This window comes from Thalassophryne amazonica, chromosome 20 (genome assembly GCF_902500255.1).
Source record: "Thalassophryne amazonica chromosome 20, fThaAma1.1, whole genome shotgun sequence".
NCBI lineage: Eukaryota > Metazoa > Chordata > Actinopteri > Batrachoidiformes > Batrachoididae > Thalassophryne > Thalassophryne amazonica.
In genome coordinates, this window is record NC_047122.1 from 11238299 (window position 1) to 11712856 (window position 474558).

The 474558-nt window shown below is 42.5% G+C and overlaps 2 protein-coding genes across 4 annotated transcripts in view; one reads left to right on the top strand and one right to left on the bottom strand.

Moving 5' to 3' along the window:
* phf14 (PHD finger protein 14) overlaps positions 1-1864 on the top strand; it is a 340053-nt gene extending 338189 nt beyond the window's left edge. For all 3 annotated transcript variants that reach the window (XM_034160315.1, XM_034160316.1, XM_034160317.1), the window contains exon 18: positions 1-1864. This exon is cut by the window's left edge and continues 329 nt beyond it. The gene's annotated coding sequence lies outside the window, so the exon portion shown is untranslated.
* A 138576-nt stretch (positions 1865-140440) lies between these two features.
* On the bottom strand, positions 140441-456818 carry LOC117501852 (thrombospondin type-1 domain-containing protein 7A-like). Its single transcript, XM_034160813.1, has 28 exons — positions 456356-456818; positions 402410-403601; positions 384429-384668; positions 371959-372140; positions 366266-366418; positions 348829-349032; positions 337283-337477; positions 311454-311694; positions 296933-297048; positions 278027-278159; positions 271393-271496; positions 251099-251293; positions 245233-245499; positions 231769-231947; positions 231559-231564; positions 226355-226488; positions 213718-213871; positions 210469-210610; positions 207274-207389; positions 207064-207181; positions 200747-200892; positions 192708-192882; positions 184616-184789; positions 173080-173175; positions 170943-171025; positions 148192-148405; positions 147774-147861; positions 140441-140991 (listed from the first exon to the last, which is right to left on the bottom strand). Exons 1-28 carry the CDS (start codon positions 456507-456509, stop codon positions 140904-140906), a joined length of 5289 nt encoding a protein of 1762 aa, XP_034016704.1. The 5' UTR covers positions 456510-456818; the 3' UTR covers positions 140441-140903.
* Between the last annotated feature and the right edge of the window lie 17740 nt (positions 456819-474558).

Consider the following 474558-nt stretch of genomic DNA (forward strand, 5'->3'; position numbering starts at 1 on the left):
CGTGCTTCTTTTACAATGCACATTTTAAGTGTGTGTGTCGGGTGTTGCTGACCGGCACCCCTGGTGTGCATATTTTTATTCACTACTATTGCCACTCAGAGTGTCCTCAACGAGTTTTCACGGAGCATCCTCACAGGATGTCCTCACACAGAGTCCTCACAGAGCATCCCCAGGGTGTCCTCACACAGTCCTCACAGAGCATTCTTACAGGGTGTCTTCACAGAGAATTGTCACAGTGCATCCTCACAGAGTCCTCACAGAGCATCCCCAGTGTGTCCTTACATAGAGTCCTCACAGTGCAGCTTCATAGTGCAACCCCAGAGAACGTCCTCACAGCTTGTCCTCACAGTGCAAACTCACAGAGTCCTCACAGAACTCATCCAGCTTGTTCCCATAGAGCATCCTCACAGTGCACCTCACAGTCCTCACAGTACACCCTCACAGAGAGTCCTCACAGAGTGCCCTCACAGAGTATCCTTACGAGTGTCCTCAGAAAGTGTCCTCACAGTGCATCTTCATAGCTTATCCTCACAGAGACCTCACAGTACAACCTCACAGGGTGTCCTCACAGAACATCCTTACGGATTGTCCTCACAGAGCACCCCCAGTGTGTCCTTACATAGAGTCCTCACAGTGCAGCTTCATAGTGCAACCCCACAGAACATCCTCACAGCTTGTCCTTGCAGTGCAACCTCACAGAGTCCTCACAGAGCATCCTTACAGGGTGTCCTCGGAAAGTGTCTTCACAGTGCATCCTCATAGTGTTTGCCTACAGAGCATGCTCACAGTGTCCTCGCAGAGCGTACTCACACACAGGTCTCACAGAGCGTCCACACAGAACATCCTCATAACACGTCCTTGCATAGTGTCCTCGCAGAGCGACCTTGCAGAGCGACCTCACAGAGCGTTCACACAGGTGTCCCTCACAGCGTTTCCTCACACAGAGTCCTCACAGAGAGTCCCCACGGACAGTCCTCACAGCGCGTCCTCGCAGAGGGTCTACACAGAGCATCCTCATAACATGTCCTCACAGCGTTTCCTCACAGAGCGTCCACACAGAGCATACTTTTGTCCCAGCACACACATCAGGGTGACGTCAGTGATTAAATGTTTTTCTGTGGTTATATAAAGTATTCCATGTGATGTTTGACTGCAGCTGTCATGATTTTATTTTTATATGTTAAACACAATTTCTTACTGCTACCATTTTAAATAAAACTTTCCAGTACCTTTCAGTACTACATACAATATTATTTTATGATATAAAGTATTTTGTCACTGGATTTGTAATAAAGGCTTTCAAGTGCAACATTTGGCAGACGTGTCAACTCAGAGATTGTATTTCCAGACGTTGTAAACTGGGACTCGTGTTGGGCTCTTTATACGTCTTTGAGTGAGTCAAAAGAGTCTTTGACCTGATGGTAGTCTGTGGTCCAAAACGGCCTGAGACGCTCTCAGACGAAGTGGAATAAGTGGTGATTAACCTGTGAACCTCAGATAGTTAAACAAGTTGTTTTTTGACACTCGTACATGAACAAAGCTGCAAAGATAAATATGCCACAAACAAACTGAACTCTGCAACTCACAACTCCAAGAATGAAGGTTTGTTGTCTGTAGGATCAATCAGTCACGATGGAAAGTGAAGACTTTAAAGTGGGGTCGGATGGATTGGACGCCACGTTAGGAGACGCTGTACTTTATCAGAGACAGCAGATTATTTTGATATGAACAGCGGCGACCTTCAGGCCAAAGCAGACTCACAGTAAATCTGGAACTATTCCTTAAAGTGCCAATAAATCTGACGTGCAAAAAAAGCTTCTTTGTCACTGATACTCATGCACATTAAAAGTCTGATTTCCCTTCATGAGTGATTCCTGGTCTTTCTGGAGTCTGACCGATGTAGCTGGTATCATTTTAAGAAGGATTCAGTACAAGGTTACCATATTTTCTAGACTATAAATCACTGTTTGTTTGTTTGTTTTGTAACTAGTTTGGGAGGTGCTGCAACTTATATTCTGGTGCAGCTTCACTCACTCATCGTCAACCACTTACTTTAATTAAGCATCACGGGGGCTGGAGCCTATCAGCAGTTATAGAGCACGAGGCGGGGTACACCCTGGACAGGGCGCCAATCTGTCACAGGGACACATTTAGACAAACAAACACAGTCACACCCGCACACACACACACACACACACACACACACCTATGAATAAGTTAACCCTCTGGGGTCCGAGGGCATTTTTTGGACAGTTCACTCTCCTGGCATAAATGTTTTATTATTGCTGTTAACAGCTCTCCCTGCATCCCACAATCAAGTTTTATGTCTCTTTTTTTCAGGACAACTTGTGCTTTCAGAATATATATGTTTTGTTGTGTTTTATAAGTGTAATAAAGGTTTACAATCAAAAAGAGACAAGGAAAAAAATAAAGCGAAAAATTATTTTAATAAACAACTGTTTTGACACTTTATAAAGGTAATTTGAGGTCTTGTTGAAAGACTGTACAACAAAAAGGTTCAAACAATAAACACAAATACACATTTTGAACAATATATACAAAATGGTCTATGTGTTTTGTTGTCCATTGATATGGTAAACAGTGCTTTATGCAGCCAAAGCAACAGAGTTATCCAGTAACATTCACATGCAAACTTGTGGCGCAATCCTGATAGTTACACACTCATTGTTTGAGCACGTGAGATTGTCATCAGAGACTCAGTCTGTTCCTGCTTTCACTGATCGCTGTGCGTAATGGCGCCAGGGCACACTGAGTATGTACTAATAGTATGTACTCATTGGAGCACCCAGGGGGCTATTCAAACAGGCCAACTAGAAACACATCACTCCTGAAAATGATCTTTGGCTTTTCATGTGAGGTAAATCTGCCCTACGATTGGATTTTGGAAAACCATGTGACGGTGAACCAATTCCGATTGGACACTCACATTGTGCACGTCATCACACAGCTTCTATGAGGAGTACAAAGATGGCCGATGGCTGGCTCGAAAGTCCACGGAGTTAACTTTTCAGCAAAAAAAAAAAAAGTAAGTTTCTATCTCATATCATTAAAATTATTTATAATTTAGTAAAGCTTGGTCTTAGCCATCGTATACGATGGCGTCGGCCCCAGAGGGTTAAAGATTCCAGTTCACCCTAACCTGCATGTCTTTGGATGTGGGTGGGAGCTGGAGCACTTGGAGGGAACCCACACAAACACACGGAGAACATGGAAACTCCACACAGAAAGTCAACACGTGGGACTCAATCCCATGACCTTCTCGCTGTGAGGCAACAGTGCTAACCACTAATCCACCGTGCTGCCCCTGGTGTAAGTTATACACTGAAAAATCACAAAATTAAAAGTAAAAATTATACTGACAATGTATATTGAACTTTCCAAGAAATAAAAACTGCAATAATAAAAGAAGAAATGACTATGACAAAAAATACACTCCACCAATGCACAAAAATCCCAAATTAAAGAGTGTAAAATACAACAAAAAAGGTGCGATTTATATTCCAGTCAGTCAGTGTGACTTATGTTCCAGTGTGACTTATGCATTGGTTTTTCCTATTCAAGATGCATTTCGTAACAGGTTTGACTCCAGAAAATACGGCACCTGGTGACACGTCTGTGTTTATTTTGTTTGTCTGTTGTTTTGTGTGTCTGAAACCAGTAGGTTTTTGTCTTAATTGGGATCCAGATGTGAATTTAACATTTGTTTGGTTTTACTTTCTTTGGAACACTCTATAGGAGGTATTTACAAAAATTATTCTTGTGAGTAATGTGTCTGTGACATACAGCTTATGTCAAATCCAGAAGTAATTTGACACACCGAGTGGAAAAGGGATTATTTTTACTGTTGTGCTCATAAGCAAACAATGAGATGATCTCCGTTCAAATGTTTCCACACTGTCAGTTCTTTATGCTGTGTTTGACCCGTTAGCATCAGTGACGTCTTTCTGTCTTTTCATAGTTGTGGATGAACGTCTTTTTCTTACGTGGTACAGTTGCCTCCATGTTCTGTAAATTCTTGTGTTGTTTTGAGCTGCATGTTTGAAATATTGTCAAAGTGGCTCAATGACACTGAGGTCATGAGGCCATGATAGCCACTCAAGAACGTCACTTTACCTCCTTCAGCCGCTGAAGGGCCGACTTGGCCTTCTGCTTCATGTCGTTGTGTTCAAAAGTCAAAGTGCATTCCGTGCACATTTTTCAGCCTCATTCATTCATTCATTTTCTGTCACTTATTAGGGTCTGGTTGCTGTGGCAGTAGACCAAGCAGCTCATCCCACACTTCCCTATCCTTGTCCAGTTCCTCTTGCACTCATCAGCTTTTCAATTTTATGTTGGGACAATAAATTTGCCCTCTTTTAGAGTCATACACACAAAATTCCAATATTCCAGTTGCAATTATTAGCTGTTACATAAAAAGCAAATAAGGAACAAGTTATCTTATGGAAATGCCACAGTCACAATAACAAAAGGTGATATTAAATTTACCCTTTTCAACATAAATTCTGTTAAATTTATTCAAAACCCAATCCTTGGTAAACTGCAGTGACATAACACAACAAATGATTAAGGTTTTCTTATAATGACATATAATAACAAACCATTTGCAACACACAACATACAAGTTAAAACTGGACTAAACTTGGACCCGGTGTCGTCGACTGAACGGTCCCCCCTAAAAATTGGTCTGCCCTGCCTTCACTGTGCATGCATCATTAGCCGCGGTTCACGGATTATCACCTCGTTTCTCCAGTCATCATCTATCTCAGTGACAGATATCTGAAGCTTTTGTACAACAATCATTTCCACATAAATTCACCATTATTTCATCGTAAAAGATGGAGGAAGCGATCAGAGCACTGCGGCTACACAAGCTGCAAGCTGATGCATTCACTGTGTGCCATTTCAAAGAGTATCACCTCATTTCTGCTTAAAACGGCCTCGTTTCTGCTTAGAACTGGCTAGAATGATTTGTCATCTGATGGTGACATTAATCCATTTGACTGCTTTGGGTGAAGAGAGAGACTGTCTCAGACGAGCTGCTGAGCTTTGAAATGACGCATGCACAGTGGAGGCAAGGTGGACCAATTTTTAGGGCTGGACCATTCAGTCTGCAACACCGGCAATGAAAATTACTACATTAAGCTACTAATTTAATTTTGAAATATTAGATGAAAATTTTTAAATGGTTCTGCTTTAAACTTCAAGGCGTATTAACAAATGAAAACACTAAAAACATATATATTTAAATTTACCATGTATGATTTAGAACATGACAGTTGTCTAAGACGTCTGCCGTGTTCTTACTCAGGGACGTGTCACGGATCACAAAAGCAACAGTTCAGTTCGGCTACAGTTTTACGACACAGATTGGATCATTTTTCAGATACAAGAACAAAAAACAGACAAATACTACTTTGAATTCAATTTTTTAGAAGAACTTAAAGGTCAAAGAAAACAAGGCCACTAATGTGTTGCATAACATTTCAAAATAAAGATACTTCATTGTAATATTAAATTGCAATATAAACAGTAAATAGTGAATAAAAAAAGCTTTTCTCAAAATCATGAAAATTAAAAAAAGAAGAAATGAAGCAAAGCTGATCTATGTTAAAACTTCACTTTTTTTCCAAAAAGATCAAGAACAATAAAAGTTATTTATCACCCTTTCAGGATAAATACATTCTGTCCTACCATCAGTGATCAACATTCATTCAGATCAGTGGAACTGCCGAGCAGACGGGAATACAGTACTTGTTCTTTTCTGGAGCTATGGAATTTCTATCAGCTCGGCTGTGCACACGCATTGAATGTGATGTTCGGTTCAGTGAGCTCAAGATTGTAAAGAGAAGAGACAGTGGACAGTTTGTCCTCAACTCTCTTAATTTTTTGAGAGAGTCTGTCGGGTTTTGGATCCAGACGTGTGTGGACCCTGCTGTTTGTAGATGAGCACGATACTGTTTTAACCCATGTCTAACTGGCTGCCTGAACATGTACAGCTGTGTTTCTTCCATTCACTTTTTTTACCATTACTGCATCAATGACAGACGCTAATGAGTGTGCACCAAGCTGTCTCTCTGCTAGAGCATGGGTGTTTTAACAGACTGCTTTTGTGACTGAAGGACGTGCACGCCCAGCAGCAGCCCCTCTTCTCACAGTTAAGAGGGGCTGCTTTTTTTACTGTGACTACATCAAAATGAACACAGTTATCACTTTAAAAATGAGTCATCGTGACACAAAATCACACTTATGTCAACTTTACAATCAATTTGTGGATCATATGTGTTCTGAATTGTGGGGCAGTCTGTACGAATCAAGGTTACACAACACCTCACAGGCTGCTGGTGGGCTACCTGGTGCCCGTGGGCACCGTGTTGGCGAGGCCTATTTAAGAGGCTTCCCTGACTGTGATTGGAGAAAATGTCAGCGTGCAACTTGTGTCTTACATCACTGATCACAGCATCATAGTTGTGGGGCACAGACAAGTGTTTTGATACCACTGTAGTCTGGGCTTGAGTCCCCCAGGTGCCTTCCGGCAAACTGCTGCTGAAATTTGACATCTTCTTTTTAAGACTTTTATAAAATTTCTGTTAAATATACATTCAGACAGGAGTGATGTTTTTCATGCAGAATGAGGATTACTTGGCCAGTGCAGGATTCTTTTTAATTAGTTTCACATATTCTGGTTAAAATAAGACGGAACAAAAGAAGACACAGTCTGCAGCAGCTGTGACGGGAGGAGGTGTTCTAACGGTATATTATATCTTGTTTCTGACTCATCACTGCTCCACCTGAACGGCAGTTTAACACAATCGAAGGTCAAGATGAGATGATTGTAAATCGTGTTTCCTGTCAAGCTTCTGCTGAGTGTAGTTTTAGATTTCAGGTAGAACATATTGTGGAAACCTCTTTGTCCTGAATCCTCTGTCAAACCTGTTCATCATCACAGATGTAAAGCTTATTCACCGGAGGCTGAAGCCCTTCCCCTCTTACCCACACTTTCATTAATACACACACAGCACACACACACACACACACAGCAATGACACTTGGGATTAAGGGGATCGAGCACGTCCTTCCGCCCCCTCACACTCACATGTCCTCATGTTTCAGCTTTTCAGCGCATCATGTCCATAGCCCTTTCAAACGCGACCAGGTCAACACGTTCATATTCTGACATTAACGCATCGAGGGGTTGTAATTCTAATTTGTTTCAAAGAAACTATTAATTGCCCATTTTGAGGGCAGGCAGGAGGGAATCCCTGCAAGACTGCTGAACCATTAGAGGCATTATCTGGAGGCCTCCCATTCTGATGAAGAGACACGTAGAATTGATGATGGGAGACGTCGCTGCCTGCAGACGTTTGATCTGTGCTCCCTGCAGTCATGCTCCCAGCATGCCATCTGGGAGCGATGTCATTAGGTCTGTGATAACGACGATGGGCACATTAATGACAGAGTGGCCCGCTTTTCCACCCAGCGCCCTGCCAATCTCACGCACACCCACAGCATACTAAACAGGTCCTGATGATAGTCACACACAGGAAGGTGGTGCAGCAGTCGGCCCATGCAACTACGAAGATGGTGGCACTTACAGCTGCAAGGACGCCAGTGCATTCAGCTATGAAGAAGTCAATGTGTGTAACTACATGGATGCCTGCACGTGCAGGTACGAGGATACCGCCGCTGGTTTACCAGTTTCACCTACAGATACAAACTTTCTTATATTTTAGCTGCACAAAAATCTCCAACACGATGAAACTTTCAGCTGGACCTGTGACAATTTTGTCTTTTTTTCTTGACAGACAGCAGCAGGTAGTTCAGTGGGTTAAGGGGTTAGGCCACCAATATGTAGACCTATGTTTGATTCCTGGCCATAGAACCTGTCCTTGTCCTATGTCCTTGGAGAAGACATTTCTGTACTGCCCCCCCCCCCCCCCCCCCCAGGAGTAAATGGGTATCAGCCTCAATGATTTTTTTTTTGGGGGGGGGTTTTCATCTTTATTGGTTAAATTCAACAATACAGGCCTGATTGGTGGATTGCTGCAGAGATGGTTGTGCATCTGGATGTCAGGCATGGCACAAACCACGTGGACACAAATGCAAAGACCCTCACTTGCAGACTAGGGTAAGAAAAAGGTTTAATATAATTAATCAAGCAGGGATTCAGCACACAGGTGATCCAGCAGTGAAGCAAAGGTACAGACGGGCGTAAGGCTGAGGCTTGGTCTAACAAACAGGCTGAGGTCAAAATACACGGCGTGGTGGCCCAACAAAATGGAAGGCTGAGGGGGTCAAGAGAAAGCATTAATTTTACAAAGGTACCACTAGGGGAGTGGAAGTGTGTGGCACTGTGTGTGGCACTGGCACCCTATGAACAGGACTGAGGAAGCCGTCAAAATGGAACCAACCAACAAAAGAACAAAAAGGAGAAAAAAATGGTCACCATAGGTTGTATACAGAGAAAAGAACCAGTGAACCATATTTAGGGGCAAACCAAAAATTGAGGAGTAAAAAAAGGACCTGGATGAGACCTTAACAAAACTACAAAGTGAGAGGTGGATTGGTTTCAAACAAAAATGTGAACGGTGCCTGGTCCGTAAACATATAGGTACAAAGAAAAATAAAATGAAAGGAAATATTGTCAATCCCCTAGAGACAATATCCAGAGATAACCTGAAAAGGTACTGACTGAAGAGAAAAAAACTGCTTTTCTGGCAGACACAATACATGGAAAGTATTTCAAGAACTATAAATAAACAAAGGAAAAACAGTTCTACCAGTAGAGTCATCTTTGTTCTCTTTCTGAAGCAGTACTGTCACTTTGGCGGGGGTGGAAGTGCTGGTGATGCAGACTTGATGGAATTCCCTGGAGATGGGCGTGACGCGGGTGCTCCAAAGACGCCGACGACTTCAGAGGAAGGCGCTTGTGGAAGATTCCACACACGGACCCATGACGTTTTCCAGTACACTGGCACTTCAGACGGCGTGAGCAGTGGTGGTGGCTCCGGAAGTGAGTGCGTGCTGGAGGGTACCGAACGGCGTGGATCCTTCTGAAGAGCTGACAGTAAATGCTGGCGAGATCAGCTGCGCCGCACCTGTTGTGTGCGAGCGTGCAGCCATGATTCATGGCAGAAGATTCAGGTGGTGAGAGCTCCAAATCTGAATGCTGAGGTGGTGTGTCGTTTTCAGCAGGTGCTTCAGAATGCGTGGATGGCTCAGCTCGGAAAGGAGGGCGGGAATGCTGGGGAAGCCCCGGCAAGTGCCGATGTGCACGAAGGTGAAGTAGATTTTCCCAATGGCTCTGGGGGTGAATCCACTGACATCATCCCTCCGGAGCGGTCGGGCAAAGATTGCGCTTCAGTGTCTGTTGCAGAGGAGCATGCGAGAGTCGAGGCCTGGAGCTGAGGTGAACGCTTCTTCCTTGGTGCAGGCTGTGGGGCCAGACGAGGAGTGGGCGTTGACTGTGTCACAACCGGACGGTGCATCTGACTTTCTGGCTGGTGCGGTCCAACAGCCGTCCGCATTAATGTGCTCCGTGGAGCCGGCGTTGGCAGCGGGCTGGGCGTAGTCAGTGTTTCTGCAGGTGACAGCTGAAGATCTGAAGTTGGTGAAGGAGGAAGTGAGACAGCAGCATCAGAGAAGGTGATTAAATGAGGCGTGTTCAAACCTGAATCATGGATAGCTGATTCAAACAAAAAATCCATGGAGTCTTCTATATAAGGAGGGATCTGTTCTTGCCTGAAGAGCGTTTTAATGTTTGCTAAGTCTGGATATGCAGCTATGATGTCAGGCTTGGCCTGCAGTATTTGAAGGGAGTTTTTCCTTCCCACTGTCGCCAAGTGCTTGCTCATAGGGGGTCGTTTTGACCGTTGGGGTTTTTCTGTAATTATCGTATGGCTTTTGCCTTACAATATAAAGCACCTTGTGGCAACTGTTTATTGTGATTTGGCGCTATATAAATAAAATTGATTTGATTTGATTTTGATTTGATCTACTGCCTCAAAAATTTTCTGTCTGTGCCACTGATCAGAACAGCCCAAAAACTAAAAAAAAAAAACCCCAAGTCCTGTATTATAAAAAAACACTGTGGCAATGTCTTGGAGCACCTGACCATCAGCCCCAGATGACTTTTCATCCTTGACGTCCTCCCACTCAGAGTCGCTGTCTATGATCTGGAAAAAATTGGTACAACTACAAGTTAGCGTCAACAAGGTCGCAGGCTTGGTCTAGATAATTAAACTTCTTCTTAGGGGTGTAGCAGGAATGAAAACAGTTGAAGAAGAAGTTGATTTCAGAAAAAAAATGTCCTCAATGGTGGCAAGGTGTGCAGCTGTGACGGCAGGACAGTCTGCTGTGTCTATAGTTGGACAGATTTTTCTGTCAGGCATGGCAGAAACAGGGTGGACACAAATGCAAAGACTCTCACTTGCAGACTGGGGCAAGAAAAAGGTTTACTATAATCAACCGAGCAGGGATTCAGTGCACAGGTGGTCCAGCAGCGAAGCAAAGGTACAGACAGGCGTAAGGCTGAGGCTTGGTGGAACAAACAGGCTGAGGTCAAAACACACGGCATGGTGGCAATCAAAGGCAGAGACAAAAATGTGGTAGAGGACAAAACAAGGTCCAATACCGGCAGGCTGAATACAAGACAAAATGAGGCAAGGTGTGAGGGCTGGAAAGTGAAATACATTCAACAATCTGGCAGTGAGCTGTGAGACTGTGAGGGCTTAAATAACTGGTGGTGTAATTAGTGTAACAAGATGCAGGTGTCAGTGAAGGTTCTGGAAGAGGGCGTGACTGGGGTAGACAAAGATTGTGCACAGTGCAAAATAGTGAAGGCAGGAAAACACAGAGTGGAGCGATGAAAGATAACCGGGTGGCAAAGCAAACTATTGGTTAAACAGCAGATAAACAAATCTGGTGACTACAGAATAGTTGCAGCAAATAAAAAGAACTAACTGATGAGCAAGCAAAGTGACAAACGGAACATAATCAGAAGAAACACTTGAAGATAAATAATAACCAAAACCTGTGACTAAGGCATAATACAATTAATGTGATGAGCAGAATTAAACTAAGACTAAAGCAACATAACACAATAAATAATAAAGCAAAACTATATACGTGACCAGCAAATAATACACAGAAGATAAATGAAACAAAACCAATAATAACCTGAGCATGGTAACCTGACATGACATGAAAAAAGCAACACTCGCACAGAGTAGGAAATGAGTCCAAGTGAATGACAGATGGTCCAAAAGGGCTGGATCATGACACTGGAAATTTCCCCTCTTTCCACAGAGGAATGCTGGAGCTCTGACCATTGGGTTCTTGGTCACCTCCCTGACTAAGGCCCTTCTCCCCCGATCGCTCAGTTTAGACGGGCAGCCAGCTGGTGGATCCGAACTTCTTCCATTTATGGATGATGGAGGCCACTGTGATCATTGGGACCTTCAAAGCAGCAGAATGTTTCTGTTGTGCCTTGAGACAATCCTGTCTCAGAGGACTGCAGACAATTCCTTTGACTTCATACTTGGCGCTGTAACTAGGTTTAAGGATATGATTCCTTCTTTATGTTCTCTAATGCCATATACCAACACAGTGCAGAGTAGCTACCTAAACTCTGTAAGGGATATAGAGTATCTCGTCAATAGTTTTACATCCTCATTGAAGACAACTTTGGATGCTGTAGCTCCTCTGAAAAAGAGAGCTTTAAATCAGAAGTGTCTGACTCCGTGGTATAACTCTCAAACTCGTAGCTTAAAGCAGATAACCCGTAAGTTGGAGAGGAAATGGCGTCTCACTAATTTAGAAGATCTTCACTTAGCCTGGAAAAAGAGTCTGTTGCTCTATAAAAAAAGCCCTCCGTAAAGCTAGGACATCTTTCTACTCATCACTAATGAAGAAAATAAGAACAACCCCAGGTTTCTTTTCAGCACTGTAGCCAGGCTGACAAAGAGTCAGAGCTCTATTGAGCTGAGTATTCCATAACTTTAACTAGTAATGACTTCATGACTTTCTTTGCTAACAAAATTTTAACTATTAGAGAAAAAATTACTCATAACCATCCCAAAGACGTATCGTTATCTTTGGCTGCTTTCAGTGATGCCGGTATTTGGTTAGACTCTTTCTCTCCGATTGTTCTGTCTGAGTTATTTTCATTAGTTACTTCATCCAAACCATCAACATGTTTATTAGACCCCATTCCTACCAGGCTGCTCAAGGAAGCCCTACCATTATTTAATGCTTCGATCTTAAATATGATCAATCTATCTTTGTTAGTTGGCTATGTACCACAGGCTTTTAAGGTGGCAGTAATTAAACCATTACTTAAAAAGCCATCACTTGACCCAGCTATCTTAGCTAATTATAGGCCAATCTCCAACCTTCCTTTTCTCTCAAAAATTCTTGAAAGGGTAGTTGTAAAACAGCTAACTGATCATCTGCAGAGGAATGGTCTATTTGAAGAGTTTCAGTCAGGTTTTAGATTTCATCATAGTACCGAAACAGCATTAGTGAAGGTTACAAATGATCTTCTTATGGCCTCGGACAGTGGACTCATCTCTGTGCTTGTTCTGTTAGACCTCAGTGCTGCTTTTGATACTGTTGACCATAAAATTTTATTACAGAGATTAGAGCATGCCATAGGTATTAAAGGCACTGCGCTGCGGTGGTTTGAATCATATTTGTCTAATAGATTACAATTTGTTCATGTAAATGGGGAATCGTCTTCACAGACTAAAGTTAATTATGGAGTTCCACAAGGTTCTGTGCTAGGACCAATTTTATTCACTTTATACATGCTTCCCTTAGGCAGTATTATTAGACGGTATTGCTTAAATTTTCATTGTTACGCAGATGATACCCAGCTTTATCTATCCATGAAGCCAGAGGACACACACCAATTAGCTAAACTGCAGGATTGTCTTACAGACATAAAGACATGGATGACCTCTAATTTCCTGCTTTTAAACTCAGATAAAACTGAAGTTATTGTACTTGGCCCCACAAATCTTAGAAACATGGTGTCTAACCAGATCCTTACTCTGGATGGCATTACCCTGACCTCTAGTAATACTGTGAGAAATCTTGGAGTCATTTTTGATCAGGATATGTCATTCAAAGCGCATATTAAACAAATATGTAGGACTGCTTTTTTGCATTTACGCAATATCCCTAAAATCAGAAAGGTCTTGTCTCAGAGTGATGCTGAAAAACTAATTCATGCATTTATTTCCTCTAGGCTGGACTATTGTAATTCATTATTATCAGGTTGTCCTAAAAGTTCCCTAAAAAGCCTTCAGTTAATTCAAAATGCTGCAGCTAGAGTACTGACAGGGACTAGAAGGAGAGAGCATATCTCACCCATATTGGCCTCTCTTCATTGGCTTCCTGTTAATTCTAGAATAGAATTTAAAATTCTTCTTCTTACTTATAAGGTTTTGAATAATCAGGTCCCATCTTATCTTAGGGACCTCGTAGTACCATATCACCCCAATAGAGCGCTTCGCTCTCAGACTGCAGGCTTACTTGTAGTTCCTAGGGTTTGTAAGAGTAGAATGGGAGGCAGAGCCTTCAGCTTTCAGGCTCCTCTCCTGTGGAACCAGCTCCCAATTCAGATCAGGGAGACAGACACCCTTTCTACTTTTAAGATTAGGCTTAAAACTTTCCTTTTTGCTAAAGCTTATAGTTAGGGCTGGATCAGGTGACCCTAAACCATCCCTTAGTTATGCTGCTATAGACGTAGACTGCTGGGGGGTTCCCATGATGCACTGTTTCTTTCTCTTTTTGCTCTGTATGCACCACTCTGCATTTAATCATTAGTGATCGATCTCTGCTCCCCTCCACAGCATGTCTTTTTCCTGGTTCTCTCCCTCAGCCCCAACCAGTCCCAGCAGAAGACTGCCCCTCCCTGAGCCTGGTTCTGCTGGAGGTTTCTTCCTGTTAAAAGGGAGTTTTTCCTTCCCACTGTAGCCAAGTGCTTGCTCACAGGGGGTCGTTTTGACCGTTGGGGTTTTACATAATTATTGTATGGCCTTGCCTTACAATATAAAGCGCCTTGGGGCAACTGTTTGTTGTGATTTGGCGCTATATAAAAAAATTGATTGATTGATTGATTGACTTGGTTTGTGCTCTGACATGCATTGTTCACTGTGGAACTTTATATATAGACAGGAGTGTGTCTTTCCAAACCATGTCCATTCAACTGAATTTACCCCAGGTGGACCCCAAGTAAGCTCTAGAAATATCTCAAGGATGATCAGTGGAAACAGGATGCATCCATACAGACTCCACACAGAAAGGCCATAGGTGGAAATCACTTCCATTACCTTCTTGCTGTGAGGTAACAGTACTAACCACTAAGGATGTACCTGAGCTCCATGGCAAAGGCTTTGAATATTTATGTACATGTAATTTTTTAGTTTTTTATTTTTAATAAATTTGCAAAAATCTTAAAAAAAAAAATCTTTTTTCACATTGTCATTATGGGGTATTGTCTGTAGACTTTTGCAAGAAAAAAAATAATCTATCCATTTTGGAATAAGGCTGTAAAATAAGAAAAAGTGTAAAATAATTACAAAATAATGTAAAAGTGAAGTGTGTGAATACTTCCCAGATGCACTGTATGCAGTAGTTTACTGTAATCTAGACATTATCAAATATTTGCCTGGGTGCATTTGGATATGTAACAAGTAAAAGTAAAAATAAGAATTATAACTTATTAATTTAGTCCACTCAGCACGTCCTTTGGGATCTTTGGAGCACAAATACAATGCTGGGTTTCCACTCCTGTGCTGAGCAAATTTTCTATTTCCACTTTTACAGCCCAAGTGGATCATCCACAGAACAGTGAGGACCTGGCATGCTGCTCCAGCACTGATTAAACCTGCTAATTTAACTTTTAGGGCAAAAGATAACTGGATTAAACACTCCGGTAATGTGGCTGCTTTTTTAATTAAGTGTGTAAGCGTGAACTTTGACCATAAGGTTTGACACGGTTTGTCACAGTGCATGCATATTAATAATAGTGATTTGACTTATTCAGTGTATTTATATAGCACCAAATCACACCAAAGCTGCCCCAACACGCTTCACATGGGTCAGGTCTAACCTTACTAAGCCCCCTGAGCAAGCACACATTGGTAAATGCAGTGGTAGGAAAAACTCCCTCTGGCTTCATGAGGAAGAAATCTCAAGCAGACCAGACTCAGAGGAGTGACCCACTGCTGAGGCCATTCTAATGGTTACAAATTTAAAGCAGTTAGAGATAGAGCATAATGGTGCAAATTCTATCTTAAAGCCAAGCCAACAGAGTTCTAAAATTTTGATTTGGGATGTTTCAAAGTCATCGGCAGGGTGATAAGCCTCAGTCCCACCGAATAATGAAGGCTGAAGAAGGAGCCACGCATGGTTGTGGGGTGATTATTCGAAGAATGACCCACATTTTGATCTCACGTATCCACTATGAAGGTGCTACTATGTGCCTCTCTGTACCCCGCATGTGCCGCGTAGCAGCCTCTAGTGAGCCACGACCGACCTGTCATTACAGCCTCGAATGGCTCGCATCAGCCACACTAATCCACATAATGCCATGATAGCGCCATGATAACGCCATGTTGGTGCACGTTTAGGCATGAGTTTGGTCCAAACCTCCAGCCCTCCCACACCTGGTCCCTTCAAAGTGTGGGTTTTCAATTCACAGATTCACAGCAGCATTTAAAGATGTCCCTTCTTTTTTTTTAAACGCAGTCCCAAAATAGACACTCCTGTAATGGACCAGACCAGCTAGACCCGAACCACTGGTTCCTGGAGAACCGCCGCTGTGCTCCTCGCTGGCTCCGCGGCTCTCTGGCTTTTCTTCTGCGCTTTAAACACACAAAACTTTATGTTTGTCCGTTTATTTCTGCAAAATCGCTCTTTTGCGCGCACGCTGCTGTTGTCCTTTCATGGACAGCCACCTCTGTGCTCTTTCTAAAGGTGCGTTTACACATAACCAAGACATGTTACGAATGTAATTTTTCTGTCATTCGTGACACATTCCTGACATTCTTAATGTGACTTAACTCATCTGAATAGGTTTCTTAATAGTGCGTGTTGGTGGTGTGTGATATTCTTGATATTCGTGGAGCATGTTTTTGCCTGTCAAAAAATCTTCCACGAATGTCACACACCACCCTCATTTCGTCTCACGTCGTGGAGGTCGCAACTGAGCGTATTGATCCGTCTTGATGAGTATTGATCCTTAACAGAACATGACAACGTTCGTAGTGGTTCCTGTGATGGTTCTTGGAGCCCAAACTGTCACGCATTATTACGAAGTGACACAGAAACTGTAAAGTTTTGACACAACTTGTAACGCGGCGTCACATTTCACTGCGCGCCACGACGAATCAGTTTTCTGTCACGTGCACACAGTTAAACTCGGCTCCAAATGTTGTTCCACAGTTCCTGCTGAAGCTCCTCAGGACACTCCTGCAGGTGTTCCACCTGCTGTTGTAACCGATGAGCGGGAGAAGGAGTCTGAGCCAAAGGAACCAGGGGACCGAGAGGAGACTCACGTGCAGCCAGACATCTCTGCACCTCCTCCAGTCCAGCGGAGGAAGAAGCGCGCGTACAGTTAAACCCTCCTGCACCGCATTCAATTTGATTGCTGACACCAAGTTAAAAGTCTAATTTCAGTGATCTTCAGCGCGCTCCTGCAGGTGTTCCACCTGCTGCATGTGCCTGATGTTTGGGAAAATACGCAAGAGCAGAAACCAACTACGCATGCAGTCACAAAGTTCTTCTGAAAAACTGGAGCGATCTGAATTTGGCTGGATGAATATGGGTGTGTGTGTGGAGACAATTTACCTCGTTCACAACGTGACAGAACTTAATGATGCGCTGTTACGCCCAGTAGCGCGCAACAACGCAGAACACTATTCTTGACCGTGCGTAATGGTTCTGGGTAATTCGCCAGCAAAACGTGTCATTAATCGTAACGTGTGGTAACAGGTTGCAGCAGTTCCTGAGGACACCTGACGCCTCTGCCCCGAATCACCACATTCGTGATCAGTGGCAAAGAATGTGTACTTTGTGGCATTTGTGACTTGTCGTCGTTATGTGTAAACGCAGCATAAGTGGCTTCCTTTCCATCCGTGGCTTGCTGGCTTTATTTTTTCCTTGGCTTTAAACACAATCATTTTTACAACGTGAATCCACTTTTAACTTTGTGTTTGTCCATTTATTTCTGCAAAAGCGCTCTTTTGCGCGCTGTGCCGTTCTGCATACAGAAGGTGGCCGTTTTATTATATACACCTGTGGATCATTTTCAAAAAAAAAAAATTCTTTATTTCTTCCGCAGCTTACAAGTCACCATGATACAACTTTTAACTTTGTGTTATGTCTTCAAAATCGGTCTTTTGCGTGCTGTCAACCTGTGTTGCCGCACAGCTCCTGCTCTTAGCTGCTCCACTGGAGTTATTATCTTCCATGGCTTTAAACACACATCCACTTTCACGCAGTCACCCAAATTTTAACTTTGTGTTCGTCCAATATTGACTGAAATATCACTTGTTTGTGAGCTGGCGTTCTGCCTAAATGCTCATTTGAAGCGTGATGATGAGTCACTGCCTCAGTGCGCACACACAGCGGAGCTCATGTGATCCATTAACAAGATATTAAATCAACATAATTTTACATACAACAGACATCAACATACAGACATACTTTTACAGCTAGGAACTGTTTTATCAAGCTATAAAAAACATTACAAATAATTACCATAAGCTGTTCAAAATACATTCCACATGGAGCAGGAAAGAGAGGAAAAAAAAGCGTCCAGATGAAACAGTCCTAAGATTCTAGAAGAGGTGTTTTCAGCATCCAAGGTTTGGCAGAAAATGATTAATCCACTACAAAATGATTATTTTATATAGAGTCCAGCGCACAGAGCAGGTGGAATTGTGCGAAGGTGCCAGGCGCACGGACTTTTTGCAGACTCGCAAGCACCACGCAAATGCCTCTAAGCCATCGCAGTAACTCGAACACAAACTGCGCCACGCTGTTGTTGCTAAACTTTGAACATCTTGAAATTACTGCCATGCTCAGAGAGGAGCCTCGTTAACTGAAGATAATGCCTCTAAGAGCCACTCTGAGCCACTATACTGCCACGATAGCTCACGAAACCAAAAAACAGGGTGCGTGGCTCCTTCTTCATCCTTCTTTATTCGGTGGGACCGCGGCTATAGGGTATTCTTGGCCATATTTCTTTTTTTTTTTGTATGTAACATCAGAACAGAAACATAGATAAATGGGTTCTTCCTTCTCACCATGTCCATTGTCGTGCTCACAGAGACTGTGCAGGTGCATAATCTGACCCCTTGCCTACTGGCAAGGGGGTCAGGAAGGCTCCCCACCCCCTTTCGAATAGAGTTCCACTTTTGAAGCAATTTTTTTTTTTTTGCACATAATAATAAAAGTATATTTCTATGTATCGCTAGATACTCAATAGAAAATTATTGAACTTGGGAGTGAAAAACCTGACATCTCAGTGGTATCCAGGGATAAGCACCATTGTGTCCAATGGGGTCCAATGCAGGATTTGCTATTTTGAAAGTATTTTTTGTTTTGATCACTGTTTCACAGCATTATATGCATTATTAGCACATAAAATTCACATTGTTGATGAAATGACTGCCTATATACATACACAAAAACAGAGCCAATAAGAAAGTGTGGTCGATCTCATAATTACGAGATCAAGATCTCGTAATTATGAGCTCTTTTATCATAATTACGAGATCAGCTGTCTAATCTTTTTTTTAATCCAGTGTATGCAATATGCTTCTGTACCATCCTACATAACGCTCTCAAATATGAGAAAAATTTGATATTTTTTGGCAGTTATGAATTTTTGAAAATTCATTCAAAGTAAAAGAGGGATTTTTCCAAGATGTTTCCTGACTTTGACCTTTGACCTATGACCTTGAAAATTGAAACAAGATATGAATCTTCAGTAAAAATGTCATTATGGTATATGAAAAATTGTGGGCTCCAGGCTGTTCACATTCAAACAGACAAACAAACCAACTTCGTTGATGGAGCTAAAATTAACAGTGTTTTTTCAAACAGTTGATGTGAACAGGTGATTTTAATCACTTGGTACAAAAGAAGTATCGACAAAAGGCATCTTTGATGAGCAAAGCTGGTCAGAAGATCTTCCGAGTGAAAACAGTTAAAGAAATTTTTAAAAATGATGCTTCTGAAAGAAAGATTGGAATGGATTTGCATGTGTCTCCGACAATACACAATATCATTAAATTATTCAAGAATCTGGAGGAATTTCAATGGTAAGGTGGCAAACCAATGATGTCTGATCTCTCAGACAGCTCTGCAAGAACTATCATTCATCAATAACTGATATAGCCATATGAGCAAGAGATCACTTTGGGAAACCTTTGGCAAGCACTACAATAAGAAGTTACATTCACAAATGCCACTTGAAACTTTACTGTGCAAAAAAGAGGCCTTATGTTAACATTGTCCAGAAGCGTCTGAGTTGGATAATCACAGTGGAAACATGTTGTGGTCAGATGAAGTATTCCAGATCTTTTTGGAAGAAACAGATGCTGTGTGCTCTGGATAAAGAGTAAAAGCATCCAGACTGTTATCAGTAACAGGCCAAAAGCCAGAGTCTGTCATGGTATGGGGTTGTGTCAGTGCCCTTGGCGAATGTAATATATGCTTCTGTGATGGAACATTAATGCAGAAAAGTACATTGAGATTTAATGCTACCTTCAAGATGACATTATTTCCAGGGATGTCCATGCATTTTTCATGAACACAGTGCAAAACCACATTCTGCACACATTACAGTAATGGCATGGCTGTGGAAGAAGAGGATATAGGCACTGGACTGGCCACAAAGGGTTGTACACTGGCACATCAAACTACAACCCCAATTCCAATGATGTTGGGACGTTGTGTGAAATGTAAATAAAAACAGAATACAGTGATTTGCACATCCTCTTCAACCTACACTCAACAAAAACATAAACGCAACACTTTTGGTTTTGCTCCCATTTTGTATGAGATGAACTCAAAGATCTAAAACTTTTTCCACATACACAATATCACCATTTCCCTCAAATATTGTTCACAAACCAGTCTAAATCTGTGATAGTGAGCACTTCTCCTTTGCTGAGATAATCCATCCCACCTCACAGGTGTGCCATATCAAGATGCTGATTAGACACCATGATTAGTGCACAGGTGTGCCTTAGACTGCCCACAATAAAAGGCCACTCTGAAAGGTGCAGTTTTATCACACAGCACAATGCCACAGATGTCGCAAGATTTGAGGGAGCGTGCAGTTGGCATGCTGACAGCAGGAATGTCAACCAGAGCTGTTGCTCGTGTATTGAATGTTCATTTCTCTACCATAAGCCATCTCCAAAGGCGTTTCAGAGAATTTGGCAGTACATCCAACCAGCCTCACAACCGCAGACCACGTGTAACCACACCAGCCCAGGACCTCCACATCCAGCATGTTCACCTCCAAGATCGTCTGAGACCAGCCACTCGGACAGCTGCTGAAACAATCGGTTTGCATAACCAAAGAATTTCTGCACAAACTGTCATAAACCGTCTCAGGGAAGCTCATCTGCATGCTCGTCGTCCTCATCGGGGTCTCGACCTGACTCCAGTTCGTCTCCAGTTGCTCACATTCGCTGGCGTTTGGCACGTTGGAGAGGTGTTCTCTTCACGGATGACTCCCGGTTCACACTGTCCAGGGCAGATGGCAGACAGCATGTGTGGCGTTGTGTGGGTGAGCGGTTTTCTTATGTCAGTGTTGTGGATCGAGTGGCCCATGGTGGCGGTGGGGTTATGGTATGGGCAGGCGTCTGTTATGGACAAAGAACACAGGTGCATTTTATTGATGGCATTTTGAATGCACAGAGATACCGTGATGAGATCCTGAGGGCCATTGTTGTGCCATACATCCAAGAACATCACCTCATGTTGCAGCAGGATAATGCACGGCCCCATGTTGCAAAGATCTGTACACAATTCTTGGAAGCTGAAAATGTCCCAGCTCTTGCATGGCCGGCATACTCACCAGACATGTCACCCATTGAGCATGTTTGGGATGCTCTGGACCGGCGTATACGACAGCGTGTACCAGTTCCTGCCAATATCCAGCAACTTCGCACAGCCACTGAAGAGGAGTGGACCAACATTCCACAGGCCACAATTGACAACCTGATTAACTCTATGCGAAGGAGATGTGTTGCACTGCATGAGGCAAATGGTGGTCACACCAATCAATCAATCAATTCAATCAATTTTATTTGTATAGCACCAAATCACAACAAACAGTTTCCCCAAGGCGCTTTATATTGTAAGGCAAGGCCATACAATAATTACGTAAAAACCCCAACGGTCAAAACGACCCCCTGTGAGCAAGCACTTGGCGACAGTGGGAAGGAAAAACTCCCTTTTAACAGGAAGAAACCTCCAGCAGAACCAGGCTCAGGGAGGGGCAGTCTTCTGCTGGGACTGGTTGGGGCTGAGTGAGAGAACCAGGAAAAAGACATGCTGTGGAGGGGAGCAGAGCTCAATCACTAATGATTAAATGCAGAGTGGTGCATACAGAGCAAAAAGAGAAAGAAAGAAAGAGACACTCATTGCATCATGGGAACCCCCCAGCAGTCTAAGTCTATAGCAGCATAACTAAGGGATGGTTCAGGGTCACCTGATCCAGCCCTAACTATAAGCTTTAGCAAAAAGGAAAGTTTTAAGCCTAATCTTAAAAGTAGAGAGGGTGTCTGTCTCCCTGATCCGAATTGGGAGCTGGTTCCACAGGAGAGGAGCCTGAAAGCTGAAGGCTCTGCCTCCCATTCTACTCTTACAAACCCTAGGAACTACAAGTAAGCCTGCAGTCTGAGAGCGAAGCGCTCTATTGGGGTGATATGGTACTATGAGGTCCCTAAGATAAGATGGGACCTGATTATTCAAAACCTTATAAGTAAGAAGAAGAATTTTAAATTCTATTCTAGAATTAACGGGAAGCCAATGAAGAGAGGCCAATATGGGTGAGATATGCTCTCTCCTTCTAGTCCCCGTTAGTACTGTAGCTGCAGCATTTTGAATTAACTGAAGGTTTTTCAGGGAACTTTTAGGACAACCTGATAATAATGAATTACAATAGTCCAGCCTAGAGGAAATAAATGCATGAATTAGTTTTTCAGCATCACTCTGAGACAAGACCTTTCTAATTTTAGAGATATTGCGTAAATGCAAAAAAGCAGTCCTACATATTTGTTTAATATGCACTTTGAATTACATATCCTGATCAAAAATGACTCCAAGATTTCTCACAGTATTACCAGAGGTCAGGGTAATGCCATCCAGAGTAAGGATCTGGTTAGACACCATGTTTCTAAGATTTGTGGGGCCAAGTACAATAACTTCAGTTTTATCTGAGTTTAAAAGCAGGGAATTAGAGGTCATCCATGTCTTTATGTCTGTAAGACAATCCTGCAGTTTAGCTAATTGGTGTGTGTCCTCTGGCTTCATGGATAGATAAAGCTGGGTATCATCTGCGTAACAATGAAAATGTAAGCAATGCCGTCTAATAATACTGCCTAAGGGAAGCATGTATAAAGTGAATAAAATTGGTCCTAGCACAGAACCTTGTGGAACTCCATAATTAACCTTAGTCTGTGAAGAAAATTCCCCATTTACATGAACAAATTGTAATCTATTAGATAAATATGATTCAAACCACCGCAGTGCAGTGCCTTTAATACCTATGGCATGCTCTAATCTCTGTAATAAAATGTTATGGTCAACAGTATCAAAAGCAGCACTGAGGTCTAACAGAACAAGCACAGAGATGAGTCCACTGTCTGAGGCCATAAGAAGATCATTTGTAACCTTCACTAATGCTGTTTCTGTACTATGATGAATTCTAAAACCTGACTGAAACTCTTCAAATAGACCATTCCTCTGCAGATGATCAGTTAGCTGTTTTACAACTACCCTTTCAAGAATTTTTGAGAGAAAAGGAAGGTTGGAGATTGGCCTATAATTAGCTAAGATAGCTGGGTCAAGTGATGGCTTTTTAAGTAATGGTTTAATTACTGCCACCTTAAAAGCCTGTGGTACATAGCCAACTAACAAAGATAGATTGATCATATTTAAGATCGAAGCATTAAATAATGGTAGGGCTTCCTTGAGCAGCCTGGTAGGAATGGGGTCTAATAGACATGTTGATGGTTTGGATGAAGTAACTAATGAAAATAACTCAGACAGAACAATCTGAGAGAAAGAGTCTAACCAAATACCGGCATCACTGAAAGCACCCAAAGATATTGATACGTCTTTGGGATGGTTATGAGTAATTTTTTCTCTAATAGTTAAAATTTTATTAGCAAAGAAAGTCATGAAGTCATTACTAGTTAAAGTTAAAGGAATACTCGGCTCAATAGAGCTCTGACTCTTTGTCAGCCTGGCTACAGTGCTGAAAAGAAACCTGGGGTTGTTCTTATTTTCTTCAATTAGTGATGAGTAGTAAGATGCCCTAGCTTTACGGAGGGCTTTTTTATAGAGCAACAGACTCTTTTTCCAGGCTAAGTGAAGATCTTCTAAATTAGTGAGACGCCATTTCCTCTCCAAATTACGGGTTATCTGCTTTAAGCTGCGAGTTTGTGAGTTATACCACGGAGTCAGGCACTTCTGATTTAAAGGTCTCTTCTTCAGAGGAGCTACAGCATCCAAAGTTGTCTTCAATGAGGATGTAAAACTATTGACGAGATACTCTATCTCACTTACAGAGTTTAGGTAGCTACTCTGCACTGTGTTGGTATATGGCATTAGAGAACATAAAGAAGGAATCATATCCTTAAACCTAGTTACAGCGCTTTCTGAAAGACTTCTAGTGTAATGAAACTTATTCCCCACTGCTGGGTAGTCCATCAGAGTAAATGTAAATGTTATTAAGAAATGATCAGACAGAAGGGAGTTTTCAGGGAATACTGTTAAGTCTTCAATTTCCATACCATAAGTCAGAACAAGATCTAAGATATGATTAAAGTGGTTTGTGGACTCATTTACATTTTGAGCAAAGCCAATTGAGTCTAATAATAGATTAAATGCAGCGTTGAGGCTGTCATTCTCAGCATCTGTGTGGATGTTAAAATCGCCCACTATAATTATCTTATCTGAGCTAAGCACTAAGTCAGACAAAAGGTCTGAAAATTCACAGAGAAACTCACAGTAACGACCAGGTGGACGATAGATAACAACAAATAAAACTGTTTTTTGGGACTTCCAATTTGGATGGACAAGACTAAGAGTCAAGCTTTCAAATGAATTAAAGCTCTGTCTGGGTTTTTGATTAATTAATAAGCTGGATTGGAAGATTGCTGCTAATCCTCCGCCTCAGCCCGTGCTACGAGCGTTCTGGCAGTTAGTGTGACTCGGGGGTGTTGACTCATTTAAACTAACATATTCATCCTGCTGTAACCAGGTTTCTGTAAGGCAGAATAAATCAATATGTTGATCAATTATTATATCATTTACTAACAGGGACTTAGAAGAGAGAGACTTAATGTTTAATAGACCACATTTAACTGTTTTAGTCTGTGGTGCAGTTGAAGGTGCTATATTATTTTTTCTTTTTGAATTTTTATGCTTAAATAGATTTTTGCTGGTTATTGGTGGTCTGGGAGCAGGCACCGTCTCTACGGGGATGGGGTAATGAGGGGATGGCAGGGGGAGAGAAGCTGCAGAGAGGTGTGTAAGACTACAGCTCTGCTTCCTGGTCCCAACCCTGGATAGTCACGGTTTGGAGGATTTAAGAAAATTGGCCAGATTTCTAGAAATGAGAGCTGCTCCATCCAAAGTGGGATGGATGCCATCTCTCCTAACAAGACCAGGTTTTCCCCAGAAGCTTTGCCAATTATCTATGAAGCCCACCTCATTTTTTGGACACCACTCAGACAGCCAGCAATTCAAGGAGAACATGCGGCTAAACATGTCACTCCCGGTCCGATTGGGGAGGGGCCCAGAGAAAACTACAGAGTCCGACATTGTTTTTGCAAAGTTACACACCGATTCAATGTTAATTTTAGTGACCTCCGATTGGCGTAACCGGGTGTCATTACTGCCGACGTGAATTGCAATCTTACCAAATTTAGGCTTAGCCTTAGCCAGCAGTTTCAAATTTCCTTCAATGTCGCCTGCTCTGGCCCCCGGAAGACAATTGACTATGGTTGCTGGTGTCGTTAACTTCATATTTCTCAAAACAGAGTCGCCAATAACCAGAGTTTGATCCTCGGCGGGTGTGTCGCCGAGTGGGGAAAAACGGTTAGAAATGTGAACGGGTTGGCGGTGTAGAGGGGCCTTCTGTTTAGGGCTACGCTTCCTCCTCACAGTCACCCAGTCGGCCTGCTTTCCCAGCTGCTCGGGATCTGCCAGAGGGAAACTAACGGCGGCTAAGCTACCTTGGTCCGCACCGACTACAGGGGCCTGGCTAGCTGTAGAATTTTCCACGGTGCGGAGCCGAGTCTCCAATTCGCCCAGCCTGGCCTCCAAAGCTACGAATATGCTACACTTATTACAAGTACCATTACTGCTAAAGGAGGCCGAGGAATTCCTAAACATTTCACACCCAGAGCAGAAAAGTGCGGGAGAGACAGGAGAAGCTGCCATGGTAAACCGGCTAAGAGCTAGTAGCTGCGCTAAGCTAGCGGATTCCTAAAAACACACAAAGTGAATAATGTGTAAATAATTTAGAGGTGATTCAGCAGAGGGAGTGCTTTAGTTAAGGCACGTGAAGATTACACTGTGAAACAAATCGTAATCTAGTTAACTAGATCAATCTAACTGCGCAGATTAAACAGCTAACAGATACAGCAAAACACCGCTGTGCTCCGGAACAGGAAGTGATACAATACCGCAGTGAGAGCCAACCACCAGTAGAGGACACCAGATACTGACTGGTATCCCCCCCAATAAAACAAAACTGCACCTTTCAGAGTGGCCTTTTATTATGGGCAGTCTAAGGCACACCTGTGCACTAATCATGGTGTCTAATCAGCATCTTGGTATGGCACACCTGTGAGGTGGGATGGATTATCTCAGCAAAGGAGAAGTGCTCACTATCACAGATTTAGACTGGTTTGTGAACAATATTTGAGGGAAATGGTGATATTGTGTATGTGGAAAAAGTTTTAGATCTTTGAGTTCATCTCATACAAAATGGGAGCAAAACCAAAAGTGTTGCGTTTATATTTTTGTTGAGTGTATATTCAATTGAATACACCACAAAACATTATATTTAGTGTTCAAACTGATAGATTTTTTGTTTTTGTGCAAATATTTGCTCATTTTGAAATGGATGCCTGCAACACGTTTCAAAAAAGCTGGGACAGTGGCAACAAAAGACTGGGAAAGTTGATGAATGCTCAAAGAACACCTGTTTGGAAGATTCCACAAGTGAACAGGTTAATTTGAAGGAGGTGAGTGTCATGATTGGGTATCCAATCATCCCCAAAAACAAAGCATCCCCAAAAGGTCACAAGCAAAGATGGGGCAAGGATGACCACTTTGGGAACAACTGTGTGAAAAAATAGTCCAGCAGTTTAAGAACAATGTTTCTCAATGTTCATTTGCAAGGAATTTAGGGATTCCAATATCTACAGACCATAATATAATCAGAAGATTCAGAGAAGCTGGAGAACTTTCTACATGTCGGCAGCAAGGCTAAAACCAACATTGAATGTCCGTGACCTTCGATCCCTCACTGCATTAAAAACCGACATCATTGTGTAAAGGATCTTACCGCGTGGGCTCAGGAACACTTCAGAAAACCATTGTCAGTTAACACAGTTTGTCACTACATCTACAAGTGCAAGTTAAAACTCTACCAGGCAAAGCGAAAGCCAAACATCAACAACATCCAGAAACGCCGCCACCTTCTCTGGGCCCGAGTTCATTTGAAATGGACAGACACAAAGTGGAAAAGTGTGCTGTGGTCTGATGAGTCCACGTTTTAAATTGTTTTTTGGAAATCATGGACATTGTGTCCTCTGGACAAAAGAGGAAAAAGACCATCCAGATTGTTACCAGCACAAAGTTCAAAAGCCAGCATCTGTGATGGTATGGGGGTGTGTTCGTACCCATGGCATGGGCAACTTACACATCTGTGATGGCACCATCAATGCTGAAAGGTACATCCAGGTTTTGGAGAAACACATGCTGCCATCCAAGCAACGTCTTTTTCAGGGACGTCCCTGCTTATTTCAGCAAGACAAGGCCAAGCCACATTCTGCACGTGTTCCAACAGTGTGGCTTCGTAGTAAAAGAGTGCGGGTACTAGACTGGCCTGCCTGCCGTTCAGACCTGTCGCCCATTGAAAATGTGTGGTGCATTATGAAGCGCAAAATATGACAACGGAGACCCCGGACTGTTGAACAACTGAAGTCGTACATCAAGCAAGAATGGGAAAGAATTCCACCTACAAAGCTTCAACAATTCCTCATTTCCCAAACGCTTATTGAGTGTTGTTAGAAGGAAAGGTGATGTAACACAGTGGTAAACATACCACTGTCCCAGCTTTTCTGAAACGTGTTGCAGGCAACCATTTCAAAATGAGCAAATATTTGCACAAAAACAATAAAGTTTATCAGATTGAACATTAAATATCTTGTCTTTGTGGTGTATTCAATTGAATATAAGTTGAAGAGGATTTGCAAGTCATTGTATTCTGGTTTTATTTACATTTTACACAACATCCCAACTTCATTAGAACTGGGGTTGTACAACAAAACTGAGTTGAAAAGAATTAAAATTTAAATAAAAAGAAACACGCATGGAATTATAAAATATGAAATTATAAAACATAAACTACTAGTACCATATGTTGATGCTGGATTTCTTCCTCCTGAGACGGGGCTGGTCAAGGAATGCTGCAGCAGGGAGAGTTTGAGGGTGTCTGGCTGCACCTGCTGGAGTATGTACAGTGCATCCAGAAAGTATTCACAGCACTTCACTTTGTCCACATTTTGTTATGTTACAACTTTATTCCAAAATGAAGGAAATTCATTTTTTTCCTCAACATTCTATCCATAATGACAATGTGAAAAAAGTTTTGGAGATTTTTGTAAATTTATTAAAAATAAAAACTAAGAAATCACGTACATAAGTATTCACAGCCTTTGCCATGAAGCTCAAAATTGAGCTCAGGTGCATCCTGTTTCCACTGATCATCCTTGAGATGTTTCTGTAGCATAACTGGAGTCCTGGGGTAAATTCAGTTAATTGGACATGATTTGGAAAGACACACAGCTGTTTACAAATAAGGTCCCACAGTTGACGGTGCATATCGGAGCACAAACCAAGCAAGAAGTCAAAGGAATTGTCTGTAGACCTCTGAGACAAAATTGTCTCAAGACGCAAATCTGGGGAAGGGTACAGAAACATTTTTGCTGCTTTGAAGGTCTCAGTGAGCACAGTGGCCTCTATAATCTGTAAATGGAACATGTTCAGATCCACCAGGACTCTTCCTAAAGCTGGCAGCCCATCTAAACTGAGCAATCGGGGAGAAGGGCTTTAGTCAGGGAGGTGATCAGGAACCCGATGGTCACTCTGTCAGAGCTCCAGCATTCCTCTGTGGAGGGAGTAGGACCTTCCAGAAGGCCAGCCATCTCTGCAGTAATCCACCAATCAGGACTGTATGGTCGAGCGGCCAGACAAAGTTTGCCAAAAGGCACCTGAAGGACTCTCAGACCATGAGAAACAAAATTCTTGATGTATTTGATGTGAATGCTAGGCGTCATGATTGGAGGAAACCAAGCATCATCTGTAGAGTGAAGCATGGTGGTGGCAACATCATGCTTTGGGGATGTTTTTCATCAGCTTGAACTTGGAGACTAGTCAGGACTGAGGGAAAGATGAATGCAGCAATATACAGAGACATCCTGGATGAAAACCTACTCCAGAGCGCCCTTGACCAGACTGTGGTGACAATTTATCTTTCAGCAGGACTGTGACCCTAAGCACACAGCCAAGATATCAGAGTCGCTTCAGGACAACTCTGTGAATGTCCTTGTGTGGTCCAGCCAGAACCCAGACCTAAATCCAATTGAACCTCTCTGGAGAGATCTGAAAATGGCTGTGGACCGATGCTCCCCATCCAACCTGATGGAGATTGAGAGGTGCTGCAAAGAGGAGTAGATAAAACTGCCCAAAGATAGGTGTAGCAAGGTGGTGGCATCATATTCAAAAAGATTTGAGGCTGTCAAAGGTGCTTGCTGTCAAAGGTGCATCAACAAAGTATTGCACAACATGTGATTTCTTAGTTTTGTGATTTTTTTTAATACATTTGCAACAAAATAAAAAATAAAGCTTTTATTATGTTGTCATTATGGGGTTTTGTGAGTAGAATTTTGAGGAAAAAATGAATTTACTGTATTTTGGAATAAGGCTGTAACATAAAAAATGTGAAAAAGTGAAGTGCTGTGAACACTTTCTGGAGTACTGTATGAAGTTGTACCTTTTACTTAAATATATAGTTTTGATTTGTATCAGTTAATTGTTACATTCCTATTTCTTTGCATGTTTCTGGATCTGTTCACCTGCACATGCATTGATAAAAGCTACAAAGGTGCCACAGACGTCCCGGAGCCTCGTGCTGTGGATGCAGATCACACACAAAGTCCATCAGTCTGCATATTTCAGGCTGCAACAATTTAAATTTGAGCGACAGCTTATCGTTGCTCAGAAACTGTTCTCGGCGTGGTGCGCACTAAGCTGACCTGTGTGTTTGGGTACAAATATATCGCCGTCTACGCTGACCCTCAGCAGTCTCTTTCTGACCTGCTGAACTCTTTTGCCAAATTAATTTTCTTCTTTCAGAATTTAAGCTCATTTCAGTATGGAATTAAAAAAGTCAGTGTACACAGAAACACACTGAGTTCATCACTTAAATACTGAGAGAGAAGAGACAACAAAATAAACAAAAGCCATCTTTAAAAATCATCACTAATGAGGAGCAGCGGGAGTAAAAAAAAACACAAACTCCTGATGATTTGTTTCCACTAATGAGTGTGACAGTAATGGAATTATTATTTTTTTGTACATTGCCTTCATACAAATCATTTAATCAGAACTTTAGTCAAAATTCATAAATGTTTAACACTGCAGACTGGATCATGTGCATTAAACAGGCTTCACATAAAATGAACTAAAACTGAATAAGAGTTTATTAACTCTAATTTTATTAAATTACACAAAATGACTTTAAATTTTTGTTGTTGTTTCCATCAGTGATTGTTGTGATTGTGAGCCCCTCCTGTCAGTGTTTGTTTGTTGTTTTTCCACATCTGAAGGTCTTTGTGATCTGACCTTTGAGTCTGTTCAGTGTTTCTAAAGTCGCTGTCCGCGGTGCTGATCACACGCTAAATGTGTCATAAAGTAACACATCAATGTTTCAAACAAAACCATAAATGTTTGACACATTTCAACAAAATATAGCTTGATGTGTGTTTGGACCAGTGGTGGACACAGCTAACCAAAACGTTAGTTTCAATAACCATGAATCAGATAACTGAATAGTTATCTTTTATAAGGATAAACCGATAAACTGCTAAAAATTTTTCTTTATTACAGATAACCGATAACTTTTAGTATTGATTTGGATGCGGCCACATCAGATTACACTGTCGGCTTCTGATAAACCAGTTTCACTTTCACTTTTTGCTGCTGGGTAAATTCAAGGATCACAAACACAAAGAACACATGACAAATGAATGAATAAAAAAATAAAAACCCAAACACTGTCATCATCTTTCAAAAGCAGTAAAACACAGTATTATTAAGTCACAGTTTATCTCGGTTTTCACCGTCATTTACGAACTAAAAAGCTGCTGCTTTTTTTTTACACGCTTTTAACCTTGCGGCTTAAACAACCAAAATACGTCCAACTGAAATTTATATTTACGTAGTAAATAAAATTTCTTACCTGTTAGTTTCAGTGGGATCCATCTGAATAAATAATCGTCCTGAGATTATCGGACTAAATGGTGAAGAAATCTCCCAGTCTGTACTCAGCTGTGCTGTGAGAGTTCCCCTCTCCCCCTGAGTCTTGGCAATACCGTCAGCCACAAAAAAATAAAATAAAATAATGTTAAAATTAGTCTGTTTTGTTTTTGTGTCGAGCGGATGAGAGCGCTTATTGTTCTTCTTTCGGATCCAATGGCGGACGGCACCAGCTTAAGGTACATTTACCGCCACCTACCGGGCTGAGTGATCGCTGAGATTTTACAAAACCTTAACTCCTGGCAGCCACAGTCATTTGTTTAGATGCAATGAAGTAATCCAGTGTCCTTTAGATATTTAAATTATACTTTTTGCACGATGTGTGATGGGTTTTGCAGCAGATTTCCAAGGGACAAGGGACGGAAACACTGTAACGTCCAAAGTGAACCTAAACTACACTACCCACAGTGCTCCCTGCATCAACCAGCCAATCACGTTTTGCACTTAAGGATGATGTCATCAGCAAGTGAAAGCCAGTCTGCCATAAATAAACACACACCAGATGGACTAAAATGTTTGATTTTAGGGATTACAAACGTTTTTGACTGTTAAACTTTGCTCACTTTACCAGCAAAAAAAAAAAAAAATGTTATTGGACTGAAAGTTATCGGAAATAAATTTATCTGAAGATAATTGGCCTGATGATGGTTTTAAAACTTATCTGGAAAGCTAATCCGCTAGCAAAAACGTAGCTTTGATAATTATCTGCTATTGGATTAGTTGAATTGTGCCCACCAGTGGTTTGGACACACGTCTTAAAAAAGAAACACACACAGGAGTCGGTTTAATTTAATACAAGCTTCGCTTTATGTCTGCTACATAGACATATTACGTCATAATTTGACTGAAATTATTCATGGGCACAACATTAAGTAGCCCAATGAGAAAATTATTTGTGAAAGGGGCATGGCTGAGCCCCATCTGGATGTTTACAGGTGACACATAGTGTCAACAACAAAACCATTCTCTGATCAACAACAATTTCAATTCAATTCAATTTCAATTTATTTCCTTTATATACCGCCAAATCACAACAGAGTTGCCTCAAGGCGCTTCACACAGGTAAGGTCTAACCTTACCAACCCCCAGAGCAACAGTGGTAAGGAAAAACTCCCTCTGAAGAAGAAACCTCAAGCAGACCAGACTCAAAGGGGTGACCCTCTGCTTGGGCCATGCTACAAACATAAATTACAGAAATAATTCACAGAACAATTCACGGACGAATATACAAGAATTGCTGTTGGTGCACAGGACAGGAGGATCGCCAACACAAACACAACTCCCATCTCTGGATGGAGCTGCACCTTAAACAGAGAAAAAACAGAATCAGGCATCAGAAAGACAAAAAATACAGTATAATTTGCCATCATTAATCAACAAGAAAAGCAGAAGAAATACTAAAGTGATCGCCGGCCACTAGCCCTAAGCTTCACTAACAGACCCAGAATTTAGGTGAAGTTGAGGCTGCGGCCCACTTCAATTACTAATAACATGAATTAAAAGAGTAAAAAGCGTAAAACAAAACTGCACCAGTATGCTACCCATATGAAATGGAAAATAAGTGCGTCTTAAGTCTGGACTTGAAAGTTTCCACAGAATCTGATTGTTTTATTGACACAGGGAGACCATTCCACAGAACAGGGGCACGATAAGAGAAAGGTCTGTGACCCACAGACTTCTTATTCACCTTAGGGACACAAAGTAGTCCTGCACCCTGAGAACGTAAAGCCCGGGCCGGTACTTAAGGTTTAATTAGGTCAGCTAGGTAGGGAGGTACCAGTCCATGAATAATTTTATAGGTTAGTAGCAGAACCTTAAAATCTGATCTCACTGGGACAGGAAGCCAGTGAAGAGATGTAATGTGTAATGTGGTCAAACTTTCTGCTTTGTGTCAAAAGTCTGGCTGCAGCATTCTGAACCAATTGGATACCCCTAATGCTAGACTGAGGTAAACCAGAAAATAGAACATTGCAGTAGTCCAATCTAGAAGAGATGAACGCATGGATCAGGGTCTCAGTATCAGCCATAGACAGGATGGGATGAATCTTCGCTATATTTCGCAGGTGGAAGAAAGCAGTCCTACTAATATTTCTAATATGGAGACCAAAGGACAACGAAGGATCAAAAATTACCCCAAGGTTCCTCACTTTGTCAGTGTGATGTATGACACACGAGCCTAGGCTGAGTGTTAACTGGTCAAATTGATGCCGTTGTCTCACTGGACCAAGAACCATCATTTCAGTCTTTTCAGAGTTTAAAAGTAGGAAGTTTCTAGACATCCAACTTCTCACTGATGCAAGGCCATCTTCTAAGGATTTTATGTGAACGAGATTTCCAGCAGTTATTGGCATATATAACTGAGTATCATCTGCATAGCAGTGAAAGGTAATCCCAAAATGTTGCAATATGTGCCCAAGGGGTGCTATATAAAAGGAGAAAAGCAAGGGGCCTAAGACAGACCCCTGAGGAACCCCAAATTTCATGTCACTAAGGTTAGAGGTAGTGTTACTGTACAAAACACAATGAGAACAACTGCCATGCAAGGACACTCCCAGTAATCCCAAAATGATTTTCCAGCCTATCAAGTAGAAAATGATGATCCACTGTATCAAATGCAGCACTGAGATCTAACAGCAACAGAACCGTAGTGGTGTCCGAATCCATTGTAAGCAGAAGATCATTCACTATTTTAGTGAGAGCTGTTTCTGTGGAATGATATTTTCTAAAAGCAGACTGCAGCGGCTCAAAGAGATTATTGTCAGTAAGATAGCCTACAAACTGCCGTGACACCACTTTTTCCAGAATTTTAGCGCAAAATGATAGATTTGATATCGGCCGATAGTTTGACACTAGGGTCAAGATTAGGTTTCTTAAGTAATGGTTTAATCACTGCATATTTGAAATGTTTAGGAACAGATACAGAAGTTAAAGATTAATCATTTCCAGCACAATCGGCCCAAGAGTGGGCCACAGGTCCTTAAACAGTTTTGTTGGTATAGGATCAAATAAACAGGTTGTGCTTTTTGTTGACGTTACGAGTTTCGTCAGCATGTCTAGAGAGATACCATCAAATTCTGTAAATCTAGGTAATACCTCAGTAGTGGCGCCCACCTCAATAGCAGGGTGTAGTGGCTGGGTTAAGGCATGCTGGAATATGTTCAACCTAATGTTATCTATTTTCTTCTTAAAGTAATCCAGGAAATCTTGTGCTGTAAAAGGAGAGTGAACTACAGGTGGTTGTCCATGAATAAGTGTTGCCACCGTGTTGAACAAGAACTTTGAGTTATGCTTGATTTTGTTGATCAAATCAGAGTAATAGGTCCGCTTTGTAGCCAATAATGCATGCTTATAGTCTAAGATAGCATCACGCCATGCAAGGTGGAATACTTCTAATTTTGAACGACGCCATTTCCGTTCTAGACCTCTTGCTTTATGCTTGAGGTCACACAGGTAATCATTGAACCAAGGTGACTGCGATTTGGGGGAGCGCGGTTTCAACACAGGTGGTGCAATCATGTCGAGTGTCGTTTTGAGCACTGAGTTTAAACTATCCACAAGTCTGTCTACTGACTGGGTATTTGTCAAAAGTGAGGCTAAGACATCAGGCAATCTAGCTTCTAGTTCAGTTTTAGTTGAGGAGTTGATGCATCGCCTTAATGATAAATAAGGTTGTTGTTCCACTAAACATGGCAGTGAAACTGTAAACTTAATAACTGAGTGATCAGAGACCACTGATGTAAGAGGCATGATGTCAATATTCATGACAGCAATACCACGGGAGAGAACCAGATCCAGGGTATTTCCACTAATGTGCGTCGAATCCTGAATGCATTGCCGAAATCCTAATGCATCCACAATTTCCATAAATGATTTGCAGAGGGGATCAGACGGCTTATTTATATGAACGTTAAAGTCACCAATGATCAGAATGTTATCTGCTCTCGTTGACAAGTTAGAAATGAACGCACCAAATTCATCTAAGAATTCAGAATATGGGCCAGGAGGCCTATATACAGTGACAAAGTAATACGGCTGATTTTTATTCTTCTGACCTTGGCAATGCATAATATCCTGAGCGGAGTGGAGAATCAGATGCTCAAATGAGTTATATTTGTGACCCCCAACCGCTAATAAGCTAAACCTAGATTTATAAATAAGAGCTACACCCCCGCCTTGCTTCGCATCACGAGGGACGTGACTAAATGTATATGCTGTTGGGCAGGCCTCATTTAAGAGGAGGACAGCTGTAGGTTTAAGCCAGGTTTCACATAACCCAGTCATATCTAAGTGATGATCAATAATTAAATCATTAATCAACAATGATTTTGAGGACAGTGATCTTATCAATCAATCAACATTTATTTATAAAGCGCTTTACAGCACCGACTGGTGTCCAAAGTGCTTAACATTAAAAACACAAATTTACAAAAATAAAACACATATAAAATAAAATTTTTAAAACAACACATAAAAAAGAACATAAAAATAACAGAACATGTCACCTCCCCACTAAGTGTTAAAAGCCAGTTTAAATAAATAAGTCTTTAACTTAGATTTAAAAAGTGCTAGGTCAGGAATAGTACGTAACTCAAGAGGTAGCTCTTTCCACAGTCTCGGGCCAGCTACCACGAAAGCATGATCACCCCAGCGTTTATATCTTGACCTTGGAACATCTAAGTAAAGCTGGCCAGACACCCTTAATGTCCTACTGTAGGTGCGCAAAGTTAAAATTTCAGACAAGTAGGGAGGTGCAAGGCCATAAATAGCTTTAAAAACAAACATTAAAATTTTAAAATCAATTCTAAAACGAACTGGAAGCCAGTGGAGTGAGTACAAGACGGGCGTAATATGCTCACGTCTAAAAGTGTTTGTCAAAAGACGAGCAGCAGCATTCTGCACCAACTGGAGACGTGCAAGAGACGACTGATTAATGCCCGAATAAAGTGCATTACAATAATCAAGTCTGGAGCTGATGAAAGCATGAATGGCTGTCTCAAGATCACATCTACTGAGAAAGTGCTTTATTTTAGCCAAAAGTTGGAAAAAACTAGCTTTGACAACAGAATTTATCTGTTGATCGAACCTCAAACAGCTGTCAAATATCACTCCCAAATTCTTGACAGCTGGTTTTACATAGTTAGCCAAAGCACCAAAATTTGGTGTTACCACATTTGGTATGCCAGTGCGCTCAAACACCATGATCTCAGTTTTACCATCATTCAGGTAAAGGAAGTTTTGGGACAGCCACTGCTTTACATCACAAATACAATTAAATAATGATGACAAAGCATCACTCCCATTAGTCGTCACAGGCAGATAGATTTGCAGATCATCTGCATAACAATGAAAGGACAGGTTGTGCTGGGTTATAATTGACCCCAATGGCAGAATGTACAAAGAAAATAGAATCGGCCCAAGGACAGAACCCTGCGGCACTCCAGAGCACAGAGGAGCAGTTGATGAGGAAAGGTCCCCAATCATGACAGAAAAGCTCCTTTCAGCCAAATACTTAAGTGCAGTACCATGAATGCCAATAAAATGTTCCAGCCGGGAAACAAGTACTGTGTGATCCACAGTATCAAAGGCTGCTGTGAGGTCCAACAGAACCAGCACAGCAGGATTCCCTGCATCCACTGACAAAGTGATGTCATTATGAACTTTTAAAAGTGCTGACTCAGTTCTGTGTCGCGATCTAAACCCAGACTAGAATTTTTCAAGGATGAGATTGTCTTCTAAAAATGATTGTAACTGTAAAAAGACAACCTTTTCTAAAACCTTAGACAGAAATGGCAGATGAGACACAGGTCTAAAATTGGATAAAACTGATGAGTCCAGGTGAGGTTTTTTAAGAAGAGGTCGAACCACAGCATGTTTAAAAGCAGCTGGAACAGACCCTGATCTAAGACAAGCATTGATAAAAGTTAGGAGACCCACCCCAACAGTATTAAAAACCTCCTTCAGCACCTTAGCTGGAACAAAATCAAAAGGACAACTTGTAGATTTTATGTGTTTTACAACATCAGCGAGAGATGCAAAAGAAATGCGCTCAAACTGTTCGAGCACAGCAGAATGTGCACGAGGAGCAGACAACTCAACATTACAGCTCTGATCAGCGTTCTGTCTGACTGATGAAACCTTGTCAATAAAAATCTGAAGAAACTCCTCACAGGTTGTGGTTGTAGCATCCATCAAAACAGAGGTGTGTGGATTTAAAACTGAGTTTATAGTCTGAAATAACACACTGGGACGATGACAACTGCTCGAAATAATGAGACAGATATTGTGCTTTTGCCTCCTTCACAGCCTTCTGATAGTCAGTTAGACTGTCCCTCAGAAAACCCAGAGACACCTGTAGTTTGTCCTTTTTCCATTTTCTCTCCGCCTGTCTGCAGCGTTGCCTGAGGGCACGGGTCGTGGCATTTAACCAGGGGTCAGATTTTGATTTCCTGGATTTGCAGCGCATCGGTGCAACAGAGTCCAAAATTACTGTGCATGTAGAGTGGAAAGAAGAGAGGATGTTATCTGGGAGTAATGGAGAAACCAGTCCATTCATGGCATAAAACTGAGAGTCCATGAAGGCAGCAGCAAAGTCCCCCGCTGTCGAGGAGGTGACCAAACGGCGGCGAGAGACAGGAACGAGTGGCTTACTAGCAGATGGAGGAGCAATAAATTCAAAAATAACAGGAAAGTGATCTGAAATAGCAATGTCTGATATGTCCTTAAGTGAAACTGAGAGCCCAAAAGAAATAACCAGATCCAAGGTGTGTCCAAGATTATGTGTTGGTCCATCCACAACTTGTGTTAGACCAAAAGAGTTCAGGAGGCTTTTAAAATCATCAGCCAGCTGATTAGAAGGACAACAGATATGAATATTAAAATCACCACAGACCAAACATTTGTCATATTTTGGGATAAAATCTGCCAGAAACTCAGAAAACTCATGAATAAAATCCTTATTAAATTTTGGTGGACGATAAACAACAGCACAGAGCACAGGACAGTCGAACTCCATCACAAACAACTGAAGTTCAAAAGTGGAGTAGGCATTAGAAGATAAAAATCAGCATTTAAAGCTGTCTTTAAAAACCGTGGCCACACCCCCGCCTCAACCTGATGCTCGCAGGGAGCTGAAAAATGAGCAGCCGGGGGGGGAGGAGCTCAGAAAAGGCGCTATTTTCACCTGGTTTCAACCAGGTCTCCGTTAACAGGAGAAAGTCCAGATCACGACTGGAGAAAAAGTCATTCAAAATGAAAGTCTTACTTGTGAGTGCGCACGTCAGTCTGCTGCGAGACACGACTGAGCGGGCGCAGGTTCTCCTGCACGCAGCCACAACTGCAGCTCCTCACAGGACGGCGATGCGGAAGTGGAGACCCGGCACCCCGGACAACTGGCCGGAGCCACCGATAGCGAAAAGTCAGGGAACGCCGCACGTCATAGCCGTCATATGGTGTGAAGAATCTGGCTATGAATTGTCATGGAGCATGTTTGCAGGAAACAGCCAGGCACACTCTGAGCCGAACACAGACTCCTCCTCTCTTCCCGTGTCCTCTGCGACGCAGACGCCGAGGCAACACGCCAAGCGGCCGGCGTAGAAAGTCCGGTACGGACGCTTAGACAGGCGGCGGGGGCAGCCGCGTCCCTGGACATCCGCCCGAGCCAGGAACAGTGAAATTCTCCAGCGAAGCCTGAACGCTGGTAAGAGTCTGGCGATCATACACCAGGAGCGGTGACACATTCCATGCTACAAAGTGCAAAAACAATAAAAACGACACTAAAAGAAGAGTGCCGACCGGATAAAATGCTGAAACCGACTTCTTCTGAAACTTCTCTGTTCTCTCACGACGTCCTGGATCAATAGAGCCTGAAATGTGGAGGTTTTCAGCTTGAAACAGGTTGACGACGGCGCCTGAGAGCGCTGCGCGACGTCTCGCACCGTGGGAAGTCCTTAAAGCGACAGTATCACCTCAAAATCTCTCATCAGCTGTTAAAATTTTCACTGAAAACCAGCTTAATTTTTCGAACCGTGTCCACTTCGATGTGTCTCACAGGTTTAGAAAAAATTTTGATCAAACAAAGCGCCAGTCTCTCAGCAACTTCTCAGACAAAGGAATTCCGACGAGGGGCTGGACGACTCCTCCCACAAGGAGTGCTCACAGGCGAATGACGTCACCGACAGGCGTGGAACAACTCACGCATGCGCACGAGGGTTCAAGCATGTCTGATGTAAAAACATATGAATGAAATCCATATAGTTTTTGAAAAAAATAAAAAGGACCTATACTTTATGGACAGACCTCATATAGAGACCCAAACCATTTTTGTACCAGGCTGTAAACATGTTTTTTTTTTCTCTCTCTCTGTCTCTCTCTGTCTCTCTCTCTCTCTCTCTCTCTCTCTCTCTCTCTCTCTCTCTCTCTCTCTCTCTTCTAAAGTTTGACATTTTAACATGGGGTTCTATGAAAACCTGCTCACTTTTCAAGCCAGCCCCTAGTAGCCACTCAAAGAATTGCAACTTTTGTTCTTCCTGGTGGGCATCATCTGAGAGCATAGAAGCTTACTGTTTTGCTTAGAACAAACAAAGTTTGTTCCATTCACCATATATTTGAATATATGGTGAATGGAACACCATGTCCATCCATCCATCCATCCATTTTCTTCTGCTTCATCTGAGGTCGGGTTGCGGGAGCAGCACCTCAAGCAAAGCCTCCCAGGCCTCCCAATCCACACACACTTCCCCCAGCATCTCCAGGGAAACCCCAATGCGTTTCCAAGCCAGCTGCGAGACGTAGTCCCTCCAGCTTGTCCTGGGTATTCCCCGGAGCCTCCTCCCGATGGGACGTGCCCGAAACACCTCTCCAGCGAGGCGTCCAGGGGGCATCCAAAAAAGATGCCTGAGCCACCTCAGCTGGCTCCTTTCGATGTGGAGGAGCAGCGGCTTGACTCTGAGCTCCTCCCGAGTGACTGGGCTCCTCGCCCTATCTCTAAGGGAGTGCCCAGCCACCCTGCGGAGGAAACTCATCTCGGCCGCTTGTACTCGCAATCTTGTTCTTTCGGTCATGAGCCAAATCTCATGACCATAGGTGAGGGTTGGAACGTAGATCGATCGGTAAATCAAGAGCTTTGCCCCCCTGCTCAGCTCTCTCTTCACCACGACAGTCTGATACAGTGACCGCAACACTGCAGATGCTGCACCAATCCCTCTGTCGATCTCACGCTCCAGCCATCCCTTTCTCATGAACAAGACCCGAGATACTTAACCCTCTGGGGTCCGAGGGCATTTTTTGGACAGTTCACTCACCTGGCATAAATGATTTATTATTGCTGTTAACAGCTGCATCCCACAATCAAATTTTATGTCTGTTTTTTCAGGACAACCTGTGCTTTCATAATATATGTGTTTTTGTTGTGTTTTATAAGTGTAACAAAGGTTTACAATCAAAAATAAGGAAGGAAAAAGTAAAGTGGAAAATAATTTTCCACACACATTTATTCAAAACACACAGCAAACTATAATAAACAACTGTTTTGTCACTTTATAAAGGTAATTTGAGGTCTTGTGTGAAAGACTGTACAACAAAAAGGTTCAAACAATAAACACAAATGCACATTTTGAACAATATATACAAAATGATCTATGTGTTTTGTTTGTCTTCATGGTAAAAACAACAGAGTTATCCAGTGACATTCACACACAAACTAGTGGAGCAATCCTGATAGTTACACACTCTTTGTGTGTAACTTGTGTGAGATTGTCATCAGAGGCTCTCCATCTGCTCCGTCTGCTTTCAGTGATCGCTGTGCGTAATGGAGCAGGGTGGATTTGGAGCCCAATAGTATGTACTCATTGGAGCACCCAGGGGGCTATTCAAATGGGCCAACTAGTAACATATCACTCCTGAAAACAATCTTTGGCTTTTCACGTGAGGTGAATCTGCCCTACAATTGGATTTTGGAAAACCATGTGACGGTGAACCAATTCTGATTGGACACTCACATTGTGCACATCATCACACAGCTTCTATGAGGAGTACAAAGATGGCCGATGGCTGGCTCGAAAGTCCGCGGAGTCCGGTCGAGAACCGTGGCCTCTGATTTGGAGGTGCTGATTTTCATCCCGGATGCTTCACACTCAGCTGCAAACCACTCCAGTGCACGTTGAAGGTCCTGATTTGACAAAGCCAACAGAACCACATCGTCCACAAACAGCAGAGACAAGATTCTGTGGTTCCCAAACCGGACCCCCTCTACACCCTGATTGCGCCTAGAAATTCTGTCCATAAAGGTAATGAACAGATCCAGTGACAAAGGGCAGCCCTGGCAGAGGCCAACGTGCACTGGAAACAGGCTTGACTTACTATCGGCAATGCGAACCAAGCTCCTGCTGCGGTCGTACAGGGACCAGATAGCCCTTAACAAAGGACCCCGGACCCCATACTCCTGGAGCACCCCCCACAGGGTGCCTCGAGGGACACGGTCGAATACCTTCTCCAGATCCACAAAACACACGTGGATTGGTTGGGTGAACTCCCATGAACCCTCGAGCACCCGATGGAGGGTGTAGAGCTGGTCCAGTATGCCGTGACCAGGACAAAAACCACACTGCTCCTCCTGAATCTGAGGTTCGACTATCAGTCAAATTGTCCTCTCCAGTACTGTGGAATAGACCTTACCGGGGAGGCTGAGGAGTGTGATCCCCCTGTAGTTGGAACACACCCTCCGGTCCCCCTTCTTAAACAGAAGGACCACCACCCCGGTCTGCCAATCCAGAGGCACTGTCCGCGACTGCCACGTGATGTTGCAGAGACGTGTCAACCAAGACAGTCCCACAACATCCAGAGACTTAAGGTACTCCGGACGGATTTCATCCACCCCAGGAGCCTTGCCACAAGGAGCTTTCTGACCACCTCAGTGACTTCGGCCTCGTTGATGGATGAGTCCGCCTCTGAGTCCCCAGTCTCTGTTTCCTCTTCGGAAGACGTGACAATGGGATTGAGGAGATCCTCGAAGTATTCCTTCCACCACCTGACAACATCCCCAGTCAAGGTCAACAGCTCCCCACCCGCACTGTGTTTGGTCACATGGTCCACTCAGACTCCATGTCTCCAACCTCCCCCGGGATCTGTGAGAACCTCTCCCGGAGGTGGGAGTTGAAGACCTCGCTGACAGAGGGTCCCGCCAGTCATTCCCAGCAGACCCTCACGATACATTTGGACCTGCCAGGACTGACCGGCTTCCTCCCCTCCCAGCGGATCCAACTCACCTCCAGGTGATGATCGTTCGACAGCTCAGCCCCTCTCTTCACCCGAGTGTCCGAGACACGTCGCCGAAGGTCAGATGATATGACTACAAAGTCGATCGTCGACCTCCGGCTCAGAGTGTCCGGGTGCCACATGCACTTTATGGACACCCTTGTGCTCGAACATGGTGTTCATGATGGACAAACTGTGGGTAGCACAGAAGTCTAACAACTGAACACCACTCGGGTTCAGATCAGGGAGGCCGTGCTTCCTGATCACCCCCCTCCAGGTTTCACTGTCGCCGCCCACGTGGGCGTTGAAATCCCCCAGGAGAACAATGGGTCCCGGTCGGAGCACTATCTAGTACCCATCCCAGGGACTCCAAGAAGGTCGGGTACTCTGCATTGCCACTCGGACCGTAGGCCGAGACAACAGTGAGAGACCTGTCCGCATACTGGGCGACGTCTCGGTCCTTGATTTCATACTGGACTTGGGAGCTTCTGAACTGCCTTTAGTCTGACCCGTCCCCTCACACCTGTTTGCCATGGGAGACATTACCAGGGGCACGAAGCCCCCGACAACACCATGTCATATAATATAACATGATATAATATAATATATGGAACACCATATATTAAAAATATTCACCATATATTAAAATATATGGTGAATGGACTGCATTTTATATAGTGCTTTTATACGGGCAAATGCTTTCCAATGATGCCTCACATTTATCCATTCACACATACAAGGCACTCATTACACAAAGAGCAACTTGGGGATTAAGGACTTTGTCCAAGGCCTCTGAGTGACTTTAGGGTCTGACAGATTTGAAGTGGGCTTGGTCACAAGTCCACCGCTTTAATCACTTCACCATCACCTCCAACGTAAAGAAGCTTCTGGGAGTTTTACAATGCATCTGTTGTTCTGTGATATTCTAAGGAGTGTTTTATACTCAACAAAAATATAAACGCAACACTTTTGGTTTTGCTCCCATTTTGTATGAGATGAACTCAAAGATCTAAAACTTTTTCCACATACACAATATCACCATTTCCCTCAAATATTGTTCACAAACCAGTCTAAATCTGTGATAGTGAGCACTTCTCCTTTGCTGAGATAATCCATCCCACCTCACAGGTGTGCCATATCAAGATGCTGATTAGACACCATGATTAGTGCACAGGTGTGCCTTAGACTGTCCACAATAAAAGGCCACTCTGAAAGGTGCAGTTTTATCACACAGCACAATGCCACAGATGTCGCAAGATTTGAGGGAGCGTGAAATTGGCATGCTGACAGCAGGAATGTCAACCAGAGCTGTTGCTCGTGTACTGAATGTTCATTTCTCTACCATAAGTCGTCTCCAAAGGCGTTTCAGAGAATTTGGCAGTACATCCAACCAGCCTCACAACTGCAGACCACGTGTAACCACACCAGCTCAGGACCTCCACATCCAGCATGTTCACCTCCAAGATCGTCTGAGACCAGCCACTCGGACAGCTGCTGGAACAATCGGTTTGCATAACCAAAGAATTTCTGCACAAACTGTCAGAAACCGTCTCAGGGAAGCTCATCTGCATGCTCGTCGTCCTCATCGGGGTCTCGACCTGACTCCAGTTCGTTGTCGTAACCGACTTGAGTGGGCAAATGCTCACATTCGCTGGAGTTTGGCGCGTTGGAGAGGTGTTCTCTTCACGGATGATGCAAAGGAGATGTGTTGCACTGCATGAGGCAAATGGTGGTCACACCAGATACTGACTGGTATCCCCCCCCATGAAACAAAACTGCACCTTTCAGAGTGGCCTTTTATTGTGGGCAGTCTAAGGCACACCTGTGCACTAATCATGGTGTCTAATCAGCATCTTGATATGGCACACCTGTGAGGTGGGATGGATTATCTCAGCAAAGGAGAAGTGCTCACTATCACAGATTTAGACTGGTTTGTGAACAATATTTGAGGGAAATGGTGATATTGTGTATGTGGAAAAAGTTTTAGATCTTTGAGTTCATCTCATACAAAATGGGAGCAAAACCAAAAGTGTTGCGTTTATATTTTTGTTGAGTATACATCACATTTCTTTTTACAATGGCTGCAGTGTTTAAGGTGCTTTTGGGAAACAGGCTACAGGCTCCAGTTCTGATTGGTTTGAGAGAAACACTGAAATCAGTATGAAAGGTAATAAAAAATCCCACTTACACACCATTCAGAGAAACTGAGGCTCTGCTCGCTGTGGTCAGAGATGTCACAGCGCTCACATCAGATTCAAACAAGATCTTGGTTGGCAGTGAGTTAAAAATAAAAGATTTACTTTGAAAATCAACTCAGGATCAAGACTGTCTTTGATTTCCTGGACTCAGCTGTCAAAGATGCGTCTGTATGTGGTGAAAGAGTTGAACTCGTGGAAACTTTTATTTGTCTCAGCAGTGACCTTCACATCTCTAGGTCCTCGGGCTTTTGACATCGAGAACCTCCTGGAGTCATGAGGTCGCTGGACAGAGGTGTTTGGTGATGTTGGTATCTTTGTAGGAGAACCATTGTCCAAGGCTTTATGGTTCCTGTCCTACTGTATGTTTATGAATCTTGGACTCTAACCAGTGACTGAAGGTAAGTACTGGATGTCTTTGGTACCAGGTATCTTCTGAGAATGACTTTGTGTCAAACAAAAGAGATTACGTGAGGAGTATCGCTTCCGTTTTGAGGGCGTCAGCATAGACATGTTAGTCATGTGGTGTGTCATGTGTCATCCAGCATGCAGGTCCCTGACCCTTGAGGACCCCAGTGGCTGGAGAAGGTCAAGGACACGCCCACATTTCAGATAGACTGTTATTTTAGAGATATGAGGATGAGCCGGTTGTCTGCCATCCAGGACCTTATGTTGTGAAAGTGTAGGTACACGGACCCACAACAGGGGGCACAATGAACGGGCAATGGAGAAAGGTGAATAACAAGTTTTACTGTTGTGAAAAGAGCACAACCAATACAACAATTAATAATTTGGAGTTTGAAGCCGAAATCTGCTGGTGTCGTGTGGGCAGGCTCGAAGGTAGGAGGCGTCCGTCCTAGTCGAACCGGAACCACCCAGATTTCCTCTGCCACCGAACCCCAGAAGTACTGGAACCGCCAAGTCCCGAATTCCCAGGTGGCCACTGCCTCCGCTCGTCGGATCCGGTACTGCTGGCGGGAAAGAGCACAAACACACAGGTATGGGTGCGACAGCACCCAGTAGACAGAGAGGGGAGAAGCCGCCTCCACCTCTTGTTACAATGAAGCAGGAAAGGTGAGTACTTATCCAAGCAAGTAGCTTTCTGTAGTCAGCTGTCCTGAAAAGGTTTACCAAGGTTTATCAGAGTCTTCAATATGAGCTTGCAGAGAAGGTTACCTTAATCTCAAGGCGATATCTCGGCACTGAGGTGGAGACGCTGTCCTGCTGATATACCTCCGTCCTGAGTGCAGTCAGCTGTGTCCAGTAATGGGTGACAGCTGTCACCCTGGCAGCCTTCGTCGGCGGCAGCGCCCTCTGGTGCCTGGAGCCCGCACTCCAGGCAGGGCGCCCTCTGGTGGTGGTGGGCCAGCAGTACCTCCTCTTCAGCGGCCCACACAACAGGACCCCCCCCTCAACGGGCGCCTCCTGGCGCACGACCGGGCTTGTCCGGATGGCGTCGGTAGAAGTCGGCCAGGAGGGCCGGGTCCAGGATGAAGCCCTTCTTCACCCAGGAGCGCTCCTCGGGGCCGTACCCCTCCCAGTCCACCAGGTACTGAAAACCCCGGCCCATTCGACGGACATCGAGGAGCCGGCGCACGGTCCAAGCCGGTTCCCCGTCGATGATCCGGGCAGGAGGTGGTGCCGGACCCGGGGTGCAGAGGGGTGAGGTGTGATGGGGTTTTATCCGGGAGATGTGAAACACTGGGTGAATCCGCAGTGAGGCCGGAAGCTGAAGCCTCACTGCGGCGGGATTGATGACTTTGAGGACCTTGAAGGGACCGATGTATCGTTCTTGGAGCTTGGGGGAGTCCACTTGAAGGGGAATGTCCTTGGTGGACAACCACACTTCCTGCCCAGGACGATACGTGGGGGCCGGGGCCCGCCGCCGGTCTGCATGTTTCTTCGCCCTCGTCCGGGCCTTCAACAAAGCAGAGCGGGCAGCACGCCACACCCGACGGCACTTCCGTAGGTGGGCCTGGACCGAGGGCACACCGACCTCTCCCTCGACCACCGGAAACAAGGGGGGCTGATACCCCAAGCACACCTCAAACGGGGAGAGGCCGGTGGCTGATGACACTTGGCTGTTGTGGGCGTACTCGATCCAGGCCAGGTGGGTACTCCAGGCCGTCGGGTGCGCGGCTGTCACACAGCGTAGTGTCTGCTCCAATTCTTGGTTGGCCCGCTCTGCTTGCCCGTTGGTCTGGGGGTGGTACCCGGACGAAAGGCTGACCGAGGCCCCCAGTTCCCGGCAGAAGCTCCTCCAGACATGTGAGGTGAACTGGGGACCGCGATCGGAGACGATGTCTGATGGTATGCCATGCAGACGGACGACGTGGTGGACCAGGAGGTCCGCTGTCTCCTGGGCCGTAGGGAGCTTCGGGAGGGCCACGAAGTGGGCCGCCTTGGAGAAACGGTCCACTATCGTGAAGACGACGGTGTTTCCCTGGGACGGCGGGAGACCCGTGACGAAGTCCAGGCCGATGTGGGACCAGGGGCGATGAGGCACGGGCAGTGGCTGTAGCTGCCCTGAGGTCTTCTGGTGATTGGCCTTGCCCCTGGCGCAGGTGGTACAAGCCTGGACGTAGTCCCGGACGTCGGTCTCCAGGGATGCCCACCAGAAGCGTTGCCGGACGACTGCCACGGTCCTTCGCACCCCTGGGTGACAGGAGAGCTTAGAACCGTGACAGAAGTCTAGGACTGCGGCCCTGGCCTCTGGTGGGACGTATAGTTTGTTCTTTGGTCCGTTTCCGGGGTCCGGGACACGGGTCAGGGCCTCCCGGACGGTCTTCTCCACGTCCCAGGTGAGGGCGGCCACGATAGCGGACTCCGGGATGATGGGATCCGGGGGATCCGACGGTTCCGTTTTGACCTCATCTTCGTGCACCCGGGACAATGCATCCGATCTCTGGTTCTTGGTCCCGGGGCGGTAGGTAATCCGGAAGTCAAAACGGCCAAAGAACAATGACCAGCGGGCTTGCCTGGGGTTCAGACGCTTAGCTGTCCTGATGTACTCCAGGTTCCGATGGTCAGTGAAAACCGTGAATGGCACGGCTGTTCCCTCCAACAGATGTCTCCACTCTTCGAGGGCCTCTTTCACAGCAAGGAGTTCCCGATTGCCGACGTCATAGTTCCGTTCAGCGGGGGTCAACCTGCGGGAAAAATAGGCACACGGGTGAAGGACCTTATCGGTCTTCCCGCTCTGGGAGAGCACCGCTCCTATCCCTGAGTCCGAGGCATCCACTTCAACCACTAACTGGCGGCTAGGATCGGGCTGCACCAGAACTGGTGCAGACGAGAAGCGCCGTTTCAACTCCTTGAACGCGGCCTCGCACCGGTCCGACCAGGTGAAGGGAACTTTTGGAGAGGTCAGGGCTGTCAGGGGGCTAACTACCTGACTGTAGCCCTTGATGAACCTCCTGTAGAAATTAGCAAAGCCGAGGAACTGTTGCAGCTTCCTACGGCTTGTGGGTTGGGGCCAGTCTCTCACCGCCGCAACCTTGGCCGGGTCCGGGGCGACGGAGTTAGAGGAGATGATAAACCCCAGGAAGGACAAAGAAGTGCGGTGGAACTCACACTTCTCGCCCTTCACAAACAGACGGTTCTCCAACAACCGCTGTAGGACCTGACGTACATGCTTGACATGGGTCTCAGGATCCGGAGAAAAGATGAGTATATCGTCTAGATATACGAAGACGAACCGGTGCAGGAAGTCCCGCAAGACATCGTTTACCAACGCTTGGAAGGTCGCGGGAGCATTAGTGAGACCGAACGGCATGACCAGGTACTCAAAATGACCTAAGGGGGTGTTAAATGCCGTCTTCCATTCGTCTCCCTTCCGAATCCGAACCAAATGGTACGCGTTCCTAAGATCCAGCTTGGTGAAGATTCTGGCTCCATGCAAGGGGGTGAACACTGAATCCAACAAGGGCAACGGGTATCGGTTGCGAACCGTGATCTCATTCAACCCCCTGTAATCAATGCATGGACGAAGTCCGCCATCTTTTTTACCCACAAAAAAGAAACCAGCGCCCATCGGTGAGGTGGAATTCCGGATCAACCCGGCGGCTAATGAGTCCCGGATGTAGGTCTCCATTGACTCACGCTCCGGCCGTGAGAGGTTGTACAGCCTACTGGACGGGAACTCACTGCCTGGAACCAAATCAATGGCACAATCGTACGGGCGGTGGGGAGGAAGCGTGAGAGCCAGATCCTTGCTGAACACGTCCGCAAGGTCATGGTACTCCGCTGGCACCGCCTTCAGATTGGGCGGGACTCGGACCTCCTCCTTAGCTTGGGAGCCGGGAGGAACCGAGGAACCGAGACACTCCCGATGGCAGGTTTCGCTCCACTGAACCACCACCCCGGACGGCCAATCAATCCGGGGATTGTGCTTAAGCATCCATGGAAATCCTAAAACCACACGGGAGGTGGCCTGAGTCACGAAGAACTCGATCACCTCCCGGTGGTTGCCTGACACCACCAGAGTTACTGGAGGTGTCTTGTGTGTGATTGGTGGGAGTAGGGAGCCATCTAGTGCTCGAACCTGCACAGGCGAGGTAAGAGCCACCAGAGGGAGCCCTATCTCCCTGGCCCATCTACTGTCTAGCAGATTCCCCTCAGAGCCCGTGTCCACCAGTGCTGGGGCCTTCAGGGTTGAATCCTCAAACAGGATCGTGACTGGGAGTCGTGTAGCAATGTGGGTATGTCCCACGTGAATGTTTTGGCCCACCCCTGGCCCAGTCTCTAAGGGCGGGCGTTTGGCGTTTGACCGCTCGGGGCAGTCTCTCACATGGTGCTCTATTGAACCACAAACAAGACACGCTCCGTGGGTCCATCTCCTTTGTGCATCTGGTGCCCTAAATGTTGCCCTACTCGTGTCCCTAGCTTCGTCAGTAGGGGGAGCTGTGACCCCACGGAGCGCAGGAACAGAGGAGCGTGGGGAGGGCGGAGCTCGATCGGACCCGGAAGGGAGAGGGACGACGCGTGCCTGGCCACGCCCTTCGCCTCGTTCCCGGCGGCGTTCTTCTAACCGGTTGTCAAGCCGTATGACCAGATCAATGAGCCCATCTAAATCCCGCGGTTCGTCTTTAGCCACCAGGTGCTCTTTTAGGACCAGAGACAATCCATTTACAAAGGCAGCGCGGAGGGCAGTGCTATTCCAGCCGGATCTCGCTGCCGCGATGCGGAAGGCGACTGCATAGGCAGCTGCGCTCCGACGTCCCTGTCGTATGGACAGTAATGCGGTTGAAGCGGACTCTCCTCTGTTGGGATGATCGAACACCGTTCTGAGCTCCCGTACAAACCCGGCGTATGACTGAAGGAGCCGTGAGTTCTGCTCCCAGAGCGCTGTAGCCCAAGCGCGTGCCTCCCCGCGAAGCAGATTTATCACATAAGCTACCCTGCTAGCATCAGCTGCGTACATCACGGGACGCTGAGCGAAGACGAGCGAACATTGCATAAGGAAGTCCGCGCACGTCTCCACACAGCCGTCGTACGGTTCTGGAGGGCTTATGTATGCTTCTGGGGACGGAGGAAGGGACCGTTGAACGACCAGTGGAACGTTACTTTCACGCGCAGGGTCCTCGGGAGGGAGAGCCGCAGCGGCGCCCGGAGGGCGCGCCTCCACTTGTGCGGCGAGAGCCTCTACCCTGCGGTTTAGGAGAACGTGTTGCTCGGTCATTAAATCGATCCGAGAGGTGAAAGCGGTGAGGATCCGCTGCAACTCACCGATTACCCCTCCCGAAGCCTCCGCCGCGCCTTGGTCTTCCATTTGCCGTTCAACAGCCGGTTGACGCCCCTCGGGGTCCATGACGCTGGCCGAGATATCCTGTTGTGAAAGTGTAGGTACACGGACCCACAACAGGGGGCGCAATGAACGGACAATGGAGAAAGGTGAATAACAAGTTTTACTGTTGTGAAAAGAGCACAACCAATACAACAATTAATAATTTGGAGTTTGAAGCCGAAATCTGCTGGTGTCGTGTGGGCAGGCTCGAAGGTAGGAGGCGTCCGTCCTAGTCGAACCGGAACCACCCAGATTTCCTCTGCCACCGAACCCCAGAAGTACTGGAACCGCCAAGTCCCGAATTCCCAGGTGGCCACTGCCTCCGCTCGTCGGATCCGGTACTGCTGGCGGGAAAGAGCACAAACACACAGGTATGGGTGCGACAGCACCCAGTAGACAGAGAGGGGAGAAGCCGCCTCCACCTCTTGTTACAATGAAGCAGGAAAGGTGAGTACTTATCCAAGCAAGTAGCTTTCTGTAGTCAGCTGTCCTGAAAAGGTTTACCAAGGTTTATCAGAGTCTTCAATATGAGCTTGCAGAGAAGGTTACCTTAATCTCAAGGCGATATCTCGGCACTGAGGTGGAGACGCTGTCCTGCTGATATACCTCCGTCCTGAGTGCAGTCAGCTGTGTCCAGTAATGGGTGACAGCTGTCACCCTGGCAGCCTTCGTCGGCGGCAGCGCCCTCTGGTGCCTGGAGCCCGCACTCCAGGCAGGGCGCCCTCTGGTGGTGGTGGGCCAGCAGTACCTCCTCTTCAGCGGCCCACACAACACCTTAGGTGGTTCTTTGGCATCGTGGATGTGGTAAAAACCACTACAGAGCTAGAAGTTTTATTTCATTCTGTCTTCAAATACAGATTCTCAGTCACGTACATATATTAATTATCAACATTATTAGTTTGCTTGTGGCTTTGGCACCAAGGGCATCCTGCTGGTCTCAGCTCATGCAGAGAACAGCACCACCTACACTTCAAACTTTATCACAGCTTGAATTGCAGGCAAAGTGAACTGCACACCAGTTCCCAGCACCAAAAAGTCAAAGTATTGAAGATGCTGGATGAAGACAGGGTCAGGTCTGTTTATGAATGGAATATTAACGGTTAATTTTTTGAGAAATTTATTTCCTAATAAATTAATTTAGCAGTTTCAGGGCACCACTCTGGTATCACAGACAAATTACACACACATAGTAAAACTCACCTAAACCCTCTTTGTATAAACCGGACACACACTCACCAGACAAAAACAAAAGTCCCATTGTTTTTGTATGGTTTTCCATTTACAAACACCTACTGGATTTTGTGTAACGTATTTTCACTCACATTGGACAAAACGTCCCGCCCCATCGTAATGCATCCCATTAAAAACCACTTGCATGTGCCGGACAGAGCAGTCTGGACGTGCCCAGAGGTATGAAATGAAGTTCAGCACTGACACTCGCCGATTCGAGGAAAGTGGGTTGATTTCCTTGATTAAAAGCCCGGGCTTTTATTTTTTTCAAACCATGATCAGACCCAGCACCTAAATGAGGCAGGTGTTGTCTGGGCCGATGAAGAGGAGGTACTGCTGGCCCACCACCAGAGGGCACCCTGCCTGAAGTGCGGGCTTCAGGCATGAGAGGGCGCTGCCGCCTCACAGGAACAGCCGGGGGTGACAGCTGTCATTCCTCAACTCCTGACAGCTGTCACCTATTACCATCTCATCCGCCACTCCATAAAGGCCGGACGACATCTCCACCCCGCTGCCAAGATATCACCTACCATAGGAGGTAATAATCCTCAGCCATTTCTGTGCCGTATCGCACACCAACTGTTTTATTACAGGAGTACCTGATTACTTGTGTCAGCTGGAGGCTGAGCTGGTCGATGACGGCAGGGTGACAGATTGCACCCTTCACGATCAGTGAGACAAGTGTCTGTTTCAGGTTCTGTAAAAGACTGTGTGTTTCGTAATTGCGGAGGTGGAGGAGTAATTCCCACCTGGATTGCTGACTGTTACTGGGTGTGCACACACCCACACCTCACTGTTTCTGTTTCCTGCCAGCAGTACCAGATCTGACAGCCGGAGACGGTGGCCACCTGGGGACTCGGGACTTGGCGGCTCCAGTATCTTCCGGGTTCGTTGGCAGTGGAAATCATGTGGGATTCGGTTCCTGTCTGGACAAACGTCTTCTATCCTCGAGCCTGCCCACACGCCACCTCTGTGGATTGACTACATATAAATTCCGTATTCGTCTGTATATCGTTGTGCACATTCACAACAGTAAAGTGTTGTATTTTGGCTCATTCATTGTCCATTCGTTTACGCCCCCTGTTGTGGGTCCGTGTTACTACACTTTCACAACAGGATATCTATCTCGGCCAATGTCATGGATCCTGAGGGGCGTCAACCATCTGTTGGACAGCCAATGGAAGAGCAGGGTGCACAGGCGTCAGCAGGAGGCGTGATTGGTGAGTTGCAGCAAATCCTCACCGCCTTTACTGCTCGGTTGGATCTAATGACCGAGCAGAACGTCATCCTCAACCGCAGGATGGAGGCTCTCACCGCGCAGGTGGAAGCGCGTGCTCAAGGCGCTGCTGCAGCTTCTCCTCCTGCTGACCCGGTGCCAAATATAGACGTTCCAATGGTCATTCAATGACCCCCCCCACCATCCCCTGAAGCATACATAAGTCCCCCAGAGCCATACGGAGGTTGTGTGGAGACGTGCGCTGACTTTTTAATGCAGTGTTCGCTCATCTTTGCACAGCGTCCCGTGATGTACGCGTCAGACGCTAGTAGGGTGGCTTATGTAATTAATTTGCTTCGAGGTGAGGCACGCACTTGGGCTACAGTGCTTTGGGAGCAAAATTCATGGCTCCTTACCACTTATACTGGGTTTGTGAGGGAGTTCAGAACGGTTTTTGATCACTCTAACAGAGGCGAGACCGCGTCAACCGTGCTGCTGTCTATGAGACAGGGGCGTCGGAGCGCAGCTGAATATGCAATCGACTTCCGCATCGCGGCAGCGAGGTCCGGCTGGAATATGACTGCGCTCCACGCTGCCTTCATAAACGGACTGTTGTCGGTCCTGAAGGAGCACCTGGTGGCCAATGAGGAACCGCGGGATTTGGACGGACTCATCGATCTAGTTATACATTTAGACAATCGACTAGAAGAACGCCGTCGGGAGTGAGACGAAGGACGTGGCCAGGCACGCGCCGTCCCTCTCCCTTCTGGGTCCGAAAAGGTTCCGCCCTCCCCACGCTCCACAGCCCCGGCGCTCCGTGTGGCTACAGCTCCCCCTGCTGATGATGCTATGGACACGAGCAGGGCCAAATTAAGATCATCTAACAGACAGAGGAGACTGGCCCGCGGGGAGTGCTTTTTCTGCGGCTCAAGTGACCATCAGCAGAGAGACTGCTCCAAGTGGTTAATCATGAACGCTCGCCCTTAGAAACTGGGTTAAGGGTGGGCCAAGACATTCACGTGGGACATACACATATTTCCACACGTCTCCCAGTTACGATCCTGAGCGGGGATTTAACCCTTCAAGCCCCAGCAGTGGTGGACACCGGGTCAGAAGGGAATCTGCTGGACAGCAGATGGGCAAGGGAGGTAGGGCTCCCTCTGGTGGCGCTTCCTTCACCTTTGAAGGTTCGGGCATTAGATGGCACCCTTCTTCCTTTAATCACACACAAGACACAACCAGTAGTTCTGGTGGTGTCTGGGAATCATCGGGAGGAGATTGAGTTTTTTGTTACTTTTGGGCTTCCCGTGGATGGTAAAACACAATCCCAGGATTGATTGGCCGTCTGCGGTTGTGGCTCAGTGGAGAAACCTGCCACCGGGAGTGTTTAGGATCCTCGGTTCCCCCCGGTTTAATTTCTAATGAGGAGGTTAAAGTCCCCCCCAATCTGACGGCGGTGCCGGTTGAGTACCACAACCTTCCAGACGTCTTCAGCAAAGATCTGGCACTCGCCCTTCCCCCGCACCGTCCGTACGATTGTGCCATTGATTTGATACTGGGCGCTGAGTATCCGTCCAGCAGGCTGTACAACCTCTCACGTACTGAGCGCGAATCAATGGAGACCTACATCCGGGACTCATTAGCTGCCGGGCTGATCCGGAACTCCACCTCCCCGATGGGTGCTGGTTTCTTTTTTGTGGGCAAGACAGACGGCGGACTCCGTCCATGCATTGACTACAGAGGGCTGAACGAGATCACGGTTCGCAACTGATACCCGTTACCTCTGTTGAATTCAGTGTTCACGCCCCTGCATGGAGCCAAAATATTCACCAAATTAGATCTTAGGAATGCGTATCACCTGGTTCGGATCCGGAAAGGAGACGAGTGGAAGACGGCATTTAACACCCTGTTAGGTCACTTTGAGTACCTGGTCATGGCATTCGGCCTCACTAACGCCCCCCGCAACATTCCAAGCTTTGGTAAATGACATCTTGCGGGACTTCCTGCACCGATTTGTCTTTGTATATCTGGACGATATACTCATCTTTTCCCCGGACCCTGAGACTCATGTCCAGCATGTACGTCAGTTCAAGGCTGGCAATTATTAACAAAATGTTGCTGGCTGCCTGCTAGAGGTGGGTGGATCGATCCTAATATCGATAATACTGATACCAATGCTGCTATTGATATTGAATAATCCCCATGTAAAAAGATCAATACTCAAGCTTTTTTTCTCTCCCGCACGCACTGACTGCTGCGCATGCAGATTCATCAAAGTCTACTCTCTGTAAGAGCAGCGCTGCGCTGTTTCACACAACACGGAGCAGCGCACCCTTGTATTGTGGTTTGTCAGGATATTTAGTTTTAAGTTGTGTTGAGTGATTTTTTTTAAAGAAAAATGTTGTTTGTGATAATGCAGTATTTTGTTGTCATGTACAATGTTTGGCAAAATTCTATCCTAGGTCTTTTGGATGCTTTGAATTTATGAAGCTTAAATATGAAAAAGTATCGGTATCGATATCGATATCTGCGATACCAAAATTCCTGGTATCACCCACCTCTACTGCCTGCACAGTACTATGGTGTTAACTTTCACACAGATCCCTGGGTGTAACAAACCAAACCACTTTAGATCAGAGCCGTCTGCGTCGCCCGGAGCCTGATGTGCACCTGCTAAACAACAGAGACCACAAGGACTGTGATTTGTGACTTTTAAATTTTCACTCCTTCCTCTCCTCTCATATTTTAATAGTTTTCGCAGTGCGCACGCTGATTACATTTTGATCATGAATCATATATGTTTGGCAGAAAAGTCTACAAAAATATGGCCAACTTTACAACACGGAGTCAGAAAAAGAAACTCAAATGACCCACAATTCATGGAGGGAAACTGTACGTATCATACTGCTGGTTTGGAGGTTGATGATTCCATAAAGAAGTGGAGCTCGTTAAGGGACAAATTAATCCAGAAAAGCCGCTGTTCCTGTGGTAAGATGCATAAAGACGCGACAGAGAACTTTAAAATGATCATGCACATCAACGTCACTGCAGAGAGTTATGGAGGTGTAGAAATATAAATCAGGTTTTAAGATTTTAAGGTACCACTCTGTAACAGACTTAGAAAAAAGTAATTGTTGGAGTTATTCTGTAGATACACTGTTTTATTTTATCATGCATGTTTTGTGTTCTCTGCTCTGGTAGAATGTAGTTCTCTCTGCTCTGATAAAGTGTATTGTACTGATGTGATGGGTGAAGGTTACTTAAGATATGTGACATGACGTGTTTCTGCAAGTTGTGGTATCTCTGTGTGCACGCTAAGCTCTTTTTCAGGACATGTGAAGATGACCCAGGCAGAATGCAGCCGTAAGCGGAGCAGTGAGATAAAGAATAGAGAATTGAATGTTCCAACCACAGTGTGATTATGATACATTAGTCCTTGTGTCAGAAGAAGTGTGATTAATCGTTAGATGTCTTAAACACATCTTAATCGAGCCCAAGATTAAAAAGGTTCTGAACGTCCTGAATGTATTGTGCAATCAGCGGTTCTGCGGCAACAGCTCACGCGCTATCACTCTTCCCCTTAGGAGCTGTACCGCCCATGTATGTAGGGAAGTCCTAAATAAAAAGAGCGGGAGCGCAGGCCAGACTTTAGTGTAGCTTTGGTGTACAGCCTGACTGCACTCCTCGCAAGCTTAAATTGAATTCTATCTCTCACTTGTTTTATTGCCTGGTTGTTTCTTCCTCTTATCAAAGATACAGTATTCTAAACCCGACAAAGACTGGGGGCACGTCCGGGATCCCAACAGACCTGACGGTTCCAGCGAGCGTGATCGACACCAGAGAAATCCTTGGCCAAAGTAACTCAGACCCTTTGACGGGACTGGCTCAATCCGTTGGCTGGGATCTGAAAGGTTGACGGGATCACCGAGAGGGAAAGAGACCGACGGAGTGTGAGTATAGAATTTGATTCTGATAAAATTTTTGTTGTGAATGGTGGCAGTAGGCTGCGTAAAATAGAAATGTTGAAATAGTGAAATAGTGACAGAAAGTCACGGTTAAACAGGGAAATAAGTGCACAGTGAAAAGGCAGTTAAACCTCGCAGGGATGGTGGAGTCCCCTAATGCAGGACATTAGTTAAATTCCACGGGAGGGCGAGCTCCCCTGGCCTAAGAATACGCGAAATAAGTGCACAGTGAAAAGGCAGTTAAACCTCGCAGGGACGGTGGAGTCCCCTAATGCAGGACATTAGTTAAATTCCACGGGAGGGCGAGCTCCCCTGGCCTAAAAATACGCGTACGGTTATTAAAAGTGTTTCTATGTATTTGTGTAAATAAAATAACTGTGTGTGAGTGTAATAAAGGTGACTGAGTGAGAGTGTGGAGTCACTTCGACTCCCCTCTATGAAAATCTCACAGGAAAGTAAGTAGTAAGTTTTGAGAAGAAGCAAAGGCAAGGCCTTCCCGTGCCCTCCGGGGTGGCGAAAGGGAACGCACTTCTCAGAATAGTTGATTACTACCCTGTGATTGTAACAACACCAGTGGATTAGGACCCTGTAGGGGCAAAACCATCACTGGTCTAAAACGTTCTGAAAACACAAAATGGGAAAATCTAACAGTAAAAATGAGAGACCTAAGTCCCGGGACGATCTAAAAACAAAAGATTGGATATACATGAATAAAATTGATCCAAATTCAACAAAACACTTAGATAAGTGGATAAAAGATCATGGATTTGATGGACGCCAGCAGAAAGAGTCATTAACTAAACTAAAGAACAGTATTGAGAAGAAGAGTGGAACAAGTGAAAAAAAAAAGAAAAAGAAGGTCAAGGTGAAATTGTAGCATGGGAAAGAGAAGTTGAGAAACGAAAGAAGGGCCTTAGAGAAGCAAAGGAAAGACAGAAAGAAACAGTAAATGATAAGAAGGAGCAGGGGAACGTGATGTTTCACAGACAAGAAGATAATGAGACAGGGCCTGCGGCTCCAAAAGTAGAAATGGTAGTAAAATTGGATACTACAAAACACAGTCAGCCAGAAGCTGAAATAAAGGAGAATAAACTCTATCCAGATTTACCACAGGGACAACCCCCATCATATGTAGACCCTACACAACACGTCATGAGAACACGATCCAAAACACCAAAAGATGAAGAAAAACAACCTGGACCATCAGCCCCACCGGCTGATCAGGAACCAGGTGGATCAGGAGTCTATCCAATGATTCATGTGGCAAATCCACATACGTTAGGACCAAGAACTATTCTTGTGTACCGAACTTGGACACAAGCAGACGTTAAGGCAGCTGTGGAAGGTGTAACTCCCCCACGAGAAGATGTAGCCCAGTACATTATTGACATAACCGCTTTGGTTAAATCCTACAATCTTAGAGGGGATGAAGTTCAACAAGTCATAATGGCAACTGTGACAAAGGATTGGGCTGATGTAAAAGGAGATTGGGATCCTGCAGAGGCAGACCACACTCCATTAGCCCATGATAGTCAGGAATTGGAAGATCGATTGGCCGCACTACTGCTGAGAATTAAGCAGAAATACCAGCAGAAGTCAAATTACACAGAAATAAATCGCACAAAACAGAAAGATGATGAACCATTCGAAGACTATCGACATCAAATGGAAAAAGTTTTTAAAGTGCACAGTGGTCTCCTACCACTGAAAAATGATAGCGTGTATGAACAACAATTGAAAAATGCACTCCATGCCAACTCCAGATCAGATATCCGAGCATGGGTAGACAAACACATGATAACGCTCCCAACAGCTGGGTTACAAGAGTATGTAGACCACGCCATACACGCAGAAAGAAATCTGAAAACAAAAAAGGCAGCCCGCTACTGTATATACAAATTTGGCCCAGGCCTGGCAGTACTCTTTGGATCTGTCGGAATTGAGACAAACTGAACAATTATTGGAGGAAGGTCTGATGACCTGTGAAAACAGAGAACATGTAGTAATGATGTCACCTAAAGATCTACACATAACTATGCTATTCACTCCACGAAAGGATGAAAGGTATGGAGCAGGATTTCTGAAAATTCCATCAGAATTACAGACAGTAGCACACCTATACACAGACAGAAAAACCACCTCTGTGTGTAGTGTAGTGCTGACCCAAAGTGCAGACAAATGGTACAGAGGAAAACCTGAGGCTGTGCCGCATATTTCACTGATAAGGGCAGACACTCAGTCCTGGAAGGACCTTGGAGGAATTGTTAAGATAGCTGAGGAAGCAACTGATTGGCATGAAGCAGATGCAATGTCAGTGTGGGATTTCAGTCCATCCACAGGCTTGTATCAGAAATACAAGTTTGTAAGTGCTTGGACGACACCGGTGATACATGAAGTAGATCTGGATGATTGAAATTTAACAACATCTGTGTTGTTGACACAGGAAGATGAGACTTTATTGGCCAAACTGCCTCCTCATCTCTGGGTGAAAGCACCCACAGATGTAGGACTGTTGAAAAATATTCCGCCAGTCAAAATTAAGCCACGATCTGATTGGAGACCACGGATCAAACAATATCCGTTAAAACCTGAAGCAGAAAAAGGAAATGATGACTTTTCTAGGTATCTGTAATTATTGCAGAGCCTGGATTCCATGTTATGCAGAGATGGTGCAGAAATTGCAGGATTTAATACACTCTATACCAATGGCTGTGACTGACAAAATACAGTGGAATAAAGAAGCTGAAGAACAGTTTACAGCTCTTAAACAAGAACTTGTGAGTTCCACAGTATTATCTCTGCCCAATTATGCCAAGCCATTCACTCTCATGGTGGACACAAAACGGGGATTCATGTGTGCAGTCTTGCTACAACAACATGGTAATAAAAATAAACCAGTTGGCTATTATTCCAAACGTTTGGATACATTCTTATCGCCTGCCAGACAGACAATGAACCATTAATAGATTCTGACCTTTTATTGGATATGCAAAAACAGGCACCAGCGCAGGAACGACATTTGTGGTTGAAAAATGGGGCAACCCCAAACCCCAAAGGACTTTATTGTATACATAACAAACCCATCCTACCCAAAAGCTTATTCAAAGCAGCTGCAATTGCGACACATGGGTGTGTCGACAGGGGGGGATGGTATATATGGTAGACCAATACTTTACTACCTATGGATTTAATTTATACTCAAAAAATTTTTGTAAAGCCTGTGTTACCTGATTGAAACACAACCCACAGGGAAGTATAAGACCCCGGAGAGGGCAATTCCCAAAACCACAGTATCCTTTTCAAATTGTTCATATGGACTTTATTGAACTAAATCGATGTGGACCTTATCAATACTGTCTAGTATTAATTGATGTCTTTTCAAAATGGGTAGAAATTGTTCCATCACAAAAAGCAGATGCTTTAACAGTAGCAAAAGCACTGTGTAAGACAATTATTCCGTATTATGGAATACCAGAGACATTGTACAGTGATAATGGAACACATTTTGTAAATGAAGTTGTACAAAGAGTAGCAGAACACATGAAAATTAAGTTAAAACATCATTGTGCTTACCACCCACAAAGTGCAGGATTAGTGGAAAGGACAAAGGGCACAATAAAAATAAGATTAAGGAAATGTATAGAAGAGACAAAACGAACCTGGATTGAATGTTTGGACCTAGTAAAATTGTATATGAGAATAACACCAACACCATCAGGTTTAACACCATTTGAGATACTTTATGGACGACCATATCGTCTACCAATTTTTGACATGGATACTAAAACAGCAGATGAGGAACAAACATTAGCAGATTTTATGAAAAAGACATTAACACAGAAAGAGATAACTTAAACACATTTACTGCCGAATAATTTTGATCTTCCACAGGACGGCCTTCCAGTAGTCCAACCAGGAGACTGGGTGTTCATCAGAGTGATTAAGAGGAAGAACTGGTCCAGTCCTCGTTGGGAAGGTCCATACCAAGTGCTGTTAACAACACCAACTGCAGTAAAGATAGCGGAGAGATCAACGTGGATACATCTAAGTCATTGTAAGATACAGTGTGTGTTGGCTGCCTCCACAGTGTAAGGGGAAGTCTGGCTACAAAGGGAGTCTATTTAATTAGCAATAGATTGTCTCAATGCCAGTGAAGCAGGGAGATCCTTGCACTATTAGGTGAGGTGGTTAACAACATTGTATCCTAGCAATCATGACTGAACTACAGCAGACCCCGGAGCGGCGTGCTCAGCGCCGCCGCTGCCGGACTGTTGGTAGGGCAGCTGGTTGCGTTGTGATCTTAGTGTGTTTCGTGCTCCTCGGATTCCTGGCCTGGTGGTTGACCCAAGAATTGCAGCTCACTGTGGACCGAGCCAGAGAACAACGGAAGCAACGTCAGAAGAGGTTTATTCATAATGTGAATGAGACAGATGGACACCCTCATATATACCATACTAATTTGTGGTACAGAGATGTTCATTTATTGGCTATGGAATTACGTTACTAATTGTTATGTTTGTTCGCAAATGCCTATATCCTCAACACACCCAGCTCTGACGGCTAAACCGTACCCTGCTAGGGTGACAGAATGTCTTATCATACGGATGCATTATCAAACTGTATTTCGGGGGCAGCAGTTCTCAGCAAATCTGATAAGATGTAACACCACTTGCCTCAGTGCAACCACTTATATGATATGTCTTTTTCATAAAATCTGCTAATGTTTGTTCCTCATCTGCTGTTTTAGTATCCATGTCAAAAATTGGTAGACGATATGGTCGTCCATAAAGTATCTCAAATGGTGTTAAACCTGATGGTGTTGGTGTTATTCTCATATACAATTTTACTAGGTCCAAACATTCAATCCAGGTTCCTTTGTCTCTTCTATACATTTCCTTAATCTTATTTTTATTGTGCCCTATGTCCTTTCCACTAATCCTGCACTTTGTGGGTGGTAAGCACAATGATGTTTTAACTTAATTTTCATGTGTTCTGCTACTCTTTGTACAACTCGCTTTAATAGTTTTTTCAGATGAAGTTTTGACCCGGTAATTAAATGAGGCAGACCAGGTGTTTGAGCAAGGAAATACGTAAGCCTAATTGGTGCTGGGGATTCCCCGTAGTTCATTCAGCGGCTCCTGGCTGTAACTAATCCGTTACATACACACAGCAGATTTCGTCCGTTTTGTACATTTAACAGATTTTGTCCATTTTATACACATAGCGGATTTCGATTAGAACGGACAAAATTTGCTGGTCCGCCTGAATCCATTATATGCACGTTTTACTATGTGAGTATTACATATACAGTATGTGTGTGTGTGTGTGTGTGTGTCTGTGTGTGTGTGTGTGTGTGTGTGTGTGTGTGTGTGTGTGTGTGTGTGTGTGTGTGTGTGTGTGTGTGTGTGTGTGTGTGTGTGTGTGTGTGTTGGGGAGCACCACACAAAGACGTGTGAAAGGAACTTGTCCTTGATGCATCAAATTTACGCCCACATAAAAAGGTAAATACCCTGCAAGGCTGCACAGATACAAGCTGCTGATTGTCCTTCATATTACAGCTTTATGGAAGGTGTATTTCATACAGATATCAGCCACCACTGAGCCTTAGCCCACAATTGTCTCCCTTCTGAAAATGATCGGCCCATATAGAGTCCCTCCAAAACACCTCAGCCGGTAAAAGAGCTTACAGCAAAGCGAGCACAATGATGGAGAATTATGTGTCCCTCACGTTATCTGTAGCTGAAGTGCGGTGTTGTTCCATTCCACTGACGATACGATTCTTGTTCGGCCAAACTACATATTTAGTGCTACAGTGGTGTGTAGATTAACTGTCTCCACGTATCAGCAGTAACACACTGTGTGCAGTGTGCAGAGAGCTCCGACATGGCTGACTGATGGATGCTGAGAACAGAGGATGCTGGTTGGGGGTCAGCATCAGTATCTCATAAAACATCAGCCCAAAAGGACACCGCTGAGCAGCGCACACCACACGGCGCCATTTAGTCTTACAAGGACAAGCACATTGCTCTCCTTCAGCGCTCAAACACTGCTGTTCATGAACAAAACCACCTATGGAGCACAGTTCCATTGATGTATTGGTGAACTGTGATTGGCTGTATTTAGGGGGAAAAATACCCCAAAACAGTCTATCCAGCTGACTCAGTGGTGATATGATGAAGGTGGAGCAGCAGTTTGGTTTTACTCTGTACAGCCTACAGTGAAAGCTGCTTTATCCTTACAAATGGAATGAGTTTGTGTCAAACATGCAGATGAGGAGAATCACTTGCATTGTGAGGGAAGGTCAGCTTTGATATTTTGTCCATTTGACATCATCCAGTCGGCAGGTGCTTCAGTGTTGACAACCTCAACAGCGAGAAAAACCCAAAAATCCACTTTTACCTGGCTGCAACATCGAGATGGCTACTTTGAAGAGGTGGAGATGGAATGGTTATCATCCAGGACCCAAGACGTTGTGATGGATGCAGCACCAGCATATGTGCACTAAGACCTGACTTGACTTAAATACTCATGGGTTTGTTGAAATCAAATAATCAGAGTATCGTCTGTCATCCCCTTTCACTGGAACCCGGGCAGTGGTGGGCACAGTTCTGCTAATCCGCTAACCGCTAATTATCAAAGATAATGTTTTCATTATCAGATTATCTTTTCAGATAACTTTGAAAACTGTCATCAGACCAGTTATCTCCCGATAAGTTTTGGTCCGATAATTTTTATTGCATACATGGTTAACTAAGCTGAATAGTTACAAACATCTATAAAATCTAAAATCAGTTAAGTACCTACTTGTTAAATGTTTTGGAGTAGATGCGCAGTTCTATCCTCCATAAACAGAGAAGAGCTGGTTCTATAAGAAACCACTCTATCCTTTGCAAGCAAAGAAGAACTGGTCACAAAAAAGAAAAAGGTTTATTTCTTTTGACCCCATACTGTTGCACTGGCAATATCACCCAAGTCATCCAGAGGCATACAGTTTTAACTTATGGTTAAAATTTTAACCAAACTAATTTCAGACAAATTATTTAAATTAACGTCACATCTGAAGTTTTATAAAGTGAAAATATCAGATATATGTTTTAGTTTTAAAGTAATTCACTAATTTGGAAGGTTTTAGTGTGGACATGCTGAGCCCAGGTGGATTATGGGTACCTCAGTACATTCACGACAGAAGAAATGCTCTGATCCAGCTCCACACGGACAAAGCATTAAACTCTTTGTGAATATATTCTCTGGGTTTATAGATGTCATTATTGTTTGTTTTATGTAAAAATGCCACAAGAAGCTCAGGTTGCTCCTCCATTATTTCAAGGATCAAGGATCAAGGAAATTTTATTGTCATATGCACAGAACAGAAGAACTTTCCTGCACAATGAAATGTGGCTACTGCATTTAACCCATCCTATTTGCCAGTAGGAGCAGAGGTCGCCATTAGGCACCCGGGGACCAGCTCCAGATGTACATCCCTGCCTTGGTCAACAGCAGGGCTGAGCAAACCAACACCGACCCATAACAAACAACACACATAACACACAACACATAGGCCGGCCCAGTACATAAAACATATATATGAAGCAAAACACGAGAGAAAAGGAGAAGAAAAAAAAAAAAAAAAACCTCATAGCCGCTGCATTACACAGCGGCACTGAGGAAAAAAAAAAATCCCATCAGCACAAAAAAAACAATAATCACAGAGACAAAACAAGGACACAGGATGACAACTGAGATTTGAAAGGACCAGTTTATCAGAACACTCCGGAAGGCAGCCAGTTTCAGCGCCGTCGACGGCCTTGTTCGACAATCTGGGGGGGGAAGGGAACAGCCCTGCGCAGGCTGAGAAAGTCCTGGACAGTCCACAGTTCACGTCAGGGCTGGAGAAGCTGAGGGGAGGGGGGAAGACCAGGGAGCGAGGCATAAGAGTGTTGTTCTTCTGAGGAGGTATCTTATCACAGCGACCTTGAAGTGCAGCTGTATTGGGGAAGCCAAATGAATAGCCAGATTAACAGACGCCTGAAAGATTCCACAGTTCTGAGAACAGAGTGGCTCCCAATGCATCTGAAATGTAGAAATGTAGAATGTGGTCTTCACAGACGGTCAAAGCGGGTTTCCAGGGCTTCAATCTTCCAGAGATGTCATCCAATGCGCGGTTAACCCCTGCCGACTGCGCAGCCACTGCCTTCCCAATCGAATCAATCATATAGGGCAGCTTGGAACGACCAATCAAAGCTGCTTCCACTTTCTTGATTTTCCGGTAAACCAGCAAGTGCCCCGCTCCACACATCAGAAAGCTGGTCACCACCAAGCCGAATATGTACACATCTTCAACGTCCTCCACAGAAAGCATGTAAAGGCACATGACCTGCCATCTCCTCCATGAGTCTATCACGTAACCCATCACATGCGTCCCAGCAGGACAGGTCGGGTCCTCCGCTCCCGAAGATCTTGTAGAAAAAATAGTGTCAATTGCGTTCAGAGAGCACTTTAACAGATCCATTTTTGTCGTTTCCAGAAGAGCAACGCTGCAGCCTCACAGACAACACGCCACAAAAGCAGGAAAGATAAGGAGGGAGGGAGAAGAGAAAAGTGCGTCCGTCTCGGTCGAGTGCAAGCTGGCAATGAAATTTTCAATTGGAATCATTGCAATTGATTTCTGTTTGCTATTGGAGTCCTACTTATGTCAAACACTGTCTGTCGTTTTTGTTCCAGAGTAATATATATAAGATGTTTGAAATTCAGTTTGCGTTTATTAAATTCCACGCATCTTAAACGTAGCAGACACGGATTATCTGGAATTTTGTTTTGGCAAGTGTTCACTGTCTCTACTGCCATCTACTGGCCAGTAGTGTTCATGGCAGTATTCGCCCTAGTACTGAGCGTCCAGTAGTTGGCAGTGTTCTATTTATTTTGACATCGATTATATCAGACGGTTATCTAATTACAACTTGGCTTTTTTTTTTTGAAAATGCCTTTTTTACACATAAAAATGGCATATTTTACAAAAGCACATTTATCTGTAAACAACACACGACACACCTCACATTAACGTGTTGGTTTACATAGAATGAATGAGTCAACCAATCAGTGTTAGCGGAGGCACATTTTACCCATAATCCTTTGCCATCTGTCTGTGTTTGTTACAGAAATTCAGAATTAGTGCATTATTCAACATTAAAAGATATATGTTATATTTTAACTTTGTACAAATGACAGAATTGACATTAATGGAGTTATTCTGTCAGTATTAATTTTATTTATAAACCAAACCACAAGTCAGCACTGCTTTATTTTCCAAGACCTCCGCCTCACAGCAGTGCTGCTATTGAGTAGAGACTTGACCTTTGCTGTTGGAAGCTATGTAACAGGAGCTTCCAGCAGGGGGCAGGGCACTCAAAGACAGAAGTACTGACTCATTGTTTGGGTCTGTAATCGACTTTGATGCTACCAGAAGCGACTGTGGTGTTAAAACTCAAAATCAGCTTGTTAGTAGTTGCAAGTGTACCGGAGACAATACTGGAAGTTATCGCTTATCTGTATCTTCTGATAAATTTTTGGGTGGTTTATTGGTTTAGCTTTATAAAAGATAACTTTTCAGTTAGCTGATTATCTGTTATCAAAGCTAGTTTTTTTTGGTTAGCTGTGCCCACCACTGAACCTGGGGCACTGTATGTAGACAGCAGACAGTGAGAAGCTTTCTTGGGTTTTAGTAGATTTGCAGCTTTGTGGAGGTTCTGCCAGCTACCTCTGATTCACCTAATCAATTACAGCTGTAATTTGAAATTTAATTTAATTTAAATTTCATTTAACCAGGTTTGCCCCATTGAGATCGATCTCTTTTGCAAGGGAGACATGGACAGTTATAAAGTTTCCAATTAATCTAACCTGCATATCTTTAAATGTGGGAGGAAACCCACTTAAACACAGGAGAACATGCAAACTCCACACAGAAAGACCGCAGGTTGGAATCGAACCCATGACCTTTTTGCTGTGAGGCAACACTGCTGTGAGGCAACAGTGCTAACCACAAAGCCACCGTGCTGCCAAAATAGGAAAGCAGGCATATGAAAATAGGAAGCAGCTGGTCCCCCTTTCAGTCACCAACTCATGACAAAGAGGTGAAATGTACATTATTTTTTAAAAAGTCAGTTCGAGCTTAGCTCTCTGCTGCACACAGTTGCTGACCTGCATGTTACCTCCTCCACCCCACCACCACCATCACTCGGTTCCTGTCAGGGGTATGCTCCCACCTACCATCTTCCAACAGCAGGTCATGAGATCTACCATACGTAACCTTACATCATCATGACAAGGACCTCTGCAAAAGATTGTTCAAATATTCCGTACATTATCACCTTGGATTAAAATCTTTAACTTTTTCTTCTGTCTTCTGAGTCTTTATGGTAGAACTGTACATGATCCATCAAACTGCAAGCAGAGAGCAGCCACTGGCTCCCTGGGTTGAAGGACTAAAGCAGTGACATGACGTTTTGTATTTTTCCAATCATGTTTACGTTACCTAACTCATGGTGGCTTGATACAGGAAGTAGTAGGAGACACATGCAGACTCACAGACATGGTTGGTTGTGATGAATAAAAGGGTTTATCTTGTAACCAGGCAGTAGATTTAGTACACAGGTATTCAGATAAAGAGGCAGAGGTATCAGGCAGGGTACAAGCTGAGATGTGGTTCAAAAAACAAGCTGAGATCATACACACGGCATCGAGGAGATTACAAGGCGGAGGTCAGAGCAGACAAGTCAACAAGGGCGAGGGACTGTGAGACCGTGAGGGCTTAAATACTGATGCAATAATCAGGGCGTGAAATAAGGAACAAGTGTGCAGAAGATTCTGGAAAGGGCGTGGCTGACAAACACTAAAGCAGGTGCAAGATTGTGAAGGGAAATGAAAGCAAAGCAGACAGGATGTTGTGTGTTGGGGGGTTTGGCTGGATGTTTTTGTGTTGTTTTCTTTTCTTTGCTCTCCAGGTGGTATGCAAACTGGTTTTTGTCTGTGGAGAAGGTGCTGGCAGAAGAATCCTTCACCCTCATCAACATTATTGGCTGCACTTGTGGAGGATGTCCACGTGCAGGCCTAATGACTCGCAGCACCTGTGGATGATGCTCACATGCAGACTTAAGGACTTTCAGCTGAAGCAGATAATTAGATGGCGTTCTGCATTTAAGCCATGAGTGGTTCAAGCAGAATTGCCGGGAACTCGACCTTGTGATGTTTGATTGTGAGACGCTGAGGACCGCGCCTGGGTTTGACACATTGTGCCTGTGAAAGAGGATGGGTGAGGGACACATGCTGTCAGCACACATCAGAGGTGATTGATTGTCTGAAGAAGTGTTAATAGTAATTTGGTATTTGGTTACGCAGTATATTTGAACATTGATGAGAATTGTGCAGCTCGCTTCTCACAGCCGTAGCGTGCGGACTGATGATCCTCCACCTGTTGTGAGAAGCTGCTCATTTACATAAAGCTTAAAGTCAGACCTGAATGTGTTGCTGATAGCGTGTGCCTTTGAAGGATATTAGTTGTAGCTGTTGACTTACCTCACCTCTTCTATCCTTCACAGAGTCAGTTTGTTGTGTCCACCTGGAGGGTGTTTGGCGGTGAATTTGAGTCCAGAAGCGCCGGTCTTCGATCCCTTTGGGCGCTGGAGAGCGCGCCGTCCTTCACTCCGCCAGACAAGCCATATATTATGTTGTACACAATTATTGCACAGAAAGGGAAATAAATGTTTTGTTTTTGGAACCGCTTTCTGGTTATTTAGCGCTGGGTTCAGTCAGACGCAGGTCCACTCCTCAACCCGCGTCGGCACATAACAGTAGTTCCCGGCCATTCTAAAATGGACCCAGCGGCAGAAGCAGTTCCATTTGCCGAAAGAGTTCAAGAACACTTGGAGAAAATATGGGAGCAATTACAGCATCTCGCAAACCAAATTAAACAAACAGATGCCCGCGTTACAGAGCTTGCAGCCATTCCGCTTCCTGCTGCTCCAGCTGCGGCACCATCGATACCGGTGCAGATAACTCCGTCACCCAGAGATTCGGCTTCCGAACCCATTATTTGTCATCCGGAGCCTTATGCGGGAAACGTTGAAGCCTGTGCTCCGTTTTTGATGCAATGTTCTCTGGTTTTTGCTCAGCGACCGGCTTCCTTCTCTTCTGATGATAGCCATGTCTCATATGTGACAAATTTGCTCCGAGGTGACGCCTTAGCTTGGGTCACTGCGTTATGGAGTAATAACTCTCCATTGTTAGGATCCTTTAAGGATTTCTCCCGGGAGTTCCAATTGTTTTTTGACCATCCGGTGAAAACAAGTACCGTTGCCCAACGGTTGCTGAATCCCAGGCAGGGGAGGCGGAGTGCGGCAGATTATTCCGTGGATTTCCGAATTTTTTCTGCTCAGTCCGGTTGGAATACCGCAGCTTTAAGAGGAGTGTTTGTGGATGGTTTGAACGATTCATTAAAAGACGAGCTAGCAGTCCGTGATGAACCAAACGATTTAGATGAGCTAATATCTTTGGTTATTCGTCTAGATGATCACATAAAGGAGTGTGGACGCGAGAGAGGGCGGACATCTGAGCGGGTCTTTTCGTCTCGGGGCTTTCCCCGACACAGATCTGGGCTGCCTCTTCTTCGCCCCACTGAGACTCCTCCGACGGGACCTCTGGCTCCTCTTGCGAATGAGCCCATGCAGCTCGATAGAGCTGAAGCCGCCATATTGCCCCGGTCACATAAGCGTCAAGAAAGATAGTGATGACGTATCTCCAGGTGTTCTGGGACAGGCACAATAATGGACACACAAAAAAAAACCAAAAACATAATTAGTTATGTGGGCTGTTTTTGTTTTTTCTCCTCCAAACCGTGACTATCCAGGGTTGGGACCAGGAAACAGAGTTGTAGTCTTACACACCTCTCTGCAGCTTCTCTCCCCCTGCCATCCCCTCATTACCCCATCCCCGTAGAGACGGTGCCTGCTCCCAGACCACCAATAACCAGTAAAAATCTATTTAAGCATAAAAATTCAAAAAGAAAAAATAATATAGCACCTTCAACTGCACCACAGACTAAAACAGTTAAATGTGGTCTATTAAACATTAGGTCTCTCTCTTCTAAGTCCCTGTTGGTAAATGATATAATAATTGAACAACATATTGATTTATTCTGCCTTACAGAAACCTGGTTACAGCAGGATGAATATGTTAGTTTAAATGAGTCAACACCCCCGAGTCACACTAACTGTCAGAATGCTCGTAGCACGGGCCGAGGCGCAGGATTAGCAGCAATCTTCCATTCCAGCTTATTAATTAATCAAAAACCCAGACAGAGCTTTAATTCATTTGAAATCTTGACTCTTAGTCTTGTCCATCCAAACTGGAAGTCCCAAAAACCAGTTTTATTTGTTATTATCTATCGTCCACCTGGTCGTTACTGTGAGTTTCTCTGTGAATTTTCAGACCTTTTGTCTGACTTAGTGTGTTATATGGCTGGGGGGGCCTGGCTGCCGGTTTGTTTGTCTTTTTGTTTTCCTCCCAGGTGGCGTGCATTTGGGACTGAGTGGCTGTGTTGCTGAGGCTGTCAGGACCTCACCCTGATCACCTGCGACTCGTCAGGACTCACAGCTGAGGTGCATCTGGATGGATTGGAGCATGTTGGCATTTAAGACTGGAGTGCACAGTGTGTATTTGCCAGAGACTCGACCTTGTGACCAGACGGGTGAGATCGTCGTCTCGGGAGCCATCTCATCAGCAGCGGATGCTGAGAAACGTCCAGGTTTGATGCACAGTCTGTGAAAGAGGAGGGGGTGAGGTCTCACGCTCGTCAGCACACTTCCTGAGGTACGTTAGATTTTGTGACTAACAGTTATACAGTCAGTAAATGTGGTGTCCCTCACACCTTATTGTATTGAGCTGTTTGTTAGTCATGTATCAGCTTCCACTGCGGTGGAGTTTTGTGAACTGGATGTTCCATGCCTGCAGGTTGGAAGCTGATCAGCAATCAAGCCAGGAAGTGTTTGCTGTTTGTACACCTTTAAGTGTTCTGTGTGTAGAGTGTGGACTCACATAATGGTTCCTTCTTTCACAGACTCGGTTGTTGCGGCCACCTGGGGGGTGTCGGCGGGGTCCTTGGGTCCGAAACAGCTTCTGGCTCCGGACCGTTAGCGCTGCTGGGAGCGCACCACGCCAGACCGCACCTTTCTGTATTATCACTGTTATGTATTAAATTCAGTTAGCCTTTGTACCGTGCTCTGCTTATTTCATACTGGGTCCTTCAAACGCTGGTCGGTTCTCCGAGCTGCGTCCGACACATAACAGTAGTCTCTGGCCAAACATCACGGACCCAGCGGTAGCAGAGACGGTAACGCGCCGGGAAGGCGGCAGCAGACGTTCAGTGGTTATCCGGATCAGTTGCGGGGCTCTCCGCCCGGAAGGTGCGTGTTTGAAACCCATTACTGGATACTAATTTGTGCTCTCTTGCAGCCGTGTTCCTGTGTTGTGCCTTATCCGTGGGTCGTGGTGGAGTGTGACTGGCGACGGCTTCGCGTCACACTCCGACCGGATAAGAGGTGTAAACGGGAGCTGCAAGAGTGCGTTTGTAATGGGTTCACGCGCACGGCGGAGCTCTGTTAGCACGGGTCGCTGGGCTTCCTGTGTTACAGTCATAGCCCCATTTCCCCGGAGAAAGGTAACTACTGCGTCTGTTGTATCAGCTCCGGCGTTATTTAGTTGAGCACATTTTGGTTGTGTGTTGCACTCAGCTGCGCACACAAAAGCAGCTCGTTTGTTTTTTTTCTGTCGCCCAAGGGGTTTTTTCATTTTTAGCACTCTGGTTCCCCCTTGTGGTGACTGAATCACGTTACCGTCAAGCTCTTGAGTAGGAACAGGTGTGTTCCATTTGGTTGAGCTTGACGGTATAACTCACTGATTTGTTTTGTGTTAGTTCATTTTGTGTGGGTGTTTTTTGAGTTGGTTTTTGTGTGGGCTTTTCTTTTTTGTTGTCCACTATTTGTCTGGGGGTGTGACCCTGTAGCCTTTGCAAAAAAAAAAAAAAAAAAACACAAACAGGGACCCAAACAACTGTGTGTTGGTCTGTTTGTTTTTTCTTTTGTTTCTTTTTGTTTCACATCCCCAGGGTTGGATGGAACGGTCCCCTGGGGGGGTGATGGGGTTGGTACTTGGGTTGTTTTTTCTTTTTGTTTTTTGTTATGCCCTCTCTTCTCCTCTGACTCCAGCTGGGTGTGCCGTAGTGTCGGCATTGCTGGAGGGGTGCAGTTAGGTTGTGCTGGGCGTTTCCCAGGTGGCCTCTGCACCCGGGAGGGGAGGGGGGGGGGGGGTTTGGGGTATTTTTTTTTTTCCCCCTCCCAGTTTCCGCCCTCAGGGTTTGACTGTGGTGTCCTCTGGGGGGGAAAGGGCGTTGGGTCCATCTAGCCGTGGACGGCCGGGGCTGGGTCCATTAGTCATGCGGGGAGGCGTCTCCTGGGGTTGACGAGTGGTCCTCTGGGAGGCGCTGGTAGTCCCCGTGGGTGACGTTGGATCCCAGAGGGACCTCGGCCGTGGTTATTACTCCTGGAGCTGGCGGGTGGCCCTCTGGGGGGTGTTGGTCCCTGCGTGTCGTTTGGGGGGGAGGAGGGGGGGTATTTTGGCATTTGTTTGTGAGCTTAAATTTGGATTGTTTTTCTTTTCTCCCCTTCCCTGGGGTTTGATGGAACGGTCCTCTGGGGGGGGGGTGTTTAGTGTTTTGTTTGTGGGCTTGGGTTGGGTTGTTTTTCCTTTCTCCCCTTCCCTGGGGTTTGATGGGACGGTCCCCTGGGGCGGGGGGGATGTTTTGGTTGTTTTGTTTTCTGACTAATCACACATGTTTGGTTAAAGGCTGACTGCACAGGTGTAGGAACTCCTGGCCACACCTGTGCTGAGACTGTCAAACAAGGGCAAAGATGCAGCCAGTTCAACCAGTCTGTTGGAGGACGAACGCAGACGCGGTTTCCAGCCATGGTCCCTGGAGGGGGGGTGTTTCTCCTGGGCCAGGTGTGTGTGGTCGCCGGGAGGCTTCCCGTGAGGGTGGGGTACTGTTATATGGCTGGGGGGGCCTGGCTGCCGGTTTGTTTGTCTTTTTGTTTTCCTCCCAGGTGGCGTGCATTTGGGACTGAGTGGCTGTGTTGCTGAGGCTGTCAGGACCTCACCCTGATCACCTGCGACTCGTCAGGACTCACAGCTGAGGTGCATCTGGATGGATTGGAGCATGTTGGCATTTAAGACTGGAGTGCACAGTGTGTATTTGCCAGAGACTCGACCTTGTGACCAGACGGGTGAGATCGTCGTCTCGGGAGCCATCTCATCAGCAGCGGATGCTGAGAAACGTCCAGGTTTGATGCACAGTCTGTGAAAGAGGAGGGGGTGAGGTCTCACGCTCGTCAGCACACTTCCTGAGGTACGTTAGATTTTGTGACTAACAGTTATACAGTCAGTAAATGTGGTGTCCCTCACACCTTATTGTATTGAGCTGTTTGTTAGTCATGTATCAGCTTCCACTGCGGTGGAGTTTTGTGAACTGGATGTTCCATGCCTGCAGGTTGGAAGCTGATCAGCAATCAAGCCAGGAAGTGTTTGCTGTTTGTACACCTTTAAGTGTTCTGTGTGTAGAGTGTGGACTCACATAATGGTTCCTTCTTTCACAGACTCGGTTGTTGCGGCCACCTGGGGGGTGTCGGCGGGGTCCTTGGGTCCGAAACAGCTTCTGGCTCCGGACCGTTAGCGCTGCTGGGAGCGCACCACGCCAGACCACACCTTTCTGTATTATCACTGTTATGTATTAAATTCAGTTAGCCTTTGTACCGTGCTCTGCTTATTTCATACTGGGTCCTTCAAACGCTGGTCGGTTCTCCGAGCTGCGTCCGACACATAACATAGTGCTTAGCTCAGATAAGATAAATATAGTGGGCGATTTTAACATCCACACAGATGCTGAGAATGACAGCCTCAACACTGCATTTAATCTATTATTAGACTCTATTGGCTTTGCTCAAAATGTAAATGAGTCCACCCACCACTTTAATCATATCTTAGATCTTGTTCTGACTTATGGTATGGAAATAGAAGACTTAACAGTATTCCCTGAAAACTCCCTTCTGTCTGATCATTTCTTAATAACATTTACATTTACTCTGATGGACTACCCAGCAGTGGGGAATAAGTTTCATTACACTAGAAGTCTTTCAGAAAGCGCTGTAACTATGGTTAAGGATATGATTCCTTCTTTATGTTCTCTAATGCCATATACCAACACAGTGCAGAGTAGCTACCTAAACTCTGTAAGTGAGATAGAGTATCTCGTCAATAGTTTTACATCCTCATTGAAGACAACTTTGGATGCTGTAGCTCCTCTAAAAAAGAGAGCTTTAAATCAGAAGTGCCTGACTCCGTGGTATAACTCACAAACTCGTAGCTTAAAGCAGATAACCCGTAAGTTGGAGAGGAAATGGCGTCTCACTAATTTAGAAGATCTTCACTTAGCCTGGAAAAAGAGTCTGTTGCTCTATAAAAAAAAAGCCCTCCGTAAAGCTAGGATATCTTTCTACTCATCACTAATTGAAGAAAATAAGAACAACCCCAGGTTTCTTTTCAGCACTGTAGCCAGGCTGACAAAGAGTCAGCGCTCTATTGAGCTGAGTATTCCATTAACTTTAACTAGTAATGACTTCATGACTTTTTTTGCTAACAAAATTTTAACTATTAGAGAAAAAATTACTCATAACCATCCCAAAGACGTATCGTTATCTTTGGCTGCTTTCAGTGATGCCAGTATTTGGTTAGACTCTTTCTCTCCGATTGTCCTGTCTGAGTTATTTTCATTAGTTACTTCATCCAAACCATCAACATGTTTATTAGACCCCATTCCTACCAGGCTGCTCAAGGAAGCCCTACCATTATTTAATGCTTCGATCTTAAATATGATCAATCTATCTTTGTTAGTTGGCTATGTACCACAGGCTTTTAAGGTGGCAGTAATTAAACCATTACTTAAAAAGCCATCACTTGACCCAGCTATCTTAGCTAATTATAGGCCAATCTCCAACCTTCCTTTTCTCTCAAAAATTCTTGAAAGGGTAGTTGTAAAACAGCTAACTGATCATCTGCTGAGGAATGGTCTATTTGAAGAGTTTCAGTCAGGTTTTAGAATTCATCATAGTACAGAAACAGCATTAGTGAAGGTTACAAATGATCTTCTTATGGCCTCGGACAGTGGACTCATCTCTGTGCTTGTTCTGTTAGACCTCAGTGCTGCTTTTGATACTGTTGACCATAAAATTTTATTACCGAGATTAGAGCATGCCATAGGTATTAAAGGCACTGCGCTGCGGTGGTTTGAATCATATTTGTCTAATAGATTACAATTTGTTCATGTAAATGGGGAATCTTCTTCACAGACTAAAGTTAATTATGGAGTTCCACAAGGTTCTGTGCTAGGACCAATTTTATTCACTTTATACATGCTTCCCTTAGGCAGTATTATTAGACGGTATTGCTTAAATTTTCATTGTTACGCAGATGATACCCAGCTTTATCTATCCATGAAGCCAGAGGACACACAACAATTAGCTAAACTGCAGGATTGTCTTACAGACATAAAGACATGGATGACCTCTAATTTCCTGCTTTTAAACTCAGATAAAAGTGAAGTTATTGTACTTGGCCCCACAAATCTTAGAAACATGGTGTCTAACCAGATCCTTACTCTGGATGGCATTACCCTGACCTCTAGTAATACTGTGAGAAATCTTGGAGTCATTTTTGATCAGGATATGTCATTCAAAGTGCATATTAAACAAATATGTAGGACTGCTTTTTTGCATTTACGCAATATCTCTAAAATTAGAAAGGTCTTGTCTCAGAGTGATGCTGAAAAACTAATTCATGCATTTATTTCCTCTAGGCTGGACTATTGTAATTCATTATTATCAGGTTGTCCTAAAAGTTCCCTAAAAAGCCTTCAGTTAATTCAAAATGCTGCAGCTAGAGTACTAACGGGGACTAGAAGGAGAGAGCATATCTCACCCGTATTGGCCTCTCTTCACTGGCTTCCTGTTAATTCTAGAATAGAATTTAAAATTCTTCTTCTTACTTATAAGGTTTTGAATAATCAGGTCCCATCTTATCTTAGGGACCTCGTAGTACCATATCACCCCAATAGAGCGCTTCGCTCTCAGACTGCAGGCTTACTTGTAGTTCCTAGGGTTTGTAAGAGTAGAATGGGAGGCAGAGCCTTCAGCTTTCAGGCTCCTCTCCTGTGGAACCAGCTCCCATTTCAGATCAGGGAGACAGACACCCTCTCTACTTTTAAGATTAGGCTTAAAACTTTCCTTTTTGCTAAAGCTTATAGTTAGGGCTGGATCAGGTGACCCTGAACTATCCCTTAGTTATGCTGCTATAGACGTAGACTGCTGGGGGGTTCCCATGATGCACTGTTTCTTTCTCTTTTTGCTCTGTATGCAGCACTCTGCATTTAATCATTAGTGATTGATCTCTGCTCCCCTCCACAGCATGTCTTTTTCCTGGTTCTCTCCCTCAGCCCCAACCAGTCCCAGCAGAAGACTGCCCCTCCCTGAGCCTGGTTCTGCTGGAGGTTTCTGGAGTTTTTCCTTCCCACTGTAGCCAAGTGCTTGCTCACAGGGGGTCGTTTTGACCGTTGGGGTTTTACATAATTATTGTATGGCCTTGCCTTACAATATAAAGCGCCTTGGGGCAACTGTTTGTTGTGATTTGGCGCTATATAAAAAAAAATTGATTGAATTGAATTGATTGATAGTCACATATCACTACTATTATTCTGAACACTACTGTACATGCACCCTTGAGCATTTTGGTCTTAAAATGAGCAGTGGTCAGGCACTGTCAGAGCAGTGCTGTCAGGAGGTAGCAGAATGACATTTCCCCCATTTCTTCAGTGCAATATTCAGGTGTGCCTGATGTAGGTTGGTTCATGACACACATACACTATGACTGTACACACAGCAAAAGTGAAACGAGAGCAGTTAGGTAACGTAATTCATCCGTGACTTTTATCTACGAAAATGAAAATCCTCTTAATAACCTTTCATGTAGACACAATCTGATTCGAACCATCATAGTACATGTTGTGAACCCAAGTCAGCAAGTTTGAAAAATTGCGTAGAACATCTATCCTGGATTGTATAATGTTCTGTGGTTCTTCAACATTCCAGTGAAAATCCCTATAATTACTGACTATGAAGTCATTCAACATAATGACATCACAAATGAGGTCATGACATTATGATCTCATGCTCTTTTGTTTGTTTACATTTATGTCAATGTTCCAACACATTGTATGGCTGTTTAATAAAAAAGTAATTAAAAATATACCCTTGTATACTAAATTATATATCTGGATGAGGCCACTTCTCATGTAAATATAAGCTATGACATCATGAGGTCATAACAGTGAAAGATCATTGAGGACACATGAGGACTTTCTGTATGTTATCAAGGCTACTGAGGGGAGGGCAGACACCAAATTTCAGCTTTTCACTCATTTTTTTCTGACCTTTTAGCCCATTTTGACTGGACGAGAGGTAGATCAATGAGTCAGTGTCTCGCTCACTTTTGGCATACAGCTTGATGTCATTCATGTACAGAAGGTGGCTGATGGTTACTCCACTGCTGATCCATATCCATATCTGCTCTTTGTCATGATGATGATATCATATACGAGGTCTGTTAGAAAAGTATCCGACCTTTGGCCGGGGGAAAAAAACTGGCTTACCTGGAGCGTTGGAAACCTAATCACCCTTGAAGTAGTCTCCTTGGGACTCCACACACTTCTCCCAGCGGTGTCGCCACTGTTGGAGGCATTTCAAAAAAGCCTCTTTCGGAATGGAGTGCAGCTCCGCCATCGTTGCAGCCATAATGTCCTCTCTCGTCTCAAAACGCATTCCTTTCAATGGCCTCTTGAGTTTTGGGAACAGCCAGAAGTTGCAAGGGGCCATATCAGGAGAGTACGGAGCCTGCTGAACCACAGGAGTTTGGTTTTCAGTCAAAAAAGTCCGAATTAAGTTCAAGGAATATGCTGGAGCATTGTCATGATGAATGCGCCACATTCCTGTGGCCCACAACTCTGGTCTCTTACACCGTACAGCATCACGGAGGCAACGGAGGACATCCCTGTAGTACTCCTTCGTTATTGTTTGACCCTGTGGTGCGTACTCGTGGTGTACCACACCGCAGGAGTAAAAAAAACAGTCAGCATGACCTTAATGTTGCTGCGCACTTGGTGCGCCTTCTTTGGTCGTGGCGATGTGGAATGCTTCCATTGTGATGACTGGAATTTGGTTTCCGGGTCGTACCTGTACACCCAGGACTCATCACCGGTGATTATGGTGTCCATAAAGCTGGGATCACTTTGTATGGAGTCCAGTATGTCCTGTGAGACTTCAACACTCATCAGTCCACAAAATATTCCTCCATTTCTCTTTAGGCCAGTTGATGTTTTCTTTGGCCAATTGTAACCTCTTCTGCACATGTCTTTTATTTAACAGAGGGACTTTGACTCTACTGAATCTACTGGTACCTTGTCTCCCATGTAACAATAAGAAATATACTCAACACCTGGATTAATCTTTTTACTCACATAGCACTACTATTATTCTGAACACTACTGTATAAGAACAGGATGTGCACCATGAAAATTTAGTAATTTCATGTGGTGCAGTGTGATTGTGATAATGCTGAGGATTGTGTGCCTGGTAGAAAACATTTGGAACATAATAAAATTAGTTTACTCTTTGATTTATTTAATTCACCTGCAACCCACCCAATTAATCTGATTTTTTAAAAACTTGAGCCTAATCTCCCAGAATAATTATTCTTGAGCCGATGGATGTGTTGACGGAGATTTGCAGCAGATGGCGAGAGATATGTGCTGTTTGCATGTAATTGCCAAGTTAGCAACATTCACTCGCACACTCGTAGCAGGTGACTGTCCATTAGCCTTCGACATATGGCTGTTTTATCACCATCTGACTGTGCAGCTGATTATGGGTGGCTGCAGACCTGTTGCCATCTTCCACATGCCTATTTCAAGGTTCATGGTTGCAATGTAATAGTACACGGTCACATTGATTTGGGTCAAACTGCTTCATACTGGGTCAAGGTAGGACGCATAAGTTCATAACCATCGTGCAGAGTGGATTATTGTCATATGCAGAAAGTTACGGTGCATAATTGATGAACTCTGATATCATTTTTGATTGACTGGATGAGTTGTTTTAATTTGGATGATTCCTGTGTGACTGAACAGCAGGTCATTTTCAAACACTCGAACGCCTCACCTGTGAGCTTGACCGGGGGTCTTGTTGTGGTACTGTCCTCTACAAGACCGTGCACACAGCCACAGACACCAAAACGCTGCGGCAGCCAAACACACATGTGGGCGTGGCTTCTGTATTCCCCTTTACCCGATACCCAGCAGACGGTGGTTCATGATTGATTGCTTCATAAGGATGAGCTGTGTTGGGATGGTTTAAACTGCTACTGAAAGACAAAGACCTCAAAATGCTCATGGTTACGCATAAAAAAACATATAACAAATGCTGCTTTATTTTCAAGTGTAGATAACAAGTGTTCGTCTTTCATAGTCACCAAGTTCAAATCCACAGTTTGCAAATGTAGACAGGTCCCGGGGCTTGTTTTCGAGTCACTCCGTCTCACTTATGTCTCATCCTGTCAGTTTGTTGGAGCGTTCTTTTTAAATCGCCGTGGTGCTGGCGCTGCCTCCATGACCTGCCAAGGATAAAAAATCTGTTTACTGTAAATTGCACCTTGCTTCCTTTCAAATCACATCTGCTGTCCAAACTGAACAGCACTCACATGCTCCAAAAATAGACCTTCTGATTGGCTCTGGAGAGACAGGGGGTCCACAGCTACCTGAAACACATCAGCACATTTCAATATATCTGCTTTCTAACTTTCACTGCTTTCCTCTCTCTGAGACCAAAACTACACACATCACTAATCTTCTGTAATGTTCACACTATTGCACCTCCATCAATTTATGATGTGCATTTAAAGCACACAATGCTCATAATATACCGTCAATGTGCACATGTGTAGGCCCATATACGTCCTAATGCCCGTTGGTGCCGGTGCTGATTCCCAGATTCCGCAGTGTGGAGCAGATGAGAGTCAATGACTCCCCCTGGGTTAGGGTTACTTCCCCAGCTGAGGTCAGTACTCATTCACAGCACTTCAATGTTTTGCACTTTAAAAGCAGAAAAGATAGAAGAATTGATCATCCCTGCACTGAAAGGTACTGACCATCTGCTTGCACAGCCCCATTCCACTATGTTATATTTATTTGACAGGGAACTTAGTTTTGCCTATTTGCTTATTTGTCTAACTGACTCCTTTACTTCTTACAGAAGTATTTTTTTTTTCCTTTTCTTTTTATTGTTGTTTATGCACCAATGACACCAGCTCAAATCCATTGTATCTGAGGACTTATTTGGCAATAAATTTGTTCTGATTCTGAATGATTTCAAAGACTTATAAAACAGCAAACACATGATCTATATGTAGCATCATTACATTCTATTTTCTGATTTGTCCACGGTCAAGATCATCCTTCCTCCACATAAAAAAATATGTTGTATGAATATAGTAGGCCAGATAGAGAGTGCAATTCCACTCGGAAATGTTCTCAGTCTGAGGAATTAAACCCTTTTTCCTGATTTAGTGACAGCAGTTACTGTATATTCGAAAACTCAAGTTCTGTGATCAGATGAACACACAGCCCAGTGGAAAGGATTTTGCCTGAAATTAGCTTTAAAAGAAAAAGAGTGGTGGAAATGGTTGAAGAAGGTACACAGTGAACGGGATGAGACAGAGAGAGTTTTGAAACAGAAAATTGTCAGAGAAATAAAATGTTATTTTCTAATTCTTTTGCAGCTGTTACGTTCTAAAATTGAAATAACACAGAAGCAGACGTAGGGTTGTGTACACATAACCCCACTAAAAGGATTTGGTGTGAATGTAATTGAATCCAACCCTTGCTCGTGAGTATCATTGTGCATTAAATGTCTTGATGTACAAGGTAATACGAAACAAATGCAGAAACAGACATTTTATCTTCTTACATAAAACCATAAAGTTTTTAAATTTCCAACTTGAAATGGTAACACCTGGTGCATTTTCATAAACAAAATTCATTACAATGTAAACTTTGAATATAGTAAGTTTTTGCTGTACAAGACAAATACTGTATATAGTGGAAACATTTAATTCAGAATTCTGGAGTAATGGCACAGTGTCCTTTCTTTTACAACCTGGACAGCAATCCCTTCAACAGATAAAAAGAAGTATAAAGTTTATTTCATTAAATAAACTTGAATAAACCTCAGGGATCATTCCTAAGCACACTTTTAAATGCAGTATTTGAATGCATCTTATATCTAAATTGTCCACTCTTTAATATGAAAGTATACTTGTGAGTACAATTCAAATGTAAAAGTAGCAAAGTTAGAGTATACTGTACAACTAGTTTTATTGTTACAGTACAAGTGACCGTGATTTTTTTAACCTGATGGGGATTTAATCCCAGAACCTACTGGTCACAAGCTCACTTCCCTAGGCCATAGACCATAGGCATCATACTGATTCCAAACAGAGCCAAGAGGGTGCAGGTTTTCTTTGGAACCACCAACTCCTCCAGGTGATTTCACTGATGAACTCATTCCATCTGCTCAAAGTGATGACTGGTAGGACTTGATAGGCCGTGCATACCTGAATGAGCTAATCAGCTTGTGGCAGAGCAGAGAGATATAGAAAATGTGTAGGGTAGGTGGTACTTGAGGACTGGGATGACAACCACTGCCGTAGACCATGAAGTCTAGCTTTGTAAGATGTGATTTCTATTTTATTTTCTGTATGCATCAAGATTGTGTTTGCTTGTTTGTTGTTTTTGGTATCCTTGTCAATTTTAACAAAGTATACTTTCAGCATAATCTGTTATGTATATATCGGTACATAACAAGTATATAAGTATATAAGTACATAACAAGTAAGCTTAGAGTATACTTGCTTATTTTTAGTTTAAAGGAAGTATAAAGAAAATGCTGACAGCAACTACAGTGCATACAATTATGAAGTAAATGGTTTATTTTTTCCATGGCACAACATGAGTCCAAAACTGAGGAAATGATATAAAACAAGGGAGGAGAGTCAGCAGCACCACAGAGAAAAGGAAAGAGACTCAAACACAAAGCTAGTCCAGAAAACAGAACCAAACAAACCAGAATACTCCAGCAAACTAAGGCAGAACAGTGACAGATTTAAATGGTGATATGCAACAACATGACAAGTGACAGGTGAGATGATTGTGATGAGAACCAGCTGTGAGGAACACCAAGTGGCAGGACCACATCTACAAACACACACAGGGATGGACTAAGTGAAACATCAAACCACAAAGAACCAGGGGTGTGATGATCTGCCCCATGTCTAGGTTTTCACCTTGGTTTTGTCTGTGTCCACGTCCCCAGTCTTGATCCCCTGTCTTTGATTTTCAGTTTAGGATTACTTTAGTCACTGGTTTCATTTTGCATTTTTACCACTGTAGTCTTTGCTTGTAATTTATGTTAGTTATATTTTTGCCACGTTATTTACTTGTGTTCTTGTTTCAGCCCCAGCCTTTAATTCTCTTGTTGATCACTCTTCAGTTCTCACCTTTGTTTTCCTGGTTTTGTTTCTTTGCTCCTTCCATGTCTACTTTTTTTTTTTTTTTTTTTTTTTTGCATTATGTTTGGGACTCACCTTCCACTTTATTTATATCTGCTTAGTCTTACTTTACTGCACTCTCTTTCACCTGTTTGCTTCATCTTTGTCTCATTCTTCCATGCCTGTTTCTGTCTGCTTAGTGTTTGCTTTACTGCACTCTCTTGCTCCTGCTTGCCTCAGCTTTGTCTCCTTCTTAAACTTTTTCACACAGCTGTTTTCACTTTCCTTAATCACACCATTATTTAAGCCTTGCATGTTTCTCTGTTTGTTGCCAGTTCATTTTGACCTTGTATGCATTCCAGCCTTGTTTTGCTCCTGACCTTTTGCTCAACGTGTAAGACCTTGCTTTGTGATAGACCCTGTTTTTTGTTTTTTTTTTTTTGCCTCCGCCCTTGTATTTGGCCTCACTGTGCTTTTTTTAAATTCTGCCTCAGTCCTGACAACATTGTTACTCTGTGCCACTGAACCCAGCTTGCTTTGTCCACGCCTCAGCCTTACGTCCACCTATTACCCCTGCAACACTGACTGATTATCCATGTACTGAATCTGTGTCTGTGTCAGTTTTTCCAGATAAAACCTTTTATTACTCCACCTCCAGTTTCTGAGAGTCTGCATTCTGTGTCCTGCATTCTGTTCGTTCCTTGCCATGAATCCTGACATGGGGTGAGTTGCACCTAAGACAAACAAACAATAAACTAGAGCACCATGCTCACAGAGCTCAAACCTCCACCAACACTAGTTTCCAATTCCACAAATTTTCAGTGTTAAATTTAATGGCCATATAATCTGTAATCCACATATGATCCAGTGTCACCGGCCGAACAGTCTCCCCCTAAAATTGGTCCACTCTGCCTTCACTACGCATGCGTCATTTCAGAGCGTCAGCAGCGTCGTTTCTGAGTGTCGGCAGTGATTCACTGATTACCACCTCGTTTCTGCTTCAAACTGCACTCCAGTCATCATCTAGCTCAGCAACAGATATCTGAAGCTTTTGTACAACAATCATTTCCACATAAATTCAGCATTATTTCATAATAAAAGACAGGGGGAGCAATCAGAGTGCCACAGCAGCGCATCTGAGTCTGAAATGCTGCGCCTACGTCATTTCAGAGCGTCAGTACAGACTCACTGATTAGCGCCTCATTTCTGCTTAAAACAGCCTCGTTTCTTCTTAAAACTGAGTTTAGAATGATAAAAGAGGTTTTACTTTGTCATCTGATGGTTAATAATCACATTAATCCATTTGATTGCATTGGGTGTAGAGACTCAGACTCAGACGTGCTGCTGTTTCCCAAATGACGCATGTGTAGTGAAGGCAGGGCGGACCAATTTTTAGGGAGGACCATTCAGTCGGTGACACCAGATCAAACTTTTGTCAGTCGATAAAGGATACCATCCGACATGTTGTTGTTGTCCATTCGGCTGCTCCCGTTTTGTGTTTGGACGTCGGCACAGCGGATACAGCCAGATCCGCATTTGTAGTTGGCACAAGTTTTACCCTTCCTGACGCAACTCCAGTGTTACCTGGAGAAAAACACACAGCCGCTGGTGTTCCAAAGAGGTCTCCCATCCAAGTACTAAGCAGGTCCTGCACTGCTTAGCTTCTGAGATCTGACGGGATCAGACTGACACAGAGCAGATCGGCTGCTGATACCATCCTACATAATGCTGTCAAATATGAAAGAAATTTGATCTTTTTTTGAAAGTTATAATTTTTTAAGATTAAGTTACAGATTTTTAAGATAAGATTTTTCCTGACTTTGACTTTTGACCTTGAAAATTTAATCAGTTCTTGTCTATCAAGATATGAAGCCTCTGTAAAACCTTCATAACAATATATGAAAAATTGTGGGTTACAGGCTGTTCACAAACAAATATTCAAACAAACAAACAAGTAAGCAAACAAACAAACAAACAGGGGCAAAAACATCATGTAATAAATAAATAAATACCAAAGTTAAGACACATGTAGAAGTACGCGGAAGTAAAAACTGGCTGAAGTACAAAAAGGAACAATGGCTAAAAACTAAAGTGGAACTGAAGAATGGCAAAAAAAAAAAAAAAAAAAAAGGAAAACAACCCCAGAAACCATAAAAACTAACAGACAAGACACAAGACAAGAACAGGGGACAAACCACGCCTTGGGGCAACTGTTTGTTGTGATTTGGCGCTATACAAGAAAAAAGTTGATTGATTGATTGATATACCTGGATACATTTATCTGATTATTATCCTTATTTTAAATAGGACCACATTTACATGAGTGTTTACATGAGTTGTTTGAAAAATAGTCCCAACATTGTCCTGTTTAGTCCACATTGTCCAGAATAGTCCAAACATTGTCCTGTTTAGTCTACATTGTCCTGAATACTCCAAACATTGTCCTGTTTAGTCCACATTGTCCAGAATAGTCCAAACATTGTCCTGTTTAGTCTACATTGTCCTGAATACTCCAAACATTGTCCTGTTTAGTCTACATTGTCCTGAATACTCCAAACATTGTCCTGTTTAGTCCACATTGTCCTGAATACTCCAAACATTGTCCTGTTTAGTCTACATTGTCCTGAATAATCCAAACATTGTCCTGTTTAGTCCACATTGTGTTGTGAAAGTGACGTGACACAGACCCACAACAGGGGCGTTAATGAACGGACAATGGATAAGCCAAAAAGTAACAATTTAATGTTGTGAATCGCACAACAACGTACAGACAATAACAATACGGTGGACTGTCAATCATACACCAGGTGACGTGTGGGCAGGCTCGACGATAGAAGACGCCTGGAGAGAGAAGAGCTGGATCCCCACACAGCTTCCACCACCAACGGAGCTGAAGAACACCGGAGCCGCCAAGCCCTGCGCCCCAGGTGGCCGCTGTCTTCAGCAGTCAGACCCGGTACTGCTGGCAGAGAACAGAGACAGTCCAGATGAGTGTGAGTTCGCACACTCAGTAATCCACAGTCTGTCTTAAGTAAAGGAGGGAAAACCTCCACCTCCAATCACACACACTCGTGCAGCTCCTGGTCAACCACTTATCTGAGTTGGGGTGTGAGGCGAAGCCGTCGCTGTCACACCAAACGCCAATCCTCCAGATAAGGAAACACTCCAGGAAAACGGCTGCAAATAGAAGTTCAGGTTAAACACACACAGTGTCAGGCAGCAGAGAAATTACCTGAATGGTAGTTGATTTCTCGGCGAGGAGGTGGAGTTGCAGTCCGGTCTTTGTAGTGGTGGTGATGGGTGACAGCTTGTGTTGATTGATGACAGCTGTCACCTCCAGCAAAGCCGACGCCCTCTCGTGCTTGAAGCCCGCACTTCAAGCAGGGCGCCATCTTGTGGTGGTGGGCCAGCAGTACCTCCTCTTCAGCGGCCCACACAACACATTGTCCTGAATAGTCCAAACATTGTCCTGTTTACTCCGCATTGTCCTGAATAGTCCAAATATTGTCCTGTTTAGTTCGCATTCTCCTGAATAGTCCAAACATTGTCATGTTTAGTCCACATTGTCCTGAATGTGGACTAAAGATTAATAAAATTGATTTGATTTGATTTTGATTTGAATCGTCCAAACATTGTCCTGTTTAGTCTGCATTGTCCTGAATAGTCAAAATATTGTCCTGTTTACTCCACATTATCCTGAATAGTCCAAGTATTGTCCTGATTAGTCTGCATTGTCCTGAATCATCATGATCAATTTTATTTATACAAGGTCTGCCTCTTGCTTGCCTCTACTGGTGGTTGGCTCTCACTGCGGTATTGTTTTGAGAAATGTGAAGTTAGCGACACCAGCAACCATAGTCAATTGTCTTCCGGGGGCCAGAGCAGGCGACATTGAAGGAAATTTGAAACTGCTGGCTAAGGCTAAGCGTAAATTTGGTAAGATTGTAATTCACGTCAGCAGTAATGACACCCGGTTACGCCAATCGGAGGTCACTAAAATTAACATTGAATCGGTGTGTAACTTTGCAAAAACAATGTCGGACTCTGTAGTTTTCTCTGGGCCCCTCCCCAATCGGACCGGGAGTGACATGTTTAGCCGCATGTTCTCCTTGAATTGCTGGCTGTCTGAGTGGTGTCCAAAAAATGAGGTGGGCTTCATAGATAATTGGCAAAGCTTCTGGGGAAAACCTGGTCTTGTTAGGAGAGACGGCATCCATCCCACTTTGGATGGAGCAGCTCTCATTTCTAGAAATCTGGCCAATTTTCTTAAATCCTCCAAACCGTGACTATCCAGTTGGGTTGGGACCAGGAAGCAGAGTTGTAGTCTTACACACCTCTCTGCAGCTTCTCTCCCCCTGCCATCCCCTCATTACCCCATCCCCGTAGAGACGGTGCCTGCTCCCAGACCACCAATAACCAGCAAAAATCTATTTAAGCATAAAAATTCAAAAAGAAAAAATAATATAGCACCTTCAACTGCACCACAGACTAAAACAGTTAAATGTGGTCTATTAAACATTAGGTCTCTCTCTTCTAAGTCCCTGTTAGTAAATGATATAATAATTGATCAATCAATCAATCAATTTTTTTATATAGCGCCAAATCACAACAAACAGTTGCCCCAAGGCGCTTTATATTGTAAGGCAAGGCCATACAATAATTATGTAAAACCCCAACGGTCAAAACGACCCCCTGTGAGCAAGCACTTGGCTACAGTGGGAAGGAAAAACTCCCTTTTAACAGGAAGAAACCTCCAGCAGAACCAGGCTCAGGGAGGGGCAGTCTTCTGCTGGGACTGGTTGGGGCTGAGGGAGAGAACCAGGAAAAAGACATGCTGTGGAGGGGAGCAGAGATCGATCACTGATGATTAAATGCAGAGTGGTGCATACAGAGCAAAAAGAGAAAGAAACAGTGCATCATGGGAACCCCCCAGCAGTTTACGTCTATAGCAGCATAACTAAGGGATGGTTCAGGGTCACCTGATCCAGCCCTAACTATAAGCTTTAGCAAAAAGGAAAGTTTTAAGCCTAATCTTAAAAGTAGAGAGGGTGTCTGTCTCCCTGATCTGAATTGGGAGCTGGTTCCACAGGAGAGGAGCCTGAAAGCTGAAGGCTCTGCCTCCCATTCTACTCTTACAAACCCTAGGAACTACAAGTAAGCCTGCAGTCTGAGAGCGAAGCGCTCTATTGGGGTGATATGGTACTACGAGGTCCCTAAGATAAGATGGGACCTGATTATTCAAAACCTTATAAGTAAGAAGAAGAATTTTAAATTCTATTCTAGAATTAACAGGAAGCCAATGAAGAGAGGCCAATATGGGTGAGATATGCTCTCTCCTTCTAGTCCCCGTCAGTACTCTAGCTGCAGCATTTTGAATTAACTGAAGGCTTTTTAGGGAACTTTTAGGACAACCTGATAATAATGAATTACAATAGTCCAGCCTAGAGGAAATAAATTCATGAATTAGTTTTTCAGCATCACTCTGAGACAAGACCTTTCTGATTTTAGAGATATTGCGTAAATGCAAAAAAGCAGTCCTACATATTTGTTTAATATGCGCTTTGAATGACATATCCTGATCAAAAATGACTCCAAGATTTCTCACAGTATTACTAGAGGTCAGGGTAATGCCATCCAGAGTAAGGATCTGGTTAGACACCATGTTTCTAAGATTTGTGGGGCCAAGTACAATAACTTCAGTTTTATCTGAGTTTAAAAACAGGAAATTAGAGGTCATCCATGTCTTTATGTCTGTAAGACAATCCTGCAGTTTAGCTAATTGGTGTGTGTCCTCTGGCTTCATGGATAGATAAAGCTGGGTATCATCTGCGTAACAATGAAAATTTAAGCAATACCGTCTAATAATACTGCCTAAGGGAAGCATGTATAAAGTGAATAAAATTGGTCCTAGCACAGAACCTTGTGGAACTCCATAATTAACTTTAGTCTGTGAAGAAGATTCCCCATTTACATGAACAAATTGTAATCTATTAGACAAATATGATTCAAACCACCGCAGCGCAGTGCCTTTAATACCTATGGCATGCTCTAATCTCTGTAATAAAATTTTATGGTCAACAGTATCAAAAGCAGCACTGAGGTCCAACAGAACAAGCACAGAGACGAGTCCACTGTCCGAGGCCATAAGAAGATCATTTGTAACCTTCACTAATGCTGTTTCTGTACTATGATGAATTCTAAAACCTGACTGAAACTCTTCAAATAGACCATTCCTCTGCAGATGATCAGTTAGCTGTTTTACAACTACCCTTTCAAGAATTTTGAGAGAAAAGGAAGGTGGAGATTGGCCTATAATTAGCTAAGATAGCTGGGTCAAGTGATGGCTTTTTAAGTAATGGTTTAATTACTGCCACCTTAAAAGCCTGTGGTACATAGCCAACTACAAAGATAGATTGATCATATTTAAGATCGAAGCATTAAATAATGGTAGGGCTTCCTTGAGCAGCCTGGTAGGAATGGGGTCTAATAAACATGTTGATGGTTTGGATGAAGTAACTAATGAAAATAACTCAGACAGAACAATCGGAGAGAAAGAGTCTAACCAAATACCGGCATCACTGAAAGCAGCCAAAGATAACGATACGTCTTTGGGATGGTTATGAGTAATTTTTTCTCTAATAGTTAAAATTTTGTTAGCAAAGAAAGTCATGAAGTCATTACTAGTTAAAGTTAATGGAATACTCAGCTCAATAGAGCTCTGACTCTTTGTCAGCCTGGCTACAGTGCTGAAAAGAAACCTGGGTTGTTCTTATTTTCTTCAATTAGTGATGAGTAGAAAGATGTCCTAGCTTTACGGAGGGCTTTTTTATAGAGCAACAGACTCTTTTTCCAGGCTAAGTGAAGATCTTCTAAATTAGTGAGACGCCATTTCCTCTCCAACTTACGGGTTATCTGCTTTAAGCTGCGAGTTTGTGAGTTATACCACGGAGTCAGGCACTTCTGATTTAAAGCTCTCTTTTTCAGAGGAGCTACAGCATCCAAAGTTGTCTTCAATGAGGATGTAAAACTATTGACGAGATACTCTATCTCCCTTACAGAGTTTAGGTAGCTACTCTGCACTGTGTTGGTATATGGCATTAGAGAACATAAAGAAGGAATCATATCCTTAAACCTAGTTACAGCGCTTTCTGAAAGACTTCTAGTGTAATGAAACTTATTCCCCACTGCTGGGTAGTCCATCAGAGTAAATGTAAAAGTTATTAAGAAATGATCAGACAGAAGGGAGTTTTCAGGGAATACTGTTAAGTCTTCTATTTCCATACCATAAGTCAGAACAAGATCTAAGATATGATTAGAGCCTTGCTTGCCTCTACTGGTGGTTGGCTCTCACTGCGGTATTGTATCACTTCCTGTTCCGGAGCACAGCGGTGTTTTTCTGTATCTGTTAGCTGTTTAATCTGCGCAGTTAGATTGATCTAGTTATCTAGATTACGATTTGTTTCCCAGTGTAATCTTTACGTGCCTTAACTAAAGCACTCATTCTGCTGAATCACCTCTAAATTATTTACACATTATTCACTTTGCGTGTTTTTAGGTATCCGCTAGCTTAGCGTAGCTACTAGCTCTTAGCCGATTTAGCATGGCGGCTTCTCCTGTCTCTCCTGCACTTTTCTGCTCTGGGTGTGAAATGTTTAGTTATTCCTCGGCCTCCTTTAGCAGTAATGGTACTTGTAATAAGTGTAGCATATTCGTAGCTTTGGAGGCCAGGCTGGGCGAATTGGAGACTCGGCTCCGCACCGTGGAAAATTCTACAGCTAGCCAGGCCCCTGTAGTCGGTGCGGACCAAGGTAGCTTAGCCGCCGTTAGTTCCCCCCTGGCAGATCCCGAGCAGCCGGGAAAGCAGGCTGACTGGGTGACTGTGAGGAGGAAGCGTAGCCCTAAACAGAAGCCCAGTGTACACCGCCAACCCGTTCACATTTCTAACCGTTTTTCCCCACTCGACGACACACCCGCCGAGGATCAAACTCTGGTTATTGGCGACTCTGTTTTGAGAAATGTGAAGTTAGCGACACCAGCAACCATAGTCAATTGTCTTCCGGGGGCCAGAGCAGGCGACATTGAAGGAAATTTGAAACTGCTGGTTAAGGCTAAGCGTAAATTTGGTAAGATTGTAATTCACGTCGGCAGTAATGACACCCGGTTACGCCAATCGGAGGTCACTAAAATTAACATTAAATCGGTGTGTAACTTTGCAAAAACAATGTCGGACTCTGTAGTTTTCTCTGGGCCCCTCCCCAATCAGACCGGGAGTGACATGTTTAGCCGCATGTTCTCCTTGAATTGCTGGCTGTCTGAGTGGTGTCCAAAAAATGAGGTGGGCTTCATAGATAATTGGCAAAGCTTCTGGGGAAAACCTGGTCTTGTTAGGAGAGACGGCATCCATCCCACTTTGGATGGAGCAGCTCTCATTTCTAGAAATCTGGCTAATTTTCTTAAATCCTCCAAACCGTGACTATCCAGGGTTGGGACCAGGAAGCAGAGTTGTAGTCTTACACACCTCTCTGCAGCTTCTCTCCCCCTGCCATCCCCTCATTACCCCATCCCCGTAGAGACGGTGCCTGCTCCCAGACTACCAATAACCAGCAAAAATCTATTTAAGCATAAAAATTCAAAAAGAAAAAATAATATAGCACCTTCTACTGCACCACAGACTAAAACAGTTAAATGTGGTCTATTAAACATTAGGTCTCTCTCTTCTAAGTCCCTGTTGGTAAATGATATAATAATTGATCAACATATTGATTTATTCTGCCTTACAGAACCTGGTTACAGCAGGATGAATATGTTAGTTTAAATGAGTCAACACCCCCGAGTCACACTAACTGTCAGAATGCTCGTAGCACGGGCCGGGGCGGTGGATTAGCAGCAATCTTCCATTCCAGCTTATTAATTAATCAAAACCCAGACAGAGCTTTAATTCATTTGAAAGCTTGTCTCTTAGTCTTGTCCATCCAAATTGGAAGTCCCAAAAACCAGTTTTATTTGTTATTATCTATCGTCCACCTGGTCGTTACTGTGAGTTTCTCTGTGAATTTTCAGACCTTTTGTCTGACTTAGTGCTTAGCTCAGATAAGATAATTATAGTGGGCGATTTTAACATCCACACAGATGCTGAGAATGACAGCCTCAACACTGCATTTAATCTATTATTAGACTCTATTGGCTTTGCTCAAAAAGTAAATGAGTCCACCCACCACTTTAATCATATCTTAGATCTTGTTCTGACTTATGGTATGGAAATAGAAGACTCAACAGTATTCCCTGAAAACTCCCTTCTGTCTGATCATTTTTTAATAACATTTACATTTACTCTGATGGACTACCCAGCAGTAGGGAATAAGTTTCATTACACTAGAAGTCTTTCAGAAAGCGCTGTAACTAGGTTTAAGGATATGATTCCTTCTTTATGTTCTCTAATGCCATATAACAACACAGTGCAGAGTAGCTACCTAAACTCTGTAAGGGAGATAGAGTATCTCGTCAATAGTTTTACATCCTCATTGAAGACAACTTTGGATGCTGTAGCTCCTCTGAAAAAGAGAGCTTTAAATCAGAAGTGTCTGACTCCATGGTATAACTCTCAAACTCGTAGCTTAAAGCAGATAACCCGTAAGTTGGAGAGGAAATGGCGTCTCACTAATTTAGAAGATCTTCACTTAGCCTGGAAAAAGAGTCTGTTGCTCTATAAAAAAGCCCTCCGTTAAAGCTAGGACATCTTTCTACTCATCACTAATTGAAGAAAATAGAACAACCCCAGGTTTCTTTTCAGCACTGTAGCCAGGCTGACAAAGAGTCAGAGCTCTATTGAGCTGAGTATTCCATTATCTTTAACTAGTAATGAGTTCATGACTTTCTTTGCTAACAAAATTTTAACTATTAGAGAAAAAATTACTCATAACCATCCCAAAGACGTATCATTATCTTTGGCTGCTTTCAGTGATGCCAGTATTTGGTTAGACTCTTTCTCTCCGATTGTTCTGTCTGAGTTATTTTCATTATTTACTTCATCCAAACCATCAACATGTCTATTAGACCCCATTCCTACCAGGCTGCTCAAGGAAGCCCTACCATTATTTAATGCTTCGATCTTAAATATGATCAATCTATCTTTATTAGTTGGCTATGTACCACAGGCTTTTAAGGTGGCAGTAATTAAACCATTACTTAAAAAGCCATCACTTGACCCAGCTATCTTAGCTAATTATAGGCCAATCTCCAACCTTCCTTTTCTCTCAAAAATTCTTGAAAGGGTAGTTGTAAAACAGCTAACTGATCATCTGCAGAGGAATGGTCTATTTGAAGAGTTTCAGTCAGGTTTTAGAATTCATCATAGTACAGAAACAGCATTAGTGAAGGTTACAAATGATCTTCTTATGGCCTCAGACAGTGGACTCATCTCTGTGCTTGTTCTGTTAGACCTCAGTGCTGCTTTTGATACTGTTGACCATAAAATTTTATTACAGAGATTAGAGCATGCCATAGGTATTAAAGGCACTGCACTGCGGTGGTTTGAATCATATTTATCTAATAGATTACAATTTGTTCATGTAAATGGGGAATTTTCTTCACAGACTAAGGTTAATTATGGAGTTCCACAAGGTTCTGTGCTAGGACCAATTTTTTTCACTTTATACATGCTTCCCTTAGGCAGTATTATTAGACGGCATTGCTTAAATTTTCATTGTTACGCAGATGATACCCAGCTTTATCTATCCATGAAGCCAGAGGACACACACCAATTAGCTAAACTGCAGGATTGTCTTACAGACATAAAGACATGGATGACCTCTAATTTCCTGCTTTTAAACTCAGATAAAACTGAAGTTATTGTACTTGGCCCCACAAATCTTAGAAACATGGTGTCTAACCAGATCCTTACTCTGGATGGCATTACCCTGACCTCTAGTAATACTGTGAGAAATCTTGGAGTCATTTTTGAACAGGATATGTCATTCAAAGTGCATATTAAACAAATATGTAGGACTGCTTTTTTGCATTTACGCAATATCTCTAAAATGAGAAAGGTCTTGTCTCAGAGTGATGCTGAAAAACTAATTCATGCATTTATTTCCTCTAGGCTGGACTATTGTAATTCATTATTATCAGGTTGTCCTAAAAGTTCCCTAAAAAGCCTTCAGTTAATTCAAAATGCTGCAGCTAGAGTACTAACGGAGACTAGAAGGAGAGAGCATATCTCACCCGTATTGGCCTCTCTTCACTGGCTTCCTGTTAATTCTAGAATAGAATTTAAAATTCTTCTTCTTACTTATAAGGTTTTGAATAATCAGGTCCCATCTTATCTTAGGGACCTAATAGTACCATATCACCCCAATAGAGCGCTTCGCTCTCAGACTGCAGGCTTACTTGTAGTTCCTAGCGTTTGTAAGAGTAGAATGGGAGGCAGAGCCTTCAGCTTTCAGGCTCCTCTCCTGTGGAACCAGCTCCCAATTCAGATCAGGGAGACAGACACCCTCTCTACTTTTAAGATTAGGCTTAAAACTTTCCTTTTTGCTAAAGCTTATAGTTAGGGCTGGATCAGGTGACCCTGAACCATCCATTAGTTATGCTGCTATAGACTTAGACTGCTGGGGGGTTCCCATGATGCACTGAGTGTTTCTTTCTCTTTTTGCTCTGTATGCACCACTCTGCATTTAATCATTAGTGATTGATCTCTGCTACCCTCCACAGCATGTCTTTTTCTTGATTCTCTCCCCTCAGCCCCAACCAGTCCCAGCAGAAGACTGTCCCTCCCTGAGCCTGGTTCTGCTGGAGGTTTCTTCCTGTTAAAAGGGAGTTTTTCCTTCCCACTGTCGCCAAGTGCTTGCTCATCGGGGTCGTTTTGACCGTTGGGGTTTTTTCTGTGATTATTGTATGGCTTTTGCCTTGCAATATAAAGTGCCTTGGGGCAACTGTTTGTTGTGATTTGGCGCTGTATAAATAAATTGATTGATTTATTGATGAATAAAGTAACGGTTCTTTTTATTTTTTTCAAAACTATATGGATTTCATTCATATGTTTTTACGTCAGACATGCTTGAACCCTCGTGCGCATGCGTGGGTTTTTCCACGCCTGTCGGTGACATCATTCGCCTGTGAGCATGCCTTGCGGAAGGAGTGGTCCCGCCCCCTCGTCGGATTTTCATTGTCTGGAAATGGCGGAATTAAAAGGACTTTTTTCCATCAGAATTTTTTCAGAAGCTGTTAGAGACTGGCACCTGGAAACCATTCGAAAATTTATCTGGCTTTCGGTGAAAATTTTACGGGCTTCACAGAGAATAAGGACTGTTACTACAGGTTTAAGGACCCCTGTAAGGATGCTCGGCGCGCCGCGCTCGAGCTGGCGATGACGAGGCACAAACCACTGGATCATTTCTAAACAGATGGCTCTGTGGATACAAGACCGTCGTGTGCTCTTTCTCTGGTTATCACAAGAGCTAGACATCTACCATTTTCCAGCAGATTTCACTTTTAACAAGAGATTTTGTCATGGAAAGCCGCGCGGAGGCTTCGCGGGTCACGACCGATTCGCTTTGGAAGCGAGACAAAGGAACACCTCCGTTTCGGCGTGTCAGAGGACAAGTTTGACATGTCCGCTCTCCACAATTTCACTGATACTTACTGGACTGGTAAGCATTGAAAGCCGAGATAGACATGTCCAAACTTGTCCTCTGACACACCCACACGGAGGTGTTCCTTTGTCTTGCTTCCAAAGCGAAACGGTCGTGACGCGTGAAGCCTCCGTGCGGCTTTCCATGACAAAATCTCTTGTTAAAAGTGAAATCTGCCGGATAATGACTGATGTCCAGCTCTTGTGATAACCAGAGAAAGAGCACACGACGGTCTCGTATCCACAGAGCCATCCGTTTAGAAATGATCCAGTGGTTTGTGCCTCGTCGTCGCAGCTCGGAGCGCGGCGCGCCGAACATTCTTAAAGGGGTCCTTAAAGCTGTAGTTAAAGTCCTTATTCTTTGTGAAGTCCGTAAAATTTTCACCGAAAGCCAGATAAATTTTTCGAATGGTTTCCACGTGCCAGTCTCTAACAGCTTCTGAAAAATTCTGATGGAAAAAAAGTCCTTTTCATTCCGCCATTTCCAGACAATGAAAATCCGACGAGGGGGCGGGACCACTCCTTCCCAAGGTGTGCTCACAGGCGAATGACATCACCGACAGGCGTGTAAAAACTCACGCATGCGCACAAAGGTTCAAGCATGTCTGACGTAAAAACATATGAATGAAATCCGTATAGTTTTTGAAAAAAATAAAAAGGACTGTTACTTTATGGACAGACCTCGTATAGCGCCAAATCACAACAACAGTTGCCCCAAGGCGCTTTATATTGCAAGGCAAAAGCCATACAATAATCACAGAAAAAACCCCACGGTTCAAAACGACCCCCGATGAGCAAGCACTTGGCGACAGTGGGGAAGGAAAAACTCCCTTTTAACAGGAAGAAACCTCCAGCAAACCAGGCTCAGGGAGGGGGCAGTCTTCTGCTGGGACTGGTTGGGGCTGAGGGGAGAGAATCAGGAAAAGACATGCTGTGGAAGACAGCAGAGATCAATCACTAATGATTAAATGCAGAGTGGTGCATACAGAGGCAAAAAGAGAAAGAAACACTCAGTGCATCATGGGAACCCCCCCAGCAGTCTAAGTCTATAGCAGCATAAACTAAGGGATGGTTCAGGGTCACCTGATCCAGCCCTAACTATAAGCTTTAGCAAAAGGAAAGTTTTAAGCCTAATCTTAAAAGTAGAGAGGGTGTCTGTCTCCCTGATCCGAATTGGGAGCTGGTTCCACAGGAGAGGAGCCTGAAAGCTGAAGGCTCTGCCTCCCATTCTACTCTTACAAACCCTAGGAACTACAAGTAAGCCTGCAGTCTGAGAGCGAAGCGCTCTATTGGGGTGATATGGTACTATGAGGTCCCTAAGATAAGATGGGACCTGATTATTCAAAACCCTTATAAGTAAGAAGAAGGATTTTAAATTCTATTCTAGAATTACAGGAAGCCAATGAAGAGAGGCCATATGGGTGAGATATGCTCTCTCCTTCTAGTCCCCGTCAGTACTCTAGCTGCAGCATTTTGAATTAACTGAAGGCTTTTCAGGGAACTGTTAGGACAACCTGATAATAATATGAATACATAGTCCAGCCCTAGAGAAATAAATGCATGAATTAGTTTTTTCAGGCATCACTCTGAGACAAGACCTTTCTCATTTTAGAGATATTGCGCAAATGTAAAAAGCAGTCCTACATATTTGTTTAATATGCGCATTGAATGACATATCCTGATCAAAAATGACGTCCAAGATTTCTCACAGTATTACTAGAGCTCAGGGTAATGCCATCCAGAGTAAGGATCTGGTTAGACACCATGTTTTCTAAGATTTGTGGGGCAAGTACAATAACTTCAGTTTTATCTGAGTTTAAAAGCAGGAAATTAGAGGTCATGTGTTTTGATCCTCACAATACATTGTGAATCGATGGATTCGATTGGCCAGGAATCACAGTGTAATGAATAGGCAGCAGCTTCTTCTCTCTTCTTCTTCTGGAGTTCATTGGCTGGTAACCACTGTCTGAGTCTTGCCACCAGTTCTCAGGACATGGACATATGATTCAATTAGGGTGTCAAAACTGACAGACAATACATGGAACCACGACCCAGCGACATGCTGATAAGGGATCTGACACATTGTCATTCTGATATCATTTTTTGAGTATTTTAAAGTCTTTAATTGCGTCATGTGTGCCTGTTTGCAGAGGGTGAGGTGCCGCCTGAAAAGTGACAGATTAAAAAACTCACTGAAGTGCAGAACTGTTCCAGCGCCGTAGTTAAAGCTGCTCCCAGGAAAATATGCTGAGGAATCTATAATAATCTTCCAGAGGCAGAGCGCGTATCTCCAGCTCTGCACATATTTAAAGGTCATCGGTGGTTTTACAAGTGGAGGTAATGGTGTTCCCACATTTCTGTGAATTGGCTGATCTGTCGCTATAGTCTTGTTTATGAGCGGTTTGTTCCTCTCTGTGCTGCTTCCCAACCACACTGCTCATTTCAGCCACCATAAAATACACAATTGCTGGGATTCATCACTGAATTAGTGCGCCGCTGACAACTTCCACCCAGCTCCTGCGTGATCACTGATCCAGGTGCAGCCACAACTTATTACTGTACGAGCTGATTACCACAGAGCCCGTCTGTGACGGAGTGTGGGAAGAAAGGACAGGTCTTATTTTTGAGTTGCCATTAGTATGTGGAAGTTCTGTTCCACCATCAATCATCAACATACCCATGTTGCCTCATCAAGGCTGTGACGCCATGATTTTGTTGTGACTTCCTGTGCAGGATCTGCTTGGTGGAGTGTTCCCCTAGACACCACTGTGCAGTTACTGCTGGTCGTTATTGACATTTGTCTTCACGGAAACATTTAGTGCTCGACCTTAATCTATAGTGCATGATATAAAATGCATAGCACTTGGGGGCGTGTCCAACTCCACATGCATTACGCAATCAAAGTGCAAAGTAACTAGTCATGGCCGTGTTTTGCCCTAACATGAAATAAATCTGTCACCCTACAGTTTGATTACCTACAAACGAGGGCAACAAACACTTAGCATTTGTTGCTTGACAGGGTTCCCCAGCGTACCCCCCACCCCCCCACAACCCATGTGGTTACTTTGTTATAGAAGTATGATTGATTATAAAGGACAGGGAAACCATACACAGGCACAATGACCTTTTTCTCCATGCTTGATTTGTTTCTGTACAACGAGCATCAAGTTGATACTAAAGTATCATTAGTGAGCATGCTAACATCTTGTTAGCGGTAACGTGCTCTAAATCACCTCAGACAGATAACCTGGTTACAAAAACATGTCTGCTTTTTTTTTTTTTATTCATACAGAAATACAGCTCTCTGGAAATTAGTCTGGCATCTTGGATTATTTTTTCAAACAAGCAGCCAACGTATGTCACATTAATGTCATTCATTGGCAGTGGCTGTGTCACAATGCTTAGCACTTGCATAAAATGGACTTGTAGTATAGTTTGACCCTGCCCAGCTAGCAACATGGTGACCTGTTGTTGCTGTAAATGCCCATTCCATTTGAAAATGAACAGCAGTTTGTTACTTTGACTCTGTCACTTGTAGTTAATCTGGCTAAGGGGCTATTCCCTTCAAAACACAAACATGTGAACATTTGGCATGTTGTTATTTAGCAGACAAAGAAGTGAGAGATTTTCAGGTGAGGAAACGCCTTCATTTTTAGACAGACTGTTATGGTTAGAAGTTTGGGTGGAATCGAACCGTTGCAGGCAATGGACCCAAATGCAGGGAGCTGGACACGGAGAAGAGTACAAAAGAAAATATATTTATTTATAATAAATAAAGCAAAGGTGTTGCACTGGGGTGCCTGCAGTGTGGAGAGATGGCCCGCCTCCTGGCAGTGAAATGAGGGAGCTGCAAGATCCCGAGCCAGTCTTGAAGGATAATATCAGCTAAGGGTTCAGGGTTCAGGACCATGTGGAACGCTTGCCTCTAAGACCAGGAACTATGAGGAATAAAGACACACAGGGTAAGGGAATGCACTCATAACACAGCAACAGTCACAGTTCATAAAAGGTTTAACACACGTTGTTTCAGAGGTCAGGAAATAAAGTTCTCTTCTTAAGCAATAATGTTCACTGTTCAGGAATTGTTAATAGTCCATAAGTTGTATCCAAAGGTCAGAGATCAAGTGCTGCGTGTTGTAACACAGTTCCAATTAAGCAGAACTTGATCAAGCTGGGTTCTCACTTGTTTGATATCAGAATTCATGCAGTTCTTAGGAAGAGTTCTTGGAACAGTTCTTTATCATAGCACAGTCACAAACAGGAATGAGTGAGAATGGGATTTCACTGAGACAAGGAGGAACTTAACTTGCGTGTAGTCAACACGCGCTCTGCACCAAGAGCTGGGGAGTTCCAAACAGACAACAGAAAGTCAGAGTTTAAATAGTGTATCAACAATCAGTCACTCATCCGATCCAGGTGTGAAACAAAACTGAGGGCGCCATCTAGTGGAGAAACTGACACATGTCCTGAATAGTCCAAACATTGTCCTCACAGCCATGTTACATATACCAAGTATATATAAATTATACCAAGTGTGAGCTATAGATGAATGCCATTGTGTCAGAGTTAAAACCAGGCTCTGAGGGAAATCCTGACACAAACAGACTGATAGGAGCAAAAATGAGTTTGATTATACTCGCCACTTACACGAACTGGGCGCTAGGTGTGACAATGACATGTGTGCTGCTTTGCGTAAGGCGGAAGCTCTGTCCTGTCAAACTGTTGAAACTGGCAGCCTCAGAACATTTCCTCAGCTCACATTCCTAGGTGCATATTGTCAACAAATGTTTCCACAAGAATTAAACCATAATATCAGTGGAATATGTTTGATTTATTAATGAATACATGAAATTAGAAAACTGAAGTGTTGGACATTTTAAGTAAGATTTTTTGCTCAGGTCAAGCCTGGGAGCAAGCACTGGTGCTGTGCTTTGCAGCATCCACAACACCAGAAAACCACCTTGAGTTCTGGATGGTAACCACACAGGCAGACAACCGCACCATTCCCACATCAGTAAAATAATCATCTATCTACTGCAGCCATGGGAAACATGTGCATCCTCTTGGCCTTCTCCAGCCACCAGGGTCCTCATCATTCAGGCGCCTGCATGTTGAATCACACACAGAGAAATGCACCACATGGCCAAAATGTCAGCGCTGACGCTCCCTCACAGTGCGAGTGATACTCCTGATCCTAGTCTCTCTTAGTAACTGTTTGATACAAAGTCATCCAACTGTACCCAAGGATCCTCCGAAGAGACCTATACCAAAGACACCCAGTTGTCATCATCTGTCACCAGTTAGCATTCAAGTCCCTCAACCATACAGAAAGACGGGAAGCACCAGGACCCTAAAGACTTGGACCTTTAGTGGCCTGCAAAGATATCAGCATCACCAAACACCTCTGTCCAGTGACCTCATGACTCCAGAAACTCTTCCCGGGAGCCTGTCAGTCTCAAAGGCTGAGGACCCAGAGACATGTATGTCACTGTGAGATAAGTGAATGTCTCTACAAGTTCAACTCTTTCACCACATACAGATACACTTCTGATGGCTGAGTCCAGGAAGTCATTAAAGCCTGAATCTAGTCGTGATCCAGGAAAATATGGAATCTAGACACTGGGTCTGTTAACCCACTGATTAAAAAAAAGTAACTTTTTGGAGCACATAAACAGCTGTTTTTGTGCTCCTGTTTGTTTGTATTATGTGTGTCAGATTTCAGAAATAAGATTCAGGTCACATCTGTCAGTAACATGAACATGGTTTAATGAATTTGGCTCGTTTAAGACGGGATAGTCTTGTTCTAGTATCTACAAGCCATGAGGATCACATCACATGTGGGGACTGCTGATCACCTTACTGATCATTCTTGTTTCTTCTCAACCTTATGAGAACCAAACTGGATAAAGTTTAACGAAATCTGAGATAAGAAAGGCAGAGCTGTTCAGTGGAGCCATGTTCCTCAGAACACATCTGATCCCAGCAGGTCTCAGACGTTAAGCAGAGAAGGTCCTGACGAGGACCTGGCCGCGGGGCTGGTTGGCAATACCAAGAGCTGCACACGTTTCCGTGTGTAGATATAGAATTACTGTGCAGTGATCCACCTCACACCTTCTCTGGATTTTGACTTTGAACAACAGTCTGTCTGATAACGTAGGGGAAGCGAACCTATACTGGTCCAGTCCCAAAACTGGACCAGCACCCAGTCTTAGTTTCATACACGGCTGTTACATCATTATGATATTGAAATAATGCACCATGTAAGATTTTGTCTGTTATTTTGACATTACAATGAACTAATAGCCTTGTGTGGAACTGAGAGTGGGTGGTGGTCCAGTTTTGGAACCTGATCTGTGTAGGTTCATTTCCCCTGCTTCTTATTGGTGATGTGTGTGTGAATATTTGAGGTCGTAGTGTGTCTGCCGCCACTCGTGTGCTGCTGCTGAGAACAAACAACAGCACAGACGGTGACACTCGGCCCGCTGTCGGAGCATCATGTGGTGAGAGGTTGTTCCTCTTCACACCGTATTGTTGTCCGCTTCTATCGCTCACCTCCAGCTCTGCGGCGGGGTGATAGTGCCAAAGTGTGCTATAATTTTCTGGTTTTGGTTGTCTGTGGGCAGAGGGCATCCTACACACACCCGCCAGTGTGATCTCACATTGTGTAGCAGCGTGATTTAAATGAGCCGTGGCTCGGGGTCGTCACCCCTCCCTCACTCAAACACAGCAGCTGAGAGCGCGGTGAAGCATCACGACCGAGTGGGTGCAGCAGAAACACAAAACACCAGCCGCAGTCACACACGACCTGTGCTGGATGATGTCACTAATACAAAATCTGCCTGTCTCCGCCGCGGCCTGCGCGCCACTCACCATCTGTCATCCCACTGACACACCGACTTCACACACATCATCTCAGAGCTGCTGTGAAAACACACAAAGCTGCACAAACACACGTCATCACACAATAATGATAACACACAAACAATGAGACACATTTGTGGACAAAGTCTGGCAGCGTTCAATTTCTCTGTTGTTATTATAAACTGTAGGTACACAGCACAGTGTCTATAAGTGTAACACCAACGGACAATTTGGCCGAGTTTAAGAATTTAAAATCAGTAACAATAATAATAATAATAATGATAATAATAATAAACTTGTTCTTGTTACACAGTGCTTCACAATATCAAATCAACAATTGAATTAAAGCATTGGGATTTGGCACAAATTTTACACTGCATGCTCTTCCTGATGTAAGTCCAGGGGCCTCATGTACAAAAACGTGCATGTATTTCGTACAGAAACATGACATACGCTAAAACCCCACACTGCTCAGCATGCCGCACTCGTTGGAGCAACATCGCTGCTATTTTTGGCATTAATACAATAACATGGTTTTGGACGGCGGTATGCATTTTCAGAGGCCCAACGTCCATGCCCAGTTGCCCAAAACGACAGATATTCGCTCGAGTTAGACGAGGGCAGTGATGGCGGTAACATGTTACTCAGTAACACATTACTCTAATCTGACCACTTTTTTTTAGTAACGAGTAATCTAACGCGTTAATCTTTCCAAATCAGTAATCAGATTAAAGTTACTTCTCCAAGTCACTGTGCGTTACTATTATTTTTGCATTGTGGGTCGATAGCAGCATTAAACTTGGTCTGTGGGCAGGAGGTCGGGGTTCGACTGAACTGCCCACTTTAAGCGAGCTGTGAGCTTTTCATCCGTGGCTTTCTGCAACAGCTACGACTCATCCTCACCTCTTTACAGCACACCGCACTGAGCTTTACAAAGACAGTTTTATGCTTTTTTTTCTCCGAGCCGCTCCGTATCTGCTCGCTAAAAACAGCTGATCCCTCCGCGACGCGTCAACAACTAACACTATTTTCCACTCAAATGCACCTAAACTCTCTTTCTGAGGACCACATGATGTGAAAACGCAATAAAACTTCTTACCTGTAAATCTGGTCATGTTTCTGCATAAATAAATGTTATCCATTCTTTGTGCTCAAACGCCAAAGCATGGGCGAATCCAGATGGAATTGGGGCGTGGGGGCAAGGATGTCCAACCCCCCACAACACCCCTAGATTAAAGGCCAGTTTTGAAGCCTTTTTTTTTACTACAACTACTAATACTACTTAAAATAATAATAATTTCGACAAGTAAAATGTTTAGAGAGAATTTAAATGTTAGAAAAATGTTAGAATGAATTTAATAGTTACATTTATAAACAATGTAGGTTAGAAATTGCAAGTTTTACTGTTACAGTGCTGTCAACAGTTAAATATGAGGTCAAGAAGACGTCTTTATTTTACTTTTTATAAAACAAGTATTTATTTTCATTGAAGCCAAGAAAGGGTGACTATAAAGTGAGTTTTGGCAAAACAAGTATCATTGTCATGTTGAGGTGGCAAAGGGTTATTGCCGGCAGCTGGGGAAAGTAACTAAAAAAGTAACTAGTAATCTAACTTAGTTACTTTTCCAATTGAGTAATCAGTAAAGTAACTGTTACTTTTTCAAGGAGTAATCAGTAATCAGTAATTGGATTACTTTTTCAAAGTAACTGTGGCAACACTGGACGAGGGTGAATATCTGTCGTGGGCAATGGCATGGACGGAGGGACTCAGAAAATGCATACCGCACCACAAATGGATGTTATTTGCATTATTATCACTTACTGAGATACACAACACGTAACGAGTACATAAAAAGTTGGCTCACTTTAACTTTTGTCGTGTCGGCTGGCACACGCTGCTCTCCAAATTCGTCAGTGCGTCCTCATCAAGCTGGCTGCTTTGGCTGTTGTTCATTGTCGTACTATCCATGAGAAAATCATCCGGAATATCCATATTGGGACCAACACACACTTCTCGCCTTTTTATCTTTTCCTCTGCAGACAGTTCTTGGGCTGTGCACTATGACGTTATTTGTTTATGCACAGTGGGCGGGTATAGCTAGGTAGCGTCGAAGTAAATCTACGCTACCGGCCTAGTAACGCCTCAGTAAAGTGATAACTGCGCTGCGGTGGTTTGAATCATATTTATCTAATAGATTACAATTTGTTCATGTAAATGGGGAATCTTCTTCACAGACTAAAGTTAATTATGGAGTTCCACAACGTTCTGTGCTAGGACCAATTTTATTCACTTTATACATGCTTCCCTTAGGCAGTATTATTAGACGGCATTGCTTAAATTTTCATTGTTACGCAGATGATACACAGCTTTTTCTATCCATAAAGCCAGAGGACACACACCAATTAGCTAAACTGCAGGATTGTCTTACAGACATAAAGACATGGATGACCTCTAATTTCCTGCTTTTAAACTCAGATAAAACTGAAGTTATTGTACTTGGCCCCACAAATCTTAGAAACATGGTGTCTAACCAGATCCTTACTCTGGATGGCATTGCCCTGACCTCTAGTAATACTGTGAGAAATCTTGGAGTCATTTTTGATCAGGATATGTCATTCAAAGCGCATATTAAACAAATATGTAGGACTGCTTTTTTGCATTTACGCAATATCTCTAAAATGAGAAAGGTCTTGTCTCAGAGTGATGCTGAAAAACTAATTCATGCATTTATTTCCTCTAAGCTGGACTATGTAATTCATTATTATCAGGTTGTCCTAAAAGTCCCTGAAAAGCCTTCAGTTAATTCAAAATGCTGCAAGCTAGAGTACTAACGGGGACTAGAAGGAGAGAGCATATCTCACCAATATTGGCCTCATCTTCGTTGGCTTCCTGTTGGGAAGTGTAGTGACACGGACCCACAACAGGGGGGCGTAAATGAACGGACAATAGATGGAGTTTAATTAGAACACTTTACTGTTGTGAATGTCACAACACACACAGCAGATTACAGAATGAATACAAGTCAATTAATGAAGGTGTCGTGTGGGCAGGCTCGCGATAGGAGACGCCCGTCTGGAGATGAACCGGAACCACATGATTCCACCGCCACCGAACCCGAAGGATACTGGAGCCCGCCAAGTCCCGAAGTCCCTAGGTGGCCACCGTCTCAGTGTGCCGGATCTGGTACTGCTGGTGGAGAACAAAGACAGTCAAGTGTGGGTGTGTGTACACCCCGTAACAATAATGGTGGGAATTCCACCTCCACCTTTAACACACACTCATGCAGCGTCTGTTTAACCACTTATCTGACGGGACGTAGGATGAAACAGTCGCGACCCACGCCGGTCCTCTGGTTGACAGCTGCAACACAAGAGCTCTTGAAACACTGAATGCTGGCAGAGAATATTACCTCTCACAGAAGTCGTTATCTCGGCGATGTGGTGGATGTGTCATCCTGCTTTTATCCCGGTGTGAGATGCAGATGATCGGTGACAGCTGTCATAGTTGATGAGTGACAGCTGTCACCTCGGCTGTTCCTGTAGGCGGCAGCGCCCTCTCGTGCCTGAAGCCCGCACTTCAGGCAGGGCGCCCTCTGGTGGTGGGCCAGCAGTACCTCCTCTTCTGGCGGCCCACAACACTTCCTGTTAATTCTAGAATAGAATTTAAAATTCTTCTTCTTACTTATAAGGTTTGAATAATCAGGTCCCATCTTATCTTAGGGACCTCATAGTACCATATCACCCCAATAGAGCGCTTCACTCTCAGACTGCAGGCTTACTTGTAGTTCCTAGTGTTTGTAAGAGTAGAATGGGAGGCAGAGCCTTCAGCTTTCAGGCTCCTCTCCTGTGGAACCAGCTCCCAATTCAGATCAGGGAGACAGACACCCTCTCTACTTTTAAGATTAGGCTTTTGGAGCAACTTCACCTATTATCACACAAGCATGTTGTAAATATTGACACAATGGCTTTTGATCCGGAAGACTTCAGAAATATATGATTGGAATGATTTGATGACCATTTACAGTTGGCGATGAAAGACGTGGGTGTTAACTTTGTGTTGAAGTCAGAACAAGAAGCTGCACTGAAAGAGATCTATCTGGGAAGAGACACATTCTACATGTTGCCCACAGGTAGGCATTTGCTTTAATTTTCACCAGGAAATCCTAATAATTTCACCACTCATAATCACAAGTGTTATACAAACACTACTGCAATGATACGTAACCAAATTTCTTGCATTGGGTGTTGTGAAAGTTTATCGTGTATCGCTGGAGTAGGTCAGGCGAAAGTAGTCCGGCGAGCTATCCCACATTATTATTAATCAATCAATCAATCAATCAATCAATTTTATTTATATAGCTCCAAATCACAACAAACAGTTGCCCCAAGGCGCTTTATATTGTAAGGCAAGGCCATATAATTACGTAAAAACCCCAATGGTCAAAACGACCCCCTGTGAGCAAGCACTTGGCGACAGTGGGAAGGAAAAACTCCCTTTTAACAGGAAGAAACCTCCAGCAGAACCAGGCTCAGGGAGGGGCAGTCTTCTGCTGGGACTGGTTGGGGCTGAGGGAGAGAACCAGGAAAAAGACATGCTGTGGAGGGGAGCAGAGATCAATCACTAATGATTAAATGCAGAGTGGTGCATACAGAGCAAAAAGAAAAGAAACACTCAGTGCATCATGGGAACCCCCCAGCAGTCTAAGTTATAGCAGCATAACTAAGGATGGTTCAGGGTCACCTGATCCAGCCTAACTATAAGCTTTAGCAAAAAGGATCGTTTTAAGCCTAATCTTAAAAGTAGAGAGGGTGTCTGTCTCCCTGATCCAAACTGGGAGCTGGTTCCACAGGAGAGGAGCCTGAAAGCTGAAGGCTCTGCCTCCCATTCTACTCTTACAAACCCTAGGAACTACAAGTAAGCCTGCAGTCTGAGAGCGAAGCGCTCTATTGGGGTGATATGGTACTATGAGGTCCCTAAGATAAGATGGGACCTGATTATTCAAAACCTTATAAGTAAGAAGAAGGATTTTAAATTCTATTCTAGAATTAACAGGAAGCCAATGAAGAGAGGCCAGTATGGGAGAGATATGCTCTCTCCTTCTAGTCCCCGTTAGTACTCTAGCTGCAGCATTGAATTAACTGAAGGCTTTTCAGGGAACTTTTAGGACAACCTGATAATAATGAATTACAATAGTCCAGCCTAGAGGAAATAAATGCATGAATTAGTTTTTCAGCATCACTCTGAGACAAGACCTTTCTAATTTTAGAGATATTGCGTAAATGCAAAAAAGCAGTCCTACATATTTGTTTAATATGCACTTTGAATGACATATCCTGATCAAAAATGACTCCACGATTTCTCACAGTATTACTAGTAGAGGTCAGGGTAATACCATCCAGAGTAAGGATCTGGTTAGACACCATGTTTCTAAGATTTGTGGGGCCAAGTACAATAACTTCAGTTTTATCTGAGTTTAAAAGCAGGAAATTAGAGGTCATCCATGCTGTCTTATGTCTGTAAGACAATCCTGCAGTTTAGCTAATTGGTGTGTGTCCTCTGGCTTCATGGATAGATAAAGCTGGGTATCATCTGCGTAACAATGAAAATTTAAGCAATGCCGTCTAATAATACTGCCTAAGGGAAGCATGTATAAAGTAAATAAAATTGGTCCTAGCACAGAACCTTGTGGAACTCCATAATTAACCTTAGTCTGTGAATAAGATTCCCCATTTACATGAACAAATTGTAATCTATTAGATAAATATGATTCAAACCACCGCAGCGCAGTGCCTTTAATACCTATGGCATGCTCTAATCTCTGTAATAAAATTTTATGGTCAACAGTATCAAAGCAGCACTGAGGTCTAACAGAACAAGCACAGAGATGATCCACTGTCTGAGTCCATAAGAAGATCATTTGTAACCTTCACTAATGCTGTTTCTGTACTATGATGAATTCTAAAACCTGACTGAAACTCTTCAAATAGACCATTCCTCTGCAGATGATCAGTTAGCTGTTTTACAACTACCCTTTCAAGAATTTTTGATGAGAAAAGGAAGGTTGGAGATTGGCCTATAATTAGCTAAGATAGCTGGGTCAAGTGATGGCTTTTAAGTAATGGTTTAATTACTGCCACCTTAAAAGCCTGTGGTACATAGTCAACTAATAAAGATAGATGATCATATTTAAGATCGAAGCATTAAATAATGGTAGGGCTTCCTTGAGCAGCCTGTAGGAATGGGGTCTAATAGACATGTTGATGTTTGGATGAAGTACTAAACTAGAGCTCTGACTCTTTGTCAGCCTGGCTACAGTGCTGAAAGGAAACCTGGGATTGTTCTTATATTCTTCAATTAGTGATGAGTAGTAAGATGTCCTAGCTTTACGGAGGGCTTTTTTTATAGAGCAACAGACTCTTTTCCAGGCTAAGTGAAGATCTTCTAAATTAGTGAGACTCCATTTCCTCTCCAACTTACGGGTTATCTGCTTTAAGCTGCGAGTTTGTGTTATACCACGGAGTCAGGCACTTCTGATTTAAAGCTCTCTTTTTCAGAGGGAGCTACAGCATCCAAAGTTGTCTTCAATGAAGATGTAAAACTATTGACGAGATACTCTATCTCACTTACAGAGTTTAGATAGCTACTCTGCACTGTGTTGGTATATGGCATTAGAGAACATAAAGAAGGAATCATATCTTTAAACCTAGTTACAGCGCTTTCTGAAAGACTTCTAGTGTAACGAAACTTATTCCCCACTGCTGGGTAGTCCATCAGAGTAAATGTAAATGTTATTAAGAAATGATCAGACAGAAGGGAGTTTTCAGGGAATACTGTTAAGTCTTCAATTTCCATACCATAAGTCAGAACAAGATCTAAGATATGATTAAAGTGGTGGGTGGACTCATTTACATTTTGAGAAAAGCCAATTGAGTCTAATAATAGATTAAATGCAGTGTTGAGGCTGTCATTCTCAGCATCTGTGTGGATGTTAAAATCGCCCACTATAATTATCTTATCTGAGCTAAGCACTAAGTCAGACAAAAGGTCTGAAAATTCACAGAGAAACTCACAGTAATGACCAGGTGGACGATAGATAATTGTTATGTGTCGGATGCAGCCCGGAGAACCGACCAGCATTTGAAGGACCCAGTATAAAATAAGCAGAGCATGGTACAAAGGATAACAGAGTTTAATGAACATAACAGTGCTGTGAAAAATATAAAAGTGCGCGGTCTGGCGTGGTGGATTGCGGTGCGCTCCCAGCAGCGCTAACGGTCCGGAGCCAGAACTGGTTCGGACCCAAGGACCCCGCCGACACCCCCCAGGTGGCCGCGACAAACCGAGTCTGTGAAAGAAGGAATCATTATGTGAGTCCACACTCAACACACAGAGAGAACGCTCAAAGGTGCACAAACAGCAAACACTTCCTGGCTTAATTACTAATCAGCTTCCCACCCTGCAGGCATGGAACATCCAGTTCACAAACTCACTGCAGCGGAAGCTGATTTAAACGACCAACATACAGCTCAATATAATAAGGTGTGAGGGACACCACATTACTGACTGTATAAATGTTAGTCACAAAATCTAACGTACCTCAGGAAGTGTGCTGATGAGCGTGAGACCTCACCCTCTCCTCTTTCACAGACCATGCATCAAACCTGGACGTTCTCTGCATCCACTGATGATGAGATGGCTCCCGAGACGACGATCTCACCGTCTGGTCACAAGGTCGAGTCTCTGGCAAATACACACTGTGTACTCCAGTCTTAAATGCCACCATGTTCCAATCCATGTAGATGCACCACAGCTGTGAGTCCTGATGAGCCGCAGGTGATCAGCCTCAGGTGATCATGGTGAGGTCCTGATAAACTCAGCTACACAGCCACTCAGTCCCAAATGCAAGCCACCTGGAAGGAAAAACAAAAGACAGAAACAAAAAGGCAGCCAGGCCCCCCAGCCATACAACAGATAATAACAAATAAAACTGTTTTTTGGGACTTCCAATGTGGATGGACAAGACTAAGAGTCAAGCTTTCAAATGAATTAAAGCTCTGTCTGGGTTTTTGATTAATTAATAAGCTGGAATGGAAGATTGCTGCTAATCCTCCGCCTCGGCCCGTGCTACGAGCATTCTGGCAGTTAGTGTGACTCGGGGGAGTTGACTCATTTAAACTAACATAGTCATCCTGCTGTAACCAGGTTTCTGTAAGGCAGAATAAATCAATATGTTGATCAATTATTATATCATTTACTAACACTGACTTAGAAGAGAGAGATCTAATGTTTAATAGACCACATTTAACCGGATTTGCTGCTCTGGTGTGCTCTGCAGTATGCACTGCAGTATATTCTGTTGTGTGCTCTGCAGTATTTGCTGCAGTATGTGCTGTGGTGTGCTCTGCAGTAGTTCCTGCAGTATGTGCTGTGGTGTGCTCTGCAGTAGTTCCTGCAGTATGTGCTGTGGTGTGCTCTGTAGTATTTGCTGCAGTATGTGTGTGGTGTGCACTGTAGTATCTGCTGCAGTATGTGTGTGGTGTGCTCTGCAGTATTTTCTGCAGTATGTACTGTGGTGTGCTCAGCAGTATTTGCTGCAGTGTGTACTGTGGTGTGCACTGCAGTGTGTGTTGTGGTGTGAACTGCGGTATGTGCTGTGGTGTGCTCTGCAGTATTTCCTGGAGTGTGTGCTGTGGTGTGCTCTGTAGTATTTGCTGCAGTGTGTGCTTTGGTGTGCACTGCAATATGTACTGAGGTGTGCTCTGCAGTATTTGCTGCAGTGTGTGCTGTGGTGTGCACTGCAGTATGTGCTGTGGTGTGCTCTGCAGTATTTACAGCAGTATGTTATGGTGTGCACTGCAGTATGTGCTGTGGTGTGCTCTGCAATATTGGCTGTGGTGTCCTCTGCAGTATGTGCCGTGGTGTACTCTGCAGTATTTGCTGCAGTATGTGCTGTTGTGTGCTCTGCAGTATTTGCTGCAGTGTGTGCTCTGGTGTGCTCTACAGTATGTACTGCAGTATATTCTGTTGTGTGCTCTGCAGTATTTGCTGCAGTGTGTGCTGTGGTGTGCTCTGCAGTATTTCCTGCAGTATGTGCTGTGGTGTGCTCTGCAGTATATATTGCAGTATGTGGTGTGGTGTGCACTGCAGTATTTGCTGCAGTATGTGGTGTGGTGTGCTCTGCAGTATGTACTGTGGCATGCTCTGCAGTATTTGCTGCAGTATGTGCTGTGGTGTATTCTGCAGTATGTGCTGTGGAGTGTACTGTGGTGTGCTCTGCAGTATGTGCTGTGGTGTATTCAGCAGTATGTGCTGTGGAGTGTACTGTGGTGTGCTCTGCAGTATGTGCTGTGGAGTGTGCTGTGGTGTGCTCTGCAGTATGTGCTGTGGTGTGTACTGTGGTGTACTCTGCAGTATGTGCTGTGGTGTACTCTGCAATATGTGCTGTGGTGTGTACTGTGGTGTACTCTGCAGTATGTACTGTGGTGTACTCTGCAGTATGTGCTGTGGTGTACTGTGCAGTATGTGATGTGGTGTGTACTGTGGTGTACTCTGGAGTATGTGCTGTGGAGTGTACTGTGGTGTGCTCTGCAGTATGTGCTGTGGTGTGTACTGTGGTTTACTCTGCAGTATGTGCTGTGGTGTACTGTGCAGTATGTGCTGTGGTGTACTCTGCAGTATGTGCTGTGGAGTGTACTGTGGTGTGCTCTGCAGAATGTGCTGTGGTGTGTACTGTGGTGTACTCTGCAGTATGTGCTGTGGTGTACTCTGCAGTATGTGCTGTGGTGTGTACTGTGGTGTACTCTGCAGTATGTGCTTTTTATTCAGTCACTACTTGAGGAAGCAAATTTTTCTCCTGTTGTGTATTTGGTACCAGAAATGTGTTTCTGCCTGTTTGGTGCTAAAACTGCAGTAGTGTGTTCCTGATGGCACAGAAGTGCAAGGTTTCTGGTGTCGTGTCAGTCCCAGTGATCTCGCTGCGGACTAGAACATTTTAGACAGGACGTGTGTTGTTGGTGTTGTTTGAGCGCGGTGCAGAGTGTGCTGACAGCAGGTAGTGGAAGCTGGAAGAAGCTGAGCATTAGAATGTGCTGGGGCTCAGTCAGCTGGCTGCAGCATTGATGCGCAGCAGGGACCCGCAGCTGGACGGCTCTGCATCACTGGAAGGCAAATCACATCACGCCCAGCGTCTGAACTGCACACGATAAGGCTTCATTACCATAAGTTTATTTCCTTCTGTTGAGGCGGCTGCTGAAACAAAAGGCCAGTTGATTATTTTTCCTTGATCAGTGTCGCATTCACAGCGTCTGATTTGAAAAGGAGGCGAGACGACACAAAGAAATTCCTCCCAGGGAATAGGGGGGTGCTGACATGCACACAAGGCAGGGAGGGCGGCCAGATTCTTGAGGTGGGATCAGCCTGTCCGCTGTCCACAATGGGCCCCTGAGAGGAGATGGACACACAAAAGCCCTGAATGTGACAGTCCGTCCGGCGCGCCGGGCACTGTCTCCAGAGAGGATGAGCTGGCGGCCTGCTCCACCTTCACAAAAGCCTCTTCCAGCCCCGGCTTGAGTATTTGACAGATTTGACTCTTTTCGCACAGTTAGCGCGGGGATAATGGCTTCAAAGAGGGAGGAAGGGTGTGCACCGTACGCAGCGTGTCTGAGCTGGTGCGCTTTGTTTTCCGGTCACTCGGATCATTTTCATTAAAAATGCACACTGCTGCTCTTCACGACGTGTACACATGTGGGTCACTTTGAAAAGTCTTTAGAGGAGAAAATCACCTCTGACCTCTCAGCAGACACATGGCCGGGACTCACGTCACTCCGTCTCTCGCACCGGTTGCTTCTTTCTCTGTTGCTAAGCAAAATCTGTCTTCCGATGCCGTTGGTCGACCGTCTGCACTCAACTCTGCTGGAGGTGATAAAAACTGCATCAATCTCAACACGTATAAGAAAATCATTAACAGCAGCGTGCGTTCTCTTACTCTTACAGTTACGTTATACACAGTTGCGTTGTACACAATTCAGAATAGTTTTTTGAAATGAGTTAGACTTTTCGAGGTTACTCGAGGTCTTAGGTCATATGATCAATAGAAAGATAATATTTGACATCACATGAGTGTTCCAATAGTAACTGTAGATGTTTAAAGTTCACATACCATGTAAAAATGTGTGTGATGTGCAATAATAGTCATTATTTGTTATTTCACATCATCTGGAGGACCAGATAATGTGATGTGATAGAGAGCGGCGGTTAGATGACATCACATTGGTGCACTAATGCTACGCAAAACAAGCAAATCTGATACCGATGAATGGCAGAGTATTGTAGCAGCACGAGTGAGGATAGTGTGTGTGTGGGTTTATACTGCAGAAAACACACAGTCAGGTCCATAAGCCTTTGGACAGCAAAGCTGCTTTTGTAATTGTGCGTCTGCACAATGACCCAATGAAGATGCAGTGCAGCTAGTTAGCTTCAATTCAAGGGGTTTAACAAAAATATTCAATTAACCCTTCAGAAATTACAGGAAGTTAGTAACCAACAACAATAAAACAAAATGTTTTATATAATGAAACAAAAAACAAAACAAATAAGCCCATAGATTAAAAATAAAAAAGACATCGTTTGTGACACACATCCTCCACCACGATGCACTGATATGCACAGTCTGGTTTTTGACATGGGTGAACCGGGCAGCAAATTGGTGCCCCCTGCAGCTGCAGATTCCCTTCAGGTCCAAACAGATAAAAAAATTAGAAAATAAAGTCAGCAGGGCGGGACGGAAGCGACTTCATCTTCAATTCTTTGCGAGGTCAGTAAATTTAACTGATAAAAAACAAACAGAAAAGGTTAATTTACTGTTTGCATTGACCAATAATAGCCTTTGTGTGTGTGTTATGTTTGTATGTAAAAATGTTAAGCCCTACGTACCGGCTCGGGTTAGGGCACAGGACATCTGTGTTTCAGGGTGAATAAAAAGTCTGCCAGTCACAGATCCTTTCGTGCCCCTGTCCTGTGGAACGATCTCCTGCTGCACATACAGCAGTCAGACACTGTGGAGACTTTTAAATTGCAACTTAAGACCCACCTGTTCTATCATTAGTATTTTAATGTATGTTATTATGTATATTATATTTTCCTTTTTTGTACTTTTTTCTGGGTTGCTTTTTATCATGTTTTAATCTTTTAATTCTTTTGTTGTGTTTTCTGTGTTGTGTGAAGCGCCTTGAGGCAATTTTATCGTGAATTGGCGCTATATAAATTAATAAATTTGATTTGATTTGTATGAGTTCATTGCCTCCTAAATTTACTTTTGAAAGAAAAACAAAGATGTATTTTTAAAGCCCCTCCTATTCAGTTAATCAAAGTTACAAACCCTACTTTATTACATGTAGTATGTTCAGATTCTCTCCGGCATCATGACGTCACCCAAATGATTATTAATATTATCATGGATAATTACATGTATTCACAATCATCATCCTCACTTCTTATTTGCTCATTGTTTCAAACAAACTAATATCCCTTTACAAGCGATCGGATATTAATACAATAACATGCTTTTGGAGGGCGGTATGTGTTTTCAGAGGTCCAACGTCAATGCACAGTCGCCCAAAATGACCGATATTCGTCTTTGTCTAACTCGGGCGAATATCGGCCATTTTGGGCGACTGTGCATGGACGGAGGGACTCTGAAAATGCATACTGCACGACAACTGTATGTTACAGTGGTCCCTCATTTATCGCAGGAGTTACGTTCTAAAAATAACCCGCAATAGGCGAAATCCACGAAGTAGTCAGCGTTATTTTTTACAATTATTATAGATGTTTTAAGGCTGTAAACCCCTCACTACACACTTTATGCACTTTTCTCAAACAGGCATTAACATTTTCTCACTTTTCTCTCCTGTGTAAACACTCTCTTTTTTCTTCTGGGTGAGAAGATTATAAACAGACACACGCAGAACACAATGCACGTGCTCTCCCTTCGCTCACTGCGTCCGGGGGTACGGATGCGGGACCCGCAAAGAATCCAAGTCATGGCCACGGAGCTCTGTGGCTGCGGTTACCAAGACTATGCAGCGGGCGCTGTGGATTTTTCCACAAGAAGTCTATCCTTGCCGGAGCGCTCCGCATCAAAACAGCGAGCGTAGTCTATGCACCTGTTGCCAGAGTTGTCCGCAGCTCCGCACAGCAGAGAGGGGGGCGGTGTGAGTGGCCTGAGCCCGCAGACTCAGTAAGTGCATCAGAGGCAGTGAGAGCAATCGCGGTGATGCCGACCGGTGCCGCGACCAGCCCGCGCTGTTAAAAAAAAGAAGCATGCAAAATTGCACAAAAAAAAAAAAAAAAATCCGCGAAACTGCAAGGCCGTGAAAGGTGAACCACGTTATAGCGAGGGACCACTGTATTTGCATTATTATCACTTATTGAGATACACAACATGTGGAATCACATTAACAATATTTAATGTCATTTCAAAACACACAACACCCAGCAAACGCGTACATAAAAAGTTGGCTCACTTTAACTGTTGTCATGTTGGCTGGTACCGCGCTGCTCTCCAAATTCAGCAGTGCGTCCTCATATAGCTGGCTGCTTTAGCCGCTGTTCATTGTTGGACTATCCATGAGAAAATCATCCGGAATATCCATATTGGGACCAACACACACTTCTCGCCTTTTCATGTTATTGTCTGCAGACAGTTCTTGGGTTGTGCATGCTATGACGTCATCACTTTATGCACAGTGGGCAGGTATTGGGATACCCGCCCACTACTGCAGGCAGGTATGGACAGGTAGCGTAAATGTAAATCTATGCTACCGGCCCAGCAACACCCCAGTAAGTGATAATAATTACTTTTATCCATTGTTTGGGTTAACGCTGAGCCCTGTAAAGGTAGTTCCAAAGATGAACATTTGTCCTTTGTTACAATTCTATTTGTGACAAATCATAGTATAAACAGTCATAACTAAAAGTGTGCCAAGCATTGAATTCGAGGCAGTGACCAAGAAGCTAATTGTTCCTCCCTGAAAGACAGATTAATATAATCATCTAATGACAGACATTTAGCATGTAAGGGCATGTTTATTCAGATTTGTAATTCATAGATGTTTTGTGTAATATTTTGGCCTTTGGTCTTTTGATGTCGATTTCATTTGTAATTTCAGGGGCACTTCTAAAATATTAATAATAAAATAAAATAATAAAAAATGGCTGTTTGTGCAAAATTGTGTGTTTTTTGGTGGTGGTGGGGGGCACTCAGAGGGGTCTCACCTGGGAAGTAATTCAATGGAGAACCGCCACTGTACACATTACAGTCACAGTGACTTTATTCTGCACAGTTCATGATCAAATCTCTGACATAAAGATGAGTTATATCCTTTAAAATATATATTACAGAACACACACTGTAGATAAATAAAAAACAAACAAAAACAAAAACACACATCTTCAAACAGAAACACAGAGTAATCCTTAAAGGAATAGATCATGATTTGATGAGGAACATCATTAGTCCTTAATGAAATATTTAATGCAGCTTAAAAAGATAATAACGTATTATTTTACAGCAACAATATTTCCGTTGACTAATTTATTTTAAAGATAATTATTATTGTAACATCTGGCAATAAACCCTGAAAGTGCTTTGCACTGATGCCTCACATTCACTTGGAATTGTGTGTTATTAATTTTGAGCACATGCTGAATTTTGTAGATAAATTCTTATGTGACAAATTATTGAAACATGAACCCCGCCTCTGATTGCAAATACCAGTGGCCAGATATTAGAGTGCAACAGCGCCACACTGAGGTATTCTGCAGGACTACAGATGCACACGAATGAGTGAAAAATCTATGGTTCCAATTATTATTATTTCCACAAATCAGATAATTATTGGCAGCACTGTGTTTGCAGGAAAAAAATGTGCTCAAAAATAATGAGAAGTAAATCCTGTACAGGCCCAGAGGTTAAGAGTTTATTTTATTTTTAAGTACTCTGAATTTGGCAAAATTATTCAGTGAAGATGAGTAAATTAATTTGATTAAGTTGGCAGAGTTGAAATTACAATATTTTCATTGAGATGTTTGAAAGTTCTTCATGTTGATGCTAATTTTGCTTTGTGTCCAGTATATTTGACCTTTGACAGATGTTTGGACACGGACACAGTTTGGACACAGGTCTAAAAATGAGTTTGCCAGAAGCAACAAAGGAGATTTGAACCTTGATTTCACATCTCTTAACCACAGCCCGGTCACAGGGCAAACACATTTATACGGTGCAGTGATCTTAATTGTACATGATATGACTGCAGTATGATTATAAAAATAAAATAATTATCTGGTGCAGAATTACTCACACAGCATTTTCACACCAACATAAACATGTTGCTCAGAACCTCACCTTCATTACTCATTTAATTAATTTAATCTCATAAAATTCTAACATTGAGCTCAAAAATAATTCACGACATTTCACTCTTATCTCTACTGTTAAAACATTTGACAATCTTGTTATAAAAGCAGTTTTTTTTTTACAGTCCCAGGATGAAACCCACATGTCTTTAATTACTTTATAACAGACCCACAGTCTCATTTTTGTGACCCATATATTTTTTGTTAGTCTTTTTGTTTTGTTTTTTAATTTTTCATCTTGAGGTCCAATAATCCTCTTTATTTTTTTTATTTTTCATCATTGTATCATTCTGCCTCACTGCTCTATGAATTAATTAATTTGATGTTTTGTTAGCTTACCGCCCTGTTCAATTTTTGTTAATTATTTACACAAATATGAATAGTCAGGTGTCTAACGCCATTTTTGGTAAAATGTTGAAATCTTGGAGATGGTTGATTTTATACATTAAAGTCTGACGCTATTAGCATGTTTATTATGACTATTTAAGGCCAAAATCATTTTTTTATGTTTTCTTAGCTTACCGCCCTATTCAGTTTTTGTTAGTTACACAAATATGAATTACCAGGTGTCTAACGACATTTTTGGTAAAATGTTGAAATCTTGTAGATGGCTGATTTTATAGAGTAAAGTCTGAAGCTATTAGCATGTTTATTATGACTGAATATTTAAGGCCAAATATTTTTTTGTTTTGTTTTGTTTTCTTAGCTTACCGCCCTATTTAGTTTTTGTTAATTAGTTACACAAATATGAATTATCAGGTGTCTAAAGACATTTTTGGTAAAACATTGCAATCTTGTAGATGGCTGATTTCATACAGTAACGCCTGAAGCTATTAGCATGTTTATTATGACTGAATATTTACAAATTGTCTTTCCAACAAACGGCTGCTTCTCAGTGTAACAGATAAACAGACCTGCATATTATCTGTATCACACTGCCCCCTGGTGGGTAAAATGTTTTTAATGTCTAAATGAAAATTGTGATACATGAAGTTTAGACGCTGAAGTTTAGATGCTCCAGACACTCATGATGTTGGACAGAAATATTGGTTTAATTACTTAGTTTTGAATAATGTGCAGACGTAAATATAAAATCTTTTGTTTTCTGCTTTTGTGGAGATATTTCTGCCCTCTGCAAATATCCGTACAGCTCAAACTGCAGGATCACCGACACTCACTGTGTCAGAACCAGTTTTCAGAATCGCGTTGTTCTGTGTTTAACCTACAGGACTGATTGGCAGGATGAGGGCCTGTGATTGGGGACAATTTGAACTAACAAACCAGTAATTTGATGTTTGATTGGCGGCCATGCGAAGCGGCCTGTATGACTGTGATGACGTGCGTTCTGGCAGTCAGAGACGTGCAAATAACAAACATAATGAATATGTTTGTTATTTGATAAACAGGGATTAACATTATGCATGCAGCTGCGTGTGAATGCAGCATTGCTAAGAAGACTAGAAAACGGAGGATTACAACAGGCTTTCTGCTGTCTAATTTGATTTTAAAAGAGTCTTACCTTTGTTGTGCGTGCCCAGTTAGGATGTGCTGGGAGGTTGAGATTAGCACAGAGAATTGCGTTCGTCACAAAGCCGATTAGCTGCAGCTGAAACAACGCCAGCCATTGTTTTCTCTTTACTAAATATGCATTTCAAGTAATAATATGTCAATCACCTTTTGTAATTTTGCAGTGTTTTTTCAGGGAGACAAAGCTAACCATGGGGTTCTCCGCGTCTCCCTGCATGCCTGCCCTCGTAAGGAAGCAGGACAGTGTGCGTTCCTGCCTGTTTGTCACACATCACATTGTGTTAAATATATTTATGTTTGTAGACGTGCCAGAGAATGACCTGTGAAAGACAACATTCAAACTGGTGGCTAACATATAGACAATGTCAAGGTCCCATGATTCTCTGTGTGCATGGAGTGGTTCCAGTCACCCCTGAACATTGAGTTACACAAAGATTTGTTGTTTCCTAACAGTTACAGAAAAATTAAAGACCTTCTGATATGGGAATATCGCTGCTCCATAACCTGGGTGTGATTCAGCCTGGGATTTGAAAAAATAAAAATCTACATATATATGAACTTACATTTGAATGCATTCAGTGACGTCATTTCATGCGTTATTTTCTCCCGCATATCACCACTGTTCGCCCGATTGACGTATCCCATAATCCCTTGCACGCCAGAGAGACGCTGCAGTCAAACAACATAGAGAATCCACATGATGACAATTGTAAATTAATATTATACTTCAAAAATGTAATTTTTTATGCTTTTTGTCACGTTAATAAGAGACTGCATGCATGATAAATGTGAAGTTAGCGACACCAGCAACCATTGTCAATTGTCTTCCGGGGGCCAGAGCAGGCGACATCGAAGGACATTTGAAATTGCTGGCTAAGGCTAAGCGTAAATTTGGTAAGATTGTAATTCACGTCGGCAGTAATGACACTCGGTTACGCCAATCGGAGGTCACTAAAATTAACATTAAATCGGTGTGTAACTTTGCAAAAACAATGTCGGACTCTGTTGTTTTCTCTGGGCCCCTCCCCAATCGGACCGGGAGTGACATGTTTAGCCGCATGTTCTCCTTGAATTGCTGGCTGTCTGAGTGGTGTCCAAAAATGAGGTGGGCTTCATTGATAATGGCAAAGCTTCTGGGGAAAACCTGGTCTTGTTAGGAGAGACGGCATCCATCCCACTTTAGAGGGAGCAGCTCTCATTTCTAGAAATCTGGCCAATTTTTTTGGATCCTCCAAACTGTGACTGTCTAGCGTTGGGACCAGGAGGCAGAGCTGTGGTCTTATACACCTCTCTGCAGCTTCTCTCCCCCTGCCATCCCCTCATTACCCCATCCCCGTAGAGACGGTGCCTGCTCCCAGACCACCAATAACCAGCAAAAATCTATTTAAGCATAAAAATTCAAAAGAAAAAAATAATATAGCACCTTCAATTGCACCACAGACTAAACAGTTAAATGTGGTCTATTAACATTAGGTCTCTCTCTTCTAAGTCCCTGTTGGTAAATGATATAATAATTGATCAACATATTGATTTATTCTGCCTTACAGAAACCTGGTTACAGCAGGATGAATATGTTAGTTTAAATGAGTCAACACCCCCGAGTCACACTAACTGCCAGAATGCTCGTAGCACGGGCCGGGGCGGAGGATTAGCAGCAATCTTCCATTCCAGCTTATTAATTAATCAAAAACCTAGACAGAGCTTTAATTCATTTGAAAGCTTGTCTCTTAGTCTTGTCCATCCAAATTGGAAGTCCCAAAAACCAGTTTTATTTGTTATTATCTATCGTCCACCTGGTCGTTACTGTGAGTTTCTCTGTGAATTTTCAGACCTTTTGTCTGACTTAGTGCTTAGCTCAGATAAGATAATTATAGTGGGCGATTTTAATATCCACACAGATGCTGAGAATGACAGCCTCAACACTGCATTTAATCTATTATTAGACTCTATCGGCTTTGCTCAAAAGTAAATGAGTCCACCCACCACTTTAATCATATTTTAGATCTTGTTCTGACTTATGGTATGGAAATAGAAGACTTAACAGTATTCCCTGAAAACTCCCTTCTGTCTGATCATTTTTTAATAACATTTACATTTACCCTGATGGACTACCCTGCAGTGGGGAATAAGTTTCATTACACTAGAAGTCTTTCAGAAAGCGCTGTAACTAGGTTTAAGGATATGATTCCTTCTTTATGTTCTCTAATGTCATATACCAACACAGAGCAGAGTAGCTACCTAAACTCTGTAAGGGAGTTAGAGTATCTCGTCAATAGTTTTACATCCTCATTGAAGACAACTTTGGATGCTGTAGCTCCTCTGAAAAAGAGAGCTTTAAATCTGAAGTGTCTGACTCCGTGGTATAACTCACAAACCCGTAGCTTAAAGCAGATAACCCGTAAGTTGGAGAGGAAATGGCGTCTCACTAATTTAGAAGATCTTCACTTAGCCTGGAAAAAGAGTTTGTTGCTCTATAAAAAAGCCCTCCGTAAAGCTAGGACATCTTTCTACTCATCACTAATTGAAGAAAATAAGAACAACCCCAGGTTTCTTTTCAGCACTGTAGCCAGGCTGACAAAGAGTCAGAGCTCTATTGAGCTGAGTATTCCATTAACTTTAACTAGTAATGACTTCATGACTTTCTTTGCTAACAAAATTTTGACTATTAGAGAAAAAATTACTCATAACCATCCCAAAGATGTATCGTTATCTTTGTCTGCTTTCAGTGATGCCGGTATTTGGTTAGACTCTTTCTCTCCGATTGTTCTGTCTGAGTTATTTTCATTAGTTACTTCATCCAAACCATCAACATGTTTATTAGACCCCATTCCTGCCAGGCTGCTCAAGGAAGTCCTACCATTATTTAATGCTTCAATCTTAAATATGATCAATCTATCTTTGTTAGTTGGTTATGTACCACAGCCTTTAAGGTGGCAGTAATTAAACCATTACTTAAAAAGCCATCACTTGACCCAGCTATCTTAGCTAATTATAGGCCAATCTCCAACCTTCCTTTTCTCTCAAAGATTCTTGAGAGGGTAGTTGTAAAACAGCTAACTGATCACCTGCAGAGGAATGGTCTATTTGAAGAGTTTCAGTCAGGTTTTAGAATTCATCATAGTACAGAAACAGCATTAGTGAAGGTTACAAATGATCTTCTTATGGCTTCGGACAGTGGACTTATCTCTGTGCTTGTTCTGTTGGACCTCAGTGCTGCTTTTGATACTGTTGACCATAAAATTTTATTACAGAGATTAGACCATGTCGGTGGTTTGAATCATATTTGTCTAATAGATTACAGTTTGTTCATGTAAATGGGGAATCTTCTTCACAGACTAAAGTTAATTATGGAGTTCCACAAGGTTCTGTGCTAGGACCAATTTTATTCACTTTATACATGCTTCCCTTAGGCAGTATTATTAGACGGTATTGCTTAAATTTTCATTGTTACGCAGATGATACCCAGCTTTATCTACGCATGAAGCCAGAGGATACACACCAATTAGCTAAACTGCAGGATTGCCTTACAGACATAAAGACATGGATGACCTCTAATTTCCTGCTTTTAAACTCAGATAAAACTGAAGTTATTGTACTTGGCCCCACAAATCTTAGAAGCATGGTGTCTAACCAGATCGTTACTCTGGATGGCATTTCCCTGATCTCTAGTAATACTGTGAGAAATCTTGGAGTCATTTTTGATCAGGATATGTCATTCAAAGCGCATATTAAACAAATATGTAGGACTGCCTTTTTGCATTTACGCAATATCTCTAAAATCAGAAAGGTCTTGTCTCAGAGTGATGCTGAAAAACTAATTCATGCATTTATTTCCTCTAGGCTGGACTATTGTAATTCATTATTATCAGGTTGTCCTAAAAGTTCCCTAAAATGCCTTCAGTTGGTTCAGAATGCTGCAGCTAGAGTACTGACGGGGACTAGCAGGAGAGAGCATATCTCACCCGTGTTGGCCTCTCTTCATTGGCTTCCTGTTAATTCTAGAATAGAATTTAAAATTCTTCTTCTTACTTATAAGGTTTTGAATAATCAGGTCCCATCTTATCTTAGGGACCTCGTAGTATCATATTACCCCATTAGAGCGCTTCGCTCTCAGACTGCGGGCTTACTTGTAGTTCCTAGGGTTTGTAAGAGTAGAATGGGAGGCAGAGCCTTCAGCTTTCAGGCTCCTCTCCTGTGGAACCAGCTCCCAATTCAGATCAGGGAGACAGATACCCTCTCTACTTTTAAGATTAGGCTTAAAACTTTCCTTTTCGCTAAGGCTTATAGTTAGGGCTGGATCGGGTGACCCTGGACCATCCCTTGGTTATGTTGCTTTAGACGTAGACTGTGGGGGGGTTCCCATGATGCACTGTTTCTTTCTCTTTTTGCTCCGTATGCATCACTCTGCATTTAATCATTAGTGATCGATCTCTGCCCCCCTTCTCGGCATGTCTTTTTCCTGGTTCTTTCCCTCAGCCCCAACCAGTCTCAGCAGAAGACTGCCCCTCCCTGAGCCTGGTTCTGCTGGAGGTTTCTTCCTGTTAAAAGGGAGTTTTTCCTTCCCACTGTGGCCAAGTGCTTGCTCATAGGGGGTCGTTTTGACCGTTGGGGTTTTTCATAATTATTGTATGGCCTTGCCTTACAATATGGAGCGCCTTGGGGCAACTGTGATTTGGCGCTATATAAGAAAAAAGTTGATTGATTGATTGATGATACCCTGGAAGCGAGTGTAGCTCACAGCAGCTCCCAGTGAAAATAACGGAGAGACAGCCGGTGATTCTCTCATGTTTACGTAAAACAAACGCAATAACAATGTCTATAAACCCAGATAATATATTCATGAGAGTTTTAGGCACAATATAAAAATTGTTTTATGTTGCGATGTTAATGCTGTTGTCTGTGTGCAGCGGTTAAAGTGCAGCATGATCAGAGCGTCTCAATGCAGTTCTCAATGTTACTGAGATCACGCAGCGCGGCGACCTCTCCGAGGTTTTGCGGGATTTGAAGCGTCAATAGGGTGAATTGCTGCAATACAAAATTTTGGGGAAAATAACACCTTGAGCATATCTCAACTTCAAAGCTATGAGCAAGTCAGATGGGAATCAGTCTGAGCGTGTAGGGGATGATGGGACCCAGAAAAACTCTATTAGCTCCATAATTTTATAAAATTATCTCAAACTTATGTCTAAACAATTCAAAATACAGCTCAATAGAGTTTGTTATCACTTGTAAAACAATGCTGGATAATACCAATATACTGCTCCCTTCATATGTTAATGTAGTAGCTGTTTAGCTTCCATGCTAGCTAGCTAGTTTTTAGGAAACATTAACTATTGTATTCTGCTATTGTGTACATGAAGCTGCTACCCTATTAGCCATGTTATTTATTTAGTTAGTCGTGTTAGTAATTTTATTAAATACTTTAACAGCTTTACTATTACATATTTGTGCATGATTAACTCCACGCTAATGTCACAGCAGCTGGATAAAATGTACATAATCACTCGATAATATGAATGCAGTTTTTAGCTAACGTCAAAAGCACTAAAAAAGTGATAAATGAAAACAGTGATACTTTGTTTACACATTTATTTAAATATGTTACTATGCGTTAATGAATTTAAAACTCCAATGAACTAATTGGCACACAAAAATTTCCAGTCTACATATGTGAATGATGTTGACATTTTCTTTTAAACACATGGCACGTCATGTATTTACAGCAGGGACGGGTCGGTTCAGGAAGACCTTAGTGTCACACTAGGTTATTTTTTTCACCTTTCACCACATAGTGATATTTGATTTCATAATTTCTCTGGCAACCTGAACTTTCTTGTAGATGTCTACTGCCATCTGCTGGATAAACACACACATGAGGCTTTGCATTCCTCCTCTTTTTGAGAAAGTTACAGTCAAGCTGTTGTTACATTACTCTAATTTGTAATATTCAGAATAATATAAAAATGTTTCTGTGAAGCTATAAATGGGTAGAGCATGTTTAGGATGACGGGAAACTGTCAGATTTATGAAATCAGTGTTCCTGAAGCCAACATCTGGCACTGCTGCATCAATGCACCCAACCACATGAACAGTTGTGGTTCCACATGTTATTTGGGTGAGGTTAGTTTTGGAAATGCTGAATACTTAAGTAGAGAAGTGACAGAATTTAGCAAATGTACAAATATGAATTTTAAAGTAAACAAGTGCATACTGGAGTTCCTACATACTGAAAGTGGCGATATTCAATGTGCCAGTGTTTTGAAAATAGTCCAGCTAAATGTTATTGGCCCTAACCGAGGCCTAAGGGGAAGAAAAAAGTAATTTAATTTGAGAAACATCCTGCTTCAGAACCAAATTTCTGTAATGTGTAGAAGAGGTATTTCCACTCTATCAAATGTCTCTAAAGAATGAGTATCAGAGGAAGAGATATTGTAAATAGTGTTAAACAGGAAGGAAAAGGGCAGTGCAATCTCACGGGATTTGACCACTTATGGGGACAGCTGCTGCCGTTGCGCAATATATACACAGCATAACTTCACACGGGAAAATGGTCTACTGTTTTGTTTTCGGCCGCAATCAGTTGCGAAAAGTACAGTTTTTTCGGTTCCCAGTGGAGAAGAGAAGACGAGGCAAATGGGAGACGCTGTGTCGGTAAGTGTTAGCCTACGCAGCTACCCAGAGTAGCTACGTTCTCTCGCGTGTAAAACGGCCTCAACATGTTTGAGCTCCGGGTCATAATCAAAGCGCAACACATGCCCACTTTCCCACTGCATTGTCACTTTTTCTTTATATTTTCACTTTGTTTACGTGTAATTTACCCAAAATCTCAGAGAAAGTGCCATGTTTCTGTCCCTGGAAGTAGAGAAATTATGTCATATTTTACCTTTTATGTTCCCGTCCTCAAACGAGACTGTGCTGCCCAGTTCCTGTCTATGCTATAATAGCCAAGTGGCCACTGTGTGCGTGCTTGTGCGTGTATCACGTCGATCACATCGAAACCGGGGAGAGCTCACATTTACCTTATTTGGTATGCTTATGTATTTTGGGGCAAGTATGAACACTGCAGAAACCGAAAGTTGATAGGACAATTTTTTTGGAGAAATTAGTTAGCTAACCAGAAAACAGTGGACGTTGACAATGGACAATGGGAGTTTGGGGGTTTGAGGGTATAAATGTTGTTATTGTAGTTCATGTCAGTTTAACAGTGCTGTTAGTGGTTTTGATTTCTTGTGTCTTTGTAGTTCAGTTGGTTTAGTGAGTTTAGTTAAGTGCTATGTTGCTGTTACTATGAGTGAGTTAGTGTCCTTCTCCTGGTATCATAAGTGAAAAGTGTAGTGCCTTTAAATGTCTTCCGCCACTGTCTCTGTTTGTGTGGCCAATTTAAAGCACCTGCTTACAGCAGAATGAAGAAATGACAAAAGTGCATGTGTGCATGCAATTTTGGTCATGTTCAAACTGCGGAGAGCTGACATTTGCTGTTTGGTATACTTATGCATTTTGGGTCAAGCATGAATGCTGTCAAAGTGGAACGTTGATAGGACTAATATTTTTAGAGAATATTAGGTCTGAATAACTAGGTCTGTTAGAAAACTATCAGACCTTTTTATTTTTTTTCAAAAACCATATGGATTTGAATCACGTGTGATTGCATCAGCCAAGCTTGAACCTTCATGCACATGCGTGAGTTTTTTCACGCCTGTCGGTTGCGTCATTCACCTGTGAGCAGGCATTGTGTGAGCACTGGTCCACCCCTCTCGTCGTTTTTTTATTGTGAATAAATGTCTGAACGATATGGAGCTTTGCTGCATCAATTTTTTTCCAGAAACTGTGAGAGACCTCCAGGTGGACACCGTTCGGAAAATTTATATGGCTTTCAGGGACGATTTTATGGGGATTACACAGATTAAGGAGTGATCCAGACGGTTTAAAGACCGCCCACAACTGCTGAGAGCGCGGCGCGCTCTGAGCGCCGATCGACAGGCTCCAACCCCGCTGAAACAACCAGATCATTTCCAACGTGTGAAGGCTTTGTTGATCCGGGACGTCGTCTGACTTTCACAAAAAGGCAGAAGGCGTGGACATCAGCACTTTTTCGGCACATTCTACTGTTACAAGAGTTTTTTTCATGGAAAGAGAAGCAGAGGGACGCGCCACGGAACCGTTCATTACGTGGCACAAAACCACCTCCGTGTTGGTCTCACAGGACGGCTTAAAGGTGGTTGCTTTTCAGTCGTGTGATTATCTGAGAAATTGAGCATGAGCTGGACATGCCCCAACATGTCCTGTGAGGCTTCATCACAGCGTTGCTTTGCGCTATGTGGCTCCACCGCGACGCGCGGAACTCCTCTGCACGTCTGTCTCAATGTGCCAAAAAAGTGCTGATGTCCACATCTTTTCACAATTCCTGTGCTAGTCAGATGACATACCGGATCAGGACAGCATCCAGTTTAGAAATGAACGGCACATTCCATTGTTACAGGAGTTTTTGTCATGGAAAGAGGAGCGGAATTCCGCGCGTCGCGGTGGAGCCGCATGGCACAAAGCAATGGCGTGATGAAGCCTCACAGGACATGTTGGGGCATGTCCAGCTCATGCTCAATTTCTCGGATCATCACACGACTGAAAAGCAACCGACAGCTGTCTGAAATCCACCTGAAAGCCGTCCTGAGAGACCAACATGGAGGTGGTTTTGTGCCGCGTAATGAACGGCTCCGTGGCGCGTCCCTCCGCTTTTCTTTCCATGAAAAAAACTCCTGTAACAGTGGAATGTGCCGAAAAAGTACTGATATCCACTCCTTCTGCCTTTTTGTGAAAGTCAGACAATGTCCTGGATCAACAAAGCCTTCACGTTGGAAATGATCTGGTTGTTTCAGCGGGGTTTGAGCCTGTCGATCGGTGCTCGGAGCGCGCCGCGCTCTCAGCAGCTGTGGGCGGTCTTTAAACCGTCTGGATCACTCCTTAATCTGTGTAATCCCCATAAAACCGTCCCTCATTATTCTAAAGTGGATGAAATTCATTTTTCCTCAAAATTCTGCACACAATACCGGATAATGACAATGTGAAAATTTTTTTTTTTGAGATTTTTACAACTTTATTAAAAAAAACCCTAAGAAATCACATGTACATACGTATTCACAGCCTTTGCCATGAAGGTGCATCCCGATTCCATTGTTTACATTTTACAGCTTAATTGGAGTCCACTGAGGTAAATTCAGTTGATTGGACATGACTGGAAAGACACACATATGTCTACATATAAGGTCCAACAGCTGACAGTGCATGGCAGAGCACAAACCAGGCATGAAGTCAAAAGAATTGTCTGTAGACCTTGTCAACCCCCAAAATGTGACTCAGCTGCAAATTGTGAATTATCTGCAAAACCGTTTAATTGCAAAACGTGACTACTGAAAAACTATCTCCCAAAACGTGAATATCATTCATAATATATATGTTTTTTCAGTTTAAGTAGTTTCTCGATTTCAGTTTATGGATCAATTACTGCAGGAAATCTTGATTGCAAACCCCATCACCGCAAAAATTATCTCTTTTTTTGGGGGGGGGTCACTACAGCCGGTGAGGTGGGGAGGTGATCCGAGCAGTTCTTGCTTCTGGTCTCAAGTAGTGTGCCTTCATTGAAGAGTGGGATCAACTCAGAACGTGGCGCCGTTTTGGGTTCAACTGCACTGAACTACTGAATGAAGCTTTAATGTTTTTAACATTTTTTAAATCATTTAATCACATACAGAAACACATCCAGGTGCAGGTGCTATCAAAATAATTATAAAAATAATTAAGCTATCAAATTCATATACATTTACAATTGATGATGATTAATTTAATTAATTTAAAGCCCGATTTATGCGGCTGCTGCTCTGTAACTCAGTTACAGTTTAAAGTTCCCCGTCTCTGGATTATGATTTATTCTGGACTAATTTGACCCTCAACAAGCTTTTCTTTCTACAATCATCACCTCCAAATCAAAGGTAAGCTGAACATTTTGCTCTTTTACTGACTTTGTGGTGTAAATGTGCAGACTTTTCTGATCCATATATCAGTGTGCGTGCTATGTAATACGTATGATGGAAGATGAAGGATTAAAAGCAGAAAAGTGTCAAATCACAGCCTTTTGTGTCTGATTTAACAGCTGCACGTCCAGGCTGTGGTTCCGAGTCTGAGCACGGTTTGAAAAACTAAACAGTTGGACTTTTAATCACAGAAATGACTCCTCTCCCACTTTCCACAAATCGGCGATTGTCAGAGCTGAACTTCTGCACATCCAGACTGCTCGGGGTTTTTAATGGAAATACATTGCCATCGGACAGGACATTTTATCCGATGTGAGCCATTAACGGTTTTTAATTACAGTCAGGAGGTGCTGAACATCTATGGCAGGGGTGGGCGTCGAGGGCCGAGACACTGCAGGTTTTCCATGTAATCAATCACCTCAGCAGGTGGGTTGCTGATGAGCTTCTGCTCTGAACATAAACACCTGGTTGTCAATGAAATCACCTGCTGAAACACCTGATCTTTAATGAAATCACCTGCTGAAACACCTGATCTTTAATGAAATCACCTGCTGAGGCGATTGGTTGCATGGAAAACCTGCAGTGTCTCGGCCCTTTATGGCACATGATTGCCCACCCCTGATCTATGGGAATCCTGAATCAGGACCTGCGCCTTATTAATGACCAGGTCAAAATTTCCTCTGAATTTTTTTTCTACCAAATGTATTTGATCTATTATCAAACTGTAATCTGCGTGCGCACTGTAAAAACCTATTCAAATATGATGAGAGATGGAGTGAAAGCAGCAAAGTGTGAAATCGCAGTTTTTTGCTGTGTCTGAGGATTTAACAGGTGCACATATAGATCAAATAAGTTGTAGTTTGTTGTCTACCTTCCTGAGGTTAGAAACTAGTGTTGTTTGTTTTTTTTATGACATTTCTCTTAAGATTATTGAGCTGTTTAGTGGAGGGGGAGGTTTCTGTCATCTGACTTGGACGCCTTTGTTCCTGTTTGACAGGTGGACCGTCCCAGTGAAACTCCTTACCTGACACTGTCCCCGGAGCGGGACACACCCAGCGGGACCACCAGAAGCGAGAGCTGCTCGGATGACCCCCACCACACACACACACACACACACACACACACATACACACTTACATCACTGGGTACAGAAACAAACAGAAAAAAAAAATCATTTATATATATATATATATATATATATATATATATATGAGAAGAGTTGAGTTCATGTACAGTAGTTGGTGCCGTGTTCCACAAAAAGTTTGAATCCACCTTAGTAGAACAAGAAAAACCTTTGATCCAGATTTGAACCTGAACATGTCATCTGAACCACAGACTCCTAATGACACCAAAGTTATAGTGGTGAGTAAATGACCTTATTTTATGCCACAAATGAGATGCAGGTTGTTAAAAGCAGCATTTCTACTTTAATTCGGGTTGCCTTATATATACGTGTTTCTCCGGTGATTTTAGATTCATAATCCGTAGCAGTCACAAGCTGATCCATGCTCTGTTTGCTTATTTGACATGTAAGATGCTGCCCGAGTGTTTCTTGATTGCCGTCAAAAGTATTGATACACATGGTATTTCACACATTTTAATTTGTTGATGCCATTTCAAATAAAAAAAAACTGGCATTCATACCAAAGAGTTCAATTTTTTTCTCATCAGACCAGAGAATTTTGTTTCTCATGGTCTGAGAGTCCTTCAGGTGCCTTTTGGCAAATTCCAGGTGGGATGCCGTGTGCTTTTACTAAGGAGTGGCATTTACCACAGGATTTATGGGGTGTTGCAGCAGAATTGATTTTGTTATTGGATACGAGCCTCGGTAAGCTTTCACTTGCAATTATTATCTCATTTTCCGTGGGCGTGGCGTTTTCATGTTAAAGGACAATTTGTTGTAATCAAAAAGTGATGTTACATGATTTAAGTGAAATGTTTGTAAATAAAAACAAAGCTAATGATTTTGGTAGCAGTTACAGTCAAAAAGTAAGGAACAACTGATGAATAAAAGGTGTTTTCAAAGTCATCATAAAACTGTAATGGTATCACTAAGTATTCGTATCAGTACTCTGTATCGACGAGTACCATAATGTATGTACTCATACTCAGTCTGGGAAAAGTGGTATCGGTGCATCCCTAGTATTGGGGAAAGGGTGTGAATACTTAAGCTCATGTGATTTCTTAGTTTTTTTAATTTTTAATGAATTTGTAAAAATTTCAACAAACCTTTTTCATGTTGTCATTATGGGGTGTTGTGAGTAGAATTTTGAGGGAAAAATGAATTGCAATGGATGCATTGTATAAGGTTCCCAAAGTCTGTTTGAAATGGATGTGACATCAGGTAACACTCAGACTGGGTTTACTATACACTCCCGCTCTCTGCTGAATAAAAGTGGGACTGCATGTCCACCTCATTTCATCCAGTAATTGATTATATTGATTTTTTTGACTTTTTAAATTGGTTTCATATTGTAAAATTTAGTATTGCGATGAGTGTTGACACCGCATGATATTATGGTTTGTCATGACCAGTACTCCTTGTCTGTATAATCATGATATGGACAAGACTGTTTATAAATGAGTATTTTCTTACTTTGCTCACTTCTTTTGATTATGATTTACCGTGATCAGTTCAGTAATAAATTTCCATCACTGCTTCCCAGCACATTGATGAGGAGACGGCTCGGGCGGGACTATGAATTCTCTGAATGATGATGATGATGATTATTATTTTTATTAATATGGATATGTTGCGGACATGAATGAACGAAGCTCATCAGCATCTCACCATGTCATTTAGGTCCTTCAGACTTTATTTTGAGCAAATGCTTCAGGGGAGCATTAGCATGGCAAAAACCTTTCAGACCCCCCACCTTTTTTAAGTATTTTTCTTTTTTTGCTTTTCAGCTGACACCCCCCCCCCCCCCCAATTACAGCCCTCTTAACCCCCTGCCACTTTAAGCATTTTTTTTTTAATGTAGATGTAAATTAATATTCAAAGTTTTCAGCTAGTTGACAGCAGGACTGTACAATATGGCCAAATTTTTGTATCTCAATATTGTCATATAAATTGTCATGTAAATGTCACTTATATATATGTCCATATTCTTGAGCCGCTTCGGTGGGTAGGGAGAGTTCCCATGGGATAAAAAAGCTTTTCAACCTACCGTCCCTGGTTCTCAAGACCAGGCACCTAAGTGGTTCTACTCTCTTTTTCTTTAAAGATATTTAGGTGTACCTTAGTAAACACTAATAGAGTTCCACCTTAGATTTGGAATGTATAATAGAAGATATACCTTACTGAATTTTCATATCAATATGATATATGATATATATATGATATATATCAATATATATATGATATGACTATGATTCGACACAAAGTGCAGCAACAGTGAAAATTAAATATTCTTAAACAAAACAGTAAAAAAAATACCACACTCATTTTGCACTCATCATAAGGTTAGGATACTCTGCCCTCCAAAGGTATTGGAACACTTGGAATTTCACACATTTTAATTTGTTTAAGCCATTTTAAATACAAGAAAAACAAAGAATAAAGACTAAAAATTTCTAAAATTATCTTCCTCAAACTCAAACTGAAAGCAAATCTCTAAAACTTGATCAAACCTGTGAATAATCAGTTTTATTGCCAGTTTTCTTCAGACAAGTCAGGGGATGGAAACATGAACAATATGTCTTGGACTTTATTTACATCAGTTATGAAGAAATACAAAAGTTTCTTTCACCAAAACATCAAATCTAGGCTTTCATCTCAAATGTACCTTCTGTCAAACTGTAGCTGAACTTTCAGGTCTTCTTTTGAAGAAAATCCTCCTCGGCACTTCATCGGGAAGCTGATTTTATATTTTTAATTAATTTATATCAAGTTGTAGAGATTTGCTTTCAGTTTGAGTTAAGAAGATAATTTTGGAAAAAAAAATGTATTTGAAATGGAAAAAACAAATTAAAATGTGTGAAATACCAAGTGTTCCAATACTTTTGAGGGCAACTGTGAAACACTGAGGAACAGCATCTTACATCTCATATATAGTGCAGCAGATAAGAGAATGTTTAGAGTGGAATCCTGCAAATGGTGATACAACCATCAAATTTGGCACAAATAATCCATAGACATTAACTCTTTAAAAAACTGATTGGCCACTTGAATTTTCAATAGGGAGCCAGGTAGGGGTCAACAGAAGAACTACACAGGGGTCTAAATCAGGGGTGAGCAACCTGATCCAGAAAGGGCCAAGAGGGTGCAGGTTTTCTTAGCAGCCACTGACTGCACCAGGTGATTTCACTGATTAATATCACTTTGAGCAGATGGAATCAGTTAATCAGTTAAATCACCTGGTGGAATCAGTGGCTGCAAAGAAAACCTGCACCCTCTTGGCCCTTTCTGGAACAAGTTTCCCACCCCTGGTCTAAATTAAAAGATGCTCCAATCAACAACACCACATTATTTGCCTGATTATAAAGATTCCAAAAAGGTATAGTTTGGACAATCTGTGACTGAATGTTATGGAGTTATGAGGTAAAAGCAGCAAGAATGGTGACAAAGGTCAGTTTCAGTTTGTACAGGGGTCAAAATTTAAAAGTTGCCTCCATTAATTTAGCTGCAGCTGTATTTGTGCTGAATTTGATGCTTGTATCACCATTTGAAGGATTGTTTCATTATCTGCTGCACTAATAAACCCACAAGCACATGAACAGCTGCTGTCTGTATCTTAAACATGTGTATATAAGGCCACCCGAATTAAAGGAGGAAATGCTACTTTTAACAAACTGGACCTCATTCTGACATGAAATACGGTCGTTACATCACCAATATAAGATTGGTGTGATTAGAAGTCCATAGTTCAAATGACGTGTTCAGTTCAAATCTGAAGCAAATATTTTTCTTCTTCTACTAAGGTGGATTACAACTTTTTGTGGTACACAGCACAAACTAGTGGACAGAAGGGACCTAGCAGCATGTGACTCACTAATTTCAAAATGCAGGTCTTTCAACCAGACGTGTGGTGCCGTTACATGTCAATCATCTGTGTCCAATCAGATTTCAGGAGAGTCCAGTGAAACCCCGGCTTTCGCTCTAGCTCCACCCATGCCAGGAAGTGTTTGACATTTGAACATTTTCTGTTTCACTGTGACTGATAAACTGGCACTTCCTGTTTGAGTGTGCGCTTGCCACTGAGTTCCCGCGAGATTCCATGGGATCTCGTCTGTCAATCCAGGAAATGTTTGAAATTTGAACATTTACTGTTTTACTGTGGATTTAAAAATTGGCACTTCGTGTTTAGGATGCCCTGTTCCATGAGTGAGCTTCATGCCGCTGTGCGATGCTTCGCTCATATTATTACTGGGACTGAATAAGAATATTCATGAATAAATCTAACAAACTGATTTCACCATCACAGTTTAAACAGCAGATCGACTCAGAAACGATGTGTTAGCCAATGAAAAAGAGTTTCTGTTTGTGACTCTTCAAACATCATACAACTTCAAATGTTTCCCTTGTTTATTATCAGCAATTATTCAAATACATATAAACAAACTATAGGAAAAAGCGAGAGCTCCTCACAAGCCTTGTTTATCAAAAGGTTATCCAATACTGCTTGGAGCAGACCTACATTCACACCTCCATTTTTTCTCTTTTTGTGCCATAAAAACAAACATTTTACATCAGGAACAATAAATAAAAGAAATATTTTACAAATGTATTTACAACTCATTCAATAATAATAATAAAAAAAAACAACTGTAACATTCAGTTAACTTGCTAGTAACAAACAAACCACAGGTTATAAAGATGCCATTCTGTTGGCGATGGAAGATCTTATTACTCATAAATGATAAATCATTTTTTTATACATCAGGCAGTTATTTGATCCTTGAATAGCTGCCTTCAAACTTTCCATATACACTGAGAAACCATGATTTTATTTTTCATTCCCTGCGCTTTTAACAGTGTTCACATTGTACACCAAAAATGAAATGTGAATGAGAGGATGAGTGAGTGACTTGGTGAGTCAAACGCAGCTACTGTATGCAAACAACTAAATTCATCTGGCAGCTCTTCAAATGAAAAGGACAAACTCATTGAATTCTGGTGAGCTTTGATGCACCAGATCAGTTTAAAAAAGCAACTTTGTTCATCTGTGTACTAATTTCTCATTCACCCTATTAAGGTTTCAAATCCCGCAAAATCTCGTAAAACTTCGGAGAGGTCGGCGCGCTGCAAGATCTTATTAACATTGAGAACTGCAATGAAACACTGATCAGGCTGCACTTTAACTGCTGCACACAGACAACAGCATTAACATCGCAACATAAAATTCTTTGTATATTGTGCCTAAAACTCTCATGAATATATTATCTGGGTTTATAGAAATTGTTATCGTGTTTGTTTTATGTAAACATGCCATGTTATTTTTAATGACAGTTGCTGTGATCTGCGATCGCTTCTTGTTCATGTCATTCTGGGGGAAAGTGAAGTTTTCTCTGTAACATCCTACTTATTGTCCTTTACTGCACTTTTTGTGCTGTTTGTTCCAGAATATCTATAAAATATCTGAAATTCAGTTTGCTTTTATTAAATTCCACACAGTTTAAACGCAGGTCAAATTGCCCGACTGTTTTCCTCCTGAGGAATTTATTCAGCCTGGGGATCATTTGGCTGTTTCTTATCTCAACTCACAACGACAATATACTGTTTTTCACAGGACTGAAGCATGCTCCATTCCCTTACTCCACCCCCCTCCTATCCCCCATCAACACTTCCGACACCGGCGCCTGCTCACGTCGCTCCTTTCCCCTTCTGCGGGGGCGGTGCAGTTTTAGTTGCAGCCCATGTTCCTTCCCCCAAGCCGAAGGCGGCGCATCTCAGGGTTGCTGTGTGGCCTTCACCCACTTGCCTCAATTCGGATAACGGACTTCTTCAAACTTAGTGCACATAAATAATGTCAAATGTGTATATTTGCCTTTAATTCTGATGTGTGCCATTATTACGGTAAACAAGTAATAATTGTGGACTAATTGCTGTCTGAGGTAACTGGAGTGTAAACATAATTTCTCCACTGTGAGATCAATAAAGTATATCTCAGTTTAAATATAGCAGACATGGATTATTTTGGAATATTTGTTTTAGCAAGTTTTCAAGGTCTCATAGAGTCTCTTAACATGATGAAATGCATAAAAAAATTACATTTAGTAGTAATTTGTCATCATCTCTATGTTGTTTTGACTGCAGCGACGCTCTGGTGTGCAAGGGATTATGGGATATCTCAATAGGGCGAATCGATGTTTGCCACCTACTAGTGGGGTGCCCTCTAGAGGTAACAATTTAAACGCACAACCACAGGGAGAAACAAGATGCCCACAATGTGGCCAAATGTGACACAAAATACACAGCAGGACAGGAAAGTAAAGCTCGACTTAAATGGGACTGACACCAAAACGTTTCCAGACTACAATTTACTCAAAACACTCTTCCAAAAGCTCCATGTTGAACATTGTTCCATATCCACATGAGAAGGAAGACATCGTGTCATCACACAACACTGTAAGTGAACCAAAAAACATCACTGCTATCTGATTGGTCACTTCAAATTGTGCAGGTAAGGTTTGTTATACTGTTATTACAACTGATACTTGTAGAGTGGAACTGGAAGTTATGTGATCATCCCTGTGCGTCTTTAAAGTTTGTTTTGATATTATAACTTATAGAAATGTTTGCAGCAGGCTAGACTCGTCGTGAAGAGGTTAAGACAGAACATTATCAGTAGTGTGACAAGAAGATCTCATTCAGACCATTATCCATTAGAATGAACCAAAACTACGTAATTTCTAAACATAGATAATCTACAGAACAGAGGTATGAACAAATAAATAAATAATCAATATAAGATTTGTCTTGGGACTGTCGAGTGGAAACACAAGTAAAGGTTAAATCATACACATGCACGATGGGACTCTGCATGCATAAAGGAATGGCGCCACCCTGTGGTGTCTGTCGGTTTTCTTTTCTGCGCATTTGCCTCAGTACCTACAGACGCTGTTTTGGTCAGTGTTCACAGCATTGCTACTCTGTCTGTTGTCTAACTGTCAGAAGGTGCTTTGATAGACAGCACGCTCTGTGTTCATGCAGCTTAGATCCACTGTTTAGATGAAAGCATCCCTAAATCAAATATCTACTACTAGTGGAGCAGATAATATCAATTTGACAGCAAAATTGTGTATATGCTGGTATAAGTGCAAAATTTGGCAGTATGATTCCCAAGATAGTACTTAACAAATCTGGGTGATTGGACAATTGAAAATCCAAGAAGGTGGCCATTTTCTAAGAAACCAAAACGAACTACCAAAATCTTACCTTTGACATTTAAATGTTCTTATCACAATGAATCTGTTTGACAGCATCAGTGAAATCCAAGATGGTGCCTAGTTTCACACTGGCTGTCAAATTGACCCCCAGATCTTTTTCTTGTGTCAAATTGTAGGTTTTCTGGCATGCCAGATTAAATTTTTCATGTTCCAACAATATGAGACTCTTAGTGCCATAAATTGCCATTTGTCCATGTTGTCTGCAGATATTATGAATTACAACACAATATATTCAACACTTAACACCTTTTAATAGCCCTACGTAGAGTAGATTCAAGAGATGAACACTTTTGAAACTTGCTGGGTGGAACCCATTAACACTACATGTAAGAAGCTTCACTCCAGTTTGGCACATAAGCAAAATAAAACAAAAAATACCATGAATCCCAAATAAAATCTAATGTAACTACATGGAATTTGTCATCAGTATCATTTTAAACAATCAAATGGGAGCATTTCTGTGGTTAAAAAAAAAAAAAAAGATTTTTGATAGGCCATTTTGGTGGCCATCTTGGGAAAAGGCCACCATCTTGAATTTTCAAGTGGCCAATTGACCAAATGGTGAGTAATATCATGAGAATCACCGTGACAAATTAGATTTTTCCATTATCTGCTTCTCCGTTCCAACATAAAATAAACATCCATATTGGCAACTCATAAAGTCAACAAAATCCACAAAGTGCCACAAAGTGAGTAAATGAACAAGTAAAAAATACTAGCAGCAAAAATGGACAGGTTTACAAATACAGAACACGCACACATGCACACACAGACACACACGCACACTAGACATGTGAATCTCATCACTGATGATACGATGCAATACAGTTTACCCATGTTCCCAATTTGATTCGATTCGATATGTATTTGATGGGGATTCAATTGCTCACAAAGTGATATGATGCGATTCAACATGATGCAAAAAAATTATACCAAAAATTTAAGTAGAAAATAAAAGCTGCAATATGGTACTGTGGTATTCTTCCGATTCTACTGGAGGCAGAGGATTTGTTTTACTCCTTATAAGCAGCACATTTACCAGATTCAACATTATGGAACAGGAATCATTTCCCTCATATGTGGAACCTGCTTCATCACACTGTCAGACCTTAAACAGTAAACAGTAAGACAACATCACTCTCAATAGTGACTCAAAGTGAGTCACTCATTGAGCTTTATAAAAACAGCTTTATAATTAACGAATATCACTGGGTTGATATAAATAATACATAAAAGGGGACACAATAGAGAACCCTGCGGTTAAATAACCCTGGTTAAAAAAAAAATGTCTCTCACAGAATTCGAACCTGTAAGCTCTGATTACCAGATGGAAACTTTACCACTGTGATACCATCGCTCGCCTGTAATCAGTGTGGAAAAATGCCTGAAATCAACAAAGACATGGAGGAGGTGTGCTGTGTCCAGCCACTGCAGCCCACTGCAAAGGCGAAAGATTATTTATATATTTCCATGTGAGGACAGCAGGCAGAGACACGAGCCTCACAGAGGAATGTTGTAAGTTCATGTTGTTCAAAACACGGAATGTGTTCTTCAGCTAGGATGTCCAGGAGCATGTTCGTACGTGTCACCTGGTATTTGGCCGACACCTGCCGTGTGCACAAACAAGCATCATGTGTATGAGGCGTTAGAGGCAGCTACAATTTTACATGTATTGCACACGATTCCTGTTTCATGCGCACTTCATGCCCTATTCGAACACATTTGTATTATGTGTGAAGGGGCCCTTACAAACGACCTACGTCTTGTCAAGTTTCCCATTTTTTTTTAAAAACAGCCAAAGTATCTTCAAACACCTGATTTAAATGTTTTATGTGCATCAAAAATCTCCAACCGCTCACGTTCCATCATGTTTGTTGTGGTAGAATTGTGCTTTCAGGCTTCCGTCCATGTTCAAAACAAAATGTGAAGTAGGAATGGTGCATTCACTGTGCCTCAGAAAAATACAATGCAAGCACTCAGCGAGCGATGCGATCACGATTTCACCTGTCAATTGAATTGATGCACACTGAATGAATCAATACACTCGCATCGCGCACGTTTGTATCTAGATACAGATTTGTATCAATTAATCTACACATGCCTAACGCACACACACAGACCAATGGAAAACAAGGAAATAAAAATACCAACTACTGTCATCATCCATGATGAAAGAGCATATCTACACTTGTCAGAAAGTGGTGATTTTTGAACCTCTTTTATCACCGAAACGCCAGAATTTGGACACAGTTTATTTCCTATGTTGGTCTAAATCTTGAAATAAAGAATTTCAAGGTGCTACGGATTTTAGAGTAATGAGAGTCACATCTGGGCCACCGTGTTCGACTCAATGAGGAACTCAAAAGGTTTTGACACAGTATTTAGGTATATTTCACTTGGTGCAAATTGTTAGAAAATTACGGAAGTGTGCTTTGATTACATGTATCCTCTATGTGCCCTGTGTTGTTGCAATTTCAAAGTTAAAGGGTTGCATAATGCAAGATGTTGACAGAGTTGCCCTGCAGTTGCTCACAGAAATATATATCATTTTAAAAAGTAAAAAGCACAATGTTAAGCGACAACCAAAGTGTTAGAAAAGATCATATCAGGCAGTACTGGAAACATGTAGCTGTACATAGTCGTAGAAAGGTAAAGTTAAAACAGCATAAAAAATGCTATTTACACAGAGTCCCATCATATCAATACGAGAGGCAATTGAAGCAAAATATTGAACACTGTGAGTTCTGTTTGCAAAAAAGTCTACTTTTGCATTTCTAGTACAAGACTACCATCTTGTATTGAGAGAGGCAGTTTCCTGTGGCAAGGTATCATGCTGCACTAATATAGTGCAAAATTATGCCTGAAAAACACAGAAGGGAACAGACAGCTTTGAGATTCATTACACACTTTGATCTTTTCTTGTAAACGCAGATGGACAATCAGTAAGTAAATGTCCGACCACATGCGCATTTGTTCCATCCACCCACTGAAGTGGCTAATTCTGATTCGTTCACCTCTTCAAGCAGGTAGACGAGCTAATTGGTTCGTTTTCCAGTTTTAGGTACACAGGTAGGACTCGGAGTTATGCATGGTCAGACTTTTACCGGCTGAAGCTGGGGTTTAATAATGACAGACTGACAACATTATCCATTTCTGGACAAAGAATGGCAGATGTCCTACACAGAAGATCCAACACAATGGCAACAAAAAGGCAAATACAACTTGTGCCCTCAGAGCAAATAGTTTGTTCTTGTGGATTCTTTCCAGGAAGCTTAATTTGGGTTTGAATGGCAGTAGATGTCAGAGAGTCAAAGGCAAATATCTAGCAGAAGATAAAGGAAGCCATTGTTTAACAATGGATCAAAGTCAAAAGTAAAACAAATAAATTAAGAAATAAATAAAAGGGAAGGACCAAATGTCCAGCCAGCAATTGGACATGCATTCAGTGTCTCGATCTTGCCATCAGTTGTTGGTTGAACAATGCCCAGTGGAAGCCTGACCTCCAGGAGTTTTCAAAGTTTCTCTCCAGTCGGTCGGCATTGTTTGGTCCAGATGACGTCTACATGTCTGCATCACCGTCATAGGCTAAAGTGAGCGGCTTCAGTCTGTTATTCATTTGCCGTCTCTGGGGTTTCTTTGGCTTTTTGCTGCAGACAAACAAAGAACACTCAAAGTGAGTTTAAACCTGTTCAAGCTCATTTACTATGCTGTACTGTCCAACTAAACTCTAGATTTGTTTTCAGTCACAGTTCAGGGTTTTGGTGTGAGCAATACAATGCAGTTCAGCAATATTAGGCCATTTTTTGGTCAAGGTCAGAAAAAATTAGTAGAAAGCTGAAAATTGCTGGATGCAATCCTTTAACCATCCTAAACAACATACTATAGGGATGTGGACAAGTAGGCCAGCGCCTCGATTAGGTTCTGCATAATTGCATTTGACAGCATTTTCGGGAGTCGCACAGGGAGGTCCCTGTGATTTGTGTTGCTATTGGCTGTTGGAGGGATATCCTGATCTATTTTTAGGTCGATGACTTAGAAGAATTACCCAGCTTCCACCTTGTGTTCGAATTTTCGTCACAGGCAATCGGAGAGAGAAGTTACCTGATTTCTTGTTTTTGCTTCGTCAAAGTCACTTAAATTCTACAGGAAGGAAGAATAGAGATTAAAACGCAATGTATAGGGAACACAGAGTAAGTATTTCTCTTCATTTTTGCTGAATTTCAGAAGGATTGGCTGTTTCACAAAGATTCTGGTCAATCACCAAAATCCAGTGACTGCCAGTGTTGAGATGATATACCATTTAAAATGAAGGCGAATAAAGCAGAGGTGGTAATCTATCATTCCTGAAAATTTCATGGAGATATATCGGATATTAAGGAAGTTATGAGAAAAAATATGAAGGAACAAGTCCAACTCGGTCACAAAGGCCCTATTGTTTCATCTACTCATTAAGGCCAGGAAAACAAGCTTGATTCCCAGCACAAAAACACCCCTAACTTCCTTAATACTTAAGATAATCACATGATTTTGGTGTAATTTTAAAGGGTTTTTCATGTTCTTTTTTAATTCACAGTCAGATTTTATATTGGTATCGGATAGAGTTTTTATGCACGTCCCTACATACTCAAACTCCCCATGTATCCTCCTTGAGCTTTTCCTGGTTTCACGTCATGATGCCGTGAGTGTCATATGGATGGCAAAAATAGTGTTTTGCACATGTTCATCATTTCATTATTTGAAGTGGTATATGTATCTTTATTGTTTGATAGACAAAATTTCTTCAAATTGAAACAGATATTATATTATGATATCAAGTAGATGCCGTTGTGACCAATTGTGTGCCTGCAAGAAGTCAGGTCTGTTCTCTACAATTCTATGTGTCCATTGCCGAGGAAATGGCTACAGCAATTCTGAAAAACCAGACATTTGTGTGTCAGATACTGACGAAGAGCAGGACTTTGATGGAAAAGGGAGCAAAGATAAGTTCAATTCTGATTCACTGATACTCAGAAATGAAACATTTGATTTCCAGATGGCTGACAAGGATCATTTTGATGGATGTGAATTCATCTGTGACTTTTATCCATGAAAACAAAATCCCCTTAATAACCTTTCATGTAGACACAGTCTGATTTGAACCGTCACAGTATGTTGTGAACACAAGTCAACAAATTTGAAAAATTGCATAGAACATCTATCCTGGATTGTATAATGTTATTCTGAAGTTCATCATCATTCCAGTGAAAATCCCTCTAATTACTGACTATGAGGTCATTCAACATGATGACATCATATTATAATGTCATAAATAAGGTCATAACATTATGATCTCATGCTCTTTTGTTTGTTTATGTTTACGTCAATGTTCCAAAGCATTTTATGGCTGTTTAATAAAAAGGTAATCAAAATCAAAAATATACCCTTGTATACTAAACTAGAAGCAGTCAGAGTGCAAACCTCCTCCAAGGCCATGGGGTCACTGACGCCATAACATCTATATGGAATCACTGAACCTAAAAAAGTCTAACAATGATGTTTGCTCAGTAGTAAAAAAAGTTTCATCTGCTGTGACTGGATAGCATGTATCCTTAGCGCTTGGCATCACAGTTTATTGCAACTTGCACCTTTAACCAGAAGCTACTGTCATCTGAGCACTGATATTGATATTGCATGTGCTTATAGACAAAAATAAATAAGAGACAAAATTCAATTTATTATTCAACTAAACTGCAAATATATTAATTTTTTTTTAACATTTATGAAACACTTCTCTAAACAAGGCCATAGGGTCACTGACCCTAAAGAGATTCCCTCCTTGGCACAGTGATCTATTCAACAATTCAGTGTTACAACCAAAAGTATGATACATACACTTTTTTTTCCTTTATATTTGACATCCTTGACCATGAAAACATACCACTAGAACTTGGAATCACTTTTATGTCTTTATTAGTTCAAAGGTTATTGTATAAAAGCGATTTTTCGGTAATGGCGGTTTTCTTCTGCATCTAGCTCCATAACATTTGAAGCTACATCAAATCTGATGTCACCTTACTGAATCAGTACAGATTCAGCTACAATTTGGTGTTAGCTGTGCATCTCTAGCTTCATTTATCACCTCACACTGACACGTTCTATTTTCCCTATATTTTTGCATATTCTGGATCACCAGACTTTGTTGTTTGATAGAACATTTGACTATGTTACACCCTAATTTTTTTCAAGCCTTTCTGCCTTATTTTTGTGGAGTTAGAAACTAGAATGTCAAAATTCCCCCATCCCACAATGGTGAAGAATCCTTTAAAAAAATTCCTGGATCCAGATCGTGATCCGGATCACCACTAAAATTTAATCACTTGTTCCTCTTGTCATTTCCAACCACTCCACAAAATTTCATCAAAATCTGTTCAAAACGTTTGAGTTATCCTGCTGACAAACAGACAAACAAACAAACACGACCGAAAACATAACCTCCTTGGCAGAGGTAATTATATGTCCGGATGAAGCCACTATGACATCAAGAGGTCATAACGGTGAAAGATCAGTGAGGATACACAAGGACTTTCTGTATGTTATGAAAAAGCACATGGAAACCATTGGGAAGAATGGAACCATTGGAAACCAATCGGAAGATTCAGACGGCTTTCGGTGGCTTTTCAGTCGAGTGAGTATCCGAGAAATTGTGTAACAGCTGGGCATGTCACAACTTGTCCTGTGAGACTTCCAACACGGACGTGCTTTTTGTTGTGTGCTATTAGGGGCTCCATCCCAACGCGTGAATTCCTCGGCACGTCTTTCATTACAAAATCTCCTGTAACAGTGGAATGTGCCGCAAAAGTGCTGATGTCCAACTCTTCTGCAATTTCTCTGGTAGTCAGACGACGTCCCGGACCAACACAACCTTCACTTTGGAAATTATCTGGTCGTTTCAGCCTGTCAATGGCCGCTCTGCCGCTGTGGGCCGTCTTTAATCCCGTTGTAACACTCCTTAATCTGTGTGACGCCCAGAGTATCCTCACTAAAAGCCGTCTGAATCTTCTGAATGGTTTCCACCTGGCTGTCTCTCACAGTTTCTGGAAAAATTTGATTCAGCACTGCTCCAATCGCTCAGCCATTTCCCTGACAATGAAAATCCGACGAGGGGGGTGGACCAGTGCTCACTCAAAGCCTGCCCACAGGTGAATGACCGACAGGCATGAAAAAACTCACGCATGCGCACGAAGGTTCAAGCTTGGCTGATGCAATCACACATGATTCAAATCCATATAGTTAAAAAAAAATAAAAAGGTCGGATAGTTTTCTAACAGACCTTGTATAATGAATAACCACTGTGTGGACTGGCCTTTGGGACCTGTATTTTTATCTCCACCAATGAAGTTGTTTGTTTGTTTGTTTGGTGAGCTCACAATTTTTAATACATCATTATGAAATTTTTACTGAAGATTCATATCCTAATAGGCAATAACTGAATTCATTTTCAAGGTTATATGTCAAAAGTCAAAGTAAACAAAATCTTGGAAAATTGGAAAAATCCTTATTGAATGAATTTTCAACAATTCATAACTGTGTCAAAAAAGATTAAATTTCTTTCATATTTGAGAGCGTTATGTATGATGGTATCCTTTATTGACTAAGTTTGATCTTGATCTGATCCAGATTACAGATTTTGTGGCCATTTAAATTTAACATTGAAAACCCCTTTTAATATATATTTTACATTATATTTTAAACAACGTGCCCCAATCACTCTCATATTTGAAAGTGAGGTGCAGACTGGCACTCACAATCACTTGACAATGCTTGATCCGGTTCCGATTTGGATTGTGGATTTTCTGGACATTTGAATTTAATATTGAAAAGCCCATTTTGTGTACATTTTGCATTTTATCTCAAAGTTGCCTCAGTCACTCTCATTATTCTGTTATGGATTTACCTACACCACCAAAATTGAATGGGGGTTCCAGTTTTATGCCTGTTTGTCTTCCAGTTGTCAGTTGGAAACTAAGTGCCAAAAAGCAATGACAAATTGTGCATAGCAGAGATAACCAATCCTTTGCGAAAATGATCTGATAAAGAATTCAGAAACTGAAAAAGTTGAAAAAAACAAACAAACCTGACAATACCACAAAAAACTTTGATTCAAGTGCATGAACTAAATACAGGGTGATTTGTTGGTAAAATAGGCATCCAGGCAAAAATGTCTTTTCCATGGGGAAGACGGTTGGGACAACAGTCTTCCCCAATGACCAAGAGATAGGTCTTAAGGTCTTATGGTGTTGTGGATTGTTATGGCTGATCCCTTCTCTGCTTCTGTTTTAATCTTAAAAAATGCGGTGGGCTTCATAGATAATTGGCAAAGCTTCTGGGGAAAACGTGGTCTTGTTAGGAGAGACGGCATCCATCCCACTTTGGATGGAGCAGCTCTCATTTCTAGAAATCTGGCCAATAATTATCTTAGCTAATTATAGGCCAATCTCCAACCTTCCTTTTCTCTCAAAAATTCTTGAAAGGGTAGTTGTAAAACAGCTAACTGATCATCTGCAGAGGAATGGTCTATTTGAAGAGTTTCAGTCAGGTTTTAGAATTCATCATAGTACAGAAACAGCATTAGTGAAGGTTACAAATGATCTTCTTATGGCCTCGGACAGTGGACTCATCTCTGTGCTTGTTCTGTTAGACCTCAGTGCTGCTTTTGATACTGTTGACCATAAAATTTTATTACAGAGATTAGAGCATGCCATAGGTATTAAAGGCACTGCGCTGCGGTGGTTTGAATCATATTTGTCTAATAGATTACAATTTGTTCATGTAAATGGGGAATCTTCTTCACAGACTAAAGTTAATTATGGAGTTCCACAAGGTTCTGTGCTAGGACCAATTTTATTCACTTTATACATGCTTCCCTTAGGCAGTATTATTAGACGGTATTGCTTAAATTTTCATTGTTACGCAGATGATACCCAGCTTTATCTATCCATGAAGCCAGAGGACACACACCAATTAGCTAAACTGCAGGATTGTCTTACAGACATAAAGACATGGATGACCTCTAATTTCCTGCTTTTAAACTCAGATAAAACTGAAGTTATTGTACTTGGCCCCACAAATCTTAGAAACATGGTGTCTAACCAGATCCTTACTCTGGATGGCATTACCCCGACCTCTAGTAATACTGTGAGAAATCTTGGAGTCATTTTTGATCAGGATATGTCATTCAAAGCGCATATTAAACAAATATGTAGGACTGCTTTTTTGCATTTACGCAATATCTCTAAAATTAGAAAGGTCTTGTCTCAGAGTGATGCTGAAAAACTAATTCATGCATTTAATTCCTCTAGGCTGGACTATTGTAATTCATTATTATCAGGTTGTCCTAAAAGTTCCCTAAAAAGCCTTCAGTTAATTCAAAATGCTGCAGCTAGAGTACTAACGGGGACTAGAAGGAGAGAGCATATCTCACCCATATTGGCCTCTCTTCATTGGCTTCCTGTTAATTCTAGAATAGAATTTAAAATTCTTCTTCTTACTTATAAGGTTTTGAATAATCAGGTCCCATCTTATCTTAGGGACCTCGTAGTACCATATCACCCCAATAGAGTGCTTCGCTCTCAGACTGCAGGCTTACTTGTAGTTCCTAGGGTTTGTAAGAGTAGAATGGGAGGCAGAGTCTTCAGCTTTCAGGCTCCTCTCCTGTGGAACCAGCTCCCAATTCAGATCAGGGAGACAGATACCCTCTCTACTTTTAAGATTAGGCTTAAAACTTTCCTTTTTGCTAAAGCTTATAGTTAGGGCTGGATCAGGTGACCCTGAACCATCCCTTAGTTATGCTGCTATAGACGTAGACTGCTGGGGGGTTCCCATGATGCACTGTTTCTTTCTCTTTTTGCTCTGTATGCACCACTCTGCATTTAATCATTAGTGATCGATCTCTGCTCCCCTCCACAGCATGTCTTTTTCCTGGTTCTCTCCCTCAGCCCCAACCAGTCCCAGCAGAAGACTGCCCCTCCCTGAGCCTGGTTTTGCTGGAGGTTTCTTCCTGTTAAAAGGGAGTTTTTCCTTCCCACTGTAGCCAAGTGCTTGCTCACAGGGGGTCGTTTTGACCGTTGGGGTTTTACATAATTATTGTATAGCCTTGCCTTACAATATAAGGCGCCTTGGGGCAACTGTTTGTTGTGATTTGGCGCTATATAAAAAAAAAATTGATTGATTGATTGATTGATTGATAACACCATTCAAATAAAGTCGTGTCTTCTTTAAAATAAATTAAGAAATTAATTGTTGTATTAAAGTTTTCGAATGATTTGAATTTTTTGCACAAATTTTGGCGTTACATCACTGTGTGATAATGACATTGTGACTGTAGACCGCTGATAAAGACAGGACATAACACGTAGACATACAGTGAGTAGTAACACATTCATTCCATTACCATGCTAAGTATGTCATAGATATGATGAAGACCAGCAGAACAAAGACTCCTGCTGCTACTCCATACACCCAGGTCTTCAACTTCCCATCTGCACAGAGAACAATCACAGTTATGTTTGGACAGCAGACAGTGCAATACTTGATGTGAGCTGAAAGGGGCAGCAGAGATGTTCAGATAGTATGTGTTGAAATCATCTGGACCTGGTTGCAGTTCTGTTTTTCACAGTTGTATAGATCAGGCATGAAAAAAGCAGACTGAACATCACCGTGAGTCTCAAAAATGTCTCTGTCTCTACAATTCTACATTAAAACCAGAATTCAATGTTAAATATTTCCAGTTTCACGGCTGTTCATTTATCATGAGACAAGCGGGTACTTTTTCAGCAGTGAAATGTCACAAGATACTGAGGATGTATTACCTGGACTGAAGGGCTGAAGAAACCAGGTGTGTCCAGCCCTGCCAGGGCTGCTGGCTGCTGGCTGGGTGGGGTTAAAGGCCCGGATGGTTTTGACGTCAGCCTTGTTGTCACCTGCAGTGGGGATCTCCAGCACCGGGATCACGGTACACTGATCCAGTAGGCCGTCAGATGTCATGACTTCAGTGTAACCCTCCTCACAGCCACATACCCCGGCCTGGCAGGAAGAGGAGAAAGTGTGTTTAAACATTGACACGTGCAAATAATATAGTTACAGAAATCAGGAAAACAGAACATAGCAGAGCTTTACATTATTTTACCATCCTGATGCACGAAAATTGTCAGGAAAACCCCAATTATGCTGTGTTTACACATAGGCAGGATGCGTTACAAATGTCATATTTACGTCATTCTTGGCACATTCCTGACATTCTTAACGTGACTTAACGCATCTGAATAGGTTTCATAATCGTGCGTGTTGGTGCGTGATATTTGTGATTTTCGTGGAGCATGTTTTTGGCTGTCAAAAAAATCTTCCACAAATGTCACACACCACCCTCATTTTGCCTCATGTCGTTGGAGGTCGCAACTGAGCGCGTTGATCCATCTTGATTAGTGGTGATCCTTAATAGAGAGTGACAGGGTTCTTCTCTGACATGTACACAATTAAACCCTGCTGCACCACATTCAGTTTCATTGCGGCAGTATGCTGAAGAAGGACAGTGACGCCGAGTCAGCTAAAAGTTTCATTCCAATGCTCATCAGTGCACTACTGCTCTGTTTCTCCTGCTGCTGTTTGGGAAAACGAGCGAGACGAGAGCCGCGTGGAGCCACACATCTGGCTCTCTCCGTCTCATCCTCCTATGTGCACCACTCCATGTCACAGAGACCAACGAAGCATGCAATGACATTATTCTTCTGCTGTGGATTTTGAGGAGCAAACTGGAGCGATCTGAAATGTTCAGCAGCTGATGATTGAATGAATATGGGTGTTTGTGGAGATAATTCGCTCCATTCACAACGTGACTGTAACGATGAATGAAATGTAACGATGTGCAACAGCGTGGAACATTATTCTTGACCATGTATAATGGTTCTTGATAATTCTCCAGCAACATGTGCCATTAATCGTAAGGTGTGGTAATAGGTTGCAGCAGTTCCTGAGGAGACCTGAGGCCTCTGTCTCAAATCATCACATTTGTGATCAGTGGCCAAGAATGTATACTTCGTGGCATTCGTGACTTATCGTCGTTATGTGTAAATGCAGCATAAGTAAAAAAAGGCATCTCATGAAATTGTGTGTTTGCATTAATCAACAGCTGTACAGTAAATTTTGCAAAGTTAAATATACTCTGCCAGGATAACATCTGGTCCCAGTCCAAAATGAGTTAAATATACTCCATTATAGAGTGAAATCAATTCTATCACAGGATAAAATCAACTCTATCATACTGTGAATGACTCTTATTGGAGTTGAAAAATGTGATTTGACAAGACGGTGGAGCTGATTTCATTTTATAATAGAGTATATTTAACTGTATTTGGACTGGGACCAAATGTTATCCTGGCAGAGTCTATTTCACTCTGCAAAATTTACCATGTATGTTCTTTGAAGATTTCAGCCCGTATCCGCAAAGTGACTCAAAGTCCTCTCAAACAGCTCCTAACTTAGCCTAAAATTTTTCTGAAAAGGAATCTTAGCCTAAGAGTGAACCAAGAGGTGTCTGAAACCAACTCTGAGCAAGAAGGGGACAGAAACGTCTACCTTTGTGAGGAGGCGGGTTTGACCGTGTTGCTAGGTATGATACAGTCCTCTAAGAGCTGTGATTGGTTGTCACGGAAAGGGGAGGAGAAATAAAAAAAAGAAACAAACGCACTCTGCACTTATAGTCATGAATGGACAGTGAAATCAGCCAATCATATAAACTGAATTGTGTTAAGATGCATAATCGTGAGGATAACTGCATGTTATGATGAAACCCAGCAAAATTTAATGAATTGTTACACAAGTTGAACGTACATCACTCACATGCCAAATATCTATATATTAAAAGCATGCATGCATGCAAGAGTTTACTTAGTAAGTTTATTGTGAGCGCATAATATAATTGTTAATACAGTAAAAATACATACGTGACACAAGAAAGTGAAAACACTGATTTCCATTGTGGTCAATTTAAAATCAAATAACAAAATAGAAGAAATAATAAAATAATTTTAATTGATTTATTTATTACAATAGTAATACTACTGACAATGATAATAATAATAATAGTAATGATAATGATAGTACCATAATTTCTGGACTATAGAGTGCACCTGAATATTAGCCATACCCACCAATTAAAAAAAAAGAAATTGTACTTAAATAGGCCGCACTTGTCTATAAGCCGCAGGTCTATTTCAATTTTCAATTTCAATTTATTTTCATTTATATAGCGCCAAATCACAACAGAGTTGTGTCAAGGCGCTTCACACAAGTAAGGTCTAACCTTACTAACCCCCAGAGCAACAGTGGTAAGGAAAAACTCCCTCTGAGGAAGAAACCTCAAGCAGACCAGAGTCAAAGGTGTGACTCTCTGCTTGGGCCATGCTACAAACATAAATTACAGAACAATTCACAAAACAAATATACAGGAAAAGCTTTTGGTGCACAGGACAGGAGGATCTCAGCACAATTACCACACCCATCTCTGGATGGAGCTGCACCTTAAACAGAGAGAAAAAACAGAATCAAGCATCAGAAAGACAAGAAATACAATATAATTTGTCAGCATTAAACAACAAGAACAGCAGGAAATACTAAGGTGCTCGCCGGCCACTAGCCCTGAGCTTCACTAAAAGACCCAGAATTTAGGTAAAGTTGAGGCCGCGGCATGCTCCATTTCCTAATAAAATGAATTAAAAGAGCCAGTATGCTAGCCACACAAAAGGGAAAATAAGTGCGTCTTAAGTCTGGCTTTAAAGCCTCCACAGAATCTGACTGTTTTATTGATGCAGGGAGATCATTCGACAGAACAAGGGCACAATAAGAGAAAGCTCTGTGACCTGCAGAATTCTTATTCACCCTACAGACACAAAGTAGTCCTGCAATATTCATGACAGCAATACCACGTGCGAGAACCAAATCCAGGGTATTTCCACTAATGTGCATTGAGTCCTGAATGTATTGCCAAAATCCTAATGCATCCACAATTTCCATAAATGATTTGCAGAAGGGATCAGAAGGCTTATTTATATGAACGTTAAAGTCACCAATGATCAGAATGTTATCTGCACTCATTGACAGGTTAGAGATGAACGCACCAAATTCATCTAAGAATTCCGAATATGGGCCAGGAGGCCTATATACAGTGACAAAGTAATACGGCTGATTTTTATTCTTCTCACCTTGGCAATGTGCAATATCCTGAGCAAAGCAGAGAATCAGATGCTCAAACGAGTTATATTTATGACCCCCAACCGCTAATAAGCTAAATCTAGATGTATAAATAAGAGCAGCACCCCTCAGTGCTTTGCATCACGAGGGAAGTGACTAAACGTCCCTCTACTAAAGCTTGGTAGAGCTTTGAGCTTTTTTGCTCTTGCTTGCCTCTACTGGTGGTTGGCTCTCACTGCGGTATTGTATCACTTCTTGTTCCGGAGCACAGCGGTGTTTTTCTGTATCTGTTAGCTGTTTAATCTGCGCAGTTAGATTGATCTAGTTAACTAGATAACGATTTGTTTCACAGTGTAATCTTCACGTGCCTTAACTAAAGCACTCCCTCTGCTGAATCACCTCTAAATTATTTACACATTATTCACTTTGTGTGTTTTTAGGAATCCGCTAGCTTAGCGCAGCTACTAGCTCTTAGCCGGTTTAGCATGGCTGCTTCTCCTGTCTCTCCCGCACTTTTCTGCTCTGGGTGTGAAATGTTTAGTTATTCCTCGGCCTCCTTTAGCAGTAATGGTACTTGTAATAAGTGTAGCTTATTCGTAGCTTTGGAGGCCAGGCTGGGCGAATTGGAGACTCGGCTCCGCACCGTGGAAAATTCTACAGCTAGCCAGGCCCCTGTAGTCAGTGCGGACCAAGGTAGCTTAGCCGCCGTTAGTTTCCCTCTGGCAGATCCCGAGCAGCCGGGAAAGCAGGCTGACTGGGTGACTGTGAGGAGGAAGCGTAGTCCTAAACAGAAGCCCCGTGTACACCGCCAACCCGTTCACATTTCTAACCGTTTTTCCCCACTCGGCGACACACCAGCTGAGGATCAAACTCTGGTTATTGGCGACTCTGTTTTGAGAAATGTGAAGTTAGCGACACCAGCAACCATAGTCAATTGTCTTCCGGGGGCCAGAGCAGGTGACATTGAAGGAAATTTTAAACTGCTGGCTAAGGATAAGCAGTAGGATTGTAATTCACGTCGGCAGTAATGACACCCGGTTACGCCAATCGGAGGTCACTAAAATTAACATTGAATCGGTGTGTAACTTTGCAAAAACAATGTCGGACTCTGTAGTTTTCTCTGGGCCCCTCCCCAATCGGACCGGGAGTGACATGTTTAGCCACATATTCTCCCTGAATTGCTGGCTGTCTGAGTGGTGTCCAAAAAATGAGGTGGGCTTCATAGATAATTGGCAAAGCTTCTGGGGAAAACCTGGTCTTGTTAGGAGAGACGGCATCCATCCCACTTTGGATGGAGCAGCTCTCATTTCTAGAAATCTGGCCAATTTTCTTAAATCTTCCAAACCGTGACTATCCAGTGTTGGGACCAGGAAGCAGAGTTGTAGTCTTACACACCTCTCTGCAGCTTCTCTCCCCCTGCCATCCCCTCATTACCCCATCCCCGTAGAGACGGTGCCTGCTCCCAGACCACCAATAACCAGCAAAAATCTATTAAAGCATAAAAATTCAAAAAGAAAAAATAATATAGCACCTTCAACTGCACCACAGACTAAAACAGTTAAATGTGGTCTATTAAACATTAGGTCTCTCTCTTCTAAGTCCCTGTTAGTAAATGATATAATAATTGATCAACATATTGATTTATTCTGCCTTACAGAAACCTGGTTACAGCAGGATGAATATGTTAGTTTAAATGAGTCAACACCCCGAGTCACACTAACTGCCAGAACGCTCGTAGCACGGGCCGAGGCGGAGGATTAGCAGCAATCTTCCATTCCAGCTTATTAATTAATCAAAAACCCAGACAGAGCTTTAATTCATTTGAAAGCTTGACTCTTAGTCTTGTCCATCCAAATTGGAAGTCCCAAAAACCAGTTTTATTTGTTGTTATCTATCGTCCTCCTGGTCGTTACTGTGAGTTTCTCTGTGAATTTTCAGACCTTTTGTCTGACTTAGTGCTTAGCTCAGATAAGATAATTATAGTGGGCGATTTTAACATCCACACAGATGCTGAGAATGACAGCCTCAACACTGCATTTAATCTATTGTTAGACTCAACTGGCTTTGCTCAAAATGTAAATGAGTCCACCCACCACTTTAATCATATCCTAGATCTTGTTCTGACTTATGGTATGGAAATTGAAGACTTAACAGTATTCCCTGAAAACTCCCTTCTGTCTGATCATTTCTTAATAACATTTACATTTACTCTGATGGACTACCCAGCAGTGGGGAATAAGTTTCATTACAGTAGAAGTCTTTCAGAAAGCGCTGTAACTAGGTTTAAGGATATGATTCCTTCTTTATGTTCTCTAATGCCATATACCAACACAGTGCAGAGTAGCTACCTAAACTCTGTAAGTGAGATAGAGTATCTCGTCAATAGTTTTACATCCTCATTGAAGGCAACTTTGGATGCTGTAGCTCCTCTGAAAAAGAGAGCTTTAAATCAGAAGTGCCTGACTCCGTGGTATAACTCACAAAGTCGCAGCTTAAAGCAGATAACCTGTAAGTTGGAGAGGAAATGGCGTCTCACTAATTTAGAAGATCTTCACTTAGCCTGGAAAAAGAGTCTGTTGCTCTATAAAAAAGCCCTCCGTAAAGCTAGGACATCTTTCTACTCATCACTAATTGAAGAATATAAGAACAACCCCAGGTTTCTTTTCAGCACTGTAGCCAGGCTGACAAAGAGTCAGAGCTCTATTGAGCCGAGTATTCCTTTAACTTTAACTGGTAATGACTTCATGACTTTCTTTGCTAATAAAATTTTAACTATTAGAGAAAAAATTACTCATAACCATCCCAAAGACGAATCGTTATCTTTGGCTGCTTTCAGTGATGCCGGTATTTGGTTAGACTCTTTCTCTCAGATTGTTCTGTCTGAGTTATTTTCATTAGTTACTTCATCCAAACCATCAACATATCTATTAGACCCCATTCCTACCAGGCTGCTCAAGGAAGCCCTACCATTATTTAATGCTTCGATCTTAAATATGATCAATCTATCTTTATTAGTTGGCTATGTACCACAGGCTTTTAAGGTGGCAGTAATTAAACCATTACTTAAAAAGCCATCACTTCCCAGCTATCTTAGCTAATTATAGGCCAATCTCCAACCTTCCTTTTCTCTCAAAAATTCTTGAAAGGGTAGTTGTAAAACAGCTAACTGATCATCTGCAGAGGAGTGGTCTATTTGAAGAGTTTCAGTCAGGTTTTAGAATTCATCATAGTACAGAAACAGCATTAGTGAAGGTTACAAATGATCTTCTTATGGCCTCAGACAGTGGACTCATCTCTGTGCTTGTTCTGTTAGACCTCAGTGCTGCTTTTGATACTGTTGACCATAAAATTTTATTACAGAGATTAGAGCATGCCATAGGTATTAAAGGCACTGCGCTGCGTTGGTTTGAATGATATTTATCTAATAGATTACAATTTGTTCATGTAAATGGGGAATCTTCTTCACAGACTAAGGTTAATTATGGAGTTCCACAAGGTTCTGTGCTAGGACCAATTTTATTCACTTTATACATGCTTCCCTTAGGCAGTATTATTAGACGGCATTGCTTAAATTTTCATTGTTACGCAGATGATACCCAGCTTTATCTATCCATGAAGCCAGAGGACACACACCAATTAGCTAAACTGCAGGATTGTCTTACAGACATAAGGACACGATTGACCTCTAATTTCCTGCTTTTAAACTCAGATAAAACTGAAGTTATTGTACTTGGCCCCACAAATCTTAGAAACATGGTGTCTAACCAGATCCTTGTCTTGTCTCAGAGTGATGCTGAAAAACTAATTCATGCATTTATTTCCTCTAGGCTGGACTATTGTAATTCATTATTATCAGGTTGTCCTAAAAGTTCCCTAAAAAGCCTTCAGTTAATTCAAAATGCTGCAGCTAGAGTACTGACAGGGACTAGAAGGAGAGAGCATATCTCACCCATATTGGCCTCTCTTCATTGGCTTCCTGTTAATTCTAGAATAGAATTTAAAATTCTTCTTCTTACTTATAAGGTTTTGAATAATCAGGTCCCATCTTATCTTAGGGACCTCGTAGTACCATATCACCCCAATAGAGCGCTTCGCTCTCAGACTGCAGGCTTACTTGTAGTTCCTAGGGTTTGTAAGAGTAGAATGGGAGGCAGAGTCTTCAGCTTTCAGGCTCCTCTCCTGTGGAACCAGCTCCCAATTCAGATCAGGGAGACAGACACCCTCTCTACTTTTAAGATTAGGCTTAAAGCTTATAGTTAGGGCTGGATCGGGTGACCCTGAACCATCCCTTAGTTATGCTGCTATAGACTTAAACTGCTGGGGGGTTCCCATGATGCACTGAGTGTTTCTTTCTCTTTTTGCTCTGTATGCGCCACTCTGCATTTAATCATTAGTGATTGATCTCTGCTCCCCTCCACAGCATGTCTTTTTCTTGATTCTCTCTCCTCAGCCCCAACCAGTCCCAGCAGAAGACTGTCCCTCCCTGAGCCTGGTTCTGCTGGAGGTTTCTTCCTGTTAAAAGGGAGTTTTTCCTTCCCACTGTCACCAAGTGCTTGCTCACAGGGGGTCGTTTTGACCATTGGGGTTTTTACGTAATTATTGTATGGCCTTGCCTTACAATATAAAGCGCCTTTGAGCAACTGTTTGTTGTGATTTGGCGCTATATAAATAAAATTGATTGATTGATTGATAAATGTATATGCTGGTGGGCAGGCCTCATTTAAAGGAAGGACACCTGTAGGTTTAAGCCAGGTTTCACATAACCCAATCATATCTAAGTGATGATCAATAATTAGATCATTAACCAACAATGATTTTGAGGATAGTGATCTTATGTTAATGAGACCCAGGCGAAGGACCTCAGTGGGGTTGACAGTTGGACTGTTTGGGTTTAGGTGTGGTTCCAGAGTAGCATATATTAGATGCCTAGAAGTAGGTTTACGTTTGAGACATCCCACACAAGCTGTAGGCAGCAGACACAAAATCTTTGATATTGCTGGAACAACCACTGGGCCATCCTCAATTTCAACATCATCCAGTGTAGTAACAGGTATTAAGTTTGCAAAGCATATCCCTCTATGATTTTTATAGACATGTCTACGGAAGCAGGCCACAGTCTCAACTTGTTGAATTTCCCTCCCTGCCAGATAAACTGCACTATCACCATAGTGGATTTTCTGCACTAATTTCCCCGCTAAGCTAATGGATTCCACACCCACATTTGTCATAAGCCTTGCAGGGTCTCTAATCACCTGCTCCGTGGACTGCTGTAAATTCCTAATGGTACCCTCCCTGTCGAGCTCTGTCTATGTTCATAGACAAGATGGCGTCACCTTCCCCAGTAGGGTGGAGGCCATCTGGCATCAGCAAGCCATGGCAGCCCCAGAACGAAGGCCAGTTATCAGTAAAGCTAAAGCCTTGCTGTCTACAAAATTGCGCCAGCCACCTATTTAACTATGTCAGCCTGCTAAACGCCTCATCATTCTAATGGGGTGGGGGGGGGGGTGGGTGGGTGGGGGCAGAGACTATTAATCAATGCTGACACACCTTTCTGGCAAGGTCAGAAATCCTCTCTATGTCCATTTTTGTGACCTCTGAGTGCTTCATCCTGACATCATTGGTGCCGACGTGAATAACTATGTGACTATATCTCATGTCATGTTCTTTAGTCTGTCTTCCCTTCTGCAGCGCCAGCACCCTAAGATGGGAGGCAATGTCAGGAGCTCTGGCCCCAGGAATACATTTAACGTCAGCCGGCATCTGTGACCTGACCTTGTAGGTCTCCACGTTGTAACATGCAATACTTACACAGAAAGATGTTAGACAGAAAGATGTTTTAACTTTTAACTACATACATACCGTCAATGCTTTTTTCTGAAGAGCATGTCATTCGGTGATAATGATCAGGTGACCCTGAACCATCCCTTAGTTATGCTGCTATAGACGTAGACTGCTGGGGGGTTCCCATGATGCACTGTTTCTTTCTCTTTTTGCTCTGTATGCACCACTCTGCATTTAATCATTAGTGATCGATCTCTGCTCCCCTCCACAGCATGTCTTTTTCCTGGTTCTCTCCCTCAGCCCCAACCAGTCCCAGCAGAAGACTGCCCCTCCCTGAGCCTGGTTCTGCTGGAGGTTTCTTCCTGTTAAAAGGGAGTTATTCCTTCCCACTGTAGCCAAGTGCTTGCTCACAGGGGGTCGTTTTGACCGTTGGGGTTTTACATAATTATTGTATGGCCTTGCCTTACAATATAAAGCGCCTTGGGGCAACTGTTTGTTGTGATTTGGCGCTATATAAAAAAATTGATTGATTGATAAGCATTTAGCCCCCTGAGACAGAACCAGATTCAGTCTGTGTGCATAGCAATGCACAAACATTGCACTGGGGGCTATTGCTTTAACTTTGGCCTGCAAACCATTGAGAGCTGAAGCCATGACAGCAGCCATGGCTTCTTCGTAAGGAAGACTATCAAATGGCTTCACCAAAATCCGGCCCACAACATTCAAATTGTCTGCCATTATGTGCAGCTTGCTACCTAGCTAGCTCGCTAGCTGGGACTGGCGCGAGGCTCGTGTGAAGTGTGTCCGCCTGTGAGTGCTTTGTGACGGTAGAAGAGCTCAGCAGCACCCGCTGCTCGGTAGGGACAGAAACTGAGATAGAAGTCAGAAAGAGTGATAGAAGTCAGTCTCCAAACACAAGCAGCTACAAAAAAACACCAGAAATAGAAGCTTGATTTGTCGCTAGTCGTTTTTAACAAAGAAAATGCCACTAAGAGGATTAGGAAAGTCTCCGGTTCAACTCAGAAAAGAATGAAAATGCTCCCACAGATGTTTACACCAAAAGATCGCTGATTCGCTCATGTCAATCAAAAAGGGATTCAGCCTCAGACAGATCCGGGCCAGCCGAGGCCAGCCCACTGCCCCATAGACCCCCAGACACGCTGAGCGTCCGATGGGCGGGACAAAGCCCAGCATTTATCCAATGACTCGTCTCGTTTCGCTGCAGTCTTTGCTTCGCTACTGTTTATAGCATTGTGAAGCTGCGGGAATGAGTGAGAGGAAAGCCGCCATGGGACGGGAAGGTGGGGCGCCGCTCTGCCGTAACGTAACGTAACCATGAACCCCCCCGTCAGGACAACCCCCCCCACCCTTTTTTTTTTTTACCGTTTTTTTTTTTTTTTCCGCACGGTTGTGCCGCCCCCCCCGCGATGCTGCCCCGGGCGGCTGCCAGGTCGGCCGCCCGGTCGGCCCGCCTCCAGGACCGCCCCCGCCCACAACTTAGACTGTGCAAATTCTATGCCATCAATCATACATTTGTTATTCATAGCAATAATAATTATAATGGCAATTTATATAGGACTTTCCCAGGAATCAAAGCACTAAACAAAATAAATTCTAACAATAAAAGGATAGATCCTACTAATAAAAAGCACATTACAACAATGGACAAAAATCCCAAATTAAAGACCTGATAATAGAGAAAAAGGTGTGATTTATACTCTGGTACAACTCTGGAAAATACAGTACATGGTGGTATTGGCTATGTGGTGATGTTAATGTTTCTGAAGTTATGCTGTTTCCATATTTTATATACACTCAACAAAAATATAAACGCAACACTTTTGGTTTTGCTCCCATTTTGTATGAGATGAACTCAAAGATCTAAAACTTTTTCCACATACACAATATCACCATTTCCCTTAAATATTGTTCACAAACCAGTCTAAATCTGTAATAGTGAGCACTTCTCCTTTGCTGAGATAATCCATCCCACCTCACAGGTGTGCCATACCAAGATGCTGATTAGACACCATGATTGGTGTGCCTTAGACTGCCCACAATAAAAGGCCACTCTGAAAGGTGCAGTTTTATCACACAGCACAATGCCACAGATGTCGCAAGATTTGAGGGAGCGTGCAATTGGCATGCTGACAGCAGGAATGTCAACCAGAGCTGTTGCTCGTGTATTGAATGTTCATGTCTCTACCATAAGCCATCTCCAAAGGCGTTTCAGAGAATTTGGCTGTACATCCAACCAGCCTCACAACCGCAGACCACGTGTAACCACACCAGCCCAGGACCTCCACATCCAGCATGTTCACCTCCAAGATCGTCTGAGACCAGCCACTCGGACAGCTGCTGGAACAATCGGTTTGCATAACCAAAGAATTTCTGCACAAACTGTCAGAAACTGTCTCAGGGAAGCTCATCTGCATGCTCGTAGTCCTCATCAGGGTCTCGACCTGGCTCCAGTTCGTCGTCGTAACCGACTTGAGTGGGCAAATGCTCACATTCCCTGGCATTTGGCACGTTGGAGAGGTGTTCTCTTCACGGATGATGCGAAGGAGATGTGTTGCACTGCATGAGGCAAATGATGGTCACACCAGATACTGACTGGTATCCCCCCCAATAAAACAAAACTGCACCTTTCAGAGTGGCCTTTTATTGTGGGCAGTCTAAGGCACACCTGTGCACTAATCATGGTGTCTAATCAGCATCTTGATATGGCACACCTGTGAGGTGGGATGGATTATCTCAGCAAAGGAGAAGTGCTCACTATCACAGATTTCGACTGGTTTGTGAACAATATTTGAGGGAATTGGTGATATTGTGTATGTGGAAAAAGTTTTAGATCTTTGAGTTCATCTCATACAAAATGGGAGCAAAACCAAAAGTGTTGCGTTTATATTTTTGTTGAGTATATATATATATTCCAGAAGACTGCCCCTCCCTGAGCCTGGTTCTGCTGGAGGTTTCTTCCTGTTAAAAGGGAGTTTTTCCTTCCCACTGTTGCCAAGTGCTTGCTCATGGGGGGGTCATTTTGACTGTTGGGGCTTTTCTGTAATTATTGTATGGCTTTTGCCTTACAATATAAAGCGCCTTGGGGCAACTGTTTGTTGTGATTTGGCACTATATAAATAAAATTGATTTGATTTGATTTGATGTTAAAGGGCTGTGCATATTTGAAGAAATACAACCAAAGACACATAACAGATCATGCTATTGCAAAAATCCACTGACTCTAAAGTGGACAGACTCTTAAACTGCACTCCACACCACCCACTTTATGACTTCCTGGATTAAACTGAAATCCATCCCTGTGGTTGATAATCTCATCATGAACTGAGCTGTGGAAAATGAAGGCAGATGCACAATTAATGTGTCAGCTACTGCTGTTTTGGCAGACAGAGCGTGTGTTTTATTCTTTTCAGAGACGCCACCCCTCCTCCACACCTCACTTTACACAGACGCTATTCATCAGGAGGGAGTCTGGAGCTTAATCAGATTTAGAAATCCTCCCCACACAAGCAGGAGCTGTGGCAGGTCAACGCTGCACCGTGCAGGATGATCAGAGATCACTGATGCCTCTTTAGTGCCAAACAAAGGAAACAAAACATTTCATCACCATCTAGTTCCAGTTGCAGGGGGACGGTGCCCTGATAGTCACACATTATAATCTTCACACTACCCCCTATCCATAAATAAACCAACGCCGGTTCAGTTTGATTTTCACTGTTATTTGAATGTTCACTGTGGATGGGTGTGTTCTGGCACCTGCAGCTGCCCCCCCACAGAGTCCAGTGATGCTGTGTGAGTGTCACAGGGTGTGTTCTCTCCCATGATATCTGGGATGTTCTGCCTGTGGCACCTGCTCCCTCTGATGCCACTGATCTTTCCGCACATTCACCCTCTTCACCAGTCATTTTGTCTTGTATTTAACACACTCTGCACACAAACAGCTGTGACACACATGTACTCGTACTTTCTACAACCCTGAATTGGAAAAAGCTGGGATGATATTGAAAATGGTGAAGCTTCATCTTCTAGCTCAAGTATCTTCAGACGGCCATTCATGCTTTCATCAGCTCCAGACTTGATTACACTAATCCACTTTATGCTGGTGTTAAACAGTCGTCTCTTGTACGTCTCCAACTGGTGCAGAATGCTGCTGCTCGTCTTTAAGGAACACTTCCAGATGTCAGTATATTACGTTTGTACTTCATTCACTCCACTGGCTTCCAGTTCATTTTAGAATTTATTTTAAGATTTGTTGGACAGTATGTCTCATGGCCATGTCCTCTGTCTCCTCTACTCCATGATGCATACTGTTCTTTGGTTATCATGCTACACAGACAGAACAGTTTTGATTTGACACATACCGTTTCAGATATATAACGCAAGCAGCCACCACATATAACTGTGTAATGCAACAACGAATCACATAAGTTTACTGATCCACGTGTAGGCAACGGCCCGCCCACCTGGGTGCGAGGTCGAGTGCAGGCAGAAGACGTAGGGAGAGCGCTGGGTGAGGGCAGCTTGCAAGCATCTCTCTGTTCAGTGAAGGCATCTTATAATACAACATCTAAATTAACATCTAACCAAGCACTTTTTAAATCAAAGCTCAATACTTATTTATTTAAAATGGCTTTTAATACCAAGTGGTGCTGTGATGTGTTTTGCTTCTGGTGCCTTTTTAATTCTATTCTATGTTTGCCTTTATTCTCTAGAAATGTATTCCTTAGATTTTACTGTAAAACACTTTGGCCACCTTCTGGCTGCCGTAAAGGGCGATATAAATAAATGTTGATTGATTGATAAAAACAAACAAACAAATACACAAAATAACTAAAGGACAACAGCAACAAAAACCACATGAAAAATTAAAAGAACAAACAAAACAAACAGACATCAACAACAACAACAAAGAAAAAATCCACAGAACCCCCCCCCCCCCCCAAAAAAAACAGTGATTCTATACTTGTATACTTGTATTTCATTGCAGACTGTATGAACCCAAGATATTTCACGTTTTGTGTGGTGGACTTGATTTAATTAGTGCATTTTTACATGTAAAGCTTGCGACAGATTCTACAGTACAGTGCCAATACTCCAGGGTGTACCCCGCCTCCTACCCAATGTCTACAGGGATAGACTTCACCCCCATGACTGTTATTGGAGTAAGCAGGTTTGAAAAATGAATTGAATGAACAGATTCTGCAAAAAGTTGAGATATGAAAGCATTTAGTACTCTGTAATGTTGCCATTCCTTGACACAACACTTAAATGAAGTTTTGGCATTGAGGGGATACAAGTGAAGAAGCAATTCAAATTATTTTGTCCCATTCTCCCTGCAGACACATCTTAAAATAGAAGGTAGGCTACTTATAAATGATTCACTGATTCAAATCTGGCAGTTTTTACAACTCTTCAGAGGTCCACCAAGTCCAGTAAAGACTTCAAAAGTACTATATTAATTAGACACAAAAAAACAGGCAGTTTATATGTTTAAAAATTATATGGATCATCAAGGCTGGGATAAAGTTTATGCTGATGATGTTGATGATGCTGACAAAGCTTATGACATATTTCTGGCTGTAACATCTGCTCTCTGTGAAACCCAATATGTCAGTAAAGGTTGCTCTAAAATCTCAATGTACTTTTCTGTATTACTGTTGCCATCATGGAGTGTCATCTGAGGGCTCGGGGATCACAGAGTGTTCAGCTTAGGGTTGTCCCCCTGCCCTTCATGCACCGAAATCCCTTTAGGTTCCTTGAAATGCTTTAAGGATATTATACCCTATATAATGCCTAAATAAATCCTTGTCATTTGATTGGTGGTTTGTATGTCACGTGATATGGATCTTTCTTATCATTTGCCATTGTGTTCCATTTTCTGTGCAATTTTGGTTCTATTTAGCATGCATTTTTGGCGCTATACATTTTGTGGTATTGCACGCTGCAACCACTGTGCGCTCACACCAGCGGTGATGATGCTTAGTTTAAAAAAAAAAAACATGGCAACTTTAAAAAGAAGACCTGAAGGTTCAGCTACAATTTGCCAGAAGGTACATCTGCGATGAAGCCTAGATTTAATGTTTTGGTGAAAGAAAATCCTCCTCTGTACCACTTCATCATGAAGCTGTTGTGTGGGCCGCTGAAGAGGAGGTACTGCTGGCCCACCACCACCAGTCAGCGCCCTGCTTGGAGTGCAGGCTTCAAGCATGAGAGGGCGCCGAGACAACAGAGAGTGACAGCTGTCACTCATTTACACCAGCTGTCACCAATCACCTCCGTCCCTACAAAAGCCGGATTATTACTCCACCTCATCGCCGTGAAATCAGCTACCGTCTAAGGTAATTGTCTCTGCTGACTCAAAACGTTGAGTAATAATCTGAACTTCTTTTGCAGCCGTTATCCTGTGGTGTTCTGCCTTATCTGTGCGATTGGCGTTTGGTGTGACAGCGACGGCTTCGCCTCACACCCCAAACCAGATAAGTGGTTTAAACAAGAGCTGCACGAGTGTGTGATTGGAGGTGGAGGTTTTCCCTCCTAGAAGATCTGTAGGTGAAGGATTACTGGGTGTGTGGATACACACTCACCATTAACTGTTTTCATCTTCTGCCAGCAGTACCAGGGTCTGCAACAGAAGACGGTGACCACCTGGGGACTCAGGACTTGGCGGCTCCGGTGTTCTTCAGGCCGTTGGTGGTGGAAGCTGTGTGGGTCCCGGCTCTTCGATCGCCAGAGGTCTCCTATCTTCGAGCCTGCCCGCACGTCACCTTGTATTTAATTGGCATTATATTTTTGTCTGTATCTGTTGTGCGTTTCACAACATTAAATTGTTACTCTTTGTCTTATCCATTGTCCGTTCATTTGTGCCCCCTGTTGCGGGTCCGTGTTACGACACCTTCCCAACAGGATTTCTCGGCCATTCGTCATGGATTCCGAGGGGCGTCAACCACAGCTTGAACAGCCAATGGGAGAACAAGGAGCGCAGGCGTCAGCAGGAGGCGTGGTAAGTGATCTGCAGCAAATCCTTACCGCTTTCACCGCTCAGTTAAATCTGGTAGCCGAGCAGAATGTAGTCCTCAATCGGAGGGTGGAGGCTCTCACCGCCAGAGTGGAAGCGCGCAACTCGAGCGCTGCTGCAGTGACTCCTCCTGCTGGCTCTGGGCCACAGACAGACGTTCCACTGGCCGTTCAACAAACCCCCCCACCGTCCCCTGAAGCTTGCATAAGCCCTCCAGAACCGTACGGAGGCTGTGTCGAAACGTGCGCAGACTTTTTAATGCAGTGTTCGCTCGTTTTTGCACAGCGTCCAGTTATGTACGCATCAGATGCCAGCCGGGTGGCTTATGTGATTAATTTGCTTCGAGGTGAGGCACGCGCCTGGGCTACGGCGCTTTGGGAACAGAATTCGTGGCTCCTGACGTCATACGCTGGGTTTGTACGGGAATTCAAACAGGTGTTTGATCATCCCAACAGAGGCGAGACCGCCTCGAGCGTGCTGCTATCAATGAGACAGGGGCGCCGGAGCGCAGCTGATTATGCAGTCGACTTCCGCATCGCGGCTGCGAGGTCCGGCTGGAATAACGTTGCGCTCCGCGCCGCCTTCGTAAACGGACTGTCTCCGGTCCTGAAGGAGCATCTGCTGGCTAAGGAGGAACCGCAAGATTTCGACGGGCTTATCAATTTGGTTATACGCTTAGACAACCGGTTGAATGAACACTGTCGGGAGCAGGCCGGGGGGCGTGGTCGGGCTCAAGCCGTCCCTCTTTCCTCCGGGTCCGAAAGGGTGTCATCGTCCCCACATTCCACTGCCAGAGGGCTCCGTGTGGCAACAGCTCCCCCTGCTGACGAAGCTATGGACACGAGCAGGGCCAAATTAAAATCAAATATCAGACAAAGGAGGCTGGCCCGCGGGGAGTGTTTTTACTGTGGCTCTTGTGAGCACAGGTTAAAAGACTGCCCCAAACGATCAAACTCCAACGCCCATCCTTAGGAACTGGGCTAAGGGTGGGCCATAATATGTACACGGGAAAAACCCATAAATCAGCACGAATCCCAGTAACAATCCTGAGTGGGGATTTAACCCTTCACGCCCCAGCACTGGTAGACACGGGGTCAGAAGGGAATCTGCTGGATAGCAGATGGGCCAGGGAAGTAGGGCTTCCTCTGGTGGCTCTGCCTTCACCATTGAAGGTGCGAGCACTAGATGGCACTCTACTCCCGTTAATTACACATCAGACACAGCCTGTGACCTTGGTTGTGTCTGGGAATCACAGGGAGGAGATCGTGTTTTTTGTGACACCTTCTACCTCCCGAGTGATTCTGGGATTTCCATGGATGGTGAAGCACAATCCCCGGATTGATTGGCCGTCTGGGGTGGTGACGCAGTGGAGCGAAACCTGCCACCGGGAGTGTCTTGGATCCTTGGTTCCACCCGGAATCACAGCTAAAGAGGAGGTCAAAGTCCCCCCCAATCTGACGGTGGTGCCCGAGGTGTACCACGATCTTGCTGACGTCTTCAGCAAAGATCTGGCACTCACTCTTCCCCCGCACCGACCGTACGATTGTGCCATCGATTTGATCCCGGGCGCTGAGTACCCGTCCAGTAGATTGTACAACCTCTCACGTCCGGAACGCAAATCGATGGAGACCTACATCCGGGACTCCTTAGCCGCCGGGTTGATTCGGAACTCCACCTCCCCGATGGGTGCGGGTTTCTTTTTTGTGGGTAAAAAAGACGGCGGACTCCGTCCATGCATTGACTACAGAGGGCTGAACGAGATTACGGTTCACAATCGATACCCGTTGCCCCTGTTGGATTTGGTGTTCACGCCCCTGCATGGAGCCAAAATGTTCACCAAACTAGATCTTAGGAATGCGTACCACCCCGTTAGGTCATTTTGAGTACCTGGTCATGCCGTTCGGCCTCACTAATGCCCCCGCGACGTTCCAAGCATTGGTTAATGACGTCTTGCGGGACTTCCTGCACCGGTTTGTCTTCGTATATCTGGATGATATACTCATCTTTTCTCCGGACCCTGAGACTCATGTCCAGCATGTACGTCAGGTCCTGCAGCGGTTACTAGAAAACCGGTTGTTTGTGAAGGGCGAGAAGTGTGAGTTCCACCGCACGTCTTTGTCCTTCCTGGGGTTTATCATCTCCTCCAACTCCGTCACCCCGGATCCGGCCAAGGTTGCGGCGGTGAGAGATTGGCCCCAACCAACAAGCCGTAGGAAGCTGCAACAGTTCCTCGGCTTTGCAAATTTCTACCGGAGGTTCATTAAAGTTTACAGTCAGGTTGTTAGCCCCCTGACTGCCCTGACCTCCACTAAAGTCCGTTTCACCTGGTCGGATCGGTGCGAAGCCGCGTTTAGGGAGTTGAAACGCCGGTTTTCGTCTGCACCAGTTCTGGTGCAGCCTGATCCTACTCGCCAGTTCATAGTGGAGGTGGACGCCTCTGACTCAGGGATAGGAGCCGTCCTGTCCCAGAGCGGGGAGTCCAACAAGGTTCTCCATCCATGTGCCTACTTTTCCCACAGGTTGACCCCCGCTGAACGTAACTATGACGTGGGCAATCGGGAACTCCTTGCGGTGAAGGAGGCTCTTGAAGAGTGGAGACACCTGTTGGAGGGAGCTACGGTGCCTTTCACGGTTTTCACGGACCATCGGAACCTGGAGTACATCCGGACCGCCAAGCGGCTGAACCCCAGGCAAGCCCGCTGGTCCCTGTTCTTCGGACGCTTTGACTTCTGGATCACCTACCGTCCCGGGACTAGGAACCAACGATCCGACGCACTGTCCCGGGTGCACGAAGAGGAAGCCAAGGCCGAGTTGTCAGACCCCATCGAGACCATCGTTCCCGAGTCCACTGTCGTGGCCACCCTCACATGGGACGTGGAGAAGACCATCCGGGAGGCCCTGGCAAGGAACCCGGACCCGGGGAACGGTCCTAAGAACAGACTCTACGTCCCACCAGAAGCCAGGGCTGCCGTCTTGGACTTCTGCCACGGATCCAAGCTTCGGATCGTGGTCCCCAGTTCTCCTCGCAGGTCTGGAGGAGTTTTTGTAAGGAACTGGGGGCCATCGTGAGTCTCTCGTCTGGGTATCACCCACAGACGAATGGCCAGGCAGAGCGGGCGAACCAGGAGTTGGAGCAGGCCCTCTGCTGCGTAACCTCCGCGCATCCGGCGGCTTGGAGTGACCATCTGGCCTGGATCCAGTACACCCACAATAGCCAAGTCTCATCTGCTACCGGCCTCTCCCCTTTTGAGGCGTGTTTGGGGTATCAGCCCCCATTGTTCCCACTTGTGGAGGGAGAGGTCGGGGTCCCCTCTGTCCAGGCCCACCTGCGGAGGTGCTGCCGGGTGTGGCGGACCGCCCGTTCTGCCCTGTTGCAGGCCCGGATGAGGGCTAAGGCCCATGCAGATCGCCGGCGTTCCCCGGCCCCTACATACCAGCCTGGGCAGGAGGTGTGGTTGTCAACTAAGGACATCCCACTGCAGGTTGAATCACAGAAACTCAAAGACCGGTTCATTGGACCTTTTTCTATAGTCAAGATCCTCAGCCCGGCTGCAGTGAAGCTGAAACTCCCAGCTTCACTGCGGATTCACCCAGTGTTTCACGTCTCCAGATTAAAACCATACCACGCCTCACCACTCTGCACCCCTGGACCCGTACCACCTCCTGCCCGTATCATCGACGGGGAGCCGGCATGGACTGTTCGTCGACTCCTGGACGTCCGTCGGAAGGGCCGGGGTTTTCAATATCTGGTGGACTGGGAGGGGTACGGACCCGAAGAACGCTCCTGGGTGAAGAGGAGCTTCATCCTGGACCCGGCCCTCCTGGTCGATTTCTACCGCAGACACCCGGACAAGCCTGGTCGGGCGCCAGGAGGCGCCCGTTGAGGGGGGGGTCCTGTTGTGTGGGCCGCTGAAGAGGAGGTACTGCTGGCCCACCACCACCAGTCGGCGCCCTGCTTGGAGTGCAGGCTTCAAGCATGAGAGGGCGCCGAGACAACAGAGAGTGACAGCTGTCACTCATTTACACCAGCTGTCACCAATCACCTCCGTCCCTACAAAAGCCGGATTAAACAGGAGCTGCATGAGTGTGTGATTGGAGGTGGAGGTTTTCCCTCCTAGAAGATCTGTAGGTGAAGGATTACTGGGTGTGTGGATACACACTCACCATTAACTGTTTTCATCTTCTGCCAGCAGTACCAGGGTCTGCAACAGAAGACGGTGACCACCTGGGGACTCAGGACTTGGCGGCTCCGGTGTTCTTCAGGCCGTTGGTGGTGGAAGCTGTGTGGGTCCCGGCTCTTCGATCGCCAGAGGTCTCCTATCTTCGAGCCTGCCCGCACGTCACCTTGTGTTTAATTGGCATTATATTTTTGTCTGTATCCCGTTGTGCATTTCACAACATTAAATTGTTACTCTTTGTCTTATCCATTGTCCGTTCATTTGTGCCCCCTGTTGCGGGTCCGTGTTATGACACCTTCCCAACAGAAGCTGTATAAATGGGGATACAAAATGCAAAACATGCACTCTGCACAATTTTTCCAGTTACAACCACAGAGGTTTATAATTTCTTCTGGGTTGTCTGGGTGTCTTGGTGGCTTTCCTCACTATTTTACTTCTTGCACAGTCACTCAGTTTTTGAGAACTGTCTACTCCCATACTGTTTGTATTTCTTCATTACTGATATAAATAAAGTCCAAGACATATTCAGTGACTTGTCTGAAGAAAACTGGAAGTAAAACTGATTATTTATAGGTACTGTATTATACCAAAGCATTCTATTACTTATGCAACCCATCATCTTGGCTTCTGTATTTTTAATTAATTTATAACTGTCAGAATTTGACCCTGATCTAGGTTATGGTTTAATTTTTTCCCCGTTTCTTTTGCCCATTGTCTTTGCCCCCAGCTTTGATTTATTAGTTGTTTTTTGTCACTTGTTTATTCTCTGTTCTGTTGCTTTGTCACTTTGTTACTTTTCATACGAGAACTTTGCCCATGGTTCAGTTCTGTTCTTTGTTTTATTGTTTATCATTTAGTTATCATTTGTTTATTTTGCTGTTATCTGTTGTGCTTTAGTGTTGGGTTTTATTTTTCACTTAGTCTCCGTTTTACTTAGAGTTTGCTTCTTAGTCAGGTCCAGTTTAGTTTTGTCTTAGTGTTTATTTTCTTATTGTTCTCAGCTCTGTTCCCATGCAGTTTTTCATCTGTACTTATTTTGTAATGGTTCGCTTTTCAGTTCTCATGTTCATGCTCTGTTTGTTCCTGTTCATAGTTGTATTGTATTCTGTCCTCGGGTTTTGATTTATTTATTCTCTTTATTCTTCATTCCATTTATTTGTTTTCACTCCACACCCCTGCACCTGCCATTGTGTCTTCGTCTTTTACTTTGATTCTTTTGTGCTTTGTGTTTTCTATTCACTCATGCTCTTGGGACCCATTCACGTGTCTTTGACTTTTTCATCACTCCACCTAGTGTTGTCCTTCCTCACTATCTTGCACCATGTATCATCTTTGTCCTCCGGCTTCCTGTGTTCTGTTTGTCAATAAACGCGTGTGTAAATTGTGAATGTCACACTGTCAGCAGAGGTGCGCCTCACCTTTTGAACATCAATGTGTGCACCCTCTGCATGTCGACCACACACACACACACACACACACACACACACACACACACACACACACACACACACACACACACACACACACACACACACACACGCTCCGTAATGGCCACGAACATTTTTCCAGTTTCATGATTAATCCGTTTAACAGCGTACCGAATAAACTGTCCCTTCATGTCTCCACGTAATATCCAGTCATTTGTAGTATCATTTATTTTCTGTGTTCATATTGTCTGATGTGACGTTGTGGGGATTCGCTGCTCCAAGGGCCTATTTACATTAAATTGTATATTTAAATAATGCGTGGCCAGGGAGGAGTTTGGTTCCATGTTCAATTCCACGTTCAGTGGGATGTACAAACGGAACATGCATGAATTCATGTCTATGCACACTTTCATACATCTGAATATATTTGTGCTTACGCCAGATTCAGGGTTTTGGTGTACGCCAACTTTTAGTAGAAAGTTCACGCAAGTCTTTGTACATGAGGCTCCAGATCATTACTGTCACTGATATGTGCAAAACTGTGTTGTCTCCCAAACATACAGATGCACATATCTGAATAGGACATCACAGCTGTGTGCAGAGAACAAACAATGGATGAACACATGCATGTACTGGCTATTAAAACAAACAAACAACAAAAGCAATCTCCTATTTAAGACATTTAATTATTATTTCATCCACTGTATTGAAGCAAACTGGTGAATAATTATGCTGCATTCTGCTGATGGAATGCAGACATCAGGGATTGTTACGACTTGGTTCTCTGTCCAAGTCTTCCTGAAAACACTATACAATCTCCCTTTGTCATTGTCATTGCATGTTGCAAACATCAATTTATGGGTTGCAGGTTTGGTGAATTGACAGAGCAATAGTAACAGTAATAGTATAAGTATTTTATTAAAAAAATTAAAAAATTATTTTATTAAAAAACTCACTTCTGTGCATAAGGATCGCAGTTTGGTGCAGGGTGGGTCACAGTGTCGGTCGGACAGTGGCTTAGTTGTTGTTGGACATCCACCTGTAAAGCAATGGCCAAAACAGTAAATTTATAAATTTAATAATTTGTTAAGGAAACAATAAATGGGGGAGAAAGGAGCCGCCATCGTGGGAGTATGCACAAAATAACAACAAAATAATGCAAACAAACTAACTTTGTCTGAAGAAACACGCTCTGCTCATTGCTTTGCTGTGAAGTGGCACTTTTTGTTAGGGGAACCATCTAACACAGAACATCAAAATTTAACGTTACTGGAAAAAAAAAAGGTTGGGAGATGTTAATCCATTAGCAGATGTTTACAGTGAAAGAACCACTGCCCAGTGGGTAAATAGGTCCTACATAGATGTAAAACCACCACCAGCATATATATTGTAAGAAAACATCATATGTAAGCTTGAATTAGTAATGGTAATGTGTAATTTTAAGGTTCAGAAAAATACTGCTTGAATTAATTTTGTGCTGTGCTGCAGCCAACTTATTCCCATTTATTTGATTTTAACAAATTCAGGGAAAAAAAATAATTTCTCTCAAATGACACAATAGTGAAAGGTATATAAACCACAGGCTTGATTTGTTAATATGACAAATATAAAAAGCTGAACTTGTTTGATAGTAATATCAAAAAGAATGCTAGAACACCGCGCACATAGAACGCAAACCTCCGCCAACACTAGTTTCCAATTCCACAAATTTTTACCTTGGAAAAATTTTTCAAGGACAAAGTCCTGTTAGAAGTGGCTTTTCATAAGCTAAAATATAATAAAAAAATATAGATATAAAAAATGTAAAATATACATTAAATGCCGTTTTCAATGTTAAATGTATACAGCCACAAAATCTGTAATTTGCATCAGATCCAGATCAAACTTTGTCAGGCGATAAAGGATACCATCCTACATTCGGACACCACTGATGCTGTTAGATCTTAGTGCTGCATTTAATACCGTGGATCATCATATTCTACTCAACAGGCTGGGATTATTTGGGGATTAGTAGGAATGACCTTGCATGGTTGACATCATACCTGACCAGTCGTTCTCACTGTGTTTTGTACAACACTATCTCTAACCTTAGTGACATGAAATTTGGGGTTCCATAGGGGTCCATCTTAGGCACCCTGCTTTTCTCGCCTTATATAGAACCCCTTGGGCAAATATTGCAGAGTTTTAGGATTACCTTTCATTGCTATAGTGATACTCAGTACTCAGTTATACATGCCGATAACTGCTGGTAATCTCATCCACATAAAATCCTTAGAAGATTGCCTTGCATCAGTTGGTGTTGATTATTACTGTAGCAGGATGAAGGTCCTGGGTCCTGATTGAAAAGACGTTCCCGCTAGCTTGGCTAATGGGGAATTCCCCTTTGGCTGACCTGATAGAGGCATGGTCCATCCCGGCCACAAAGGTCCTGCGGTCACAATCTGGCATCACGAACAGGATGTGGGTAGTCACAGAACATTCTTAAATGCACCTGTGACTTCGGGACAAAGTCAAAAATGGTGGGGAGATATGTAGCAGGATGAAGGTCCTGGGTCCTGATTGAAAAGACATTCCCACTAGCTTGGCTAATGGGGAATTCCCCTTTGGCTGACCTGGTAGAGGCATGGTCTGATGAAGGTCCTGGGTCCTGATTGAAAAGACATTCCCGCTAGCTTGGCTAACGAGGAATTCCCCTTTGGCTGACCTGGTAGAGGAATGGTCTTTAGTGCGATCCATCCGGGTTCGATCCCACCACCACAAAGGTCATGCGGTCACATTACTGGAAAATTCTATCTGGCAGCGTTGAAATACAGAAACCATATTTTGCTGGACAGCGCAGGGAGGGGGGACCATGTCAAACATGAGTGAAGCTTCATTACACAACAGGGATTAAAATGTTTGATTTTAGGGTTTACAAATGTTTTTGACTGTTAAAAAATGTTAGCGGACTGAAAGTTATTGGAACTAAATTTATTGGAAGATAATTGGCCCCATGTGAAAGGGGCTTTACAGCCAATATGAATGCATCTTAAGTCAAACTGATAACCAAGCAGCATGTTGCAGCTTTAAATCTGTATCGGATGTTTTTCTTACCTGTGACATTGAGCCCATCTGATCGCTGACACCAGACATGGCGTGATGAGCCTCTCCATGGTCCAGTCCTCCATGTATATTCAAAACATTGTCCCTCTGCAAGGACATGCAGGTCAGTACTTTGTCATGGTCAACATTAACATTAACATTACTGCACCATGCAGACAAACTGCAGGTGAATGTGACGTGCAGCTTGCTACGGGACATTTAACCAAATATTAGTGCACCTGTATGTATATATTTGAGCCTGTATATATAATTTTGACCCTGTGTGGACGGGGGAGAAGATCCAAACTAAACTCAAACTTATGCACTCAGTTCTTGTTATTTAATGCCATTAAGGCTGTTTGCTGTACAATCATTCCATTCTGACAAAATAACAGTTCAAGGACATCATTACAAGTCCAAAATCTCCATGACATTCATGCTCATGATGGGTGTATGTAAACTTCTGACCACATCTGTACATCTGTTTGATAAATATGAGACAGATGTTGGATGTGATAGTGAGACATAATTATTCCAGAATGACTCCTCAGTTGTTAAACACATAAACTGAGTGAGATCTCACATCAAGCCACATGTCTTAGATTTCATCAGCGCACAGCAGCTTACAGTAGCATACTGTTGATGAACTTGACTGGATTATGGGCAGCACAGCGGCTTAGTGGTTAGCACTATTTTGATCACTTCCCACCTGGTCCCATACCTGCTTACTCGACTCAAGTCTCACAGGGGGACTGGAGCCCTATCCTAGCAGTCACAGGGTGAGAGGCGGGGTTGACCGTGGACAGGACAGCAGGCAATCACAGCACCACACATATACAAACACATTCACACCTACGGTCAATTTAAAGTCTCCAGTTCAGCTGGAGCACCAGGAGGGAATCCACACAAACAGGGAGAACATGAAAGAAAGCACCAGGTGGGAAACAATCCCACAACCTTCTTGCTGTGAGGCAACAGGGATAACCACTAAGCCACCATGCCGCCCTCCATAAGGGTGCATTCACACATAACACGATGTTGGGTGAAAGAATCAGAAACCGGAAGAAAATCCACAAACAAAAAAATGGAATGGGGGATCACAAAACATTCCACCTGCTGTCAGGAGGAATGCATGGTCGGACAGCCGTGCATGATACAATGGCGATGGTTTCGTGTACGAACACAGTGAGAGCAGCTGGAACATGTGGCACCATATCGCACTGCTGCTGTAGAGAAAAAAATTAAAACCACACACCATAAAACAACGCAATTTATTGAATCCCTCTTATCGAGCGGACAAGTATGAACCTTCTGTTTCTCTGTAGATGACTCATGGTCATAGACGTCCAGTCATGAAATGTCATGAATGAAGCCGTGTGCTCCCATCATGTCCACATCTGCTGGCCCCGTCTACAACCGGCCCCGCGCACGTGTCCTGCGAGCGGTCCGCGTGTCCAGTGAAGGATAGGCACTGTGTCATGTGGACCAAAGCCGACATGGGTGACGTGACATTCAGATCGCCAGCTGATTGTTCACATGAACATATGGTCCTTTTCACATGGAGCAGCCTGCCGGGGTGCGCGTGGAGCAGCTGCTTCAGCCCGTGGCAAAGGTGATAAGTTTTTATGTATTTCCATGTGAGGACAGCACAAAAATCACGCATGGAGTTGTAAAGTCATGTCCTTCAAAACACGGTGCGGGTTGTCCAGCAGTAACCTCCAAGACCAGAGATCTCATCAGCAGCGGATCGCGCGGACACACCCACCTATTCGTTCAGACACTAGAACAAAGTGTCACTCTCCTTTTCTTTGCTCTGTGATTAATCATTTCAGTTATTTGTTATGTAATTGTGTATTAGGGTGGTCCATAAAAATGGTCAAAAATTTTTTTTCAAAAAACTTCAAGTCTCACCCTCTAAATTTGTTGTACCTAACATAAAAACACATCATGTACAATTTCATAAAACTCTAATAATTTTTACTGGTAGCACACACCCCTTAAAGATTTTGCTCGCAATAACTTTGTCATATAGTATGGTCATTTCCAGATATTTCCAAATTATTTCTGTCAGTTTAATATTGATATGTCAGGACAGAAATTATGGCAATACATTGGAAAATCAAATCTTTTCATATCCCATAAAACAGTTAACACTAAAACATGAATTGTGAGATGCAGTTCTTCTCGTACATGTATCATGCTCCTACAATACCTACATACTGGGGTAGCGAAGATTTTGTAACAATCAAACATTGCATTTTCATTTTATTGATGAAATACTGTTTCATTATTGATAAATTTAAATAAGTCTATGCTTTATATATTTCCACATATATTTTGATCTAGCTCCAAACAATAATATTCTTGATGCCTTGCAGTACTTAATATTCAAAAATGTATGAATCAGCACAAGAACCAATTATACAGCTGTGTAACATAAGAGAACATCCTTTACATGATAATGATATTTAAGTTGCTTGCATCATGACCAAGACTTGCTGCCGTTTCAGTCAGAATATAGGTGGCCCTTCTGTCTGTTGTTTTGGTCCTATCCAAAGCTGCTGCAAGTCCTGGTGTTACAACAGCTTTAATTTTACTGGCTTTTTGTGGCACTGGCATAACAAATTCTTCATCTGGACTTTCTGTGTTCTCTTCACTCTGGCTGGAGACAGTGTCAGGTAGTGAGACATTAGATGGTCCAGGCTCCTCCAGTTTCTCTTTGTATTTTGCTTCTGCAGCTTTCCTTTTTTCTGCTCTTTGTTCTTTGGCAGTTTGTATTTTATCTATGCCTGTCATGCATCCTCTACCTTTCTCTCGCTGAGCAAGTAGGAACTGTCTGTCATCTTCAAACTTTATCATTGTTAGGACATCCTGATGTGCCATGTCAAACAAGTCCTCCAAAGATTCACAAAACACTGTTTCATCTTTCTTCTGCTTGTCTGTATTGCGATTCTTGGTCTTTTTCAATGTTTTCCATTTTCCGAACACCTTTTCTAACTTTGTGATCAGATGCTGCTTTGCCCTCAGTGGGATTCTAGCTCTCTCCCAAAAAGGAATTGCCATGTCTATAGAGGTCACAGCAGCATCATGGACAGTTTTCTTCAAATCAGTGTGTTTGAAGAAAAATACCTTGAGTATTTGCCCATTTGAGGGCAATTTGTTTCCCTTTATTTCAGTCGGTGGAACCAATAAGGTATACAAATATTCTACTTCTACAACCCCTGGCAAAAATTATGGAATCACCCTGTAAATTTTCATCCCCAGGTGTTAATTTGGGGGATGAAAATTTACAGGGTGATTCCATAATTTTTTCCTCAGAATTGAGTGATTCCATATTTTTTTCCCCCTCTGCTTGGTCTAAAAAAGTAACCGTTACTGACTGCCACAATCTTTTTTTCTTGTTTTCTTATAGTGTTTCTTAAAGCCAGAAAGTTGCCATTTGAAATGACTTTAGTTTTGTGTCATGTCTGTGATCTGCTTTTTTTCTACAAAATTAAACAACTGAATGAACATCCTCTGAGGCCGGTGATTCCATAATTTTTGCCAGGGGTTGTAGTAGCTGACATGCTTTACTGAAGTTTCCAGTTAATGGTTAAGCATGTTAAGTCAGCAAGTGTCTCTTTTTACATTTATCTCATGTTAGATTCACCATCACCAAAGATCTGAAAGAAAAAAAAGCTGTGAATTGAAGCAAAATTTTCAGCTTGTAGCCTAAAATAACATTTTTGAAAGTATGTTGTTTGTGAGATATATTTAAACCCAGGTATAGTTTTAAATTGAATATAAAATTATACTTTAGTTACACTCAGGTGGTTAACTTCTATCCTCTTTATAAGTGATGTGATTAGATACTGGATAATGGATAACCTATTGCACGGGCACTCGGGCAGCGATAATTGATATATTTACAACCTTCAGCTATGATGTGCTACCTCTAAATATTAATGTATGACAAAAATATTTGGCAGGCTTTCTTTTTTCCCAAAGCATCATCAAATTAAGGGGTGAGAGTAATGAATTTCCAACTTTTATTTTTTTGAACCACCCTATTGTGTATATAGTTATTGCCGTAAATATTTATATACCTGTCCTGGTGGTGGTCTCTGTGTTTTTAATGTAACATGTAGCGTGCACTGAGCTGTCATTTCCAGCTGTTAATGGTGGGTCCCATGTGATCTTCTGTACATAAATATCAGCATGTCATGCAAGTGTGCTACCCCCTGCACGCCACATGTGTTGGGGCGGGGGTGCTCGGCACAACCACACCCATGTAGGTTGCTTGGTGACACCACACTCGTGGGCACTTAGACAATTTTCACAAACAGCTCGAATGTGGTCAGCTGCTCTCACCTGTCATACCAGGACCACAAATAGCCCCGCCTTTTCTAAGTGTCCAACGAGCAGTGTTAGAGGTTCATGTGTGACACCTGGAATTTGGCCGACACCTGCCAAGAAGGGGATCCAATGAGTACTCGCAGAGCACTCTTTGTCTTTCGGCTGCTGCAGTGCATGAATGGTTGTGGCGACAGGAGGCTCCGATTTTTCACAAGTGGCATTTGACTCCTCATTTGTGTGCCCTTCTGCCTCAATTGTGTTATGTGTGAAGGACCCTTAGTATTGTGATCTCAAAATGAAGAAGAAACAAGCAGCACCATGACTCTAAGGCTCGCCATCGCTACCTAGTGTTGCCACTCGCAGCATTTATTGTTTTGTTTTTTTTTGTTATGCCACTGTGCATTGATTTCTGTTTCCAATTTTTTTTTCTTACTTTTCCTCTCAGTTGCCATGATAGGTTCATGTTTCAGGCATCAAGTGCCAAGGCATCAAGGCACCCTGAGCCTGGTTCTGCTGGAGGTTTCTTCCTGTTAAAAGGGAGTTTTTCCTTCCCACTGTCGCCAAGTGCTTGCTCATAGGGGGTCGTTTTGACCGTTGGGGTTTTTCTGTAATTATTGTATGGCTTTTGCCTTGCAATATAAAGCGCCTTGGGGCAACTGTTTGTTGTGATTTGGCGCTATATAAATTAAATTGATTTGATTTGATTTGATCAAGTGTATATTTGAATATTCATGAGGTGTTTCTGATTGACCATTTGTGACTTGTAGAGGGCGAGATATGAACCAGATCCTTCTGTGCATAATTCAAAGTAGCATATGATTTATAAAGACAATTTTGTTTGCTGGTGTCTCACACAAAATTTTAATCAGGCCCCTGATATATTCCTCAATTTAAATTTAAATAGTGCCAAATCACAACAAAGTTGCTTCAATCAATCAATCAATCAATCAATCAATCAATCAATTTTATTTATATAGCGCCAAATCACAACAAACAGTTGCCCCAAGGCGCTTTATATTGTAAGGCAAGGCCATACAATAATTACGTAAAAACCCCAACGGTCAAAACGACCCCCCTGTGAGCAAGCACTTGGCGACAGTGGGAAGGAAAAACTCCCTTTTAACAGGAAGAAACCTCCAGCAGAACCAGGCTCAGGGAGGGGCAGTCTTCTGTTGGGACTGGTTGGGGCTGAGGGAGAGAACCAGGAAAAAGACATGCTGTGGAGGGGAGCAGAGATCAATCACTAATGATTAAATGCAGAGTGCTGCATACAGAGCAAAAAGAGAAAGAAACACTCAGTGCATCATGGGAACCCCCCAGCAGTCTAAGTCTATAGCAGCATAACTAAGGGATGGTTCAGGGTCACCTGATCCAGCCCTAACTATAAGCTTTAGCAAAAAGGAAAGTTTTAAGCCTAATCTTAAAAGTAGAGAGGGTGTCTGTCTCCCTGATCTGAATTGGGAGCTGGTTCCACAGGAGAGGAGCCTGAAAGCTGAAGGCTCTGCCTCCCATTCTACTCTTACAAACCCTAGGAACTACAAGTAAGCCTGCAGTCTGAGAGCGAAGCGCTCTATTGGGGTGATATGGTACTACGAGGTCCCTAAGATAAGATGGGACCTGATTACTCAAAACCTTATAAGTAAGAAGAAGAATTTTAAATTCTATTCTAGAATTAACAGGAAGCCAATGAAGAGAGGCCAATATGGGTGAGATATGCTCTCTCCTTCTAGTCCCCGTTAGTACTCTAGCTGCAGCATTTTGAATTAACTGAAGGCTTTTCAGGGAACTTTTAGGACAACCTGATAATAATGAATTACAATAGTCCAGCCTAGAGGAAATAAATGCATGAATTAGTTTTTCAGCATCACTCTGAGACAAGACCTTTCTAATTTTAGAGATATTGCGTAAATGCAAAAAAGCAGTCCTACATATTTGTTTAATATGCACTTTGAATGACATATCCTGATCAAAAATGACTCCAAGATTTCTCACAGTATTACTAGAGGTCAGGGTAATGCCATCCAGAATAAGGATCTGGTTAGACACCATGTTTCTAAGATTTGTGGGGCCAAGTATAATAACTTCAGTTTTATCTGAGTTTAAAAGCAGGAAATTAGAGGTCATCCATGTCTTTATGTCTGTAAGACAATCCTGCAGTTTAGCTAATTGGTGTGTGTCCTCTGGCTTCATGGATAGATAAAGCTGGGTATCATCTGCGTAACAATGAAAATTTAAGCAATGCCGTCTAATAATACTGCCTAAGGGAAGCATGTATAAAGTGAATAAAATTGGTCCTAGCACAGAACCTTGTGAAACTCCATAATTAACAGTCTGTGAAGAAGATTCCCCATTTACATGAACAAATTGTAATCTATTAGATAAATATGATTCAAACCACCGCAGCGCAGTGCCTTTAATACCTATGGCATGCTCTAATCTCTGTAATAAAATTTTATGGTCAACAGTATCAAAAGCAGCACTGAGGTCTAACAGCACAAGCACAGAGATGAGTCCACTGTCTGAGGCCATAAGAAGATCATTTGTAACCTTCACTAATGCTGTTTCTGTACTATGATGAATTCTAAAACCTGACTGAAACTCTTCAAATAGACCATTCCTCTGCAGATGATCAGTTAGCTGTTTTACAACTACCCTTTCAAGAATTTTTGAGAGAAAAGGAAGGTTGGAGATTGGCCTATAATTAGCTAAGATAGCTGGGTCAAGTGATGGCTTTTTAAGTAATGGTTTAATTACTGCCACCTTAAAAGCCTGTGGTACATAGCCAACTAATAAAGATAGATTGATCATATTTAAGATCGAAGCATTAAATAATGGTAGGGTTTCCTTGAGCAACCTGGTAGGAATGGGGTCTAATAGACATGTTGATGGTTTGGATGAAGTAACTAATAAAAATAACTCAGACAGAACAATCGGAGAGAAAGAGTCTAACCAAATACTGGCATCACTGAAAGCAGCCAAAGATAACGATACGTCTTTGGGATGGTTATGAGTAATTTTTTCTCTAATAGTTAAAATTTTATTAGCAAAGAAAGTCATGAAGTCATTACTAGTTAAAGTTAAAGGAATACTCGGCTCAATAAAGCTCTGACTCTTTGTCAGCCTGGCTACAGTGCTGGAAAGAAACCTGGGGTTGTTCTTATTTTCTTCAATTAGTGATGAGTAGTAAGATGTCCTAGCTTTACGGAAGGCTTTTTATAGAGCAACAGACTCTTTTTCCAGGCTAAGTGAAGATCTTCTAAATTAGTGAGACGCCATTTCCTCTCCAACTTATGGGTTATCTGCTTTAAGCTGCGGGTTTGTGAGTTATACCACGGAGTCAGGCACTTCTGATTTAAAGCTCTCTTTTTCAGAGGAGCTACAGCATCCAAGGTTGTCTTCAATGAGGATGTAAAACTATTGACGAGATACTCTATCTCACTTACCGAGTTTAGGTAGCTACTCTGCACTGTGTTGGTATATGGCATTAGAGAACATAAAGAAGGAATCATATCCTTAAACCTAGTTACAGCGCTTTCTGAAAGACTTCTAGTGTAATGAAACTTATTCCCCACTGCTGGGTAGTCCATCAGAGCAAATGTAAATGTTATTAAGAAATGATCAGACAGAAGGGAGTTTTCAGGGAATACTGTTAAGTCTTCAATTTCCATACCATAAGTCAGAACAAGATCTAAGATATGATTAAAGTGGTGGGTGGACTCATTTACATTTTGAGCAAAGCCAATTGAGTCTAATAATAGATTAAATGCAGTGTTGAGGCTGTTATTCTCAGCATCTGTGTGGATGTTAAAATCGCCCACTATAATGATCTTATCTGAGCTAAGCACTAAGTCAGACAAAAGGTCTGAAAATTCACAGAGAAACTCACAGTAATGACCAGGTGGATGATAGATAATAACCAAGTTATTATCAAGTTCACACAAGTAAGGTCTAACCTTACCAACCCCAAGAGCAAGCACACAGGTAACAGTGGTAATGAAAACTCCCTCTGATGATTTGAAGAATAAAAAAACCTCAAGCAGACCAGACTCAGAAGGGTGACCCTCTGCTTGGGCCATGGTACCGACACAATAGACAATACAGGAAATTATACAGGAAGATTTTTGGGAGATTTTGGGAGTCCATGATGGTGCACAAGATGGGAGGCCTGCAGAAGAAAAACACCCACTCCCATCTCTGGATGGAGCTGCACCTTAAACAGAGAGAGAGAAAAAAAAAAAACTGAATCAGGTGGCAGAAAGACAACAAATACTGTATAATTTGTCAGCATTTAGCAACAAGTAAAACAGAAGAAATACTAAAGCGATCACTGGCCACTAGCCTTAAGCTTCACTAACAGACCCAAACTTTATATAAAGATGAGGCCACAGCCCACTCTGTTTATTAATAAAAGGAATTTAAAAGGGTAGAAAGCATAGTACCATACTATGGCAGTATGCTAGACAGTGGTGGGCACAGATAACCAAAAAATTAACTTCAATAACAGATAATCAGATAACCGAAAAGTTATCTTCAATAAAAATAAAACAATAAACCACCCAAAAATGTATCAGAAGTTACAGATAACTGATAAATTCCAGTATTGTTTCCGGTATAGTTGCAACTACTAACAAGCTGATTTTGAGTTTTAACACCACAATCACTTTCGGAAGCATCATAAGCAACAACAGACCCAAACAATAAATCAACACTTTTGTCTTTCAGCATCCTGCCCCCTGCTGGAAGCTCCAGTTTACTACATGGCTTTCAGCACAGCCACAACTGAGAAGAACCAGAAAGCTCAACTCTACCCAATCACAGCGCTACCATCAGGCCGAGGTCTTGGAAAATAAAGCAATGCTGACTTATGGTTTGGTGTATAAATAAAATGAATACTGATAGAATAACTCCATTAATGTCAAGTATGTCATTTGTGCAACGTTAAGATATAACATATATCTTTTAATGTTGAATAATGCACTAATTCTGAAGTTTTGTAACAAACACAAACAGATGGCATTCTGGGTAAAATGTGCCTCCGCTACACTGATTGGTTGATTAATTCTATGTGAACCAACACATTAATGTGAGGTGTGTCGTGTGTTGGTGTTTACAGGTAAATGTGCTTTTGTAAAATATGCCATTTTTTATTTGTTAAAAAAGGCATTTTCAAAAAAACAAAACAACAAAAAAAACAAATTGTAATTAGATAACCATCTGATATAACCGGTGTCAAAATAAATATAACACTACCAACTACTGGTGCCAATGCAAGTTTTGGCGCTTTTCCAGCTGATTTTTCATTCGTGTGAGAATTTTTTGGATTACACCGAGTTTCAGGTTAATCGTGCGTCCTGCATCGTTTAGTATACATGGAGTAACAAGCTGCGTTTAACATCTCACGACCACCTCCTGATTGCCGATCGTATGGTCAGATAAAAATCAAACCTGTTTCATATTCTTGTGCCTGTTCAAACACCGCAGACCTGTCTTGTAATGTTTTTTTTTTTTTTTTAAGTTTGATGTCTCCCATCGAGAGTTTTTGTAAATTAAGTTTGGAAAAAAAAAAAGCTTCTGTTTACGTTTTGCTTCTGGAAACACGAGTCCGACGTGTGGTTTTTTTTTAATGTACAATGCGTGTGAGAACATAAATCGGGCGCTCTGAACTTTTACACTGTGTGGTTCTCTGGTACAGTGTCTGCCCAGCTTCAGTCTGAGCACTGCCATGAACACTACTGGCCAGTAGACGGCAGTAGAGACCTTGAAAACTTGCCGAAACAAATTCCAGATCATCTGTGTTACTACTTCCTACGTTTAAGATGCGTGGAATTTAATAAAAGCAAACACAAAAACAACATTTATAAACCCAGAGACTATATTCACGAGAGTTTTAGGCACTAGATTTTAATGCTGTTGTCCTGATCAGAGTGTCTCAAATGCATTTCCCCTGTCGTGAACGTACTGAGATTACCGTACTGAGATTACCCTATCCGACCCATAATACACTGCTGGGCACAGCATGACCACATTAAAACCTTAAAAATTAGCGCATTACTTTAAAACTAAAACATATATCTGATATTTTCACTTTATAAAACTTCAGAAGTGATGTTAATTTAAATAACTTGTCCAAAATAAGTTTGGTTAAAATTTGAACCATAAGTTAAAAATGTATGCCTCTGGATGACTTGGGTGATATTGGCCACATATCAGTATGGGGTTAAAAGCAATGTTTTGTTTTTTTGGTGGCAGTTCTCCCTTGCCTGTAGAGGATAGAGCGGTTTATCCTAGAAGCAGCTCTTCTCTGTTTGTAGAGAGTAGAACTACACATCTGTTCACTTTTGTTTACCACATCAATAGTCTAAAAATTACTGGACAAAAATTTATTTGAAGATAATTAGTCTGATAATGGTTTTCAAAGTTATCTGAAAAGATAATCCGATAATAAAAAATTTATCTTCGATAATTATTGGATTATCGTAAGTGTGCCCAACACTGTAAGCCATACGATTGGGAAAATATAAAAAAATTCCTCTTTGGACTCAGGATCCCTCCTGGATCACGTTTATGTGAACACTTATCAAACTGTGTGGGATGTTTAGGATGGCATGAGGTATGACTTTAAAAAAAAGAGATAACAGTTTTTCAGGCATGTAAAGAAAAAAAAAGTTTTTGCGACACATCTAAGTCACTGACAAAACCAAATGAACTCCTTGATGATCAGAGGATCAGCATTCACAAGGTTTGTGCTCCAATGTTCAAAGATCAGAGAAAAAATGTGTAGAAGATGTACGTCCTGTACAGGGCCTGACGTCCATCAGTTCAGTGCCCATCCCCGGACTCCAATGCGTTTGATGACATTCTACAAGGTCCTCTTGATGGAACGCCATCAAGAGGAAAGTTACTTGCTGAGCCAAAGATGGGACTCATTTACAGAATATGCTAATTCAGCTGTCAAGAGTTGATTGGCTGTGCACCTGAATTAGCAAATCAGCTTGTGGCAGAGCAGGGAGAGATGGAAAACATGCAGGTTCAGGGGTCCTTGAAAACCGGACTGAGAACCCACGCACTAAAGCACCATGCCGCTACAAACAAAGTCAGATTAGAAAAATTCTGAATTTGTAAACTTGAATGACCTGCTGTGAACAAAACTCAGCATTATGTGCCTGTTTATTATTTGAAATCTAATTTAGTAGAAGCAGAACTGAACACTGACCTGTACAAGGACGGGCCTCCAGCTCCTGAGGTGGACAGTGTAGAAGGTTCTCTGGGTCCTGGGCCACAACTGCTCTGGATCGGACCTGCACTGAACCAAAGCCCAGGTCAACTCCTCTCACACAGCTTTGCTGGCATGAACTCCAAACTGTCCATTCTGTCAGGTAGCATTCTCCTAGAGAACACACAGAGTCCATGAGAGGAATCCTGTTTTTATACTAGGAAAAGAAAATGGAATACTGTCTGTGTCAACAATGTTTTTACCCAAGCAGACAGTGATGTGATATTGGCCGGAGAATGAGAGAGAACAAAAAGCACTTATAAATCTCAGTCTTTAATGTGCTCGCATGTTAAAATAAGGTAAAGACAGAGTTTTCTGTGTTTGTAGCAGGTCCACATGTTGAAGATTCAAGAGGGTTAAACTTGACTTTTAATTTAAAACACCCCCCTTAGAAACTAAACTATATTAGTTCCTTAAAACTTTATCCAACATATTTAAAAGCAGTGTCTCTCAGGAGGAAACTGTTGTTAATTAGAAGGATTTTAACTGTGAGTACAGATGCGAGTGAGATAGAGGACTATAAAACAAAGACCATTAGCATGTTGGACTACAACCCCAATTCCAATGAAGTTGGGACGTTGTGTCAAATGTAAATAAAAACAGAATACAATGATTTGCAAATCCTCTTCAACCTATATTCAATTGAATACACCACAAAGACAATATATTTAATGTTCAAACTGATAAACTTTATTGTTTTTGGGCAAATATTTGCTCATTTTGAAATGGATGCCTGCAACGCGTTTCAAAAAAGCTGGGACAGTGGTACGTTTACCACTGTGTTACTGTTACATCACCTATCCTTCTAACAACACTCAATAAGCATTTGGGAACTGAGGACACTAATTGTGAGTGTCATGACTGGGTATAAAAGGAGCATCCCCAAAAGGTTCAGCCGCTCACAAGCAAAGATGGGGCGAGGATCACCACTTTGTGAGCAACTGCGTGAAAAAATGCTCCAACAGTTTAAGAACAATGTTTCTCAATGTTTAATTGTAAGGAATTTAAGGATTGAAGCATCTACAGTCCATAAAATAATCAGAAGATTCACAGAATCTGGAGAACTTTCTACACATAAGCGATAAGGCCGAAAACCAACACTGAATGTCCGTGACCTTCGATCCCTCAGGCGGCACTGAATTAAAACCTGACATTGTGTAAAGGATCTTACCACGTAGGGTCAGGAACGCGTCAGAAAACCATTGTCAGTTAACGCAGTTCGTCGTTACATCTACAAGTGCAAGTTAAAACTCTACCATGCAAAGTGAAAGCCATACATCAACAACATCCAGAAACGCTGTCACCTTCTCTGGGCCCGAGCTCATTTGAAATGGACAGACGCAAAGTGGAAAAGTGTGCTGTGATCTGATGAGTCCACACACAATTGTTTTTGGAAATCATGGATGTCGTGTCCTCTGGAAAAAAAGAGGAAGAAGACCATCCAGATTGTTACCAGTGCAAAAACTACAGAGGATTTTCAGACAGCACAAAATCCCAGTTTACGTTAAACCGGTTAACACATTGAGACAGAAATTAGTTCACCATAAGGACAGGATCCCTAGTTACAAACAGAGCAATGTAGTGTATTCTATCAGATGTCAGGTCAAACTGTAACGAACACTACATAGGTGAGACTAAGCAACCTTTACACAAAAGGCTATACCAGCACCACAGAGAGGGCACCAGTGGACCTCAGTCTACAGTTCATCTCCACCTTAAACACACTAACCACACGTTTGAGGACAAGGAAGTCAAAATCTTAGCCAGAGAGAAGAAATGGTTTGAGAGAGGGGTCAAGGAGGCATTCTATGTGAAACACCTGAAACCCAGCCTTAACCAGGGAGGGGGTCTGAGACACGCTTTGTCCCCTGTTTACAATGGGGTACTCAGGTCAAAGCAGTTTCAGTCTTTTGTTCATGGTAATGAGTCATTCACGTCATCAAGAGAGTCATCAGGGGAGCCATCAGGAGAGGCATCCATTCCATCTTTAGGAGGGACAGCTGCCCTGTCATTAGGAGGGTGCTAACTAGAGCACAATAGGTGCTAATTAGAGCTATTGTTTAGTCACTAGCCTTAGCAGTCTGCCTCTCGGTAGGAGGGGTCTGGTTAGGTTTAAAACTCCAGCTTTTGTGGCTTCTGTTTATTCTTCTCTACAAGAGTCAAGACAGAAGTCAGACTATCAGAGCAAGAATTTTAGCTGCGGAAGCTTCTGCGATTTGAAGCAAAATGTCCTCACGTCAAGCAACCCAGTCCAGTCGAAGATTCAAGCTTCTCTACTATGGAAACCACCTGGACAAATGAGAGCCTACACAGAAACACTGCGACCAACTGTGGGCATGAGGCCCTGGAACTGGTACGTAAGCTGGAAAAGACTGCTAAAAAGATATCTAACTTTAGAAACCACTTAAGATTTAACCTGAAATGCAAACAAAACAATGTTATTCCCAAATGCATGAAGCAAAAGGCACTAGAAGCAGGTCACACAGCAGAAAAGATCCAGCACAGTTACCTTAGGAGGATTTTGGGTCTTAGAATTAGAAGGCTTCATTTTAAAATATTAGACCTCCAAAATGATCTTGATAGTCTTCACAAAAGGTTAGAAACTTTAGTGGGGGAAGAGGCCCATAATAAGATCACAAAGTTCATAGTTAAAAATCAAATGGCTGAGCATTTAAAAAGTAAGGAGCGGCAAATCAGGAAGTTTCACAACCTTTTAGTGCAGAAAAGGCATACTTTCAGTGGGAGTAGTTTTAAAGATACACCCAGACAAATTAGTGACAACAGGGAAAATTGGGTAAAGAATCTCTCTGACAGGGTTCTTACACAGACAGAAAAGGATGTGCTCGCAAAAGGACTAAATTTCTCAGTGACCCCTAAACATATACCGACAGTAGATTACATCACTGCAGTAGAGTCAGCCATTAAACATAACAGTTTGTCAGAGTCAGAAGCTGGGGACCTACGACTACGAGTCACAGCAGTGCTGAACAGTGCTAAGCCTCCTCCGTCCAACATCACAGGAGAAGAACGGAAAGCTTTGGCAGCACTACAGAAGGACCAAAGCATCCTTATCCTGCCAGCGTATAAAGGCAGATGCACGGTGGTCCTGAACACATCAGACTACGAGGCCAAGATCAACAACTTGCTCAGTGACTCCAATACATACGAACGTCTGAAGAGAGACCCCACAAGCAGCTATAAGAAGAAAATCATTAGCTACCTCCAAAACCTGGAGAAAGAGGGACTCATCGACAGGCAGGCATACTACAGACTGTACCCGGGGGACACCACTCCATGCATCTATGGACTGCCCAAAATTCACAAACAGGACGTACCACTCAGGCCTATTGTATGTAGCACAGATTCCATCACGTACAATTTGGCCAAGCACCTCAAGTGGATTTTGGCTCCTCTAGTGGGTAACTCAGACCACCATGTGGAGAACACACAATATTTTGTGAACAAGATCAAGGACCTGCAGCTGGAGGCAGATGAAACTATGATATCATTTGATGTGACATCGTTGTTCACCTGCATCCCCACCGCTGAGGCTGTCTCAGCTGTGAGGCAGAGACTGCTGGAGGACGTGTCTCTACTTGAAAGGACCAAACTCACACCAGACCACATCTACCAACTGTTGGAGATCTGTCTTAACACCACGTATTTCCTGTTTAGGGGTAATTACTACAGGCAGATCCATGGTTGTGCGATGGGGTCTCCGGTATCCCCCATTGTGGCCAATCTGTACATGGAGCGAGTGGAGAAGACAGCCTTGACGTCTTTCACGGGCATCTCTCCCAGTCACTGGTTCAGATATGTCGATGACACATGGGTTAACATCAAGCAACAGGAGGTTGAGGACTTTACAGAACACAATCAACTCAGTGGACTCCAATATCAAGTTCACATGTGAGGATGCCAGAAACAACCATTCAGCCTTCTTGGACTGTGATGTTACAATTGGACAGAACAGGCAACAGACAGGGGTTTACAGAAAACCCACTCACACTGACCAATATCTGCTCTTTGGCTCAAACCACCCCCTTGATCACAAGCTCGGGGAGATCAGGACTCTTCAACACAGAGCCCTACAGGTGCCCACAACTGCAGAGGGAAGGGCTAAAGAACAACAACTCGTCTGGAAAGCCCTCACAGTATGTGGGTACCCATGATGGTCCCTGGACAAAGTGCAGAAGTCCGAGAGAACAAAGAGACCAGATAGACAGGAGACGGAGACAAGACGAAGAGTGTCTCTCCCTTATTTAGCAGGAGTAGGGGAAAAACAACAGAGGATTTTCAGACAGCATAAAATCCCAGTTTACTTTAAACCGGTTAACACCTTGAGAAACCACCTGGACAACTGAGAGCCTACACAGAAACATTACCAGTGCAAAGTTCAAAATTCAGCATCTGTGATGGTATGGGGGTGTGTAAGTTGCCCATGGCATGGGCAACTTACACATCTGTGATGAAATCATCAATGCTGAAAGGTACATCCAGGTTTTAGAGCAACACATGCTGCCATCCAAGCAACGTTTTTTTCAGGGACGTCCCTGCTTATTTCAGCAAGACAATGCCAAGCCACATTCTGCATGTGTTACAACAGCATGGCTTCATAGTAAAAGAGTGCGGGTACTAGACTGGCCTGTCTGCAGTCCAGACCTGTCGCCCATTGAAAATGTGTGGCGCATTATGAAGCGAAAAATACGACAACTGAGACCCCGGACAGTTGAACAGCTGATGTCGTACATCAAGCAAGAATGGGAAAGAATTCCACCTACAAAGCTTCAACAATTAGTGTCCTCGGTTCCCAAACGCTTATTGAGTGTTGTTAGAAGGAAAGGTAATGTAACACAGTGGTAAACATACCACTGTCCCAGCTTTTTTTGAAACGCGTTGCAGGCATCCATTTCAAAATGAGCAAATATTTACACAAAAACAATAAAGTTTATCAGTTTCAACATGCTTTTTTCATGTTTTTTGATCAAATTGTATTGGATAATGGACACGTCACTCACCTCACTCATGAGGTGTTTCACTCACTCGCTGTGACTCTGGACAGAAAAAATAATGGTACACTGACTACTTTTGTGTTCCAAGTCCAACTCACAGCTACTTTATTCTTATTTTGTCTGTGTGGTTTTGCCACAAGTCATCATCCAGGCAAACATCTGCCCAAATCACTCTTTGCTTTCACTAGAAACATTTCACTGATTGAATTCAAAACAAGAAGCTGACTGAGGACTATTTAAGCCATGATACCAATTATTCAAATGATATCATTAGATGTCAAGGGAGGATATCACATAGTTTGAATTAAAGACTGTAGTCCACAGGGTGGAGTATTCAAAGCTTTGAATCAAAGCTCATCTCACAGGATGAAGTGAGTGGTTAGCAGAGTGCAGCCGAACAAATTCATCAAACTTCAACAGCTTCATTCAGCAGTGAGTTTTAAAGCAGTTCAATGGTGCAAATACATTAGACAAATTCCTATAGATACTAATAGCACAATAATACACTGTGAACGGCCAGCTGAACGGTTTGTAGCACTTCTACACCGTGATCATTAAATACATTAATTATTGTAACTTGATAACAGGTGAGTGTGTGTGCGTGTGTGTGAGTGAGTGAGTGATAGAGAGAGAGCAAGAGTTATCAAGGTTACTGTATTTCGCTACAAATATACACTAAGTTGCCAGTTTATTAGGTACATCTAGTGAACATAATTTAGCCATGCAGCAAATCCACTTTCTTGAAGAAGTGAAGGTGTGCCATCTTAATAAATCACTACCACCAGCTGCTCCATTACAGCTTGGAATTTCCATCAACCTGTGTACTGGTTGTGTCCGACGAAACATTCTGATCTTGAAGTCTGGCAAGATTTATTATTGGACACTGAGGACACAGCAGGCTGTGAGACTTCAAGTATATGGTCAAATGTCTTTAGGCTTTGTTGTTGTCCATTCGGCTGCTCCTGTATCGTTCGGGGTCACCACAGCGGATACAGCCAGATCCGCATCGGTATTTGGCACAGGTTTTACGCCGGATGCCTTTTCTGACGCAACTCCAGTTTTACCCGGAGAAACACACACAGCCGCTGGTGTTCCGAAGAGGTCTCCCATCCAAGTACTAACCAGATCCTGCACTGCTTAGCTTCTGACATCTGATGGGATCAGACTGACACAGAGCAGACCAGCATCTTTAGGCTATACAGTTGTGTTCAGAATAATAGTAGTGCTATGTGACTAAAAAGATTAATCTAGGTTTTGAGTATATTTCTTATTGTTACATGGGAAACAAGGTACCAGTAGATTCAGTAGATTCTCACAAATCCAACAAGACCAAGCATTCATGATATGCACACTCTTAAGGCTATGAAATTGGGCTATTAGTAAAAAAAAAGTAGAAAAGGGGGTGTTCACAATAATAGTAGTGTGGCATTCAGTCAGTGAGTTCGTCAATTTTGTGGAACAAACAGGTGCGAATCAGGTGTCCCCTATTTAAGGATGAAGCCAGCACCTGTTGAACATGCTTTTCTGTTTGAAAGCCTGAGGAAAATGGGACGTTCAAGACATTGTTCAGAAGAACAGCGTAGTTTGATTAAAAAGTTGATTGGAGAGGGAAAACCTATACGCAGGTGCAAAAAATTATAGTCTGTTCATCTACAATGATCTCCAATGCTTTAAAATGGACAAAAAAACAAAAAACAAAAAAAAACAGAGATGCATTGAAGAAAATGGAAAACAACCATCAAAATGGATAGAAGAATAACCAGAATGACAAAGGCTCACCCACTGATCAGCTCCAGGATGATCAAAGACAGTCTGGAGTTACCTGTAAGTGCTGTGACAGTTAGAAGACGCCTGTGTGAAGCTAATTTATTTGCAAGAATCCCCCGCAAAGTCCCTCTGTTAAATAAAAGACATGTGCAGAAGAGGTTACAATTTGCCAAAGAACACATCAACTGGCCTAAAGAGAAATGGAGGAATATTTTGTGGACTGATGAGAGTAAAATTGTTCTTTTTGGGTCCAAGGGCTGCAGACAGTTTGTGAGATGACCCCCAAACTCTGAAATCAAGCCACAGTTCACAGTGAAGACAGTGAAGCATGGTGGTGCAAGCATCATTATATGGGCATGTTTCTCCTACTATGGTGTTGGGTCTATATATTGCATACCAGGTATCATGGATCAGTTTGGATATGTCAAAATAGTTGAAGAGGTCATGTTGCCTTATGCTGAAGAGGACATGCCCTTGAAATGGGTGTTTCAACAAGACAATGACCCCAAGCATACTAGTAAATGAGCAAAATCTTAGTTCCAAACCAACAAAATTAATGCCTCGCAGATGTGAAGAAATCATGACAAACTGTGGTTATACAACTAAATACTAGTTTAGTGATTCACAGGATTGCTAAAAAGCAGTTTGAACATAATAGTTTTGAGTTTGTAGCGTCAACAGCAGATGCTACTATTATTGTGAACACCCCCTTTTTTACTTTTTTTGAACTAATAGCCCAATTTCATAGCCTTAAGAGTGTGCATATCATGAATGCTTGGTCTTGTTGGATTTGTGAGAATCTACTGAATCTACTGATACCTTGTTTCCCATGTAAAAATAAGAAATATACTCAAAACCTGGATTAATCTTTTTAGTAATATAGCACTACTATTATTCTGAACACTACTGTATATGTATAACTTATTATTTTTTTAAAGAGATAAAGCAATGTGTACAATTGATTATTATAAAAAAAATACATGAAAAGTTCATCCCATGTCTCAATGTTTTTTCTTCGGGAGGATCCCACAGACACTATGACCAATTTGCTCCTCCTAAAGGTTCACTAGAGTACTAGAGTACTGGATCTAGTCCTTTCACAGGTGCACAGGTGTGGAAGTTTCAGACTTTGTTCAGTGGACAGATGAGCCTTGTTATTTATATATCATTTTAATCAGATGTTATCAGTAAAAAGCAAAAGATGATGAACCACTAGGAAAGTGATAATCCTACACAAATAATGAGCCACCAACCTGGACATGGAACAGTACAGGCTTCCTGCAGAATGATATGTGTGTCGCCATTCACAAAAGGCTCCATATCTCCACACAACTCATCATCCACAAGGGTGCCATCTGCCTGACCCAACCCATCTGACACAAAGCATGACACATTCCTGAAGCGTAGACCTTCTCCACACCTCGCTCCCTAGATGGAAGAAAAATACATTTAAAGCATGTCTTTACTCATGTCATGAAATCCCACCACATATATGTGCCAGGTTTGGTTCAAATGGGGTTGAAAAATCATGTTTGACTGTATTGAACTTGACCTTTGCCAAAATGAACTGTGTTGGTTGAAACTGGCCAATGGACCTTGAAGGATTATAACAAAAAAATATTCACACATGACTTTGACCATGACCCCAAAGTTTGACCTTCAGCAAAAGTGACCTTGCCTAGGAATTTTGGAACCCATCAACATACTGTATGTGTGCCAGATTTAGTGCAACGCACAGTGGAGGTGGGGGAATCAAAATTTTGACCTTTCACATCAAAGACTTCAATGTTGGCCCCAGTGGAACTCACCTGTATGCCACATTTGGTAGGAATCAAAAATTTGACCTTTGATTGCAGTGATGTTGAACTTTCTGCAAAACTCTTTCAGGCCAAACCTGGGATCTACCTTCATCCAGATTTGAAATTTGGTGTAAATAAACTGAAGGACAAAAAACTTCCAAGTAGCACTGAAAATTCTTTATTGGAAGGGCAGCAGGATTTTAATCCTAAAGGCCCCGTCGAGCCTATTTTTGCCTAAATGACATACGCAGGGGCGTAGGTTTGCATATGGACCATAGGGACAAGTCACAACCAATATTTTGGGATGGCAAAATAGTCCCTACCAATATTTAGCATTTTTTTATATAACAAAATCATTCACTATTTTTTTGCGAACTCGATACTATAATTTTAGTCGTCACGTTTTGTGTTTTCGACGTGCCAGAGTGACAGGGTTACCCATGTTGCAATTTCATTGGCTCACGTTCTTCTCACATGGACGTAAACAAAGCGCATCTCGTGGTGGCAGGCAGTGCTTAATTTGTAAAGTGAGAGGTCCCGGAGCACAGAGGATGGGTGGCTCCGGTGCAGAAAAACAAGAAGGGCGGGGGGGCTTGCCAACAATGCTGTGCGCCACACTTAAAATAAACTGCACACCCACACAAACACGCACATACACATTCACAAATGACACTAACACCCTGCCTTTTCCTCAAAAATTACTACATTTATGTTTGCTGTCTGTCTCTGTACTTTTCTGTCACTTTTGCGCTCTTTTTCATACTTTTCCCTCGTTTCAAAAGTCACCGAACGCATTTTACCGTAATATATGCAACATATAGCATACTGTTGGAAAGCACGGGTTCTTGGCTTGCTGTCAGTGTTGAAATTTTTCAGAATGAGGGCTTACATGAGAACTTACGGTAATGAGAATCAGCGGCGCACTAGTGTGAAACTTCCGTGTTTTTCCTCTGCGTTATGACATCACAGGCTTACGTTTACCGTAATACACCATATATATCATTGGAAATCCCTTTTTTTTTTTGGCAAATTAGGTTGCCAGATATCTACAACTGCATTATTGATGAAGAGAATAGATTATACATCTTGGTTGCAAAAACTTTTTTTTTTTTTTTGTTAGCTCCACAAGTATTTTTTTTTTTGTTGTCTTGTTCTCTCAGGTGTAGGCCTATAGAATAGATTTGTGATTTTGGGTGCAATTTTGTTATTTAAGCTATTTGTTTGTTTGCCTACACACTTAATATTGTAAATAAAGTGTTAAATTATTCAGCATTATGTCGTCATGTGTTATGTATTATGCTGTACTTGTGCATCTAATGGTATGAGTGGGTTAGGGGGTGGTGGTGGTGGGCAGGGGGACCGGGGGAGGGGGTGGTATTGTCCCTACCAAAGCTGAGACCAAACCTACGCCCTTGGACATACACACATAAAAAGAAATGCCTATTAATGTTGAACATGATGAAGAAGTCATTTATTTTGTACCAACTGACAGATAATCTTTTAAGCTTTTAGTAAAATGAGATGCCATCAATTTTAGACATTAAGTTAAAAAATGATGAAAAGTCTCTGAAACACTTTGACAGTAATATCCCATAGATGTGTTTGCCAGTTAGTGACTGTCCACATTATATATTGCAAAGAACCAGATCTGATTTCTGTGTCTTTACTGCAGCCTTAATCTGACATTGAATCCACATTGGTTGCTATAGCAATGAAAGTCACACATGACACGTCAGTCACATGACTGCTGTGCAGCATCTGAACGCTGCAGCTACAGAGCTCTGACTCATGGGGTATGGACGATACTTAAAGATGGTGAGTTTATGTACTTAGATAATTTAGATTTTTAAGGTTATATATTATAAAACAACATGAGGTGTGCTGTCAAGTGACTGTTTAATTAGTCAAACTAGCCATTAGAAACACACACACAAGTCCAAACCAAATATGTATCATAAAAGTCACATCCAGAAGCAGTAACACAAATGCAGTGTGTAATTGCAGACTTAAAAAATAAATAAATGTGGACACAGACTGAGCAGCAGCTGAAACACGGCCATGTAAATACGTGTGCACCAGACTTGACGTGTAGTGTATGTCTTTTCCACATTCTGGCACGCTTGTGCTTCTATTTTTAGACACACAGAAACAGAGACAGTGGTGGAAGGCATCAAAGCCAATACACTTGTCAGTCATGGTACTGGCAATATGACACTTAATTCACTCATGGTAACAGCAACATGGCACATTACTAAAGTGACTAAACCAATTGAACTACAAAAACACAATAAATCAATAACACTGTTAAACTAATATAAACCACAGCAACAACATTTAAAACCCCCAAACCCCGAACTCCAATGGTGCATTGCAGCACAACGTTCATTGTTTACTCATCAGCTAAAATCGCTAATTTCTCCAAAATGTACATAATTAAAGGCACACCTGCACTATATTCATGCTGTCTAATCAGCATCTTGATATGCAACACCTGTGAGGTGGGAAGGATTATCTTGGAAAAGGAGAAGTGCTCACTAACACAGATTTAGACAGATTTGTGCACAATATTTGAGAGAAATAGGTCTTTTGTGTATATAGAAAATGTTTGAGATCAGCTCATGGAAAATGAGAGCAAAAACAAAAGTGTGGCATTTACATTTTTGTTCAGTGTACATAAGCATGATCAAAGCCATACACATGCATGCACACATGCACAAAGACAGACAGAGGCCACTTGGATATTATAATATAGATGCTCATATAATGCTTCATATTTTGCCTTTTTCAATGGGAAAAATTTCTCCTCTAAAACACGGCAGGAGAAATTTGCTCGGGCGAGGAATTTACAATGTTATGCATCAACTGTGTCTGCAATTTTGCCACAAGTTGTCGACAAAATGACTATATTGCTGTTTGTGATGGAAGTGGTTTGAGTGGAAAAAACATTGGTGTGACTACCATGTAAGTTTTCTGGCTGCTGCAGACTCGGTGGGTTGATGTTGGCTTCAACTCACTAAACTTTCTGTTATTTTCAGTCCTTCCAATATTGTGAATCCACTTGTATTGCATTCTTACAAAAAACGTGTTCACGTGTTTATCCCTAATTTTATTATTGATGCATCCAGGGACACAACAAGTAATGCCCGGCATTCTGAGCCTTTTTTTTTTTTGTCTGAGTGTATCAAATCAAATCAAATCAATTTAATTTATATAGCGCCAAATCACAACAAACAGTTGCCCCAAGGTGCTTCATATTGGCAAAGCCATACAATAATTACAGAAAAACCCCAACTGTCAAAACGACCCCCTGTGAGCAAGCACTTGGTGACAGTGGGAAGGAAAAACTCCCTTTTAACAGGAAGAAACCTCCAGCAGAACCAGGCTCAGGGAGGGGCAGTCTTCTGCTGGGACTGGTTGGGGCTGAGGGAGAGAACCAGGAAAAAGACATGCTGTGGAGGGGAGCAGAGATCAATCACTAATGATTAAATGCAGAGTGGTGCATACAGAGCAAAAAGAGAAAGAAACACTCAGTGCATCATGGGAAACCCCCCAGCAGTCTAAGTCTATAGCAGCATAACTAAGGGATGGTTCAGGGTCACCTGATCCAGCCCTAACTATATAAGCTTTAGCAAAAAGGAAAGTTTTAAGCCTAATCTTAAACGTAGAGAGGGTGTCTGTCTCCCTTGATCTGAATTGGGAGCTGGTTCCAGAGGAGAGCAGCCTGAAAGCTGAAGGCTCTGCCTCCCGTTCTACTCTTACAAACCCTAGGAACTACAAGTAAGCCTGCAGTCTGAGAGCGAAGCGCTCTATTGGGGTGATGTGGTACTATGAGGTCCCTAAGATAAGATGGGACCTGATTATTTAAAACCTTATAAGTAAGAAGAAGAATTTTAAATTCTATTCTAGAATTAACAGGGAGCCAATGAAGAGAGGCCAATATGGGTGAAATATGCTCTCTCCTTCTAGTCCCTGTCAGTACTCTAGCTGCAGCATTTTGAATTAACTGAAGGCTTTTCAGGGAACTTTTAGGACAACCTGATAATAATGAATTACAATAGTCCAGCCTAGAGGAAATAAATGCATGAATTAGTTTTTCAGCATCACTCTGAGACAAGACCTTTCTAATTTTAGAGATATTGCGCAAATGCAAAAAAGCAGTCCTACATATTTGTTTAATATGCGCATTGAATGACATATCCTGATCAAAAATGACTCCAAGATTTCTCACAGTATTACTAGAGGTCAGGGTAATGCCATCCAGAGTAAGGATCTGGTTAGACACCAGAAAACGTACATGGTAGTCACACCAATGTTTTTTCCACTCAAACCACTTCTGGTTAGACACTTTATGTCTGTAAGACAATCCTGCAGTTTAGCTAATTGGTGTGTGTCCTCTGGCTTCATGGATAGATAAAGCTGGGTATCATCTGCGTAACAATGAAAATTTAAGCAATGCTGTCTAATAATACTGCCTAAGGGAAGCATGTATAAAGTGAATAAAATTGGTCCTAGCACAGAACCTTGTGGAACTCCATAATTAACCTTTGTCTATGAAGAAGATTCCCCATTTACATGAACAAATTGTAATCTATTAGATAAATATGATTCAAACCACCGCAGCGCAGTGCCTTTAATACCTATGGCATGCTCTAATCTCTGTAATAAAATTTTATGGTCAACAGTATCAAAAGCAGCACTGAGGTCTAACAGAACAAGCACAGAGATGAGTCCACTGTCTGAGGCCATAAGATCATTTGTAACCTTCACTAATGCTGTTTCTGTACTATGATGAATTCTAAACCCTGACTGAAACTCTTCAAATAGACCATTCCTCTGCAGATGATCAGTTAGCTGTTTTACAACTACCCTTTCAAGAATTTTTGAGAGAAAAGGAAGGTTGGAGATTGGCCTATAATTAGCTAAGATAGCTGGGTCAAGTGATGGCTTTTTAAGTAATAGTTTAATTACTGCCACCTTAAAAGCCTGTGGTACATAGCCAACTAATAAAGATAGATTGATCATATTTAAGGTCGAAGCATTAATTAATGGTAGGGCTTCCTTGAGCAGCCTGGTAGGAATGGGGTCTAATAGACATGTTGATGGTATGGAGAAAGTAACTAATGAAAATAACTCAGACAGAACAATCGGAGAGAAAGAGTCTAACCAAATACCGGCATCACTGAAAGCAGCCAAAGAGAACGATATGTCTTTGGGATGGTTATGAGTAATTTTTTCTCTAATAGTTCAAATTTTATTAGCAAAGAAAGTCATGAAGTCATTACTAGTTAAAGTTAAAGGAATACTCAGCTCAATAGAGCTCTGACTCTTTGTCAGCCTGGCTACAGTGCTGAAAAGAAACCTGGGGTTGTTCTTATTTTCTTCAATTAGTGATGAGTAGTAAGATGTCCTAGCTTTACGGAGAGCTTTTTTATAGAGCAACAGACTCTTTTTCCAGGCTAAGTGAAGATCTTGTAAATTAGTGAAATGCCATTTCCTCTCCAACGTACGGGTTATCTGCTTTAAGCTGCGAGTTTGTGAGTTATACCACAGAGTCAGGCACTTCTGATTTAAGGCTCTCTTTTTCAGAGGAGCTACAGCATCCAAAGTTGTCCTCAGTGAGGATATAAAACTATTGACAAGATAATCAATCTCACTTACAGAGTTTAGGTAGCTACTCTGCCCTGTGTTGGTATATGGCATTGGAGAACATAAAGAAGGAATCATATCCTTAAACCTAGTTACAGCGCTTTCTGAAAGACTTCTAGTGTAATGAAACTTATTCCCCACTGCTGGGTAGTCCATCAGAGTAAATGTAAATGTTATTAAGAAATGATCAGACAGAAGGGGGTTTTCAGGGAATACTGTTAAGTCTTCAATTTCCATACCATACGTCAGAACAAGATCTAAGGTATGATTAAAGTGGTGGGTGGACTCATTTACATTTTGAGCAAAGCCAATCGAGTCTAACAGTAGATTAAATGCAGTGTTGAGGCTGTCATTCTCAGCATCTGTGTGGATGTTAAAATCGCCCACTATAATTATCTTATCTGAGCTAAGCACTAAGTCAGACAAAAGGTCCGAAAATTCACAGAGAAACTCACAGTAACGACCAGGAGGACGATAGATAACAACAAATAAAACTGGTTTTTGGGACTTCCAATTTGGATGGACAAGACTAAGAGACAAGCTTTCAAATGAATTAAAGCTCTGTCTGGGTTTTTGATTAATTAATAAGCTGGAGTGGAAGATTGCTGCTAATCCTCCGCCTCGGCCCGTGCTATGAGCATTCTGGCAGTTAGTGTGACTCGGGGGTGTTGACTCATTTAAACTAACATATTCATCTTGCTGTAACCAGGTTTCTGTAAGGCAGAATAAATCAATATGTTAATCCATTATTATATCATTTACTAACAGGGACGTAGAAGAGAGAGATCTAATGTTTAATAGACCACATTTAACTGTTTTAGTCTGTGGTGCAGTTGAAGGTGCTATATTATTTTTTCTTTTTGAATTTTTATGCTTAAATAGATTTTTGCTGGTTATTGGTGGTCTGGGAGCAGGCACCGTCTCTATGGGGATGGGGTAATGAGGGGATGGCAGGGGGAGAGAAGCTGTAGAGAGGTGTGTAAGACTACAACTCTGCTTCCTGGTCCCAACCCTGGATAGTCACGGTTTGGAGGATTTAAGAAAATTGGCCAGATTTCTAGAAATGAGAGCTGCTCCATCCAAAGTGGGATGGATGCCGTCTCTCCTAACAAGACCAGGTTTTCCCCAGAAGCTTTGCCAATTATCTATGAAGCCCACCTCATTTTTTGGACACCACTCAGACAGCCAGCAATTCAAGGAGAACATGCGGCTAAATATGTCACTCCCGGTCCGGTTGGGGAGGGGCCCAGAGAAAACTACAGAGTCCGACATTATTTTTGCAAAGTTACACACTGATTCAATATTAATTTTAGTGACCTCCGATTGGCGTAACCGGGTGTCATTACTGCCGATGTGAATTACAGTCTTACCAAATTTACGCTTAGCCTTAGCCAGCAGTTTCAAATTTCCTTCAATGTCGCCTGCTCTGGCCCCCGGAAGACAATTGACTATGGTTGCTGGTGTCGCTAACTTCACATTTCTCAAAACAGAGTCGCCAATAACCAGAGTTTGATCCTCAGCGGGTGTGTCGCCGAGTGGGCTTCTGTTTAGGACTACCCAGTCGGCCTGCTTTCCCGGCTGCTCAGGATCTGCCGGGAGGGAACTAATGGCGGCTAAGCTACCTTGGTCCGCACCGACTACAGGGGCCTGGCTAGCTGTAGGATTTTCCAAGGTGCCAAGCGAGAGTGAGAGCCAAGCACCGGACCAGTATCTGTACGTCTGCAGCAGGCACACATTTCCCACAATCCCCTGCTCAGCCAAAATCCATGGTGGGTATGCAATCCCTCTATTATTGTTATTATTTACATACAGTTGTAGGATCAACAGGAAAATAGAGCGTAACTCACCTCAGCCTTGCACTCAGACCAGGCACTGTAATGCCAGTTGTAGCAGGGCTTCACGAGGCATGGCTTCCACTGCTCCATTTGGTTTGGACACGGTCTTCCATCACCTTGGGGTGCCTGGATCACTACCCGCTTTCTCCACAATTTACCTGCAGAACAGCAGAAAAAAGGAAGTCCTATGTAGGCCCTGAACACTAGGGCTGTTCATGTTATATAGTGAGAAAATAAAAGTTGTGAGAGACTTCAGGCGACATGTTGTTTTTATTCCACTTGGGGTTTTATAGGTGCAGACCAAATTTGAACTCAATCAGATAAGATTTAGAGGTCCCCCAGAGTGACACATTTTCCTCTCCCTCCACTGGCAAGACAACGTCACCCTAACGGGAGAAGACTCCAGTCCCTGATCCTCATGGTAAACTGCTCACTAGCTACCAGGATAAACTGTGGCTGCTCCCAATTTGAGTGTTTTAATTGCATGACAGAAAATGAACATACAGCAGCACTGTCAATGCTGCAATGATTGAAGGGTCTGAAACTCACGTGACATAACGTTTATGACAAAAATATCGACCCTAATGTTGTGTAAATGGTCATATCGACAGTGCAATAAGTTAAGTAATGAACACAACTTGAACAGGTTCACATTTGTAGTTACAAAAATTCAGATTTTCATAATCTTGCAAGAATCAAGGCTCTAAAAAATGCATATGGGATATTGCAACATAATTTTTTCTTTTTTTTCATCCCATCCGCTGAATAAGATCATGCAACACACTGACTGCACATTTATGAAGTGAACTTGGTTGGCAGGACTTTTCACACTGTGGGTTGAATTTGATTGTTGTTACAGATGCCAACCAATGTGCAATCAGGTGTCAACCTGACTACAGACAGGGCAAAGAGGGTGCAGTTTTCTTTTAAACCACCAACTCCACCAGGTGATTTCATTGATGAACTCGTCCCGTCTGCTGAATAAGACTGCGTCTTGTACAAATAGAGGATTTGTGTACATGATTTAGGGTCTCTGTCCAATCTTCCTCAGATATAACCACTCCCACATCATCTTCCCAGAGTAACTTCAAAGAGTTCAGTGGCTCCGGATGTAAGAGATTAATTTGATTGCAAATGTGTGAAATTAAGCCTTTCTGATGTGGAAATGGTGTCAAAAAGCCATCCAAAACAGTCATTAGGTAAATTAGGGAACATGGGAAATGTGTCATGAGCAGTAGTACCTCGCCCCACACTATTTTTGCTAAATTTTGAATGTCACAAAATTAGCGCCACATTCAGAGATGAGCCTCGTTAGCTGAATAATCTGCTTCTAAGAGGCTCTAAGAGCCACTATTCTCCCATGTTTCTTGACTCGAACAAAACAATTCATGCAACGTGGCTCATTATTCATGGTTCATTATTTGGTCTGACCAGGACTTAACCTGCATGTTTTTGGATGTGGAGGAAGCCAGAGCTCCAAGAGGGAAGAACATGCAAACTCAGAAAGGCTGCAGGTGGGAATCAAACTCATGACCTTCTTGCCATGGGGCAACAGTGTTAACCACTAAGACACTGTGCTGCTCTGAGCAAAACCAGGAACCTGTAAATATCTGGAAAAAAATGCTGAACATCTGCTGAAAAGAAGCAAAGGCTTTGGATTGATCTCATAGAGTGATGAAGGCGAAAGTACCCTGATTGGAAATTAGTCATTCTAACAGAGGCCTGTGGGAATGAATAGAATAGATCCATGAAATAAAACTGTTTCCAAAACTAAATTTCTCTAAGGTGTAAAAAAGGTATTTCCACTTCTAATCAGTTTCAAATCTATATCTTCAGAACCTGCATGTTCTAAGACATCCTCATTGCTGACAAAATGGTCACACACTTGAGTTCAAAGCACTTGTGTATGGTGGACTAGCTAGTCCACCATACACAAGTGCTTTCACAGGTCTGTCATCATCTAATTTGCAAACATGGCCAAACCAGTGCAGCTGACTTCTAATCAGTTTCAAATCTATATCTTCAGCACCTGCATGTTCTAAGACTTCCTCAATGCTGACAAAATGTTCCCATTTAATATTTATTATCAGGTGAAGGTGATGTTGCTGGATGGTAGATTGTCTTTCATGCTGGTATCAGGTTCAGGTTTCACTTCCATACAGTAACAAAGGCATCAAACCCTGATTGTAAACGTTGACCTTGGTGGATATGGGGAAGTCGTGTGAGTCGAAGACTCTGTTTTGTAATCATCTAAAAGCACACAATTCCACTGTCATTGAACAGTCACTGGTAACAATCCGTCCCAGATGTTTGAAAGGAGTGACATTTGCTAACTTTGTGTTATCACTGAAGAACTCTTCTGTAAGTGCCAGTGCACACAGTTTTTGTTTAGGTCAGACTCAAACTTAAGTTTTTCTGCTTGGGACTCTGGCAAGGGCAGTCACATCTCCTCCTCTCTCCTCCTGTTGTCTCTATCTCTGTCTCCAACCTTCAAAGTCCCGACTTCACCAGACTGCGAATTCTTCGAAATGCATTCAGAATAACCATGGAATTGATCAGCTGGTCTCTCAATGCTATTGACACCATCTTTTCAACAAGAAAATCAGGGGTGGGGGACCCTGCATGCCCAGAAGGCCCCTAAGCCGCGTAGGTGGGGCCTAGCTGTTCTATAAAGTCTGTGTGCTGTGTGAAGTAAAGAGGATAAATAAATGACATGCCGTAGCATTGTCAAAATGGGAAATTGTTGCTTCTTCTTTTATCCATCGCAATTTTCACAATCTACAGATGAAAAGAGTGTGAGTCTTGATGGACCAGATGGATGGGCCCATGGCTGAATCACTAAGGGACACATAGGACCACTTCAAGTCAGAAGCTAGCAAGTTGGCATAAGGGTACTGGTATTGGCTGCTATTATTAAACATGAGCTTGCTTTAATTCAGTTCATTTTATTTGTATCGCACCAAATCACAACAATCAAGGCATTTCACATGAGTAAGGTTTAATCTTACCAACCCCCCGAACAATCACACAGGCAAGAGTAGTAAGGAAAATCTCCCTCATTTGCACCTTTTCAGGATGGATTTAAAATCAGCAAGTTTGTATGCTCCTGTCACACCATGACAGATCAAGGAAACATATGAGGAATGAAGAGAAATTTTGGATGACTGTTTTTGTCCTGTAAAAGTCCTTTTCCCATTCACTTTTTGTGTTCCTTGTCAACTGATGAATCCATTGGAAAGTTTTATACATACTCAAAACTTTGAGCAGACATTTCCTGGTGGCTGCATGTTTGTTTATCCTTTTTTCCTCCACTTGATTTTACGTCTACGATGCTCATGTGTTTATATCTTGTGGCTGCCTGATGTTTCAGGTTCGGCTTCTGATTGGCCAACGCTCTGGCACAGGGTGTAAATTCTGCACAAGCAGAGAGAGAACAGCTCCCAAAGCAGCAACATGCAACGTAGCTGTTCTTTTAGACAAGGTCAGACTGAAGAAAAAGTCAGAGTGTGCTGTGTGTTTTTATCTGGTTGTCACAGTGCCCTTCAGATTCTCTTGGCAAGAAGGCACCACAGAGAAAGAAGGTTGTTTGCTGCCCTTGCTGCGGCAGCCACACTGAGCGCCAGCACAGTGAGAAGATGCTGTCAGCGCACGAACGGAGTGAAGAAGTATGACATCATGATCCCAGAGCAAATGTGGATTCTATCCACATTTGCATTCAGACCCCCAGTGTATGGATTGAAACTGTGAAAGTAGTTTTGCTGAATGCTATTCTTTCTGTTGCCAGTAGAGATGTGACAACATCCATCCATCAGAGCCTCAAATCCAAGGAACACTGACAGACTGTGCGAGCGAATTTGACAGCTGACAAATATTTAAATATGTAACTAGTCCAGTTTCCCAATCTGCCACAGTGTGACAACACTTTAAAGCCTCCGTCACACATAGCAAGAATGTGCAGGAACCATTCCCGACACTGCAAATATTGCCATAATCCAATGCAATCAGGAGGAAAACAAGCGATGTCAGAATGCATCCAGAGTACCTTGTCCATACCTGCACAATGGCATCCAAAGACCATGTAGACAACAGGTAGATGACACAGACTGCTGTCAGATGGCCATAAAAGGCGCTGAAGACTGTCCAAGTGTCTGGATGGCAAACACGGGACCGGACTGGGAGCGAGCGCTGTGTTCCTCAGGTGCATGTGACACTGCAGGTCATTCTGGCAAGCTTTGCCATGCCAGATCCATCTTGAGGTTCCCTCGTATTCGCCCAAATCATTTTGGATCCTGTTTTGCTGCCATCACAATATGTAAATTGCGGTCAGATGATCCACAGATTACACATGGACCACCGTCAGATAGGTGTTTCATCTTAATGGTGCCCGGAGGGTTTTGAACATGTGCGTCACACTCGGGGCCACCAGCTGAGTTTGACCAACTGTGTGGACTTCCGCAGATGGCTGTTAGAACATTTTGGAACTGAAATCCGACACTTTTCAGATGTGCGCCGAATCATCATTCCGGTGCCATTCTGCGTGATTCCGGCTATGTGTGACAGGGGTATACGAGGGCTGTCCATAAAGTATAGGTCCTTTTTATTTTTTTCAAAAACTATATGGATTTCATTCATATGTTTTTACGTCAGACATGCATGAACCCTCGTGCGCATGCGTGAGGATATTCCACTGTTAAAGGAGATTTTTTAAATGAAAGACGTGCGGACGGGTCCGCGCGTCGGGACGCAGCCGGCGCGGAGCGGCGGCACAGGAAAAACACCTCCGTGTTGATAACCATTTGTAAAATCCAGGCGGCTTTTGATGGCTTTCAGTGGAGTGAGTATATGAGAAATTGTTTAACAGCTGGACATGTTCCAACTTGTCCTTAAGGCTTCCAACAGAGGTGTTTTTCCTGTGGCGGAGCATCGCGGCGGCTGCGTCCCGACGCGCGGACCCGTCCGCACGTCTTTCATTAAAAAAATCTCCTTTAACAGTGGAATATCCGGATAAAATGCTGAAACCGACTTCTTCTGAAACTTCTCTGTTCTCTCACGACGTCCTGGATCAATAGAGCCTGAAATGTGGAGGTTTTCAGCTTGAAACAGGCTGATGATGGCGCCTGGGAGCGCTGCACGACATCTCACACCGTGGGAAGTCCTTAAAGCGACAGTATCACCTCAAAATCTCTCATCAGCCGTTAAAATTTTCACTGAAAACCAGCTTAATTTTTTGAACCATGTCCACTTCGATGTGTCTCACAGGTTTAGAAAAAATTTTGATCAAACAAAGCACCAGTCTCTCAGCAACTTCTCAGACAAAGGAATTCCGACGAGGGGCTGGACTACTCCTCCCACAAGGAGTGCTCACAGGCGAATGACGTCACTGACAGGCTTGGAAAAACTCACGCATGCGCACGAGGGTTCAAGCATGTCTGACGTAAAAACATATGAATGAAATCCATATAGTTTTTGAAAAAAATAAAAAGGACCTATACTTTATGGACAGACCTCGTAAGTCATGCGCCTTGTTTTCAAGTGTTACGCCAGATGCCCTTCCTGACGCAACTCCACATTACACTGAGAAATGTGGCAGGCGTGGGGTTTTAACCAGAAGCCTTCCAAACTGAAACCAAGCACACTAACCACTTGGCCACCACCCCTGCTTTGTTAGAGCTACTCTAATAAATGGAACCTAACAAGCGAGATTTTAAATTTTAGTTGTTCATGTAGTTGCATAATAATTCTGTGCATGAATAGTTGCCTAATAGCTGTGCAAACAAATTCCCTTGAGAAAGACAAAACTCACTTTTCCTTTCATAAATGTTCAGGTTTGAAGTTGGTTAACATTTTGGACTGAGTGAGATCACTGTGTTTGCTCATCATTAAATAAATTAATTAATTTATTCCTCAGGTATTTAACTTCCCACCAGTGGCCTTTCTGTGTGAAGTTTGCATGTTCTCCCCGTGTTCCCGTGGGTTCTCTCCGGGTGCTCCAGCTTCATCCCACTTCCAAAGACATAGAGGTAGGTGAACTGGAAACTTTAAAATGTCCATAAGTGTGTGTGTGCGGGTGTGAATGTGTTTGATTGTCTGTATGTGGCCCTGTGGTAGGTTGGTGTCCTGTCCAGGGTGTATCCTGCCTCACTCCTTGTGACCCCTGGGATAGGCTCCAGCCCCCCCGTGACCCCTGACTGGAGTAAGCAGGTATAGACAATGAATGAACATATCTGGTTTGAGTGGTCGTCTTCAATCACTGCAATTAAAAGACGGATCAAATAAAAAGACACCACAGTAATACAGACTGCACACAGGACCACAAACATACTGTGTACCTGTGAGTCCACAGGTGTGGGAGCACTCAGACCACGCTGACCAGTCAGAGAGCTGACAGTTGACAGGACACTCCACAACACAGGAAGTGTTCATCTGCCATTTCTTTTCTAGGCCAAGCTGCAGGAAAAACAGTCAGATTGTATTATTTCTACATCATGCAAAAAAACACTAAAGAAGGTTAGAATGAAAACAGCAGACACACATCCCACCTCTTTGCAGAATTTGAGGTCCACAGATTTGCCATCACTGCGTACACAGTCCAGCATGCGGGTTTTAAATCCATTTCCACACACGGCTCTGTCGCTCAGCTGGCAAGTGCTCCAGTCTGCAAGGAGCATGTTTCAACACTAACTTCAACCGTTCTTACTGGAATTAATTCCTTTGCAAATGTCCTGAATGTTGTGCAATTTTGCAACAGCTCAGAGACGTGACGCCCAAAAAGGAGAGAATTAAGAGAAAATCAGGGTTATCATTCCAATGCCCCAACCAACATGTTAAACATCACATGAATATTATTTTATTTCAGTATATCTACATTGCCAGTGACCTTTAATTGAAGTAACTGGTTGAAGAGGAGTGAGTGAGTGAACATCTGCATTGTATATACTGTATTTTTATGACCAAGGTTTATGTAACTAATAGTTTGAGAGGTTGGTTTCTAAGTGTATGGAAAATATGTTCACAGACCTTTGGAAGAAAATGTGTCCACATTCACTGGCATTGGCTCCTGCGTTTATATAATGATTTTTCATCTGCATCAGAAGCTCAAACCACTTTACAATGATGCCTCACATTCACCCATTGACAGACACACTGATGCCAGGGTGCTGCCATGCACATAATTAAAAAGCTTTTAATTATGCTGCTGTATTCTCCTGGAAGAATTTACTGAAGGAGCTGAAACTGCCAAAGTTGACTCCAATAAGGGATTTAATCAATTTTAAAGAATCAAGAATAAAAACACTCCATCAGTGAAAATATTTTTAGTTTTATTATGTCCGCCAAGGACGTAATAAAATCATCAGCGTTTATTTATTTGTCTGCCTGTTAGCAAGATTACATCAAAACTACTGCATGGATTTTGATGAAATGTTCACCAGAGATAGATATTAGGAAAAGGAAGAAGTCATTAAATTTTGGAGGTGATCTGGATCCGAATCTGAACTCTGGATCAAGTTTCATATAGGCTTTAAAGGATTACTCTTAGCAGGATTACATCAAAACTACTTCATGGATTCTCACCAAATTTGCACCACACAGATATTCAGGCATGGAAGAGTCCACTGAATTTTGGAGGTGATCCGGATCCGGATCCAGATTCTGAATTAAGATTTCACTTTATATAGGCTTTGAAGAATTCCGTGAAACTACTTCAGGGATTCTCATTAACTTTTCACTGCAGATAGATATTATGGAAGACTCCACTGAATTTTTTAGGTTATCTGGATCCGGATGCTGGATCAAGATTTCCCATGTAGGCTTTGAAGGATTACTTCATGGATTCTCACCAAATTTGCACCACACACATATTCGGGCGCAGACGACTGAATTATGGAGGTGATCCGGATCCAGACTGGCAGACATCAGAAATCTCTGATTGCTCTTGTTTTAATCGCTTTTCAGACTGTGTCCATTCCTTTATTGATTTTGATTTTTTATTGTATATTAAGTGGATATTTGTGTTTTTATTCTTTTATGGTGTATGATGGTGTTTGTTTGTATTATGTACATATTATGATGTTGCTTTCTTGGCCACGTCTCTCTCATGAAAGAGATTTTAATCTCAATGAGACTTTACCTGATAAATTTAAGCCTCCATCACACATATCAAGAATGTGCAGGAACCAGCCCGACACCTCAAATACTGCCATAATCTGACAAAGTCGGGATGGAAAGAGGCGTGGTCAGCAATGTCAGAACGCATCCGGATTACCTCTTCCACACGTGCACAATGGCATCCAAAGTGCATGTAGACAACAGGTAGATGACACAGACTGCAGTCAGATGGACATAAAAGGCGCTGAAGACTGCCTGATGTCCCAAACGTCTGGATGGCAAACACGGGACTGGAGTGAGAGGTAGCAGTGTGTTCCTCCCTTTGCACAGTCACTGCAGGTACTGGACACCACAGTACCACGTCCTCTGCTTCCCAGCGCAACTGACCTTGTGTACATGTACAAGTATGTGTAAAGTAGGTGCTGGACTGATGACATGATCGCTGGGTATGTGTGTGTTCATAACGGGTGAATGTGCGCGCCGTTGCCAGCTACTGGACACTGCTGGCAGTCTGCCATGCTGTCCCATGTGTCAGACGCAGCCTTTCCAGGGAACTTTAATTTTTTTCTGTTTTGGCTCACTTCAGCAGCACAACACAACTGTGTACACTGCAATGGTTGGATTATCACATCGGATTTATTTTTGCATGGTTGATTACAGCACTGGGGGTGGGGGATTTTAATGACAGGCTCCACATCCACCCTGCACTGTGAAACACTCATGGACTGTTGTTGGAGGTGAGATTCATGTTTATTAATGTTGTCACGGCCTGGCACAACAGTTCCACATCATATCTCCTACAGATTTAGAAGGTGATCAGTAATAATTTGTATATTACAGCAGTGAGATCTGTTCAGGTCCAAGCCTGACACGTGCAATGATGCGTTACTGTGCATGAGACCATGGAGAGGCGTAGCTACCCATGGTATATACAGATATGATGGAGACAATAGTCACATTTTTTACATCACCCATGGGAAGGAATGGACAAATATCTTTACTGTAAGGTCTATTGTGTATCGAATAGCCTGTTCAGATTTGCGGCGGCGTGTGCACAGTAGTGCATGGTGCTTTTGGTTTGATAGCATGCTGTTCACATTCATGGCACATGATGAATATCACATCAATATCAACAGTTTCTTTGTCGACATTGAAGGTGGACATTATCATACATGGCACATGCAGGTCATACCGGCAGGCTTTACTGTGCCAGATCCATCTTGAGGTTCCCTCGTATGCGCTCAGATCATTTCAGATTCTGTTTTGCTGCCATCAGAATATGTAAATTGCAGTCAGATGGCGCTCAGATTGCACATCTGGTTGGGTTTTGAACATGTGCAACACACTCGGGGCTGCCGGCCGATTGGGACCAACTGTGTGGACTCTCACAGATGGCTGTCAGAACGTTTTCAAACTGTAACTCAACACTTTTCAGATGTGGGCTGAATCATCATTCTGATGCCATTTGTAATCATTCTGGTGATGTGTGACGGGGTATAAAGGATATTTTATTTGATTTACACAGTTGGTGTCCGTGCCAGATGCCATCACTACTTCAAGCTGCAAATTCAAAAGTATGCATTTTATATAGGAAACACAGTGAAGTGAAAATAAATATGGACCCTCACCTGTTATGTTGTAGGAATAATGAAAGCAGTTGTGGTTGAGTTGGCAGGACTCGGTCTCCTTAGTTTCTGGACATTGTTTTTCCTTTGCAGGCTGCCGGATTAGGTAAGCGGTCCTCGTCCGAGTGTTGTTGTCACTACAAGGCTGAGGAAGAGTGGACAGGACTCGATTATTTTACTTCAAGTACATACAGGTGTCCCTCAAAAATTTGAATATCATGAAGTTCAATCATTTTAGTGATTGAACTTAGTGAATCATTAATCATTAGTGATTGATCTCTGTTCCCCTCCACAGCATGTCTTTTTCCTGGTTCTCTCCCTCAGCCCCAACCAGTCCCAGCAGAAGACTGCCCCTCCCTGAGCCTGGTTCTGCTGGAGGTTTCTTCCTGTTAAAAGGGAGGTTTTTCCTTCCCACTGTTGCCAAGTGCTTGCTCACAGGGGGTCGTTTTGACCGTTGGGGTTTTTCCGTAATTATTGTATGGCTTTGCCTTACAATATAAAGCGCCTTGGGGCAACTGTTTGTTGTGATTTGGCGCTATATAAATAAAATTGATTTGATTTGATATTTCAGAAAGTGAAGTAAAAATGTTACATATCTTAGACCAGCAGTTCTCAAGCTTGACAAGGACCATCTAACCTGCACATTTTTCCATCTCTTCCTACTCTACTGGTTGCACATTCAGATGTGCAACCAATCAAGTAGTAACACACACTTGACACACTCTTCTAGTACATAGAAACTACAGCCCATTTCACACTGTGCCTGCGTAGAATTGCAGTGTGTTGCATATTGAGTACTCTGGAATGGCCGTGTCCCACTCCGGTCCCGTGTTTGCCATCCAGACATTGGGCAGTCTTCAGCGCCTTTTATGGCCGTCTGACAGCAGTCTGTGTCATCGACCTGTTGTCTACATGCGCTTTTGATGCTTATAAGCCTTTGCTTCAGCCTACACCCTTCTGGCTGCACACAACTGGGAAATTGTTTAAAACCAGGAAATTGTTTTTGTTTGCTTTTGTTTTCTTTTGTTTTGTGAGAGATTCCTCTGTTACATATATGTGTGTGTGTGTGTGTGTGTGTGTGTGTGTGTGTGTGTGTGTGTGTGTGTGTGTGTGTGTGTGTGTGTGTGTGTGTGTGTGTGCCGAATAAAAAATTCAATTCAAATTCAAAATAATGTTGCACATAGGGGGGAGCTTGGCCTGCCTTGTCTTCTTCTGTGGTTTTGAAGCTTCACTGCCAGCAAAGTTCAGTGAGATGAATAAAATCTAGCAGTGCAGGTATGTACTGATAAAAAAAACAAACGAAAAGGATTTTCCATCGAACTGTCGTAGGGTAGCGTATAATTGTGTAGGCACGGTGTACAGTAGCATAGTGTTGCATAGACTTGCGTAGAATACTGAGTCCAGTGCTCTATGGCGAATGTCCGCGAAAAAATTAAACATGTTTATTTTTTTGCATCCATTTCCCTGACCCCTTTGCGTCCCTCAGCATATTGCCATGTAGGGCTGCATAAACTTGGCATAGTCGGTACGTTGCATTACGCAATTCTATGTTGGCCTGGTGTGAAAGGGGTTTAAATGTTTCAAAGGTTATTTTATTTTAATTTTGATCATGACAGACTATATCTCCATAAAAATAGAAAATGCATATCTAAAAAAAGGATTTGTAATACAGAAATGTTGAACCTAGTTCATTTATGTACTCAGTACTTGGTTGGCGCTCCTTTTGAATGAATTACTGCATTAGTTGCATTGGAACATGGAGACATTCAGCCTGTGGCACTGCTGTGGTGTTGTGGAAGCCTTTGATTGCAGCCTTCAGCTCATCTGTGTTGTTGGGTTTGGTGCCTCTCATCTCCATCCTGACAGTACTTCATAGAATAGTGCTGCCCAAATCTACTCCTAGAGGACACCTTCCCTGCATGCTTTGTCACTCTCCCTGCTCCACCCACAACTTGACATTTGTGTTCTGCGAAGCTTGACATGAAGAATGCAACACTTGTAGCCCATTTCCTGGACACATCTGTGTGTGGTGGCTCTTGATGCACTGACTCCAGCCTCAGTCCAAGCCTTGGGACGTTTATTAATCGGCTTTGTTTGACAATCTTCTCAAGGCTGCAGTTATCCCTGTTGCTTGTGCATCTTGTCCTACCACATGTCCAGTCAACCTTTCATGAATATCCTTTGATCTGTCATTCTGCAAAAAGCCAACCCTTTCAGCAATCACCTTCTGTGGCATAACGTCCTTGAGGACTCTTCTTTTTTTTCTTTTCTTCTTTTCTTTTGAGCTGTAGACTGTAATAATTAAAATAAAAAAAAATGCTTGAAACATTTTAGTTTATATGTAATAAAACTAAAAGTCTTCTATAGACCCTGAGGCCCATTGTTGCTGGTGCTTATCTTGAGAGGCCGTAGTGTCAAGTGGATGAGAGTCTATGACACCCCCAGGATGGGACGCCTGTCCAATGCAGGTTATGTCCCCAGCAGAGGCCGGTACCCTTTTACAGGTGCGTGGACTGAGACAATACAGATTAAATGTCTTGTCCATAGACATAGACAGCTACCACGAGTCAGTTTCAAACCCAGGTCTAGCTCCTTTTCCACTCAGCTACCTGCTCTCTTTCCAGAGGGTGTACATCATTTCAGTTTCTGAAATAGCTGACAAGAAATATTTAACTTTTTCATGATATTCAATTTTTTGAGATGCATCTGTATATAAAAATGGTCTAACATTTGTGAATGTCATCATATCTTAAAATATCTTAATAAATATTTTTCCTTTCAATACTTGTAGACACTCTTTTGCTCTGTGCCTACATTCATTGTGTTACTGCAGTCATCCATTTCAATTAGGCTGAAGTAGGTACTGCAGTGGACGAAGAGGTCTGACATTACTACATTCGAGGAGCAGCTGTGAGTCTGAATCGTCTTTTTCATGGGGCATGTCAACCATGAAAAGCAGGTGCTTGGAACGGACACACTCTGGGCATATTAACAACCCTAACTATAGTCTTGTGACTTGTAATGCACTCATGTCTCAAGATGACTGAACCCTGACATCTTGGATCTGATCACGGGAAATAAAATAAATAAATAATAAATAATCACCCAAATAAAACTATGGAGAAACAGAAGTTACCTGATTGGACTGTGGAGACTGATGTTGTGGCGCATGTCCTGCCTGTTCTGCTGTGATCATGGAAGATTAAGAAGAGGAGTAACTACAATGAGGAGATAATTCTATGCTATGCTTACCAGAGGACATGGGCTCCAGGCTCCCCAGTCTGAAAGGACACAGTCATCAGGGCAAGGCAGTTGCCTGTTGCGCGCCCCCAAAGGCATATCCTCTGGGTCACACAGGTAGTCCTCCACCTGCTCTGATGGTCCGTCTACGGTGTTCAGCATGCAGCTGTGCACAACATGGTTACAGCATGAATATCACTAGGGCACAAAAACATCGTCCAGTATAGTGAATGAGCCAGCTTCAGCTGTGTTTAACCCTCTGGGTTCCGAGGGCATTTTTTGGACAGTTTACTCGCCTGGCATAAATGTTTTATTATTGCTGTTAACAGCTCTCCCTGCATCCCACAATCAGGATTTATGTCTCCTTTTTTTCAGGACAACCTGTGCTTTCATAATATATATGCTTTTGTTGTGTTTTATAAGTGTAATAAAGGTTTACAATCAAAAATAAGGAAGGAAAAAGTAAAGCGGAAAATAATTTTCCACACACATTTATTCAAAACACACAGCAAACTATAATAAACAATTGTTTTGACACTTTATAAAGGTAATTTGAGGTCTTGTGTGAAAGACTGTAAAACAAAAAGGTACAACAAAACTGTACAACAAAATATATTTTGAACAATATATACGAAATGGTCTATGCATTTTTTGTCTTCATGGTAAAAGCAACAGAGTTATCCAGTAACATTCACATGCAAACTAGTGGAGCAATCCTGATAGTTACACACTCTTTGTTTGAGCATGTGAGATTGTCATCAGAGGCTCTCTGTCTGCTCCGTTTGCTTTTAGTGACTGCTGTGCATAATGGCATAGGGCGCATTTGGAGCCCAATAGTATGTACTCATTGGAGCACCCAGGGGGCTATTCAAATGGGCCAACTAGTAACATATCACTCCTGAAAACGATCTTTGGCTTTTCACGTGAGGTGAATCTGCCCTATGATTGGATTTTGGAAAACCATGTGATGGTGAACTAATTCCGATTGGACACTCACATTGCGCACGTCATCACACAGCTTCTATGAGGAGAACAAAGATGGCTGAAGGCTGGCACGAAAGGCCGCGGAGTTAACTTGTCAACAAAAAAGTAAGTTTCTATCTCATATCATTAAAAAGTTATTTTAAAGTTATTATACGATGGCTAAGACCAAGCCAAGTGAGTTGGCTCTCACTGCGGTATTGTATCACTTCCTGTTCCGGAGCACAGCGGTGTTTTGCTGTATCTGTTAGCTGTTTAATCTGCACAGTTAGATTGATCTAGTTACCTAGATAACGATTTGCTTCACAGTGTAATCTTCATGTGCCTTAACTAAAGCACTCCCTCTGCTGAATCACCTCTAAATTATTTACACATTATTCACTTTATGTGTTTTTAGGAATCTGCTAGCTTAGCGCAGCTACTAGCTCTTAGCCGGTTTAGCATGGCTCCTTTAGCAGTAATGGTACTTGTAATAAGTGTAGCTTATTCGTAGTTTTGGAGGCCAGGCTGGGCGAATTGGAGACTCGGCTCCGCACCGTGGAAAATTCTACAGCTAGCCAGGCCCCTGTAGTCGGTGCGGACCAAGGTAGCTTAGCCGCCGTTAGTTTCCCTCTGGCAGATCCCGAGCAGCTGGGAAAGCAGGCCGACTGAGTGACTGTGAGGAGGAAGCGTAGCCCTAAACAGAAGCCCCGTGTACACCGCCAACCCGTTCACATTTCTAACCATTTGCATGGGCCGAGGTGGAGGATTAGCAGCAATCTTCCATTCCAGCTTATTAATTAATCAAAAACCCAGACAGAGCTTTAATTCATTTGAAAGCTTGGCTCTTAGTCTTGTCCATCCAAATTGGAAGTCCCAAAAACCAGTTTTATTTGTTGTTATCTATCGTCCTCCTGGTCGTTACTGTGAGTTTCTCTGTGAATTTTCAGACCTCTTGTCTGACTTAGTGCTTAGCTCAGATAAGATAATTATAGTGGGCGATTTTAACATCCACACAGATGCTGAGAATGACAGCCTCAACACTGCATTTAATCTATTATTAGACTCAATTGGCTTTGCTCAAAATGTCCACCCACCACTTTAATCATACCTTAGATCTTGTTCTGACTTATGCTATGGAAATTGAAGACTTAACAGTATTCCCTGAAAACTCCCTTCTGTCTGATCATTTCTTAATAACATTTACATTTACTCTGATGGACTACCCAGCAGTGGGGAATAAGTTTCATTATACTAGAAGTCTTTCAGAACGCGCTGTAACTAGGTTGAAGGATATGATTCCTTCTTTATGTTCTCTAATGCCATATACCAACACAGTGCAGAGTAGCTACCTAAACTCTGTAAGTGAGATAGAGTATCTCGTCAATACTTTTACATCCTCATTGAAGACAACTTTGGATGCTGTAGCTCCTCTGAAAAAGAGAGCTTTAAATCAGAAGTGCCTGACTCCGTGGTATAACTCACAAACTCGCAGCTTAAAGCAGATAACCCGTAAGTTGGAGAGGAAATGGCGTCTCACTAATTTAGAAGATCTTCACTTAGCCTGGAAAAAGAGTCTGTTGGTCTATAAAAAAGCCCTCCGTAAAGCTAGGACATCTTACTACTCATCACTAATTGAAGAAAATAAGAACAACCCCAGGCTTCTTTTCAGCACTGTAGCCAGGCTGACAAAGAGTCAGAGCTCTATTGAGCCGAGTATTCCTTTAACTTTAACTAGTAATGACTTCATGACTTTCTTTGCTAATAAAATTTGAACTATTAGAGAAAAAATTACTCATAACCATCCCAAAGATGTATCGTTATCTTTGGCTGCTTTCAGTGATGCCGGTATTTGGTTAGACTCTTTCTCTCAGATTGTTCTGTCTGAGTTATTTTCATTAGTTACTTCATCCAAACCATCAACATGTCTATTAGACCCCATTCCTACCAGGCTGCTCAAAGAAGCCCTACCATTATTTAATGCTTCGATCTTAAATATGATCAATCTATCTTTATTAGTTGGCTATGTACCACAGGCTTTTAAGGTGGCAGTAATTAAACCATTACTTAAAAAGCCATCACTTGACCCAGCTATCTTAGCTAATTATAGGCCAATCTCCAACCTTCCTTTTCTCTCAAAAATTCTTGAAAGGGTAGTTGTAAAACAGCTAACTGATCATCTGCAGAGGAATGGTCTATTTGAAGAGTTTCAGTCAGGTTTTAGAATTCATCATAGTACAGAAACAGCATTAGTGAAGGTTACAAATGATCTTATGGCCTCAGACAGTGGACTCATCTCTGTGCTTGTTCTGTTAGACCTCAGTGCTGCTTTTGATACTGTTGACCATAAAATTTTATTACAGAGATTAGAGCATGCCATAGGTATTAAAGGCACTGCGCTGCGGTGGTTTGAATCATATTTATCTAATAGATTACAATTTGTTCATGTAAATGGGGAATCTTCTTCACAGACTAAGGTTAATTATGGAGTTCCACAAGGTTCTGTGCTAGGACCAATTTTATTCACTTTATACATGCTTCCCTTAGGCAGTATTATTAGACGGCATTGCTTAAATTTTCATTGTTACACAGATGATACACAGCTTTATCTATCCATGAAGCCAGAGGACACACACCAATTAGCTAAACTGCAGGATTGTCTTACAGACATAAAGACATGGATGACCTCTAATTTCCTGCTTTTAAACTCAGATAAAACTGAAGTTATTGTACTTGGCCCCACAAATCTTAGAAACATGGTGTCTAACCAGATCCTTACTCTGGATGGTATTACCCTGACTAGTAATACTGTGAGAAATCTTGGAGTCATTTTTGATCAGGATATGTCATTCAAAGCGCATATTAAACAAATATGTAGGACTGCGTTTTTGCATTTACGCAATATCTCTAAAATTACAAAGGTCTTGTCTCAGAGTGATGCTGAAAAACTAATTCATGCATTTATTTCCTCTAGGCTGGACTATTGTAATTCATTATTATCAGGTTGTCCTAAAAGTTCCCTGAAAAGCCTTCAGTTAATTCAAAATGCTGCAGCTAGAGTACTAACGGGGACTAGAAGGAGAGAGCATATCTCACCCATATTGGCCTCTCTTCATTGGCTTCCTGTTAATTCTAGAATAGAATTTAAAATTCTTCTTCTTTCTTATAAGGTTTTGAATAATCAGGTCCCATCTTATCTTAGGGACCTCATAGTACCATATCACAATAGAGCGCTTCGCTCTCAGACTGCAGGCTTACTTGTAGTTCCTAGGGTTTGTAAGAGTAGAATGGGAGGCAGAGCCTTCAGCTTTCAGGCTCCTCTCCTCTGGAACCAGCTCCCAATTCGGATCAGGGAGACAGACACCCTCTCTACTTTTAAGATTAGGCTTAAAACTTTCCTCTTTGCTAAAGCTTATAGTTAGGTCTGGATCAGGTGACCCTGAACCATCCCTTAGTTATGCTGCTATAGACTTAGACTGCTGGGGGGTTCCCATGATGCACTGAGTGTTTCTTTCTCTTTTTGCTCTGTATGCACCACTCTGCATTTAATCATTAGTGATTGATCTCTGCTCCCCTCCACAGCATGTCTTTTTCCTGGTTCTCTCCCTCAGCCCCAACCAGTCCCAGCAGAAGACTGCCCCTCCCTGAGCCTGGTTCCGCTGGAGGTTTCTTCCTGTTAAAAGGGAGTTTTTCCTTCCCACTGTCGCCAAGTGCTTGCTCACAGGGGGTCGTTTTGACCGTTGGGGTTTTTACGTAATTATTGTATGGCTTTTGCCTTACAATATAAAGCACCTTGGGGCAACTGTTTGTTGTGATTTGGCGCTATATAAATCAAATTGATTGATTGATTGATTGATTGATTGGTGTTGGTCCCATAGGGTTAAGTCAGAATGCACACATTCATCACAGAATGAAGCATTCAAGTGCAGAGGTAACCGACCATTATCTTAAAGCATAATCACAAAGTTATTATTTGTGATATATGGAGTTTTTTTGTTTTCAAGAATGAAATTCCTTGAACAGTGGACTTAGCAAAAATTGGTGTTAACATTTCTTGGTTGGTTCCCTTTTTCTGGATCTGCTTTGTAGATTAAATAAATAAATAAATTAATTAATTAATCTTTTTTTGGAGATTGTAAGTCCCTTCGGCTGCTCCCTTGTTTTTTCTCTTGGGGTCGCCACAGCAGATCCAAGGTGGATCTGCATGTTGATACGGCACAAATTTTATTTTGGATGTCCTACTTGACATTACATGGAGAAATGTAGCAGGGGTGGGGTTTGAACTGGGAGCCTTAATGTAGTAGGTGTTAGGGAACGTTTACAGCTACAGTGACAGGCTGGTTACCATACACAGAAGGCTACAGTAATGCGACTGATCTCAGTATCCTTTAAAGTGGATATGACATCTAAAAAATTAGGTAAAACTGATATAAATATCAAAAATATACATACAGTATAGTAAGTTGAAAGTGGTTTTAATCATTATCACTGAGAAATAAAGTTTGTACAGCTTCTCAAAAGTGTGTTTCTTTGACAGCGCGCTGGCAGCGTTCCATCAGCGGTCACGTGATGCCGTGACGTCACAATGTGTAGAGTCCCGTCTTTGTCTGTTAGAGTGACAACAGGAACAGATGAACCTCAGCATGGACAGTGACGAGATCAAGAACTTTACTGACTCCTCTTCATGTGTGGATTATTTCTGACTCGGATCCTGAGGATGTCGCAGCAGTGATTAGACCCTACAGATTAGAGCCGTATCTTTCGGACGAACATCCAAACCAGGAGCATTCTGGCAGCGAAAATAATGCCGTCGGTGCTTATGGCGGAGCCGAAGCAGAGGCAAGAGACGTGCCAATTCCGATGGATTTAGAAAGGCTGCAGAATACAGAATGGTAAGGGATGCTTTGATTTTTGTTGCTACTGTTTATAACACTATAATTATAGCATTTTCGATTCTAGCATCTGTTTACTGCCTTTATTATATTGTTCTGGAGCCACGATAGTGTAGCTACTATTTGCGGACCACCGTCATTACCTTCGGGTTTTTGCCGTTTTTGAGTGCCTGGCATTGCATTCATCCGTGTTTAGTTACGTTATTTTCACGAAAGAATAGGAACTAAACTGCGAAAGTTTTAAAAAAGATCGCTGAAAACAACAGTGAACATGCCGCCGCTGTGTTTACTACGTATTGCACTGATATTTTTACAAGTTCCTTGACCATTTCAAGATTATTGTGAACATATTATTTGGGGTTGATGGTAGAGGAAAGTGTCTGCTGTCGGGAGCAAATGTGTGTGTGCGAGCGGAGCGAGCGGCAGCCTGACATTTCGTTTATTGCACAACACAGTGGCTTTCGATCAATCTGCCTGGACTTAAAGAGCCTAAAACCCTTCGCCCTTGTGTTTGTGCAGTATGCTGTGACACACTGGTCAGGCATATCGACAAACAAGTCCCTGAGAGCTGTGTTTAATCAAAGTTTCTGCCGCTAAAAAAAGTATAAACCACAGCCGCCGGGCGCGCAAGCCGATACAGTCTACACGCAATGACGTATTTCAGGTTTGGTGCTTAGCGGGAAGCTGGTCACGGGGCGTGCACCTTTTTCAGTGGCGGGACGTTCAATGTTGTATATAACGGGAGAACCGCATCCATCTTCCCAAAATGCTTAGGTTGACCGAATTATATAACCTTTGTTACATGTAATAAGACTATGTTGTCTTTAAGTGTCATATCCACTTTAAGCATGCAGTCACTACTTAATCACAGTACTAACTTGACTCCTTCATCCCAAATCAAAGTTCTCTTCAAATTAAAACATTGTGTTTCTGAGGGACGAGTTATCAGTCTTCTTTGTCATAGTTGTTCTCGTTCACCCAGAGGCCCAGACTTCTAAAGGCCTGTGCAGAACAACTGGCAGGTGTGTTCATCATTATCTTCAACGCCTCTCATACAGTCAAATCCTCCACCATCATTCCCACACCTAAGAAACAAGATGCATCCACCCTGAATGACTTCAGACCAGTGGCACTCACGTTAGTCGCAATGAAATGTCTGGAAAAGCTGATGCTTAATCATCTCAATCCCATAGTGCCGGTCTTGCCAACCGAATGGTCCCCCCTAAAAATCGGTCTGCCCTGCCTTCATTGTGCGCGGTTTACGGATTGTCACCTCGTTCCTGTTTCAAATTGCACTCCAGACTTCATCTGCCTTAGCAACAGATATCTCAAGCTTTTGTACAACAATTGTTTCCACATAAATTCAGCATTATTTTAGCATAAAAGGCAGATGAAGTGATCAGAGCACAGCAGCTACACGAGCTGCTAGTCCGTGCATCCACTGTGCGTCGATCATTTTAAAGTGTCATTGAGTTTCACCTCGAAGAGGTTTTACCTTGTCATTTGATAGTTAATAATCACATTTATTAACTATCCATTTGATCGCTTTGGGTTAAGAGAGTCTGTCTCAGACGAGCTGCTGTGGTCCCAAATGATGCATGTGCAGTGAAGGCAGGAGGACTGATTTTTAGGGGGGACTGTTTCGTCTCCAACACCAGAAACTGCTGACCCTCTTCAATTTGCCTGTCATCTTATTTGCCTATCAGTGGATGATGCAGTGGCTATAGCCCTCCACCACACCCTCCAACACCTGGACCACAGCGGTACGTATGTCAGGATGCTCTTCCTGACTACACAGCTGCCTTCAACATGATCCGCCCAAAAAGACTGATTGGAAAACTGTCTGATCTGGGGGTCCCGACTGCCACCTGCAACTGGGTTCTGGATTTCCTCACAGATTGCAGGTTGTGTGGATGAAAGGAGTGGTTTCCTGCTGCCGCTCCAAACTCTTCACCCTGTACACTCACAGCTGTGTATCCAACATGGACAACACAGTCCATGTTGGACTGTGCTGTTGACCACTGCCCTGGTCAACAGCACACTTGGCTACAGACAAGAAAATGACCTCATACTCAATGTAGGAAAGACAATAGAAATCATCATTCACTTCAGGAAGAAAGCCCCTCAACTGCACCCTCTCACCATCAAGGGCACTGATGTGGTGAGAGTCGACAGCCACAAGTTCCTAGGCCTTCATGTCTTATCTGATCTGAGCTGGTCTGCAAACACTGCAGCCACTGTGAAAAAAGCTCAGAAGCAGCTGCACTTCATCAGCCACAGTCAGACTGATGTCATCCCTGAACTCAGTAATGGTTCACAACAAAAACCCACTGGGCAATATTTGTCACTCAACTATAACTGAAAGTGCAATATTTTATTTTATTCCTTTTGGAATAACAGTTATTGGTGCAAAATGTGTTTGATCCACATGTGCAATTTACACTTTATTTTCTGTGCAATATCCACTGTGTTGGAATACAAGTGTACCTGCTGCTGTTCTCTACCCCTATTAACCAGAAACTTGTAATATTTTTTTCAGGTACACGGGTATCCTTTTTATACTGTTATATCTTTTATCTATATCATAGCTGTATAAAAACCCTGGTTCATCTACTCCACATTCAACAGAAACTCAGTTGTCGCCCTGTGGTAACCTGGCCTCACTATCCTCAGTGGTAGTTTATTCATGTTCCTCTTGACTTTGCGTTACTCACTTGTTGGCTCGCATTCTGCCCCTTTTGTTCCAGCGTTCCTGCCTCCTGCCTCTTGTCCACCTGTTTCTGGTTCCACGTCACATGTTTTGGTCCATTCTGTGTTTCTGTGCTCCAGTGTCTCAAACAACATTCCAGCATTTTTCATTTGTGTTATTCAATAAATAGTTATCTTGGTTTTTCACCACAGCTTCCTGCATTTTTGGGTCCAATTTGGGTTTATTCAGTACCCTTACAGGTATCACAACTGTGCACACAACTCTCAACACTTACCAACAAAATGACTCAAATCACCTCCATCTCCTCGCCATCTCCACCAACACCCACAGTTCAGCCGCAACCCTTCACAAATCATGGACCCACTATTTCCAAACCCAGAATCTTTCTCTGGCTCCGTAGACACTTGTTCTGCATTCCTGTTATAGTGTCTAGTTTTCTCACAACATCTTTTAGCTTATTCCTCAGATCAAAATAAAATAGCATTCCTGATCAGTTTGCTCCGGGGTGATGCCCGTGCTTGGGTAATGGCCCTCTGGGGTCAGCACTTGCCTATTTTGAATTCATATTCAACCTTTATCCAGCAGTTTCGGTTTGTCTTCAATCATCCAATGCACGGGCAGGTGATCTCCAAACGGCTGTTGTCTCTCCGCCAGGAGAACCGCAGTGTCGCGGACTATTCCATTGAGTTCTGGGTTTTGGCGGCGGAAGCTGACTGGAACACTGCAACACTGCGGAGTACTTTTGTTAACAGTCTCGCCAAACATTTAAATCATGAGCTGGTGGTCTGGGACAAACCCGAGTCACTTGATCAATTAATTAAACATAGCAGAGTTTGTTTTACTGACGAACGATGATTTGAACAAGCTAATTGAAGGTGCTAATTCTTCTAACACACACGCGTGCACACACACACACACACACACACACACACACACATCCACACACACACAACAAATCCACTACGCCATAAGCCATCCGGAGGCATTAAGAGTTATTGGGTTCAAAAGCTGGATAAATTTCTGTTGCTGGACTGAGGAAGTGCACAAACTTTTTTTTTTTGGATGTATCACGGGCTAGAAGGTTAGAATATTTGATAATACTTTACTTGAAGACATGACACTGTCATAACTATTACATGACAGTCATGAAGGTGTCATAAACTTTATGTCAATGTCATAAACATTTATGACTGTTGTCATTAACTGTCATTCGGTTTTTATAATGACAACTTGACATTTTTTAGGTTGTCTTGATTATAACAACTTGACTTTAATCAAATTGACATGACCAGAATGTTGTGAAAGTGTAGTGACACGGACCCACAACAGGGGGGCGCAAATGAACGGCCAATAGATGAGCCAAAAAGTAACAATTTAATGTTGTGAAACGTGCACAACGAATATACAGACAATCTCAGAATATAATTACAGTCAAACCACAAAGGTGACGTGTGGGCAGGCTCGAGGATAGAAGACGTCTGTCCTGAGATGAACCGGAACCACACGATTTCCTCCACCACCGAACCCAGAGAATACTGGAGCCGCCAAGTCCCGAATTCCCAGGTGATCACCGTCCCCGTCTGTCGGATCTGGTACTGCTGGTGAGAACAAAGACAGTCAAGTGTGGGTGTGTGTACACCCAGTAAGAATAACGGTGGGAATGCCACCTCCACCTCTCACTCAATATGCTGATGTGTTTGCAGTGATCCCTCAGAGAAAAAGAGTGCCGTCCTGCACTCACTCAGCTTCCACAAAACAAGGAACCGGTACACCTGCAAACACTCACAATGTACAGATTACAGATAAACACAAAAAGGCTGAGGATATTACCTACAATGAAGTACGATATCTCGGCAACGAGGTGGAGATGACGTCTGGTCTTTATGGAGTGTGATGATGAAGAATGTGTGACAGCTGTCAGGAATTAATGAGTGACAGCTGTCACTCCCGGCTGTGTCCGTGGCGGCAGCGCCCTCTCGTGCCTGAAGCCCGCACTTCAGGCAGGGCGCCCTTTGGTGGTGGTCCAGCAGTACCTCTTCTGGCGGCCCACACAACACAGAAGTTGTCTTTGGCCTTTTTGGTCTTCAGTTGTATGCCAAGTTGCCACCTTGTCATTATAAAAACCGAACACTTATTGACAGCAGTCATAACTGTTTATGACATTGACATAATGTTTATGACACCTTTATGACTGTGTCATGTAACAGTTATGACAGTATCATGACACTATTATGACAATACCTTCAAGTAAAGTGTTACCAAATATTTTTGAATTATCTAACTTTTTTCCAAGTTGATTGAGAAGCAGCAGTGACGCACCAAAAATATAAGTCCCTTTTCTGTTATTTATAAATTAATATAATATCAAATGACAAGGATCTATTTTAGCGTTATATAAAACAAATAATGAATTCTTAGATGTGCTCAAATGTCAGGAGTATGTATTTAATTTATGCACTTGATCAACGTTTTTTTGTGGTATTGTTAGGACTTTTTTTTTACTTTTTGAGTTTCTGAATTCTTTTTCAGATAATTTTCACATGTCATTGGTTATCTCTGCTATTTACAATCTGTCACTGCTTTTTTGTACTTGGTTTCCAACTGATAACAGGATGATAGACAAACGGGCATAAAATTGGAACGTCCATCCAATTTTGGTGGTGTTGGTGAATCCATAACAGAAAAATTAGAGTAATTGAGGCATTTTTGATTGAAATATAATGTAAAATGTACAACAAATGGGCTTTTCAATATTAAATTCAAATGCCCACAAAATCCACAGTTTAGATCGGATCTGTATCTAACTTTGTCAGGTGATAGTGAGTGCCAGTCTGCACCTTACTTTCAAATATGAGAGTGATTGGGGAACGTTTGTTTAAGATATAATGTAAAATATACATTAAATGGGGTTTTCAATAGCCATAAAATCTGTAATCCAGATCTGAATTAAACTTTATCAGTCGATAAAGGATGCTGTCCTACATAAAGCTCTCAAATATTAAAGAAAGTCAATCTTTTTTGACAGAGTTTGAATTTTTGAAAATTTGTTCAATATTAAAGGGATTTTCCCCATATTTTTCCTAACTTTGACATTTGACCTACCTTGAAAATTGAATCAGTACTTGCCTATCAGGATATGAAGCCTCTATAAAAATTTCATAACAAAAAAGGAAAAATTGTGGGTTCCAGGCTGTTGACAAACAAACAGGGTGAAAACATAACCTCTGCCCAACTGACAGAGGTAATAATAACAATAATAATAATAATAATAATAATAACTTTAGATAAGGCTTTTCCAGGAATCAAAGCACTAAACAAAATTAACTCCACTAACAAAGAATAAACACCAGTAATAAAAGCACACTACAACAACGCACAAAAATTCAAAATTAAAGGTCTGATGAAAAAATTAAATGGACTAATATTTTTTCATATTGTTTACAGCACTATAGGCAAGCAATGCGTGTGCATCTGTCAATTTCTTTTATCCAAACTGTGTCAGATAACATCCAGCATGTTGAACAATGCATGTTTATTTTGTCCATCTTGCTTATTTTTGGAATTAGGACTTTTACCTTATATACAGTAACAGTACATGCTGTGGTGTGCACATGTGCCACAGTGCGTTCCTGCCCATTGTTAAACTTGTCCCCGGGGACAAATTGTGTTAAAAAGTGAGTTGAACATAGAGGATAAAAAGGTGGGACATATATTCTGGATAATGAGAAAAAGTAAAAATGTAGTAAAGTTAACAGTGTTCAAAAACAAACAAAGCAAACAAACACACACACACAAAACTAAACACAGTCCACTATAATAAGAAGTGTAATTGATGGCAGTGTGCAAGGCAAGTGATTAGTGTGCTTGTTTTCAGAGTAAAAGGTTCCTGTTTCAAAATCACTCTTGCCATTTGCCATGTAACTTGGAGCTGTGTCCAAACTTGTGCCAAATCAACATGTAGATCCACAATGGTTCTGCTGTGGCAACCCCAAGTGTAAAAGGGAGAAACCTAAAGAACTTACTATAATAAGACCAATAATACTTGAAACATTAGAAAATGTCAGGGTAAGGCCCTGAGTTGTCTTACCGAACTTTCCTGGTCTGGACACCTTCACCACAGTCATCCTTCAGCTCCACATTGTTGACCTTCCACACACTCCAGGGCTCTGACACCCAAACATACTGCCCACAGTCACTGACGCAAGGCACCACCTCGTACACCTGACAGCCATAAACACGACAGTCACCTGACAGTGTATGAAAAGGACGCTGCAGAAATTTACATCTTGTATTTACAGTAGTGTTCAGAATAATAGTAGTGCTATGTGATGAAAAAGATTAATCTAGGTTTTGACTATATTTCTTATTGTTACATGGGAAACAAGGTACCAGTAGATTCAGTAGATTCTCACAAATCCAACAAGACCAAGCATTCATGATATGCACACTCTTAAGGCTATGAAATTGGGCTATTAGTAAAAAAAAGTAGAAAAGGGGGTGTTGACAATAATAGTAGCATCTGCTGTTGGCGCTACAAACTCAAAACCTTTATGTTCAAACTGCTTTTTTAGCAATCCTGTGAATTACTAGTGAATTACTATAACCACAGTTTTTCATGATTTCTTCACATCTGCGAGGCATTAATTTTGTTGGTTTGGAACCAAGATTTTGCTGGTTTACTAGTGTGCTTGGGGTCATTGTCTTGTTGAAACACCCATTTCAAGGTCATGTCCTCTTCAGCATAAGGCAACATGACCTCTTCAAGTATTTTGACATATCCAAACTGATCCATGATACCTGGTATGTGATATATAGGCCCAACACCATAGTAGGAGAAACATGCCCATATCATGATGCTTGCACCACCATGCTTCACTGTCTTCACTGTGAACTGTGGCTTGAATTCAGAGTTTGGGGGTCATCTCACAAACTGCCTGCAGCCCTTGGACCCAAAAAGAACAATTTTACTGTCATCAGTCCACAAAATATTCCTCCATTTCTCTTTAGGCCAGTTGATGTGTTCTTTGGCAAATTGTAACCTCTTCTGCACATGTCTTTTATTTAATAGTAGGACTTTGCGGGGGATTCTTGCAAATAAATTAGCTTCACACAGGCGTCTTCTAACTGTCACAGCACTTACAGGTAACTCCAGACTGTCTTTGATCATCCTGGAGCTGATCAGTGGGTGAGCCTTTGCCATTCTGGTTATTCTTCTATCCATTTTGATGGTTGTGTTGTATGGCTGGGGGGCCTGGCTGCCTTTTTGTTTCTGTCTTTTGTTTTTCCTTCCAGGTGGCTTGCATTTGGGACTGAGTGGCTGTGTTGCTGAGGTTATCAGGACCTCACCCTGATCACCTGCGGCTCGTCAGGACTCACAGCTGAGGTGCATCTATATGGATTGGAACATGGTGGCATTTAAGACTGGAGTATACAGTGTGTATTTGCCAGAGACTCGACCTTGTGACCAGACGGGTGAGATCGTCGTCTCGGGAGCCATCTCATCATCAGTGGATGCAGAGAACGTCCAGGGTTTGATGCACGGTCTGTGAAAGAGGAGGGGGTGAGGTCTCACGCTCGTCAGCACACTTCCTGAGGTACGTTAGATTTTGTGACTAACGTTTATACAGTCAGTAAATGTGGTGTCCCTCACACCTTTTTATATTGAGCTGTATGTTAGTCATGTATCGGCTTCCACTGCAGTGGAGTTTTGTGAACTGGATGTTCCATGCCTGCAGGTTGGGAAGCTGATTAGTAATCAAGCCAGGAAATGTTTGCTGTTTGTACACCTTTAAGTGTTCTCTCTGTGTGTAGAGTGTGGACTCACATAATGGTTCCTTCTTTCACAGACTCGGTTTGTTGCGGCCACCTGGGGGGTGTCGGCGGGGTCCTTGGGTCCGAACAGCTTCTGGCTCCGGACCGTTAGCGCTGCTGGGAGCGCACCACGCCAGACCGCACTTTCTTTTGTTATTTTTTGTATCACTGTTATGTATTAAATTCAGTTAGCCTTTGTACCGTGCTCTGCTTATTTCATACTGGGTCCTTCAAACGCTGGTCGGTTCTCCGAGCTGCGTCCGACACATAACAGTAGTCTCTGGCCAAACATCACGGACCCAGCGGTAGCAGAGACGGTAACGCGCCGGGAAGGCGGCAGCAGACGTTCAGAAGTTATCCGGATCAGTTGCGGGTGCTCTCCGCCCGGATGGTGCGTGTTTGAGGACCCATTACTGAATACTGATTCGTGCTCTCTTGCAGCCGTGTTCCTGTGTGTGCCTTATCCGTGGGTCGTGGTGGAGTGTGACTGGCGACGGCTTCGCGTCGCACTTCGACCGGATAAGAGGTTTGAACGGGAGCTGCAGGAGTGAGTCTGTAATGGGTGAACGCGCACGGCGGAGCTCTGTGGCACGGGTCGCGGTGCTTCCTGTGTTACAGTCGTAGCCCCGTTTCCCCGGGTAATGATAGCTACTGCGTCTGTTGTGTCAGCTCCGGTGTTATTTAGTTGAATCACATTTTTGGTTGTGTGCTGCTCACAGAAAGGCAGCATGAGTTTGTTTTCTCAGTTACCAAAGGGGGTTTTTCATTTTTAGCACTTTGGCTCCCTCTTTTGGTGACTGAGTCACATTACCGTCAAGCTCTTAAGTTGGAACAGGTGTGTTCCATTTGTTGGAGCTTGACGGTATAAATCACTTATTTGTTTTGTGTTAGTTCATTTTGTGTGGGTGTTTTTTGAGTTGGTTTTTGTGTGGGATTTTATTTTTTGTTTTTCACTATTTAGTGTCTGGGGTCGTGACCCTGCAGTTCTGCCCAAAAAAAAACAAAAAAAAACAAAGGGACCCGAGCAACCTTATGTCAGTCTGTTAGTCTTTCTTTTTCTTTTTTTTTTTCAGTTTCACCTCCCAGGGTTTGATGGGACGGTCCCCTGGGGGGTCATGGGGGGGGGGGGGGGGTATTTGGGTTGCTGTTTTTTCTTTCTTTTGTTTTGTTTTGTTTTTTGTTATGCCCTCTCTTCTCCTCTGACTCCAGCAGTGTGAGCCGTAGTGTCGGCGTTGCTGGAGTGGTGCAGTTAGGTTGTGCTGGGCATTTCCCAGGTAACCTCTGCACCCGGGAGGGGAGGGGGGGGTTTGGGGTATTTTCTTTTTGTTCCCTCTCTTCTCCTCTGGCTCCAGCCGTGTGAGCCGTAGTGTCGGCGTTGCTGGAGTGGTGCAGTGTGGTTATGCTGGGCGTTTCCCAGGTAACCTCTGCACCTGGGGGGGGGGGGTGTTTTCCCCCCAGTTTCCGCCCTCAGGGTTTGACTGTGGTGTCCTCTGGGGGGGAAAGGGCTGTGGGTCCATCTAGCCATAGACGGCCGGGGCTGGGTCCATTGGTCGTGAGGGGAGGCGTCTCCTGGGGTTGACGAGTGGTCCTCTGGGAGGCGCTGGGAGTCCCCGTGGGTGACGTTGGATCCCAGAGGGACCTCGGCTGTGGTTATTACTCCTGGAGCTGGCGGGAAGTCCTCTGGGGGGTGTTGGTCCCTACATGTTGTTTGGGGGAGGGGGGGTGTTTTAGCGCTTTTATTTGTAAGCTTAAGTTTGGGGTTTTTCTTTTCTCCTCATCCCGGGGTTTGATAGGACGGTCCCTTGGGGAGGGGGGGGGGGGTGGTTTGGTTGTTTGTGTTTGTCTTTTTTGTTTTATGACTAATGACCGCACATGGTTGGATAAAGGCTGACCGCACAGGTTTAAGAACTCCTGGCCACACCTGTGCTAAGTGACTGACTGAAACAAAGGCAAGGATGCAGCCAGAGGAGAGGACATCAACCATTCTGTTGGAAGACGAATGCAGATGCGGTTTCCAGCCATGGTCCCTGGAGAGGGGTGTTTCTCCTGGGCCAGGTTTGTGTGGTCGCCGGGAGGCTTCCCGTGAGGGTGGGGTACTGTTGTATGGCTGGGGGGCCTGGCTGCCTTTTTGTTTCTGTCTTTTGTTTTTCATTCCAGGTGGCTTGCATTTGGGACTGAGTGGCTGTGTTGCTGAGGTTATCAGGACCTCACCCTGATCACCTGCGGCTCGTCAGGACTCACAGCTGAGGTGCATCTATATGGATTGGAACATGGTGGCATTTAAGACTGGAGTATACAGTGTGTATTTGCCAGAGACTCGACCTTGTGACCAGACGGGTGAGATCGTCGTCTCGGGAGCCATCTCATCATCAGTGGATGCAGAGAACGTCCAGGGTTTGATGCACGGTCTGTGAAAGAGGAGGGGGTGAGGTCTCACGCTCATCAGCACACTTCCTGAGGTACGTTAGATTTTGTGACTAACGTTTATACAGTCAGTAAATGTGGTGTCCCTCACACCTTTTTATATTGAGCTGTATGTTAGTCATGTATCGGCTTCCACTGCAGTGGAGTTTTGTGAACTGGATGTTCCATGCCTGCAGGTTGGGAAGCTGAATAGTAATCAAGCCAGGAAGTGTTTGCTGTTTGTACACCTTTAAGTGTTCTCTCTGTGTGTAGAGTGTGGACTCACATAATGGTTCCTTCTTTCACAGACTCGGTTTGTTGCGGCCACCTGGGGGGTGTCGGTGGGGTCCTTGGGTCCGAACAGCTTCTGGCTCCGGACCGTTAGCGCTGCTGGGAGCGCACCACGCCAGACCGCACTTTCTTTTGTTATTTTTTGTATCACTGTTATGTATTAAATTCAGTTAGCCTTTGTATCGTGCTCTGCTTATTTCATACTGGGTCCTTCAAACGCTGGTCGGTTCTAGGAGCTGCGTCCGACACATAACAGGTTGTTATCCATTTTCTTCCATGCATCTCTGTTTTTTTTTTTTTTTTTTTTTTTTTTTTGTCCATTTTAAAGCATTGGAGATCATTGTAGATGAACAGACTATAATTTTTTGCACCTGCGTATACATTTTCCCCTCTCCAATCAACTTTTTAATCAAACTACGCTGTTCTTCTGAACAATGTCTTGAACGTCCCATTTTCCTCAGGCTTTCAAAGAGAAAAGCATGTTCAACAGGTGCTGGCTTCATCCTTAAATAGGGGACACCTGATTCACACCTGTTTGTTCCACAAAATTGACAAACTCACTGACTGAATGCCACATTGCTATTATTGTGAACACCCCCTTTTCTACTTTTTTTTTACTAATAGCCCAATTTCATAGCCTTAAGAGTGTGCATATCATGAATGCTTGGTCTTGTTGGATTTGTTAACCTGGATTAACCTGGATTAATCTTTTTAGTCACATAGCACTACTATTATTCTGAACACTACTGTATATGTGTGTGTTCGTGTCCCATATCTTGTCCTTACCTGAGCCTGTAAATGTAGTCCGTGACAAAGAAAGGACAGAAAAAGAGAAAGGAAGCAAAGATTTGACAGAAGTTATAAAGTCATGATTTGAGCAGACAGCAAGGGGCAGATCACCATCCTGTCATCAGACATTAACATATGATACTTGTCAAATCATATAAAAGCAAACAATAAATAAAATGTAAATAGCTCCTATTTTATTGAACATACCTGATTGACATGGTCCAGTTTAGGACATGGTCTTCCACCATTGTAAGGCTTCTCTCTGAGCCACTTTGAGCGAACTTTGACCCCACTGCCGCAGGACTTGCTGCAGCGTGACCAGTTGGACCACTCACTCAGCTTGCAGTCAGAGGGACAAGGAATAATGCATGCTTCCTCAATGTAACCTGTAACATTACAAAGCTTAATAAGTCCACTTCCATCAAAACTCGTCAGCGTTCCAACATATCAGCAAAAAAGAAAATGTGTAGGTTGAATCATGTCTCTGGCTGCTTTTATGTTTTACAGTACATACAGTGAGGCAAATAAGTATTTGATCCACTGTCGAATATCAGCGATTAATGACTGACGGTTCTTGATGCAGAGCCATCATCGGGATTGAAGATCATAGGTGTTCAAACTAGGCTTCCATCGTTGCCCTTCATGCACTGAATTCCTCCAGATTCCTTGAATTGTTTATTGACATTATGTACTGTAGAGGGAGTAATATGCAAACCCGTTCCAATCTCTATTTGAGGAACATTGTTTTTAAATATTTCACTTTTCCCATTCAGTTTTTGACATACTGGAGATCCTCTCCTCATCTTTGCACCTCAAAGACTCCACCTTTTTTAGATACTGTTTCACCTGTCATCATCACTTGTTTGAAACAACACTGGTTCATTTTTTTTTTTACACCACCTTAAATTGCCCATCTTAATTTTATTGGAATGTGTTGCAGGCCTGAAATATGAATAGGTCTATATGAACAACTGAAATAAAGTTGACCCACACATCCTCTGTGCAAGCACAACTCAAAGTAAATGTAAAAATAGCTGCTTTTTTAATATCATCCCAAAAGGGGAGGTGATGGTCTAGTGGTTAAGCATTGGCCTTGAGACCAGAGTATCCTCAGTTCAAATCCCAGCCTGACCTGAAAATCACTAAGGGCCTTTGGGCAAGGTCCGTAATCCCCTAGTTCATCCCGGTGGGTAGTGGGCACCTTGCATGGCAGCACCCTCACATCGGGGTGAATGTGAGGCATTGATGTGTAAAGCACGTTGAGCGTGTGATGCAGATGAAAAAGTGCCATATAAATGCAGTCCATTTAACTCTTTCTGATTTGGGGCTGCAGTATGTGGTGATTAAACAAACTGGGATTAGCTGATAAATCAAGCATGCTGAAAACTGAACTCCTGCTCTTGCAGATTGGAAGGTTCCTGTCACAGACACCAGAGCCATTTCAGTGGAGTCACCACTTTTAAAAGTTGCTTGATTTGCAGGTGCAAAAAAGTATAGGCTGTTCATCAGATGGGTGTGCATCTTCGGAGTGAGATTGCATCAGAATTTTGGCTCTCTGTTGGGACTGTTTACACAGAGACTGCTACCTGCTGCTTTGGACTTGAACTAACAGTCTTTTTCAAGACTTTTTTACTTTTTTACCTTTTTACTTTTTTTTTTACTTTTTTACTGTGCTCCAACGCCTAAGGAAGACCTCTAACGGTCGAAACATCGCGACGGAGCACTTTTATCAGCTAACTTTCATTAGCGTTGGCAAGCTAACTAGCTTGCTAACACTTTCGTTTTTATTATTTTTTTATTTTATTTTATTTTAGCACCGTTGTCGTGCGTTCGCTGTTGTCGTGCGTTGCCTGTGCTGCTTCATGGCCTGTTTGGTGCCTTGATTGGGGCACTCCTTCTGCTGAATCACCTCTGGATTATTTGCACATTATTCACTTTGTGTGTTTTTGGGAATCCGCTAGCTTAGTGCAGCTACTAGCTCTTAGCTGATTTAGCATGGCGGCTTCTCCTGTCTCTCCCGCACTTTTCTGCTCTGGGTGTGAAATGTTTAGTTATTCCTCGGCCTCCTTTAGCAGTAACGGTACTTGTAATAAGTGCAGCTTATTCGTAGCTTTGGAGGCCAGGCTGGGCGAATTGGAGGCTCGGCTCCGCACCGTGGAAAATTCTACAGCTAGCCAGGCCCCTGTAGTCGGTGCGGACCAAGGTAGCTTAGCCGCCGTTAGTTCCCCCCTGGCAGATCCCGGGCAGTCGGGAAAGCAGGCTGACTGGGTGACTGTGAGGAGGAAGCGTAGCCCTAAACAGAAGCCCCGTGTACACCGTCAACCCGTTCACATCTCTAACCGTTTTTCCCCACTCGACGATACACTCGCCGAGGATCAAACTCTGGTTATTGGCGACTCTGTTTTGAGAAATGTGAAGTTAGCGACACCAGCAACCATTGTCAATTGTCTTCCGGGGGCCAGAGCAGGCGACATCGAAGGACATTTGAAATTGCTGGCTAAGGCTAAGCGTAAATTTGGTAAGATTGTAATTCACGTCGGCAGTAATGACACCCGGTTACGCCAATCGGAGGTCACTAAAATTAACATTAAATCGGTGTGTAAATTTGCAAAAACAATGTCGGACTCTGTTGTTTTCTCTGGGCCCCTCCCCAGTCAGACCGGGAGTGACATGTTTAGCCGCATGTTCTCCTTGAATTGCTGGCTGTCTGAGTGGTGTCCAAAAAATGAGGTGGGCTTCATTGATAATTGGCAAAGCTTCTGGGGAAAACCTGGTCTTGTTAGGAGAGACGGCATCCATCCCACTTTAGAGGGAGCAGCTCTCATTTCTAGAAATCTGGCCAATTTTTTTGGATCCTCCAAACTGTGACTGTCCAGCGTTGGGACCAGGAGGCAGAGCTGTGGTCTTATACACCTCTCTGCAGCTTCTCTCCCCCTGCCATCCCCTCATTACCCCATCCCCGTAGAGACGGTGCCTGCTCCCAGACCACCAATAACCAGCAAAAATCTATTTAAGCATAAAAATTCAAAAAGAAAAAATAATATAGCACCTTCAATTGCACCACAGACTAAAACAGTTAAATGTGGTCTATTAAACATTAGGTCTCTCTCTTCTAAGTCCCTGTTGGTAAATGATATAATAATTGATCAACGTATTGATTTATTCTGCCTAACAGAAACCTGGTTACAGCAGGATGAATATGTTAGTTTAAATGAGTCAACACCCCCGAGTCACACTAACTGTCAGAATGCTCGTAGCACGGGCCGGGGTGGAGGATTAGCAGCAATCTTCCATTCCAGCCTATTAATTAATCAAAAACCTAGACAGAGCTTTAATTCATTTGAAAGCTTGTCTCTTAGTCTTGTCCATCCAAATTGGAAGTCCCAAAAACCAGTTTTATTTGTTATTATCTATCGTCCACCTGGTTGTTACTGTGAGTTTCTCTGTGAATTTTCAGACCTTTTGTCTGACTTAGTGCTTAGCTCAGATAAGATAATTATAGTGGGCGATTTTAACATCCACACAGATGCTGAGAATGACAGCCTCAACACTGCATTTAATCTATTATTAGACTCTATCGGCTTTGCTCAAAAAGTAAATGAGTCCACCCACCACTTTAATCATATTTTAGATCTTGTTCTGACTTATGGTATGGAAATAGAAGACTTAACAGTATTCCCTGAAAACTCCCTTCTGTCTGATCATTTTTTAATAACATTTACATTTACCCTGTTGGACTACCCTGCAGTGGGGAATAAGTTTCATTATACTAGAAGTCTTTCAGAAAGCGCTGTAACTAGGTTTAAGGATATGATTCCTTCTTTATGTTCTCTAATGTCTTATACCAACACAGAGCAGAGTAGCTACCTAAACTCTGTAAGGGAGTTAGAGTATCTCGTCAATAGTTTTACATCCTCATTGAAGACAACTTTGGATGCTGTAGCTCCTCTGAAAAAGAGAGCTTTAAATCAGAAGTGTCTGACTCCGTGGTATAACTCACAAACTCATAGCTTAAAGCAGATAACCCATAAGTTGGAGAGGAAATGGCATCTCACTAATTTAGAAGATCTTCACTTAGCCTGGAAAAAGAGTTTGTTGCTCTATAAAAAAGCCCTCCGTAAAGCTAGGACATCTTTCTACTCATCACTAATTGAAGAAAATAAGAACAACCCCAGGTTTCTTTTCAGCACTGTAGCCAGGCTGACAAAGAGTCAGAGCTCTATTGAGCTGAGTATTCCATTAACTTTAACTAGTAATGACTTCATGACTTTCTTTGCTAACAAAATTTTGACTATTAGAGAAAAAATTACTCATAACCATCCCAAAGATGTATCGTTATCTTTGGCTGCTTTCAGTGATGCCGGTATTTGGTTAGACTCTTTCTCTCTGATTGTTCTGTCTGAGTTATTTTCATTAGTTACTTCATCCAAACCATCAACATGCTTATTAGACCCCATTCCTGCCAGGCTGCTCAAGGAAGTCCTACCATTATTTAATGCTTCAATCTTAAATATGATCAATCTATCTTTGTTAGTTAGTTATGTACCACAGGCCTTTAAGGTGGCAGTAATTAAACCATTACTTAAAAAGCCATCACTTGACCCAGCTATCTTAGCTAATTATAGGCCAATCTCCAACCTTCCTTTTCTCTCAAAGATTCTTGAGAGGGTAGTTGTAAAACAGCTAACTGATCACCTGCAGAGGAATGGTCTATTTGAAGAGTTTCAGTCAGGTTTTAGAATTCATCATAGTACAGAAACAGCATTAGTGAAGGTTACAAATGATCTTCTTATGGCTTCGGACAGTGGACTTATCTCTGTGCTTGTTCTGTTGGACCTCAGTGCTGCTTTTGATACTGTTGACCATAAAATTTTATTACAGAGATTAGAGCATGTCATAGGTATTAAGGGCACTGCGCTGCGGTGGTTTGAGTCATATTTGTCTAATAGATTACAGTTTGTTCATGTAAATGGGGAATCTTCTTCACAGACTAAAGTTAATTATGGAGTTCCACAAGGGTCTGTGCTAGGACCAATTTTATTCACTTTATACATGCTTCCCTTAGGCAGTATTATTAGACGGTATTGCTTAAATTTTCATTGTTACGCAGATGATACCCAGCTTTATCTATCCATGAAGCCAGAGGATACACACCAATTAGCTAAACTGCAGGATTGTCTTACAGACATAAAGACATGGATGACCTCTAATTTCCTGCTTTTAAACTCAGATAAAACTGAAGTTATTGTACTTGGCCCCACAAATCTTAGAAGCATGGTGTCTAACCAGATCATTACTCTGGATGGCATTTCCCTGATCTCTAGTAATACTGTGAGAAATCTTGGAGTCATTTTTGATCAGGATATGTCATTCAAAGCGCATATTAAACAAATATGTAGGACTGCCTTTTTGCATTTACGCAATATCTCTAAAATCAGAAAGGTCTTGTCTCAGAGTGATGCTGAAAAACTAATTCATGCATTTATTTCCTCTAGGCTGGACTATTGTAATTCATTATTATCAGGTTGTCCTAAAAGTTCCCTAAAAAGCCTTCAGTTGGTTCAGAATGCTGCAGCTAGAGTACTGACGGGGACTAGCAGGAGAGAGCATATCTCACCCGTGTTGGCCTCTCTTCATTGGCTTCCTGTTAATTCTAGAATAGAATTTAAAATTCTTCTTCTTACTTATAAGGTTTTGAATAATCAGGTCCCATCTTATCTTAGGGACCTCGTAGTACCATATTACCCCATTAGAGCGCTTCGCTCTCAGACTGCGGGCTTACTTGTGGTTCCTAGGGTTTGTAAGAGTAGAATGGGAGGCAGAGCCTTCAGCTTTCAGGCTCCTCTCCTGTGGAACCAGCTCCCAATTCAGATCAGGGAGACAGATACCCTCTCTACTTTTAAGATTAGGCTTAAAACTTTCCTTTTCGCTAAGGCTTATAGTTAGGGCTGGATCGGGTGACCCTGGACCATCCCTTGGTTATGTTGCTTTAGACGTAGACTGTGGGGGGGTTCCCATGATGCACTGTTTCTTTCTCTTTTTGCTTCGTATGCATCACTCTGCATTTAATCATTAGTGATCGATCTCTGCCCCCCTTCTCGGCATGTCTTTTTCCTGGTTCTTTCCCTCAGCCCCAACCAGTCTCAGCAGAAGACTGCCCCTCCCTGAGCCTGGTTCTGCTGGAGGTTTCTTCCTGTTAAAAGGGAGTTTTTCCTTCCCACTGTGGCCAAGTGCTTGCTCATAGGGGGTCGTTTTGACCGTTGGGGTTTTTCATAATTATTGTATGGCCTTGCCTTACAATATGGAGCGCCTTGGGGCAACTGTTTGTTGTGATTTGGCGCTATATAAGAAAAAAGTTGATTGATTGATTGATTGATTGATTTGGATCATATGGAGCCCCTAAAGGGACAATAACAAAGGAAACAAACAAACATGTAGCAGAGACGGGCGCTGGATATACTTGGCCCATGCAAATCGAGGGTAAACAAACTGACGTGACTGCCAGAGCCTTTGTTACTGAGCCCAAGTAGCTTTAGAAAGATCTCACAAAAATCTCATGAGATCTCGCAAAAATATATCCAATGCCTGTCTCAGGTAGTGTGCCTTGATTGGAGAGAGTGGCATCAAATCAGAACGTGGCGCCAATTTGGTTCCAACTGCACTGAACTAATGAATGAACCTTTAATGTTTTCAACATTTTTTAAGTCATTTAACCACATACAGCAACACATCCAGGTACAGGTGCTATCAAAATAAATAGAAATATAGTTAAGCTATCAAATTTACATAAATTTACAATTGATGATGATTTATTTAATTAATTTAAAGCCTGATTTATGCAGCTGCAGCTCTGCAACTCCGTGTCATGTAATGACGTGCGTGACAGTTTTAAAATTCTCCGTCTCTGGATTATGCTTTATTATGGATTAATTTGACCCTCAACAAGCTTTTCTTTCTACAATCATCACCTCCAAATCAAAGGTAAGCTGTACATTTTCCTCTTTTACCAACTTTGTGCTGTAAATGTGCGGACTTTTCTGATCCATATATCAGCATGCGTGCTGTAAGAACTATTATAATATGAAGGCAGACGAAGCAGTGAAAGCAGCAAAGTGTCAAATCACAACTTTTTGCTGTGTCTGATTTAACAGGTGCATGTCAGACTACAGCTCCAAGTCTGAGCACGGTGTGAAAAAAAATAAACGGTCGGTCTTTTAATCACAGAAATGACTCCGGTTCCACATGCGAGGGGTTTAATGGAAACACATTGCGATCAGACGGGACATTTTATCTGATGTGAGCGAAAAATCTGTTGTACAAAATCCGTTAAATACAGTGTTTATTACATGGAAAACAATACAAAAACTTTGGGACTTTTTTGTCCGGTGACTGTGAATATCTGGTTTATACGACGACGGTTTAGGTGAGTTTTACTGTACATGGGACTGAACAATAAATTTACCTCTCAAAGCTTTGATGATGTTTCTTCCATCCCACACATCTGACTTTATTTTCCCAAATTTTTCTTCTGTTTGGATCTGAAGGGAATCTGAACATCTTGAAGCCATCTTGGGTCTATTTGTGCATCCAAATGCACAACAACCCGGCATTTTCAGCGAATAAAAAAAAAAAAAAAAAAAAAGCGAACGCTATTTTGAACCCAAGATGGCACCAAGAGTCACGGGACCAATTTTGTTTGACTCATCATGTCGCCACTCTCTCTCTAATCAAGGCACACTAGTCTCAGGTACGTGGGTTTTTTTTCATCATCTTCTAAATTCACGTCTCTTTCGGGGCTTGTAGGATCAAGAAAATAAATGAGGAAATAAGTGACCTGTTTGAAAACTATCCTTTAAATAGCTTTAGATAGGAATGAGAGAAGCAAGACAGGCCAACAGTATTCAACCCAAGGTATGAGAAAAGGCTTTTTTAAGCCGGGATGTCACCTGAGTCATTAAAAAAAACATGAATTATGCCAGAAACCAGTGAAGCAGTTATGATGAGTGATTTGATGGCTGGAAGAAAAGTGATAGGAATGGGGTTAATTGACAGGAGGTGAGATACCTTTCTCTCAGAGAGAGCAGTGAATTCCAGAAACGATCTGTTGTGTCTGAGACCAAAGATGTTTGAGAAGGTGAGGTAGTAGGACTGTCACATGTTGAGTTTTTCATTGTGTCCAAATTCATGGGAAATAGGCTGAGATTGAGCGGTTCGGAGAATTAGCTGCTATCGGCGGCAATTTTTTTTTTTGTGAAGATAAAATTAAAGACATCAGTTGTGAGTTTGGTAGTTGGAGGAGGTGTTAGTGGGCTGAGTAGAGATTTGAAGGTGGAAAGTAATTTCCAAGTATCACTGAGACTGCTAATTTTAATTCAGTGGTAAGGCAGATTGTCTCTTGATCAGTTTCCAGATGGGAGGTGGACGAGGAGATGAATGAACAGGCCCAGTCTGGACACACACTGTTTCTGACTTACATCCAGGCTCCATCTCAAGATGCCTGTGCGTGGGTTTGTTTAATATGGCAATGTTGTTACATGCTGAGAAACACATGGTCCATGACAGATACCTAACCTGCTCCAGTGACTAGGAAATCCCAAATGATCGGTGTCTGAGGACCTGCTGCAGCCTTCATCTACCTTCACAGCCACTGGGTTACAAGACATCACCTCCTCCGCCTTAACCACCATTGAGGAGTTCTTGTTTCACCAGAGCCCCATTAGCCATCCTCTGTTCAGGGTTCCTGTTGGGCCGTCTTGGCAATGGCAGTGGCCACAGGGACAGAAGATCATTGTATTTCACCCCAACAGGCAATCTCCTACTGTATCCATTACCCAGGTACCAAGATGCAGATGGGGGTTGGATTTTGACGACCTAATTTTGTCATTATAGAAGGTCACACCACCTACACTCCTTTTAACCCAGGACAGGTAGAACAAAACCTGAAGGTCATCCCTCATCTCTGAGTTCCCAAACAAAATAAAGGCAATAGGCTAACTTTAGTTCTTGTGTTTAACATATTTTTTTTTTTTTGGGGGGGGGGGGGGTCCCCCACACTGGGTGCTGTCTTTGTTGCAGCTGTAAGAAAGTATATTATATATTAATATACTTAAGGCAAAGCCTTGGACCGAAAATTGATGTAGGCTGATGTAAATATATCATGACGACTATATGTGCTACACCATACTTCAAAATTGCTTGGGTGTATGAAGGTCTTGAGATGAAGGTACTTTAAATAGACTGACACAATTTGTTAATGATAAACTATTGTAGACTTTAATGGAACATACATATGGGTTTATTAAAGGTATTCATGAAAATATCGTTGCTAAGTAGAATATTAAGAGCAGAAACGTCTGTATTCTTGAGATCGATAGATTTATTAAATTCTTTTGTTTTCTTTCGGCTGTTCCCGTTAGGGGTTGCCACAGCAGATCAATCGTTGCCATCTCACCCTGTCCTCTGTATCTTCCTCTGTCACACCAACCACCTGCATGTCCTCCCTCAGCACATCCATAAACCTCCTCTTTGGCCTCCCTCTTCTCCCCCTGCCTGGTGGCTCCATCCTCAGCATCCTTCTCCCTATATACTCTGGGTCCCTCCTCTGCACATGTCCAAACCATCTCAGTCTCACTTCTTTGACTTTGTCTCCAAACCGTCCCACTGAGCTGTCCCTCTGATATGTTCATTCCTAATCTTGTCCATTCTCGTCACTCCCAAAGAGAATCTCAGCATCTTCAGCTCTGCCACCTGTCTTTTTGTTAGTGCCACCGTCTCTAAACCGTACAACATACTTGGTCTCACTACTGTCTTGTAAACTTTCCCCTTCACTCTTGAGGACATTCTTCAGTCACAAATCACTCCTGCCACCTTTCTCCACCCACTCCACCCTGCCTGCACTCTATTCTTCAACTCTCTACCACACTCTCCATTACTTTGAACAGTTGACCCCAAGTATATAAATTCATCTACTTTCACCACTTCTCCTCCTTGTAACTGCACTATTCCACTGGGCTCCCTCTCATTCACACACATGTACTCAGTCTTGCTCCTACTGACTTTCATTCCATTGCTCTACAGAGCATATCTCCATCTCTCCAGACTAGACCCAACTTGCTCTCTACTCTCACTACAGATCACAATGTCATCTGCAAACATCATAGTCCATGGGGACTTCTGTCTGATCTCATCTGTCAACCTGTCCATCACCATTGCAAACAAGAAAGGGCTCAGAGCTGATCCTTGGTGTAATCCCACCTCCACCTTGAATGAGTCTGTCATTCCTACTGCACATCTCACCGCTGTCACACTATTCTTGTACATGTCCTGCACTATTCTAACATACTTCTCTGCCACTCCAGACTTCCTCATACAATACCACCGCTCTTCTTGTGGCACCTTGTCATAAGCTTTTTTCTAAGTCCACAAACACACAATGTACCTCTTTCTGGCCTTCTCTGTACTTCAACAGTATTCTCAGAGCAAACATTGCATCTGTAGTGCTCTTTCTTGACATGCAACCATATTGCTGCTCACAGATCTTCACCTGTTTTCTATGCCTAGCTTCTACTACTCTTTCCCATCACTTCATGCTGTGCCTGATCAACTTTATGACTCTGTAGTTACTGCAGCTCTGCACATCACCCTTGTTCTTGAAAATAGGAACCAGCACACTTCGTCTCCACTCCTCAGGCATCCTTTCTCTTTCCAAGATTTTATTAACAATCTGGTTAGAAACTCCACTGCCATCTCTCCTAGACATTTCCATGCCTCCACTGGAATGTCATCTGGACCAACTGCCTCTCCACTCTTCATCCTCTTCATAGCAGCCCTCACTTCTTCCTTACTACTCTTGTACTTCCTGACTTACTCTCACCGCATCATCCAGCCTTTTCTCTCGCTCAGTTTCTTCATTCATCAGCTCCTGAAAATATTCCTTCCACCTTATCAACACACACTCCTCACTTGTCAGCACATTACCATGTGCATCTTTTAACACCCTGCTGCACGTCCTTTCCAGCTCTGTCCCTTTGTCTGGCCAATCGGTACAGTCCTTTTCTCCTTCTTTGCTATTCAACTTCTTGTACAGCTCGCAATATGCCTTTTCCTTCGCTTTTGCCACTTCTCTTTTCGCCTTATGCCGCATTTCCTTGTACTCCTGTCTACTTTCTTCATCTCTCTGACTATCCCAAAACTTTTTTGCCAACCTCTTTCTCCTGATCCTTTCCTGGACCTCTTCACTCCACCACCAAGTCTCCTTGTCTTCCTTCCACTGTCCAGATGTCATACCCAGTACTGTCCTCGCTGTCTCCCTCACCACATCTGCAGTACTTTACCAGTTGTCCAAAATTGCTTCCCCTCCATCCAGTGCTTCTCTCACCTGCTTGCTAAATTTCACACAACAGTCTTCCTCCTTCAGTTTCCACCATCTGATCCTTTGTTGAGCTTTCACTCTCTTCTTCTTCTTTACCTCTAAAGTCATCCTACAAACAACCATCCTATGCTGTCTAGTGACACTCTCTCCTGCCACCACCTTACAGTCTCTGATTTCTTTTAGCTTGCATCTCCTATAAAAAATGTAGTCCACCTGTGTGCACCTTCCTCCACTCTTATATGTTATCCTGTGCTCCTCCCTTTTCTTAAAGTAGGTATTCACCACATCTCACCATCTGCCCTTCCACATTCCTATCCTTGATACCATATCTACCCATTACTTCCTCATCACCTCTGTTCCCTTCACCAACATGCCCATTGAAGTCCGCTCCTATCACCACTCTTTCATGCTTGGACACACTCTCCACCACCTCATCTAACACACTCCAGAAATCTTCTTCCTCCTTCATCTCACAACTTACTTGTGGGGCATATGCACTGATGATATTCATCATCACCCCTTCAATTTCCAACTTCACACTCATCACCCTGTCAGACACGTACTTAACTTCCAACACACTTTTAACATACTCTTCCTTTAAAATGACCCCAACACCATTTCTCTTCCTATCATCACCATGGTACAACAACTTGAACCCACCGCTGATGCTCCTGCTCTTACTTCCCTTCCACTTGGTCTCTTGCACACACAATATGTCTACCTTTCTCCTCTTCATCATATCAGCCAGCTCTCTCCCTTTACCAGTCATACTACCAACATTCAAAGTCCCCACTCTCATTTCCACCCTTCTAGTTTTCCTCTTCTCCCGCTGTTTGTGGAAACATTCTCCTCCTCTTCTTTGTCTTCGCCCAGCAGTAGCCCAATTTCCACCAGCACCCTGTTGGGCAACAGCATCGGTGGCGGACATTGTTAACCCAGGCTTCGACCGATCCGGTATGGAAATTCAATCTAGTCTGCATAGTTGGGTTGGCTTGTTTTACGCCTTGATGCCCTTCCTGACGCAATCCTCCTCATTTATTTATTTAGTTCTTTCCCTCAGCCCCAACCAGTCTCAGCAGAAGACTGCCCCTCCCTGAGCCTGGTTCTGCTGGAGGTTTCTTCCTGTTAAAAGGGAGTTTTTCCTTCCCACTGTGGCCAAGTGCTCCGTTGGGGTTTTTCATAATTATTGTATGGCCTTGCCTTGCAATGTGGAGCGCCTTGGGGCAACTGTTTGTTGTGATTTGGCGCTATATAAGAAAAAAGTTGATTGATTGATTGATTTATCTGGGCTTGGGACCGGCACTCACAATGTACTGGCTGCACACCCCATGTGGCTGAGTTCGATAGATTTATTGAATGACAAGGGGAAAAAAAAAGATTTATTGAATGATCATTGTAATTTACAACAACAGTAAATAATATGTTTATGTTGCCAACATTAATGAGCAAAGCTCCTCACGTCTCACCATGTCATTTAGGTCCTTCATTTTTTTTTCAGTAAAATGGTTCTGGGGAGCATTAGCATGGCTAAAAACCTTCACTTAAGATGGAGCTACATCTGCTCCAGTTGCTCCTTCAGCCCTTGGTACTTCTTGTGTTTCTCATGCTCCTTCTTTCTGATGTTGCTCTCAGCTGGGATTGCCACATTGATCACAACTGCAGTCTTCTTTCCCTTGTCAAACACCACTATGTCTGGTTGGATGGCCAGCAGCTGCTTGTCTGTTTGGAATTTGAAGTCCCACAGGACCTTAGACCTGTCATTCTAAACCACATTCTGTAGTGTCACCCAATGGGACTTGGGGACTTCTAATCTGTATGCGGCACAGATGTTCCTGTGCATGATTCCTGACATTTTATTATGCCTCTCAGTGTACACTGTCCCAGCCTGCATCTTGCATCCTGCTACTATGTGCTAACCGTCTCTGGGGCACATTTGTACAGCCTACAACTTGGGTCCTGTTGGCTGTGATAGACTCCTGCCTCTATGGATCTGGTGTTTAGGGCTCGCTCTCTCTCTCCCCATCTCTCTCTACATATATAAATGTACAAATGTGGGCTCTACATGTGCAGAGCCCACATAGAACACTCACCATATGCCACTGTTGGACTCAAAAAAACAAAATTTTCCACAATAACTATCCATCCATTTTCAATGCCCATTTTTTCCAGTTAAGGGTCACAGGAGCACTGGAGCCTATCCCAGCATTCATAGGGTGCTAAGCAGGGTACACCCTGGACAGGACACCTGTCTGTCGCAGTGCATTTTGAAAAATATGATTATTTTAACATGCAATACTCACCATGACTATTGCAACGAGATGATTCTACTATACGGTTGTCCTGATCATAGCAAACTGTAGCCTGGTAGCGGTATCCTTGGCCACACTCCTTGATGTCACCTTGGACTTTCATGCCCACTTGACCCTCCATGCGTCCACTCTCAGGTAGGATACAGTCAGACCAGTTCCCAACAGGCTGAGCATTGTACTTGTTACATGGACAGTATTGGGTCTCAGTCAATGGATATATCTTGTGATTTTTACACTGGTCACGCTTTTTGCTCTTTCCTGCAAATAAGGAAACACACTTTCATGATTATTTGTGTTTACCCATGGTGAGGTTGAACAATGAGTCACCATAACTGCAATGTTTCTTTTTTTTTTCTTTAATATTTATTTCATTCATTTAAAAGAAAAAACAGAAAAGCAGAAACAAAGCATCACAACACCAGAATGAAAAGGAGCAGAAAGAATAAGAAGTCTTATGATTTCTGCCCCTTTTAACAATACAATCTTTCAATATCCAGCATCATAGTCAACATTATTTAACAGATTGCATTTCTTTAACTTGTCACATACCACTGACCCATTTCATAATTATGACCATTAATTAATAGATTACATCTCTGACAGGTTACATTTTAAACTTAAAACATTATTAACAGATTACCTTTTTTTTTACTTTCTTGCAGCCCACTGACTTATTTCATAGTTTCATACTTACTTAATACATCTAATTTAATACGTTTTTTTAAATAATTTAAGCGACCTTAATTCTTTAATTTCTTTATTAAGATTGTTCCATAATTTGACACCATTTACTGCAATACTGCTTTTCTTTACTTTGGTTCTAAATCTTGTTTTTTTAAAGACTTCTATTCCTTTCAATTTATAACTACTTACTCTTTTTTCAAACATATTTTGAATGTTTGTTGGTAAAGTATTTTTATACTTTACCAACAAACATTGGAAACAATGTGGAAACATTTATAAGTTCAAAAAGAAATACAAAGAAATTATGTTAGCACAGTACACAAACGAGTAAAAATGTTAATAGAGTTAGTAAGAAGTGTAGACGATTGCATAGACATTGAACAGTACTTGGTGTATGACATTATGTCAGTAATGATCAGGGTGCAAGACTATTTGTAATTGCTTAGAAGGTAAAAATGTGTTAAACTTTAAATGAATTGAAAATAATGGAATGCCATTGATGCAATTGTTAGTACCTAACTATATTCTAATGTAGATATAAAATGTAAATGTAAAATGTAAATATGAAATTGTTCTATTCTGTTTAGTTATGTTATTTTCTGATTTCTATCTTATTTGAGTGTATTTAACTGTGGATGGTAACGGGTGTACGGTCTACGGGGTGGGCGTTTACAAGCTTTTGCTTCAGCCCATGCCCTTTCGGCTGCACCTAATTTGAGAAACTGAGTTATTGTTGTATTTTTCTTTTGTTTGTTTTTTATGTATGTTAGTAAGAGTTTATGTTGGTATTTTGTTTTGTTTATGTGAGTGCTGAATAAATTCATTCATTCATTCATTCATTCATTCATTCATTCATTCAACTTGGTACATTGTTTATAATATTTTCAAATCGACTAAATCATGAAATTTAAGTACCCTATACTTAATAAACAATGGATTAGATAGATCTCTAAAACCACTGTTACTAATCACTTTTAAAGCTCTTTTCTGCAAAATAAATAAAGGTTGTATATAGGTTGTATATGTTGATCCCCAGATTTCTACACAATAAGTTAAATATGGGACAATCAATGAATTGTACAATGTTAATAAACCATAACTATTTAATTAATATTTTACTTTATGCAAAACAGCAATGGCTTTCGCTATTTTTCCTTTTATGTAATTTATGTGTAACTTCCATGTAAGATCATCATCAATCATGACTCCTAAAAATTTCGTTTCTTTTACCCTTTGTATATCCATTCCATCTATTTGTAATGACACTTTTTTTTCGCTCTATCATTAAACAATATAAAATTTGTCTTATTAATATTTAGTGACAATCTCTTTATATCAAACCAATGTTTAACTTTTTCCAACTCTGTATTTATCACTTGTGCTACTTCCTGTATATCTGATCCAGAGTAAAACAGCGTTGTATCATCAACAAATAAAATGCTGCCAAGCACATTGGATACATTCACAATATCATTGATATACAATATAAACAGTTTGGGTCCAAGTACCTATCCTTGTGGTACTCCATAAATAATGTTACACAATTCTGATTTGGTATTATTTTTCTGAACAAACTGTTTTCTGTTTTTTAAGTAGCTTTTTACCCACTGATGTGCAACACCTCTTATTCCATACTGTTGTAACTTGTGAAGCAATCTTGAGTGGTCTATAACATCAAAAGCCTTTTTCAGGTCAATAAAAATACTTACAAAATAATCCTTATTATCTATTGTTGTTGATATTTTCTCTATTAGTTCCATAATTGCCATAGCTGTCGAATGTTTTGTTCTAAATCCATACTGAGCATTATTTAAAATATGATGTTTCTCAATAAATTTATCCAATCTTGTCACAAAAACTTTTTCCATGATTTTAGAAAACTGTGGAAGCAAAGATACTGGCCTGTAATTAGAAAGAAATATGTTTGTCTCCATTTTTATATAATGGGACTACCTTAGCAATTTTCATTTCATCTGGAAAAATCCCAGTTGACAGAGACAGATTACAAATATAAGTAAATGGTTCAATAACAATTTCTATTATACTTTTTACAGTCATCATGTCTAAATCTTCATGGTCAGCTGATCTTTTGCTTACACAGTTTTTTTACAATATTTCTTATTTCATCTTTTTCACATTGTCCAGGAAAATACTATTGACCGTATTTACCAGTGTATGTAATTTATCTTCTATTATTGGTTTATTTCCCACCAGACTTGATCCTACATTAAAAAATAATCATTAAACCCATTTGCAACTTCTTTTATGTCATATATCTCTTTATTTTCCTTAACAAAGTAGTTTGGAATAGTTGCTTTCGCTCCATCACTATCAATCACACTTTTTATAATTCCCCATGTTACCCTCGTATTATCTTTACTCTTATTTAATTGTTCACTATAATAATCTTTTTTTTTTGTTTCCTAATTACTGTTAATAGTTTATTTTTATATCTTTTGTATTTATGTTCTGATTCCTTTGTTTGCAATTTTAAAAAGCCCCTGTATAAATAGTTTTTCTTTGCACAAGCATTTTTTATTCCCTTTGGAGCAACTCAGGTCTTGGCAGTGTACTTTCAAGTCAATAAGTAGTTGGACAGTGAGGCAATTGTTCTAATTTTGCCTCTAAAGACACAATGGAGTAGAAATGAAATAAAATGTGCTTAGAGCAGAAACACTTACCTTTTATTTAACAGGGATTAAATAAAATATCAAATTAATGATTTAGCAATTATCACCATTTGTATCTGTATTGCCTTCATTTTTGGAGCCCATTAGTAAAGCTTGAAAAACAGTGTGCTCTATGTGCATAGTGGCTACATTAAAGAGGAACTATACAACTCTGGTCAGTTTTTCTCAGTTTCTTCTTTTTTTAATTGGTCACGTTCTTCTCTAAGGGGTTCCCCCTCCTGCTCAGAAGTACATATATCACAAAACTGTCATAAAAACTCATTACCGGCTCTCCCCCTCCCCTCTTGCCCTGCCTTCCATGTGCATTTGTTTTGTTTTGTTGCATTTGTTGCTAATGCAATACATGGAACAATGTTTTTTTTTTGGTAAAAAACGTGAATAAAAGCTATAAGTTTACACAAGCATATCCTGATTTTTTGAAGGACATCTGAAGGCTCTTCACAAAAATGAGGTGCGAGGAAGGAGAGGCCACGCCCCAGTCCAGTCATAAATGCTCATCCCCCCTGGTATAAGGGGGCCCAGCTATCAGGGGCCAACTGAAAATCCACAGTGCTTCAGTATCGTTTCGTCTAGGTAGGATTCTGACTTAGAGGCATTCAGTCATAATCCCACAGATGGTAGCTTCACACCATTGGCTCCTCAGCCATGCACATACAACCCCACTTCCAATGAAGTTGGGACATTGTGTAAAATGTAAATAAAACATAATACAATGATTTGCAAATCTTCTTCAACCTATATTCAACTGAATACACCACAAAGACAAGATATTTAATGTTCAAACTAATAAACATTATTGTTTTTGTGCAAATATTTGCTCATATTGAAATGGATGCCTGCAACACGTTTCAAAAAAGCTGGGACAGTGGTATGTTTACCACTGTGTTACATCACCTTTCCTTCTAACAACACTCAATAAGCATTTGGGAACTGAGGACACTAATTGTTGATGCTTTGTAGGTGGAATCAGACCACAGCACACTTTTCCACATTGCATCAGTCCATTTCAAATGAGCTCAGGCCCAGAGAAGGTGGCAGCGTTTCTGGATGTTGTTGATGTATGGCTTTCGCTTTGCATGGTAGAGTTTTAACTTGCACTTGTAGATGTAATGACAAACTGTGTTAACTGACAATGGTTTTCTGAAGTGTTCCTGAGCCCACGTGGTAAGATCCTTTACACAATAATGTCATTTTTTAATGCAGTGCCGGCTGAGGGATCGAAAGTCACGGACATTCAATGTTGGTTTTCAGCTTTGCCGCTTACGTGTAGAAACTTCTCCAGATTCTGTGAATCTTCTGATTATATTATGAACTGTAGATGATGGATTCCCTAAATTCCTTGCAATTAAACACTGAGAAACATTGTTCTTAAACTGTTGGACTATTTTTCACACAGTTGTTCACAAAGTAGTGATCCTCACCCCATCTTTGCTTGTGAATGGCTGAGCCTTTTGGGGATGCTCCTTTTATACCCAATCATGACACTCACCTGTTTCCAATTAGGTGTTCTTTGAGCATTCATCAATTTTCCCAGTCTTTTGTTGCCCTGTCCCAACTTTTTTGAAATGTGTTGCAGGCATCCATTTCAAAATGAGCAAATATTTGCACAAAAACAACAAAGTCTATCAGTTTGAACATTAAATATCTTGACTTTGTGGTGTATTCAATTGAATATATGTTGAAGAGAATTTTCAAATTATTGTATTCTGTTTTTATTTACATTTTACACAACATCCCAACTTCATTGGAATTGGGGTTGTACACCAAAAGTCTGAATCTGCGGTTACTCTCGTACTGAGCGGGATTACTATTGAAACAACACATCATCAGTAGGCTAAAACTAGTCTGTCTCAGGATGATCTAACCTCAGGTCACGTTCCCCATTAGTGGGTGAACAATCCAACGCTTGATGAATTCTGCTTCACGAGGATAGGAAGAGCTGACATCAAAGTATCAAAAAGGAAACGTCACTATGAACGCTTGGCCACCACAAGCCAGTTATCCCTGTGGTAACTTTTCTGACACCTCTTGCTTAAAATCCAAAAAGTCAGAAGAATCATGAAGCCCCACTTTCACAGTCTGTATTTCTACTGAAAATCAAAATCAAGCGAGCTTTTGCCTTTCTGCTCCACAGGAAGTTCCTGTCCTTCCTGAGCTCGCCTTAGGACATTTGTTTTTATTTATTACACTTCAGTTCCATTGTTGTGGTGTACAGAAGCAAAAAACAAAGGTAAAGGTAAAGGCAAAGGTTAAATCTCTGTGCACCTTCATATCTACCTGACTGCAAGACTGTTAACCCTCCTGAAGTAACAGATTATAGCATTTGGGGAGAAATACAGGATGGGGGTTTTACAGTTTGGCACCCGTTCAGTCAAACTTTACATACAAAGTTTTAAAAAAAATGTATAATTGCTACTTTCCAGTTATTGATGTTAGATTGATTAAACATGGAAGTGAATTTGAATTTGAAATCTGTGACTAACCCATCAGGATCCTCTTGCGGGTTCTGACACCCACACAGTTGACTGTGCAGGAGGAGAACTTGGACCAGCTGCTGAGTTGACAGTCTTCTTGGCAGGGCAGTTGGCATGGTTGGGTGAGAGGTGGCATTGGAAGAGCAAATTTAAGACAAGCTTCAACTTCTGCCTGTCCACCATCCTGCTTCTGACATGAAACAGCTATGGGGAAAAACAGTAAATTGAATATCATTAGTTAGGAATATGAAGAGTGAAATGTTGGGTGATACAAATACAACCCCTGGCAAAAATTATGGAATCACCGGCCTCGGAGGATGTTCATTCAGTTGTTTAATTTTGTAGAAAAAAAGCAGATCACAGACATGACACAAAACTAAAGTCATTTCAAATGGCAACTTTCTGGCTTTAAGAAACACTATAAGAAATCAAGAAAAAAGATTGTGGCAGTCAGTAACGGTTACTTTTTTAGACCAAGCAGAGGAAAAAAAAATGGACTCACTCAATTCTGTTGTGAAAGTGTTGTGACACGGACCCACAACAGGGGGCGTTAATGAACGGACAATGGATAAGCCAAAAAGTAACAATTTAATGTTGCGAATCGCACAACGAAGTACAGACAATAACAATATGGTGGAATGTCAATTATACACAAGGTGACGTGTGGGCAGGCTCGACGATAGAAGACGTCTGGCGAGAGAAGTGCCGGATCCCACACAGTTTCCACCACCAACGGATCTGAAGAACACCGGAGCCGCCAAGCCCCGCGCCCCAGGTGGCCACTGTCTTCAGCAGTCAGACCCGGTACTGCTGGCAGAGAACAGAGACAGTACTGATGAGTGTGAGTTCGCACACTCAGTAATCCCACAGTCAGTGTTTAGTTAGGAGGGAGCACCTCCACCTCCAATCACACACTCGTGCAGCTCCTGTTTAACCACTTATCTGGATTGGGGTGTGAGGTGAAGCCGTCGCTGATCACACCAAACGCCAATCCCACAGATAAGGACACACCACAGGAAAACGGCTGCAAAGAAGTTCAGATTGTTACTTTGTAAGTCAGCAGAGAAGTTACCTGGTTGGTAGCTGATTTCTCGGCGGGGTGGTGGAGTTGCAGTCCGGCCTTTATGGTGGTGGTGATGTGTAGTGGATGAGTAACAGCTGGTACAGATGATGAGTGACAGCTGTCACTCCCGGTCGCTCCGACGCCCTCTCGTGCTTGAAGCCCGCACTTCAAGCAGGGCGCCATCTTGTGGTGGTGGGCCAGCAGTACCTCCTCTTCAGCGGCCCACACAACAGGACCCCCCCCCCCTCAACGGGCGCCTCCTGGCGCCTGACCAGGCTTGTCCGGGTGACAGGTGTAGAAGTCGGCCAGGAGGGCCAGGTCCAGGATGAAGCTCCTCTTCACCCAGGAGCGCTCTTCAGGGCCATAACCCTCCCAGTCCACCAGATACTGGAACCCCCGGCCCTTTCGACGGACGTCCAGGAGCCGGCGTACTGTCCACGCGGGCTCCCCGTCGATGATCTGGGCAGGAGGCGGCGCTGGTCCCGGGGCACACAGTGGTGAGGTATGGCAGGGCTTGAGTCTTGACACATGAAAAACCGGGTGTATCCGCAGTGAAGCTGGCAGCTTCAGCTTCACTGCGGCCAGGCTGAGGACTTTGAGTATGGGAAATGGTCCGATGTACCTGTCCTTTAGCTTTTGGGATTCCACCTGCAGGGGGATGTCCTTATTGGATAGCCAGACCTCCTGCCCAGGCTGGTATGCAGGGGCCGGGGAACGCCAGCGGTCTGCATGGGCCTTAGCCCTCGTCCGGGCTCTGAGCAGGGCAGAGCGGGCGGTACGCCACACCCGATGGCACTTCCTCAGATGGGCCTGGACCGAGGGCACCCCGACCTCTCCCTCCACTAGCGGAAACAATGGGGACTGGTACCCCAAACACACCTCAAACGGGGAGAGGCCGGTGGCAGATGAAACTTGGATATTATGAGCGTACTCGATTCCGGCCAGATGGTCACTCCAGGCCATCGGGTGCGCGGAGGTCACGCAGCGAAGGGCCTGCTCCAGTTCCTGGTTCGTCCGCTGTGCCTGCCCGTTCGTCTGGGGGTGGTACCCAGACGAGAGACTGACGGTGGCCCCCAGTTCCCTGCAGAAACTCCTCCAGACCTGGGAGAAAAACTGAGGACCACGATCTGAGACAATGTCCGATGGAATCCCATGCAGACACACGACGTGGTGGACCAGGAGGTCTGCAGTCTCGTGGGCCGTCGGGAGCTTGGGGAGGGCCACGAAGTGGGCCGCCTTGGAGAACCGGTCCACTATCGTGAGGATGAAAGTCATGCCCTGGGATGGCGGGAGGCCCGTGACAAAGTCCAGGCCAATATGAGACCAGGGGCGATGAGGCACGGGCAGAGGCTGGAGGAGGCCTTGGGCCTTGTGGTGGTCAGCTTTGCACCTGGCACAGGTGGTGCAGGCCTGGACATACTCCCGGACGTCGGCTTCCATAGACGCCCACCAGAAGCGCTGCCGGACCACTGCCACGGTCCTTCACACCCCTGGATGACAGGAGAGCTTGGAACCGTGACAGAAGTCAAGGACCGCAGCCCTGGCCTCTGGTGGGACATACAATTTGTCCTTTGGACCTGTCCCCGGATCCGGGCTCCGTGTCAGGGCCTCCCGGACGGTCTTCTCCACGTCCCAGGTAAGGGTGGCCACAACAGTGGACTCGGGGATGATGGTTTCACGGGGGTCTGACAGCTCGGTCTTGACCTCCTCTTCATGCACCCGGGACAGGGCGTCAGATCGTTGTTTTTTTGTCCCGGGGCGGTAGGTGATCCGGAAGTCAAAACGCCCGAAGAACAGCAACCAGCGGGCTTGCCTGGGGTTCAGACGCTTTGCGGTCCGGATGTACTCCAGGTTCCGATGGTCCGTGAAAACCGTAAATGGTACCGATGCTCCCTCCAACAGGTGTCTCCACTCCTCAAGAGCCTCCTTCACCGCAAGAAGTTCCCGATTGCCGACGTCATAGTTCCGTTCAGCTGGGGTCAACCTGCGGGAAAAGTAGGCACATGGATGGAGAACCTTGTCGGACTCCCCACTCTGGGATAGCACGGCTCCTATCCCTGAGTCAGAGGCGTCCACTTCAACTACGAACTGGCGATTGGGATCGGGCTGCACCAGAACCGGCGCAGTCGAGAACCGGCGTTTCAACTCCCTAAACGCGGCTTCGCACCGATCCGACCAGGTGAAGGGGACTTTTGTGGAGGTCAGGGCTGTCAGGGGGCTAACTACCTGACTGTAGCCCTTGATGAACCTCCGGTAGAAATTTGCAAAACCGAGGAACTGTTGTAGTTTCCTACGGTTCGTTGGTTGGGGCCAATCTCTCTCCGCCGCAACCTTGGCCGGATCAGGGGCGACGGAGTTGGAGGAGATTATGAACCCCAGGAAAGACAAAGAAGTGCGGTAGAACTCGCACTTCTCGTCCTTCACAAACAGCCGGTTCTCCAACAACCGCTGTAGGACCTGACGTACATGCTTGACATGGGTCTCAGGATCCGGAGAAAAGATGAGTATATCGTCTAGATATACGAAGACAAACCGATGCAGGAAGTCCCGCAAGATGTCATTAACCAATGCTTGGAACGTCGCGGGCGCATTGGTGAGGCCGAACGGCATGACCAGGTACTCAAAGTGACCTAATGGGGTGTTAAATGCCGTCTTCCACTCGTCTCCCTCCCAGATCCGAACCAGGTGATAAGCATTCCTAAGATCCAATTTCGTGAAAATTTGGGCTCCATGCAGGGGCGTGAACACTGAATCCAACAGAGGTAATGGGTATCGGTTGTGAACCGTGATCTCGTTCAGCCCTCTGTAATCAATGCATGGACGGAGTCCGCCGTCCTTCTTCACACAAAAAAGAAACCAGCACCCATCAGGGAGGTGGAGTTCCGGATCAACCCGGCAGCTAACGAGTCCCGGATGTAGGTCTCCATTGATTCGCGTTCCGGACGTGAGAGGTTGTACAGCCTGCTGGACGGGTACTCAGAGCCCGGTATCAAATCAATGGCACAATCGTACGGACGGTGTTGGGGCAGCATGAGTGCCAGATCCTTGCTGAAGACGTCAGCAAGGTCATGGTACTCGGGGCACCGCCGCCAGATTGGGAGGGACTAAAACCTCCTCCTTAGCTGTCACACCGGGTGGAACCGAGGATCCTAAACACTCCCGGTGGCAGGTTTCGCTCCACTGAACCACAACCCCAGACGGCCAATCAATCCGGGGATTGTGTTTTAACACCCATGGAAAACCCAAAATCACTCGGGAGGTAGAAGGTGTTACATAAAACACAATCTCCTCCCTGTGATTCCCAGACACAACCAATGTCACTGGCTGTGTCTGGTGTGTGATTAGTGGAAGAAGGGTGCCATCTAGTGCCCGCACCGACAATGGTGACGGTAAGGCCACTAGAGGGAGCCCAACCTCCTTTGCCCATCTGCTATCCAGCAGATTCCCCTCTGACCTCGTGTCCACCAGTGCTGGGGCGTGAAGGGTTAGATCCCCACTCAGGATCGTGACTGGGATTCGTGCAGATCATCGGGGTTTCCCCACGTGGGTGTTGTGACCCACCCTTAGCCCAGTCTCTAAGGACGAGTGCTGCTGTTTTGACCGTTTGGGGCATTCTCTCTGTGTGTGCTCGGTTGAGCTGCAGAGAAAACACTCCCCACGGATCAGCCTCCTTTGTCTCTGATCTGATCGCTCTTTGGCCCTGCTCATTTCCATAGCAACGTCAGCAGGGGGAGCTGTCGTCATGTGGAGAGCCCTGGCTGTGGAGCGTGGGGAAAACGGCTCCCTTTCGGACCAGGGAGGAAGAGGGACGGCTTGTGCCTGACCACGCCCTTCGTCTCGCTCCCGTCGGTGTTCTGTTAATCGGTTGTCTAACCGTATAACCAGGTCGATAAGCCCATCTAAATCCCGCGGCTCATCCTTCGTCACCAGGTGCTCCTTAATGACCAGAGACAGTCCGTTTACAAAGGCGGCGCGGAGTGCAACAGCATTCCAGCCGGCTCGCGCTGCCGCGATGCGGAAGTCGACTGCATACTTCGCTGTGCTCCGACACCCCTGTCATATCGACAGCAGCACGCTTGAAGCGGTCTCGCCTCTATGAGGGTGGTCGAACACCTGTCGGAACTCCCTCACAAACTCAGTGTAAATTGTTAGGAGCCGTGAATTCTGTTCCCAGAGTGCCGTAGCCCAGGCGCATGCCATTCCTCGAAGCAAATTTATGACGTAAGCCACCCGGCTAGCGTCTGACGCGTACATGACGGGACGCTGTGAAAAGACGAGCGAGCACTGCATCAAGAAGTCCGCGCACATCTCCACACAGCCTCCATACGGCTCCGGAGGGCTTATGTATGCTTCAGGGGAAGGTGGGGGGGTTCGTTGAACGACCAGTGGAATGTCTGTCTCTGGCGTTCGGTCAGCAGGAGGAGGTGCTGCAGCAGCGCCCTGAGCATGCGCTTCCACCTGGGCGGTGAGAGCCTCCATCCTACGATTGAGAATAACGCTCTGCTCGGTAACTAAGTCCAACTGAGCAGTAAAAGCGGTTAAGATGAGCTGCAGCTCACCTAACACGCCTCCTGCTGGCGCCTGTGCACCTCGCTCTTCCATTGGCTGTTCAAGCGATGGTTGACGCCCCTCGGGATCCATGACACTGGCCAAGAAATCCTGTTGTGAAAGTGTCGTGACACGGACCCACAACAGGGGGCGTTAATGAACGGACAATGGATAAGCCAAAAAGTAACAATTTAATGTTGTGAATCGCACAACAAAGTACAGACAATAACAATATGGTGGAATGTCAATTATACACAAGGTGACGTGTGGGCAGGCTCGACGATAGAAGACGTCTGGCGAGAGAAGAGCCGGATCCCACACAGCTTCCACCACCAATGGATCTGAAGAACACCGGAGCCGCCAAGCCCCGTGCCTCAGGTGACCACTGTCTTCAGCAGTCAGACCCGGTACTGCTGGCAGAGAACAGAGACAGTACTGATGAGTGTGAGTTCGCACACTCAGTAATCCCACAGTCAGTGTTTAGTTAGGAGGGAGCACCTCCACCTCCAATCACACACTCGTGCAGCTCCTGTTTAACCACTTATCTGGTTTGGGGTTGTGAGGCGAAGCCGTCGCTTATCACACCAAACGCCAATCCCACAGATAAGGACACACCACAGGAAAACGGCTGCAAAGAAGTTCAGATTGTTACTTTGTAAGTCAGCAGAGAAGTTACCTGGTTGGTAGCTGATTTCTCGGCGGGGAGGTGGAGCTGCAGTCCGGCCTTTATGGTGGTGGTGATGTGTAGTGGATGAGTGACAGCTGGTACGGATGATGAGTGACAGCTGTCACTCCCGGTCGCTCCAACGCCTTCTCGTGCTTGAAGCCCGCACTTCAAGCAGGGCGTCATCTTGTGGTGGTGGGCCAGCAGTACCTCCTCTTCAGCGGCCCACACAACAAATTCTGAGGAATAAATTATGGAATCACCCTGTAAATTTCCATCCCCAAAACTAACACCTGCATCAAATCACATCTGCTTGTTAGTCTGCATCTAAAAAGGAATGATCACACCTTGGAGAGCTGTTGCACCAAGTGGACTGACATGAATCATGGCTCCAACACAAGAGATGTCAGTTGAAACAAAGGAGAGGATTATCAAACTCTTAAAAGAGGGTAAATCATCACGCAATGTTGCAAAAGATGTTGGTTGTTCACAGTCAGCTGTGTCTAAACTCTGGACCAAATACAAACAACATGGGAAGGTTGTTAAAGGCAAACATACTGGTAGACCAAGGAAGACATCAAAGCGTCAAGACAGAAAACTTAAAGCAATATGTCTCAAAAATTGAAAATGCACAACAAAACAAGTGAGGAACGAATGGGAGGAAACTGGAGTCAACGTCTCTGACCGAACTGTAAGAAACCGCCTAAAGGAAATGGGATTTACATACAGAAAAGCTAAATGAAAGCCATCATTAACACCTAAACAGAAAAAAACAAGGTTACAATGGGCTAAGGAAAAGCAATCGTGGACTGTGGATGACTGGATGAAAGTCATATTCAGTGATGAATCTCAAATCTGCATTGGGCAAGGTGATGATGCTAGAACTTTTGTTTGGTGCCGTTCCAATGAGATTTATAAAGATGACTGCCTGAAGACAACATGTAAATTTCCACAGTCATTGATGATATGGGGCTGCATGTCATGTAAAGGCACTGGGGAGATGGCTGTCATTACATCATCAATAAATGCATAAGTTTACGTTGATATTTTGGACACTTTTCTGATGTTTAAGGATGATGAAATCATTTTTCAAGAAGATAATGCATCTTGCCATAGAGCAAAAACTGTGAAAACATTCCTTGCAAAAAGACACATAGGGTCAATTTCATGACATAGGGTCAATGTCAACGAGCAGATGTGATTTGATGCAGGTGTTAGTTTTGGGGATGGAAATTTACAGGGTGATTCCATAATTTATTCTTCAGAATTGAGTGAGTCCATATTTTTTTCCTCTGCTTGGTCTAAAAAAGTAACCGTTACTGACTGCCACAATCTTTTTTTCTTGATTTCTTATAGTGTTTCTTAAAGCCAGAAAGTTGCCATTTGAAATGACTTTAGTTTTGTGTCATGTCTGTGATCTGCTTTTTTTTATACAAAATTAAACAACAGAATGAACATCCTCCGAGGCCGGTGATTCCATAATTTTTGCCAGGGGTTGTAAATTTTCATGTGTCAGTGAGAGGTCTGTGGGTCCAACATACACATACAGATGTAAACAGCCACTAACACTGTAGTTATGAATTATTTATTTATTCATACAGTAATAATCATTAAAATGTCATTTCCAGTTACACTTGTTTAAAGTTGTAGTTGTAGTGGTAACAGTGGTAATATCAGTCAGTACAATAGTAGATTATAGTACCATAAATCTTTTCAAGAGGACTTCTCAAGAAGAACCTCACTTATTGAAATCCAAAATTGTGCTCCAGCAACCTTGGCTTCGTTATTATTATTTTATACTGGGTGGAGGCCAAGAGTTAAATGTGCTTGTTTCCAGTGTGGAAGGTTCCCTGTTCAAGGCCACCCCTGCACATTCTCTGTATACAGTAATGCGGAGTTGTACATTCAGCTGAAAACGTGCGCTAAATCAGTGTAAAAATCCACGTCAGACCTGCTGTGGCAGCCTTAACTGAAAAAAGGGAGAAGCCAAAGGGTCTTACTATTTACAAGTAGGTCTTTAAATATAGCACTCAGTTTTGTGCTTCACTCCACATGACTGACCATTTACAGAATGCACACCCTCTACTGTAAGTCTTCCTCCATCTACACAATCCATCTGACCCCAATTCTTCCCTAAACAAACCGTTATTGGTAACATCAATGCACCCATGCAACACACAAACCAATCGAATCTTGAATCTGCCTCCCAGGATTATTAATAAATTATTGCACATACAGACTTGAGTCAGACTTACCCTTTACAACCTCTTATTGCATCTTAATCTGGGCTAACGTAAGGTCACTGAATTCTAAGTCATTATTAATGTGACCGCAGGATCTTTGTGGCCGGGACGGCGGTGGGATCGAATCCGGACGGCTCACACTAAAGACCATTCCTCTACCAGGTCAGCCAAAGGGGAATTCCCTATTAGCCAAGATAGGGGGGACATCTTTTCAATCAGGACCCAGGACCTTCATCCCACTACATATCTCCCTACCATTTTTGACTTTGTCCCGAAGTCACAGGTGCATTTAAGCATGTTCTGTGTCTACCCACATCCTGTTCGTGACGCCAGATTGTGACCGCAGGACCTTTGTGGCCAGGACGGCCGTTGAATCAAACCCGGATGGATCGCACTAAAGACCATTCCTCTACCAGGTCAGCCAAAGGGGAATTCCTCATTAGCCAAGCTAGTGGGAATGGCTTTTCAATCAGGACCCGGGACCTTCATCCCGCTACATTAATTTATTAATTAACAATCTTATTTTGGAGAACCAAACAAGTGGCCTTTGTGAGACAAGAGCGAAACCAACTGTGAATTTGACTTTGATCAAAGTTTGTCCTCCAGCATATTTGCTGATGCTACTGATGATGGTAGGCTAGGTGGAGGACTTGCTTTAATTTACAAATCTGCTTTTGGTCTGATGGTTCAGGGGGGTGTTGGGTTCGACTCATTTGAACACTTATGTCTTGGCTTATCGCAGGTTGATGGGGCTAGTTATGATAAGACCGCTGGAACTCATTCATGTTGCCTTGTCATTGTGTATAGACCTCCTGGCGTCTACTCCAAACTCTTAGATGAATTTAGTGATATCATTTGAGATTTCTTGATGAGTGGATCTAATTTTAATTGTTGGTGAGTTTAACATTCATGTTAATAAGTCTTCAGACCATCTCAATGGTTTCAAGGTTGTTACAGCCAGGAGTGGTAGTGGGGACCACCTCCCACTTCCTAAAAAGAGCTCCCACGCAGTACATTTTGCAGAGTAAAATTTACTCTGTTTTCGATAACATTTGGTCCCAGTCCAAATAGAGTTAAATAAACTATCACAGTGCTAAATCAACTCTTATTGGAGTAGAAAAACTTGATTTGACAAGACAGTAGAGCTGATTTCACTCTATAATAGAGTGTATTTTACTACAACCAGACCTGCCAGTCGTGGAAGAGCGAGAGATGCCACCAACCATGAAAGAGCTTGGAAAAGCCATTGACTGCCTTGCTCGTGGGTAGTCTTAAAGAGTGGGAAACCTGCACTGCTAAAACACCTGCATATTCTTTAGAGCCCGACCAATATGGATTTTTTGAGGCCAATGCCGATAACGATATTTGGATGAAAATTGCCTATAATAAATAATAATAAATCAGCTGATTTGCCAATAGCCGATAAATCAGCCAATCAGCTGAATGTTTCAAGCTGTTAGCAGTAAACAAAAGTTTTTCATGCTAGAAATAAGGTCTACACAACGTGGGATTAATAAAAAGCATGACCAATGCAATGAAGCACATTTGACACATTACTACATAGTAAGTCCCTTCGCCTGCTCCCTTGTTTGCACTCAGGGTTGCCACAGCAAATCCAAGGTGGATCTGCATGTTGAATCAGCACAGGTTTTACACCGGATGCCCTTCCTGACGCAACTCCGCATACATAGAGAAATGTGGCAGGGGTGGGATTTGAACCTGGAGCCTTCTGAACTGAAACCTAGCGCTTTAACCACTTGGCCACCACCCCTGGTTGACACATTACTACATAAACTGAGTTAATCAAACTGAGTTGAACTGAAACAGGAGAAATGTGGGGTGAATGTAAACGCAAAGTTATTACAAACAACATCCTTATAAACTTACTTGTATGCTTTTGTCAGCCGATCAGAGCAGTGTGATGGCAAACTATGGGGCCGGTGATGAGCACATTTAAGCAGGGGTGTAAGCAGCTCTCAGTTGAATGGAGTCAGAGCTCCATCTACTGGACAAATGGTGCAGGGACATTTTATATTGCCAACACAAACATTATTTCAGTAACTGTTCTGTTTATGACAAATTATCGGCATTCTATCAGCAAAATTTCGGCTGATAGTGAGTACTTTGAAAAGGGCTTATATCGGCCGATAATATCAGCCGGTCGATATATTGGTCGGGCTCTAATAATCAATCAATCAATCAACTTTTTTCTTGTATAGCGCCAAATCACAACAAACAGTTGCCCCAAGGCGCTAATAATCTTATCTGCCTCTGCTGGAAACAGGGACATTACCCAGGACGCATTACCTAGGACATGTGAGATGCAAACAAAGGAGACAGAAGTAACTGCAACAATTACCGAGGCATCTCCCTTCTCAGCATTGTTTGGAAGGCCTTCTCCCATGTTGCCTTAGTGCATCTACAGACCTTGGCCTTGTGTGTCTACCTGGAGTCTTAGTGCTGCTTTAGAGCTGGGAGGTCTACAGCAGACATGATCTTCTCAATGCACCAGCTGCAGGAGAAGTGTCAAGAGCGGCAAATGCCACTCTACATCACCTTTATCAAGCTGACCAAGGCTTTTGACTCTCTTTATTCCACGAGAACATGCACAGCAAAGTTTGCTTCAATGGTGCAACATCCAAGGCATTTCTTAGTAAGCAGTGGAGTGAAACAGGGCTGTGTCCTTGCACTCTTCTACATCTTCTTCTCCATGCTTCTCCAGTATGCCTTGAAGTATTGTAGCGAGAGAGTATACATTCACACCAGGGCCGACGGCAAGCTCTTCAACATTGCCCAGCTTTGTGCCAAGACCAAAGTTGTGGAGGTACTCATCCGTGAGATGCTCTTTGACAAAGATGCAGCCTTGGCATCACACACCAGAGATGGTCTGCAGCAGCTTGTTAGTCATCTCTCTCACAGCTGCAGGACGTTCGGATTGACCATCAGTCTGAAGAAGGCAAACGTCATAGTCCAAGGCACAGTTGCTCCCCCTAACACTGCCATTGATGAGTACAGTTTGGAAGTCATGGAGCACTTCATATACCTTGGATTGACCATCTCCAATTCACAAATCATTAGTGCAAAGATAAACAGCAGGATTGTGAAGGCAGCAGCAGTTATCGCAAAATGAAACAACAGAGTCTGGAACAACTCCAGCCTCACCAAGAAGACAAAACTACACATCTACCAGGCTTGCATGCTCAGCACACTTCTCTACGGTAGTGAGGCATGAACCCCCTATGCCAGAAATGAGAAAAGCTTAACAGCTACCATCTGAGGTGCCTCAGATGAATTCAGCACATCGGATGGCAGGACAAGTTGCCCAACACAGAGGTCTTGGAATGCTCCAACATGAGCAGCATGTTCGCCATTCTTGGCAAAAGGCACCTTTGTTGGCTTGGTCACGTCAGGAGAATGGATACAGACAACATTCCCAAAGACCTGTTTGGCAAGCTACACCATCATCTTCCGCAGATGGACAGATGCCGAAGATCATTAACACCTGGTTCTGTTCACATGTGTTTTAAATATGCTCTGATTAAAACCATTCTTTAAAAGAAACAATTTTTCTGGAGCACAACAACCAACACAACAGGAGCCGAGCGTGGCCATCGCTCGGCTCCTGTTGTGTTGGTTACTAATGGCCACTTTTACAACATATGTTATTTTAGCAGTCCGACTAACAGATGGAGGTGTCTTGGCTTTACGGGCTTACGATCGGGACTCTTTGTTTCATATCAAAGAGATGATGGAGAGCCTGTTTGTTACACGAGACAGGTACAATCAGGCGTTTCCTCCGCCCCTAACTATCGGCTCCGACTCACCTGAATATCCGCTGCTGTTGCGGGCACCGTGCAAGATCCGCAGGAGACTGAGGAAAAGAGGGGTTTTGGACAAGAGGAGAAGAGGCTCGCGGGCCGGTGTCCAGGTGAGGTGAAGGCGTGCAGCGGCGTGCAGCGGCGTGCTTGGGCGCGGGCACCAGCGCCGGTGGCCGAGGACGGGCTCGCTTCCTCTACCACATCCCTCTCTTTGATGTGTGCGATGGCACATCTGCATCAACACCTGTTCGGATGGACACGGGTGTTGTGGACTTTTCTCAGCACTAGTATCCTGGTGGCAGAGTTCCATCACCACTGTGCACTTCCGTGTTTACGTCTCCGCCTGCACAGACCAGCTGGAGTCCACGTGACCGCTGTCTTCGTCCTATCCCATTGCGAGCCTCAGACAGCGCCTACGTGATGTCTTCCACCTTGCGCCTTGGTTTATTGAATGCGCGTTCAATCGCCAATAAATCATTTTCCCTGAATGATCTTATATCAATGGAAATATTGGACTTAATGTGCTTTTCAGAGACTTGGCAGAGAGAAGAGGAATTTCTTCATTTAAATGAGCTCTGCCCTGCTGGGTTCTGTGTCCTTGGGAAGCCCCGCCCCTGTCGCCGTGGTGGGGGCCTTGCCATCGTTTATAAAGAGGATTATGTTTGTAAAGGGGTACAGTCACAGGATTTTCCCTCTTTTGAATCACACTTGGTCAAGGTGGGTTTTTCAAATCCATTCTTCTGTGTGTTGGTTTATTGCCCCCCAGGCCCTGCTGCTGCCTTTCTTAAGGATTTCAGTGACTTTTTATCCTCTATTATAACGTTGGAATCTGTTTTAATACTTCAGGATTTTAACCTTCATGTTGATGACAAGTTATCTTGCCCTGCGATGGAGCTTTTATCATTGACCGAAGCTTTTAATTTTGTGCAACATGTTTCTGAGCCCACTCACCAAAAGGGTCACATTTTAGATTTAGTTTTTACACTTGGCCTAGACATTTTAAATATGTCTATAAAAGATGTCCACTTGAGCGACCATAGTCTTGTTTCGTTTGACCTGCATTTCAGCTCTGATCAGAAGCCCTTAGAAGTTAAGTCTCGGAGGCGTATCATCACTGCTGATACTGCAGAAAGATTTTCTTCTATGTTTAATCCTTGTTTGTTCACTGATTTCCTTGATGTTGACAATTTTATCCAGTGTTTTAACCAACACTGTGATACTATTCTTGATCAGTTGGCTCCTGTTAAATACAATGTGTCTTTACAGAAAAATGAGTGCCCTTGGATAAATGAAGAGCTCTTAAGTCTTAAGAGACTGTGTCGAAGGACTGAACGCCTGTGGAAATCCTCTAAACTTGAGGTTCACAGGCTTCATCTCAGGGAGCTAGTTTCATCATATAACAAAATGGCTGAGAGTGCCCACTCTGTCTACATACATCAGCTGGTGTCTGTTAATAAGAAGAATCCCAGAGTATTGTTTGATACAATCAACTCTCTTGTATGTCCTGCTGCTTCAGTTACTCCTGTGTTTTCTGAGACTGACAGCAATGCCTTTTTGAGTTTTTTCATTGACAAAATCAAGTTGATCAAGGATACAATTCCACCCTCCCTGTGTGGTACTTCTACTGTTGTTGAGCCTGTTCCCAACATTTGGTCTTCATTTAGGGCTGTGACACTTGCTGATATTTCGGCATTGGTGAACAAGATGAAACCTTCCTCTTGCTCATTGGACATCCTTCCCTACAGGCTCTTCTCTAAAGTATTTGAGGTAATAGGTCCATGTGTTACTAAAATGGTAAATCTTTCTCTGTCCACCGGTGTGTTTCCCAGTGCTTTCAAGCATGCCATAGTGTTGCCTCTACTGAAAAAATCAGGTTTAAATCAAATGGAGCTAAGTAGTTTTAGACCTATTTCTAAACTCCCATTCCTGTCTAAGATCCTCGAGAGGGTGGTTTCAGACCAACTGACACTCTTCCTGGATCAGAATAACATTCACGACAGGTTTCAGTCCGGTTTTCGTAGACAACACTCTACGGAAACGGCTCTTCTGAAAGTGTCCAGCGACATTATGATGTCTGCTGATGCTGGGAAATGCACTGTGTTAGTACTCTTGGATTTGTCCTCTGCCTTTGATACTGTTGACCACCAGGTCCTGCTGAGTAGATTGAGGGATCATGTCGGACTGTCGGGGTCAGTTCTTCGGTGGTTTTTCTCATATCTGTCCGTGCGTAGCTTTAGCGTTTCTACTAACCAGATAAGGTCAGAGTCAGCGGACCTGTAATGTGGAGTCCCTCAAGGTTCTGTTTTGGGCCCCATTTTGTTTTTATTGTATTTGATCCCTTTAGGTAAGATCATTCAAAGATTCACTGATGTTTCTTACCAGTTATATGCAGATGACATCCAGCTTTACTGCTCCTTTTAAACCATCTGAGATTAAGAAGCTCGATTCCTTCCTCCATTGTTTAGTGGAAATAAAACAATGGCTAAGGAATAACTTTCTTCAGCTCAATGCAGACAAAACAGAAACATTGGTTATTGCCCCTGATGCCCATATTCCAGGTATTCAAGAGTACTTGGGTGACCTGGGCCAGTCTGCAAAATCAAGTCTTCGAAACTTGGGTGTCATCTTTGACAAAGAGATGTCTTTAGTACAGCACTGTAAACAGCTGACGAGGAACTCCTCCTTTCAACTAAGAAACATCTCTAAGCTCAGGAAAATGGTGTCACGAAATGACTTAGAGCTTATTATTCATGCTTTTGTGTCAACACGTTTAGACTATTGTAACAGTTTGTTTTCATGTCTAAACAAGAAGGAGTTGTGTCGACTGCAGTTGGTACAGAACTCTGCAGCAAGAATTCTGACACAAGCCAACAGGAGGACTCACATTTCCCCAATTTTAAAGGAGATTCATTGGCTCCCAGTGTCCTACAGGATCAATTTTAAAATTTTGGTTTTAACCTTTACAGCTCTACATAGTCAGGCGCCTTCCTATATCTGTGACCTCATCCAGCCTTATGCCCCTGCCAGGGCGTTGAGGTCTGTGGATCAAAATTTGTTGATGGTTCCACGCACCCATTTTTCAACCAGAGGAGAGCGATCCTTCCAGGCTGTTGCTCGCAGGCTTTGGAATGGTCTCCCGCTCTCTCTGCGCTCACTGGACTCTGTTGACACTTTTAAAAGCCAACTTAAGAACTTCTTTTTTACACAAGCTTTTGCTTAGGTTTTGGGCTGCTATGCTATGTTTTTAAATGTCTTGGCCACTGTGTGGTGTATTGTGCTTTTTATGTTGTGAAGCACCTTGTGGCTCTTGTCTGTGAAAGGTGCTATACAAATAAAATTTACTTACTTACTTACTTAATTTGCAGTTAAGTTTATTGGTAAATTATCATCCTATATCTAATTTGCCATACTGTTAAAAAAAATTGTTTTCACAGTACTACACATACTAGTGAATTCCATTTTATGTTCTCCTGTAACCCTTGAAGCTTTTAAAATTTGAGTTTACTTTCTTATATAATAGAGGTATATGTTTATACAGTTGCATATAAAATGTTATACAGTGCATTTGTCATGTATGACTTCTGACAGAAAATAAAACAATTTAGACCATAATTAACCTAATATCTTCATATATTCAAATCTTTCATTTTGCCAGACATAGTGATTTGATTTATATTACGATATATGTAGATATCAACTGATATGAAAAAATAAAGACTTTTTTCCATATCGCCCAGCCCTATAACTGGCATCCTGTCCAGTGTGTACCCTGCCTCACACCTTATGACTGTTGGGATAGGATCCAGCCCCGCTGTGACCCTTGGTTGGAGTAATCGGGTATATAAAATGAATAAATGAGCAACAAATTGTCAAACATGCAAAACAGAGATGATGCGACAAAGAACCAACATAATAAAAAGTCCAGCGGACAATGGGACCCACAATTCATCATGAGTGGCACAATCGTCCAAATGTTTTCTGATTCAAGATTGGATTACCAATGGTAACACTGCATCATAGCTAGCTGTCCCTGTGTAAAAACTAAATCTAAAATGTGACCCTTTTGCATGTGCTAGCAACGGCTAGAAAGTACTACTTTGTGGCACAGGCGGGCTTCAAAAGGCATTTGATCTGCAAGTGCAGACTGGATACATTTATGTAAAGAGCATACAAAACAGGTCAGCACAGTGCTACTAGCTATGGTTAAGTTATATGCTTTAACCTTCACAGCTACTGGAATAACTGATTTTCAATGTGAAGTGAAACTCAAAAATCTTCAAGCAAGTCTGGATCTGTCTTGCAGGTGCTGCTGTGGTGAGCACGCTGGCTTTTGTTCAGGCAGCGCTGCCATACTAACTGTCAGCCTTAAAAAGGATGTTAAATAGCTGAGTGGATTCTTGTCATTTGATTGGTGCTTACGTGGATTAATTCATTCCATTTGTGTTGCACTGCATTCAGAGTGCGGCTTGGTTCCATTTAGAGTGCAAATTCGGTTCCATACATTTGGCACCATTGCACTCTCACGTGCATGCGTGCATGCACACACAAGCGTGCACGTCCTCATGCACGCATGCACATGTGCATGCTCGTGCACGCGCGCGTGTGCGCATACTTGTGCACGCGCATGTCGTGCACGCACATGCTCACGCATGAGTACGTGTGCGCCCACGCATGCTCATGCACGCACATGCATGCGCGCCCACACACATACAAAACCAATCCACTGTGCTGCCTGGAGGTTGTTAGCAGGAAGAAAGAAAAGCTGGACTCATTTCTGACATGACTTTTTTTTCTGCTGCACTGAGGAGGTACACAGCTCGACCGACAGCGACATGATGACTTGATTGAGTTAACTGACGCTGCTACACACACACACACACACACACACACACACACACACACACACACACACACACACACACACACACACACACACACACACACACACACACACACACACACACACACACACACAAAATCCACTCCACTGTAAGCCATCTAGATGCAAGCAGAGCTGCTAACATGAAAAACCCTGATATGATTTTTGGCTGGACCGAGGAACTACACAAAGTCTTTTTTTTTATGGAAGTCCGAAGTCAGTGCACAGCATCACTGGACAACACGTCACAGTGGAACACCAAAATGTAAGTCCTTTTTCTGTTGTTTATAAATTAATAAAATATCAAATGACAGTGATCTATTTTAGATGTTATATAAAACAAATAATGAATGTTTTTACATTCTTTCAATGGTGCAAATATTTAATGAGGTGAACGCTGGAACATACCATTCAATGAGGCAAAGCCGAGTTGAATAGGATGAATTATTTGAATTATTTGTATATGTCAGGAGAAGACAAAAGGAGATGAAGAGGCACAGATTTGGCAATCACACCAGCGTACTTTGATGTGAGACTTGCTGACATGTATGAACATGTGTACAGCGGCAGGTCTGAAATTGTTTTGGTAAAATATTTTCCTCATGCTGCAGGATGGTTGGCTTAGCTTTGAACTGGCTATAAGACACATACACTGTTAAACCAAACACTCACATTTTAATACAATTATTAAGTTAATGTAACAAACTTTGAAAAAGTTATAGTCACTAATTTCCATTAATTAAACAAACTCACAAATGAATTGCTGTCAAAACAACTCAATTCCCTTTAAGTGCTTTTAAAGTTTTGGGGCATTTAAGTGTTGGTGATGTATTTCCAGTGCATTCCATTCACTCATTTTAATTGAGTTTATATAACGGAGGCCAGCAGGTGTTGCTGTGCAGATGTAGTTAGTAAACGGCCGACACCCGCACACGTCCGCAATTATCTGCAGAGGCATGTTTTTCCGTTACCAGGATTTTTGAGTTGCACAAAATTTTGGCTGCGGATGACATCCACCTTACATACTCAAGACATACACCACGCATACTCAATCTATGCGCTGTATATTCGCCGTCATCTGCTGATGACGGCGAATATACAGGGATTTGCGGGAATAGACAGGGATTTGCGGCTTAGCAGCAGACTGGGACAGTGTGTAAAACGGATATTTTGCGTGCCCATCATGTCCACATCACGAACTAAAATAAGTTGTAGTGACTGCATACAGATTGGCCACGAATAAAGAGTTTTTATTACATCTGCTTTGCATCTGATTTGCGGCGGATGCAAATCAGATGCACTGTGTTCACAGCTAGATGCCGTTCTTTGTTCTACCAGCTGTCACGCACTCTGCGCTGGATGCTGTCTATATAAAATAATTATTTTGTGGCAGATTAATAATTTTATTCTGCAAATTGGCTGTTGAAAATGGCTCGAATCACCTCCTGAATCACAGAGGAAGCTCCAGCTGCAGAAAGCATTTTGAGCCGTCTAAAAAGGTAATTATTTGACTTGTTTACATTGTCAAGGCTTGATAAAACAGTTGCGTGTTTTTCCTTCTTGTCTGCAGCTGTTACAGTATTTATACCTATGTTTATAACAGATTTAAGTTCTTGTTATAATTGTTCAGACGAGCTGCGCTCTGGTGCGATCTGCTGATGTCACCACTCGCCCTGTTCACTGCTTGTTTACTCCAATCAACTTGTCCAAGTCCAGCAAATGCTCCAGAGGCTGTATTGTTGGTGTGAATAGTGATGCCGAAAGGAGCGAGTGTGCTTCTTTTATGACTACAATGCAGATGCTGTGCATGCGCAAACACGTGCGCGATTGCATTCATAATACACCCGTAATACTGCCGTGATAATCACAATGCGTCAGATCCGTTTCCTCACTACATGTGTTATACAACCGTGATTGTTCATCATATATTTGCTATACATTATTAATATATCCATAATTCACACTGGGACATTTGTCATTTTTAGCCATTTTTGTTGCGGACGACAAAGAATGAACGTAATTTGTGTACTCAATTCATGCGCAATTAATCCTCTCCCCAGTGGGACAGGGCCCTAAAACTTTAACAATTAAATTTTTGGAAATTATTTTATTTAAGTTGGCAAACTCAAATGGTTTGAGTTCAACTAACTCATTGAGTTTTACAGTGTAATGTGACCGACACAGGGGTCAGAGGTCGTCTGAATCATATTTCAGCTCAGCCAACCTGTTTGCTTGACGTATCTGTGCAACTTCGTAAAGTAAAGCAGCGTGTGTGTGTGTGTGTGTGTGTGTGTGTGTGTGTGTGTGTGTGTGTGTGTGTGTGTGTGCGTGCGTGTGCGTGGGGGGGGGCACTTTCAATGAGCCACTGTTGACGGTTTGAACTAAATGAGTCCAGATTGGTTGTCACAAACTGATGTAAAAATTAGAGTCTTGCATGATTTGATTGCAGGATTTGATACCAGGAAAAAGAAAACAGTTCAATGTTATTTGTCCAGGAAGTCTGGTGGATAATTTTCAGGTCAAGTCTGGGAGTACGTACTGCTACTACAAGTCACTACATCCAACAGTAACAATTTGGGTCTTAGATGGCAACCGCCCAGCTGGTCATCTGGTAAACAAACAGTAAGAAAAGTAGTTTTAAAATATGGTTCAAACCCTGTTATGAAAGTTCTGTTCATGTGTTTACTTCTTTGATGTCTTTTGCTAGTTTTTTTGTGTGGAGTTCAGTTTTGTAGTCCTGATTGTGCATTACGGTCCCTCCATGTGAGGTTTTCCTAATAGTGGAATCTTTAAATACAAAAAAATGTGAGGTGCTGGATTTTAGTCCAGGTTTTTGTTGGTATAAAGGACCAACGTTTTTAGTGACAATATCAACACACAACCATGGGAGCAAAACTGACCACAATTCAACTTTACAGCTGCATGCTCTTGGCAAGAGTGCAGACAGTTGAATATGACACCAAACCAGTTCCTTGGGGCTGCATGTAGCATTAGCCTTGGTCCAAATAGTAACAGAGACGGTCTTTTCTTCCTGACAGCTCACAGTTTCGGTTGTCAGTGCTTGCACAGTGCATGTTGCTGCCCTCACCTCGAACTTGCAGGCCCGGTCCACAGGTCTCATGAGCACCAGGGCTGTCCTGCCGGACTGACCATGGAACTAGTTGGCATCGCCGCCACTTGTGGGTTTTCCATCTGCAGAGAGAGATCAAGAATCACAGGTGTTCTAACTGAACCATATTCAGTCTCGGCACTGAGATTACTTTATTTGTCGCACACTTCTTTGCAGAAAACAATGGCAGTGACATGATAAGGTGGAAAAATGGCACTACACTGTAATTATAGATTTAAAATAAACAGAAAATAGTAAAATGTATAGTTGGAAATATAGTCTAAATCCTAATTTCAAGAATCGATTCGATTCCGATTCTTAAGATTCAGAATCTATTATTTCGATTCAATTCAATATATATATATATATATATATATATATATATATATATATATATATATATATATATATATATATATATATATATATATATATATATATACGAGGTCTATTAGAAAAGTATCCGACCTTATTATTTTTTTCAAAAACCATATGGATTTGAATCACATGTGATTGTGTCAGCCAAGCTTGAACCTTCGTGCGCATGCGTGAGTTTTTTCACGCCTGTCGGTTGCGTCATTTGCCTGTGAGCAGTCTTTGAGTGAGGAGTGGTCCACCCCTCTCGTCGTTTTTTTCTTTGTTTAGGAATGGCTCAGAGACTGCCACTTTGCTTGATCAAAATTTTTTCAGAAACTGTGAAGGACATCAAAGTGGACACCATTCGAGAAATTCAGATGGTTTTTGGTGAAAATTTTATGGGCTTCAAAGAGATTATGGAGTGTTACTGTCGCTTTAAGGACAGCCCAGAGCGACTGGTGGTGCACCGCACTCCGAGGCCGCCATCGACAGGCTGAGCGACCATTTCATTTCTAAACGGATGGCTGTCTGGACCCGTGACCATCATGTGCAATTTCTCTGGTTATCACAGGAGCCGGACATCAGCCATTTTCCGGCAGATTTCACTTTTAACAAGAGATTTTGTCATGGAAAGCCGAGCGGAGGCTTCGCGCGTCACGATGGATTCACTACTGGAGCGAGACAAAACCACCTCCGTTTTGGTCTCACGGCTTTGAGATGGCGTTCAGACAGCTGTTGGTGGTTTTTCCATCGAGTGATTATCCGAGAAATTGTGGATGTGCCTGGACATGCCGGAACATGTCCTGTGAGGCTTCATCACGGCGTTGCTTTGCGCCATGCGGCACTGACGCGATGCGCGGAATTCCTCCGCACGTCTGTCTCAATGTGCCGAAAAAGTGCTGATGTCCACGTCTTTTCACAATTCCTGTGCTAGCCAGATGACATCCTGGATAAAACACAGCGTCCAGTTTGGAAATGAACAGCACATTCCACCGTTACAGGATTTTTTTGTCATGGAAAGAGGAGCAGAGGCTTCGCGATTCAAATCCATATGGTTTTTGAAAAAAATAATAAGGTCAGATACTTTTCTAATAGACCTTATATATATATATATGTGTGTGTGTGTGTGTGTGTGTGTGTGTGTGTGTGTGTGTGTGTGTGTGTGTGTGTGTGTGTGTGTGTGTGTGTGTGTGTGTATTTAATAATCGATCTTTGGATGTATGAATTGATCTGTGGGAATTAAAATGAGAATCGATTTAAAATTGGCGAACCGATCTTTTCAAACCAGCACAGGTCAAATTCATTAAATAATAGTAAAGAGTAGGACTCTTATTCATTAAGTCTCTGAGTACAACGAGTTATGGAATTCTAAAAAAAAACATCTTAGAATCATGACATTTTCTAAACATTCCCCCTTAAATTTTATACCTCGTCCACACTGCTACGCTTTCACAGGAAAACGACTATCTGTTTTGGTCTTTGTCCACACTAATTCATCATTTTCCCCACCCTACAACAAGGCAGATGAAGCGTAGTGTTTGTTCTGGCACCTTCAGGATATGGATTTCGCTGTCAGCAGTCTATATTCTGGCATAAATATCAGTACTTATTACCGACCTACAGCAGCAGCACTAAATCTTGAGTTCAGAAATGTGTTCATATTGCGTCCCTGCATTTCTTAAAGCTAAGCAAAACACGATACTGTTTCAGCGGCTTCATTATCACATCACTGATCTACGGAAATGCTTAATACATGACATACAATGGTTACTCAAACCTCGATGCCCCCGTCTCAGACAAGTTAACTTAACCTGCTCCCTGAAACAATCCTAGAGTTCTTAACTGTAGGTCCTAGTTGTGTCACTTTATGTTATTTTACTTTTGTTGTCTATAGGAGGCAGTGCGCGCATGCATCTACAGGCTTATGGCATGACCAGCTTATACCTTTGACCTCGGGTGATATGCATAGTAGCACACATGCTGATGTCTTGTAATTCACTTCTGAGGTATTTGGTTCCTAAAGTAGTTTTTTACTTAGCAGTGTTTTTCACACCAACTTTTTTCCACACGTGTGTGACCTTTCTTAGATTTCTGCGGACAATAGCTCTTTTGGAGAGTTTCCACCATTTGATTTGTCTCAAGCCTAAATTGTCTTATAGAATTAGATTGTATTAATCTACTATAATATCAGTGTTTCAGGTCTGCTACCTGGTGACATTGTCGTGTCTTTCTGTATTGTTTGGCTGTCTCCGCATGCTTCGTGGCATCGCTTTCGCACGTTGGGGGAAGCCCCGTGTAATCTGCTGATGTTATCGTAGACTGCACAGGTTGCTGCCATACATGGTTCAAGACTATCTGTTCATTTAGAAATGTTTCCTTTTTGGATAATGATTAATTTTCTAGGAAATGTGCTTTGCTTGTGGGGCATATCATGTTATGAATCCCTTCTTTATAGGCTAATGCTTACATATTATTGTGGTGTCACTGAAAGTTCTTTAATGACTTATAGCTTGGCTCCATTGCAATATTCTTTAACACAAGAATAAATTGACGGATCAGCCCATATATACCAAAATGAATATGACTAAAAACTACACCGACATAAATTAGATGATATTTTCTCCTCTCCCGACATAAGATTAAGATAAGACATAAGATAACATATTGCTTGAGTTATCCTCTTCACTGCATTTACAGGTCTCTGCAAGGTGGCATATTCACACTTAATTCCCTGGCCTTTGACCCATTTCTGCAGCTTGCTATTCCAATTTGTAATTTTGTCCTGCTTCCTTTACATCCTGCTCCGTAGGGATAACTGTTATCCTTGCTGGCACTCCTGTCGTTAATTCAAAAGTAAACTCCAAATGCATCCCTACATGTCTATGGTCATGGACACAAGTTTTGTTATTGTAGTTGTTTATCAAAACATATTCAACATAGTTATATAATCAATATGGACCAAAGAGCAGACTCACAGCTTTAATTTGAGGGTATTCACATCCAAACTGGAGGAAGGGTTTTGGAATTACAACTCTTTAATACATGGCCACCTCTTTTTCAGTGACTGCAAAGGTTCCTCGACAAATTATATATACATTAAAAAAAAATAAAAAATTTTATTGATGGTAATGATAATTTGTCCAATTATTTTTGAGCCCCCAAAATGAGGAGACTAAACATTTCACAGGATATTTTTGTTCATCCTATCGAATTAAACCTGAAAGTCTGCATTTCAATTGCATCTCAGTTTTTAAATTTCAAATCCAGTGTGCTGGCATGGAGAACCCAAATCATGAAAATTGTGTCACTATCCAAATATTTCTGGGCCTAACTGTCGATCTTTCAATGCACCCGTTTAATGCTGTCTGTTCACTTTCTCCAGAGAGCTACTCTGGCATGCACAAGGTACGACTCAAACCCATTCTGCATGGGCACAGTCGACAAGGATTTAGTTGCCTTCTTTAAATACTCGGTTGCTGATCGTAGGACGCCTATTTAGCTTACAGTTGGTGCTGTCTCACACAGACACAGACTGTTAAGGGTGTTGATACGCTACGCTCCATAAGTACGTCTCATTTCCATGCTGTTCTGCGTCTGGTGGCGGTGGTTGTTAGTCATACTCATTCTGTTACCATTAACTGTAGCCTCCACGTACTTACTCCTTTCCTCTCATAATGTCCATTCGCTCCATTAATCATGCACATGCATTATTCCATGTAATTTTGAATGCAGAGTGCAGGATTCAGTTACCGCGCTGTACCATGTAACTCAATTCAGTGTTCTCCTCTGCTCCTCTCCACTCGCTAAACTATCTTTATCTTTAGCCCATGCCCAGCTGGCAAATGGTTTCCCTTCTATGGCTTACAGAGCAATGCACTTCTCTTTCACTCTCTTTCTGCTACTCCTGTTGTTTCATATCTGTTTTTCTAGGATTCACCATCCTCGCCTGCAAGCATAGCCCGCATGTGAATTCAGATTGACTTCTCTCTGATTCTTTCCTCTTATATTTGGGTCTTTCTGCCAGAATCCTGGCTTATCACGGACGTGCTGGGAGTCCTGCCCGCTGGTTACCAGCTCGCATCAAACCTCTGCCTAGTGGGCTTTATTTTATTTTACTTTAAATAAAGTAAAATTCAAAATTTATATGAAAGAAAGTGCTAAACCTAGGGTAAAGGAAATACAATTCACAACAGTGTTGTCAGGATTATGAGCCATAGAGCTTTCTGCTCTTTTCTGACTTGGCAGATGTCATGTTACTTTGGAAGGAATTCTTGCAATGTTCTGGTAACTTTGTGTCAGTTCATATCTATGTCATGTACCTTATGTATACAGTAGTGTTCAGAATAATAGTAGTGCTATGTGACTAAAAACATTAATCCAAGTTTTGATTATATTTCTTACTGTTACATGGGAAACAAGGTACCAGTAGATTCTGTAGATTCTCACAAATCCAACAAGACCAAGCATTCATGATATGTACACTCTTAAGGCTATGAAATTGGGCTATTAGTAAAAAAAAGTAGTAAAGGGGGTGTTCACAATAATAGTAGTGTGGCATTCAGTCAGTGAGTTCGTCAATTTTGTGGAACAAACAGGTGTGAATCAGGTGTCCCCTATTTAAGGATGAAGCCAGCACCTGTTGAACATGCTTTTCTCTTTGAAAGCCTGAGGAAAATGGGACGTTCAAGACATTGTTCTAAAGAACAGCGTAGTTTGATTAAAAAGTTGATTGGAGAGGGGAAAACTTATACGCAGGTGCAAAAAATTATAGGCTGTTCATCTACAACAGGGGTGGGCAATTAATTTTTACAAGGGGCCACATAGGGAACCTGAATTATGTCCGAGGGCCACACCATCAATAACTCGGCTGTCTCCCATTACAAATTTTACAAAAAATTACCTATTTAACAGCTTTTATAGGTCATTTTTATTATTGTAATAATATGTAAATATTGAAATATACCTAAATAAACCTCTCTAATGATTTGCAACACACAAGCTTGACATTTTTAATATATGTAATAATAATCACAGACCTCATGAGGGCCGGACAGAGACATGCAAAGGGCCACATGTGGCCCCCGGGCCGCAGTTTGCCCAGGTCTGATCTACAATAATCTCCAATGCTTTAAAATGGACAAATGGAGATGCATGGAAGAAAATGGAAAACAACCATCAAAATGGATAGAAGAATAATCAGAATGGCAAAGGCTCACCCATTGATCAGCTCCAGGATGATCAAAGACAGTCTGGAGTTACCTGTAAGTGCTGTGACAGTTAGAAGACGCCTGTGTGAAGCTAATTTATTTACAAGAATCCCCTGGAAAGTCCCTCTGTTAAATAAAAGACATGTGCAGAAGAGGTTACAATTTGCCAAAGAACACATAAACTGGCCTAAAGGGAAATGGAGGAATATTTTGTGGACTGATGAGAGTAAAATTGTTCTTTTTCGGTCCAAGGGCCCCAGACAGTTTGTGAGACGACCCCCAAACTCTGAATTCAAGCCACAGTTCACAGTGAAGACAGTGAAGCATGGTGGTGCAAGCATCATGATATGGGCATGTTTCTCCTACTATGGTGTTGGGCCTATATATCGCATATCAGGTATCATGGATCAGTTTGGAAAAATACTTGAAGAGTTCATGTTGCCTTATGCTGAAGAGGACATGCCCTTGAAATGGGTGTTTCAACAAGACAATGACCCCAAGCACACTAGTAAACAAGCAAAATCTTGGTCCCAAACCAACAAAATTAATGCATCGCAGATGTGAAGAAATCATGAAAAACTGTGGTTATACAACTAAATACCAGTTTAGTTATTCACAGGATTGCTAAAAAAGCAGTTTGAACATAATAGTTTTGAGTTTGTAGCGTCAACAGCAGATGCTACTATTATTGTGAACACCCCCTTTTCTACTTTTTTTTACTAATAGCCCAATTTCATAGCCTTAAGAGTGTGCATATCATGAATGCTTGGTCTTGTTGGATTTGTGAGAATCTACTGAATCTACTGGTACCTTGTTTCCCATGTAACAATAAGAAATATACTCAAAACCTGGATTAATCTTTTTAGTCACATAGCACTACTATTATTCTGAACACTACTGTATATATGTACCTCAGTATATACTAGTAGAGTTCCACCTTAGATTTGGAATGTATAAAAGAATATATACCTTACTGAATTTTCATGTCACCAAAACATACAGTGAAACACACACCAAACAGGTGAGGATGCCTGATGTGGAGTGTTTACCTGTATGAGTGACACACTGTTGGAGCCTCACACTCTCTCTCCTGAGTCAGCACCTCTGGACAGTCCTGTCCCCCATTAGCTGGGAACTGAATGATGACTCGTTTTCGGTGCTGCTTCTTTTTGGCATTGTGACCTTATGGAAGACACACACACACACACACACACACACACACACACACACACACACACACACACACACACACACACACACACACACACACACACACACACACACACACACACACACAACACATTCATAAACATGTTTAACAAGTAAACAATGTCTCCCTTTACCCTAAAACCCCCTGTCCACATGCGTCCGGTTAGGTTGCAGTTGGGTTCTTGGTAGAAAAAAATTGCAAAATGGCAAACTCACGGGATAATGGCCAACCCCGCTGCATCCCATCTGCAAGTATACATATTCATGCTGCAGCACGCTGGACACTATCTGGACTATCAGGATTATCAGGATAATCAGGAACAAAACTTTGGACTGTTTAAAATTTTGACGCTGATAGAATTCATCAGGAACCCAACCAGGTCATCGGCAAGCTTGCTGCAACTTTACTGGGCCATCTGGAATGTCCAGGGAACCCTGTTGCAAGGTATTAGACTTGTACCAAACACTGACGTGCTGTCATCCTAATGCTCAGCGTGACAGCAACGCTAGCAGGCAGTGACATTTCCCATCCCGTGAATAAGAGATAAGACATAGCAAAAAATTTAATTTATTGATCCCAGAACGGGGGAAAAATCACTTGTTGCAGCAGCACAAAGTCATACAGTAATAAAGAAAAAATAACATTAAAGAAAGGTAACTAAAATACATAAAGTGTATAAAGTGTAATGCCATGTTTGCTGGTAAATGCAAAAATGGTGTGTGAATGTGTCTGTATGAATGGGTGAATGTGAGGCATAACTGTACAGTGCTTTGAGCTTCTGATGCAGATGGAAAAGTGCTATATAATTGCAGTCCATTTACCATCTTGCATTTTACCATCATGCCAATACAGACCAGAGACACTGTCACTTTCCACACTGGTACATGTGTGTGTCCTGGTAGTTAATGTCCACATGACAGCTGGACCGTGTGTGGACGTTGCGATTGCGTGTCATGTGGCGTGAGGCGCAATGGCCCTATGGGGTTTATATAGGATCTACATGGGATTCATATGAGTGTACATCACAGGCTGCTGTGTGGTTGGTGTTCAGCCAGTGCTGTGACATGCAGCTGGAGCCATTCCACAGCTGACTTTTTATCTCTGTTGTGAGGGCATGGGCACACTGCTGCCCATTAATTCCACCTCCAGAGGGACATGGTGTGTATGTCATGATGGGTGTTGGACAGCTCTCATATCCCGTTCAGCTGTATCTGGTGGCACCACACTGAACCTGTCAAATGCATCGACTCGCTATAGGCAGGCAGCACGCTGTGCACACCTGCACATCTGGTATTATAGCTGTGATGATTGTAGTGTCTCATATACATTTTGTAACCGATGGGAGGGAATGACAATGCATGTGTCAAATGACATCAATCATGCACATGACAGCCTGTCTAGGTGTGTGCACTGTGCTGGACAGCGATTGCACTGCACTCCGGCTGCCGTCCGGCAACACCTTGACAATGTTGGATGGGGGGGTGGAGGGGACACGACACACTCACTCACCATTTGTGGTGCTCAGGGGGCCGACGTGACACGCTGACTGTCCTTTGAGCTGTTGCCACCTCGACTGCACCTCAACAGTGGTGTTCTGGACACTACATTCGTGCTGGCCACGCGAATGGGCCTGCATCTTCTAAGTATCCTACAACTGCTGTTGGAAGTTCATGGGTGGCACACAAAGAGGTTATATAGGAGTACTAGAGTCCGCACTCCCAATGCTGCCCACTAAACGTGAACGTCCCTTCATGGACAACGACATGACACCTCCTAACCAGGCAAAATATTGATGAAGTTCCCGGATGTTAATGCATTTTCAAAGGGGCAACATACGCTTGTTTGTCGACCAAATGTCACAGACAAAGTGACAAGAATAACCAAAACCACTTACTTATGGAAGGAAATATTGTCTCCCTTCTTCCTCTGTTTGTGGCACTGATAACATGCACAGCTTTCTGGCATATTCCACCTGTTCCCTGACAGACTCACACTCCACACTCACACTCCTCAGTATGAGTGTGGACTCTGGTACTCATATATGACCTCTTTGGTGGCACCTCGAGTGTGGCCGAGTGCAGGTCAAATGGGCATTTGGGCGCCATTCGCCCTCATTCAGCCACTGGTGTGAAGGCTGGCTTGATCGTTCCATTCGGCCAGGGTTTGATGCGGCTGATCATTTTGTGCAGCGCTTTGACCGCGGTCTGAATGGTCTGACCTGTGTACGACATGCCGTATGAATGTTGCAACCATGATCAGATACCCGTACGACCTTAAGGGGTCTTAAAAGGAACATGTGGGCACTAGGCATAAGAGGAAGACATGATCCTGAATTGTTTCAGTCAGGAAAGTGAAAGCAATGATGCTTGAAATCTGGTGACACTAACATGTCTGAGAATGCAGAAGTAATTACTTCTGCCTTCATACGCTGTGTCGGGAAAGATGACTTTAAGGTTGCTTTCAGCTTGTTTTCATCTTGGAATATAATACATGCCATGGGATTAATATACATGCTGTTGGATTAAACTGCACAGTGTTTAGTACCTTACAGGAGTAAGTGAGGTCATACCGGACTTTTCCATTACAAATGGGGAGGCCCATGGAATGAACTCAGTGGTGAAGACGATGGAATATGTCTAAAAATGATTCTAACATGACAAGTATGATTAAATGAAGTATTAATGTGTTAAAATTAAGAGTTGATTAGAAAAAGTATGTTACAAATAAGTGAAATGAATGATTATATGAGTTGTTTTTCATAAAGAGTGCAGAGTCAGAGAGAAAGAGGAAGTGAAGAAGATGTTGCAAGCAGGGCAAGAAAAGCTGATGATAAACTCAAAAAGTAAATGAGTCCACCCACCACTTTAATCATATCTTAGATCTTGTTCTGACTTATGGTATGGAAATAGAACACTTAACAGTATTCCCTGAAAACTCCCTTCTGTCTGATCATTTCTTAATAACATTTACATTTACTCTGATGGACTACCCAGCAGTAGGGAATAAGTTTCATTACACTAGAAGTCTTTCAGAAAGCGCTGTAACTAGGTTTAAGGATATGATTCCTTCTTTATGTTCTCTAATGCCATATACCAACACAGTGCAGAGTAGCTACCTAAACTCTGTAAGTGAGATAGAGTATCTCGTCAATAGTTTTACATCCTCATTGAAGACAACTTTGGATGCTGTAGCTCCTCTGAAAAAGAGAGCTTTAAATCAGAAGTGTCTGACTCCGTGGTATAACTCACAAACTCGTAGCTTAAAGCAGATAACCCGTAAGTTGGAGAGGAAATGGCGTCTCACTAATTTAGAAGATCTTCACTTAGCCTGGAAAAAGAGTCTGTTGCTCTATAAAAAAGCCCTCCGTAAAGCTAGGACATCTTTCTACTCATCACTAATTGAAGAAAATAAGAACAACCCCAGGTTTCTTTTCAGCACTGTAGCCAGGCTGACAAAGAGTCAGAGCTCTATTGAGCTGAGTATTCCATTAACTTTAACTAGTAATGACTTCATGACTTTCTTTGCTAACAAAATTTTAACTATTAGAGAAAAAATTACTCATAACCATCCCAAAGACGTATCGTTATCTTTGGCTGCTTTCAGTGATGCCGGTATTTGGTTAGACTCTTTCTCTCCGATTGTTCTGTCTGAGTTATTTTCATTAGTTACTTCATCCAAACCATCAACATGTTTATTAGACCCCATTCCTACCAGGCTGCTCAAGGAAGCCCTACCATTATTTAATGCTTCGATCTTAAATATGATCAATCTATCTTTGTTAGTTGGTTATGTACCACAGGCTTTTAAGGTGGCAGTAATTAAACCATTACTTAAAAAGCCATCACTTGACCCAGCTATCTTAGCTAATTATAGGCCAATCTCCAACCTTCCTTTTCTCTCAAAAATTCTTGAAAGGGTAGTTGTAAAACAGCTAACTGATCATCTGCAGAGGAATGGTCTATTTGAAGAGTTTCAGTCAGGTTTTAGAATTCATCATAGTACAGAAACAGCATTAGTGAAGGTTACAAATGATCTTCTTATGGCCTCGGACAGTGGATTCATCTCTGTGCTTGTTCTGTTAGACCTCAGTGCTGCTTTTGATACTGTTGACCATAAAATTTTATTACAGAGATTAGAGCATGCCATAGGTATTAAAGGCACTGCGCTGCGGTGGTTTGAATCATATTTGTCTAATAGATTACAATTTGTTCATGTAAATGGGGAATCTTCTTCACAGACTAAAGTTAATTATGGAGTTCCACAAGGTTCTGTGCTAGGACCAATTTTATTCACTTTATATATGCTTCCCTTAGGCAGTATTATTAGACGGTATTGCTTAAATTTTCATTGTTACGCAGATGATACCCAGCTTTATCTATCCATGAAGCCAGAGGACACACACCAATTAGCTAAACTGCAGGATTGTCTTACAGACATAAAGACATGGATGACCTCTAATTTCCTGCTTTTAAACTCAGATAAAACTGAAGTTATTGTACTTGGCCCCACAAATCTTAGAAACATGGTGTCTAACCAGATCCTTACTCTGGATGGCATTACCCTGACCTCTAGTAATACTGTGAGAAATCTTGGAGTCATTTTTGATCAGGATATGTCATTCAAAGCGCATATTAAACAAATATGTAGGACTGCTTTTTTGCATTTACGCAATATCTCTAAAATCAGAAAGGTCTTGTCTCAGAGTGATGCTGAAAAACTAATTCATGCATTTATTTCCTCTAGGCTGGACTATTGTAATTCATTATTATCAGGTTGTCCTAAAAGTTCCCTAAAAAGCCTTCAGTTAATTCAAAATGCTGCAGCTAGAGTGCTGACGGGGACTAGAAGGAGAGAGCATATCTCACCCATATTGGCCTCTCTTCATTGGCTTCCTGTTAATTCTAGAATAGAATTTAAAATTCTTCTTCTTACTTATAAGGTTTTGAATAATCAGGTCCCATCTTATCTTAGGGACCTCATAGTACCATATCACCCCAATAGAGCGCTTCGCTCTCAGACTGCAGGCTTACTTGTAGTTCCTAGGGTTTGTAAGAGTAGAATGGGAGGCAGAGCCTTCAGCTTTCAGGCTCCTCTCCTGTGGAACCAGCTCCCAATTCAGATCACGGAGACAGACACCCTCTCTACTTTTAAGATTAGGCTTAAAACTTTCCTTTTTGCTAAAGCTTATAGTTAGGGCTGGATCAGGTGACCCTGAACCATCCCTTAGTTATGCTGCTATAGACGTAGACTGCTGGGGGGTTCCCATGATGCACTGTTTCTTTCTCTTTTTGCTCTGTATGCACCACTCTGCATTTAATCATTAGTGATCGATCTCTGCTCCCCTCCACAGCATGTCTTTTTCCTGGTTCTCTCCCTCAGCCCCAACCAGTCCCAGCAGAAGACTGCCCCTCCCTGAGCCTGGTTCTGCTGGAGGTTTCTTCCTGTTAAAAGGGAGTTTTTCCTTCCCACTGTAGCCAAGTGCTTGCTCACAGGGGGTCGTTTTGACCGTTGGGGTTTTACATAATTATTGTATGGCCTTGCCTTACAATATAAAGCGCCTTGGGGCAACTGTTTGTTGTGATTTGGCGCTATATAAAAAAATTGATTGATTGATTGATTGATAAACAACTGATCAAATGATTAAGATGTTGGTAAAATATGAAATGAATAATAAGGAATGAACGTGTTTGTATATGATCATATGAATTGTTTTTATGTGAAAGAGAATTGTAATGAAATGATTGAATATGATTGATGTGATTCTAAAGAAATGATTTAGAAGAATGAATTCTCAGAAAAGCTGAAGTGTTAACAGAAAAGAGGAACTTGAGCAATAAGTTACTGGTAAGGAGCTGCAGAAGATTTCCAGTAAGGGAAGGAGAAGGGAGGAGGTTTTGAGTCAACAGCGTCCCCATGGTAACCAAGATCATCTGAAGACAACAAGAGTCAAGCACATATATAAACTGTGAAACACCAGAAAAAGGGGTTATTCTTCCAGGGAGAGGTGCTGTTGCCACTTCTCCCCTGCTATGAGGAAATCACAAGACTTGACCATCTTGTGAGCATCAAATGGAATCGTGGAGTGAGAGGATTGGAGCCATAAGAGATCATTTGAGAGAGTTTTCAACTCCCACTCAGGCCGTCCAGTCACGGAGTAGCAGAGCAACGGAAGAGTAACCACTGGCCTTAAGTCTGAGTGGGGAACATTCAACGTTTTCTCTCTCAAGGAACATCACAGCATACCAGAATGGATTAGATCAACTTTTGGTTGATTGAAGAAGGAATAAACTCCTATGTGGATTAACTTCCTGAAGGATTACAAGATCACACAAGGATCGTGGTCAGCTAACGACTAATAGCTGATGAAGAGGAAATCAAATTCATCGAGCTGGGGACCCCAACCTCAATAACCTCCTTTCCTCACTCCTAGAAAAATTGTTAAGAAGTCAATCCAGTCCCAGTCAAAGTAAGATCAGTCAGAATTATTGAATCAAAAACAAAAATCTCTGCCAATCATTATTCAAATTATACTTGAATTATCGTTGTGAAATTATCATCATATAACCTATTTTGATTATGCTGTCGGCACTTGCAAAACCTGCAATAAATTTCCAAGCATGCAGTTAAAGTGTTAAGGCTCGGACATTGGATTATTGATGCTTCTTAAGGTGTAAAAGTTAAAGTTTATTGGGTGTACAACATCAAAAAAGGCTCTAAAAGGTTAGTCTGGTTTTTTAATGAAAATAACACATCCTGGGGACTCGCTGTACGAGTCACTAAATTCAAAATCTAGCAACATTCCAAGAGCCCTGATCCATAAGAGGAGAGCTGCCGTTAGCAGGCATGGCCGGTTCGTATCCTGGTTCCAGAGAAGGCTATTCGACCGGGGTGCGAGATCAGCGTCAGCAGGGTGGACATCTGGATGGAGGCAGTGAGCGGCTAGACGAATCTCCTCGCCACCAGCTTGAACAGCCTTTGTGCAGCCCTGCTGGGTAATACCCGTGGAGACACGAAGGTCGGACCCCAGAGACGGAGAGTTGGTTTAGTACACAAACACACTCATCGGAGGGTGAGCGTGTGCCGTGTATCTAAAAAAAGCGGGATCTGACAGCTGGTAGTGTCCCAGATGGTGAACTGCTGTTTTGAGTGAGAGGAAGATGAATAATTCCACCAACACTGGTTGTGAAAACAACATCCACCACAATAGTCAAAAATGTTCACGTTTTCTGAATTACCTTTAATAATGGTGAAAGATAAATTGTGAGATTAATTATTTTAGTCCAGAGACACACAATGCGATATCATATAAACAATAATGCTTTGTGGTATTACAGGGAAATTAAGATTTGACATCACAAAAAGATGTTGCACCTAAAAATTGATTTGTAAATTTTAAACTTGTATTTAATTAATTTATTTCATTTAAATTGTGCCAAACCACAATTTGCCCCAAGGTGCTCACACAAATAAGGTCTAACCTTAACAACCCCTAGAGCAAGTACACAGGCAACAGTGGTAATGAAAAACTCCCTCTGATGATTTAAGGAAGAAACCTCAAGCAGACCAGACTCAGTCCATGAACAATTTTATAGGTTAATAGCAGAACCTTAAAATCTGATCTCACTTGGACAGGAAGCCAGTGAAGAGATGCCAAAATGGGTGTAATGTGGTCGAGCTTCCTGCTTCATGCCAAAAGTCTGGCAGCAGAATTTTGAACCAATTGGAGACCCCTAATGCTGGATTGCAGTAAACCAGAAAATAGAACATTGCAGTAGTCCAATCTAGAAGAGAAAAAACGCATGAATCAGGGTCTCAGCATCAGACACAGACAGGATGGGACAAATCTTCGCTATATTTTGCAGGTGAAGAAAGCAGTCCTCATATTATATCTAATGTGAAGGTCAAAGGACAACGTAGGATCGAAAATTACCCCAATGGTTCATAACAAAACATAACCTGAGATCACAAAACACAACAGAGAAAGTAACAGAACCAAAACATAAATCCAAGTACAAGATACAAAAACTCAAAAGTGTATAAAGTGTAAGAGAAAATAACTGACAAGAAGACTAACAAATGAAAGGACACAATCAATAATCACACTACAAAAAGAACAGAACAATAACCAAAAACTAAATCCAGGAACACAAGTACAAAACCAACATGGAATTCAACAGTGAACAGAGAATAACCAGAAGACAAGGGAAAACATAACATAGTGGATAGGGGAGACAACGCACAGACTAATCAGGACTAATCACACAGATGTAGGAGAGACTGACCAAGGACAGAGACAGAGGGTGAACTACACGGAGGAGATGCATGGATACAAACAAAGGCACAAACATGGGTGATGGGGGCACACACAACATGGACTGCTGAAGACAGATGTGATGAGGAACAGGAGGAAGAGGTATGATGGAAGACCAAGCCCCTCCATGAGATGTACCTTCAACACATAGAGGAAGCAACTGACCTCAAGAAGTCCTACCAATGGCTAGAAAATACAGCACACAGTCCCTGATCATGCCAGCACAAAACCAAGCCAAAAGCACCATATCCATACCGTAGAAGCAGGAGTCTACCAAAACCAACAGAACCCAAGTTGCAGGCTGTGCAAATGTGCCCCAGAAACCATCCAGTACACAGTAGTGGGATGCAAGATGGAAGTTGAGACAACGTACACTGAGCGGCAAACCAAGTGTCAGGAATCGCGTACGGGAACATTTGTACCACATACAAATTAGTAGTCCCCAAGTCCTGATGGGAGACTACGCTGAGGGCTAAAGTCCTGTGGGACTTTAAGATAAGCAGCTGCTGGCCAACCAAACAGACATAGTGGTGGTTGACAAGGGAAAGAAGACCACAGTTGTAATCGAGGTGGCAATCCCAGCTGACAGCAACACCAGAAAGAAGGAGCATGAGAAAATCTAGAAGAACCAAAAGGTTCCAGTGGTGAGAGGAGCATAAGGAGCTGTAGCCTCCAAACTGGAAAAGTGGCTCCAGCAGAGTGCAGGCACATCAAAGGTCTCTGTCCTCGTGCCGTCCTAGGAATAGCTAGGATACTGCCCAGAACTCTCAGGCCTCTGGTAGAGGATCCGGGCTTGAGCAACACACATACCATATAGTGTTAAGGATTCCAAATGGAACAGATGTAATTTGATAACTTAATTTTCTGTAATTTAATAAAAGAAATGATAAAAAAATGTGAGTTGTTTATTCAGTTACGTACAACTTCTCATTTAAGGAGTCTAATTTTAAATGACTCAAATGTAACTGAAATGCAGCAGATCAAAACTGAACCTAAACCAAGACGAAAAGTCCGGACACTTGAACATAATGAAACATTTTTTGTGAGCTCTGGTTCATATGATATTAAAGGTATTTGTGTTAAAGCATTCGAACAAACATCATGTGGTTTTCCAATGTACTCATTAACTCCACTTTGACTGGAAACCTAACACAATCCCATGGATTATTGAATAGCATCTCCATCATACTCTCTGTTGAATCCAATAAACATTTATGAGTATGAGGGGTTACTGCCTTTCCAGGAAGTCCATATCGATATAAGTGCTATCGCATTACACTTCTCAGAAAACAATGGAGAATGATGTTGGAGGCTAATTTGCAGGGTTTTGTTCAGCTCAAAGATGTGGTCTCACAGTGAAGAACCATTCTTTGCATCCAAAAAGGATGATGGGAATTGAGCCTTTTACTGCAGCCACAGATTCTGACAAGTGATTTAATTGTTTAACACCCCTCTGAGTCAACTTTTTCTTTTTTTTTTAAGGGAAATCACCCACTGATGTGATTGGTCACAATAAATAGCTTCCCCCATTTGGGAATCAGTTGGAGACAACTTGCTTTGTCTAATATATGCTTCAGTGCTGGTATACACACAAAGGCAACAGTGAATCCTATTTCTGTATGCAAATCACCTTTTTAATGAAATGGATGAGGATACAAGGGCCAGACTGGGCCAGTCTGAGAGGAAGAACTCACATAATGACACTGTTCCCAGTAAGAAGAACACAACATGGTTTTTCAGAGTGTATGAGCAGACAATTACACTGTTCAGTGACATTCTACCAATGAAGTGATCAATGGAGCCACAAATACAGAATCCTCGGGGATGATGGGATTTTTTTTCAGCAGATGCTTCCAGATGTGTGTCATCTCTGTCTCTGTGTGTGTGGTGGAGCATGGCTAAGACCATGTATGACCTGGCAGGACAAATAACATCTAACAAGCTAACCTTGGTTTGAGTGTTTATTAACCCTCTGGTGTCCGAGGGCATTTTTTGGAAAGTTCACTGGCCTGGCATAAATGTTTTTTATTATTATTGCTGTTAACAGCTCTCCCTGCATCCCACAATCAAGTTTTATGTTTCTTTTTTTTTCAGGACAACCTGTGCTTTCAGAATATATATGTTTTTGTTGTGTTTTATAAGTGTAATAAAGGTTTACAATCAAAAATAGGCAAGGAAAAAATAAAGCAAAAAATAATTTTCCACACACATTTATTCAAAACACACAGCAAACTATAATAAACAACTGTTTTGGCACTTTATAAAGGTAATTTGAGGTCTTGTGTGAACGACTGTACAACAAAAAAGTTCAAACAATAAACACAAATGCACATTTTGAACAATATATACAAAATGGTCTACGTGTTTTGTTGTCCATTGATATGGTAAACAGTGCTTTACGCAGAGAAAGCAACCGAGTTATCCAGTAACATTCACATGCAAACTAGTGGAGTAATCCTGATAGTTACACACTCTTTGTGTGAGCATGTGAAATTGTCATCAGAGGCTCTCCGTCTGTGCCTGCTGTCACTGATCGCTGTGCGTAATGGTGCAGGGCACACTGAGTATGTACTAATAGTATGTACTCATTGGAGCACCCAGGGGGCTATTCAAACGGGCCAACTAGTAACATATCACTCCTGAAAACGACCTTTGGTTTTTCACGTGAGGTAAATCTGCCCTACGATTGGATTTTGGAAAACCACGTGACGGTGAACCAATTCCGATTGGAATCTCACATTGCGCACATCATCACACAGCTTCTATGAGGAGTACAAAGACGGCCGATGGCTGGCTCGAAAGTCCGTGGAGTTAACTTTTCAGCAGTTTCTATCTCATATCTTTAAAAAGTTATTTATAATTTAGTAAAGCTTGGTCTTAGCCATCGTATACAACGGCGTCGGCCCCAGAAGGTTAAAACATTTTTTTTGGGGGGGGGTGTCTGGTTGGGTGTCTCTGGAATCAGTGGATGGGTACCATTGCAGCCATAGTGGTGGCAAAAACTCAGGTGTGAGAGGCATTTGCAGAGGCCATGGAGAATGACTTTCAGTCGGCCTCAGAGCAGTTCTGGCAAACTGTCAAGTGACTCAAGAAAGGGAGGCAGTTCTTAGTCCAGGCTGTGTTCAGCAAGGGAGGAGAACTGTTACAGTGGACTAAGGATACTGTCAGGCAGTGGAAAATACACTTTGAGGATCTCCTCAGCCCTACTGACATGCTACCCATTGCGGATGCAGCGATGGAAGACTCAAGCGGATCTGGTGCTGTCACCACAGCAGGTCACTGAGGTAGTCAAATAACTCCTTGGTGGCAAGCTACTGGGAGAGGACAAGATTCATCCTGAGATGCTGAAGTCTGTGGATGTTGCTAGGCTATCATGGCTGGCATGCCTACACAATGTTGAATGGAAGTCATGGACAATAAATTTGGATAGTCAAACTGGGGTGGTGGTCCCCATCTTTTAAAAAATGGACCAGTCAGTGTGTTCCAATTATAAAGTAATCACACTTCTCAGCATCCCTGGGAAAGTCTATGCCTGGGTCCTAGAGAGGAGACTTTGACCATTAGTCAAACCTCGGATTCAGGAGAAGCAATGCAGATTCCATCATGGCTGTAGAATGTAGAATATTCACAAGAATATTAGAAAAATCTTTTGAGTATGACCAACCAGTCTGCATGTGCTTTGTGGACTTGAAAAAGGCATATGACCGTGTACCTCGAGGTGTCCTGTGGGTTGTGCTGCAGGAGTATGGGGTACTGGAACCGCTGCATGTGACGTGACTGGGAAGAGAATCAGCACCTCCACATCTGAGACCATGATCCTCTCTAGGAAAAGGCTGGATGAGATTCCTCAATCACACATCTGGGTTTATACTCCTGGACAAGTGAGAAGCTTGACTATCCAGGAGGGACTCTGAGTTAAGCTTCTGCTTCTTCACATGGAAAGGAGCCAGCTGATGTGATCCCCTGGTCAACTTCCTAGGGAATTCTTCCAGGCATGTCCATCTGGGAGGAGGTCTTGGGGAAGATCCATGACATGCTGAAGGGATTATATCACCCAGCTGGTTTGAGAACATCTTGGGATCCCCCAGGAAGAACTACTGGACTTGGCCAAGGATAGGGAAGTGTAGAGTGAGCTGCTTGGTCTGCTACCACCGTGACCCAAACCCGGACAAGAGGCAGAAAATTAATGAATGAATTTTGGGGGGCTGAGCGATGGTTCTTATAACAGTTTTGCTTTTATGTAGCCATTAAAAATTATGATCTCCTTCTTCCTCAGTAAACATGGATTAATGACCTAATGCCATGAAGCTACAGATAGCTGCTACTAATGCTAACACTGTTAGCATCCAAAATTACATCACATGATAATTTCACTCGATGCACATGGTGGCACACAAGATCTTAGATGATCCTTCTGGAGAATTAACCACACAGCAAACATATTGTTTCAGATAGGTGTAATAAAAAGCTAAAAATTAGAGTGATTGAGGCACTTTTGATTTAGATATAGTGAAAAATGTACATCAAATGGGCTTTTCAATATTAAATTCAAATGTCCACAAAATCCACAATCTGGATCAGATCCAGATCAAACTTTCTGATCAAACTCAGAAAACAGTTTAATGAAACAGTAAATGGGCTCTGGTACACAGGAACGCAGTCCAACAGGAATCACAAAACTAGGAACATCAGGCAAAGGTATTGTCGAGGATACAAGCAGGTGGTCAAAAAACACATGAAGCAGGCAGAATGAGATAACAAGATACAGAGCTGGAGAGAAGGCACTAGGCGCATCAATCTGGCGAGGGAGTAAAGAAAAATGAGGAGCTTAAATACACCCAGGTGATGAGGTGCAGATTGGGAGCAGGTGTGCATGGAATACACCAGAATTGTGGTGTGGCCAGAGAGAGGGAAACATCCATCACCAAGAGCCAGCAGAGACAGACAAGACAAAAAGTGACAGACAGACCCAAAGAGGAAAAACTCCAACAAGAGAATAAACAAAACAGAAAATAACTGAAAAAACACATCAAAGCCAAGAAATAAAAGCAGACAAAACTCAATTCCTGCGGACTTTACCCGAGACTCAATCTCCCATGTGATGGTGGAGATAAAACAAGATGGAGGTAGGATATTACCAGGCTCCACCGAGGCATTAGGACCATCATACTGTCTAGACAATGCGTCAGGTTAGCGTTCTCAGAACCGGGTTGATAGGTGATGACAAAGTCGAAGCGACTGAAAAATATCACCCAGCGGGCCTGGCAGGCATTGAGGCACTTAGCCATGCGTAAATAAGCCAAATTTTTATGATCGTGTAGACTAAAAATAACATCTGTGCCCCCTCGAGCCAATGGTGTCACTCCTCCAAGGCCACCCTTACCGCCAGCGGTTCCCGGTCACCGATGCTGTAATTGCGTTCCTCTGCAGTTAACTTATGGGACAGAAAGGCACACGAGTATAGCCTTCTGTCAGTGAGCAGGTTATGAGAATTTTTGTCAGGAATCGGAGGAGGCCGCTGCTGCCCGGCCCCCTGGCGCACACCTCTGTCTCTGTTTACAAACAGGCAGCTAACGTTAGCTAGCTCTGCATCATGATTGAAGGAGGCGAAGCCTGCACTGAACTTTCCCCCCAGTCGGCTTTTTCATTTTATTTTCTGCGGAATAGCCCTTCAAACCATAAACGGTGGCAACAAAGCACCGTAGCTTTGGTCTGTGTCGGACTCGGAGCAATTCAAGATACCTGCAAAGGATTACATGGAAGAAGTAAACTTTATCCCATCATTGAAACCACAGAGAAGTACAAGCGGTGGACTTGAGTAGTGCTTGTGGCTGAACAAATTTCTCCCACAAACATGTCAAGAAGGACAAATACATCTATTCCAAGCACTTTGTTGGTGAAGCTGGGCCAAGTATTGAGCATCCGGAGTTCCAGACCTTATTCCAGCCACGTTTCTCCCTAAACAAGTAAGTCATGTTTCCCACAGGGCAGATGCTGCATGTCTAAAAGAGAGAAAATCATTTTGGTATTTTCTCTAAAGTTATCAGTGGTATAGTGCTCGTAGAAGTAGACATTGCTTCAATTCATGTGCCTGAATCATGCACACTTCATATGAAAATAGCCATAATGTTGTTAAAGCACATTTTAAAGCTATACATAATAGCATGAAACCGTGGAATTTTTGCCCACGGTTATCATACCGTCCAAATCTCATACCGGCCCATGCCTAGTGGAAATGCACTGTTGAATGAGAGTCAATCAATCAATCAATTTTATTTATATAGCGCCAAATCACAACAAACAGTTGCCCCAAGGCGCTTTATATTGTAAGGCAAGGCCATACAATAATTACGTAAAAACCCCAATGGTCAAAACGACCCCCTGTGAGCAAGCACTTGGCGACAGTGGGAAGGAAAAACTCCCTTTTAACAGGAAGAAACCTCCAGCAGAACCAGGCTCAGGGAGGGGCAGTCCTCTGCTGAGACTGGTTGGGGCTGAGGGAAAAAAACAGGAAAAAGACATGCCGTGAAGGGGGGCAGAGATCGATCACTAATGATTAAATGCAGAGTGATGCATACGGAGCAAAAAGAGAAAGAAACAGTGCATCATGGGAACCCCCCCACAATCTACGTCTAAAGCAGCACAACCAAGGGATGGTCCAGGGTCACCCGATCCAGCCCTAACTATAAGCCTTAGCGAAAAGGAAAGTTTTAAGCCTAATCTTAAAAGTAGAGAGGGTATCTGTCTCCCTGATCTGAATTGGGAGCTGGTTCCACAGGAGAGGAGCCTGAAAGCTGAAGGCTCTGCCTCCCATTCTACTCCTACAAACCCTAGGAACTACAAGTAAGCCCGCAGTCTGAGAGCGAAGCGCTCTAATGGGGTAATATGGTACTATGAGGTCCCTAAGATAAGATGGGACCTGATTATTCAAAACCTTATAAGTAAGAAGAAGAATTTTAAATTCTATTCTAGAATTAACAGGAAGCCAATGAAGAGAGGCCAACACGGGTGAGATATGCTCTCTCCTGCTAGTCCCCGTCAGTACTCTAGCTGCAGCATTCTGAACCAACTGAAGGCTTTTTAGGGAACTTTTAGGACAACCTGATAATAATGAATTACAATAGTCCAGCCTAGAGGAAATAAATGCATGAATTAGTTTTTCAGCATCACTCTGAGACAAGACCTTTCTGATTTTAGAGATATTGCGTAAATGCAAAAAGGCAGTCCTACATATTTGTTTAATATGCGCTTTGAATGACATATCCTGATCAAAAATGACTCCAAGATTTCTCACAGTATTACTAGAGATCAGGGAAATGCCATCCAGAGTAACGATCTGGTTAGACACCATGCTTCTAAGATTTGTGGGGCCAAGTACAATAACTTCAGTTTTATCTGAGTTTAAAAGCAGGAAATTAGAGGTCATCCATGTCTTTATGTCTGTAAGACAATCCTGCAGTTTAGCTAATTGGTGTGTATCCTCTGGCTTCATGGATAGATAAAGCTGGGTATCATCTGCGTAACAATGAAAATTTAAGCAATACCGTCTAATAATACTGCCTAAGGGAAGCATGTATAAAGTGAATAAAATTGGTCCTAGCACAGAACCTTGTGGAACTCCATAATTAACTTTAGTCCGTGAAGAAGATTCCCCATTTACATGAACAAACTGTAATCTATTAGACAAATATGATTCAAACCACCGCAGCGCAGTGCCTTTAATACCTATGACATGCTCTAATCTCTGTAATAAAATTTTATGGTCAACAGTATCAAAAGCAGCACTGAGGTCCAACAGAACAAGCACAGAGATAAGTCCACTGTCCGAAGCCATAAGAAGATCATTTGTAACCTTCACTAATGCTGTTTCTGTACTATGATGAATTCTAAAACCTGACTGAAACTCTTCAAATAGACCATTCCTCTGCAGGTGATCAGTTAGCTGTTTTACAACTACCCTCTCAAGAATCTTTGAGAGAAAAGGAAGGTTGGAAATTGGCCTATAATTAGCTAAGATAGCTGGGTCAAGTGATGGCTTTTTAAGTAATGGTTTAATTACTGCCACCTTAAAGGCCTGTGGTAGATAAACAACTAACAAAGATAGATTAATCATATTAAAGATTGAAGCATTAAATAATGGTAGGACTTCCTTGAGCAGCCTGGCAGGAATGGGGTCCAATAAACATGCCGATGGTTTGGACGAAGCAACCAATGAAAATAACTCAGACAGAACAACCGGAGAGAAAGAGTCTAACCAAATACCGGCATCACTGAAAGCAGCCAAAGATAACGATACATCTTTGGGATGGTTATGAGTAATTTTTTCTCTAATAGTCAAAATTTTGTTAGCAAAGAAAGTCATGAAGTCATTACTAGTTAAAGTTAATGGAATACTCAGCTCAATAGAGCTCTGACTCTTTGTCAGCTTAGCTACAGTGCTGAAAAGAAACCTGAGGTTATTCTTATTTTCTTCAATTAGTGATGAGTAGAAAGATGTCCTAGCTTTACGGAGGGCTTTTTTATAGAGCAACAAACTCTTTTTCCAGGCTAAGTGAAGATCTTCTAAATTAGTGAGACGCCATTTCCTCTCCAACTTATGGGTTATCTGCTTTAAGCTACGAGTTTGTGAGTTATACCACGGAGTCAGACACTTCTGATTTAAAGCTCTCTTTTTCAGAGGAGCTACAGCATCCAAAGTTGTCTTCAAAGAGGATGTAAAACTATTGACGAGATACTCTATCTCCCTTACAGAGTTTAGGTAGCTACTCTGCACTGTGTTGGTATATGACATTAGAGAACATAACGAAGGAATCATATCCTTAAACCAGTTGAAGGTGCTATATTATTTTTTCTTTTTGAATTTTTATGCTTAAATAGATTTTTGCTGGTTATTGGTGGTCTGGGAGCAGGCACCGTCTCTACGGGGATGGGGTAATGAGGGGATGGCAGGGGGAGAGAAGCTGCAGAGAGGTGTGTAAGACTACAACTCTGCTTCCTGGTCCCAACCCTGGATAGTCACGGTTTGGAAGATTTAAGAAAATTGGCCAGATTTCTAGAAATGAGAGCTGCTCCATCCAAAGTGGGATGGATGCCGTCTCTCCTAACAAGACCAGGTTTTCCCCAGAAGCTTTGCCAATTATCTATGAAGCCCACCTCATTTTTTGGACACCACTCAGACAGCCAGCAATTCAGGGAGAACATGCGGCTAAACATGTCACTCCCGGTCCGATTGGGGAGGGGCCCAGAGAAAACTACAGAGTCCGACATTGTTTTTGCAAAGTTACACACCAATTCAATGTTAATTTTAGTGACCTCCGATTGGCGTAACCGGGTGTCATTACTGCCGACATGAATTACAATCTTACCAAATTTACGCTTAGCCTTAGTCAGCAGTTTCAAATTTCCTTCAATGTCGCCTGCTCTGGCCCCCGGAAGACAACTGACTATGGTTGCTGGTGTCGCTAACTTCACATTTCTCAAAACAGAGTCGCCAATAACCAGAGTTTGATCCTCAGCGGGTGTGTCGCCGAGTGGGGAAAAACGGTTAGAAATGTGAACAGGTTGGCGGTGTACACGGGGCTTCTGTTTAGGACTACGCTTCCTCCTCACAGTCACCCACTCGGCCTGCTTTCCCGGCTGCCCGGGATCTGCCAGAGGGAAACTAACGGCGGCTAAGCTACCTTGGTCCGCACCGACTACAGGGGCCTGGCTAGCTGTAGAATTTTCCACGGTGCGGAGCCGAGTCTCCAATTCGCCCAGCCTGGCCTCCAAAGCTACGAATAAGCTATAATTATTACAAGTACCATTACTGCTAAAGGAGGCTGAGGAATAACTAAACATTTCACACCCAGAGCAGAAAAGTGCGAGAGAGACAGGAGAAGCCGGTCAGCTGGTGAAAATGTTGCTTTAATAATTCAGATTACATGTAGGCACATGCTATTAAGTAAAACTAACTGACATTGCTAATATATATTTTTAAAAATCTATTTTATAATTTCCCCTCCACATCTGGGAGGGCAGTGCCCAAGAGCCCCCTATGGGCCAGCCGCCACTGATGCGCAGTAAAGGCAGGGTGGACCAGTTCTTAGGGGGTGCCGTTCAGTTGGCGACACCAGTGTGAGTTTCAGTAATATTTTGTGTTTTAGTATCACAATTCAGTTGTTCTTTTTTGTAACAGAGCAAAACACCTTTGGTCATAAAATAATGTCAATCAGTGATAAAATCAATTATGTCAGTTGCACTTTAAAGTAAAGAATTCCCAACTATTACAGCATTTTCATCATTCAGCTAAAAAAAAAAGAATTATTTCTGCTCATGTCAAAATAACAATGAGAATATTCCGATTCTTCATCACTCGGGAAGCATATGAGCATGAAGCCTGAGGGATATCCTGCAGAACGTGACTCGACTGAAACAACAAAGAGCTGTAGCTACCTGCTTGGCACGTGGATGGACAGCCGCTCCACTCGCTGTACGGGGTGACGATACAGTCTCTCTTACATGGCAGCAGGCAGGGCCTGACGGTGTCTGGACGCAGGCTTTCTGGACATCTGCAAGAATATCACCAATATGCTCAGACAAGACATCATTGGAAAAGTTACACAAATGTGCTGAAGCAGAGCTGAAGGACCAGTGCTGGGTGGAAGAAGTTCTTCAAATCTTTTGTCAACATTTTTCCTTGTTGTTTCATTTGCTCATCCGTTTTGAATTTTTAGACTGCATGCTGAAAATTTGTTATACCATCCACAATAGCTTTCTATTACCCAAGATAAAATGAGACCTTGGAGCCTTCAAGTTCAAGGTGGATGACACAAGAAGCTGAGGCGCACCAATAACCTCTGAGCAAAGGAACTGGAAGGTCTCCTGTAGGCAGCTTGATTTTGAAGCATCATCAACTTCAGTCATAATTTAAGGACAATAGCTGATTATGTAACTCAGAAGGAACCCAGATTTTGGCAGTTTGTCAGAATAAACTCTGTGAAGGCCCTGTCACACCTTGACGATTTGCCAGCGTATGCCAACCGTATTAAAAAACGCTGGCATAAGTCCAGTATGTTCCTGTTCCTCATCACCTTCTCTCTTCAGCTGTCTGAGGTATTCTTGTAGCAGCTGATTTGGGGATTGGAGGGGGGGTTCTGAGGTCCTCCTGGATGCTCCTCGTCTTAACCTGAATTGTGTTTCTGATCCTCACTAATCCTCCCATGCATCTGGATAGTGTAGTGGTAGAATGGCTGCTTTTGTAACAACAAGTAGTGGGCTCAGACCCCGGCAGGACACACATCCAGTAAGGGTCCCCAGGCTACACCCCCCCCCCCCCCAATGTTACTCCCACAGCCTGCCTTGGAACCTAAGCGAGAGACAAATAAAGCCATAGTGGCTCAGACGTCACTCAGGTTTAACAAGGTCTGTGCCAGTTGTTGAGGAACCAGGAAACGTGGATGGGAATTGGACAACTGAAGCAAGACTAACATGGACAAGGACTGACAGCACGGAACTGATGGAGTGCTACTATGACAGCAGCCAATGACAGCAGTTACATGCAATGCTTGTGGGAATAGAAGACCAACCTCCACAATGACCATGAAGCACCTGGTAGCTCAGTGTTCTAACTATATATAATCTATATATAAGTATATCTAGTAAGTCCCTTTGGCTGCTCCATTGTTTGCACTCCACAGGAAGTCTAAGGAGGACGTGCATGTTGAATTGGCACATGTTGTACACCAGATACCCTTCCTGACGCAACTCCACATTGAATATATATATATATATATATATATATATATATATATATATATATATATATATATACAACAGACACATTTATACAGAAAATGCCACCAACTTATGATAAACTATGACATTTTAGATGAATTAGTGTAAAATTTCATGGGACATCGATTTCAAATTCATATAGTGAGGTTTTATGAAATGCAGTCATTTTTACAAAAATGGACAAAATATTGAAGGTGTTCTGACTCAACACGTCTCATGACATAAAAAATTTTAAATGAAATAAAACCCAACTCACTTCCACTGTAAATTTATCTGAATGACAAGAGATGTAATCTAATTAATAAACATATAATGACAAAAGTTCACATTTCTACATTGTCTCACAGTGCTAAAGTAGCTGATGGCAGCTCTCCGCTGCTCACAGATTACAGATATTGTATAAAGATTTGGAAAAATTTTCAAAAACCAAACTCATACAGAACCGTGAGGTATAAACCATGATGTGGGCCAAGCTGTGATTTCTGTGCACTGTGACACCCCTAATCCATGGTGGGCACAGTTCTGCTAAGTTAGCAAAGCTAACTTTTTTGTTAGCAGATTACCTTTTCAGCTAACTTTGAAAACCATCAGCAGACTAATTAGCCTCTGCTAAATTTAGTTCCGCTAACTTTCAGTCTGCTAACATTTTTTTACTGCCATAGTGAGTAATGTTTATCAGTCAAATACATTAGTAAATCCTAAAATCATACATATTAGCCCCTGTTGCGTGTTTTGCCACAGTCAGACTGCTGTGAGAAGCTCAGCCCTCTCACAGGAGAAAGAGGCAGACAGGCTGGCAGCTGCTTTGCTTAAATTATATAATAAAAATATGTCATTTACTTTCCACATGCATCGACACAGACAGGGGGCAGGAGACATGAAACACAAAGCACTTTTTACTTACAAACAAAACTAATTCCAGACAGTTTATCAACATTAACGGCAACTGTCATTTTTACAATGTAAAAATATCGCACATATCTTTTAAAGTAATGCACTAATTCTTAAGGTTTGAGCATTAACTGTTACATGCGCCAAAAGGCATTATGAGAAATTAGTCTCCTCTCATCACTTCATCCCCCCATCAAAATGCTTAGAACACTGCCATCTACTGGATGGGAGTATGAATAGACCAACATATTTGTGAATCTCAAACGTGGTTTTATGGTCAGAATGTCTCAATATTGCATAAGTGAACAAAACAATGAATGTGTGTGATCAGTGATCCACAAAGGCTGAATCACACTTCACAAACACAATGTTCAGTTTTAAAAATGCTTTTATTTTTTTTACAAATTAAAAAATGACATATTTACAAATACACATTTATTGGTAAAAACCAACATACAAGTGACAGTAATGTTACAGGGGGTATCAGGCATAATTACTTAATATAATTTACATGGAGTGTCAGACACTGTCTTTATGCATAGGAAAATATTAGTGAATGATGTTTTACTATTCCATTTCATGTTGTGGGTATATCAATCATTCAAAAGAAATGTGTTTTGTTGATATGATGAGAAATGTGTTAATTCAACAGCAGGTTTTGTGAAAAATTGGCATTTTTTTAAATTTATTTCAGTTTCACGAAAGTATGTCATTTTAAAGTGGAATATCACACACAAGTTACATCTGGTCTATTCACACTCCCATCCAGTAGATTGCAGTGTTCTATGCATTTTGTTGGGGGGGGGGGGGGGTGATTAGAGGAGACTCATTTCCCATAATGCCCTTTGGCCCATGTGTCTGTTAACGCTCAAACCTTCAGAATTAGCGCATTACTTTAAAAGATATGTGTGATATTTACCTTTGTAAAAATTTCAATTTCAGTTTCAATTTATTTCCTTTATATAGCGCCAAATCACAACAGAGTTGCCTCAAGGCGCTTCACACAGGTAAGGTCTAACCTTACCATCCCCCAGAGCAACAGTGGTAAGGAAAAACTCCCTCTGAGGAAGAAACCTCAAGCAGACCAGATGAAAGGGGTGACCCATACTACAAACATAAATTACAGAAATAATTCACAGAACAATTCACGGACGAATATACAAGAATTGCTGTTGGTGCACAGAACAGGAGGTTCGCCAACACAAACACAACTCCCATCTCTGGATGGAGCTGCACCTTAAACAGAGAAAAAACAGAATCAGGCATCAAACAGACAAAAAATACTGTATAATTTGCCAGCATTAATCAACAAGAAAAACAGAAGAAATACTAAGGTGATCGCCAGCCACCAGCCATAAACTTCACTAAAAGACCCAGAATTTAGGTGAAGTTGAGGCTGCGGCCCACTTCAATTACTAATAACATGAATTAAAAGAGTAAAAAGCGTAAAACAAAACTGCACCAGTATGCTAGCCATATGAAATGGAAAATAAGTGCGTCTTAAGTCTGGACTTGAAAGTCTCCACAGAATCTGATTGTTTTATTGACGCAGGGAGATCATTCCACAGAACAGGGGCACGATAAGAGAAAGCTCTGTGACCCACAGACTTCTTATTCACCTTAGGGACACAAAGTAGTCCTGCACCCTGAGAACCTAAAGCCCGGGCCAGTACGTAAGGTTTAATTAGGTCACCTAGGTAGAGAGGTGCCAAACCCATGAATAATTTTATAGGCTAGTAGCAGAACCTTAAAATCTGATCTCACTGGGACAGGAAGCCAGTGAAGAGACGCCAAAATGGGTGTAATGTGGTCAAACTTTCTGCTTCGTGTCAAAAGTCTGGCTGCAGCATTCTGAACCAATTGGAGACCCCTAATGCTAGACTGCGGTAAACCAGAAAATAGAACATTGCAGTAGTCCAATCTAGAAGAGATGAACGCATGAATCAGGGTCTCAGCATCAGCCACAGACAGGATGCGACGAATCTTCGCTATATTTCGCAGGTGGAAGAAAGCAGTCCTAGTAATATTTCTAATATGGAGACCAAAGGACAACGAAGGATCAAAAATTACCCCAAGGTTCCTCACTTTGTCAGTGTGATGTATGACACACGAGCCTAAGATGAGTGTTAACTGGTCAAATTGATGCCGATGTCTCACTGGACCAAGAACCATCATTTCAGTCTTTTCAGAGTTTAAAAGTAGGAAGATTCTAGACATCCAACTTCTCACTGATGCAAGGCCATCTTCTAAGGATTTTATGTGAACAAGATTTCCAGCAGTTATCAGCATATATAACTGAGTATCATCTGTATAGCAGTGAAAGGTAATCCCAAAATGCCGCAATATGTGCCCAAGGGGTGCTATACAACCCCTGGCAAAAATTATGGAATCACCGGCCTCGGAGGATGTTCATTCAGTTGTTTAATTTTGTAGAAAAAAAGCAGATCACAGACATGACACAAAACTAAAGTCATTTCAAATGACAACTTTCTGGCTTTAAGAAACACTATAAGAAATCAAGAAAAAAAGATTGTGGCAGTCAGTAACGGTTACTTTTTTAGACCAAGCAGAGGAAAAAATATATAATCACTCAATTCTGAGGAAAAAAATATGGAATCACCCTGTAAATTTTCATCCCCCAAACTAACACCTGCATCAAATCAGATCTACTCGTTGACATTGACCCTATGCCATGACATTGCCCCTGTGTGTCTTTTTACAAGGAATGTTTTTGCAGTTTTTGCTCTATGGCAAGATACATCATCATCTTGAAACATCCCCAAACATCCTTTCAATTGTCCAAAATATCAACGTAAACTTGTGCATTTATTGATGATGTAATGACAGCCATCTCCCCAGTGCCTTTACCTGACATGCAGCCCCATATCATCAATGACTGTGGAAATTTACATGTTCTCTTCAGGCAGACATCATTATAAATCTCATTGGAACAGCACCAAACAAAAGTTCCAGCATCATCACCTTGCCCAATGAAGATTTGAGATTCATCACTGAATATGACTTTCATCCAGTCATCCACAGTCCACGAATGCTTTTCCTTAGCCCATTGTAACCTTGTTTTTTTTTCTGTTTAGGTGTTAATGATGGCTTTCGTTTAGCTTTTCTGTATGTAAATCCCATTTCTTTTAGGCGGTTTCTTACAGTTCGGTCACAGATGTTGACTCCAGTTTCCTCCCATTTGTTCCTCATTTGTTTTGTTGTGCATTTTTCGATTTTTGAGACATATTGTTTTAAGTTTTCTGTCTTGACGCTTTGATGTCTTCCTTGGTCTACCAGTATGTTTGCCCTTAACAACCTTCCCATGTTGTTTGTATTTGGTCCAGAGTTTAGACACAGCTGACTGTGAATAACCAACATCTTTTGCAACATTGCATGATGATTTACTCTCTTTTAAGAGTTTGATAATCCTCTCCTTTGGTTCAATTGACATCTCTCGTGTTGGAGCCATGATTCATGTCAGTCCACTTGGTGCAACAGCTCTCCAAGGTGTGTTCACTCCTTTTTAGATGCAGACTAATGAGCAGATCTGATATGATGCAGGTGTTAGTTTTGGGGATGAAAATTTACAGGGTGATTCCATAATTTTTTCCTCAGAATTGAGTGATTCCATATTTTTGTTCCTCTGCTTGGTCTAAAAAAGTAACCGTTACTGACTGCCACAATCTTTTTTTCTTGATTTCTTATAGTGTTTCTTAAAGCCAGAAAGTTGCCATTTGAAATGACTTTAGTTTTGTGTCATGTCTGTGATCTACTTTTTTTCTACAAAATTAAACAACTGAATGAACATCCTCAGAGGGTGGTGATTCCATAATTTTTGCCAGGGGTTGTATAAAGGCAGAAAAGCAAGGGGCCTAAGACAGACCACTGTGGAACCCCAAATTTCATGTCACTAAGGTTAGAGGTAGTGTTACTGACGTCAGCCATGCAAGGACACTCCCAGTAATCCTAAAATGATTTTCCAGCCTATCAAGTGGAATATGATGATCCACTGTATCAAACGCAGCACTGAGATCTAACAGCAACAGAACCGTAGTGGTGTCCGAATCCATTGTAAGCAAAAGATCATTCATTACTTTAGTGAGAGCCGTTTCTGTGGAATGATATTTTCTAAAAGCAGACTGCAGCGGCTCAAAGAGATTATTCTCAGTAAGATAGTCTACAAGCTGCTGTGACACCACTTTTTCCAGAATTTTAGAGCAAAATGATAGATTTGATATCGGCCAATAGTTTGTCAATACACTAGGGTCAAGATTAGGTTTCTTAAGTAATGGTTTAATCACTGCATATTTGAAGCATTTAGGAACAGATCCAGAAGTTAAAGAAAGATTAATAATTTCCAGCACAATTGGCCCAAGAGTGGGCCACAGGTCCTCAAACAGTTTTGTTGGTATAGGATCAAATAAACAGGTTGTGTTGTATGGTTGGGGGGGCCTGGCTGCCTTTTTGTTTCTGTCTTTTGTTTTTCCTTCCAGGTGGCTTGCATTTGGGACTGAGTGGCTGTGTAGCTGAGTTTATCAGGACCTCACCCTGATCACCTGCGGCTCGTCAGGACTCACAGCTGTGGTGCATCTACATGGATTGGAACATGGTGGCATTTAAGACTGGAGTACACGAGTACACAGTGTGTATTTGCCAGAGACTCGACCTTGTGACCAGACGGGTGAGATCGTCGTCTCGAGAGCCATCTCATCATCAGTGGATGCAGAGAACATCAAGGTTTGATGCATGGTCTGTGAAAGAGGAGGGGGTGAGGTCTCACGCTTGTCAGCACACTTCCTGAGGTACGTTAGATTTTGTGACTAACATTTATACAGTCAGTAAATGTGGTGTCCCTCACACCTTTATTATATTGAGCTGTATGTTGGTCATTTAAATCAGCTTCCACTGCAGTGGAGTTTTGTGAACAGGGTGTTCTATGCCTGCAGGGTGGGAAGCTGATTTGCAATTAAGCCAAGAAGTGTTTGCTGTTTGTACACCTTTGAGTGGTCTCTCTGTGTGTTGAGTGTGGACTCACATAAGGATTCCTTCTTTCACAGACTCGGTTTGTCGCGGCCACCTGGGGGGTGTCGGCGGGGTCCTTGGGTCCGAACTGGTTCTGGCTCCGGACCGTTTTGTGCTGCTGGGAGCACACCGCAAATCCGCCATGCCAGACCGCGCACTTATTTGTTTGTATTTTTTCACAGCACTGTTATGTTCATTAAACTCTGTTATCCTTTGTACCATGCTCTGCTTATTTTATACTGGGTCCTTCAAACGCTGGTCGGTTCTCCGGGCTGCGTCCGACACATAACAGGTTGTGCTTTTTGTTGATGTTACAAGTTTCATCAGCATGTCTAGAGAGATACCATCAAATTCTGTAAATCTAGGTAATACCTCAGTAGTGGCGCCCACCTCAATAGCAGGGTGTAGTGGCTGGGTTAAGGCATGCTGGAATATGTTCAACCTAATGTTATCTATTTTCTTCTCAAAGTAATCCAGGAAATCTTGTGCTGTAAAAGGAGAGCGAACTACAGGTGGTTGTCCATGAATAAGTGTTGCCACCATGTTGAACAAGAACTTTGAGTTATGCTTGTTTTTGTTGATCAAATCAGAGTAATAGGTCCGCTTTGTAGCCAATAGTGCATGCTTATAGTCTAAGATAGCATCACGCCATGCAAGGTGGAAAACTTCTAATTTTGAACAACGCCATTTCCGTTCTATACCTCTTGCTTTATGCTTGAGGTCACGCAGGTAATCATTGAACCAAGGTGACTGCAATTTGGAGGAACTCGGTTTCAACACAGGTGGTGCAATCATGTCGAGTGTCGTTTTGATCACTGAGTTTACTGACTGGGTATTTGTCAAAAAGTGAGGCTAAGACATCAGGCAATCTAGCTTCTAGTTCAGTTTTAGTTGAGGAGTTGATGCATCACTGTAATGATAAATAAGGTTGTTGTTCCACTAAACATGGCAGTGAAACTGTAAACTTAATAAGTGAGTGATCAGAGACCACTGATGTAAGAGGCATGATGTCAATATTCGTGACAGCAATACCACGTGGGAGAACCAGATCCAGGGTATTACCACTAATGTGCGTTGAATCCCGAATGCATTGCCGAAATCCTAATGCATCCACAATTTCCATAAATGATTTGCAGAGGGGATCAGAAGGCTTATTTATATGAACGTTAAAGTCACCAATGATCATAATGTTATCTGCTCTCGTTGACAAGTTAGAAATGAACGCACCATATTCATCTAAGAATTCAGAATATGGGCCAGTAGGGTAGAGGCCGTCCGGCATCAGCTGGCCACAGCGGCCCCAGAATGAAGGCCAGTTATCAATAAAGCTAAAGCCTTCCTGTCTACAAAACTGCACCAGCCACCTATTTAATGATGTCAGCCTGCTAAAAGCCTCATCAGTACCCCAGGAGGGGAAGGGACCAGAAACTATTAATCGATGCCGACACATCTTTCTGGCAAGGTCACAAGTCCTCTCTATGTCCATTTTTGTGACCTCTGAGTGCTTCATCCTGATATCATTGGTGCCAACGTGAATAACTATGTGACTATATCTCATGTCATGTTCCTTCGTCTGTCTTCCCTTCTGCAGCGTCAGTACCCTAAGATGAGATGCAATGTCGGGAGCTCTGGCCCCAGGAATACATTTAACGTCAGCCGGCATCTGTAATCTGACTTTGCGGGTGATAGAATCCCCTATCACTAAAGTCCGGTGTTTTGGCCTGGAGACAGGAGTGGAAGTCACGCGTGGATTCAGAGAATTCACATCTGGCAAATCCAAGGGGGAGAACCGATTCACAGTTCGCACTGGCGAGTGTGATCGGGGTGCCACAACCGGGCACCAAGCCCTACGGGGCTTCCTCCGCCTAGCCACAGTCCGAAAACCGTCCTCCACAGCCGGCATTTCTAAGCTGATGCTAATGGGCTCACTAGCTGGCCCAACATTAACCTCATCTGGAGTGCCCGTAACATCTAACTCCACTGCGCTAAGAAGCTGCTCTAACTTACGGACACGGCTCTCTAAGAGAGCCACCCTATCTTCCAACATCACGCAGGATTTACGGAGGGTGTAAAGTAGAATTAGTAGTGTACTTTGTGCAAGAAATTCAAAAATGTAGCCAAGCAAACACGAGCTAACCAATAATGGATAAGCTAACCACTCCTAAGGCTAACACAGATGCAGATAAATTAATTAAAATTCACAGCAGTTACACTGAAAAACTAACAGAAATATTAAACAGGTAAAAAAAAAAAAAAAAGCAGAAGCTATAAAATACACTAAACAGTTAATTAACTAACAGGAGTGTAAAAAAAATGAAATGAAAAAGTGACAAGGGTCAGAAATAGCTAACGCAAGCTAACCGCTAGCGAAAATGCTAGCCGCTCCTAAGATTTTACACAGGAGTAAAAATTACTTAAAATTCACAGCAGTTCAACTGAAAAAGAACAGAAGTATTAAACGGGTAGAAAAGAAATAGCTATAAAAGGTAACAATGGAGAGGGGAGGTGTCGACCTCCCCTCTCCATTGAAAGGGGACACACTCAGATGCTCCTCTGCAGTGATGCCGATTACGCATTAATTAGTAATGCGTTACTCTAATCTGACGTCTTTTTTCAGTACAAGTAATCTAATGCGTTAATCTTTCTAAATCAGTAATCAGATTAAAGTTACTTCTCCAAGTCACTGGTCCTCTCTCTGTATCATCCACCCCTATTTATTTTATTTTATTATTGTTTACAGGGCTGTGCTCTCCTGGCTACAGTCGGAGGATTTCACAGCATCTTTCACAGCATCTTTCACAGCATCTTTCACAGGATAAGAGCAGCTGAGCACTTTGTGCACAAACGTGTTTAAGGTGCCGCTCCATCCAGAGATGGGTGTGGTTTTTTCTTCTTCATGCCTTCTGTCCTGTGCACCAGTATGGACTCCCAAAATCTCCCAAAATTTCCAGTATAATTTCTCATATTGTCTATTGTGTTGGTAGCATGGCCCAAGCAGAGGGTCACCCCTTTCAGTCTGGTCTGCTTGAGGTTTCTTCCTCAAATCATCAGAGGGAGTTTTTCCTTACCACTGTCAACTGTGTTCTTGCTCTAGGGGTTGGTAGGGTTGGACCTTGCTTATGTGAAGCGCCTTGAGGCAATTTTGTTGTGATTTGGTGCTATATAAATGAAAATAAATTGAAATTGAATTGAATTCAGTCACAATTGGTGTTTGACATTTGTGCTCAAATCAGCATATCTTTGCATGTACCAAGGCTGTGCTCGACATTTGCGAGAGTCGCACATGGCATTCGAGCGGCACTCAAGTGATATGTATGAGGACATCATCACTGCAAATGTGTGTGAAATACGGCTGTCATTCGGGCAACATGTGTTGACGTGTTGTTTATGTCACTTCAACTTTTGCCAACTGCAAATTTGTCACTCATTCACGTGTTTTGTGAATTCAATTCAATTCAATATATTTTATTTATATAGCGCCAAATCACAACAAAGCTTCCTCAAGGCGCTTCACACAAATAAGGTCTAATATTACCAACCCCTAGAACAAGAGCACAGACGACAGTGGTAAGAAAAAACTCCTTCAGATGATAATGAACAAACTGCGGCTGAGAATATTTCATGTTCTTTTGCAGAAACTCCTCCTCTAAACCTTTTCATCAGGAAGCTGTAAAATGTGGCCTCACCTGGTGCTGCTGCTCAAACTGAGGTGTTCCTTCTTCCTTGATGTGTAAGTGCATCCTCAGGCAGCAGGCTGACAGCACAGCATGTGACGGGAGGTTATTAGGAAGAGGTTCGAGAAGAAAGAATTACCTTTATTTGCATACGCAGTGGGGGACTTCACAGTGCTGCTCTGCTGTCAGAAAAAAAACCTCCTGTTCTCCTGAATAAATAAATTCCTGGTCCCAGCAGATGCCTTCAGGGTGAAAACGACAGCTGGTGAGCAGCTCATCAGTGAACACTTCTGCCAGGCAACTGGAACCAACTAACCAGGACAATAAACGGCAAATCCAGCTCACTGTGTCAAAACAATGTCTGCAACAAAACTTCTTTCACAATTTCTAATGCTGGGGTCAAAAAAAAAAAAAAAAAAAAAAAGGGCTTCATTATTTGAAGGATATGTATGTGGATGAAGTATTCATTCATTTTGGACAATTTTGTGCCAACTTTCATTTGAATAGTTCAGATTTCCTTCGATATTTTCAGCCATGTGACTTTGCAAGGACTCACTCCTGTATTTAATCAAATCTCATCCCCATGTGGTGCAGAGTTAGTCCTTAAAGCAGAACCTTGCTGCATGATGTCTTGTTTCTTTTGTTAGTGGAAAAAACTAAAACACACACTCAGATGCTCCTCTGTAGTGATGCCGATAACGCGTTAATTAGTAACGCATTACTCTAATCTGACGTCTTTTTTCAGTATGAATAATCTAACACATTAATCTCTGTAAATCAGTAATTAGATTAAACTTACTTCTCCAAGTCACTATGCATTACTATTATTTTTGCATTGCGGGTTGATAGCAGCATTAAACTGGCCAGTGGGCAGGGGGTCGGGGTTCGTCTGAACTGCCCACTTTCAGCAAGCTTTTCCTCTGCGGTTTTCAGACGCCTCTCGAGTTGAAAAAACAGTCGCTGTTTCTCAAAGCGCACTGAGCTTTACAAAGACATTTTTACGCTCTTTTTCCCATTTATTTAAACCTCTGAGCAGAGCCGCTCTGTGTGTCCTCACTAAAAACAGCTGATCCACAGTGTGTTAAGAACTAACACTTTTTTCCACCCAAATGCACCTAAACTCTCTGAGGACAACATGAAAACGCTGATATAACTTTCTTACCTGCCAATAAACATTATCGATTTTTCCTGCTCAAAGGCTGGTCAAATGCCAAAGCAGGGGCGAATCCAGATGTAAAGGGGGCATGGGACAAGGCAGGGACGCCCCCCCCCCCCCCACAACACCCCTAGATTAAAGGTCCACTTTTGAAACCTTTTTTTTTTTACTACTAATAACACTACTAATAATACTACTTATAATAATAATAATTTCAACAACTAAAATGTTTAGAGAGAATTTAAATGTTGGAAAAATGAATTTAATAGTTACATTTATAAACAATGTAGGTTAGAAATTGCAAGTTTTATCATTACAGTGCCGTCAACAGTTAAATATGAGGTCTAGAAAGATGATTTTATTTTACTTTTATAAAACAAGTATTTATGTTAATTGAAGTCAAGAAAGAGTGACTATAAAGTGAGTATTGGCAAAATGGGTTCTCATTTTCATGTTGAGGTGGTGGTGGGGGGGAGGGTGTTGGCACCTGCTGAAAGTAACAAATAAACTAACTAGTAATCTAACTTAGTTAATTTTGAAATTGAGTAATCAGTAAAGTAACTGAGTTACTTTTTCAAGGAGTAATCAATAATCAGTAATTGGATTACTTTTTCAAATAACTGTTGCAAGTTGGAATAATCCTGCCACTCACATGGTCACAGGATCCACTGGTTCTTCTTTTTTGTTCTTTTTTTAAAATACTGATGAGTCCTCTGTTTTTGTGCTTTGGTTTGTTGAGTTTTCGATTTTATCTTTGTTCTGTGTTTGGGGTTGGTTTTGTACATTGGTTTATATTATTTATATCACTCAGTAAAATATATTTATTAAAACATACAAAGACTGGCTCTCCCTTATACAAATTAAAGTATAAGTAGTTTGATCAGCATCAAGGTTAATCCTCAGGGCACGTTTTTGCAAAGTCTCCAACCTGAAATCAGAGATGGAATTTGTTTTCATATGTTTTATTCATTCATTAAGTTTCTATGCCCCCTTATTCCAATTGAGGATCATGGGGGGAGCTGGAGTCCACCCCAGCGGTCATTGGGCAAGAGTTGGAGTACAACCACCAGTCTGTCGCAGGGCCACATGGAGACAGAGAAACATCTTCACACCTTCACTCACACGTTCACCTGTTTTTATCTTGAACAGAAATACCCAAATGAACAGTCAATGGGTAGTCAAATAAATACAATTTATTGTGGCAAATGTGCACAACAGGTCGAATACTATTTTTAGACAGTCAATTACAAATGTCAACAGGTGACGTGTGGGCAGGTCCGAGGGTAGGAGACGCCTATCCAGAGAAGAGCCGGGGCCCACAAGGTTCCGCCGCCAATGAAGACCTGCAGCAAACCGAAGCCGCCAAGTCCCGAGTCCCCAGGTGGCCTCTATTTCAGCTGTCAGATCTGGTACTGCTGGCAGGAACAGAAGACAGGTTAATGGTGGGTGTGTGCACACCCAGCAGAACAATCAGCAATTCAGTTCAGTTCCTTTTGTGGGAGAATCTCCACCTCCGACACAAAAACACAGTAGTGCAGAGCCTGAGAGCTACTTATCCGTTTTGGCGTGAGGGGTGAAGAACGTCACTCCTACACGGACCACAAAACTCAGCACCAGCTGAAAGCAGTCACCAGGATCTCCTGCAAACACTCAGAAAAAGATACTGTGCGTATGGCACAGTCAAACGGCTGAGAGATTACCTGAGTGGTAAACTGATATCTCGGCAGAGATGTGGTGTCTCCTCCAGTCTTATATGGGATGGGATGATGATGAGAGATTTCTGACAGCTGGTAGTCCTGGCTCCTGGGTGGTGACTGCGCCCTCTGGTGCCTGAAACCCGACTACAAGCAGGGCGCCCTCTGGCGTTGGCCAGCAGTACCTCCTCTTCGGGCGGCCCACATAACAAAAATAAGACCCTTATTTTACCAAACCAAGCGTACTGTACTTCCATGAACATCATGTAACACTGGTATACAAATATGCAGAAGGTGTCTGCTTCAGAAATAAAATGTGCTATTTATTATGGATTTTGGCATGTTGAATTCAAATATGACAATAATGATGGCTAATTGGCTACTGTTTCCAAAATATACAAGGTTTTACATTTGGCGTCTACATAATTATACTGTGTTAACAGTAGAGTTTTCATGAAAAATCATAAACGTATGTCTTTTTTATGTTTTTCTGACTGTTTGTATAATATTTAACCTGTTCTCTTTTTGTAACACTGTAAAAATCAGCAAAAGGGTTATATATTAATCCTTAGAAGCACAGTAGTAGCATTTCTTAAAACTGCAGCCAATCAACAATTTCAAAAACATTTTTATCCTTGGTGGCCCAAAATTAGTAAAGTTTTACTATCTTTATTTCAGAAGCATTTTAGCTGAAGATCAGCTAAAATTAATTAACCACACAGAAAATCCATGGATACTCTTACTTTTTGGGAGGAACTTGGCCAACATTGACCCGGACACAGATGACTTTGCGTGTTTGCATCCCAACTGAGCAGGAGGCATTTTCACTTTTGGTTCGGCTCACAGAGGTGTTGGTTGCCAGGCTGGAGGTGTCCTCTAGGCACTGACCCCAGGGGCCGGCCTGCCAGTGGTACACAGTGCAGGGATGATCATTGCAGGTCCGTGCCTCCTGCAGGGCGCTCACGTTTGGGCACCGGGTTCCACCTGAAGATGATGAAACGGCACAGACTGAAGTAGCCTTCATTTGCTGTACACTCGTTTAATTTTTTTTAACAATATAAGCTAATTTGCCCTTTGCTACATAGAGAAGGCAGATCCATAAGATTTTTGCTTAAAATTTAGCATTCTGTCAATGTTCAAGTGAACAAGGAAAAAAATACCACAAACATCTAAACAAATCAGAGAGGACTGGTTTAGGGGCAGCCGACAGAGTGCACATAAGCACCATGGAGAGATTCATCAAGCATCTGAACATCAGTTTGCATCAAAGATTAAAAAGACAAAAACAAAAAAACAAGGACTGCTGAGGCAAACAACAAACACTAAATGGACCTTTAGAATATCAGTAACAAATTAGAAAAGACCTTTTGTCTCAAGATTTTTAAAAAACCTATTTATTTTATTTTATTTGCAGGGCGTGGTTAGTACTTGGATAGGAGACCTCTTTGGAACACCAGGAGCTGTGTGTGTTTCTCCAGGTTACACTGGAGTTGCGTCAGGAAGGGCATCCGGCGTAAAACTTGTGCCAAATGCCAATGCGGATCTGGCTGTATCCGCTGTGGCGACCCTGAACAAATCAGGAGCAGCTGAATGGACAACAACATTTTATTTTATTTGCAAAATCATCTCGAAATCAGTAGGAAAAACACTTTGCACTCATTAAGAGGAACAACCTGCTTGGGGATTGCAAAGACATGCAGATGTAGAACTACACCTCGACAAACAGAACAAATAAAGTCCCTTTTGTCTTAAAAACAGAAACAACAATACATCCTGTCCACAAATGATCTTTGTCTCTGAGAGCGAGCAGGAGCACGTGCACGCAGCATTTCACTTTGTTGTTTGAGTGACTGAAAATCAGAGTTGGAGTGTGTGATCGACTGTGGGCCTTTTGATTTGAAAAATGCACAAGTTACCATCTTTATTTTTATTTGAAAATACAAGTAATCAGTCAACTTTCAGGGCTCCTTTTAACTGACTGATCCATGAGCTGTTTGCTGAGGTACCCTACAAAGGTTGAGACCTGCATCATAATTTGCCCGCTGTTCAGACAAGGTTGTGTCCTCTGCTTTGAAATACGTCTCTTCAAGTTTACAGTTTTTCAAACTTGTCTCAATACCGAGTCACGTCTTGGTGCATACACGGCTACATCACAGAACCACCTTGGGTTCTGGTTAGCAACCACAGAGGCAGACAACCAGTCCATCCCCACCTCTTGAAAATACTCATCTATCTTCTGCAGCAAGGTGACCTCCACGAGGTCGCCTCCTTGCCTTTCTCCAGCCACTGGGTCCTCAATGCACAGAGAAATGCGCCATATGTCCAAAGTGTCAAAGCTGATCCTCCCTCACAGTGCACGCGATACTCATAAACTTTGTCTCCCGAAGCAGCTGCTCATTTGATGCAAAGTCATTCCAGCGGTACCCAAGGATCCTCCAAAGAGACCAAGTACCAAAGACATCCAGTCACTGCGTTATGTCCATCATTCTCAAACTGTGGTACCTCTGGTGGGCTCCCTCTGGTAGTACGCCGAATCACCCAAACAAACTCATTTTTTAAGTCAGCTGCTTTATTTCAAATAAGGTTAAAGTCTGGTTTAGAAAGGGTCATTCCACTGAAATGGCCCTGTTAAGGATAGATAATTACTTCCAGATGGCTTCAGATGGAGGAAATTGCTCACTTCTTGTTTTAGTCGACCTCTGCATTGCATTTGATACAGTAGATTACTACACTCTAAGAGATGTTGTGACTGGGTGGGACTCTCCGGTGCAGCCCTGGAGTGGTTTACCTCCTACCTGACAGATAGGACTTTTGCTGTCTCTAACCTTCTAACTTCTGTCATGCGGTGTCCCACAAGGTTTAGTGCTGGGACCCATTTTATTGACATTACATATGCTGCCTCTGGGTCAGATTATACACAGTTTTAACATTACTTGTCACTTCTATGCGGATGACATTCAACTTCATTTTACTTTTAACCCTCAAGTGACCAAGTTATTTTAGTGACTAATATCAATCAATCAATCAATCAATTTTTTTTATATAGCGCCAAATCACAACAAACAGTTGCCCCAAGGCGCTTTATATTGTAAGGCAAGGCCATACAATAATTATGTAAAACCCCAACGGTCAAAACGACCCCCTGTGAGCAAGCACTTGGCTATAGTGGGAAGGAAAAACTCCCTTTTAACAGGAAGAAACCTCCAGCAGAACCAGGCTCAGGGAGGGGCAGTCTTCTGCTGGGACTGGTTGGGGCTGAGGGAGAGAACCAGGAAAAAGACATGCTGTGGAGGGGAGCAGAGATCGATCACTAATGATTAAATGCAGAGTGGTGCATACAGAGCAAAAAGAGAAAGAAACAGTGCATCATGGGAACCCCCCAGCAGTCTACGTCTATAGCAGCATAACTAAGGGATGGTTCAGGGTCACCTGATCCAGCCCTAACTATAAGCTTTAGCAAAAAGGAAAGTTTTAAGCCTAATCTTAAAAGTAGAGAGGGTGCCTGTCTCCCTGATCTGAATTGGGAGCTGGTTCCACAGGAGAGGAGCCTGAAAGCTGAAGGCTCTGCCTCCCATTCTACTCTTACAAACCCTAGGAACTACAAGTAAGCCTGCAGTCTGAGAGCGAAGCGCTCTATTGGGGTGATATGGTACTACGAGGTCCCTAACATAAGATGGGACATGATTATTCAAAACCTTATAAGTAAGAAGAAGAATTTTAAATTCTATTCTAGAATTAACAGGAAGCCAATGAAGAGAGGCCAATATGGGTGAGATATGCTCTCTCCTTCTAGTCCCCGTCAGTACTCTAGCTGAGTATATGGCTGAGTGGGGTTATTACTTATGACCCCATTGACTTTATATTAGAATACTTCTATATAAATGATTGTTGTAGGGTCTTTCATATTTATTTTACTCTCTAATAAAGTTGTCCATCAATTTCAATTTCAATTTCAATTTATTTGAAAGGGACCATGTGCAATTAAAACATAAATGTTACCATTTGATGCACTGCACCAGAGTTGGCCTTAGGCTAATTTACATATGCAGTCCCTGATCACAAATAAATATGACACATATAAAATCATCAAACATCACGAATAATTACAACCGAGATGTTAAACATCACTTAATAGATAAAAAACATGTAGCAACACAATGTATTGTAAATAAAATGCCCCTCATAAGCACTAAACATATACATAATCATAGGGTGTAGTAGCATGCACAGCACACAGCACTGCCCCCAGGCACACACACTCCTTATCACAAAAAAAAAAAACACAAACTTATTAGTAGGTGCATTGTTGTGAACGCTTTAAATATTTTTGATATTAACTTTAAAATCACCAAATGAGCCACAATTTTTTTATGTTGTCTGGAATAGCATTCCATTGTGTAACAGCTTTAACAGAAAAGGCTGCCTGCCAAAATGCTGAGTGGCGAAGGGGTAAGACACAGTCATGTAGGGAAGCTATTCTCGTAGACCTTACAAAGCCACAATAATAGACAAACTTGCACAAAGAGGCAGGAGCCAAGCCGTTTAAGATTTTGTAAACAGCACATAAATTTGAAAATATCCTAAAATTTTCAAAAGATAATAGATTATACTTGTGTAATATGCTACAATGATGATACCTCAGTGGCTTTTTGTCAAAAATTTTCAGGGCCTGTTTGTACAGGGATTCTAAGGGCCTAATTGCTGTCTGGCTAGCCTGACCCCAACAAGTAATACAGTATGAAATATGGGGAAAAATTAAAGCATTCAAAAATATCTTGGCAGCCTCAGTAGATAAAAAGGAGCTGCTTGTTGAGCTGACTTTGCATGGGTATATAAAACAGTGTCATCAACGTAGAGTTGCATCTCCACATTACGACTAAACTGTGGAAGATCATTAATGTAAAGACTAAAAAGTAGTGGGCCTAATACAGATCCTTGTTGCACACCCATTGTGCACTTCAAGCAACTGGAATATACATCTTTAATTTTCACACACTGACTCCTATTGGATAGGCATGATGACATCCATGCAAGTGTGTTAGCTGAAAGATTAAAGCTGGAAAGTTTGGATATCATCCTTTTCATCCCCACTCTGGCCATCAAGAATCAGTCTCAAAGCTTGTGCAGCTGTAAATCTTGCTATTACTGGTCTGTTGGCTATGCTTCCTTGCAAAACAGTGAAATATAATGATTGGAGTTGGCAAATTACAATACCATCTGAAGCTATAATGTTGAAAATCTCACAGATCTTCCCGGGGCCATAGGTGACTCGACACAATGAATTATACTTGTAACACAAATTGGCCGATCCTTGCAAAATTCTATGAACAAATGCAGGACAAACAGATCGACAAATTCATGGTAGGTGCACAGAACTATATCCCCGGAGTCATGAATGACTCCAATCATTCACTTGAGGGTTAAACAAAATGAGGCATCCAAACTTGCAAGACTTCTTCACTGTTTGGACGCCATTAAAATTGGATATAAGTCAGTGTTTTTACAGGTAAATTCTTAATTTAACTGAGGTCTTAATCATAGCTCCAGACACTGCTGAATCTGTGATCATGCAGAACATTGACCTCCTGGCATCTGCTGTCTGTCCACATCTGAGAAACCTAGGGTAACATTTGACAGATCTCTGTCATTCGACACTCATATTGAAATACTTACTAAATCATGTTTTTTTCCACTCCACCCAAATCGACTATTGTAATGCACGTTGCTTTTCACTAAACAAATCAGTCATCCATTGCCTGCGGTCCATTCAAAATGCTGCTGCCAGGATCCTCACTAGGTCAAATAGACAAGACCCCTCTGCTTAGTTCCCTACACTGACCCCCTATGCCCTACAGGGTCCAATTCAAAATTTTTACCATCATCTATAGGCAGTGGTGGGCACAGTTCCACTAATCCGCTAACCAGCGAAGCTATTTTTTTTGTTAGCGGATTAGCTTTTCAGCTAACTTCAGAAGCCATCAGTGGACCAATTAGCTCCCACTAAATTTAGTTCTGCCAATTTAATCCGCTAATGTTTTATTGTTTTTTAGTATGGGTGAAATACATTTGTAAACACTAAAATCATACATGTTGGTTCTGGTCTGCTACGTATTTTGCAGCATTCAAGCAGCTGTGAGGAGCTGAGCTCAACTCTACCCCAGCGGAAGGTTCCTGGCTACCAGGCTGCCACAAAAAAACAACAACAAAAAACAAGTCATTATCCTTCACAGCATACAGTGGTCCAGCCGTGAGTAGAGATAGGTATTGATAAGATTTTATCAAATCAAATCAAATCAAATCGAATCAAATCAAATCAAATCAATTTGATTTATATAGCGCCAAATCACAACAAACAGTTGCCCCAAGGCGCTTTATATTGTAAGGCAAGGCCATACAATAATTACGGAAAAACCCCAGCGGTCAAAACGACCCCCTGTGAGCAAGCACTTGGCGACAGTGGCAAGGAAAAACTCCCTTTTAACAGGAAGAAACCTCCAGCAGAACCAGGCTCAGGGAGGGGCAGTCTTCTTCTTGGACTGGTTGGGGCTGAGGGAGAGAACCAGGAAAAAGACATGCTGTGGAGGGGAGCAGAGATCAATCACTAATGAATAAATGCAGAGTGGTGCATACAGAGCAAAAAGAGAAAGAAACACTCAGTGCATCATGGGAACCCCCCAGCAGTCTAAGTCTATAGCAGCATAACTAAAGGATGGTTCAGGGTCACCTGATCCAGCCTTAACTATAAGCTTTAGCAAAAAGGAATGTTTTAAGCTTAATCTTAAAAGTAGAGAGGGTGTCTGTCTCCCTGATCTGAATTGGGAGCTGGTTCCACAGGAGAGGAGCCTGAAAGCTGAAGGCTCTGCCTCCCATTCTACTCTTACAAACCCTAGGAACTACAAGTAAGCCTGCAGTCTGAGAGCGAAGCGCTCTATTGGGTTGATATGGTACTACGAGGTCCCTAAGATAAGATGGGACCTGATTATTCAAAACCTTATAAGTAAGAAGAAGAATTTTAAATTCTATTCTAGAATTAACAGGAAGCCAATGAAGAGAGGCCAATATGGGTGAGATATGCTCTCTCATTCTAGTCCCTGTCAGTACTCTAGTTGCAGCATTTTGAATTAACTGAAGGCTTTTCAGGGAACTTTTAGGACAACCTGATAATAATGAATTACAGTAGTCCAGCCTAGAGGAAATAAATGCATGAATTAGTTTTTCAGCATCACTCTGAGACAAGACCTTTCTAATTTTAGAGATATTGCGCAAATGCAAAAAAGCAGTCCTACATATTTGTTTAATATGCGCATTGAATGACATATCCTGATCAAAAATGACTCCAAGATTTCTCACAGTATTACTAGAGGTCAGGGTAATGCCATCCAGAGTAAGGATCTGGTTAGACACCATGATTCTAAGATTTGTGGGGCCAAGTACAATAACTTCAGTTTTATCTGAGTTTAAAAGCAGGAAATTAGAGGTCATCCATGTCTTTATGTCTGTAAGACAATCCTGCAGTTTAGCTAATTGGTGTGTGTCCTCTGGCTTCATGGACACATAAAGCTGGGTATCATCTGCGTAACAATGAAAATTTAAGCAACGCTGTCTAATAATACTGCCTAAGGGAAGCATGTATAAAGTGAATAAAATTGGTTCTAGCACAGAACCTTGTGGAACTCCATAATTAACCTTAGTCTGTGAAGAAGATTCCCCATTTACATTAACAAATTGTAATCTATTAGATAAATATGATTCAAACCACCGCAGCGCACTGCCTTTAATACCTATGGCATGCTCTAATCTCTGTAATAAAATTTTATGGTCAACAGTATCAAAAGCAGCACTGAGGTCTAACAGAACAAGCACAGAGATGACTCCACTGTCTGAGGCCATAAGAAGATCATTTGTAAACTTCACTAATGCTGTTTCTGTACTATGATCAATTCTAAAAACCTGACTGAAACTCTTCAAATAGACCATTCCTCTGCAGATGATCAGTTAGCTGTTTTACAACTACCCTTTCAAGAATTTTTGAGAGAAAAGGAAGGTTGGAGATTGGCCTATAATTAGCTAAGATAGGTGGGTCAAGTGATGGCTTTTTAAGTAATGGTTTAATTACTGCCACCTTAAAAGCCTGTGGTACATAGCCAACAGATAAAGATAGATTGATCATATTTAAGATCGAAGCATTAATTAATGGTAGGGCTTCCTTGAGCAGCCTGGTAGGAATGGGGTCTAATAGACATGTTGATGGTTTGGAGGAAGTAACTAATGAAAATAACTCAGACAGAACAATCGGAGAGAAAGAGTCTAACCAAATACCAGCATTACTGAAAGCAGCCAAAGATAACGATATGTCTTTGGGATGGTTATGAGTAATTTTTTCTCTAATAGTTAAAATTTTATTAGCAAAGAAAGTCATGAAGTCATTACTAGTTAAAGTTAAAGGAATACTCGGCTCAATAGAGCTCTGACTCTTTGTCAGCCTGGCTACAGTGCTGAAAAGAAACCTGGGGTTGTTCTTATTTTCTTCAATTAGTGATAAGTAGTAAGATGTCCTAGCTTTACGGAGGGCTTTTTTATAGAGCAACAGACTCTTTTTCCAGGCTAAGTGAAGATCTAAATTAGTGAGACACAATTTCCTCTCCAACTTATGGGTTATCTGCTTTAAGCTGCGAGTTTGTGAGTTATACCACGGAGTCAGGCACTTCTGATTTAAGGCTCTCTTTTTCAGAGGAGCTACAGCATCCAAAGTTGTCTTCAATGAGGATGTAAAACTATTGATGAGATAATCTATCTCACTCACAGAGTTTAGTTAGCTACTCTGCACTGTGTTGGTATATGGCATTGGAGAACATAAAGAAGGAATCATATCCTTAAACCTAGTTACAGTGCTTTCTGAAAGATGTCTACTGTAATGAAACTTATTCCCCACTGCTGGGTAGTCCATCAGAGTAAATGTAAATGTTATTAAGAAATGATCAGACAGAAGGGGGTTTTCAGGGAATACTGTTAAGTCTTCAATTTCCATACCATAAGTCAGAACAAGATCTAAGGTATGATTAAAGTGGTGGGTGGACTCATTTACATTTTGAACAAAGCAAATCGAGTCTAACAACAGATTAAATGCAGTGTTGAGACTGTCATTCTCAGCATCTGTGTGGATGTTAAAATCGCCCACTATAATTATCTTATCTGAGCTAAGCGCTAAGACAAAAGGTCCGAAAATTCACAGAGAAACTCACAGTAACAACCAGGTGGACGATAGATAACAACAAATAAAACTGTTTTTTGGGACTTCCAATTTGGATGGACAAGACTAAGAGTCAAGCTTTCAAATGAATTAAAGCTCTGTCTGGGTTTTTGATTAATTAATAAGCTGGAGTGGAAGATTGCTGCTAATCCTCCGCCTCGGCCCGTGCTACGAGCGGGCTACGAGTTAGTGTCACTCGTGGGTGTTGACTCATTTAAACTAACATATTCATCCTGCTGTAACCAGGTTTCTGTAAGGCAGAATAAATCAATATGTTGATCAATTATTATATCATTTACTATCAGGGACTTAGAAGAGAGAGATCTAATGTTTAATAGACCACATTTAACTGTTTTAATCTGTGGTGCAGTTAGCAGGGGTGGTGGCCAAGTGGTTAATGCACTTGGTTTCAGTTCAGAAGGTTCCAGGTTCAAATCCCACCCCTGCCACATTTCTCCATGTAATGTGGAGTTGCATCAGGAAGGGCATCCGGCGTAAAACTTGTGCCAATTTAACATGCAGATCCACCTTGGATTTGCTGTGGCGACCCCAAGTGCAAACAAGGGAGCAGCCGAAGGGACTTAGTCTGTGGTGCAGTTGAAGGTGCTATATTATTTTTTCTTTTTGAATTTTTATGCTTAAATAGATTTTTACTGGTTATTGGTGGTCTGGGAGCAGGCACCGTCTCTACGGGGATGGGGTAATGAGGGGATGGTAGGGGGAGAGAAGCTGCAGAGAGGTGTATAAGACTACAACTCTGCTTCCTGGTCCCAACCCTGGATAGTCACGGTTTGGAGGATTTAAGAAAATTGGCCAGATTTCTAGAAATGAGAGCTGCTCCATCCAAAGTGGGATGGATGCCGTCTCTCCTAACAGGACCAGGTTTTCCCCAGAAGCTTTGCCAATTATCTATGAAGCCCACCTCATTTTTTGGACACCACTCAGACAGCCAGCAATTCAAGGAGAACAATATCATTTATCAATATCGATACCATTATCGATTCCACTTATCGATCTGATTCCTTATCGATTCCCTTATTGATACCTCTTGTGAATTTTCTGTGGACTAAAAGTAGGCTTTACAGGTTTTCTATGGCAACAACATTTTATTGAGTCTTAAAGTAAATAAATATGAAATTGGTCACTGGATCCTTAAATTCTGGACATAATAAACTCGACATGGTGGATCCTTAATCTCTGGACGTAAATAGAAAAACAAAATCTGTAGTTTTTGCAAAAGCATTTTCTTTCAGACATTATTGGCATGAATGTCTTTCCATACATCTGAGCTGAGCTCAACTGACTGTGCTGCACGTTAGGATGTACGAGGTCTATTAGAAAAGTATCCGACCTTATTATTTTTTCAAAAACCATATGGATTTGAATCACGTGTGATTACATCAGACATGCTTGAACCCTCGTGGGCATGCGAGAGTTTTTTCACGCCTGTCGGTTACGTCATTCGCCTGTGGGCAGTCTTTGAGTGAGGAGTCGTCCACCCGCTTGTCGATTTTTTTCATTGTTTAGGAATGGCTCAGAGACTGTTGCTTTGTTTGATAAAAATTTTTTCAAAACTGTAAGGCACAACTGAGTGGACACCATTCAATAAATTCAGCTGGTTTTCGGTAAAAATTTTAACGGCTGATGAGAGATTTTGGTCTGGTAGTGTCGCTTTAAGGATGGTCCACGGCGCCTGACGGCGATCTGCGCTTCGAGGCGGCAGCGTCTCGCCGTTTCAAGTTGAAAACTTCCACATTTCAGGCTCTGTTGACGCAGTAAGTCGTCAGAGAAAAGAGAACTTTCAGAAGAAGTCGGCATGAGGAGTTTATTCGGACATTCCATTGTTAACGGTCATTTTGTAATGAAAGAACGTGCGGGCAGAGTCGCATGTCGGGCTGGACCCGACCGCGGGGGGTCGCGGCAGGATAAACACCTCCGTTGGAAATCTTAACGGGCAAGTTGGAACATGCCCAAGCTGTTAAACAATTTCTCAGTTACTCACTTGTTGAAAGCCATTAAAAGCCGCCTGAATTCTACAAATGGTTTTCAACACGGAGGTGTTTTTCCTGTCGCGGCGCACACAGATTTGCCGAGTCGTCACGGAAACGACTCGGCGAATTTGCGCGTACGTCTTTCATTAAAAAAATGTCCTTAAACAGTGGAATGTCCGCATAAATTCCTCATGCCGGCCTCTTCTGAATCTTCTCTGTTCTCTCACGATGTCCTGGGTGAATTAAGCCTTAAATTAGGATGTTTTCAGCTCGAAACAGGCCGACGACAGCGCCTGGAAGCGCTGCAGGACGTCCCGCTCCGTGGGAAGTCCTTACACCGACAGAAACACCCCATAATCTCTCATCAGCCGTTAAACTTTTCACAGAAAACCAGCTTAATTTCTCGAATAGTGTCCACTCGGATATTCCTCACAGGTCCAGAAAAAATTTTGATAAAGCAACGCGCGCCGTCTCGAGCAGCGTGTGAAACGAAGGAATTCAGCCGAGAGGGCGGGACCACATCTCACTCAAGGCCTGCCCACAGGGAAATGACGTCACCGACACGCATGAAAAAACTCACGCATGCGCACGAGGGTTCAAGCATGATTGGTGTAATCGCATGTCATTCAAATCCATATAGTTAAAAAAAAAAATAAAAGGGTCGGTTTATTATCTAAGAGACCTCGTAATTCATAAAGAATGCAGGACACCTCATTTTGGGAAGAAAAAAACGTTTTAGTCGATTGTAGTTTAAAGTCTACAGCGTTTGGAAGGAGGTGTCATTTTATTTAAAGCGGCAATTCGTTTTGAAGTTGACCGGACTCTGTCTCGGCAGACAGCAGCACAGCGTTTGGAGCTGTGTCAGTGGAACGGAGGACGATTCTCATTTCTTGACTGCAACAAGACAAGAGTCCCAGTTAGTGACTTTAGTCCACACTAAAGTGACTCACGATTGACATATTTTAATGGCTTTGAGAGGGGTTAAGAAGCGGATTTGTCGCTTCTGAAGAGCAGTGAATCAAAGAACCAATGAACCAGTGGATCGAAGCACTGCTTCATTGGTTCACACTTCAAAGTGGAGTTATGCTGCAGAAGCGGTTGATTACAGAGCCGCTGCAGGGTCTGTAATCAACATAGAGAAATGATCATTTTCCCAACAAACACCCTCAAAAACAACAGCCACTATGAAGGACCGATAAGGGAATCGCTAAGCAAAAAGGCTACTGATGTCGGGGGATCGAATCAATTCTTAACGATACCCGAAATTAACCGGTTGTCGATACTCAACCCTAGCCGTGAGGCAGACGTCTTGAAAAGGAAAGCAGGTTTGACTTTGATTCATAAATCAAATTAATCCAGCTTCATTAATGTCAACTCTGTCATTTGTACAAAGTGAAAATATAACACATATCTTTTCATTTTAAAATAATGCACTAATTCTGAAGTTTGGAACATTAACACACACAGATGCCCAAAGGGATTAACTAAGCCTCCGCTCACACTAATTGGTTGATTCATTCATTCTATGTAAAAACCAACACAAGTTACAAGTCCAGTAGATGACAGTGTTCTATGCATTTTGACCGATCGACTAGATGGCAGTGGGAATGGCGGCCGGTTATATCACACAATTGTTAATCTGAATTACAACTTAACACACAGGCTTTTCACTTTTGTAAATGCTTTTTTTATAAATGAAAAAAATGACATATTTTACAAAAGCACATTTATTTGTAAACACCAACACACACATTACAGTAACTTGTGTGGGTTTTTACATGGAATTAATTTATCATTCTATGTACAACTAATTTAGAATGAATTTTTTTTACAGACTTAATTTATCTCCACATTCCTGCTCAATCCCTTAGGTCTCACAATCAGAAACTGCTTTCCACTTCAAGCAGTTGCTTGAAAACCTGTGGGCAAGGGTGCTGTAAAGGGAAAAATAAGGAGAAGGATTTCTAGCGGCCCATGAATGACAAGGGCCCAGAGAGACCACTAATAAAATTAAAATACTGACAAAATAATATGGGGGGTGGCCCAGTAAGTTTTCTTTTCATGGGGCCCAAAATCCCTGGCAGTGCCCCTGCCTGTGGGGCAGAGCTGTTTATGGCTGTTTACCTTAAATTGTAGAATGCATTACCTGCACAACTCAGACTGATACTGAAGGACAACTGAAGACCCATTTCTTTTGACAAGCATTTAGATAACCTTGCTTTTTAATATTTTTGTTGTCTTATTTTAACTGAACGTTAATTTCTAGTTCATGCTTTCAATTCCATTTAATTCTTATAATTTATTATGATATAAAATGGAGTTTTATCTGTTACTGCACTTTTATGTAAAGCACTTTGTGACTGTGAAAAGTACTGTAGAGATAAAGTACTTACACTCAACAAAAATATAAACGCAACACTTTTGGTTTTGCTCCCATTTTGTATGAGATGAACTCAAAGATCTAAAACTTTTTCCACATACACAATATCACCATTTCCCTCAAATATTGTTCACAAACCAGTCTAAATCTGTGATAGTGAGCACTTCTCCATTGCTGAGATGATCCAGCCCACCTCACAGGTGTGCCATATCAAGATGCTGATTAGACACCATGATTAGTGCACAGGTGTGCCTTAGACTGCCCAAATGTCGCAAGATTTGAGGGAGCATGCAATTGACATGCTGACAGCAGGAATGTCAACCAGAGCTGTTGCTCGTGTATTGAATGTTCATTTCTCTACCATAAGCCGTCTCCAAAGGCGTTTCAGAGAATTTGGCAGTACATCCAACCAGCCTCACAACCGCAGACCACGTGTAACCACACCAGCCCAGGACCTCCACATCCAGCATGTTCACCTCCAAGATTGTCTGAGACCAGCCACTCGGACAGCTGCTGAAACAATCGGTTTGCAGAACCAAAGAATTTCTGCACAAACTGTCAGAAACCGTCTCAGGGAAGCTCATCTGCATGCTCGTCATCCTCATCGGGGTCTCGACCTGACTCCAGTTCGTTGTCGTAACCGACTTGAGTGGGCAAATGCTCACATTCGCTGGCGTTTGGCACGTTGGAGAGGTGTTCTCTTCACGGATGAATCCCGGTTCACACTGTTCAGGGCAGATGGCAGACAGCGTGTGTGGCGTCGTGTGGGTGAGCGGTTTTCTGATGTCAATGTTGTGCATCGAGTGGCCCATGGTGGCGGTGGGGTTATGGTACGGGCAGGCATCTGTTATGGATGAAGAACACAGGTGCATTTTATTGATGGCATTTTGAATGCACAGAGATACCGTGGCAAGATCCTGAGGCCCATTGTTGTGCCATACATCCAAGAACATCACCTCATGTTGCAGCAGGATAATGCACGGCCCCATGTTGCAAGGATCTGTACACAATTCTTGGAAGCTGAAAATGTCCCAGTTCTTGCATGGCTGGCATACTCACCGGACATGTCACCCATTGAGCATGTTTGGGATGCTCTGGACCGGCGTATACGACAGCGTGTACCAGTTCCTGCCAATATCCAGCAACTTCGCACAGCCATTGAAGAGGAGTGGACCAACATTCCACAGGCCACAATTGACAACCTGATCAACTCTATGCGAAGGAGATGTGTTGCACTGCATGAGGCAAATGGTGGTCACACCAGATACTGACTGGTATCCCCCCCAATAAAACAAAACTGCACCTTTCAGAGTGGCCTTTTATTGTGGACAGTCTAAGGCACACCTGTGCACTAATCATGGTGTCTAATCAGCATTTTGATATGGCACACCTGTGAGGTGGGATGGATTATCTCAGCAAAGGAGAAGTGCTCACTATCACATATTTAGACTGGTTTGTGAACAATATTTGAGGGAAATGGTGATATTGTGTATGTGGAAAAAGTTTTAGATCTTTGAGTTCATCTCATACAAAATGGGAGCAAAACCAAAAGTGTGATTGGGTCACTGGGGGCTGGAGTCTATGCCAGCAGTCACAGGGCGTGAGAAGGGGTACACCCTGGACAGGACACTAGTCTGTCGTAGGGCCACATGTAGACACAGTCACATCCACAATTTAATGTTTCCAGTTCACCTAACCTACATGTCTTTAAATGTGGGAGGAGGTCAGAGCATCGGGAGGGAACCCAAACCCAAACACGGAGAGAACACGCAAACTCCACACAGAAAGGCCACAGGTGGGAATCGATCCCATGACCTTCTTGCTGTGAGGAAACATTGCTAACCACTAACCACTGTGCTGCCTGATTCTAAAATCTGTATGCTGAAATACTGACAGATAACCTTTTTTCCCCAGAAACACATAGCATAAAAAAGATTTACCCTAACATTTATTTTATGTTTTGTTTTGTTTTTTGTAATGAATCCTCATCAAAATAACATGATATTAATTATGATGCAAATTTTTTATTTCATTACATTATGTTATGTTGTATATTTCATAGCATTTAATGTTATCCAGAAGAGAACCAAGTCCTGGCCAACCCCATCACCCCATGTGACTCCCCAGTCACCATCACCGTCACCGTTACCTGGGGATCACCATCACCCAGGACCTCAAGAGGGAGCTGAATGTCAGCTCTCTCACCAAGAGAGCACAACAGAGGATGTACTTTCTGTGGCAGCTAAGGAAGTTCAACCTGCCAAAAACAATGATGGTGAACTTCTACACTGCCATCCAGTCCATCATCTCCTCCTCCATCACTGTCTGGTACACTGCTGCCACTGCTAAGGACAGGAGCAGAATGCAGAGTATCATCCACGCAGCAGAGAAGGTGATCGACTACAGTCTGCCATCCCTACAGGACCTGTACATCTCCAGGGTAGCGACCGATCCCTCTCACCCAGCAAACAAACTTTTTGTCACCCTTCTCTCTGGCAGATGGCTGAGGACTAAACAGGACTAAAACAGCTTCTTTCCGTCTGCAGGTGGACTTATAAATAATGCCAGAGGACCCCCCCCCCCTCATTTACCCTGCCTCCTTCCCAACATTCCCACAAAGTACAGATTGATCATCCCTGCACTGAAGGTACTGTTCATCTTCATGCCCGCACAGCCCCATTCCACTATATTTATCTGACAGAAAACATAATTTTGCCCATTTGTCTATTTGACTCCTTATTTGTTACAGAACTATTTTTTCCATTTCTTTTTATTGTTGTATTTGCACCCATTCCTTCTTACATAACTATTCTTTTCTTTTTCTTTTTATTGCTGTTTATGAACCAATAACACCAGACCAAATTCCTTGTATGTGAGAACTTATTTGACAATAAATTTGCTTCGGATTCTGATTCCATAGGCCATGAATAATGTTTAAAATCTTAAAACCACATTAATACACATTAGTTGCTCTAATCCAGGGGTGGCCAAGTTCGGTCCTCGAGAGCCACATTCCTGACACTCTTAGTTGTCTCCCTGCTCCAACACACCTGAATCCAATGAAAGGCTCATTAAAAGTCTGCTAACGAGTCTCTCTTTGACCCGTGTCAAAGAGCGGCTGTCAGCAACCCCTCATGGTTCATGCATATACTGGCAAAATATCACATTTTTATATTAATATCATATTCCTCCATTAAGACACACACCAAATGAATGAGTAACAATGCTATTTGTTGTCATTATCAGGCTATAATTGTAATATACTGTTGGACTGCTAAGCAGACCTGTTCTTTTTGGATATTTCTGATGCTAGGTGGTTATGGAGTTTTTCTGGAGTATTGCGAAGGCTTTTTGTCTGTCTGTCTGTCCATATGTCCGTCAGTCCCTCTGTCTGTGCTCAACATAAGTCCAGTCCTGTTACTGGAAAACAGACCTTGGACAAGTTCAAAGACGATTAACTGTGATGTATTTTAAGAGATATTTTAAGAGGTTAAAATTACACATTCTGTTTCAGTCTGTTCTGTTTTGTTTTTGAGTGATGCGGGTGACAGCCAATCAGTGAAGAGCTGCGCCGTGACATCACTTGCTAGTCTCTTCAAAACTGCTTTGTTTTGTGTGTTTATAAACATATTTCTCATATATTATGTAAAAGCTAGTGAGAAATAAACACTTCCAAAACTGAAAACGCTGTTTTTGGAACCTAATAGCACCTTTGAACTTATGTAGCAGACATTTTGAGTAGGTTAGCATAGTGACATCACTTCCTGGTGTGGGTTAGTGCTTAGACGGGTCACTTCTGTCGAAGTGGTGAATCCGAAGGTGAGAATTCATACTTCCGTGATTGGCTCCCCAATGAAAACAAAATTTGGCTGCATTGATTGTCTATTGAAATCAGCTGGTTTTGTTTCATCTCAAACTTGCTTCTAACAGCCAGCTGATGCTGCTTACTGCCTGAAATGATGAGATTTATACACCAAGTTGAGTGGAAAGGAACCACTGTACATTAAATTGACTTTATTGATGAGTTCTGAGTGCCGGTCCCAAGCCCGGATAAATGACGAGGGTTGCATCAGGAAGGGCATCCGGCGTAAAACAAGCCAACCCAATTATGCAGACTAAGAATCGAATTTCCATACCGGATTGGTCGCGGCCCGGGTTAACAACGTCCGCTACCGATGCTGTTGCCCAACAGGGTTCCGGTGGAAATTGGGCTACTGCTGGGCGAAGACAACGACGAAGAGGAGGAGAATGTTTCCACAAACAGCGGGAGAAGAAGAAAAGTAGAAGGGTGGAAATGAGCGTGGGGACTATGAATGTTGGTAGTATGACTGGTAAAGGGAGAGAGCTGGCTGATGTGATGGAGAGGAGAAAGGTAGACATATTGTGTTTGCAAGAGACCAAGTGGAAGGGAAGTAAGAGCAGGAGCATCGGCGGTGGCTACAAGTTGTTTTACCATGGTGAGGACAGGAAGAGAAATGGTGTTGGGGTCGTTTTAAGGGAAGAGTATGTTAATAGTGTGTTGGAGGTTAAGCGAGTGTCTGACAGGGTGATGAGTGTGAAGTTGGAAATTGAAGGGGTGATGATGAATATCATCAGTGCATATGCCCCACAGGTAGGTTGTGAGATGAAGGAGAAAGAAGATTTCTGGAGTGTGTTAGATGAGCTGGTGGAGAGTGTGTCCAAGCACGAAAGAGTGGTGATAGGAGCGGACTTCAATGGCCATGTTGGTGAAGGGAACAGAGGTGATGAGGAAGTAATTGTTAGATATGGTATCAATGATAGGAATGGAGAAGGACAGATAGTAGCTGATTTGCAAAAGGATGGAAATGGCTGTGGTGAATACCTACTTTAAGAAAAGGGAGGAGCACAGGGTAACATATAAGAGTGGAGGAAGGTGCACACAGGTGGACTACATTCTTTACAGGAGATGCAAGCTAAAAGAAATCAGAGACTGTAAGGTGGTGGCAGGAGAGAGTGTCATTAGACAGCATAGGATGGTTGTTTGTAGGATGAATTTAGAGGTAAAGAAGAAGAAGAGAGTGAGAGCTCAACAAAGGATCAGATGGTGGAAGCTGAAGGAGGAAGACTATTGTGTGAAATTTAGAGAGCAGGTGAGAGAAGCACTGGTTGGAGGGGAAGCAATTTTGGACAACTGGAAAAGTACTGCAGATGTGGTGAGGGAGACAGCGAGGACAGTACTGGGTATGACATCTGGACAGTGGAAGAAAGACAAGGAGACTTGGTGGTGGAATGAAGAGGTCCAGGAAAGCATAAGGACAAAGAGGTTGGCAAAAAAGTTTTGGGATAGTCAGAGAGATGAAGAAAGTAGACAGGAGTACAAGGAGATGAGGAATAAGGTGAAAAGAGAAGTGGCAAAAGCGAAGGAAAATATTGCGAGCTGTACAAAAGTTGAATAGCAAAGAAGGAGAAAAGGACTGTACCAATTGGCCAGACAAAGGGACAGAGCTGGAAAGGATGTGCAGCAGGGTGTTAAAAGATGCACATGGTAATGTGCTGACAAGTGAGGAGTGTGTGTTGAGAAGGTGGAAGGAATATTTTCAGGAGCTGATGAATGAAGAAACTGAGCGAGAGAAAAGGCTGGATGATGCGGTGAGAGTAAGTCAGGAAGTACAAGAGTAGTAAGGAAGAAGTGAGGGCTGCTATGAAGAGGATGAAGAGTGGAGAGGCAGTTGGTCCAGATGACATTCCAGTGGAGGCATGGAAATGTCTAGGAGAGATGGCAGTGGAGTTTCTAACCAGATTGTTAATAAAATCTTGGAAAGAGAAAGGATGCCTGAGGAGTGGAGACGAAGAGTGCTGGTTCCTATTTTCAAGAACAAGGGTGATGTGCAGAGCTGCAGTAACGGCATAAAGTTGATCAGCCACAGCATGAAGTTATGGGAAAGAGTAGTAGAAGCTAGGCTTAGAAAAAAGGTGAAGATCTGTGAGCAATATGGTTTCATGCCGAGAAAGAGCACTTTAGATGCAATGTTTGCTCTGAGAATACTGTTAGAGAAGTACAGAGCAGGACAGAAAGAGTTACATTGTGTGTTTGTGGACCTAGAAATAGCTTAAGTCCAAGGGTGCCAAGTCAGGGGAGTATGGTGGGTGATCTACCAGTTCGAATCCACACTCGTGGATAGTGGCCATGGCCACTGTTGACTTGTGAGCTGGGGCATTGTCTTGATGGAACAGCACCCCTTTCGTCAGCTTTCCTGGTCGCTTCTTTTTGATAGCCTCGCGTAACTATCTCAGTATGTTAGAATAGTACTGCCCATTTATGGTTTGTCCCTTTTCAAGCTAGTCCACGAACACAATGCCCTTGGCATCCCAGAAAACTGAAACCATGACCTTCCCCGCAGATGAAATGACCTTGGCCTTCTTTGGAGGTGGTGATCTTGGGTGTTTCCACTGCATTGATTGTTTTATTGTCTCTGGTTCAAAGTGGTGAACCCAACACTCATCCTGGGTAAGAAAACGTTCCATGTAATTGGCTGGATCTTCTTCAAATTGCGCCAAGTTTGCCTTCAACATGACTAGCCTGGTGCGTTTCTGATCAGGCATCAGAAGACGTGGCACCCACCGAGCTGACACCTTTGACATTCCAAGTTCTTCATGCAGAATGTGTTCAATTCTCTCACGGGATATTCCCACAGCATCTGCTAGCTGATTAATCGTCGATCGTCTGTCGTCCATCACCATTACATGAACAAAGTCAATGTTTTTCTGGGTTGTGGCTGTTGCAGGCCGCCCAGACCTTGGGTCATCTTCAAGGCTCTCTCTGCCCCTCTTAAATTCAGCTGCCCACTTCTGCACTGTAGATATGGAGGGAGCTTCATCCCCTAATGTAGCAACCATATCCGCATGAATGTCCTTGGGCTTTAACCCCTTCTTATGCAGGTACTTAATCAATCAATCAATCAATTTTTTTATATAGCGCCAAATCACAACAAACAGTTGCCCCAAGGCGCTTTATATTGTAAGGCAAGGCCATACAATAATTATGTAAAACCCCAACGGTCAAAACGACCCCCTGTGAGCAAGCACTTGGCTACAGTGGGAAGGAAAAACTCCCTTTTAACAGGAAGAAACCTCCAGCAGAACCAGGCTCAGGGAGGGGCAGTCTTCTGCTGGGACTGGTTGGGGCTGAGGGAGAGAACCAGGAAAAAGACATGCTGTGGAGGGGAACAGAGATCGATCACTAATGATTAAATGCAGAGTGGTGCATACAGACACACCGCAATGCCAGATTTTGTCCATTTTTGCCGTTTCCCTCTACCACGAACTTTCAAACTTGGCTATGAACCACAAACTACCTCACAACCTGGAAAAAAATAACACAGTCATCAGAAGAGTTGAACTTAATGCATGCCAAGTTTTATTGAAATGGCATTTATCCTTCTTGGTGAGCCTTAGAACTTTTCAGTCTACCCTCGTATATTAGGGTAGTGCAGGACATGTACAAGAATAGTGTGACAGTTCAGTTCAGTTCAGTTCAGTTTATTTGCCATTTGCAGTAAAACTACATTGGAAAAAACGTTGCAAGAGCTTAGTGTGCATAAACATACATTTTAAAAACATGGACACAAAGACATAATAAATAATAAATGAATAAATAGATAACACTTGCCACAATAAAAGTAATAAAAGCAATAAGAGATAATAAAAATAGTAAAGTGCTTGTCAGTCAGTGTGCACAGTTCAGCGGTGAGATGCGCAGTCAGAATGACAGACTCGTTCAAGGTGGAGGTGGGATTACACCAAGAATCAGCTATGAGTCCGTTCATGTTTGCAGTGGTGATGGACAGGTTGACAGTGGAGTAGTGCAGTTACAAGGAGCAGAAGTGGTGAAAGTAGATGAGTTTAAATATTTGGGGTCAACTGTTCAAAATAATGGAGACTGTGGTAAAGAGGTGAAGAAGAGAGTGCAGGCAGGGTGGAGTGATTTGTGACCGAAGAATACCAGCAAGAGTGAAGGGGAAAGTTTACAAGACAGTAGTGACACCATGTTGTACGGTTTAGAGACGGTGGCACTAACAAAAAGACAGGAGGCAGAGCTGGAGGTGGCAGAGCTGAAGATGTTGAGATTCTCTTTGGGTGTGACAAGAATGGACAAAATTAGGAATGAACATATCAGAGGGACAGCCCAGGTGGGACGGTTTGGAGACAAAGTCAGAGAGGTGAGATTGAGATGGTTTGGCCATGTGCAGAGGAGGGACCCAGGGTATATAGGGAGAAGGATGCTGAGGATGGAGCCAGCAGGCAGGAGGAGAAGAGGGAGGCGAAAGAGGAGGTTTATGGATGTGCTGAGGGAGGACATGCAGGTGGTTGGTGTGACAGAGGAAGATACAGAGGACAGGGTGAGATGGAAACGATGATCTGCTGTGGCGACCCCTAACGGGAGCAGCCGAAAGACAAAGAGAAGAAGAAGAAGATGAGTCTGACCCCGTTGAAAACCAAATTTACATTTGTATTGCGTTCAGCGATGTTTTCATCGGCCAAAAATGGCCACGAATGGGTGCTCGGGTAAAGTTTGTGGCAGCCCATAGCTCCTTGCGAACAGCTTAATTTCTGGTATATTATGTAAAAGCGAGCAAGAAATAAACACTTTCAAAACTCAAAATTCTGTTTTTGTAACCTGACAACACCTCTGGAGTCATTTACAAGATATTTTGCGGACGTTAGCTCGCACGTTAACTTTTGCTAACTCAAAGCTAATTTTCTTTGGAGTTAAATTTGTCTCATTAATAACTGCAAATGCACAGAGGGTGATCTTCAAATATTCCTTGAGTTGCACAACATGAACAAATGATGATTTTACTTGAACATGTACAAACTGTATGTAAGACAATACGACTAATTAAATAACTGCAAATTATAAAGAACACAATGCTCATTTATTGAGTGGACAATACAAGTATGAGCCCTCTGTGCCTCTGTAAATGACACATGGTCACAGACGTACAGTCAGGAAAAGATATGAATAAAGCAGTGCGCTCTCATTATGTCTTATTATGTCCAGCTGAGTATATAAATAATTACTACAATCACCAGACACTGATAGATTAGATATTGGTGTATAATTAGTGAAAATCAAAGGGGACGCAATACAGAACCCTGCGGTTAAATAACCCTGGATAAATTAAAAAATAAATGCCATTCGCGGGATTCGCACCGTAATAACTGACAAAATGGCATTTGTTACGGGGTATTTTTGGTGATACGTGAGTGAAAGTGGCGCATTTCTTGCACTGTTGGCATGACACGCTGCTCACAGGACACGTGTGTCGGGCTGGGCCTGCATATGTGTCCAATCCAACACGTGTGTCCTGTGAATGGCATGCCACAGCACAAACACAGCATTATGTGGGTGACATTCAGTTCGCCCGCTGCGTGTTCACATGACCTGACTATCCATTTCACCTGGAACAGCCTGTCAATGTGTGTGCTGTGCGCTCACTCACTGCAGCCCATCGCAAAAGCGATATGTTTTTATGTATTTCCATCTGAGGAGAGCAGGCTGACACAAATGCATCATGGTGCACAGTGGTAAGGTCATGTCCTTCAGAACATGATATGCGGCTGGCTGCTCTCCATCTGTACATTCATATTATCATTTCATGCAAGTGTCCCCCCATGCCACATGTGTTGGGGGGGAGCGCGACACACGCGTGATACACATGCATGCCACATGTGTTGTCGGGAGCCGACACACTGGCACACCCACATGTGTGTTGCTTTGCAATGCCACACGTGGGGGCACTTAGACAAATTTCACAGCCAGCTCAAAAGTGGTCATCTGCTCTCTATTTTCGTGCTGACAGTGCGAAGTGTCCAGTGAGCGGTGTTAGATCTTATTGTATGTCACATGGAATTTGGCCAGCACCTGCCGTGAGAGGGATCGAATGGGCTCAAAAGAGCACACTCTGTCTTTCAGTTGCTGGTGTGTGTGAATACATCCCCAATTCCAATGAAGTTGGGGCGTTGTGCAAAATGCAAATAAAAATAGAATACAATGATTTGCAAATCCTCGTTAATTGAAGAGGATTTGCAATCTATATTCGAATCTATATTCAATTGAATACACCACAAAGACAAGATATTTAATGTTCAAACTGATAAACGTTATTGTTTTTGTGCAAATATTTGCTCATTTGAAATGGATGCCTGCAACACTTTCAAAAAAGCTGGGACAGTGGTATGTTTACCACTGTGTTACATCACCTTTCCTTCTAACAACACTCAATAAGCGTTTGGGAACTGAGGACACTAATTGTTGAAGCTTTGTAGGTGGAATTTTTTCCCATTCTTGCTTGATGTACGACTTCAGTTGTTCAACAGTCCGGGGTCTCCATTGTCATATTTTGTGCTTCATAATGCACCACACATTTTCAATGGGCGACAGGTCTGGACTGCAGGCAGGCCAGTCTGGTACCCACATTCTTTTACTACGAAGCCACGCTATTGTAACGTGCAGAATGTGGCTTGGCATTGTCTTGCTGAAATAAGCAGGGACGTCCCTGAAAAAGACGTTGCTTGGATGGCACCATGTGTTACTCCAAAACCTGGATGTACCTTTCAGCATTGATGGTGCCATCACAGATGTGTAAGTTGCCCATGCCATGGGCACTAACACACCCCAATACCATCACAGATGCTGGCTTTTGATCTTTGCGCTGGTAGCAATCATGATGGCCTTTTTCCTCTTTTGCCTGAAGGACATGACATCCATGATTTCCAAAAACAATTTGAAATGTGGACTCATCAGACCACAGCACACTTTTCCACTTTGCGTCTGTCCATGTCAAATGAGCTCGGGCCCAGAGAAGGTGGCAGCGTTTCTGGATGTTGTTGATGTTTGGCTTTCACTTTGCATGGTAGAGTTTTAACTTGCACTTGTAGATGTAGCGACGAACTGTGTTAACTGACAATGGTTTGCTGAAGTGTTCCTGAGCCCACGCGGTAAAATCCTTTACACAATGATGTCAGTTTTTAATACAGTGCCGCCTGAGGGATCGAAGGTCACCGGCATTCAATGGTGGTTTTCGGCCTTGCTGCTTATGTGTAGAAAGTTCTCCAGATTCTCTGAATCTTCTGAGCATATTATGGACTGCAGATGATGGAATCCCTAGGTTCCTTGCAACTGAGCGTTGAGAAACATTGTTCTTAAACTGTTGAACTATTTTTTCATGCAGTAGTTCACAAAGTAGTGATCCTCACCCCATCTTTGCTTATGAATGGCTAAGCCTTTTGGGGATGCTCCTTTTATACCCAATCATGACACTCACCTGTTTCCAATTAGGTGTTCTTTGAGCATTCATCAACTTCCCAGTCTTTTGTTGCCCCGTCCAAACTTTTTTGAAATGGGTTGCAGGCATCCATTTCAAAATGAGCAAATATTTGCACAAAATAAAAAGGTTTATCAGTTTGAATGTTAAATATCGTGTCTTTGTCGTGTATTCAACTGAATATAGGTTGAAGAGGATTTTCAAATCACTGTATTCTGTCTTTAATTTACATTTTACACAACATCCCAACTTCATTGGAATTGGGGTTGTAGTTGTAGTGACAGGTGTATGAGGCGTTAGAGGCGGCACTGAGTTTTCATGAATGGCATGCAATTCTTCCTTCGTGCGCTATTTGGCTTCAATTATGTCATGTGTGAAGGGGCCTGTACTGCTGCTGGTGGAGGCAGTAAGGCAGAGTGAACATAGCAATAAATGCAACAGTGAGTGGGTTGAGTTGAAATATAAATCACTGCATCCCATAGTTGTTCTTTCATCTCATTTTCTTTTTAATTGTCTTTTATCGGCCATTACTAACTACGGATGGGTACTGATAAGTTTTTATCACATTCAATGTCATTATCAATTCTCTTATCAATACCTCATGATTTTTCTGTGTACTAAAAGTAGGCTTTACAGGTTTCCTATGTCAACAACATTTTATTGAGTCTTAAAGTAAATAAATATGAAATTGTTCACTGGATCCTTAAACTCTGGACATAAAAAAAAAAAAAAAAAAACAAATCAGTGGTTTTTGTCCAAAGCATTTACTTTCAGATATTATTGACAGAAATGTAACCCCATAACCTCTGAGCTGAGTTCAGCACGTCAACATCAGTGTAATTCATAAAGAACGTAGGACGTCTCATTTTGGGAGAAAAAAATGTTTTGGTTTGTTTTCTGTATTACCACATTTGGAAAGAGGTTTCATTTCATTTAAAACAGTGATTCGCTTTAAAGTTATTAATTCAGACCGGACTTTATCTTTCTAACTCGGCAGAGAGCAGCATAGCGTTTGGAGTGTTGCAAACAGAATGGCGGACGATTCTTGTTTCTTTTTTGCAGCAAGTCCCAGTTAGTGACTTTAATCCACACAAAGGTGACTCATGATTGGCATATTTTAATGGCTTTGAGACAGGATAAAAATGGAGTTGCTGCTTCCAAAAAGCAGCAAATCAAAGAACCAATGAGCCAGCGGATCGAATCACTGCTTCATTGCTTCAAGCTTCGACAAGAACAGCCGCTGCAGATGCGGTTGATTACAGAGCTGCTGCAGGGTCTGTAATCAGCGTAGAGAAATGATAGTTTTCCAGATAAAACACCCTCAAAAACAACAGCTGCTCTGAAAGACTGATAAGAGAATCAGTAAGGCTATCGCTGTCGGTGGATCCTGAGAATCATTTCTTAATGATTCTCAAAAAGAACTGGTTCTCGATATGCAACCCTACAAATGACTACACTCATTTATCAGCAAGTACCTCATATCAGTTGATTATATCTGCTTGCCAATTTAACAGTTGTGCTCCAAAACGTTTAGGCCAAAACTCAAAATACAAAGTTTACTTGATTTACTCATAGTTAACTTAAATAAAAAACACACTTTACTAAGTTTATATGTGGTATTTTCCACTGTATATATGTTTCTGTTTGCTTTCAGAACTCTTACCTTCTCCAGCATTATAAGCCAGAATGGAGCGAGCTCTGGTCTGCTTTCCTTCTGTGGTTTTTCCAGAGCAGGTGTGGGAGCAGAGAGACCAGGTGGTCCAGGGGCTCAGAGCACAGTCTTTTGGGCAAGGTACCTCACACATGACTGGCATTGGCAGGATGGCATCACGGCACAGCTGTCTCTCCACGTGCTCGCCTGGACAGAAGCCAGTATGTTATCTATTAGAAACATGACGTCAACCACCAACTTGATTCTCAGTGTTGCAGCTATTCATGTAATTTCATCAGTTCATCCATTTGTTGTGTTGACACACACGTATTATACATGAATTAAAGACTTCCTGAATGTGTTACAAAAATAAAAGCATCTCAGTTTCGCAACAAGTTGAATAAAAGCATAAATGGTAAATGGACTGTATTCCAAGCGCCTGTTTCTAAATGAGGCAGATGCTCAAACCGCTTTACAGTGATGTCCACATTCCCACACCGATGTCAGAGTACTGCCATGCAACGTGCTGAACTGCAACAGGAGTAATGTGGGGATTAAGAACCTTTCTTAAAGGCATTGTGTTGATTTTCTACTTTGACAGGGAATGATACAGAGGATGCCCTGGTCAGAAAGCCACATCTATAGCCTTCAGGGCACCAAGAACATGAAGAGCTTTGCAGGTGACAAATATTACAGGTTGGCCAAACAGCAGACTGTAGGTGCATAAAACCTTTTTCCTTCAGTATAACTAAACATGGGTTCCATTTTTGATGATAGCAACTCAGTAAGGTGTGTATGTCAAGTTAAGTCTAGGTTTATGGTGATGTTACATCCACCACAACATGGAACTGCCACAGGTCCCAGATACAGTAGCAACCAATCAAGCAAACAACCAGTCCATCAACACCTTTTGAAAGTAACCATCTGCCGCAGCCAGGTGGAGTCCCTTTGTCATTCTCCATCCACTGGGGTCCTGAACACTGAGCTGCCAGTGTGCTGGATTATGCACAAATAAAAGCACCACATGGTCAAAATGTGGTGCTTTTATTTGTGCAGTGTACAACTGTACACTGTCCTTGTCTGGTGTCCTGTATATAAGTTAACTGTTGTTTTTTTACAGTATGCAAGTGGTGGACGGTGTCTGATCGATGCAAGATTTGTGTTTAACATATTACTAAAAATTGCAAACTCCGAGGCATTATGGTGGAAAATAGTAACAAATGTGAAATTATCTTTGGGATTGAGTCTGTACAACCAACCAATCAGCAACAACAACAATAATAATTATGATAATAATTACACATCAAGTACAGTGATCTATCTATTTTTAATTATTTGTCATCATTGTAGAATCCCTCAGTGACCAGGACAATGGCTTCATAGTGGGTTCCTGCATGGGTGATGTGGACCTGGAGATGACTGGACAGTCTTGATGCTCACTCTTTCTGACAGATGTTGCATGTTGTTGCTGTAGGAAACCTCTGTCAGTCAGGATCTTACCATCACTCCTTCCTCTTTCTACTCTTTTCTTCTGTGTTGTAAGCAATTTTTTAAGACTTCTACTCCCTTGTGGATCATTGCTTGCCAGCTGCCACTGTCCCTCGTTTGTACTTCCCAGGTCTTGCAGTTGAGAGAGCAGCTGTTGAGGAAGTGCTTCAAATCAAATCAAATCAAATCAATTTCATTTATATAGCGTCAAATCACAACAAACAGTTGCCCCAAGGCGCTTCATATTGCAAGGCAAAGCCATACAATAATTACAGAAAAACCCCAACGGTCAAAACGACCCCCTGTGAGCAAGCACTTGGCGACAGTGGGAAGGAAAAACTCCCTTTTAACAGGAAAAAACCTCCAGCAGAACCAGGCTCAGGGAGGGGCAGTCTTCTGCTGGGACTGGTTGGGGCTGAGGGAGAGAACCAGGAAAAAGACATGCTGTGGAGGGGAGCAGAGATCAATCACTAATGATTAAATGCAGAGTGGTGCATACAGAGCAAAAAGAGAAAGAAACACTCAGTGCATCATGGGAACCCCCCAGCAGTCTAAGTCTATAGCAGCATAACTAAGGGATGGTTCAGGGTCACCTGATCCAGCCTAACTATAAGCTTTAGCAAAAAGGAAAGTTTAAGCCTAATCTTAAAGTAGAGAAGGTGTCTGTCTCCCTGATCCGAATTGGGAGCTGGTTCCACAGGAGAGGAGCCTGAAAGCTGAAGGCTCTGCCTCCCATTCTACTCTTACAAACCCTAGGAACTACAAGTAAGCCTGCAGTCTGAGAGCGAAGCGCTCTATTGGGGTGATATGGTACTATGAGGTCCCTAAGATAAGATGGGACCTGATTATTCAAAACCTTATAAGTAAGAAGAAGAATTTTAAATTCTATTCTAGAATTAACAGGAAGCCAATGAAGAGAGGCCAATATGGGTGAGATATGCTCTCTCCTTCTAGTCCCCGTCAGTACTCTAGCTGCAGCATTTTGAATTAACTGAAGGCTTTTCAGGGAACTTTTAGGACAACCTGATAATAATGAATTACAATAGTCCAGCCTAGAGGAAATAAATGCATGAATTAGTTTTTCAGCATCAGTCTGAGACAAGACCTTTCTGATTTTAGAGATATTTCGCAAATGCAAAAAAGCAGTCCTACATATTTGTTTAATATGCACATTGAATGACATATCCTGATCAAAAATGACTCCAAGATTTCTCACAGTATTACTAGAGGTCAGGGTAATGCCATCCAGAGTAAGGATCTGGTTAGACACCATGTTTCTAAGATTTGTGGGTCCAAGTACAATAACTTCAGTTTTATCTGAGTTTAAAAGCAGGAAATTAGAGGTCATCCATGTCTTTATGTCTGTAAGACAATCCTGCAGTTTAGCTAATTGGTGTGTGTCCTCTGGCTTCATGGATAGATAAAGCTGTGTATCATCTGTGTAACAATGAAAATTTAAGCAATGCCGTCTAATAATACTGCCTAAGGGAAGCATGTATAAAGTGAATAAAATTGGTCCTAGCACAGAACCTTGTGGAACTCCATAATTAACCTTAGTCTGTGAAGAAGATTCCCCATTTACATGAACAAATTGTAATCTATTAGATAAATATGATTCAAACCACCGCAGCGCAGTGCCTTTAATACCTATGGCATGCTCTAATCTCTGTAATAAAATTTTATGGTCAACAGTATCAAAAGCAGCACTGAGGTCTAACAGAACAAGCACAGAGATGAGTCCACTGTCTGAGGCCATAAGAAGATCATTTGTAACCTTCACTAATGCTGTTTCTGTACTATGATGAATTCTAAACCCTGACTGAAACTCTTCAGATAGACCATTCCTCTGCAGATGATCAGTTAGCTGTTTTACAACTACCCTTTCAAGAATTTTTGAGAGAAAAGGAAGGTTGGAGATTGGCCTATAATTAGCTAAGATAGCTGGGTCAAGTGATGGCTTTTTAAGTAATGGTTTAATTACTGCCACCTTAAAAGCCTGTGGTACATAGCCAACTAATAAAGACACATTGATCATATTTAAGATCGAAGCATTAATTAATGGTAGGGCTTCCTTGAGCAGCCTGGTAGGAATGGGGTCTAATAGACATGTTGATGGTTTGGAGGAAGTAACTAATGAAAATAACTCAGACGGAACAATCGGAGAGTCTAACCAAATATCGGCATCACTGAAAGCAGCCGAAGAGAACGATATGTCTTTGGGATGGTTATGAGTAATTTTTTCTCTAATAGTTAAAATTTTATTAGCAAAGAAAGTCATGAAGTCATTACTAGTTAAAGTTAAAGGAATACTCGGCTCAGTAGAGCTCTGACTCTTTGTCAGCCTGGCTACAGTGCTGAAAAGAAACCTGGGGTTGTTCTTATTTTCTTCAATTAGTGATGAGTAGTAAGATGTCCTAGCTTTACAGAAGGCTTTTTTATAGAGCAACAGACTCTTTTTCCAGGCTAAGTGAAGATCTTCTAAATTAGTGAGACGCCATTTCCTCTCCAACTTATGGGTTATCTGCTTTAAGCTGCGAGTTTGTGAGTTCTACCATGGAGTCAGGCACTTCTGATTTAAAGCTCTCTTTTTCAGAGGAGCTACAGCATCCAAAGTTGTCCTCAATGAGGATATAAAACTATTGACGAGATAATCTATCTCACTCACAGAGTTTAGGTAGCTACTCTGCCCTGTGTTGGTATATGGTGTTGGAGAACATAAAGAAGGAATCATATCCTTAAACCTAGTTACAGCGCTTTCTGAAAGACTTCTACTGTAATGAAACTTATTCCCCACTACTGGGTAGTCCATCAGAGTAAATGTAAATGTTATTAAGAAATGATCAGACAGAAGGGGGTTTTCAGGGAATACTGTTAAGTCTTCAATTTCCATACCATAAGTCAGAACAAGATCTAAGGTATGATTAAAGTGGTGGGTGGACTCATTTACATTTTGAGCAAAGCCAATCGAGTCTAACAATAGATTAAATGCAGTGTTGAGGCTGTCATTCTCAGCATCTGTGTGGATGTTCAAATCGCCCACATTAATTATCTTATCTGAACTAAGCACTAAGTCAGACAAAAGGTCCGAAAATTCACAGAGAAACTCACAGTAACGACCAGGTGGATGATAGATAATAACAAATAAAACTGGTTTTTGGGACTTCCAATTTGGATGGACAAGACTAAGAGACAAGCTTTCAAATGAATTAAAGCTCAGTCTGGGTTTTTGATTAATTAATAAGCTGGAGTGGAAGATTGCTGCTAATCCTCCGCCTCGGCCCGTGCTACGAGCGTTCTGGCAGTTAGTGTGACTCGGGGGTGTTGACTCATTTAAACTAACATATTCATCCTGCTGTAACCAGGTTTCTGTAAGGCAGAATAAATCAATATGTTGATCAATTATTATATCATTTACTAACAGGGACTTAAAAGAGAGAGATCTAATGTTTAATAGACCACATTTAACTGTTTTAGTCTGTGGTGCAGTTGAAGGTGCTATATTATTTTTTCTTTTTGAATTTTTATGCTTTTATGGTTTTATTCAAGTGGTCCTTGAATCATCTCTTCTGCTCTCCTGTGGACTACTTTCATTTGCTCAGCTGGGAATGGAATATTTGCTTGGGAAGCCAGTTGTCTTTTATTCCAAAGCTTGTTCCTGATGACCACGCACTTGATGTTCTTAAGCCTGGCTTCAGCCAAGACACTGATGTTGGTACAGTAGACTTTGCACCTGATGAGGAAGATACTCCTCAGGCAAGATTGGTGAAATTACATGAGCGTCTTCACATGGTGGCTGCAGGTGTTCCAGGTCTTCAATCCATACAGCAAGGTCAGACTGATGAGAACCTTGTACACAAAGATTTTGGTCTCAGGCAGCAGTGGTTAGCACTACTGCCTCACAGTGAAAAGGGCATGGGTTTGATTCCCATCTGTGGCCTTTTTGTGTGCAGTTTGTGTGTTATTCTCGTGTTTGCGTGGGTTCTCTCTGGGTGCTCTGGCTTCCTACCACATCCAAAGACCCGCAGGTTAGGTGGATTGTTAGCTTTAAATTGTCTGTAGGTGTGCGTGTGGGGGTGAATATGTTTATTTGTCTATATGTGGCCCTGTGACAGACTGGCGTCCTGTCCAGGGTGTACACCGCCTCACGCTCTATGACTGCTGGGTTGGCGACATTTTCTTAGAAAGATGTGTTCTTTTTCAGTTGCATACCGCCCCTTGTTATCTCCAAATAACTCAATTTTAGTTTCATCAGTCAATTTTAGTTTCATCATCAAAATGAAGCTGGCTTGTCCAAATGTGCTTTAATATACCTCAAGCAACTCTTTTTGTGGCGTGTATGCAGAAAAGGCTTCCTCTGCATTACAGGATCTTCTTGTGCAACGTGCACTGTATAGTTGAACGATTCAGAGACACTATCTGCAGCAAGATCATGTTGTAGGTCTCTGGAGCAGGTCTGTGGGTTGGTTTTACATAATTATTGTATGGCCTTGCCTTACAATATAAAGCGCCTTGGGGCAACTGTTTGTTGTGATTTGGCGCTATATAAAAAAAATAGATTGATTGATTGATTGATTATGACTCTTCTCACCATCCTTTGCTTCAGCTTATCTGAGATATTTCTTGGCTTGCCACTCCTTCCCTGCAGACATCTGTCCTTCTTTCCTCAGCACAGCTCCCACCAGACATCACAGGAGCAGCCCCCCCCCCACCCCCCACCCCCACCCAACCTCAACACAACCTCCTCCATACATCACTGAAGACCTGGTCAGAGGACAGCTGAGGAAGCTTCATCCCAGGAAAGCAGCAGGCCCAGACAAGGCGTTTCCCTGACTACTGAAGACCTACACGGCTGAACTGGGAGAACTGCTGCAATGTATCTTCAACCTTAGCCTAAAGCTAGGGAGAGTGCTCACCCTCTGTAAGACATCATGCATCGTTCCAGTTCCTAAGAAGAACTGAATGACTTCAGACCAGTGGCACTCACTTATCACCTGTTGAAGACGTTGGAGTGGCTCTTTCTCAGACTCCTCAAACCCCAGGTGCAACACACCCAGGACTGCTGTACTGAGCAGGTGTTGGTGTGGAGGACGCCATCATCTACCTGCTAGACGATTCCCACTCACACCTGGATAAGGGAAGCGGCACATTGAGGATTCTCTTCCTGGACTTCTCGAGCACCTTCAGCACCATCCAGCCCCTTGTGCTTCAGGACAAACAGAACAGAATGCGAGTGGACCCCTGCCTGGCCACTTGAATCTCCAGCTACCTCACAGACAGGCACCATGTCTGACACTGTGATCAGCAGCACCGAAGCACCCCAGGGCACGGTGCCGGACCCTCTTCTCTTCACTCTGTACACCTCTGACTTCTGCTACAACTCTGAGCTGTGTCACATCCAGATGTTTGCAGATGACACAGCCATTGTTGGATGGATCAGGGACAACAGAGAGGAGGAGTACAGGAGCATACTAAGGGATTTTGCTGTCTGGTGCCACACAAATCATCTACAGCTCAACACCTTGAAGACAAATGAGCTGGTCATTGACTTTGGGAAGTCAAGACCAAGTCCAGTTCTGATCGAGGGAGCTGAGGTGGAGGCTGTGGTACAAGTACGTCGGACTGTGGCTGGACAGCAAACTGGACTGACAACCCACACCAACCACCTGTACAGAAAGGGACAGAGCAGGCTGTACTTCCTGAGGAGGCTGCAGTCGTTCACATCTGCAGGAAACTCCTGTGGGTGTTCTACCAGTCTGTGGTAGCCAGCATCCTCTTGTAACAGGAAAACAGAGGATGGGAAGGAGAGGTGCAGCAGTAGCAGGTAAGCCAATAGTGAGCAGTATTTCTGGTATTTATTTTTCTATTTACCTTTTGCAAATTGTTTCTTACTTTACTTTTGACACTCTGTGTGATGCTATGTTATTTAATGAATTGATTTCTCCTGGCATCCATCCGTCTGTGGGAGACAATGGTGAAGCATCGTTTGTTTGTTTGTTTTGTTTTTTAATTTCAATTCAATTTCAGTTTATTTCACTGATATAGTGCCAAATCCCAGCAAAACTGCTTCAACGTGCTTCACACAAGCAAGGTCTAAAAACCAACACAATTGACAATACAAATATGGTGGAAATTTTGGGAGTCTGTGCTGGTGTCCAGGACAGGAGGCTTTTAGACTTTTTGACTTTTCTTTCTATTTGCACCTGCGCGAATGACTTATCAGTCCAATGCACGAGCGACCATCCCTGCTTCATTTGCTACACATGTACTGTGATGCCTGCCGAGGCTGTCGCTGTCGCTCCTTCCTCCTAGCTTGTTGCTCAGCACGGCCTTAGCTCCTCTCCTGCTCAGCTTTCTGACAGCAAGGTGTCAGGCTTCATGGTCCTCTGCACAATGCCCCCACATGTTGACATTGATGCTAAATATTTTCATGTCCTTCTTGCAGTCATCCTTGAAGTGGCATCTGCCGGCTCACTGCACAGTAGATCTTTACCGTACAGTAGATCTTTAGGAATATGGCCTGGATTCATTTTCCTGATGTGGCCAAGCCAACTAAAGCATCTTTCACCAAGAATGGTGAACATGCTGCTCATGTTGGCACGTTCCAAGACCTCTGTGTCAGGCACCTTCTCCTGCCATCTCATGTGCAGAATTCATCTAAGGCACCTCAAATGGTAGCTGTTGAACTTTTTCTCATATCTGGCATAGGCAATCCATGCCTCCCTACCATAGATGAGAGTGCTGAGCACACAGGTCTGGTAGACTTCCAGTTTTTTTGTTCTCAGTCAGGCTGGAGTTGTTCCAGACTCTGTAGTTTAGTCTTGCCATAACTGCTGCTGCCTTCGCAATCCTGCTGTTTATCTCTCCATCTATGGAGAGTGAGTTAGAGATGGTTGATCCAAGGTATGTGAATTGCTCCATGACTTCCAGGTTTGTATCCATCAATGTCAATGTTAGGGGGAGCTGCTGATTGTCTTCTTCAAACTGATGGTCAGTCTGAACTCCTTGCAGGCATGAGAGAGGCAACTAACAAGCTGCTGCAGAACGTCTTCAGAGTGTGATGGCAAGGCTGCATCGTTGGCAAAAGAGCATCTCAAGGATGAGTACCTCCAAAACACTGGTCTTGGTGCGAAGTTGGCCGATGTTGAAGAGCTTGCCATTGGCCCTAGTGTGAATGTACACTCCCTCTCTGCAATCCTTCAAGATGTACTGGAGGAGCACGGAGAAGAAGATTCCGAAGAGCGTCGGCACAAGGACACAGCCCTGTTTCACCCCACTGCTAACTGAGAAGGCCTCTGATGTTGCGCCGTTGAAGCAAACTGTACTGTACATGTTCTTGTGGAACAAAGACACCACTGCCAGGAGTTTTGGGGGACAGACAACCTTCTGCAGGAGCCTCAAGTGTCCACTTCGAAGGCAACACAGAGTAACATTTGCTCCTTTGCGGACTCCGACTCCAGATTGTTCCTTGAGGTTTACTCCTGAAAGCCTTGTCCAAGACTGGATATGGCCACAAGGCAGTGAAGGTTTGAGATCAGAGTTTCCTTCTCCTAGATGAACTGCTTTCCTAAGCTGATGAGTTCCATCTCCTTGAAGCAAGTGGTTTTGAGGCGCCAGAGACCTGCCTTCGCCCCTTGAACTTGAACTTGAACTTATTCGGCACACAACTCTTCAATAACAAAAACTGATATACAAGACAATTCCACAGTGACATGTGTGACCAAAAAGAGGGTGAGCAGAAGCAAAGCTTATAAACGCCCACCCCACATATACATACATACATATATACACATTACCTACCCCCAGAGCAAGTGGTAAGGAAAAAACTCCCTCTGATGTATTGAGGAAGAAACCTCAAGCAGACCAGACTCTAAGGGGTGACCCTCTGCTTGGGCCATGGTACAAACACATTTAACGCAACACAAACTCAAATCCCATTATCATAAACATATCAAGTGAACACTGTGTCTTCGTCTACATAAATATTTACATACATATACAGTATACATGTATAAACACACCAACATACACCTACACATACATACATAATTACACACACACACACACACAGATAGACATACACATATACATACATGCACATACACAAATGATGTTACTGTACAAGTTCACAATTACAACTGACAACACAAAACTCATCGTACTTCATTAGATACATATCTTGAAAACATCATTTTTTTTATATTGATTTTTAAACTGATTGATATTTGGACATCGTTTGAGTTCATCCGTCAGGTTATTCCATAATCTAGGGCCAGAAACCTTTCCTGGTCGTCCGAGCGCCAGCAATTTTAAAATGATACAAGCCCCATAAATTATATTTTCCTTCTCTCTCAGTAAAATATTCCTGAATTCTAAATGGCACTTTATACATCAATTGAACAGTCTTGAATGAAATCATATCATTAAGTTTTAATATTTGAGATTTAATGAATGATTTTTTTAGGTTGGTGTGGTCTCGATAACTTGCATTATGAATTGTCCTTAATGCTCTTTTTTGAAGAATGAATAATGGTTGCAATGTAGTTTTGTAATTGTTGCCCCAAACTTCAGCGCAATAAGTCAAGTAGGGTGCAACTAAAGTACAATAGAGAGTATGTAGTGCTCTGCAATCAATAACATGCTTTACTTTATTTAATACTGCAATACTTTTTGATACCTTCATTTGAATATGCTGAATATGAGCTTTCCAATTAATTTTTTCATCAATAATGACACCTAAAAACTTATTCTCTTTGACACATTCTATGTTTACCCCATGTATATTTAACTGAATTTGTATGTCTTTTTTATAATTTCCAAATAACATCAATTTAGTTATAGACAAATTTAATGATAATTTGTTCACATCAAACCATCTCTTTAACTTTATCATTTCTGTTCCTAAATCAGATAATTGTTGCAGATTTTCCCCTGTGCAAAACAGGTTTGTGTCATCTGCAAAGAGCACAGTTTTAACCATATCTGAGACTTTACATAAATCATTAATGTATAAAATAAATAATTTTGGGCCCAACACAGAACCCTGTGGAAGCCCACAAACGATGTCCAGACATGAAGAACAGTATTCCCCGAGTTTAACAAACTGCTTCCGGTTTTGTAAGTAGCTTACAAAACCGGAAGTAGTTTGTTCCCCTTCTCCTGTCAGTAGAAGCAGTTCCGCCGGGTTTAGAAGCTAAGCCACACGAGCAGGCCAGGAGCTGGACTTAGTTGCCAGAAGCAATTTGAGATGCATGCCATATGGGAGCGCTTTTTAGGGAGTGGGAGCTTGTCCCCACTACCACCCCCAGCTGTAACAACCTTGGAACCCTATTTAATTCATTCATTCATTCAATTCAAATATTGGCAGGTTTGGGTTTTCATATGTTTTGGCATGGCTCTTCTGGTCATGTCACTTTGATTAAAGTGAAGTTGTCATAATCAAGGCAACCCAAAAAATGTAAACTCATCATTATAAAAACCAAATGACACTTGCAACTGGGGTTGTAATTGGTTTTGTTCCAGTATTGTTGGAGGGGACAGTACAAGTATCAGAAAGATCTTCATATACTGCCAGTCAGACAACCCATCCATTTAGTAAACCTGTTTATTCTAGTTAAAGCCCAGTACACATAGAGTTATTTTCATACATCCTAGATGAAAGATGAGCATCGTGAAAGAACTGTGCCGTTATCTTTGGTCGTGGATCTGAATATTGCGGTCTCTGTAACAGGTTCAAGGACAGCCATTGTCACAACCTTGTGACCAGACAGCAGCACGACCAACATCCAGAAATGCAGCTTAAAGTGAAACAATAAAATCAGACATAATCTAACCTGTGTCCATAGTTTATTTGTTTATTTTGTTTATTTTTCTCCAAATGCCTGAAAAGTGCACACCTGTCCTTTAGTTAAAAATAACACAAAAACAAACAAAAAACAGATTTGCTTCAAATCAAATCAAATCAAGTCAATTTTATTTATATAGCGCCAAATCACAACAAACAGTTGCCCCAAGGCGCTTTATATTGTAAGGCAAGGCCATACAATAAATTCATGATAAACCTATTCACTCACCATCACTGTTGACACACTGCACTTCAGGGATTTGGGTTCCTGGTCCACACTTTTTTTCATTATCAGGTACGCACTCCTCCAGTTTCACCACCACCCAGTCATAGCAGCTTGGATATTCACATGGTATTGCCTCAACCAGATGAGGGCAGTTCCACATCCCACCCGTAGGCTCAATGATGACTTTTCTCTTCCTCAGTTTGAACCCTGTCAGAGAACAAGAACTCAATGAGGCAAAGGAACTGACACACGTTTGCTTTTTGTTACTCTGGTCCTGCTTTGGAGAAAAAACTGACAGAATTTACTGTGTGGAGGTTGTACCTGTGACATCCATTGGCCCTTGATAAGTAATACATTTACAGGTTGGTGTTAACACCTGCTAGGCTCTACAGTAGGCCTACTGCACCTCCAATGGTGCCCAATAAGCCAGCTCTGGGTCATCAGCTGGGTGACCATCATTCACAAATGTTTTGCCCCTTAACCTGGAACATCTCCTGGTGGAGGGTCAGTGAACAAGGACGTTTCCCAGTCACTCCCCACAACTAGCGTGTCCCGGGAATTGCTCACTTCCCATATCTTGTCCCACCTCCTCAACCAGAGCCAGAAGCTTGGTTTCTCTGTCTCCTCTGAGAGCTCCCTGGTAGCTTTGTGCAGTTCCTTACCCCTCAGTCCTAGTTCCTTCAGAAGGTAGGTTGTAGATGTACCCACAAACCCCCTTGTGCCAACCTCCTCTGGAAAAATTCTTGTACTCCATCCACTCTCCTGCATTCCACGACCAGAGTCAGAGTCAGAGTATTTCGCCCTCTTTCTTTCGTGCGCTTCCTCCATTCCTTCCTCCCATGGTATAGTCAACTCGATCAGAAGAGCAGTTCTTTTGGATGTGGCACACAGCACCACATCTGATCGCAATGTGGTGCTGCAGAGCTCCCCTGGAAAATGGAGCTGTCTACCCAGGTCCACCTCCAATCTCCAATCTTCCCATAATGCTAGGAGAGTGGAAGTGGGTCTCCTCCTTATGGCTGCAGACTCCTCTTCTCTAAAGAAATGCATCCACTGATGTCTTCCCTTGGCTTTTCTTTTCCATCACTTCCACCGGTTTCCTGAGCACTTGATCATGCAGCCATCTGAACTGACCCGGGGTTAATGAGGTCTTACATCCTGCCAGATTGTGATGTACAGTGGTATTGCCGGTTCTACAGAGGTCACAGCCTGTTCCGTACCCAGCCACCGTTGGAGGTTTCGGGGGCAGGGCAGGGTGTCGTAGGTTGCCTGAATGAAGAAACTGAGTTGGGCCTGTGGCAGTTTCCACGTCTGCCCAGCAAATCACTCGACTTGCCATCTACATACATGTATGGTATATGAAGTGACCCTTTTGATGGAGCCTTTCAGAACCTCCTGGTGCTTCCCGGTGAATAGTCAATGTCTTTGTGCTGTGGTGACTGGACCCAAGCCCAATTATCATTTCAATATATTTTTCCAACCTTGGCCTGACCCATCAGGTCCAATCGGAGCCGGGTTGGGTATTTACGCTGTGTTCTGCATAATATCTACTGAATAATTTAGCAGTTTCAGAAATACTGACAAACTAAATCTGCAAGAAACTTACTTTTTTAATCCATGTTTTATGTCCATCTGCATCTTTCTGGTAGAAAACAGAATCAAAACAAATAGGTTTAATCCACATGTCTTCTTGTTTTTTTTTGGGGGGGGGGGGGGGGGGGGGTTCTGGACAATCACGCATTTTTCTGCCACCTGTTTAGCTTATAGTTGCCGCTAGTACATTCATATCAGAATCAGAATCAAATTTATTGCCAAGTAAGTTCGCACATAGAAGGAATTTGATCTGGTCTTATTGGTGCATAAACAATAAGAACAAGAAAAGAAAAACATTCCTGTAAGAAGTAAAAGAGTCACAGAGGCAAAACTACAGTTTATTCACTGTTAAATAAATATAAATATAACGTAGTGGAGTTGGACTGTGCAAAAACAGGTGATTGAAGTATAGGTGTACAGTACCTTTCAGTGCAGGGATGAACAATCCATACTTTTTCATCATACAATCCATGATGCACTGTTTCTTTCTCTTTTTGCTCTGCATGCACCACTCTGCATTTAATCATTAGTGATTGATCTCTGCTCCCCTCCACAGCATGTCTTTTTCCTGGTTCTCTCCCTCAGCCCCAACCAGTCCCAGCAGAAGACTGCCCCACCCTGAGCCTGGTTCTGCTGGAGGTTTTTTCCTGTTAAAAGGGAGTTTTTCCTTCCCACTGTAGCCAAGTGCTTGCTCACAGGGGGTCGTTTTGACCGTTGGGGTTTTACATAATTATTGTATGGCCTTGCCTTACAATATAAAGCGCCTTGGGGCAACTGTTTGTTGTGATTTGGCGCTATATAAAAAAAAATTGATTGATTGACTTTTTGGTAGTGGGGGGGCAGGGTAAGTGAGGGTCTCAGGCATTATTTATTAGTCTAACTGGGCTTTCTATGGCTGGAAAACAACACAGGCATGACAAATACAAAAAGATAAAAAAAAAAAAAAAATACAGAGACTGAAAGAAAGTCACGTGACAGTTGATATGTTCAGAAACCTTCCATTTGTCCTCTACCAACCTGACCGAACCACCACATGGAAAAATTCTGGATTATACAACAACCAGTGCACCACACAGAAAAACTCTGGATTATACAATAACCAGAGCACCACACAGAAAAAACTCTGGATTATACAACAACCAGAGCACCATACGGAAAAACGAGTTTATACAAAAACCAGAGCACCATATGGAAGAACTCTGGATTATACAACAACCAGAGCACCATATGGAAGAACTCTGGATTATACAAAAACCAGAGCACCATATGGAAAAACTCTGGATTACACAACAAGCAGAGCACCACACGGACAAACTCTGGATTATACAACAACCAGAGCACCATATGGAAAACCCCTGGATTATACAAAAACCAGAGCACCATATGAAAAAAAAACCTCTGGATTATACAACAACCAGAGCACCATATGGAAAAACTCTGGATTATACAACAACCAGAGCACCATATGCAAAAACTAGTTTATACAAAAACCAGAACACCATATGGAAAAACTCTGGATTATACAACAACCAGAGCACCATATGGAAAAACTCTGGATTATACAACAACCAGAGCACCATATGGAAAAACCCTGGATTATACAAAAACCAGAGCACCATATGAAAGAAAAAAACCTCTGAATTATACAAAAACCAGAGCACCATATGAAAAAAAACCTCTGGATTATACAATAACCAGAGCACCACACACAAAAACACTCTGGATTATACAACAACCACAGCACCATATGGGAAAAAAAAGATCTGGATTTTACAACAGCCAGAGCACCACACAGAAAAACCCTGGATTATATAACAACCAGAGCACCATATGGAAGAACTCTGGATTATACAAAAACCAGAGCACCATATGGAAAAACTCTGGATTACACAACAAGCAGAGCACCACACGGACAAACTCTGGATTATACAACAACCAGAGCACCATATGGAAAACCCCTGGATTATACAAAAACCAGAGCACCATATGAAAAAAAAACCTCTGGATTATACAACAACCAGAGCACCATATGGAAAAACTCTGGATTATACAACAACCAGAGCACCATATGCAAAAACTAGTTTATACAAAAACCAGAACACCATATGGAAAAACTCTGGATTATACAACAACCAGAGCACCATATGGAAAAACTCTGGATTATACAACAACCAGAGCACCATATGGAAAAACCCTGGATTATACAAAAACCAGAGCACCATATGAAAGAAAAAAAACCTCTGGATTATACAAAAACCAGAGCACCATATGAAAAAAAACCTCTGGATTATACAATAACCAGAGCACCACACACAAAAACACTCTGGATTATACAACAACCACAGCACCATATGGGAAAAAAAAGATCTGGATTTTACAACAGCCAGAGCACCACACAGAAAAACCCTGGATTATATAACAACCAGAGCACCATATGGAAAAATCCTGGATTATACAAAAACCACAGCACCATATGGAAAACCTCTGGATTACACAACAAGCAGAACGCCACACGGACAAACTCTGGATTATACAAAAACCAGAGCACCACACAGAAAACTGTGGATTAAACAAACCCAGAGCACCATATGGAAAAACTCTGGATTATACAAAAACCAGAGCACCATATGGAAAAAAATCTGGATTACACAACAAGCAGAGCACAACACGGACAAACTCTGGATTATAAAACAACCAGAGCACCATATGAAAAAATACCCTCTGGATTATACAACAGGAAGAGCACCACACAGAAAAAACTCTGGATTATACAACAACCAGAGCACCATATGGAAAACCCCTGGATTATACAAAAACCAGGGCACCATATGAAAAAAAAACCTCTGGATTATACAACAACCAGAGCACCATATGGAAAAACTCTGGATTATACAACAACCAGAGCACCATATGCAAAAACTAGTTTATACAAAAACCAGAACACCATATGGAAAAACTCTGGATTATACAACAACCAGAGCACCATATGGAAAAACTCTGGATTATACAACAACCAGAGCACCATATGGAAAAACCCTGGATTATACAAAAACCAGAGCACCATATGAAAGAAAAAAACCTCTGGATTATACAAAAACCAGAGCACCATATGAAAAAAAACCTCTGGATTATACAATAACCAGAGCACCACACAGAAAAACACTCTGGATTATACAACAACCACAGCACCATATGGGAAAAAAAGATCTGGATTATACAAAAACCACAGCACCATATGGAAAACCTCTGGATTACACAACAAGCAGAACGCCACACGGACAAACTCTGGATTATACAAAAACCAGAGCACCACACAGAAAACTGTGGATTAAACAAACCCAGAGCACCATATGGAAAAACTCTGGATTATACAAAAACCAGAGCACCATATGGAAAAAATCTGGATTACACAACAAGCAGAGCACAACACGGACAAACTCTGGATTATAAAACAACCAGAGCACCATATGAAAAAATACCCTCTGGATTATACAACAGGAAGAGCACCACACAGAAAAAACTCTGGATTATACAACAACCAGAGCACCATATGGAAAAATCCTGGATTATACAAAAACCAGAGCACCATATGGAAAAACTCTGGATTATACAACAACCAGAGCACCATATGGAAAAACTCTGGATTATACAACAACCAGAGCACCATACAGAAAAACTCTGGATTATACAACAACCAGAGCACCATATGGAAGAACTCTGGATTATACAAAAACCAGAGCACCATATGGAAAAACTCTGGATTACCCAACAAGCAGAGCACCACACGGACAAACTCTGGATTATACAACAACCAGAGCACCATATGGAAAAACCCTGGAATATACAAAAACCAGAGCACCATATGAAAAAAAACCCTCTGGATTATACAACAGGAAGAGCACCACACAGAAAAAACTCTGTATTATACAACAACCAGAGCACCATACGGAAAAATTCTGGATTATTCAACAACCAGAGCACCATATGCAAAAACTAGTTTATACAAACACCAGAACACCATATGGAAAAAACTCTGGATTATACAACAACCAGAGCACCATATGGAAAAACTCTGGATTATACAACAACCAGAGCACCATACAGAAAAACTCTGGATTATACACTAATCACAGCACCATACAGAAAAACACTCTGGATTATACAACAACCAGAGTACCATATGGAAGAACTCTGGATTATATAAAAACCAGAGCACCATATGGGAAAAAAGCTCTGGATTTTACAACAGCCAGAGCACCATATGGAAAAACTCTGGATTATACAACAACCAGAGCACCATACAGAAAAACTCTGGATTATACAACAACCAGACCTCCATATGCAAAAACTAGTTTATAAAAAACCAGAGCACCATATGGAAAAACTCTGGATTATACAACAACCAGAGCACCACACAGAAAACTCTGGATTATACAACAACCAGAGCACCATATGGAAGAACTCTGGATTATACAAAAACCAGAGCACCATATGGAAAAACTCTGGATTACCCAACAAGCAGAGCACCACACGGACAAACTCTGGATTATACAACAACCAGAGCACCATATGGAAAAACCCTGGAATATACAAAAACCAGAGCACCATATGAAAAAAAAACCCTCTGGATTATACAACAGGAAGAGCACCACACAGAAAAAACTCTGGATTATACAACAACCAGAGCACCATACGGAAAAATTCTGGATTATTCAACAACCAGAGCACCATATGCAAAAACTAGTTTATACAAACACCAGAACACCATATGGAAAAACTCTGGATTATACAACAACCAGAGCACCATATGGAAAAACTCTGGATTATACAACAACCAGAGCACCATACAGAAAAACTCTGGATTATACACTAATCACAGCACCATACAGAAAAACACTCTGGATTATACAACAACCAGAGTACCATATGGAAGAACTCTGGATTATATAAAACCAGAGCACCATATGGGAAAAAAGCTCTGGATTTTACAACAGCCAGAGCACCATATGGAAAAACTCTGGATTATACAACAACCAGAGCACCATACAGAAAAACTCTGGATTATACAACAACCAGACCTCCATATGTAAAAACTAGTTTATAAAAAACCAGAGCACCATATGGAAAAACTCTGGATTATACAACAACCAGAGCACCACACAGAAAAACTCTGGATTATACAACAACCAGAGCACCATATGGAAGAACTCTGGATTATACAAAAACCAGAGCACCATATGGAAAAACTCTGGATTACCCAACAAGCAGAGCACCACACGGACAAACTCTGGATTATACAACAACCAGAGCACCATATGGAAAAACCCTGGAATATACAAAAACCAGAGCACCATATGAAAAAAAAACACCTCTGGATTATACAACAGGAAGAGCACCACACAGAAAAAACTCTGGATTATACAACAACCAGAGCACCATACGGAAAAATTCTGGATTATTCAACAACCAGAGCACCATATGCAAAAACTAGTTTATACAAACACCAGAACACCATATGGAAAAACTCTGGATTATACAACAACCAGAGCACCATACAGAAAAACTCTGGATTATACACTAATCACAGCACCATACAGAAAAACACTCTGGATTATACAACAACCAGAGTACCATATGGAAGAACTCTGGATTATATAAAAACCAGAGCACCATATGGGAAAAAAGCTCTGGATTTTACAACAGCCAGAGCACCACACAGAAAAATGCTGGATTATATAACAACCAAAGCACCATATGGAAAAACTCTGGTTTATGGGTGATTCTTAGACTACGGGCACTTATTATGTCCTTTGATCATATTGTATGAAAAACAGAAAAAAAGGGGAAATTTCACACTTTTATAGTTATCTTTACAATGAAAGTGTTTTAAGAAATTTGTTTTAGTAGTCTATGATGACGTTTTCACCTTTTGTCAGCATCATTATGTGCAAATATTGCCGTTTTGTGCCACACCCAGACTTTTGATCTTCAATGATAAAAATGAATGGTAAAAAAAATGTTTTTTCTAATGTTTTAAAATATCTCTGAATAAAATATCAGTAAAATAATCAAAATTTAATTGGGGTATTCAATGTCATACAACTGTTGTGATTTTTTTAAACAAAATGTGGTTGTCCCACACTATTGCCGTAATTTCCACCACAACACTGTAATGTCCCTTTAAACAGTTTGTATGAAAGATTGTTTGGGTAGTTTCTATGGAGATAAATAGTGACATCAGAGCACATGTATATTGTAAGGCAATGGTGTGGTGGAAATTACATTTACAAGGCCAATAGTGCCCGTAGTTAAAGAATCACTCTTATACAAAAACCAGAGCACCATATGGAAAAACTCTGGATTATACAACAACCAGAGCACCACACAGAAAAACTCTGGATTATACAACAACCAGAGCACCATATGGAAGAACTCTGGATTATACAAAAACCAGAGCACCATATGGAAAAACTCTGGATTACCCAACAAGCAGAGCACCACACGGACAAACTCTGGATTATACAACAACCAGAGCACCATATGGAAAAACCCTGGAATATACAAAAACCAGAGCACCATATGAAAAAAAAAACCCTCTGGATTATACAACAGGAAGAGCACCACACAGAAAAAACTCTGGATTATACAACAACCAGAGCACCATACGGAAAAATTCTGGATTATTCAACAACCAGAGCACCATATGCAAAAACTAGTTTATACAAACACCAGAACACCATATGGAAAAACTCTGGATTATACAACAACCAGAGCACCATATGGAAAAACTCTGGATTATACAACAACCAGAGCACCATACAGAAAAACTCTGGATTATACACTAATCACATCACCATACAGAAAAACACTCTGGATTATACAACAACCAGAGTACCATATGGAAGAACTCTGGATTATATAAAAACCAGAGCACCATATGGGGAAAAAGCTCTGGATTTTACAACAGCCAGAGCACCATATGGAAAAACTCTGGATTATACAACAACCAGAGCACCATACAGAAAAACTCTGGATTATACAACAACCAGACCTCCATATGCAAAAACTCTGGATTATACAACAACCAGAGCACCATACAGAAAAACTCTGGATTATACACTAATCACAGCACCATACAGAAAAACACTCTGGATTATACAACAACCAGAGTACCATATGGAAGAACTCTGGATTATATAAAAACCAGAGCACCATATGGGAAAAAAGATCTGGATTTTACAACAGCCAGAGCACCACACAGAAAAATGCTGGATTATATAACAACCAAAGCACCATATGGAAAAACTCTGGTTTATGGGTGATTCTTAGACTACGGGCACTTATTATGTCCTTTGATCATATTGTATGAAAAACAGAAAAAAAGGGGAAATTTCACACTTTTATAGTTATCTTTACAATGAAAGTGTTTTAAGAAATTTGTTCTAGTAGTCTATGATGACGTTTTCACCTTTTGTCAGCATCATTATGTGCAAATATTGCCGTTTTGTGCCACACCCAGACTTTTGATCTTCAATGATAAAAATGAATGGTAAAAAAAATGTTTTTTCTAATGTTTTAAAATATCTCTGAATAAAATATCAGTAAAATAATCAAAATTTAATTGGGGTATTCAATGTCATACAACTGTTGTGATTTTTTTAAACAACATGTGGTTGTCCCACACTATTGCCGTAATTTCCACCACAACACTGTAATGTCCCTTTAAACAGTTTGTATGAAAGATTGTTTGGGTAGTTTCTATGGAGATAAACAGTGACATCAGAGCACATGTATATTGTAAGGCAATGGTGTGGTGGAAATTACATTTACAAGGCCAATAGTGCCCGTAGTTAAAGAATCACTCTTATACGAAAACCAGAGCACCATATGGAAAAACTCTGGATTACACAACAAGCAGAGCACCACACGGACAAACTCTGGATTATACAACAACCAGAGCACCATATGGAAAAATCCTGGATTATACAAAAACCAGAGCACCATATGGAAAACCTCTGGATTACACAACAAGCAGAACGCCACACGGACAAACTCTGGATTATACAAAAACCATAGCATCACACAAGAAAAACTGTGGATTAAACAAACCCAGAGCACCATATGGAAAAACTCTGGATTATACAACAACCAGAGCACCATCCGGAAAAACTCTGGATTATACAACAACCAGAGCACCATATGGGAAAACTCTGGATTACACAATAAACAGAGCGCCACACGGAAAAACTCTGGATTATACAAAAACCAGAGCACCACACAGAAAAACTCTGGATTATACAACAACCTGAGCACCATATGGGCAAACTCTGGATTACACAATAAGCAGAGCGCCACACGGACAAACTCTGGATTATACAAAAACCAGAGCACCATATGGAAAAACTCTGGATTATACAACAACCAGTGCAAAATCAAATCAAATCAGTTTTATTTATATAGCGCCAAATCACAACAAACAGTTGCCCCAAGGCACTTTATATTGTAAGGCAAAAGCCATACAATAATTACAGAAAACCCCCAATGGTCAAAACGACCCCCGATGAGCAAGCACTTGGCGACAGTGGGAAGGAAAACTCCCTTTTAACAGGAAGAAACCTCCAACAGAACCAGGCTCAGGGAGGGGCAGTCTTCTGCTGGGACTGGTTGGGGCTGACGGAGAGAACCAGGAAAAAGACATGCTGTGGAGGGGAGCAGAGATCAATCACTAATGATTAAATGCAGAGTGGTGCATACAGAGCAAAAAGAGAAAGAAACACTCAGTGCATCATGGGAACCCCCCAGCAGTCTAAGTCTATAGCAGCATAACTAAGGGATGGTTCAGGGTCACCTGATCCAGCCCTAACTTTAGCTTTAGCAAAAAGGAAAGTTTTAAGCCTAATCTTAAAAGTAGAGAGGGTGTCTGTCTCCCTGATCTGAATTGGGAGCTGGTTCCACAGGAGAGGAGCCTGAAAGCTGAAGGCTCTGCCTCCCATTCTACTCTTACAAACCCTAGGAACTACAAGTAAGCCTGCAGTCTGAGAGCGAAGCGCTCTATTGGGGTGATATGGTACTATGAGGTCCCTAAGATAAGATGGGACCTGATTATTCAAAACCTTATCAGTAAGAAGAAGAATTTTAAATTCTATTCTAGAATTAACATGAAGCCAATGAAGAGAGGCCAATATGGGTGAGTGGTTTGAATAGACCGTGAGCAGGGTGAGAAGGGTCAGCTGTGATCCGACCTGCTCGGCCCAGAGTCCTGGAGACGTGCAGGTCGTGGAGAGATGGAAGGCTACAGCCGATCACCTTCTCAGCAGAGGCCACAATGCGCTGCAGTCTGTGTCTGTCCCTGGCTGTGGCCCCGGCGTACCACACCGTGATGGAGGAGCAGAGGATGGACTCGATGATGGCCGTGTAGAACTGCACCATCAGCTGGACAGGCAGCTTGGCCTTCTTCAGCTGCCGCAGGAAGTACATCCTCTGCTAGGCCTTCTTGATGAGGGAGCTGACGGTTGACTCCCACTTGAGGTCCTGGGTGATGGTGGTGCCGAGGAAGCAGTGACAGTCCACAGTGGTGATGGGGCTGTTGGTGAGGTCGAGGGAGGGCGGGGGAGCTGTGGCTTTCCTGAAGTCCACGATCATCTCCACTGTTTTCTGGGCATTGAGCTCCAAGTTGTTGCTGCTGCACCAGGTCACCAGCCAGTCCACCTCCCTCCTGTAGGCAGACTCATCCCCATCCGAAATGAGTCCGATGAGGGTGGTGTCGTCCGCAAACTTGATGAGCTTAACAGAGTTGTGGCTGGAGGTGCAGAAGTTAGTGTAGAGGGAGAAGAGCAAAGGGGAAAGGACACAGCCCTGTGGAGATCCTGTGCTGAGAGCCCAAGTGTTTGAGACATTTTTTCCCAGCCTCACATGCTGACTCCGGTCCGTCAGGAAGTCTGTGATCCACCTGCAGGTGGAGTTGGGCACGTGGAGCAGAGAAAGCTTGTCCTGGAGCAAAGCTGGAAGGATGGTGTTGAATGCAGAGCTGAAGTCCACAAACAGGATCCTAGCGTAGGTTCCTGGGGAGTCCAGGTGCTGCAGGATGGAGTGCAGGGCCAGGTTTATGGCATCATCTACAGACCTGTTGGCTCTGTAAGCAAACTGCAGGGGTCCAGGAGGGGGTCGGTGATGGACTTCAGGTGGGATAAAACCAGACATGACTACAGACGTGAGAACCACAGGACGGTAGTCATTAAGTCCAGTGACGCGTGGTTTCTTGGGGACTGGAACTATGATTGAGGACTTGAAACAGACTGGAACATGGCATGACTCCAGGGAGGTGTTGAAGATCCCCGTGAAGACTGGGGCCAGCTCATCAGCGCAGTGTCTCAGGGTGGCAGGAGAGACACAGTCTCTCTCTTTTCGACTCTGTATGCAAACTGTAGACGATCTAGATGTGTGTGAAGGCAAGCTTTGATGTGCTGCATGACCAGCTAGTCGAAGCTTGACTGAGGGAAATGTTGAAAATGTTGAAAATGTCTGCACATGCCAGGTTTTCCCCTGCCTGTGTAATGACTTTCTCTCCACACTAGATGGCGACCTTTGTTCTGTTCTTGTAATACATTCTGTTCTCCACTAGATGGCGCCCTTATGTTGTACTGCACACCATGTTTGGGTTATGACTGATTATCCAAATACTATTTAAACCCAGACTTTATATTCATTGATAGCCAGATACTTGGTTTTGTCTTGCCAACCTAGGTGAGATACCACTGTAGACTCGCACGACTCTTTTCTGTGCCTTGATATTCCCTTTGCCTTGCCAGCCTTCAAGCCTCATCCACACTCCAAATGGAGATCAGAGGGTTTTACCTGATTGCTGCACTGTGACCTTGAACGCGTCTCCAGCTGTGCGCTCAGATACTTATTCTGAGGTAACGCTGGCCTGGCCCCCTGTCTCTGCATTAAAACAAACTGTCTTGTCCTCGTGTTCCAGAACTACCCAGTACTGCCTCCATGTGGACCTGGACCCTGGTACTGGTTATCGGTTCCATACGTCTCTGCGGAAACTCGTCAGCTCCTGGCATGGAGTGCTCCTGGACCTAAACGCCAGTTAAGTTCTGCTCCATCTCTGTGGGATCCCGCTCTCACATTCCTCAGATTGTGACTGTGCAACAAAAAAGAACCATTCAAGAAGTCTGTTTATAAACTGCATGAACTGTGATATCAAACAGTTGAGAACGCTGCCCAGCTGTATCATTTCCTGCTTGATGGGAGCTGCGCTTCAACCCGTTTGTGAACAGAGACTATTTGGGCTCAGCGTTACTAAGTGCATTCCACTTACCCTATGTGTCTTCTTCCGTACTTCCTGGTTACTGAAGCAGCGTCCCATCTGGCTCTGGTCCTTGACCTCTTTGTGTGCCTTTATTCCTTCAAGCCTGGCTCGGGAAACTGCAGCTCCTTATTTTCACTGCTAGGAGGCGGGTCCCTCTCCATACTGCAGAACCCCTGCAGCACCTCTCATTTATTGTTGTAATAAATTATATTTTTCCTTTTGAACTCAGTCCTGTGTCCTGCTCCCTGCCTGTGGGTCCATAGCCTGAAAGGGTTCAGTACCATCCGAACCCCTAACCATAACAGCACAGTCTCTTAGAACATGACATAGAATGCTTCCTCGTGTTGACATTGGAGACGGCTCTCTTTACCTTGTCTGGGGACAGCTGTCCATCGGGTGCTGGTGTCAGACCCTGTGGTGTGGTGTTGATGATGCAGAAGTGGTTGAGCTGAGCATGTCTGGGAGGGAAGTGTCATTGTGGCATATCTGGGGAGCAGGGTTGCTGTCTGTGATGATTCAGAAGCCTTGCTGTAAGTGTCCTGTGTGTTGGTACTTCGTACCATACTTCCTCTGAGCCTCTCTGACACCCCAGCATAGATTTCTTCTGGCTAGTTTATATGCTGCAGCATCTCTGGACCTGAATGCAGCATTCTGGGCCTTTAGCAGTGCATAGACTTCTACGGTGAGCCAGGGTTGCTGATTTGGCGCAAAGCTTGAAAGTTTTCAGTCATCATCTGTTAATATAGATCATGACAGACACCTCCAAGATGATGTTATCATATGAGGCTTGTGGTAGCCTCCCTGAACACATCCCGCACTGTGGTTTTAACGTAGACTTGCAATGTACTGACGGCACCTTGTGGCCACAGTCTGACATCCTTGAGAACCAGCTTTCCTTCTATCTCCCTCGGTCTGTATGCTGGCATTTGAATAACAGTAAGGTGATCAGTGTTACCGATATGAGGGAGGGGCGTTACCCTGTCGGAGTTCTCCACGTTTGTGTAAACCAAATCCAGAGACTTGTTTTCTCTTGTTGGGAAGTTCACCTGCTGGTAGAATCTTACTAGAACAGTCTTCAGACATGCCTGGTTGAAATCTCCCACGATGATTAAAGATGCACTGGGTTGGTCATTCTGCGGCTCACTGATTGGCGGTAGGCGGTACATAAACAGCAACACTCGTAAGGTTTAACAAGCTCTATTGCGCTATTAACAGGGTTGGGAGGGTTACTTTCAAAATGTATTCTGATACAGTTACTAGTTACCTGTTGAAAAATGCAATCAGTAACATAATTCAAGTACCATAATATTAAAGTAATGTAATGTGATTACTTTTAATTACTTCTGGATTACTCCAATATCAAATATGCTAATACAGACAAAAGAATCTAAATAGAGTCTTGACCACATAGTACAGTTTATTAAGCAAAAATAAAACTGTTTCTTTTACATGGCATGCTCTGTTTTACTTCACATTATGAATTAAGAGCACCCACAATGTTTTAAACACACCCAGCGTTCACCTGCTAAATTTTGAACAAAAAATGCCAAACAAATGAAGGATAATGAAAACTCAGGTGTGTGCGGATGAATTTGTAATTAAAAGTGGCAGAACAATATAAAAAAAAACAAATTCTGCTACTTGTTCAGTAAACATAAAATTATCTTACTTTAGTCTTTCACATAGCATTCGCACCATGTTTAACATATCAGTCCACTTACTGAACTTTCAAAATAAGAACAAAAGCATAATGAAAACCATTAAGTAAATCCTGTCAGTAAGGAGGTGTGATCATCATTTTAATTCCAGGCAAGTTAGTGATTTACGTGCATAGAAGTTCAAGAAACAGGTGGAATATGCCGGAAAGCTGCGCATGTTGGCAAAGCCACAAATGGAGGAATATTTCAATATTAATTCCATAAGTAAGAGGTTTTGGTTCTTCTTGTCACTTTGTCTGTGATATTTGGATGATAAACAGCTGTATGTCTCCTGCCGTACCTGTGTCGCCCGATGACACGGACCATTAACTCTTCGCTTATGTCTAGTTGATATTTTCCACTGCTAGACCAATGTCTAGTTAAAATACTTGTTGTTAGTGATTAAAATTGTTCGACAAGACTGGGGATTTTTTTTAATTTGCACCTTAAAATAATGAGATTATAATGACCTGCGCTGTGCCGCTCACAGTCAGACCCACACATAGAGATGTGTACCCACACCACTGACTTTATGAATGAAACTCAGTCAATAAAGGATAATTGTGTAAAAATATAATATATATAAATGTATTGTAATGGTTTTAGGAGCCACGCTGCACTGAACAGCTGCTGCAGCAGGACGCCTCAGATCAGCAGCTTGGACAGCGCAGATCTGTGTAACTTTCAACACTAATATTTGGGAATGTGTATGTGTCAGAGTAAGTTTAATACTTTCCTGACATAATTTAATGTAAATTAATTTTACTGGCTCGATATCCAGGTCAAATGGCATTTTAACACGTATTTTGCAAGCATTTTTCTGAGTGTGTTCAGTCGCGGATCTCCATTGAAAATGCATTAACATCCGGGTACTTCATCAATATTTTGCCCGGTTAGGAGACGCCATGTCGCTGTCCATGAAGGGACGTTTTCGTTTCAAAAAAAAAAAAATTATATACAGATATCATAAAATGCATTAAAATTGTAATCCTGCGAAGTAATCCCCATTTTTACTAAATATACCTGTAATCTGAATATGTGTTTTTTTCTGTAACTGTAGCAGAATACAGTTACCTTTTTTTTTGTATCCTAATTACGTAACGCCATTAGATGTATTCCGTTACTCCCCAAGCCTGGCTATTAAGATATCCCATAATCCCTTGCACGCCAGAGAGTTGCAGCAGTCTAAACAACATAGAGAATCCACATGGCAACAATTGCAAATGAAAATTATACAACCAAAATGTCATTTTTTATCCCTTTCATCACGTTAATAAGAGACTGCATGCGTGAGACAACTTGCTAAAACAAATATTTCAAATATTCTGTGTCTGCTGTTTAACCTGCATGGATCTTCATAAATGCAAACCGATTTTCAGACATCTTATAAATTACTCTGGAACAAAGAGCACACACAGTGTTGTAAAGGACAATAAGCAGGACGTTAAAGAGCAAACTTCACTTTCACCCAGAACGACATGAACAGGAAGCTATCGCAGCTCACAGCGATTCCCGTTGAAAATAACGGAGGAACAACCTGAGCTTCTCGCATGTTTACATAAAACAAACACAATAACAACGTCTAAAACCAAGATAATATATTCACAAGAGTTTAATCACAATATACAAAGAGTTTTATGTTGCGATGTTAATGGTGTTGTCCGTGTGCAGCGGTTAAAGTGCAGCCTGATCAAACTGACTCAGTGCATTTCTCAATGATTACGTTTACATGCAGCCAATAACCCTTTCATAACCAGAATATTAGCAAAAACCCGGTTGCGCACGGCCATGTAAGCACCCACAAAAACCCGAATATGCTCATATTCCGGTTTTTAAGAACCCGAATATGACCCCTGGGTTACTCCTTTTCTAACCCGAATGTCAGGTCATATAAACGCGCATCAGAATATCCCCATAGAAAGGAACATTATTTTGTGTTCTGCACATGTCCTATCCGCAAGGAATCTTGATCTTTTGAGTACGGCAACTACTTTTATGCGGCGCGCGGACACCACAAGCAGAGGTAAACAAGCATAGGGAAATCCAGACGCGGCAGCACAGCACCACACTTTTGGAGCGAGGAGGAAACCGAGTGCTTCATTAGTATCGTGAAAGACATGAATATAATGTCTTTTATTGACAGTAGAAAGTACAGAGATAGCGAAATTTACAAGAAGGTGGCCGAAAAGCAGCATTTATTTTACGCGAAGCAGGATTTGTACAAACCCCAGACCAAATCAAGCACCGGTGGAAGGCGTGCGTTGCTGTTTAGATGGGGATATTCCAAATGATACCACTGGCCATGTATACAGGAGTAACTCTGTCTGCTTAAGCATGTAAACGAGTTATTCCTAATGATTCAGAAACCGGAATATTGACCTTATCAAGAATATTAATGGCATGTAAACGTAGCCAATGTTAATGACATCTCGCAGAGCGGAGACCTCTCTGAAATGCTGTGAGATTTTGCAGGATTTGAAACCTTAATAGGGCGAATATCTGACTCCATCCACAGGTACTACACTGTGTATTTTAGAAAGTCATGTGATGCTTTTTGCATGTCATGTGACTGGTTTCCATTCCAGTTATTCTAAATAAGGTTTTTTGAGTCACCTGAAACATCTGCTCATGTAACCATGAAAACTTTATACGATATTTGTTTTTTTCTAAATACATTTCCATTAAGCATGTTTTCAATTTGCATTTTGGAGAGTAATGGCACCTCGTGTTATGATGTCTTTTCTAAAACAGTTGACTGGTTAGATACATGAGCCAATCTGGACTGCAACAGTATTCACCTCAGTGCTCTGCAAAAGTCTCAAAGGCCTCTTACCTTTTTTGACTGCCTGATCCTGGCAGTTTTCATATGTACAAGGCCCCCAGGCACTCCAGGAAGATATCTTACATTCAACAGGACAACTAATGTGGCAAAGTTGGGAGGTTATTGGTGGAATACCCAAGCAGCGATCACTATCCACGGGTCGTGCTGTTAAGACACACAAGTTGTGATTATCAGTGTCATGCAGAGTACATTCGCTGATGAGATCATACCTGTTAAAATGCTTATGAACAAGCACTGTCTGACCAGTTCAGCAGAGTATCCGTGTTTACTCTCCTTTTACACACTCAACAGAGGACAGCAGAGTGGGAAAATGTGATTTATGTTTTCTTCATTAAAAACAATTCATCAAAGTCAAACAATTAGCACACATTTTAAGCACAGATATGTAATATTTGACTGTAATATATGAAATACCAATCTTTATGTTTGAGGAAAATTGAGTTTTTCATTCATCCATTCTCTGTGCCAATCGTTGACTGAGCTTTTCTCAACAGATATGTTGTGTCATTATGGTCTGTGCCATTTGCCATTTTTACCCCATAACTCCAGAGCATTCCGTCATAGATAGCCCAAACTATACCTTTTTGGAATAGTTATGATTAGACAAGTAATGTGATATAGTTTTCAACATGATTGGAGTATTTTTAAAGTTGGACCTCTGTGTAATTCTTCATTGACCCCTACCTGGCTACAGCTACAGCTACCACCCTGTGTTGGTTATCATACATTTTTGTGTAGGCGATGGTACACTGAGGCTGGATTCTAAGTCTCGTTTCTTCCCTTTAAGTGGTACCGATTAGGTCAAAATTGATGACTGGCTCATGGACTACAGGGGTTGTCCGTCTGGACGCTCTTTCGATGACATCAGGGTTCCTGAGGTGCCGTCTGGTCATCCTCCAGACTCTCTAGACTGGACGTTGGGAGGCCACACTGCCACGTTCCTGACTCCATTGTCGACTTCTGTCGGGCGCACAGCCACCCTCCTGATTCTACTTTTGCCTCCTGCTGACCACATGACTGCCCTCCGGTCTCTTCGTTCTACCTCTGCCGGCCATGCACATTCCCTCCTGTCTGTGTCATTGTTTTTTTGTGGTTCCTGCCTTCCGGTTGCCTCCTCCCTCTCTGGGTTTGTTTTTGTATGCCTGCTGTTTTTTTCTTTGTCGTGGTTCTGGCCCCTTGGTCCTTGCCTCACTCCCCCTGTTTGTCTCCCTTCTGTGTTGGGGGGTTTTTCTTTTGGCTGTCAGTATGATCCATTACGTGCTCCCATGTCTGCTCATCTTAAATGTGTTTAGTTTGTGAGCTTGTTGACTCCACTTCCCTGCCTGATGGTGCATATTGGCCTCCTCCCTGTTTGTTGGGCTGGACTTCCTTGTCAGTTAAGATAAATCACTTTCTTGTGTTCACTGTCTGCAATTTAGGTTCTTATCAAAACAATCTTTAACAAGTTAAGTATGTGGAAACAATTTTGAATTAAAATTTTTCAGCACCACACATAAAATACACCAAGTTCATAAACTCTCAGAGCTGACCACAGGCTCATTATAAAATGTGTAAGTAACTATGTTTTTTGATGTATTGACAGCAAGACTGAAACTAACAATTATTTTCAAAATCAATCTACTATTTTCTCACTTAGTCTATTCTTGCTGGTCCATAAAATGTCAAGAAGTAGTGAAAAATGTGAATCAATGTTATCCAGAGAGATCAGTGAGTAGCCACATCAGGAGGTGGCTTGGAGCACCAAGATAATTGACTAATGTGGCCTTGTATAGCTCATCAGCAAAACTCCAGCTACCCACAACCTCTCTGGTTGAAGAATTTAAGACAGCTAAGGCCCGGGTGTACCTCATGCTGAGGGACTCCAAGGATCCCTTCATCAGGGATGCTAAACCAGACGTGGAGTGTGGTAGGAAATGGGTTGTGGCACAAACAGTGGATCAGGTAGAGAATAACCTCAGACTGAAGGAGATTGTTGGTGCTGTACAAAGGGACAAGGTGGGTATTGGTTGGAGAACAACTGGTGGTCAAAGCAGAATGGGAGGGATAGAAGAGGCATGGTGACAGAAGAGATAAGGAGGATGAAGGAGGAGAGTCGGACGGTGAGGGCAGTAAGCCAGGCGCAGCAGGGGTCCTGGACCACATGGGAGGATGCTTCGGACCGTAGTATCAGTTGGTCCAACCTGTGGTCCATGGAGCCACTCCGCATCAGCTTTCTGCTGCGCTCAGTGTACGACCTTCTGCCAACCCCTGTCAACCTGCAGAAGTGGAAGTTGGTTAAGTCAAATGCATGCGTCAGATGTGGAAAGAGGGGTACATTGGAACATGTCCTTGCTGGTTGTGGCTCATCATTACAGATGTATACATGGTGACACAATCAAGTCCTCAAGGTTCTTGTGGATGCCCTGAATACACAGCGTGAAGCAACCAGCTTTCAAAAGCCCTGCCAGGAGATTCCATTCATGAAGGCTGGTGCTACGGTCAGGAAAAGGCTTAAACAGGACACTACGACCTCTGATAGTGCACTGAGACAGTGGAGCATCCAGGCGGACATTGGCAAGGCTTTAGTCTTTCCACACCACATAGCAGTCACCACTCTGCGGCTGGATATAGTACTGTGGTCGGATGATGCAAAGGCCGTCATGTTGGTTGAACTAACAGTACCATGGGAGACCAACATGGAATGGGCCTATGAGAGAAAACTGGCCAGGTACAGTGAGCTTAAGGGACAGTGTGAAGATCGAGGTTGGAAGTGTTCTGTCTACCCAGTAGAAGCTGGCTGCCGAGGCTTTGTGGGGTGTTCTACCATCAGGTTTTTGACTGACATTGGGGTGCCCCCAAGGCTGAGGAGGGCCACTGTGACCAAGCTCCAGGAGGCAGCTGAGTCTGCGTCTGCATGGATCTGGAATAAGGGCTGGGAGCCTTAGTACCTAGTTCTTGAGCTGAGTTGTTGCTGTCACCCACCAGGTGGCACCCTTTGGGTGCTGCTGGGGCCGCCCATACATGTCATCTCCTACTGGAATAGGCCCCGAAAGGAGGTATGGGTTCCAGCTGAGGATGGTGGGTGATGAGCAGGGAATTTAATTCCTTGTATGAGCTGTACAGAGTTCAAATGATGCCTTCAAATGTTTTGCTATAAGATAACAGTAAAGCAGCTCGTAAACTAAATCAGAAAATATTCACATTTAAGAAGCTGAAGTCAAAGACATTTGATATTTTTGTTCTAAAAAAGACCCACAATAATTAATTATCAGAATAGTTGCTGGTTAGTTGAATAGTAAATAATTATACCTTCAGTTCAGTTTTAATTTATTTCATTTATATAGCACCAAATCACAACAAAGCTATCTCAAGGTGCTTCATACAAGTAAGGTCTAACCTTACCAACCCCTAGAGCAAGCACACAGGCGACAGTGGTAAGAAAAAACTGTCACATTGAGGAAGAAACCTCAAGCAGACCAGACTCAGAGGGGTGACCCTCTGCTTGGGACATTCTAATAGTTACAAGGTTTTTGCAGTTTTACAAAGCTGAAGAAACAGAAAACAGGACATCAAAAAACATAACATAGCAAAAGAAGAGAAGTCCTTGCATACATTTTCACCACAGACAGGGGTCATCCATGATTCCTCATGCCGTCAGTGGGCCTGTTCCTGCGACAACATCCATTCCAAACACAGACCGCAGTGTGTGGCACCAGCTTCAGGCCTGGCATCTCACGGTCAGTCCTGCACCCTGCGGTTTACCTTCCAGATGTGAAAGTGTAAGGTTCATTCCAGGTTCACATCTCTCTGCACTGTAATCACTTGGTTGTCTTTATAACCTCATCGGAGCATTTCCTCACTGCCAGACTGTTACAGTTTTTGTCCTAAGATAAAAACTGAAAATCATCTGAAAATAGTGCTTAGGTTGAAAAAAAAAACACAAAGGTTACAAAAAACACAATAAATCAATAACACTAAAAACACTGTTAAACTATCATGAACCCCAATAACATTTAAAACCACAAACCCTGATGGTGCATTGCAGCACACATCCATTGTTTATAGGTTAGCTAAAATGTCTAATTTCTTCAAAAATATTTGTTCTATCGACTTTCTGTTTTTGCAGTGTTCATCCTTGACCCAAAATACATAAGCATACCAAATGGCAAATGTAAGGTCTCCACAGTTTTTGCGTGATCAAAGCCATACACACGCACACACGTATACAGAGGCTACTTGGCTGTTATAATATATGAGGTCTATTAGAAAAGTATCCGACCTTATTATTTTTTTCAAAAACCATATGGATTTGAATCACGTGTGATTACATCAGACATGCTTGAACCCTCGTGGGCATGCAAGAGTTTTTTCACGCCTGTCGGTTACGTCATTCGCCTGTGGGCAGTCTTTGAGTGAGGAGTGGCCCACCCTCTCGTCGATTTTTTTCATTGTTTAGGAATGGCTCAGAGACTGCTGCTTTGTTTGATCAAAATTTTTTCAAAACTGTAAGGCACAACTGAGTGGACACCATTCGATAAACTCAGCTGGTTTTCGGTGAAAATTTTAACGGCTGATGAGAGATTTTGGTCTGGTAGTGTCGCTTTAAGGACGGCCCACGGCGCCTGATGGCGATCTGTGCTTCGAGGCAGCGTCTCGCCGTTTCAAGTTGAAAACTTCCACATTTCAGGCTCTGTTGACCCAGTAAGTCGTCAGAGAACAGAGAACTTTCAGAAGAAGTCGGCATGAGGAGTTTATTCGGACATTCCATTGTTAACGGACATTTTGTAATGAAAGAACGTGCGGGCAGAGTCGCATGTCGGGCCGGACCCGACCGCGGGGGGTCGCAATAGGAAAAACACCTCTGTTGGAAACCTTAACAGAGCCTTAAATTAGGATGTTTTTAGGTCGAAACAGGCCGACGACGGCGCCTGGAAGCGCTGCATGACGTCCCGCTCCGTGGGAAGTCCTTACAGCGACAGAAACACCCCATAATCTCTCATCAGCCATTAAACTTTTCACCGAAAACCAGCTGAATTTCTTGAATAGTGTCCACTCGGATATTCCTCACAGGTCCAGAAAAAAGTTTTATAAAGCAACGCGCGCCGTCTCGAGCAGCGTGTGAAACAAAGGAATTCAGCCGAGAGGGCGGGACCACATCTCACTCAAGGCCTGCCCACAGGGAAATGACGTCACCGACGCGTGAAAAAACTCACGCATGCGCACGAGGGTTCAAGCATGATTGGTGTAATCGCACGTCATTCAAATCCATATAGTTTTTTTTTTTTATAAAACTGCCGGTTAGTTTTATAAGATACCTCGTAGATTACACTGTGACAACTTCCAGAGTTATGCAGTTCTGCCTCATAATATTGCCATCTGGTTTGCTGTTTTTCTAGTCTTCACTTTCTTTGATGAATTACGTAAAGTGGACTGACTAGACATGTGGTCTTTGTATTCTTTGTGTTTCTACTGCATTTGGTATTTTTGCTTGCAGTACAAACATGCAGAATAATTTGCTTTTTTGGCACATGTGATTTTCAACGCTAAGTGACACAATGTGAACTAATAATTCCAATTGTCAAATTTCTAGTTTAATTAAACAAATAAAAACAATACATTAATATTTAATTTTTAAGCAGTAATGTAATGGAACATTGCCACAAGATGCCAATGTTCCTTGTCACAAACTGGTTTGGAAAAGTCACCTTCTTTGCCTCTGACTGAACTGAGGTTCGATGGTGTATTAGCACTGGCCTGCACACAGTAAACCTCCCGAGTCTGAATCCCGCCACCACACAATCCTGTCTGGTTTCCACGGCGACGATCCTGTTGACTCAGTAGGCCATCTACCCTGCACTCCGTCCACTCAGTAGTCTTCCAGGTGTATCTGAGGGTAAAGGTAGACACACATCAGTTAAAGCTTTATACCATCAATGTTTTGTCTTAAACAGTTCAACTAATTGACTCAAATACCAATAAAATAATCACAAGACCATCCTATGTTAGTCAGTAATGGTAATTTAACAAACTGTTTCTCTGTATCTGCAATGAAAAAAAAATTGTTTTGATATGACATAAATTTGACTAAGAACACTTGTTTCAGTCAAACTGTCCCCACAATTTATTATCGGAAGTCCTTGGGCCAGTTAAAAGATTAGTCCATGGCAATGAAACTGCTATTGTAGTAGCAGAATATTTCATCAGTGGGTGAAATGCAGCAATAGAAGCTACAGTTGTGGTCAGAAATTTACATACAGGCATACTCTTGATAAATGTCATGGTAGCTTGGGGCTATTATTGATGTCCTTGAACTGTTTGTGGAATGCACAGCATATACATAATTAACGAATCACTAATGAAACAAGAATTGGGTGCACACTTTTGAATATATTTTGGATCTTCTCTAATCCACATAGGGTCAAAATTACATACCCAGGCTCAAATATATACATGCATTAACTTGAATCTTTCAATAGGTGGTGCTGAAGGTTCTACAAGGTCTTTTAATGTGATGAGGCCAACTATTAACACCTCATTAGTGATTATGATTGACTCTTTGGCGCCATTAAAAAGGATGTGTTTGACAGCACTCGTTGGACTGACCAATGTTCAAAATAATGGGAAAGTCCAAGGAACTCATGGAGGTCTAAGAAGGTGAACTGCAGATATGCCTGTCTCTTGGAGCCATATCTAAACAACTGCAGATTTGAAGATAATCAGTGCAAAAAAAAAAAAAATGTACGTAACTATGATGTGTCACCACTTTGTCAAGGTCTGGAAAAAGACCAAAACTGTCACCTTCAGATGAGAGAAAATTGGATAGAATGTTCAGGAACAACCCAAGAACCATCAAGGCTCAAGCCTCCCATGAACTGGACACTGCTAGAACACCAGTACCACTGTCTACAGTGAAGCAAGATTTACATCACAATGGACTGAGAGGGAGCCAGTCAAGAAAGAATCTCCCGCTCAAAAATTCTTACCTTCAGTCAGTTCTCCACATTGACAAGGTTTTATGGTCAGATGAGACAAAGATTGAGCTATTTGGCCACAATAACAAGAGGTATGTTTGGAGGAGTATAGGTGAGGCTTTCAATCCCAAAAACACTCTATCAGCTGTCAAGCATGGTGGTAGTAGCATCACGCTCTGGGGCTGTTTTGCTGCCAGTGGTACTAGTGCATAGCACAAAGGGGATGAATTATTGAAGAAGGACTATTTCCAAGTTCTTCAACGTCACCTCAAATCAACAGCTAGACATTTGAAACTTGGACACCACTGGGTGTTCCACCAGGACAATGATCCAAACACACATCAAAAATGGTTCTGCGTTGGAACAAGAAGGACTCTGGAATGGCCTTCCCAAAGCCCTGACCTCAACACTGTTGAAAATTTGGGAGCAATGCTGAAAAGCCAGGTTTGTGCCAAGAAACCAACTAATTTAAATGAACTCTACCAATAGACTGTTGTCATATTGTTTGGTACATGTGTTGTTGTGAAAGTGTAGTGACATGGACCCACAACAGGGGGCGTAAATGAATGGACAATGAATGAGCTGAAAATAGAACACTTTACTGTTGTGAATGTGCACAACGAAATACAGACGGTTACAGAATTTGTATGTAGTTAATCTACAGAGGTGACGTGTGGGCAGGCTCGAGGATAGAAGACGTCTGTCCAGAGAAGAACCGGATCCCACACGATTTCCACTGCCACTGGCAGGAAGCAGAAACAGTGAGGTGTGGGTGTGTGCACACCCAGTAACACAGTCAGCAATGCAGGTGGGAACTGCACCTCCACCTCCGCAATACTGAACACAGTCAGTCCACTAAACCCGACCAGTTACATGTCTTACAAGTCGTGAAGGGTGAACTCCGTCACCCTGCCGTCAACGACTGGTTCAGCCTCCAGCTGACACAAGCAATTAGGTCCTTCTGTAATGGATAAACAAACTGTTACGTGCAATACGGCACAGTATCTAGCTGAGGAATATTACCTCCAATGGTAGGCGATATCTCGGCAGCGGGGTGGAGATGTCGTCCGGCTTTTATGGAGTGGTTGATGAAGTGGAGATAGGTGACAGCTGTCATGAGTTGATGAGTGACACCTGTCACTCCCGGCTGTTCCCGTGAGGCGGCACCGCCCTGTCGTGCCTGAAGCCCGCACTTCAGGCAGGGTGCCCTCTGGTGGTGGGCCAGCAGTACCTCCTCTTCAGCGGCCCACACAACAGGAACCCCCCCTCAACGGGCGCCTCCTGGCGCCAGACCAGGCTTGTCGGGGTGTCGGTAGAAGTCGGCCAGGAGGGCCGGGTCCAGGATGAAGCTCCTCTTCACCCAGGAGCGTTCTTCTGGTCCATACCCCTCCCAGTCCACCAAATACCGGAACGCCAGGCCCATACGACGGATGTGCAGGAGCCGGCGTACTGTCCATGCGGGCTCCCCGTGGACAGTAAATATATTATATTTTGTCCATTTTTGTCAGTCGTCCATGGAGTTGGGGCATTAATGGACAGATTATGTCACATTTTCACAGAGATCTGTGCTGAGCAGAAGGATTTTCACACATCTCCACTCAAAGTTTTGAACAAGCACAAAACTTTCTGATGAATTTGGTGCACATCACCTGACAAGGAACTCATTTTGCAGATGAGAGACGACTTTTGTCAAACAAAAACAAACTGACAGTATCATCTCCTTATATGTTTCCTTGATCAGTCTCGGTGTGACTGAGGAGTTTGAAACAGTAAAAGGTGCAGTGATGCAGCTCAACTTGACCTCTCCTCTCAGACTTTGTCCTTGTACTCAGAGGTCTTGGGGCTCGCCCTTGTCTCTCCACAATGGCTCTTTCAGCAGACACCTCCTGAATTTATCATAAACCAAAGTATTGATATCAGAAGGGCTGTCGCTCTTGGATCTGGAAGGCATTGGACTGCGGTTCGGGCCTTATTTATCTGTTCAAATCCGACCCGTGTCCGGCAGGCATTTTAATGTTTCTGTCCGAACCCAGAATTGTTAATGTTTCCATTATTTCCATCCTAAACAAATCCCCACAAAAAGGGAAAAAAAGCTGTTTGAGCCTGTGTTTTCTTTTTATTTTTTTTTTTAACAAAAATTAGCATTTGCATCATGTGATGCAGACCTGTTGGCTCCAGCACACAGAGAGAATAAAGTCTTTTAATCTGACCTGTTATTGTGTCCTTTCAACCGGATTCATGATCACAGCCTGACAAAAACTGTTGTCCACATAAGATGCCCTTGGTTTTTAAGGTGACACCTGAAAATACTTAAATTCCTTATTGTGGAAATTACTTTTGTGAGTAAATGCAGTGTTTTTTAAAGAAGTCCCTTGGTGTTATAATACAGTGCTCCGGGTGCATTTTTCAGCCCACTGCCACTTTGTCCCTCCACCAAAAAAAGTAAAATTACACTGTTAACAACAGCAACAACAAGAACAACAGGCAATTTATTATGAGCGGCTGAGGTTAGAAAGGTGGGGCTATGGCATCATAATTTCAAAAATGTGCCATACGTTCAATGTCGTCATGTTGTCGTGACCGTTCCCAACCTGAACCCATCTATCAATCAATCAATTTTTTTATATAGCGCCAAATCACAACAAACAGTTGCCCCAAGGCGCTTTATATTGTAAGGCAAGGCCATACAATAATTATGTAAAACCCCAACGGTCAAAACGACCCCCTGTGAGCAAGCACTTGGCTACAGTGAGAAGGAAAGACTCCCTTTTAACAGGAAGAAACCTCCAGCAGAACCAGGCTCAGGGAGGGGCAGTCTTCTGCTGGGACTGGTTGGGGCTGAGGGAGAGAACCAGGAAAAAGACATGCTGTGGAGGGGAGCAGAGATAGATCACTAATGATTAAATGCAGAGTGGTGCATACAGAGCAAAAAGAGAAAGAAACAGTGCATCATGGGAACCCCCCAGCAGTCTACGTCTATAGCAGCATAACTAAGGGATGGTTCAGGGTCACCTGATCTAGCCCTAACTATAAGCTTTAGCAAAAAGGAAAGTTTTAAGCCTAATCTTAAAAGTAGAGAGGGTGTCTGTCTCCCTGATCTGAATTGGGAGCTGGTTCCACAGGAGAGGAGCCTGAAAGCTGAAGGCTCTGCCTCCCATTCTACTCTTACAAACCCTAGGAACTACAAGTAAGCCTGCAGTCTGAGAGCAAAGCGCTCTATTGGGGTGATATGGTACTACGAGGTCCCTAAGATAAGATGGGACCTGATTATTCAAAACCTTATAAGTAAGAAGAAGAATTTTAAATTCTATTCTAGAATTAACAGGAAGCCAATGAAGAGAGGCCAATATGGGTGAGATATGCTCTCTCCTTCTAGTCCCCATCAGTACTCTAGCTGCAGCATTTTGAATTAACTGAAGACTTTTTAGGCAACTTTTAGGACAACCTGATAATAATGAATTAAAATAGTCCAGCCTAGAGGAAATAAATGCATGAATTAGTTTTTCAGCATCACTCTGAGACAAGACCTTTCTGATTTTAGAGATATTGCGTAAATGCAAAAAAGCAGTCCTACATATTTGTTTAATATGCGCTTTGAATGACATATCCTGATCAAAAATGACTCCAAGATTTCTCACAGTATTACTAGAGGTCAGGGTAATGCCATCCAGAGTAAGGATCTGGTTAGACACCATGTTTCTAAGATTTGTGGGGCCAAGTACAATAACTTCAGTTTTATCTGAGTTTAAAAGCAGGAAATTAGAGGTCATCCATGTCTTTATGTCTATAAGACAATCCTGCAGTTTAGCTAATTGGTGTGTGTCCTCTGGCTTCATGGATAGATAAAGCTGGGTATCATCTGCGTAACAATGAAAATTTAAGCAATACCGTCTAATAATACTACCTAAGGGAAGCATGTATAAAGTGAATAAAATTGGTCCTAGCACAGAACCTTGTGGAACTCCATAATTAACTTTAGTCTGTGAAGAAGATTCCCCATTTACATGAACAAATTGTAATCTATTAGACAAATATGATTCAAACCACCGCAGCGCAGTGCCTTTAATACCTACAGCATGCTCTAATCTCTGTAATAAAATTTTATGGTCAACAGTATCAAAAGCAGCACTGAGGTCTAACAGAACAAGCACAGAGATGAGTCCACTGTCCGAGGCCATAAGAAGATCATTTGTAACCTTCACTAATGCTGTTTCTGTACTATGATGAATTCTAAAACCTGACTGAAACTCTTCAAATAGACCATTCCTATGCAGATGATCAGTTAGCTGTTTTACAACTACCCTTTCAAGAATTTTTGAGAGAAAAGGAAGGTTGGAGATTGGCCTATAATTAGCTAAGATAGCTGGGTCAAGCGATGGCTTTTTAAGTAATGGTTTAATTACTGCCACCTTAAAAGCCTGTGGTACATAGCCAACTAATAAAGATAGATTGATCATATTTAAGATTGAAGCATTAAATAATGGTAGGGCTTCCTTGAGCAGCCTGGTAGGAATGGGGTCTAATAAACATGTTGATGGTTTGGATGAAGTAACTAATGAAAATAACTCAGACAGAACAATCGAAGAGAAAGAGTCTAACCAAATACCGGCATCACTGAAAGCAGCCAAAGATAACGATACGTCTTTGGGATGGTTATGAGTAATTTTTTCTCTAATAGTTAAAATTTTGTTAGCAAAGAAAGTCATGAAGTCATTACTAGTTAAAGTTAATGGAATACTCAGCTCAATAGAGCTCTGACTCTTTGTCAGCCTGGCTACAGTGCTGAAAAGAAACCTGGGGTTGTTCTTATTTTCTTCAATTAGTGATGAGTAGAAAGATGTCCTAGCTTTACGGAGGGCTTTTTTATAGAGCAACAGACTCTTTTTCCAGGCTAAGTGAAGATCTTCTAAATTAGTGAGACGCCATTTCCTCTCCAACTTACGGGTTATCTGCTTTAAGCTACGAGTTTGTGAGTTATACCACGGAGTCAGGCACTTCTGATTTAAAGCTCTCTTTTTCAGAGGAGCTACAGCATCCAAAGTTGTCTTCAATGAGGATGTAAAACTATTGACGAGATACTCTATCTCACTTACAGAGTTTAGGTAGCTACTCTGCACTGTGTTGGTATATGGCATTAGAGAACATAAAGAAGGAATCATATCCTTAAACCTAGTTACAGCGCTTTCTGAAAGACTTCTAGTGTAATGAATCTTATTCCCCACTGCTGGGTAGTCCATCAGAGTAAATGTAAATGTTATTAAGAAATGATCAGACAGAAGGGAGTTTTCAGGGAATACTGTTAAGTCTTCTATTTCCATACCATAAGTCAGAACAAGATCTAAGATATGATTAAAGTGGTGGGTGGACTCATTTACTTTTTGAGCAAAGCCAATAGAGTCTAATAATAGATTAAATGCAGTGTTGAGGCTGTCATTCTCAGCATCTGTGTGGATGTTAAAATCGCCCACTATAATTATCTTATCTGAGCTAAGCACTAAGTCAGACAAAAGGTCTGAAAATTCACAGAGAAACTCACAGTAACGACCAGGTGGACGATAGATAATAACAAATAAAACTGGTTTTTGGGACTTCCAATTTGGATGGACAAGACTAAGAGTCAAGCTTTCAAATGAATTAAGCTCTGTCTGGGTTTTGATTAATTAATAAGCTGGAATGGAAGATTGCTGCTAATCCTCCGCCCCGGCCCGTGCTACGAGCATTCTGGCAGTTAGTGTGACTCGGGGGTGTTGACTCATTTAAACTAACATATTCATCCTGCTGTAACCAGGTTTCTGTTAGGCAGAATAAATCAATACGTTGATCAATTATTATATCATTTACCAACAGGGACTTAGAAGAGAGAGACCTAATGTTTCTATCCTTTGGCCGAACTAGGCCTGACCCATTGGGTCCTGTCGGGCCCGGGTTTGGTATCCACCTTCTAGAGGGCATCAGGTCCTCCTTAGCCCGCATTCTGGAGAACCATTCCTCTGATGTGTTTTGGATGAAAATGCACCTAATGCTTTGGACCCCCATGGCGACAGAAGAGCTCAGAGTTCCCGCTTAGTCACACAAGATTTATGTACCACTGTCTGCGTGGGTTCCCTCCAGGTGCTCCGGCTTCCTCCCACATCCAAAGACTTGCAGGTTTGGTGAATTCGAAACTTTAAACTGTCCGTAGGTGTGCGCTTGGGTGAGAATGTGTTTGTTTGTCTATGTCGCCCTGCAACAGACTAGCGTCGTGTCCAGGGTGTACCCCACCTCATGCGCTATGACTGCTGGGATAGGCTCCAGCCTCCCATGACCCTTAATTGGAGTAACCAGTTGAAGATGAGGGAGTGAGTGGGCAAACTCAAAAGTAATTTCAGCTGTACATTTAGTCAGACCAGGACACAACCTTTGCTGGTACAAAATGTCAGTTCCTGAAAGTGTTAAGGGTACTATGGCACAGGGCTGTGACCGCGTGTAAACGGAAATGACAAGGGAAATTGCTTGATTTTCCGCGACATTCACTGAGTGGTGCTCTTCGCTCGCAGGGTGTCACAAGCATCACATCTGGATTTCGAACTGTTCAAAGTTGGTGAGGTGACAAGGCTCCTCCCAGTATGCTCCCCAGAGCCATAACTGGTGTTGTGAGATCTTCTGAATGCACTTGCTGGGAGTCCCAACATGAGGAATTCATGAGAGAACTGTGAGAAGGCTGGGCCACAGAAGCTGCTGGGGAGCACGCCACAGTAGTGGAGATGATAGGAGAAGAACAGCCAGTTCTGGAAGTTGCCAAGCTTCTGCTGGCCTGGCTGCAGTTGCAGCAGGCTTTCAGGACTCCTGTACAGACTTTCTTGACTCATGCATTTAATGTGCTCTTAATTTTATTTTTCTATTGAGGAGCACAATTCTGCTGAAGCAGAGCGCAGTTGCCAGTTTTTGTTTTGTGTTTGTTGACTCCTCCCACTCGGGATGTGAACTCATAACCTCTGGCATGGGAGGCAGAGGCTCTGATGATGTGGTGAAAAACGCATCATCTGGTCTGAGTGACAAGCAGATGCAGATCTGTGGAGACCAAAGTGAAAAAAAAAGGAACAGCCAAAGAGACTTACAATGTTGCTGCTGAATCAAATCAAATCAAAGGACACACAGCTCAGAAGTGCTGCTGGAAATCATTGTGTCACAGAGAAGAGGCTGGTCTAGTGCATGGATCTCAGAGCCGAGGACGAAGGGTAATATAAGCGGAGATTGTATACTGGTGAAGAGGACAGCAAATCTAGCAGGAACCTGACTCTACAAGTTGGTGAGTGCGTCATCCACACTTTCTTTCCAGTGCCCCACCCCCACCCCCCACCCCCAGAGCTATGCCAGGCTGTATCATTTTATTATTATTTTATTTTGTCCTTACTGGGTACAGTGGGGGAATTGTCACAGTCTATTTACATGGATAATAGGCAGCCTGCTCTGTGTAAGTCTGATCCCATCAGAAGCTAAGCAGTGCAGCACCTGGTTAGTACTTGGATGGGAGACCTCTTTGGAACACCAGCAGCTGTGTGTGTTTCTCCAGGTTACACTGGAGTTGTGTCAGGAAGGGCATCCGGTGTAAAACTTGCGCCATATGCCAATGTGGATCTGGCTGTATCCGCTGTGGTGACTCTGAATGAAACAGAAGCAGCTGAATGGACAACAACAACAACATTCACACGGATAACAGAAGGAGAATAAGAGCTAAACACTTTGTGCATAAACTTGTCATATTTCAAATGTGAGTGGTCACTTCAGTGATATACCAACTGCAAAACTGTCACTCATTCATGTGTTTGGTTGCTAATTCGCATCTCCAATTGCTCTCTGACAGTTGCAGCCCAGTGAGATACTGTCCTAAACCATAAAGAACAAGAATCCCTAAAAATGAGTTCTTCATCATAAACACCACTTCTGCAAAGCATTTTGATGGTGCTTAGAAAAAGCAAATCAAGAAAAGGCATTGCAGAGTTATCTTACACCCTGAACTATCTTACACCAGTTGGGCATTATGTTTTTGCTTGTGCCAAAATCACACCAAAATTGGGATGTGCATTGTATTGTGAGATGTGACCTGCTCACTTGGAATGTAGTTGAGCCTTGTTTGATCACCTCACAGAGAAGTACATCACAAAATAAAAATAAAAAAGTGTGAGTGTGCCATGAATAGAGTATGCTGCCTGGGGCAGGAGTTGGGGCAGGGTGTAATTCAGCAGGGTACAGGCTAAAGTATGGGCAACTGGCCAGGATATTTAAGCAGCAGCGACAACAACAACAGAACTGAGCAGATTTCTCATCTTTACCTCATCTTACAGGATTTTTTTGTAGAAAAAATTCCAACATTGCAATATTTTGATGCATACTGTGTGGGGGGATCATGGTTCCCATTTTCGGTTCTGTTCTTTTTTAATATGTATATGTCATGGACATGAATGAGCAAAGCTCTTCAGCATCTCACCATGTCATTTAGGTCCTTCAGGCTTTTTCTGAGTAAATGCTTCAGGGGGGCATTAGCATGGCAAAAACCTTTCAGCTTAGCATTTTTCTTTATTTGCCTCTCACGTGCCTGGAAGCTCCTCACCATCTAACCATGTCATTTAGGTCCTTCAGATATTTTTTCAATAAAAAGGTTCTTTGGAGCATGAGCATAAAACCTTTCAGCTTCTTTGGACTTTATTTACATAAACTATGAAGAAATACAAAAGTTACTTTCACTAAAACATCAAATCTAGTCTTGCGTCTCAGATGTACTTTCTGGCAACTTGTAACTGAACATTCAGGTCTTCTTTTTAAGAAAATCCTCCTTTACACCACTTCATCGGGAAGCTGAATTTTAGATTTTTAATAAATTTATATCAAGTTTTAGATATTTGCTTTCAGTTTGAGTTTACGGAAGATAACTTTAGATTTATTTATTTATTTGTATTTGAAATGGCATAAATAAATTAAAATGTGTGAAATGCCAAGTGTTGCAATACTTTGGAGTACAGTTGAGAAACACTCCGTGGCATGTGTATTTTTAAGTGAAATGCATCCATCATCCTGGTGTCACTCAGAGAGCAAAATTAAGAGGTTATTTAAGTCCTAAAGACAGCAAAATTAAGAGGCTATTTAATTAACAGCTGCCTGTCCATTTAAAAATCACTGGAGACACACACATATATAAGACAACCTGAATTAAAGGAGAAATGCCGCTTTTAACAACCTGGACCTCATTTCTGGCATAAAAGAGGCCGTTTACTCACCAATATAACTTTGATGTCATTATTAGTCCATTTTTCTTCTTCTGCTAAGGTGGATTACTAAGGTACACTACTAAGGTACACAACACCAACTACTGGACAGGAGGATCTAGCAGTCAATGTGACTCATTGATTTCAAAATGCAGCTCTTTCCAACCAGACGTGCGCTGCCGTGACATGTCAATCATCTGTGTCCAATCAGATTTCAGGGGAGTTCAGCACAACCCTGGCCTCTGCTCTAGCTCCACCCTTGCAAGGAAGTGTTCAACATTTAACATTTCCTGTTTTACTGCAGACTCAAAATTTGCACTTCCTGTTTCAGTGTGAACTTTCCACCGAGTTCCCGCAAGATTCCACGGGACCTCGTCTGTCAATCCTTGAAGTGTTTGACATTTGACATTTCCTGTTTCACTGTGGACTCAATTTGGCACTTCCTGTTTGGGACTCCCAGTACCATGAGGTAGCTTCGCGACGGTTCGCTTGTATTATTTTGTTGTCCTGGCCTGTTTCTGTGTTTATTACTGTATTTTCAGAGTATAGGTCACACTGGAGGACACCATTTTTCTGGATCATCAACTCTTTAATTTGGGATCTCTGTGCATTGTTTTACTGTACTTGTTATTATTGGCATTTATTATTTTATTACAGTTTATGTTGTTCAGTGCTTTGTTTCCAGAGAAAGTCTGATATAAATAGTAAAGTTAGGCCCTTTGGCTGATCCCTTGTGTGCACTCGGGGTCGCCACAGCAAATCCAAGCTGAATCTGCATGTTGAATTAGCACATGTTTTATAGCAGGTACCCTTTCTGATGCAACTCCACATTTCATGGAGAAATGTGGCAGGAGTGGGGTTTGAATCAGGAACCTTCCACACTGAAACCAAGTGCACTAATCGCTTGGCCACCACCCCTGCTCTGATATAAATAGTCATTATGATTATTATTATAATAACAAATGAATGATGTTTCAGTATATAAGTTGGAGCACCTACAAAACTAGTAAAAAAATAATGTGACTTATACTCCAGGAAATACGGCATGTGTCACATTTAGTATTTTTCTCCTGTCGCTTTTACTCCTAGTGCTTTTATTCTGATGTTCACTGTGTAACTTTACTTCCAGGTTTTGAGATTCCATGGTCATGTTCCTCTGTACTTCTGCATGTAATTGTTCTTTTATTTATATTAGTGCTGTAAAAATTCTCACTGATCATCAAGCTGACCCAGATTCCACCCAGATTTTTTGTGGCACATGGAAGCTCAGTGGTTAACACGCTTGCCTCACAGCAAGAAGGTCTGAGGTTTGATTTTGTGCATGTCCAGTTCTGTGTGGAGTTTCCGTGTTCTTCCACCAGCCACTCTGGTTTCCTCCCACCATCAAAAATATGCACGCTGGGGTCTGCTCCTTTCTCCATTCCTGACGAAGACAGCATCTCAGTGTCTGGAGTTGGTCTGCACACTGGACTGCAACTATCCACTGCCCCTAGTGGTTGGACTGTGGCAAACTCTAATTGTGATGGTTACACGTATGTGGAGGACAGATTTTGGTTGAACACCCAATGGCAATAAAGGCCCTTCTTCTTCATGTCCTTCTTCTTATTCCTCTTCTTCCTTTCTGTTTCCCAGTGCCTTCTCTGTGTTTTTGATTACCTTTTTACTGACCTTGCTGCAATTTCTATGATATATTGCTTCAAGAACACAGAAATTTGACAGCTGTATCAGCTCTTTTACTATTATTTCTTCAATCAAGGAGATTATGTTAACCATTTTCTCTCTTTTTTTAAGAAACACACGCACACACATATGTATTTGTGTGTATATATATGAAAATCACTGCTAAGATATCAGGAACAAAATATCAACAGAAATAATGTAAACTGAGGACTGCTGGACTAAGGTAGGTCTGAGTACCCTTCACAAGTTTAATTTAGCAGTCTTTTCTTGTCCAATACGTACACATTGCAGGGAGGTGCTCCTTCTCCTTGGGGGGCACAGAACTCCTTTTCCTCCAGCTGTGGACACTGTGTTCTGCCACCAACCGGGACCTGGATCACTTGTCGTGTCCGAGTGTGCACGCCCTTGGAGCTGGAGCAATCCTTAGAGCAAGCTGACCACTCTGTCCATTCTGTCACCTCACAGGCTTCGGGAATTACACAGGCCTGGTAGGTCACTGGCAAAGTCTCTTGAGAACACAGGCTGCAGATGAAAAAACAAGAAACCACAAACCAGGATGAAACATGCATACTGGTGTCAACTGTGGAACTGTTACAGTGGGAAAAATATTGTTCTTGTTTTCTCAAGGTTTTGCCTGTATTGAAAAAAATAGATGCAATCACAAAGTATTCTTTTAAAAACTTTGTATTGATTAATTAGAACACTGTGATCACATCTGGTAACCTCTAGGTGAGCCATTCTCAAAGTACTGAAAATCTTCAGCAGCCCACCACAATCTTTAATCAGAATTTTGAACAACGCACAACATTAAGGGCCCCTTCACACATACCACAAATAAGTGGGAATCAGGGCGAATCACAGCAAAACAGCCTGAATGAGCGAACCATGAAAACATCGAGCCAACGTTGGGAGGGACACATGCTCAGGTGCGTGCACAAAACCGTCACAGCGGGAACACCGTGTGAGCAGCTGCAGCGTGTGGAAACACATCGTGCATCAGAACGCTGCTGCTCGTCTTCTTTGAGGAAAGAAAAAGTCCAACCACATTCCGCCGGTCTTGGCTAGTGTTCAATGGTTTCCACAATGAAACCAGTGTACGCAACGCAACTGGTTAGACCTCCCCTTGTGTTCAGGGAAGAAGCTCATCAGCAAACCTACCTGCAGAGGTGATTGGTTGCAAGGAAAGCCTGCACGGTCTTGGCCCTCGTTGCTCACCACTGGGTTAGATCTTACTTGTGTGAAGCACCTTAAGGCAGCTTTGTTGTGATTTGGTGCTATATAAACTAAATAAATTGAAATAAATTGAAAATCGTTAGCTGGCTCATGATAAGGTTAATTACTGATATTACCTATGGCTTTCTTTTGTCATAAAAATATGGAATTGGTATTTGTTTCATATGTGTTTCCCCAAACCTCAATCCAATATTTCATATATTGAACAAGTGATGAATAACATAAAGTAATTAGTAAATATTGAGAGAGGAAATCTTGTGCTTTATACAGAATTGCAATGGCTTTAGACATGACAGCAAGAGGGTGCATGAGGTTCAGAAACTATTGAAAGACGGTCTAGAGCCTATCGATCAATGTCAGTTATCAGGTCGGTTGAAGTTATGGTGTTTCAAGTTTGGGTTAATGCCCAGGTTACTGTGGCCGCTGATGGTCTATGAGATCGGTTTTACATATGTTGAAAGAATGGAAAGACGGATCTCAGTACAGATAAGGAAATGGCTTGGTGTGCCCAATTGTTTGACCAACATCAGTTTCTATGGTCACAAGGCTAAACTATCCTTGCCATTTACAGCTTTGTCTGAAGAATTCAAAGTTGAAAGAGTCGGTTGTTGATTAGAACAGGTGTCAAGTGGTCTGCATCAAGTGAAGTGGACAAGATGGAATCGAGATTGAAGCATAAGGACATAGTTGGTGTTGTTCAAACTGGGCGTGCTGGGATCGGTGTGATGATGTAGAGGCGGAGCAGACTGGGATCAGTTCTTCACTTCCGCTACGGATGCCGAAAAGAGGAGTCTGGTTGCTTAAGAAATCCGTTTGAATGAAGATCAGAAGAGGTTAGCACGAGCAGCAGGTATGGTGCAGCAGGGACAGTGGACATCATGGGAAGATACTGAACCTAGGAAGCTGTCCTGGAAAGAGATTTGGGGAATGGAAGAATTGACCCTGAGTTTTCTGATTAGTTCGACATATGATGTGCTGCCTTCACCCCACAACCTAAAGAAGTGGCACAAGTCATCGAATGATAAGTGTGTTTGCGGGAAAGTTGGCTCACTGAGGCACGTGGTTGGCAGGCTATCTGGTTGTAAGAGAGCATTGGATTCCGGACGGTATACTCAGAGGTATAATCAGGTTCTGGGGGCAATTTCAGGTGGCCTTAGAGAAGTGATTGTTAAAGTTAACTCTATCACTGAAATTGCAGATGCCAGAGTTGATGTTCCATTTGTGAAGGAAGGCTTCAGGTCAAAGTCTGCAAGTTTGAAGACCACTTGGAAAGGAATCTTGTCCTGTGCAAATGACTGGAAGTGTGAGGTTGATACTGGTGACCAAATGGTTTTCCCTGTAAGTGCAGCAACGACGAATCAGCATCCAGACCTGCTTGTGTAGTCAGAAGAGAAGAAAATAATGGTGTTGGGCGAGTTGAGTAGAGCATGCCATAGGTATTAAAGGCACTGCGCTGCGGTGGTTTGAATCATATTTATTTAATAGATTACAATTTGTTCATGTAAATGGGGAATCTTCTTCACAGACTAAGGTTTATTATGGAGTTCCACAAGGTTCTGTGCTAGGTGTTGTGTGTTGGGGGGGGTTTGGCTGGACAAGGTTGGGTTGTTTTGTGTTTATTTTCCTTCCCAGGTGATTTGGCGCTGTTCTCTGAGGAAAATGTGCTGCAGAGTCTCTCTCCTCTGTTACGATGATTGGCTGCACCTGTTGCATTCTCATGCGGCTCTCTATCAGGACAATCCACGACACCTGTGATGTTCACGTGCAGATCTGAGGACTTCCAGCTGGTACCAATGTAGTGATGAAGAACTACATTTAAACCAGCAGTGAGTTGCATAAGATTGCCAGAGAATACGACCTTGTGATGACCGTGTGGGGACGCTGAGGGCCGTTTCAGAGTCTGACATCGCGCCTGTGAAGGAGGACGAGGGTGAGAGGCAAACGTTGTCAGCACACGACAGAGGTGAATATTCTGAAAAGTTTATCCGTGAATGTAAATTGGCGTTTATACGCAGCTATAAGTAATTATTGGTGAAAATTGTTTGGCGTGCTCCTCATGGCAGTGGTGTGCGGATTAATGATCCTCCACTAGTTGTGAGCAGCAGCCTCTTTGAACTAAGTTTGAAACCAGACCTAAACGTGTAGCTGATAAGTTTGCCTCTAAACAATATTTCGTAGTAATAAGTGTTGAATAATCTCATCTCTGTTCCTCCTTCGCAGAGTACAGTCTGGGAAAGTCACCTGGGGGGGGTGTTGGCGGAACTCCTGAGTCCTGAACGTTCGGACTCCGACTGTTGAGACGCTAAGAGAGCGCGCCGCCTTTTCACCTCACCAGAACTTAAATTATTTAGTATTTCATGTATAGCACAAAGGGAGAAAAATAAATGTTTTCTTTTTGGAACTGCTTCTGATTATTTCATGCTGGGTTCAGTCAGATACTGGACCGCTCCTCAATCCACGTCTTACCCATAACACTAGGACCAGTTTTATTCACTTTATACATGCTTCCCTTAGGCAGTATTATTAGACAGCATTGCTTAAATTTTCATTGTTACGCAGATTAATCAATCAATCAATCAATTTTATTTATATAGCGCCAAATCACAACAAACAGTTGCCCCAAGGCGCTTTATATTGTAAGGCAAGGCCATACAATAATTACGTAAAAACCCCAACGGTCAAAACGACCCCCTGTGAGCAAGCACTTGGCGACAGTGGGAAGGAAAAACTCCCTTTTAACAGGAAGAAACCTCCAGCAGAACCAGGCTCAGGGAGGGGCAGTCTTCTGCTGGGACTGGTTGGGGCTGATGATACCCAGCTTTATCTATCCATGAAGCCAGAGGACACACACCAATTAGCTAAACTGCAGGATTGTCTTACAGACAGATCCTTACTCTGGATGGCATTACCCTGACCTCTAGTAATACTGTGAGAAATCTTGGAGTCATTTTTGATCAGGATATGTCCTTCAATGCGCATATTAAGCAAATATGTAGGACTGCTTTTTTGCATTTGCGCAATATCTCTAAAATTAGAAAGGTCTTGTCTCAGAGTGATGCTGAAAAACTAATTCATGCATTTATTTCCTCTAGGCTGGACTATTGTAATTCATTATTTTCAGGTTGTCCTAAAAGTTCCCTGAAAAGCCTTCAGGTAATTCAAAATGCTGCAGCTAGAGTACTGACAGGGACTAGAAGGAGAGAGCATATCTCACCCATATTGGCCTCTCTTCATTGGCTTCCTGTTAATTCTAGAATAGAATTTAAAATTCTTCTTCTTACTTATAAGGTTTTGAATAATCAGGTCCCATCTTATCTTAGGGACCTCATAGTACCATATCACCCCAATAGAGCACTTCGCTCTCAGACTGGAGGTTTCTTCCTGTTAAAAGGGAGTTTTTTCTTCCCACTGTCGCCAAGTGCTTGCTCACAGGGGGTCGTTTTGACAGTTGGGGTTTTTCTGTAATTATTGTATGGCTTTGCCTTGCAATATGAAGCGCTGTATAAATGAAATTGATTTGATTTGATTTGATTTATCTAATTACAACTTGGCTTTCTTTTTTTTTTTTGAAAAAGCCTGTTTTTACCAATAAAAAGAAGGAATATTTTACAAAAGCACATTTATCTATAAACACCAACACACGACACACCTAACATTAACGTGTTGGTTTACATAATGAATGACTCAACCAATCAGTGTTTAGCGGAGGCACATTTAACCAGAAGCCTTTGCAATCTGTCTGTGTTTGTTACAAAACTTCAGAATTAGTGCATTATTCAATATTAAAATATATATGTTATATTTTAACTTTGTACAAATCACAGAATTGACATCTTATTCTATCAGTATTCATTTTATTTATACACCAAACCATAACTCAACATTGCTTTATTTTCCAAGACCTCCACCTGACGGGAGCGTTGCTATTGAGTAAAGACTTGAGCTTCATGGCTCCTCTCAGCTTGCTTCTGTGCTGGAAGCCATGTAGTAAACAAGAGCTTCCAGCAGTGGGCAAGATGTTCAAAGACAGAAGTGTGGGCTCATTGTTTGGGTCTGTTGTTGCTTTTGATACTACCAGAAGTGATCATGGTGTTAAAACTCAAATCCAGCTTGTTAGTAGTTGCAAATGTACCAGAGACCATACTGGAATTTTTTGGTTATCTGTAACTTCCGATACATTTTTGGGTGGTTTATCATTTTATCTTTATTAAAGATAACTTTTCAGTTATCTGATTATCTGTTATCAAAGTTAGTTTTTTGGTTATCTGTGCCCACCACTGATTTATCCATTGGAAAAGTATGATCTCTTGCTGGCGCGCCCAACTGGTCTATTGCAATTGACTGGTCGATCACAGGCTGAGTTATAATCAATCACATCAAAAAATCTGGACTCCTTGAGAGGATTTAGTACTGCTATAACAGACTGATGCAGAAGGTGGCAGCAATGCACCAGTAAGTGTCACGATTTAGCCCGATTTGTGCTTTGATTCGGTTTTTTCCCCCTTTCTTTTCCCCTTCACGTTCCCCAGCTTTGATGTATTAGTGTTTATTTTCATCATGTGTTTATTCTCTGTTCTATTATGCATTGCCATTTTGTTTCTTTGCTACTTTTCATGCTTTGGTCATAGTTCAGTTCCATTCTATCTTTGTTCTGTTAGTTTGTGTTTTCATTTTTATCATGAGTTTATCACTTGTTTATTTAGGTCCTTTCATTAGTAATATTATCTGTTGTGCTTTAATGTCGGGTTTTGTTTTCTGTTATCTTGTAGTCTCTGTTTTACTTAGAATTTATTTTATCACTTTGTTTTCTTCGTCAGTTCCAGTTTAGTTGTGCTTTAGTGTTTATTTTCTTATTGCTCTCTGACTTGTTCTTATATAGTTTTCTTGAATACTTACTATCTAATGGTTGCTTTTTAGTTCTCATATTCATGTTCGGTTCCTAGTAATTTATTATTCTGCCCTCGCTTTCAGTTTGCTCCTTGTGGTCTGTTTTCCCTCATCCCATCTGATTATGTTCTCACTCCATCACTGCACCTGCCTTGTGTCTGTGTCTCTCACTTATGCTGTCTGCTTTGTATTTTCCTTCACTCATGCTCCTGCAACTGTTCACGTGTCTTTGTCTCTTGCATCACTCCACTTTGTGCATTCCCTTCCTTACTATCTTGCACCATGTATAATCTTTGTCCTCCAGCCACGCCCCTTTCTAGATTGTTCTCCTCACCTGCACCTTGTTACCTAATCAACCCCTACTTATTTAAACTCCTTCCTGCCACCACACCTCTACCACTTTGTCATCTTTTGTACACATTCCAGCCTTTGTATTCAGTCCTGTTTCACCTTGTCTTGTACTGTATTCTGCTCTGTGTCTTTTTCCTCATCCCAGATGATTGTGTTTGCTCATGCCACCGACCGCTGCTTGATTATGACTGCGTATCTGCCTGAGCCTGTTTGTACCTCTGCTCCGCTGCTTGATTACCTGTGCACCGAACCTAAGCCTGGAATAAAGAAGATGATTTCTCTTACATCAAAGCCACTTCGGGTGCCTGGCCGCCACCTGGCCTGACAGTACAAACTGGCCAGAACATGGTCTTTGTAGGCTCCAACCCATCTACAAACACTTTCGCCACAAATCAGGACATTGAGGCAATTAAGTAGATTTTTTTCTGACCTCTCCTTTTTTATATACAAGTACTTCCATGACTGCTATGCTCCCAGGGAGAAGTTTGAAGAAACTTCCTGATTGGATGAGGCACCCTGAAACGCACCTGCCGACTGCTGACGATGAGTTGGACTGGGTCGACTTGGAAGAGGATGATTTTTCTGAGTTGGAGCAGACAGACTTAGTTTTTTGAATATCAAGACTGCCACAGTCAGTGGAGCAAACAATACATTTTCTCAGCTCTCAATCAGATTTTTCTAGTCAAGCCTGAGCTGATAACCACTTTCCCTAAGCTTGTGAACATTATGACGCACTTTAAGCAGGGCTGGCTTCCTCCCTGAGCTTACTGCCACCTGTTGTGAGGAACCACGCATAATCACGATTTCAGACGCCGCCATCGCTCCACCCTGGCACGCAGCAGCACAGACACCGGTCGCTTCTCTCCTACCTGTCAATCCAGAAATGCACCCAGTGAGGCTGGTCTTGCTCCGGGAACCACCTAAACCTGCTCCACGGAGGAACCAAATGGCTTCCACGGTCACACCTCTGGATCCAGCAGAGCTGCTTGCCCCGGACGCAAGTGCTTTGGTGCATCAGCTCCAGGAAGCTCCGTTCCCGGCACCTTGGAAATCCTGAGCTTTCACGCTTAATCCTCCAGCACCTGCTTCAGGGATTGCTTCACTGCTGGTCTCCAAAGCCTCCATTTTGCCCGACTTCTCACTGGTAACCACGCCCACCAGTCCATCAGGTAGGTCTGAGTCCTCGAAATTGCCACATCACCATCAGCAATCCCTTCCAGAAGGGACCTGCAAAGTCTGCTGTGGAAATCTCCACTGCATCTGCCACTCTTGCCAGTCCAGCCGCTTCCTCAACGGCATCAGCCAGCTCCACCTCTGCACGCACAGCGGTTGTCACACCGGCGACTCTACGCGGATCAGCAGCATCACCACGTCCAGTTGGTTCTATCTCAGAGGATACTGCCACAGCTCCTTCTGCGTTATCACCCAGATCAGATCTCACGGTGGCACCGGCTGATTCCATCTCTGCGCGCACCAGGACCGCCTCATCTTTACCTTCGTCTTCAGTCTGCTCCGCCTCTACGTCATCACCAGGTGACACCACTGCAATGAGCACCACAGAGGTGTCACCAGAGATGCCACTCTGTTCTGCAGCATCAGTGACGTCACCCGAGTCATCGCTGGCTGTAAAATCCATTTCCACCTCCGCTGTTTCTCCCTCAACAACCGATGGAAGAGCCTCCACATGCCCTGCTTCAGTAACGGCACCTGTGGATGTGGTCCACGTGCACATGCAGCCGAACAGTCCTGCCATCTCAGAACTTCCATGGTCCGCTCTTCCTGGAGGACGACTCCAGTGGACAGTGTTAAAAGAACGGTCAGTGATCTTTCTCTTTGTATCTGGTTTATGCTGATCTGTTTTCATGCCTGTGATTCTGTGGGAAATCTGTTAAAAGCACCATGTCAGATCCTGAGAGCATAGACATTATAATATAATATATAATAGAATAGAATATTATGATATACCCTAGACTGCAGACAGGTATTTTGCAAACACTGTAAACATATACATTGTTGGACTGATTTCCTACGGTGCATCCGCAAAGTATTCACAGCGCTTCACTTTTTCCACATTTTGTTATTTTACAGCCTTATTCTAAAATGGAAAAAAATCATTTTTTCCTCAACATTCTTCACACAATACCCCTTTAATGACAATGTGATAAAGGTTTTCTGAGATTTTTGCAAATTTATTAAAAATAAAAAAACTAAGGAGTCACGTGTACATAAGTATTCACAGCCTTTGCCGTGATTGGAGTCCACCTGGGGTAAATTCAGTTGGTTGGACATGATTTGGAAAGACACACACCTGTCTACATATAAGGTCCCACAGTTCCAGTGCATGGACCAGGAAGCAGAGTTGTAGTCTTACACACCTCTCTGCAGCTTCTCTCCCCCTGCCATCCCCTCATTACCCCATCCCCGTAGAGACGGTGCCTGCTCCCAGACCACCAATAACCAGCAAAAATCTATTTAAGCATAAAAATTCAAAAAGAAAAAATAATATAGCACCTTCAACTGCACCACAGACTAAAACAGTTAAATGTGGTCTATTAAACATTAGATCTCTCTCTTCTAAGTCCCTGTTAGTAAATGATGTAATAATTGATCAACATATTGATTTATTCTGCCTTACAGAAACCTGGTTACAGCAGGATGAATATGTTAGTTTAAATGAGTCAGCACCCACGAGTCACACTAACTGCCAGACCGCTCGTAGCACGGGCCGAGGGGGAGGATTAGCAGCAATCTTCCACTCCAGCTTATTAATTAATCAAAAACCCAGACAGAGCTTTAATACATTTGAAAGCTTGTCTCTTAGTCTTGTCCATCCAAATTGGAAGTCCCAAAAACCAGTTTTATTTGTTGTTATCTATCGTCCTCCTGGTCGTTACTGTGAGTTTCTCTGTGAATTTTCGGACCTTTTGTCTGACTTAGTGCTTAGCTCAGATAAGATAATTATAGTGGGCAATTTTAACATCCACATAGATGCTGAGAATGACAGCCTCAACACTGCATTTAATCTACTGTTAGACTCGATTGGCTTTGCTCAAAATGTAAATGAGTCCACCCACCACTTTAATCATACCTTAGATCTTGTTCTGACTTATGGTATGGAAATTGAAGACTTAACAGTATTCCCTGAAAACCCCCTTCTGTCTGATCATTTCTTAATAACATTTACATTTACTCTGATGGACTACCCAGCAGTGGGGAATAAGTTTCATTACAGTAGAAGTCTTTCAGAAAGCACTGTAACTAGGTTTAAGGATATGCTTCCTTCTTTATGTTCTCTAATGCCATATACCAACACAGTGCAGAGTAGCTACCTAAACTCTGTGAGTGAGATAGATTATCTCGTCAGTAGTTTTATATCCTCATTGAGGACAACTTTGGATGCTGTAGCTCCTCTGAAAAAGAGAGCCTTAAATCAGAAGTGCCTGACTCCGTGGTATAACTCACAAACTCGCAGCTTAAAGCAGATAACCCGCAAATTGGAGAGGAAATGGCGTCTCACTAATTTAGAAGATCTTCACTTAGCCTGGAAAAAGAGTCTGTTGCTCTATAAAAAAACCCTCCATATAGCTAGGACATCTTACTACTCATCACTAATTGAAGAAAATAAAAACAACCCCAGGTTTCTTTTCAGCACTGTAGCCAGGCTGACAAAGAGTCAGAGCTCTATTGAGCCGAGTATTCCTTTAACTTTAACTAGTAATGACTTCATGACTTTCTTTGCTAATAAAATTTTAACTATTAGAGAAAAAATGACTCATAACCATCCCAAAGATGTATCGTTATCTTTGGCTGCTTTCAGTGATGCCGGTAGTTGGTTAGACTCTTTCTCTCCGATTGTTCTGTCTGAGTTATTTTCATTAGTTACTTCCTCCAAACCATCAACATGTGTATTAGACCCCATTCCTACCAGGCTGCTCAAGGAAGCCCTACCATTAATTAATGCTTCGATCTTAAATGTGATCAATCTGTCTTTATTAGTTGGCTATGTACCACAGGCTTTTCAGGTGGCAGTAATTAAACCATTACTTAAAAAGCCATCACTTGACCCAGCTATCTTAGCTAATTATAGGCCAATCTCCAACCTTCCTTTTCTCTCAAAAATTCTTGAAAGGGTAGTTGTAAAACAGCTAACTGATCATCTGCAGAGGAATGGTCTATTTGAAGAGTTTCAGTCAGGGTTTAGAATTCATCATAGTACAGAAACAGCATTAGTGAAGGTTACAAATTATCTTCTTATGGCCTCAGACAGTGGACTCATCTCTGTGCTTGTTCTGTTAGACCTCAGTGCTGCTTTTGATACTGTTGACCATAAAATTTTATTACAGAGATTAGAGCATGCCATAGGTATTAAAGGCACTGCGCTGCAGTGGTTTGAATCATATTTATCTAATAGATTACAATTTGTTCATGTAAATGGGGAATCTTCTTCACTGACTAAGGTTAATTATGGAGTTCCACAAGGTTCTGTGCTAGGACCAATTTTATTCACTTTATACATGCTTCCCTTAGGCAGTATTATTAGACAGCATTGCTTAAATTTTCATTGTTACGCAGATGATACTCAGCTTTATCTATCCATGAAGCCAGAGGACACACTCCAATTAGCTAAACTGCAGGATTATCTTACAGACATAAAGACTTGGATGACCTCTAATTTCCTGCTTTTAAACTCAGATAAAACTGAAGTTATTGTACTTGGCCCCACAAATCTTAGAAACATGGTGTCTAACCGATTCCTTACTCTGGATGGCATTACCCTGACCTCTAGTACTACTGTGAGAAATCTTGGAGTCATTTTTGATCAGGATATGTCATTCAATGCGCATATTAAACAAATATGTAGGACTGCTTTTTTGCATTTACGCAATATCTCTAAAATTAGAAAGGTCTTGTCTCAGAGTGATGCTGAAAAACTAATTCATGCATTTATTTCCTCTAGGCTGGACTATTGTAATTCATTATTTTCAGGTTGTCCTAAAAGTTCCCTGAAAAGCCTTCAGTTAATTCAAAATGCTGCAGCTAGAGTACTGACAGGGACTAGAAGGAGAGAGCATATTTCACGCATATTGGCCTCTCTTCATTGGCTTCCTGTTAATTCCAGAATAGAATTTAAAATTCTTCTTACTTATAAGGTTTTGAATAATCAGGTCCCATCTTATCTTAGGGACCTCATAGTACCATATCACCCCAATAGAGCGCTTCGCTCTCAGACTGCAGGCTTACTTGTAGTTCCTAGGGTTTGTAAGCGTAGAATGGGAGGCAGAGCCTTCAGCTTTTAGGCTCCTCTCCTGTGGAACCAGCTCCCAATTCGGATCAGGGAGACAGACATCCTCTCTACTTTTAAGATGTGCCAAGTGCTTGCTCACAGAGGGTCGTTTTGACCGTTGGGGTTTTTCCGTAATTATTGTATGGCTTTGCCTTACAATATAAAGCGCCTTGGGGCAACTGTTTGTTGTGATTTGGCGCTATATAAATAAAATTGATTTGATTTGATATAGAGCAAAAACCAAGCATGAAGTCAAAGGAATTGTTTGTTGACCTCCTAGACAGGATTGTCTCGAGGTACAATTCTGGGGAAGAGTACAGCAACAATGCTTTGAAGGTCCCAGTAAATACAGTGGCCTCCATCATCTGAAAATGGAAGAAGTTCGGCTCCACCAGGACTCTTCCTAAAGCTGGCCACCCGTCTAAACTGAGCAATCGATGGAGAAGGGCCTTAGTCAGGGAGGTGAACAAGAACCTGATGGCACTCTGTCAGAGCTCCAGCATTCGTCTGTGGAGAGAAGAGAACCTTCCACAAGGACAACCATCTCTGCAGCAATCCACCAATCAGGCCTGTATGGTAGAGTGGCCATACAGAAGCCACTCCTTAGTGAAAGGCACATGGCAGCCCAGCTGGAGTTTGCCAAAAGGCACCTGAAGGACTCTCAGACAATAAAAAATATATTCTCTTATGAGAGAAAGATTAAGCTCTTTGGTGTGAATGCCAGGTGTCATGTTTGAAGGAAACCAGGCACCATTCCTACAGTGAAGCATGGTGGTGCCAGCAGCATCATGCTGTGGGGATGTTTTTCAGCAGCAGGAACTGAGGGACTAGTCAGGATTGAGGCAAAGATGAATGCAGCAAAAGATGAATGGTTGAAAACCTGCTCCAGAGCGCTCTTGACCTCAGACTGGTGCAATGGTTCATCTTTCAGCAGTACAATAACCCTAAGCACACAGCCAAGATATCAAAGGAGAGGCTTCAGGACAACTCTGTGAATGTCCTTGAGTGGCCCAGCCAGAGCCCAGAAATGAATCTGATTGAACATCTCTGGAGAGATCTGAAAATGGCTGTGCACCGACGCTCCCCATCCAACCTGATGGAGGTTGAGAGGTGCTGCAAAGATGAAAAGACCAAACTGCCCAAAGATAGGTGCACCAAGCTTGTGGCATCATATTCAAGATGACCTGAGGCTGTAATTGCTGCCAAAGGTGCAATCAACAAAGTGTTGAGCAAAGGATGTGAATACTTATGTACATGTGATTTCTTAGTTTTTATTTTTATTAAATTTGCAACAAAAAAAAAACTCTTTCATGTTGTTATTATGGGGTGTTGTGAGTAGGTTTTTCAGGGAAAAATTAATTTACTCCATTTTGAAATAAGGCTGTAACATAACAAAATGAGGAAAAAGTGAAGCACTGTGAATACTTTCTGGATGTACTGTACATTTGAGATGCAAGCCCAGATTGGATCTGTTTACTTGTAAAAAAAACAAAAAACAAAAAAAACATTCTCGACTCCACTCCACTGTGAAGCAGAGAGTAGTGATGCAAAATGCTAAACTTGCACTTTGCACAATTTCTCCAATCACAGCCACAGAAGCCTATAATTTGTTCTAGGTTGTTTTGGTGGCTTTCCTCACTCATACCCTTCTTCCACAGCCACCTCAGAATTGCCTCCTTCAGACAAAGTTACCACATAGTACTGTACTATTTTTTTTTTTTTTCTTAAAGAATGATGCAGATTAAGTCCAAAACATATTCAGGGACTTGGAAATCTTCGTGTATCCATTCCCCCACTTGTCTGAAGTAACCTTACAATAAAAATGATTATTTACAGGTGTTATACCAGATCATTCCAATACTTATGCAACCCATTATCTTGGCTGTGGGGTTTTTATTTAATTTATATAAAGTTCTAGAGATTTGCTTTGAGTTTCAGTTTAAGTTGAGTTTTTTTTTTTTTTTTTTTTTTTTGAAATTTTAATATTGAGAACCCTGAATTAGTTTTTGTATTTGAAAATGCATCAACAAATTAAATGTATAAAATCCCAAGTGGTTGAATACTTTTTCAAGGCACCGTATGCTTTGCGGCTAAATATGACACCAATGTCAGTTGTGCGTTCCCAGAAATAACTGATAATATCTCCAATAAAATATACATTACCAGAAATATGTGGGACGGCTTCAACAACACCGACTGGGACATCTTTGAGAATGTGGACCTGGATGTGTTTACAGACAGTGTACTGTGTTACATTAAGAACTGTGTACAACCCCTGGCAAAAATTATGGAATCACCGGCCTCGGAGGATGTTCATTCAGTTGTTTAATTTTGTAGAAAAAAGCAGATCACAGACATGACACAAAACTAAAGTCATTTCAAATGGCAACTTTCTGGCTTTAAGAAACACTATAAGAAATCAGGAAAAAAAAATTGTGGCAGTCAGTAACAGTTACTTTTTTAGACCAAGCAGAGGCAAAAAAATATGGAATCACTCAATTCTGAGGAAAAAATTATGGAATCATGAAAAACAAAAGAACGCACCAACACATCACTAGTATTTTGTTGCACCACCTCTGGCTTTTATAACAGCTTGCAGTCTCTGAGGCATGGACTTAATGAGTGACAAACAGTACTCTTCATCAATTTGGCTCCAACTTTCTCTGATTGCTGTTGCCAGATCAGCTTTGCAGGTTGGAGCCTTGTCATGGACCATTTTCTTCAACTTCCACCAAAGATTTTCAATTGGATTAAGATCCGGACTATTTGCAGGCCATGACATTGACTCTATGTGTCTTTTTGCAAGGAATGTTTTCACAGTTTTTGCTCTATGGCAAGATGCATTATCATCTTGAAAAATGATTTCATCATCCCCAAACATCCTTTCAATTGATGGGATAAGAAAAGTGTCCAAAATATCAACGTAAACTTGTGCATTTATTGATGATGTAATGACAGCCATCTACCCAGTGTCTTTACCTGACATGCAGCCCCATATCATCAATGACTGTGGAAATTTACATGTTCTCTTCAGGCAGTCATCTTTATAAATCTCATTGGAATGGCACCAAACAAAAGTTCCAGCATCATCACCTTGCCCAATGCAGATTCGAGATTCATCACTGAATATGACTTTCATCCAGTCATCCACAGTCCACGACTGCTTTTCCTTAGCCCATTGTAACCTTGTTTTTTTTCTGTTTAGGTGTTAGTGATGGCTTTCATTTAGCTTTTCTGTACGTAAATTCCATTTCCTTTAGGCGGTTTCTTACAGTTCGGTCACAGACGTTGACTCCAGTTTCCTCCCATTCGTTCCTCATTTGTTTTGTTGTGCATTTTCGATTTTTGAGACATATTGCTTTAAGTTTTCTGTCTTGACGCTTTGATGTCTTCCTTGGTCTACCAGTATGTTTGCCTTTAACAACCTTCCCATGTTGTTTGTATTTGGTCCAGAGTTTAGACACAGCTGACTGTGAACAACCAACATCTTTTGCAACATTGCGTGATGATTTACCCTCTTTTAAGAGTTTGAAATCCTCTCCTTTGCTTCAACTGACATCTCTCGTGTTGGAGCCATGATTCATGTCAGTCCACTTGGTGCAACAGCTCTCCAAGGTGTGATCACTCCTTTTTAGATGCAGACTAATGAGCAGATGTGATTTGATGCAGGTGTTAGTTTTGGGGATGAAAATTTACAGGGTGATTCCATAATTTGTTCCTCAGAATTGAGTGAGTCCATATTTTTTTCCCTCTGCTTGGTCTAAAAAAGTAACCACAATTTTTTTTCCTGATTTCTTATAGTGTTTCTTAAAGCCAGAAAGTTGCCATTTGAAATGACTTTAGTTTTGTGTCATGTCTGTGATCTGCTTTTTTTCTACAAAATTAAACAACTGAATGAACATCCTCTGAGGCCGGTGATTCTATAATTTTTGCCAGGGGTTGTAGACACGGTCACAGAGGAGAAATGCATCCGGGTCTACCCCAATCAGAAACCCTGGATGGGAGGTGAAACAGCTGCTGACGGAGAGAAACTCCACCTTCAAAGCTGGTGATGGGGCTCTCTACAGCACAGCCCACGCCAACCTAAAGAGAGTCATCGGGAGGGCCAAGGAGGACTTCAGGAGGAGGACCGATGACCACCTGGACAGCAACAACAGCAGGGAGGCATGAATGGTGGTCCAGCGCCTCACCAACTACAAACCTGGCATCAGAGATGCTGAAGGTGATGCCCCGTTGGCAGAAGAGTTAAATCTCTTCATTGCTTGCTTCGAGACTGTGGTACCAAGAGCAGCCACATCACTGCCAACAGCTGGGAGTAACTTTATGGTGGGGCAGCGTGAGGTGTGGCACAGGCTGACGGGATTCAACCCATGCAAAGCAACGGGCACCGACGCCGTCTCCAGCCGGGTGCTGAAATACTGTGCAGACCAGCTTGCCAGGATTTTCACCAAAATCTTCAACCGGTCCCTGACACAGTCTGCTGTCCCGTCATACATGAAGACCTCCACCACAGTCCCCCTACCCAAGAAATCCCACATAACAAGCCTCAATGACTACCGGCCTTTTGCACTCACACTGGTGGTGATGAAGTGTTTTGAAAAAGTGGTTAAGTTCAATTAATTTTCATTTATATAGTGCCAAAGCACAACAAAGTTGCCTCAAGGCGCTTCACACAACTAAGGTCTAACCGTACCAACCCCTAGAGCAAGCACACAGGCAAGAGTGGTAAGGAAAAACACCCTCTGATGAATTGAGGAAAAAACCTCAAGCAGGCCAGACTCAAAGGGGTGACCATCTGCTTGGGCCCTGCTACTGACACAATTGGCAAAATGAATATACAGGAAATTTTGGGCATCCATGCCGATGCACAAGACAGGAGGGTTGCAGAAGAAGACACCACTCCCATCTCTAGATGGAGCCACACCTCAAACAGAGAGAGAGAGAGAGAGAGAGAAAAAAACAGAATCAGGCATCAGAAAAACAAGTACAGTATAATGTGTCAGCATTAAGCAACAAGAAAAACAAAAGAAATACTAACGTGACTTTAGATAAAGTTGAAGCTGTGACCTGCTCTGTTTACTAATAAAATTAATTTAAAAGAGTAAAAAGCATAGTAACATACTATGCCAGTATGCTAGCCATACGAAAGGGAAATTAAGTGCGTCTTAAGTCTGGACTTGAAAGTCTGACTACTTTATTGATGCAGGGAGATCATTCCACAAAACAGGGGCATGATAAGAGAAAGCTCTGTGACCCGCAGACTTTTTATTCACCCTGGGGACACAAAGTACCCTGAGAATGCAGAGCGCGGGCCGGTACGTAAGGTTTAAACAGGTCAGCTAAGTAGGGAGGTGCTAGTGTGTGTAGAGTTTGAAATATTAACCTATTTTTGGATCAATGTGATTACGTTGAGGCGGCACAGTGACTTAGTGGTTAGTACGTCTCACAGTGAGAAGATCATGGGATTGATTCCCACCTGTGGCCTTTCTGTCTGCAGTTTGCGTGGGTTCTCTCCGGGTGCTCCGAATTCATCCCACATCCAAAGACATGCAGATTAGGTGGGTTGGAAACTTCAACTTGTCCGTAGGTGTGCATGCGGGTGTGAATGTGTTTGTTTGTCTGTATGTGTCCCTGAGACAGACTGAAGGCCTGTCTGGGGTGAACCCCGTCTCATTCCCTAGGACTGCTGGGACAAACTCCACCTCCACCCCCCCCCCCCCCCCCCCCCGACCCTTAATTGGAGTAAGCAGTTGAAGATGTGTGAGTATTAGATCCAAAATTCTATCATCTCAACAGTGTTGTAGACAAATATAGATCCTTAAAAGCAGAATTTATGAAAGTGTAGCAAAAATTAAAAAATAAATCCCTTTATACCCCACAGGGTTAACAATCTCAGTTTGATTATTTTTTTTTTCTCTTGAAAACTATGGGCAGTTATAAAATGGGTCGGTAAAGAAAGTAAAACTGTAATCCTTACTTTAATCCAAACGTCACACACTGCGATATCCTCTTTGCACAATAAGCATGAACGTCCATCCTAGTCCTAAAATTCCACAACCTTTACGGTAATGTAAACGGTAAATGAACTGCATTTATATTGCGCTTTTAAATCTGCATCAGACACTCAAAGCACTTTACAATGATGCCTCACATTCACCCATTCACACAGACACACTCACACACTGATATCATGGTGCTGCCATACAAGGCGCTCACTACACACCAGGAGCAACTCGGTGATTAAGGACCTTGCCCAAGGGGCCCATAGTGATTTTCCGGTCAGGCTGGGGTTTGAACTGAGGTTCCTCTGGTCTAAAGCCCAACTCTTAACCACGAGACCATCACCTCCACATAACGTATGTGAAGCTGCAATTCCACTTTAGTGCTAAAAAAAAATTATGCAAAATTGCTTCCTGGGAAAATGAAAACAAGCCAAAAATATCTTCACAAAATCTGTGAAGACCTGTAAAGGTAGCCAACAAAACAAAATGAATTTATTACTGCTTACCTGAGAGCTTCAGCTTTCCCACTCATGAACTGTACACAGTTCACTTCTCTCGTCTGGTAACCGATCTGAAGGTTCCAGAACCGTCCACCTGGGCGGTTCTGACGATTCCTGTTCCTCTTCTTCTTGATGAGTTCACTGGTCTCCAGATTCTTCATTTTACCCCTTTCCCGCAACTTTTGTCTGACTCGCTCTCTTCTTTTGCCTTTTTTCTCCTTGTTTTTGGTCTTTTTCTGTTGTGGTCTGTCGGCTTGCAGAGATGGTCTATCTTTATCTGGTTGCTGCTTTGGTTTGCCCAGTTTATTGATGGGTCTAGTTGGTGTGTTTCCATCACTGGACAATTTATCTCCTTTTCTGAACCTTTTACCTCCATATGAGGGCACGATGACCCCCTCTCTAGATTGTTTGTCATCATCTCTGGATGGTTTATTGGCCTCTTTGTAAAGTTTGTCACTAACCTGAGATTGCTTTTTAAGCCCTTTGGGCACTATTTCACCCTCCCTGGAAACTTCATCACTTTCTGTTGGTGGGTTTTCTCTTTTTCTGAGGTGTTTACCAGTTTGTCTGGTTTGCTGTAGCGGTGGCATAGAGCAGGAACTCCAGGGTCCCACTCTGAGGCTGTAGAGACTCTCCTCTTCTTCACACAGAACTGGCTGGCATGTTTGGAACTCAGACAGGTTTGGGCAAACTGCTCCACCAAATAATGGTGGAGCCAGGACAACACGAATCCGGTACTGTAGACCCATTCCACATGTTTTAGAACAAGAAGACCATGGACTGAGCTCGGACACTACACAGTCCTGTGGACAGGGTATAAGACATGCCTGCTCCAGGCGTGGTTTAGGCTCAAAGTATTCACAGATTGCATCCTCAGCAGGCTCACCGTTTCTTTTCTGAACACAGGCCACCTCACGGGTCTGGATGCCTTCTTCTCCCTTGGTGCATACAGCAGAGCGCTGCATACCAGCACTGCGCATTGATCTTGGGACACACTGGTTCCAGGCACCCAGCTGCCAGTCGTATAGTTCCTTGTGCCAGTCACACACTCGGAAACAGTTCTGCTGGTTATCCGGCTGCACCAGTTGGCCACAATTTGTGTGCAAAGTAGTCCAGCCTTCAACATGGGCACACCACACTGCCCTGCTCTGGCTGCCACCAGGCCCACATTCATTGCCCATACAGCGCCCCCAAGGACCTGCAAGGATGGTGGAAGACAAGACGGAGATTAGGGAAAGTTGAAATGACCAAAATCAGCATTTCTTTTGTACTTTGTCACTGAGCAATGCTTTCATAATGAACAATGTTGGCAGACAGTGACCTGAATTGCGGTGGAAGACCTGCTCACCGGTCATGTAGACAACATACAGCCTCAAGCATGAAGATGTTGAGTGAGAGGGATGTTGAATGAGTGCAAGGATTTAAAATTGCTTTGTTTCATGGTCATTTCCATTTTGAGAAACACGATTAGACAAGCAGGAGATTTTAAAGCAGTGGTGGCTGTGATGGACAGGTCAGTAAAAGAACCCAGAATACAAAAGGTTTAAAGTCAGCACAAAATCAAGGATACTATTTAGAGGTAAACCTGCTTGTAAAGACAACAGCAATACTTTGTCCTGTTGTGTAATATTCACAATATAGATATCAAGAGTGTAAGCAAAAATGTTTTGACAGCAACATGCATTTTTACCTCCGCCAAGCAGGTTATGTTTCCGGTCGCGTTTGGTTGTTTGTTTGTTTGTCTGTTTGTCAGCAGGATAACTCAAAGTTTTGAATGGATTTTGATGAAATTTTGTGGAGTGGTTGGAATTGACAAGAGGAACAAGTGATTAAATTTTAGTGGTGATCCGGATCACTATGCTAATGCGTTAGCATGTCTAAGGCATTTTCAATGTTAAAAGTTAGCATTAAGCAGTTGCAGCTGTCATCACGTTCAGGTGCATTTGTTTTCAAATTGTAATATTTCTTACATTTATTTTTGTTTATATATTAATAATCTAATGATTATTATATACAATTTTAGAGAAAGAAACAAAAAGAAATAAATCACTGTGCCAAGGAGGGAATCTCTTTAGGGTCATAAATGTTAAAAGCTTCATAATAAATTCAATTTTGTCTCTTATTTGTTTTTGTCTATAAGCACATGCAATATCAATGTCAGTACTCAGATGACAGTAGCTTCTGGGAAAGGTGCAAGTTGCAATAAACTGTGATGCCAAGCGCTAAGGATACATGCTATCCAGTCACAGCAGATGAAACTTTTTTTTACTACTGAGCAAACATCATTGTTAGACTTTTTTAGGTTCAATGATTCCACGGCGTGTAGATGTTATGGCGTCAGTGACCCCATGGCCTTCGCGGAGGTTTGCACTCTTTGAGTGCTTCTAGTTATTATATAGATTATTATCCATACTTCTCAGTATTGTGAATGCACCTGTAGAGGATTTATACAAGTATAGTTCCAGGTTTGGCCAAACACAGATGTGTTTAAAAGTGTTAAAGCTTTCCCAAACAGCAAATGGATCCGGGCCGGATGTAGTCCAACATCCGGTACCTATCCTGAAAACAGATCCAGTCCAGACAGTTTTAGCACCGCTGGCCCAGATCCGGCACGGCTCCACTTTACATTTCTGGAACAGATCTGATCCAGATCTGAACCGGATCTGCAAAAGACCAGCCGTTTACAGCCCATATCTGGCACGGAGCTGGGACAGATGTGGTCCGCATCACGGAACCATGGCAGGAACATTGAGTTAACATAACGATAAGCGATTTTATCGGCACTTGAACAGAAACTATCCATTAGCGGTTATAAACTCAGGGCTGTGAAAACTCTGCGAATTTGTGGGATGCACGGATTTCATCATGGGATCAATAAAAAACTGCTTTGCGATAAGCATTTTAAAAACCTCAGTGATGATCACAATTACACGAGTACACACTAACACCCCCCCCCCCCATGATGAAATCCACGCATCCCACGGAGTTTTCACAGCCCTGAGTTTATAACCGCTAATGGTTAGTTTCTGCCGAATACAGATAAAATTGTTTATTGCTATGCTAACCCCATGTTCCTACCACGGTGCCATGATACGGACCACATCTGTCCCAGATCTGTGCCAGATACAGGCTGTAAACGGTTGGTCTTTTGCGGATCCGGTTCAGATCTGGTCCGGATCTGTTCCAGAACTGTAATGTGGAGCTGTGCCGGATCTGGGCCAGGGTGCAAAAATTGTCTGGACCGGATCCGTTTTCAGGAATGGTACCGGATGTTGGACTACATCCGGCCCGGATCCATTTGCTGTCTGGGTTGTTGCACTACATCCAGTGAACTGTCACTCATCCACAACAACAGCAACGTATACGAGGTCTGTTAGAAAAGTATCGTACCTTTTTATTTTTTGCAAAAACCTGATGGATTTGAATCACGTGTGCTTGCATGAGCCAACCTTGAACCTTCGTGCGCATGCGTGAACTTTTTCACGCCTGTTGATTGCGTCATTTCCTGGTAAGCAGCGTTTGTGTGACGACGTGCTGTGCGCTCGGCAGATTTTCACTTCAAGGAAAAAGACGGAACGACCGGAGCAGCGCCGCATCAAATTTTGCCAGAAACTGGGCGACAGCCAGGTGGAAACCATTCGGATGATTCAGACGGCTTTCAGTGACGATCCTGTGGGCATCAAACAGATTAAGGAGTGGTACAACCAGTTTAAAGACGTCTGCACAATGGTGGAGAGCGAGCCACACTCCGGTCGGCCATCAACATGCTGAAATGACCAGATCATTTCCAAAGTGAACGCTGTGGTGATGCAGGACCGTCGTGTGACTATCCGAGAAATTGCAGAAGAAGTGGACATCAGCACTTTTTCGGTACATTCCACTGTGACAGAAGATTTGCCCATGAAAGAGTGGCGGTGAAATTCATGCTGCTGCTGACGGCGCAGCAAAAGCGCCTCCGTGTTGGAGTCTCACAGGACATGCTGTGACATGCCCAGCTCTTCCACAATTTCTCGGTTAGTCACACGACTGAAAAGTCATCGAAAGCCGTCTGAATCGTCCGAATGGTTTCCACCTGGCTGTCGCCCAGTTTCTGGCAAAATTTTATGCGGCGCTGCTCCAGTCATTCCGTCTTGTTCCTTGAAATGAAAATCCGCCGAGCGCACAGCACACGTCCCACACAAAGGCTGCTTACCAGAAAATGATGCAATGGACAGGCATGCAAAAGTTCACTCATCAATCAATCAATCAATTTTATTTATATAGCGCCAAATCACAACAAACAGTTGCCCCAAGGCGCTTTATTGTAAGGCAAGGCCATACAATAATTACGTAAAAACCCCAATGGTCAAAACGACCCCCTGTGAGCAAGCACTTCGCTACAGTGGGAAGGAAAAACTCCCTTTTAACAGGAAGAAACCTTCAGCAGAACCAGGCTCAGGGAGGGGCAGTCTTCTGCTGGGACTGGTTGGGGCTGAGAGGAGAGAATCAGGAAAAAGACATGCTGTGGAGGGGAGCAGAGATCAATCACTAATGATTAAATGCAGAGTGGTGCATACACAGCAAAAAGAGAAAGAAACACTCAGTGCATTATGGGAACCCCCCAGCAGTCTAAGTCTATAGCAGCATAACTAAGGGATGGGTCAGGGTCACCTGATCCAGCCCTAACTATAAGCTTTAGGAAAAAGGAAAGTTTTAAGCCTAATCTTGAAAGTAGAGAGGGTGTCTGTCTCCCTGATCGGAATTGGGAGCTGGTTCCACAGGAGAGGAGCCTGAAAGCTGAAGGCTCTGCCTCCCATTCTACTCTTACAAACCCTAGGAACTACAAGTAAGCCTGCAGTCTGAGAGCGAAGCGCTCTATTGGGGTGATATGGTACTATGAGGTCCCTAAGATAAGATGAGACCTGATTATTCAAAACCTTATAAGTAAGAAGAAGAATTTTAAATTCTATTCTAGAATTAACAGGAAGCCAATGAAGAGAGGCCAATATGGGTGAGATATGCTCTCTCCTTCTAGACTCATGCACACGAAGGTTCAAGGTTGGCTCATGCAAGCACACGTGATTCAAATCCATCAGGTTTTTGAAAAAAATAAAAAAGGTCAGATACTTTTCTAACACACCGTATACCATCATTCATCCTGTACGGTTTAAGAACACCGGGCGGTCCCCCCCTAAAAATTGGTCCGCCCTGGCTTCACTGCACATGCGTCATTTCTGAGCATCAGCAGCAATTAACCAATTTCTTAACCAATAAGTAGCAATAACCAGCGATTAACCAATTTTACCTAATTTCTTTTTTTTGAGAAAAAAAGTGCAGGTCATTTGAGAATCTAATATGGCAGCCAGGTGGGGTCACAGGGGTCAAAATTTTAAAATGCTCCAATCATATAGCAAGCTATACCACATTATGAGTCTGATCACAAAGATTCCAAAAAGGTATAATTTGGACTATCTATGACTGAATGTTATGGAGTTGTGGGGGTAAAACAGCAAGAATGGTGACAAAGGTCACTTTCAGTTTGTACAGGGGTCAAAAGTTAAAGTTGCTCCAATCTTTGTAAAATGTGATGCAAACTATTGGTTGAGTTAATAGGGTTTTAAAAAGGAATAGTTTGCACCATGTGTCATGCTCAGTTGTCACAATACAGGGTAACATACATGTCACATGCCATAGAATCCAATGTACGTCAACATTGTTTGACATGTACTTTGCAAACCAAACATTCAACACAGTCAAAATTATTCCATGTATTAATCCTATTAGCTCAACCAATAATTTGCACCACCTTTTACCAAAATTGGAGCAAGTTTAACTTTTGACTCCTGTACAAACTGAAAGTAGCCTTTGTCACCGTTCTTGCTGTTTTTACCCCATAACTCCATAACATTTAGTCATAGATAGTCCAAACTATACCTTTTTGGAATCTTTGTGATCAGACACATACCAGGGTATAGCTTTCAATGACTGGAGCATTTTTAAGTTTTGACCCCTGTGTAATTTTTCATTGACCCCTACCTGGCCGCCATATTGGATTTTCAAGTGACCCGCACTTTTTTCTCAAACACTGATTTATGAAGAATATTCATGCCAAATCTGATGCTTGTATCACCAAGTGAAGGATTGTTTCAGTTATCTGCTGCACTATTGGGTGTAGAGAGTCAGACTCAGACACATGCACAGTGAAGGCAGGGTGGGCCAGTTTTGAGAAGGGACCGCTCTGTCTGTGACACCAGTAATCTTTGCAGATCAAGATTCCATAAACTCTCACAAACGAACACTTCAACCTCACAACAGATGAAGTTAACCTTCTAAGGTAGATGGACATGCCGGCATTTTGCTATTTTCTATTAATAAATCACAGTTGGAACAGCACCGAGACTTCATTCAACCACTTCTTTAAACTACAAACTGTAGGCTTTAAAATGATCCCTCCCACTAGCCGTATAGATATGCCTCACAGCCAAGCCCAGAGGCTGGAGAACATCACATGGGTCTGTCTCCTCCTCCTTTCAGTAGAGCTATGGTGGTCACTGTGTGCTGCAGACAGTTGCTCATGTTCTACTGACAGAACTTTGGAAGCAATACCTGCAGTCTCAACAAAAATAGGAAGAACCTTTTCATCTACTGGAAAACACTTTCATTGTCACTCAGTCTTTTACAAAAGGAATTCCACATGGAAACCCACATACTTTTTTCATAAGAGATGATGATATATTGTCTTTTATCTGATGAGAAGGTACCAATCATTTTATTCACAGCCCTTCCTGGATAAATTCAACCATTGACTGGTCTTTGGCCACCAAATGGCGTCTTTGTATCTTTGTGTGCATTTGTTTAAGCCCTGGTGCCTGTAGTGGACCCTCTCCAGGCAGCTCACATCTCATTGTTTGTGGAATCACGATTTGGTTGGCTCTTTTTAACAGTCCATTTTGTTCTGTGTGAAGTTCTCTGTTACTGGCCCAGGAATGCTCCTCACATATTGTGGCCAGCCGGCCCTGATGTAGTGTCTGACAACCTACACGGAATCATCCTTTGCAGTCTCTGTTTTACTACATTCGAGTACTATTTTATGTCGCTCATATTTTTCAGTGGCATCAACATACTGTTTCCACTCAATGTGGTGACATCCACTCCAGACTTGATCAGACATCAGGCACAATCAGATTCTTACCTGGAATGTCCTCTGCAACAGGACTGAACATCATGAGACAGATGAGGAGTAAGTGTCATCTCAAAGGGGTTTTGTCAAATTCTCTATGATAGTCAATAGTTTGCAAGTCTACAGACCACAGAAAAACAGATAAAAGTTGTCTGATACCCAAACATTGGTGAGACATTGTTTTTCTATCTGAGCATTTATCTTTTCTTCTTCACGAAGTGGACAAGAGCAATAAGCCCGAGAGTACCTCCATGGTTCTGCAATAGTACACCACCAAGGCCATAACTGCATGCAGTCAGTACCTACTATACTGGGCAATTTTGGGTCAAAATACTGGAGTATTGATGCAGAAGATACTAGTGATTTTCTGCTGTGGTCCCCATCAGGGGCGGATCTACTGGGGTGGCATGGGGTGGCAACTGCCACCCTAAAAATAGCTCTTGCCACCCCAGTTGCCACCCCAATCAGAAGTGGGTGACATTTTTTCAAAAAAGGGCCCTCGCGAATGACTTTAACTGGCGAAAACTTTGCTCTCTGAGCGCCCTTGAATGCAGCACAAGCTGTGCTTCGCGCTCTCCCTGCCCCCCCCGTTGTGACGCCGAACTTTCCCCAAAAGACACGACGACACGCCAGCACACACGGCTGCCAGGAAAACTTTGCAGAGAACGAAATATAAAATTGATACATTCACCAAGTACTTTATAAATTAATAAACAATGAGGAATAAGTTTTCAGTGGTATTTTTATTAGGGCGGAACCTCTTGTTTCCCTCGTCGTTTCAGGTGAACTGAAAACAAGGACGAACGTCAACACTGGTCACATCAGCCGGCAAAACTTTCTTTGTAGCTAGACTTCAGCTTTACTCGTGTCTCCCATAGATATTAGGGATGTTTCGTCATGGTGAGGACAGGAAGAGAAATGGTGTTGGGGTCATTTTAAAGGAAGAGTATGTTAATAGTGTGTTGGAGGTTATGCGAGTGTCTGACAGGGTGATTAGTGTGAAGTTGGAAATTGAAGGGGTGATGATGAATATCATCAGTGCATATGCCCCACAGGTAGGTTGTGAGATGAAGGAGAAAGAAGATTTCTGGAGTGTGTTAGATTAGGTGGTGGAGAGTGTGCCCAAGCATGAAAGAGTGGTGATAGGAGCAGACTTCAATGGGCATGTTGGTGAAGGGAACAGAGGTGATGAGGAAGTAATGGGTAGATATGGTATCAAGGATAGGAATGGGGAAGGACAGATGGTAGTTGATTTTGCAAAAAGGATGGAAATGGCTGTGGTGAATACCTACTTTAAGAAAAGGGAGGAGCACAGGTAACATAAGAGTGGAGGAAGGTGCACACAGGTGGAATACATTCTTTATAGGAGATGCAAACTAAAAGAAATCAGAGACTGTAAGGTGGTAGCAGGAGAGAGTGTCACTAGACAGCATAGGATGGTTGTTTGTAGGATGAATTTAGAGGTAAAGAAGAAGAAGAGAGTGAGAGCTCAACAAAGGATCAGATGGTGGAAGCTGAAGGAGGAAGACTGTTGTGTGAAATTCAGCGAGCAGGTGAGAGAAGCACTGGTTGGAGGGGAAGCAATTTTGGACAACTGGAAAAGTACTGCAGATGTGGTGAGGGAGACAGCGAGGACAGTACTGGGTATGACATCTGGACAGTGGAAGGAAGACAAGGAGACTTGGTGGTGGAATGAAGAGGTCCAGGAAAGCATAAGGAGAAAGAGGTTGGCGAAAAAGTTTTGGGATAGTCGGAGAGATGAAGAAAGTAGACAGGAGTACAAGGAGATGCGGCGTAAGGCGAGAAGAGAAGTGGCAAAAGCAAAGGAAAAGGCATATTGCGAGCTGTACAAGACGTTGAATAGTAAGGAAGGAGAAAAGGACTTGTACCGATTGGCCAGACAAAGGGACAGAGCTGGAAAGGATGTGCAGCAGGTTAGGGTGGTAAAAGATGCACATGGTAATGTGCTGACAAGTGAGGAGTGTGTGCTGGGAAGGTGGAGGGAATATTTTGAAGAGTTGATGAATAAAGAAAATGAGCGAGAGAAAAGGCTGGATGATGTGGTGAGAGTAAATCAGGAAGTAAAAGAGATTAGCAAGGAAGAAGTGAGGGCTGCTATGAAGAGGATGAAGAGTTGGTCCAGATGACATTCCAATGGAGGCAGGGAAATGTCTAGGAGAGATGGCAGTAGAGTTTCTAACCAGATTGTTTAATAAAATCTTGGAAAGTGAGAGGATGCCTGAGGAGCGGAGACGAAGAGTGCTGGTTCCTATTTTCAAGAACAAGGGTGATGTGCAGAGCTGCAGTAACTACAGAGGCATAAAGCTGATCAGCCACAGCATGAAGTTATGGGAAAGAGTAGTAGAAGCTAGGCTTAGAAAACAGGTGAAGATCTGTGAGCAGCAATATGGTTTCATGCCGAGAAAGAGCACTACAGATGCAATGTTTGCTGTGAGAATACTGTTGGAAAAGTACAGAGAAGGACAGAAAGAGTTACATTGTGTGTTTGTGGACTTAGAAAAGGCTTATGATAGGGTGCCAAGAGAAGAGTTGTGGCATTGTATGAGGAAGTCTGGAGTGGCAGAGAAGTATGTTAGTGTAGTGGAGGACATGTACAAGAATAGTGTGACATTACACCAAGGATCAGCTCTGAGTACTTTCTTGTTTGCAGTGGTGATGGACAGGTTGACAGATGAGATCAGACAGGAGTCCCCATGGACTATGATGTTTGCAGATGACATTGTGATCTGTAGTGAGAGTAGAGAGCAAGTTGAGTCTAGTCTGGAGAAGTGGAGATATGCTTTGGAGAGAAGGGGAATGAAAGTCAGTAGAAGCAAGACTGAGTACATGTGTATGAATGAGAGGGAGCCCAGTGGAATAGTGCTGTTACAAGGAGTAGAAGTGGTGAAAGTAGATGAGTTTAAATATTTGGGGTCAACTGTTCAAAGTAATGGAGAGTGTGGTAGAGAGGTGAAGAAGAGAGTGCAGGCAGGGTGGAGTGGGTGGAGAAAGGTGGCAGAAGTGATTTGTGACCGAAGAATATCAGCAAGAGTGAAGGGGAAAGTTTACAAAACAGTAGTGAGACCAGCTATGTTGTACGGTTTAGAGACGGTGGCACTAACAACAAGACAGGAGGCAGAGCTGGAGGTGGCAGAGCTGAAGATGTTGAGATTCTCTTTGGGAGTGACAAGAATGGACAAGGTTAGGAATGAACATATCAGAGGGACAGCTCAGGTGGGATGGTTTGGAGAAAAAGTCAGAGAGGCGAGATTGAGATGGTTTGGACATGTGCAGAGGAGGGACCCAGGGTATATAGGGAGAAGGATGCTGAGGATGGAGCCACCAGGCAGGAGGAGAAGAGGGAGACCAAAGAGGAGGTTCATGGATGTGCTGAGAGAGGACATGCAGGTGGTTGGTGTGACAGAGGAAGATACAGAGGACAGGGTGAGATGGCAACGATTGATCTGCTGTGGCGACCCCTAACGGGAACAGCCGAAAGACAAAGAAGAAGATTGGAAACAAGAGAAGAGGGTGTGAGCAGAAGACCGAAGGATGGACAGAGGACAGAGTACAGAAGGATGAGCAGAGGACAAGCGCTGATAAACACACCCTTGAGGTGTGTTTCTGTGAGTCTTCAGCTCAGGTAAGACTCTACAGCTTCTCTGCTGTCATTTGATTAAATATGTTGTTTTCTACTATAGTGGTGCAGCTTAGCTAAAGGGCAATTCTATGGTAACGGAATTACAACAGCAGCAAAATCTGGACATACTGCATCTAACGACTACAGATTAGGTTAGATTGTAATTCCGTTTCCGTGGAATTGCCCTAAAATTTCCATAACAATCATTCAGTTTGTGATAAAAGCATGAAATTTGGCACAAATATTCTAAATTAACTAATATTTATTTTCAGATATGGAGGCATCCTGGAGCTGACCTCTAATGAGCTACAGGGGTCAATAAAGAATTACACAGGGGTCAAACTTTAACAATGCTCCAATCATATTGAAAAGTATACCACATTATTTATCTGATTACACAGCTTCCAAAAAGGTATAGTTTGGACTATCTATGACTGAATGTTCAGGAGTTATGGGGTAAAAACAGCAAATATGGTGACAAAGGTCAGTTTCAGTTTGTACAGGGGTCAAACGTTAAACTTGCTCCAATTTTGGTAAAAAATTATGCAAATTCTTGGTTTAGTTAATAGTATTTTAAAAAGGAATAGTTTGCACCATCTGTCACGCTAAGTTATCATGTTACGAGGTAACATATGTCACATGTCATAGAATCCAATGGACGTCAACCTTGTTTGACCTTTGCTTTGGAGACCAAGCATTCGACATAGTCAAAACTATTCCATTTATTAATCCTATTCACTCAACCAATAATTTGCATCACTTTTTACCAAAACTGAAGTAACTTTAACTTTTCACCCTTGAACAAACTGAAACTGACCTTTCTCACCATTTTTGCTGTTTTTACCCCATAACTCCAGAACATTCAGTCACAGACAGTCCAAACTATACATTTTTGGAATCCTTATGATCACACAAATAGTGTGGTATAGTTTCCAACATGATTGGAGAATTTTTATATTTTGACCCCTGTGTAATTCTTTATTGACCCCTGTAGCTCATTAGAGGTCACCTCCAGGATGTCTCCATATCTGAAAATAAACATCAGTTAATTTAGAAGCCACATTTCATGCTTTTATCACAAACTGAACAATTGTTTTGGTTATCTGCTGCACTACTACAGCAATGTTCATTTTGTGATCATGAAAACACAATTTACAGATCTATGACGCCCATTGGAGCGCTTGAAATTACCATTACACTCACGCATTTTTTACACACATTGTTTATAGTTTTTTCTATATCGGTCTGCAAAAATGTTGTTTTAACGTTACATGAAAATTGGTCCGTGGCGCAAAAAAGCTTGCGGGCCGCTGCTCTAGGCTATATGAAACTTGGACTCGTGACGCTATAATCCAGATTCCTGACCTATAATAGCATAATACATAAACATTACATTGCCACCCCACATAATAGTGCCTGTCCCTGCTTGCCACCCCATGAATTTATCTCTAGATTCGCCCCTGGTCCCCATATCCATGATGCACTGGTTTTCAAAAGTTCATTAGGGTTGACAGGTTCAAGATGGGTGATATCTACCATATCTGTGAGTGTTCTTCCATCTTAGCTCCAAACACCAAGATGTCCACGTAGACAACTGTGCCCTTCTGGCATCTTTCTCTGGAATATCTCTGGTGCAGATGGAATTCCAAATGAGTTTCTTCTGAAGCAATATCGGCCTTTTAGAGTTATGATTGGTGTCATTTTTGAGCTTTCTTCATCTAAGGCTATGTGCCAGAACCTACAAGCTGCACCCAAGTTGTGTATACTGAGCTCCTATGGAACCTATGGAGGATGCTGTCAGTGGTGGGCAGTATGAACTTCTCTCTTTGGACACTTTGTCTGGTTTTCATGCAGATCTGGCAACTCTGGCATTGGTTACATTGTGTTATTCTCACAGCTCTGACACTGGTCTAACGCCCGCATCCTTCAACCATTAGCAAAGCGGAAGTGTGAGTGCATTATGTGGGGGCTGGTCAGATTTGATAGAAATGACAGCAGTGGGCGAGGCCACATGGCCCACACATGATGAGCTGGAGAAACAAGCAAATGACCTGGCTGAGAGGATGAGTTGCTGCGTGTCAAGGAGGTATAGCCTCATCCGCTGGGCATGGAGGCTCTGGGATGCAGGTCGCAGACAGCAGAGCAACAAAATGTGCAAAAGGACCTCCCATATAGACTCCATCAGGAAAAAGGCACAGCAGAGGATGTACTTCCTCAGACAGCTCAGGAAGTTCAACCTGCCCCAGGAACTGCTTCTACACATCCATCATCCAGTCTGTCCTGTGCATCTCCATCTCTGATTGGTTTCTCTCTGCCTCCAAACATGACAGGCACAGACTTCAATCAACTGTCAGGACTGCAGAAAAACGTCATTGGAGCCAGCCTGTCCTCCATCCAGGACTGAGACCGGTCCAGGACCAGGAAGCAGTCTTGGAAAAGTACCTGAAAGTGATGCTTGAGTGAAAGTACAAGTATCTTAGCATAAAATTACTTTGGTAAAAGTTAAAGTCTCCTTTAAAATATTACTTGAGTAAAAGTCTTAAAGTATCTGACATTTACTGCACTTAATTTCTCATATAAAATGCACTTTAGTAAAAGTAAAATCCAAAACAAGTGGAGAGTGAAACAGCGACATGAAAAGAAAGTCAGTGTGGTGTCTGGAGAAACCAGGAGGGGGCCTCAGCCCCTATCAAAGGCTGGATCCACCTCTGACGGAGCAGTTGGTGTTGGTGACAGGATGAGTGAGCAACATGTGGATGTTTATAGTTGTAAATAACTTGCCGTTCTTTTTCCTGGAAGACCCACACACACTGTTCTGTTAAACACAACAGCCAGGCTCTTGTGAACCAGAACAGTAATTTATACAGTTGTATGTAAAAGTTTTGGCACCCCTGAAGATTTCCATGATTTTCCTTTATAAATCATTGGTTGTTTGAATCAGCAATTTCAGTTAAATATCATATAGCAGACGAATACACTGATATTTGAGAAGTGAAATAAAGTTTATAGGATTTACAGAAAGTGTGCAATAATTCTTGAAACAAAATTAGGCAGGTGCATAAATTTTGGCACCCAGCAGAAAAAAATACATCAATATTTAGTCGATCCTCCTTTTGCAGAAATAACAGGCTCTAAACCCTTCCTATAGCTTCCAGTGAAAGTCTGGATTCTGGGTGAAGCTATTTTGGACCATTCTTCTTTACAAAACATCTCAGGTTTGTTAGTTTCCGAGCATGGACAGCCACTTAAAATCACACCACAGATTTTCAATAATATTCAGCTCTGAGGACTGAGATGGCCATTCCAGAATGTTGTACTTGTTCTTCTGCATGAATGTCTTAGAAGATTTTGAGCAGTGTTTAGGGTCGTCGTCTTGTTGAAAGCCAGATAAATTTTTCGAATGGTTTCTAGGTGCCAGTCTCTAACAGCTTCTGAAAAAATTCTGATGGAAAAAAAGTCCTTTTCATTCCGCCATTTCCAGACAATGAAAATCCGACGAGGGGGCGGGACCACTCCTTCCACAAGGAGTGCTCACAGGCGAATGACGTCACCGACAGGCGTGGAAAAACTCACGCATGCGCATGAGGGTTCAAGCGTGTCTGACGTAAGTGGCTGATGGTTTTCAAAGTTATCTGGACAGCTAGTCCGCTAATGGACTAGCTGTCCATTAGCTTTGATAATTAGCGGTTAGCGGATTAGCGGAACTGTGCCCACCACTGGGTATTTTCAATATGACTGGAGCATTTTTCAATTTTTATTTTGAAAAAATGGCTGCAATGGGTGGCATATTGAACATTCATGATGGCCCTATAACCAGTTTTAGGTAACACTTTACTTGAAGGTATCGTCATAATAGTGACATGACACTGTCATAACTGTTACATGACACAGTCATGAATGTGTCATAAACATTTATGACTGCTGTCACTAAGTGTCATTCAGTTTTTATAATGACAAGTTGACATTTTTGGCAACTTGTCAATTTGTCATTATAAAAACTGAATGACACTTAATGACAGCAGTCATAAACACTTTTGACATTGACATAATGTTTATGACACCTTCATGACTGTGTCATGTAACAGTTATGACAGTGTCATGTCACTATTATGACAATACCTTCAAGTAAAGTGTTACCCAGTTTTATTTGGAATACCTTGGGCTATATGTGTACCAAATTCTATGCTTTTAATTGTTATACAACCTCAATTCCAATGTTGGGATGTTGTGTGAAATGTAAATAAAAAAAGAATGCAATGATTTGCAAATCCTCTTCAATCTATATTCATTTGAATACACCACAAAAACAAGATATTCAATGTTCAAACTGATAGGCTTTATTGTTTTTATGCAAATATTTGCTCATTTTGAAATGGATGGCTGCAACACATTTCAAAAAAAAGCTGGGACAGTGGGAACAGTGCTCAAAGAACACCTGTTTGGAACATTCCACAGGTGAACAGGTTAAATGGAAATAAGTGAGTGTCATGATTGGGTATAAAAGGAGGATCCCCTAAAGACTCAGCTGTTCACAAGCAAAGATGTGGCGAGGATCACCACTTTATGAACACGTGCGTGAAAAAATAGCCCAACAGTTTAAGAACAATATTTCTCAACGTTCATTTGCAAAGAATTTAGGGATTCCATCATCTATAGTCCATATATATAATATAATCAGGAGATTGAGAGAATCTGGAGAACTTTCTACACATGTGCGGCAAGTCCACATTTCAAATTGTTTTTGGAAATCATGGACGTCGTGTCCTCTGGACAAAAGAGGAAAAAGGCATCCAGACTGTTACCAGTGCAAAGTTCAAAAGCCAGCATCTGTGATGGTATGGGGGTGTGGCACCATCAATGCCATCCAAGCAACGTCTTTTTCAGGGACGCCCCTGCTTTATTTCAACAAGACAATGCCAAGCCACATTCTGCACGTGTTACAACAGCGTGGCTTCGTAGTAAGTAGTAAGTAAGAGTGCGGGTACTAGTCTGGCCTGCCTGCATTCCAGACCTGTCACCCATTGAAAATGTGTGGCGAATTATGAAGTGCAAAATATGACAATGGAGACCCTGGACTGTTGAACAACTGAAGTCATACATCAAACAAGAACGGGAAAGAATTCCACCTACAAAGCTTCAACAATTAGTGTCCTCAGTTCCCAAACGCTTATTGAGTGTTTTAGATGGAAAGGTGATGTAACACAATGGTAAACATACCACTGTCCCAGCTTTTTTGAAATGTGTTGCAGGCATCCATTTCTAAATGAGCAAATATTTGCACATAAACAATAAAGTTTCTCAGTTTGAACATTAAATATCTTGTCTTTGTGGTGTATTCAATTGAATATACGTTGAAGAGGATGTTGGGAAAGTGTAATGACATGGACCCACAACAGGGGGCGTACATGAACGGACAATAGATGAGCCAAAAATACAACACTTTACTGTTGTGAAACGTGCACAACGAGAATACAGACAAACATAGAATTTGGGTTACAATCAAAATATACAAGGTGACGTGTGGGTAGGCTCGAGGATCCCACACGATTTCCACTGCCATCGAACCCGAACTATACTGGAGCCGCCAAGTCCTGAGTCCCCAGGTGGTCACTGTCTCTGACTGTCGGATCTGGTACTGCTGGCAGGAAGCAGAGGAACAGATATAATGAGTATGTGACAGCTGAGAGTTTTACCTTAAAGGTAGACGATATCTCGGCGACGAGGTGGAGATGTCGTCCGGCTTTTGTAGTGTGGGTGATGACCTGGTGATTGGTGACAGCTGTCGTAGTTGATGAGTGACAGCTGTCACTCCCGGCTGTTCCTGTGAGGCGGCAGCGCCCTCTCGTGCCTGAAGCCCGCACTTCAGGCAGGGTGACCTTTGGATCCACAACAGGACCCCCCCTCAACGGGCGCCTCCTGACGCCCGACCAGGCTTGTTGGGATGGCGGTGGTAGAAATCGGCCAGGAGGGCCGGGTCCAGGATGAAGCTCCTCTTCACCCAGGAGCGTTCTTCAGGTCCATAACCCTCCCAGTCCACCAAGTACTGGAAACACCAACTCTTCCGGCGGACGTCCAGGAGCCGACGCACAGTCCAAGCCAGCTCCCCGTCGATGATCCGGGCAGGAGGCGGCGCCGATCCGGGAGCACAGAGGGGTGAGGTGTGATATGGTTTCACTCTGGAGACATGAAAAACCGGGTGGATCGGCAGTGAAGCCGGGAGCTGGAGCTTCACTGCAGCAGGACTGATGACTTTGAGGATCTTAAACAGTCCAATGTATCTGTCTTTGAGTTTCGGGGAGTCCACTTGTAGAGGAACGTCTTTCGTGGAAAGCCATACCTCCTGCCCGGGCTGGTATGCAGGGGCCGGGGAACGCCGGCGATCTGCATGGGCTATGGCCCTCATCCGGGCTTTCAACAAGGCAGAACGGGCGGTGCGCCACACCCGACGGCATCTCCGCAGGTGGGCCTGGACCGAGGGCACACCGACCTCTCCCTCCACCACGGGAAACAATGGGGGCTGGTACCCCAGGCACACCTCAAACGGGGAGAGGCCAGTGGCAGAGGACACCTGGCTGTTATGCGCGTACTCGATCCAGGCCAGATGTTCACTCCAGGCCGTCAAGGGGGGGGCGCGGATGTCACACAGCGCAGGGTTTGCTCCAGTTCTTGGTTGGCCCGTTCTGCCTGTCCGTTGGTCTGCGGGTGATACCCGGACAAGAGGCTCACGGTGGCCCCCAGTTCCCTGCAGAAACTCCGCCAGACTTGAGAGAAGAACTGGGGACCTCGATCCGACATGATGTCCGCAGGTATCCCATGCAGACGCACGACGTGGTGGACCAGGAGGTCTGCTGTCTCCTGGGCCGTAGGGAGCTTCGGGAGGGCCACAAAGTGGGCCGACTTGGAGAATCAGTCCACTATCGTGAGGATGGTAGTCATGTCCCGGGATGGCGGGAGGCCCGTGATGAAGTCCAGGCTGATGTGGGACCAGGGGCGATGGGGCACAGGTAATGGTTGGAGGAGTCCCTGTGCCCGTTGATGGTCAGCTTTACCCCTGGCGCAGGTGGTACAGACCTGGACATAGTCCCGGATGTCGGCTTCCATGGACGCCCACCAGAAGCGCTGCCGGACCACTGCCACGGTCCTTCACACCCCTGGATGACAGGAGAGTTTGGAACCGTGACAGAAGTCCAGGACGGCAGCTCTGGCCTCTGGTGGGACATAGAGGTGGTTCTTCGGTCCGTTACCTGGGTCCGGGTTCCGTGCCAGGGCCTCCCGCGCGGTCTTCTCCACGTCCCATGTGAGGGTGGCCACAATAGTGGACTCAGGTACGATGGATTCCGGCGGATCCGAGAGCTCAGTTTTGACTTTGACTTCATGAACCCGGGACAGGGCATCCGATCTTTGGTTCTTGGTCCTGGGGCGGTAGGTGATCCGGAAGTCAAAACGCCCAAAGAACAATGACCAGCGGGCTTGCCTGGGGCTCAGCCGCTTGGCGGTCCTGATATACTCCAGGTTCCGGTGGTCTGTGAAAACCGTAAATTGTACCGCGGCTCCCTCTAACAGATGTCTCCACTCCTCAAGAGCCTCTTTCCCGATTGCCCACGTCATAGTTCCGCTCTGCTGGGGTCAACCTGCATGAAAAATAGGCACAAGGATGGAGAATCTGATCGGACTCCCCGCTCTGGGACAGCACGGCTCCTATCCCTGAGTCCGAGGCATCCAATTCTACCACAAACTGGCGGCTAAGATCGGGCTGCACCAGAACTGGTGCAGTCGAAAACCGGCGTTTCAACTCCCTAAACACGGCCTGTCAGGGGGCTAACTACCTGACTGTAGCCCTTAATGAACCTCCTGTAGAAATTCGCAAAGCCGATGAACTGTTGCAGCTTCCTACGGCTTGTCGGTTGGGGCCAGTCTCTCACCGCCGCAACCTTGGCTGGATCAGGGGCGACGGAGTTGGAGGAGATTATGAACCCCAGGAAGGACAAAAAAGTGCGGTGGAACTCGCACTTCTCGCCCTTCACAAACAGCCTATTCTCCAACAACCGCTGCAGGACCTGGCGTACATGCTGGACATGGGTCTCAGGATCCGGGGAAAAGATGAGAATATCGTCTAGGTATACGAAGACAAATCGGTTTAGGAAGTCCCGCAAGACGTCAAGGCGTACATGAACGGACAATAGATGAGCCAACAATACAACACTTTACTGTTGTGAAACGTGCACAACGAGAATACAGACAAACATAGAATTTGGGTTACAATCAAAATATACAAGGTGACGTGTGGGTAGGCTCGAGGATAGGAGACGTCTGTCCCGAGAAGAACCGGATCCCACATGATTTCCACTGCCACCGAACCCGAAGGATACTGGAGCCGCCAAGTCCTGAGTCCCCAGGTGGTCACCGTCTCTGACTGTCGGATCTGGTACTGCTGGCAGGAAGCAGAGGAACAGATATAATGAGTGTGTGAAAACACACCCAGTAAACAGTCAGCTTGGAACAATGGTTTCTGATTAAGGTGGGAAAGACACCTCCACCTTCGAAACAAGCACATAGTACGTGCAGAGCCTGAAGAATTACTTAGGTTTGGTGTGAGGAGTGAAGAGCGTCGACTCCTCCACAATCTGCAAACCCCAGCTCCGGCTGAGAGTAATTAACAGGTAAGTCTGCAAAAGTATCAAACACAGATTACGTGCGTTCGGCACAATAACGGCTGAGAGTTTTACCTTAAAGGTAGACGATATCTCGGCGACGAGGTGGAGATGTCGTCCGGCTTTTGTAGTGTGGGTGATGACCTGGTGATTGGTGACAGCTGTCGTAGTTGATGAGTGACAGCTGTCACTCCCGGATGTTCCTGTGAGGCGGCAGCGCCCTCTCGTGCCTGAAGCCCGCACTTCAGGCAGGGCGCCCTTTGGTAGTGGGCCAGCAGTACCTCCTCTTCAGCGGCCCACACAACAGAGGATTTACAAATCATTGTATTCTGTTTTTATTTACATTTTACACAACGTCCCAACTTCAATGGAATTGGGGTTGTAGAAATTTTAGCTAAGCCGCATCAGTACATGCCTATTTTTAACCATGGCAAGACACAGCTTTTGATGATCTGAATACAACTCACTGCAGGTAGTTTTGGTAAAAATGTTTCAATGAACTGATTGTGCACTGGGATTTAGTTCTTGTACATTTTGCTTCCAGTTACGCATTATCCTGATATAGCAATTCAGTTTGTCTCCAAAAAGCCCAATATTGTACCACACTGCGGCTTCATATACTGTGCCCTTCAAACGTATTGGAACACTTGGTATATCACACATTCTAATTTGTTTATGCCATTTCAAATACAGCAAAAAATAAATAAAATGTTTAAAATGAATCCTTTAACTCAAACTGAGTATTGCCAGTTTTCTTTAGACAAGTCAGGGAAATAAAGTCCAAGACATATTCAATGACTTGGAAATGTTTATGTGTCCATCCCCTGACTTGTCTGAAAAAAAGAACCTCGCAAAAAACTGATTATTTACAGGTTTTACAGGGTTCTAGCTAGCGCACACTGCCTTACGGCCCATTGCACTATAATTTTGGACCGTTACGCTTATTTTGAACTGTTACGATTTTCAATACAGCGTCTGTAATCGACCGTTTCTGCAGCGCGACTCCAATTTGAAGCCATAACCAAAGAGCCACGAGCCACTGATTCAATGGCTCGTGGCTCTTTGATTCGATGTTCTTCAGAAGTGGTAAGTCCACTTCTTAACCCCTGTGAAAGCCATTAAAATATCATGAGTCACTTTTGTGTGGATTAAAGTCACTAACTGGGACGCTTGTCTTGTTGCAGTCGAGAAACGAGAATCATCCTCCATTCCGTTGTCACAAATTGCCGCTTTAAATAAAATGACACCTCTTACAAACGTTGCAGTACAGACAATAAACTACAATCAACTAAAAATTTTTTTCCTCCCAAAATGAGACGTCCTGCATTCTTTATAAACCTGACCTGCAGCACATCTGCAAGAGCTCAGCTCATAGGCATGGAAAGACATTCATGCCAAAAATAATGTCTGAAAGGAAATGCTTTTTACAAAAACTAACAGATTTTATTTCTGTTTATGTCCACAGATCAAGGATCCACCATGTAGAGATTATTATGTCCAGAGTTTAAGGATCCAGTAACCAATTTCATATTTATTTACTTTAAGACTCAATAAAATGTTGTTCAATTTCAACTTAATCAGCTTATAAAGAGCCAAATTACAACAAAAGCCGTCTCAAGGTGCCTCACACAGAACAGTTCAACATAAAAAAAATTAAAATAAATAAATAAAAATAAAAAATTCAAATACCTAATTAAAAACAGAAGTAAAAGAGTAAAACATCCATCCATCCATCCATTTTCTTCCGCTTTATCCGGAGTCGGTTCGCGGGGGCAGCAGCTCAAGCAAAGCCGCCCAGACCTCCCGATCCACACACACCTCCTCCAGCTCCTCCGGGGGAACCCCAAGGCGTTCCCAAGCCAGCCGAGAGATGTAGTCCCTCCAGCATGTCCTGGGTCTTCCCCGGGGCCTCCTCCCAGTGGGACATGCCCGGAACACCTCTCCAGCGAGGCGTCCAGGGGGCATCCGGAAAAGATGCCCGAGCCACCTCAACTGACTCCTTTCGACGTGGAGGAGCAGCGGCTCGACTCCGAGCTCCTCCCGAGTGACCGAGCTCCTCATCCTATCTCTAAGGGAGCACCCAGCCACCCTGCAGAGGAAACTCATCTTGGCCGCTTGTACTCGCGATCTTGTTCTTTCGGTCATGAGCCAAATCTCATGACCATAGGTGAGGATCGGAACGTAGATCGATCGGTAAATTGAGAGCTTTGCCCCCCTACTCAGCTCTCTCTTCACCACTACGGTCCGATACAGCAACCGCATCACTGCAGATGGTGCACCGATCCGTCTATCGATCTCACGCTCCAGCCGTCCCTCACTCGTGAACAAGACCCCGAGATACTTAAACTCCTCCACTTGAGGCAAGGACACTCCACCGACCTGAAGAGGGCAAAGCACCTTTTTCCGGTCAAGAACCATGGCCTCGGATTTGGAGATGCTGATCTTCATCCCGGACGCTTCACACTCGGCTGCAAACCGCCCCAGTGCACGCTGAAGGTCCTGATTTGACGAAGCCAACAGAACCACATCATCCGCAAACAGCAGAGACGAGATTCTGTGGTTCCCAAACCAGACCCCCTCTACACCCCGGCTGCGCCTAGAAATTCTGTCCATAAAAATAATGAACAGAACCGGTGACAAAGGGCAGCCCTGGCGGAGGCCAACGTGCACTGGAAACAGGTTTGACATACTACCGGCAATGCGAATCAAGCTCCTCCTGCGGTTGTACAGGGACCGGATAGCCCTTAGCAAAGGACCCCGGACCCCGTACTCCCGGAGCACTCCCCACAGGGTGCGCCGAGGGACACGGTCGAATGCCTTCTCCAGATCCACAAAACACATGTGGACTGGTTGGGCAAACTCCCATGAACCCTTGAGCACCTGATGGAGCGTATAGAGCTGGTCTAGTGTGCCACCACCAGGACGAAAACCACACTGCTCCTCCTGAATCCGAGGTTCGACCATTGGTCGAAGTCTCCTCTCCAGTACTCTGGAATAGACCTTACCGGGGAGGCTGAGGAGTGTGATCCCCCTATAGTTGGAACACACCCTCCGGTCCCCCTTCTTAAACAGAGGGACCACCACCCCGGTCTGCCAATCCAGAGGCACTGTCCCCGATCGCCACGCGATGTTGCAGAGGCGTGTCAGCCAAGACAGCCCCACAACATCCAGAGACTTAAGGTACTCAGGACGGATTTCATCCACCCCAGGAGCCTTGTCACCGAGGAGTTTTCTAACCACCTCGGTGACTTCGGCCTGGGTAATGGATGAGTCCGCCTCCGAGTCCCCAGTCTCTGCTTCCTCTTCGGAAGACGTGACGATGGGATTGAGGAGATCCTCGAAGTACTCCTTCCACCACCCAACAACATCCCCAGTCAGGGTCAACAGCTCCCCACCCGCACCGTAAACAGTGCCGGTGGAGAGCTGCTTCCGCCTCCTGAGGCGTCGGATGGTTTGCCAGAATCTCTTCGAGGCCGACCGATAGTCCTCCTCCATAGCCTCCCCACAAGCTCAGGCTCCTTCCCCCCTAGCGAGGTGACATTCCACGTCCCAACAGCCAGGGGCTGTGAGCATGGACCGGGCCGCCGGGCCACCCGCCCTCGACCGCCACCCAATCCTCTCTGCACCCGACCCCCATGGCCCCCTCTGCAGGTGGTGAACCCACAGGAGGGCGGGCCCACATCACTCTTTCGGGCTGAGCCTGGCCGGGCCCCATGGGCTAAGGCCCAACCACCAGGCGCTCGCGCGCGAGCCCCAAACCCAGGCCTGGCTCCAGGGTGGGACCCCGGCTCCGCCATACCGGGCGACGTCACGGTCCTTGATTTTTTACTGGTCATGCAGGTTCTGAACTGCCCTTAGTCTGAAAAACAGAAGTAAAAGAGTAATAAAAACTACTCATAAGAAAGAGAATAAAAATAGGTTTTAAGTCTTGATTTAAAAATGTCCACGGTCTCCGACTGCCTCACTGAGGGCCATGTACTGGCTAACCCAGAATGAGATTGCCCTCTCAACAAACTTCCCCAGCCTTCTGGAGAGGATGAAGGGACCTGGGCTATCGTACTTGGCTTTTCCCCTTTGGGTACCCCTAGAATGGTCAATTTTTACCTGGAATTTTCAAAAGCTTCCCCCCTTCTGAACCCCCCGGTCGCTTTGCTCCCTCAACATTACCAAATTATACCATTATACCATTATACCAAAGCATTCCATTTCTTATGCAATCCATCATCCTGGCTTTTATATGTTTAATTCATTTATATCAAGTTGTAGAGATTTGATTTCAGTTTGAGCATTTGTATTTGGAATGGCATAAATAAATTAAAATGTGTGAAATACCAAGTGTTCCAATAATTTTGCCAGGCACTACAAAAATGTCAATATAGTCTGTTAGAGAAGAAGCTCTTTACCTTTTTTTTTTTTTTTTTTGGCTGGCCAACAGCCTCTGTTATTACTATTGAGGGTGCTCATTATGGGATTTTGTGAAAGAAGAAATCGAAGGGTCTTTATTACCTCCACCATTGAAGTTGAGCAAAGGTTATGTTTCTGCCCATTTGTTTGTTTGTTTGTGAACAGCCTGGAACCCACCATTTTTCATATATCATTGTGAAATTTTTACAGAGGATATCCTGATAGGCAAGAATTGATTACATTTTCAATGTCGTAGATCAAAGATCAAAGTCAGTAAATATCCCTATCCTTTAACATTGAATGAATTTTCAAAAATTCATAACTCTGTCAAAAAAGATCAAATTTCTTTATACGAGGTCTGTCAATAAAGTAACAGTCCTTTTTATTTTTTCAAAAACTATATGGATTTCATTCATATGTTTTTACGTCAGACATGCTTGAACCCTCGTGCGCATGCGTGGGTTTTTCCACACCTGTCGGTTACGTCATTCGCCTGTGAGCACGCCTTGTGGAAGGAGTGGTCCCGCCCCCTCGTCGGATTTTCATTGTCTGGAAATGGTGGAATGAAAAGGACTTTTTTCCATCAGAATTTTTTCAGAAGCTGTTAGAAACTGGCACCTGGAAACCATTCGAAAAATGTATCTGGCTTTCTGTGAAAATTTTACTGGCTTCACAGAGAATAAGGACTGTTACTACAGCTTTAAGGACCCCTTTAAGGACGGTCGGTGCACCGCGCTCCGAGCTGCGACGACGAGGCACAAACCACCGGACCATTTCTAAACGGATGGCTCTGTGGATACGAGAAAGTCGTGTGCTCTTTCTCTGGTTATCACAAGAGCTGGACATCAGCCATTTTCCGGCAGATTTCACTTTTAACAAGAGATTTTGTCATGGAAAGCCACGCGGAGGCTTCGCGCATAAAGGCCGATTCGGTGTTTGAGAGAGACAAAGGAACACCTCCGTTTCGGCGTGTCAGAGGACAAGTTTGGACATGCCTATCTCGGCTTTCAATGCTTACCAGTCCAGTAAGTATCAGAGAAATTGTGGAGAGCTGGACATGTCCAAACTTGTCCTCTGACACGTCGAAATGGAGGTGTTCCGTTGTCTCGCTTCCAAAGTTTTTGAAAAAAATAAAAAGGACCGTTACTTTATTGACAGACCTCGTATTCAGAGCATTATGTAGGATGGTATCCTTTATCGACTGACAAAGTTTAATCTGGATCTGATCTGGATTACAGATTTTATGGCCATTTAAATTTAATATTGAAAATGCCATTTAATGTATATGTTATATTATATCTTAAGCAAATGGTACCCCAATCACTCTCATGTTTGAAGTTGAGGTGCAGACCGACACTCACTATCGCCTGACAAAGTCTGATCCGGATCTGATTTGGATTGTGGATTTTGAACATTTTGAATATTGAACACTGTACCATTTCTAACAGGACTTTGACCTTGAAAAATTTTTCCAAGATAAAAATTTGTGGAATTGGAAATTAGTATTGGCAGAGGTTTGTGCTCTACAAGCATCAATCAATCAATCAATTTTTTTATATAGCGCCAAATCACAACAAACAGTTGCCCCAAGGCGCTTTATATTGTAAGGCAAGGCCATACAATAATTATGTAAAACCCCAACGGTCAAAACGAACCCCTGTGAGCAAGCACTTGGCTACAGTGGGAAGGAAAAACTCCCTTTTAACAGGAAGAAACCTCCAGCAGAACCAGGCTCAGGGAGGGGCAGTCTTCTGCTGGGACTGGTTGGGGCTGAGGGAGAGAACCAGGAAAAAGACATGCTGTGGAGGGGAGCAGAGATCGATCACTAATGATTAAATGCAGAGTGGTGCATACAGAGCAAAAAGAGAAAGAAACAGTGCATCATGGGAACCCCCAGGCAGTCTACGTCTATAGCAGCATAACTAAGGGATGGTTCAGGGTCACCTGATCCAGCCCTAACTATAAGCTTTAGCAAAAAGGAAAGTTTTAAGCCTAATCTTAAAAGTAGAGAGGGTGTCTGTCTCCCTGATCTGAATTGGGAGCTGGTTCCACAGGAGAGGAGCCTGAAAGCTGAAGGCTCTGCCTCCCATTCTACTCTTACAAACCCTAGGAACTACAAGTAAGCCTGCAGTCTGAGAGCGAAGCGCTCTATTGGGGTGATATGGTACTACGAGGTCCCTAAGATAAGATGGGACCTGATTATTCAAAACCTTATAAGTAAGAAGAAGAATTTTAAATTCTATTCTAGAATTAACAGGAAGCCAATGAAGAGAGGCCAATATGGGTGAGATATGCTCTCTCCTTCTAGTCCCCGTCAGTACGCTAGCTGCAGCATTTTAAATTAACTGAAGGCTTTTTAGGGAACTTTTAGGACAACCTGATAATAATGAATTACAATAGTCCAGCCAAGAGGAAATAAATGCATGAATTAGTTTTTCAGCATCACTCTGAGACAAGACCTTTCTGATTTTAGAGATATTGCGTAAATGCAAAAAAGCAGTCCTACATATTTGTTTAATATGCGCTTTGAATGACATATCCTGATCAAAAATGACTCCAAGATTTCTCACAGTATTACTAGAGGTCAGGGTAATGCCATCCAGAGTAAGGATCTGGTTAGACACCATGTTTCTAAGATTTGTGGGGCCAAGTACAATAACTTCAGTTTTATCTGAGTTTAAAAGCAGGAAATTAGAGGTCATCCATGTCTTTATGTCTGTAAGACAATCCTGCAGTTTAGCTAATTGTTGTGTATCCTCTGGCTTCATGGATAGATAAAGCTGGGTATCATCTGCGTAACAATGAAACTTTAAGCAATACCATCTAATAATACTACCTAAGGGAAGCATGTATAAAGTGAATAAAATTGGTCCTAGCACAGAACCTTGTGGAACCCCATAATTAACTTTAGTCTGTGAAGAAGATTCCCCATTTACATGAACAAATTGTAATCTATTAGACAAATATGATTCAAACCACCGCAGCGCAGTGCCTTTAATACCTATGGCATGCTCTAATCTCTGTAATAAAATTTTATGGTCAACAGTATCAAAAGCAACACTGAGGTCTAACAGAACAAGCACAGAGATGAGTCCACTGTCTGAGGCCATAAGAAGATCATTTGTAACCTTCACTAATGCTGTTTCTGTACTATGATGAATTCTAAAACCTGACTGAAACTCTTCAAATAGACCATTCCTCTGCAGATGATCAGTTAGCTGTTTTACAACTATCAATCAATCAATCAATCAATCAATTTTTTATATAGCGCCAAATCACAACAAACAGTTGCCCCAAGGCGCTTTATATTGTAAGGCAAGGCCATACAATAATTATGTAAAACCCCAACGGTCAAAACGAACCCCTGTGAGCAAGCACTTGGCTACAGTGGGAAGGAAAAACTCCCTTTTAACAGGAAGAAACCTCCAGCAGAACCAGGCTCAGGGAGGGGCAGTCTACTGCTGGGACTGGTTGGGGCTGAGGGAGAGAACCAGGAAAAAGACATGCTGTGGAGGGGAGCAGAGATCGATCACTAATGATTAAATGCAGAGTGGTGCATATAGAGCAAAAAGAGAAAGAAACAGTGCATCATGGGAACCCCCCAGCAGTCTACGTCTATAGCAGCATAACTAAGGGATGGTTCAGGGTCACCTGATCCAGCCCTAACTATAAGCTTTAGCAAAAAGGAAAGTTTTAAGCCTAATCTTAAAAGTAGAGAGGGTGTCTGTCTCCCTGATCTGAATTGGGAGCTGGTTCCACAGGAGAGGAGCCTGAAAGCTGAAGGCTCTGCCTCCCATTCTACTCTTACAAACCCTAGGAACTACAAGTAAGCCTGCAGTCTGAGAGCGAAGCGCTCTATTGGGGTGATATGGTACTACGAGGTCCCTAAGATAAGATAGGACCTGATTATTCAAAACCTTATAAGTAAGAAGAAGAATTTTAAATTCTATTCTAGAATTAACAGGAAGCCAATGAAGAGAGGCCAATATGGGTGAGATATGCTCTCTCCTTCTAGTCCCCGTCAGTACTCTAGCTGCAGCATTTTGAATTAACTGAAGGCTTTTTAGGGAACTTTTAGGACAACCTGATAATAATGAATTACAATAGTCCAGCCTAGAGGAAATAAATGCATGAATTAGTTTTTCAGCATCACTCTGAGACAAGACCTTTCTGATTTTAGAGATATTGCGTAAATGCAAAAAAGCAGTCCTACATATTTGTTTAATATGCGCTTTGAATGACATATCCTGATCAAAAATGACTCCAAGATTTCTCACAGTATTACTAGAGGTCAGGGTAATGCCATCCAGAGTAAGGATCTGGTTAGACACCATGTTTCTAAGATTTGTGGGGCCAAGTACAATAACTTCAGTTTTATCTGAGTTTAAAAGCAGGAAATTAGAGGTCATCCATGTCTTTATGTCTGTAAGACAATCCTGCAGTTTAGCTAATTGGTGTGTGTCCTCTGGCTTCATGGATAGATAAAGCTGGGTATCATCTGCGTAACAATGAAAATTTAAGCAATACCATCTAATAATACTGCCTAAGGGAAGCATGTATAAAGTGAATAAAATTGGTCCTAGCACAGAACCTTGTGGAACTCCATAATTAACTTTAGTCTGTGAAGAAGATTCCCCATTTACATGAACAAATTGTAATCTATTAGACAAATATGATTCAAACCACCGCAGCGCAGTGCCTTTAATACCTATGGCATGCTCTAATCTCTGTAATAAAATTTTATGGTCAACAGTATCAAAAGCAGCACTGAGGTCTAACAGAACAAGCACAGAGATGAGTCCACTGTCCGAGGCCATAAGAAGATCATTTGTAACCTTCACTAATGCTGTTTCTGTACTATGATGAATTCTAAAACCTGACTGAAACTCTTCAAATAGACCATTCCTCTGCAGATGATCAGTTATCTGTTTTACAACTACCCTTTCAAGAGAAAAGGAGAAAAGGAAGGTTGGAGATTGGCCTATAATTAGCTAAGATAGCTGGGTCAAGTGATGGCTTTTTAAGTAATGGTTTAATTACTGCCACCTTAAAAGCCTGTGGTACATAGCCAACTAACAAAGATAGATTGATCATATTTAAGATCGAAGCATTAAATAATGGTAGGGCTTCCTTGAGCAGCCTGGTAGGAATGGGGTCTAATAAACATGTTGATGGTTTGGATGAAGTAACTAATGAAGATAACTCAGACAGAACAATTGGAGAGAAAGAGTCTAACCAAATACCGGCATCACTGAAAGCAGCCAAAGATAACAATACGTCTTTGGGATGGTTATGAGTAATTTTTTCTCTAATAGTTAAAATTTTGTTAGCAAAGAAAGTCATGAAGTCATTACTAGTTAAAGTTAATAGAATACTCAGCTCAATAGAGCTCTGACTCTTTGTCAGCCTGGCTACAGTGCTGAAAAGAAACCTGGGGTTGTTCTTATTTTCTTCAATTAGTGATAAGTAGAAAGATGTCCTAGCTTTACGGAGGGCTTTTTTATAGAGCAACAGACTCTTTTTCCAGGCTAAGTGAAGATCTTCTAAATTAGTGAGACGCCATTTCCTCTCCAACTTACGGGTTATCTGCTTTAAGCTACGAGTTTGTGTTATACCACGGAGTCAGGCACTTCTGATTTAAAGCTCTCTTTTTTAGAGGAGCTACAGCATCCAAAGTTGTCTTCAATGAGGATGTAAAACTATTGACGAGATACTCTATCTCACTTACAGAGTTTAGGTAGCTACTCTGCACTGTGTTGGTATATGGCATTAGAGAACATAAAGAAGGAATCATATCCTTAAACCTAGTTACAGCGCTTTCTGAAAGACTTCTAGTGTAATGAAACTTATTCCCCACTGCTGGGTAGTCCATCAGAGTAAATGTAAATGTTATTAAGAAATGATCAGACAGAAGGGAGTTTTCAGGGAATACTGTTAAGTCTTCTATTTCCATACCATAAGTCAGAACAAGATCTAAGATATGATTAAAGTGGTGGGTGGACTCATTTACTTTTTGAGCAAAGCCAATAGAGTCTAATAATAGATTAAATGCAGTGTTGAGGCTGTCATTCTCAGCATCTGTGTGGATGTTAAAATCGCCCACTATAATTATCTTATCTGAGCTAAGCACCAAGTCAGACAAAAGGTCTGAAAATTCACAGAGAAACTCACAGTAACGACCAGGTGGACGATAGATAATAACAAATAAAACTGTTTTTTGGGACTTCCAATTTGGATGGACAAGACTAAGAGTCAAGCTTTCAAATGAATTAAAGCTCTGTCTGGGTTTTTGATTAATTAATAAGATGGAGTGGAAGATTACTGCTAATCCTCCGCCTCGGCCCATGCTACGAGTATTCTGACAGTGTGACTCGGGGGTGTTGACTCATTTATACTAACATATTCATCCTGCTGTAACCAGGTTTCTGTAAGGCAGAATAAATCAATATGTTGATCAATTATTATATCATTTACCAACAGGGACTTAGAAGAGAGAGACCTAATGTTTAATAGACCACATTTAACTGTTTTAGTCTGTGGTGCAGTTGAAGGTGCTATATTATTTTTTCTTTTTGAATTTTTATGCTTAAATAGATTTTTGCTGGTTATTGGTATTCTGGGAGCAGGCACCGTCTCTACGGGGATGGGGTAATGAGGGGATGGCAGGGGGAGAGAAGCTGCAGAGAGGTGTGTAAGACTACAACTCTGCTTCCTGGTCCCAACCCTGGATAGTCACGGTTTGGAGGATTTAAGAAAATTGGCCAGATTTCTAGAAATGAGAGCTGCTCCATCCAAAGTGGGATGGATGCCGTCTCTCCTAACAAGACCAGGTTTTCCCCAGAAGCTTTGCCAATTATCTATGAAGCCCACCTCATTTTTTGGACACCACTCAGACAGCCAGCAATTCAAGGAGAACATGCGGCTAAACATGTCACTCCCGGTCTGATTGGGGAGGGGCCCAGAGAAAACTACAGAGTCCGACATTGTTTTTGCAAAGTTACACACCGATTCAATGTTAATTTTAGTGACCTCCGATTGGCGTAACCGGGTGTCATTACTGCCGACGTGAATTACAATCTTACCAAATTTACGCTTAGCCTTAGCCAGCAGTTTCAAATTTCCTTCAATGTCGCCTGCTCTGGCCCCCGGAAGACAATTGACTATGGTTGCTGGTGTCGCTAACTTCACATTTCTCAAAACAGAGTCGCCAATAACCAGAGTTTGGTCCTCGGCGGGTGTGTCGTCGAGTGGGGAAAAACGGTTAGAGATGTGAACAGGTTGGCGGTGTACACGGGGCTTCTGTTTAGGGCTACGCTTCCTCCTCACAGTCACCCAGTCATCCTGCTTTCCCGGCTGCTCGGGATCTGCCAGGGGGTAACTAATGGCGGCTAAGCTACCTTGGTCCGCACCGACTACAGGGGCCTGGCTAGCTGTAGAATTTTCCACGGTGCGGAGCCGAGTCTCCAATTCGCCCAGCCTGGCCTCCAAAGCTACGAATAAGCTACACTTATTACAAGTACCGTTACTGCTAAAGGAGGCCGAGGAATAACTAAACATTTCACACCCAGAGCAGAAAAGTGCGGGAGAGACAGGAGAAGCCGCCATGCTAAATCGGCTAAGAGCTAGTAGCTACGCTAAGCTAGCGGATTCCTAAAAACACGCAAAGTGAATAATGTGTAAATAATTTAGAGGTGATTCAGCAGAAGGAGTGCTTTAGTTAAGGCACGTAAAGATTATACTGGGAAACAAATCGTAATCTAGATAACTAGATCAATCTAACTGCGCAGATTAAACAGCTAACAGATACAGAAAAACACCGCTGTGCTCCGGAACAGGAAGTGATACAATACCGCAGTGAGAGCCAACCACCAGTAGAGGCCAGCAAGCATGACGCTCTGGTTTTATTCTACAATTGCTGTAAGAGTGCAACTTGTTAGGAACTAATGAGAGTATAGCTACGGTAGAGTATGAAAACAGTACTGATGTATATTTGTTCAAAAAGATACTTGTTTTTCAGAAAATCACAATTGTTATTAAGTGGCAGTGACTGCAAGTGCTGTAACAGCTTGACAAAAGACCCCCACATAGAGAACCTCAACAAAGCTAGTTTAAAACAAAAACTGGTTTATGACAGCCAGCAATAGCAGGCTTTTATTTGTGAAGGCACACAAGAGAAGCATTCTATACCACAAAATTTCTTTTAAGAGGCAGAGAATACGTTTGGTCATCAGAACATGCAGAGGTCAAGTACAGTTTTGGTTCTCTCATCCACACGAGGTCAAAATTACACATACAGGCTCATGGTGCTGAAGATTCTAGAGTTTCTTTTGTAATGTGACGAGGTCAAGGCTTGCCCTTTAGCTGCTTCTTAGTGATCATGATTGACTAAAACTGGTAGTTTCTCTTTGGTGGCATAAAGGATGTGTTTGACAGCACTTATTGGACTGACCAACACTCAGAACAGTGTCAAAATCCAAGGAACTCAGGGAGGTCTAAGAAGGTGAACTGTAGATTTACACAAGTTGGAAAGGTCTCTTGGAGCCATTTCTAAACAACTGCAGAGTCCAAGATCATGACTTGAAAGAATTTTACTTAAGTACAAGTTAGTCAGATGTGTCACCACTTGGCCATGGTCTGAAAGAAGACCCAGACTGTCACCTTCAGATGAGAGGAAACTGGTGAGGATGTTCAGGATCGATCCAAGAACCACCCAGGCTCAGTTCATCCATGAACTGGAAACTGCTGAAACACCAGCATCACTGTCCACAGTGAAGCAAGTTTTACATTGCCATGGACTGAGAGGGAGCCGATCAAGAAAGACATCTGTAGAAGAATTTTTAGGTCCTTATTTGAACTATGATGAACTATCAAGTGTCCTGATCCCAACTGTATGTCCTCTGGTTGAACTAGCAGCTGTTCAACCCCAAAAAAAAGGGCTCTATTAGTCATTCAGTCTGTCAGGGGCTTTCCAAGGCCTTTTAGGTGCTTTCCCGCAGGCCACGTGCGAGGGGCCTCGGGCCAGCTGCACCTGTGGCTGAGGCCACGTGCGGGGGGCCTCAGGCCAGCTGCACCTGTGGCTGAAGGTCTTTTAAAAAAATCAGTTGTAAATCCTTCACGTTTTAATGGGAGCGTTTGTCACATTGAAATAGTGGCCTAACACCTGCTTAGGGTTCACTAGAGGACGCTTCCAATAGAAAACCATGTCTTGGGAATGAAATAAATAAAAAAGTCGAAGGAGGAGCGATGCCCGCGGGTCTCCAATAAATAGATGAGCGCGGTTGTCATATTCAGTCTCTCTAGAGGACTCAGTTTGTCTAAGCTCTGTGTCGATGGCTTAAATAAACTTAAAAACTCTGTGCATTTTATCTTGCTTAAGGCTGAATTATTCTAAAGTGTTGTGTCCTTTTCTAGCATATCACTTGCAATTAGTTTGTGTTATCTAAAAGACGACATCCTGAGAAGACTAAAGACGAACCACGACACATCCCTGCTCCAAAACTGATACCTTCAAGCAAGACTGACATTTGCAGCTACCCACATGGACGAGGTTTTATGGTCAGACAAGAGAAATATTTAGGTATTTGGTCAAAATGACATGAGGTATGTTTGCAGGAGTAAAGGTGAGGCTGTCGATCCGAAGAACACTGTACCAACTGTCAAGCCACAATTGGGTGTCCCAACCGGACAATGATCCTAAACATACATAAAAACTAGTCCTGGCTTGGATAAAGCAAGAATCTGGAAAGCCTTCCCAAAACCCAACCAATTTAAATGAACTCTGCCAATTCTGCCAAAAGAGTGGTAAAATGTTCAGCTGGAATTATGCCAGAAGCTTGTTGATAAGTTGCTAAGGGACATTTAACCAAATATTAGTGGGGGTGTATGTATATATTGTGGATTTTGTGGACATTTGAATTTAATATTGAAAATCCCATTTGGTGTACATTTTGAATTATATCTCAATCAAAAGTGCCTCAGTCACTCTCATTTTTCTGTTATGGACTTACCTACACCACCAAAATTGGATGGAAGTTCCAATTTTATGCCTGTTTGTCTTCCAGTTATCAGTCAGAAACCAAGTGCCAAAAAAAGCAATGACAAATTGTGCATAGCAGAGATAACCAATGTTCTGTGAAATTTATCTGGGAAAAAAAAAAATCAGAAACCGAAGAAGTTGACAACCAAAAAAGACAACACCACAAAAAAAAAAAAACTTCAATTCAAGTACATAAACTAAATTAAAATTCAGCTTATGAAAAGTCACTTCTAACTGGGCTTTGACCTTGAAATTTTTTCCCAAGGTAAAAGTCTGTGGAATTGGAAAGCGTTGGCAGAGGTTTGCACTCTACATGTGCGGCACTCTAGTTGTCATTGTGCATGCTATGAAATTTGCCCTCTACATTTAATCAATCCTAATTACAGAAGCAGTGGGCAGTCACAGTGCAGCACCCGGAGACCAAGATGTAGATAAACTGCCTTGGTCAAGAGCAGAGAAGGAGCAGAGCCTAATACATGTTTTTATATAGAATCAAACCTCAGAGGGTTTTAGTGTGAGGAACGTTTGCTAACCACAACTGTTGGGGGATTCAACTTAATTTATTATATTTTTATAGTGCCAAATCACAACAACGCTGCCTCAAGGCACTTCACACAAGTAACTTCTAACACCTGCATTCCACAGGACACTGTTCTATTATGATCCTCCATGAGCCACAAATATGCAAAAATGGAATTGAAACTCTGGAAAGCCTCCTATCAGGCTGTCTTATAAACGGCATGCCTGGAAACTGGCTGGCTTATGAGATGAGATGAGATGAGATATACTTTATTGATCTCACGGTGGAGAAATTATGTTTACACTCCAGTTACCTCAGACAGCAATTAGTCCACAATTATTACTTGTTTACCGTAATAATGGCACACATCAGAATTAAGGATAGCACATACATATTTGACATTGTTTATATGCACTAAATTTGAAGAAGTCCGTTATCTGAATTGAGGAAAGTGGGTGAAGGTCACGCAGCAACCCTGAGTTGCGCCACCATCAGCTTGGGGGGGGGACCAGCAGCAGCTAAAACCGCACCGCCCCGCAGAAGGGAAGGGGGATGACGTGAGCAGAAGCCAGAGTGGGGGGTGTGTGATGGGGGTGGGGGGGGGTGGGGAGAGGGAGTGGAGCATGCTTCAGTCCTATGAAAAACAGTTTATTGTCTTTGTGGGTTGAGATAAGAAAGGAGCCAAATAATCACCAAGGTCTGAAGACATTCCTCTGGAGGAAAACAGTCGGGCAATTTGTCCTTCAGGCTTGATAAGCCTGCTGTGTTGTGGTTTGAGCAGTGAAAAACACTTTTTACAGTTTCACTTGAACAACCAAATCCCAATTATGAATTAAGAATATTCCCAATTATGAATTAAGAATATTCCCCAGCCTCCGAAATCTTCAACTTCATCTGTAAGGCATGCATCTGCTCCAAGATGTCATCCAATTTGTGTCTGAGTTCAAGAGTCATTGCAGTCTGAGAATGCACTGCCTTGCCCACCTCGTTAATCATGACGGACAAGCGAGGGGTCGTGGTTCTTGATGCTGCCGTCTTGCCACTTTTCTGATAGATCAGGGCAGCACATAAGCCAAAAAGTACCAGCCCTGCTACCATAAGACCAAATATGAATAAATCCTCGACGTCCTCAATGGAGAAAGGTGCCAAGCATGCAATACGCCAAGACCCCCAGGAGTCGAGAACATAGCCCGCAGGATACGTTCCATCTGGGCAGGTAGGATCCCCCAGTCCTGACCTTCTTATAGAAAAGATGGTGTTGAGAGACCAGCTGATCAATTCCATGGTTAATCCAATAGTAGTCCAATAGAACCAGTATCCAATATAATTTGAGGAATTCACAGTCTGGTGAAGTAGGAACTTGAAGATTAAAGCAGAGAGCAGAGATAAGGGAGAGTGGAGGAGATGTGACCGCCCTCGTCAGAGTCCCAAGCTGAGATTGTAATAATAATTATAATACACATACCTGGCCACTCGCTCAAAAATGAAAGTAAAGCTGTGCCCGGCTGCGTTCTAGGACAAACCCGCAGCAAACGCTGCTTTTGTTTCAAATTTTTACCCCAATGTAGCACAATTAAACAAGTATCAGCTGTAATCACTAGAACTACCCAGTTTAAAGATGTTTTAACATGACTGTAGCTGTGAAGACTATTAACACTGGGAAGTGCTCACGTAATGATGCCGATTTGGTGAATCGGGATGAAATTTTTGTGACAGCTCCAAAAATTCACCCCAATTTCAAAACTGGTGCAGATGATGACCATAACTACTGCATATGCCACGTTTGTTCAAGATTGACAAAGACGGATCAAAGAGTGACTCTGGTGCTTCAAAATGCTCCCCAAATTGCTATTTGGGATGGAACAGGAAGGAACGGCCCTCTGTGGAATTGGTGCACAACCTTACCAACCCCCGAGCAGATGACATGATCGGTAGTGAGAGTAGATAACAGGTTGAGACTCACCTGGACAGCTTGACATATGCTCTGGAGAGAAGGGGAATGAAAGTTAGCAGGCGCAAGATGGTGTACATGTATATGGGACCAGGGAAGAGAATATGTGAATGTGGTATGTAAATAAAAAATGTTTAAAATACAATTCAGGAATTATTCCTCTATCATTCCAAACCAATACCTTGGATAAGAAAACAGACCACATCATTCATCACCTTTTGAAGGCCATTTTCCCCTCTGGGGATCCTGTGGACGTACTGGTCAGTTTGTTTCTGGAGACATTTAAAAGATATATTTAGTTTTGTCTTTGTGCGTAAGAAGTTCATATTTGTGTTGCAATGAGTACAAAAGAAGTAGCAAGAGCAAATCAAATCAAATCAATTTGATTTATATAGCGCCAAATCACAACAAACAGTTGCCCCAAGGCGCTTTATATTGTAAGGCAAAAGCCTTACAATAATTACAGAAAAACCCCAACGGTCAAAACGACCCCCTGTGAGCAAGCACTTGGCGACAGTGGGAAGGAAAAACTCCCTTTTAACAGGAAGAAACCTCCAGCAGAACCAGGCTCAGGGAGGGGCAGTCTTCTGCTGGGACTGGCTGGGGCTGAGGGGAGAGAATCAGGGAAAAGATATGCTGTGGAAGAGAGCAGAGCTCAATCACTAATGATTAAATGCAGAGTGGTGCATACAGAGCAAAAAGAGAAAGAAACACTCAGTGCATCATGGGAACCCCCCAGCAGTCTAAGTCTATAGCAGCATAACTAAGGGATGGTTCAGGGTCACCTGATCCAGCCCTAACTGTAAGCTTTAGCAAAAAGGAAAGTTTTAAGCCTAATCTTAAAAGTAGAGAAGGTGTCTGTCTCCCTGATCCGAATTGGGAGCTGGTTCCACAGGAGAGGAGCCTGAAAGCTGAAGGCTCTGCCTCCCATTCTACTCTTACAAACCCTAGGAACTACAAGTAAGCCTGCAGTCTGAGAGCGAAGCGCTCTATTGGGGTGATATGGTACTATGAGGTCCCTAAGATAAGATGGGACCTGATTATTCAAAACCTTATAAGTAAGAAGAAGAATTTTAAATTCTATTCTAGAATTAACAGGAAGCCAATGAAGAGAGGCCAAAATGGGTGAGATATGCTCTCTCCTTCTAGTCCCCGTCAGTACTCTAGCTGCAGCATTTTGAATTAACTGAAGGCTTTTCAGGGAACTTTTAGGATAACCTGATAATAATGAATTACAAGAGTCCAGACTAGAGGAAATAAATGCATGAATTAGTTTTCAGCATCACTCTGAGACAAGACCTTTCTAATTTTAGAGATATTGCCCAAATGCAAAAAAGCAGTCCTACATATTTGCTTAATATGCGCATTGAATGACATATCCTGATCAAAAATCACTCCAAGATTTCTCACAGTATTACTAGAGGTCAGGGTAATGCCATCCAGAGTAAAGATCTGGTTCGACACCATGTTTCTAAGATTTGTGGGGCCAAGTACAATAACTTCAGTTTTATCTGAATTTAAAAGCAGGAAATTAGAGGTCATCCATGTCTTTATGCAGTGCTTAATTTGTAAAGTGGGAGGTCCTGGAGCACAGAGGATGGGTGGCTCCAGTGCAGAAAAAAAAGAAGGGCGGGGGGGGGAGAGCTTGCGAACAAAGCTGTGTGCCACACCGAAAATAAACTGGGCATGTATTGTAGGCCTAATAACACTAGTCACACCAAATCCGGATAGAGTACAAATTCCTGTTTAATGATGTACAGTGGTCCCTCGATTATCGCGGGAGTTACGTTCTAAAAATAACCTGCGATAAACGAAATCCGCAAAGTAGTCAGCGTTATTTTTTACAATTATTATAGATGTTTTAAGGCTGTAAAACCCCTCACTACACACTTTTCTCAAACAGGCATTAACATTTTCTCACTTTTCTCTCTTGTGTAAACACTCTCTTTTTTCTTCTGTGCGAGAAGATTATAAACAGACACGCAGAACACAATGCACGGCTCTCCCTTCACTCACTGCCTCTGGGGGTACGGATGCGGGACCCGCAAAGAATTGAAGTCCTCTCTCGGTGGCCACGGAGCGCTGCGGCTACGGTCAACATCCGGATCAAAACAGCGAGCGTAGCCTCTGTACCTGTTGCCAGATTTGGCGCAATTCCACACAGTAGACAGGAGGGCGGTGTGAGTGGCAGTGAGAGCAATCGCGGTGATTTTTTGTTTTTGTATTTTGTTAGTCAAGAGAGGTGGCGGATCACTGGATCCAGTATATGGTACATGCTCTAATCTCTGTAATAAAATTTTATGGTCAACAGTATCAAAAGCAGCACTGAGGTCTAACAGGACAAGCACAGAGATGAGTCCACTGTCTGAGGCCATAAGAAGATCATTTGTAACCTTCACTAATGCTGTTTCTGTACTATGATGAATTCTAAAACCTGACTGAAACTCTTCAAATAGGCCATTCCTCTGCAGATGATCAGTTAGCTGTTTTACAACTACCCTTTCAAGAATTTTTGAGAGAAAAGGAAGGTTGGAGATTGGCCTATAATTAGCTAAGATAGCTGGGTCAAGTGATGGCTTTTTAAGTAATGGTTTAATTACTGCCACCTTAAAAGCCTGTGGTACATAGCCAACTAATAAAGATAGATTGATCATATTTAAGATCGAAGCATTAATTAATGGTAGGGCTTTCTTGAGCAGCCTGGTAGGAATGGGGTCTAATAGACATGTTGATGGTTTGGAGGAAGTAACTAATGAAAATAACTCAGAACAATCGGAGAGAAAGAGTCTAACCAAATACCAGCATTACTGAAAGCAGCCAAAGATAATGATATGTCTTTGGGATGGTTATGACTAATTTTTTCTCTAATAGTTAAAATTTTATTAGCAAAGAAAGTCATGAAGTCATTACTAGATAAAGTTAAAGGAATACTCTGCTCAATAGAGCGCTGACTCTTTGTCAGCCTGGCTACAGTGCTAAAAAGAAACCTGGGGTTGTTCTTATTTTCTTCAATTAGTGATGAGCAGTAAGATGTCCTAGCTTTACGGAGGTCTTTTTTGTAGAGCAACAGACTCTTTTTCCAGGCTAAGTGGAGATCTTCTAAATTAGTGAGACGCCATTTCCTCTCCAACTTACGGGTTATCTGCTTTAAGCTGCGAGTTTGTGAGTTATACCACGGAGTCAGGCACTTCTGATTTAAGGCTCTTTTTTCAGAGGAGCTACAGCATCCAAGGTTGTGCTCAATGAGGATGTAAAACTATTGACGAGATAATCTATCTCACTCACAGAGTTTAGGTAGCTACTCTGCGCTGTGTTGGTATATGGCATTGGAGAACATAACAAAGAAGGAATCATATCCTTAAACCTAGTTACAGCGCTTTCTGAAAGACTTCTATTGTAATGAAACTTATTCCCCACTGCTGGATAGTCCATTAAAGTAAATGTAAATGTTATTAAGAAATGATCAGACAGAAGGGGCTTTTCAGGGAATACTGTTAAGTCTTCAATTTCCATACCATAAGTCAGAACAAGATCTAAAGTATGGTCAAAGTGGTGGGTGGACTCATTTACATTTTGAGCGAAGCCAATTGAGTCTAATAATAGATTAAATGCAGTGTTGAGGCTGTCATTCTCAGCATCTATATGGATGTTAAAATCGCCCACTATAATTATCTTATCTGAGCTAAGTGTTATGTGTTGGACACGGGCGGAGGACCAACCAGCGTTTGAAGTAGGACCCAGTATAAAATATGCAGAGCACGGTACAAAGGATAACAGAATTTAATAACATAACAGTGAGTGCTAAATAATACTAATGAGTGCGCGGTCTGGCGAGGTGGAATAACGGTGCGCTCCCAGCAGCACAAACGGTCCGGAGCCAGAACAGTTCTGACCCAAGGACCCCGCCGACACCCCCCAGGTGGTTGCGACCAATCGAGTCTGTGAAAGAAGAAACCATCATGTGAGTCCACCACTCCACACACAGAGAGACCACTCAAAGGTGTACATAAACAGCAAATACTTCCTGGCTTAATCACCAATCAGCTTCCCACCCTGCAGGCATGGAACACCCAGTTCAATTCTCCACTGCAGTGGAAGCTGATTAAACGACTAACATAACAGCTCAATATAATAAGGTGTGAGGGACACCACATTTACTGACTGTACTCATGTTAGTCACAAAACCTAAAGTACCTCAGGAAGTGTGCTGACGAGCGTGAGACCTCACCCCCTGCTCTTTCACAGACCATGGCATCAAACCTGGTACGGTCTCTGCATCCATGATGATGAGATGGCTCTCTAGACGATGATCTCACCCGTCTGGTCACAAGGTCGAGTCTCTGGCAAATACACACTGTGTACTCCAGACTTAAATGCAACAATGCCCCAATCCATAAAGATGCACCACAGCTGTGAGTCCTGACGAGCTGCACATGACAAGCTTCAGGTGATCAGGGTGAGGTCCTAATAACTCAGCCACACATCCACTCAGTCCTGAACGCATGCCACCTGGAAGGAAAAACAGAAGACAGAAAACAGAAGACAAACAAAAGCCAGCCAGGCACGCCAGGCACCCCAGCCACAACACTAAGCACTAAGTCAGACAAAAGGTCTCAACATTCACAGAGAAACTCACAGTAATGACCAGGTGGACGATAGATAACAACAAATAAAACTGGTTTTTGGGACTTCCAATTTGGATGGACAAGACTAAGAGTCAAGCTTTCAAATGAAAGCTCTGTCTGGGTTTTTGATTAATTAATAAGCTGGAGTGGAAGATTACTGCTAATCCTCCGCCTCGGCCCATGCTACGAGTATTCTGACAGTTAGTGTGACTCGGGGGTGTTGACTCATTTAAACTAACATATTCATCCTGCTGTAACCAGGTTTCTGTAAGGCAGAATAAATCAATATGTTGATCAGTTATTATATCATTTACTAACAGGGACTTAGAAGAGAGAGACCTATTGTTTAATAAACCACATTTAACTGTTTTAGTCTGTGGTGCAGTTGAAGGTGCTATATTATTTTTTCTTTTTGAATTTTTATGCTTAAATAGATTTTTACTGGTTGTTGGTGGTCTGGGATCAGACACGGTCTCTACGGGGATGGGGTATTGGGGGGATGGCAGGGGGAGAGAAGCTGCAGAGAGGTGTGTAAGACTACAGCGTACATGAAGATACAGCGTAGATGAAGTGCTTCTGTTTGACATGAGGACGTGAGGGAAAAGAAGGGAGAAACAATGGCGCCTGATGGATCTTATGTCCATCTTGTGTCAGTATGTGGATAGCTTAAATGGTCTAATTTTGAGGGAGCTATTTTTAAGAATAAATACAACATAAACCACATCAAATCGTACAGATGGTACCAGGTGAGACCCTGTCTGGAATCACAGAAAAACCAGGCCCAGGCATTTTCCAAAGCCCCAACATCTACAGGGCATCCAGAAAGTAGTCATTTTTTCCACATTTTGTTATGTTATGGCTTTACTCCAAAATGGAATAAATTTATTTGTCCCCTCAAAATTCTACTCACAACACCCCTTAATGACAAAATATGTTTTTAAATTTTTGCAAATTTATTAAAAATAAAAAAACTACAAAATCACGTGTACATAAGTATTCACATCCTTTGCTCAACACTTTGTTGATGCACCTTTGGCAGCAATTACAGCCTCAAGTCTTTTTGAATATGATGCCTCAAACTTGGTGCACCTATCTTTGGGCACTTTTGTCCATTCCTCTTTACAGCACCTCTAAAGCTCCATCAGGTTGGATGGGGAGCATCAGTGCACAGCCATTTTCAGATCTCTCCAGAGATGTTCAATTGGATTCAGGTCTGGGCTCTGGTTGGGCCACTCAAGGACATTCACAGAGTTGTCCTGAAGCCACTCCTTTGATAACATGGCTGTGTACTTAGGGTCACTGTCCTACTGAAGGATGAACTCCAGTCTGAGGTGAAGAGCGCTCTGGAGCAGGTTTTCATCCAGGATGTCTCTGTACATTGCTGCATTCATCTTGCCCTCAATCCTGACTAGTCTCCCAGTTCCTGCTGCTGAAAAACATCCCCACAGCATGATGCTGCCACCACCATGCTTCACTGTAGGGATGGTGCCAGTGTAACAAATTACCTCTGCAGAATTTCTACAAAACTTAACGTGGATGCCATTTATATTTCTTGTATTCGCCACCTGGTGGTTAAACCATGCAACTGCAGCTGATTGCCACTGTCGCCGACCGTCGGTCTGCCCTGCCTTCAATGATCCTTCACTGCACATATGTCTGAGTCTGACTCTCTGAGTCTGACTATCTACACCCAAAGCAATCAAAGGGAATAATGTGATTATTAACCATCAGATGACAAGGTAAAACCACTTAAATCATTCTAAAGTCAGTTTTAAGCAGAAATTAGCCCGTTTTAAGCAGAAACAAGACAATAATCAGTGAATCACTACGGACGCTCCGAAATGACGCAGGGACTCAGACGTGCTGCTGTGGCGCTCTGAAGGCTACCCCAGCTTTTATTATGAAATAATGCCAAATTTATGATCAATCTATCTTTGTTAGTTGGCTATGTACCACAGGCTTTTAAGGTGGCAGTAATTAAACCATTACTTAAAAAGCCATCACTTGACCCAGTTATCTTAGCTAATTATAGGCCAATCTCCAACCTTCCTTTTCTCTCATAAATTCTTGAAAGGGTAGTTGTAAAACAGCTAACTGATCATCTGCTGAGGAATGGTCTATTTGAAGAGTTTCAGTCAGGTTTTAGAATTCATCATAGTACAGAAACTGTTGTGTGGGCCGCTGAAGAGGAGGTACTGCTGGCCCACTACCACCAGAGGGCGCCCTGCTTGGAGTGCGGGCTCCAAGCACGAGAGGGCGCCAGACCCAGAGGAAGTGACAGCTGTCACTCATCACTCCAGCTGTCACTCATCTACACCACTATATAAGCCGGACTGCAACTCCACCTCCCCGCCGAGAAATCGACTACCAGTACCAAGGTAACTTTCTCTGCTGAATTATTGATTGTCTAACATTGTTCTGTGTGCAGTCGCATTCCTGTGAAGACCCAGAAGAGGGACAAACAGGAGCTGCACGAGTGTGTATGATTTGGAGGTGGAGGTGCTCCCTCCTAACGGTGTCTGGACCGTGAATTACTGAGTGTGCGGACTCACACTCACACATCTTATCTCTGCTTTCTGCCAGCAGTACCAGGGTCGACAGCCGAAGACAGAGGCCACCTGGGGACTCGGGACTTGGCGGCTCCGGTGTTCTTCAGACCGTTGGTGGTGGAAGCCGTGTGGGACGCGGCTTCTCTCTCGTCGGGCGTCTTCTATCTTCGAGCCTGCCCACACGTCACCTGGTGTTTATTGACTGTGAAAATTACGACACGTTTCGTTGTGTAATATCACAACATTAAATTGTTGCCTTTTTGGCTTACTCATTGTCCGTTCATTTGCGCCCCCTGTTGTGGGTCCGTGCTACGACACCTTCCCAACAGAAACAGCATTAGTGAAGGTTACAAATGATCTTCTTATGGCCTCGGACAGTGGACTCATCTCTGTGCTTGTTCTGTTAGACCTCAGTGCTGCTTTTGATACTGTTGACCATAAAATTTTATTACAGAGATTAGAGCATGCCATAGGTATTAAAGGCACTGCGCTGCGGTGGTTTGAATCATATTTGTCTAATAGATTACAATTTGTTCATGTAAATGGGGAATCTTCTTCACAGACTAAAGTTAATTATGGAGTTCCACAAGGTTCTGTGCTAGGACCAATTTTATTCACTTTATACATGCTTCCCTTAGGCAGTATTATTAGACGGTATTGCTTAAATTTTCATTGTTACGCAGATGATACCCAGCTTTATCTATCCATGAAGCCAGAGGACACACACCAATTAGCTAAACTGCAGGATTGTCTTACAGACATAAAGACATGGATGACCTCTAATTTCCTGCTTTTAAACTCAGATAAAACTGAAGTTATTGTACTTGGCCCCACAAATCTTAGAAACATGGTGTCTAACCAGATCCTTACTCTGGATGGCATTACCCTGACCTCTAGTAATACTGTGAGAAATCTTGGAGTCATTTTTGATCAGGATATGTCATTCAAAGTGCATATTAAACAAATATGTAGGACCGCTTTTTTGCATTTACGCAATATCTCTAAAATCAGAAAGGTCTTGTCTCAGAGTGATGCTGAAAAACTAATTCATGCATTTATTTCCTCTAGGCTGGACTATTGTAATTCATTATTATCAGGTTGTCCTAAAGTTCCCTAAAAAGCCTTCAGTTAATTCAAAATGCTGCAGCTAGAGTACTGACGGGGACTAGAAGGAGAGAGCATATCTCACCCATATTGGCCTCTCTTCATTGGCTTCCTGTTAATTCTAGAATAGAATTTAAAATTCTTCTTCTTACTTATAAGGTTTTGAATAATCAGGTCCCATCTTATCTTAGGGACCTCGTAGTACCATATCACCCCAATAGAGCGCTTCGCTCTCAGACTGCAGGCTTACATGTAGTTCCTAGGGTATGTAAGAGTAGAATGGGAGGCAGAGCCTTCAGCTTTCAGGCTCCTCTCCTGTGGAACCAGCTCCCAATTCAGATCAGGGAGACAGACACCCTCTCTACTTTTAAGATTAGGCTTAAAACTTTCCTTTTTGCTAAAGCTTATAGTTAGGGCTGGATCAGGTGACCCTGAACCATCCCTTAGTTATGCTGCTATAGACGTAGACTGCTGGGGGGTTCCCATGATGCACTGTTTCTTTCTCTTTTTGCTCTGTATGCACCACTCTGCATTTAATCATTAGTGATCGATCTCTGCTCCCATCCACAGCATGTCTTTTTCCTGGTTCTCTCCCTCAGCCCCAAACAGTCCCAGCAGAAGACTGCCCCTCCCTGAGCCTGGTTCTGCTGGAGGTTTCTTCCTGTTAAAAGGGAGTTTTTCCTTCCCACTGTAGCAAAGTGCTTGCTCACAGGGGGTCGTTTTGACCGTTGGGGTTTTACATAATTATTGTATGGCCTTGCCTTACAATATAAAGCGCCTTGGGGCAACTGTTTGTTGTGATTTGGCGCTATATAAAAAAAAATTGATTGAATTGATTGATTTATGTGGAAATGATTGTTGTACAAAAGTTGTTATACATATTGGCCTCTCTTCATTGGCTTCCTGTTAATTCTAGAATAGAATTTAAAATTCTTCTTCTTACTTATAAGGTTTTGAATAATCAGGTCCCATCTTATCTTAGGGACCTCACAGTACCATATCACCCCAATAGAGCGCTTCGCTCTCAGACTGCAGGCTTACTTGTAGTTCCTAGGGTTTGTAAGAATAGAATGGGAGACAGAGCCTTCAGCTTTCAGGCTCCTCTCCTGTGGAACCAGCTCCCAATTTGGATTAGGGAGACAGACACCCTCTCTAGGCTTAAAATTTTCCTTTTTACTAAAGCTTATAGTTAGGGCTGGATCAGGTGACCCTGAACCATCCCTTAGTTATGCTGCTATAGACTTAGACTGCTGGGGGTTTCCCATGATGCACTGTTTCTTTCTCTTTTTGCTCTGTATGCACCACTCTGCATTTAATCATTAGTGATTGATCTCTGCTCCCCTCCACAGCATGTCTTTTTCCTGGTTCTCTCCCTCAGCCCCAACCAGTCCCAGCAGAAGACTGCCCCTCCCTGAGCCTGGTTCTGCTGGAGGTTTCTTCCTGTTAAAAGGGAGTTTTTCCTTCCCACTGTCGCTAAGTGCTTGCTCACAGGGGGTCGTTTTGACCGTTGGGGTTTTTCTGTAGTTGTTGTATGGCTTTGCCTTACAATATAAAGCGCCTTGGGGCAACTGTTTGTTGTGATTTGGCGCTATATAAATAAAATTGATTTGATTTGATTTGAAAAGCTTCAGATACCTGTCGCTGAGATAGATGATGATTGAAGTGAATTTTTAAGCAGAAACAAGGTGATAATTGGTGAATCACTGCTGACACTCGCACTGACGCACGTGCAATGAAGGTAGGGCGGACCGATTTTTAGGTTGGGACTGTTCAGTCAGCGACACCATATTACCTCAGCAAAGGAAATCTCTTATACGATACACCAAACATGAAGAAATTCACTTTTTGCGAGATGTGCCATCACGTTTTGGGAGATATTTTTCAGCATTCACGTTTTGCAATTCCTGATTTGTGGATAATTCACAATTTGCAGTAATTCACATTTTGGCAATTAACAGAATTAAATAGATCCTGGCACTTAGAATGGTCTGGCACAGGCTAGCTCCACAAACTAAATCTCCATGATGTCTTATGCCATAGCATATTGCTTTTGCACAACCGGATCACAGATAATTCAATTCATTTTGTTTCATTTATACAGCACCAAATCATAACAAAGTTGCCTCAAGGCGCTTCTCACAAGTAAGGTCTAACCTTACCAACACCCAGAGCAAGCACACAGGCGACAGTGGTAAGGAAAAACTCCCTCTGATGATTTGAGGAAGAAACCTCAAGCAGATCAGGCTCAAAGGGGTGACCCTCTGCTTGGGCCATGCTACCAACACAACTGGGAATACAAATATACAGTAAATTTTGGGAGTCATGCACTGAACGGGAGGCCTGCAGAAGAAGACACTCGCTCCCATTTCTGGATGGAGCCGCACCTCAAACAGACAGAACAAAACAGAATCAGGCAGCAGAAAAACATCAAATACAGTATAATTTACCAGCATTAAGCATCAAGAACAGAAGAAATACTAAGAGATCGCCGACCACTAGCCCTAAGCCTCACTAAAAGACCCAGACTTTAGATAAAGTTGAGGCCACGACCCGCTCCATTTCCTAATAAAATGAATTTAAAAGAGTAAAAAGCAATAGTAACATACCATGGCAGTATACTAACATACGAAAGGGAAAATAAGTGTGTCTTATCTCTGGACTTGAAAGTCTCTGCAGACTCTGCCTGTTTTATTGATGCAGGGAGATCATTCCACAGAACAGGAGCATGATAAAAGAAAGCTCTGTGACCTGCAGACTTTTTAATTCACCTGACGTATCAGCCCGGTACGTAGGGTTTAATTAGGTCAGATAAGTAGGGAGGTGCTAGCCCATGAACATTTTTATAGGTTAGTAGCAGAACCTTAAAATCTGATCTCACAGGGACAGGAAGCCAGTGAAGAGACGCCAAAATGTAAATGTGGTAAAACTTTCTACTTCCTGTCAAAAGTCTGGCAGCAGCATTTTGAACCAACTGGAGACCCCTAATGCTGGAATGGATAAACTGAGCCAGGATAACCACGATATCCCGTCTTAATCCCTTATCCTACATAGGGGCCCTGGTTTGGCCCAAAGACGTGGGTGAGAAAGTCGCGTAAATACAAAGGCACAATGAGAGGACCAGGCCAAGAGCAGCTTCAGCATGGGGGGGTTGTATATGTCCAAAGTTATTTGACAACAACAACAAAACAAAATGCTTTCATAAAGTGAAACAAAAAACTCCTGACATAAAATGTATGCTGGACACAGTTATTGGCACCCTTTGATGAATTTACAGGAAATCACCACTTTTACAGCCAGTGTTCTTTAGACAAGTCGGGGGGGGGGGGGGGGGGGTTGGGGATACATGAACATTTCCAAGTCACTGAATATGTCTTGCAGTATGTATTCTTGTGAGTACAGTTTTGAGGAGAGTTCAGATTCAAGTCAGGACAGTCTCTGTTAAAGGAGTCAGAATTCTTGCTGAACCGTGGAGGACCACTTTGAGCTTAGGGATGGGTATCGGGAACCGGTTCTTTTTGGGTATCATTAAGAAATGTTTCGATCCACCAACATCAATAGAGAGCGGCCATTGTTTTGAGAGCATTTGTCGGGAAAATGATCATTTCTCTACATTGATTACAGACCGTGCAGCGGGTCTGTAATCAACTGTTTCTGCAACTTTGCTTTGCTTTGAACCTTGAACCAGTGAAGCAGTGCTTCAATTTGCTGCTTCATTGGTTCATTGTTTTGCTCCTCTTCAGAAGTGGCAACTCCGCTTCTTAACCCCTCTCAAAGCCATTAAAATATGTCAATCATGAGTCACTTTTGTGCAGATTAAAGTGACTAACTGGGACTAACTGTTTTGTTGCAAGAAAGAAACAAGAATCATCCTCTGTTCCGTTGCTCCAAACGCTGTGCTGCTTTTTGCTGAATCTGCTCCAAACTAATAACTTCAAAGTGAATCACCGTTGAAATCAAATGACACCTCTTTCCAAACATTGTAATACAAACAAACTGCAATTGATCAAAATTATTTTTTTCCTCCCAAAACTGAGATGACCTGCGCTGATGTGCAGCAGCCCAAGATTGGATGGCTGCAGACCTGCAGACTCCAGCAACCATCTGAGCTCAGCTCAGATGTATGGAGAGACAATCATGCCATTAATGTCTGAAAGGAAATGCTTTTGACAAAAACTACAGATTTTGTTTATCTCTATTCATGTCCAGAGATCAAGGATCAACCATGTAGAGTTTATTTATGTCCAGAGTTTAAGGATCCAGTGACCAACTTCACATTTATTTACTTTAAGACTCAATAAAATGTTGTTGACATAGAAAACCTGTAAAACCTACTTGTAGTACACAGACAATTCACAGGAGGCATCGATAAGGGAATCGGAACAATAAGTGGAATCGATAATGGTATCGATATTAGGGTTGAGCCGGATACTCATCTGAGACCAGTATCCAGTACGGATAAAGCATTTTTGACGAGCACGAGCATGATCGGAATAAAACTCATCAATATCTGTGCTTGTGCTGAAGAAAAATTCTGTTGGCTAACTTCACGCTCTGTGATTGGCCAGTCACACACAGCGCCCGCCCCTCCCTACACAGACATCTCACACACACACAGACAGGATCTCTCTCTGTGCTTGGCTGGATTCTGCCTCACGTTGCTCTGTCAGTACTCTTTAAAAGTTTTCTTCAGCTCGCCTCTTTTTCAGTTTGTCTTATATTTAAAGTTACTTGAACTTGTTTCGTGTCATACGCAGTGCTTTTGACAAGACAGAGCTGAAAACGGCTCATGTCGCATCGGTCACTGCCTCCGGTCGGGTTTTTTAATTAATTAATTAATTTTTTAACCATTTGTTTGCTCTTCATTTTGTTGGTGATATAAAGTCAGTTGGAAAACTTTGCTCCTACTGAACGCAGTAGAGTACAGAATACAGTCACAAGTTCACACAGATCACTAAAAAATAAACAGTCTTACAGACCACTTGCACACATACACACATGTAGCTGAACACACAAAGTAGCCTATATCAATATTTTTATTGATTATGGCTGCATGCAGTATCTGACACGTTCTCACTGCAGTTCATAAAAATAAATTGGTCAGTCCAACAATCTCTCTCTCTCCCTCATTCACACACACAGACAGACAGTCATGCACACACAGACACACACAACTTAATCAATATTGTTTAACTTTGTGTGGAAAAAAAATGCCAAGAACGTTAGATAGTAAAAATAAAGAAATAACTGAAAAAAAACACAGTTTGATCATAAAATAAAAAAAGAAAGTTGTGTTGAATATGACAACTGTTGTTCATGTATACTTAGTAGTTCATAATTTCCTACTACACTGAATGTCAATTCTGAGGCTGTTCTGTTACTCATTCATACACTATATATATATATATATATATATATATATATATATATATATATATATATATATATATAATATTCATGTTCTGAGTTTATAAAAAAAAAACTTGTTCTGTAAAATAGTTCCTTTACAATTGTGATCAAAAACATTGACTCTCAGTTCTGAGGCTGTTCTGTAAATATTCATTCATACACTTAAGAATATTCATGTTCTGAGTTCAGAAAAAACAACTGCAAATAGTTCTCTTACTTTTGTGATCAAAGACATTGATTTGAATCTCAATTTTGAGGCTGTTCTGTAAATAGTTTTCAAATAAACAATAAATATAGCAACTTCCAATCAATGCATATCAATTTCAGACTTAAAATAATGTACTGATTTAAGTCCTAGCCATTTGGGGTTAAACCACGCCCACTTCCGGTTTAGGTCACACCCACTACGAGTACAGATACGGATACAGATCATTTATGTAGTTGAACAGATACAGATACAGATAGTGGTGTACTCGCTCATCCCTAATCAATATCAATAAAATCTTATCAATACCCATCCCTATTTGGGCTCCCATCACACATAGTATGAATGTGCACGAACCAGGCCGACTGAGGCCAAAACAGCAAAAATGGCAATAATCGAGACGCAGTTGGGAGGGACAGACAGTCGGACAGCCGTGTACAACTGCTGGGCGACCATGTAGAATGTACGTGGATCCAGTCCGGACCGAGTCGTGCACACACACACGACCACAGCCCAAACGTTGATGGACAACAGTACGGAGACAGATTGCTGTCAGACTGCCAGACAGATGTGATTGAATGCTGTCACTCACCCACTCACTCACTGATTCGTTCGTCCACTCTCTCCCTCTCATGCACTGACCTCTGAGCAGAACATTGTGGTGACAGAATGGACATGTGTGTCCCACACATGATGGACTGCCAGCACTGTCACAACACAACACGATGATGGCGATATGATGAGCATACGGAGTACACGGAGGGGTTGTGCACCGCGCTGTCCAGTCAGATCATCAGCGTGCGGTGCGGCACGGGACAAAGTCTGACATATTTTATGCCGTGGTGGATGAGGCATTTGTGAGCCGATGTTATCAGCACACGGTGCAGCCGGGGTGAGCGGAAGTTCACCACAGGCTGCAGTCCCTGACCGTTGTCTGCCCTGTGCTGTGACATGCACCTGGGGCTGTACCGGTGGTGAGTTTACGTTTATTGGGCTGGCGATACACTTCCACCGTCATTCCTCCGAGAGAGTTTGATGGTGAACATGTTATAATATGTGTATTACGGGGGTGACATCCTGTTCAGCTGCACTGAAGGCACTGCATCAAGCCTCTGATGGGCACAATGATGCATTGACTTGCAGTGACAGACGGTGCTTTGTGTTTGATTCCACATTGTTTACCTCCACTTCATATGATGGATACGTGCCACATACATGTTGCATATCAACATATCCTTTGCACTCCCTGATGGGGATTCAGTCTAATTCATTGCAAAACAGTCGAGGCAGCCGTGCGATGGGTCCAGCCATGTCGACTGCTCTGAGACAGTTGTCTGACATTTTCAGACTGCTCCTGGACACTTTTCGAATGTGGGTCGATTCTTCATTCAAACGCATTCAGCCTCATTCGTGCGATGTGTGACGGGGGTCTTAGCATGACTTAAAACTTTTCTTTGCTTCTTAGTTTTTGTTGGTGCGTGTGTTCTGTTTGGAGTTGCACGTTTGCTGGTATCTGCACAAACTACACAGGAAAAGGTCAGAAACATGGGAGGAGCTGCAATGTGAAACTTTACCACTCGATGTCATCAAAACCACCTTCAACATTAATAACTGCCCCTTTAAACTCTACTTCTGTCACCCTTCTTGGACCATTGATGTATTTATGTGCCGTGTTCAGATAATGTAACTCCGCCTTCATACAACACTAATTCCAATGAAGTTGGGACCTTGTGTAAAATGTAAATAAAAACAGAATACAATGATTTGCAAATCCTCTTCAACCTATATTCAATTGAATACACCACAAAGACAAGATATTTCATGTTCAAACTGATAAACTTTATTGTTTTTGTGCAAATATTTGCTCATTTTGAAATGGATGCCTACAATACGTTTCAAAAAAGCTGGGACAGTGGTATGTTTACCACTGTGTTACATCACCTTTCCTTCTAACAACACTCAATAAGCTTTTGGGAAATGAGGACACTAATTGTGAGTGTCATGATTGGGTATAAAAGGAGCATCCCCAAAAGGCTCAGCCGTTCACAAGCAAAGATGGGGCAAGGATCACCACTTTGTGAACAAGTGCATGAAAAAATAGTCCAACAGTTTAAGAACATGGTTTCTTAACGTTCAATTTCAAGGAATTTAGGGATTCCATCATCTACAGTCCATAATATAATCAGAAGATTCAGGGAATCTGGAGAACTTTCTTGACGTAAGCAGCAAGGCCGAAAAACAACATTGAATGCCCGTGACCTTCAATCCCTCAGGCGGCACTGCATAAAAAAATGACATCATTGTGTAAAGGATCTTACCGTGTGGACTCAGGAACACTTCAGAAAACCATTGTCAGTTAACACAGTTTGTCGCTACAGCTACAAGTACAACTTAAAACTCAACCATGCAAAGCGAAAGCCATACATCAACAACATCCAGAAATGCCGCCACCTTCTCTGGGCCCAAGCTCATTTGACATGGACAGACGCAAAGTGGAAAAGTGTGCTGTGGTCTGATGAGTCCACATTTCATTGTTTTTGGAAATCATGGACCATCTGTGATGGTATGGGGGTGTGTTAGTGCCCATGGTACGGACAACTTACACATCTGTGATGGCACCATCAATGCTGAAAGGAACATCCAGGTTTTGGAGCAACACATGCTGCCATCCAAGCAACGTCTTTTTCAGGGACATCCCTGCTTATTTCAGCAAGACAATGACAAGCCACATTCTGTGTTACAACAGCGTGGCTTCGTAGTAAAAGAGTGCGGGTACTAGATTGGCCTGCCTGCAGTCCAGACCTGTTGCTCATTGAAAATGTGTGGCGCATTATGAAGCACAAAATATGACAATGGAGACCCCGGACTGTTGAACAACTGAAGTCCTACATCAAGCAAGAATGGGAAAGAATTCCACCTACAAAGCTTCAACAATTAGTGTCCTCAGTTCCCAAAGGCTTATTGAGTGTTGTTAGAAGGAAAGGTGATGTAACACAGTGGTAAACATACCACTGTCCCAGCTTTTTTGAAATGTGTTGCAGGCATCCATTTCAAAATGAGCAAATATTTGCACAAAAACAATAAAGTTTATCAGTTTGAACATTAAATATCTTGTCTTTGTGGTGTATTCAAGTGAATATAGGTTGAGGAGGATTTGCAAATCATTGTATTCTGTTTTTATTTACATTTTACACAATGTCCCAACTTCATTGGAACTGGGGTTGTACTGTGATAAGTGCTTCCATGCAGCACGGGGCGGTGGGGCACTCCCACCTGCCTTTGCCTGTAATAGGGTGTGCAACAAAAAGGCTGCTCCAATCATAGAGAGCTGTTCATCTGAGGGACTGCAGTAAATATGTTACCACAATAGACTGTGTCAAGATGGCTTCAATCTATCAACCTCTGCATCATGTTTGAGGAAAACATGCTAGAAAAGGACATAAGGAAACTTTTGCTTTCTGAAAATAACACAATCACCTGAAACCACAGAAAAGCACCTAGAGTATACCGTAAGCTGCCTTTCTGTGCAGCAGGCGCCACATGCACACGATCATTCTGATGTGATCTCTTTCATCAACATGTGCAGCAGTAGTAGTGAACACAATGAGAGTGATCAAACCCTAACCCATCCTGCAATTCAACATCTCCAGGTTGCACCTCCAAAGAGAAAACAATCTGATGAAACTATCGGGTGGATTGTACCTGTTTGCCAGATATACACAGGTGTAGTTTCCACTGTAGTTTGTGCATTCAGGTCCGATATCGGCAGAAAGAACAGTGCCAGCCTCCAGAGAGAGTGAAGTGGTGAACATCTCCAGGCTGCTTGCGTCCTCGTGGCTTTGCAAGCCAGCCTCATGGCTGCCGCGTGCCAAGAACTGTTGTTCCCAATGCTGGAATAAAAGCAGTGGTTCAGGCAAACCTGGGATCTGCTTTGGCTTTGCTTCTGGACAAGCCAATGCCTCGAATGTGTAATTTCTCAGCGCTCCTCTTCCTTGATGAATGCTCCTGTCTGAATGCAGATGAATGCTCTGATGTGTTCCTAATAGGGGAGAGTCTGAGGTCTGGCAGCAAGAAACCAGGGAACAATAGATCTCAGAGCCCAGCCTGCTGCTGCTGCTGCTGTGTGCTGGGGTGATGCAGTGATGCCTCCCCCACCCACCTCTCTCTCTCTCCCCCTGTGCATCTTTCTCTCTCACTCTCTCTCTGTCACACACATACACACACACACACACACACACACACACACACACACACACACACACACACACACACACACACACACACACACACACACACACAATGCTCTTTCTCTCCCTCCCCCTTTCTTATGCATTTCATCCATATGATACGCTGAAGCTGCTTCCACGTTCCAAATGCTCAGTGGATCAGATGGAGTTAAGTTTGTGTGTTTACTGGTGAAAGTAACTAAGTAATATGCCAGTTGTAACTTGCAAATCAGGAAGAGGGGGCTTAAACATTGAAGAAGTGTAACTGGAAAGTCATAAATTTCGTTCCCTTGCTAAACAGATAACATCACTGAGGTGCCATTGGACAAGTTTGACAAAACCCATAATTTGCTCCCAGGTATGGCACTGGTCTGAAATCTCTGTGTAAGTGCATGGGTAAACACAAGGTGTCACTGTAAAGCACTGTAAAGCACTGTAAAGTGTATATACGCTATACTGTAAAGCACTGTAAAGTGTATATACGATATGCTGTAAAGCACCGTAAAGCACTGTAAAGTGTATATACGCTATACTGTAAAGCACTGTAAAGCACTGTAAAGTGTATATACGCTATACTGTAAAGCACTGTAAAGCACGGCAAAGCACTGTAAAGCACTGTAAAGCACTGTAAAGTGTATATACGATATACTGTAAAGCACTGTAAAGCACGGCAAAGCACTGTAAAGCACTGTAAAGCACGGCAAAGCACTGTAAAGCACTGTAAAGTGTATATACTATATACTGTAAAGCACTGTAAAGTGTATATACGCTATACTGTAAAGCACTGTAAAGCACGGCAAAGCACTGTAAAGCACTGTAAAGTGTATATACGCTATACTGTAAAGCACTGTAAAGCACGGCAAAGCACTGTAAAGCACTGTAAAGCACTGTAAAGCACTGTAAAGTGTATATACGCTATACTGTAAAGCACTGTAAAGCACGGCAAAGCACTGTAAAGCACGGCAAAGCACTGTAAAGCACGGCAAAGCACTGTAAAGCACTGTAAAGTGTATATACGCTATACTGTAAAGCACTGTAAAGTGTATATACGCTATACTGTAAAGCACTGTAAAGCACGGCAAAGCACTGTAAAGCACTGTAAAGTGTATATACGCTATACTGTAAAGCACTGTAAAGCACGGCAAAGCACTGTAAAGCACTGTAAAGTGTATATACGCTATACTGTAAAGCACTGTAAAGCACGGCAAAGCACTGTAAAGCACTGTAAAGTGTATATACGCTATACTGTAAAGCACTGTAAAGCACGGCAAAGCACTGTAAAGCACTGTAAAGTGTATATAAGATATACTGTAAAGATACTCAAACTTTTTTTCTCTCCTGCATGCACTGACTGCTGCACACACAGATTCATCAAAGTCTACTCTCGTTCTGTAAGAGCAGCGCTGCGCTGTGTCACACAACACGGAGCAGTGCACCCTTGTATTGTGGTTTGTCAGCCCTCTACTTCAGGAGATTTTGTTTTAAGTTGTGTTGAGTGATTTTTTTTTTTTTAAACAAAAATGTTGATCATGAAAATAAAGTATTTTGTTGTCACGTACAATGTTTGGCGAAATTCTGTCAAAGGTCTTTTGGATCCTTTGGATCTATGAAGCTTAAATATGAAAACGTATTGGCATTGGTATCGGCGATACTTGGCCTGTATTTACTTGGTATCAGATCAATACCAAAATTCCAGGTATCGCCCACCTCTAGTTACAGATACATGGTCAGACACAAGCAATCTCTGTTTTATGTTATTTTTCCTGAGGAGTCTCAGAAAGTGGAGTCTTTGCTGTGCCTTCTTTACCAAGTGTGTAGTGTTCCTGTCACAGGTCAGTTTTTCCTCGATGTGGACTCCCAGGAAACTGAAGTCCCTGACCCTTTCCACACAGGGTCCCCAATGATAATGGGCTCCTTGGTTTTGGATGTGTTCGGGAGCAGGTTATTTTCTCTACACCACACAGTCAGCTGTTCCAGCTCATCCCAGTAGGCAGTTGTTAAATAATAATATATCCACACAACATTTACATGTTGGTAAACGAAAATATAAAACAACCAAAATAATTTAGAACAACCTTCCTTTTCTCTAAAAAATTCTTTAAAGGGTAGTTGTAAAACAGCTAACTGATCATCTGCAGAGGAATGGTCTATTTGAAGAGTTTCAGTCAGGTTTTAGAATTCATCATAGTACAGAAACAGCATTAGTGAAGGTTACAAATGATCTTCTTATGGCCTCAGACAGTGGACTCATCTCTGTGCTTGTTCTGTTAGACCTCAGTGCTGCTTTTGATACTGTTGACCATAAAATTTTATTACAGAGATTAGAGCATGCCATAGGTATTAAAGGCACTGCGCTGCGGTGGTTTGAATCATATTTATCTAATAGATTACAATTTGTTCATGTAAATGGGGAATCTTCTTCACAGACTAAGGTTAATTATGGAGTTCCACAAGGTTCTGTGCTAGAACCAATTTTATTCACTTTATACATGCTTCCCTTAGGCAGTATTATTAGACAGCATTGCTTAAATTTTCATTGTTACGCAGATGATACCCAGCTTTATCTCTCCATGAAGCCAGAGGACACACACCAATTAGCTAAACTGCAGGATTGTCTTACAGAAATAAAGACATGGATGACCTCTAATTTCCTGCTTTTAAACTCAGATAAAACTGAAGTTATTGTACTTGGCCCCACAAATCTTAGAAACATGGTGTCTAACCAGATCCTTACTCTGGATGGCATTACCCTGACCTCTAGTAATACTGTGAAAAATCTTGGAGTCATTTTTGATCAGGATATGTCATTCAATGCGCATATTAAACAAATATGTAGGACTGCTTTTTTGCATTTGAGCAATATCTCTAAAATTAGAAAGGTCTTGTCTCAGAGTGATGCTGAAAAACTAATTCATGCATTTATTTCCTCTAGGCTGGACTATTGTAATTCATTATTATCAGGTTGTCCTAAAAGTTCCCTGAAAAGCCTTCAGTTAATTCAAAATGCTGCAGCTAGAGTACTGACGGGGACTAGAAGGAGAGAGCATATCTCACCCATGTTGGCCTCTCTTCATTGGCTTCCTGTTAATTCTAGAATAGAATTTAAAATTCTTCTTCTTACTTATAAGGTTTTGAATAATCAGGTCCCATCTTATCTTAGGGACCTCATAGTACCATATCACCCCAATAGAGCGCTTCGCTCTCAGACTGCAGGCTTACTTGTAGTTCCTAGAGTTTGTAGGAGTAGAATGGGAGGCAGAGCCTTCAGCTTTCAGGCTCCTCTCCTGTGGAACCAGCTCCCAATTCAGATCAGGGAGACAGACACCCTCTCTACTTTTAAGATTAGGCTTAAAACTTTCCTTTTTGCTAAAGCTTATAGTTAGGGCTGGATCAGGTGACCCTGAACCATCCCTATAGACTTAGACTGCTGGGGGTTTCCCATGATGCACTGAGTGTTTCTTTCTCTTTTTGCTCTGTATGCACCACTCTGCATTTAATCATTAGTGATCGATCTCTGCTCCCCTCCACAGCATGTCTTTTTCCTGGTTCTCTCCCTCAGCCCCAACCAGTCCCAGCAGAAGACTGCCCCTCCCTGAGCCTGGTTCTGCTGGAGGTTTCTTCCTGTTAAAAGGGAGTTTTTCCTCCCCACTGTCGCCAAGTCCTTGCTCACAGGGGGTCGTTTTGACCATTGGGGTTTTTCCGTAATTATTGTATGGCTTTGCCTTACAATATAAAGCGCCTTGGGGCAACTGTTTGTTGTGATTTGGCGCTATATAAATAAAATTGATTTGATTTGAACATAATGAAAGTGCAAACTAAAAGGAAAAAATTAAAAATAGATAAATAAAATATACTGCTTGACAACTAACCATCCCTGACTGAAATTATTTATTTTATAAAATCTATCTTTGACATGAAACCACTCAATAAAGTCTGACTCGTATTACGGATGCAGCGAGCCACAATTGTTTACTTCCAATCCAATCCCGATACCTGAATTTGGATATCTGCCGATACTGATACTTTTCCGATCTAATACCAGAGCTGTTTTCTTTAATATTATTATTAGCATTATTGTTGATTTTATATGAGGATTTTCTTAAGAAAGAGACCTGGGCATTCAGCTACAATTTGCCAGGGGGTGCATCTTAGGTGAAAGCCTAGATTTGATGTTTTAGTGAAAGAATTAAGTACTTTTGGGGTTTTTTTTACAGATTTTTATAGACTTAAAGAGAAAAGACAGCAGTATCTGTCTGTCTCTCCTTCTTTCTTTTTCTTCTTCTTTGTTGACTACTCTCTAAAAGGTTGAGAGCTATCATAAGATTATTGATTTTGATTACAATACTTCAACTACACTACATTTTTGATGAAAAATCCCAAGAGTGTTTTCACACATAAGCACATTTCAGGCTTTAGGATAAAAAAGGGAGATCTTATGTTATTTTTATATTTAAAACTAGAAGCACTCCGAGAGTGTAAACCTCCGCCAAGGCCATGGGGTCACTGACGCCATAACATCTACACGACGTGGAATCATTGAACCTAAAAAAGTCTAACAATGATGTTTGCTCAATAGTAAAAAAAGTTTCATCTGCTGTGACTGGATAGCATGTATCCTTACTGCTTGGCATCACAGTTTATTGCAACTTGCACCTTTCCCAGAAGCTACTGTCATCTGAGCACTGATACTGATATTGCATGTGCTTATAGACAAAAACAAATAAGAGACAAAAATCAATTTATTATTCAACTAAACTGCAAATATATGAATTTTTGTTTTAACATTTATGAAACACTTCTCTAAACAAGGCCATAGGGTCACTGACCTCCTCCTCCTTGGCACAGTGATCTATTCAACAATTCAGTTTTACAACCAAAACTGTGATACATACACTTTTCTTTCCTTTATATTTGACATCCTTGACCATGAAAACATACCACTAGAACTTGGAATCACTTTTATGTCTTTATTAGTTCAAAAGTTATTGTATAAAAACGATTTTTCGGTAATGGCAGTTTCCTTTGGATCTAACTCCATAACATTTGAAGCTACATCAAATCTGATGACACCTTACTGAATCAGTACAGATTCAGCTATAATTTGGTGTTAGTTGTGCATCTCTATAGCTTCATTTGTCACCTCACACGGACACATTTTCTATTTTCCCTATATTTTTGCATATTCTGGATCACCAGATCCGGAATCTGGATCCGATCATCACCAAACTTTGTTGTTTGATAGAACATTTGACTATGTTTCACCCTAATTTTTTTCAAGCCTTTCTGCCTTGTTTTTGTGGAGTTAGAAACTAGAATGTCAAAATTCCCCCTATCCCGCAATGGTGAAGAATCCTTTACAAAATTCCTGGATCTGGATCGTGATCCGGATCACCACTAAAATTTAATCACTTGTTCCTCTTGTCATTTCCAACCACTCCACAAAATTTCATCAAAATCCGTTCAAACCTTTTTGAGTTATCCAGCTGACAAACAGACAAACAAACAAACGCGACCGAAAACATAACCTCCTTGGCAGAGGTAATTATTGAATCAGTGTGGGGAACTTTTGATTAATATAAAAATATTAATTAAAAAAAGAAAACATTTTATGCCCGTATTCAGACAGCTTCCATAGTGTACATAACCACATCTTGAAACGATGACCGAAAAATAATAATAAAACTAATGCCTGAGATGGGAAACTATTTAATATGTCCTTAATGCTGTAGGATATAGATACAAATAATACAATTTGGTAAAAAATGTGAAAATGTTGAGGTCCAATTCTAACCATTCTCAAATATTTCTGGCTAAGAATTTTCGAAATAGTTTACTGTAGTTCACTTTAACAAAAGTTTTAGTTGCATCAAGCATGGTCACAAAAATATTACTTTTCTTGTAATTATAATAACTTAACCTTATTCATGACAAATGGTTTAAAACCAAAGGGCAGGTCACAGCTCATCAAGGCTTGTTTTTCTTTGACTAGAATAATGATGAACATTTTTTTCAATAATACTGTTCAAGGTAAAGGCACAATAATTATTTGAATTAGAGATCATGCTCTTATTTTTTGGAATTGGACTCAATAATAAATCAATGTGGACCATATATGATCAGACTGCATACCGTCCTCTCCATCAGATTCACCATGTTTCAGCTAATGAACTATTTTGGGAACTTCATATACAGATATTATATACTCAACTTGAATACGCTTATTAATTCTACTTGAAATTTTCATATATATATATATATATATATTCAAGTAGAATTAATAAGCGTATTCAAGTTGAGTATATAATATCTGTATATGAAGTTCCCAAAATAGTTCATTATATATATATATATATATATATATATATATATATATATATATATATATATATATATATATATATATATATATATATATTCATATATATATATATATATATATATATATATATATATATATTCATATATATATATATATATATATATATATATATATATATATCATTCTTTTCAAAATGCTCATATGGGACACTGTTATACAATTTTTAAAATTTATTACTAAAAATTCCAGCAATTTCAGCATTATAAGTGTACCCGTCAAAACTGCTGGATGATACATCATTTCTGTCTTTCATTTTTGTAACACTAAAGAATGTTCATCTATTTTTTTATGCAAATACTGACATGATGCCCTAGCTGGGTCTCAGATTTATTTATATTGCTATTGCTGAACAAGATTCCATTAAACTGCCCCCATATCAAATGTGCGAAGTTAAAGCTCTGCTTTCAGTTTCCAGGTGATGCTGAAATGGACCCTGGCGCCATTGGACCGTATGCTGCGGAGACATCACCTCCTTCCACCTGATATAGACAGATTAGGGTCTACATTAACTGATCTCACTTTGTTGCTAAAAATATCACATGATTACACTGTGCTCACGGACCCCTTAGAAATGTTTAATTAGATTTTATCTTTTTGATACTATTTAATGTTTATTCCCTGTCAGGGATTTGGCCAGGTCACGGCACTGAGCCCTTGTTTTTCCCCTTGTTGTGGTTTTCCATCTACTTCAGCTTTGATTTATCAGTAATTATTTTCATCACGAGTTATTCTGTTATGTTTTTCTTATCACTTTGTTACTTTTCATACTTTAGCCATTGTCCAGTTCTGTTCAGCCGGTTTGTGTTTTTATTGTTTATCATTTAGCTTTCATCTGTATATGTTGGCTGTTGTTTTCTGTTGTACTTTTATATTGGGTTTTGGATTTCTGTTTATTAGTCTGTTCCTGTTTAATTTTGCCTTTGTGTTGGTTTCCTGATCAGTTCTAGTTGTTTTGGTACTCATGGTCATGTTTGATTTTGGTTCCTGTTGTTGCACTATATTCTGATCATGATTTCCAATTTAGCTCTGTTATGTTTTTGCCATTTGTTTCCACTCTGCACCTCCCATCATGTCTTTGTTCCTCGTCTCACGCCCAGTTACTTATGTTCACTCCACGCCCTGCACCTGCCATTATGTTTTCCCTCACTTTGATGCAGTCTGTTTTGTTTCCATTTGTTCACACTCTTGCACCTGCTCCCGTGTCTGTCTATTACATCACGCCACTTTGCTCACTCCCTTCCTCACACTCTTGCCCTGTCTTACTCTTTGGCCAGAAGCCATACCCCCTTCTAGATTGTTCCTCGTGCACCTGGTTTACGCCACCTGTCCCTCGCTTCTCACTAATTAGTCCACAAGTATTTAAACCCCACTGTCCTTCACTTCCTTGCCAGATTGTTGTCTTAGCACTTTCCAGCGCCCATCACAGTTCTGTTTTTGTCTTGCCATGTCTTGAACCTTGCTCTGTTTACCTTGACCATGCCTTTTGCGTCATCCCGGATGTCTGAGTTTGCTTGTGCCTCTGAACCCTGCTTGTTTGTGACTGCGTCTCAGCCTGATCCTGTTTGTACCTCTGCCACGCCGACTGATTACATGTGTACCGAAACCAAGCCTGGAATAAAGACCATGATTTCTCCAACACCAAAGCCTTGTCTGGGAGTTTGCATTGCGGGTCCAGCCGCTCCTGGTGACGGGCTCCCGCCCGTCCTGACATTCCCACCGTATAGCCACACATCCTTAGAATTTTCACACTCTGTCTGTAGCATGGCCCAAACAGAGGGTCACCACTTTGAGTCTGGTCTGCTCAAGTTTTCTTCCTCAAAATCATTCATTCATTTAACTCATCAAAGCTTGAAGTTTATCATTCATTCATTCAAGTCATCAGAGGGAGTTTTTTTGCCACTGTCACCACCTCCTTTCTTGCTCTGGGGGTAGGTAAGGTTAGACCTTACCTTTTTTAGTTGATTTGTTGCTATATAAATGGAAAATAAATTGAAATTGAACTTAATAAAACTGAACTACCTAAGGGCACATGTACCTTCAGGTGGTTTGTTATTTTCCTATTTTAATTGCAAGTTTTTCTTTTTTCTTTTCTCTTTTTATTTGTTTTGGTTTTGTTTTTATTTTTTTGCACTTCACTTTTATTTATTTATTTGGGTTTCTCTCTCTCTCTCTCTCTCTCTCTCTCTCTCTCTCTCTCTCTCTCTCTCTCTCTCTCCTTCTTCTTCTTCTTCTTCTTTAGTGACGTGACTAAGGTCAGTCAACAGGGGGAGTTGTAAGAGTGCACCGTGATGCATAACACATAATGGCTGACGTGCATCCAAAATCTCCTTGTAACTGTCGGATCTTAACCTGCTTTTCAAAATGGCTGATGCACAAAACGTCCTTGTATTTGGTAAAACTATCTCATCTTTTTATATATGTTTAATTGATAAAAATCAATCAGCATGATGGAACACTCTGTTTTACTTGACACTACGTACACACATAAACACACTAAGATTTTTATGTAACAACCATGAACGTAACACTGACTCAAGCCAGGTTAAGGACTGCCCATATGGGGGTGGCTTAGGCTGAAGGAACAAAAGGTAGTGAAGGAGAAAAATCTAGGTTCTTTGTTCCAGGTGTTGGCATGTGACCTGTTCAAGAACCCAGCGCTGACTTGATTCCTGTATCAGTACAGTAGTGTTCAGAATAATAGTAGTGCTATGTGACTAAAAAGATTAATCCAAGTTTTGAGTATATTTCTTGTTGTTACATGGGAAACAAGGTACCAGTAGATTCAGTAGAGTCTCACAAATCTTCATTGACCCCTACCTGGGTACAGCTACCACCCTGGGATGGCTATCATACATTTTTGTGTAGGCCATGATACACTGAGGCTGGATTCTAAGTGTCGTTTTTTCCCCTTAAGTGGTACCGATTTGGTCAAAATTCATAACTGGCTCATGGACTAATTGATCCTTCATGTGTTCACACATAATGTCTACCCACAGTCCCACTGTGCAGCTGACCTGAGCCTGTGATACTTGAAATCGGTGTGTCAAATCAGCCATGACAAAGTTTTGTCTTAGTTTCATCAAAGTCACTAGAATTTGATCCACAACAGGCATTGATGGTGAAGTGTTTCAAATTCTGTGAGTGGAATCGCTGCATACAGACGGGAGTCTGCATCACTCTCTAAGATGCAGTCAGCTACAGGCTGTGGTGCTCCTGGTGGTTGTGGTGGGTGTATTTCACATCTGATGGTGAGCCCTTTGAAACAGCTGTGATCCTCCATCCAAAATGACTTCTTCACCCTGATCCATCTCATCTTGTTCATCTGAGGGCAGCGATACACATGATAATCAAAAAGTGATGCATTAGTTTTGCCATTATTTCTTTAAGTGAGTTATTATTATTAAAAGGTCTTTATCACGCAACATCAACCTTGAAACAAAGTTATGTTATTTTCTCGTCAAAAACATACCTGGAGTAGTGTTTTGTTTTATTTTGCACATACATACATCACCGACACACCACAAAGACATTTCCATCAGGTTTAGATGCCTACAGCAACTATCTGAACCACTGACAACATATTACAGCAAGAGTCCACAAAACTATTTTAAAGGCCTGACTAAAGTGTAATATGTTATATTTAGTAAGATATTTTCATGAAAAAAGACACAAATGTGCAGTTTACTGCATTTTTTTTTTCTTGTGTAAAAACACAGCTTAGCTGTGGTTTGATCAAAACAAATTGTCATTAAACTTAATAAAACAGGGATGAAGTGGAGGATTAAGAGTCACTAGGTGTTCACAGGAAACAGTTATTTCTATATTTATTTATTTATGTTCATTGTTAGTTGGTTTAATCTTTTCCGTTTTGTTTTATCAGATTCTTTTTGTCTGTTTCTCTAAAACTGTATTATTATTATTATTATTATTATCATTATTATTATTACTATTATTATCATTATTATTACTACTATTATTATTATTGATATATAAATAAAAATAAATGAATAAAATATTACAATTTGTAATACATTTGACTCTATTTGTTGTATGGCTGGGGGGCCTGGCTGCCTTTTTGTTTCTGTCTTTTGTTTTTCCTTCCAGGTGGCTTGCATTTGGGACTGAGTGGCTGTGTTGCTGAGGTTATCAGGACCTCACCCTGATCACCTGCGGCTCGTCAGGACTCACAGCTGAGGTGCATCTATATGGATTGGAACATGGTGGCATTTAAGACTGGAGTATACAGTGTGTATTTGCCAGAGACTCGACCTTGTGACCAGACGGGTGAGATCGTCGTCTCGGGAGCCATCTCATCATCAGTGGATGCAGAGAACGTCCAGGGTTTGATGCACGGTCTGTGAAAGAGGAGGGGGTGAGGTCTCACACTCGTCAGCACACTTCCTGAGGTACGTTAGATTTTGTGACTAACATTTATACAGTCAGTAAATGTGGTGTCCCTCACACCTTATTATATTGAGCTGTATGTTAGTCATGTATCGGCTTCCACTGCAGTGGAGTTTTGTGAACTGGATGTTGCATGCCTGCAGGTTGGGAAGCTGATTAGTAATCAAGCCAGGAAGTGTTTGCTGTTTGTACACCTTTAAGTGTTCTCTCTGTGTGTAGAGTGTGGACTCACATAATGGTTCCTTCTTTCACAGACTCGGTTTGTTGCGAACACCTGGGGGGTGTCGGCGGGGTCCTTGGGTCCGAACAGCTTCTGGCTCCAGACCGTTAGCGCTGCTGGGAGCGCACCACGCCAGACCGCACTTTCTTTTGTTATTTTTTGTATCACTGTTATGTATTAAATTCAGTTAGCCTTTGTACCGTGCTCTGCTTATTTCATACTGGGTCCTTCAAACGCTGGTCGGTTCTCCGAGCTGCGTCCGACACATAACACTTTTACGACAACAAACTGAGCCATGAATTATTATACAGAAAACAAATAGCAATAGTAGGACTGCTTTTTTGCATTTACGCAATATCTCTAAAATCAGAAAGGTCTTGTCTCAGAGTGATGCTGAAAAACTAATTCATGCATTTATTTCCTCTAGGCTGGACTATTGTAATTCATTATTATCAGGTTGTCCTAAAAGTTCCCTAAAAAGCCTTCAGTTAATTCAAAATGCTGCAGCTAGAGTACTGACGGGGACTAGAAGGAGAGAGCATATCTCACCCATATTGGCCTCTCTTCATTGGCTTCCTGTTAATTCTAGAATAGAATTTAAAATTCTTCTTCTTACTTATAAGGTTTTGAATAATCAGGTCCCATCTTATCTTAGGGACCTCGTAGTACCATATCACCCCAATAGAGCGCTTCGCTCTCAGACTGCAGGCTTACTTGTAGTTCCTAGGGTTTGTAAGAGTAGAATGGGAGGCAGAGCCTTCAGCTTTCAGGCTCCTCTCCTATGGAACCAGCTCCCAATTCAGATCAGGGAGACAGACACCCTCTCTACTTTTAAGATTAGGCTTAAAACTTTCCTTTTTGCTAAAGCTTATAGTTAGGGCTGGATCGGGTGACCCTGAACCATCCCTTAGTTATGCTGCTATAGACGTAGACTGCTGGGGGGTTCCCATGATGCACTGTTTCTTTCTCTTTTTGCTCTGTATGCACCACTCTGCATTTAATCATTAGTGATCGATCTCTGCTCCCCTCCACAACATGTCTTTTTCCTGGTTCTCTCCCTCAGCCCCAACCAGTCCCAGCAGAAGACTGCCCCTCCCTGAGCCTGGTTCTGCTGGAGGTTTCTTCCTGTTAAAAGGGAGTTTTTCCTTCCCACTGTAGCCAAGTGCTTGCTCACAGGGGGTCGTTTTGACCGTTGGGGTTTTACATAATTATTGTATGGCCTTGCCTTACAATATAAAGCGCCTTGGGGCAACTGTTTGTTGTGATCCCCTCATTACCCCATCCCCGTAGAGACGGTGCCTGCTCCCAGACTACCAATAACCAGCAAAAATCTATTTAAGCATAAAAATTCAAAAAGAAAAAATAATATAGCACCTTCAACTGCACCACAGACTAAAACAGTTAAATGTAGTCTATTAAACATTAGGTCTCTCTCTTCTAAGTCCCTGTTGGTAAATGATATAATAATTGATCAACATATTGATTTATTCTGCCTAACAGAAACCTGGTTACAGCAGGATGAATATGTTAGTTTAAATGAGTCAACACCCCCGAGTCACACTAACTGTCAGAATGCTCGTAGCACGGGCCGGGGTGGAGGATTAGCAGCAATCTTCCATTCCAGCTTATTAATTAATCCAAAACCCAGACAGAGCTTTAATTCATTTGAAAGCTTGTCTCTTAGTCTTGTCCATCCAAATTGGAAGTCCCAAAAACCAGTTTTATTTGTTATTATCTATCGTCCACCTGGTCGTTACTGTGAGTTTCTCTGTGAATTTTCAGACCTTTTGTCTGACTTAGTGCTTAGCTCAGATAAGATAATTATAGTGGGCGATTTTAACATCCACACAGATGCTGAGAATGACAGCCTCAACACTGCATTTAATCTATTATTAGACTCTATTGGCTTTGCTCAAAAAGTAAATGAGTCCACCCACCACTTTAATCATATCTTAGATCTTGTTCTGACTTATGGTATGGAAATAGAAGACTTAACAGTATTCCCTGAAAACTCCCTTCTGTCTGATCATTTCTTAATAACATTTACATTTACTCTGATGGACTACCCAGCAGTGGGGAATAAGTTTCATTACACTAGAAGTCTTTCAGAAAGCGCTGTAACTAGGTTTAAGGATATGATTCCTTCTTTATGTTCTCTAATGCCATATACCAACACAGTGCAGAGTAGCTACCTAAACTCTGTAAGGGAGATAGAGTATCTCGTCAATAGTTTACATCCTCATTGAAGACAACTTTGGATGCTGTAGCTCCTCTGAAAAAGAGAGCTTTAAATCAGAAGTGTCTGACTCCGTGGTATAACTCACAAACTCGTAGCTTAAAGCAGATAACCCGTAAGTTGGAGAGGAAATGGCGTCTCACTAATTTAGAAGATCTTCACTTAGCCTGGAAAAAGAGTCTGTTGCTCTATAAAAAAGCCCTCCGTAAAGCTAGGACATCTTTCTACTCATCACTAATTGAAGAAAATAAGAACAACCCCAGGTTTATTTTCAGCACTGTAGCCAGGCTAACAAAGAGTCAGAGCTCTATTGAGCTGAGTATTCCATTAACTTTAACTAGTAATGACTTCATGACTTTCTTTGCTAACAAAATTTTAACTATTAGAGAAAAAATTACTCATAACCATCCCAAAGACGTATCGTTATCTTTGGCTGCTTTCAGTGATGCCGGTATTTGGTTAGACTCTTTCTCTCCGATTGTTCTGTCTGAGTTATTCTCATTAGTTACTTCATCCAAACCATCAACATGTTTATTAGACCCCATTCCTACCAGGCTGCTCAAGGAAGCCCTACCATTATTTAATGCTTCGATCTTAAATATGATCAATCTATCTTTGTTAGTTGGCTATGTACCACAGGCTTTTAAGGTGGCAGTAATTAAACCATTACTTAAAAAGCCATCACTTGACCCAGCTATCTTAGCTAATTATAGGCCAATCTCCAACCTTCCTTTTCTCTCAAAAATTCTTGAAAGGGTAGTTGTAAAACAGCTAACTGATCATCTGCAGAGGAATGGTCTATTTGAAGAGTTTCAGTCAGGTTTTAGAATTCATCATAGTACGGAAACAGCATTAGTGAAGGTTACAAATGATCTTCTTATGGCCTCGGACAGTGGACTCATCTCTGTGCTTGTTCTGTTAGACCTCAGTGCTGCTTTTGATACTGTTGACCATAAAATTTTATTACAGAGATTAGAGCATGCCATAGGTATTAAAGGCACTGCGCTGCGGTGGTTTGAATCATATTTGTCTAATAGATTACAATTTGTTCATGTAAATGGGGAATCTTCTTCACAGACTAAAGTTAATTATGGAGTTCCACAAGGTTCTGTGCTAGGACCAATTTTATTTACTTTATACATGCTTCCCTTAGGCAGTATTATTAGACGGTATTGCTTAAATTTTCATTGTTACGCAGATGATACCCAGCTTTATCTATCCATGAAGCCAGAGGACACACACCAATTAGCTAAACTGCAGGATTGTCTTACAGACATAAAGACATGGATGACCTCTAATTTCCTACTTTTAAACTCAGATAAAACTGAAGTTATTGTACTTGGCCCCACAAATCTTAGAAACATGGTGTCTAACCAGATCCTTACTCTGGATGGCATTACCCTGACCTCTAGTAATACTGTGAGAAATCTTGGAGTCATTTTTGATCAGGATATGTCATTCAAAGCGCATATTAAACAAATATGTAGGACTGCTTTTTTGCATTTACGCAATATCTCTAAAATCAGAAAGGTCTTGTCTCAGAGTGATGCTGAAAAACTAATTCATGCATTTATTTCCTCTAGGCTGGACTATTGTAATTCATTATTATCAGGTTGTCCTAAAAGTTCCCTAAAAAGCCTTCAGTTAATTCAAAATGCTGCAGCTAGAGTACTGACGGGGACTAGAAGGAGAGAGCATATCTCACCCATATTGGCCTCTCTTCATTGGCTTCCTGTTAATTCTAGAATAGAATTTAAAATTCTTCTTCTTACTTATAAGGTTTTGAATAATCAGGTCCCATCTTATCTTAGGGACCTCGTAGTACCATATCACCCCAATAGAGCGCTTCGCTCTCAGACTGCAGGCTTACTTGTAGTTCCTAGGGTTTGTAAGAGTAGAATGGGAGGCAGAGCCTTCAGCTTTCAGGCTCCTCTCCTGTGGACCCAGCTCCCAATTCAGATCAGGGAGACTGACACCCTCTCTACTTTTAAGATTAGGCTTAAAACTTTCCTTTTTGCTAAAGCTTATAGTTAGGGCTGGATCAGGTGACCCTGAACCATCCCTTAGTTATGCTGCTATAGACGTAGACTGCTGGGGGGTTCCCATGATGCACTGTTTCTTTCTCTTTTTGCTCTGTATGCACCACTCTGCATTTAATCATTAGTGATCGATCTCTGCTCCCCTCCACAGCATGTCTTTTTCTTGGTTCTCTCCCTCAGCCCCAACCAGTCCCAGCAGAGGACTGCCCCTCCCTGAGCCTGGTTCTGCTGGAGGTTTCTTCCTGTTAAAAGGGAGTTTTTCCTTCCCACTGTAGCCAAGTGCTTGCTCACAGGGGGTCGTTTTGACCGTTGGGGTTTTACATAATTATTGTATGGCCTTGCCTTACAATATAAAGCGCCTTGGGGCAACTGTTTGTTGTGATTTGGCGCTATATAAAAAAATTGATTGATTGATTGATTGATTGATTTGGTGCTATATAAAAAAATTGATTGAATTGATTGATTGATGCTAACTTCAACATTGAAAACACCATAGACATGCTAACGGGTTAGCATCGGTCCCGTTTTCGGACCCTGCACCATGAGGGGGTGTTTGGGGGCAACGCCCCTCACGTCATCAACCTCGCCCCCTTGGATGTGAGAGTTATCAAAAATCAAAATAAAAAAGAAAGAAAAAGAAATACTGGAAAATATAGCGCCTCGCAGTTTCGCAGATTTTTATGTTAGTTTAGTTAGTTTAGTTTAATTTTGCATGCTTTTTTTTTTTTTTTACAGCACATTGTGCTCTGCGTCCTCATCAAGCAGGCCGGTGTTCTGTCGAGTTGACGGGACACCTGTTGCGGCACTGCGAAGGGAGAGTACACGCATTGTGCTATGCGTGTCTGTTCATAAGAATCTTCTCGCCCAGAAGAAAAAAAGAGCGCCAACAACTACCCATAACTGTGTTCTTCACTCGGAAAAAGACACCTGCAGCGAGGTGTGAGTGGAAAAAGGTGTGACAGTGGCACGGCGCCAGGACGAAGAGGCGCGATCAGAGGAACTGTGAAATACTGGTCAGTCACTATTAATAATTTCTTATGTGTCCAACCTCGTAGGTTGATCGTTAAAATTAAATTTGTTAGTTCTAAAAGCCATCATAATTATTTATAGGAAAACGTTCTATTTTTATTTCTCAAACAAATGTTTTGGCCTGAAAACAGGTTAGTCTTATTTTTCTACTAAGGTTTGAACTTTGAGAGTGTTTACACACGAGAGAAAAGTGAGAAAATGTTACTGCCTGTTTGAGAAAAGTGTATAAAGTGTGTAGTGGGGGGTTTTACATTTTTATTGAGAACTAAAATGAAAGATTTAATTTAAAATAGTACATAGATTTAATCCAAACAGATTTCATCCACTCGTCTCCTTCTATCACTCAGGTTTTAATCACTGCCTGCTGGACACAGATTCTTAATGACTGATGCAAAAATGAAGGCTGAGATACTTTCAGTGACTTGGAAACATTTTAGTGTATCACATAATTTACAGTATGAATACATCACTGCAATATTTTATATCCAGAACTAATGGGCCCACCAGTGGCCACATGTAGTACTGCATTTATAAAGTTTTCAGTCCATCTAAGCTGCAGCCTTTTGAATGTGGGAAGAAGCCTGGAGCACCCAGAGAGAACCCATGCAAACACAGGGAGAACACAGAAAGACCCCAGGTGGGAAGCGATCCCATGACCTTCTTGCTGTGAGGCAACAGCATGAACCACTAAGACACCGTACAGATACCTGCAATATTCAGTTGTGTTCAAAATAATATCAGTGTTTAAAAAGTGAATAAAGCTCAAAATCGTTAAAATAGCTTTTATTTCCACACGTGCAGATGCACTTGGAACACTACACGTACTGTTCAAAATCAAAACATGAAAAACAATTTATCAAATTTATTATTACTTTTCAGAAAGTGAAGAAAAAAGAATATTAGGCTGTTTTAAAAAAAAAAATGCAGTGTCTGTATTTTTCTTTCTGCGAATAAAACAGGTGTGAAACCAGGTGGCCATTATTTAAGGAGGAACATTGTACATGCTGGTTGTACAACCAGCATGTACAATGTTCCAGATGTGCTCAGAAGAACAGCTTTGATTAAAAAAAGTTGATTGGAGAGAAAACATTAAAAAAGTGCATAAAATGATCAGCTGCTCGGCTGAAATGATCTCAAATGCTTTAAAATGGCAACAAAACCAGAAAGACGTGGAAGAAAACAGAAAACCACCATTCAAATGGATCAAAGAACAACCATAGTGGGAGACTCAGCCAGCGATCAGCTCCAGGGTGAACAAAGAAGGTCTAAAGTTACCTGTGAGGACTGTAATAATTTGAAGACGCCTGTGAAGCTAAACTATGGACAAGACGCCCCATAAAGTTACATTTAGTGCAGCAGCTAAGAGAATATT

What these genes read in the sequence shown, in the direction of transcription:
- LOC117501852 (XM_034160813.1), bottom strand. Translation starts at nt 456,509, where the DNA reads ATGAGGCTGGCTTGCAAAGCCACGAGGACGCAAGCAGCCTGGAGATGT. An exon ending in GGAGCACCTCCCTGCAATGT is followed by an intron (nt 372,141 to 384,428) that starts GTACGTATTGGA and finishes CTTTACCCTCAG; the next exon opens with ATACACCTGGAAGACTACTG. An exon ending in ACCGGGCCTGCAAGTTCGAG is followed by an intron (nt 251,294 to 271,392) that starts GTGAGGGCAGCA and finishes TTTTCCCCATAG; the next exon opens with CTGTTTCATGTCAGAAGCAG.